This window comes from Dendrobates tinctorius, unplaced genomic scaffold (genome assembly GCF_039654945.1).
Source record: "Dendrobates tinctorius isolate UK_male_01 unplaced genomic scaffold, ASM3965494v1 ptg000027l, whole genome shotgun sequence".
Taxonomy (NCBI): Eukaryota; Metazoa; Chordata; class Amphibia; order Anura; family Dendrobatidae; genus Dendrobates; species Dendrobates tinctorius.
Genome location: NW_027361695.1, coordinates 17,024,578 through 17,601,293, shown reverse-complemented (window position 1 = coordinate 17,601,293; position 576,716 = coordinate 17,024,578). Strand labels below are relative to the sequence as shown.

Genomic DNA, 576,716 nt, shown 5'->3' with positions numbered 1-576,716 from the left:
AAGGGTTAGGGTTAGGGTCAGGGTTAAGTATGGTTTGGTTAAGGGTTAGGGTCAGGGTTAGGGTCAGGGTTAGGGTTAAGTATGGTTTGGTTAAGGGTTAGGGTCAGGGTTAGGGTTAGTAAAGTCATGGTTTGGGTTAGTGTGAGGTGCCACCTAATGTTGGAAAAAAACGCAAACGCAGTAAAAGCGCACTAAAAACGCATACAAACGCATAAAAACGCTGCGTTTTTTTCATGCATGCTCATAAAAATGCTTGAAAAAAACGCAACAGTTGTATGCTTTTGTATGCGTTTTTCAATGCGTTTTTTTGCGGGAAAAACGCGCTGCAAAAAAAAGCAAGTGTGAAACAGGCCTAAGGGGGTGATAACGGGGGGTTTGATTTACTATTTATGGCGGTTTTTATGTTTGGCGCTGTCGCACGCTAAAAGACGCTTTTTATTGTAAAAATAGTTTTTGCATCACCACATATTGAGAGCTATAATTTTTCCGTATTTTGACTCACCGAGTCATGTGAGGTCTTATTTTTTGCGGGACGAGTTGACGTTTTTATTGGTATCATTTTCGGGCACGTGGAATTTTTTGATCGCTTTTTATTCCGATTTTTGGGACGCAGAATGAACAAAAACCAGCGTTTCATGAATTTCTTTTGGGGGGGGGGTGCGTTTACACCGTTCCGCGTGCGGTAAAATTGATAAAGCGGTTTTATTCTTCGGGTCAGTACGGTTACAGCGATACCTCATTTAGGTCGTTTTTTTATGTTTTTGTCGGTTTTATGCAATGAAAACTATTTTATATAAAAAATAATTATTTTTGCATCGCTTTATTCTGCGAGCTATAACTTTTTTATTTTTTCGCTGATGATGCTGTGTGGTGGCTCGTTTTTTGCGGGACAAGATGGCGTTTTCAGCGGTACCATGGATATTTATATGCGTCTTTTTGATCGCGCGTTATTACACTTTTTGTTTGGCGGTATGATAATAAATCATTATTTTTTGCTTCGTTTTTTATTTTTTAAGGGGTTCGCTAAAGGGGTTAACTAATGGGACAGTTTTATAGGGCGGGTCGTTACGGACGCGGCGATACCTAATATGTGTACTTTTATTGTTTTGTTTTTTTTATTATTTCCAAAAAATGGATTTATTGGGGGAATATATTTTTTTTTTTCTAATATATTTGGCGATTTTTTTTTAAATTATTTTTACTTTTTTTTATTTTTTTTTTTACTTTATTAAATAGTCCCAGGTGGGACATCACTGTCCTATGACAGATCGCTGATCTGTCACATCACAGATCACTGTGACAGATCAGCGATCTGACACAGGCACTGCAGAAGGCTTCCTCATGCCTGCGCTTTGCAGGCACTGAGGAAGCCAGCTTCCTGCAGGCCCCCGTCGCCATCTTGGATTCGGGGTCCTGGAGGAAAGGAGCCCCCCGCAGCAGCGCTGCACATTGCGCTGCCGTGGGGGGCTCAGGGAAGCACGGAGGGAGCCCCCTCCCTGCCGATGCTTCCTTTTAACCCCCGGTACACCGCGATCGTGTTTGATCGCGGTGTGCAAGGGGTTAACGTGTCGGGGGCGGTCCGTGACCGCCCCTGACACATTGTGCCGGGTGTCAGCTGTGATAATCAGCTGACACCCGGCCGCGATCAGCGGCGCTCACCACGTGGGCGCCGCTGATCGCGGTAGACGTACTATCCCGTCCACGATCATACGGGCCCGGGTACCGTGGACAGGATAGTACGTCGGATGTCAGGAAGGGGTTAAAGGGATTGTGCCACTGACTTCCTATCCTCCGCAGAAGTGAGCAGCATGGACCACTTCTTCAGAGTATTATTTTTTTTCCACCTATGTTTCATGAAGTCACTGTTTTAGTTTTACCATAAACACTCGCTTTAGGATCAAAGATTTAAAAAAAAAAAAATATAAAAGTTATGATATTCAATTAAAAAAAATAAATTTGTAGATTATATATACACACAGAGTATTTTTTGGATTATAAGACACACTGGACCATAAGATGCACCTAGGTTTTAGAAGAGGAAAATAGAAAAAAAAAACTTTAAGCAAAAAATGTGGTAAATTCTGTACCAATATCCCTCATCCTGGTATGCAAGGATCCCCTCACCCCCATCCTCGTCTGCATGGGCTTCCTCACACCTATCCTGGTAGGCATGGCCTCCTCATCCCTATCCTGGTAGGTACGGCCCCCTCATCCCTATCCTGGAGGCCAGTGTTAGCAGCAGCCCCGTCCTACAGCAGCTGCCAGGCGATCATGTGTGTCCGCAACTGAAGAGAATGAATATTCACTGCTCTCCACTACCATAGGAGTGTAGAGCAGTGAATATTCATTGATTTATAACAGCAGGCACATGTGATCGCCTGACAGCTGCGACTAACAGTGTGCCTGCTATTAAAGATCAATGAATGTTCACTGCTCTCCACTCCTATTGTAATGGAGAGAAGTGAATATTCATGCTCTTTAGTAGCAGGCATACCTGGGAGCCCGGCAGCTGCAGGAGGCTGGCGGCTGCTGCCAACAATGTGCTGCTATTAAAGAGAAATGAATATTCACTGCTCCCCACGTCCATAGTCTCTCTCACCTCTTGATGCCTGCTTTAGTGCATAGAGGTGGGTGGGACTGAGCGTGGGGAGGAGCCAATATTCATTTCTCTTTAGCAGCTGGCACAGGGTTAGCCGCGGCAGCTCTCCCTCCTCCCCATCCACAGCAGGTACGTTCGGACTATGAGATGCAACCCCATTTTCCTCCAAATTTTTGGAGGAAAAAAAAATGTGTCTTATACTCGGAAGAATACGGTATATATCTCATACACTGCTCAAAAAATAAAGGGAACACTAAAATACCACATCCTAGATATCACTAAATGAAATATTCCAGTTTCAAATCTTTATTCGTTACATATGGAATGCATTGAGAACAATAAAACATAAAAATGATCAATGTAAATCAAAATTAATATTTCATGGAGGTCTAGATTTGGAATGATACTCAAAATCAAAGTGGAAAATCAAAATACAGACTGATCTAACTTCAGTGGAAATGCCTCAAGACAAGGAAATGATGCTCAGTAGTGTGTGTGGCATCCAAGTGTCTGTATAACCTTCCTACAGTGTCTGGGCATGGTCCTGATGAGGCACTGGATGTTCTCCTGAGGAATGTCCTTCCAGACCAGGATTAAACCATCAACCAACTCCTGGACAGTCTGTGGTGCAACGCGGCGTTGGTAGATGGAACAAAACATGGTGTCCCAGATGTGCTCAACTGGATTCAGGTCTGGGGAACGGGCAGGCCAGTCCACAGCATCAGTGCCTTCATCACGCAGGAACTGCTGACACACTTCAGCCACATGAGGCCTAGCATTGTAATGCATCAGAAGGAAGCAAGGGTCCAGTGCACCTGCATATGGTCTCAATGGGTCTGAGGATCTCATCCCGGTACCTAATGACAGCCAGGGTACCTCTGGATAGCACATGGAGGGCTGTGCAGCCCTCGAAAGAAATGCCTCCCCGCAGTATTACTGATCTACTGTCAAACTGGTCATGCTGGTGGATGTTGCAGGCAGCAGAATGTTTTCCACGATGTCTCCAGACTGTCCTGTGCTCAGCGTGAACCTGCTTTCATCCGTGAAGAGTACATTCTACCAATGTCGAATCTGCTAAATGCCAGTCGCCCTGTACAATGTTGGGCTGTAAGCACAACAGTCACTTGCGGACGTCAGGCCCTCACACCATCCTCATGGAGTCTGTTTCTGACAGTTTGAGCAAGCACATGGATGTTAGTGGCTTGCTGGAGGTCATTTTGCAGGGCTCTGGCACTGCTCCTTTCACAAAGGAGGAAGTAGTGGTCCTGCTGCTGAGTTGTTGTCCTCCTACGACCCCCTCCACGTCTCCTGCATTTTCTCCATGCTCTGGACACTGCCGACAGACACAGCTGCCCGTCTTGCTACAGCTCACATTGATGTGCCATCCTGGATGAGCTGCACTACTTGAGCAACTTCTGTGGGTTGTAGACACAGATTCATGCTACTGTACAGCACCTCTAGTGGTGGGAGCAACGACAAAATGCAAAAGTGATCAAAGCAACAGCCAAAAAGAATAAGAACAGAGAAATGGTCTGTGGTCACCCCCTGCAGAACCACACATTTATAGGGGTTGTCTTTCCAATTGCCTTTCATTTGCACCTGTTGTCTGTTTCATTTGCACAACAGCAGGAGAAATTTATTCACAATCAGTGTTGCTTCATCACTGGACAGGTTGGTGTTACAGAAGTGTGATTGACTTGGAGTTAAAGGGAACACTTACATTGGTGTTTATTTTTTTGAGCATTGTATATGTATAAACACAGTGCTCAAAAAAATAAAGGGAACACTTAAACAGTATGTAGGTATGTATGTCTACAATAAATACATATTATATATCCGTTTTCATTGCGAGCAAGCAGATATTTAGAATGGTAAACAGTTGGGAAAAAAAACTGCAACTTTAATTATTCAATAATTTTATTTAAACATGGGAAATCCCTTAAAATTGTTAAAAGCTGCAAAATTCAAGTCATAAACCGGCATAATGCTATACATCCGCAGTAAGTGACCACAATATGGAGTGTAAGGACATGATTCAGCACTGATCTACCCACATTGGATCAGTTTTTACATTCATTGTTAATATTTTCGATTGGCAAAAGTCCCTTAACAGACCCAATTGATTCATAATGGGGCTTCATCACCTTCCCTTAAAGGGCCCGCTGCTTTTTAGAAAATAAATAGTGCTGCAATACTGCATTTTTCATTAAAGGGTTATTTCCATCTTTATAAATGGATAGAGCGTGTAAATACAAGCAATTTTGTAATTTGTTTTTAAAAAATTTCAGTCGTTCTTGAGTTATTACCAGTTTTCCTTTAGTTACATCACATTGCCTTGGAGACCGACCACTGCTGCTAGATAGCAGAAACATGTACAATACTTACAAGCCCTTATCTATTGAGCTTGTAAACGTGGTTTGGAAGCTGGCCAAGATCGCTGGAACGGGCGTTTACCTCCTAATCCCGATCAGCTTCAGTTCAGTGCTTATAAATAAGACAGCAGTGGTGGTCGGTCTCCTAGGCAACAATCTGTAAATTAAACAGGTAAAATGTTAATATCTCAAGAACGGCTGAAAATTTTAATACGTAGTGAATTGCAAAAGCGCTTGTTTTTATGAGCACTATTAATAAAGACATGAAAAACCCCTTTAAATGCGAGATATTCTGTGACGGAGGCTAAGAACAAAGCTGATGTGATCACAGCCTTCCATCGGACTTTAACTAAAATACAAATGTACGCTGCCAGAAGGCACAATACTGACAACCATCCTGGGGTCAATGACTATTTTTATTAAAGGGATCCTACATAATAAAGAAATCAGAGCACCAATCTCGATAATATGCGCCATCACAAGAGTGCCTCTGCCCTTATGTGAACAAGCGTCAATATCAATGAGGTAGTTAATACTGATGTTACGCATACCAGGAGCAGAGACCTAACTAGTGCAGTCCCTTTAAAAAATGTCATCTATCATTTGCAATAATACTGAATTAATAATATAAATGGAACTTTTTATCCTATGCTAAAATCAGTGCAAATAAAAACAAACAAACAAAAAAAAAAAAATAAAAATCACATCATCCAGGAAAAGAAAAATATCCAGATAATGCATAAAAGGTCAGACAGACCAGTGCACATTGCATAATGCAGGGTTCCTTGCCAGGTTCCAATATTTGCTCAGTGTCCGCTAGTCCAGCAAATCCTGGAAAAGAGAAGAAAGTCGTGTAAGTTTTCCAGTGACGGCCGGTCAGTTACGTACCGAGCGAAAAGAACAAGAAGCTTCACTGACTTCACACGGTGATTTGTGACGAATGGACAGACTTTACAGTACCCGCTAGGAGTGAACTCATGTGCTGAGGATTTTGCAGATCTTTAATCTTTTTTTTTGCAGATTTTCAACGTAGATTTTATTCTTTGCAATGCACAAAGTAAAAATAATTCTATACGTTACATGCAGGGATGGATTTCATAGCCTACAAGGGTTAATCTAATATATACTGTATAAAGCTGAATGTGTGTGTGTGTATGTATGTATGTATGTGTGTGTGTGTATGTCCGGGATTGGCATCTGCACCGTCGCAGCTACAGCCACAAAATTTTGCACAGTCACACGTCTGGACCCCGAGAGCGTCATAGGCTATGCTGTGAGGTGAAATTTTTAACTCTGCGCATTCCAATTCACCAAATAATTTTGCCTATTATTCCTATCATTTCTATGGTGTTATCGTCCTTCTGTAAAGCTGGAAATAACACAATTTATTACCGTGCCAACACAGACCACCCTCTGACACAGACTGCAGGGGGAGCCCAGTATCACACAGGATAGGATTAGATACACAGCTCAGCAGTCAGTATCACACAGGATAGGATTAGACACAGCTCAGCAGTCAGTATCACAAAGGATAGGATTAGATACACGGCTCAGCAGACAGTACCACACAGGATAGGATTAGATACACAGCTCAGCACACAGTATCACACAGAATAGTATTAGATACACGGCCCAGCAGTCAGTATCACACAGGATAGGAGGTGGAATAAGATTCTGCAGGTGAACAACTGGCTACGTCGATGGTGCCGTCAGCAACGATTTGGATTTCTGGATCACGGAGTGAACTACTTATACGATGGACTACTTGCTAGAGATGGGGTGCACCTTACGAAGACTGGAAAGCATGTATTTGGAAGTCGCCTTGCTACACTTGTAAGGAGAGCTTTAAACTAGAACAACATGGGAAGGGAAGCAAAAGACCAGAAAAAGCCATACACCTGACAAATGCTATTGAGAACTCTGCTATTAGAAGTGGAAAGGAAGAACAAAGACGAAAGAATCTAATTAATAAAAATATTGGAGAAAGAGAAACCAATCACAAACTAAAATGTTTCTATACTAATGCACAAAGCATGGGCAACAAACAAGGAGAATTGGAACTACTAACACAGGAAAAGAAATATGATGTCATTGGAATCACTGAAACTTGGTGGGACAATACACATGATTGGAATACAAGACTAGAAGGATACAACTTATTTGCAAGAAACAGACTTGATAAACGAGGAGGGGGTGTCGCATTGTATGTTAGAAACACGTATATCTGCACAGAGATTGAAGCTTCAGAGACTGGGAGTTCTGTGGAAACTGTTTGGGTAAGAATACAAGGACAGAACAATGGAAAGGACACCATTGTAGGCATTTACTACAGGCCGCCTGTGCAAGCTGAAGATATGGATGAACTCTTTATGCATCAAATGGCCAAGTTCTCCAAAAAATATGACATAGTTGTCATGGGAGATTTCAACTATCCAGACATTTGTTGGGAATCTCTCTCAGGCAAAACTAACAGGTCAAGGAAATTCTTATCCTCTCTTGCTGACAACTTTATCTTCCAAAAGGTAGGGGAGAAAACAAGGGGAACTGCTACCTTGGATCTAATCCTTATAAACAGGGAGGAAATGGTTGAGGAGGTAAAAGTGGCTGGAACCCTAGGAGGTAGCGACCATGCTATTTTAGAATTTTGGATAACTAGAGGTGGAAGACCTGTGAAGACTCAGACGTCAAGGTTAGATTTCAGAAAGGCAGATTTTAAGGGATTCAGAAAGATAATTGGAGGGATCCAATGGCTGGATATCCTTAAAGACAAAAATGTCCAGGAAGGATGGGAAATCTTGAAACATGAAATTCTCAAAGCACAGTTGTTAACAATTCCGAAAAGAGGGAAGAATAGGAAGCATTTAAGGAAACCAGGATGGATGAATACAGAACTTAAGCACATGCTAAAAAGGAAGAAAAAAATGTTTATAAAATGGAAAGAGGGAGGCATATCTAAAGAAGAATATAATGCTGTCTGCAGAACCTGCAGGGCACAAATCAGATTATCTAAAGCTGAAAATGAATTGAGGCTTGCAAGAGATGTCAAAAGCAATAATAAAGGATTTTGGGGATATGTCAAAAGTAAAAGAAAAGTCAAAGATGCTATAGGATTTTTACAGGATGAAAATGATGAAATGGTAAGACAGGATGTTGAGAAGGCTGAACTTTTAAATTCCTATTTTGCATCTGTTTTCTCTCAGAAAGGAAATGTAACATCAACTGTTATTCACTGTCCTATTAAGGGAATAGAAGAATTCAGGATATCTATAAACAGAAAGATAGTGAGGAAACACTTAGCTAACCTAAATGAATTCAAGTCTCCAGGTCCAGATGAATTACACCCCAGAGTACTGAAGGAGATAGCAGAAGAAATTTTTGAACCCCTCTCCATAATCTTTGAAAATTCTTGGAGAACAGGAGAAGTGCCAGAAGACTGGAGAAGAGCAAATGTTGTTCCTATCTTCAAAAAGGGGAAGAAGGTGGACCCAGGCAACTATAGGCCGGTGAGTCTGACTTCTATACCAGGAAAGATCTTTGAACAAATTATTAAACAACATGTACAGTGGGGAAAAAAAAGTATTTAGTCAGTCAGCAATAGTGCAAGTTCCACCACTTAAAAAGATGAGAGGCGTCTGTAATTTATATCATAGGTAGACCTCAACTATGGGAGACAAAAAGAAAAAAAAATCCAGAAAATCACATTGTCTGTTTTTTTTTCATTTTATTTGCATATTATTGTGGAAAATAAGTATTTGGTCAGAAACAAGCAATCAAGATTTCTGGCTCTCACAAACCTGTAACTTCTTCTTTAAGAGTCTCCTCTTTCCTCCACTCATTACCTGTAGTAATGGCACCTGTTTAAACTTATCAGTATAAAAAGACACCTGTGCACACCCTCAAACAGTCTGACTCCAAACTCCACTATGGTGAAGACCAAAGAGCTGTCAAAGGACACCAGGAACAAAATTGTAGCCCTGCACCAGGCTGGGAAGACTGAATCTGCAATAGCCAACCAGCTTGGAGTGAAGAAATCAACTGTGGGAGCAATAATTAGAAAATGGAAGACATACAAGACCACTGATAATCTCCCTCGATCTGGTGCTCCACGCAAAATCCCACCCCGTGGGGTCAGAATGATCACAAGAACGGTGAGCAAAAATCCCAGAACCACGCGGGGGGACCTAGTGAATGAACTGCAGAGAGCTGGGACCAATGTAACAAGGCCTACCATAAGTAAAACACTACGCCACCATGGACTCAGATCCTGCAGTGCCAGACGTGTCCCACTGCTTAAGCCTGTACATGTCAGGGCCCGTCTGAAGTTTGCTAGAGAGCATTTGGATGATCCAGAGGAGTTTTGGGAGAATGTCCTATGGTCTGATGAAACCAAACTGGAACTGTTTGGTAGAAACACAACTTGTCGTGTTTGGAGGAAAAAGAATACTGAGTTGCATCCATCAAACACCTTACCTACTGTAAAGCATGGTGGTGGAAACATCATGCTTTGGGACTGTTTCTCTGCAAAGGGGCCAGGACGACTGATCCGGGTACATGAAAGAATGAATGGGGCCATGTATCGTGAGATTTTGAGTGCAAACCTCCTTCCATCAGCAAGGGCATTGAAGATGAAACGTGGCTGGGTCTTTCAACATGACAATGATCCAAAGCACACTGCCAGGGCAACGAAGGAGTGGCTTCGTAAGAAGCATTTCAAGGTCCTGGAGTGGCCTAGCCAGTCTCCAGATCTCAACCCTATAGAAAACCTTTGGAGGGAGTTGAAAGTCTGTGTTGCCAAGCGAAAAGCCAAAAACATCACTGCTCTAGAGGAGATCTGCATGGAGGAATGGGCCAACATACCAACAACAGTGTGTGGCAACCTTGTGAAGACTTACAGAAAACGTTTGACCTCTGTCATTGCCAACAAAGGATATATCACAAAGTATTGAGATGAAATTTTGTTTCTGACCAAATACTTATTTTTAGAGTTGAGCGAAACGGGTCGAAAAAATTCAAAAGTCGCCGACTTTTGGCAAAGTTGGGTTTCATGAAACGAAACCCGACCCTAGGATGAGGTCGGCCACGAGGTCGGCGACTTACGCGCCAAAGTCGCGTTTCAAAAGTTTGTTTTGCGCTCTTTTTCAGCCAATCAGGATCCACGGACACTGTGGGCAACGTGATGACATAGGCACGGGTCACCACCATCTTTCAGAAGGGCATGCAAGTGATTGGCTTGCTTTGGTGGGCGTCACAGGGGGTATAAAAGGGCGTGCACGCCGACCGCCATCTTACTTCTGCCGATCTTGGTATAGGGAGAGGTTGCTGCTGATTCTGTAGGGAGAGCGTTAGGCAGGGAAGAAGACAAAAAAACTGCTTCTGCTGCTAGCGATTTGGCCTGCACAACACACAAGTCACTGTGTGTGCAGTGCAAGGGGAGGCTATATTGTGGTGTATCAGTGGTGTTGGTTGTTGGGCTGCCTTTTAAGGCTTCCTGACACGCTGGCATTGCTGTTTACCTACTGCTCCGCAAACTGCTTTTTTAAAAGCAATCCAATCTCCCTTATCCTCTAGTCACTTTTGTCACAGCTGTGCCATCGAGCCTGTCACATAGCGCTCAGATATCAGTGGGCCTCACACAATCCACAAGTGTCCAGTGTCCAAAAGTGTGCGCAGAGATTCAAAATCTCCATTATCCTCTCGTCACTTTGGTCACAGGCAGCTGTGCTATAGAGCGTGTCACATAGGGCTCAGATATCAGTGGGCCTCACACAATCCACAAGTGTCCAGTGGCCAAAAGTGTGCGCAGAGATTCAAAATCTCCATTATCCTCTCGTCACTTTGGTCACAGGCAGCTGTGCCATCGAGCGTGTCACATAGCGCTCAGATATCAGTGGGCCTCACACAATCCAAAAGTGTCCACTGTCCACAAGTGTGTGCAGAAATTCTAAATCTCCCCTGTCCTATAGACACCTTGTACCTTGTTTTACATTACTATATAGTTTGTTGGATTTTGTCTACATTTCTACCAAAAATGAGGAAGGCTGGTGGAAGAGGCCGTGGAATTGGGCGGGGGTTGGCAGCTGGTAATGATGGTGTTGGTGGTGGATCTGATGGTAGTGGCAAGAGCAAAATAGGACCGAATGCAGGAGGTGCTGACCCTGCGTCATCGTCTGGCTACATAAGGCCTCGAACGCTTAGTTTTCTAGGAGTTGGCAAACCGCTTTTAAAGGCAGAGCATCAGGAAAAAGTTTTGTCTTACATTGCTGACTCAGCCTCCAGCTCTATCGCCTCCTCTTCTTCAGTTGTAAAAAGTAAAAGCACTGAGTCGTCATTGGAGGCTCATGTTCATGAACCACACCTTTCCTTGTGTCCTTCACCCCAACCAAGATTGAAGGATGACGCAGGCCATACTACTGATTACTCCATGGAGCTGTTTTCACATACCATGCCTGGATTATCAAGTCAAATGGTGAATTACCCAGGCCAAGATGAATCTGACATGGAGTGCACTGATGCACAGCCGCTGATGGATGATTCTGCTGGTACATTCACTCAGAGCACTACATTGTCCTCGCAGTGTACAGAGCCAGATTTTGACCCTGATGAGACTCAGGTGCCCCTTCCCGCACACTATACCACCATACACGGTGACACAGAGAAAGATGCACATGACATAGAAGAGGAGGTGATGGATGACCCAGTTGTTGACCCAGATTGGCATCCATTGGGGGAAGAGGGTGCTGCTTCCAATAGCTCAGATGAGGAGCATCCACAGCAGACATCGACATCGCAACAGCTGTTATCTGGCAGGCCCGGAGCACTCCAAAGACAGGTTCCAAACATCAAAAGAGTTGCTGGACAGCTTGTCCAGAGGGTCAAAAGATCACAGCGTGCTAGGCCGCAAAATGTCTGCCAAAGTAGGAAGAGTGCAGTGTGGCACTTTTTTGAACAAAATCCTCATGATCAGGCCAAGGTTATCTGTAAGAAGTGCGCAAAGACCTTTAGCCGAGGGAAAAATCTGAAAAATTTGAATACCAGTTGCATGCTTAGACATTTAACCAGCATGCACTTGCAAGCGTGGACACAACACCAAACCTCAAGTGCCACATGTGCAACTGATCACAACGAAGGTAGTCAGCAACGCTACATTGTTTCCCCCACTGTAAGCCCACCGGTTAGCACAGCAGCAAATGTTGAGGTGTCGTTGCAAGACCACAGCAGTCAGGGAATCCCACTGTTATATCAACGAAAGACTGATTCTAGGCCATCAGAAAGAACACCAACTCCATCACCATCATCAACCCTCTCTCAGTCCGCCCTGTCCACCGCTACTTCCACCATATGCAGCTCTCAAGTCCAGCTCACCCTCCCAGACACTATGAGTAGGTCAAGAAATTACTCAGTCTCTCATCCGCGTACACTGGGTTTGAACGCCCACATTGCCAAACTAATCTCGTTTGAGATGATGCCCTTTCGGTTGGTGGAAAGCACAGCTGGGTCCACAGGGGACAGCGGTGGTGGGACAGTGCTGCCTAGCCCACGGTATAGGAAACAGTTGGCTGTAGGCGTTCGACCCTCCTCCTCCTCCTCCTCCAGAAGCGAAAGCTCGTCCACAGAGCGCAGTCATACGAGCACTCCATCTGCAGCTGCCACTGTTGCACACGATGTGTCCCCCTATCGAGCAGCTAGTGGAAAGCGTCAGCAGGCTGTGTTGCAGATGATGTGTTTGGGCGACAGACACACCGCCGAGGTGCTGGCCGAGTACTTGAAGCGACAAACTGAGTCATGGCTGGGCAGTGTACATCTTGAGGCAGGCAAGGTAGTTAGTGATAACGGCCGTAATTTTGTGGCAGCCATAGCCCTTTCAAAACTCAGCCACATACCTTGCTTGGCTCACACCTTGAACCTGGTGGTGCAGTGCTTCCTCAAAAATTATCCGGAGTTAACAGCCCTGCTCCAGAAGGTGCGAAGACTGGAACTCCACCCTGCACATGGTGGAGCGGCTGTGCGAGCAGAGGCAGGTCATAATGCATTTGTGGGAGGATACACGGCCAGGCACTTTGAGAGCAGACATGGAGTTGACAGGCGTGCAGTGGTCGAAGCTGAAAGACCTTTGTAAAGTCCTTCAGTGTTTTGAGGAATGCACACGGCTGGTAAGCGCAGACGACGCCATCCTAAGCATGAGCATCCCACTTATGCGTCTGCTCATGCAAACTTTGACGCACCTTAAGGAGCAGGCGTCTGCAGCCAATGTTGATGAGGAGGTAGAGGAGGAGGGAATCCTTGATGACATTCAGCCATTGTCTGCTCAGGGACCTCTCCTGGACGAGGTGGAGGAAGAAGAGGAGGAGGAGGAGGAGGATGATGGGGATGATTACTTAGGGGAGGAGGATGCATCTCGTGGGGCAAGTGAAAATGTTGGCGTGGCAAGGTCTGGTACAGGGTTTGTGCGTGACTGGAGGGAAGTGGATTTGCCAGAAAGTGCTCCTCCAACCAGCACTCGCAGTGCATCATTGAAACCGGGAACATTGGCCCACATGTCAGATTATGCCTTGCAGATCCTAAAAAGGGACCCCCGCATTGCCAAAATGATGAACGATGACAACTACTGGTTGGCCAGCATCCTGGATCCACGCTATAAAATTGGCACAATATGCCTTACAGGAGCTCGCTTGCCCAGCTGCAAGTGTGCTATCGGAAAGAGTCTTCAGTGCAGCTGGATCAATCCTGACAGAAAAAAGGACCCATCTGTCAACCCAAAATGTGGATGATCTAACCTTCATTAAAATGAACCACGCATGGGTTTCCAAGGATTTTGTCCCACCTTCCCCTGATGACACATAGGGTGACAGAAAAATGGCTTGCTTTGGTCCACCTCTTCCTGGTACTTCACCTATTTCGCCTTTTGCATCAGCTGAATGTCCAACATCAACATATGCCACTTTCTAAAACTCCCTAACTGTGCTGCCTCCCCCCCCATGGCTGAGGTCACCACCTACCGCACGACACCGTGCGAGTGCCGTTGCCCTGGACAGGTGGGTAGGCCGACTCTTGGGCGCGGGCACTGGCACAGGGTCCCTCATAGTGCAATCAAGTGTCTCTGACGGTGGTGGTGCACACCCGCCGTCAGACACACCGCTGTACTATGAGGGGCCCAGTGCCAGTACCGACGCCCACGAGTGGGCCCCCCTTGCTTGGGCAGGGCCCCAGCATTTGCAATCTTTACCTCTCCCTGCTCCTCCGCTGTGTAATCTGGGCCGTCAAATCCATACTGTGCCTGACACCGTCTGAGCCTGCCTCCTGAGACATATATTTTGAATGTGTACGCTATCCATACATGTTATCCAGGGATACGGTACCCTTTCTAACCTTTGTGCAATCACGTGCAATCCATACTGGGCCTAACACCGTCTGAGCCTGCCTCCTGAGACATATATTTTGAATGTGTACGCTATCCATACATGTTATCCTGGGATACGGTACCCCTTCTAACCTTTGTGCAATCACGTGCAATCCATACTGGGCCTAACACCGTCTGAGCCTGCCTCCTGAGACATATATTTTGAATGTGTACGCTATCCATACATGTTATCCGGGGATACGGTACCCTTTCTAACCTTTGTGCAATCACGTGCAATCCATACTGTGCCTGACACCGTCTGAGCCTGCCTCCTGAGACATATATTTTGAATGTGTACGCTATCCATACATGTTATCCAGGGATACGGTACCCTTTCTAACCTTTGTGCAATCACGTGCAATCCATACTGGGCCTGACACCGTCTGAGTCTGCCTCCTGAGACATATATTTTGAATGTGTACGCTATCCATACATGTTATCCGGGGATACGGTACCCTTTCTAACCTTTGTGCAATCACGTGCAATCCATACTGTGCCTAACACCGTCTGAGCCTGCCTCCTGAGACATATATTTTGAATGTGTACGCTATCCATACATGTTATCCAGGGATACGGTACCCTTTCTAACCTTTGTGCAATCACGTGCAATCCATACTGGGCGTGAGAACGGCTGGCGAGCTGTTAAGCAAGCTACAGCACCTGTCCAGACAAGTACAGGGATTCCCTAGCGAGGAGACTTATTTGATTGTTTTCAATGTTGGGACAGCAATTTTTGGGGAGCACTATACTCTGGAGAATGATAGATGGGGCCCACCATACACTGGAACATTCCAAAGGTGGACATCAGACACTGGAGCAGCATTTACAGGGCCCATTATACACTAGAGCATTAGAAATGGGGCCCATTATGTTTGGAGCATTATTTGGGCCCATAAGACAGTGGAGCTTCATCCATGGGGACCAACATATACTGTAGCATTATGTGGAGCTCATCATATACTGTTTCAAACATTATATGGGACCAATGATTCTGTATGGAGAAATAGATGGGCCTCGTCATGAGATGTAAAAAGTGAGGTATTTTTCATTGTACTATACCGCTATTTATCTGCCGTATCGGAGCATGATGAGTTGTGGTATGTGTTAAAGGGGCGCTCTTTCGCCCAGGGCACATGAAAACCTGCAGCCAGCCCTCCCCCCCCCCACAACTTTAGCCAAATAACCCCCATTTTTCAGTGCGTAACTTGTATTATGAAGTTAATTAAGGTTGACAAGCTTAAGTAAGAAGAATTGATGCTTTTGGCATTCAAATGGGCACTGTAGGTGTGTTTCCTGTCCTCCTCTCACTGCCGACTTTTATTCCCCATTGACTTACATTGGGTTTCGTGTTTCGGGACGACCCCGACTTTTCCCTATAATCGGACGATCTTGCTCGACCCGACTTTTGGAAAAGTCGGGTTTCACGAAACGAAACGCGACCCTAAAAAAACAAAAGTCGCTCAACTCTACTTATTTTCCACCATAATATGCAAATAAAATGAAAAAAAAAAAAGACAATGTGATTTTCTGGATTTTTTTTTCTCAGTTTGTCTCCCATAGTTGAGGTCTACCTATGATGTAAATTACAGACGCCTCTCATCTTTTTAAGTGGTGGAACTTGCACTATTGCTGACTGACTAAATACTTTTTTTCCCCACTGTATGTCAATATCTGGATAAGAATGAAGTGATCAAACAGAGTCAGCATGGGTTTGTAACTAATAAGTCATGTCAGACTAACTTAATTTCCTTCTATGACGGTATCACTGATTGGGTGGATCAAGGAAATGCTGTAGATATAGTATATCTTGACTTCAGCAAAGCATTTGACAAAGTCTCTCATACAATCCTTATTGAAAAAATGACTAAGTATGGAATGGACAAGGCAACTGTTAGGTGGATTCATAACTGGCTTAGTGATCGGACCCAAAGAGTGGTCGTAAATGGCTGCACATCCAGTTGGAAGAATGTCTCAAGTGGGGTACCACAGGGCTCTGTCCTGGGCCCTGTATTGTTCAACATCTTTATCAACGATTTCGATGAAGAAATTGAGGGTAAACTGATTAAATTTGCTGATGACACAAAGCTAGGAGGGATAGCTAATACTAGAGAAGAGAGAGGATTCAAAAAGATATAAATAAACTGGAGAAGTGGGCAGCAACTAACAGAATGGTTTTTAACAGGGAGAAATGCAAAGTACTACATCTGGGCAATAAAAATGAAAAAAGCATATATAGAATGGGAGGAATAGGGCTAAGTGACAGCACATGTGAAAAAGACTTGGGTATACTAATAGATCACAGACTGAATATGAGTCAACAGTGTGATGCAGCAGCAAAAAAGGCAAATGCAATTCTAGGATGTATTAACAGAAGCATACAGTCTAGATGACGTGAAGTCATTATTTCCCTCTACTCCTCTTTGGTCAGACCTCATCTGGAATATTGTGTCCAGTTTTGGGCACCACATTTTAAAAAAGACATCAACAAACTGGAGCAAGTTCAGAAAAGAGCGACCAGAATGGTGACCGGTCAGCAAACCCTGTCTTATGAGGAAAGGTTGCAGGATTTGGGAATGTTTAGTTTGCAAAAGAGAAGACTGAGAGGAGACTTAATAGCTGTCTACAAATATCTAAAGGGCTGTCACATTGTAGAAGGATCAACTTTATTCTCATTTGCACAAGGAAAGACTAGAAGCAATGGGATGAAACTGAATGGGAGGAGACACAGATTAGATATTAGAAAAAACTTTTTGACAGTTAGAGTGATCAATGAGTGGAACAGGCTGCCACGAGAAGTGGTGAGTTCTCCTTCAATGGAAGTCTTCAAACAGAGGCTGGACAGACATCTGACTGGGATGATTTAGCGAATCCTGCTTTGAGCAGGGGGTTGGACCAGATGGCCCAGGAGGTCCCTTCCAACTCTACGATTCTATGATTAGATACACGACTGAGCAGTCAGTAACACATGATAGGATTAGGTACATGCCTCAGCAGTCAGTATCACACAGGAGAGGACTAGATACACTGCTCAAAAGTCAGTATCACACAGGATAGGATTAGATACACAGCTCAGCACACAGTATCACACAGAATAGTATTAGATACATGGCTCAGCAGACAGTATCACACAGGATAGGATTAGACACACAGCTCAGCACACAGTATCACACAGAATAGTATTAGATACACGGCTCAGCAGACAGTATTACACAGAATAGGATTAGATACACGGCTCAGTAGTCAGTATCACACAGGATAGGATTAGATACACAGCTCAGCAGAAAGTACCACAGAGGAGAGGATTAGGTACACAGCTCAGCAGACATTATCACACAGGATAGGGTTAGATACACGGCTCAGAAACAGGATGCGCCAAAGGAGAGGACATTTTCATTCCAAGAATTCCACTCATTCCATCTGATTTGTTTTTTGATTTTAAACGCCTCCAGTTTGTAGTTCAACTGCTATTTGCAATGTCCATTAACAATTCTCAGGGACAGTCCTTGAAAGTAGTAAGGATCGATTTGCAATCTCTATGCTTTTCTCATGGTCAACTTTACGTGGTCTGTTCAAGAGTTGGAACTGCCAGAAATCTGTTCATCTTTGCACCGAAAGGAAAAACCAAAAATCTTGAATGAGTTGAAAATAAAATACTATCAGTACTTGGGTAATTGTTTAGTTAATTTGTGTTGCAAATCTCTAGTGTTGAATATATGATGTGAAATGTTTTTATGTGCAATATAATCATTATAATTTGTTATAACTAACCACAGTTGGTTACTATGCCCAGGCAACGCCGGGCTCTTCAGCTAGTCTATTTATATAATTGCCTTGTAATGTTTTCATTTCCTGTTCAGATGTCACTGTATCCCAGAATTCCAAGAGGAGGAAGTTCACTGACTGCCATATTGGGACACCCAAGTGATGGGTGCCTCAATATGGAAACTGCTGCTGGTACCAACCTATTGCACGGTACCACCAGCGGAACACCGTCGCAACACACACACTCTCACACTCATGCAGCATCTTGCGCGGTACCACCAGCAGAACACCGTTGCACTGCGCCTGCCGGCGCAGTGACACATTCAGCTGATCCCGGCGGCAGATGCGCGATGTGTCTACAAGCCGAGGAAGCCGGTCACATTAAAGGGGTTTTCCCATAAACGAAAGTTTGTTTTAAAAATTGTCTGTGTCTGACTGTGTACAGAGCATCCCACATCTCCTGGGCAGAGGAAGAATCAAAAGACAATACTGACATTACAGCAGGGGATCACAGAGGATTCATTTTGTGAGGTGAAATATTTCACTGACTGTTTTTAAACAATATTTTACCTCACAAAATGCATCCTCTGTGATCTCCTGAGGTAATGTCAGTATTGTCTTTGCTTCCTCCCCTGCCCAGGAGCTGTGGTCTTTTCTGTACACGGTCAGACACAGGGGTGAGAGAGACAGAGCACAGGGGGGAGACAGCTCAGATGGGACAGCACATGAGGGGAGAACACAGCACAGGAAGGAGAGAGACAGCAGATAAGGGGGATAGCACATGGGGTAGACAGGTCAAAGAAGAGCGCAGAAGAAGTCAGCACATGGGGAAAGAGAGAGTGGATAGGTGGGTGAGCACATGGGGGGGAGAGATTCTCAACGCTGCAAAGCATGCCCCCATCATGACATTACCGCCCTCCCGATGCCATAGCATCAGGCCTCCATCTAATTATTGTAATAAAAAGGTTACCAAGTAAAAAAAAAAACCTTTTCAATGTATTAGATTAATCGCTTAAAATAAATAAGTTAATTCATGCTGCCTGGACCATAGTACCATGAATCATACCAGCAGCATCTTTGTGGATGTGGGGAAATGGGGTCCCGGGAACCCAGACATCTATTGGAACCTGGTCACCCGCTCCGCCTGACAATAATCAGGAAGCTATGGAAAGGCTCAGTGACCACAATAAAGGACACACGATCACCATTTGCTCATTCTATCTCGCACACATGGAGTCACCCACATTCTAGACGTTAATGGAATATTGGATAAATCCTTTAAGGGCAAAGGATATTTTTTCAGAAGAGTCCCATTCTCTTGGCCATCCAGATCTCTTATTACTTTAAGGAAAGGTTGAACAGACAATTTGCCATTGAGTTTCTTTTTATTACATAAAGTTTAACCCATTGGTACCAAAGAACATGCACTAAATGGAACAAAAGTACTGGGACAAAACTCTTCAATCATTGAAATTGTTGTGTTTTCTTCAGTTTCACTTACACAGTTGTATAAAATGAAGCAAATGTCAAGGGCGAGATACATAAGACTTACATCACCAAGCACAGTGGTGAGCGTCGGATGGAGTGGTGTAAAGCCACCACCACTGGACTCTGGAGGAAACGTGTTCTGTGCAGAGACTCCTCACATTTCTCTATATGGCATTTGATGAACGATTCTGGGTTTGGGGATTTCAGAACGTTACCTGCCTGACTGCATTGTGCCCCCTGTACAGCTTGGTGGAGGAGGGATAATACTATGGGCTTGTTATAAGGGGGTCGGCCTCGGACCCTTAGTTCCAGCTAAGGGAAATCTTAATGTTTTCAGCACAAGACATGTTGGACAATTGTAGCTTCCAACTTTTTGGAAGATCCTTTTCTGTTCCATGACTGCCCAGTGCTCAAGGTCCATACAGACATGGTTGGGGCAGTTTGGAGGAAGAACATGACCGGCTGCACAGACTCCAGACCTCAGCCTATCCAACACCTTTGGGACGATGGATCTGGACCGGAGATTGTGAGCCCGGCCTTTCCCAAACATCAGGGTCTGACCTCATAAATGCTCTTCTGGATGAGGAGGCAAAAATTCTCCCAGACACCTCTAAAATCTTGCTGAAAGTCTTCCCAGAAGTTTGGGGGCTGTTATATCTGCAAATGGGAGACCGACTCAATATAAATGTCTATGGGTTGAGAATAGGAGATTAGAAAAGCTCCTGCAGGTGTAATGATAAATATATACAAGGTCGGTGAGACCTGTTGATCACCTGAGAGAAGCTGGATGAGGGAGACGCTGGAGTAATTTTGGCCTTGACTATGGTACTCAGCCGGCTCATAACTATATTTCCTATGAAACACCGGAGTGTTTCAAAAAAAGCGCCTACCTGCAGCAACGTGTGGACTGGCAGCGAGTCATGCTGTGTGCAGTTTGGGCAGCATGAACCGGCTGACAGATTCCCCATCACTCCTGACTGTCCCTCTATATATTCTGCATTGTGTAGGAGGATTGATGCCACTGATGATCATTACCTCATCCGAATCTTCCTGAAGCCTGGTGGTGGTGCTGTTGTCTAAATCTTCGTGGCGATTTCTGAGAGTGGAGTATCTGTACGTGACATAGCTGAAAAATAACAGGAAAGAATTATAAATGGTCTCTTCAATATGAAGCTTTGTGCAAATGAATCAGCAGGAAATAATACCGATATCACAGCTTATTTATAATGCTCATCAGGACAGATGAGGAATTATGACCCCGAGTCTGAGAGCTCGTATCTCAGATCACGTCTCTTACATCAGGCCTGCCTCACACGTGCAGTTTCATGCATCAAAAAGTCACAGCTATGCTACATATAAAGCAGCGAAAGGAAAAAAAAAAAAGGAATATCTTTGTATTGTTCTGCAGGACCCAGGTCTACGGGCCACATCTGTAGTCCATGGACCCCAGGAATGGGCAAATATCCATGTGTGTGCATGCGATGGTATAATGATGGACCAGAAGCTAGGGATGCTACAGGTAGGAAGCAAAGGTTGGCAATTCTTAGGTTCAGTGGTCACCGCACGGCACAGCGGTCCTGCAAGTCTTTTTGATGAACTACTACTAATATAATTCCATTATAACCAGTACGCCGATTATTAGGCATCTGCCCAGTTTGTGCTAGACACACAAGAAAAAAAAAAAAGTTCAAGAGTCGGTGTGAATCCTCAAAATTTGTTAATCCATTCTCTTTCGAACACAGATTGAATAATATATTGCACCTCCTCACCTTTTAGGAAAGCAATATTTTCTTATGATGAAAATGGCCGCCAATAATGCCAGCAAGGCGACCACAACAACAGCGGCGATGACTCCAGGATGAATTCGAACCTGTAAAGACAAGTTGCAAATATGACAATTAGAATACATTCCTGATCTCAACAGGGCCCTCACAGGCAGAACAAGATAAGAAAATCCATATTACTAATAAGGAAATGGTCACAGTTTACCTCTTACACCCTCCCTGCACAATGACCACTGCACAGGCCACAGAGCATGCCCACAGCACATACACAGAAATGAATAAAAATTTCTGGACTATGGCTTCTTATAGCAGATGGCTGCTGTGGTACAACAAAAAATATACATATTCTGTATCTCATTTTAAGTTATCCCGTGTAAAAACAAAAAAAACAAACAACCCCCATCTTACTTTTCTGACATGGGAATCACAGCTACCTATTTGCCTCTTAATAAAATAATAAATTTTATTTCTATAGCGCCGACATATTCCGCAGCACTTTACATTTCAGAGGGGATTTGTACAGACAATAGACATTGCAGCATAACAATAATCACATAGATCATGACAGATACCAAGAGGAATGAGGGCCCTGCTCGCAAGCTTACAGTCTATGAGGAAAGAGGTAGACATGAAAGGTGGGTGGTAACAATTACCCTGATTGTATGGACCAGCCATAATGTTAAGTGTGTAACAGTACAGATGCAGAGGGCTAATGGATGCATAAAGCATGTGGGAACATGATGCGGGGAACCTGGTTATGGTAAAACTTTTGGCTGTGCCACACAGGGATAGATTAGGTTAATGTGTTGAGGCGGTAGGCCAGTCTGAATAAATGCGTTTTTAGGGCACGCTTAAAATTGTGGGGATTGGGGACTGATCGTATTGACCTGGGAAGTGCATTCCAAAGAATTGGCACAGCACGTTGGAGACGGGAGTGGGAGGTTCTGATTGAGGATGCTAACCTCAGGTCATCAGCAGAACGGAGGGCATGGGTAGGGTGGTATACTGAAACAAGGGAGGAGATGTAGGGAGGTGCTGAGCCATGGAAGGCTTTGTGGGTGAGGGTAATAAGTTTATACTGGATTCTGGAGTGGATGGGTAGCCAGTGTAATGACTGGCACAAGGTAGAGGCATCGGTGTAACGATTGGTGAGGAATATGATCCTGGCTGCAGCATTCACGACAGATTGGAGGGGGGAAAGTTTGGTAAGAGGGAGACCGATTAGAAGAGAGTAACAATAGTCGAGACGAGAATCAATAAGAGAAACAGTAAGAGTTTTTGCAGAGTCAAAAGTAAGAAAAGGTCGAATTCTAGAAATGTTTTTGAGGTGCAGATGACAAGAGCGAGCCAGTGATCGAATGTGGGCGGCAAAGGAAAGCTCGGAGTCAAGTATGACCCCAAGACAGCAGGCATGTTGCTGGGGAGTAATAGTGGAACCACACACAAAAATGGCAATGTCGGGTATAGGTACATTAGTAGAGGGAGGAAACACAAGGAGTTCAGTCTGACAGGTTCAGTTTCAGATATAGTGAGGACATGATGTCAGACACAGCGTTTAGACAATCACCTCTTGACTGAACAGTCATTTTATACCCCTCTACAGGAGGGGGGGGAGAACTCCCAACATCACTTAGTCTCAATCAATCGACTCAAATTTGCTAGGACTATTCCAAATCTTCAGAAAACAATCACAGATTATTCAAGCATGTCCAAGAGAGAAGAGATGGCACAACGCCAAGAGTCAAGAAGACACACTCACCACCGATGTAAACCATAACCGTTCTTAATACTGTGGACTCATCTTGTGCCATGGAATATAGAGAAATCTAGGCAACAGCTGTTTTGCGTGATGCTACACCTCTTATGAGCCTTTGAGGAAGCGTGGTTTCTCGTGAAACATCGGTTGTCTATAACTTTCTGAATTCCCTGACACACGAGCCAGATATATAGAAAAGACTTCTGGTTTCACATCAGTGGCGAGTGTCCCTTACTGTCTTGTGGACTTTGGCTTGCATTGGACTGTGTGAGCCATAGAAGATTTTTTTTACAAGTTGCCTATTAATGTACCAGACCGTCCAGCTAATGTGTTGCAAGTATGAAACCGAGCAGCGCCTCCATCGCTTCACTCTTTGAAAACTGTATGAGAAAACAGCTGGGGCTTTTATATAAACCCTACCCAAAAATGGGTGTTCTTTTCTAGCTTGGGCCAGTCACGGAGATGGGACATTAACATTTTGGTTGGTAAAATATGACTATTTAATGCATAAACGTTAAGTGATCAGACATGGATTTCTTTTCTGGCGAGACATCAGAAGCTGTGCCCAAGTCTTATTGTAGAACATAGTATTTTTATTTAAATGCCCTTTTATCCGTCTCTTAAATGCATCTTTATCAGTAACTATAACAAAAGATTAACGAAGTCTCCACAATACAGAATGGGAATGTAGTTTTCAGTACCAATAATTTTTTTTTTTTGTTTGTACCATTCCCTCGAGAAAACCACACTGGAGTAAATAACAGTAATTTTAACTAAACCGCTTTCACACTTTTGTTGTCACTGCGCCATGCATTACTATTAGCTGTACCCACATACCTACTTTATCAGAACATTTCTACATAAATCAATTGCCTTAAGAGCTATAAAAATGATGCCAAAAATCGCAAAATATAGATTATCTACACAGCAGAATTTAGAGAGAAATGGGGGGCGGTGAGACCGGCTTCTCACTATTTTTTCCAGGTAGTAGTAGTCTTCCAAATTTTATCATCATGGGATGAGTGGACTCGTGGAAATTCAAGCTCTGGTACCTGACCCAAACTTTATTCCAAAGTTCGGCACAGGTACCAGAACTTGAACCCCATCAAAAATACTACCCCCCCAACGTTTGAGCTTCGGAATTTCGGGATTGTGTTTCAACCCTGTGTCACAGCGAGAAATGAACTTTTTATATTGGTCCTTTATATTCAATACATATGTGTCTCAACTAGGGCGGATTGAGAGCAGAAGTCTTCTTCAGACCAGGATTAATGATGTCACTTTACATACTTGGATCGAAGAACCAGCTAATGTGAAGGGGTAGGACCTTCTATGAAGAGGAGAGGGCACTCGTAGGACAGGTATGTACAAGCGACTGATAACTGATAGTGGATTAGGAAGGCTCATTATCTGGATGGGCTAGAATAGGCACAATACTACTGGCTTCCTGATGAACTGCTGAATGTCTGTATGGTGTGGTTTGGCGTGGCTGTGACCATATACAGGTGAAATTTAAAACAAAAGGACAAAAAACAGGCGCACCCAATCACGAGTGCTTCATCAATACGTCCAAAAGAAACAAGACCCTTGATCGTTGACAACCATGACACCTATCGGGACAATCTGCACAAGAAATCCTTCTTGACCCAATGTTACTAGAGTGGTTCTACCTCCTAATTAATTTGTTTACATCTTACCCTTGGGTCTTTTTCCAGTTCCTAGACATCTTTCCCATGATCGGGTGCCCATAAATGGATGGTTAATTGAGGATGTGGCCTTAGCAGTGCTTTATAAAGTGGTAAAAGAATTACTCCTTCTGAAGAATCAAATGTCTTTCCATAGAAGGCGTTATCAATAGCATTTGAAAGAGCCCTAACAAACATATTTTTGGCCTGGGGAGGGGGGGGGGGAAGGGAAAATGGGGGGGTTATGGAAACTATTTTTAACAAAGATTTTTTTTGTCTTAAATGGATAGTCTAGGATTATTGCTTGGCTGCTTTGAGAAGACAGACGTTAAATGAAGTGGCAGGGTGCGAGCACGACCACCACAGACATAAAGTGAGGAGGAAGGAGGTCTCAGGATCTTGGGTCTAGTGATTAAGGTGGTCCCAGGGGGATCAGATATTTATGACCTCTCCCATGGATTGATCATATTCCTCCTTTGTGGGTTGTCAGTACTAGACTCCAATGGTTCCTCCATGATTTGATGGTGGCTTGGGAGTTTCAATTGTCCTATCGATCATTTGATCCAGATCGTTGCCCACTGATTAAACAACGAAAGAAAATACTAATTTTTCACCGAATGCATCTTTTACTTAAAAAAATATGATCTTTTGCCATTACCTCATCCTCTATTATACAAGGGGTGGTACCGAAAAGGGTATATGAGAAAGGGGGATACAAACAATAGCATGGACAATTGCTCGTACAAATCAATTCACCGTCAATAAAAATAATCGACTTTAGGTCGCTAATCGGCACCAGTTATGGGTAATTTGTCTGCTCAAGTAAAAAGACCCTTACTCCAAGAACTTACAACTCTTTTACTGGAAGAAATAAAAATGTCTCATACACTTGCAGGATGAACACGTGAAGTGCTATTTTTCATCCCTGGCTTAATATCCTTAGGGGGTATGCGCTCGTTTCTGTGCCATATGGCCGCCGAGCACTGTACTACCCACGATATCATTTGTGCACCCACATAATAAACAGCTTTCACTCCGCGTCAGGCTCCAGCCTTACAGACGTCTCGCGCAGTGGAATCCGCACATGCAAATTAGGATCACATTGCACAGCAGACTTGCTTCCTCCAGCTGAATTAAAACCATCTTAGTGAAAATTAATTACCAGACGGTCCAAGGTCTGCTCCATATTAATATTCTCCCTGCCAGATCGGAGCGGTGGTGCTCTTGCTTCAGAGGTAGCTCAGTACATCATTAACGCCGTTCCGCTGGCAGCTTACAGCAGGTTTTCATACACAAGTGAAGGAATTGCTCCATTTTTATCAACACAAACAATATAAACAAATGAAGAAAAAACATGAAAATAAAAAGCCAGTTCTACTTACAGAAGACAAAATACGTAGATGTCAGCACCATGTGAGAAAGCATTTCTTATAAAGAGTTTCAAGTCGTCGCGTAGAGTCAGATTCTAAATTTTTATCCAAGGCAACATACTGCCTTACATGACCGATGAAGGTCCAACCTTTGGTACCCCTCGCTGATGTCGAGAATTAATAGACCACGGAAATAATCCCATTTTCTGCACATTGGTATTACTAGCCACCTGGATGGGTACAAAACAGCAGCCACCCCCATTGAATTGATGGGGTGTAGAGAAAAACAGTGACGGGGGTCTCGGGATCCAAGAGGTCGAACTTCTGTCGATAAGAGCATCCATGCATGTGATGGGGCAGTCAAACAGCCGCAAGTCATGCAGCCGTGGGGACTCGAGCATATTTTTTATTACCACCTGGAGTATGGTCCGATAACACCTTATCCGAGCACGTTCGGTCATCACTAATGCAATGTAAAAGTTCACATCTCCCAAAATGCGAATTCCATTTGAAGGGCAAATCTGACCAAGAAAGCCTAGAAACCATCCCAAAAAAATAAATGAATTTTTTTTTTTTTTTTTTGGGGGGGGAGGTGGGCACATTTGTCTACAACTGTGTGCACCTTATTACATTTGGCTTGAAAAAGGCACTGTGTGTCTGAAATGTTGGAGGTGCCTTTTCCCTCTTGTATGTGGTAACCCTTAAAAAGTTCCTTGGAGGAGAACGTTCGGTGCCTTGGACTTACCATATTTTGATTTTTCATCCCAGCTACCAATCACCTGTTGTGATATCATTAAGGACAGCAATAAAAAGATACGGTGCTGTGCCAGTTAGGATGCAATCAGCTGAATGGTGCGTCTAAGTGGGTTTTCCTTGTTTCAATTATTTTACGAATGCATAAGGTGGAGAACAAACGTCTTCTTGAAAGGAACACGAAAATTGTTTTTTTTTTGTTATTTTTTTAGTTTTTGTTCTGTACCCTCGAATAGAACGGTACGGACTCTTCCCTCTACCTCCATAAGTACATTTGTACAGACGCGATCTACAGGACACAGCGAAACAAATTCAACATCTGACAAAGGAAACGTATAAAATTCCCACTGATTAGAAGATCAGTAAACTTTGGATTGTGTTCTTTGGCAACAATACCGGACAAAGGCAGCAGACATCTTTTGTATGTCAGTTTAGTACTCAGGAACGTATTGGTAAAAGTTGAAGAAAATCCAGAATTGAAAGGATTTTTTTCCCCTTCTTCTTAACCTGTGCGACGCACAATTAAACTTGCATAACCAGCTGGCAGCTTTTCATTAAAAAAAGAGGAAAAGTGGTTTTCGAGAGGGAAAGGATCTTTACACGTGCAGAATAAAGGAAGGCTTTGTTGGGGTCAGGTAGCGAGAATTGTAAGGAGTAATGGTCCCTTGGTGAAATTCAATTCTTTGAGAGTCCTTTGAATAAAACGGACTTAGAGAATGTACATCAATATGGTAAAGGCGAGAGCACAAATGTTACATGACAGGGAAAAGGGGCCCTACTGTTCGGTCCCATAAAACAAACATTTCATAAAACTTCTCATCGGAGGTCAAACCTTTCACAGGAAAAACTTTGCAGAAACTAGTTTGTTATAGACCGGACCGCGACGTCTGGGCTGAAACTTAAAGTGCGTTGATTTGTATTAAAGTGTCAGATTTTCCACATTGAGGAATTTGGGATCTGATAAGCCTTGTGTTAGATTGAGAAGCACAGACTGAAGGTGTTAACGCACTGGGGTTGGATTGGCCAGATGGCATGTGAAGCAGTAAGGAACAGAAGAACTGGATATACGAAATGATACTTTGAAACTGCAGAGCTGGATTGGCAGACAAGTGCTTTGGTAAAGCAGAGCCGACTGTGCAGTTATCACCTTGAGATAGCAGAGCTGGTTTGGAAGACACTTTGGTATAAGCTGTAGCAAAGCCCAGCAGTACAAAAGTTAGATTCTCCTGGAGACTCCTCAGGGTGTCCGCACGTGATAGAAGTGTACTACTACCACTACCTGCATACTCAAGCTGAATGCATCTGCCTGAGCAGGACTTAAAAAAAAAAAAGGCACTTCAAACCTTTTAAGTCAAATAACAAAAGAAGAACACATGACAATCTCTTGCAATTTGTACACCAGCTCTTCCAACTTCTTGCAAAACTAGGCAGAAATTAACAGAGTGGTGCGGCCGAGTGTGATCAGAAAAAGACCTAAAGGTTCAGGTTTGTTGCTCAGTGCAGCTTCAATAGACTGCAACATGGAATGCTAAAGAAGCATATAAAATACATACTTATTAATGACATAGTTCATGAAAACAAGTTTTAAGGGCAGGGAACAGAGAAAGATGCTTTCAGAAATTAGATGACATTTCATGAATAGCATCTTAATAGAAAAGATACCGAAACACATGTGCTCCACAAATAATAATAATCTAATAAGAAAATTGGTCTGTGCCTATCGCCCATTGAGCCCGATTATATAATTACATATTAGAGTGCCTTCTTTCTCAAGGCTGTCCAGATAAATCATATGATCCCAGATCACAACAGTTTCCACTTTCAGAATAATAAATTCAGTTTAGAATGTCAGGTTTGAAAGACGCCGAGACGTCGACGGTTTTACATTATAGGAAACATGATGGTTCCTGCGGGCTACAAATAATGATCAGGTAGTTGACTTTACTGAATATTCCTGTTATTCACATGAGAGACTCCAGGATGCACAAAAAAAGACTGCTGCAGCAAAAAAAAAAAAAAAGTATTTAGATCCTGGTGGAAAAACTCCCGAATATATAATTTTAGACTTCAGGCACTTTTGATGTATTTCTCAAGTGGTCATAGAATGTTAGAGTTGGAAGGCACCTCCAGGGTCATCATGTCCAACCCCCTGCTCAATGAAGGATTCACTAACCCATCTCAGACAGATGTCTGTCCAGTCTCTGTTTGAAGACTTCCATTGAAGGAGAACTCACCACCTCTCGTGGTAGCCTGTTCCACTCATTGACCATCCTCACTGTCAAAAAGATTCTATCTAATCTGTATCTTCTCCCTTTCAGTTTCATTCTATTGCTTCTTGTGTTTCCATGTGTAAATAGGAATAAAGATGATCTCTCTACACTGTGACAGCCCTTCAGATATTTGTAGACAGATATTAAGTAAACCCTTAGCCTTGTTTTTTGCAAGCTAAACATTTCCAGATTCTTTAACCATTCCTCGTAGGATATAATTTGCAGTCCGCTCACCATCCTGGCAGTTCTTTCCAAGGCAGGATTCTTAGTGGACTAATAAATTTGTGTCTTGCCAAAAATTCTTATGCCAAGGTCTGAAAGCAAAATGATGGACGATTGCAATTACATTTTTTTTTTTATTGAATAGCACTTGAACCAATGTTATTCAATGGGGTAGTGCTGATAAATGCTTCCCCCCCACTGACAGAATCGGTCTATTAGGCAAAAAAAAAAAAATACTGCAGCATGCCGCAACTTTACTCTGAAATCAAATGCCACTCAATCAAGTATAGAAGGTGTGTAGGAGGAGGAGTCCCCGCTGTGTAGCCGGGCCGGAACCAAGGGGACTGTCACAAAGGTTCCTAGGGGGGACTGTTCCAGAGTACACAATTAGAGGATGGACCAGAGAGAGTTCTAGAAGGGATGGGGGAGGAGCAAGCATAAAAGGGGCTGAGGACGCCAGCAGGGGGCACTCGACCGAGCAGGAGCAGGAAGGCTAGAGGGTGCCAGAGAGCCAGAGCCAGAGCTAGAAGAGAACAGCGACTGGAGGGACTTGAGAGAGACAGCACCGAGCTGTCCAGCTGAAAGACACCGACCACCTGACCGTGCGGCTGCGGCCTGCCCACCGCCCGACCCCAGCTGCGACCTGCCCACCGCCGCCCACCGCCCGACCCCAGCCCACAGCTGCGGCCTGCCCACCGCCCGGCCCAGCCCATCGCCGCCCACAGCTGCGGCCAGCCCACCACCGCCTGCGGCAGCTCCACTCCAGCCCGCGAAGTGGGTGCAGGAACGCCCAAAGTCTGCGCCAGATCCTCGTCGGCTGGGCCCAGCGGCTGAACCACCGAAGCAGCACCGACCACCACTCTGCTGGACGTCAGAGAGGATAAGTAACACGTTGTAGTTAATACCCTGGACCTGTAGTCGGCCATACCGCGGCCCTATAGTGACTGGTCTTGACCTGGTAGTCGTGTTCATGTTACCAGTTTTGATCCCTGCGAGGATAACTGTTGTTAGCTTGTTGGTTACTCAGGATAGCCCTATAGGTATACATATATATAAAAAGTTACATCTTAAGTTCATCCCGTCTCCCGTCTCGTCACTGCATCCCGTGTACCTGCGATCACTACAGGTGCATGGAAAACAATGGCCTGCACTCAGATGGCATATGAGTGCAGTCCAGTTTACTCAGACACACACAATGAAAAAGATGGAGATATTTTGTTCTCCATCTTCTCCTCAGTGTGCTCAGATTCGCTCATCCCAGAGAATCGGATCACACTAGGCTGACACTCAGATCAGAGTTCCATTAGCATAATCAAAAACTATTCTCTCAGATGAGAAAATCTACAGTTTGTGTAAACTTGGCCTAAGAGGAGATTCTAGCAAAGATTGTGGGTACTCACCTCTCCTGGATTCAGCATTGGATGCGGCGTCCTCCTCCTGCCGCTGGGTCTCTTTACAGGATGTGGACTGACAAGACTGAACCTAGTGAAATTCAGTTCAGCTACATTTTCTCCTCTTTGCCTTGTCAGATTCAGTGATGCTTATTTGTTCCTCCTGTTGCCAGTTTTACCACATGGATCTTTCTGCCGCACCAACATTGTCTGTTCTGCATAACTGCTCATCTGAACCAAGGACATCAAGGATTAGTCCTGCTCTGCTCACTGCGGCATTGGGAGGTGAGGGGAGCGGGCAATATGTCTATCGATGTGCGCACAATCAGTAGATGATATCAGTCGTGGTACCGCCTACACTACTCATTACAGTGGGACAGGTGCACGATATCTGCAGATTGGTCCCAGATGAGTATCGATGGACATGACATCAACTGCCCCACTCACTTTTCCATGCAGGAGTGAGGACAGCAGGACTAACACTTTAATTAGTCACATAAATTACTGACAGTTTACATAGAAGTAGAACTTGTCCTAGTAGGTGCACAAAGAAATATCTGCCAACCTACGCTCATATTTTCTCATTACTATCATTCCGCACTTATTAATGCGTCATCCAGTGGTCTTCCGCTTTGTGATTCCCTTTGTGATATGTCAATATGCAGTTCTGTATTATTATATACACTAGATGGAGGCCCGATACTATCGTATCAGGAGGGTGGTAATGTCACGATGGGGGCAGGCTTTGCAGCGTTGAGAATCTCCCCCCCATGTGCTCACCCACCTATCCACTCTGTCTTTCCCCATGTGCTGACTTCTCCCGTCTGTGCTCTCCTCTTGACCTGTCTACCCCATGTGCTATGCCCCTTGTCTGCTGTCTCTCTCCTTCCTGCACTGTGTTCTCCTCTCATGTGCTGTCCCATTTGAACTTCTCCCCCCTGTGCTCTGTCTCTCTCACCCCTGTGTCTGACCGTGTACGGAGCATACTACAGCTCCTGGGCAGGGGAGGAAGCAAAAGACAATCCTAATATTACAGCAGAAGATCGCAGAGGATACATTTTGTGAGGTAAAATATTGTTTAAAAACATTTAGTGAAATATTTTACCTCACAAAATGAATCCTTTGTGATCCCCTGCTGTAATGTCAGTGTTGTCTTTTGCTTCCTCCCCTGCCCAGGAGATGAGGAATGCTCCGTACACGGTCAGACACAGACAATTTTTAAAATGAACTTTTGTTCGTGGGAAAACCCCTTTAATGTGACCGGCTTCCTCTGCCTGTGGACACGTCGCGCATCTGCCACCGGGATCAACCGAATGATTCACTGCACCTACGCGGAATTCGCACAGGCGCAGTGCAACGTTGTTCCGCTGGTGGTACCACGTGAGAGTCTGAGTGAGTGTGGTGCATACGGCGTATAGAGTGTGTGTGTGGTGCGATGGTGTTCCGCTGGTGGTACCGCGCAATAGGTTGGTACCAGCAGCAGTTTCCATATTGAGACAACCATCACTTGGGTGTCCCAATATGGCAGTCAGTGAACTTCCTCCCCTTGGAATTCTGGGATACGGTGACATCTGGACAGAAAAGGAAATGAAAACATTACAAGGCAATTATAATCTATAATATAACGCTGCAAGCGTCACTGTCTGAAGCCTTTATAGACTGCGCCTGCGCAGTCTGGCTCCAGACAGAATGAGGCATCCAGCGATAAGAGGAGTGTGTATGGCGCCGAAGATGGCGGTATGCATACACACTGCATTCCGCGATCTCTGGTGCCATACTTACCTGACCGGGAGGAGCGTTGCCGCTGTGCTTCTCTTCTGCCGGAGACCAGGGCAGGAGTGTGCGGGGAAGTCGCGCATGCGCATAGCGCCATCCAGCGCCATTTTACTGAAGAAACATTTGCAGTGTGTCTTCGGCAATATGGCGCCGACAGCGCGGTATGGGCATGCACGTGCTCAGGCTCAAGACTCCTCCACTCGGCCTCCAGGCAGAACGGGACAGCGCTGGAGCAAAAGGGAAGAAAGGTGAGTATAAATGTTGCTTTTTTGTATGTGTGCAGTTTAATAGGGGTGAGGGGGACCATGCATACCAGGAAAGGGGGGTGAGGTGACCATGCATACCATGATGGGGATAAAGGGGTACCATGCATACCAGGATTGGAGGGTGAGGGGACCATGCATACCAGGATAGGAGGGGGGCAGCACATACCAGGATGGGAGACCATATAGCAATAAAAATGCTCGCCACCCTGGCGTAGAACGGGTTCATAGCTAGTAGATTACAGTGCCTTGCGAAAGTATTCGGCCCCCCTTGAACTTTTCAACCTTTTCCCACATATCATGCTTCAAACATAAAGATACTAAATGTAAATTTTTGGTGAAGAATCAACAACAAGTGGGACACAATTGTGAAGTTGAACGAAATTTATTGGTTATTTTAAATTTTTGTGGAAATTCAAAAACTGAAAGGTGGAGCGTGCAATATTATTCGGCCCCTTTACTTTCAGTGCAGGAAACTCACTCCAGAAGTTCATTGTGGATCTCTGAATGATCCAGTGTTGTCCTAAATGACTAATGATGATAAATATAATCCACCTGTGTGTAATCAAGTCTCCATATAAATGCACCTGCTCTGTGATAGTCTCAGGGTTCTGTTTGATGCACAGAGAGAATTATGAAGACCAAGGAACACAACAGGCAGGTCCGTGATACTGTTGTGGAGAAGTTTAAAGCCGGAATTGGATACAAAATGATTTCCAAAACTTTAACCATCCCAAGGAGCACTGTGCAAGTGATCATACTGAAATGGAAGGAGTATCATGCCACTGCAAATCTACCAAGACCCAGCCATCCCTCTAAACTTTCATCTCAAACAAGAAGACTGATCAGTGATGCAGCCAAGAGGCCCATGATCACTCTGGATGAACTGCAGAGATCTACAGCTGAGGTGAGACAGTCTGTCCACAGGACAACAATCAGTCATACACTGCACAAATCTGGCCTTTATGGAAGAGTGGCAAGAAGAAAGCCATTTCTCAAAGAAATCCATAAAAAGTGTTGTTTAAAGTTTGGAATAAGCCACCTGGGAGACACACCAAACATGTGGAAGAAAGTGCTCTGGTCAGACGAAACCAAAATAGAACTTTTTGGCAACAATGCCAAACAATATGTTTGGCGTAAAAGCAACACAGCTTATCACCCTGAACACACCATCCGCACTGTCAAACATGCTGGTGACAGGATCATGGTTTGGGCCTGCTTTTCTTCAGCAGGGACAGGGAATATGGTTAAAATTGATGGGAAGATGGATGGAGCCAAATACAGGACCATTCTTGAAGAAAACCTGTTGGAGTCTGCAAAAGACCTGAGACTGGGACGGAGATTTGTCTTCCAATAAGACAATGATCCCAACCATAAAGCAAAATCTACAATGGAATGGTTCACAAATAAACATATCCAGGTGTTAGAATGGCCAAGTCAAAGTCCAGACCTGAATCCAATCGAGAATCTGGAAAGAGCTGAAAACTGCTGTTCACAAACAATCTCCATCAAACCTCCCTGAGCTCAAGCTGTTTGCCAAGGAAGAATGGGCAAGAATTTCAGTCTCTCGATATACAAAACTGATAGAGACATACCCCAAGTGACTTGCAGCTGTAATCGCAGCAAAGTATCAGGTTAGAGGGGCCGAATAATATTGCATGCCCCACTTTTCAGTTTTTTAAATTTCCACAAAAATTTAAAATAACCAATAAATTTCGTTCAACTTCACAATTGTGTCCCACTTTTTGTTGATTCTTCACCAAAAATTTACATTAGGTATCTTTATGTTTGAAGCATGATATGTGGGAAAAGGTTGAAACGTTCAAGGGGGCCAAATACTTTCGCAAGGCACTGTATATACAGATGTTCACTGCCCAAACACGCAGCAGCCAATGCACCGAAAGATGTGCTACCAGTATGTAGCTATCCGTCTGACTGCCTCTTGAAAGGATCCAATTCTTCTTTAATCCTTTTACGTACATTATTTCAATTCAGCTTCAACTTTTCAGGTGATTAATGTACTGGCAGTCCCAAGGAAGGTTGCTGCACATATTAATGGTTAACATAAAATGAAAGAAAAAAAAAAGAAAAAAACACGGACAGCACCGCTATTACCGTATATCCTCAGCTGGTGTAGATATTGCTTGATTTATTGGCACATGTTACACATGTCGGGCCGGGAGAGTGACATCAGGAGTGCAGAGGGAGTTGACAACGATCGTTTCGCGCTATCCAAGCGCTTCGACGGGTCATCAATTAATGGTTAACCGTACTTAACTGGTGCGGGGGGGGGCAGGCTGATACTAGTCAGCTAGGGCCTTAAATGCATATTCCTACGTTGATATCTTTATCAGTGCCTTGAACCTTCCCAAAATTGGTTTTCATTTTTGGTTGCAGCAGACCAAACAGCAAAATAATGGATTCTTCTTGCTAGGACTTTTGGTGACGTCACCTTCAAGTTCTTACATTTTCCAGGATGACCAAGCAAAAAGTACGTGGAGATTCTCTTATACATTATGTATTTCACAAAAGCAAAAAGTGTAAAGATGAAATTTATTTCCCACCGTACTACCACTAGACTAGAGGAACAAATGTTCTTGTCTGAGAAACCCCTACTCGCACCTAAATAGAAGTTGTATAATATTAAATAAATATATATGTAAAAAAAAATAGGCAGCACTCAAATTAAATGTGAAAAAAGTGGATACTTAACTGATCCTCAGATGGCAACGTTTCAACGGTGACCCGTCTTTGTCACATTTAATTTATATATATATTTTATATATAATTTATAATAATAATTTATTTATATATAATTTATAATTTATATATATATATATATATATATATATATATATATATATATATATATATATATATACATACACACACACACTCACTGGCCACTTTATTAGGTACACCATGCTAGTAAGGGGTTGGACCCCCTTTTGCCTTCAGAACTGCCTCAATTCTTCGTGGCAGAGATTCAACAAGGTGCTGGAAGCATTCCTCAGAGATTTTGGACCATATTGACATGATGGCATCACACAGTTGGCGTAGATTTGTCGGCTGCACATCCCTGATGCGAATCTCCCGTTCCACCACATCCCAAAGATGCTCTATTGGATTGAGATCTGGTGACTGAGGAGGCCATTTGAGTACAGTGAACTCATTGTCATGGTCAAGAAACCAATCTGAGATGATTCGAGCTTTATGACATGGCGCATTATCCTGCTGAAAGTAGCCATCAGATGTTGGGTACATTGTGGTCATAAAGGGATGGACATGGTCAGCAACAATACTCAGGTAGGCTGTGGCGTTGCAACGATGCTCAATTGGTACCAAGGGGCCCAAAGAGTGCCAAGAAAAAATTCCCCACACCATGACACCACCACCACCAGCCTGAACCGTTGATACAAGGCAGGATGGATCCATGCTTTCATGTTGTTTACGCCAAATTCTGACCCTACCATCCGAATGTCGCAGCAGAAATCGAGACTCATCAGACCAGGCAACGTTTTTCCAATCTTCTACTGTCCAATTTCGATGAGCTTGTGCAAATTGTAGCCTCAGTTTCCTGTTCTTAGCTGAGAGGAGTGGTACCCAGTGTGGTCTTCTGCTGCTGTAGCCCATCTGCCTCAAAGTTCGACGCACTGTGCGTTCAGAGATGCTCTTCTGCCTACCTTGGTTGTAACGGGTGGCAATTTGAGTCACTGTTGCCTTTCTATCAGCTCGAACCAGTATGCCCATTCTCCTCTGACCTCTGGCATCAACAAGGCATTTCCGCCCACAGAACTTCCGCTCACTGGATTTTTTTTCTTTTTCGGACCATTCTCTGTAAACCCTAGAGATGGTTGTGCGTGAAAATCCCAGTAGATCAGCAGTTTCTGAAATACTCAGACCAGCCCTTCTGGCACCAACAATCATGCCACGTTCAAAGGCACTCAAATCACCTTTCTTCCCCATACTGATGCTCGGTTTGAACTGCAGGAGATTGTCTTGACCATGTCTACATGCCTAAATGCACTGAGTTGCCGCCATGTGATTGGCTGATTAGAAATTAAGTCTTAACACACAGTTGGACAGGTGTACCTAATAAAGTGGCCAGTGAGTGTGTATATATATATATATATATATATATATATATATATATATATATATATATATACACATACACACACACACACACACATACATACACACACACACACTACCGGTCAAAAGTTTGGGGTCACCCAGACAATCTTGTGTTTTCCATGAAAAATTATAATTTTATCAAATGAGTTGCCAAATGAATTTAAAATCTAGTCCAGACATTGACAAGGTTGGAAAAAAAAAAAAAAAAAAGATTTGGACTAATTTTCTCCTTCAAACTTTGCTTTCATCAAACAATGCTCCCTTTGCAGCAATTCCAGCATTGCAGACCTTTGGCATTCTAGCAGTTAATTTGCTGAGGTAATCTGGATACATTTCACCCCATGCTTCCAGAAGCCCCTCCCACAAGTTGGTTTGGCTTGATGGGTACTTCTTGCGTACTGTTATGGTGTTGAGGAAAAATAAAGATGTACCTGAAAGTGGACCCTCTGGGTCACGACTCTAGAGCACCCGGGGCGAGTGCCCATGTGAGGACCACCCCCTATACAAGGAGTGTTAGGGACAGACCTCCAGGGGATAGAGCCGCAACAGCCGGAACCAAAGGGACGACAGAGGCAATAGAAAGAAGGCACTGACGTGGACGATAAGCGAAGCACCGGGCAAGGCAGGGATCCAGTGGGGTAAAGGACTGGAGAGCCAGGGGAGCACAGGACTGGAGGCTGAAAAGGTAAAGGAGCACAGTGATGCAAAAGGAGTAGGATGGCAGGTAACCGCGACGGAAGGGAGAGAGCAGGAGGCAGGACAGAGGGAAGAAAGCCTCAGGGAGACTGGGAGGGCAGAGCACTGGAAAGGCAGACCGAGATCAGGCAGGCAGGGAACTAGGAAGAACTAAGGCACTAACAAGCAAAGACAAAGAACGAGAGGGGGCCTGAGGACAGTGGGCACCGCAGCAGACGGCATCACCGCATAAGATAATCAGGTGTCTTACCTGCGCAGGCGCCGGGCATATGTAGCAGTGGGCGCCATGTTTGGGGCGGAGCTAGCGCGTCACATGATCCAGGAGGTCGCGCGCTGTGTGCTGGTACCAGACGCCGGGCGCGGGCTGAGGAGCAGGAGCGCGCCGAACAGAGCGCGCAGCGAGGTAAGCAGAAGCAGGGACTGGCGCCATGACAGTACCCCCTTCTTTACGCCCTCTCCTCCTAATGTTGGAGAGGAACCGTTTCATGATGCGGGGAGCATCAATATTCTCCTGAGGTTCCCATGATCTCTCCTCGGGACCAAAGCCCTTCCAATCAACCAAAAACAGAGTCTTTCCTTTAACAATCTTCCCAGCCAGAATATCTCGCACCTCAAAGGTGTTATCCGAGCTACATGGCTGGGAAGTTCGAGAAGGTGCAGAATGAAAGTGGTTAAATACGGCTGGTTAAGGAGAGACACATGGAAGGTGTTGGGAATCCTTAGTGAGGCGGGTAATCTCAACTTGTAGGCTACGTTGTTGACCCGACTTAAGACCTCAAACGGGACCAATGTAACGTGGACCTAACTTGTAGGAAGGGATCTTCAACCTGATATATCGGGAAGCTAACCAAACCTTATCCCCAGGGCGATACGGGGAAACGTCTAGCGGTCTCCTGTCGGCATACCGTTTCATTCTGAGGCTGGCACTCCAAGAGCCACCTTGGTCTCCCTCCAAATCTGAGAGAAATCAAAGGACAAGGAATCTGCTGCCGGCACACCCGAGGTGGGGGACACAGGAAGAGGAATGCCGGGGTGTTGACCAAAAACTACAAAAAAGGGAGATTTGGAGGAGGCTCACTTGGATGATTGTTGTAGGCGAATTCCGCCCAAAGAAGGAGAGAGACCCAGTCATCTTGATGAGCATTGGAAAAATGTCGAAGGTAAGATGTTAAGGCTTGGCTGACTCGCTCGACTTGCCCATTCGACTGGGGGTGATAGGCTTAGGAGAAATCCAATGTTATCTTCAGTAATCCGCAGAGAGCTCGCCAAAACCGGGAGGTAAACTGGACTCCTCGATCCGAGACAATATGTTGAGGAAAACCATGAAGGCGAAAAATGTGAAGCAAAAAGACCTTTGCCAACTCGGGAGCGGTAGGTAGACCAGGCAGAGCGATGAAGTGGGCCATTTTGGAAAATCGATCCACGACCACTAATATCACTGTACATCTAGACGAAGGAGGCAAGTCAGTGACGAAATCCATGGTAATGAGTCCATGGGTTTGCAGGTACTGGTAACGGATGCAGGAGGCCCGCAAGAGCATGCTGGGCGCAAGAAGGACAGGAGGCAATGAAGTCTTGAACATCCTTGCGAAGCGAAGGCCACCAGTAATGGCGGGAGACAAGCGAGAGAGTCTTGTTCATTCCGGCATGTCCAGAGAATCTTGAAGAGTGACTCCAGTGTAGAACTTTTATTCTATCTCCACTCCGAACAAAGGTCTTACCAGATGGTGGGGAGACCAGGCTTACTGGAGCCACGGTAAGGATCAATGAGATGGTTTGGACCCTCCTCCTTGTCAACAGACAGGAAGGACCGTGAAAGAGCATCCGCCTTGATGTTCTTCTCCCCGGGTCGAAAGTGGAGTTCAAAAGTCAAATCTTTCGAAAAACAGTGACCATCTGGCCTGTCGAGGGTTGAGCCTCTGGGCGGACTGAAGATAGGCCAAATTCTTGTGATCCGTAAAAATGATGAAAGGATGGAGAGCACCTTCGAGAAGATGGCGCCATTCCTCAAGAGCCATCTTTATGGCCAAGAGTTCCCCATCTCCAACGGCATAGTTACGTTCGGGAGCGGAGAACGCCTTAGAAAAGAATCCGCAGGTAAGAGTGCGGCCCGAGGAGGACTTCTGCAGGAGAACTGCTCCAGCTCCCGCCGAGGATGCACCCACCTCGAGAATGAATGGCCTGATGGCATCCGGGTGATGACGTACTGGAGACTTAGCGAATTCTTGTTTCAGGGCCGCGAAAGCAGCCTCTGCTTCAGAGGGCCAACGATTGGGGTCGGCCCCTTTGCGGACAAGAGCTGAGATGGGTTTTGACAAAGACGAGAAATGAGGGATAAATTGCCTATAATAATTGTCAGAGCCCAAAAACCGCTGGATTGCCTTGACTCCGGAGGGACGTGGCCAATTGAGGACTGCCGAGACTGTCTCAGGATCCATCTCTAGTCCCGAGTTCGAAATGATGAAACCAAGAAAAGGTAATGACTAGAGTTGAGCGACTTTGGTCGGATCGGGTTTCGTGAAACCCGAATGAAACAAAATAAGTTTCAGATGAAACTCGTCCGACTAGAGCAAAACAAAGTCGGAGTTTCGTCCGAAACCCGACCCCAATGCAAGTCAATGGGAAATACAAGTCGGACGAAACTCCGACTTTTTTTGCTCTAGTCGGACGAGTTTCATCTGAAACTTATTTTGTTTCATTCGGGTTTCACGAAACCCGATCCGACCAAAGTCGCTCAACTCTAGTAATGACGTTTGCTCAAAGAGGCATTTCTCCAACTTGGCAAAGAGATGGTTCTCTCTGAGACGTAGAAGGACTTGGCGGACATCTCGGCGGTGTGTGGCCAGATCAGGAGAGAAGACCAAGATGTCGTCTAGGTAGACTACGACACAGGAGTAGAGGAGATCTCGAAAGACATCATTGACGAGTTCTTAGAATACTGCAGGTGCGTTGCAAAGCCCAAAGGGCATAACCAAATACTCGTAGTGTCCATCACGCGTGTTAAACGCAGTCTTCCACTCGTCCCCGGAGCGTATGCGAACCAAGTTATAGGCCCCTCGAAGATCAAGCTTGGTGAATACACGCGCCCCCTTCAAGCGATCAAAAAGTTCAGAGATGAGTGGTAGTGGATACTTATTCTTCACCGTGATCCGATTTAAGCCACGATAATCGATACACGGGCGCAGGGACCCATCTTTCTTTTTTACGAAAATGAAGCCTGCTCCTGCAGGGGATGAAGACTTCTGAATGAAGCCTCTGGCCAAGTTGTCCCGGATGTATTCAGACATGGCTTGGGTCTCTGCCGGAGAGAGGGGATAAATCCTACCACGAGGTGGAATGGTACCAGGAACAAGCTCGATGGTGAAGTCGTAGGGACGGTGTGGAGGAAGAGTCTCAGCCTCTTTCTTGTCAAAAACATCCAAAAAATCATGGTACACCGACGGCAATCCATGGGGAACAAGGGAAGGACGGGGGTCACCTATGGGACGCACCGACAGCAGACACCGAGCCCGACAAGACTCCCCCCAGCGCAAGACGTTGCCATTATGCCAATCTAAGGTGGGCTCGTGGAGCCGCAGCCAAGGAAGACCAAGCAGGATAGGGTGAGAAATACCTGCTAGGATGTAAAACGTAATCCTCTCCTTATGCAGCGCCCCTACCTTCTACTTCATGAGTAACTAGAGTAACCATCTCTAGCAGGGGCCGACCATCTACGGAGGCGAGAACTTGCGGTTTTTCCAAGGCCCTAACGGGAACAGAAAGCTTATTAACCTCCTCTAGCCTAATAAAATTCCCGGCGGCACCCGAGTCCACATAGGCCACTAGAGAAGCCCGTTTCCCACCAACATGCAAGAGGACAGACAAAGTGAGAGGAAGAGAGGTATCATCTACACCTAGGGAGGCCTCTCTTACCTGGCCTAGGTGGAGAAGTTTTCCGGACGTTCTGGACAAGTTCGGATGAGATGGGACCCGCTACCGCAGTAAAAACACTGACCGTGGAGGCTCCTCTCCCTACAACGCTGGTCTGAGAGCTTCAGGTAATCCACCTGCATAGGTTCGGGTGTCGGAGGTGAAGGGAGACTCCTAGGTCGAGGACTGGGTGGCCTGCGGACAGAAGAAAATGGACGAGAGACCCTTCTCTCCCTAACGCGTTCTTGAAAGCGGAGGTCAATTCGCGTAGCTAAGGAGATCAAATCCTCGAGAGCTGTTGGGGTGTCACGACCAGCGAGCTCATCCTTTATACGACTAGAGAGGCATCGCCAGAAAGCACCCACCAAGGCCTCATTATTCCAACCTAAGTCTGAGGAAAGAGTCCTAAACTGAATAGCATACTGGCCTACAGTTAAAGAACCTTGACATAGGTTAAATAAAGCCTCAGTGGTGGAGGCTAAACGGCCCGGTTCGTCAAAAACTCGACGAAACGTATCCAGAAAAACGGAAAGCTGAGTAACTACTGGATCATCTCGTTCCCAGAGCAGATTGACCCAAGCCAAAGCATCCCCCTCAAGATGAGAAATGATTATGGCCACTTTGGTTCGGTCAGTGGGATACTGCTGGGGCAGCAATTCGAAATGGAGGCGGCACTGATTTAAAAACCCCCGGCATAACTTGGCGTCTCCGCTATATCGGGGTGGTTTGGCCAACCGCGGAGGAGGATGGGAACCCGCGGCTGGGGGAGCAGATGCGGCCGAGTGCAAAGTGAGCAATCGACCGTCCACCGAAGCCATATAGCTGAGGATATGCGACTGGGTGTCTCGCTGCTGCGCCAATTCCTGTTGCAAGCCAGCCAACTGGGCGGCGTTGCCAGGGTCAGAGGACTGGAGGGTGGAAAGACGTGAGTCCATAGTTTTCATGAAGGACATCATGCGCGTCCGATTCTCCCGAAGGAAGACTAACTCTTTCTGGGCGGCCGTGGCTCCAGCGGGGTCCATGGCCTGATTATACTGTTACGGTGTTGAAGAAAAATAAAGATGTACCTGAAAGTGGACCCTCTGGGTCACGACTCTAGAGCCCCCGGGGGCGAGTGCCCAGGTGAGGACCACCCCCTATACAGGGAGTGTTAGGGACAGACCTCCAGGGGATAGAGCCGCTACAGCCGGAACCAAAGGGACGACAGAGGCAATAGAAAGAAGGCACTGACGTGGACGATAAGTAAAGCACTGGGCAAGGCAGGGATCCAGTGGGGTACAGGACTGGAGAGCCAGGGGACCACAGGACTGGAGGCTGAAAAGGTAAAGGAGCACAGTGATGCAAAAGGAGTAGGATAGCAGGTAACCGCAACGGAAGGGAGAGAGCAGGAGGCAGGACAGAGGAAAGAAAGCCTCAGGGAGACTGGGAGGGCAGAGCACTGGAAAGACAGACCGAGATCAGGCAGGCAGCGAACTAGGAAGAACTAAGGCACTAACAAGCAAAGACAGAGAACGAGAGGGGGCCTGAGGACAGTGGGCACACCAGCAGACGGCGTCACCGCATAAGATAATCAGGCGTCTTACCTGAGCAGGCGCCGGGCATATGTAGCGGTGGGCGATGCCATGTTGGGGGCGGAGCTAGCGCGTCACATGATCCAGGAGGCCGCGCGCTGTGTGCTGGTACCCGACACCGAGGGAGCCGGAGGCTGGGCGCGGGGACGCGCTGAGGAGCAGGAGCGCGCCGAACCGAGCGTGCAGCGATGTAAGCAGGAGCAGGGACTGGCGCCGTGACACGTACCATACGGTCAAGCTGCTCCCACAACAGCTCAATGGGGTTGAGATCTGGTGACTGCGCTGGCCACTCCATTACAGATAGAATACCAGCTGCCTGCTTCTTCCCTAAATAGTTCTTGCATAATTTGGAGGTGTGCTTTGGGTCATTGTCCTGTTGGAGGATGAAACTGGCTCCAATCAAGCTCTGTCCACAGGGTATGGCATGGCGTTGCAAAATGGAGTCATAAAAATCCCTTTTACCTTGTACAAATTTCTCACTTTACCAGCACCAAAGCAACCCCAGACCATCACATTACCTCCACCATGCTTGACAGACGGCGTCAAGCATTCTTCAATCATCTTTTCAGTTGTTCTGCATCTCACAAATGTTAGTCTTTGTGATCCAAACACCTCAAACTTGGATTTATCTGTCCATAACACTTTTTTCCAATCTTCCTCTGTGCAAAGTCTGTGTTCTTTTGCCCATATTAATCTTTTCCTTTTATTAGCCAGTCTCAGACATAGCTTTTTCTTTGCCACTCTGCCCTGAAGCCCAGCATCCCAGAGTCCCGGAGTCGCCTCTTCACTGTAGACGTTGACACTGACGTTTTGCATGTACTATTTAATAAAGCTGCCAGTTGAGGACCTGTGAGGCGTCGATTTCTCAAACTACAGACTCTAATGTACTTGTCTTGTTGCTCAGTTGTGCAGTGTGGCCTCCCACCTCTTTCTACTCTGGTTAGAGCCTGTTTGTGCTCTCCTCTGAAGGGAGTAGTACACACCGTTGTAGGAAATCTTCAGTTTCTTGGCAATTTCTCACATGGAATAGCCTTCATTTCTAAGAACAAGAATAGACTGTCGAGTTTCACATGAAAGTTCTTTTTTTCTGACCATTTTGAGAGTTTAATGGAACCAACAAATGTAATGCTCCAGATTCTCAACTAGATCATAGGAAGGTCAGGTTTATAGCTTCTCTAATCAGCCAAACTGTTTTTAGCTGTGCCAACATACTTGCACAAGGGTTTTCAAGGGTATTCTAACCATCCATTAGCCTTCTTACACAGTTAGCAAACACAAAGTCCTATAAGGACACTGGAGTGATGGTTGTTGGAAATGGGCCTCTATACACCTATGGAGATATTGCATTACAAACCAGATGTTTGCAGCTAGAATAGTCATTTACCACATTAACAATGTATAGAATGCATTTCTGAATCATTTAATGTTAGCTTCATTGGAAAAAACTGTGCTTTTATTTCAAAAATAAGGAAGTTTCTAAGTGACCCTAAACTTTTGAATAGTGTGTGTATAATTATATATAATATATATATATATATATATATATATATATATATAAAAAAACAGGGTGGCACATGTTAAGGAGCTGAAACTCCTAAACCCTTCATCCAATTTTAATGTGGATACCCTCAAATGAAAGCTGAAAGTCTGATCATCAACTGTATCTGAATTCTTTTGTTTAAAATTCATTGTGGTAATGTCTAGAACCAAAATTAGAAAAATGTTGTCTCTGTCCAAATATATATGGACCTAATTGTAAAATATTATATATATATATATATATATATATATATATATATATACACACATATACACACACACACAGTATATTATAATATATATATATATATATATATATATATATATATATATATATATATATATATATATACATACATACACACATACACACACAGTATAATGATCTGGTAGAACTGCTGACTTCCAGATCCAATGTGAGCGAATGTGAACACAGTACTGAGATCAAGCAATGTTGTGGCAGGTGTGTGCATCATAATGTGCAAACCTTAGCAGCTATAGACATCACTGAATCACCCCCCTTCAAAGAGGACTCGTTGTCAGGTCCAGCATGACAAGTTATGGATTTGATTTCATTACCACTGTTCCCCTATGTAGGCCAGGTTTTTGTTTTCTTGGATCTTGCTTTTAGTTCCAGAAATACACGGGTATTACATACCTGGTAATGTGTTTTTTCATGAGACATGATGGCACCACGAGAGAGGGGATCCGCCCAGCAAGGACAGGAAACCTTCAAGATAAAAAGGGGCGGCTCCTCTTTCCGCATCAGTTGTTTTACAGAGCACGAGAGGAACTCCGCAGGTTAGTATACATATAAATAATACATCCTTTACACTACTAAATTTCCAACACCCAATGGAGTGTATAATGCTAATAATGCACCCAACTAATGATGTGATCAATAGGGAGGGAATATAAGGGTGCCGTCATGTCTCATGAAAAAACACATTACCAGGTATGTAATACCCATGTTTTTCCATTCTACATGACGGCACTACGAGAGAGTTAGAGATTTGTATTCTCTTAGGGAGGGATCACTGCTTGTAACACTCTTCTCCCGAATGTGAGATCAGAGGTAGCAGTTAAATCAAATCTATAATGTTTGAAAAAGGTAGATGGAGAGGACCAAGTGGCCGTCTTACAGATTTGGTCGATGGAGGCGTCAGCTCGCTCCACTCAGGACGTCGCCATGGCCCTCGTGGAGTGGGCTTTTTAGGCCCTCTGACACAGCCCTGCCTGCACTAATATACGCTAGCATGATGGCCTCTCTCACCCATCTAGCTATAGTCTGTTTAGAGGCTTTAAGGCCCTTCCTTTCTCTCTGGTATGAGACAAATAAGGCCCTCTGTTTTCTCCATGGTCTTGTCACCTCTAAATACTGCAGGATACATCTCCTAACATCTAGGCAATGAAGCCTCTCCTTCTGGTTACTAGGGTTAGGACAAAAGGATGGTAAGACTATCTCCTGAGCCCTATGATATTTTGACACCACCTTGGGAAGGTATGCTGGATCTAATTTTAACACAACTCTATCGTCCATGACCTGAGTGTAGGGAGGTTCTGCTGAGTCCCCAACCCTACGGGCCGATACGAGTGCCACGAATAAGGCTGCTTTTAGTGTTAGAACTTTATCTGATGTTGTGTTTAGTGGTTCAAATCGACTTTCTGTCAGAGATGATGGGATCTAAATTTAGATCCCAAGGAGGAGAAGTAGGGGACGGGACAGAGTCAGCTCTAGTACACAGGGCTGTGGAGTCGGTAAGCCAAACCTGCGACTCCGACTCCGACTCCTCAATTTCCCTTACACCGACTCCGACTCCGACACATATTGCTGATATTTAAGTGAAAAATTTATTGTAGTACAATGTGAATCTCAGACATTTAATCATTTTTATGATCCAATAATCAAGATATTTAGATAGAACAGAATATATATTGGTGTACTACCCGGTTTTCATTCTTTTTGGTACAGATACGATATGGATAGACAGATATGGATAAATGGATAGATAGAGCAGATTTCTAATCTGCTTTTGCTATTGAAAACATTATCTATGAGCTCTAAAACCTTTCAGGTGATGCAGTTTTTTAAAAAGATGATCAGCTTTTGCAGCTGAAAAACGTATCCTCAAAAAACACAGGAAAAACGCTGTGTGTGAATGTAGCCTTAGATCAGGAATATAACAGCCATTTATAGGACATTTCATAACTTTCCCAAACTCCTATGAAAAAATATTCAGCACATCCTGCATTGAATTACTGTACCCAATTTATTATATATTTTAGGAGTCGGAGTCGGTCCATTTTATACCGACTCCAACTCCGACTCCACCAAAATGAGCACCGACTCCACGACTCCGACTCCGACTCCACAGCCCTGCTAGTACAGGCCCGGATAAACCTGGCCACCCACCTATTTGCTAGGTCACAGTTGAATAAGGCTGCCAAGGCTGAGACGTGTGCTTTGAGGGTACTGACAGCTAACCCCAACTCTAAGCCTTTCTGCAGAAATTCCAGTATTGCCACTATCGAGACTTCCCCTTCCCGTATTGGGCCCAAGGCAGAAATTTTTTTTTCCATATTCTACCATAACTTTTTGTAGTCACTGGTTTTCTGCTACTGAGTAAGGTGGATATTAACCCCGCTGAGAATCCCTTCTTTTCTAGTAGTGACCTTTCAAATTCCAGGCTGTCAAATGCAGCCCGGACTTCTGAGGGTGATTGAAGGGACCCTGTGTTAGGAGGTCAAGGTCCTCTAGGAGCACCCATGGGTTCGTCACCAACATCACTCTCAGCCAGTAGAAACATGGTCTTTTTGGCCAAAAGGGAGCTATCACAATCACTCTGGCTTTGTCCTCTCTGATCTTCCTCAGAATTGCTGGAATGAGACATACTGGAGGGAAGGCATACAGGAGACCTGATGTCCACTCTATCCTGAAGGCATCTACTGCCAATTGCCTGTCTGCTAGACTTAGGGAGCAGAATTTTTGAACCTTCCTGTTGGCTTTTGAGGCAAAGAGATCTATGTTGGGTCTCCCCCACATATGCACAATCTGTTGAAAAATGGACTCTCTTTTAGGCACCATTCTCCTTGCCTCAAGTGGTTCCTGCTCAGAAAGTCTGCCTTCAGGTTGTCCACACCTCGGATATGCAGGGCCGATAATGAGAGGAACTGGTGTTCTGCCAGAGTCATGATCCTTTTTGCTATTTGCATCAAGGACTGAGAACAGGTGCCCCCCTGGTGGTAAACATATGCAACTGCCATTCGGTTGTCTGATAGGACTCTCACATGGTGTCCTCTTAGATGTGTCATCAATCCTTTCAGTGCCCTTTCGATTGCTAGCAGTTCCCAATTGTTTGAGGATAGATTTCTTTCCTCCTGGCCCCAGGGATCCTGAAGCCAGTATATCAAGGTGGGCTCCCCACCCCCAAGGACTGGTGTCCGTTGTGACTACGTTGGAGGCTGTGTACGTCCAGGGTACTCCTCTCGGAGAGGATTCTATCTGTAACCACCACCTGAGTGACTGGAGTACAGGGTCCGGGAGGGTGAGCTTTTGCTCTAACTGTCCCTGAAGCCTCAGGTCGTTTTGTTTTTTGTAGCACACACCACTGAAGTTCTCGTGTGGAACTGGGCCCATTTTACTGCTGGTATGCAGGAGGATAGGGACCCCAACACTGACATGGCCCTTCTCAGAGTCATTTCTGCTTTTTTTAATGCTGTCACGATTAGATTTTTGATCTTTTCTTCTTTCTCCTCTGGGAGGCGACACACCTGTACCACCGAGTCCATTGTTAAGCCTAAGAAATTCTGGATCATTGCTGGTTCCAGTTTGGACTTTTTGAGGTTCAGCTGCCATCCCAGCGTCTGTATTGTCTCCATCACTATTTTGACTTGTTCTTGACAGTGAGAGAAATTTCTTCCCACTATCAAGAAGTCATCCAGATATGGTATCACCAGAGTGCCTTTTTCCCCTGAGATGCGCTGTGACCTCTGCAATTAATTTCGTGAAGACTCGGGGGGCTATTGCTACCCCAAAGGGCATAGCCCTGTATTGAAAGTGACGCCACTGAGACCTCATCTGGACCTCCACCCTGAGATATTTGCGATCTTGTTGTCGGATCGGAACATGGTCATAAGCATCCTTGAGGTCTAGGACTGCCATGTAGCACTGAGGAAAGAGGAGCTTCACCGCCGATCTTATTGTTTCCATCTTGAATGATGGGACTATCAGATATTTGTTGAGGCCTTTCAAATTTATAATCGTCCACCAGGAATTGTCTGGGGTTTTTTATGAGAAATAGGGGGGGGGGGGGGGGGGAGTAAAATCCTTCCTTCCTTTCCTCTTACGGAACTTCTTCCAGGACATGTTTGTCTAGAAGTGATAATACTTTCCCCTCCAGACATTCTTGTTTTTCTTGAGAGGACTGTACTGGAGTCTGCATGTATCTTCGTGGCGGCCAGTGGTGGAATCTTAACTCCAGACCTGACCCCACAATTTGTCGGATCCAGGTGCTGGATGAGATCCTCTCTCAGGCTGGGAGGAAGTGAGAGAGCCTTCCCCCTACCTGAGAAGGACCGTCACTGGGAGGGTTTTTTGGCGTCTTTGGAGGTCTTGCCGAAGTAGAAGCCTCTCCCACCTCTGGATCTCGTCAGAGTTGTTTCGGTCTCGATCCCTGTACTGCTGTCTTCCGAATTTTCGGCCCTTCTGAAAGGAGCGCCGAAAGGTCTGAAATGGCTGGTTTTGGGAAATTTTTCTTTTTGTCGCCGGCTTTCTCCAATATGTCATCCAGTGCCAGTCCAAACAGGAAATTTCCCTCACATGGCAGAGAGCAGAGTTTCATCTTTGCCTGTGTGTCCCCCGGCCAGCATTTGAGCCATACTGCACGGCGTCCCACATTAGTTAAGGCTGCTGATTTTGCTGCTAGCCTGGCTGAATCTGCTGAAGCCTCAGCGAGAAAGACTGCCGCTGCTCTGATGGCCGGTATTGCTTCCAGAATAGACTCCCTGGGGACTCCTTGCTCTAGCTGATCCTCCAGGTTATCAACCCATATTTTTAGGGATCTAGCCACACAAGTGGCCGCGATGGCGGGCCTTAGTGCCCCAGCCGAGGCCTTCCAGGCTGTTTTAAAACAATTAGTCTTTCTGTCCAGAGGTTCTTTTAGTGAACCTACAGTAAATCAAACGGTAGGGAAGATTTCCTGGTGACTTTTGAGATCGCTACATCAATCTTTGGAGCTCTATCCCAGGATGAGGATGCCTCTTCCTCAAAGGGGTACCTCCTTTTCAGGGAATTGATTACCTGGGACTTCTCTGGTTTTTCCCATTCCCTTTTTATGAGTCCTTCCAGCTGTTCGTTAATAGGGAAGGCTCTACGTTTTTTCTTTTGCAACCCGCTAAACATGAGTTCCTGAGCCGTCTTTTCAGCTCGCTCATCTACCAGCCCCATAGTAGACCGGATTGCCTTTATAAGCTTTTCTGTAGCTTCTACTGGGAATGCGTCTTCCTAATCAGAACTGCTATCTGAATAGTGGGATTTATCTGAGTCCTCTTCTGACCCTGTGGAGTCCTCCTGAGAGACTACTGAGGGGCTGGATCTATCTCTTGCTTTGCAATCCGTTGATTGCAACACCCTCACTGACTTACAGACCTCTGTTTGAATTAGGGATCAAGATTCAAAGAAGCTTTATTGGCAGGACTAAATACACATTAGTTTTGCCAAAGCAAGTGTACAAAAGGGGATAGGGACTGTAGGAAAGGTGGGTGGGGGCAGATCCAGGATGGGGGCTATAGAAGTCCATGGCATATCATAGTTCTCTTTCTCAAGTATATCAGGATTGTAGAACAAAGGTGAAACAAGAGTCAATGATGACCATAAAAAGTACATGGGCAAGAAAATAGGGCATACCAAAAGGTACATGGACAAGGGAACGTGCATAATATCTATGAAATACAAAATTTAAATATTTCACACAATCCCATATTATAGCAACCAGTCACTATGTCCTAAGTAGAAACCTAAGTGACACTCCCTCCGGTGGTGAAGCCTGCCACCACTCATGGTGTGTACTAGACCTAAAGGAAACACCAAATGAATTCACAAAATAATATTACCTTGAGACTGGTCAATAGTATGAGTCCACCCGGTTATACCCTCCCCAACGCACGTTTCGGCTAGATGGCCTTCATCAAGGGGTATGGGAAATGTAGGAACCAGGAAGTATATAAAGGAAAAGAACACCAATAGGATTCTAACAATTGCACACATGATCACAAGAACCAATAATGTAACATGTTTAACCTCCCTCCTATAAAATGGCCTCAATCGTCATGGAGATGGTAATCAACAACACCCATCTACAGAGTCTAGCAGCCATGATATGAGAGAATCCAGCCGTCCTTTTAGTAGTAGTTTAATGCAAAGAGCCTTCAGATCAATCTACACCACTGACATTAGATAGTTATGGTAACCCGAACCAGCATACTGAGACATAGGTCCGGCACACAATGTACAGGGTTAGAGCACAGCACCCCCGCCCACACTACTGTGGGCGTTTCCACATCAGCTAAAACACAAATCGACGTTGATAACATGCGACCGGTGACATCACAGGAGAGCGACCGCCCCCCGGCAACGCCAGTCAGGCGTCCAGGAAGCAGCAGCATATATGGGCGCCGGAAAGGGGACTTCCCTCAGTCACGGCCTGATCACCAAAACAGGGGTACCACAGGTTGCCCACGCAGGGGCTCTAAACAAGCAAACACGGTAATGTAGAACACGACTACTCCCGGCAACGGCCGGTCACTATAGGGCCGCGGTGTGGCCGACTATGGGTCCTTAAGTCTAAAGTCTACTTAGCTGTCCCGACGTCCCTTGCCGTTCTGATGACCTTTCGACGGAAGAGTTGCTGGGCCCAGTTGTTGAGGCGTTGACGAAAGCTTCGCGCGTTCCGGCGCGTTGATGACACGGGGGCCCCGCGGGCCTCGGTGGAGTCCTTGGCTGGATAGGCCGCAGTCCCCGAACTGGGGCAAGCGGAGGCGGTGAGAGGTGGCATATGGCAGGCCACCTGCGCAGCTAACGGCTGCGACGGGGCGTTCGCGACCAGCAGAGGACCGACCCCTGGTGTGGACCGGGGCGGGGCAGTGGCCGCCAACAGCACTGTACCAGCTGCGGCCACTGGTGGGAGCGGGGCGGCTGCGGTGGGCTGGAGCGTGGAGGCAGCGGCCTCGGGTGACCGCGGGTAGGCTGCAGCCGCTGGCTGAAGTGGGGAGGGGTAGCGGCCACGGGCTGGAGCGTGGAGGCAGCGGCCGCGGGTGACCGCGGATAGGCTGCAGGCGCTGGCTGAAGTGTGGAGGCGGCAGCGGCCACGGGCTGGAGCGTGGAGGCAGCGGCCGCGGGTGACCGCGGATAGGCTGCAGCCGCTGGCTGAAGTGTGGAGGCGGCAGCGGCCACGGGCTGGAGCGTGGAGGCAGTGGCCGTGGGTGACCGCGGATAGGCTGCAGCCGCTGGCTGAAGTGTGGAGGCGGCAGCGGCCACGGGCTGGAGCGTGGAGTCAGGTCTCGGCTGCTTGTCTTGGTGCCATCTCCCTGAAGTCCTCGGTAAGCGTCTCGTCTTGCCCTGGTAATCTACACTTGCTGACAGTCGCTCCCACCGTCTCCAGCTGCCTCCCTGTCTGTCTGCTGACTCATTGTCCCGGGAATTCCCCTTCTGGGGTCCTATCTCTAAGTTGCTGTTGAGTCCTGAACTACTCCCCCCTGCCATCTTGTGGTTATTTCTAGGTACTGCGTCCTCTTGTCTATCTTTCCCAGCTATTACCCTTCTGTCCCTGACAATCTCCATCCCTAGTGCACCAACCGCCGACCTGGACACTCGACGGGGACCCTCTCTCCCACACTAGTACACACCATGAGTGGTGGCAGGCTCCACCACCGGAGGGAGTGTCACTTAGGTTTCTACTTTGGACAGTGACTGGTTGCTATAATAATATGGGATTATGTGGAATATTTAAATTTTGCATTATATATTCAAAGATATTATGCACGTTCCCTTGTCCATGTATCTTTGGTATGCCCTATTTTCTTGCCCATGTACTTTTTATGGTCATCATTGACTCTTGTTTCACCTTTGTTCTACAATCCTGATATACTTGAATAAAATTATTGTTATAAATTTGTAATTTTTGGCATTGGACCCTTTTTTTAGCGTTTTTTTCATATATTGTATACATGATTTGCGATTGTCCTATTATGTCCAATTATATACCCATTTTGCTAATGTTATATATCTGTGTATTTATTTTACTAATATAAATGGGATGTTTTTTCAAGAAACTATTAAGGTTTATAGTTCTTTCTCGCAGTCTATGACATTCGCTCACATACCGCGTCGCTATCTCCATTGCGCTTCTCTTCTTCCCCCAGCAGGATATATGTTTTCTCTTCCTCCTTCATAGTGATGAAATCCGGGAAGAGTTGTGAGAGTCTCCTGAAGTGAGTGTCCCTCACTGCTGAGTACTTGGAGCAGTGTAGCAGGAAGTGGGTCTCATCCTCCAGAGCCTCCTGGTCACAGTGTTGGCACAGTCTTTCCTCCCTGGGCTTGTACCTCTGCCTGTGTCGGCCGACCTCGATGGCCAGACTGTGGGCACTGAGTCTATATCGGCTCAGGATCTTGCGGTCTCTGGGGTCCAGGAGTTTCTCCAGGTATGGGGCCAGTCTGTAGTCTCTCTGTAGACTCTGGTACATGGTCAGTTTCTGTGAGCTGATGATGTTGATCTTCCACTCACTTACACTTACTCCATACTGTTCTAGATGTTTGCAGGCATTTTTCTTTTCCTGGGCAGCCCCGGTGTCAGACCTGTGCTCGACATGGAGGGATCCCCAAAAGGGTTCTCCGAGGAGTCTTTCATCTGCCCGGACACCGATTAGTCTCACAGGCTGCATGGCCACTGGTTATCAACAGGGACGGAGCACAAAGTGGAATATATGGACCCCCGGGGCAACTACCGGTACCTGGTGACGGGTGTAGCAGACCAGTGCCTGCCAGTAAACTCCCGACCCAGGCATCCTCTTCTTTCTTCTAGAATCTTCAAGAGGTTTTTCATCTTGAGGGTTCCACATCGAGGACAGGAAACCAACTGATGTGGAGAGAGGAGCCGCCCCTTTTATCTTGATGGTTTCCTGTCCTTGTTGGGCGGATCCCTTCTCTCATGGTGCCATCATGTAGAAAGGAAAAATGGTCCTTGTCAACAAGTATAAATATTTATTGTCTTTCCCAAAGGGGCACGGTGTTATGAATGAGTCACCGTAGGAGGCAAAAGCAGAAATACAAGCTAAGTCCAGAAAACCAGAGAAGCTGGCAACTATCAGATTGCAGACCCCTGAACCTATCAACACAACTAGCAGTAGCCGTGGGGGGTTCCTACGATGCCCTAGACCCCTCGATCACAGCCGGAGAATTACATAGGCCTAAAGAAAGAAAGGGGAAATCTAAACTGCCCCAGAGCAGACCCCAAAGCAATAGGCAGCCCCCAACATATAATGACGGTGAAGCAAGATGAAAATACTAACACAGACAGAAAGATAGACTGAGCAAAGACGGGGCCCAAAACTACCTAGATAGGAAAGGACAGGAAGGCTGCTGTCTGCAATCTGCCAAAACCCTATCAAAGACATAAGCCAACAAGCTGATATGAAAAAGGCCCTGAAGCAGCTAGGCTTCAAAAACTGAATCAGCACTCAGGTATTTTCAGAAGACAGAGCTAAATGAATTCAGCACACCCCAGCAGGGAATGGCAGACATCCAGAAAAACAAAGCAAAACAAAGTCAAAGCACCAAAGCAAAAGGCCGAGCAGCAAACTTAGCTTTAGAGGAGCAGGAATGCAGACTGGTCTCCAAGGATCCCACAGAGAAATCACCCGCAGGGCAGAAGGGCGTCGGCAGCCTTATATCCAGTCAGTAACTCCACTCAGCCAGTCATCATCATCAGCCTCAGGTGTTTGATAATCAGGCTCACTACCTTTCTTTACCAGAAGAGGGAGTTCCTCGGGCCTCAGTAATGAAGGGGAAAATGAACTCACAACAGCACGGGTTACATGATTCTCGGGAGTGGAGGGGACTTCATGGCTTTAGGCTGCTCTGCATTATTATGCTGCGCGTAACTTCTCCACTTGGTAAACACCATACAAATTTGCCCTAAATCAAAGTTGCCTTAATAGGGAAAAAAAGTGCAAGTATGAATTAAAAAAAATGGACATGATAATTCATTTCTTGTTGTTTCAGTGTAACAGGCCATAGTATACCAAGAGTGCAGACTATACCTGGGACTAAAAGCAGCCTAAGATAGATTATACCCTGGGTATATTATGGCCTACACCATTTTATACCCCATTATGCCAGATTATACCCCCCTTGAAATCAGCAACCTTGAGTGATATACACAAGAATTACTTAATTTTTCAACATCTTATTGGGGTTCCAGGTAAGTCGCGTGAGAAGATAGAATTTTTAAGAATAAAGTCAACTAAACTTATTTGAACCAGAAAAACGTCAAAATCAGTAAAAATATGAGACTTCCACAAAGATATAATGAAGTAAAGAGTCTACCGCACTTCTCAGTACACATTACAAGCAGCTGTGTGTCTGAGTATGACAGAAAGAGAGCTGCACACTGTCACAAACACACAAAGAAAAAAAAAAAAAAACAGGGTGGATTTTGCGACTATTAACTATTAGAGTACATTCTCACAAATTTGCCAGCTAAAGTATTTACCACTCTGTAAAATCAATGCAGGAGCCAACAGGATAGGAGACATGGTTTTTACATAAGAGTTATACAGGTCAGTGTCTAATACTGTTAGTAGTATGTCTGCAAAATTTGGGAACTGTATGTATTTAATAAAAGATTCTTTCCACGGAAAAAAATGGCGTGGGCTCGCAATTTTCAGCTCCAGAGAGGTAAAGCCAGTGACTGAGGGCAGATATTAATAGCCTAGGAAGGGACCATGATTATTGTCCCCTGCCCCCCCCCCCTCCCCGCTAAAAACATCTGCCTCCAGCCACCCCAGAAAAGACACATCTGTAAGATGCACCAATTCTGGGACTTAGCCTCTGTCTTCCCACTGCCCTGTAGGGGTGGCATATGGGGTAATAAGGGGTTAATGTCACCTTTGTATTGTAAGGTGACATTAAGCCTGGCTTAGTAATGGAGAGGTGTCAATAAGACACCAATCCATTACGAAACCTAAAATCTGTAAAGGGTTAAATAAAACACACACACACACACACACACACACACACACACACGCAGAATAAAGTATTTTAATGAAATGAAAGAACACAGTTTTGCCATCTTTATTCATCTGCTAATCCAAACAATGCCTTCGATCTCCTGTAAGAATTAAAAAATAAAAAAACAACAATATACCATACCCGTCCGGCGTAAAGTCCCACGCTGTAATTCATATCTGGGGCCATATACAGAGGTGGTAATAAGATAAGATAATCCTTTAATCGTCCCACCATGGGGAAATTCAGAGCATTACAGCAGCAAGGCAGGAACAAGTACAGATACAGATGCATAAAAGGCATTACATTGACAGTAGGTAGGTACATATACGAAAAAAAAAAATGTAACCGGACTGTCACAACTTTGGATCTATCAGTTCTCTGTTTGGGTCGTTCTCCGTTTTGGACAGTGCTGGTTATACAGCCTAACTGCAGCAGGAAGGAAGGACTTTCGATAGCGCTCCCTCTCACATTTAGGATGAAGTAGCCGGTCACTGACAGTACTGCACATCTTTGTCACGGTCTCATGCATGGGATGGGAATCATTCTGCACCATGTAGCTCACCTTGGCCAGTATCCTCCTGTCGCCTACTTCCTGAACTGGATCAAGGGGGCATCCCAGGACAGAGCTGACACTTCTAATCAGTTTGTCCAGCCTCTTCCTGTCCCTGGCTGATATGCCACTACCCCAGCACGCCACACCAAAGAAGATGACTGATGCCACAACAGAGTTGAAGAAGGATGCAAGGAGTGCCCCTCTAACTCCGAAGGCTCTCAGCCTTCTGAGCAGATAAAGCCTGCTTTGGCCCTTCCTGTACACTGCATCCAAGTGATGGGCCCAGTCAAGCTTATTATTGAGGATCACACCAAGGTACTTATAGGTGTCGACTATCTGAATATAATTTCCCTGAATGTTCACCACTACTGGTGGATTTTTGCCCTTGCGAAAGTCCACCACCAATTCCTTGGTCTTCCCGGAATTAATCCTAAGGTGGTTCCTCTGACACCATTCCACAAAAGCTTGGTTAGTATCTCTGTACTCTCTTTCATCTCCTCCTGAGATGAGGCCTACTATTGCAGAGTCATCAGAATACTTCTGCAAGTAGCAGCTAGATGAGTTGCACCTAAAATCCGCAGTGTACAGTGTGAAGAGAAAAGGGGCAAGAACTGTACCTTGAGCTGCCCCTGTATTGCAGATCACTGTGTCTGACACACTGTCCCGAACCTTTACAAACTGAGGTCGGTTCGTGAGGTAGTTAAGGATCCAGGTGGAGAGTTGGAGGTCCACGCCAACAAGGCCCAGCTTGTCTCTCAGTATACCTGGCTGTATGGTGTTAAAAGCACTAGAGAAATCGAAGAACATTATTCTCACAGTGTTCCCAGGTTTCTCCAGGTGAGAGAGAGTCCTATCTAGAAGGTGGATAATGGCATCATCCACACCAATGCCCGGCCTGTAGGCAAACTGGAGAGGGTCCATATCCGAGCTCACTAGAGGACGGAGACGTGTGAGAACCAATCTCTCTAATACCTTCATCAGGTGTGATGTCAATGCTACAGGTCTATAGTCATTAAGGTCTTTCGGATAAGGTTTCTTCGGAACTGGTACCACACACGATAATTTCCACAGTTGTGGTACTATACCCATTCTCAGGCTCATATTGAACAGATATGTAATGATCTCACTCAGCTGGTGCCCGCAGGTTTTGATTAGCCTTGCACTGATGCCGTCAGGACCGGCAGCCTTCAAAACTTTGATCTTATTCAGTTCTTTTGCAACCTGGGTACTTGTGAAGAACAGACCCTGGCTCAGTTGACAAGTTGCAGCAGGGGGTGAGGTTATTGTAGCAGAGAGGTGTGAATGATATGCAGGGGCAGGAGCAGCCAGTGTGTGATTAAATCTGTTAAAGAATAGATTAAGTTCATTAAGCCCCTCTTTATTTACAACCATCCTGGAGACAGTCTGTCTATGCCCAGATATAGACTTTAGACCCTCCCAGACTTCATGGATCCTTTTCTGTGACAATTTCAGTTTAATCCTTCTCTTATAATTAGCCTTTCCCTGCCTGATTAGATACTTCAGATCCTTCTGAACCTTTCTCAGCCTGCCCTTGTCACCTGATCTGAAGGCCAACTTCTCTTTGAGAAGAGCCTTTATTCCGGGGCTGATCCATGGTTTGTTGTTAGAGAAGCACCTCACTACTTTTGTGGGTACCGTGTTGTCTACACAGAAATTAATGTAGTCCGTTATACAGTGTGTGAGACCATCCATGTCATCACCATAGGAATCTTGCAGCACTTCCCAAGTGGTTGTTTCAAAGCAGTCTCTCAGAGCATCATCACTCTCCTCAGTCCATATCCTCACTGTGCGAGTGACAGCAGGTTCTCTGTACAAGTGGCTTGTACACGGGTTGGAGGTGCTCTAGGTAGTGATCCGATCTTCCAAGGGGCGGTAGGGCTGACGAGGCATATGCCCCTCTCACATTGGCAAAGAACAAGTCCAATGTTTTGTTGTCTCTAGTGAGGCAGGTAACATACTGTGTGCAACTGGGTAGTATGGATGCTGGAGACACATGATTGAAGTCTCCCGAAACCAGAAGGAGTGCTTGGGGGTGAAGGGACTGCATCATGCTAACTGTGGATTGTAGGACTTCAGTGGCGGCATCAGCTTTCGCAGAAGGGGGGACATATGCAGCTATCATGATTACATGCGATAGTTCCCTCGGTAAATAAAAAGGTCTCATGCCCACAGCTAATAGCTCAATGTCCTTACAGCATGTTTGCTCTTTGACCACGATGTGCCTAGAGTCACACCATCTATCATTCACAAATATCGCCAGCCCTCCGCCTTTCCTCTTACCGCTCTCCCTTGTCCTGTCCGCGCGAATGAGTTTAAAGCCATCCAACGAGACAGTGTCCGGAGTACCTTCGGTGAGCCAGGTCTCTGTAAACAGCAACATGCTGCTCTCCCTTAATTCCCGATGATGTCTGGTCAGCGCCGACAGTTCGTCCATCTTATTCCCGAGTGATCTCACATTGCCCATAATGACGGAGGGAAGAGCAGGTCTATAGCGCCTTCTTCTAGCTTTCCTGAGGGCTCCAGCTCTGCAACCTCTTCTCTTAGTCTTCCTTATTTCTGGTGGAATGCGACCGCCCCGGCTGTAAACCACTGAAGAATGACTGAGATTATGCCAGCGCTTGCTTCAGAGACAAGCGCTGATGTCACCAAGACTGCCCTCCCGATCCGCGCTGAACTCTGCAGCATGGGGAGAATGAAAAGGCATTTTCCCACACTCCAGAGTTCACCGCGGGTCAGGCTGTGAGGCTGCGCTGACGTCACTGATGCTGCGATCCGTTTTCTGATGACAATCGCAGCATGCTTTGATCCGAGCTAGAAAAAAAACAAAAAAAAAACCACACACACAGATGAGCACAACATCATACATTAACATTGGTCCGAATTCAATCCGATTTTTTTATCGGATTGAATTTGTCCAATTTCATTGCAAGTGAGCCCTTACTGTGGAGCTGCTATGAAATCTGCAACATCATTTGACATGTTGAGCATTGCAATATCAATTTCCTCCGCAAAGCTTAGGAAAATCTCGTCCACAATGGTGCTACAGTAATAGGTACGGTAGTCATTTTATAGCCGAAAATTCCTATAATTGCATACCCTAAAAATGCCAGGACTTCCCTGATACAGACAAGTTTTCAGAAACCAGTGACCAATGTTATAAGGGGATTAATAGGAAGCCGGCATAAATCAGTCTTCACGTCGCTCCTCGTGGAGATGGCTGCTGTCCACAAGACTGTACATTCATTCATTCATTATGTGAAGGGGACAAGAGTGGATTCAGAGGTGTTGAATGAAAGGAACAGAGAGGAGGGTTCTGTTACATTACAATGGGCATTAATTCATTAAAGGCCTAAGTGGCTCCGAATGATTGACGTAAATTAAATATATAATTATATTATAAAATATATATATATTTAAATAAAGAAAGTTATTTTTGTCTTGTTGGAGGACGCCATATTGGGAGGCATCATATAGTGCCGCCGTACTCCGTCACCGGCATTCTTCACCACTGCTCTAGCATTGCATTCACGAACGATGAGGCTCTGGATAGAACGAGCCTACGGGTCTCATTTGGATCGTATGCAGCAATACAAGGCCAGATGTCATTTGGACAGCACAATATATTTCTAATCATGTGGCGTTTCAAACAAATGATGACGTCTAGAATTGCAAAAGGAAAAAAAAAAAATCCAACATCTGTGCAATAGACATTGCTAATCCTCTGCACAAGAAATAAAGATTATTCCTAAATCGTGCCAGGCCTGACTTTGATCTGAATATTTTGTTTTGCATTTAATTCCCTTTGTTCAGCATAAATAGGACTCTGCGCTCACAATTTTGTACAATTTCGCCATCTCTTCCCCTCGAAATGAAGGCTTAAGTATCTCTCTCGCTCTAATACATTTCATGTTCCATTTTCCTCTTGCTCCAAACTCATTTCCTATGTATTTGGAATGAGCGGCAATTCACATCTATCAGCTCAAATAGCAGTTCATCAGTCGGGGGAAAAAAAAAAAAAATTTGGGTTACTACAGGCCAGAAGTCATCCGGCTTGTCTGTGAACGGCGCTTCTATCAATCTTTGTAGACAATGGAGACCAACCAGTGACCGGCTGCCTCTCCCCTCCAGCCCGACACTACAATGGGCACAAAATGTAATGTGGAAATTAAAACTATTGATGGTTTAATGGACTGGGCACAGCCCTCCCCGGCCTCGGAAACAGGCTGTTCTCAGTGATTAATGGAAGGCACCGCCGTCCTGTCAAAGGCTTCGTCTTGGTAACCACGTCGTGCTGTTATCTTCCTAAGGCTGGAGTCACACGACGTATAAACATACGGTCCGTTTTTCACGGACCAGAATCGCACAAATATTTCATGAACAGTGATCCGATTGTAATGCGAGGATGCGATTTTCTCGCATCTAAGCATCCGTGTGACATCCGTATGATGAGAAAAACGGACATATAATAGATCCCAATGACAGATTATAACACAAACGAAAGAAGAGATCTATACACACACACACACATATACATTATATATATATATATATATATATATATATATATATATATATATATATATATATATATATATATATATATACACATATACATATACACACACACACTCACTGGCCACTTTATTAGGTACACCTGTCCAACTGTGTGTTAAGACTTAATTTCTAATCAGCCAATCACATGGCGGCAACTCAGTGCATTTAGGCATGTAGACATGGTCAAGACAATCTCCTGCAGTTCAAACCGAGCATCAGTATGGGGAAGAAAGGTGATTTGAGTGCCTTTGAACGTGGCATGATTGTTGGTGCCAGAAGGGCTGGTCTGAGAATTTCAGAAACTGCTGATCTACTGGGATTTTCACGCACAACCATCTCTAGGGTTTACAGAGAATGGTCCGAAAAAGAAAAAAAATCCAGTGAGCGGCAGTTCTGTGGCCGGAAATGCCATGTTGATGCCAGAGGTCAGAGGAGAATGGGCAGACTGGTTCGAGCTGATAGAAAGGCAACAGTGACTCAAATTGCCACCCGTTACAACCAAGGTAGGCAGAAGAGCATCTCTGAACGCACAGTGCGTCGAACTTTGAGGCAGATGGGCTACAGCAGCAGAAGACCACACTGGGTACCACTCCTCTCAGCTAAGAACAGGAAACTGAGGCTACAATTTGCACAAGCTCATCGAAATTGGACAGTAGAAGATTGGAAAAACGTTGCCTGGTCTTAATGAGTCTCGATTTCTGCTGCGACATTCGGATGGTAGGGTCAGAATTTGGCGTAAACAACATGAAAGCATGGATCCATCCTGCCTTGTATCAACGGTTCAGGCTGGTGGTGGTGGTGGTGGTGTCATGGTGTGGGGAATTTTTTCTGGGCACTCTTTGGGCCCCTTGGTACCAATTGAGCATCGTTGCAACGCCACAGCCTACCTGAGTATTGTTGCTGACCATGTCCATCCCTTTATGACCACAATGTACCCAACATCTGATGGCTACTTTCAGCAGGATAATGCGCCATGTCATAAAGCTCGAATCATCTCAGATTGGTTTCTTGAACATGACAATGAGTTTACTGTACTCAAATGGCCTCCTCAGTCACCAGATCTCAATCCAATAGAGCATCTTTGGGATGTGGTGGAACGGGAGATTCGCATCAGGGATGTGCAGCCGACAAATCTGCGCCAACTGTGTGATGCCATCATGTCAATATGGTCCAAAATCTCTGAGGAATGCTTCCAGCACCTTGTTGAATCTCTGCCACGAAGAATTGAGGCAGTTCTGAAGGCAAAAGGGGGTCCAACCCCTTACTAGCATGGTGTACCTAATAAAGTGGCCAGTGAGTGTATATATATATATATATATATATATATATATATATATATATATATATATAAAATCACACACACAGTACAGACCAAAAGTTTGGACACACCTTCTCATTCAAAGAGTTTTCTTTATTTTCATGACGATGAAGATTGTAGATTCACTCTGATTCAAAACTATGAATTAACACATGTGGAATTATATAATTAACAAAAAAGTGTGAAACAACTGAAAATATGTCTTATATTCTAGGTTCTTCAAAGTAGCCACCTTTTGCTTTGATTACTGCTTTGCACACTCTTGGCATTCTCTTGATGAGCTTCAAGAGGTAGTCACCGGAAATGGTCTTCCAACAGTCTTGACGGAGTTCCCAGAGATGCTTAGCACTTGTTGGCCCTTTTGCCTTCACTTCGTGGTCCAGCTCACCCCAAACCATCTCGACTGGGTTCAGGTCTGGTGACTGTGGAGGCCAGGTCATCTGGCGTAGCACCCCATCACTCTCCTTCTTGGTCAAATAGCCCTTACACAGCCTGGAGGTGTGTTTGGGGTCATTGTTCTGTTGAAAAATAAATGATGGTCCAACTAAACGGAAACCGGATGGAATAGCATGCCGTTGCAAGATGCTGTGGTAGCCATGCTAGTTCAGTATGCCTTCAATTTTGAATAAATCGCCAACAGTGTCACCAGCGACGCACCCCCACACCATCACACCTCCTCCTCCATGCTTCACGGTGGGAACAAGGCATGTAGAGTCCATCCGTTCACCTTTTCTGCGTCACACAAAGACACGGTGTTTGGAACCAAAGATCTCAAATTTGGACTCATCAGACCAAAGCACAGATTTCCACTGGTCTAATGTCCATTCCTTGTGTTCTTTAGCCCAAACAAGTCTCTTCTGCTTGTTGCCTGTCCTTAGCAGTGGTTTCCTAGCAGCTATTTTACCATGAAGGCCTGCTGCACAAAGTCTCCTCTTATCAGTTGTTGTAGAGATGTGTCTGCTGCTAGAACTCTGTGTGGCATTGACCTGGTCTCTAATCTGAGCTGCTGTTAACCTGCGATTTCTGAGGCTGGTGACTCGGATGAACTTATCCTCTGGGGCAGAGGTGACTCTTGGTCTTCCTATCCTGGGGCGGTCCTCATGTGAGCCAGTTTCTTTGTAGCGCTTGATGGTTTTTGCCACTGAACTTGGGGACACTTTCAAAGTTTTTCCAATTTTTCGGACTGACTAACCTTCATTTCTTAAAGTAATGATGGCAAATTGTGTATCCACCAGACTTCTGCTCAACACAACTGATGGTCCCAACCCCTTTTATAAGGCAAGAAATCCCACTTATTAAACCTGACAGGGCACACCTGTGAAGTGAAAACCATTTCCGGTGACTACCTCTTGAAGCTCATCAAGAGAATGCCAAGAGTGTGCAAAGCAGAAATCAAAGCAAAAGGTGGCTACTTTGAAGAACCTAGAATATAAGACATACAGTATTTTCAGTTGTTTTACACTTTGTTAATTATATAATTCCACATGTGGTAATTCATAGTTTTGATGCCTTCAGAGTGAATCTACAATTTTCATAGTCATGAAAATAAAGAAAACTCTGAATGAGAAGGTGTGTCCAAACTTTTGGTCTGTACTGTATTATATTCTATTTATAGTTCATAGACTTCTACATAGCATAATAGCCGCTAAATCAATTGCCGGCCCCTGTAAAATCATTACAGAACCCGACATGAAATGACACATGGTTTACATATAAAAAACTAAATGAAATGGTTTTCTGTATGTCTTTGACTAATAGTTGGAGTAGTGTCTGTGTGTAAAATTTGGGACATGAAGGTGTTAAATTAAAGGGTAAATTCGCTGAAAAATATTACATGGGCTCCTGCGGTATTTTCTTCGCCAGAGAGGGAAAGCCAGTGAGTGAGGGCAGATACTAATAGCCTAGAGAGGGATCATGGTTATTGCCCCGCCCCGGCTAAAAAAAAATCTGCCCCCAGTCACCCCAGAAAAGGCGCATCTATAAGATGCAGCTTTTCTGGCACTTAGCCTCTCTATTCCCATTGCCTTTAGCGGTGGCTCATGGGTTAATAATAATGGGTTCATGTCACCTTGCTATTGAAATGTAACATTAAGCCGGGTTAATAATGGAGAGGTGTCAATAAGACACCTATCCATTATTAATCCTATAGTAGTAAAAGGTTAAAAAAAAGACACAATAATTAAGAGTTATTTTAATGAAATAATTACAAAGTTTTTGACTACATTTATAATGATGCCAATCCAACTGAATCCCTTGTTCTCCTGTAAATAAATAAATAAAAAATACCTACAATATCCATACCTCTCCGCTGTTCAGTCAGGTCCCACACTGCAAACCATCACAAGGGGTTAACTAGTTTACAACAGGGACTGGTGCTAATGCTACTGGCCCCGCTGTAAACCACTGCAGAATGAATGAAATCATGTCTGCGCGGGTGCCCCGGCTGACCGCAGATGAACTGATTAGCTTGGGAAAGTTTCTGGACTTTTTCCCACGCTGTCAGTTCACCTCAGGTCAGCCGGGGACTCCGTGCAGCCTCAGTGACGTCAGCGGTAGTAAGGGAGGCAGCGCGGAGTCCCCAGCTGACTTGAGGTGAACTCAGGAGCGTGGGAAAAAGCCAGTAACAGGATTCTTGTACCATTTGTGCACAAATTCTCTTCATGACCTTCCATATGAGCAAGGTTTGAAAAAGACCCTAGATAGGGTCGAAACGTTACCTTTGTCTTCTTCATTTTGACATGACTGCGGTGAATTTATTGCACTTTTTTGTGATTGAAATAAATCTCTCTCTTTACTAAGATATGATTATTTGAGTGCGACAGTTTTTCTTTATGAAATCAAAGCAGGCGGCAGCTATCAGCAACCGGGAGGAGGGATAGATGCCTCAGCAAGGACACCTATCAGACCACCCCGGCAGGATTTACATAAAGCGAGGGAAGTTTTTGGAAGCATACGGGTGGTGGTGGTGGTGGTGGTGGTGGGGGGGGGTTTATATACTCTTTTATGGAATGCAGCACAGGTGCTGATTAAGGCGCTAGTCTTTGTCAGACATGAAAAACAGGTGACAGGTTCCCTTTAATACCGAATTGCTTGCACTCATTCCTCACTGAAGCCGAGTCAGGTCTGTTGACTCAGTGACATTGTTCATTTGCAAAAATATATAATAAAAACACCAGCCTCATAGCAAATGCAGAAGCGCAACCTCCTCGGTATATGTATATTATGCACCTTGATATTCTAAAGCAATGAGATATTGTTCCCCATCCGAATCGTGACCTTGTCACGGCAAAACGTTTTAGAAAAATTGTTCTGAAATACTAGATCATTTAGCAATTTTGCAAAACACATGCATGAAAGTTCATGCACTGATAGAGGTCCTTCCACCTTCATCCATCAGCCCCTGTATAATATCACATGAAGTGGCTGCCAGTGGCCGAGCTCGTGCCCGCAATGCCCCAACGGCTTGGCTAGATTATGCCAAGACTCCCTGCTAGGAGACAGCTCGGAAAAGTAAAGAAGTTTTACTCAAGTTTATCAAAACTTGCCAGAAGGAAGGGTTCATTATAAAACAAGTTGTAACTTACCAATGCAATTCTCTGCAGATTCAGCCCCGCAGTTTCGGCAATCTCTGCTTCCCTCATGGCGATGACATCTGATCAGTCAGCCACACCTCTAAGGCGACTGATCTGCTACAGGGTCAGGAGCCGCTGGCCCAAACGGTGCGCTCTCACGTGATGCAAGCAGGAGGCAGCCTTGTCACTGCCACAATGGAGGAACACAGGGGCATTGATAAAGGCCGCATCAGAGAAGAACTTACATGCTCTTTTCTATAGAGCTAGTCAGCGCTGCACTCCTTGCCTAGGAAGCCAGCAATCGACTGCAGAGGGAGCTGGTCGGTTAGGCAATGGGCATTAGACTATAGATTTAAAAAAAAAACAAAAAAAACTGTGCACCTTTTTATTAATGACATGCTCTTCTACTTCATCAAAGGTGAATCTCATCATATCCACCACTTTGTCGAGTCCATCGTTTCCATATGGCCGACTGCCGCCTCCCTTGCTCCAGCTCCCAGTCAAACTCTACAGCCTTGGCGGGTCAGGCCTCGAATAAACGTCATCAGTCCATGCTGTATTTCATCTGATCATCTAGACTAAAGGCTTTGAGGCTCAATCTCACCATGCAAGACATTAACACAGCCAACCACCCTAGATAAGGTCCAAATCTCACAATGATGCATGGTCGCCCTCAAACGGATTCCTAAAAATGCAAAGAAGTGGACACGTCTAACTTTTAGGATTTATCCTCAGGTGATTCGAGAAAAAAAGAGTTGGGTAGGTGTACGATAGAGGGTAAATATTCCAATATTGTGTGAGCCATTGTAATGGGAAACTTTTGTGCCAACACCTGGAGTACTAGCCCTTCATGAGAAGCAGCATAAAAGCCAACACAAACAGAGGTTATCAGTGATCACACGGATGTTAAATCCTCCTCTATAGACACTGGAGTCACTACTCTTGGCACAATCAGTGTTGTAATAGTGGAAAAATAAATGGTATCCATGGTATAAGCACAGAGGGTGCGTGAGTAGTATAAAAATAAGGGCATTGCTTGTATCTGCAAGTGGGAGAAAAAGTATGTTCCCATGAAAAGATAGATAAGCGCCATTTATTATGGAGATGCCCAAGTTACAAAAGTACATCACTGGCAAGAAAAAAATTAAGTCTGTAAAACTGAAGGAAAATTGAGCCTGTGGGTCTGCATTTTGTGAAATACTCATTAGCGTAAAGGGGAATAAAAATAGAATAAAAATAAAATTGACATCTACGCTTCTGTTTCTTGAAAGAAAAAAAATCGTGAATAGCTAGAATAAATAAAGAGTTATATAGGAACAGTTGGATTAAAGGAAAAATAGTACAAAACTAAAAAAATGGACAAGATAACGGAATCTACATGTACTGTATATTTAACACACACCAATACTTAGTGGAATCCCGTGTCCATCCTGCCACTATGTTCGCCAACTACGGGACAGAGGAAGATCGGCTTCTGCTGTACTTGACTAATAACCATTAGTCCCCCCTAGTTTAATACATTGCTCAAAAAAATAAAGGGAACACTAAAATCCCACATCCTAGATATCACTGAATGAATTATTCCAGCTGCAAATCTTTATTTGTTACATAGTGGCATGCGTTGAAAACAATAAAACAAAAATTATGTAAATAAAAATAAATATCCCACGGAGGTCTGGATTTGTAATGATACTCAAAATCAAAGTGAAAAATCAAATTACAGGCTGATCCAACTTCAGTGGAAATTCCTCATGACAAGGAAACGATGCTCAGCAGTGAGCGTGGCCTCCACGTGCCTGTATGACATCCCTACAGCGCCTGGGCATGCTCCTGATGAGACGGCGGAGGTTCTCCTGAGGGTTTTCCTTTCAGACCTGGATTAAAGCATCATCAACTCCTGGATAGTCTGTGGTGCAACGTGGCGTTAGTGGATGGAATGAGACATGATATTGCAGGTGTGCTCGATTAGATACAGGTGTGAGGAACGGGCAGGCCAGTCCATAGCATCAATGTCTTCATCATGCAGGAACTGCAACACTCTTCAACCAAGAGGCCTAGCATTGTCATGCCATCAGAAGGAACCCAGGGCCGAGTGCACCTGCATATGGCTCACAGTGGATCTGGGGCTCTAATCCCGGTACCTACTTGCAGTCAGGGTACCTCTGGCTAGCACATGGAGGGCTGTGCGGCCCTCCAAATAAATGCCCTCTTACACCGTTACTGACCCACTACCAAACCGGTCATGCTGGAGGATGTTGCATGCAGAAGAATGTTCTCCACGGCGCCTCCAGGCTCTGTCACATGTGCTCAATGTGAACGTGCTCTCATCCGTGAAGATCACAGGGCGCCAATGTCGAATCTGCCAATCTTTGTGTTGTCTTGGAAATTCCAATCGCCCTGCATGGTATTGGGCTGCAAGCATGGATTTTGTTTCTGACAGTCTGAGCAGACACATGGATGTTAGTGGCCTGCTGAAGGTCATGTTGCAGGGCTCTGGCACTGCTCCTCCTTGCACAAAGTAGGAGGTAGCGGTCCTGCTGCTGCGTTGTTGCCCTCCTACAGCCCCTTCCATGTCTCCTGGTGTACTGGCCTGTCACTTGTTATCTACTCCATGCTCTGGACACTGTGGTGACAGACACAGCTACTCTTTTTGTCACAGCTCACATTGATGTGCCATCCTGGATGAGCTGCACTACCTGGGCAACTTCTGTAGGTTGTAGATTTTGCCTCATGCTACTGTACCACTGGGTGTGAGAGCAATGACAAAATGCAAAAGTGACCAAAACAGCTGGAAAAGATGAGAGCAGAGAAATGGTCTGTGGTCACCCTCTGCAGAACCACTCCTTTATAGGGGTTGTCTTGCTAATTGCCTATCACTCCTACCTGTTGTCTGTTCCATTTGCTGAACAACAGGAGAAACCGATTCACAATTGGTGTTGCTTCATAACTGGACAGGTTGATTTCATAGAAGTGTGACTGACTTGGTCTTACACTATTTTTTTTTTTGAACTTTCAAACAAGGCGCTCAGGACCCTTGCAGGGTCGAAACCTCCAGCAGTCAGACCCATATACCCAATGCTGCGGACAAGGGATAAGCTGTTATGACAGGACAGCCTAAATGCAGGAGAACGGCAGAATCCAACATTAGTTTTGGTTTCTGCTCCTCTCTATTCTTGAGCCAACCCCCCTTCCCCTTTTTCGCTGCATGGACTTCTCGTTTTATTAGCCAAGGAAGACACCGGACCTTGCTCATATCCAGTATTTTAACATATACACGGTTACACATCGACAGACAGGAGAACAGTAACATTTACACTGGGTGTAAAACTTTAATGACTGGTGAAACGTTCTCTTTAATGCACAAAATGTGCCCACCTTGCTCAGGCAGATGGTGGTCCGAGTGCAATTCGACGAAACATCGGATAACACTTGGACCAATGTTAGTTTATGGGGCCGTACACATGTCCGATTTTTTTTTTTTTTTTTTTTACTCGGCCCTGATAGATGGAGGAGGGGCATAAAATACACAAAATATAAAATCACTGCATGCCTGAGTAGGATCCGATATTTAGATCGCACTTAGCCATGCAGGTCAATGAGTTCTAGGACAGCACTCTGATGACATGCCATGGATTGACAAAACTGAGATTTTTTTTTTCCTTTATCTTGTCATCCGAATCGGATCACATTGTGATCATACTCTGATCAGAGTGCGATTTGTATATTCAACCCGATTCTCTGGCATGAAAACATAGGGTTGTCTGCACCTGCCCATGTCATAGCGAGTTTCTGTAATTACTCAAAAGTGGTTCTAGTGCAAGAGACCCCGCCAAATGACATCCACATGCCTCTATCCTGCATCTGAATAAAGAAAGGTTGGTGAAGACCACCCCTTTAAATCTGAAAAAGAACGGATTAAAAAAAATAAAAAAGCAGTAAAATCTATTAGCTCACCAACGGGATTATAAAATAATTGTTACTCGGCAAAGTGTAATTAGAAAAGTTTGTGAGGTGCAGAAAGTTCTCACATTTGTTTCGCTAGATTGTGAAGTCCTCCTCGGCTTCACGGGCAAGCGCCGCTATTACACGGGAACAGGCGTTCTTACAGCCAATTAACTGAATGTCCTTTGTAAAATGAGAAGGTGCTCAGCAGAGTATCACGACTTTAGGTATTCGACAAGCAAATTATGCAAATGGATTCTAATTAATTCGCAAAATTTAATTTGTCTAGCCGGTAACACTGCGATGCAAACGCCAGACACCATGATGGAGTCAAAGTAAGAGGAAGAAGAAAAAAAAAAAAAAAAAAGCAAATATTTAATATTCACTGTCATAAAAAAGGTAAACAAGTATATCCTGGTCCATCAGGGGTTAAAGGAGATCACCCCAAAAACTGCAAAGCAAATTTGTCTTCGCCCTTCACTGAATATGCAAAAAAAAAAAAACGAATTGGTCTACACCTGGCATCAGAGTTCCTATCTGCTGGATAAAACATTGCAGTGGGTTTTTCTTTTTTTTTTCCAGAAACAGCACCACCCCTGATCATGGTCTAGTCATGGTACTGCAGATCAGCGCCATTCACTTTAATAGGGACAGAGTTACAGACACAATCCATGGTCAGGGAAGATTTTTTTTTTTTTTTTAAAAGAAAGCAGCCGTCTTTCTCGCATCCTGGACTTACTAAACTTGCTTTTGGCCACAATATCATGGCTGGGAAGATGTTAAATACAGCAGCAGAGAGGCGCGTGGTTATCAAAAAACGCCGTAGTTCTCAGCAAATTTTTAGGCTGTGTACACACGGCTCGGTACTTACGCAGCGTCAATCCCGCAGCGGCCAGATGTTACAGTATAGTGGATGGGATTTCAAGAAATCCCATGCGCACACAGGCGCCCGTGAATCACCCGAGGAGACGGACTTGCGGCTCGTCTTTCCAGACCGCAGCATGTCAATTCCGCCAATACAACGTATTGGACTCGGCGAATCCGCGCGGTTCAGTGATCACACGCGGATTTACCGGCATTCAATAGACGGCAGCGCTTTGTACGCGGCTACTTCCGGATCGTGGGCACCCATACAGTATAATAATAGGCCCCACACTAAAAATAAGTACTGGCCTCCGCCCATTGCCTCGCAGCTCCGGTCTGTTCAGATCTTCTTCACACTTGAATACAGTGCTGAGACGTCAGATGCAGAGGGCTCATCTGCTGCTCTCTCCTCTCTCATTGCTTTCAACAGTATCGGCATCTAGGATGTTATAGTTAAAAGTGCGATACTGGGCAGGAGCGTCACAGGCCAAATATACTTAGGGGATCCACCTGGCATTGCGGACCAAATATACCGTGTTTTTCGGTCTATAAGACGCACTTTTTTCCCCAAAAATTTTTTTGAGGAAAAAATGCGGGTGCGTCTTACAGTCTGAATATACTTACATGTATTGTGGCGGCAGCAGGAGTCGGGCGATTCTGCCGGGCGATGATGATCACACTCCCTTTCCCAGGCTGATGTGGCGGTGGTGCGGGGTGGGGGGGGTTGGGTCTCCGCCGGCATCTTGTGAAAGCCCGGAGGCCCCGCACATCCACTGCTGCGATGCGGTGGCCTCTGGGAAAATGGCCGCTGGGGCGAGATCTCAATCTGAGCATGGGCCAACCCCGGCGGCCATTTTCCCAGAGGTCACCGTATCGCAGCAGTGGATGTGCGGGGCCTCCGGGCTTTCACAAGATGCTGGCAGAGCCCTGAGCACCACTGCCAAACCTGCCTGGGATGGGAATCATATCACCGGACCACCAAATATCTCCTGTGACCCTGCTCCACCACCACTGCTGATCCCCCCCCCCCGGTAAGCTGAATTCGGACTGTAAGACGGACTCCCCCATTGGACACTTATTTTTCCCTATTTTCCATTTTGGGCGCAAGAAGTGTAGGGACAAAATTAAAAAAAACAAAAAAAAAAAAAAACACGGAAATTCTAGAATTCTTTCTTGGCTTTGACCATGATGGTTAAATCATTTTATATTTTGATGGACTGGAGTTTTATGGGTACAGCAGTTATTTTTGTTTTCACATTTCCACTCCCCTGCGGCCCTCGCACCAGGGCTGTGGAGTCGGAGTCGGTGCTCATTTTGGTGGAGTCGGAGTTGGAGTCGGTATAAAATGGACCGACTCCGACTCCTAAAATATATAATAAATTGGGTACAGTAATTCAATGCAGGATGTGCTGAATATTTTTTTATAGGAGTTTGGGAAAGTTATGAAATGTCCTATAAATGACTGTTCTATTCCTGATCTAAGGCTACATTCACACACAGCGTTTTTCCTGTGTTTTTTGAGGATACGTTTTTCAGCTGCAAAAGCTGATCATCTTTTTAAAAAACTGCATCACCTGAAAGGTTTTTGAGCTCATAGATAATGTTTTCAATAGCAAAAGCAGATTAGAAATCTGCTCTATCTATATATCCATTTATCCATATCTGTCTATCCATGTCGTATCTGTACCAAAAAGAATGAAAACCGGGAAGTACACCAATATATATTCTGTTCTATCTAAATATCTTGATTATTGGATCATAAAAATGATTAAATGTCTGAGGTTCACATTGTACTACAATAAATTTTTCACTTAAATATAAGCAATATGTGTGGGAGTCGGAGTCGGAGTCGGTGTAAGGGAAATTGAGGAGTCGGAGTCGCAGGTTTGGCTTACCGACTCCACAGCCCTGCCTCGCACTATACCGTAATACTACGGAGTCCCAACACGTGCTGCGATTACTCATCAGATGTGTCTGTGCTTCGTCGGAGCGCACAGTTGGCAGTGACGGGGGCCGGCGGCGTACCGTGAGGCTGGTGGGCCCAAATGTGAAAGCTCCAACCCCAATTATCGCAGGGCTTTTCATACATACTAGAAGGGACTTTTTGCCCCCTCCAGGTGTGATTGCGACCCCTGCACCCACTACAGTATTTATCCCCCCCCATCCAACTGCAATGGTAACCCACAGATCTCAGATGGGGAGAGCAGAAACGACTGCACGGTTTAAACCGGTGCTATGAGCTCTCGAGCCTCCTCCATACGTGCACCCACCGACGCAGCAATGTACCCGTGCGTCCTAAGTGAAGAAAGGGTTAAAGTCATTGAGCTGCAATACCTAACGCGTCCTGTGCCCAGGGGCGGCGCCGTCTCTAGGCGTCATTTATTCTACCTCCTCCCCCCTCACAGACTCCTAATAAGGCATTCAGTCCGATCATATAACGTCGGTCCGGTCTTGTATATATAAAAAAAAGTCATATATTATGGGAAAAAGTTTTAAAGTCACAAGTTACATAAAGTTTTCTTCTATTTTTTTTTTTTTTTTGGGGGGGGGGGGGGGGGGTAACTTTTTATACCCTCACACAGCACAGTCACCAGAACAATGCAGCTTATACAGCGTTACAATAGAAGGAAGAAGAGTTATTACAGAGCAGACATCGGAATGTGAAGAGTTAATAAAAAAAAAACCGCATCTCGCAGTCACCTGTTGCTCGTCGCCGTTCCCACTCGGCTGCTCCCTGGCGAATCTAGAAACTTGGAGGAGCAGGTTCCCGGCACACTGTTCCGCCTTCACAGCCTGTCCTCCTCCTCCGTCCTCAGGGCCCGACCGCCACAGCTCCCGCGGCGCCATCTTGTCACAGCTGACACACACGTGTACCTATTGTAAACAAGCTCCTGATTGGCTGCGACGCGCCGGCAGAAAGTGCGGATTGGCTGGTTTAGGAGATAGTGGGCGTGGCCTTGACTTACCTGGCGCAGGTGACTGACGTGTACAAGTGGAGAAACCGTATATATGATCGGCGCTGTACACACGGGCAGGTTAGCATCCCTCTAGTTACATTTGCAAATTCATTCCTCCCCCCCCCCAGCATTCTCTCCAACAAATTTTAGATTTACAAAGGTAAAACTTTTTTTTTTTTTCCCCTCAAGAAAAAACATGGATCTTGTATTTGGGGGCCAGAGATCTTTTTTTCCCCCCAATTTACTTTGATGAAAAATGTTGCAGAAGACAGAGATAAAAAGAGTGACAAACGCTCCTGTAACACCAAGAGCAGCTCACTGACTGATGCTCAGTTAACTCATTCTGCATCCAGCGACGGACATTGAAGCGAATAAAATAATAATAAATAAATAATAAATTAATATTAATTTAATAAAATCTGCTTGCTAAATATATATATTTACAAGCACTCAAGTACAGAAATAAAAATGATCCCAAAAGTGGACAGCCCCATTAAAAAAAAAAAAAAATAGAAATAACATACCAATTATGATTAACCCTAATTTTTTTGGATTTTTTTGGGGGGTGGAAATTCTTTTTTTTTTTTTCCTACTTCATTTCACGTGCGGATCCTTCACACTTATGCCCGGCCTAGGACATTCTGCACATTTTCCACGATTTTGAAATTTTGGGGAATTTTTGTGGCGGATTTTGCTGAGATTTTGTAGACTCTCACCCCCCCTCCCCCGATGTTGCTGTCGTTGGTTGCAGCGGCGCTTAGCGGCACCACCTGGAGGACGGGACTGCTCCGATGCTGAGCGGCCGACCACAAGAGGTTAATGTTACAGAAAATGGAGAAAAAAAAATACAATATTTTAATGATCGAGAATTCAGCTCGGAGACGGCACCGTAGGAAGAAACGCCGGCGCGGCTCTCGGCGGAGGCGCCATCCTCCATGTTCCAGGGTCAGATCCCTTTGGATAATATTGAAATATCCACTGGGGTTATTAACACTTTACGCGACCATTTTTTTTCTCTTTTTTTTTTTTTATTCTTTTTGTTATAGTCACTTTGTCTTTTTCTGTAATTTTTTTTTTGCTCCAAATTATTCAAAATGACGCATTTTTTGCAAAATTGGAAATACCCTTTTTATTTTGTCTTTACATTTTTGGCAACTTTTTCTTTTGCGCAATTTTATTGCTAAAAGAACCACAAAATTTTCTAAAAAAAAAATTACAAATCACTCTAGGATACAGAAGGGCCCCCAGACTTCCGTGTCCCGGGGGGATCCCCTTGGGGGGGGGGACATTGAAGAAAAACTGAGTAAAAAAAAGGCCAAACACATCCGGGAACTCCATCTAAAAAAAAAAAAACAAGACATATAAAACAGACATAAAAAATGGGCAAATTAAAAACTAGTGAAAAATATCAAAAACTACACAAAAAAACAGACTCAAATGTTACGTTAAATTGGGCCCCAAAATGTAGTCTTATGTATATCCTGTGCATTAATTCCACCGCTGACAATGAGCATGACGTGTCTATGGGGGTTAATGCACATGTCCATATACAGCCCCATACAATCTGTGATGCCACCGCCATGGAAGTCTATGGACCCATATTGTATTTTTATTTACTTCACCATAATACCTTGCAGTTATCACATCACATGGTATAGCACAGCCAATCATTACAGTCTATCATAGCCTGTATAAAAGCCGAGGTAGGGAATGCAGCAGTCATGGTGAATTTGGATAGGGATAGTGATTCTTCTTTCCATACAACTGGTCCTGTGTTTAAGCTACAAAAATAGTCTGAGAAGTAGTTTTAACATTCAGAGGCATTTACTGAACATAAACAGAGGATACGACCTCCTCCAAAATGTCTTGTGCGATAAGATCTACCTGGAGGGGGTTGAGGAAACAGAGCAGTATTCCCAAGTGGACTGCACAATATGGAGAGACAAATCCTAATCAGATCAGCTCCACCTGCCCACTTCATCCTCAAGGTGCCGATCTCCTGTGTGTATGTGTTCAACTGGACTGTGCCATGCCATCTGTGGTGGGGATCTTAAACTGAGGACCCCTCTTTATTCACTCAGAAGATCTTACTAGGGTATATAAATGGGTTTTCTAAATTGAGCAACCAGTTTATGGGTCATCACCTCTGCTCTGTGCTATTTTCAAGACCGGACAGGCAAGTTCTCTTAATGAAAGACATTGACCATTATGTTGAGCAATGTCCCGGTTAATGTATGTGTTTTAGATATCTCCATACATACAGTTGTGGCCAAAAGTATTGACACCCCTGCAATTCTGTCAGATAATACTCAGTTTCTTCCTGAAAATGATTGTAATCACAAATTCTTTGTTATTATTATCTTCATTTAATTTGTCTTAAATGAAAAAACACAAAAAGAATTGTCCTAAAGCCAAATTGGATATAATTCCACACCAAACATAAAAAAGAGGGTGGACAAAAGTATTGGCACTGTTCGAAAAATCATGTGATACTTCTCTAATTTGTGTAATTAACAGCACCTGTAACTTACCTGTGGCACCTAACAGGTGTTGGCAATAACTAAATCACACTTGCAGCCAGTTGACATGGATTAAAGTTGACTCAACCTCTGTCCTGTGTCCTTGTGTGTACCACATTGAGCATAGAGAAAAGAAAGAAGACCAAAGAACTGTCTGAGGACTTGAGAAACCAAATTGTGAGGAAGCATGAGCAATCTCAAAGCTACAAGTCCATCTCCAGAGCCACAAAAAAAAAACAAAAAAAAACAAAAAACTTAGCCTTAACCTCCTATATATTCAGACCTAGCTAGGGGGAGCATTTATGCAGGGGTGGCATTTATGCACATGTAATCGAAGTACATGTATCAAAATACTTCTGGCAGTTATAACATGGCAGTTAAACAGGGCAGGAGACAGGTAAGACATTTATATACATCTACTCTCTGTACATTTGGAGTACAACAAATATATACCATATGCATTTGTGTAATTTTTATCCTGGCCGCTGCATTCACACACATCCACCGCCCTGGCATTAACTCTCCACACTCCATCCATATTGGCCCCTCGCTTCTTTCCTCTCCTATGTGTAGCACTCATGCTCTTTTCACATTGTTAAATTGCACAGATCCAGCCAGTCCCACCATTCAACACCAGAGACGCTCTCACAAATCACTTAACCATCTGCTCACTCTTTCTATCCTCCTTCTCCTAGTTGCAGGAGACATTGCTCCCAACCCTGGTCCCCCATGTTATAGAAAGTCAAACCCCCCCACTGCTACACTCAGAAACCCCTCTAATCTTATTAATATTCCCTGCATGCCATCTGTCTCTCTTAATTGTGCACTTTGGAATTCTCGCTCAGTGTGTAACAAACTCTCCTTCATTCATGACTTCTTCCTTTCTAATTCTCTTAACCTCCTGGCTCTTACTGAAACCTGGATCCAGCAGTCAGATACTACCGCTGCTGCTGCTCTTTCATACGGGGGGCTACACTTCTCTCATACCCCAAGATCAGACAATAGAGCTGGTGGAGGCGTTAGTCTGCTCCTATCACCAAAATGTACCTTTCAGGTTATCCCTCAAGTACCCTCACTTGTCTTCCCTTCTTTTGAGGTCCATGCCGTCAGACTCTACACCCCCTTCTCCATGCGAGTGGCGGTGGTGTATCGTCCTCCCGGCCCCTCCCATCAGTTCCTGGATCATTTTGCCACTTGGCTTCCACATTTTCTCTCCTGTGACATCCCTACCCTCATCATGGGAGATTTCAACATCCCCATTGCTCTTCCCCTCTCCCCGTCTGCTACTCACCTTTTATCTCTAACCTCCTCATTTGGCCTTTCGCAGCTTACTAATTCTCCAACGCATGAAGACGGAAACTCCCTCGACTTGGTCTTCTCTCGGCTTTGTGCAGTGGATGATTTTGCAAACTCCCCTCTCCCGCTCTCTGACCACAATCTTCTTTCATTCTCTATAAAGAACTGCCAGGCTGCTCAGGTCACCCCCACTGTCCAGACTTATAGAAACATACAGGCCATTAACACCCAGAAACTTCTGAAGAACTTGCAGTCTTCATTGGCCCCTATCTCCTCCCTCTCATGTCCTGATTCTGCATTGAAGCATTACAATGAAACACTTCAAAGTGCCCTGGATGAATTTGCACCCCCTATAAATAGAACACCACAACGCAGATGGCGACAACCCTGGCACACGGTGCAAACACGTTTCCTGCAGCGGTGCTCCAGGTGCGCCGAACGTCTGTGGAGAAAATCCAATCTACACGAAGATTTCATCCATTTTAAGTTTATGCTTAGAACATACAACACTGCCCTTCACCTCTCCAAACAAACCTATTTCAACACCCTCATCATCTCACTGTCCAATAACCCGAAACGTCTCTTTGACACTTTTCATTCTCTACTCAATCCAAGAGTACAGGCCCCAACCACGGAGCTCCGAGCTGACGATCTGGCCAATTACTTCAAAGAAAAAATTGACCAGATCCGACAGGAAATTATCTCCAAATCCCCTCATACCATGCACTGTCCTCCCTCCCCCACTGCATCTAACTCACTCTCTGATTTTGAACCAGTCACAGAAGAAGAAGTAAGCAGGCTCCTTGCATCTTCTCGCCCAACTACTTGCACCAGTGACCCATTTCCGTCACATCTCCTCCAATCCCTTTCCCCTGCTGTCACCCCTCACCTAACTAAAATATTTAACCTCTCTCTCTCTTCTGGTATTTTTCCCTCATTTAAGCATGCCATCATACATCCACTACTTAAAAAACCATCCCTCGACCAAAACTGTGCCGCTAACTATAGACCTGTCTCTAATCTTCCCTTCATCTCTAAACTCCTGGAACGCCTGGTCCACTCCCGTCTTATCCGCTATCTCTCAGAAAACTCTGTTCTCGACCCTCTCCAATCCGGTTTCCGCTCTTTACACTCCACTGAAACTGCCCTCACTAAAGTCTCTAATGATCTGCTAACAGCTAAATCAAATGGTCATTACTCCATGCTAATTCTCTTGGATCTCTCTGCAGCATTCGACACTGTGGATCATCAGCTCCTCCTCACTATGCTCCATTCCATTGGCCTCAAGGACACCGTTCTCTCCTGGTTCTCCTCCTATCTCTCCGACCGCTCCTTTACTGTTTCTTTTGCCGGTTCCTCCTCCTCTCACCTTCCCCTTACTGTTGGGGTTCCTCAAGGATCGGTTCTAGGCCCCCTCCTCTTCTCCTTGTACACTGCCCCTATTGGTCAAACAATCAGTAGATTTGGTTTCCAGTACCATCTCTATGCTGATGACACCCAATTATACGCTTCTTCTCCTGACATCACGCCAGCCTTTCTAGAAAACACTGGCGATTGTCTAAACGCTGTGTCTAATATCATGTCCTCACTATATCTGAAACTGAACCTGTCAAAGACTGAACTCCTTGTGTTTCCTCCCGCTACTAATGTACCTACACCCGACATTGCCATTTCCGTGTGTGGTTCCACTATTACTCCCCAGCAACATGCCCGCTGTCTTGGGGTCATACTTGATTCCGAGCTTTCCTTTGCCCCCCACATTCGATCACTGGCTCGCTCTTGTCATCTGCACCTCAAAAACATTTCTAGAATTCGACCTTTTCTTACTTTTGACTCTGCAAAAACTCTTACTGTTTCTCTTATTCATTCTCGTCTCGACTATTGTAAATCTCTTCTAATCGGTCTCCCTCTTACCAAACTCTCCCCTCTCCAATCTGTCTTGAATGCTGCAGCCAGGATCATATTCCTCACCAATCGTTACACCGATTCCTCTACCTTGTGCCAGTCATTACACTGGCTACCCATCCACTCCAGAATTCAGTATAAACTTATTACCCTCACCCACAAAGCCCTCCATGGCTCAGCACCACCCTACATCTCCTCCCTTGTTTCAGTATACCACCCTACCCGCGCCCTCCGTTCTGCTGATGACCTGAGGTTAGTATCCTCAATAGTCAGAACCTCCCACTCCCGTCTCCAAGACTTTACACGTGCCGCGCCAATTCTTTGGAATGCACTTCCCAGGTCAATACGATTAGTCCCCAATCCCCACAATTTTAAGCGTGTCCTGAAAACGCATTTATTCAGACTGGCCTATCGCCTCAACACATTAACCTAACCTATCCCTGTGTGGCAGAGCCAAAAGTTTTACCATAACCAGGTTCCCAGCATCATGTTCCCACATGCTTTATGCATCCATTAGCCCTCTGTGTCTGTACTGTTACACACTTAACATTATGGCTGGTCCATACAATCAGGGCAACTGTTACCACCCACCTTTCGTGTCTACCTCTTTCCTCATAGACTGTAAGCTTGCGAGCAGGGCCCTCACTCCTCTTGGTATTTGTTATAATCTACTGTATGTGATTATTGTTATGCTGTAATGTCTATTGTCTGTACAAATCCCCTCTGAAATGTAAAGTGCTGCGGAATATGTCGGCGCTATAAAAATAAAATTTATTATTATTAATTTATTATCTCCAAAGACCTGAATGTTCCTGTGTCTACCGTGCGCAGTGTCATCAAGAAGTTTAAAGCCCATGGCACTGTGGCTAACCTCCCTAGATGTGGACGGAAAAGAAAAATTGTCAAGAGATTTCAACGCAAGATTGTGTGGATGTTGGATAAAGAACCTCGACTAACATCCAAACAAGTTCAAGCTGCCCTGCAGTCCGAGGGTACAACAGTGTCAACCCGTACTATCCGTCGGCGTCTGAATGAAAAGGGACTGTATGGTAGGAGACCCAGGAAGACCCCACTTCTTACCCCGAGACATAAAAAAGCCAGGCTGGAGTTTGCCAAAACTTAGCTGAAAAAGCCTAAAACGTTTTGGAAGAATGTTCTCTGGTCAGATGAGACAAAAGTAGACCTTTTTGGGCAAAGGCATCAACATAGAGTTTACAGGAGAAAAACAGAGGCATTCAAAGAAAAAACATGGTCCCTACAGTCAAACATGGTGGAGGTTCCCTGATGTTTTGGGGTTGCAGTGTGAGAAAGCTGGGTCTCCCTCAGAGGTCATGGGTCTTCCAGCAGGACAATGACCCAAAACACACTTTAAAAAGTACTAGAAAATGGTGTGAGAGAAAGCACTGGAGACTTCTAAGGTGGTCAGCAATGAGTCCAGACCTGAATCCCATAGAACACCTGTGGAGATATCTAAAAATGGCAGTTTGGAGAAGGCACCCTTCAAATATCAGGGACCTGGAGCAGTTTGCCAAAGAAGAATGGTCTAAAATTCCAGCAGAGCATTGTACTGTAAGAAACTCATTGATGGTTACCGGAAGCGGTTGGTCGCAGTTATTTTGGCTAAAGGTTGTGCAACCAAGTATTAGGCTGAGGGTGCCAATACTTTTGTCTGGCCCATTTTTGGAGTTTTGTGTGAAATGATCAATGTTTTGCTTTTTGCTTCATTCTCTTTTGTGTTTTTTCATTTAAGACAAATTAAATGAAGATAATAATACCAAAGAATTTGTGTTTGCAATCATTTTCAGGAAGAAACTGAGTATTATCTGACAGAATTGCAGGGGTGTCAATACTTTTGGTCACAACGGTATACTTTGATAGATCTCAATTACTTTGTTTCTCATTTGTTCCAGAATTTCTTTGGATCACGGTATGATATCTAGCTTTCGGGGATCTTTTGGTCTACTTCACTTTGTCAGGCAGGTCCTATTTAAGTGATTTCTTGATTGAGAAGAAGGGTGGAAGTAATCAGGCCTGGGTGTGGCTAGTGAATTTGAACTCAGGTTCTCAAAGATGTGATAAACCACAGTTAATTTATGTTTTAGGGGTGGAGGGGGGAATCACTTTTTCGCACAGGGCCCTGTAGGTTTGGATTTCTTTTTCCCTTAATAATAAAGACCTTCATTTAAAAACTGCATTTTGTGTCATCTTTAATATTTAAATTTGTTTGGTGATCTGAAACATTTAAGTGTGACAAGCAAAGTCATTGATTTTTTCCGTTTTTGCAAGAAAATCCACAATTAATCCAGATTGAATACTGGACACTTCTCCCAGGGATTTCCTGCACAATTTTTTTCTCCAGCAAATCTAATTCAAACCTGAATAGTCTTTTGGATGAAAATCCCAAACCCTAATGTGAAATTATTCTGGGAGATGGGACCGACGCCATGTGAAGTTCAGGTGTTCACATACTTTCAGCCATGTTCTTTCTCTACTAAACGCAGAATTTAAATCCCGTTCAGCGCCCCCTGCTCCTCGCCGCCACTTATGTTTCCATTCACATTGCTGAGTTCCCAGTGTGACTGTATCTAATACCTAATTTCTTACCTTTGACTGGGAACGTGCATCTGTTTTGTTCTCTGATACATGCTGTAAACAATATAACGCATGCTGCTCCGACAAGACGAAACTTGGCTGCTGCAATGGTGATCGCCTCCGGCACAGCGGGCTGTAAATTTCCCTTACAGTCTAACAAAGTGGAAAATACAGCGGGGCGATAACTCAGCTCTCAGGGTTTGTCAGTCAATGTCTTCTGCAACTATGTCTATATTACTATCGAGATGGAGTCCTCGTAGCGGCACAGCGCATTTCTGCAATTTACATCATTGCTGCCGAAGAGGATACGATTTTTAACGCCCTCCCCATGGTCCATCTAGTTTGACCCTATAATATCCCCTTATTTATGCAGGACATACATATGTATACATTTAGGACATACTTTCTATCACGTATGAAGGAATTTTGTTCCAAGCATCTACGACTCTTTCAGTAAAATAATTTCTGCCATCGTTCCCCGAGGAACATCTGATTGTGCCTTTGAGCTCTTGGATTCATTTTCTTACAAAACTATTTTACTCCAGAGCCCTATTTCCTATAAAAGCCGTTGTCACCATAGTCCTTGTTTTTTTGGGGGGCACATATAAAGAAGGCTTTGAAGTTGTCCAGCGCAGAGCAGTCCAATGGGTGCCTCCTCTATTCCTTCTAACGCCTCCCCTCTTTCTAAGATTGACACAGCCGTCAGGGAGCTTGATCTGTGTAAAGTGCTGAAGAGCGGTGGTGAAAATCCAGCTGCTCTCTGGTTGCGCACTGGCACTTTACACAAGGGGTGTCCTAGTAGGCCTAGTAGGCACTTGTAGGCCACAGGCCTTCACTGCCCCAAGCCTCCATCTTCACGAGCCTCGGCACACAAGGCATGGGACACCAAGATCTTTGTAACGGTCAAACATTTACTAAATGGTCCAAGTTCATCAGGTGGGCTAGGGCACAGAAATTCACACTTTCTTCCTCCTTAGTACAACTCCTCTTCTGGTCTGCCACACATTCATTCTGGACTACCCCCAAGCCCACTGACTCCATCAGCCCCAGGGATTCATTGTCCACTCTGGCAGCGCACCTTAGACTGACCACCTACCTCTCATGTAACTCCATGTCCACCTCACTCGTGATGTCAGAAGATCAGGCCTCCTCCATGGTACCTGGCCTGAGCCCTAGGCTCTGGACGCTGTTGGCATGTCCATCAGGGATCTCCATTTGGCCATCCACTGCCCTGAACGTTTGGCCCATGCTGCCCCTAGCAAACCACCATCCCACCTGGACTTGAACTCACTCCACAATTGACTGGCTGACACTGAACTCTCTCTAACCGGGAAGTGTCCCCATCTTATCAGCAGTAGTGCCCACCCACTGGGCAATGTCAATCACAGAAGGTCAGCATTACAAGGCAGAGAGGAGGCACCATGCATGTGGGTCGCCCTCCCAGGGCTGTGGGGTAATCGGTACCGGGCCAGTCTCTCAGAGGGGATGGTCACAACAGCGGTGACCCGGTCCGTGGCCCTGGGTGCCCATTGTAAAAGGGGTTTGTGGCAGTGTGCTTATTGTGGTGAAAGTTTATAAGTGATTCGTGACGCCACCTGTGGTATTCGGCAATGGAGATGTAAGCCGATGCTGCAGACAGATCCTCTGGGACAGATGGTGTGGTGCAGCAATGATGTTATAGCCCTCCACAGGCCGGGCTGTAATCCCAGGGCAGAGTAAGTGAAGTGACACGTAGATGGTGTAGTGTTTGTCACAAGGGATGTAGCAGTGCTGGACGGGCTGGCGCAGGAATGAGTGGAGGACACCAGGGCGTGTAGTTCCAAAGCTTTACTCACAGTCTGCTGCACAAACAGGTGCCTGCCTCCGTGCTGTGTCCTCTGGGTCAGGGACTCCGTCAACTCCAGGCCAGATGGAATACTCCTTTCCAACACTCCGCCAACATGTGCCTTTCTGAACGTCTCCTCTTATAGCGCCTTTAAATGAAGTACTCCTAGTACTGAGTTACACTGGAGTTCCTCCTGTCCGATGTTCTTATGAACTCTACTTGTACGACAGACAGCTGTAGCCTGTTTTGGGGACTCCTTGCTACTAAGTCCCGGCTCACTATCCAGTTGCTGTTGTGCCCCCAAGTCGGGTGTGGGAATAAAGTGGTCACTACTTCTATTCCTCCGGTGTCTGCTGCAGGACCATTAGTATCCATACATCCTCGGGGACTGGGCCCCGGCCTTGCGCTTAGAACTTCTAGGAAGGGTTCTCTTCTAACCCACGTCCTCTGTTCTCTTTTAGGCCTCTTTCACACATCAGTTTTTTGCCGTCAGGCGCGATCCGGCTTTTTTTTGTAAAACCGGATCCGGCAAAATGCAATGCCGGATCCAGTTTTTCCCCATTGACTTGCATTAGCGCCGGATCGCGCCGGATGGCATTGCGTTTCATCCGTTTTTTGCCGGATCCGGCTACTTGTCTCATTCCGGCGTCTGGAAAAACGGCTACTGTAACGTTTTTTGTCTCCGGCGAAAAAGCCGGAAGCGCCGGATCCGGCGCTTCCAGCTTTTTGCTACGATGAAAGTCTATGGGCGCCGGAATGCGCCGGATCCAGAAAAAGACGGATCCAGCCACCGGATCCGTTTTTTTAAGTCTGCGCATGCTCAGATCTAATTGGCCAGCCCCCAGGAAACAGATATAACCTGCTAGACGGATCCAGCAAAAAAACAGATCCGTTTCTACAGTTCTCCAAAATTTATGCCGGATCCGTTTTTTCTAAAAATAGCCGGATCCTGCCTGATGGCAAAAAACTGATGTGTGAAAGTAGCCTTACTCCTCACGTTCTGTACTAATCTTTCTTTCTATGGAGAGTCAGGCTTTGAGTCTATGTTGCTCTTTCTCTCTTCCTTTCCTGTGCCAGCAGACCCAGGTCACTGGGATCTGCTGCAGCACTTCCATCCATCTATCCCTCTCTCCGGGGATCTGCTTCTCTCCAACTCGCTAACCAACTGACTGACTGCTGTCCTAAACTCTTCCCGCTCCTTGTAATGTACTCTAACTCCACCCACCTCCCAGCACGTTTCGTGTTCCAAGCAGGGAGCCACCAATGGGTGCTTTGCTACACTACTTTGTGGTGTGCGGTGCAGGTGTTGGAGTGTGGTCAGGTGTCTCCACCTTACCTGGATGGTGGGATACCACACCTCAGGAGGAGGTGCAGTACCTCTGTGGTGACTGAGCCTCAGGGGCATCACACATGGTCCAGAGATGCCCATCAGATGATGCTTGGTGCTCAATCATTAGAAACAAAGCAGAATTTCAAAGCATTTTTTAATAAGGTATCTGACCCTTCCTGGAGGATATAGAGAGCTTGTTAGTAGATAACATTCCTAAAGAAAAGGGAAAACCTGATGACCTCCTTAAAAGTTTCAAAAATTTTCAAAGAAAAAACTAAATGACGAGCTCACCCAAGAAAGGACATCTAAAATGTACAGATACAATCTTGTAGCATGGCAAGCCCTCTCATATGCAAGGGTTAAAAGGGTTGCATGTGGTTCGCCCTCCCAGGGCTGTGGGGTACTCGGTAGCGGGCCGGTGTCAAGGGGAAATGTGTCACAGCAGCGGTGACCCGGTCCGTGGCCATGGGCACCCAAATCAATGGTGGTTTGTGATATAGTTTGTGTGAACAGTTCGTGACGCCACCTGTGGTGTTTGGCAAGTAAGATGTTAAGCCAACGCTGCATGCAGATCCACTGGGACTGATGAGATGGTGCAGCAAAGATGGTATAGCTCCCCACAGGTGGAGCTGTAGTCCCAGGGCAGTGTGGATGTAAGATGAGAGGAGAGGCACAAGCGGTGAGGGGATTGGTACCCAGGTATAGCGGTGCTGAAGATGTTAGTGCGCAAATGAATGGAGGACACCAGGGCTTGCAGTTTCAACGCTTTACTCACAGTTCGTGGTACACACTGTGCCCGCTTCCATGCCTTGTCCTCCGGGGCAGAGACTCAGTCAAACTCCCGGGCAAGTCAGGGCTCTCCTCTCCAACACTCCGCCAACATGTACCTTTCCTGAACGACTCCGCCAATGCGCCTTTTAGTGTGAAGCTCTCCAGTACCGTGGTACTTTGGAGTTCCTCCTGTCAGATGTTCCTAGCGATTCTACTCGAATGGCAGAGAGCTGTAGCCTTTGTCGGGGACCCCCTTCTCCGGAGTCCTGGCTCTCTATTCAGTTGCTGTTGTGCCCCGAGTCTCAGTTGGGAGTAGTGCATTTACAGTCTACTACTCCACCGGTGTCTGCTGCAGAACCATAAGTGTCCATACAACCTCGGGGACCGGGCCCCGGCCTTGCGCTAAGAACCTATAGGCAGGGTTCCTCTTCCAACCCACAACTCCTCTCTGTTCTCTCTACTCCTTCATTCCGTACTTGTCTCTCTCTTTCCTATGGAAGCTTAGTTTGCAGTTCTACGTCTTTCTCTCTCTTGTTCCTTTCCCGTTCCAGCTGGCTCAGATCACTGAGGCAGCTTCAGCACTCCTTCATCTCTCCCTCTTATAGGGATCTCCTTCCTCTCGGACCTGTCCTCAGACGCTCCTGACTGACTGTCCAGACTCACCTCAGACTGACTTCAGACTGACCTCCTCTCGCCTGACCTCCTGTCAGACTGACCTGTCATTCTAAACCTTCCCCATCTTTTATATGGATCTCAACTCCACCCACCTCCCAGCACACCCAGTGTTCCATGCAGGGAACCACCAGAGGTGCTCTGCTACTCTCTAAGCACTGAGCCGCAATGTGGTTGTGCATAACTACCCTGTTGTGTGGGGTGCGAGTGTTGGAAAGGAGCCCCCAACTTACCTAGGTGGTGGGGCACTACACCTTAGGAGAAGGTGAAGTACCTCTGTGGCGACTGAGCCTCAGGGGCGCCACACATGCAACAAATAAGGACGTAGCCCGAAACGCGTCTGTAGTTTCTACCAGCCATGGATGGATTTTAGTTGACATTAAATAAACATGGATTTTTAAGGACCGTATTGCAGGATTTTGTTTACCCTTTCGTATTTTGATAATTTACCCCCTTTTTATGCACAAATAATAGGGATAATTCGGCTCCTTTTGCATGAAGAGGTAAGAAGTGCCGCTGCCAAGGTGTCTACAGCCCCTTACCAGGTATTGGGAAGTATCAAGATTTCTTCTGTACAGTAGAAATTACAAAAGGCAAAGTAAATCATACCAAGGGGGGCATGATGACTGCGTCAGATCCCGAAAAGCTATGGGCTAAGACATGCCCCAATAGACTAGTCAGGGTAATACATATGTGCCAAGAATGACAATAAAAGTTGTTTTATGCACAAAGGAAGTCATGGATAGGCTTGGGATGACTGATTAGACCTCTACATGCTAATGGGGGCAATTTGGGAGTCTCGCGAGACCGAATAAGTTTCCATTAAACTACATCCTCGTAACAATATTGACTCATTTTTAAGGTGTACCCCTAAATATTTCTCTTCTCAAATCCTGTCTTTCGGTATAAGGTGCAAATAGGGTTTACAGGAATCCTACAAGTTGCTGGTTTGTATCTTGATACCCGTCTATTACCCAAATATCTCTTGTGTTTGTATGGGGCATTTTTTTAAATTCTTAATTTTTTGAGAAAAGCAAATCCATTTGATTTGAATTTGTGTTAAATTTTAGGAACTGAATTTGAATCATAGAATCATAGAATCGTAGAGTTGGAAGGGACCTCCTGGGCCATCTGGTCCAACCCCCTGCTCAAAGCAGGATTCGCTAAATCATCCCAGTTAGATGTCTGTCCAGCCTCTGTTTGAAGACTTCCATTGAAGGAGAACTCACCACTTCTCGTGGCAGCCTGTTCCACTCATTGATCACTCTAACTGTCAAAAAGTTTTTTCTAATATCTAATCTGTGTCTCCTCCCATTCAGCTTCATCCCATTGCTTCTAGTCTTTCCTTGTGCAAATGAGAATAAAGTTGATCCTTCTACAATGTGACAGCCCTTTAGATATTTGTAGACAGCTATTAAGTCTCCTCTCAGTCTTCTCTTTTGCAAACTAAACATTCCCAAATCCTGCAACCTTTCCTCATAAGACAGGGTTTGCAGACCGGTCACCATTCTGGTCGCTCTTTTCTGAACTTGCTCCAGTTTGTTGATGTCTTTTTTAAAATGTGGTGCCCAAAATTGGACACAATATTCCAGATGAGGTCTGACCAAAGAGGAGTAGAGGGAAATAATGACTTCACGTGATCTAGACTGTATGCTTCTGTTAATACATCCTAGAATTGCATTTGCCTTTTTTGCTGCTGCATCACACTGTTGACTCATATTCAGTCTGTGATCTATTAGTATACCCAAGTCTTTTTCACCTGTGCTGTCACTTAGCCCTATTCCTCCCATTCTATATATGCTTTTTTCATTTTTATTGCCCAGATGTAGTACTTTGCATTTCTCCCTGTTAAAAACCATTCTGTTAGTTGCTGCCCACTTCTCCAGTTTATTTAAATCTTTTTGAATCCTCTCTCTCTCTTCTCTAGTATTAGCTATCCCTCCTAGCTTTGTGTCATCAGCAAATTTAATCAGTTTACCCTCAATTCCTTCATCTAAATCGTTGATAAAGATGTTGAACAATACAGGGCCCAGGACAGAGCCCTGTGGTACCCCACTTGAGACATTCTTCCAACTGGATGTGCAGCCATTTACGACCACTCTTTGGGTCCGATCACTAAGCCAGTTATGAATCCACCTAACAGTTGCCTTGTCCATTCCATACTTAGTCATTTTTTCAATAAGGATTGTATGAGAGACTTTGTCAAATGCTTTGCTGAAGTCAAGATATACTATATCTACAGCATTTCCTTGATCCACCCAATCAGTAATACCATCATAGAAGGAAATTAAATTAGTCTGACATGACTTATTAGTTACAAACCCATGCTGACTCTGTTTAATCACTTCATTCTTATCCAGGTATTGACATACATGTTGTTTAATAATTTGTTCAAAGATCTTTCCTGGTATAGAAGTCAGACTCACCGGCCTATAGTTGCCTGGGTCCACCTTCTTCCCCTTTTTGAAGATAGGAACAACATTTGCTCTTCTCCAGTCTTCTGGCACTTCTCCTGTTCTCCAAGAATTTTCAAAGATTATGGAGAGGGGTTCAAAAATTTCTTCTGCTATCTCCTTCAGTACTCTGGGGTGTAATTCATCTGGACCTGGAGACTTGAATACATTTAGGTTAGCTAAGTGTTTCCTCACTATCTTTCTGTTTATAGATATCCTGGATTCTTCTATTCCCTTAATAGGACAGTGAATAACAGTTGATGTTACATTTCCTTTCTGAGAGAAAACAGTTGCAAAATAGGAATTTAAAAGTTCAGCCTTCTCAACATCCTGTCTTACCATTTCATCATTTTCATCCTGTAAAAATCCTATAGCATCTTTGACTTTTCTTTTACTTTTGACATATCCCCAAAATCCTTTATTATTGCTTTTGACATCTCTTGCAAGCCTCAATTCATTTTCAGCTTTAGATAATCTGATTTGTGCCTTGCAGGTTCTGCAGACAGCATTATATTCTTCTTTAGATATGCCTCCTTCTTTCCATTTTATAAACATTTTTTGCTTCCTTTTTAGCATGTGCTTAAGTTCTGTGTTCATCCATCCTGGTTTCCTTAAATGCTTCCTATTCTTCCCTCTTTTCGGAATTGTTAACAACTGTGCTTTGAGAATTTCATTTTTCAAGATTTCCCATCCTTCCTGGACATTTTTGTCTTTAAGGATATCCAGCCATTGGATCCCTCCAATTCTCTTTCTGAATCCCTTAAAATCTGCCTTTCTGAAATCTAACCTTGACATCTGAGTCTTCACAGGTCTTCCGCCTCTAGTTATCCAAAATTCTAAAATAGCATTTGAACAATTAACTATTTGATTTGTGACCATTTTCCAAAAAGTAAAAGATTGCATTAGCCTGAAAAGTCCCAGATGACCTGAGGCTTGGCAGCGTAGGCTTCCTCATCATGTAATGCAGCTGTTACATCACATGGCCTAGCACAGCCAATCCACAAGAACTATCGTAACCTGTATAAAAGTACAGGCAGAGAATGCAGCAGCTGTTTATGGTGAATCTGGATAGCGAGAGGGTGTCACGGCTCACAGCTTACTCATAGCGATAGAAAGCTATGAAACGCTCAATATACATTACAAATAGTGTCCATCAACATCCTTTAATCAATAGCCATATATGTTGAAATCACTTGGAAACTACTAAAGTTTTGTTCGCATTAGCTTTAAATGTGTTCAAGACAGTCCTAGCATACCTTAGAGTGTTACACACGTGTCTTCTGGGGCAGTTGAAGACTTTACAGTCATTGCATTTGGTGTCAAATCGATCAGTTGCAAATGACATTATTTTGCTTCCATCCCTCCCAGACATTGCGCTACAGTCCTGTTTCAATGTCTTGTTCATGCTCCTTTAGAAGCTGCTTTCATCTGCTGCTCAAGATTCTAGGAGAGCATATGGCTATACTGGTTCTTGGGCAATATGTCTACACTGATTCTTGGGGAGCATGTGTCTGCCTTGATTCTTGAGTAGCATGTAGTTAGACTGATTCTTGTGGAGCATGTGTCTGCACTGATTCTTAGAGCATGTGGTTGCACTGATTTTTGGAGAGCATTTTGTTATGGTGATTCTTGGGGACAGTCTCTGCTATGATTCTTAGTGAGTATGTGATTGCACAGATTCTTGGAGACCATGTGGTTGCACTGATAAATGGGGATTGTGTCTGGACTGATTCTTGGAGAGCTTGTGATTTCACTGATTCATGAGGAGCATGCCTGCATTGATTCTTGGGGAGCGTGTCTGCATTGATTCTTGGGGAGCATGCATGCACCGACTCTTGGGGAGAATGTTTCTCCATAGATTCTTGGAGAGCATGTAGTTGCATTTATCGTTGGAGAGTATTTTGTCATACTGATTCTTGAGGAGAACATCTGCACTGCTTCTTGGAGAGCATATGGTTGCACTGGTTCTTGGGGAATGTATGGATGTATTGGATCTTGAGGAGCATATCATTGCACTTATTGTTGGCGGGGCAGTGCTGCTTCTAAGGGGCACGAAGCTGTGCCATTTCTCAATGAAACGTATTTGAGAAATCGAATGAAACGAAAGCACAACCTTCAGACGGAGTCAAGGGCCGCATCTCAGGCCTCCAAAAGATTTCCGATTTTTTTTTCTCCTGGGTACATTTACTTATGGACGTTTGCACATCCCTCTAGCTTCTATATCATATACAACAAAAGGGACTGCTCCCTGGACTCTTCAATGGGTTTTTATGTAGCCCAGGCTTGCGGCTCTTCCATCGTGTAATATCTCTGGCTCAGCACATGTTCGCACAGTTTGTGACAATACGCGCCATGCATGGTAAACATACATTGTCCAAGCAAGATTATGCAAAATAGCCACCCTGAGGAATCCGCAATTTTAACAAAAAAGCAGAAATCGCTCGTCTGTCTCGCTCAAGAAAAAAAAAATCTAAAAAAAAAAAAAAATCAATATCTCTACTTCAAGTGATCCAGCTGCAGATGTTGGCACGCCAAATGATGATTAACACGCGCAAGCTGTTTGAAGTATTATTGTATGCAAATACTTCTTTAGGTAATTAGCCATTGATTCCATTTCATGTTACATAAAGTAGTAGGAATGATTTATGACTGAGCGTGGGAACACATCCCCGCTGTGAACAAATCTGCCTGCAAAATATTTGTGCTTACAATTAAATATTATTTTGCCGGGAGAAGACATCTTCATTTTCGCAGATAATTATTTTGGCCATTCTCTTCTTACAAAACCATAATGAGGATTTTGTAGAGAAAATGAAATTTTTCTTTTTTTTTTGTGTTTTACAACCTTAATTACCGGATCCTGGAATATTGTGTACGGTCTGTGAGCCTTTCCGATACCTTACGAGAAAAAGAAATAATAAAAAAAAATCACCTTGAAATGTGAGCTCATGACTTGATGTCTTCTGGAGAGAAAAAAAAATCCCATTGTGGAAACTGAGTCTATAGTTAGAAAAGAAGAGTCTACTAGAAGTCAAGAAACACTTGCCAACGAGTCAAGAAACACTTGCCAACGCCAACGGATATTAATAATATGCACAGTGAACAATGCCAGATTTGGCTTTCTTGCCCCCGTAAGGGAATGATCTTGAGCTCCATCATTCAGCCATACAGGACATGTGAACTTGATGTCCACTTTTCATTGCATCGCCATCTTGGTCATTGCACGCACTGGACAAATCATCAATAAAGTCTAATGGATTATTATCCCTTTAAAAAGTAGACCCTAGTGGCAACTGATTGGTTCCAAAGTCTCTTCTAAATAATAGGGTCTTTTCTGGAAGTTTTAGGTCCCACTATTGTGTCAAAACCTACTGAAGAGTCCATAGTTGCCAACATTGGGTTTGGCAATTTAGGGAAACTTTAGGTCCCACCTCAGGTCCCATCCAGGACAGGCAGAAATGCCCATTTGTGAGTGGCGTTTGTGTAAAATTTGATAGGACTGTTTCTGAAAAAATTGGGACAGTCCTGGCAAATTCGAGACAGTTGGCATAAGCATCCCAGATACTCTTTTTGTTGGTTCAGCCAAATCTGTTAACATATAATAGTAACCCATTTCTGGCCCTGTCCGAAGAGAGGCTCGCCATCTAATTTTGGCACAAAGAGGTATACTGGTAAGTATGTAGATGATATTTTTTAGATCCGTGTGAAATCACAACTAATTGTCGTAACAGGGAACCAATGTCCTCCCTTATCCCATGGTCTCTAGTCTGTGGTCAATAATGTCTATGTCATTGAATATACAACGATATCCAATTGCATCAGTGCTCTGGGCAATATTCAGGAGCGCCATAGACAGGGGTGCAACTATAATAGGTGCAGGGGTTGCAATCTCACATGGGCCCTGGAGCTTGGGGGGCAAATGCTCCCTTTATCCCATATGAAAAGACTATTGCTATTAAAGACCTGCAATAGTTAAGGGCCCAATTGAAAATTTTGCATTGGAGCTCACGAGCTTCAAGTTAAGCCACTGGCCATACACTATATTTGTCTATTTTCCTGGAACCTTCATGAGGCTCCTGGAATAAAGAATTATGTCCTGTGTTCCAGGAAGAAGAGAACAAATTTTTTCACCACACCTTACCAAGATTTCCTGGAAACCAGCTATTCCGGTAGGGAGGTAGCCATTCAGGGAGGCTGGGAAGAAGTTGTGGAGAGGCATTGATCAAGCTGTGAAATTGGAATGATTACTATGACTTCCAAATTTTGCTGACATGAATGGCTACTCACGTTAATCACTGTCAAAAATTTGTATATATGTATGTCGTGCTCGACCAGCAAATCCATTCAACTCCTCCTTGCTGCAGTCTTGCAATTAGGCCACGACTGAAGACAAAAGCACCTCTCTGGCAATCAGGTACGACCCCAAGACCCACACCAATTTAACCATCATTGCTATTAACGGATACCCCTTAAAGAGGACCCATTGCCTGGTCATATGCTGCCACTTTTTGCTCTTATTTTATGCCCTCTGCTCCCTTGAGAAATCCATTGTTTTCTTTTTTCAAATCTGCCATAAGGTTCCAGAAATATCTAGTGATATTTATTGTTTTTACAAAAGGGGTGTGGCTCCTAAGGTATTTCTGCTGAGCACCCAATGACACGCCCCTGAGGATCCTGTGAGCTTAATATTAGTACTAAATAATAAAGGCTCATATCCGGTTCGTATGGCATATTTTGAAAAAACAAAAACCTGAATACTTCGGGAGGTAGTGGGAATAAAATAAGAGCAAGAACTGGCCACATATGAACTTGTGACAGGTCCTCTTTCAGCCTATATTGTCTCAGTACCCCTGTAGTGCGGGGTTATTATAACCCCACGTAGTGCCAGAAGTGTGATCATCGTGAGGAGGTTACGTGGGGCTGCTGTGTGAGCGATAATTTGCTGCACTCTTCAGTCGCTGCTTTACAGCAGTTGTGTGCATTGCCATTTAGCAATAATGATTATACAAGCCCTTGAGTATGTTATTGCTATGGAGATGACATTGTAGTAAGTGATTTCCAGAAGCTCTTCTGCAGATGTACGGATCATGTCTACACGGCTCTGCGAGCGAAAGAAGTTTTATATTCAGCCCTGTCGTCTTCTCAAGTCACAAGTACGAGGAGAAAAACACTAAACCGAGGGTCTCACGGCGGAACTGAAGAGGGATAAATGCTCGTTCCATCCTGCCAGGGAAATGATGACTGCGGCAAGGTGGAGCTGTGAAGGATTACACAGTCCCTTTCCCCTACGCTAATTGAAATCTGTTTTATGCATGTGTCATATTACAATATGGTTTAATTTCAGCAGCTGCGGAAGTCAAGGCGAATACAAACAAGATCATTGCCCGCAGTTTTCCCTAATAGACGTTTCATAGCTTGCGCTGCAGACCATTCAAAAATTTGCAAATGTAGTGTGTCCTGTGTTACCGCTCGTCAAGGAGGCAGAATTGATGTCTGTAGCGGCTGAACAAGGGCTGGGAATTGCCACTGGCTTTTCTGTGAACAAATAGCATATGCCGGAAAAAAAAAAGAGACTCTCGATTCCCAAAATGTTATCCTGGGAATGTATGGAGAACTCTTCCTGAAAGACTATTTCCATACTTTGCGCTTAATTAAAAATAAACAACAAAAAAATTCTATGTTCCATGCAACAAACTCCAGGAGGCACCGTTATTATTATGATGGGTAACAACAACATAATAAAAGTGAAAACCAAAAGCAAAACACAAAACAAATATCCTGGAATAAAAAAGTAAAAAAAAAATATTGCAAAAATTGCATGAAGGTAGTAATAATAGTAATAATAAGGGTATTTAGTTAACATAATTTTGATCAAAATAATGTAGAAGCCATCCCGCCACGTCACGGCAACACATTAATTTACTTTTTATGCTCAGACCCAGTTTCTCAACATAATAAAAGTGTATAGTAATATATTTAATGGCAAGTATTTGGACCATATTATCATTTTACACAGATTTTTCAAGAACTCCAAGCTGTATAAACTTAAAGGGGAATTTCCATCTCCAATATGTAGTAGGTGTAATAATAATATTAGCAGTATAGTATAGTTTTTCTGATTGGCTATGTCTGCTTACTCATGTGCAGGCATTACAGGACCTTAGATATCCATGGATACGACCACTAGCAACTAGCCAACTGTCACTATATCAGTCGTAACCATGGATACCTAAGGTCCTGCAGTGCTTGCACATGAGGAAAGAGACATAGTGAATCAGAAAAACTATACTACATTTCTAATTGGTCGTAATTGCTAATACTATTATTACACCAACTAGATATTGGGATAGGATCTTGGAGATGGGAATACCCCTCTAAATTCTTATTGGATGAAGCAGATCAGGTGTTGTGTATTTGAGTAATGAGAGGGTGCGGTGTCAGGTTCTTTATCAAGGTGTACAAAGTTATAAGGCAGGTGGTTTGGTGAAGAAAAATGAGCCAAAAACAGAAAAAAAATTGTTACAAGTCTTACAGAGGGGACGCTGCAGTCTTGAAACTGCTGAGATATTGAATCGATCACAGAATCAGCAAAAGTTTTGCAAAGACTCAACAGGCATTCCAAAAAATGTGTGAGACAAAAAGACGCACATTAATTGGCAAAGATTTGAGTACTCAGAGAGACATGGCCAAGGTGACACTTGAACTAGACTCACAAGGTGAAGCATTAAGGAGTACTTCGCAGTAAGCGAGATCGCTGATGCGTCACCGATTTTGTAACACAACGACCTCGCCAGCGATATCGTTACGTGTGACACTTAGCAGCGACCGGCACCCCGCTGCGATGTCGCTGATCGTGCTCCAATGTCCTAGGCCATTCTTTGATCGTTGGCGTTCTGCTGGCCAGCATGCATCACTGTGTTTGTCACTGACGAGCGACCTCGTTAGCGACTCAGAAATCATGGACGCAGGCGGGAGTCGTCAGAATCGCTGCTGTGTGACAAGGTCCCAACGACTGCCGAGATCGTTGCTCTGTTGAGTAGATCTGACTGTTTGAAAGCTTACTAGTGATCATTTATCGATGCACCAGTGATCCTTACCAGGTCGTATCGTTGTTGGGATCGCTGGTGCGTCGCTTAGTGTAACGGTACCCTAAGACTGGGCCCAGAAATATCTGAAGACAGAATTATGGAAGGTTTTATGGATTGATGAGATGAGATGAGTGATTCTTGATGGACCAGATGATTTGACCCATGGCTGGATCAGTAATGGGCACAGACCTCCACTTTGACAGCAAAGTGGAGGTGGGGCTCTGCTATGGGCTGGTATTATTAAAGATTAACTAGTTGGACCTTTTCAGGTTGAAGATAGACCTAAACTCAACCTCGAAACTTACTGCCAATTTTTAGAAGACACTTTCTTCAAGCAATGGTGCAGGGAAAAGTCTGCATCTTTCAAGAAAACCATGATTTATGCAGGACAATGCTCCGTGGCATGGATCGGATCCTCTACTGCTTGGCTGCCACTAGAGGTCGTAAAGATTAAAGAATAATGACCCAGCTCTTTCGTCACTGGGCCTAAACCCTACTGAGAACTTGTGGACTCTTCATAAACGGGAGATTTACGATGAAGGAGAACAGTCGTCTTTCCGAACAGTGTCTGGGAGGCTGCGGTTGGCGCTGTCTAAAAAGTTGATTGTCAACAGATTAAGAAACTGACGGACTCCACGGATGGAAGAATTATGACTGTCATTTAGAAGAAGGGCGACTATATTGGTCACTGATATTTTTTGGGAAATGATAGAAATGTATTTTGTACATTTTGAGATGTTTGGTTATCATTCTCAAAGTTATAGATGAAAATAAACAATTGAGATGGTAAAATGTAAGTTTTTCATTTAGTCACATAATAATTCTGCACATTAGTATTTGCCCAATAATTCCGCAAATATACCGTATTTCTCGTATTATAATACGCACTTTTTCCCCCAAATGGTGGTGCGACTTATAATGCGGATATACCTTACCGGCCGCAAGCTGGGATGAGGGGGGTGTTCGGATATGCGGTGTGGCGCGCCACTGCGGGTGTTTGGTACTGCGGGGGCTCTGCCGACATCTTGTGAAAGCCCACCACATGAGCTGATAAATAGCACTTAAATTATGTTTTTACATGGTGTGCTGTTTCAGTTGAGGCCCTGCACTCTATACTTATTGATGATGCTTTTTACTCTTTATATATATATATATATATATATATATATATATATATAGTTTTGTTTTTTTTCGTCTCCTCAGACAAAACCTCACTTTTACTTTTTTAAATATTCAGGTTTCAGGCTTATTAACCTTTTAGATTGGCCGACAGCATTGTAGTTATTCAACAATAACATCATAAGGAACGTAGGGTGTGTATTATGCTCTTTTTTTCGAGTATACTGATTGTGTTTCAGGTTTTTAAAAAATTGTGAAGGGTTTTACACTATGTCTTGCTGTTTGTTTGAGGATCTTCTTGGGTATTGAGAGCAACAAGTGTAAAGCTGCAGTCAGGTCATCTATCCTAATGGATGCTGCCTGATTAGCAGAAGCACCGGATCAAAGTATCAATACAAAACCTGGTGGTCTGTGAGTTTTTTAATGTTCGTTCTCAGCAACTTTGCTTTTTTATTTTGCCTGTTGTGGAGCTTTTTGTGGACTTTTTGCTCCAGCATAGCCCTAGCTCCACACGAAATTACATTAGAGACTTTATATGAACAGTATTTTGGACTTTTATTAGGACTCTTATTCCACTTTTCTAATATTTCTTTTAACATTTTTTTTTTATTCTGCTCCAATTTATTAATCTAATTGTTTGTCTGAAAATAGTGTTTCAGTGTCTCGGTCTTCTTGCTAAGCAATTAATCCAAATCTCTTTTATAGAGTTTGCCCTCCAAAAAAAATCCATATTGTACAAGCAACAACAGGAAACAAATGACCGGATAATAAAAGAAGAAAGCAATCTTTAATTCTGACTGGAAATAAGATCAGACCATAACGTGCAATTTCACTAGAGATCTGGAAAAGCAGGTGTGACTGTAAGAAAAGGAGGAGACCGATCACAATAAATGCTGTCCCCATGTTCTAGGTGGGCAGAGCAACATTCGAGAGGGATCCTCCCCTCTAAAAGACTCCCTGATTAGCCTTATCCAGAGATTTCCGTTTATACGTCTCCCACTGATCAGACGTTGTATAATTCTTAAGGCCGGGGTCAGACTTGCGAGAAACTCAGACGAGTCTCGCACATCAATACCCGGCGAAATACAGAAATACATGCAGCCGCACACTCCGGTCCCGAGTGCCGGTGGCAGTGCCGGGGACTGACGTGTGGGACTCGTCCAAGTTTCTCGCAAGTCTGACCCCCTGCCTAACTCACACTCTGCTTCAGTATAGACCTGGGACTATTATGAGGGTTGCTACTTGAGAATCTGGCAGGTTAATATAAAGTGTGTGAGAGTGGTAATCAGGACCGAGCTGCTGTCCAGTTACGCTCTAGCACTCTACACACAACTGGTGTCCTAGTCTCAGTGTGCTGTCAGATGTGGGGTGCATCACATTTACTTGTAGGCCACAGGCCTCCGCTGTCTCCAGGTCTCTATCATCTGGAGCCGCTGGACACAATTCAGGGGATAAGCAAATCAAGGTGTAATACGTAGGCTAGGGCACAGCACTTTCTTAGGCCTGTTTCACACTTCAGTTTTTTTGTGTCAGTTAAAATGCGGCAAAATGGCGGAAAGCGGATCCGTTGTTAACTGATGTGAACGGATGCAACCGGACCGTTTTTTTTTTGACAGATCCGCCGAATTAAGAATTTTAAAGGAACCGCTGCACGGAAGAGGAGAGAGAGAGAGATTTTTTTTTCTGACTGTCAGAAATGATTTCAGGGTTAAATTTCCTCCTGACTTCATTCCTCCGGGCATGCGCACTATAAAAATGCGGATCCTGCAGTACAAAAAACGTTACATGGTCCGTCCAGGCATCTTGGCGGACGCAAAAAAATTGACGGATCCGCAAAAAATCGGATCCAACGGATGGCCATCCGTCAAGATCCGCCGGTAATGCAGATCAATGGGGGAAAAAACGGATCCGCCCAAAAAAATGGCGGATCCGTTTTTTTTGCAAAAACGGCGGATTTTGACTGATGGTCAAAAACGGAAGTGTGAAACAGGCCTTAGTACAACACATCTTCAGCACTACCATTTGCTCCTCTTTGAGCATCCCTTCGCCCACTGGCTTTGTTAGCCCCAGGGAACTCCCTTCCCGTTCGGCAGTCCATTACCTTCCATCTTGGCGGGCCTCTGTCCATCTTCTCTTGAACGCCACATAACATGACATGCCCGGCAACCCCTATGTCGGACCTTGGGCTCAGGGCGAGACAGGAGAGTACGCTCGGGATTCTAGTATGGCGTCCCACTGCCTCAAATAGTAGACAGTGCTGACCCTAGCAGCCCACTGGATTTGATCTTGGACTTGTCACTGCACGTCTCTATCTGCCTACGAATAACAAGAAGTGGCCACCTTTTATTAACACTAGTCCACACCCACCGGGCTAGTTCTATTAAGGTCCCGTCACACCTAGCGACGCTATAACGATCCCGACAGCGATACGGCACGGCAGGGATCGTTGCCGCATCGCTATGTAGTCGCTATTGAGATGTCAGACAGTCCAATCTACCCAACAACGGAGCAACGATCTAGCGTGTCATAGCGACCTTTGTAACGATGTCGGGAACGCTAATCCCCACCTTGTCTTGCTTCTGAGTCGCTAACGAGGTCGTTAGGCTAGGTGTCAAACGTGACGATACAAGCGACTCAGCGGGACATGAGCGACCAAAAAAATGTCCAGACATTTCGGGCACGATCAGCGATACCCGGCAGGGGGGCTGGTCGCTGGTCACTGTCACACATAGCGATCTCACTGGTAAGATCGCTATAACGTCACAGTTCTAGTGACTCAGCAGCGATCTCGCTAGCGATCTGGCTTAAGGGGGTTTTACACTAAGCAATATCGCTAGCAATATCGCTAAAACGTCACTGGTTTTGTGACGTTATAGCGATATTGCTAGCGATATCGCTATGTGTGATACTTACCAGCGACCGGCTCCCCCGCTGTCCATCGCTGATCGCGCGAGAATGTCCGGCTCCATTTCTCGTCGGGCGCTTCCTGCTGAGACTTCCTGCTGTGACGTCCAGCGACGCGTGGAGGCGGGCGGGAGGACGTCTGGATCGCTGTGTGTGAATGGTAAGTATCGTGCGCTGCGTCGCTGCTGAATCGCTGTGAGGTCTTTCTGTATGAAAGCTCACTAGCGATCATTTAGCGATGCACCAGCGATCCTGACCGGGTGGGATCGCTGGTCGGATCGCTGGTGCATCGCTAAATGTAAAAGGGCCTTTAGTGTGACAGGGCCTTAACTCACTATTTCCTATCTTATAGACTAAACCTATTGTTCTTATCTTATGTCCTATACCACTTACTAAATAAACAGTACTTATCCCTAATCTAATCCTGTGCTTACCCTGCACTACTCACCTTATACATTATCATTTTACATTACTAACTTATACATTATCATTTGACATTACTTACATGCTGTACATTACCGTAACACATTATATAAGACGCACATCACTATTCACATTACATGTAAAACCATATCGCGATCGTTATCTTCAGGGGCAGGAACGCAGCAGAGAGGTCCATCATTATTACAGTAAGGCAAAAGTTTCTTGCAGAGATCCCTGTTGAAGAATGGAAAGATCCACAGGACTCAGTGCAGTGCATCTTTTTATTCAGTGCCATACAGATTGTAGCCTTAAAATCTATGTACACCAATTTTTTTTTTTTTTTTATCGTTCCTTTATTTCCTAAATGAAAAGTTAAGCAATTTTTTAAATGGTCTTTGTACGGGAAAATGTAAAATTATTTTTGCATTTAACATGCAATATACTTGCCTCCTTATTATCCCACGATCCAGTCACAGACTTGTTATTTCCTTATTAAAATATAGACCGTCCTGGAAACATGAGCCCAAGACCAGGCATATAAAAAGATGGGTTAAATATGCTCACATGCTGGGGATCAGCAGAACTGAGTGCGATCCATAAACCTTCCCTACCTTCAAGGAAACCAAAGAACAACTTTAAGAGGAAAGTAGGTATTTCTGTTGTTTCCAGTATTTTTTTTATTTTATAACTGTTTTTGCTTATTTATGTGTTCCTTCATTTTTCCCATTTTTTTCAATTTCTTGTAAGCAATGTAATTTTAAATTAAAACCTAAAACTTTAATAAGTTTGGTCCCTGTATGCTCTAAAGTATCCATAACTTTACGGAGAGTGCGTGGCTTTTAACTGTTGGACAGCAGTGCTTGTTTCGGTGACTCTGTCTGACGCACGGTGGCAGCGGGTTGTGTATCTGGGATGTGTGGACTGTGTTTTGGTATGTTTTATGCTCACTTTGATGCCTATAACAGAGGGTGACTGCAAAAATGAGTGAGAGGAGACAGATTAACCCTTGCAGTCGCTCCCCACGTCACGCGCTGAAAAGTGTGTACGTGACAGTCTTCGTTAAACATTTTCGACTATTTTGCTACTGCAGATTGTTCAGCTGAATGCTCTCCCCCCTTCTCCTCAGTGCTAGAAATAGTAGGAAGGAGGGAGTTGTATCCAGATCCCAAAACTGTAGACATGGAGAAAGTATGTACAGTTTCAGGGAGGGCAGAGAAAACAGGTGTTATATAAGAAGGAAAGCACAAGAAGAGGAAATGAGTGCAGGATAGAAGCTGTGCTTATATATAAGCAGTGAAGGCAGCAATGGTCTACATACTCACAGAGCTCACATCCAGCCTATATTACTGGAAGACACACTCACTCCCATAAGACAAAAATTGGAAACTAATATTAGGCTGCAAACTGAATATCAGCAGGTCTGAAAATGAAATTAAACTTTCCATAACTTGGATAACCCCCTTAATATGTAACAACAACATGACATATCGAGAGATAATTTCTGTAATGGACACATGAACTCTATGGAAAGAAGGGGCTTGTTCTTTGATTCCCCTTGGTGCCATTGATTTTCGGTATGAAGCATTCCTGGAGCAGGATCACCAAAATGATCGGCAATTTCAAAGAAGTAATGCTATGACAATGATGAAACGGGATGTATCTTCACTATGCTCAAAAAAGCAGCAGGCGGACCAAGTATAGTGAGAGTTTTAGAAAATTTTATCATTTTCCCATTTTAGTTCCTAATAACTTTAAAAAAAAAAAAATTCAAAATTGAACAGAAAAAATGTCCCATACTTGTGTCCTCACCAATTGCTTGTGCCATGTCTCAGTGATAGGCACATGAAATCCACCTCACATAAGCATTTTAAATATATATTTGTGGAACAGTAAGAAACCACTGGAGCCATAGGCGGAGGAGGACATGACTTGGGGATGGGTGGACCTTTACTCCTGCAGCTTTTTTGGTATAGTGGTATAGATTTTTAAGCACGAGGGATGTTGCTTTCAGAGTAAGAAGCCCAGTATGTCTGTGCCTGGGGGTTACTGTGAGTAGGGGGCTTATATAGAGCAGGAAATCTGTGTCTCTCCCTCTCTTTCATGCACAGGATGAACAGGAGGAAGCATGTCTGCAGTGTCAGGGAGTATAATACTGGGGTTATCACCTCACATGACAGATGATAGGAGCACATTCACCTCAGACATCATGTACCAGTGTAGTATCAGCTCCTACATTATGTATGGGATCAATATTACCTCAGCAATTCATGTAGCTGCCATGTTCCTCATGTGCATGCTACATTTTTCCTCACAGACTGTGAGCTTCCGTGTGACCTCCCTGCAGACATGTTTCATATACTACTCTGCACTCACCTCAGACATTGTGTAGTGTGTACTAGGGTAGTATCAGCTCCTACATCATATCTGGGATCAAGATTACCTCAGAAATTCATGTAGCTGCCATGTTCCCTCACTTATTGCAGAGGCAGCTTTTGTGTGACCACACTGCAGACATTTCTGATATACCACATTACTGCTGTATTATACAGAGTCTTCATGAGTTCTGGGTTTATGTATGATAGGACATAGCAGGGATGTCATGTCCCACGACTTGGGAAATCATTTAATATTTGCATTGTTTGTGTTGCATCATCTGTTGCTAGGCAGAAGTTTGCCTTTCCCTGTATTTTGTCCCAACTCTCTCCCTGTAGTCCTGTGATGTATGTTTGTTGCCTCCCTTATTCTCCATTTTGTGATCGTCCCTCCATCTGTATGCATCTTCTTACATGTCCTCTGAAGAATATTCCTTTTTACCTGCTGCTTTCATCATAATACAAGAATTTCAGTTAAAGCATCCCTCTTTTCCTGGAGTCTTCTTACATGAGATCGTGGCTGAGTTAAGCTGTCTGATTAATCGGTATGAACGTGAGTACAGGTCGATACGGAAGGGGCCCAGAAAGAGAGGTCTATCCAGGCACCATACGTTCTACATATCCATGAGTCAGAATAGTAAAAAGGAATAACCTGCCTTCAGAGACAGTAACTCAAGGTCTGTGCTGAATCTCAGTGGAAAAGGACATTTTCCAGATAGACTGTAACCCAGTTCCAGCCAGACCCCAGCGTGCATAGAAGCCACACACTGCAGCTGAACAGAGAGGAATATAACTCCCATCATTACACAGAACCCTGCAGCTGCTCCAGCATTAGATACAAAGTATCAACTCTGTGCAGAGTCTGTGTATTTCCTGTTGCTGAACAGTGAGAAGTATAACCCTCATCATCCACTCTTCCTGCCTGCAATCTAATCATGTCTGAAGCAAGGAATACAATGTCCCTACCAGACTTACAAGCACAGGAAAGAGACCCAGACCCCCATCCACCATCTAGCGAAAGGGGAAAACGTACAGTCAAACCCACATGGAAAGTCATGGAGAATTTAGAGACTGCAAAATGTGAATTATATAGTGATGTGTCTTCAGTATGGAAGAAAGTGCTGAGTCATATAGACACTGCATCAAGGCCTGCTTCTCATGAGTTACCACCAGAGGGAGTCCTAGAACAATTATGCACAGCATACCAAATGTATATGGAGAAGAGTGACCAATATATTATTCTCCTGAAGAAACTGAATCTCCCAGAGACTTTAAACGAATTGCAAGGTTTCCAGCAGCTTAATTCTGAAAGAGACTGCACTGTACGTGACATTAAAGCCAAGATAGAGGCTAGAATCGCACGGACACCAGATGCATCAACTCGCTCATCCAAATCGTGTAAGCACTCAAAACGTTCATCTAGGTCAAGTTCATCAAAATATTCTACTCTTACTGAGCAGCTTATAAGAGCACGTGCTAAGGCTGAAACTACTAAGGTACAAGCTGCCTTTGCACAAAAGAGAGCAAAAATGGATGCAGCTGCTGCACAAAAGAGAGCAGAAATGGATGCAGCTGCTGCACAAAAGAGAGCAGAAATGGATGCTGAAGCGGCACGCATGGAAGCTCTAGAGAAGGAATGTGAGCATGCAACAGCCATGGCAGAATTAAAGGTACTCGAGCAGGCTATCAGTGGGAGTCAAAGAGACAGCGTCAGTTTGTGTGAAATGGAGGCAGAAGACCCTATCGAACGCACAAGAGACTACCTGCTAAGCCAAGATGGCGAACCGCAGATCATCACTAACACTCCTGATGGTGTTGACGCTTCTCCAGAGCACCAGGATGCCGATCCACTTACAGAATCCTGCATTCAAGGTCAGTACAATGCTCCCAAACTTGAACTTCCTTCATATTCCAGTATGCGCCAAAACCCTGCATCTCACCAAACTCCACAGGCTAATACCTACATGCAACCCAATATGCCGGCAGGTCATTATACCCTCGACAACCACACAGTGCCACCTCCACATGTAGCAGAAACTATACCCACCAAACCAGTTGCTGGACTAAATGCATATGCCACTCCATACTTCCCCATGTTTCAAGGCCAAGACGTCTCCACCTCTATGTACAACACCGCTCAGCCTACAATTGTGCATCCTAAGTCAGAAAGAACAGACGTGTCCGACTTCGCAAGGTACATGATTCGCCGTGAACTTACTAAAACCGGTCTCACAAGGTTCAACGACCAACCTGAAAATTACAGAGGTTGGAAAAGTGCCTTTAGAACCGTAACTAGTGACCTCGGCATCACTGCTGCGGAAGAGCTGGACCTGCTGATCAGATGGTTAGGACCACAATCCACAGAGCGTGTCAAGAGACTCAGATCTGTACATATCAGTAATCCAACGGCTGGTCTCATGGCTGCATGGGAAAGACTAGAGAGAAACTTTGGCAGTCCAGAAGCCATAGAGGATGCACTGTTCAAGCGACTACAGAGTTTTCCAAAGATATCAAGCAAGGACAGTTCAAAGTTCCTAGAGCTCAGTGACCTGCTGTTAGAGCTCCAGCTGGCCAAGGCAGACACCCACCTACCTGGCCTCAGCTACTTGGACACTGCTCGTGGAGTAAACCCCATTATCTCCAAGCTACCATACAATGTACAAGAGAAGTGGACTGCAATAGGGTCAAAATACAAGAAAGACCATCAAGTGTCATTTCCTCCGTTCTCCTACTTCTATGAGTTTATAAAAGACATTGCAGAGCGTAAGAATGACCCAAGCTTTTCCTACGGAGAATCCAGTGGCCCAGCTTCACCTCCCTCTAAATACGTGAGCACACGCTCGAATGACAGAAACCACAGGAGTCCAGTTTCAGTGAAGAAGACGGATATTCTTCCCTTACCAACATCAGCCCCAGGCAAGAGCAACAAGGGTGAAAAGATAGAGAACCCAAATCGTGAGTGTCCCATCCACAAGAAGCCACATCCCTTAAAAAAGTGCATCGGCTTCAGGAAGAAACTGCTCCAAGAACGCAAGGAACTTCTAAAGAAGTTTGGGGTATGCTACAGATGTTGTGCTTCTACTGAACACCTTGCTAAAGACTGTAAAACTACAATTAAGTGTATGGAGTGTGACAGTGAGGATCACGTACAAGCACTCCACCCATACCGTCCAGACTCTACACGTACTCCTTCCCCCACCATGAGCCATGGCGGGGAGGACGCAGCTCAAACTGCAAGTCATACCACAATATCTTCTTCATGCACAGAAGTCTGCGGAGAAGGTCTCTGGGACAAGTTCTGTGCGAAGATTTGTCTGGTGAACGTATATCCCAACGGTCACCCAGAGAAAGCCGTGAAGGTGTACGTCCTCTTGGATGATCAGAGCAACCGATCACTTGCAAGGTCAGAACTCTTTGATATGTTTAACTTAAAGGGAAATGCTTACCCTTACACCTTAAGTACCTGCAGCGGTGTTACAGAGGTCTCTGGGAGAAGGGCCAGTGGTCTTATAGCGACATCCCTCGACAACACCGTAGAGATACCCTTACCCACACTTGTCGAGTGCAACCAGATTCCATCCAATCGAGAAGAGATCCCAACGCCAGAGGCTGCTCTTCATCACCCACATCTCAAGGGGATAGCAAACAAGATACCAGCCCTCAACAACAGCGCAGATATCCTGATTCTGCTTGGCAGAGACATTCTCCGGCTGCACAAGGTACGTCAGCAAATTAACGGACCACACAACGCACCATTTGCCCAACGCTTTGATCTAGGCTGGGTAATTATAGGCGATGTTTGCATACACAAGATGAAGAGACCTAATAACATCTCCTCTTACAAAACACACATCTTGCCAAATGGTCGCAGCACTCATTTTCAGCCATGCCCACATCATTGCTGGGTGAAAGAGAAAGTGAGCAACACCAAGAGGCAACAGGAATCCTTCAACAACATGAACATGCTCCAGCCCTGGGACGAAAACCTCGGGTCAACAGTGTTCGATTCCACAAGTGAAGACAACAAGTTAGCACCCACAAGGGAAGATAAAGAATTCATAAAGGTTATGGACAAAGAATTTGTTCAAGGTGACTCCAACAGTTGGGTAGCTCCTTTACCCTTTCGTTTCCCAAGAGCGAGGTTGCCAAACAACCTGCAGCAAGCAACTGCAAGGTTCTCATCCTTAAAACGTACCCTAAAGAGGAAACCAGAAATGGAGAAGCATTTCATTGACTTTATGCAGAACATCTTTGACAAAGATCATGCTGAACCTGCGCCACCACTGAAGGAAGGAGAAGAATGTTGGTACCTTCCATCCTTTGGTGTCTATCACCCTCGCAAGCCTAACCAGATCAGAGTGGTGTTTGACTCCAGTGCTCAGTATGAAGGCCTCTCTCAACAACCTGCTACTAACTGGACCCAACCTGAACAACAGCCTCCTTGGAGTATTGATCCGCTTCAGACAAGAACCTGTTGCTATAATGGCCGACATCCAGCAGATGTTTCATTGCTTCATCATGAAGGAAGACAGCAGAAACTATCTTAGGTTCCTATGGCACAAAGACAACAATGTCAACAATCAAGTCATAGACTACCGGATGAAGGTCCATGTCTTCGGCAACAGTCCTTCACCTGCTGTGGCGATCTACGAACTGAGACGGACAGCCCAGGAAGGTGAGAGAGTACGGATCCGATGCTCGTCAATTCGTAGAGAAGAACTTCTACGTAGACGACGGGCTCAAGTCCTTGCCCACAAGTGAAGAGGCAATTGACCTACTCTCCAGGACACAGGAAATGCTATCCACATCAAACCTCAGACTCCACAAGATCATCTCTAACAGTCAAGAAGTAATGAGCGCGTTTCCATCTGAGGACCATGCCACGAACCTAAAGGACCTCAACCTAGGTTCTGATGTTCCTCCCACACAGTGCAGCCTTGGTCTACTGTGGGATATCAAACAGGACACCATCACCTTCCAAGTGTCGCCCTGTGACAAACCCTTTACCAAACGAGGAGTCCTATCTGTCATAAACAGCATCTACGATCCTCTCGGGTTTGTAGCATCCATCACTATTCAAGGCAAGATACTGTTAAGACAGCTCACTGCCGAGAACACTGATTGGGACACCCCGCTTCCGACTCAGAAACAGCAAAGGTGGGAGACATGGAAGAAGTCCTTGAAGTTCTTAGAGCAACTCCAAGTCCCACGTTGTTATTCTCCAATGATTCTTACCCCAGCTACACTTCTTACACAGAAGATTGGAGCTGCTACAGTTCCTCCCGGGAATTTCGATAACAAGGACATTTACAAACATCAGTGGAAGCAAGTACAACACATAGCTAACATGTTTTGGCACCGTTGGAAGACCGAATACTTGCACCTGCTTCAAAACCGTCACAAATGGCAGACACCCAGTCCCAATCTCCAAGAAGGAGACCTTGTCCTCTTAAAAGACAAAGAGGCACATCGTAACGACTGGCCAATGGGTCTTATCACCAAGGTCATGCCCAGCGAGGACGGAAAGACTCGTAAGAAAGAAGTTAAGGTGACAAAAGGGGGCTCTACCCGAACCTTCCTCCGTCCGGTCACCGATCTCGTGCTGCTACTGCCAAAGGAGGACGTCACATGAACTGAACATTGCTCCTGGACGTTGCTCACGGCGGGGAGCATACCTACTCATTCCCCATTTTATTGAACATTGACATTTTCCATTGGATTGAACTTTGAACATTGCCATTGGATTGCTGGGTTGGTGGAAGAGTTGGCATGTTTGCGGCTTCCCCAATCCGAAGATGGGTTTAATAGACTTGGACTTATCTTCCGGTGTGATCTACGGGTCAACAACAACGAGTTGGACTTTAAATGTTTATTATTGCATGCGTGTTTTTCTTTTCTCTTGTTTTTCAGGTTCGAACGACTTCGAAGAATTACGGACATCGTGAAATCCAAGGATTTCAGACGGGGAGTGTCATGTCCCACGACTTGGGAAATCATTTAATATTTGCATTGTTTGTGTTGCATCATCTGTTGCTAGGCAGAAGTTTGCCTTTCCCTGTATTTTGTCCCAACTCTCTCCCTGTAGTCCTGTGATGTATGTTTGTTCCCTCCCTTATTCTCCATTTTGTGATCGTCCCTCCATCTGTATGCATCTTCTTACATGTCCTCTGAAGAATATTCCTTTTTACCTGCTGCTTTCATCATAATACAAGAATTTCAGTTAAAGCATCCCTCTTTTCCTGGAGTCTTCTTACATGAGATCGTGGCTGAGTTAAGCTGTCTGATTAATCGGTATGAACGTGAGTACAGGTCGATACGGAAGGGGCCCAGAAAGAGAGGTCTATCCAGGCACCATACGTTCTACATATCCATGAGTCAGAATAAGGGACACATACAGTGTCTGCCATTACTATGGTGGAGCTGGGCAGTCACATGTATTAGAGACACTGGTGAGAGGAGCAGTCGGGGGATGGTATATGTATGATGATGAGAGGCTGCACTTCATGTCAGTGCACTGTATACTGACCCTGCTGTGTGCGGATTACCCCCCCTTCCCAGTTATGGAGTCTGATGATCTGTATGTGACCTCATCTCTGTTACATACTGTGAGGCTGGGTGTGCAGATCCCGTGTAACCAGGTTACTCACTATATGTGGTATATGTGTAAAGGCTCTATCCCTGTGCTGTATACTTAACCTGTACCACAGGTCTGTATACATGATATCACTCCTCACTCTGCTGTATACGGATCATGCTGTGTATAGACATCCTGTGTCTCCAGGTCATTTTCCTGGCTGTACATATAATCTGCACATGACTTCCAGCTTACTGCTTGATTTCTGTAGCTATTGCTGCCTTTAGTCCTCCCCCTCGTATGTGGCATGATCAGAGTATACCCACCAAGAGCTTATTTTATATTACCTAAGATGGTGGATAGCACAGGCCTGAATGGATTATGCTTTATCATGTGTAAAATAAATAATCATGGAGTAACTCGGCACATTTGAGTGGGCACTAATAACTCAGCACATGGCGGGCAGTGAGTGGGCACTAATAACAGCACATGGCGGGCAGTGAGTGGGCACTAATAACTCAGCACATGGCGGACGGTGAGTGGGCACTAATAACTCAGCACATGGCGGGCGGTGAGTGGGCACTAATAACTCAGCACATGGCGGGCGGTGAGGGGGCACTAATAACTCAGCACATGGCGGGCAGTGAGTGGGCACTAATAACTCAGCACATGGCGGGCAGTGAGTGGGCACTAATAACTCAGCACATGGCGGGCAGTGAGTGGGCACTCCTAGTGTGAGGCTGCACATTGCTCTGGAGGACACATCATGGGCTCAGTTTTCAGCCCTGTCTCTCGTCTATTGTAAATGTATGTAGTAGAGTGACTGGGATACAGAACTTGCAGTTTTCTGCTCACACACCTATAGCTGCGGGCAGCTTATATTAGACCTACATATTTCTTACCATTTATGTGCAGCTGGTGATTAGAGTCTGTAACTGCTGTAGAGGAGCAGGCGGCTTCTCATTTATTGTTACAGCATATAACACAGCATTGCCCATCTCTGTCTATGTCTGGACCTTACGATGGGATATTTTCCATTATTAACCTGTTGTATACCTTGGTTGTAAACCTGCATGGTTTTCACCCTCACTTATCCCACATCTTGTGCGGTTGGAGGGGTCCTTGAAGTTGGTTAAATATGGTCTGGGGGATCCATTGGGATATGGTTTCCTCCTTTTGGAATTCAATATGGTTCTGATCTGGTGAAAAGTGTAGGGGAGTTTCGGCAAGGGTTTGTCAGATCCCCAGGAAATTCAAGTGAACATTGGAACCCTTGTGGTTATGGTGCTCCCGAGCTGGTGGGGTAACGGCTGGGAGTAATTGTTGGTACATTTCATGTTCGCTTTATGTTTGGTAATCACCAGATTATTGGGAGCTTCAAGGACTCCTACCAGCGTGTTAATATTATTTATGCTTTGTTGTTTTATGGTATGTTTGTTTTAATAAAGGTGTGAATAATAATGATATTAAAAAAATAAAGGGATCAGTATATACCCACCAAGTGTTTATTTTATATTACTTAAGATGGCGGATAGCACAGGCCTGAGTGGATTACCTGGAGCCTGGTGGTTGGGGGGGTCCTTGAAGTTGGTTAGAAATTGGTCTTGGGGATCCATTGGGATATGGATCCCTCTTTTTTCTTTTTGGGAGTTAATATGGTTCTGGACCTGGTGAAAGGTGGAGGGGAGTTTCGGCAAGAGTTTGTCGGATCCCCAGGAAATTCAAGTGAACATTGGAACCCTTGTGGCTATGGTGCTCCCGAGCCAGTGGGGTAACGGCTAGGAGTAATTGTTGGTACATTTTTATGTTTGGTAATCACCAGATTTGGGAGCTTCAAGGACTCCCCCCCCCCCCCCAGCGTGTTAATGTTATTTATGCTTTGATGTTTATTTTATGTTTATTTTAATAAGAACATGAATTGAAAAAAAAAAAAAAGTTAATTGTTTTCATTTTAGTGGAAGTTATAAATTGGTCAGTAGGGGTAACCATATTAAGTATGGACCTCTGGGGTGGGGTTCTTGGAGTTGACGCTGAATCAGCGACAAGGAATTGGAAGTTAAAATTCTGGATCTGGCTTTTGGTTACGGCTCTGGACGGGTAACTCTGGACGGGGTGTTACCCGGGAGCTTTTGGTGGTTGGACTTCCCGGAACGGGATGTTTGGTGCCCTCGAGCTGGTGGTTTACGGCTGAGGGTAACGTGGATTTTTAAGTTCTTGTGTTTTTGCCAAATATTTAGCCAGAATTTTTGGGGCTCCAAGAACCCTCCCCTCATGTCAAATAAGATTGTGTATTTAATACTTATTGGAAATGTTTATGTTATTTGTTAATAAACTGGCCGCTGACCCCCCCTGGGTTTGGAAGGGTAACCATTTCAGGTATGGCACCCTGGTTTTGAGGGGTAATCATCTCAGGTATGGCCCCCTGGTGTGGAGGGTAACCATCTCGTGTATGGCCCCCTGGTGTGGAGGGGGTAACCATCATGGTATGGCCCCCTGGTCTCCAGAAGCATTTATATTTTATAGGACCCTGTTAGGGTAAAGTCCCTGGGGTCATGGCAATCATATTTTGCATGCCTACAGAATAAATTGGCTCCTCTGAGCCAGGAACAGTGGCTGGAGGGGAGAAGAGAACAAGGTTGTCGTCTGGACAATGCAGTTATCTAGTGCATGTAACTGAAGAGCAATGTACCTAATCTGTGTGCCCTTGAGTCAGTGGGAGTGACTAAGGGTAAAGTAATCAAGTGCATTAACATGAAGGGCAATATGCCTATTCCTGATGCCCTTGAGCTGGTGGGAGCGGCTAAGGGTATAATCAAGTGCATTAACACAAAGGGCAGTATGCCTACTCCCGGTGCCCTTGAGCCAGTGGGAGCGGCTAAGGATAAAGTAATCAAGTGCGTTAACACAAAGGGCAATATGCCTATTCCCAATGCCTTTGACCCAGTTGGAGAGGTCAACAGTAAATGTTATCAAACACATAAAAAACAATTAACAATGGCGTGGCAGTTTTATTAATAATGCCTTTGTAGACTTTTTCTGCTTTAGGTTTATTTAAATTACTACTTCCATATACTCTGAACCTTATTTTATGGTCGGTTATAATGTTGTTATATTGTGTATAGTTTTTAATCACTCCCTATTCATAATATCTTTCTACTGATATGTTCATCACTTTTCGGGTAGTGATAGTAAGTGGGTTTAAGAAATTTTACTGCACAGCTACTGTAAATAATGGTGGTTTCTAGAACTAAAATCTGTGATTTGGTGAATTATTAGAGCTGGCTACAATACATGCGGTATAATAGTTTTTTGAGGCATGACAGATGTCATTATACAGGTATTCAGATTGTGGCTACGACCTTAATTATGGTTTACTTTCCACATTCCCCATTATGGGATCCTCATTGCAGGATGTTTAGCAACTGCTATTTTGCTGTAGTTACCGTATAATCGATCATAACTTGGTAGCATGGCATTGATAAAACTAATCTGTCAGAGCTCTGGAATTTTAATTTTATTACTTGTGTGCACAGACTTTCCATAGCATGTAGAAATGGTTGATGGCTTTGTTAGGCATGGTTGATGGGGGTCGAGTCCATTTAAGCTGTCAAATGGCCTCTCTGGTGGCGGTTTAGGAGTCAGGTGTAAGTTGCAGGCAAGTTAAGGTGGACTCATTTTAACTAATAGAGGATGTAAAACCTCATGGTGGTGAACAGGCTCGGCTTTGGTGGCCAGCCTCAAGGACGTTGTAATGGTAATGTCAGTCAGGGGCGGGCACAGTGGTTAAGCACAGGAGTGAGGATAATAGGGTCATTGGTGCCCTGAAAGTTTACTGGCTCTGCTTGAATGGCAAGCCAGTGTGTGCCGCCCCTTTATGGCTGTCTGTCCTGGTTCTGTATGTCAGACAGCTGGGGATATCACAGTACTTGTGAATCCCAATGTACTAGCACTTCACCTGACTCCTACTGTGATTGTTTTAATCCTGTGATTTAAATAAAGCTGTGGCCATTTTGACAACCAAAATAATGTGTTGTGTATTTATTCTAGTGCCTAGGTTTACTGTAGTTATGGTGGTTTTAAGATGGAGTGGGGGTCCGTCCCATATCCATAAGTCAAGAAACCACTGGAGCCATAGGCGGAGGAGGACGACTTGGGGATGGGTGGACCTTTACTCCTGCAGCTTTTTTGGTATAGTGGTGTAGATTTTTAAGCACGAGGGATGTTGCTTTAAGAGTAAGAAGCCCAGTATGTCTGTGCCTGGGGGTTACTGTGAGGAGGGTGGGATTATATAGAGCAGGAAATCTGTGTCTCTCCCTCTTTCTTGCACAGGATGAACAGGAGGAAGCATTTCCCGCCCTCCCGCCCCTGTTTATAATCATTGTCCTAAAACGTTTTAATTATTGCTTGTATGATGAATGCTTTATTGTATTTTTGAACTTACCATTGTATATTTTGTTCCAGGTTCAATTTTATCATGGCTATAAAGAGTTAACAGCATTAACCTTCTAAGCCCAAGGGAAGGGCCATCCATCAGCCATGGTTCCCTAGAGGTTTCCTCCACAGGGGGTTTTTCCTCTCCTGAGTGCTTTAGGATGACTCTTTGTGAGTCGGAGGTTTGCCAAGTTAGTCCCCTTAATGCTTTTGCAGGGACTTCTAGTTTATAAGTTTACTAAAGTGATTTATTAAAAAAAAAAAAAAAAATGGTGTCAAATGTGAATTTATAACCCGTCACAGCTTTGCGGTTTAGGAGTCAGGTGTAAGTTGCAGGCAAGTTAAGGTGGACTCGTTTTAACTAATAGAGGATGTAAAACCTCATGGTGGTGAACAGGCTCGGCTTTGGTGGCCAGCCTCAAGGACGTTGTAATGGTAACGTCAGTCAGGGGCGGGCACAGTGGTTAAGCACAGGAGTGAGGATAATAGGGTCATTGGTGCCCTGAAAGTTTACTGGCTCTGCTTGAATGGCAAGCCAGTGCGTGCCGCCCCTTTATGGCTGTCTGTCCTGGTTCTGTATGTCAGACAGCTGGGGATATCACAGTACTTGTGAATCCCAATGTTCTAGCACTTCACCTGACTCCTACTGTGATTGTTTTAATCCTGTGATTTAAATAAAGCTGTGGCCATTTTGACAACCAAAATAATGTGTTGTGTATTTATTCTAGTGCCTAGGTTTACTGTAGTTATGGTGGTTTTAAGATGGAGTGGGGGTCCGTCCCATATCCATAAGTCATGGTCAGGTATCTTCTCTTAAGCTAATTCATAGTACTTTCCAGTCTCTGGGTCAAAATAGCAGTTGAGACATGGGTCGTAAAGCAAAGTCAGAATGTCTTCTTCCTCTTCTGCGCCAAAACCATCATCATCACCTGTAAGGAAAAAGATAAAACGTAATGTAAGAAAAAAGCAACTCAAACTTTGCAAAAGCTGAGTGACAAGCAAAGTAGTTATAAAAGGAGGTTTTTATCGAGATTTGCTTGATTGGCAATGCTGCCTTCAGATACGAGGGCATGGGATGATTCGGTGAGAAGCTAGAAATATTTGCCTTCTAAGTCTACGGTACCCGAATGTCCACCTTTATGTAGTGACTAGTAAATAGCCCGTCCAGGAAGGTGACTGTAGGAGAAAATGCTTCCACTTATGGGCAGAGTTCTTGTTCCAGGACAATGATTGCAATCTACAGTATATATATAATATCCATCCACCAAAATGACTTAGTGAAATTAGGAATAATACGATGTAACGCAAAGTCATCAGCTATTTCAAATACAGAAAACACCCAGGACAAACCAACATGGACGTCACCTTGCTTGTTGCCTTGTTGACCGACTTAGTCAAGGAGCAATTCAGTTTAGCAGGAGCTCTGTAGGGCACACCATAGTGAAACTCGATGACATGGCCTCCTTCTCCACCCTTTTTACCCAGCTCTTGGATGTATGAGCTGAATGCAGCAGAATCCGCTGAGCACAGGAGCCACTGATCCGCGAAACGTTTGTTCTCCACCCACCAACCCCTTTCCTTTGGCCCAGGAGCCACTAAACATGGACCCACTTGTGCTTGCTAGCGCCCACATCACGGTGTACTTTCCGGTATAATGTGGCACCCCTGAGGATTCAGTTGCCACAGAGGTACTGCACCTCCTCCTGAGGTGTGGTACCCCACCATCCAGGTAGGTTGGAGGCTCCTGAACACGCTCCAGCACCTGCATCCCACACAACACAGTAGTTCAGCAAAGCCACATTGCGGCTCCCTGCTTGGAGTGTAGCAGAGCACCTTGGGTGGCTCCCTGCTTGGAACCCGAAACGTGCTGGGAGGCGGGTGGAGTTAGAATACATAAAAGAGTGGGAAGGTTTAGGATTTGGGGTCAGTCAGTGGTTCAGAGTGAGGAGAGAAGATCCCTGGGAGAGGGATGGAGGAAGGAGGTGCTGCAGCAGACCTCAGTGACCTGGGTCTGCTGGCACGGGAAAGGAAAGAAGGAGAAAGATATTGAACAGAAACCTGATCTTCCATAAGAAGGAAAGACTAGTATGGAACGAAGGAGTAAAAGGGAACAGAGGACGTGGGTTAGGAGAGAACCCTGCCTGGAAGTTCTAAGCGCAAGGCCGGGGCCCGGTCCCCGAGGTTGTATGGATACTAATGGTCCTGCAACAGACACCAGTGGAGTAGTGAGCTGTAAATGCACTACTCCCATCTAAGACTTGGGGGCACAACAGCAACTTGGATAGTGAGCCGGGACTCAGGAGTAAGGAGTCCCCGAAGCAGGCTACAGCTGTCTGCCGTTCAAGTATGGTTCTTGGGAACATCTGTGAGGAGGAACTCCAGTGTAACTCAGTACTAGGAGTACTTCACACCAAAGGCGCTATAAGAGGAGACGTTCAGAAAGGCACATGTTGGCAGAGTGTTGGAAGGGAGCATTCCATCTGACCTGGAGGTTGACTGGGTCCCCGGCCCGGAGGACACAGCATGGAGGCAGGCACCTGTGTGTACTACAGACTGTGAGTAAAGCTTTGGAACTACATGCCCTGGTGTCCTCCAATTACTCCTGCGCTAACACACTGTACCACTACATCGGGGTACCAACTTCTACACCGCCTGTGCCTCTCCTCTACCCCTACATCTACACTGCCCTGGGACTACAGCTCCACCTGTGGGGAGCTTCACCATCTTGGCTGCACCACGCCACCAGTCCCAGAGGATCTGCAAGCAGCGTCGGCTTAACATCTCACTTGCCGACCACAGTTGGCGTCACGAACCATCATTTAATCCACTACATTCCACCATTCAAACTTCCCTTATGAATTGGGCGCCCAGGGCCACGGACTGGGTCACCGCTGCTGTGACACATCCCGCTGAGACCGGCCCGGTACCGAGTACCCCACGGCCCTGGGAAGGCGACCTAATAGCACTTCGAATGGGCTCTGAATGCAGTAGGAACCGGTGTGCACAGAAGTAATTGAGCGCCAAAACCCACGGCTCGGTACTGCCCACGTGACGTGGTAATCTCTGTACAGTTCTTCGATGTGTGCGGTGAATGCAGTAGAAGCAGCCGGTCACAGGTTGGCGAAGCAGAAGCAGCTGAGCCAAATGCGCAGGTTAGTGCAGGGGAGTCGCTCGCCATTACAATGCTCAGCATAGCACAGCTAAAGCGTGATGTGGCCAGTGCCCCCCAGCTCGGTACCACCCATGTTACACTGTACATTCTTGCACAGCGCTTCGATATGGGCGCCAACTGTGACTGTAGCAGGACCCACTCTCAACTACACTGGAGAGGGGATGGCATGGCATCATTGTCCCTCAACTGCCCCCACCCGGCTGGTGAGTAGGGGCCACAGTGTCATCTACAGTATAAACGATTAGGACCCAAGTCCCACTCTATTCGCCCACATCCATAAATGCTGTAGCATGTCATGGCGTTTTTCACTCACACAGTGGCAGAATTTCGGTTACAAACAGGACATGTTAAGCCATCTATATACTGTATATATTAGATGGACGGTGTTTTTATCTGAGTCTTCTGCTGGTAAATGCTCTTGAAGGGAATCACATTTGACCTATCCAAACTATTAATATGAGATAAAACTGAAAAGGAAAGAGCGCAATAGGGTCTTATCTGGGTGGAAGATAGAATAAATTCGAATGGAATCTACTCACCTTTCCACGAACGAACAAACGCATGTAAATCAATGTCAGCCTGCTGCACGCCCGAGCCAATATAGTTCCTTTGGGATAAATATTTAGGCTTACTGTGCGCTGCTGAGATCAGGATAAAGTCACCACATGAGAATCTTTTTAACTCTTTATTCCCAACGCGTTTCAAAGTGAAAAGCCACTTCTTCTTCAGGGGATGACATATCATATGTCATCCCCTGAAGAAGAAGTGGCTTTTCACTTTGAAACGCATTGGGAATAAAGAGTTAAAAAGATTCTCATGTGGTGACTTTATCCTGATCTCAGCAGCGCACAGTAAGCCTAAATATTTATCCCAAAGGAACTAAACTATTAATATGGGCATACAAGTTATACACTTCTGAAAAAAACCTCCCTGTGTGTCTCATATAAGATGGCTTGTTGTGGATTAATCATCTTTTATAACTTTTTATAAATGACCTCTTCCAGTCTATGAGGAGAATGTTTCCTGGAAGATAACTCTTCCTCCAGAGCTTATTTGACATGAACGGGCATTACCAGTATGATATGTAATGGTTACCAGTTTTACCACTGCGAGGTATAATGCTTACCGAGTTACCGGTGTTACCAGTGTGATATGTAATGGTTACCCTTGTTACCAGTGGGATGTGTAATGGCGGCTCTCTGCTCTCCTGATCTCACTGCAGAGCTGTGTGTGATTATAACTGACACATCTGTAGTTTCCTCTCAGCTTCAGCTTCCATCTTACAGGCAGACAAGATTTCCATATTGTTGCAACACAGCAGAGCTGTGAGAGCTGCAGCAAATGTGTTTGAAAGAAAACAAATTTAATTTCTTCTGTTCTACGTTAGTTACTTGTCTCACACTGGTAACTCCACCATCTAAAATAAGCTTTGGAGGCAGAGTTATATTCCAGGCAACATCCTCCCCATAGCCTGGAAGAGGTCATTTACATATAAGAAAAACGTGGATTTCTGTGGAATAAGACATCAGATTGCAAATATCAAGGTATCATTTTATTCAACCTTCTATGATCTATATGCCCATATAGACGGCCTGGGGGGGACGATCCTACTGACAGATTCCCTTTAAGGAAACACTGCACTATCCTTAAGATCACATTCTAGGCATCACAAGTGTATCTTGTCTGCCTGGTATTGCTTTAAAGAAGAAGAGCGCAACTTTATTTGGCCTGAAGGCGGCCACAATAACACCATACGCCTGTCATACTGTATATCGAAGGTTATTTTCGTGTTAACCTTCTGTTCGCTATCCTTAAAGGAGATGAAAATGTTCAGTCAAACAATAAATGTTCTGAGATATTTTATTTAGATCTGTAATTAGCCAAGTAATGAGTTTTGTATCTCTTGAGTCAGTTTGGAATTAATAATGCATTTTGTTTTAATTATTTCATTGATATATTCAAATTCTGAAATGTTAATAAATGGGATCAGAATGCAAAGTAATATTCATGAGAAAACACAAGCCGAGTATCTATTACTAGACGACCACAGAGACACCGAACTCACAGACCCGCTGGTTTCCAGTTGCTGCTCATGATTCTGGTCATGTCGGTGCAGCAATGGGAGTCAAGACTGACCTTCCGGGAGGGATGTAGGAAAGGATGAGTTCAGATGTTTAAACAGCTAAACCACAGGTAAAAAAAAAGTCATAAGCTGAATACTACGTCTGTCAGGGGCCGCAGACTCAAAATGGCTACATGAGACAGACTTGGCGCAAGCCACTCCATCAGGTAAATTCCAGAGGAACATTGGCCTTTAACTCCTGTATGGAGATCTGGACTTAAAATGGGGTTCACTGGATTGCTTCTATGGAAGAGCTTCTATCCAGAAGAGAGGACCAGAGGCAAGAGAATAGTCGAATAGATGGGTCAGAATCAGGAGGTCGGTGTAGGGACAAAATCATAAAGAAAAAAAATAGTTAAAAATCAAGCTGAGGTAAAAAACACAAAACTAGTACTATCGCCATATGTCACCTGTAACAAGGACGTGGTGCCTCTTTGCAACAAAAGCAGAGGCAGGAAGGGCAGGCGATGACACAGATGTCACAATGGACATCTTAGAGAGCTGTAGTCTGCACACTCGAAACGGCGGACAGCTATCTCTCCTAAATCCCCAATACTCAGGGACGATTGGCTCTGTTGAGTGTTCCTTTGTTCTAAATGAAAAATCCACTGCCAAAATCATCTGTCAGAAGCTTATCTCCCCGTTGAACAAAAGGATTGGGAGATTGAATTCCAATCACTCGATCCTTATTCTCTCCTGATATAATCTGTTGGCATTTGGGAAACCCACATACACCTTAAATGCCACCAAAAGTGGTGGATTCAACCAACTTACAAATGTTATATTACTTAGTTGGCAAGTTCTGAAGACAGAACCCACTTTCAGATGTTGACCTTATGCCCCATAATACCCATCAATAGCAAAAAGAGTTAGTCTATTAGTTCCCACATTAGCAATGACAGCAATGCTATGTGGTATATTTTGGAGTTACATAACAGTCCAAAAAAGAGTTGAAAATTTGTATTCTATTGCTCATTCATAAACTATTTTGTGCCTTGTGATACATTTCAATCAGTGTCATATAACACTCCCAAAAAGCGTTGAAACATTTTTCTGTATTAACTTACTCATCCATGTACTATTACGTGCTGTGTGGTACATTTCGGTGTTATATAACAGTCCAAAAAAGCATTGAAAAAATGTTTCTGCATTCAATTGCTCATTCATATACTATCATATGCTCTGTTGTACATGTCAGTGTTAAATAACACTCCAAAAAAGCATTGATTTTTTTCTGTATTCAATTACTTATCCATAGGGTATTACAGGCTCAGTAATTGACTACAGAAAATTTTTTAAAAGCATTTTTGAACTGTTATATAACACCAAATTGTGCTATAGAGCACGTAATAGTACATGGATGAGTACAGTAATTGAAAACAGAAAAAATTTTCAACGCTTTTTTTTGGCTGTCATATAACACCGAAATATACCACAGAGCACGCAATAGTATATGGGTGAGTAATTGAATACAGAAAAATGTTTCAACGCTTTGTTGAAGTGTTATATAACACAGAAATGTACTACAAAGTGCGTAATACTCTATGGATGACAATATAGTAAATTTTTTCAAACCCCCCCAAAAAAAGAAAAATGTGATCAACTGCCGCAGATATGTATTTAGCAACGGACTGCAAAGCCCTAATCCCTGCCTAGAGACTGAATTCAGCCACTCTGCCTGCTCCTGCAATTCTCTCTCCCCCCTAGGTTAAATGCAGAATGTATCTTATACAAACAGCAAGGCACACAATTAGCCCTTAAAAGGACTGTTAGTATGATGGCTCAGCTTCAGCACCAGTATCAACGCTACAGGACTCTGATTCGTTAAACTGTGCACACACACACCTGGACAAACTGTCATGCCACCACTGCATACTCACCCGGTCTCCACTCCCGCGCCGCAGCCCCCCGTCCGACATCCACGGTGGTCCCTTCTGACAGGTCCGCGGCTGACGGCGTCTCTGCATGCAATGTGCATGCGCCATAGGCCGCGGCTCCCTCTTGTCACTTATGCTCTGGCAATGCCCTGACCCGGAAGCACCACCGGACCAATGGCAGTCCAGACAGGGGCATATTAGGCCGTACTCCTTTGAGGGAGGTGCCTGATCGTTGTGTTTGCTAGCACACTAGGTCCTGCTTCCTTATGTTCCTGCCGCAGTCTCTCAGTCCTGTACTCCGTGGTTCCTGCCGCAGTCTCACAGTCCTGCACTCCGTGGTTCCTGCTCCAGCCTGCTATCTATGCTCCAGCCCTGCAGTCCTAGTCCAGTCCTGCCTCCCATGTTCCTGCTCCGTCCTGCTATCTATGCTCCAGCCCTGCAGTCCTACTCCGGTCCTGTCTGCAGTTATCCTGCTCCGTCCTGCTGTCTATGCTCCAGTCCCACAACCCCACTCTGGTCGTATCTTCTACAGTCTCGTGCTCCTACTCCAGTCCACTCTGAGCCGCCCCTCTCTGTACCGGCTATCGTGGTTCCCGAACTCCTGGGCCTGCTCCTAACGATCCCTGTATAGGGGTCGGCTCCACCTGGCAGCTCGCCCGGGGCCCCTCGGTGCCATGATCCAGAGTGTCCACTCCTGGAGATTTTCCTCACCCGACCCGCCGTGGTAACACAAACACTCTCTCCTTCCAATAACAACTGTCACAGAGCTGTGCAATGGCGTCAGTGTGCTGATCCGGGCTGTGCCTGTCCTTTTATAACCTGTGATGTGGTCATGAGGCCAGCCAATCACAGTAATGCCACTACGAAGATGGCTATGGCATTACAGTGACTGGCAGGCAATCGCCACATGCTTATTGGCTGCGTAACAGGAGCCAAACATGTGGGGTGGGGATTCAAGCTTCAAATCTGACCACCAGCTAAAGCTCAACCAGCGCCAAGCACGTCCGAGCACCCAGATATCCCAGTATTACCGAGTACTTTCGCTAATCCCTATTGCCTGTATAAACTTTACCCTTATTACCAATGTCTGGTTTCCTCATACACAGTGCCCCATGACAGTGTTTTCTAAGTTCGATTTTTCCCAGGTTGTGAGTCCTTCTAATGGGTAAAAATGCCCTATAAACAATGCTCCAAAAGTGGCTCCAGTGGTGATGACTTATTTTATGACTTATGGCCACATATGGTCACGTCTCCACGGGTTAAAAGAGACTATGAAAATTCCTTGAAAACTTTCTTGTCTCATGGAAGTGAAAAAAATAGGCAGGTGTATTACAGCACCCCCCACAAAAAATCCACAATTTCTTTCCCCCAAAATAAAAAAAGACCTAATAGCTCTACTATTAATTTTTTTCCAATTAAAAAAATCTACAGATGACCCCAGAAAATCTATTTAGGGCTCTGTTCACACTGCGTCTAAAATGTATGTTTGGCATATGCACTCATGACATATACAAAAAAAAATCTATAAGCCCAAATTAACCTAACAGATGCCAAAAAAGCGTGCTTATTTTAAAATGGGAGCCTATATGCCCATAGAGTGGCATACGTCGGAGCCTTCTGATACAGGCATACGTTGGAATATCGTCTCGACATATATTCTTTTATAAAACTCACAATTTCTGTTTCCTTTCAGTTCATATTGCCAAACACAGAACGATTCCCCATCCACTCTTTCCACCACATGTATTATAATCGCCAGGACATGTGTACTCGTGTTTATTACAATGATACTTTGAGCTCATCTTGTCAATGCCGGGTATTACATCAACCGAGCAAGATGAAATCTCAGAACTAATAACTGGAACACAGGTGGGCACAAGAATGGAGAACAACAATTACTTCCCAGGCGATATTTTATTGACAGCAATATTAACTGCCAATAAGATCAGATAGGGAACGACAACATAACTCATGTGTGCCAGGGGCAAGGTGATTCTCCACTGGCACAGCTGCCAGCTAGTAGTAGCATATCATTTGTAGGGGGAACAGTAAGGTCAAGTGATGATCCCAGAACCTGATGGTCCTTGATTTTATTGGCAATAACCCTTCAATCTAGAAAGTCATAACTTTCCCAATTACATAAGTGAGAGTCTCGGGTCACATACAGCTGCAGAATCTCACTATAAATGGAAAATTTAGTCGGAAAAACACATTGACAGACTTCAGATCACTTAGAGGCAAAGCGAACAAAACTATACGTTACCAACTCATTGGAAGATTTTTATATAGTTATTTAATGCAGACTTGAAAGCAAAAAAAAATTCACAAAGTTCACATAATGTTTTGGCTGAAATCAGGCCCTTTTTTAAGCCTGTATTTACAGGACTGTCTGTACCTTCTTACATCCCTATAATGATCATCAGAGGTGACACCAGTTGTGGTCCTGCTCTGCAATGGAGCACACTTGCCAACCCTTCCAAAATGTCCATTAAGTTCTGGAAAAAAGGGAGACCTCGCGGACTCCCGATTGAGTTAGCAAATCTCCACTGACTCCCGACACTGACATGGACTCCCGATTGAGTTAGTGAATCTCCACTGTGCATGCTAAAATCTCTCAAAACTTCTTAGAAGAAGCATTTCGGAAAGGTTTCTTATGGTTGACACCTTGATGCTCCAAGTCATGATTTAGCCTTGGAGTCCAAACACACATTCAAGGGAGCATGGAAGAAGTGTTTAAGGGAGTGGAAATGGTATGGCCTAAAACATCATGGGACAAAAACTTTCCATTGTGAGCAGTTTGAAGACTCAGCACTCATGATTCTGCCTTGCGCATGCTGAATCATCTCAAAACCTCTTAGAGAGCAGCGTTTTTGAAGGTCTTCCTATACCTGACACCTGGATGCTCAATTTCATAAAGGAGTCCTAGAGTCCATACACACATTCAATGGGCATGGAAGAGGCATGAAAGGGAATGGAACAATTATGGCCCGAACCAAGGTGTGGTTATAGGATAAAAACTTTCTGTGTGTGCCAAACTCCCCGAAGAACATTTGCCAAAGTTTGAAAGTATAACATAGAGGCAGAATGTGGAATTATTATGGCTCATGGCTCCTTCTGTTAAAGTGTGATATGATTATCTTTAGCCACCACTAGAAGGACCACACCATAAAGACCTTTTTTAATGTACCAATAAGTTCAAGGGTAGCAGAGATCCACCATTTGCACAGTCCAACAGCATTTGCCTCCAGATTTTGTATAAAGTCCTCCATACACATAAGACTAATGTGATCTGAGTCCCCGAATCTTGGTGTTCTTGGCCAACAATCTAATGTATATTGGGATGTTCTGACTCTCCAAGATGATGTTGTAGCAGAAAAGGAACCGGAATGTCCAATTTCGGAATCCCGATCCTTTTGTTCTCGTCAAGATAGGCTTCCACCAGAGGTGACTGACAGTAGCGCTTTCATAGAGAACACAAAAGAGCTTGAGACTCACATGTATGGAGGATTGAGGTGAGAAAGTCACTGGCCAAACGATCAGACAAACCAGCTATCAATTGTGTATGCAGCTCCTCACCTTAGAAAAAGAGACCTTGGAGCCTTTCAGGAACCATACAACATTTTTCTCTCAATTTCTTTGATTTCTGTCTATGCCTCTGACCTGAATGGTTGTGCACAACACAAAGACCCAGGATTGAAGGTTATTTCTAGGGTGAAAGGTTCTTCAATAACTTATTAATAATCTCTGACTACGACGTCATATGACAATGTAAATCAATAAGTATTTCGCTTGCATCGAGGAGCTACTTATTCAGAGGATTGCTTAAAATGTGGCGTGGCATAGATCTAGCTACTTTAAATTAACCTTTTACAAATGTCACAGCTACATTTGCTTCTATTATATATAAGGGTCTACATGGCCTTTTAAATCTGGTGAAGAGTGAAGATTGCTGTATTATTGACTGTTAAATCATTGCTTGCTATTACCTTATGTGTACGCTACAGAAGCCGCTCCGGCAATGGGAAATAACGGAATAACATCGGAGTAGATGGCATTTAAAGGTCGATAAATCATAGTAACTCAGTGGAATACTTTTTGTTTCCGCAATTGGGCATTTCAACACACATTAAACATGAAGGAAGGTGAACGTATAGGGCTTTCATCACTCAACCATGTTCATTGTTTATCACAGAAATGGCTGTAAACGCAACCGATATGCAAATGGCGCCCTTGAACACTCATAATTGCAAATATATTCACTCTATAAAGAGGAGACGGCTCAGACCTGAAGAAGCGTTCAAAGAGAAATACTTGTTTTATGAAACTTTTGACCCTCCATAGGTATGTGAAACGGGATGTTCTAGTTTGTGCTCTGTTTAATAAAGGGTCATTTCGATTGTTGCAAGTTATCATCTATCCCGAGCCTGAGAACAGGGTTCTGCTGGACCCACGTGAATGGAACAGTGTCCAGACAAACACTTCTGGTCCATTCATTATTTATGGGACTACTGGAGATAGCTGAGAACAGCGCTCGACTTTTCTTGGCAGTCCCATAGCGGACGAGGGGGGCGGTGGTGAAGTAATGCGAGCCTCCTTTTCCCAGTATGATGCTATCGGTAGCACATCACCCATTTACATGGGGTCATGTGCTGCCAATAACGATAATTATTGTGCATGCATAAAAATGAAGGCACCCAATGAACGAATGTGATTACTTTACTGTTTATATGGGACAATAATTGGGAAAAAGTGTTCCTACGAAAGCTCTTTCACTGATTAACTCATCTAAATGTGGCTCTATCTCGTCAGAAGATTAACCATTAGGGCACAGTCGGACGGCCATGTTAATCAGAAGGAGATTGGAACACAATGCTCGGACTGGCCGGTGGCTCTCCTGACCCAAGTATGACAGCTTCATGTATTTCTATGCTGCTCGGGAAAGTTGCGGCCAGTCCGAGCTTTGGGTTCCGAACTCCGTCAGATTTATATGGCCATCTCACTGCCCCCTTAAAGATGAAGTAGGGTGAGGTTTACTAAACTTCTCCCATGCCCATTGGGGGTTCAGCCACCAATATTAGCCAGTACCACTAGACTTTTTTTTTTACCAATGCTTGCGTCTTAGTGGTAAATTTTGTGTGAATTATGTATTCTTTGAAGTACTAAAACCCATCCTAATGTTATTAAGTTATAAATTATTAAAATATAAAGAGAAGAAGAGCTCCCAGCCATAACCAAGATATTATTCAATATATATGTACTGTAAATGTATTTTCATATAATATTTTCAAGCAATTTTGCAAACTCAAACCCGGGATTGCCAGTCTCTATTTCTGTTGTCCTGTCGTAGGCAATTACAATTGTACATAGCTGATATGATTCCCAATTTCATAGGTCTAATATCTTTTGGTAGTACATCACTAAGACATCTCCATCCCTTGGGCTCTGGGCATACGGCTAAGATTTATGAGCCCTCTCAGAGAATTTTCCATCTCCAGAAAGAGAGCGGCCGATCATGTGGTTAGCCGATATTACAGCAGGCTACACTGTACGTAATATAGCTGCTGACATTTCCTACATTTCCCAAAGGAATCCCTGAGGTTCCTCAATTCATAAACTTGCTTATTTCCCAGATTCTTTTCTTTTGGATACTGTAGGCCTCTTACCTTCGTTACAGCTCAGTCTGGATTCTTTCAGCTTGAGTAAAGGATCTGCGTTTTGATTCTGGCTCGTTGGGATGATGGGAGGACTGAATACATTTAGCCAATCCCTGGGTGACAGAAAAGAAGATGTTACCTATCAGTGTTTTCAGTTTCATCTTTTCAGCACATTTATTATTGTTACTTTCTCGGGCAAGCTCTCTTATTCTTCCAATTCATCTTTAATGCACCTTATGGTTTTGCAATATCTTGGACATTCAGCTACTGTCATGACCAGAAAATATATCTTCTCCTACCAGCTGAGACCGGGGATACTCAAAGTACTCTATACTGATACACAGCTAAAAATCTTCTGCATAGACATACCGTAAAAGGTTTATCCCCAACGGCTCCACTCCAATGAGCCAACTCAATTCTTTCTCCTTTAACCCTTCCAAAAAAGGTTTTCCCAAGGATAATTGATAACTACTCAATCAAAGAGAGCCCGAGCATTGAAACCCATGCCATTCAACTGTCCCAGATCCAGCAGGATAGTCTCAGATTTGGGGAGCTATCTCAGGCGGCATGTCACACTTTCAACTGTATCTGCATCTTTAGAACAGTTACAGTTTAATATAATGGTGTAACAGGAATTAAGGGGGTACGAAGACCTCTCCAAAGTGCCAAAAAAAAGGGGATTTGCGATTGCTGTTTGAATGAAGCAGTGTTTGTGACTGAAAGTTTGATTTGTGTGAATCCAGCAAAATGATGGCCATATGGCTGGATCCAAAAAGTTTTGGGGAAGGGTTAGAAAAATTAAAAAGAAAATACGGTAATACTCACTTATTCACAGCCCTCAACTTGTGTGTGCGGCTCCTATTTTTGGTCTCTTTATTCTGGTTTTCATTTCATGCCACAGGTCTCGTTGGGTCTTCTAAGCCTCGTGACATCATGATGTTGCAGCCTGGTGCACGTCATGACGTCACTATGCCTAGTGGGAGCCAGAAGATTTATTGAGACCTGTGGCCTGAAGAAGACCATCAACACAAGGTGAGGGTAGAGGAGAGCATTATTTTTAATATTTTTTTTTTCACCCTTGTTTATTACACTCCGGAGAAATCCAAGGCCACAATAAAGCCCACCATTGACATTAGATGGCTACTGGTCGAAGCATGCTTCGGACGATCTTTTGTCCAGCCGCCATTTCAGCCGACTCTTCCATGCACAGAAGCAGTCATTTGGCAGTCCGAAATCCAACATGCACAATCGACATCTACCTTGATCATCAGTCAGCCGGCATTAGACCATTGGTCAAATCCATCGATATTGACGGGTTCAGATGACATTAGTCTAATGTGTATGGGGAGCCTTTAGAAACCATAATTTGTATCAAATTTTTTCAATGTGAATGGAATTTCCAGGCCAAAGTTGAGCAAACTGCTATATTCGAATTTCATTAAATTTGCTCATCATTGATAGAAATCTATCTCTGGTCCTAAAGAGATTGAATTGAGCGGCATCACACATACTCGACCATTTCTCCATACCAACGGGTTACAAAAATCCACTGTTTTAGTCTAGTAATTATCACCTATCCATGAAACAATCATCTGCATTGGATGTGACGGAAAGATCAGTAGTTTGATGGTTTGTTCTCTTAAAGTTTTATTATTGTTGACAGCACCTACTCGTTAACACCTTTGCAATGTGCTGCCAACAATGTTTTTAGTTTCCGCAGAAAACATGTGATCAAAGGAGCATTTGCTGTCATGTTGTGTTTTCAATGAACAGGGTTACACAGAGTACTGGTTGGGAGCTTACGATCGTGCGAAATGTGCAGTGCATTTGGAGCTCTGAATCAGGAAAATGGAGCTTGGATGGCAATGAAAATCACAGATCTGCACGGAATGTTGGAAATCATAGTGTTAAAAGGATCAGTTTATATCTTATGATTAATGGTAGTGTATGGTTACAGTTTGTGTGAAAAAGTATTTGCCCCCTTCCTGATTTCCTATTCTTTTGCATGGCTGTCACAGTTAAAAGTTTCAGATCAGCAGACAAAATTTAAATATTAGACAAAGAAAACACAAATAAATACAAAATGAGGTTTTTTTTAATGAAAGGGAAAAAATAAATCTAAACCTACAGGGCCCTGTGGGAAAAAGTGATTGTCCCCTATACATAATATGAATGGGCCGCCCTTAGCAGCAACAACTGCAATCAAACGTTTGCAATAACTGTCAATTAGTCTTTTAGAAAGCTCTGAAGGAATTTTGGCCCACTCATCTTTGCAGAATTGTTGTAATTCAGCCACATTGGAGAGTTTCCGAGCATGAACTGCCTTTTTAAGGTCATGCCACAGCATTCCATTCGGATTAAGGTCAGGGCTTTGACTAGGCCACTCCAAAGTCTTAATTTTGTTTTTTGCAAGCCATTCAGAGGTGGACTTGCTTGTGTGTTTTAAATCATTGTCCTGCTGAATAATCCAAGTGTTCTTCAGCTTGAGGTCATGAACAAATGGCCATTCTTCTTCAGGATTTTTTATAGACAACAAGTTTTCTAGGTCCTGAAGCAGCAAAACAGCCCCAGACCATCACACTACCCCCACCATATTTTAATATTGGTATGATATTCAGTTTTTGAAATGCTGTGTTTCTTCTATGTCAGATGTAATGGGACATACACCTTCCAAAAAGTTCAACTTTTGTCTCATCTTGGATATGATCAAGAAGTTTTCTGGCAAATCTAAGACAAGCCTTTATTGTTTTATTGCTCAGCAGTGGTATTCGTCTTGGAAATCTGCCATGCAGGCCATTTTTGCTCAGTCTCTTTCTTATGGTGAAGTCACAAACACTGACTTTAATTGAGGCAAGTGAGGCCTACAGTTCTTTGGATGTTGTTGTGTGGGGTCTTTTGTGACCTCTTGGATGATTTGTTGCTGTGCTCTTGGGATAATTTTGGTCGGCTGGCCACTCCTGGGAAGGTACACCACTGTTCCATGTTTTCGCCATTTGTGGATAATGGCTCTCGCTGCCATTTCATGGAGTCTCAAAGCTTTTGAAATGGCTTCATAACCATTTCCAGGCTGATAGATCTCAGTTACTTTCTCATTTTTTCCAGAATTTCTTTGGACTGCAGCATGATGTCTAGCTTTTGAGTATCTTTTGATCTACATTACTTTGTCAGGCAGGTCCCTTTTAAGTAATTTCTTGATTGAGAACAGGTGTGTCAGTAATCAGGCTTGGGTGTGGCTGGGAAATTTGAATTCAGCCTCCAAAATATGTGATAAACAATAGTTAATTTATGTTTTAAGGGGGAGATCACTTTTTCACACAAGGCCCCATAGGTTTGGATTTCTTTTTCCCTTAATAATAAAGACCTTAATTTGAAAACAGCATTTTTTGTTTACTTGTGTTATTTTTGTCTAATATTTACATTTGTTTGGTGATCTGAAACATTTCAGTGTGACAAACATGCAAACTGATAGGAAATCCGGATGGGGCAATTGCTTTTTCACACAATTGATGTTTTGCCAACAATGTTTTTAGTTTTCACAGAAAATATGTGTTCAAAAGACAAAGGACCATTTGCTGTTATGTTGTGTTTTCAAAGGACAAGGTTATACAGAATAATAGTAGACTGTGAGCCCTTGCGGGTAGGCTCCTCTCTCCTTCTGTACTTATGTGTGTCTTGTATTGCTCATGTTTATTGTACTTGTCTATATTTGACCCTTTTCACATGTAAAGCGCCATGGAATAAATGGCGCTATAAAAATGTATAATAATAATGTTAGGGCTGGCGGAACAAACCAAATTATAAAATAATAGTAGGTGCGTTCGCAGCCCGGGGTCCACCGTGCAGAGGTGGTACACTGCTGCTAGATAATGGTGGACGCTCAATATGGTGGTATAATAGCGGAACACACGCGGGTTAAACATCACCCGTTGTGCACAGGGCGAACTCTGTTCTTCACAGAGTCGCCGAAACGCTAAACACAAATACCGAGCCTGTTCAAGCTCACAGAGCTCGGGGGAGATTAACACTCAGTATATGGTCACAGGACTCGGACTCAAGGACACGGGACAGCGCCCTTCTAGACCTACTGAGCGTGCGGTGACGCAACCGCAAACGCCGCTAACTGAGGCTGACTGCAGCGGAGCAATAGTAACTGCCGCGGTACAATAGTGCCCTGTAGTAGGCGACATCATCGGCGCTAGTGCAGTGGACTGATGTGCACTGTGGCCTATAGCTTAGCCACTGACTGGCGCTGACTCTAATACTGATGCCCTAACCACATGCGTAATATCCAAGGGAGGGGAATCTTAATAAGTCATTCACCAGGTACATGCATCCGTCATCATCCACACATATAGCAACTAGAGTCTATAGTAGCGCATGGCCGAGCGGCCATGCAAGTCTTTTATAGCCGAGACCTTCCAGAACCTTCCAGATCCCCCTGATGGACCATTCAGAACTGGAGAAGGACCTGAGCATGTGACTCCCGATCCTCAATGTAGAATCGTCCCATGAGCATGCTCAGTGGAGCGACGGAAGGACTTAGCTTCTGGAGTCTTTTGCTGCTGGCCAGGCTGTATTGTCATACCTGAACCAGAGGTGGCAGCAGCAACCGATCCCACACTGCTGATCTGGGAAGAGCGCTGGGACAGACGAGTCTGCTGAGCAGGCTCCACTGCGGCCGAAGCAGATTGGGAGACCGCCGAGTGCAAGGCTCTGGATTCCTGCTGTGCAGTGGCAGGAACCCGACGCCTAACAAATAACTTGTTATACAAAATGTGCAGTGGATTTGGCGCTCTGAATCAGAATGAAGCTTGGGATGACAATGAAGATCACAGTACTGAACGAAATGTTGGAAATCATAGTGTTAAGGGGATAATTTTTTGCCTTATAGATTCATTGAGGAGTATGGTTATATTGGCCATTACAGTGATACTATGGAAGGTAAGTCCAATGCTGGTCCTTGAGGTGGGATGTCAACTATATATTACAGTCAACTTCTGATGGAGTGGGTACAGCTTCTGTGCGGTGTGGGTCCAGCTTCTGTGCGGTGTGGGTACAGCTTCTGTGCAGTGAGGGTACAGCTTCTGTGCCCATACCATTCAATGGACAAACCTTTAAGTCCTATTGTGATTGCAGCAGAGCCATCAGGATGTAATGGTATATCGTTTGCAGAAAAGAGTTTATCAATTCTAATCTGTCATTGGTGAACAAAATGTGTAAAAGTTGCTCCTAGCATCAAGTTCAGGAGACAGCTGTCTCTTCCAACTTTCCCATAACCAAGAGAGGTCAGCTCACACCATGTTTTTGACACTCTTCTTTCCCCAACAGAGTCAAGAGGCCCGATTCATATCAGCTAGTCCAGCTGAAAAGGTAAATTGGTCCGACTTTCATCTAATGTGCATGGGGACCTTGAGTATGATAAATCCGGACAAGGAATACAGAGCTTACAGCATATATTATTACTCAATTAATAATGGATTACTGCATTTACACAGATTTGGACACCAAAAAGTGGACTGGATATGCAAGCTCTAGATACTCGGTTCATCGGGGCCTGTCGTGTCCCTACCCAATGATACAAAGTGATGCAGAGAGTGAAAATCCTTCAACCAGCCCTCACCATATCCCCATTAATTTGAGAGACATGGAGAGGTGTTGGTTTTTGGAATACCATCACTTGGGGCAGAAAATGTAAAGCTGCTCTATGGTTCATATTTCCACATTAGCACAGTGACAAGTTATGGGTGATGTCCTCAATTTTTCTATGATACTTTCCGTTCCAAGACCAAGCCCCGCTGGGTATTTTGGAGAAGGTGTGGTGCTCCAAAGACAACTCCCGAAGGTGAGTCAATATACCAAATCTAGATATGACTATGTCTTACTAAAGCCCCCGTTACACACTGCGATATCGCTAGCAATATCGCTGCAAAGTCACCGATTTTGTGACGTTGCAGCGATATTGCTAGCGATATCGCTGCATGTGATACTTACCTCCGACCGGCTCCCCCGCTGGTAATCGCTGATCGCGCGAGAAGCTGCTGGACCATTCCTCGTCGGTCACTTCCTGCGGCGCTTCCTGCTGTGACGACGAGCGACGCGTGGAGCCGGGCGGGAGGACACAGGATCGCCGCGTCTGACAGGTAAGTAGCGATCCCTGTCCCCAGCGATGTCGCTAGTGAGATCTGCCTGAGTGGCAGCTCACTAGCGACCACCTAGCGATGCACCAGCGATCCTGACCACGTCATATCGCTGGTCGGGATCGCTGGTGCATCACTAGGTGTAACGGTACCCTAAGTGTTGCTCCGTGAGGTTCTCTTTGATTTGCTTTTAACATATAGGCGATGGTTCCAATTTCGTCACATGTGAAAAATACAAATTGGTTGCAAGTAACAGTGGTTTTCAATATCTTAAAAAGATCAAACTCATTTTAAATACTTCTGCCCCAAAGAAGTACATGGCAGGCACTTCACCATCCTGAAGTTATATCCTAAAGTATTGTGGTACTAGCAGGTACGCAGGATGCAGTGTCGAGACACAAGATGGTTTTGTGGTTTTGGTAACAACTTTTATAGGTTTATAGGTAACTATTTGCAGGGAAAGTCTAAGCAACCCAACAAAATAACAGGAATTGTCCTCGCAGGGACTCAATACAAGCCAACACGGAAATCTAAGAACTAAGTCCGGCAAAGCTGCTCACTATAGGGCCGCGGTATGGCCGACTACGGTTCCTTAACTATATAGTGTCACTTAACCGGCTCGACGTCCCTCGGCGTCCCGGACGATGGTTCTTCGGCGTAGCAGCCGCTGGGCCCAGCCGCTGAAGATCTGTCGCAGTCTTCGAGCGTTCCAACGCTCCGGTGAAGCAGGGGCACAACAGGCCCTGGAGGAGTCCTTGGACAGATGGGCCACAGCCCCCGGATAGGAGCAAGCAGCAGTGATGCAGGGTGGCGGCTGGCAGGCCACCTGCACAGCCAGCGACTGCAACGGAGGACCCGCGGCACAGAACTAGCCGCAGCCACGGGTAGAAGCGGGCCGTCTGCGAGCGGCGGAAGACAGGCAGCAGCCGCGGGCTGAAGTGAGGCGGCAGCGGGCGCTGGTGTCCGTTGGCAGGCCGCAGCCGCGGGCAGGAGCGAGGCGACAACGGCTGCGAGTGACCACAGGCAGGCCACAGCCGCGGGCCGGAGGAAGGTGGCAGCGGCTGCTGGTGGCCGCGGGCAGGCCACAGCCACGGGCCGGAGTAAGGCGGCAGCGGCCGCTGGTCGACGCAAGGCAGCGATTCTCGGACAGTCGTCTCGGCGCCGTCCCACTGATGTCCAGGGGAGTATCTCTCCTGTCTCTGGCCTCCTTCCTGGCTCCGGTGAGTCGCTCTGGCTCTCAGTCGCTCCCACGGTCTCCTGCTCCTTCTGTCCATTCTGCTGACTCACTGTGACTCTCATTCCCCGCCCCTGTTATACCGGCTCCTCCCCCAGCCCATCTGTCAGTCTTACCGGTCTGTCCCTGTACTCTGTCCCCCGGGAACAGTTTCCCCCGGAACCTAGGTGACGGTCCCCTTGGTTCCGACGCAGACACTCGGCGGGGACCCTCTCTCCCACACTATATTAATCCTTTATGGTCAGGTAAAATGGCTCCTTGTGCAATTGGCTGAGCTTACATTGCCACCTCCGTAGTGTGAAAGGGAAAGTGGTAAAAAAAAAATCCACTACTAGACTATATTGCAATTTATTTGTATTTTTTTTTTTACTTTTCATTTTGATTTGTTCCTTGGCACCCATTCTCAACATGTCACAGTCGAAAGTGTGACTCAAGTCTGAATAACAAAGCTGTCTTAAACTGTGAACGCCTAACATGACACTTGCGAAGACACTTTAGCAACATGGTAATGATCAACACCAGGATTCCTTCAGATCATCGCCGGCTGCTTGCGGGGATGCTGACAGGCCGACAAACGCAAGGCAAACTACAACTGTAAGTTGCTTTGTAAGGAGAGTTTTATTGCGTGTATCATGGCTAACACACCGTTGTGTCCCTGCTTCAATATTTCTGTGGAAAGCAAACTAATTTCCATGTCATTCATCATGTTCTAAGCAGAAATCTACAAACTATCAAAGAACAATAAAAAGTACAATACATCAGAAAGGAATTGATACAAGCATAAATGGATAATATTAATATTTTGGCAATAAATGGGGAGGATCCTGACAGCCTCTCACTGTTTTTCATGAGATAACAATTGTCATTTTTTGTGGAGAAAAGCTCAACCGGATAGGCAGTTAAAGGGAATCTATCATCAGGATTTCACAACCCAAACTATTTATATGCGCATGTAGCTCTTTCAAAGACAAGTCCAGCAATGCCTTTACATGGCCGGTCCCTTTCTCCTTTACTGAGAAATCAGTGTTAAAATTTATATGCAAATGAGGCTGTGCAAGCAATAGAGCTGGAGTGACAGAGGCTTCTGATCTATCATAGTCCTTCAGCCTCATTTGCATATCAACTCAAATGCTGATTTCTCAGAGACCAAGGAAGGGACTGGCCATGTAAAGGCATGGCTAGACTTGTCATTGAAAGAGCTCCATGCGCATATAAATAGTTTGGGGTGTGAAATGCTGCTGAGAGTTTCCCTTTAAACAAAGGATAAACTCATTGTAGGGTTTGTGTTGGGAGACCACCATACACCTTAAGTAAAAGAGGAGAGGACCAATACTGCTGATTTCAAGGAGGCTGGACAATCATATGGTGTGTATGGGGGACTACTGACTATTCCTGATGTCGGGGGAGAGAAGTTTCAACACCTGATCACGTGTATGGTGGGATTGGAAGAGATTGCTGTTGGCCAAAAAAACACATACGTCTCACAACGATCTCATGTGGTATGGCCAGTTATAGGTTGGTCGAGTAACATTAAAACATCTCATTGTAATCTGCTCAGCTCTTTCTGCTCCATATCTTGTTGCTTGCAGCTCTGACTGCATTTTCCCTGTGACTGGTTCCGTTTAAAGGGTATGGTCACATGTAAGCCCTACTTTACAGTATATATGCACATATATTCTAGATTTTGAGTAATCTATTTTGCACTGATCATATAGTAAATTTAAGTTTGCATTAAAGCCTGGAGGTGCAGTTTCCATTTTCCTGATCATTAAAGGAAACAATCAGCAAGCCTATGGTCGGATACATTCTGCTTAGCTGATCCATCCTAATGAAGGGGGAAACAAAGGTTTTCTTACATCAGAGCCAGGTATGTAGTCGGGTGAAAAAACATCTGCAAGGAGTTTGTATGTTCTCCCCGTGTTTGCGGGGGTTTCCTCCGGGCACTCCGGTTTCCTCCCACACTCCAAAGACATACTGACTAGGGAATATATAGATTGTGAGCCCCATCGGGGACAGTGATGAAAAAATGTGTGCAAACTGTAAAGCGCTGCGGAATATGTTAGCGCTATATAAAAATAAAGATTATTATTATTATTATTATAGTGCACATTTGTAACTCAACAAGAAATGCTGGGAGATTACAGCTCTGAAGCCTGCAGAATTATAAATGCATCTCTGGGCGAGAATACAGTCTGTGACTCAGGATTGTTACAAGATAAGAATAAACAAATTTGCTCACCATTTAATGCAAATTCAAGGTCAGTTCTCATGATGAATATTTAGCACTTATTTAGAGGATTTGCGGTACATATTAGATCACCAGTATGGTGGTCCTGAGTCCCCTCACCTACAACTACAGTGAGCAGTAGTCAAGCATTACAGCTCAGTGGGAGGCATAAAAACAAAGCAACAGACCCACTTTACTAATGGGGGGTCCCGGTGGTCCAACCCTCGGTGAATCCACAAAGAGTGTTCAATGATCCATTTACAGTCTATTACTGGTAATCCCAACTGATGAGTCTACGAAAAAGTATCTCAATGTGGCGATGACTAGCAGGAAAGCTGAGGCTGGTGTAGGAGTATGATTGCACCGCTCGGCACATATGTTTGGAAATGACCTCGGATGTCATGAATTAGCTTACTGTTTATCTCCTCAGTCCAGAGGGAAAACTAATGAGGCATATTTTGATTAATTAAAGACACTTAGTTATGCGTCATCAAGGCTTTGAGCTGCAATCAATACAATCAACATGCAAAGGCCAAGGACCGGCATCCGGCGCCAAATTGGTAGAATAGTAAGCAGTTCACGTCCTGACATTGGAGTAAAGAGGAGGCGAAAGGAATGTCAAATATCTCACTAGTAGGATTTCAGAAAATGAGGTCTGTAACTTTGGATTTGCAAATGTTACGAGTACAAGCCTCCATATTAGGGCTAAATCCACACAACCGTATTTTCAATTGAGTTCAATCGGGGCGTTCCATTTGTCGGAGGTGGACAATAAAGATTGTAAAAGATTGTGAGCCTTGCCTCCCCCCAACATCAGGGTCTGACCTCACAAATGCTATTCTGAATGAAGGAGCAAAAATTTCAACAGACCTCTCCAAAATCTTGTAGAACTTCCCAGAGGCGCGGGAGCTGTTATATCTGCAAAGGGACCGACTCAATAATAATGTCTAAGGATGGAGAACAGGAGGTCAGAAACGCTCCTGAGGGTGTAAAGTGGACGTGTCCAATAATAATAATAATAATAATAATAATAAATTTTATTTTTATAGCGCCGACATATTCCGCAGCACTTTACATTTCAGAGGGGATTTGTACAGACAATAGACATTACAGCATAACAATAATCACATACAGTAGATTATAACAAATACCAAGAGGAGTGAGGGCCCTGCTCGCAAGCTTACAGTCTATGAGGAAAGAGGTAGACACGAAAGGTGGGTGGTAACAGTTGCCCTGATTGTATGGACCAGCCATAATGTTAAGTGTGTAACAGTACAGACACAGAGGGCTAATGGATGCATAAAGCATGTGGGAACATGATGCTGGGAACCTGGTTATGGTAAAATTTTTGGCTCTGCCACACAGGGATAGGTTAGGTTAATGTGTTGAGGCGATAGGCCAGTCTGAATAAATGCGTTTTCAGGACACGCTTAAAATTGTGGGGACTGGGGACTAATCGTATTGACCTGGGAAGTGCATTCCAAAGAATTGGCGCGGCACGTGTAAAGTCTTGGAGACGGGAGTGGGAGGTTCTGACTATTGAGGATACTAACCTCAGGTCATCAGCAGAACGGAGGGCGCGGGTAGGGTGGTATACTGAAACAAGGGAGGAGATGTAGGGTGGTGCTGAGCCATGGAGGGCTTTGTGGGTGAGGGTAATAAGTTTATACTGAATTCTGGAGTGGATGGGTAGCCAGTGTAATGACTGGCACAAGGTAGAGGCATCGGTGTAACGATTGGTGAGGAATATGATCCTGGCTGCAGCATTCAAGACAGATTGGAGAGGGGAGAGTTTTGTAAGAGGGAGACCGATTAGAAGAGAGTTACAATAGTCGAGACGAGAATGAATAAGAGAAACAGTAGGAGTTTTTGCAGAGTCAAAAGTAAGAAAAGGTCGAATTCTAGAAATGTTTTTGAGGTGCAGATGACAAGAGCGAGCCAGTGATCGAATGTGGGGGGCAAAGGAAAGCTCGGAATCAAGTATGACCCCAAGACAGCGGGCATGTTGCTGGGGAGTAATAGTGGAACCACAGACGGAAATGGCAATGTCGGGTGTAGGTACATTAGTAGCGGGAGGAAACACAAGGAGTTCAGTCTTTGATAGGTTCAGTTTCAGATATAGTGAGGACATGATATTAGACACAGCGTTTAGACAATCGCCAGTGTTTTCTAGAAAGGCTGGCGTGATGTCAGGAGAAGAAGCGTATAATTGGGTGTCATCAGCATAGAGATGGTACTGGAAACCAAATCTGCTGATTGTTTGACCAATAGGGGCAGTGTACAAGGAGAAGAGGAGGGGGCCTAGAACCGATCCTTGAGGAACCCCAACAGTAAGGGGAAGGTGAGAGGAGGAGGAACCGGCAAAAGAAACAGTAAAGGAGCGGTCGGAGAGATAGGAGGAGAACCAGGAGAGAACGGTGTCCTTGAGGCCAATGGAACGGAGCATAGTGAGGAGGAGCTGATGATCCACAGTGTCGAATGCTGCAGAGAGATCCAAGAGAATTAGCATGGAGTAATGACCATTTGATTTAGCTGTTAGCAGATCATTAGAGACTTTAGTGAGGGCAGTTTCAGTGGAGTGTAAAGAGCGGAAACCGGATTGGAGAGGGTCGAGAACAGAGTTTTCTGAGAGATAGCGGATAAGACGGGAGTGGACCAGGCGTTCCAGGAGTTTAGAGATGAAGGGAAGATTAGAGACAGGTCTATAGTTAGCGGCACAATTTTGGTCGAGGGATGGTTTTTTAAGTAGTGGATGTATGATGGCATGCTTAAATGAGGAGGGAAAAATACCAGAAGAGAGAGAGAGGTTAAATATTTTAGTTAGGTGAGGGGTGACAGCAGGGGAAAGGGACTGGAGGAGATGTGACGGAAATGGGTCACTGGTGCAAGTAGTTGGGCGAGAAGATGCAAGGAGCCTGCTTACTTCTTCTTCTGTGACTGGTTCAAAATCAGAGAGTGAGTTAGATGCAGTGGGGGAGGGAGGACAGTGCATGGTATGAGGGGATTTGGAGATAATTTCCTGTCGGATCTGGTCAATTTTTTCTTTGAAGTAATTGGCCAGATCGTCAGCTCGGAGCTCAGTGGTTGGGGCCTGTACTCTTGGATTGAGTAGAGAATGAAAAGTGTCAAAGAGACGTTTCGGGTTATTGGACAGTGAGATGATGAGGGTGTTGAAATAGGTTTGTTTGGAGAGGTGAAGGGCAGTGTTGTATGTTCTAAGCATAAACTTAAAATGGATGAAATCTTCGTGTAGATTGGATTTTCTCCACAGACGTTCGGCGCACCTGGAGCACCGCTGCAGGAAACGTGTTTGCACCGTGTGCCAGGGTTGTCGCCGTCTGCGTTGTGGTGTTCTATTTATAGGGGGTGCAAATTCATCCAGGGCAGTTTGAAGTGTTTCATTGTAATGCTTCAAAGCAGAATCAGGACATGAGAGGGAGGAGATAGGGGCCAATGAAGACTGCAAGTTCTTCAGAAGTTTCTGGGTGTTAATGGCCTGTGTGTTTCTATAAGTCTGGACAGTGGGGGTGACCTGAGCAGCCTGGCAGTTCTTTATAGAGAATGAAAGAAGATTGTGGTCAGAGAGCGGGAGAGGGGAGTTTGCAAAATCATCCACTGCACAAAGCCGAGAGAAGACCAAGTCGAGGGAGTTTCCGTCTTCATGCGTTGGAGAATTAGTAAGCTGCGAAAGGCCAAATGAGGAGGTTAGAGATAAAAGGTGAGTAGCAGATGGGGAGAGGGGAAGAGCAATGGGGATGTTGAAATCTCCCATGATGAGGGTAGGGATGTCACAGGAGAGAAAATGTGGAAGCCAAGTGGCAAAATGATCCAGGAACTGATGGGAGGGGCCGGGAGGACGATATACCACCGCCACTCGCATGGAGAAGGGGGTGTAGAGTCTGACGGCATGGACCTCAAAAGAAGGGAAGACAAGTGAGGGTAGTTGAGGGATAACCTGAAAGGTACATTTTGGTGATAGGAGCAGACCAACGCCTCCACCAGCTCTATTGTCTGATCTTGGGGTATGAGAGAAGTGTAGCCCCCCGTATGAAAGAGCAGCAGCAGCGGTAGTATCTGACTGCTGGATCCAGGTTTCAGTAAGAGCCAGAAGGTTAAGAGAATTAGAAAGGAAGAAGTCATGAATGAAGGAGAGTTTGTTACACACTGAGCGAGAATTCCAAAGTGCACAATTAAGAGAGACAGATGGCATGCAGGGAATATTAATAAGATTAGAGGGGTTTCTGAGTGTAGCAGTGGGGGGGTTTGACTTTCTATAACATGGGGGACCAGGGTTGGGAGCAATGTCTCCTGCAACTAGGAGAAGGAGGATAGAAAGAGTGAGCAGATGGTTAAGTGATTTGTGAGAGCGTCTCTGGTGTTGAATGGTGGGACTGGCTGGATCTGTGCAATTTAACAATGTGAAAAGAGCATGAGTGCTATACATAGGAGAGGAAAGGAGCGAGGGGCCAATATGGATGGAGTGTGGAGAGTTAATGCCAGGGCGGTGGATGTGTGTGAATGCAGCGGCCAGGATATAAATTACACAAATGCATATGGTATATATTTGTTGTACTCCAAATGTACAGAGAGTAGCTGTATATAAATGTCTTACCTGTCTCCTGTCCTGTCTAACTGCCATGTTATAACTGCCAGAAGTACTTTGATACATGTACTTCGATAACATGTGCATAAATGCCACCCCTGCATAAATGCTCCCCCTAGCTATGTCTGAATATATAGGAGGTTAAGGCTAAGTTTTTTGTTTTTTTTTGGCTCTCTCTTCTCGTTAATCAATCACACTAAATTGAGACACCAGGACCCAATAAAATGTTGTGGTCAAATAAACACATGTCCAGCACTACATGGATCATAAAGCACTTTGAATCCAAGAGTCCAAGAATTTTTGTCCATGTAGTGTGCTCAGAAACCTGGAGTTCTGAGAGAATAACTAAATCGAAGGGATGACCTCCATTCATAGGCCCTAAAAGTGAGTGTGGAGAAGCATCTCATCATGTTTTTATACCGTTATTATGGCTTCAAAATATCATTAAATCAGCACAAACCGACAGTTATCATTTCCTGCACATTTTTCACAGCTTGCTGCCGCCTGACTAAGAGTAATCTGTTAATCTGTTCCGTGCCACACAATCTGTCAAAATGACAGATACATTCTATCCCTAATACATAATATCTTCATTTACTGTAGGCCTTGGTGGGACTTGGCTTTGCTGGCAGAAACATTTGGGAAATCACTTTCATTTGTTTCACTGTTGTGGAGCTCTCGGATATTACCCAACATGCGGCTTATTATCCGATGTGTTCCATACATGAATCTGAAGACACAATTTACAGACTTATGTTTACCAAATGAGAGCCGAGCTTTATATACTAATGGGATATGGCGTGCGCGGAGCCGTCTGTGGGAAACACAATAACATTTCCGCGACTCACATTTCCATTATATTTGTGGAGGGCTTCCTCATCTAGGTGCATTACTATGTAGTATGTGTCTTCCAACCAAAGTTGTTCCTTAGCCATTCTTCTATGATTATCTCATTTTGTGCCTACATCCAGAGGCATAGCTTCACGCTCCAAGGTTGCAATGCCAAACCTGGGCTGGCACATGGCTGAGTGCCAACCGTCCGTAAATGTAAGGATAGTCAGTGCACATCGAGTGTTTTTTCTCTGTTGTCCATGGTGCCCAGGAGAAAAAAACACCATCTGAGACTTTCTACAAATTTCCCACCGTTTGTTTTTCTCACAGGCTATAAAGGCTGACATGCGCTGTACAAACAGGACGAAGGACAGAAAAGGATCCAATCGCTGCTGAACGTGATGGATCTTCATTTCTATCGTTTGTCTCCGAGTTCCAAGAAAGCAGAAGCCATGGCCTGGAAGCTATGGGACAAGGAAACGCTGATAGCTGACATCATTAATACTACGGATTCTCTCATATGAGACAGAGTAAGAAGGCCGGGGTCACAATCTCCGGTCTAGCTCATCTCAAAGGTGTTGGATGGGATTGAGGTTCAGTCTCTGTGGTCATGATATTTCAACCCAAACTCACCCAGTCATAGGGAACAAAAAAACTATTCCCACAAAGTTGGAATCATACAATTGTTCAATATGTCTTGTGCTGAAGTGTTAAAATTTCCCCTCACTGGAAGAAAGAAGCTGAGGCTGACCCCTGAGAAACATTCCCATAGCATTATTCCTTCTCCACTAAACTTTACAGATGGAACAATGTAGTCAGACAGTTAATGTTCTCCTGGGATTCACCAAACTCAAAAATCCAGTGGTGGCAGCTTCATACTAATCCATCTGACTCTCGGCATTGTGCTCGGTGATGTAAGGTTGCATGCCGTTTCCTCGGCCATGACGCTCCCAGCAGGGCACAGTGTTTGTGCTGATATTAATACCAGAGGAGGTCTGGACTCTGCAGTTGTGGAGTTAGCAGAGCGGTGGTGACTTTTCTGCCACCTGCTCCTCAGCACTTGATGACGCCGCTCCGTAATTTTATGTGGTCTCCCCTTCATGGCTGAGTTTCTGCAGTTCCTAAAAGCTTCCACTTTTCAATAATAACAACATTCATGAAATTACCCAACATTTCTTCTTACCGCAGACATTATATAGTAAATTTACGTAGGAAAAAACTAATTCATCCACTTCAATATGTGTTTCCATTGGGCTCATCTCAGGTCATGCTGAGAGCCAAGGTAGACTGTATGCTGGGATGGTTTTCGAAGGCTATGATCCATCCCCCAGAAGACATTTTGTATAGCAATGGTGATAACCTGTTTTATAGACGGGTATTTGTCTATCAAAAGAGAAACGTTGATTGAAGTGAGTCACACAGTAAAGAGCCGACACCTAGAATCTTATTCTTTGCTAAGTACTCGATGCTGAAGCTGAGATGATTTGTGCCGTGGGCATACAATGGCTTGCATGGCGCTTGCTCTTTATTTACCACGGATCCCTCTGGTCTGAGTGGGCGAAGAAAGACACATCTGTAGAAAAATAAATGTGTTTATTTATTTTCTTGTTTTTTGTTCACAGGTGGGTGCTTTGCTAAAATACGTTGTTAAGGGCTCTAAAGCTGACAAATAAAAACTCAGAAATGGGGTCCCCGCCGGGGCTGACTCACAATGGAGGAGCTGCTGGAGAAGATTGCTGTTCATATGGTGGACAGTGTGACATGTACTTTTCATGCTACTGTAAACAACATGTCGAAATGCAGGAGATCTCAAAGGGTTTTTTTCCAAAAGAGTTTGAAATTGAAGGTCTATCTTTCAGATCAGGGAGAGGAGATCTTCTATACCAACAAATCAAATCATGGAAGTGTCTGCAGAACTCCTAAAAGCACCATGTCCACTTATAAAGTCAAAGTAGATAATATGAAGATGGGCAGGAGAAGACCACACAAAACATCTAGCCCCGCTGCACATGCGCTTCATTAGCCGAAAACTTCCACGGCTGCTTACACAAGAACAACAAAACGAATTTCTTAAAAAAAGATATCATTGTAATGAGTTTCAGAGCCCCATTACAGCCATGTCTTTACCTAAGAGTCCAATATCATGCTGACAGGTTCTCGTTAATTGTTTACCAGGCACAGCGTCATACATTTTATAGTGGCTATTCCAGGTATGGTATTGCTCCTCAATTCAGCTCGGTCATGGCATGCCATAAATTCTAGTCTCCCAACATGTTGTCAGGCCATGGTGTAAGTTCTAGTCTACCAACATGTTGTCAGGGCATTCTATAAGTTCTATTCTCGCAAAATGATGCAAGGACATGCTTTAAGTTCTAGTCACCCAACATGTTTTTGGGGCATGCTGTAAGTTCCAGTCTCCCAACATGAATAAATAAACTTATCCTGAAATGACATGGACCAATTTGCCATAAATGTTGCCTGAATAGTGTAAGCTCTTATGGCCAGGAGGTCCTCTCTCTCCTGTAGAGTGTAAGCTCTTATGGCCAGCGAGGTCCACTCTCTCCTGTAGTGTAAGCTCTTATGGCCAGTGGGGTCCTCTTTCTCTGTCTCCTATAGAGTACACGTTCTTTTGACCAGTGGGGTCCTCTCTCTCTCTGTAGAGTGTAAGCTCTTATGGTCAGCGGGGTCCTGTCTCTCCTGTAGAGTGTAAGCTCTTATGGTTAGCAGGGTCCTCTCTCTTATGTAGTGTAAGCTCTTATCGTCAGTAGGGTCCTCTCTCTCCTGTAGAGTGTAAGCTCTTATGGTTAACAGGGTCCTCTCTCTTATGTAGTGTAAGCTCTTATCGTCAGTAGGGTCCATTCTCTCCTGTAGAATGTAAGCTCTTATCGTCAGTAGGGTCCTCTCTCTCCTGTAGAGTGTAAGCTCTTATGGTTAGCAGGGTCCCCTCTCTCTCCTGCAGAGATGACCAAAAAAAAAAGATGTTTTTCAGCCTTCTCTTCCAACATGTTCTTCCGCCTTCTCTTCCAACATGTTCTTCCATATTAGACTTTTTTTTCTCTATTTGCCCTAGGATTTGTTTCAAAGAAATGGCGTATACAAAATCTGATTATTAGCTTTTCATCGTGTGACCAGTATGAACTGAAGCTACGTGATTTCTTTAGTAGTCTTTAGCTGAGCATACTTGTTGAGATCTATCTGACCTGATGTAGGAGATATTTCTTCTCAAGAACACCACTGGGATATGTCCAGATTATGTGATCACAAGGAGACTTTCTAACATTTTGCACACTACCTGTGCACTTCTGAGCACTATTAGTCACCCCCAAAGTCAACTTTAGTCACCCCCAAACGTGGCGTGACCCACAATGAAAAAAATCACATTGGGTTCAAATAAAACATTGCATATGGCCACCTTAAATTTCAAGACTTCTTCCTCTTGTTTAAGTAAATTCGATAAAGAAGCCAAAAGTGGTTTCTTGCTTAGTTTAACAACACATATTAAAACCCAATTTGATTTATGTGTTATCCAGTCATCTGACAAAGCCAATACATTTTACAGAGAAATAAGTAGAAAGTAGTTTTTCACACTGTCTTTAAGTTCACCTGTAATCACAGTCCTGCAGACTATAACAGAGAGCGTTCATTAGGTTCCTCGAACGCTCCACCACAGGTTGGGGCAGATGAAAGGTAGAAATGAAACCACAGCGGAGTATTAACTTTATCAATCACTTGGATACCAGCAGGAGATGTCACTGTGGCAGTGAAAAGCATAAAAGCTTAGTGGCAACTGGCAGATTTCACCCTGTCTCAGTCTGTTGTGTTAATATGAAAGAGAACTTGCAAAGCTAAAAAGTGTGTCCAAATCTCCACTTGCATATTCCAAAGGGAACGCGCTGTCCGAAGAAGTTCTCTCCATTTTTCTTATAACTGTTGTTAAAAGGGAACTGTGATCTGATGGAAAATTTAGTTGAAACCACTCACCAAAAATACAATGAAGCACAAAAAGTTAAAAAAAAAAAAAGTTGGGTTAAAGATGACACCATTTGGTCAACCAGATGACAAAGTCCGGTCTTGGATGTATCGGTGGAATGGTTTCCTTTCTGCTCCTTTGGCAACTTATAATTTTTTCCAAGGGACCAGATACATAAAAAGTCACCAATCCCCAGGAAGGGTCTGATTCCCGGTTTGTCACAATTTTTCTGCAATTTCCAAAAGTAGCCCAAAAATTCTTGGTGATTGGAGGAACATTTTTTTCCCCTCCTTTTTTTGTGCTGGGTTGGGACCAGGTAGCCGTAATCTAGAAGGTACTAGTACAGCTTGTGGTCCAAGCCTCGTCTAAAGCTTGGACCTCCACTTTATCCTCTTTTTGGGTTTACTTTTGCTCTCTTTTTTTATATGTATGTTTGAGAGAAAAAAAGGACAAATTATTTTTTATTATTATTGCAGACAGATTCGTGGCTACATGGCTTTTCTCTCCTTAGAAACTAATGGCTTCTAGTGAAAATATACTCTACTACTGTAGTTGCGTTTGGTTACTTGCTGTAAACAATGGCGATGGGTAATTGTTACTGATGTGTGAAACGATTATCCTGGAATGTTGTCCAGTTCCATCCACAGTAGCAGTCGGACTGATGCAGAGTTCACTTCTGTGCCGGCAATCATCTGGCTGGTATCTTGGGCGCCTCTGGCACGTACTAGGATCTAGCAATGTAATGATGTTTTATGAGGTCAAGTCACTAGGACTTTTGACATCTTGGGCAGGTAAGTGGCAGATATACCGAGCATGCAGGACAGAAGTTTGCCGATGCAGAAGGGAACAATTCGATTTTTCATGGCAACCAAACCAGGGCACTGTTCTCTGCCCTGGCATCCTGGGCACCTCTGTCTGCTCGGCCATGCTGCTTACTAGGATTTAGTAAGTGTCAAAGGTGCCCAGAATGCAAACAGGGGATTGTCGATGCAGAAGTGAACACTACCCTAGTCCAGCGGGTATTGAAGAGCAAACTGGACGCTGATCCAGTAACGTTAAAATCCTTTTGCTTACCTCTAATAATTGATTGCATATGTAGGATGTTCCTGGAAGTCCTGATGAGCCCAAGATGTCTATTACAACATGTATTTTTTAATGTATTTTTAGTATATTACATGAGTTTTTACCCCTGATATCTAGAGAAAAGCGTCTCTAGGTGCAGTTCATTTGTTAGTGAGGCATGAGTCCAGTTGTGCCAGAAGAGAAATTATTATTATTAGCGGCCTTCAGCTCTATCTCAAGCCATGATGACTTGATGAATGAAAGCTCTGCTAGAAGATCGATCTTGTTCAAAGCTAAGTCCACCAGAGGTCTCCTCTGCCCTTATTTTGATTGTATCAAGCCATTGGGTTGACGGTCTTCCTCTTTGCCTTGTTCTTCTATTCTTCCGACCATGATGTCCTACTACTGATGTCTGTAGTGATTACTCTCTTTGTATGATGTGTGCAAAGTAGGCAAGTCGTAGCTTGGTTATCCTTGGGTCGAGTGAGAAATAGAGGGACCGAATACCAATGAAGATGGCCTACCCATGATAACTGGAGAAGACTGTGAGGGTATGAGCTGACATGGCAGAAGTGTGGAGACAAAGAGGAGGCAGTGTGTAAGGAGGTGACAGGGACCCTCCTATGCTTCCCCTTCTCTGGTCTGTGCAGTTCCCTAATGTTCATTATTGTGACAGTATTTGATATGTGTTGTAATGTATATGTACCATGTGTCATGTATAGGATTAGGGATAGAATAGGAACTAGCAGTAGTATAGGACAATAGTGGGGTTAGAACATATGGGGGCCTAGTAGAGATAGGACTTAGGAGTGTTAGTTTAGGTACAGGCAGCATAGGGTTTTTCCCAGTGGCGAGGAGATAGAGCAGTGCAGTACAGAGCAGTTGAATATAAGAGAGATACTTCCTAGTTAGGCAGCAGAGCCCGGGCAGCCTTGCCCAGGGCAAGGAGTAAGGAGCAGCAGTGAGAGAGTCTGCCAGCTGTGGGGATAAAGCTGCAACGGCAGGAAGGGGCCACAGGCTGAGAGCCGTGCAGGTGTTTTCCCATTGAAGCCTGACCAGGGGAAGGTAGGAAGCTGGTGGGACTGAAGACACGGATGGGACAGTGATTGTCCAGAAGCAAGGCAGGAATTGCCAGAAGAGAGATAGAGTTATCAGGAAGCTTAGAGGCTGTCCAGAAGGCAGGGTAAGAGAGAGATGCTTCTCTGCGTACACTGTGCTGCATGTGTGATCAATACCCTTCTGCTCAGTAAAGTTAAACTGTTGGAAAAGAATAATGTCTCTGAGATGGTTTGTGAAGCTCAGGAATGTGGAGCCGGAGTGACAGAAGCCGAGGGAACTTTGACAGTAACCATGAGTGCATTACTTTGCGCGATGCACATGCAGCAGAATGGACATTGTATTTTACCTGGGAGGCGCCAGGGTGTGGGAACCGTACAGCCTGTTACCACGACTAGCACCCTGGCCACCTTACAAGCGCAGTGGGGGAAGTTCACAAGATCCTTTCTAGGGCTTCTTCTCTTTGTTGGGGACAGTCTTCCACTGCAAACTTCACAATCTGAGTCAACTGACACCTAAAGTAAAATGCTTCATCTTTCGTTATTAAAAAAACAACATTGTATGAATTATGTTTTAGCCTTCTGGAGGCCCCTTCTAACCACAAGCCAACTGCCTAACAACACAAGTGAAGACAATCTTATGATCTGCGGTACATTTTTTGCTGCTAATATTATGCCGGGAATGAATGGAGTTGCTCGTCAAACACATAATATTGTTTACTGTGAAAAGACTGGAGATTAGCGAGGGCAAAGCTCAAAATAGTTTGACCCCAGAAGGGCACGAATCCGGATAATTGATATCATTAAAAACTGCTCAGGAGTAAATGCTGGAAAGAGAGACTCGCAAATCAGTATAGCTGCTATCTAGTAACGACTGTAAGGCAGAGAAATACATGGAGACATGGCTATAAAATAATTCACAATAACTGATATTAATGGTGAATTCACATGTGGAGGAATTGCTGTGGAATTTATGTTTCGGATTTGGCACAAATAAGCCAAAATTTACATGAAGAAAATTCTGTTTGAGTCCCATCACAACAGGCTGTAAAGTGACATGCTCTTACTTTATCAGCCTGGAGAGTTTCTTATGCTGACATCTAGTGGTCGGTATTAGTAGCACATGACATATCCCCTCTTGTCAGTTTTTCTTTTATTTTCTACCACAATATATCCATAGACCCCATATTAATTACACTATGTGGCAATGGCAATTATGCAAGTTACAAATTGCAGCTTCTGGAATCTAGACGCCACTGATGGACAGCAAGAGAGCAATGTTATTAGTATTACCATTATTTATTAAGGGCCAACATATTAACCATCAGTCAGGAAAATGAGATGTAGAGAGAAAGGCTTATTAGTAATGGTCACGTGGAGAAACAAAGACGAGAGAAGCCATTCTGATATCATGTGGACGTTTATAATCTCCCGGACATTATAACCATCATAAAGAGCTTCAATATCAAGAAAGTCAGCGGCGATACTCGGGATTGCGTCTATTAAGAAACAGGATAATATACATCTGCCCGACTGACAGGGTGAAATCTACAAGACAGAATCCAGGCAAGTGATCTTCCAAGAGATTCTCCCTAAAGCTACATTGTCAATCTGCAGTTTTTTTTTAAGCGAATCTGCTCCAAAAATCCATGAAAAAATGCATCCTATTCATTTCAATGTTAATCCTCTGTGCTTTTTCATACATAGAGTTTATTATTTAGATTATTTTCCCTTACAGTTTTTCCTTCCGGTTTCAAAAATACCTCTCGGGTGCATTTTTAAAAAAAATTCTTTACTCACCCTCCCCAGGTCCAGCGCACATTCTCCGTCGCTGCTCCTGGTGTCTGTTATTGAGCTGCAGCCAATCAGCGAGATCAGTGGCAGTAGTGTTGTCAACTTGGGTAAAGGCACTAAGCTCAGTTATTGGCTACAGAGTGGTTGGTGTGACATCAGCACTGCTGCAGAGCATAGCACTTGGATCAGCGATGCAGACTCATTGCCGAACCTGTGAAGGGTGATGAAAGGACAGGGGTTTTTTTTTGCAGTTATTGTCTGCAGCACTGCTGGTGTGACAACAGCAGTGCAGACCATAACAGACATCTAGATCAGCGGTGCCGGACTCATTGCCGGACCTGTGAAGGGTGAGTAAAGCACATATTTATTTCTTTGTTAGTTTTTTTTGTTAAACAAGCTGAGTTATTGGCGACAGCGCTGGTGGGGTGACATCAGCACTGAAGATCATAACCGAAACCTAGATCAGCAGACTCATTGCTGGACCTGTGGAGGGTGAGTAAAGGAAAGTTTTTTTTGTTTTTTTTTCTGATTTTGTTTTTGTTAGCTGGAGGACAGCAATTATCCAAAATGTGTGGAGTATTTTTTTTTTTTTTGCTGTGATTGTTTATAATTGACTACCCCATTTTGGAAAACAAAATGACCAATCCTGCAACGTGTCAACCCAGCCTTAAACCATGGGTGATATTTACTCTACTCCGATAATGGATGTTGTAGGGGGAACATAAAGGGCCGAGGGGCATAGAGTTTGGTAAACAAGACGTCTTTACTTCCCATGGACGAGCACACGGAGCGGCGTTTCGTCCATTTCCACTTGAGAAATAACTTGTTCTGCATTCTGAATGCTGCCAGTTAATTACATATATTTCAGATTCACCCCCAGGCAGCTCACCTAATGAAGCGGGACAGGACGGACGTGTTTTGAAGCCTCCTTTGAAGAAAATGTGACATTTAACATTGTAGGTAAACTAAATATTAAACACAAAAATAAATTGATTTCCTTTAATCTATTATAAATCAGGGTCACAGCCTGTGTCAGGCTTTCTGCAGTTTGTGGAACAAAGGAATAATTTATGAGATAGGAAAAGACTGGGGGTCATAGCGCAGATATTCTAATGGGTAATTTGGTCATCAGACCTTATCCTGATGGGAACATGGCTGGAAACTAAAATCTCATTCTTCTAAAAGCCATCACCGAAGATTCAGAAATGTTCCTAACAGGGTACTAATAACCATTTTCAAAATCATTAGCTGCCCAAGATCATGAACGTCTTGACCCAAGACCACTTGTATTTTCTTTTCCACATGAGAGAACAGAAGATAAGGTGACCATCAGTAGATGTGGATGGTTCTTCAAAGTCAAGATCCGTCCGTGCTTTGACCCATGGATCCGGATTATCGTTGGATACTCATTAGTCCAACATGCCTTGATGGAATATAAGACAGGATTTTTTCATTTTAACAACTTTTTGTGAGGAAAAGGCAGAACATGCCACTGCCTCTGCTCCATTCCAGTTATGAAGGGTCATGTTAATTTTAGTACCAGAATTATTGCTTCTGGTCAATCGAATGACCAGCCACACCATTGACAACACCAATGTAATTGTTCGTAGGTCCTATCCCTGCCACCAAAACATCTCAGATCCATCAAGGCATGGACACCACAAGACATCTGATGGTGTCATTTGGTATCTTGAAGGTGAATCCTTCATAGATCAAATTGTTTGATCCCGGAGATGTTCCAGGGAATTGTGATCTAGGTCATTTGGAGACCAAGTTAATACTTTGTGTTATGTGTCAAAGTAAAGTCCACATAATGAGGACCTGAGTGTTATGTCTGTGTCTAAATCATGCCCCAAGACCTCTGCCACTAGGCGACGCCGAGCATGCACTGCCGACGGTATTGTGGAATGTAGGTGCAGTTTTTTTTTACATTTGTGTGGCTGGGACTTGTGGTTTTGTAACACCGCTGTACTCTGTTTGCCCAGCGTTATCTGCATATCTCTGCTTTAGCCCTTTGCTCTTTTCCCTCTAATGAGCTGGAATGCTGTTGTCAGTTACCTGTATGGATGCTGCTCAGTTCCTGGCTCTGCTGCGTAGCCGTACATGCGTGAGTGGCTCCCCTGGCTGCCTCTGTGGAAAGCTATCCGCGGGTTGCAAGGTCTTCTGCAGTTGTGCATGACTTACAACGTGTTTTCAGGCTTGCAGCTGCTGCCAGGTGTCCTTTGCTATGCTGATTTGTGTCTGGATGTGCTTAGGGTGTGTGCGGCCACACCTCCCCTGCATTTATGAGGAATGGCTGTTGGCTAGAATTGCTGCTCCAACCTATCGCTGTGAGGCAGCTCCTAAATAATGTTTCCCTGCCTTGTGGGGCATTGCCAGAGCTTTGCATCACGTTTCTGAGTCTTGCTATGTCTGTTTGGTGTTCAGCACCTGCCCTGCCTGCCTGCAGTTCTAGGTGAGCTGATGCCTGTCTTTCAACTGCTCTGGGGACAGAGTACCCAGATCCGTTTCTGTTCAGTCTGTTATCAGCTTTGGGACAGCTGATGTCTGAGTTCCTGGCCTTATCCCGTTTATGTGTTGGTACCAAAGTCCTTGTCCTGATTCCTGCTGTGTTATGAAGTCCTAGTCCTGATTCCTGCTGTGTTATGTTCCTGAAGTCCTTCTGTGTCTTGAACCCTGTGCCCAGTGACTGTGACTCTTTGCTAACTGACTTTCTGTGATCTAACCTGGGTTCATCTTGGAAGTAGGAGTCCGGTGTGTCCGCTGAGCTTCTGCTACTCTGAGCTCATCTTGTTACTCGGTGCAATCCCGGACTGGCTCCAGTTCAACCCGGCGGGGTTTTCACCAGACCGCTTCAGTTCCTTTTTAGGTCGCTGCCAGATGTCCGGAGCCTGATGACCGTGGCCTGATGTCCGGTGACTGACGACCGCTTCCAGATGTCCGGTGACTGATGTCCTCCGCCAGATGTCCCGATCCTATCCTTCCCTGCCAGATGCCCGGAGCCTGACGATCGCTGCCAGATGTCTGGAGCATGATGACTACGGCCTCATATCCGGAGCCTGATGTCTGCAGCCTGATGTCCAGAGCCTGTCGATCGCTGACAGATGTCCGGAGTCCGATGCCAGTGTTCTGATGTTCTACCTGAGATCCGAGTCCTGATGTTCTGCCTAAGACCTGATGTCCGCCTGGTGTCCTGATGGCCAGATGTCCTGTCTGAGACCTGATGTAGGCCTGGTGCCTTGGTGTCCTGATGTCCCGTCCATGTTCCGATTTCCAGTCCGTGTTCCGATGTCCAGTCCGTGTTCCGATGTCCAGTCCGGTGTTCCGATGTACAGTCCGTGTTCTGATGTCCAGTCCGTGTTCCCATGTCCCGCCTGTGTCCAGAGGTCCAGTCAATGGTTCGGGTGGTCCAAGTTCTGCTCTTGAGCCGGTCCCTCTCGTGTTCCTGGATGGATTCCTCCTCCGTGGTTTCCAGGAGTTTCCAGCTCTATTTCACCAGTGACGGTCCCACCAGCGAGTCCTGGACCTGACCAGCCGATGCCCGGTGCTGTAGTGCCAACATTACTGGACCTGTGATATCTGTGTGTTGCTTATGTTCTGATGTCCTGCCGGTTCCCTGGGGTCTTACCCGTGATGGCTCCTGCCGTTGTCTGAAGGCTGCTTGAGGTCAGTGTCTGATGCTCTCCTGCTGTGCCTGTGCTATGCCTGAGGCCTGAGAGAGAGGCCATCCTAGTATGCCCGTGCCAGATAACCCTGGACTGTGTCAACCCGTGATGACCTCCTGCCATCGTCTGAAGATAGTCCGAGGTCGGTGTCTGATGTTCTCCTGCTGTGCCTGTGCTACGCCTGAGGCCTGAGAGAGAGGCCATCCTATTATGCCCATGCCAGATGACCCAGGACTGCGTCAACCCGTGATGACATCTTGCTTCGCCTGTCAACCTGAGATATGTTTCCTTCGTGATGTGCATATTCCGGAACCTGGTGTTTTACATCTTTTACTTTACTTCAGTAAACTTTATGTTTCTTCATACCTGAAGTTGTGCGGTGTCTTTTAGGCCGGTTTCACATTTGCGCTTTATAGCGCAGCGACGGCCTGCGCATGGCCGCTGCTAAGCCCCGCCCCCTGCCTGCCCCTTCCGGTCATCGCCGCCTACTAGCGCACATGGACGCTTGCGATCTGCGCACCCTATCTTTAGCATAGGGTGCGCAGATCATGCGCTGGCCTGCGCTAGCAGGATTTTGCCGTGCGCTGCTCACTTTTGAAGGTGCGCCCGTGTGCGCCGAACGCAGTATGTTGCATTTTGTCGCGCACGGCGCACCTTCAAAAGTGCGCGGCGCACGGCAAAATCCTGCTAGCACACGGCCAGCGCACGATCTGCGCACACTATGCTAAAGATAGGGTGCGCAGATCGCAAGCGTCCATGTGCGCTAGTAGGCGGCGATGACCGGAAGGGGCGGGCAAGGAGCCGGCAGGGGGCGGGGCTTAGCGGCGGCCGTGCGCAGGCCATTGCTGCACTATAAAGCGCAAATGTGAAACCGGCCTTAGTCCTGCATATGGCCATCTTGTCCACAAGCTCAGCTGCCACAGACCCCGGTCGCTACACTTCCCTAGTCCGGGTAGGCCCGGGTCCCCCCTGTGGTCCAGTGGGTCCACATTCCACGATCACCTGGGACGCATACCCCGTCGTCGTTATAGTTTGATGACATGAGAGCATTGGCTGGGTAAGCCATGCTGCATCCGCGATTGTAACAGGTTTGTTGTCTTGTCTAACCCTTGTATCCTGAATCCTGGTGTTTTCTTGCTAAGCATGTCTCATTTTTCTAATAGCCCAACTGCCCATGACTTTGACAGCCTTGTACTAACCCTGCTGAATAATCCGTCATTCTGCCAGATTGCTCTACCAACCTGCAGGTACTCCTTGGATATAACTCCGGGGGCCCTGTGAAAGTCCAGATTCCTGTACCAGGTTAAAAGATTGAAGGCCAGGGTTCACCTGGGACCTGCTAAATGGACTGGCTAGTGCACAACCTGACTTTGTAAGCCTTATTTTGATCTGTCAAGTTTCCACCTACAGTTCCCATTTCTTACCTAGAAAAACAATGCACACCCACCTGGCTATCTACATGATGTAAAAAAAAACATGATTTATTAGCTTGGCCCACCAAATTCCAATGCTCCATGGTATACCATAGTTCTTATACTCATGTGCCCACTGTAAGTGCTTTCGAAGATGGATATTAGGGACCATGGGCATGCTCATCTGTCTGCAGCTTCACAGACCCATATGTGCTGCATTTTCACTGGCTTTCCTTCTTTGGAACTCTTTTGGTAGGTACTAACCACTAAATATTGGGAACAACCCACAAGACCTATTTATCTAGACTTCATGATTTGGCCCTTGTCAAAGTCACTTGGATCCTTATATTTGTCCATGTTTCCAGCTTCCAGTACATCAACTTCAAGAACAGTCTGTTCACTTGCTGCCTAATATATCTCACTCCTGAACATTGTTAGAAAATAATCAATGTCATTCACTTCTCTTATCAGTTGGTTTATTGGCATGGGTGATTGTTTATACAGAACTTTTTTACTAGTTTTCTGTATATATGAGAGGTTAATAAGAAGTAAGTGATAGAAAATATGATTGGAGCGTCAGTATCCATTGCATGGGGTTTTGTCTGTACCTATTAAAGGTACTTAAAGAGCATCTTTCAGTAGAACCAACCCTCTTAAGCCATCTATATGGGCATGTAGGTCATAGAAAGTTGAATCAAATGATACCTTGATATCTGCAATCCTATTAATAGTTTTTGAGAAATCCACATTTTTCTTATAAGCGAAAACACAGATTAATCTGGCACATAGCTCATTTGCATATAAGAAAAAAACCCCTAGATTTTTTGAGAACCATTCATCGGATCGCAGATATCAAGGTATCATTTTATTCAATTTTCTGTGACCTACATGCCAATATAGACGGCTTAGGAGGATTGACCCTACCGATTGATGGCCTTTAAGACTGCATAAGAGCTGTATACTCAAAACGGAAAAATATCCTCCATCCAATCTATTGACAAAAATGAATTAATTTTGTTTTTTAGATGCTTTAAAAACAATATGAACGGAACACATCAAATCATTGATAAGACATTAAGAAGTTTCAAACATTTCTTACCGTGGATTAGATTGCGCCAGAGGATTCATTTCAGCTTGGTAGTGAGATCCCTGATTGACAGGCTGTAAAAAGCAGAGAGAAATGAGAAATTAATTTGACAAAAATGTTTGGAAGATGTCTAAACAGCAAGAGAAGTAAAAGTCATTTCCAACAAATAGATGAAGAGATCTGTAGTTTTTTTTTCAATACTGAAATATGAAAATGTATTCACAGTCTACTGTAATTACTTGAAATCCTGAGAGACATCGTGCAAAAAGAACATTTCTGCGCTATGTGAGACTCAAACCTCTGTGTGCACCAAATCAGCATTTAAAACTATGCCTTAGACTTAACGCTGGCAAATTCTGACATTTACTGGAGCGTAATGTCTTCTAAGGACTTCAGTCTTCTGCTGATACCAACTAAAATAGTAAAATTGATATGTAAGAATGCTGTCATGATACTTATACATGACGTCATTAAATATGTCCCCTAATTTACTGATTTAGGCAGGGGTCACACTTGCAACTGCATTGCAGTTGCAAATGTGACCACGACCTTTGTTCAGTCTCCGACATTTAATTCACAACCTTTGACTGTCTATCTGATAATATTACTAGTGAATATCCAGAATGTTCAGTTTCTTCAATAGATTTAATGTTTTTATTGTTTATGGCTCCATCTAGTGACCAGAGTCATAATCGCAGTGTTATTGTGTGTTGTACTTCCTGAATCTTTTCCCTCCGTTCACAATGTATTCTGGGAAGGTTGCAAGGCACCCTGGTAAGTTTTGCAAAGGATTATGGTTAGTCCAGCCCCCATTTTCCCTCCAGTTCTCCATTTTCTCTCAGTCTGTGTTCTGGAAGCATCTCATCTCTCTTCTCCCTTTGCGACAGCATCACTGGTATGTAATCACGCTTCCTGTGTCTAATATTCTGTCCCATATTAGCCTGCCTAGTTAGTTTTCCACTGATCAGCTAGTAGTGCAGATGTTGATTCATAATGTATTATGTATATATGAATCCCTGATGTACCCTGTATATATATATATGTTTTGTTTGTAGTTTCACCGCGCCAATATATCACCACGTTCAATAAAACACAGATTCAACCTACAGTCTCCTTATTGGACCCCCAGTATAGCGGTTTAGCTGCCTATGTAAGCTACCTGAAGTCTGCTTCATTTAGTGAGGACAGAACAGCCTTATTGTTATAATTGTGAACATTTGTAGTTTGTCGTTTTGTCACAGGGGGGCAGCAACATTCCAATTCTCAGCCACCTGTTGATACCGCCAATTTAGCAATGGCAATAATGAATTTTGTGAGCACAAAAGAAGAGGATCAGTTGGCATTTTTTATTTTTGTTGGCATAGGCATTATGCCAACTAAAACTTATAGGACTCTTGCAACCATATGTGATTCTTCTGACGTTTCTTTTTCTTTTCTAGTTTTTTTTTTAAGGAATTTCTGGCAATGAGCCTTGACTATGCCATTCCTCTTCAGATAGACATGGAGACATGGATGATATTTGGAATGTATTAAGACAAGCGCTATATATGCCATTCTTAATCTAAAGTGCGCTGGAGTAAGACTTCTGGTCGGATGTGTCCTGGAAAATGAAGTCTCCGCCGTCTATGGGGTGGCATTGACTTGTCACGTTGTTTGTGCCAATTTTTGATATAACCGCAGAAATGGAAAATTGTGGAATATCTGCGCTCCTGGTAATCAAAATGGTGAATCCAGTGCCACACAAGTAGGGTTATGTGTTTTTTATTTTGTCACCGCGTTTCGAAGTATTACGCACGTCATCAGGACTAAAAAAAGGGAAACACTTTGAAACGCATCGACAAAATAAAAAATTGTAAAGCCACTTGTGTGGAGCTGGATTTACCATTTACATCACCAGCAGTGCGGATTATCCACAATTTTCCTTTTCTGTGATTTCTTCGGTCTGAGGACCCCTGGACCGGCATCAGCTGGGTTTCTATACTATAACAACTGGACCAGGTTGGCGTAACCTTTTTTAATGATTCATTGTTTACCGGATAACATTCTATTGTGCAATTTTCTGCACCCTAGTTTTCTGTTTTTGATGTAAATTATGGTAAATTTGTCAGGGGGCTAAAGGTCCTGCTACTTCTCCTGGAGAGAGTGTTGGAAAATCAGAAAAAGAGGCAAATGAGGTGTGCTCCAAAATTGTGGTACTCAGTTATTAAAGCTAATAAGTTATCCTCCGTTAGGATTGGATAAATAAAAGGCCATCTAAAAGCCATGGCCATTCTTGCTGGTGGTTGGTGGACCATACACCAAGCATACTATCAAATACTCCTTTCCCATAGTAAAAATTTGAAACATTTAAATCTGTCTCCAGGTTTTTGCAGTGTAATCTGAGAGCAACAAAATGTAATGACAGAAATCCTGATTCCAGCGATGTATCGCTTAGTTTACTGCGTGCGGCAGTTGTGATACAATCACAGTTTTCTCTGCTGAAGATATAGCAGTTCTCTAAATGCTGAGCGCTGTACAACCCCACCCACTCCAATGATTGGCAGCTTTCTGTGTACACTGTGCATAAACAGAAAGCTGCTAATCAGTGGTGGAGGTGGCGTTACACAAAGCAGTTGACTAGGAGGCACGAGACACCTAGTTCTGTAGTGATAATCTCCTGCTGATAAAATACTAATTTTATTAAAACAACAACACACAGCCCAGTAATTGACACATTACTGGAATCAGAGTCTGAGCCACTACATCAGGTTACACACAGATTACATAGCAAAAACCTACTAACAGATTCCCTTTAAGTCCCATTCCTAGGGCCACAAAGGAAAATCCTCATTCAAGATGGGCTATGGGTTTTCTACACAGTTCTTCTTTTGTGGTCAGATTGTTAGGATTGTCATAGAAAAATTAGGACTGTAGACAAGTATGGTACAGTAAGATATCTTGACTTCCTCCTCCAGAACCACTTGGGAATGACCTTAAAATGGGCCATAGTTTTACTATCCCCTGAACCCTTTTAGAGATCCATTTCCCTCGATGTTGCCAGTGAAATCAGGACTTTAAGTCAATTTCCTTTCCTACTTTCACATCTCTCATGGAGCAGTTGAATGGGGGCAAGGCTAAGCTGTATCTTATGAACCCGTGTCCAACCCCTTTTGTGCCCAAATTCCCTTCCGTATGTGTCTGATCTGATAGTCTATATTGTCAAGGCAAGTCAAGGAACCTGGTAAAATTGTGACTGTTGGATATTTTGATACCAGAAGACAGCATGACCCTTAGGTGAACCAATTTCCACGTCTAGTTTCACATTTCTCATGTGTAAGGCTGCGCTATATCCTATGTACCCTTGTTCAGCACACGTGTACTCCAAATCCCTTCTTGATATGTCTGATCTGATAGTCTACATTGTCAAGGCAAGCCAAGGCAATGGGTATGTAACTACTTTAAACATTTAAAGAATCAGGCACATAGCTATCGGGGGTGCAGAGGTAGTAGTCACAATCAGATCCTGGTCTCTTAGGTGGCCCTAAGATCACTTTTCCACCTAAGAAGCAGACAGTATTAAAAATGACACATGATAAGTGGGACTTGGTAAGCCCACCATACACATTATCTGGTTGTTATTTGGCCCGTACCCATCTCGGCCATTTCTCCCATACACAGGAATGCTGTCTTTGACCGATCTGGGGTTCTCAATGAGAGAGTCGATGACGGACTCTTCTGGTGGCCGCTCATTTGTAGAGAACAAAATGATTGGCGGTCTGAAATGGAACATGCCTGATCCTTACCTCCCCCGAAAATCGCTTGTCTTAGACCCCTGATACAAAATAGTTTGTCGATAATGGCCGGTTCAGCCATCACTAGTCCAATGTGTGGTGGCCATACCGTTTTTGATGGGAGCCCTGGAGTTTCAAGTTTCGTCTCGGGCTACTATCTTTTACTCACGTCTCCAGAAAAACTGCAGGAAAGATTTAGTTAAGTATGAAGACAAGGCAGTTCATATTATTTACCTCCACCAAAAACAAAGGCTTTGTTATCCACTACTGTCCACTAGAGATTTCGCTTTTGAGTAGACGAATACAGTCTATTAGCGGTGAGACAAATTTCGCGCTCACAACCTCTTTTTAACTGACGGTTAACAATGAGAAGCACATTTCGCGGTATTTTCTGTGATGATAAACGGATTCTTTTTAACAAATCTGAGCTCGGCCCGTAAATGACTTTTTAGTTTGACTAAAATTGTAAATGGAAACGCTGAAATATGTATGGATCGAAGGCTTTCGCAGATTTACAGTAAAACAGGGTCATTTTTTTCGTAGGTTGTAGCAATGTAGGATAATAAAAATCTTAGACAAAAGAAAAAAAATAACATTAAAATCCCATCCCATTACAGAAGCGTAACATTTGTCAGATAAGAGGAGTGGAAGGCTCTGCTATTACATTGATTCAGTGACTCGGTTGGATCCTTATTTAGTGATTTAGACAGACAATATCGGGACAGATTTATGTTCGTCATATTTCGGAGCCCATGAAATTTCATGCTTAGCGTCTTAAAGGGATAATGTTCCTGACATGTGATGAGTTTATCTATTCCTTTGCTCATTTAAAGGACAAATCCACTTTTGTAGGCATCAATTTTAGAAACATCTAAAAGGGTTGTCCTATCAATTCACATGAAGACAAATCTTTTAGGCTACGTTGACTCCAAGCGTTTTTTTGAGGCCCTCAAAAGTTCAATCAGGAAACGAGCATTTTTGGTGGAGTTTTTCTTTTCCTCAAGCATTTTTAGCAGGCTTTAAATTGGACAGTGTCTGGTTTGGAGTGGATTCCATTAGGATCTGCTTTGTGGTGCACCCGGCAAAATGTTCAACCTTTGCTGCAATCATAAACCATTTTGCAAAAAAAAATAAATAAATAAAAACCACCTGGAAAATGTGTTGATGCTGTCGCTACTTCGGCTGTATTTATTCAGGATTGTGTTCATGTATATGCACTTTGTGCATGGAATTGATTGCATAAACCAAAAAGTAAATTAGCATAGTAAATATTATGCATCTCATTATTAGGTAACACTTGGTTTTATAGACCGCAACAGGTACCATATAAATTTACATACTGAATGCTTGTCAGAATAAAGCAATGGTAAAAGCCGTTTATAAAAAAAAAAGGAATATAAGCCGCTGTAACTCGGGAAATCTAAGCACGGGAGCATTATCGCTCTGTATAACCTCCAGCCATATAAACTGTTTAACACTAGTAATGTGTGAACGGAATATATGAAAAACAGATAGTGTAGAAACGTGAAAGATCACAGTAATCTTATACACACAAGACATTGCTCAGGTCTAGTACATGTAAGATATGTGATGCCGAAACCTCGGGCAGCACGGCTACAGCCAAGTATACTGCATCTTTCGAAAAGGTGGCCGGAGACTACGTGTTTCGGATGACTTGTCCATGGTGGCTTCTCCTTGATCCAATCCTTTTGACAGACAGATCTCTCAACATACCACTGAACTTCACTTTTGCTTCTGTTGGTGGCCCAAATGGAGACAAGATGACAAGGAGTTAGAAGCATCTTGCACTCAGTGTGCGCATGTCAATCCCTCTCATCAAGCACTTATTGGTCCTCTTCAACCTCTTCCAATTCCACAAGAACCTTGACATGAGATTTTAATGAACTTTGTTAAAGGTCTTCATGAAGCACAGGCATTCACTACTATCTGGGTTGTCGTGGATCGTTTCTCCAAAATGTCTCGTTTTGTTTCTCTACCAGATCTTCCATCTCCTCCACAGTTGGTTCAAACGTTCTTCAGAGAAATTTTCTTGTTTCCTGGCTTTCTAGCTCGTATAGTCTTTGACTATGGTGTACAATTTGTTTTCAGGTTCTGGAGAGCGCTCTGCAAAAACATAAAATTTCCCTGGACATCTCCTCAGCCTATCACCCCCAAAGTAATGGGCAGACCGAAACAGTTAATCAGTCCATGGAACAGTATTTAAGGATATTCTCCAACTCCCACAAAAGAAAATTGTCCCAACCTGCTTCATTGGGCTGAGTTCACCTGTAACAATCCTGTTCCAGAGTCTTCCGGGAGATCATCAATTGTTAGTGTTCAGCTGAGCACCTCATCTCCCTCTACCTATTCCAGCTAAAAGCTGACTTCCTGCTGTGAACAGGAAAGGATACGTTTCTGCAAAGAGATGTTTGGTGCCGAAGACAGACTTAAATGCTCCAATGTTGGTCATTAAGTTTTATGCAAAGCATCCGTTTTCTTCCTTTACGGATTCTTGTGGGAGGGGCCCTAAGTAGGGGGGAGGGCAATGTTACGCATCTGTCCTAGATTCATGCTTTGCTTTCCTCACCTCAGTCCACTAGTCTCTGTTGTGCTCCACGTTGGGCTTTGCAGATGGCCTGGTGTGATCCCAAGTGAGCATCTTCCTAGGCCTATATAAGGCTCACCAAGACACACACCTAATGTCTTGGTACACAAACGAGCAAAAGGGTAACAATGTTACACGACTTGAATCTGCATAACTAATCATTTGCTAAACAGTTGCAAGCCAAATTTATGTATGAGATAGCCAAGTTGATTATCTATAATATTATGGTAGTCTGACATTCGAAGCTGTAGTGGATGGTGAGATATGGAGTCTGAAAATCAAAAGTTCAAAACATTGCTCGTCAGTGTATTACGATTTCAGTGCTACTAAGACTCTGAGTTCCTTAGTATACCGTTACCTGCTCTGCTTCCAGCTAGAGGTCTTCAGGACATCTCCTACCTGTCCACAGTTTCCAGCATCCCAGTTGCCTGTAAGCGGTCTGCTGGACGTCTCCTACCAGCCTATGTTTTCAAGCTTTCCAACTTCCTGTCTGTGGTCTCTTGGATGTCTCCTACCTTCCTGCACCTTCCAGTATCCTAGCTATCTGTGTCCTGCATTCCTCACCCATTTGTTGTACAGACTCCCATGACCCGTGTGCCCACCAGGACCATGGGCTTGGAGGATCCACGTCACCTGGTCACCCAAAAAATGTACACATTTAGTAACCATTGTAAGAACTTCAACAACTCAAAATTTATTTCCAGGGACATCCTACTTAGAAAAGGGGGTCAAAACAATGGTACTTGAACTTTTCACTGCTGCAATTCCTTGAGTGGAAGTGAGTGAGTGGGAAGCTGAAAAGCAGCGACAGGTAAAGAGTGCCAAAATTTTTAACCATCGGTCTCACCTGTCTTTCCTCACACCGCATTGGGTCCTAACACAGAGAAGGCACAACATACCGAACAGCATCAGGATCCAGTAGGGTAGAGCCTTGTGTTGAGGAAAAAATAGCAGGGTAAGTATATTATATACAGAGGGTATGGCCTTGAGTCTGATTTTTTTCTCTAGTCTGGGGTGTAATTATTTAAATGGTCTTTGACAGGGGCATGGTTAAAGTGGGTTTGGAAGTTGTAGTTGTACCTGGTCCTAGAGCAATGATCCCTTTGACATATGAATACAGCCTTATATGAGTAGTGGCCGGTTTTTGGATGGTCAGCAAAACAGGCATCACATTGGCGGGTTTTAGTCTATACCACCCAATTTCTTCCTTTAGGATCTGACATTTTTCCAGGTGACCACTTTGTCTTATCTTCCTTGATTTCGCAATGGTGCAATGTAGTCTACATAGGCCTATCAGAAGGGATTTTGCATTGGAGCTGTCCTCTGCAATGTAATGAGCGCTTTCTTGACTGCCAGTATTACCAGGGAAAGCCAAACCGGCTACCGGTCCGTTATACAAGTGAGGGATAAAAAATATACCTCTAAAGAATAAATTATGAATATCTACTAGAATGTTCATTGCTCATTGTTAAGGCACAATTAGGCAGCCGTATAAATCGGATTGAGCTCGCACCGCAACACCTAGACTGGCCGGCGGCTCTCCCGACCTGAACGTGACAGCTTCATAAATTTCTGTGTAGCTGTCACTCTCGGTTTGGGAAAGTCACGGCCAGTCTGAGTGTTGAGGTATATTCTCTATCCGATTTCTACGACTTCTGACTGTGCCCTAATGGTTGTGAATTAGTGAGGAGTGAACATGTCCTGATAATGTGTTATCTGAGCATGCTCGTGTGCTAACCGAGTGTCTTCGGCGTGTGGCTGCATGTCTGTCTGCACAACAGACGCAACACATGGAGGGATTGTCAAACATAGAGGCAATCCCTGCATGTATAGCAACTGTCTAACATTCGCGAGACATGCAGGCGCAGGGACTCGAACATATTTTTCGAGCACGTCGAAGACACTCGGTTAGCATGCTCCGATAACACCTTATCCGAACACGTTCGCTTATCACTATTGGGAATCCATTGGTGCCAAGGTCTTGCGCGGATGTATGAGAAGTTGGGGATTTATAACCTCCCCATGCCCCATCCTGGTTTCTACCAGATTTAGCTACATAGTGAATCTTACCTATCCCTCATACTTCTGAATATTAGCTGCAGTCAGATTTTGTGATCCTTTAAGCCTCATTTGCCTAATGTTTATTGACTTCACACCAATCGAGGCAACATGGAGGGAAACTAAACGGCAAGCTTTTCCATGCAAATCCCCTTTTCTCGCTATTTGCCAATAACAAAATTGGCACTCAGGACATTTCGGAGGCAGATTTTATGCCAAAAAAAAAAACAGAATTAATTTGTGAAAGTGAAGTGAGAAGGAAGCTGTGAGGACGTGCGGCTTGATGGCAATCTGACATTGTTTGTGCAGAGTCTACCGCGATCCAGATACCAGAAATCAAGGTAAATCTATCGACAGTGACACGAGCGCCTCATATGTGCACCGTATTTACCGCACGTCTCCGGCCTGATTGTTCATTATTGAGTCTGTCAGCGAGTGCGTCTCGTGCATTGATGAGAAACATTAAGCACAGATGTAAGAACATTATTAAAGCAGCTGGCGTGTTGTTACAGAATCCGATCACGGAGCGGAAATTTACTTCAAAGAACGAGTACAGGGCACAAAAGGGATGCCAAGATCTTACTCCAGTATAAACAGGGATTTACAGGACGTAAAACACAGAATCACAGCACAGAAAGCGTTTACATTTCAGCAGCCAAAAGCTGTTTCTACTTTAATGGATACGTTCACCTTCAGGGGTATTTTTTTCTAGTTAAATGCATATATTTTGAGCCAAACGACATTGTTAGCAATAGCGTTTTAACGACAATGTTGCTCCGGTTGGTTTCTACAACCTCTATTTATCACAGTACTTTAGCAGGCTGCAGAATGAGTTACCAGTCAATCCATCAGTGAGATCGTACGTATTGCAGATCCTGGAATCCTTTATTCTCTTTCCCTGATGCTAATTTATGATAAGATCAAAGTGAAACTTTTAAATCAGATTTAGGCTATGTTCACACAACCGTATTTTTGGGTCCAAATATTGTCCATGGAAAAAACTGATAGCAGTTGGACCAATGCTTTTTTTAACCCTTTCACAACATATAACGTACATTTACATCATATATTATGACCCTGAACCTTGGTGCAGCTCACCGAGCCCGTATCTCTCACGGCAGATGATTGCTGATTTCATCAACCATCATGTGCCCTTAAGGGTAAGTGCACACATTGCGGATTGTGCTGCGGATTTTTCCGCGCGGATTTGGCAAAAACTGCAAGTAAATCCACAGGTCAAAAGACCTGTGCTTTTTCTGCGGATTAGCCTGCAGTTTGACACCTGTATTAGGGTATGTGCACACGCTGCGGATTCTGCTGCGGATCCGCAGTGGATTTAGCCCTGCGGATCCGCAGCAGTTTCTGCTGCGTTGTACAGTACCTTTATTTTCTATGGAAAATGAAAACCGCTGTGCACATGCTGCGGAATTTTCTGCGCGGATTTGCTGCGGTTTCAAATCCACAGCATGTCACTTCTTTGAGTGGAATCCGCAGCAGTTTTACACCTACTCCATTACACAGGTGTCAAACCGCAGGGGAAAACAGCAGGGTAATCCGCAGATAAAACACAGGTCTTTTGACCTGCGGATTTACCTGCGAATTTTGCCAAATCCGCACAGAAAAATCCGCAGCACAATCTGCAACGTGTGCACTTACCCTAATGGAGCAGGTGTAAAACCGCTGCGGATTCCGCACAAAGAAGTGACATGCTGCGGATTTGAAACCGCAGCAAATCCGGGCGGAAAAATCCGCAGCACGTGCACAGTGGTTTTCATTTTCCATAAAAATTAACGATACTGTACAACGCAGCAGAAACTGCTGGGGATCCACAGGGCCAAATCCGCTGCGGATCCGCAGCAGAATCCGCAGCGTGTGCACATACACTAACAGCTGCAAGTGGAGTGGAGCTCAGCCAGCGGCTGTTAACGTGTTACATTCTGCTAATAATCTCTGATAGTGGCATGTAACACACGCCGGAAGGGGGTCATTCCACGTGAGCTGGCAATCATAGGAGATAGTGGTTTTAGCTATATATAGCAGTGCTGATGATCGCAGCTTCAAGTCCCCCAAGGCTGGGTTCACACATGCGAGGAATACGGTCGAGTCTCGCATCTTAATACCCAGCACTGCCGCCGACACTCGGATCGGAGTGTGCAGCCGCATAGCAATACATGCAGCCGCACGCTCCGCTCCTGAGTGCCGGGAATTAACATGCGAGACTCGGCCGTATTCCTCGCATGTGTGATCCCGGCTTAAGGGAATTATTGAATACAGTGAAAAGTTAGAAAAAAAAGTTTGAAAAAGTTTGAAAAAATAAAATAACACAAAAGTTCCAATCACCACCGCCCATTAAAAATAAAACAATTCAAAAATAAAAGATACACATATCTGGTATCTCTGCGTTCGTAAAATTCCGATCTATCAAAATATAAAGTAAATTAATTTAATCGGTAAACGGTGTCACAAGAAAAAACGAATCAAAACTCCAGAATTAGTTTTTTGGGCTGCCGAAGCATTGCACTACTGTGCAATAAGAGGCGATCAAAACATCGTATATACCCCAAAATGGTATCGGTAAAAACGTCAGCTCAGCGCGACAAAAATAAGCCCACATCTGGCACTATGTCACAAAAACTGATCTTTGAAATTGGCGGCATAAGCAGTTTTTTTTTTCTTTTGTGCAAGTTTCTGATTTATTTTTTTTCACCACTTACCGTAAATAAAACCCCCCAAACTATACTGTACATGTTTGGTATCTGAGTAATCATACCGACCTGAAGAATCATAATTGCCAGGTCAATTTTACCATATAGTAAACAAAAAAATTGAAATTACACTACGCCCCACAAAAAACAAGCCTTCATTTGGCTATGTGGATGGAGATATAAAAGAGTTGTGGCTTTTGGAAAAAGGGGAGGGAAAAATAAAGAAAGAAAAGTCAATTGCTCCGGGATGAAGGGGCTAATAGGGCTCATAGGATCATAGGATAGGAAAAATCGCAACATGCACTAGACTAGACTCTTCCAGATGAGACTCGCCTATTTGAGTCTATGGGTATGTAAGGGGGTGGAAGGAGGAAGATGAAATTAGCCAACGTTCCACAGTACTCAAGACCAAATGGCGCCTCCCACTGGTTGGGCTTAACAGACTGGAACTAAAAGATGGGGAGAGTATTCCTGAAGGGAAGAGCTTGAAGGGTACGCCGGGTCAGGTGACAGCCGTGGCGCAATTTCTAAATATAAAAGGCCAGGATGGTGAAACGGGAACTCAGATCAGTTTGCGCCAAGATGTGAGAATGGGAAGATGCATCAGCTAAGTAAAAAACCTGTGGTAATCCCCGGAGTGGAGATACCTGGGTACCAGAGCAGGCAAGACATGCGAAGACCAGATGGTGCCAGTCAAGACTCAACATACAGATGGAGCGCCCCACCAGGGCCTAGTGGGGTACTCAGTACTGGGCCCGTTGAAATCAATGGGAGTTTTCACGGAAGCTGTGACCCGGTCCGTGGCCCTGGGGCTCCATGGCAAAAAGGGGATGAATGAACAATGAAATAAAGTTTATGAATAGTTTGTGACGCCACCTGTGGTGTTCGGCAAGTGAGGTGTTAGGCCAATGCTGCATGTAGATCCTCTGGGACTGGTGGTGGGTTGCAGCCAAGATGGTGAAGCTCCCCACAGGTGGAGCTGTAGTCCCAGGGCAGTGTAGATGTAGCAATGGAGGAGAGGCACAGGCGGTGTAGAGGCCGTTGCCCAGATGTAGCTTTGCAGGGTGTAGTGATGCGGGAATAAGTGGAGGACACCAGGGCATGTAGTTCCAAAGCTTTACTCACAGTCTGCAGTTCACACAGATGCCTGCCTCCGTGCTGTGTCCTCCGGGTCCTGGGCTCCGTCAACCTCCAGGCAAGATAAGATGCTCCCTTCCAACACTCCGCCAACATGTACCTTTCTGAACGTCTCCTCTATAGCGCCTTTGAGTGAAGTACTCCTAGTACTGAGTTACACTGGAGTGCCTCCTGACTGATGTTCCCAAGATCTCTACTTGTACGGCAGACAGCTGTAGCCTGCTTCGGGGACTGCTTACTCCTGAGTCCCGGCTCACTATCCACGTTGCTGTTGTGCTCCCAAGTCTTAGATGGGAATAGTGCATTTACAGCCCACTACTCCACCGGTGTCTGCTGCAGAACCATTAGTGTCCATACAACCTCGGGGACCGGGCCTCGGCCTTGCGCTTAGAACTTCTAGGCAGGGTTCTTCCTCTAACCCACGTCCTCTCTGTTCCATTTTTCTCCTTCGTCCCGTACTAATCCCTCTCTCATAGAAGGTCAGGTTTCAGTCCAATGTCTTTCTCCTTCTTTCCTTTCCTGTGCCAGCTGGCTCAGATCACTGAGGCAGCTGCAGCACTCCTTCCTCCATCCCTCTTCCAGGGATCCTCACTCCTCTCCGAGTGACTCTCTCTCTCTCTCCCACTCACTGACTGACTGACTGACTCTTCCCGCTCTTTATGTATTCTCAACTCCATCCGCCTCCCAGCACGTTTTGTGTTCCAAGCAGGGAACCACCAAAGGTGCTCTGCTACACTCCAAGCAGGGAGCCGCAATGTGACTTTGCTGAACTACTCTGTTGTGTGGGGTGCGAGTGTTGGAGCGTGGTCAGGAGTTCTCACCTTACCTGGATGGTGGGGCACCACACCTCAGGAGGAGGTGCAGTACCTCTGTGGCGACTGAAGCCTCAGGGGCGCCACACAGTCTTCGCCAGTCAACATCCAACGTCCGTCCTCTGCCGGTCAAGCATTGAAAGTCAGATGTTAATTAATGGACCGGACAGAACGTCTGCCATGCACAAGAGAAGCTCTGGGTAAACCAGGCCATTATCTCCAGGGTATGAACATAAGGATGAGTGACCTCATGGAGATGGTAGACGTACAGTACCGGGTATGGGTCCGCACAACCCCTTCTTGATCAAAATGTTTGGCCCCGATAGCATAAAAAAGCCAATACTCACCTCCTGTGTTGGCGCCGTTCCTGCGGTGTTGGCACTCGCTCTCCTCGGGGCTCTCTTTTTTAATTTCATTTTTTTAATCTGTGTTGTAATCCGTATAGCATTTGCCATACAGATGACTGTTGTGAGTTCATTTTCCCCTCCGTCACTGAGGCCTGGTGAACTCCCTATTCTAGTGAAGGAAGGTAGTGAGCCTGATTATCAGGCACCTGGGACTAATGAAGACGATTGGCTGAGTGGAGTCACTGACTGGATTTAAGGCAGCCTACGCCCTTTCTGCCCTGCGGGTGATTTCTCTGTGGACTCTTGGACACCAGTCTGATTCCTGCTCTCCTAAAGCTAAGTTTTCTGTTTTGCCTTTTTGCATTTAAGATTTGTTTTTGTTTTTCTTGCTTTTTGGATTCTGCCACTCCCTGCTGGAGTGTGCAGTGTTCCGTTAGTTCTGTCTTCTGAAAGTACCTGAGTGCTGATTTAGTTTTTGAAGCTTAGTTGCTTCAGGGCCATTTTTATATCAGCTTGTTGGCTTTTGTCTCTGATAGGGTTTTGGCAGATTGCAGACAGCAGCCTTCCTATCCGTTCCTATCTAGGTAGTTTTTGGGCCCCGTCTTTGCTCAGCCCGTCTTTCTGTCTGTGTAAGTGTTTTCATCTTGCTTCACCGTCATTATATGTTGGGGGCTGCCTATTGCTTTGGGGTCTGCTCTGGGGCAGTTAGTTTTCCCCTTTCCTTCTTTAGGCCTATGTATCTCTCCGGCTGTGATCGAGGGGTCTAGGTCATCGTAGGAACCCCCCACGGCTACTGCTAGTTGTGTTGATAGGTTCAGGGGTCTGCAATCTGATAGTTGCCAACTTCTCTGGTTTTCTGGACTTAGCTAGCAATTCTGTTTTTGCCTCCTACGGTGACTCAATCATAACAGATGACAATACAGATTAAAAAAAAACATTTTTTTATTGCTGCGAATTGGATGATTCCTTACACCATCGTCTCAATTTAGCCTTGGAGATGGTGTAGGAGAAGAGAGTAGGTTGTGTACTTTTCGTGGTACATAGTAGAGATTTGTAGCTCAGCTGCGATGTCCTGGACTGCTGACATTGCATTTCCCAGTGAAAAAGGTAATTCTGTGGCTAAGCTTCCAAGGAATGTGCAACCAGGTTTTATATACTTAATCTGAGAGCAGCCAAATGTAGGGGCAGAGATCCTGATTCCAGTGATGTGTCGCTTACTGGGATACAGTTTTGATAAAATCATTGTTTTATCAGCAGGAGATTATCACTAGAGGACTAGTAAACCTGGCACCATGTAGTCCTCTATATTTATGAGCCTTGTATAACTCCGCCCCCACCAGTGATTAGTAGCTTTCTGCCTATGCACAGTGTACATAGAAAAGCTGCCAGTCAGTGGTGTGGGTGGGGCTATACAGAGCTCAGCATTTAGAGAACTGATAGATCTGCAGCAGATAAAATAGTGATTTTATTAAAACTTCAGCAAGCAGCCCCATAAGTGACACATCGCTAGGATCAAGGTCTCTGCCCCTACATCATATTGTTCTCAGATGGCAGAGAAAAAACCTAATGACAGATTTACTTTAAAGGGGTTGTGCAGAAACATTTTTTCCAAATGGTGCGTTTATTGCACAAAGGTAATAAAACATAGATGAAAATAAATTAATAACTTCTGCAGCCACTGATCGACTGCAGCCTTCACCTTTTTGTTCCAACAGGATGAGAGCTGTTCCTTCCTGTTAATGTGTGGAGTGGAGATGGTTTGGCAAAAGAGTACTGTTTCAGAGAAGTGATGTCGGTCCAATAGACGAGTATAGTTTTTTTATTTTTTATTTCTTAAAAAAAAGGGGTTGTCCACTTTCGAGGCACTTTATTTATTATTATTAAAAGACATGTATTTGAGACTAAAAAAAAAGATATATTTGCAATTAGGTTTTATTAAAAATTGTGCACCGCTTGCCTTCTACAGCTTCGGGCTGTAGAATGATTTCACGGAGAATCCATCAGTGAGCTCATTTTGGCAATCTATTAGGAGAGGTTCTAACACTTTTATCTGTCTTTTTCTGATCTTCTCTTAGCTGATTTATGACCACAGACCTCATCAAAGTTGAGTGTGCAGGGAAACAAAGAGACTGAAAAGGCCAAACAGGGCAATAATATATAAAAATGATGTTAACCCCAAATAATAATAATAATATTATACATTTAAATTAGTGGACAGCTCCCTAATAAAAGGTACATTTTATGGAGCCCCAAAAATTGAGCCATTTACGAATATAGCTTATCATGGAAAAAATAAAGAAATAAAAAATTTTGCAACATTGGAAAAAAATTATTAATGGTAATAATAATAATTAACAATATTAAAAAAAAATATTTTGTCTCAAAAACTCTAAATAAGTTGGTTATGTGGGGGTAAAATAAAGTGATTTTTAAGGATATGCAGCCCTGTACTGTTAATTTGATCTTCATGATCCAAGTCTAATTAATTTAGGGGAACATGTCTGGGGTGCAGATAAATTTAGGGGGCGTCTGAGTTTTTATTGCTTAAAGGATTTTTGAGTTCTTGTATGATTTCTAAATGAATTGAATTTAGGTTTCTTCTATTTGGTCTGAATTAATTATCCTGGTTAGGGGTCTAAATATACTAAGGGGTCTGGAGATGGGGTTGTACACCTTCAGGGGAATTATTATTATTATTTATATGTGTGTATTTGAGGCTTAAAAACATTTTTGCAATTACGGCAGGTTTTATTTATAAGTTTTTCACCATTTGCCTTCTATAGCCTCCTTGTTGCACTGTCTATTGCTGACTGCAGAATGAGTTCACCGAGAATCCATCAGTGAGCTCGTCTTGGCAATTTAATGGGAGAGGTTCTAACTCTTTTATCTGTTATTTTCTGAGCTTCTCTAAGCTGATGGATGACCACAGACTCTAATAAAGTTGATTGGGTAAGGAAACAAAGAGCCTGTAAAAGCCATACGGTGCAAAATATGTAATGAAACCCAATCGCAAAAATGATTTTTAGCCCCAAATACATGCATTCAAATAATAATAATAATAATAATAATAATAATAATAATAACTAAATTAGTGGACAACTTCTCTAATAAAAGATACATTTTATGGACCCTGAAAATGGAGCCACTGATGAGTATGACTCATCTTGGAAAAAACATGCCAAAATTTGGCCACATTGTAAAAAATATAAAAAACAAACAAAACATATAATAATAATAATAATAATAATAATTATAATAATAATAATATTATGAAAAAGCCTTCATCCCAAAGTCCCAAAATAGGTTGGTAATAATAATAATAATGAAAATAATATGAAACAAAAAACTTTGTCCCAAAGAACCAAAATAGGTGAGAAATAATAAAAGTAATAATGATAATCTGAAAAAATACATATATTATAATACTACTACTACTACTACTAATAATCTGAAAAAATACATGTAATAATAATAATAATTAATAATAATAGTAATAATAATAATCTGGAGAAAAAAGCCTTCGTCCCAAAGAACCAAAATACAGTAGGTATAAAATACAATAAAAATAAAATACAAATAAAAATACGATAAAATACAATACAATAAAATACAATAAAATACAATACAAAATACAATACAATACAATAAAATAAAATACAATAAAAAAGGTATAAAATAAAATACAGTAGGTATAAAATACAGTGGGTGTAAAATACAGTGGGTGTAAAATAACAGTAATAATAATAATCTGAAAAAATACACATATAATAATAATAATAATAATCTGGAAAAAAAAGCCTTTGTCCCAAAGACCAAAAATAGGTCAGAAATGCTAATAATAAAAATAATTTGAAAAAATAAAACTTTGTCCCAAAGATTCAAAATAGGTCAGAAATAATAAAAAAAATAATGATAAAAATAATATTAAAAAAAAAACTTTGTCCCAAAGAACAAAATAAGTCAGACCTGAGGGGGTTAAATAAAGTGAGCTTTAGGGATATGTAACACTTTAACAGATTTTCATGGATCTGATGAGCAGAAGGAAGCCAGAGATGTCAATCATACATCATACAAACCTTATGGCATGAACACAGCTCCTTTTTTTCCCCCATTTTTTCCTAGAAAATATATGTGGCAGATGCTCGAGCGTCCCACGTGTATCGCCTGAGATCTCCCATAAATCAATGCCAGTGGTGTATTTTTTTTTATATTTTAGAGCAGAGGAAAGACCGTCACCGTTCCTAGGAATTGTCCTATTATAGCGTTGATGACAGACGTGACATATTACAGGCCGGCGCGACACTAATGGGGGGATACGTGTTAATGACTCCAATGGGAGAATGCAAAGGTCACGTCACGGAGTAGACCCTACGAATAATCATATTCCTGACATGAGGCTGGAAATAGACGTTTCTAACAATCTGCTGGCGAGGCTGATGTTATACTCGCCTCTTGGCCGCGGTTACGGTCACATTTATGCAGATTCGGTACAAATACAGCAGCCTGGTGTAATCAGCATGCGTTAATGAAGCACAGACAAGTAGGAAGGAGACTCGAAATATAATAATTATCTCACTTTCACAAGCCGGCGCAGATAACCATATTAACTGATTATTAAGTCTGATATTATATACAGGGATGGTGCCTGCAATACAGCACGCGGCCTAGAGGTGGAGCTGTTGGCATACAATAGACCGAAACTCCCAGCTGCTGTCCAAGGCGAAACGCGTAGAAATGTCTTATTCAGTATTTTTTTTTTTCATTGTCTGTGTTGGTAACTCTGCTAAACAAAGAATCTTCCACGGAACCTAATAATGTTGTTTTTTAAGCCATGCTTTACACATAGATATCAGATTGTAATAAATAAAAAGCCGGCGATATGTCAGCGTTAAGCCAAGCTGCGGATCCCTATCATCCTATCGTACATTTGTAGATTTTGGGGGAATATAATTCTTACGTTTGCTCTCTGAGCCTTGTATTCTGCTGTAAAAATTGCTTAAAGGAATAATTTAGTGTTAGTAATGTATCTATCATCCTATTAACTACCGCTGGAGCAGAACGATCTCTGTCAGGCAAGGGTTAAAAATTGACCTAAAGATGGCTGCCTCTTGATTTAGCTTTCACAGTCCAGGGTAAACGTCTGCACATTGCACTCCATGGACATTCAGACTGCTAATCCAAGGGAATGTCTCAGCAAAAGCAAATATAGTTAGTCTGGTGCCTGAAATCCTCGACGATCGAGTCGCCAAACGTTGGCCCCTGCAGCGCCCACTGGTGGGGAAATGAAGCATTACATCATGATTATACAAATAAGTGTCCAATATGTACACAGGCGGGCTAGGTTCTCCAGAACAGGTGGGGCTGATACTTTGTGGATCTCAGCTTTGGCTCATTATAGGGGACCCGTCACTTGCCACAAATGTGCATTTTGTTTATCTGGTGTAAATGCCGCTGTTCCCCTGAATCCGGCGATAGTTTTCTTTTGTTCCTGAGCCTCCCTATTCCTGAGATATGGCTCCTTCTTCCCTGCATATAAATCTAGTCTCTTTAGCCAAGTGGGCGTTATCCTCAACTATTCTCTGTGGGCATAATCTTGATGACCTCGCCCAGTTGGCTTAAAAAAAATGGATTTATAATCAGAGAAGAAAGGGCTGTATCTCAGGAATGGAGAGGTGCAGGAACAAAAGAAAAACAGCGCCAGAATCAGGAGAATCACACCATTTACAAAAAAAATAAATAAATACATAAATATGGCAAGTGAAGGGTCCTCTGTGAATGACATGAGACTCTCCATACTGACATCCACATGCCTCAGACTCAACTGTCGATGGAGTCATGAACATGTGGCCAAAGCATGATGTGAACAGGCCCTTAACAATATTGCTTTGGCGGTTTATCATAGTCAGTCTGAAGTTCTCGCTTGATACACCTGGACAAGGTGGCTCAGGATGAGCAATGTTATCGACTTCTATACAGATACGGACTAATATTACTCATAATGGTGCACAAGTAAAAGATCTTTTCTGCAGAGAAAGAATAAAATAAATAAAACAGCTTTAGTGATAAAATATCTATAGAGAATATAGTAAAGTGTCTGTATCAATATATGGTAGGTGGATGATATATATGTAATACAATGTCACTGACCATAAACCATAAGCATAGCTTCCAGGCACACAAGAGCCACGATGAGCTGAGCGGGGAGGCAGCAGCAGGTGATCCCAGGACAAAACACTGAAAAATCAATACGCCCCGTAATTCACATCTCGGATTCTTCTCGGGAAGTCTGTGGTTAGGACACGCGTGTCGACATAATCACATTGCCTGCCATCACCTGTTATAAGAACACGTGTGCATTTAGTCTACTCTCAGCTTAGGATACACAATATAGGTTTATGTTGTTGGGATGAGTCCACAATCTAAGAGCCTGTTCACTCCATGTTTGCTATCCCAATGAAGCATTTTTTTTACGTTTGGAAAGCGGTCCCTTTAAAACAAGATTTCTATTTTTTTGTAACCTGTTCTAATTGGCTCCTAATTTTACAAGAAAAAAAAATCTTTCTGGATCTGTGGCGCCCCCAGGCGTATGGTCGCCACAGTGGCTTTGCCTTCCTCCAGGGGAGGGTAATGCCAGGCTTTGAGGCAATGATGAGTCTCTCTCGCAGTCAATTCATACATGCAACACAGTTCCACTCCAGGCCAGCAGGGGGAACTCTGAACCAGGATTGAGGGGAGGGGTGCCCTCTGAGGGCCAAGAGGAAGGAGTGGTCAGATAGACTGCGGAGGGTGAAGTGTGCAGACGTGTAGGAAGAAGCTGGAGGTTGAGCTAGGAAGGAGAGCTCCCTCAGCTGAGAGCGCACGAACTGGAGCCTGGTCTCCACGGCTGTACGGATACTAAAGGTCTTACAACAGATACCAGAGGAGTTGGAGGCTGTAAATGCCCTACTCCCATCTAAAACTTGAGGCACAACAGCAGCTTGAATAGAGAGCCAGGACTAAAGAGGAGTCACCGATATAGGCTACAGCTGTCTGCCGTACAAGTGAGGTTCTTGGGAACATCTGACAGGAGGAACTTCAGAGTAACTTAGTACTGGAGTGCTTCACACCACAAGGCGCTAGGAAGGAGACTGCACAGCCCGTCTGTGAGAGAGAATCCCTGAGTTGCTTCCAGGCTAGCCTGCTCTGTTACCATCTGTAATCAGGACCCTGGACTGCAGTTATCAAGTAAAGGTACAGAAATTGCACCCCGCTGTGTCTGCTTCCTACCCTTACGGCACTGCTACATCACCGTGCCAACCACCGCTACACTGCCCTGGGACATTAGCCCTGCCTGTGGAGGGCTATGCCATCACTGCTGAACCACACCATCTGTCCCAGCGGAGCTGTCTGCAGCGTCGGCTTAACATCTCCCTTGCCAAACACCACAGGTGGCGTCACGAGCTATTCCATTCCATTAACTACATCCTCCATTACTTGGGCGCCCAGGGCCACTGCTGCTGTGACACATCCCCCTGACACCGGCCCAGTACCGAGTACCCCACAGCCGTGGGAGGGCGACCCAGATCCTCTACTGCCTGGATCCTCTTCTATCTGGATCCTCTTCTGTCTGGATCCTGTTCTTTGTGGATTCTTTTTTGTCCGCATCCTTTTCTGTCTGGATCTTCTTTTGTCTGAATCCTCTTCCGTGTGGATCCTCTTCCGTCTGGATACTTTTCTTTCTGGATTCTCTTCTATCTGAATCCTCTTCCGTGTGGATCTTGTTCTTCAACTGTATCCCGATCATCTGATGATGGTGGATTAATAGACCTGAAGTGTTTAAATCATTTGTTCTTCCAGGAGATACACAGTTGCATGAAGTGTCTGGTGGCAGCTGGTCTCCCTCCTTCTTTTAAAGGGAGCCTATCAGCTCAAAATGACTGCTCAACCCAAGCACAGGTGCTTTTTCCAACCTTGTTATGGTCAAACAGTTCAGTACAGCTTTCAGCTTACTTGTTTTCCATCTATCTTCATTCTACTTGTTTTTTCTTATTGATAGCTCAGCTCTTTCTTTTTATATAGCGCTAACATATTCTGCAGCGCTTTACAGTTTGCACATATTTTCATCACTGTGCAAACCACAATCTAAATTCCCTATCAGTATGTCTTTGGAGTGTGGGAGGAAACCGGAGTGCCCGGAGGAAACCCACGCAAACACGGGGAGAATATACAAACTCCTTGGTGGGATTCAAACCCAGGACTCCAGCGCTGCAAGGTTGCAGCGCTAACCACTGAGCCACCGTGCTGCCCACAGCTCAGAAAGTTGGAGATATTTGGAAAACAATAGACCAGTAGGTGACCAGAATTGTTTGGCCACCGGCCAATGAGCCCTGCAAATTTTGGGGGGCACCGCAGTGACCGCACAACAGATGAACAATAATATTGGTTTGATATTGAAAAGAATTTACATCCGGTGTTCCGGTCCGACCGGCTGACATTGGAGGCCGGCTGGAGCAGTGGAGCTCCGATGTGAACATTATAGTAAATGATGATGATGAAATGATATTTCAGTTGTTTTTGGGTATATTTGAGAATTCACGACTCGTAGAGGAGTAGTATCTACCGTATGCTATCAGGCGTGGCAACTTTGTGATTGGCCAGTACGGGGAGTGGGAGTGTAGGAGCGGTAAGTGGCCGCAAGTTCTCCTCGAATCTGGTTCATCATAGAAAATTTGCTTTGGGAACACAGACGAGTATGTACAGGCCTACACCAGAGGGCCACGTTAGTTATTTACTTTTTCTGGGAAGTTTGACTGCCTTTCAATTGAGTGATAGTGCGCATGCGTAATTGTGCGCATGCGTAATTGCTGCTCTAATGAGACGGGGGAAACCATATCAGTGTTATTAGGGTCAGAGGGGGATAATTTTAAAGGCTTAATCCCATCTTCATATATGTATATTTCCAGATATTTCATGTAAAAATTAGCACTTTTGCAATGTACTGCTTAGTAAAATTTGAAGTTCTTGAAATATTAACACTTTTCTTTTGTTGCCTAGGAGACCGACCAACGCTGCTGTCTATAGCTTGTGAGCACTATGTTAAAGCCAGCTAGGATTAGAAGTAGTGATGAGCGAGTATACTCATTGCTCGGGTTTTCCCGAGCATGCTCGGGTGTCCTCCGAATATTTTGGCGTGCTCGGAGATTTAGTTTTCCTCGTCTCAGCTGCATGATTTGCGGCTGCTGGACAGGCTGAATACGTGTGAGGAATGCCTGTTTGTAAGGGAATACCCACATGTATTCAGGCTGTCTATTAGCTGTAAATCGTGCAGCTACTTCGACAAAAACGAAATCTCCGAGCACGCCAAAATACTCGGAGGTCACCCGAGCATGCTCGGGAAAACCCGAGCAACAAGTATACTCGCTCATCACTAATTAGGAGGTAACAATGTGCACCCCAGCGATCCTGGCCAGCTTCAAAACTGTGCCTATGTTCTCAACAGAAAAGAGGTTTGCCCATGTTCTGCTGTTTAGCAGCGGCGGTTGGTCTCCAAGGCAACAAACGGTAAAGAAAAATATTAATATCTTAAAAAAAGTGAAAATTTTAGTAAACAGTAAATTGAAAAATTGTTTGTATTTACCAGCATTATCCGATAATATCCCATTTATGAATATGGAAATAATCCTTTAAAGCCAACCCCGGGATCTGTAAGTTGTTACCCCAATCAGTGTCTAATATGGAGGAGTACTAGTTGGAATGTCTTACCGCTTTGTTTTTTGCTGACCTGTCACAAGCTTGTTAGGGTCACTTTAAGGGGGTATAAAAACACTTTAAATGGATGATTTATGCTGTCTTCTTTAAGCCAGTGATTTACTATGCATTGCAGAGGCCAAGCGGCCGGTCAGGAGGACAGCATACAAAATCAATGAGTAAGAGCTCTTAGCCACATAATATAACATTAATGTCATAGAAGCAGCTGTAATTTATAGTCGGCGCTGTCACTGCCCTTCCCAAAGTAACTTTCTAATGGTTCTATCAATCTGAATGCAAATGCACTTGTATGAATATGGCGCTGAAAGAAGCTCCGACATGCTCGGGAAATAGTTCGAATATTCCATGTTTCTCCACTGCTGCCTAATGATGCCTCGGTGGCTTGGTACCTGCCTCACCTCGTAATGAGTCATCACTCTATCAGTAGCTGTAGCTTCATTGCTATTAAGACTTAGAAAAATTCTACAAGTTCATTAGTAAATCTTGTATCAGTCCAAAAATGCAGCCTCCGAGTGTCAACTGAGCATGATCTGACCATGAGAGAATCACATCACAGGTGCAGAGAAGATGGGGAACTCAAAGGGGATATCTGGGACTTTTTTTTTTTTTTTTAAAAAGCATGTAGTTGATATCAGAGGCAACTACCTGTCTGTTGTACCCAGAGCCGGTCATTGACCGCTCCTGCCAGAGATTCAGCTACTCCCTGTCAACAGAGCAGCAGCTTCTCTTCCTGTTGACAGGGCGGGACTACTGGTGTCATGCTGATTGACAGCCAGCTTCCCCCAATTAGGCAGCAGAAGTCGGCTGTCAATCAGTATGATATCAGTAGTCCTGCCCTGTCAACAAAAAGACAAACTGCTGCTCTGTTTACAGGGAGCAGCTGAATCTCTGGCAGGAGTGGTCAGTGACTAGCGCTGGGTACAACAGGCAGGTAGTTGCCTCTGTTAGCGACTACATGCCTTTTTATCTAAAGTTCCGGATATCCTCTTTAATGTCTCCATCTTCTCCATCGCCTGTGTCCGCGGCTATCAGACATGCACTGAGATGATATCCTGGTGCACTTCGATATTTCACACGCACCCATAGACCGAACTGAACATCATATGCACCTGCAGCATGCTGCGGTTGTTTTCTCATGCCGATTCAGCATGAGAAAAAAATTAAGGATCTGCACTGAGTCTTAGTATAACAATGGGCCTAGTGATACCCAATAAAACATCAGGTAGCACTCGGTAGCGTAATAATGCCGTCTGACTGCACCCTTGAAAGAAGTAAGATGTTTATTACTTGGGAGGGTTTATTTAGAAGCCACCTACTCTATATACTCTTTGGAAAACTAGGCATCTTAAAGGGGTTATCCAGGACTATTCTATTTTTTTAATTATGGGTCTAAAACCTAACAGGCACATGGTTGCGAATTGAGGCAAACACCTTCCTGTTTACCTGGTGCTAGCTCAGAGTGGTCGGCGACCGCTCCTGCTCTTCTTCCTCTTCGGAGCTGCTCTGTTTATGGGGCCTGACTGGTGATGTCATGCTGATTGACAGATGGCTCCCCGCAGTAAGGCAGTCAATCAGCATGATGTTAGCAGTCACGCCCCGTCAACAGGGCGGAGTGGAGGAGAAGTCGCTGCTCTGTTGATGTGACCTCAGCGGAAGCTGCTGAATCGCCAACAGGAGCGGTCTGTGACCACTATTTGCAGGGACAGATCAGAGCCTGAAGCAACAAGTGGGTAGTTAGCGACTATCTGCCTGTAAGTTGTAAGGCTTGCAATAAAAAAAATATCGTACTGGATAACCCCTCATTAAAGAAGCCATGCTGTTGTTGGAGAGCGGATGGCCAAACATGAAAAAATCACATCTCTACATTATACAGACTCTTAACATCATTACTTTTGTCTTTGTTAAACACCCAGCTGAAGTGGAAAGCTCGCCGTCTGCTCAGCCTACGCAGGTATTTTATTACCCGTTCAGTCATTTTTGATATGTAGAGGGATAAAACAACACACTCGTAAAAACGATAAATTATTCTGTTAAATGTTCCATAAAAACTGCAATGAATTTGGCCTAAATTTCTCCAGGGAGATAACGGCCTGAAACTTTTACAAAACTATAACCAACCCGTTCTTTCCACCGAACGACATATGTCAGATTTCCACTAGTAATGTAATAGAATTCATTCACATGAAAAAAAATATTGATCTGTGCAATTTAAAGGAAATGTGTCACCAGGAAATCAGTTCATGTTTAAATTACGTTTTTACGTTAAAATTTATTTTTTTTTTCAATTTTTAGTAAAATTAGAAAATTTGCCATTCTCAAACTGGCCACTGGGGCTCTTTTAGACTCCTACTTCCTGCCTTTTCAGGAAATTCACTCATACATTAGCAGCAACAGACTGATTCTGACCCTATCTTTTGTATGGAAACATCTAATGAGCGTGTGCAAGTGTCATTGTGAAGGGAATGGGAACTGGGATATTGTCTATTGTGGTTGGTGGATCCTGTGTTATCAGCTGTGTATGAAGGTGTTACCTGTCATTGTAATGCTGCCTCTGCTGATAACGAGACTTCTGAAAAGTATTCTGTAAAGAACAGGAAGTGTGAATCTAAAATAGCCCCGGTGGTCAGTGTGGAAATTGCAAGATACAGATTGTGATATCAAAAAAAAAGCAAAATAACCAAATAAAAAAATACATGAAATACAAAAATGATGCATTTCCTTTAATGAAACATATGCTAATTTGGCAGGAACAAAAAGCTTTTCTGCCTTTTTTTAGATAAAGGGTTAAGGAAGTGGAGCATCATCCAGGCCGGCACCTCATTTGTTCTGTTTTTTGGGGGGGTTTGCTGTATAGGTCTGACTTTTTTTCTAAAGCTTTCTAAAAAGGAAATAAACAACTCTTCTTTCATCGCACAAATTTCTTATCCGAAGAAGTTTTCTCTTATAGATTTTTACAGATCTCGCTGATCAAAGTCTGATGGCGGGGATTCATCCTCCGGAACCCCATTGATGTTCAGACGTGCAGAAAAGTAGCCATACATGCCGCCCTCCAGTGAGAGCGGGCCAGGGGGCATACTTTATGTGTGTAATGATAGTGGCTAATCATTGAGCCTATGTTTGCCTGAATGCGTATTGAACAGTTTTCTTTATGTATAATGCTTATTTATGTTTCATTGCGCATATTATGCCACATGTTAAGTATATCATAAAAGTGCTGGTCCGGGCGACAGTTGGGAGCTATCGCCTATGTAAGAGACGGTTTTCAGAAAACCCTTCGTGACGACTGCAATGTGCGGCTGCATTGGAAGAGAGTCCCGACAAGGTTTGGGAACATTCTATAGATACTTTATAAAGAGGTAATTTGGGGACATAATGGAGTCAGGGCATGTGCCCAAGTAGAGAATCTGGCGAAAGCCTCTGGATGATACATATGGAGAGACTGGAGAGACGAGAAAGGCGTAACGGGGGCTGAATTGTTTTGTCGCTTAATTTTGCATTTCGTGCATAATCGCTTCAAAACTTTGGTGAGAATTGCATTTAGTTGACACACCCCAATTAAAGAAAGTCGATGCTCCCTTGCTGGACGGGGCGCAGAAAGTTATCTCTAAAACACGTAATAAATATGATGCAAGTCATAATGACATTTTTTTTGGCAGAACGTTTGCACATTTCGCACGGTAAATCCCAATGTGACTCAAACGAAATAATGAATAACTTTGTACCCAATGAGGCCTTCTTCACTCACTTCGTGGACATTTCCAGGCAGACACACTAAGGCCTATTCAGGCCCAACTCTTCCTGGCCGGACAGGCCCATAGGCCCTTTTCCGATTCCTGTCTAGGTATTGGCCGTATTGCACATCATCACTTTTTCATTGTTCAGATGCCACCGGAGCCAATCATCTGCCGACGCTACCACAGTACTCAAGGTCTTATGAACAAATTCACTCTTCTGGGATTTTGCCAGGAACATTCCGCTCACGTCACTCCATTCTAGAGACGATCAAATTATTTGAAAACTAATTTTGCCAGCGTTCCTGAATTTTTCAGAAAAATTTGATTTGCAGCACATCAATTAGCTGTTAATCACATGTACTGTATTGCCTCTAATTTCCCTGAAAACACTTTGATGTCCCTTAGGAGTCCTAAGTTAGGACTACATTGAATCCCTTTCAAGCTCTTTATGGCAAACACAGTCTTAGTAATGTCAAACTGACCTTAACAAATATGTCTATGGGTAAAGGGATGGTAGATGTGTATGACTGCTGTCCTATCGGAAATGTGAATTCAGTCTTGTATGGTTTTCTCTCCTTATCTCTATGGCTAAGCGGTGATGTCCTCTCACCGTCTCCACAAAATATCTTCTGCATTCCGTGCCCTGGCTTTCATACAGGCTATGATAGCTCCTTTCGATTGGCTGTACTATACTATGTGATGTGATAGCTGCAAGGCATGGTGGAGAAGCCTGAGGTCACCTAAGCTTTCTCTGGCTTATGCAATCTTCTGTAATGTGCAAAAATGAAAACCTACAAAGAACTACTGACTTAAATGCCCTAATAAGACATGATCAATGTATATACTCAAATAACTAGCTCTATAAAATAGACAGACACTGTCTGTTATATTCAGTAAATCATATTCGCTACAAAATGATGCAAACATGTAAAATACATATAATAAATTAATCTAGACGATTGGATATGGTGACAACAATGCATAGGACTACTGAGCAGTAGCAAGTGTCGAATGGAATACATAAAAAGACACAGTATAGGGCAAAATCACCATCATGTATACAAGGTATAAGCGGGTCCATAGTTATTTTCCTAAAATAAATGTGAGGGGGAATAAGCCCAAAGGAACTAATCCTCATGTCACTATATGCTTTATACAGGGAATGGACCCAAAAAGTCATAGATAAATAAAGTGCTGCAAATAGCGCAGCCATAAAGTGCTTACCCATGTGGGGGGCTCAGTGTGTTCCTGGTGTAGCACCGACACGAGTTTCGTGTGGTGGACTTGCTCGGGGGGCAGCAGGCAATTTTTGGGGGCGATTTGAGTAGACTAAATCTAGAACTGAAATGACCTACTCAAAAAATGAATACACCAAACGGAGTCCAAAACATTAAGACTCAAATAAATTTATTACATAATTACCAATGAGTATACAGAACCAGACATAGTAACATACCATAATTACAGCAAAATACATATAAAAAATGCATATAAAAAGGACAAAGTGAGCACTATAAATAATCATACAAAAATGATGAGGATAATAATAATAATAATAATAATAATAATAATAATAATAATAAAGTGCATAATATATATGGGCTGAAAAAACAGCTCCTAATAAAGTGCATAAAGAATACACAAAAATTATATATAAATCCAAATCATATATACCCGTAATGTGTGGCTCAATGTGTCCAGGCTCCCTCCCTTGGAGTCCTGGAGTGGCAGCTATGGTGTCAGCGAGGAGTTTGTGGAAAGTTTGATGGAGTGGCAGCTATGGTGTAGAGCTGCACTCAGTTGCTGGAGTCTTTTGCTGAAGCTGCACTCAGGTGCTGAACCCCGTTGCTGGACAGTGCACCCAGATGTTGGACTCGGTGGAGGAAAAGATGCACACAGGCGGTGGGCTCTGTTGCTGGGAGCGTAAGCAACAGAGCAAAGCTAAGTGGTGTTTCCCTGTTTTGTCACTTTTCCTTATGTGTGTTTAGTGCAGTGGTGGGATTAGTTTCCGCACCGACCAATTCCCTAGTGAGGGTTTAGGTGTAGGGCGAGTCAGGGTTTTTAGGTTCCTGATCGGCGCCCGGTGCGGAACCGGCCTAGGGAACATTAGGAGTGTAGAGACACTGAATCAGGGGAGTGCAGGAGGGTTCCTGTTATGAATGGGTCACCGAGGAGGAAAAAACAAAACAAGCTAAGTCACAGAAAACCAGAGAGGTTGGAAACTATGCAGATTGCAGATCCCTGATACTAACCACACAACTAGCAGCAGCCGTGGAGCGTTCCTACGATGAACCTAGATGCTTCATCACAGCCGGAGGACTAAATAAGCCTAAAGCAAGAAAAGGGGAAAACTAACTGCCCCAGAGCAGACCCCAAAGGAAAGACAGCCCCCACACATGTATTGACGGTGAAACAAGATGAAAACACAAACAAAGGCAGGAAAATAGGCTGAGCAAATGATGGGGACCAAACTAACTAGAAAGGATAGGAAAGGAAAGACACTGTCTGCAATCTGCCAAAAACCCTACAAAAATAATGTCCAACACTTCTGATAACAAAATTAACCCTGAAGTCACTAGACTTCTCCCACTATATCAGCACTCTGAAATATTCTGAGACAGAGCAAAAAGAGAGGCCAATCTAATAAGGGACAAAAAGCAAATTGGCAAATACAGAGAAATAAGAGTGGAAATTCAGCACAGCCCCAGCCGGGGCTGGCTGACCACACAAAAACTGAATAGACCAACAAAATCAAGTGTGAACATTAGCAGAAAAACTTAGCTTGAGCTGACTGGAACAGAGCTGAGAACCAAGACCTGACAAGCCAGAAGGAATCACCAGCATCAGAATAGAGCGTCGGCTGTCTTAAATCCAGTCTGAGATTCCTGAGGTCCAATCGTCATCCTCCTTACCATGTGGCAGATCTCCACTGATTACATCAGCCTCACTACCTCCTGTTACCACCAGAGGGAGCCTGGAAGGAGAACTCACAACTGATAGACCAGAAAATGAACTCACAACAGGCTCCACTTTCCCGTTCCCTATCGCAGGGCCACCAATTGTATTAGTTACGGGCCTGCGGGCCGCATCACATAGGACAATTACACGTGCCGCGTCCTGTTGTATTAGTTACCGACCTGCTGGCCGTGTCACTCAGGACGGGGCACGTGACAAACATTGAGTCAGGGAAGGACACCAACAAATGGGAGCCTCTATGCCAAGGGACAAAAGTCTGGACCTTTGTTATCACCTGCTTATATATAAGAAATTAATATTGAGTTATAACACCCAACAGACCCTCACCCAATACCCATCTCTATAAGGACTGGTAATTGGCCGGTAGAGGTGTAAATGTCATAACTGAACATGGACGATAACATATTAGAATAAATCAACAAGCACCGTGTGGACCGATGAGAATTTTTACAGCTAAAGTCATAATCTTTGCTGTGTTTGTTTGTGATCTAGCAATAAACAAAAATCAAAAATAATTTGCACAATACAAAAAGACACAGAGGTTGAATGAAGTTCCTACACCCACACACCAAAGAAAAATAACGAAGCACTTATCAGAATTCATACTGAATAAACTGCTCTCCGCGAGCCCGTAGTCGTCATCGTTTGCCACATTTTAAATTCTGTTCATTTCTACTTTAACTTAAAATATATAATTATATAATTGTATTATGGTTGGAGATTTAGAAAAAACATTTGTTCTGTGCAGAGGACACACATCGCAGCTAACGGGGGAAAAAAAATAACAATAAAGTGAGAATTTGTGGAGCTCCAAACTGAACGCTTGAAATAAGAAATGTGATGATTGAACAGAGCTCTGTTATAAAGTTCCTCTTCAGAGACGCACAACAGCGCCTCCAAAAGGAAAAATTGTCACTAACCACGTGATTGGCACAAGACTGAATTGTGCACCCCACCACCGCTTTCAACCCCTGCTAAAAGTATCAGTCTCCAATTTTCAGGGACTAGCCTGAATTTTTGGGAATAAGTTGCAGGTAGAAAAGGGGCACGGTTTACGTAAACCGCAACGAAAAATGGGTGGCCTGGGCTGGTCCTTGGGGGTGCTGATCTGTGCAGGAGCCCAGCTTTCTTTCAATGGTCCTACCAATTGACATCCCAAAGATTTCTCCTGTTTTAACACCTTTTATTTCCCATAAAATGACAATTCTAGAACATTTTTTTTTTGGAACTCTTCATTTGAACAGTTCCTCTCGTTATTCTTCTTGGAAGTGTATGAATAAATTGAAAACTGGGTGTTACCATTTCACTTGTCAATAGATTGTGTTCCTAAATATTTCAACACTTTTTGCTCTGATTGGACAGTGTCAGTGTATGTGTAGGCAAACAAACCATTGACAAGGAGAATGTTAACATCCAAAGACATGTAATTGAGACAGAAATTGGCAAATGCTATATATATATTTGGCTATTTCAAAGTTTGTCCTCTTGGTTTTATCAATAATAATATCTCTTGCCTTACATGACTTTAAGAGTCCCCAACTGGGGAAAAACATAGATGCTACCTGGCAGAATCTATGGGTTGGACCAGAAAAGAACGTCTCTATTTTTTTTGTATGGACCATCCAAAAATAAATATAAGTGCAAAGAACCATATACCATGGATAAACTTTGACTTGGTAAAAATGTTATTATCTAGACTAGAAAGTCACTTACTGGTGGCAAACAGGAATTCCAGGTGGTTGTATCATCACTGCTGGTGCTCATACTAACATTGCAGTGGTCAATCTGAGACTGGCTTAGCCCATGAGAAGTCCCCTCATCCTCCATCTCCTCCTTCTGCTGCCTCTTCAGACTGGCAAGCATCTGCATTTCTGAGGCGCTGAGTCGATTTACTTGGTAACTTCTCCAGTTATATGCCTATGAAGGGAGACAATAGGTTATATTCATCCAAAAATGACATACTGGGGGAAGCCGGGGGTGAAGGGGGTAACGTTTCTCCTTGTGGAGAGTGACAAGACAAGACTGGCATGCCAGAGTGAGGAGACTTAAAAGCCATGCGATGCTTCTCTGAGAAATTAAATATGAAAATTGTCTCTTTAGAGAGGAAGAGTACAAGAACTCTAGCGCCACCTATTGAAGGCAGCAATGCTAAAAGTCAATATCCACCCTTTAACAAGCCTAGCAATATGACTTATGATAAAAGCCAAGCCAGAATCTCAATTTGCAGACACTGTGGTTTGGGGTGTTTCCTCTCATCAGTACAAAGTATGACATTTGATTTGGCTAGGTAATCAGACCTCATACTTTGCACTGATGAGGGGCAACACACCAAACACTGTGTCTGCAAATTGAGATTCTGGTTTGGCTTTTATCCTAAGTCATATTGCAAACCAGTGATTTTTATGTAATGTATTATAATATACAGCACAATTCAATTTAGTCTTAGTTTTACCTAAATGAGCAGGCGCTCAAAGGTTCCCCCACTGATAAAAAGTTGAGCACCTTTCAGCAACTGGAGACTCTCTAAATCATTAGAACAGGAAAGTATGATACACTTAAAGGAGATAGGTGATAAATGTATGATCTCTGTTGGTCCCACTGCTAGGATGGTGGTGACACAGGCGTACTGTTTCTCCACACAATGTTTGCGGGACTGATGGAGACCATTGTAGTGCTGAATCTTAATTCAAGTAGTCAGGTGGTTTGGATGAAGTGTCAGTGGGTATGTAGTAGAACGACCAGCAATTATAATATATCACCCGTGGGCCTCATTAATTTATATATTGTCATGCCTGTCATGTCTGTTATGCTGCATGACCCCTGGAGCAGTGTGCACACGCACCTCATCTCATGGCTGCATGCCGTTGCTGGGCGCATGTGTGCTTTACCTCATGGCTGCATGCCGTTGCTTTGTGTGCGCCCGTCTCTGCTCTGCCTGCTGCAGTCCTCTCTATGGTCCTGGAGGACCGACTCCAACAATCCTCTCTACGGTCCTGGAGGACCCGACCATGTGGTCCTCTCTATGGTCCAGGAGGAACTGATCCAGCAATCCTCTCTATGGTCCTGGGGGACCCGACCATGTGATCATCTCTATGGTCCAGGAGGACCTGATCCAGTGATCCGCTCTATGGTTCTGGAGGACCCGACCATGTGATCCTCTCTATGGTCCAGGAGGACCTGACCCAGCAATCCTCTCTATAGTTCTGGAGGACCTAATCATGTGACCCTCTCTATGATCCAGGAGGACCTGACCCAGCGATCCGCTCTATGGTTCTGGAGGACCTGACCCAGAATTTCCTCCCCCAGGGTCCTGACCCGGAAGTCCAGGTGCTAATGCCCTATATCAGACCACCCCTTCCTATGGTCGGGGCCTGAGTATCATGTTGCTTCCCTGCTAGGCTGTTTGGTCTGCTCGGTTGCTCCCTGTATTCTGTGCCCCTGCACTCTGTCCTGTTGTACTTCTTCGCACATGCTCTGTGCTTGTACTTCATGTTTGTCTTTTGTCTTGTAATTCGTCTGGTGTCCTGTCTTCGTCTGGTGTCCTGTACCTGGTCCTGTGTCCTGTATCTAGCTTTGTGTGCTTTCTCTGTGCTCTGTCTTAATGTGCTCCTTTAGCACAAGCACTGCTTCTTTCCTACACTCTGTCCCATCGTGCTCTCTTGCACAAGCCTGCTTCTGTACTATGCCTCGCCATGCTGTCTGTACGCACATTGGCCATGTACTCTGTCTTCAGCTTTATCTTTTCATTCTGACTCTCTGTGCTCCCTTAGCACTAGCCCTGTCTTGTACCCTGTATCTAGTTTCGTCTCTGACCCAGCTCTGGGCTCTAGCATACGCTCCGCTTCGCTTTCTTGTCCCCGGCTCTGTGCTTCAGCCTACGTTCCGCTCCTTGTTCTGAGCTTTACCTTGCCTTGTTTCTCCGCGTGCCCTTTGCACACGCCTGGCCTTGCCTCGTTCGCCTGTTTGTGCCTCAGCCAAGCCCGTCTTAGCCGTGCCTGCCTGCTTGTGTCTCATCCGTGCTTGTCGGCCAGTGACTTAGCTGTGTCCGCCTGTTGTTTCTCAGCCATGCTCGCCACAGTCTTGCCTGCCTGTCTGAGCCTCAGCCCGACCAGCTAGCCAGTGCCCCAGCCATGCTCTCTGTGCTTCCTTGCACTCACGCTGTCCCTGCACTGTGCATTGCATGCCCTCTTGGCACGCGCAGGCCCTAGCCTGCTCCTTGGCATACCTCCCCGTGCTTCTCTAAAGTACGCGCAGGTCCTGCCATGAATCCTGGCGTGCCTCCTAGCACACACAGGCCCTAGCCTGTACCCTGGTGTGCCCTCTAGCACACACAGGCCCTAGCCTGAACCCTGGCGTGCCTCCTAGCACGCGCAGGCCCTTGCCCTAGCCTGAACCCTGGCGTGTCTGCTAGCACGCACCCGGCCTTGGACCCTGGTGTGCCCCTTAGCACGCATCCTGCCTTGAACCCTGCCTTGCACCTTGGCGTGTCTCCTAACATGCACCATGTCTTGAACTCTGGCGTGCCTCCTTGCCTGAACCCTGGCTTGCCTGCCGGATGCCCGTAGCCTGCTGATCACTGCCAGAGGTCCGGAGCCTGATGACTGCGGCCTGATGTTCGGAGCTGATGTCCGCAGCCTGATGTCCAGAGTCTGTCGATTGTTGCCAGATGTCCAGAGTCCGATGTCATCTAGCCCTTGCCTGAAACCTGGCGTGCCACCTAGCACGTATTATGCCTTGGACCTTGGCGTGCCCACTCACCTTGCTATGTATCACTTTGTCATTCTTATCACCTCTTGAGCCTGATTAAAACCCTGAGACCACGCTTTATTGAAAAAACCCTGTGACCACGCTTTGTATTATCTAGTACCCTGCACGTTCCATGTTGCCAGACACTCGCACTTGTGTCTTCCTTGAGCCGGCCGTCTGGTTCCAGCAGTCGTGGTGACTCACCCCCTTGGTCTTGCCCCTGACGCTCCCTGTATAGGGGGTGGTTCCTCACAAGGTCAGCTCGTCCTAGGTGGGCGGGTGCCACGACCCAGAGGGTCCACTCTAGAAATCGACTCAGCAGAAGCTGACTTCGTCACATATATATTCTTTACTCGATCATTGGACCATGTAAACATGCTAAGGAACCAGCAAAACAGTCATTCATTGGCTGAATGAAATGATTATGACACATTAAAATCATAGTTTTAGGTAGCACTTTGCCCCGTAAATATGCGGATGTGCTGCCGACAATATGCACACTGTATGGGGACAGACGATTGTATTGACAAGTGCTTTGTCCCCATACAGTTTGTGTTGGCCCACATGGGCCTAAATTGTTCGATGTTAATGGTCCTTTTAACCAGACTTACCTCTAAAGCCACGTTCACACGTTCTGTATGTGGTCAGTATTTCACATTAGTATTTGTAAGCCAAAACCAGGAGTGGGTGTAAAATACAGAGCTAGTGAATGCGTTTCTATAATACTTTTTCTCTGATAGTTCCACTCCTGGTTTTGGCTTACAAATACTGAGGTAAAATACTGACCAAATACTGAACGTGTAAACATGACCTAAATGTGAGGTCACACATACTTGATGTTGTAGTGATGCAGAACCACAAAGAAGCAATATAGAAACCATGGGATAGTTTCTATTTTGACTGAAATGTCATGACTCTGTTGTCGGGTGTCCCAGGACCAGTGGCTTCTTCCCTGCTCCTAACACTAGGAGTGCCCTAGCTAGCCCTGTTACCCAGATTACTTCTGATGGTAAAGACGTCGGAGCCACGAGCCTTGCCTTAACTCTCGAATCCACCCTCAGGCTGTACACTTCCCCCAACCAGACTAACAAGGTAATACAAACAGGGATAAAGGAAAATATCAATCATACAAATATACTCACACAAACAAGGCAAACCGGGGAGTGGAGTTTGGGTAAAACCAAAGTAGGAGAAGAAAGGGAATTATCACACACTGAAAATCTAGCAACAGTCACAGATAAATCCACCAAACGCTTTCTCAAACACCAACCACAAACCACCATCTCCTAACCATGCAGCATGAAGCTTGCTCTGGCAATAACTGCTTGCCAGGGCCCAGAATATATAGGAAAGAGGAGTGGCTAACGGTGAACAGCCGAGAGCCTTAATGCAGGAAAGCTTCCAGGAGCTCTCAACTGAGCAGATTAACCCCTGCACTGCGAAAAGAAACCTGCATCATTAAATATGAAGGTGAAGTGTTTCTAAACAGTGCAGGAGTAGGCGAAATCAGCTGATTTGGTCTTCTGGCTCCTCTCTGTCGTGGTATGCCTATGACAGATGAGCTACTTTAAAAACTTTGTGGGTTTTTTTACCATGGACCACTGGTTTTAAATAAGACTCCATATGCAGTTGGGTTTCCTTAGTGAGAGCCAGTTCTCCAAATCAAAAGACAAAGGCCCCGACTCTTCAAATAGTTTTTTCACTAGAATTCTGTTGCAAAAATTTTGCTCAACATATAATTGTAGAAAAATATTTCATGGTTTTACATTTTTATACCAGCTCTGCAACTTGAAAAGTGATTGCAGATACTGATGGGCGAACATGCTCGAGTGCAGCTGTCAAACAGCCATGAGACATGCAGCTATGAGACTCGAACATAGTATTCGAGTATGGGAAAATATATGGGAAACAAAGGAATTGGAGCTTCTTCTTGATTCCCATAGAGAATGTTAGCCTTATTTAGATTAAAGGGTTTCTGCAGGACTTTGATGACCATAGAATAAAGTGTTTGATTCAGAAATAGAAGACTGTAACCTCCTTTGTAGCTCTAACATCCAATTTGACACTTCAAACCTCATACTTCTGTTTAAAGGTGGCCTCACTTCCACATCAGGCATTGGGTGGGGTAGGTGATATCACCTATCCGCTGCGTCTCTAGTGAATACGACAGGTGCAGATAAGTACAGGTGACCTGGCGGGTATCTGCAGATGTGATGTCACTGGCTACACTCACGGAAGTAAGAAGTGTAGACCCCTTAAAAAAATCGTATTTTATTCTTCAAATCTTGTAAAATCCTAACTTTTCTGCTCTGGAATAAAGCCTAGTTCAGTTGCGTTTACTTCTATCCTTAGATTAGGTAATCAATAACAGATTACTGATTGTGCTGAGACTCTGACCCCACCGATTCGACATTGATGACGTTGCTTTAAAATGTCTGCAATTATATGCCATTCTAATAATTATCGTCAATCCGTGATTTTCTTCTATGGTTCTCACTTAGTTGTTCACTTCCAACAACACATCCTGGCCATTAAGCTTTGGGTCGCGATCAACTACCAGAAAAATTCTATTGTGTAAACTTTTGCCACTTATACGGTTAAACATTGCAAATTTATGAAGATTAAAGAATCGGATGAACTTTCTGTTCATTATCCGGCTCGTAAGATTCTCTACGATTCTCAGCAAAGCACCACATGCTAAAAATGAAAATGATCCGGGCTGAACGTGGACATCGCTCTAAGACGGATTCTCGAATCCCTGCAAGTTGTTAAACTCTTTAGATCCTACTTGGAATGAAGAAAGATCATCCGTGTGTCATTATTTTATATCTGAGCTTTTTATGCTGCTTTAATGTTTCAAGAGCTCAATTTTTCACACATTTCTTACATTGTTACTTTAGCTGTTTTTGGAAGATTTATGCAGTTCTATTATGGACTAAAAATAACTCAATAGACCCAGCCGTAAGAATGAAAAAAAGATTAGGAGTAAGCTGGGTGGATGTGTCTGGAGCAAAATGAATCACTTTTTGTTTAAACTGTAAAAAGAAAAAGACTTGGTATGAATGCCAAAAAAATCATCATACGTGTCTGGTGTAACACATCCCGCGGCTAAAGAGCAGGTGCAGAACAAAAAGTACCCAAATTCCGGAACTTTTTATTAAAGGCTCAGTTGTCTGGGCATATCTAAGATATTAGGGTATATTGTGTATCTTGATGGGTATGAAGTCCACCAAAGCATCCTATGAATGGAGTTTGCATGTCCTCTACTGTTCCGATAGACATTTTCCAAATATTCTGTGAAAGTCTGTATCAAATCTTCTGCATGCTTGTATTTCTGCACCAAATCCTGCACAAAATTCTGTGCCGAATGCTTGCAATATATATTATTAGAATGTTTAAAGTTCATTTTTTCTGATACAGAGTTCCGAAACCTCTGTTTCCTTTCACAGAGTCATAGCGGTAAAGGGATTGGTCCACCATAACAATTTTACTGCCCATAAGAGGGAAAAACTTTGGCTCCTCAACCAACCCGAACAACAGGGCTCTGGAATTGTAGCTGTGGTTAAACATTAACAACAATGCCGCATTCATGGTCAGTGGGAGTGAAATACTTCAAGAGGTTGTCCACTACTTTTTCCTAGATGACCTATCCTCGATGATAAGTCATCAATATCTGATAGGCCGGGGTCCGACACCCAGCACCACCACTGATCAACTGTTATCAGGGTCGGGTAGTGGCCGTGGGTCATTGATTCAAATCAATAGGAGGCAGCTGTGCAGTACCTTGTCGCGGCCACTACCAGAAGATGGAGCTGCTCCTCAAGTGAGTACTTCCGGCTGGTGGCCACCATCACCGATAAGGGCTGATCAGCGGTGGGGAGGAGGGGGCCGTGTGTTGGACATTGATGGCCTATCCTAAGGTAGCCATTTTGATAACTACTATGTAGGGCAGGAGCTGCTATTGCTGAAGTGGTCTTGGTTATGGCTCACAAGCTGGGGATTGTCTTTTATGACGTCCATATTCTGAAAAGGGCAAATATACAGTCGGGTAATTTTCATAAACTAACTACTTTAACAAAAATTTCCACTCTAATTTTGGCCTAGAGCAACAAATTATTAAGGGAGTGCAAATTTCCTCAAAAATAGGAGGTGTATAAAAGACCTTACCTGGGCAATCAAGTTTTGCGGATACTAGCAATATCTAAATTTTAGGAATTACTGGATTATCGTAGAATGGCTTTTTGCAACACTAAAAAATGTAGTCCGCTCACACTGACTTGAGGCAGGAAGATTTAAATTTCCAGATTAATATTATGAATTCTTACACTCTGCTTGGCCCCAGTAATTAATTATAATTAATTCGGAATTGTTTGAACACAGTTATACGTCTGTAAAAGTTTAATTACTAACTATCTGCATGGTGGCACCATTACCCAAAGGGACGCATTATATTTCTTAACTTAAAAAAATAATAATATTTGAACTCAACAAAGAGAATACCATGAAATCATGAATAAAACATTACAAGGGTTACAACGTGACCCTTAAAGTTTACTAAGTAGTTCTGAATTCTGTTCTATGTGGGGGGGTTTACTCATATTTTGGCAGCATTGTACTTCTGGGGATTTGTGGTAATTATTTAAGGCCATGCAGTAATGTTTTTCAGCATGCAAGAATCCGACTACTTTCATCTGCTGCTTAGAAGTCAGCCACAATGCAGCATAAGAGGACAACATCTCGCTGACATGAAGCGGATAATTAGCTATCGCCCCTTTTAAGAAAGAACTCTTGGCTTGTGAGATCCGTGCAAAACAAATTAATGGGATTTCTTTATTATATGTGTCAGACAGCTGAGTGTGAGGAGCCTGAATGTGTAATATTTGGAAGGAGTCGAAGTATATGTCTATGGCCCCTTTGGGATGGTCACTTGAGGCTAGGTTTTATCGGTAACTTGGTTGCAGTAAAATTGCCGCAACCACTGTATAGGATTGTTGTTTCCTGATAGGGGGCAAAGTAGGTCAGAATTTTCTTTGCTATTATAAACCACATTTGTTATATATATTTGGGCAATTAGCCAATATTATGGTTTGCAGAGTATAGAGGGTCTTATTGCAACATTGGAAATTACGCCGTTTCTTGTATTGTTTTGTGGCCCTATCCCAATTTAGGAAGATTAAATACAGCCTAACCTAACCTTAGATCTAGTTCACCCTTGTGCATTTTCAAAGATTGCTTTGCTTGGGCAATGGTACTTACATGGGTTTACCACAATAGACAGGAGCCAGAAGACTGTAGCATCTGATTTCTCCTACTCCTGCACGGATTAGAAGCACTTTGCCTTCTTATTAAACAGTGTAAATTTATTTGGGCAGCATAGGGATTAATCTCCTCTGTTGAGAGCTCCTGGAGCTAAGGCTCTCAGCTGTGCACTGTTAGCCACGTCCATCTAATATATAAACTAAAGCTGGGGTCACACTGCGTTAAGGCAGTCCGTTTAACGGATTGCGTTACACCACGGCATAACGCAGTGTAACGAAATCTGTTAACACTGCCATTAACCCCCATTATTGGGCACAGCGCCAAAGCATGCCATAATCGGCATGTGCTAGTGATGTGCCGTCATTCTGTGACGGACCATCGGACGCGGGCTGCAGCATCCGAGGGTCCGTCACCACTAGCGCAGATGAAGCATCTGCGCTAGCGGTATAGCATAACGCGATCGCATTATGCTATAGTGTTAACGCAGCCCGTCAACACTATGTGTTGAACGGACTGCTTTAACGCAGTATGAACCTGGCCTAAGCCAGGACTAGCACTCATTGTCATAGGTAGCTTATGCTGCATGGCTGGAGGAGATTGTTGGTTATTATTGAAGAGAGTGTTTGGAGGATTTATCTGTGACTGTTGCTAGGTTTTGAATTCATGATAATTCCCTTCCTTCTTCTACTTTGGTTTTACCTCATTTTCCACTCCCCAGTGTTTACCTCTATTGTTTTTGTGTGTATATTTGGTTGTTTGGTAGTTTTCGTATTACCTTGTTAGTCTGGTTGGTGTATTATGGGAAACTCTACTACTCCCCTCTTCACTGGTTGGGGGAAGGGTACAGACTGAGGGCGGATTCAGGAGCTAAGGCAAAGTACGTGGCCCCGGCATCTTCACCATCAGAAGTAACCTGGGGAACAGGGCGAGTTAGGGCACACCCAAGCGTTAGGGAGAGGGAAGGAGCCCCTGATCCCGGGACACCCGACAACAGAGTCGTGACAGCCTGACTATGTTTACAACACTGGCAAGATTTCTTGGCATGGATACAATGAAGGCAGGTAAGGGTCTGCTCACAGTTATATTTGATAGAATTGAGCAAAAAGATTTGCTAGATTCTAGACCAGCAACCACATCGGTAGTCTGTGGCTGCCGAACAAGAGGTCTGCAATCTTCCTACCATGAGACATTCGAAACAAGTCTTTGGATCAGTAGGTCATGGTACATCATGCATGCATTAAGCCACATTGTAATGACTTCATGGTCATCTACTAATCTGAAGAGAAATCAAGAATACTACAGGTAGTAAAAGGTTTGCAGTGCCATAGTCCAGTGACCCCCGGCTACCGATCCATTTTGCAAATCTTTTTGCCCAACTCCATCAACGGAGACATGCACATCGACTTTTCATCTTTGATGGAAAAAATAGTACTTTGGATTATTCTGTCAAATGCCGGGTATCATGATGGCACATAATTGATTGTAACTCAATGGGGTCCAATGGTCACTGTTGATGTTAATTGTGTGATGGGTCTGGATCTTCATAAAATTTTTCTTCAATGATGGAACAGAAAACCAAAAACGACACAGTCGATGTGAGCTCTGTGTGTTCTCCTTATGTGCATGAGGTGGTTTCTCTAGGTACTCTAGTTTCTTCTCAAACTATGAAACACACTGATCAGATATCGGGCTTCATATGAAAATTGTCAAAAAATTTGATTTTGTCCCCAGCTAGAGCAGGGCGTATGTGATGATATTTGTACAACTCTGCAGATATGTTGGTGCTATATAAGAGAGAGACATGTTTTTCAGATCATTTTCATCCTGTTTTTTAATAAACCATGAGCATAGTAAGGCAGAGTGTACACCCTCTGACTGGTGGCGCTAAACTCCTGCTGATCACCAACATGTTTTGAGCAGGGGAATCAGTTTTGTTCTATGTGTAAGTTCCAGTGCTATTGTTTTTATTCACTGGTTTGACCTGGATAATAACCCTAGAAGATAGATGGAAACGCTGTATGTGCAGAACGAAAAACTGATTTCTCTCTGCGCATGCGTGGATTCCCAGCTATAGCGACTTACGGAAAACATAGGAGGCATCATTCAAGTCAATCGACGCAATGTGACTGGCTTCCGTTACAGTATATTCCCCTTTCTAACCATTTTTTTGCATTACTACATCCACTATAATAAATAATGGTCAAAAGGAGAAATCTTCAACAGTTTTGTGTATGCACTGCAACAGCCATGGATAAGCAGACTGGCGCATGACTTCAGAATCCAGGGCTGTGAAGTCGGAGTCATGGAGTCGGAGCCCATTTTGATGGAGTCGGGGTCGCTGTCATGGAAATTTAGGAATCGGAGTTGGAGGTTTGGCTTACCGATTCCCCAGCCTGCCAGAATCAGATTACACTGTTTTTTTTTGTAGTGTAGACATTGAGACATATTGAACTGCTTAGGAGCTGAGTACATAAAACGGTAGGAGTTTTTTGTTGCTTATTTCAGTTGTATTAAAGGGAATCTGTGACCTATTTTTTCTTATATAAGATGCAGCCACCGCCATCAGGGGCTTACCTACAGCATTCTGTAACGCTGTAGATAAGCCCCCGATGTAACCTGAAAGAGAAGAAAAATGAGTTACAGTGTATTATACTCACCCAGGGACGGTCCGGGTCCGGTCCGGGTCTGATGGGTGTCACGGTCTGATCCGGCACCTCCCATCTTCTAGCGATGACATCCTCTTCTTTGCTTCCTGTCGCGGCTCTGGCGCAGGCACACTGCTCTACCCTGTTGAGGACAGAGCAGAGTACTGCAGTATGCAGGCGCCAGGAAAGGTCAGAGAGGTCTGGCGCCTGCGCACTGCAGTACTCTGCTCTGCCCTCAACAGGGCAGAGAAGTGCGCCTGCGCCGGAGCCGCGAAGGAAGCAAAGAAGAGGACATCACTGCATAAAGATGGGAGGCGCCGGATCGGACCGCGACACCCATTGGACCTGGACTGGACCCGAACCACCCCTGGGTGAATATAATATAACTCGTCTTCTTCTCTTTCAGGTTACATCGGGGGCTTATCTACAGAATTACAGAATGCTGTAGGTAAGCCCCTGATGGTGGTGGCCACATCTTATATAAGAAAAAATAGGTGACAGATTTTTAAATATTTAAAAAAAGTAGCAAAATAAAATATACCCTATAGGGCCATTATCTAATTAACTTTATTTAAAAATAAATCAAGCGTGACTGTAATACATGTACTTATATGCATACTGTATAGTTCTAATACTGTTGTAACTATTAAAAATACAACAGTATTCAAATTATTTTCGGTGGCTTTTTTTTTTTTTACTTGTGAACCATCCATAACCTTTTCAACTTCCTATTTTTCGCCTCCGTAGGGAGGATAAACAAAGACTTTGTATAACTGACCGGAGCTCACAGTTGGAAGATATAAACCTTCCCGAATCAATTCCCTGTCGCAGTGGGCAAACATAAACCTTACTGAATCAATAAATTGGAAGTAGGGCTCTTATTATATCGCCTTCCAGCCATTGTTTTCTAGGACAGAACCTGTCTTTTATACTTAAGAAACTGTGATCTTAAACACAATGTTGGAAAGGAAGAAAACAAAAAACACAAACAGCCCACATGATGATGTAGCATTGGATATTTTATGCTTCTATTATTATATTTTACATTTTCCGGTAAATTTAAAGGGATTGTCCTCCTTTGGGGACAATTTTTTGCTTTTTTCTCCAATAAATGTATGTATTTTGGGCTATAAATCATTTCCACAACTGAGTTTCATTAAATGTTTTGCAACATTTGGCTCTTATAAACTCTTTTTTAGAAAATCTCTATATAAAAAAATGAATGTGTGTGTGTGTATCACCAACCAATCACGAAGCATCTTTCATTTCACCAGAGCTGTTTAAAAGAAGCTGTGCTGTGATTTGTTGCTATGAGCAACAGTTTTCCCACTCCAGAAAACACCTCAGCAGACACTGAAATGGTGGGAGAAATCTAGCATCCCTGGGAACATAAGCTCCCAGCCATTGTCTGCCCCCAGAAAGGAGCAGAGAGGACATGACAGAAATGGATCCCCCCTCCCGCGCCCATATACACATCACTCATCCTCCATCCCGGTGTAGGCACATCTTCCCTCTTAAAGGGATCATTGGTATGGAAGTTAGGGCAAATCCATCTAGACCCCAGGCCTCTCTTAAAGGGATCCCCGGTATTGAAGTCAGGGCAAATCCCTCAGTGCTCTGATTCTGACCCCAGGCTTCTATTAAAGGGATACCTGGTATTGACGTTAGGACAATTCCACTCAGCGTTCTGGTTCTGACACCAGGCTCTATTAAAGGGATCTCCTGTATGAAAGTTAGGGCAAATCCCTCAGCGCTCTGGTTCTGATCCCAGGCTCTCTTAAAAGAATCCCTAGTATGGAAGTGAGGGCAAATCCACTCAGCGCTCTGATTCTGACCCCAGGCCCCTCTTAAAGGGATCCCCGGTACAGAAGGGAGGGCAAATCCACTCAGCGCTCTGATTCTGACCCCAGGCCCCTCTTAAAGGGATCCCCGGTACAGAAGGGAGGGCAAATCCACTCAGCGCTCTGATTCTGACCCCAGGCCTCTCTTAAAGGGATCTCCGGTATGGAAGTTAGGGTAAATCCCTCAGCGCGCTGGTTCTGACCCCAGGCTGATGGGATGATGTGGGATATTAGGGGGAGTAGTCCGGTGGCTCTGGCTGACGGGATGATCTGGGATATTAGGGGTAGTAGTCTGGTGGCTCTGGCTGACGCGATGATGTGGGATATTAGGGCTAGTAGTCCGGCGGCAGTGACGGGATGATGTGGAATATTAGGGGTAGTAGTCCGGTGACTTTGACGGGATGATGTGGGATATTAGTAGTCTGGTGGCTCTGGCTGACGGGATGATGTGGGATATTAGGGGTAGTAGTCCGGTGGCTTTGACGGGATGATGTGGGATATTAGTAGTCCGGTGGCTCTGGCTGACAGGATGATGTGGGATATTAGGGGTAGTAGTCCGGTGGCTCTGGCTGACAGGATGATGTGGGATATTAGTAGTCCGGTGGCTCTGGCTGACGGGATGATGTGGGATATTAGAGGTAGTTGTCCAGTGGCTATGGCTGACGGGATGATGTGGGATATTAGAGGTAGTTGTCCAGTGGCTATGGCTGACGGGATGATGTGGGATATTAGTAGTCCGGTGGCTCTGGCTGACGGGATGATGTCGGATATTAGGGGTAGTAGTCCAGTAGCTCTTGCTGACGGGATGATGTGGGATATTATAGTGAATGTGGCTATGTGGAGTGGGCGGGGCTCTACACTCAGCTTTATATATATATATAGATATAATCATTATAATTTGTTATAACTAACCGTAGTTAGTTACTATGCCCGGGCAGCGCCGGGCTCTTCAGCTAGTGATATATAAAGTTATAAACTCCTTGTCCCTCATAGCAGACTCACTGAAGGATTCTCAGTTAATTCATTCTGCAGCCGGCATACACCACAGAGACTATAAAGGGCAAACAGGGCAAAATTTCTAATGAAAACAAATTGCAAGAAATAATTTTTGACCTCAATTATCCATACTTCAAAAAAAAAAAAAAATGCTAGGGTTAAATGTCAATTCCACTTGAGATATGTCTTGGGGCTACAAATATCACATTAGGAAATGCCAGCTTGTTTAGAATTCTAAGAACTCATCTTTGGGACCCTCGTTCCCCAATTATTGACCCATCTAAAGCCTTTGCTTGTGTACAGTAGTGATCCCACACTTGATACTAGTCGGCTGTTGCAAAATTACCAATCCAACAAGATCCGTGCAACAACTGAGCTAGAGAGATGGAAACAAAGTCGAACCTTCTGTCATGTCATCATTTGGCAAGATCAATTATTTTATATAATTTTGACGCTATAGCTTCTAAATTTAATAAACGAGTATTTTGCAGTAATCAGGTAATCCCGCTAACCTTTTGCCTCTAGTTTAACATCTACATTCTCATCTTGAGAAATGGAGCTGAGGAAGGAATAAAGTGCACAGAACATAGGGTGAGGAAGGAGGACAACGAGACCATCGGTGGTACTCTCCTTGGAGGGGTTGTGGGAGGCACAACTACCGAATGAGTACAGAATACGAGTTGCTGCTGCCCCGTTCCTGGTGGAGGACATTCGCCAGAAAAAAACTAACCAAGGTGGAAGAAACACATCTAAAATAGACTGCGCCGCTGGAATTAAATTCTCTTGACTTGATAAAATGAAAGGTTTTTATTAGCACTACGTGTGTCGACGTCTGAGCGGCGTTTTTTTCAAGTGAAAAAAAAAAGAAAACAACAACATTTTGGTGTTTTTTTCAAATTGGAAAAGTTGCAAGATCAGCATCGAAACGCGTAGTGCTAACACAACCATTAATTCTTTCACATCAAAAAGAATTTCATTCCAGCAGCGCAGCTTATTTTAGATGTGTTTCGCCAACCTTGGTCAATTACATTCTCATCATCTAGTACGTGTATCTGGAGGGGGTAGGTGCCACTTACTTGTACATGTGGTGTTCATAGACTTTTAGATACTTTGATGTTATTAAATTTTATAGATGGATTCTTGGCTTAAAATAAATTAAGATTTGTGGTTACAAGAGGGACTCTTTAAATTTTCTAAAAAGGGGTTGTCCCATGTCATCAACTTTAGTCCATATTTCCTGATTTGGCACTTGGATAGCATACAGAGGGGATGTAGACAGTCCTAGTATCCCCAATACCACTTGGGGGCACACATTCCCTCGGTTGACAACTTATATTCTAGAAAATTGCCACAGGCTCTTTACGGCAGACCTTCTTTCCCAGTAGGGAAACTAGTGGCCACATAAGTTTCCAGACATGATCTCTGATGGTTAGTCAAGTTAGTTCATTGGAGATCGGCAAACAATGGTGTAGCTTCATTCTCAATGGTTCATTTGTAACAATCCAAAATAACTGAAGTACAGTAGGTTCTTCTAAAAATCTGAGAAGCTTGTTCACTCTGTTGGCTTTTGATTGAAACCACGCTTCCCCTTGCACTAATGAACTGCAGGACTATTGAGTGATCAATTAGAACATTCTTATAGGAATTATTTTTGATGCCACCTTAAAAATAAAAAAACAAAATGTCCTCCCATCTTAACAATAATAGGAGGCAATCGAGCGTAAAGCAATATGTTTTCATTCACTTACTGAAGCTTCATCTGTCATTATCCTCTCCTCTTTGGGAATTTCCTTCAGGGATTTCTTACTCATTGAAGTCCTTAGCGTATTATCTGATACAAATTGTTGAATTTTCGAAATGACTGAATTTCCCTTAGAGAATTCATTCCTGCTTCCGCTTGGGGACAAGCTACGAGTTGGCATCAGGCTTTTCTGAGTGCTGAAGCTTTCTGTCTTCGCTTCTTTCTCATTGTTTGAAGTGGAAGCCTTGATGTTTGACTGTTCGTTTGAGGAAGTGTCGGAGCTTCTGCTATTGATGTCCATGAGATGTGATGACTCGGAGAACTGGGTTGTGTCATGGTCTGGTTTGGGACTGGAAGTCCATTGAAAAGAAAGACTCTCCTATTAAAAGAAAATGGAAAAATATGTTTACAATGTAACATACATAGTAACATAGTAACATAGTTAGTAAGGCCGAAAAAAGACATTAGTCCATCCAGTTCAGCCTACAAAATTCTGTCAGAATAAATCCCCAGATCTACGTCCTTCTAAAGAACCTAACAATAACTGTAAGATACAATATTGTTACGCTCCAGGAAGACATCCAGGCCTCTCTTGAACCCTTCGACTGGAGTTCCCTCCTCAAGCAGGGAATTCCAGATTCTCACTGCCCTAACAGTAAAGAATCCTCTTCTATGTTGGTGGAAAAACCTTTTCTCCTCCAGACGCAGAGAATGCCCCCTTGTGACCATCACCTTCCTTGGTATAAACAGATCCTCGGAGAGCTATTTGTATTGTCCCCTTATATACTTATACATGGTTATTAGATCGCCCCTCAGTCGTCTTTTTTCTAGACTAAATAATCCTAATTTTGCTAATCTCTCTGGGTATTGTAGTTCCCCCATCCCCTTTATTAATTTTGTTGCTCTCCTTTGTACCCGCTCTAGTTCCATTATATCCTTCCTGAGCACCGGTGCCCAAAACTGTACACAGTACTCCATGTGCGGTCTAACCAGTGATTTGTACAGAGGCAGTATAATGCTCTCATCATGTGTATCCAGACATCTTTTAATGCACCCCATGATCCTGTTTGCCTTGGCAGCCGCTGCCTGGCACTGGCTGCTCCAGGTAAGTTTATCATTAACTAGGATCCCCAAGTCCTTCTCCATGTCAGATTTACCCAGTGGTTTACCGTTCAGTGTGTAATGGTGATATTGATTCCTTCTTCCCATGTGTATAACCTTACATTTATCACTGTTAAACTGCATCTGCCACCTTTCGGCCCAAGTTCCCAACTTATCCAGATCCATCTGTAGCAGAATAAAAAGAGCTGCTCTGCATTGGTCGGGAATCAAACCCGGGCCTCCCGCGTGGCAGGCAATAATTCTACCTCTGAACCACCAATGCTTCTAAATGTAGTAAAAAAAATTGGGTATTCTTGGATATTAAAGCCAAAGACCGCACTAATTAGCGCAAAGTCCATATATGCAACATTGTGCACATTCAAGTGAATGGGATCCCCATCCTTCAGATATATAGATCATGCTCATGGTCATATTAAACTAGCAATGTCATGGTACACAGGTCATATTATCAATACAAACATGGGTCATTGTTTTATTCCCCAAAGAGGAAAATCCCTTACTTTCTTCATCAGATAAAAACTCACTGTTGGTCTTAATGAGCCTCCATAGGTTGGGGTTGGGAAACTTTGTTTTATCACAACTTGGAACAATCAGAGGATTTCCTGGCACTTTGGTGGCAGGCCAGTTCAGCTTTGTCTGATACCATGCAACTCTACCTTAGTATGTTCATAATTAGCTGCCATACACTAATATCCGGGCTCCATCAGACTTCAAGTGCATGCAAATATTTTTCCTAGACTCAGATCTTCACACAGAAAATACTATTGTGCATATGGAGTCCGATGGACTAAATCACAAAACACTTTATGCCAATGTATAGAAGTGGAGGCACATGTGTCTGGGATCTCTGTGCACGGTAGCCTGGCAGCTCTTAATAGAGCTTTTACGAACAGATTTTGCAGTAGCCACTCCATCTAGCAGATCCTAGAGAGTGCCTTGGCCTTCAATCTTTCACCCCTAAACAGGTATCTGGAATTGCATAGGGGACCCAAGGTTAAGTCCATGGAGTAGCTGATAACCCTGGTGCAGGTTGGCAGAGGATAGCCATAAATGTAGTCAATACCAGGTGGCCAGGGACAAGAACAGAATCATCGGGTAGAAGAATAGTCAAAATCATGTGCTGAGGTCAGAAACAGGAATCAATCTGGCCAAAGTAAGGTGAAGCTATAACTGGCACTGTAGGCAGGGAGATAAGTGCCTATATAGAGTGAAACTCCACCCAAGGCTCACAGATGGGAGTGATTAGAAATCCAAGTTCAGGAGTTAACTCCCAAGCTCCTTGCCTGGATGGCGCCAATAGTACTAGAATATCAACCCAAATTGTAGCACTCATGCCAGTAACAATGGTGTGGCACTTCGCAGCAACAGAAGAAGAGAGATAAATCACAGGCATGGATGTAACAATATGGAGGTAGAGTGGTGCAGTGGAGTAGAGGGCACATGCATTTCTATAAAAGACCTCTGCCGAAAATGGAGCTTTAATACAGCATACTGCATGAGCCCTAAATTCTCCTAAAAATGCCATAAAATAAAAAATTCCCAGCAGGGCTTCAAAATTGTGGTCTTTCAACAGCTAGAAAGTTGCAGATTGCAGACCACAACCCCAACAAATATTTTTGTACAGTAGCAATGCCTCTTAGTATGCAGTCAGACTAAAGTATTTAGGCAACCAACAGAGTGACAATAGTAGACCTCCACACTTTTTGGGTGACTATGATCATGAGACTGCTATTTTGCAGGAACATAGTTAGAAATAATCAGGAATTTGCTAAGAGTGTCCAATATTTTTGGAAACAATCCCAGAAAATACTGTTCCAGTCTAAGAAAGGCAGGGTTTATGTCAACTCATTCTGTCCTGGTTTGGGTTTTCCTGGGAGTGTGAACTAAAAATGTCCATATTTTCCAAGCAAGATCTTTCTACTATTTAAGGGGTCTCATAGCAAAAGCTTAAAATTGGGCTTCCTACTGGTGAAACAAAGCACCTGGGATAGAAGAACCTGGTGCTTTCCAGCCTCAGATTCTTTTCAAGATCGTTGAGTTAGTTGCTACCACCCTTTGGAGAGGACCTAGGTTTTGTCACCTCCACTCACCAAAATAGGGGATGCAGTCAGTCATTTCCAGGCACGCTCCCCAGAGGGACCCCATTGAAGCAATATTGGCTGCCCCTAGTGACAACACGTCTATGACAAATTCCTATATTACTACATATAAATCACTTTTATTCATTGTATATTCCATTTTTTTTTAACTTAATTTCCTACATATATGTGTCTGTATGTGTTTGTAATCTTCGTGCCCCTATACTACTAGTTCACACAGTAATAATGTAATGAAAATGTTGTTATGGACATTAATGTTCACCCTGAAGAATGGCAGACACCAGATCGTCAGGGGACATGATCTGTGACACCCTCCTTGCAGCGAGCCCTTCAATCACATTATTCATCTTGCTTAAGACGGCAGCAGGGGCAGCTCGGTGCTACTCGGTGTGCGGAGACTAATGATGTTTTTATAGGCTCCTGTTCAGCATGAAAATCAAATTCTATCAATTATACTTTGTCACCTCTCAACCCACTGCCCGCATCACGCGCTATGTAGGCCAAATGGAGATTTTCAGGCACTATTAGGTACGTAATAAGTCTCTCAAACATTACCAATTATGAATATCAAGTGATTTAGGTTCTGGTTTGTGCACCTGTCCGTGGATTGTTAAAGAAATGGCTGAAGAAAATCTGATAAAATAAAAACCCTTTGGGGCTTATTAGGAAAAATGACAATGCTCGGTGCCAGAGCGTCCTGGCCTAAGGGCATGAATCTGGTACTGAAGGCCATCATGGCAGACTAGTTATTCACCTCAAAGAGCAGTAGGGTAGAACGTACAGCTGCTGCATACCTCTTGGGATAGAGATCTGCCAGATACTTGTGGCATAACTGTTACACCCGGTCCCCGTCCTGGCGCTGCGCCCAGGTCTGCCGCTGTTACACCTGGTCCCCGTCCTGGCGCTGCGTCCAGGCCTGCCGCTGCTCTCCGTTCTGGGCACTCACCTCGAGCCTCTCATGCTGCTGCTCAGCATTCTGTCCTCCCTCCTGCCTCCTCCTCCTGGCGTCCTGTGAGGAGATCTGTAACTAAGGCTATTAGGGCACGCCCGCCCTCTCTCTTGCCTTCTTAAAGGGGCGGCGTGCATTATTCAAAAAATGCAATCAACCAATGGAAGCGCACTGGCTGCTATTTCTGGCCTCTCCTCCATAGGGAGAGCGCCGGAGCAACGAGTATCTATCATTGCTACATCCAGGTCTCATGCTAACCTGTCTGCGCTGCATCGGCAGTCTCTGTGCATTGTCTAATCAAATCCTGGCTGGATTCCTGCGTCACTTTGTCAACGCCCATCATGACTACTGGGTAGACTTAATGTCCTGGGCCGAATTTTATTACAACAATCAAGTAAGTGAATCTTCTGGAAAGTCTCCCTTTCAGACTGTCTTCGGATTGCAACCCGGAATACCTCTTCCCATCTCCGGATCATCTGGCGTTCCAGCTGCCGATACTTTCTCCGAAGATTTTTCTAAGATCTGGAGGGATACCAAAACAGCTCTGGAGAAAGCCTCCCAGCGTATGAAAAGGCATGCGGACAAGAGACGTTTGGATGCACCTAACTTTCGTCCCGGAGACAAGGTATGGCTCTCTTCTAAGTACATCCGGTTAAAGATTCCATCCTACAAATTGGGTCCACGGTTCATCGGACCATTTGAGATCTTGAGACAGATCAATCCAGTCTCGTACAAGCTGAAGTTGCCCACTTCCCTACGTGTGCCTAACTCCTTTCATGTTTCTCTCCTCAAACCAGTAGTTTTGAGTCCCTTCTTTAAGGATTCGGGTACCACTCCTGACCCTGTCTCGGAGGATGATGTTTTTGAGGTAAAACATATCCTGGCCGTAAAAAAAGTAAGGGGTAAGACCTACTACCTGGTGGACAGGAAGGGTTTTGGTCCTGAGGAGAGATCTTGGGAGCCTAGGGAGAACATCCAGGCTCTTCTTCTCCTTAAATGGTTCTACGCAGGCTTGAAGAAGAGGGGGTGTAAAGAGGGGGATACTGTTACACCCGGTCCCCATGCTGGTGCTGTGCCCAGGTCTGCCGCTGTTACACCTGGCCCCTGTCCTGGCGCTGCATCCAGGCCTGCCGCTGCTCTCCGTTCTGGGCACTCACCTCGAGCCTCTCATGCTGCTGCTCAGCATTCTGTCCTCCCTCCTGCCTCCTCCTCCTGGCATTGTGTGAGGAGATCTGTAACTAAGGCTATTAGGGCACGCCCGCCCGCTCTCTTGCCTTCTTAAAGGGGCGGCGTGCATTATTCAAAAAATGCAATCAACCAATGGCAGCGCACTGGCTGCTATTTCTGGCCTCTCCTCCATAGGGAGAGCGCCGGAGCAACGAGTATCTATCATTGCTACATCCGGTTCTCATGTTAACCTGTCTGCGCTGCATTTGCAGTCTCTGTGCATTGTCTAATGCTCTCTGTCTCCACAAAATATCAGTATCCTGTGTTACCTGGTTATATCTGCAACCATCTGGGCCTAAGCCATCCCGTTCCGCCTACAGCCATTCGAGTCCAAGGACTGTGTGAAGGTCACTGGAACTGACTCCTTACCAACTACCCGGATCCAGGACCCAGCGCATTACGGACTCTGCTGTAACTTTTGTTATCCCTTTTGGTCCCGCTGGGACAGCTGCCACGTGTTCGGGGTCTAACTGGAGACACTCAAGTGCTGAACGTTATCATTCTGCATTACTTTTCATATAATACAATGGCGGCTGTTACCGGAGGCACAAGCAGTAAGCTACAAAATTAAAAATCTTTCCAATTTTTAGAACAGAGAGGATCTTTAATAAGCGGTAAATTAAAAAGTCACTTTTTTAAAGAACAAAACTTTGTGATTTTTCCCATTTAACAAAATGAGACAACCCCTTTAATGGATGATAGTGGAGCTGTTCTACAAAACATGTAATCCCTTTTCTGGCTTTATTTTTAGATTTCCCTCTACCTAAGCAAATCCTTTCACACAGTCCTGCCGGCGCTCCATAAAGTTGAGTAACAGATAAGTTATATTTTATCTATGATTCAATTTTTTTTTTTCCATTCAAGATGTAAATGCTCAATCTGCTCTGATTATGGACTTTTTGCTGCCTTTTTTCAATGCATTTTTTTCCTTTTTGTTGCCTTTTTTTGGTGCAGATTTGAAGGAGCAATTTTTTAGGCGTTTTTGCAGTGCAGAAATTCTGATATTCTGCACTTAGAAACTCAATTTTGAGGATGCCATTGGAGTTATATGATCCCCAAAAATACACAGTCCAACAGCGCCTTTGAACGCACAGTGGGCATGAGATTTCATGAACTCACATCGATTTTGCTTGAACTCGGCGTCAGGTTTTCTACAAAGGAAAAAAAAATAAAAGGCAGAGTTTTCCCTACGTGAAACTGTGGTCTAATATTTTGGAGTGAAAAAAAAAAAAAGTTATAAAGTCTAAAAAGTTCAGAGCGATTACATCATCTGAAGCCGATCACTAAGCGCAAGAGCAAAACAAACCGCCAACGTCTCCAATGGAACCCCAAAAAGCCAATCTGTTTGTGCAATCTCTGCTCAGTTGTGACTTCTCTTCAGCCGAGCGAAGCTGAACCCTTTAGCTTGTGCCAGCATCGTTTTCTGAAACAATAGAGTGGTTTTGACAGAACAAAGCCTTGAACAGCAGATAGCCCTTGGCTGAAATGTCATGGATTTAAGCATAAGGTCTGCAGCCAACTTAATCACTCCGTTTGCCTCCTTCAAGCAGATGGGACCTTGGTGCCTTTGAGGGAGGCTTGGTAAACATCATACAAGAAACATGCATAATATTGTCATTACATATTAATGGATACGTCGGGATGAACTTTACATACGTGTCAGACTGAAGTTGATGCATGTTTATTATACCTGGGAGGATAAACATCAGCCAACGTCCATGAATCAACATTTGCATCTTAAAATCACAGCTGGTGTTTTATCTCAACTCCCAGGCTTTGACCCCTGGAGTAATATTTTTTATTTTTTTTATTTATTTATTTTTTTGCATAAAACATTCTGGTGCCTGGAATCAGATTGTTCTTTTTAGAAAAAAAAAAGGTGGTATTTGAAACACAAGTATCAGTAATATAGCAAAGCAGCGATTTAGAGGGAGATGTGGGAGGTTCAATGCATTATAGCAAGTTATGATATGTAAGGAATATATGATACCCCCCAGCAATACATTATGAGGCAGGATATAATTACACAACATACTCAGGCTTTAAAGTGAACATGCACCTACAAACTTCTTTAATTTTAATCTAAAATAGACCAAAATTCAGTGCATATTAATTTCTTATTAATTAATCAGAGATGCCCTGTATAGGAATACAGAACAGGTAACCTCCAGCTTATTTTTAGGGTCACTAGATGCCATTCTGCCTCCCTGTAGCCACCACTAGAGGGAGCACATACGTATATTGCATACTGGGTTTAATTTGTAAATAGTATTCAGTAAGCTCTTAAGCTCCACCTAGTGGTGGCTGCAGGCAGCCAGAATGGTAAATTTTCAGGGCTGTGTTCAGACAAACAATGAAAAACCTATTTCGCACCAGTAAGAAACAGACAATTTTGGGAGGTTTCTGTTTTTCACTGACCCATTTTTCAAAGACATATTGCCTCAGGGGAAACACATTCAAGAATTTGAGCAAAGTAGTACATGTAGTATTTTATATGAGGAGAATTGTCAAAGTGAGTTGGCCTATTGACTGTCATAGTTTCAACATTTTAAAGGGGTTGTCGGGTGAAAACATGTTTTCTGCAGGATGGGAGATAATTTGTTGATCGGTGGGGGTCAGATTATTGAATCCCACCCTAATCTTCAGAACCTGGCATGTTTTATACCCGTTAGACTGGAGTACAGTGTGCATGCTGAACTACAGCTCCATTTATTCCCTGTGGAGATCCAAGAGCTGAACTCGGCATATGCCGAAGGTCCCATAGAGCGTGATTGCAGCAAAAGTTGGGCGCCAGACCTGCCACTCCATTTTATAATAGGTATATTAAATGTGCAAATTGTCTCATCAGAGAGGAAGAGAACTTGAACTCTAGCACTGCCTATTGGAAGTAGCAATCTTGTTTCAGGGGTATAGCCCATCATCAATGCAAAGTGTGAGATCTGGTTTGGCTGGGTGAGAGGCTAAGGCTGGGATCTGAGGAGTAAGGTTTCTCCGTGTGGAGAGTGAGATGCCAGGTCTGGCACGCTAGTATGAGGAGACTTAAATGCTTTGCATGTTCCTCTGGGATATTAAATATGCAAATTGTCTCTACGGGGAGGAAGAGGACTTGAACTTTAGTGCCACCTATTGGAAGCAGGGATCCTACTAGTCATTATCAACCCTTTATCGAACCTTGCAATATGACTTAGAATAAAAGCCAAATCAGAATCTCAATTTGCAGAAATGGTGTTTTGGGGTATTGCCCCTGGTCAGTACAGAGTATGCGATCTGATTTGGCTAGGTGAGAGGCTAAGACTGGGATCTAAGGGGTAAGGTTTCTCCGTGTGGAGAGTGACATGCCATAATGACTTGTAGGATTGCTACGTCCAATAGGTGGAACTACAACCGTGGCGGTGAGTTCCATAGCGTCACCTCACTGTTCTTACAATAAAGAATCGCCGGCTGAGATTAAGATTAAACCTTCTTTACTCGAGACATAGAGCATGCCCATGGTCATTGCTGTAGGTCTGGGTGTAAAAACATTAATAGAAACATATGTGTATATAATTATACATTGTCATAAGATCGCCCTGTCATGATCGGTTGTGTCGGACTTTCTGGGATTAATTTCTGTGGCCTCACTCTGATGGGGGGAGGCTTTTTTAAAGCATTGCTCAGGCATTGCCCGCTGTCAGTTATACTTTTTCCCTCGGCTTAGTTAAGTGACCCCTGTGAGTTGTGCTATGTGCCTGCTTTTCTGTCTACCTGCTTTTCACCTGGTCTGTTGCCTGTTACGTTCTTGCCTGCTGATTCAGTGCTGTGTGTCTGTTCTCCTGGTTTCTGACTTCGGCTACGTCTCTGGATATCCACCTGTCTATCCCCCCTGGTACTTCTGCTGCTCATACGGTTGTGACCATTAGCCTGTCCCTTACATCCCTCCTGTTTAGTACTCATCGGTGCTTCTGTTTGTGCTACACCTGCTGGTAAGGTCTTTATTTCGGGCCGGCATCTCTCTCTGCTCCTGCTCCCTCTGGGGGACACGTGGCCGGCTCCGGCCCTTGGTAGTCATGTGGTGCAGGTCCTGTTAGTGCACAGCCTCAGGGACGTGCTCCTCTCCCTAGCGACCCCGGTAAGCCCCTGCAGCACCGCAGATTTCTCAGGGTCCAGACAATCCTGATACGCCCATAGGCCTTCATTTTTCAAAACTGGAGAACTGAGGTTAATCACCAAATGTCTGTTGATTAGCTTGCATAATGCAATTTCATCTGTAAATATTGAAATTCTACTCTGCTTACCTCTACAAGATCATTAATAAATGAAAAACAAGAGGGCCCAATACTGACCCCTGTGGTACCAAACTGTTAATTGTGACCCAATAATGATCAGTATTTTTAGTCTAAGTGCTGTCTTACTGTAGATAACCACCGTTTGAATGAATATGACCAAGTTCTATTTCAATGAAGTGGATCTGCAACTCTGTATAACGAAAACAGAGCTCTAATGCTACAGCTATGAAGCTACATATGGGAACCTGGCAGCGACTGCGTAAAATGTACCTGTTTATTCTTTATTTAGTACCTTCCTAACAGTTATAACAGATTAGTGGGGCACAAGTCTTCAGACTCCCCCCAAATAATCCTCCACTGTTTAAAAGGGCAGAAGTACTGAAATGCTGAGCTACTGAATAACTTTCACAGAATGGTGTACTGTCTCAATAAATAGTCTAAGAGCCTGTACACATAGTGAATTCTGGGTTCATAGACTTTTTACTGCACCTGTATACCACTCTCTGCATGTACTCTTCTGCCTGCTGCATGCCACTCTGCAAAATGGGTTTCGAGTGATTGGTGGGGGTCTCAAGACAATGATCTACTGCATATTAGGAAGGGACCAGTTATTAAATAAAATATATTCAGAGGTACTCCTTAATTCTCTGGCAGTGTGTTCATAGGAAAAGTTACCAGGCTATCCTGCTGAAAATGCCATTTGTGGACAGGTGGTGTCATGCAACGTGGACAAAAGGCTAAGTGCAACACAAAGAAATAAGGGAAAGGGAGCCAAACACTAGGGAAGGGGGAGAGTGGAGACCCACAGACAGATCTAACATCACCCTGTCTGCCCTATTGTCCCTATATAAGTTGCACACTTATCGTCAAGAAGGATACCTAATCCCTGCCTGACCCTGGCGAAAAGCCCTGCATCGGGAAGGACAGGATGAGCACTAGTCAATCCCCACTAAAGACAACTGGGATAAACAAATGAACAAGGGGAAAACTTAGCTTGCGTAGACTCAGAGAGAAACATCACCCACAACTCTCAACAGCAAGTTGGGAGTTATAAACATCCAAATCCAGGTGTGAACATTAGAGCCGGGGAAGGTGGCCACTGGGACCTAGTGTAAGAAGAACCAGGCAGAAGTCTGCAAAGCAGACTGCTGAGACCTTCTGCAGACAGATGCAGTGCAATGGTCTGCAGCCTCTGACAAATCCGTGACAGGTGGATCCTTTAGAGCAAGTATGCCATCCTTAGCTAGTTTTTTCTGTAACTACTGGATGAGTATCCTGGCTAAGCACCCAGCCCTTACCTAACAATACTTTATTTATTGGGTATTTTGGGGGTAAATGAGGTTTTTGAAAATGGGCTTTTGTAGCCAAACTCTATGATTGGTAGAGGAAACAGTGCTTTTGCCTCTTGACCAAATACTGAGTTTTGAAAAAGTTGAACATTCTGAGAATCTTTTATTGCATGCAACTTAAAACAGTGATGACATCATCAAAACTGATAAGAATCTACACTTGGGTGGAGATTTTTGCTAAATTAGATCTGAGAATTATAAATTTAGGTTGTGCACATCTGTATTTGGCGTCTGTATCCACAGTTATGACAATTTGGGCAGTAAGAACAGCTCAGCATGTCGAACTAATGTTGCCATCAAGAGGACGATGCCTCGACAGATACCATTTTAAGGTGATGGCAATCCGTCGGGTGTTGTTTGGAATTGTTCACCACTTTCTCTGATTCATCAGTCTTCCATCCACGCAGCATGAGCCTGCCTTAATATTCATTTGCATTAACTGGAGTGGATACCTGAGCTGCTGAATGTAAATGCAATGTTTTAATGATGATGTGCCTTGTGACCCCATCAATTCTCTCTACATAATTTAATAGTGTCTGAGAAAATGTAATGTGTCATTAATGGAAAGGTGGACGTTGTTAATTGACGAGGAAATATTCCTATGTTCAGACGCCAGACAGAAAACTGGCAGGACCGCCTACAGACGTGTTTCTGCAATTTGCTAGAGGAAAGCAGGGTAAGCTGAGCGATACCTGCGCAGCCAATGCAATCATTAAAGGAACTGTCCCACAAGTACAACTCATTACCTTCATCGCTGCCAATCTGCGGGATGTGGCCTTACAATCTGTATGACATCGGCAGTCATGTCCCTTCGACAGAGCAGATTGGAAGAGGAAAAACTGCTCTGCTGACATGGGGCAGCTGAATCGCCGGCAGGAGCGGTCAGTGACTGCTCTGAGCCAGCGCAAGATAGAACAAGCAGGTAGTTAACAACTTGCTGCTTGTTAGTTTTTGGTCCCATACTTAAAAAGAATAATATTGTCCTGGATAACCCTTTTAAAGGGGTTTTCCACTATTAGGACAACCTCTTCTTGAACTAAATGTTGCCCCTGATAAAATAAAAAACGTACAGTATACTCACCTCCCATTCTGGTGCTGTTCCTGCGGTGTCAGCACTCGCTTTCCCTGGAACTCTAGTGCGGTGTTGTGACACATGACCCCCCACGCACAATCAGTGCTGGCATCACTGTGCCCGCCTATGTACGGATTGAACATGAAGAGGAAGTCCAGGCTGCAGATGATCTCCGGCTTCCTCTTCATGTTCAGTTCGTACGTTGGCGGGCACAGTGACGCCAGCGCTGATTGGGTGCTGGGGTCACATGTCACAACACTGCGCTAGAGCCCCAGGGAAAGTGAGTGCTGACATCGGGAATGGTGCTGACACGGGAGGTGAGTATAGGGTTTTTTATGAACGTATAGGCGAACTAGGCGGCCGCCTAGGGCGCCGACCCAAAGGGGGCGCCAGAGAAAAAATAGAAAAAATTATAAAAAATCTTTTCAAAAGGCAAAAAGTTTTAGGGATGGAAAGAAAAGTGTACATATTTAAGGGCAAATATGACGCAAGAGAGGTTGGTTGGGTTGGCAACAATTTCGATAGAATCTGAAGTTGCTAAACAAATTAATCTCGGTGACTTAGTGTCATCCTTTTAAAAAAAAAAGGCAAGTAAACAAAAATTTTAATTACCTATGGTCGTTTTTGTTTTGTGTTATTGATTACTTTGTATATATTTGTCCTATACAACTCAGAAGATTAAAGAGTTAGGAGAGAGTTAATTAATCATTGTTGTTGTGGTTTATTTTGCTCCTAAATTTATATCCCAAGTTTTCATCTACTGCCAAGAATAGTAGGGGCGCAACAAAATAGTTTCGCCTAGGGCGCCGTAATCTCTCAGGCTGGCCCTGTATCGGGGTCAAATATTTAGTTCAAGAACGGGTTGTCCTAGCAGTGGACAATCCCTTTAAGGTTCAAGGTAGACATATGAACTTATGAACTTTGAGTTCAACCTATACCCTAACATGTTGATCCAGAGGTAGGCAAAAACCTATGAGGCATATGATAATTGTCACATATTGGGGAATAAATTCCTTCCATGTAGCAATCAGAATAGTTCCCCAGATCAACGTCCCATCACAGAATAAGTAGTCATAGCCTGTAACATTATATTTATCAAAAAAGGAATCCAGACCTTCCTAGAACTTTTATAGTGGATCAACCATGACAACATGATGTGGCAGAGAGTTCAATAGTCTCACTGCTCTTACAGTAAAGAATCCAGAATCTCACTGCTCTTAATTTGAAGAATCTTTGATAATTACACTATATTCCTCTAAATGTAGAGGATGCCTCCCTGTCACCATTGCAGGTCTAGGTGGAAAAAAAAGATCATTACATTGTGTGAATCCTAGCCACTAGGTCTCACCCATAGTGTGTGTTGCACTACAATGTCATGACATTGCGGGGTCTAGGAAGTGACAGGTGCCTGGTAGTGATGAGTGAGGTGTTTTCCGAGCAAGCTCATGCCTTAATCGACTATTTTCGGGGTGCTCGAAAAAAAATGCTCAATGCATGTCTCGCGGCTTTTCGACAGCCGCAAAACATGCAGGGATTGCCTTAGGCTAGTTTCACACTAGCGTATGGCCGAGGTGCGGAGGGCTGCGGACTTCCTCTGTGAAGCTCCGCCCATGGCCGCACCTCTTCTCGTCAGCTCCGCCTACTTCGGCATGTCGCGTGCAACGTGTTGCATTTTGGTGCGGTCGCCGCATCGTCAAAACGACGCATGCGGAGGCATCCGCATTAGGGATGAGCTTTCCGATATTGAAATATCGGAAATCGGCCCAATATTTGCGATATCGGAATTCCGATTCCGATATTTTTTTCACATCGGTAATCGGAAAGCAGAAGAAGACTAAGCATGGTTTAAAGGGAGTGTATCCGTTCCTCCACGTGGTGCTCCTGGAAACTCCCTGCAAAGCAAGGTGAGCTGAACGCAGACACATGTCAGTCAAAGGGCATATTGACACCACCACTGGCAGTTTTAATTTAATAATGTAAAATCACTAACCCTAACCCTAACTATCCCTAATCCCTAACCCTTAACCCTTACCACTAACCCTAACCCTAACTAACCCTAACCACTAACCCTAACCCTTACCCTACTAACCCTAAACCCTAACCCTAGCCCCTAACCCTGCTAACCATAAGCATAACCATAACCCTAACCCTACTAACCCCTAACTAGAGTTGAGCAAAACGGGTCGAAAAATTTCAAAAGTCGCCGACTTTTGGCAAAGTCGGGTTTCATGAAACGAAACCCGACCCTAGGATGAGGTCGGCCACGAGGTCGGCGACTTACGCGCCAAAGTCGCGTTTCAAAAGTTTGTTTTGCGCTCCTTTTCAGCCAATCAGGATCCACGGACACTGTGGGCAACGTGATGACATAGGCACGGGTCACCACCATCTTTCAGAAGGGCATGCAAGTGATTGGCTTGCTTTGGTGGGCGTCACAGGGGGTATAAAAGGGCGTGCACGCCGACCGCCATGTTACTCATGCTGATCTCAGAATAGAGAGAGCTGCTGCTGCTGATGATTTTGTAGGGAGAGCGTTAGGCAGGGAAGAAGACACCAAAAACTGCTTCTGCTGCTAGCGATTTTGCCTGTAGAACACACCAGTCACTGTGTGTGCAGTGCAAGGGGAGGCTATATAGTGGTGTATCAGTGGTGTTGGTTGTTGGGCTGCCTTCTAAGGCTTCCTGACATTCCTGCATTGCTGTTTACCCACTGCTCCGCAAACTGCTTTTTTAAAAGCAATCCCAATTTTTTTTTTTTGTCCTGCTGAGAAGAAGAAACAAAAACTGCTTCTGCTGCTAGCGATTTTGCCTGTACAACACACCAGTCACTGTGCAGTGCAAGGGGAGGCTATATAGTGGTGTATCAGTGGTGTTGGTTGTTGGGCTGCCTTCTAAGGCTTCCTGACATTCCTGCATTGCTGTTTACCCACTGCTCCGCAAACTGCTTTTTTAAAAGCAATCCCAATTTTTTTTTTTTGTCCTGCTGAGAAGAAGAAACAAAAACTGCTTCTGCTGCTAGCGATTTTGCCTGTACAACACACCAGTCACTGTGCAGTGCAAGGGGAGGCTATATAGTGGTGTATCAGTGGTGTTGGTTGTTGGGCTGCCTTCTAAGGCTTCCTGACATTCCTGCATTGCTGTTTACCCACTGCTCCGCAAACTGCTTTTTTAAAAGCAATCCCAATTTTTTTTTTTGTCCTGCTGAGGTACTGAGCGTGCATTTTTCACACCTTACAGCGGTGTACGCTCCTCACACAGTACCGTGTAACGGCTGTTATCACAGCCACAGTGAAGCTATCAGTGTGTCACTCTGTGAGAATAAGTCGAGGACATGTTCCGTTCTTACAGACCTGCACTCTAGGGAGATTCCTATTCTGCCCAATTCTACATACACCTTGTAGTTTGTGATACACTAGCCAATTTCTGCCTGTGACATAGCGCTCAGATATTCAGTGGGCCTCACACAATCCATAAGTGTCCAGTGTCCACAAGTGTGTGCAGAAATTAAAAATCTCCCTTATCCTCTAGTGACTCTGGTTACAGCTCTGCCATCGAGCCTGTGACAGAGCGCTCAGATATTCAGTGGGCCTCACACAATCCATAAGTGTCCAGTGTCCACAAGTGTGTGCACAAATTCAAAATCTCCCTTATCCTCTAGTGACTTTGGTCACAGCTCTGCCATCGAGCCTGTGACAGAGCGCTCAGATATTCAGTGGGCCTCACACAATCCATAAGTGTCCAGTGTCCACAAGTGTGTGCAGAAATTAAAAATCTCTCTTATCCTCTAGTCACTTTGGTCACAGCTCTGCCATCGAGCCTGTGACAGAGCGCTCAGATATTCAGTGGGCCTCACACAATCCATAAGTGTCCTGTGTCCACAAGTGTGTGCAGAAATTAAAAATCTCCCTTATCCTCTAGTGACTTTGGTCACAGCTCTGCCATCGAGCCTGTGACAGAGCGCTCAGATATTCAGTGGGCCTCACACAATCCATAAGTGTCCAGTGTCCACAAGTGTGTGCACAAATTCAAAATCTCCCTTATCCTCTAGTGATTTTGGTCACAGCTCTGCCATCGAGCCTGTGACAGAGCGCTCAGATATTCAGTGGGCCTCACACAATCCATAAGTGTCCAGTGTCCACAAGTGTGTGCACAAATTCAAAATCTCCCTTATCCTCTAGTGACTTTGGTCACAGCTCTGCCATCGAGCCTGTGACAGAGCGCTCAGATATTCAGTGGGCCTCACACAATCCATAAGAGTCCAGTGTCCACAAGTGTGTGCAGAAATTAAAAATCTCCCTTATCCTCTAGTGACTTTGGTCACAGCTCTGCCATCGAGCCTGTGACAGAGCGCTCAGATATTCAGTGGGCCTCACACAAACCATAAGTGTCCAGTGTCCACAAGTGTGTGCAGAAATTAAAAATCTCCCTTATCCTCTAGTGACTTTGGTCACAGCTCTGCCATCGAGCCTGTGACAGAGCGCTCAGATATTCAGTTGGCCTCACACAATCCATAAGTGTCCAGTGTCCACAAGTGTGTGCAGAAATTAAAAATCTCCCTTATCCTCTAGTGACTTTGGTCACAGCTCTGCCATTGAGCCTGTGACAGAGCGCTCAGATATTCAGTGGGCCTCACACAATCCATAAGTGTCCAGTGTCCACAAGTGTGTGCAGAAATTAAAAATCTCCCTTATCCTCTAGTCACTTTGGTCACAGCTCTGCCATCGAGCCTGTGACAGAGCGCTCAGATATTCAGTGGGCCTCACACAATCCATAAGTGTCCAGTGTCCACAAGTGTGTGCAGAAATTAAAAATCTCCCTTATCCTCTAGTGACTTTAGTCACAGCTCTGCCATCGAGCCTGTGACAGAGCGCTCAGATATTCAGTGGGCCTCACACAATCCATAAGTGTCCAGTGCACTGGCGTAGCGTGGGGGGGGCGGGGGGGCGGTCCGCCCCAGGCGGCATGTGTGTGGGGGCGGCGCGGCAGCAGCAATTCCACCCTGCAGTGCAGTGCAGCGGCGGGCAGGGAGCGATGCGATCACGGCAGCTCCGCTGCCTGCAAGAGTGAATAGCAGGAGCGGAGCGGCAAGGGTCCGTCCTGCTTCCTGCCCGGAGGCCGCGCTTCCTGTTTCACACAGAGGAGCGCCGCTGAATGACGTCATCATTCAGCGGCCGCTGCTGTGTGAGGGAGGAAGCGCGGGCGATGCTGCGGACAGGTGAGAGGAGAGAGGTGGTGTCTTGTGTGTATGTATGTATGTATGTCTGTGTGTGTGTGTCTGTGTGTATGATGGAGCAGGCAATGATGGGAGTGATGGTCTAGAAGGCAATGATGGGGTGATGGAGCAGACAATGATGGGGTGATGGAGCAGGCAATGATGGGGTGATGGAGCAGGCAATGATGGGGTGATGGAGCAGGCAGTGATGGAGCAGGCAATGATAGGGTGATGGAGCAGGCAATGATGGGGGTGATGGAGCAGGCAATGATGGGGTGATGGAGCAGGCAATGATGGGGTGATGGAGCAGGCAATGAGGGGAGTGATGGAGCAGACAATGATGGGGTGATGGAGCAGGCAATTATGGGGTGATGGAGCAGACAATGATGGGGGTGATGGAGCAGGCAGTGATGGGGTGATGGAGCAGGCAATGAGGGGAGTGATGGGGGTGATGGAGCAGGCAGTGATGGGGTGATGGAGAAGGCAGTGATAGGGTGATGGAGCAGGCAATGATGGGGTGATGAAGCAGGCAATGAGGGGAGTGATGGGGGTGATGGAGCAGGCAATGATGGGGGTGATGGAGCAGGCAATGATGGGGTGATGGAGCAGGCAATGAGGGGAGTGATGGGGGTGATGGAGCAGGCAGTGATGGGGTGATGGAGAAGGCAGTGTTAGGGTGATGGAGCAGGCAATGATGGGGGTGATGGAGCAGGCAATGATGGGGTGATGGAGCAGGCAATGAGGGGAGTGATGGGGGTGATGGAGCAGGCAATGATGGGGGTGATGGAGCAGACAATTATGGGAGTGATGGAGCAGGCAGTGATGGGGTGATGGAGCAGACAATGATGGGAGTGATGGGGTGATGGAGCAGGCAGTGATGGGGTGATGGAGAAGGCAGTGATGGGGTGATGGAGCAGGCAATGATGGGGGTGATGGAGCAGGCAATGATGGGGTGATGGAGCAGACAATGATGGGAGTGATGGGGTGATGGAGCAGGCAATGATGGGAGTGATGGGGAGAAGGCACAGTGATGGGGTGATGGAGAAGGCAGTGATGGGGAGAAGACAATGATGGGGTGATGGTCGAGAGGGCAATGATGGGGTGGTGGGTGAGAATGCAATGATGGTGGTGGTGGAAAGGGCAATAAATGGGGGTGGTGGAGGAGGAGGAAATGATGGAGGTGGTGGAATGGGCAATGATGGGAGTGGTGGGGGAGAAAGCAAAGATAGTGGTGGAGAAGAAAATGATGGAGGTGGGGGAGAGGACAATAATGGGATGCGAGGGGAGGAGGACAATGAGGGGTGTGGGGGATTGGGATGGGAGGAAGGGGGACTTATAATGGCCTTAGGAACAGGGGGAGGTGGAGGAAGACATTATCGTTTATTATGTCTAACACAGTCCCTTAGTATATAGTGTACTCACTAATTCTGTATAACACCATCCTTAGTTACATAGTTTCCTCTTTTATTATGTATAACACCGCCCCTTATTACCTACCATCCTCTCTAGTTATATATGGTGCCGTCCCTTATTATATAGCTTCCTCTGCTGTTATGTATAGTGCTGTCTCTTACATAGTGTATTTTTGTTATTTTTGTTATTCACAGCGCCCTCTTTTATTACATGGTCCCCTCTCTTGTTAGATATAAAATGACTGCTGATCGAGGAGCCGGTGACCAGACGACCAGTCCATCAGCTCCTCCATTAGAAAGGAAGCTTTCCCATGCTCCATCAGCCATCATTGCATTATACAGCTAACAAGACAGGACGGTATGTAATAAAAAACAGGGCTCTATATAATCCAATATGTAAGGGACGGAACTGTACATAACAAGAGAAGGCACTGTGTATGGGACAGCAATATACATAATAAAGGAGACTATTTAATATATACCTGTATGTGTGTGTGTGGCTATATAATATCAATAATCTATCTATCTATCTATATATATATATATACACACACACGTAGCTTTGACGCCATAAAAGGAGGGGGGCCCGGACACATTTCTTGCACAGGGACCCCAAGCTGTCAGTGTCCGCCCCCTGTCCGCCAAAATAATTTGTACTTTCTGTTTTTTTTTCTGTCACATTATTAAAAATTATTATTAAAAAAAGCCATTAGGTCTTCATCCAGCATCATCAAGCTAATACATACATATATATAGAGAACTGCAAGAAGTTGAAAGTCTAGAAATTTAGAAATAATAGCAGAGTTAGTAGCAGACTAAAAATTAGATCTTTGAGTGTAGTGTGGGCTCTTCGGATGCTTCCGAATTATCAACGACCAAAGGGGCGGCAAATTTTTCAACCGCCCCGGGCGTCACAACAGTTGCTACGCCACTGGTCCAGTGTCCACAAGTGTGTGCACAAATTCAAAATCTCCCTTATCCTCTAGTGACTTTGGTCACAGCTCTGCCATCGAGCCTGTGACAGAGCGCTCAGATATTCAGTGGGCCTCACACAATCCATAAGTGTCCAGTGTCCACAAGTGTGTGCAGAAATTAAAAATCTCCCTTATCCTCTAGTGACTTTGGTCACAGCTCTGCCATCGAGCCTGTGACAGAGCGCTCAGATATTCAGTGGGCCTCACAAAATCTATAAGTGTCCAGTGTCCACAAGTGTGTGCACAAATTCAAAATCTCCCTTATCCTCTAGTGACTTCGGTCACAGCTCTGCCATCGAGCCTGTGACAGAGCGCTCAGATATTCAGTGGGCCTCACACAATCCATAAGTGTCCAGTGTCCACAAGTGTGTGCACAAATTCAAAATCTCCCTTATCCTCTAGTGACTTTGGTCACAGCTCTGCCATCGAGCCTGTGACAGAGCGCTCAGATATTCAGTGGGCCTCACACAATCCAAAAGTGTCCAGTGTCCACAAGTGTCTGCAGAAATTCAAAATCTCCCCTGTCCTATAGACACCTTGTACCTTGTTTTACATTACTATATAGTTTGTTGGATTTTGTCTACATTTCTACCAAAAATGAGGAAGTCTGGTGGAAGAGGCCGTGGAATTGGGTGGGGGTTGGCAGCTGGTAATGATGGTGTTGGTGGTGGATCTGATGGTAGTGGCAAGAGCAAAATAGGACCGAATGCAGGAGGTGTTGAGCCTGCGTCATCGTCTGGCTACATAAGGCCTCGAACGCTTAGTTTTCTAGGAGTTGGCAAACCGCTTTTAAAGCCAGAGCATCAGGAAAAAGTTTTGTCTTACATTGCTGACTCAGCCTCCAGCTCTATCGCCTCCTCTTCTTCAGTTGTAAAAAGTAAAAGCACTGAGTCGTCATTGGAGGCTCATGTTCATGAACCACACCTTTCCTTGTGTCCTTCACCCCAACCAAGTGTCATGATCTGACAGTTTTAAATTGCACTGGGTGAACTTTTTTTTTACTTTGGAAAGTTCCAAGGTGTCTTGACTGTCCCCGGTGGTGGTTAGTGGTATCGCACTTTAGGTTTTTTGTGCACGTAATAATGGATCAGGTGTGACACCCTATAAAGGTGTGCTAGGGGTGTGCAATCACTGGCTGTGATATTGTGTTCTTTCTGAGTTGGAGAGCCTGGTGGAAGGATGGAGCTGGAGTGGAGTCCTGCGCAGCTTAGCCAGGGGGGACGTGTTTCAGCTATGGTGTCTGGACGAAGGGCTGGCATGGCGTGGTGGGGTCGCAGTGATGGTGTCGGCGGGAAGTGTCTGCATGGACTGGTGGAGTGGCGACTATGCAGAGTGGCACTCACCATGTGGGACTTGGCTGCTGAGCTGGACTCAAGCATGCTTGACTTCGTGGCAGAAGCTGGACTCATCTTGGGGACTCTGTTACTTAGCAGCAGCAACTGGTGGTGGACTCTGCTCCAAGGCTGCACTAAGGTGAAGGATCCGGTTATGGTGATGGATCCGGGTGGAGGAGAAGATGCACACAGGTGGTGGGCTCTGTTGCTAGGAGCGTTCGCAACAGAGCAAAGCTAAGTGGTGTTTCCCCTGTATTGTCTTCTTTCCTCATGTGTGTTGTTAGTGCAGTGGTGGGATTAGTCTCCGTACCGACCTATTCCCTAGTGAGGGTTTAGGGTCAGGGCGAGCAAGGGTTTAAGGTTCGCGTGCGGCGACAGGTGCGGAGCCTGTATAGGGAACGTAAGGAGTGCAGGGACACTGGCTTAGGGGAGCTTAGGAGGTCTCCACGTCCCCCATTCCCTATCGCAGGGCCCACCATTGTTAAAGTTACCCAGTTTCCCCTTTATTATTTGATTATTGTATAACGTGTAATACCTAAATTCGCCAGGTGGAGGCGGCGTATCCACCTGCACGTTTTATTATTTAAATGCGCCCCACTGGAGGCGGTGTATCCAGGGTCACGTGTGTTTTGGGTTCGCCTTGCGGTAACTGCTGCGTCCAGAGACACGTGACCGTGACACCAAGATTGAAGGATGACGCAGGCCATACTACTGATTACTCCATGGGGCTGTTTTCACATACCATGCCTGGATTATCAAGTCAAATGGTGAATTACCCAGGCCAAGATGAATCTGACATGGAGTGCACTGATGCACAGCCGCTGATGGATGATTCTGCTGGTACATTCACTCAGAGCACTACATTGTCCTCGCAGTGTACAGAGCCAGATTCTGACCCTGATGAGACTCAGGTGCCCCTTCCCGCACACTATACCACCATACACGGTGACACAGAGGAAGGTGCACATGACATAGAAGAGGAGGTGATGGATGACCCAGTTGTTGACCCAGATTGGCATCCATTGGGGGAAGAGGGTGCTGCTTCCAATTGCTCAGATGAGGAGCATCCACAGCAGACATCGACATCGCAACAGCTGTTATCTGGCGGGCCCGGAGCACTCCAAAGACAGGTTCGAAACATCAAAAGAGTTGCTGGACAGCTTGTCCAGAGGGTCAAAAGATCACAGCGTGCTAGGCCGCAAAATGTCTGCCAAAGTAGGAAGAGTGCAGTGTGGCACTTTTTTGAGCAAAATCCTCATGATCAGGCCAAGGTTATCTGTAAGAAGTGCGCAAAGACCTTTAGCCGAGGGAAAAATCTGAAAAATTTGAATACCAGTTGCATGCTTAGACATTTAACCAGCATGCACTTGCAAGCGTGGACACAACACCAAACCTCAAGTGCCACATGTGCAACTGATCACAACGAAGGTAGTCAGCAACGCTACATTGTTTCCCCCACTGTAAGCCCACCGGTTAGCACAGCAGCAAATGTTGAGGTGTCGTTGCAAGGCCACAGCAGTCAGGGAATCCCACTGTTATATCAACAAAAGACTGATTCTAGGCCATCAGAAAGAACACCAACTCCATCACCATCATCAACCCTCTCTCAGTCCGCCCTGTCCACCGCTACTTCCACCATATGCAGCTCTCAAGTCCAGCTCACCCTCCCAGACACTATGAGTAGGTCAAGAAAGTACTCAGTCTCTCATTCGCGTACACTGGGTTTGAACGCCCACATTGCCAAACTAATCTCGTTTGAGATGATGCTCTTTCGGTTGGTGGAAAGCACAGCTTTCCGCGAACTCATGGCCTATGCAGTACCACGCTATAACCTACCCAGTCGCCACTTCTTCTCTTGCAAAGCCATCCCAGCCCTCCACCATCATGTGAAAGACCGCATTGTCCATGCACTCAAGCAGTCAGTGAGCGGAAAGGTGCACCTCACAACTGATGCATGGTCCAGTCGGCATGGCCAGGGCCGTTACGTGTCCATCACTGCGCACTGGGTTAATGTGGTGGATGCAGGGTCCACAGGGGACAGCGGTGGTGGGACAGTGCTGCCTAGCCCACGGTATAGGAAACAGTTGGCTGTAGGCGTTCGACCCTCCTCCTCCTCCTCCAGAAGCGAAAGCTCGTCCACAGAGCGCAGTCGTACGAGCACTCCATCTGCAGCTGCCACTGTTGCACACGATGTGTCCCCTATCGAGCAGCTAGTGGAAAGCGTCAGCAGGCTGTGTTGCAGATGATGTGTTTGGGCGACAGACACACCGCCGAGGTGCTGGCCGAGTACTTTCAGCGACAAACTGAGTCATGGCTGGGCAGTGTACATCTTGAGGCAGGCAAGGTAGTTAGTGATAACGGCCGTAATTTTGTGGCAGCCATAGCCCTTTCAAAACTCAGCCACATACCTTGCTTGGCTCACACCTTGAACCTGGTGGTGCAGTGCTTCCTCAAAAATTATCCGGAGTTAACAGCCCTGCTCCAGAAGGTGCGAAGACTGTGCGCGCACATCCGCCGGTCGCCTGTACACTCCGTTCGTATGCAGAAGCTGCAGCGATTGCTCCACCTTCCCAACCACCGCCTCATTATCGACATTGCAACAAGGTGGAACTCCACCCTGCACATGGTGGAGCGGCTGTGCGAGCAGAGGCAGGCCATAATGCATTTGTGGGAGGATACACGGCCAGGCACTTTGAGAGCAGACATGGAGTTGACAGGTGTGCAGTGGTCGAAGCTGAAAGACCTCTGTAAAGTCCTTCAGTGTTTTGAGGAATGCACACGGCTGGTAAGCGCAGACGACGCCATCCTAAGCATGAGCATCCCACTTATGCGTCTGCTCATGCAAACTTTGACGCACCTTAAGGAGCAGGCGTCTGCAGCCAATGTTGATGAGGAGGTAGAGGAGGAGGGAATCCTTGATGACATTCAGCCATTGTCTGCTCAGGGACCTCTCCTGGACGAGGTGGAGGAAGAAGAGGAGGAGGAGGATGATGGGGATGATTACTTAGGGGAGGAGGATGCATCTCGTGGGGCAAGTGAAAATGTTGGCGTGGCAAGGTCTGGTACAGGGTTTGTGCGTGACTGGGGGATGTGGATTTGCCAGAAAGTGCTCCTCCAACCAGCACTCGCAGTGCATCATTGACACCGGGAACATTGGCCCACATGTCAGATTATGCCTTGCAGATCCTAAAAAGGGACCCCCGCATTGCCAAAATGATGAACGATGACGACTACTGGTTGGCCAGCATCCTGGATCCACGCTATAAAGGCAAATTACAAAACATCATGCCACAGGAGAACCTTGACCTAATATTGGCTAATAAACAAGCAACTCTGGTAAATCGGTTGCTTGAGGCATTCCCAGCACACAGCAGCGGTGATGGTTCTCACACGAGCCGTACGGGCCGGGGGCAGCTTGGCAGAGGTGTTCGTGGTGCACACAGCAGAAGTGGCGTTGGAGACAGGTGTTTCATGACAATGTTGTGGACTGATTTTTCAAATACCGCTCACACAACTGGTAATACTGCATCGATGGAAAGTGACAGGAGACAGCAGTTGCCAACTATGGTTACAAACTACTTTTCCTCCCATATCGATGTTCTCCCACACAGGTCATTCCCCTTTGACTATTGGGCCGCTAAACTGGACACCTGGCCTGAATTGGCCCAATATGCCTTACAGGAGCTCGCTTGCCCAGCTGCAAGTGTGCTATCGGAAAGAGTCTTCAGTGCAGCTGGATCAATCCTGACAGAAAAAAGGACCCGTCTGTCAACCCAAAATGTGGATGATCTAACCTTCATTAAAATGAACCATGCATGGGTTTCCAAGGATTTTGTCCCACCTTCCCCTGATGACACATAGGGTGACAGAAAAATGGCTTGCTTTGGTCCACCTCTTCCTGGGACTTCACCTATTTCGCCTTTTGCATCAGCTGAATGTCCAACATCAACATATGCCACTTTCTAAAACTCCCTAACTGTGCTGCCTCCCCCCCCATGGCCGGGGTCACCACCTAGCGCACGACACCGTGCGAGTGCCGTTGCCCTGGACAGGTGGGTAGGCCGAATCTTGGGCGCGGGCACTGGCACAGGGTCCCTCATAGTGCAATCAAGTGTCTCTGACGGTGGTGGTGCACACCTGCCGTCAGACACACCGCTGTACTATGAGGGGCCCAGTGCCAGTACCGACGCCCACGAGTGGGCCCCCCTTGCTTGGGCAGGGCCCCAGCATTTGCAATCTTTACCTCTCCCTGCTCCTCCGCTGTGTAATCTGGGCCGTCAAATCCATACTGTGCCTGACACCATCTGAGCCTGCCTCCTGATGTATAGACATATATTTTGAATGTGTACGCTATCCATACATGTTATCCGGGGATACGGTACCCTTTCTCACCTTTGTGCAATCACCTGCAAGCCATACTGGGCCTAACACCGTCTGAGCCTGCCTCCTGATGTATAGACATATATTTTGAATGTGTACGCTATCCATACTTGTTATCCAGGGATACGGTACCCTTTCTCACCTTTGTGCAATCACCTGCAAGCCATACTGGGTCTAACACCGTCTGAGCCTGCCTCCTGATGTATAGACATATATTTTGAATGTGTACGCTATCCATACATGTTATCCGGGGATACGGTACCCTTTCTCACCTTTGTGCAATCACCTGCAAGCCATACTGGGCCTAACACCGTCTGAGCCTGCCTCCTGATGTATAGACATATATTTTGAATGTGTACGCTATTCATACATGTTATCCGGGGATACGGTACCCTTTCCCACCTTTGTGCAATCACCTGCAAGCCATACTGGGCCTAACACCGTCTGAGCCTGCCTCCTGATGTATAGACATATATTTTGAATATGTACGCTATCCATACATGTTATCCGGGGATACAGTACCCTTTCTCACCTTTGTGCAATCACCTGCAAGCCATACTGGGCCTTACACCGTCTGAGCCTGCCTCCTGATGTATAGACATATATTTTGAATGTGTACGCTATCCTTACTTGTTATCCGGGGATACGGTACCCTTTCTCACCTTTGTGCAATCACCTGCAAGCCATACTGGGCCTAACACCGTCTGAGCCTGCCTCCTGATGTATAGACATATATTTTGAATGTGTACGCTATCCTTACTTGTTATCCGGGGATACGGTACCCTTTCTCACCTTTGTGCAATCACCTGCAAGCCATACTGGGCCTAACACCGTCTGAGCCTGCCTCCTGATGTATAGACATATATTTTGAATGTGTACGCTATCCATACATGTTATCCCGGGATACGCTACCCTTTCTCACCTTTGTGCAATCACGTGTAATCCATACTGGGCGTGAGAACGGCTGGCGAGCTGTTAAACAAGCTACAGCACCTGTGGTTTGCACACGTAAGTTTTTCATTTTTTCAGGAATGACGGTTAGGCCTAATTCCAGAACTGCGGTTGACCTGCACTTACTGGGAAATCAGCGTTCGGGGGTAATAATTGTAATCACAGATCCCCATCACTAACGTGGTTCAGCGGGTTATCTGCACCTGTAAGCGACAAACGCTGGCCTTTTCAGTGTAGCGCACATGCAGCCACGGACATGTAAGGGCATGGCACACCAGTTATTGGCCAATCTCATGTGCCAGAGCCTCACGTGTCCCTCTAGTAAGCCGGACTCGGACCGCGGGGCATGACGGAGTCTCGTTCGTTAACGGAATTAAGCTTGCAATCTGTGCATCTTTTCTGTAGCTTGCATGGTTGAGGTTTCCCAGGTGGAGTCGAATTAAACCGTAGGCTCCACTCCTGGTGGTGCCCTTCTGGACATTCCTTTAAGGTTCAGCTTTGCAACCATACTGCCCACGTAAAACAAACACTTTGCCTTCATGAACGCTGTTTGGAGGGTCATGACTCGTGGGAATAACGCCGCCCAATCAGTTAACCTGCTAGAGAGATCCTTCGTTGCTCCCAAGCATGACATCACACTCCCTAGGAGGAAGGTAATGCCACTGTGGCGACCGTACTCCTGGGGGCGACACAAGTGCACTGATGCCCAGCCACTGCTCGATGAATCTGCTGGTACATTGACCCAGACCACTACATTCCCCTCGCACGCTACACGGCCTGAATCTGACCCTGATGAAACTCAGGTTACCCTGCCCATATACAGTTCCATCTTACACGGTGACAAAGAGGAAGCTGCAGATGAAAGTGCAGGTTCGGCCCACCCGCCATCAGACACACCACCGTACTATCAGGGACCCTGTGCCAGTGCCGTCGCCAACGAGTGGGCCCCCCCTGCTTGCTCAGGATCACAGCACTTGCAAGGTTGAAATACTGTGCAGTGAGATGGAAGATGGGGACGACGAGGTGTCCAGACTAGTAAAGGGATTCCCTAGCGAGGAGACTTATTTGATTGTTTTCAATGTTGGGACAGCAATTTTTGGGGAGCACTATACTCTGGAGAATGATAGATGGGGCCCACCATACACTGGAACATTCCAAAGGTGAACATCAGACACTGGAGCAGCATTTACAGGGCCCATTATACACTAGAGCATTAGAAATGGGGCCCATTATGTTTGGAGCATTATTTGGGCCCATAACACAGTGGAGCTTCATCCATGGGGACCAACATATACTGTAGCATTATGTGGAGCTCATCATATACTGTTTCAAACATTATATGGGACCAATGATTCTGTATGGAGAAATAGATGGGCCTCGTCATGAGATGTAAAAAGTGAAGTATTTTTCATTGTACTATACCGCTATTTCTCTGCCGTATCGGAGCATGATGAGTTGTGGTATGTGTTAAAGGGGCGCTCTTTCGCCCAGGGCACATGAAAACCTGGAGCCAGCCCTCCCCCCCCACAACTTTAGCCAAATAACCCCCATTTTTCAGTGCGTAACTTGTATTATGAAGTTAATTAAGGTTGACAAGCTTAAGTAAGAAGAATTGATGCTTTTGGCATTCAAATCGGCACTGTAGGTATGTTTCCTGTCCTCCTCTCACTGCCGACTTTTATTCCCCATTGACTTACATTGGGTTTCGTGTTTCGGGACGACCCCGACTTTTCCCTATAATCGGACGATCTTGCTCGACCCGACTTTTGGAAAAGTCGGGTTTCACGAAACGAAACTCGACCCTAAAAAACCAAAAGTCGCTCAACTCTACCCCTAACCCTACTAATCATAAGCATAACCCTAAACCCTAACCCTACTAACCCTAACCCTACTAACTATAAGCATAACCCTAACCGTGAACCCTGACTCTACTAACCCTAACCCTTACCCTAACCCTACTAACCCTAAACCCTAACCCCTAACCATAACCCTACTAATCCTACCCCCTAACCCTAACCCTTCTAACCCTAACCCCTAACCCTACTAACCATAACCATAACCCCTAACCCTACTAACCCTAACCCCACTAACCATAAGCATAACCCTAGCTAACCCTAACCCCTAACCCTAGCTCTAACCCTAAACCCTAACCCTACTAACCATAAACATAACCCTAACCCTAGCTAACCCTAACCCCTAACCCTAACTGTAACCCTAACCCTAACCCCTAACCCTACTAACTCTAACCCTACTAACCATAAGCATAACCCTAACCCTAACTAAACCTAACCCTAACCCTAAACCCTAACCCCTAACCCTACTATCCATAAGCATAACCCTAACTAACCCTAACCCTTAGCCTAACCCTACTAACCCTAACCATAACCCTAAATAACCCTAACCCCTAACCCTAACCCTACTAACCCTAAACCCTAAACCTTACTCTACTAACCATAAACCCTAACCCTACCCCAACTAATCCTAACCCAAAGAAAAAACACCGCTGTTAAGAAGATGGTGACCAGTTTTCCTGTTACAGCTTTCGCTCTGTGCATCTTTCTAGCGATTTTTTTGTTCCTCTGCCTCTGCAAACTCCTTCCCCATTATCCTGAGGTGTTTCCCCTCCATTTTATCCATTGTATAGCACTGTAGTGGTCATTTTGTAATTCTGATTTTTTTCTCCCATTGACTTGCATTGATATCGGAAATCGGAAATTCCGATATCCGATATTTTTTCAATATCGGAAATCGGAATTCCGATACGATATCGGGCAATATCGCTCATCCCTAATCCGCATACATCGGCACGGCTGGCGTACTCAATGCTAAAGATAGGGTACACAGGCTGCATGCCGAGGTAGGCAGAGCTGACGGGAGTAGGTGTGGCCATGGGCGGAGCTTCACAGAGGAAGTCCGCAGCCCTCCGCACCTCGGCCATACGCTAGTGTGAAACTAGCCTAAAAAACAGGAACTAGTTCCCAACAGATTCCAGCCCAAGGATAGCAGCCACAGAAATGAGGTCTGATTTCAACAGAGGATCGGAACTCTTTTTGTTCATCACTCCAATTTTTTTTTCAAATCTACACCGCAGCAATTATTACTAACATGCTATTAAAGTTGCAAAAGCTCGAAGACTGCGCCGTATTAACAATCTGAATATTAAAATGGTATTTTTATTTCATGAACAGAATATGACTATATTTGGATTATTAAACTTGCAAACTGAATCTCTCTCTCTCACAAAAAAGCCCAGAAAGTCTTTGGAGTGCAGCTACATTTTCTTTGTTAGATATTCCAGCTAAAACTTGTTCCAGAAACATCAATAGCGTCTGCCAGATGAACTGTATCTTGCTTATGTATATTGTGGGGAGCTGATTTCCCCAGAGCTCCTCTGGAAATGTTCTACTAAAGAGACCATACATATGGTTATATGGACATTCATGCTGGATACGCTGACCCTATTACCCATGCTGAGAGCTAATTTCGAACAGATTATTCTAATGGAGTAAGAAAACACCATTTTGAATGAGAAAATCATTCCAGTATTCACGGAACGAGGCGAGAAACAAATATTTCTTCGTTTTCTGCCTTCGTTGATCAGTTACGTGCTTTTACAACACATTAGCCACAAGTTATAATTCTTTAGTGTTTTAACACATTCATGAGCCAAACCGTGATCCGCTTTACTGTAATTCCTTTTGAAATTATCTTTACACAAAAGGTTGCCATACAGATATTTCCTTCCTCACCTTTCCCCTTGGCTCGACATGTGCTGAGATGAATGACTTTAGTGGGCAGTCAGGTGACCACAAGTATGCAAGTTATATAATTCCGGCCACATTCCAACTAGACGTGTCCAGCTTTGCTCAATTCTACGTCTAGTCGGCATGTGACTGCATGCATTCAAATCGCATACTTGCGGTCCACACACCTGCCTGCTCCCTGTGCCAGCAAGGGAGAATCCTGACAGCATGCTCACTCATAGAATGACTGCAGACTTAAGCCGTAAGCCTAGACAAACCTTTTAAAGGGTAACTAAACTTTTATTTTTTTTAAATTGTCCAACATAAAAAGTTATAAAACTTTTGCAAACTACTTTATCAGAAGATTTGTCTTCATTACTGTAAAAAAATTTGCATGCAAGTGGCTTACATATCTCAGCTTTTCCCCAGTCTATTTCTCTGCCTTCAGCTGCATTGACATCAGAATGTACTCATTTGGAGTACAGATGATGGCAGTGATGTGTTGGCACCCGTGTCCTCCTTTGAGTGTTCTGCTTAGGCCGGGGCCAGACTTGCGAGTACAATGCAAAAAAACTCATGCGAGTCTCTTGCCTCAATACCCGACACTGCCGCCAGCACTTGGACTGGAGCATTCAGCTGCATAGAAAGACATGCAGCCGCACACTCTGGTCCTGAGTGCTGGCGGCAGTGCCGGGTATTGATGCGAGTTTCTCGCATTGCAGTTGCAAGTATGACCCCGGCCTTATCAAAACAATCTCTTGCAGCAGCTATCCGCAGAGTCAGTGAAACACAGGTGCTGAGCTGACCCTTTCACTGCCATCATCTATACTCCAAATGAGTACGTTCTGATATTAATTCAGCTGCAGACAAGCAGACTGGGGAAAATCCAGGGTTTGAAAGTAATTTAGGCTATTTTCACACTTACGTACCCTGGAGCTGCGGAGGGATGCAGACGTCCTCCGTGAAGCTCCGCCCACAGCCGCACCTCCTCCCGTCAGCTCTGCCTACCTCGGCATGCAGCTGCCTGCGTACCCTATCTTTATCATCGGGTACGCAGGCCTTGCCGCTGTATGCTGATGCGGCCGCATGCGTCGTTTTGACGTTGTGGCGACCACACCAAAATGCAACATGTTGCGCTAGGCGCAAAAAAACTCAGAGTTAACTTTGTTCTTGATATTTTTAGTGTTTTGAGCATTGTTTCTTTCCGCTTCAGGTTTTGAAAAACGCATGGAGGAAAAAAAAAGAAAGTTCATGTCATTTCATTGATGCGACTTCTGATGGAACCCACTTTAATCTTGGCACTGTCAAAACAGAAGGCTGCAAAAAACGCTACAGGAAGAAAAAAAAGTTTCCAAAACTCTTCAAATCCTGCTTCAGGAAAATAAAAATTCCTCAAAAACTCCCCTAAGGCTATGGGCACACAGAGTTCTTTTGCTGAGATTTTGGAGCACAAGCTAAGTTGAAGCTCAGAGTTTTTGAGGAATTTTGAGATTTAGAGAGTTTACATTCAGTTGTTTTCTCAAAAACTTCTCCGAAAACTCCATGTGTACATACAGGGGGGCCAGTGCTGCGTGCACGCCTGACTATGTGCCCACAGGGACTTTCTCTGTTTGTCCCAAGACCTTGATATCTCTCTCTCCCCCCCTCCAAAAAGGAGAATATTGCTACTTTTCGTGGCTGCCTTCCATGGACTTTCCATGCTCACATGTATCTCCATACCTAAAGTCTGATGAAGGTCTGAGTTGTAGACCGAAACGTCATATACTGTAATTTTGGGAGAATCTGTTGTACAAATAAATTTCTTCTGTATATACTTCTTTTGAGTGCCGGAATTTCTTACACTATCTATATAGAGATTGGGGGTTGGACACGGGATATTTGAAATGCCACAACTTAGTCCATCATCCATTCACAAATAGCGACTTTTAAACGGGCCAATCCATGTCATCCTGGAAATATGAGCCTATGATCATTTGTATAAAAAGCTGGATGACACAAAAGAAGATGTTCACATGTGAAAGCAGCCTAGAAGGCTGATGCAATCCATAATTCACTTCTCCTTCCCTCAAGGAAACAGAAGATAACTGTAGATGGAAATGTTTAGATGTTTCTGTTATTTCTCCCTTTTTATTTTAGAACTGTTTTGCATACAGTTGTGGCCAAAAGTATTGACACCCCTGCAATTTTGTCGGATAATACTCAGTTTCTTCCTGAAAATGATTGCAAACACAAATTCTTTGTTATTATTATCTTCATTTAATTTGTCTTAAATGAAAAAACACAAAAAGAATTGTCCTAAAGCCAAATTGGATGTAATTCCACACCAAACATAAAAAAGAGGGTGGACAAAAGTATTGGCACTGTTCGAAAAATCATGTGATGCTTCTCTAATTTGTGTAATTAACAGCACCTGTAACTTACCTGTGGCACCTAACAGGTGTTGGCAATAACTAAATCACACTTGCAGCCAGTTGACATGGATTAATGTTGACTCATCCTCTGTCCTGTGTCCTTGTGTGTACCACATTGAGCATGGAGAAAAGAAAGAAGACCAAAGAACTGTCTGAGGACTTGAGAAACCAAATTGTGAGGAAGCATGAGCAATCTCAAGGCTACAAGTCCATCTCCAAAGACCTGAATGTTCCTGTGTCTACCGTGCGCAGTGTCATCAAGAAGTTTAAAGCCCATGGCACTGTGGCTAACCTCCCTAGATGTGGATGGAAAAGAAAAATTGACAAGAGATTTCAACGCAAGATTGTGCGGATGTTGGATAAAGAACCTCGACTAACATCCAAACAAGTTCAAGCTGCCCTGCAGTCCAAGGGTACAACAGTGTCAACCCGTACTATCCGTCGGCGTCTGAATGAAAAGGGACTGTATGGTAGAAGACCCAGGAAGACCCCACTTCTTACCCCGAGACATAAAAAAGCCAGGCTGGAGTTTGCCAAAACTTACCTGAAAAAGCCTAAAACGTTTTGGAAGAATGTTCTCTGGTCAGATGAGACAAAAGTAGAGCTTTTTGGGCAAAGGCATCAACACAGAGTTTACAGGAGAAAAACAGAGGCATTCAAAGAAAAAAACACGGTCCCTACAGTCAAACATGGCGGAGGTTCCCTGATGTTTTGGGGTTGCTTTGCTGCCTCTGGCACTGGACTGCTTGACCGTGTGCATGGCATTATGAAGTCTGAAGACTACCAACAAATTTTGCAGCATAATGTAAGGCCCAGTGTGAGAAAGCTGGGTCTCCCTCAGAGGTCATGGGTCTTCCAGCAGGACAATGACCCAAAACACACTTCAAAAAGCACTAGAAAATGGTTTGAGAGAAAGCACTGGAGACTTCTAAGGTGGCCAGCAATGAGTCCAGACCTGAATCCCATAGAATACCTTTGGAGAGATGTAAAAATGGCAGTTTGGAGAAGGCACCCTTCAAATATCAGGGACCTGGAGCAGTTTGCCAAAGAAGAATGGTCTAAAATTCCAGCAGAGCATTGTAAGAAACTCATTGATGGTTACCGGAAGCGGTTGGTTGCCGTTATTTTGGCTAAAAGTTGTGCAACCAAGTATTAGGCTGAGGGTGCCAATACTTTTGTCTGGCCCATTTTTGGAGTTTTGTGTGAAATGATCAATGTTTTACTTTTTGCTTCATTCCCTTTTGTGTTTTTCATTTAAGACAAATTAAATGAAGATAATAATACCAAAGAATTTGTGTTTGCAATCATTTTCAGGAAGAAACTGAGTATTACCTGACAGAATTGCAGGGGTGTCAATACTTTTGGCCACAACTGTATGTGTGTCAGTTTATTTTTACCTTTTTATATCTTTTACTGTAAGCACTGTATACTTTTATAATAAAGATTAAAATCTTTAATAAGTGTGACCTTTTTATTGGCTAACAGTAACATATTTTGGGGACTCATCACCCCGTGTGTTTGATGAGTGGTGGCAGAGCGTTAGGCAATCGGGATGTGATTCATGCTCACTTTATCAACAAAAGCAGTGGTTGAGAACTGGATTGAGTCAGAGTAGATAAATTTACCTTGCAGGTGCACCCCACGTCATTTGCTGAACACTGTACGTGACAATACATTAAGAGGATAAAATCTTTGTTGTGAGTGCTTCTTTAAGCGTGCATTGGCTGTCGTTCTCGGCAGCGTGAGTCCTATTTATATGGGACCCTGTGCTGCAGAGAACAATGATGTTTGATGCAGCACAAAAGATCATTTCACCTGACGAACAAGCCTTTTGTTCAATTATCGAGTATTTGGTACCTTGTTTGCACTGCAAGATTATCGGGAAATGAGCGCTCACCACATTCTTGCAGTGCAAATGGATCCTTAGAAAGCAATGGTGCAAGAAGCGTGGCATGGGTAGCAAGTCGAGAAAGGATTGATTGTTGCCAGTAGTACTGTGAAATTTGCAGCGGAAATTCTGCTCCTTTACGCCTGTACTAAATGAATGATTTTTTTTTAAAATAATCTACGTCTATAAGCATATATTCTATACTGTGGAAATCTACTTTTTTTCACATTTTACGAAACTTTACCACCTGCAACAATTTCCGACATCTCCCTTAAAGTTGTGTTTTCCTTTGCCAAATAAAATTAAAAATTCTCATAATATAAATGATAAATTAATAATGAAAAGAGGACCAGCGCTCTGGTTTCCTGGCAGCACTAGACAGGCACAAACTTTCTTTGTTTTTCAAAGCAAATTATGATGTAAGAATGGCCGGCGGATTTTGCTGCTCAGCTGGGTTCATATAGAACAAAAAATGATAAGTGATTAATATAACTCCCGGCTTGTTAATGCTCGGCGGAGGTAAGTGCGCTTATGTGGTGCATGGACTTCTCAGGGTCTGCCAACATTATGCTCGCCTGCTGGTGTTATTTTTAATTCTGCCATAAACTTCTCAATTTCGAATGGTTGGTATAATCCTGCCGCCACTGATCTATTAATCAATGAGACTTTGATACAGCCTCCTATAGAGGCCCAGACATGTGATGAGAGACCTCCAGTGGCTAGCAGATAAGAGCAAATGATAAATCTCCGAGCATTATGTTAAACTTAAAAAAAAAATGTCCATGTGGATATGAAAGATTAAAGTTGTTTGTGCTGTAAAGTCATTTAAAGTTTGCAGATAAATCAATCCAACTAAGGGCTCAGTCACAGGTCAATTTTTCACGGATGGGTTCCATCCGCAATTTTTCAGGGATAGCACTCGTACCTATGATAGTCTATGGGATAGATTCCATGTCCTTTTTTCTTTTCTTTGGACCATATGTTATTGCAAGTAAACCTTGTTGAAGGGAACCCGTCAGCCGAATCAAAGACTGGATCCATTATTGCTGACATGCATGGGCGTAAAGATCACAGTTGCAGAGGGCGCAACCTCTACTGGGTCCGTGCGTGCGTGGGGCCTGTCGACACCAGTGCCTAATTCAGTTGAATGTCCTTTGCTTAAATGCATGGAGGCGCAGAGACCCGCTGGCTCCCTGCACCGCAATACACAACGCTGGCCAATCAGAGGCTGACAGCTGACATTGACTTGCTCATCACGGGCGGCACATGACAGTGAAGTTTTACGCTGCCTATAATGGCTGCCAGCTTTTGAGCTAGCTATACAAGAGGAGGCCGAAAATCACGGGACCGGGGGAAGGTAATATTTTTTCTTTTTAATTGGGCTGGAGAAGAAAGAAGGACATTATTTTTGGATGGTGCCCATGATGGAGGAAATTATACTAGGAAAGGGCCCAGTATGGGGGACATTGTTATAGGATGGGGCCCAGGATGAAGGGGGGGAATAATTACAGAAAGGGGCCAGGAGGGAGACATTATTACTGGAAGGGGCCAGAAGGGGGAGTTTATTTCAGGAAGGGGCCCATGATGGGAGACATTATACCAGAAAGGGGCCCAGGATGGAGGATTTTGGCCCAGAAAGGAAGACCTCATGCAGGGAGAGGCTCAGGATGTGGGATATTATTGCAGGAAGGAGTCCAGAATGGGGTGGACATTATTACAGAAAGGGGCCTTGAAGATGAAATTATTGCAGGAAGTGGCCAGGATGGGGGACCTTATTACAGGAAGGAGGTGGTACGAGGGACATTATTGCAAGGGGGGAGGGTTCAATATGCATGTTTTTATAGGTTCTAAATCAACATACAGGTGTGGTCCCAAGTCCAAATTTTGCACTGGGGTCCACCGCACTATAGTTACACAATTGCTAACATGTTTGTTTTGCCCTAAAACCCTGTCGTCTTTCAAAGAGACAATGCTTTAAAAAAAATGGCCCAGGAAAAAGTGATTAGATTCTTCCAATCCTCCCATTTAAATTGACAAGATATCTCCCTATGTGTGTGTATAGGAAGAGACCTGTCAATCAAGGGCAGTAGGATGGAGACAAGCCATTACTCTTTGACTAGTCATCTTAGTCACCTTGACCCTAGCTGTTTTTTTAAAGTATATTTTCTCTGCAATGTTTCAGAGTAAAACATATATATCTGCAATAATGGAGCTCGTCTCTGATTCCTGCAGCCCGCGGTTCAACAGCATGAATCAGCAGACTTTTCCCTTTAAAGAAGCGCTATCATCACTTACAATTGCTCATTTTGCCCTTCTCCCCAGTTAATTCTTCTCTTTTCCATTAGGTCTATGACATCACGTGATTGAAAACAGACAATTTGAATCCTTCTAAGCTCTTTGTAGAAACAGTTAGTCTCTTTTTCCTTGCATGCGTCATCAATAGAACTACAATTCTACATCACTAACTTTTAAATTTGATTTATCTTCTAATGTAATAAGTGGCGATCACTTAGGCCTATTAGGGTAATAGTAAGCAGAAGTAAATATGTGCAGATATCAAAAAGGTTCTTGACCCGTTCGGGTTTAGCCACAATTTCATGCAAATGGATCAAATTTGTTCTACAAGCAAATCAGGAAATGTAACCTAAATCCAGGCTAATTTGCAAGCAGTAATTACATCCTTCAGATCTTTTCAGTGCTTGCTCCACAAATACGCTCACCTTTCAGACGAGATGTATGGATTATCTGTGAGGACGGGTCTTAGGGGAATTTCCATGCAATCAACTTCATTGTACTGTTTAAATAAGTGAAAATTGCAGGGATGGACGCACGATTCCAGTATTCTGATGAACTAAATGGCATCAGGTCTCACATGTATCAAACACTATGAAATGCAAATAGGTTCTGCTGGACTTTGCTTTTGTAAAATTAAACGTGCTCCGGTAATGAGTGTGCTGAGCGCTTTGTACTGTATTTTAAAGAGATAGTGTAATAACCTGCAGGAACGCGGGATGCAGTCACACACTGGAAGATAGAGCAAGAGTTAAACAGGTTTATTTACAGGGGGATGTACTCCACGCAGGGAGTGAGGGATTGTAGGGTGACGGTAAGGAATGGGGCAGAACTGGGAGGATGGCAGGGTAGGTGAAGAACGAACGAGAGTTCAGTAATAAAGCAGTTAAACTTATTGGACTGTAGTCTTCATTTATGAGGAAGTTCATGGTTGCAAAGGTGGCACTGGCAACAGCGGCGCGGGTCGTCACGGCGCAGTCTTTGACAAGCGGAAATCCAACGGTGGCACCAACAGCAGCGCAGGTCATCTCGTCGCAGTTTCTGTATGGCGGGAAGATTTCCCGTACCTAACGATGTCTGGCACGGTACTAAGTCCAACGTTAGATACCGCCGAAACAAGACTCAGTGCAGTCTCTGTCTTCAACTGGGGTATCTTCCTAGCGTGAGGGTAGTGGGAGCTGAGAGGCGGTCGTACACAAACAATGGACCTAAATGCAGGGTCGGTCAAGTATGCGGTCACTCTTGGGCAGAGCGGGTGTTGAACTCACTGTCTCGTAGTGTATGGCACCTGGCTTAGCTCCGCACGCTCCGCACGCTCCGCTCTGCTGGCTCGGCTCCGCACGCTCCACTCTGCTGGCACGGCTAATCCCCCCAGCACTACAGCTCCTATCCTGGACAACAGCAGCACAGCCTGTCACAGGGCCAGCACTCTCTGGTGGGGGAGGCAGAGCACGCTCTTCTCTGCTCGCGGCACTTATTTGGCCCCAACTTCTCCTGCAGCGCGTGCTTTTTCTTGTTATACCCCTGTGTCAGCGTGGTCTCCTCAGGCTCTCCCCACCCCCTCCTGTCAGCGGGAAGCCCCGTCTCTCTCTTCCTTCCCTTCTGCAGCAGGGGAAGGTTCACCTCTCTCAGGCTTCCCCCCAGAAACAGAGAATGCAGCCCTCTCAGTTCCGGACCAAGCATGCCCAAAAGGGCACCTCAATCTACACATTTACTCGGGCTTCGGCTTTACCATGTTCTCTTTACGTAACACTTGTATTATTTAAATCGGTATTTGCAATCAAAAAGTCCTCGGCAGATGTGCATTTATAATGTTAGTCTTATACGAGCGAGGTCAAAGTGTTACATTCTTCCCTTAGATTTTTAGCAAAGTGGCTTTGAGGAACTCGCTTTGAATTAAAATAAAATAAATTCCTATCTGAAATGTCACGTGGAGCGGTATATAAAGAAGAAATAGTCTACGAGGCAGATCGAGAGGGATGAAAAGAAAGGCGCTAACTGAAATCCCACACAGGCAATTTCGCAAAATGAAAATCCCGTGTCTCTGAGGCTTTATCTGGAGAAATATTCTTTTTAAATACGAGAATCATTTTATTCAAATTTAACTCAAATGATCTATGTCTGCCGAGGGACCCGGAGTGGTATTCTAGCTGAATAATTTATATACAGCCAATTAAGTGGGCCTTTAAGAGTAGAGAAATAACACAAAGATCAGTCACAAAGGTAAAATATGCTCAAACAATGAGGAAATGTTAAGTAAACTAATAGAATAACCATTTAGTGCGATTGATATAGAAAAAGCAGAAATCAAGTTACGAAAAGTGCTCGGCTGGGAAAGTCTCATTTTCCAACTCTACGACAATGTCTGGGAAGAATAAGGGAAGACTTCTTGGACTCCTGGGCTCTGAAACTTTTGAGAAACTGACTATTCCAGGAGGTTTCTCTTATTCAGGGAGGCTACAAATGGATTTGGAAGGCGAGGTAACAGGAAAAGAGAATGCGGGAAATGAGCACTGTGGGGTATGGTTTCAGATTAGGACTGAAATTTGCACAATGCACGTGTGTCGCCAATAGATGATCGTAGTCAAAAGTAGACAAGTATAGAGTAAGCACCTATTTGTCTGGCAGTAACTAAGCAACTTTATGGCCACCAGGTGGCTCAGTGGTTATCACTGTTGCTTTGCAGAGCTGGGGTCACGGGGTCAAATCCCACCAAGGAGGACATCTACGAGGAAGTTTTATGTTCTCCCCGCGTTTGCATGGGTTTCTTCTGGGTTCTCCAGTTTCCTCCCACACTCCAAAGACAGACTGATAGGGAATGTAGATTGTGAGCCCCAATGGGGACAGTGATGATAATGTCTGTAAAGTGATGTGGAATATGATAGCGCTATATAAGCAATGCATAAGAAATAATAAACTTGTAGTTGAAGGAGCTTTCCCATGTTAAAATACCCTTTAAGAAAAACTTTAGTTAAGGTGGTTGTCCACCATTGGATAATGGACAATGCCTTATTAATTGGCCCATTGAAAGGAAAAAAAAAGAAACTATACTCACATCCCTGAATGGCACCCATACTAAGTACTACATCTTATGGTGGTCCGCTGGGATCAACATCTGGTGGGGACATCACCTGAGCAGCTGTTAAGCTGCAACAATCACATTTTATCCAATCAGTGCTGACCACAGGGTGAGTTACAGAGAATCGGTCTGGAAGGCGAATAGCAATTTTTTTGACCTAACCTTAAGTTAGGCGTCGGATTCCTGCAGCAGCATAGCGGGAATCCAAAGCCATACATCAAGCGGACTCCCATTCCTTTGTGACTGCTCAGGGACCTATACAGTAATCCCAGCGATCCAGGTGCCCTGCTCAGACCAGCTCTCTGGGTCTGGATGTTGCTGCCACCTCTGGACCAGCAATGGTAGCGCAACCTGCTTTGCAAGAAACCACTCCAGAGGCTAAGTCCTCTCGCCGCACTACTGGGCATGCCCACGAGACGATCTCCCAGTGGAGATCGGGGGCCACGTGCTTAGGTCCTTATCCTGATCTGATAGGCCCATCTCAGAGGTCTGGAAGGTCCCGGAAGCACATGGCTATAAAAGGCCCGAATGACCGCTCGCCCATGCGCTAGTATAGACTATACTTGCTATGTGTGAATGGTGATGGATGTATGATTCTGGTGACTGACTCATTATGAAACCCCTTCCCTCTGATATTACGCATGTGGATAGGGAGTTAGAGTTATAGTCAGGGCCAGTCAGTGGCAAGCCATACGCCACAGTGCGCACCGCTACACTAGCGTCTGATAGTGTGATGCCTCACGGCACTGTCGTACAGCGGCAGTAGTTACCGCCGCGCTGTAGTTAGCAGCACTTACTGGCGTCCGCGGTAGCGACGCCGCACGCACGGTAGGTCAAGACGGACACCGACCTCTGCCTTGGGCCGTGTCCTGTGACCATATACCGTGTGTCCACGCCAGCTGAGACCTGTGAAGCTAAGAGGCTCGGTGTTTATGCTTTATTTGTACTAAAGCGCCTCTGTGAGTTTAACAGAGTTCGCTCTGCGCACCTCGGGTGATGTTTAACCCGAGCGCAGTATACCGCCATATAGCGAGTCTGCCATTACTCAGCAGCGGTTGTTACACCTACTGCACAGTGGACCCCGGGCGGCGAACGCACTTCCTATTATTTATATTTAGTGCGTACCGCCGTCCCTAACACCTATGATACGAGTTCATCAATCTTAACGGAACCTGTGTAATGCTAAAAGAGGAACTGTTGCTTTAATTTATATTTTATAACTCAATAGCATAAATGAAAATAAGTACGTTTATAATTTATCTTATCGGAGAAATCTGCTTCTTTTTCCCCCTTATTGTTCTTTTGCTCTCAATTCATAGGTAAAACCTGTGCTCTGTGAGTATACAGATTTTTCCCATTACTGAGATAAGAGATGACAGTTGGTGCTTTTACAATTCTATGGAGGAGAGGAGGGTGGAGCTAGAGGCCGGCAAAGGCTTTTCTACTGCAAGTTCTTCTGAGATGATAGTTCCCCAAAGAACTTTATGAGCACCAACTGTCATCTCCTATCTCTGTAATGGGAAAGTCTGTATTCACTGAAGACATTTTACCTGTGAATTGAGAATTTTAAGAATGAAAGATCAGTCGAGGAGGAAAAAGAAGAGGATTTCTCTAATAATATGCATTACAAAGTTTCCTCTTTTCACATGTACTATTGATTTATGAAGAAAACAAAAATAACGATTGCTCTTTAATCTCTCCTGTGGTGCAGGGACATGAAACACTTGTTCTTGAATTCCTCTGCAGACTTCAGTTGCTTATTGTGGGTGCACAGCCTATTATTTGTGGACCTTACTAACAAAAAAAGGGGTTGTCCAAAGTAATCAACTGTATGACAGAATCATGGATTAAGTGGGTATTAAGTTCACACTAAGGTTTTTAATTTTTTTTCAACTACAACAGATTTTTGAATTCTTTGTGTTTTTTTGGGGAAGCTACAGCTCCAATAACTCAAAAAAAGGCTCAGCGTGAACACACATGGTGTGAACAGACCCAATTAATTCAATAATACAGCAGTGAGCTGCAACATCTGACACAATCTGTAGGCAAGAGCAGCGCTATATCGGGCATAATTATGTCATGTTCTGATAACCTTGGACAACCCCTTTAAAACTTTTTTTGAAGGTCATGATAAAATTCAGGCGTTGCTATCAAGAGAGATTCCACTTACATGTCAGGCATCACGCACACTCTTAGTTAAAGGGATATTCAAGAATCGGAATATTGATGGCTTTCCAAAGCGGTGGGGTGAAAAATTCATATTAGATCTGGGTGGTCTGACTCTGTCAAACAGTTGTGTAAAGGGGGTATAACCTTTTCATTAGTGATGGGTCTACGTGCTGGGATAAGGTGTTATCCTTTCACGTTCGGATACTAACCGAATGTCTTCGGCGTGCTCGCAAAATATGTTTGAGTCTCCGCAGCTGCATGTATCGCAGGTGATCGACAGCCGTAACGCATGCAGCGATTGCCTAGCGAACAGGCAGTCCCTCATCACTACTTTTCATTATTTTCATTTCTCCGTACACCAGGAAAAAAAAATGATTAAATTTTACTTTTCTCCATTGGACTAGGCACATTTTTGTATTTGAATCATTGCCGAAAAATGCTCCTGTAGGTAGATACTGTGCTTACATACTCGCAGAACAATTACCCAGCAGGTACGGCGGCAATAACACCAGCGTCACGCACAGTATCGGCTCAGCATGGTTTAGCTGTAGAGGAGTATTGCACTGAATTATTTTCTATAATGCTGTGTTTGCTTCTGGAAGTATTCCTGTCTTTTAAAAAAAAGTCAGAAGTCCCGTTATTTCTCCCAGCACATGAATAATTCATTTACCAGCTTTAAGGGAAATGTTATTTGATATGGAGAAAACAAGCATTTACCTATTTCCAAATATATTTGCAAATAAAAATATACAGTCAAAACCGATCCCCAAACCCTCCCAAATATACACAACTTTGCTCAACCCCTTAGGCTGTGTGCACACGCTGCGGATTATGTGCGGATTCATCCGCGCGGATTTTGTAAAATCCGCAGGTGAAACCGCAGGTCAAAAGACCTGCGGTTTTACCTGCGGATTGCTCTGCGGTTTTGCCCTGCGGTTTTTCATCTCCTCAATGGAGGAGATGGCAAACCGCAGGAGAATCCGCAGAAAGAATTGACATGTCAATTCTTTCTGCGGATTGAAAACCGCAGATAATCCGCGCGGAAAATTCCGCACCGTCTGCACTGCGGTTTTTGATTCCCATAGGGAATCATGGTACTGTACACCGCAGCAAAAACTGCTGCGGGTCCGCAGCGGCCAAAACCGCTGCGGAACCGCAGCAAAATCCGCAGCGTGTGCACACAGCCTTAAACACTGTTATTTTTCATTTTCTCTCTTTCGTTTGTTTTTTTTCCACTTCTTCAAAGAGCCATAACCCTTTTTCTTTATTACTTTAGCCATCTAAAGGCTTGGTTCTTTTTTAATTGCGGAAAGAGTTTTGAATGACGCCATTCATTTTATAATGCAATGTATTATAAAATGGGGAAAATACTTCAAGTGGGTGAAATGTTGGCAAAAATAATTCAATTTTACCATTGTTTTTATGGCATTCATTATATGTTAAATATGAGCTGGAAACAGGTCAGTCGGTACGATTGCGGTGATACCAAACTTGTACTTTGCTTCATTTTTTATTCAAGTGATAAAAAAAATCAGAAGTTTGTGAAAAACAAATTGGGTTTGTGTCTTCATTTGGCTGGGATTAATAAGATGGCATCCATGGGGGTATATAACCAGCTAATAACACAAGTTCTATCATTCAGCTTAGATTATGTCACAGATCGCCTTCTCATCCTCCCTTTTACCCAGATCAAAGCACACCTTTGAAATGCTTCTATATAGGTCAATAAGGTAAGAGCCTGTTTGTCATGACCGACACAGGATAGCCCAGCAGATGCTAACATATATACCAACAATGGGATGGAATAGGAAGAGGAAGGCCCTAACAGTAGGGAACGAGGGATGGGACACCTCCTGACGCCAACCTGAGCCTATCACTAAGCTCCCCTAACATCCCATGTGGGTCCTTCCCCTGCGCTGCTGTCAAGTGCCTTGTCCTGTTATGATTGAGTCACCGTAGGAGGCAAAAGCAGAAATACAAGCTAAGTCCAGAAAACCAGAGAAGTTGGCAACTATCAGATTGCAGACCCCTGAACCTATCAACACAACTAGCAGTAGCCGTGGGGGGTTCCTACGATGCCCTAGACCCCTCGATCACAGCCGGAGAAATACATAGGCCTAAAGAAAGAAAGGGGAAATCTAAACTGCCCCAGAGCAGACCCCAAAGCAATAGACAGCCCCCAACATATAATGACGGTGAAGCAAGATGAAAATACTATCACAGACAGAAAGATAGACTGAGCAAAGACGGGGCCCCAAAACTACCTAGATAGGAAAAGACAGGAAGGCTGCTGTCTGCAATCTGCCAAAACCCTATCAAAGACATAAGCCAACCAGCTGATATGAAAAAGGGCCTGAAGCAGCTAGGCTTCAAAAACTGAATCAGCACTCAGGTATTTTCAGAAGACAGAGCTAAATGAATTCAGCACACCCCAGCAGGGAATGGCAGAAATCCAGAAAAACAAAGCAAAAACAAAGTCAAAGCACAAAAGCAAAAGGCCGAGCAGCAAACTTAGCATTGGAGGAGCAGGAATTCAGACTGGTCTCCAAGGATCCCACAGAGAAATCACCCGCAGGGCAGAAGGGCGTCGGCAGCATTATATCCAGTCCGTAACTCCACTCAGCCAGTCACAATCATCAGCCTCAGGTGTTTGACAATCAGGCTCACTACCTTTCTTTACCAGAAGAGGGAGTTCCTCGGGCCTCAGTAATGAAGGGGAAAATTAACTCACAACAGTACCTCGCCCTTGAGGAGGGGTCACCGAACCCTCAACTATGCCACCAGGGCGATCAGGGTGAGCCCGATGAAAGGCACGCACCAATCGTTTGGCATGAATATCAGAGGCGGAGACCCAGGAATTATCCTCCTGACCATAACCCTTCCACTTAACCAAATACTGGAGTCTCCGTCTAGCCAGACGGGAATCCAGTACTTTCTCTACCTCATACTCCATGTTACCTTCAACCAATACAGGGTCTGGAGGTGCCACCCCCGGAACAACAGGTTCAACAAACCTCTTCAACAAAGATTTATGGAACACATTATGGATTTTAAATGTGACAGGAAGAGCCAAACGAAAAGAGACCGGATTAATAATCTCCACAATCTTGTAAGGTCCAATAAATCTAGGCTTAAACTTAGGAGAAGCCACCTTCATAGCAATATTTTTTGATGATAACCACACCATATCACCAACCTTAAACTGGGGACCAATGGTCCTATGTCGGTTGGAAAACCGCTGGGCCTTCTCCTGGGAGAGAGATAACTTATCCACCACTTGGTCCCAGATCTGGTGCATTCTCTCCACCACAGTGTCAACACCTGGGCAGGCAGAGGGCTCCACCTGCCCTGAAGAAAATCGAGGATGAAACCCAAAGTTACAAAAAAAAGGTGACATCAAAGTGGCAGAACTAGCTCTATTATTCAAAGCAAATTCGGCCAAGGGCAAAAATGAAACCCAATCATCCTGATCAGCAGAAATAAAACATCTCAAATATGACTCCAAGGTCTGGTTTATTCTCTCTGTCTGCCCATTGGTCTGAGGGTGAAAAGCAGAGGAGAAGGACAACTGAATTCCCAGCCTGGAACAGAAAGTTCTCCAAAATCTAGGCACAAACTGCACTCCTCTGTCAGATACAATGTTCTCAGGAATCCCGTGCAAACGAACCACCTGTTGTAAAAACAGGGGCACCAACTCAGAGGAAGACGGCAACTTAGGGAGTGGTACAAGATGAACCATCTTAGAGAACCTATCACAAATCACCCAAATAACAGTCATCCTCTGAGAGACAGGCATATCAGAGATGAAATCCATTGAAATATGGGTCCATGGCCTCTTGGGGACAGGCAAAGGCATCAACAACCCACTAGAGCGAGAACACGATTTAGACCGGGAGCACGTCCCACAGGACTGCACAAAATTCCTGACATCACGAGACAAGGAGGGCCACCAAAAAAACCGACTCACCAGATCTCTAGTACCAAAAATACCTGGATGACCAGCCAAAGCAGAGCAATGAACTTCAGACATCACTCTCTTCTTCCACTGGTCAGGAACATACAACTTTCCACTGGGACAACGCTCAGGTTTGTCCTCCTGGAACTCTTCCAGAGCACGTCTCAAATCGGGCGAGATGGCAGAAAGAACTACCCCTTCGCCTAAGATGGTAGCAGGCTTGGTCACCACAGGAGAATCAGCAAGGAAGCTCCTAGAGAGGGCGTCTGCCTTGACATTCTTTGTTCCAGGAAGAAAAGAAACCACAAAATCAAAACGTGTAAAAAACAAGGCCCACCTAGCCTGTCTAGGGTTCAAGCGCTTAGCCGACTCTAGGTAAATCAAATTCTTGTGGTCAGTGAGGACCACGACTTGATGCTTAGCTCCCTCCAACCAATGTCTCCACTCCTCAAATGCCCATTTCATGGCCAACAGTTCCCTATTCCCCACATCATAGTTACGTTCAGATGGAGAGAACTTTCGGGAAAAGAAAGCACAGGGATTCATTTTAGATGTTACAGGATCCTTTTGGGACAAAACAGCTCCTGCACCAATCTCAGAAGCATCCACCTCTACCTGGAATGGAAGTGAGACATCAGGTTGCCGCAAAACCGGGGCGGAGGTGAATCTTCGCTTCAACTCCTGAAAGGAAGAAACAGCCTCCGGAGACCAATTTAACACATCAGCACCCTTCTTAGTCAAATCAGTCAATGGCTTGGCAATACTAGAAAATTTTGCTATAAATTTCCGATAAAAATTAGCAAAACCCAAAAACTTCTGGAGGGCCTTCAAAGAAGTGGGCTGAACCCAATCGTGAATGGCCTGTACCTTGGCCGGGTCCATTTCAATAGTTGACGGGGACAAAATAAATCCCAAAAAAGAAATCCTCTGTACTCCAAAAAGGCATTTAGATCCCTTGACATACAGGGAATTCTCCCTCAAGATCTGGAACACAGTCCGAATATGTTCCACATGAGAATCCCAATCCTTGGAGAAGATCAAAATATCATCCAGATAGATAATCAAAAATTTATCGACAAAATCTTGGAAAATATCGTTCATGAAGCACTGGAAGACAGAAGGGGCATTAGTGAGCCCAAAAGGCATCACCAGGTACTCAAAATGTCCCTCCGGAGTATTAAACGCCGTCTTCCATTCATTCCCATGCTTAATGCGAATAAGATTATACGCCCCCCTGAGGTCAAGCTTGGTAAACCAGCAAGCACCTTTAACTCTGGAGAATAGATCAGAAATCAGGGGTAACGGATACTGATATTTAACAGAAATTTTGTTGAGGGCACGATAATCAATACAAGGTCTTAATGATCCATCCTTTTTGGCTACAAAAAAAAAACCGGCACGCAAGGGTGATGAGGATGGTCTAATATGACCCTTCTCCAACGCCTCCTTAATATAGGATCACATAGCCTCGTGCTCGGGTACAGATAAATTGAAGAGCCGACCCTTGGGAAATTTACACCCCGGGCTCAGTTCAATTGCACAGTCATAACTCCTATGAGGAGGCAGAGACGCAGACTCATTCTCACTAAATACATCATAAAAGTCCGCCAAATAATCAGGAACATCATGCGACTGAGGAGAGTGGAAAACACCGGAGCCTCACTAAAGGCACACCGACAACCCCAACTCACCACAGACACAGATTTCCAATCCAAAACTGGATTATGAATCTGTAACCAGGGAAACCCCAGAACAACAGTATCATGCAGATTATGCAACACCAGAAATCTGCAATTTTCTTGATGGTCTGGGGCGACCCGCATTACCACCTGGGTCCAAAACTGGGGTTTATTTTTAGCCAAAGGAGTAGCATCAATTCCCCTCAAAGGGATAGGCGTCTGCAGAGGTGTCATCGGAAATCCACAACGTTTAGCAAAATCCAAGTCCATTAGGTTTAGGGCTGCTCCCGAATCCACAAACGCCTTGGCGGAAAATGTGGACAGGGAGCAGATCAGAGTAATAGCCAGAAGAAACTTAGGTTGAACACCCCCAACAGAAAACGTGTGTGCAAAGCGTTTCTCTCGTTTGGGACAGACAGAAATAATATGCGAGGCATCTCCACAGAAAAAACACAACTTATTACGCCTTCTGAACTCCTGACGCTGCTCTCTGGAAAAAACTCTATCACATTGCATAGGTTCAGACATTTGTTCAACAGGTGGCAACACCTCTCGTGCAGCTTTGCGTTCGCGCAAACGCCGATCAACCTGAATGGCTAATGACATAGAATCGTCAAGACCAGAGGGAACAGGAAATCCCACCATTGTATCTTTTACGGCTTCTGACAACCCCTTCCGAAAGAGAGCAGCCAAGGCATTATCATTCCAGGTAGTAAGTACTGCCCACTTTCGGAAATTTTGACAGTACAATTCTGCAGAATCACGACCCTGGCTCAATGCCAGCAGGGTCTTTTCAGCCTGATTCATGGCATTAGGTTCGTCATACAACAACCCCAAAGCTTGAAAGAATGCGTTCACATTAGTCAGAATAGGATCATCTGGTTTCAAAGAAAACGCCCAATCCTGGGGATCGCCACGCAGCAAAGAGATGACAATTTTAACCTGCTGCGTGGAGCTCCCTGACGAGTTAGGCTTCAAGGCAAAAAATAACAATTATTTTTGAAATTCAAAAATTTAGACCGATCCCCAAAAAATACATCAGGTGTAGGAATCTTTGGTTCAGCAGCATGTGAATGAGCAAGGTAGGCGGAAATTCCCCGCACTTCCGCAGCGAGCTGCTCCACACGATCAGACAATTGCTTTATCTCCATTGAGAGAGAAAAAAAAAAATTCCCCCTACGGCTTCAGAGATATAGAGGAAAAAATATACAAACTTTTTTTTTTTTTTTTACTACAATTCTTTCCTGCTATTGAGTACCCTAGAATCTGCGGTATTGGCGGGTGATTCTGTTATGATTGAGTCACCATAGGAGGCAAAAGCAGAAATACAAGCTAAGTCCAGAAAACCAGAGAAGTTGGCAACTATCAGATTCCAGACCCCTGAACCTATCAACACAACTAGCAGTAGCCGTGGGGGGTTCCTACGATGCCCTAGACCCCTCGATCACAGCCGGAGAAATACATAGGCCTAAAGAAAGAAAGGGGAAATCTAAACTGCCCCAGAGCAGACCCCAAAGCAATAGACAGCCCCCAACATATAATGACGGTGAAGCAAGATGAAAATACTATCACAGACAGAAAGATAGACTGAGCAAAGACGGGGCCCCAAAACTACCTAGATAGGAAAGGACAGGAAGGCTGCTGTCTGCAATCTGCCAAAACCCTATCAAAGACATAAGCCAACCAGCTGATATGAAAAAGGGCCTGAAGCAGCTAGGCTTCAAAAACTGAATCAGCACTCAGGTATTTTCAGAAGACAGAGCTAAATGAATTCAGCACACCCCAGCAGGGAATGGCAGAAATCCAGAAAAACAAAGCAAAAACAAAGTCAAAGCACAAAAGCAAAAGGCCGAGCAGCAAACTTAGCATTGGAGGAGCAGGAATTCAGACTGGTCTCCAAGGATCCCACAGAGAAATCACCCGCAGGGCAGAAGGGCGTCGTCAGCATTATATCCAGTCCGTAACTCCACTCAGCCAGTCACAATCATCAGCCTCAGGTGTTTGACAATCAGGCTCACTACCTTTCTTTACCAGAAGAGGGAGTTCCTCGGGCCTCAGTAATGAAGGGGAAAATGAACTCACAACATTGTCCCTATTGTCACCTCACTAATCCCCAGCTAGTGCACTGGCCACAAAGGACACTAGCATCACCACTGCAGATGGTAAAACACACAGGGAGAGTGACAAACACAAGACAGACAGAAAAAAGGGGAATTGTACTTAACTACTGTCAATACATATACCAACAAAGGGATGGAATAGGAAGAGGAAGGCCCTAACAGTAGGGAATGAGGGATGGGACACCTCCTGACTCCTACCTGAGCCTATCCCTAAGCTTCCCTAACGCCCTATGTGGGTCCTTCCCCCCACCGCCATCAAGTGCCTAGTCCCTATTGTCACCTCACTAATCCCCGGCTAGTGCACTGGCCGGAAAGGACACTAACATCACCACTGCAGATGGTAAAACACGCAGGGAGAGTGACAAACACAAGACAGACAGAAAAAAGGGGAATTGTGCTTAACTACTGTCAACACATATATCAACAACTGAATGGAATAGGAAGAGGAAGGCCCTAACAGTAGGGAACGAGGGATGGGACACCTCCTGGGCTCCAACCTGAGCCTATCCCTAAGCCCCCCTAACGCCCTATGTGGGTCCTTCCCCCCACCGCCATCAAGTGCCTAGTCCCTATTGTCACCTGTCTAATCCCCGGCTAGTGCACTGACCGGCAAGGATGCTAGCATCACCATTGCAGATGGTAAAACACACAGGGAGAATGACAAACACGAGACAGAGAGAAAAAAGGGGAATTGTATGTAACTACTGTCTCTATTGCAAAGCACCAAACAGCAGAGGATACAGCACCAGGACCCCAAATTCAACAGAAACAGCATATTTACCACTGACCCCAGAGGGCTCTGAATTCCTGGCTGGTCTTCATAGAATAACTCTATTACCAACAGTCAGCATGATGCGTCATGTGACTATTTAAAGGATGGCGGGAGTGGTCGCTACCAACATCAGCTGACCAGCAACAAAGCATCTGCCAGCAAGGAAACTGACATTAACCTTTGCTGGCCCAAAAAGGAAAAAAGCCACCTTTAAATCATAGCAGAACCAGAGCTGCCACAAATCCAAAAATGAATTGTGACGTTGTTTTTTCTTACCTTTTTCCATGTGCTCGCCGAAAAGAATTGGAAGTATGAGCCTGATATTAGACCTAATGGCCAACATGAAGATTTCAGGATTTCTGATTGATTTTTATACTGGTAATATAAATTGTGAATATGGAAAATAGTAATAAAAAAACTTTATAGAAAATGTTTAAAAATTGCATTAAAAATATAAACCTGATTTAAGCAATGTTTTTTTTTTTAGGTTGACACATTCCCTTTAAAAATCTGTGTCCATTTCTGTTTCATTGCCAGTCAACAGGAGATAAAAACTGAATTCAATACAGCACTGGCTTACGCCTTATAATCATCATGCACCGCAGTACCCTATGCTATTGAATTTATTAGAGAGAAATCAACCTTAAAATATTCAGTCATTTATTTAATCAGTCTGCCTACTGGCTTAATTGGCATACAAAATCCTAAGTGTCTGTAGCTGTGACTAGATTTAAAAAGAAGGAACCTGACAATCACAAAAGACTCGAAGACAATGTCATGCTGCCATTCAGCTAGAAATAATACAAGAAAATCAACTCCTAATGAAGTTTGCTGGAGTGCTGTCGACTGGCTTCAACAGAATGAAATATATCTATGAACATAAGTAGTTGTTGGAATTTCTAAAGTCACAGATAATACGTATGTGATGTCTTGTATCCTATATTATTTTGCAGCCTCCTTTATAGATATCAGGTCTCAATAATTTAGTATATATCAAGCAGGGAGGTAACGATAGGAAGCGGAGTTGTGATTACGCTGGGGTCCTTGGAGACGAAAGAGACCCACAAGATAGTTCTTCTCTAAATTATTATGATAGTTGGGGAGAAGTTACCGATTTTGTATTGGGGCCAAGGAACTTCAACTTGCCCCACATATTGAGTTTTGAAATGTGGTGTAAGGATTCAGAGACACCCATAAGGTAGTACTGTCGTCATAGACTCACGGTATTGAGTCCACCAAAGAAGGCTATAACCTCAAAAAAATCAATTCCCCACCCAATGGCCAAAATTGGAAAATTTAGGTCTTGCCACGGGATGGCCCAGAAACGAACTCCAAACTGCCTAAGACCCTCTAAACCTAAGAGCATGGCAAACATGGCCACATTTGTGACTAGCATCACATTCTGTCCCCTTTTTGCAGTTTGGGCGATAGGCTGTTGGTAGAGATGAACGGATTGATCTGTTGCGTATCAACTTTGAGTCAAATATCCTTCATTGTGCTGGTTCTGGCATTTGAAAATAATCTGGGCACATCCTGGCCCACATCAGTTAGGAACCACGGTCTGACTGACAGCACATGAAACGCCATCACATTCTCACATGTGTTAAGCAAACTGAGCAGCAAAGCGAGAAAGGCTCAAACTGTCCACCTTCTTCTCCTAGTGATCATCTTTCTGGTAACCAGTCTGCACGTGCAAGTAATGTCATCAGCCCCATCATCATCCTCACCTACTGCTTTCCTTACTCTTCCTACTCTCTTTCCATTGCATCAACCGTTAGCCTTCTGTGCCCCCAAGAAACGTATTGAGTCGCCAGTTTGTACGTAAGTTCACCACAATCGACACAATCGATACCAAGCCACTGGATTGTATTGCCTTTTGGAAACAATCTGTGCTTAGCCTCAATGGAAGATACTCATCCACTATTGTTTATTGATAAAAGCTGTCCTGGCCAGATCTAGGCACAAAATGCAAAATATGTCTTAAAAATAAAATTCATCATCTTCCGTTAACACAAATTTTAGGTACGCCTTAGCTTCTACCTCATGTTTCGTGAAATAAATTCTTTTAGAATCAGTACCTGGGTTGAATTGCCCTGGGAGGACCCTGTGTAGGATTGGTTCGCTGCCCGGTCTGGCCCAAAATGAAAACATTATTTCCAAAACAAAATCCACTACGTTCCGTTCATCTGTTACTTTGAATTGGATTGAACCCTTGCACAAGGATGACGGCAAGGGTGAAAATTAAAAAAAAAAAATATTTGACTTTGATTAAACCCAATTTTATTTAGGTCTCTGCTGCAACATCATATTTGATGTATATAAGAAGTTTTTGGGGGTATCTGATGGGATGACTTTCCTTGATAGGAACCTGCGCAGAATCAGGGCACCCTTGCACAGTAGGACACATGGAGAAAAATTGTAACTTAGCTAACAAAAATTCTTAGTATTCCATTCATGCGTTTTTGTAACATAATTCTCATTTTTTTGTATAAATATTTCATGATTTTTAGGGTCAACTGAAGTTTACCAGTAGAACACTACGCAGGGTTGGTTGCCTGTGCAGACCCTCAACATCCATAAGGATATGGAGGAGCTGGATGGAGGAAGTGGAGGAAGAGCAGCAGGGAGTGGGACATTGAGTTTGCACAGGCAGGGGACAAGGCTGACAGTCAAAGTGAAAATTACAATGATGCCGTCGGCCATGATGACTAACTGTCACAACAGGATGCAGAAAGTGAACCAACATGGCCTTCAGTCGTGCTGACGAGCATGGTGATCTGTATGCCAGAATGCTTGTGGGATGACAGGTGAATTATTAACATCAAGCAATGGGATGACTATTGGATAGCCATGCTTTTAGATCCATACTATAGAAGCAAAAGGAAGAACATGTTTTCCAGCTTCTTAAAAGAAGTCCAAATAGTCTTATTACTGGGATAAGCTCTGTTACCTGGTCTGTAAAGCTTTTGTCAAATGGATGCCTTTTGACTCTACAACTGACCAGAAGACCCCCTCCCCGCTTCCCATAGACCCAATGCTCTCATGTCCTGACTATATGTCACACCCAATAATCTGGGGTTTCTCACCTATCCTGAGGATAGGTGCTAAGTTTTGATTGTGGCACAACCCCATTAATGGGGTTCTACGCTCTATCAGAATGGAACTATGGCCACATATTATTCACTGATTTTTTTGTGGGACTGCAAGAGATAGATGAGAGTAATACTCCTTTATGTCTAGCACTTGTGTTGAGAATGAATGGATCGTTGGCACCCAACTGCTTCATGACATCGGGACATTCCAGAGTTCTGTTCTCAGAATCGTTGGGATTCCTTTGAATAGGAGATGTTGAAAGAATTATTCCTAAAATAGTAAGTTATCTTCCACCAATATGTAACTGCCGGAGAAAGCTGAGTTCTTCAATTGGTTATTTCTACCAGCTCCAGAAACATTGATGAATAGGGTTGAGATCAAGCATGCGCTCCTTTGATGAATTCAATATGGGGCCTGGTAAACCATGGTTCCGGGATCCAGAGTCCTGCTTTTGGACTTGCTCAGGGTCCGACCACAAGTAAACGGAAAAACTTGCTATTTTGGGAATATTCTTATTAATGTAAGTTGTCTCAATTTAAGTGTGGCAAGTAAGTGTAACTGGTCATACTGCCTCTGACAAAAAATTGAAACAGAACTTGACCAGTTCATTGGCTGTCAGATATCATGGAAGATAAGAAGGAATTTGAGTCCAGTCCATTTATGACTGTGCCAATATGGTCAAGCTAATGGATATGGAGCTTTATAATTCTCCTTACATAAATATAATTTCTAGAAGACTCTGCACATGTCCTATCGATCATAAGAAAATCAGTGTAAGCTTTGTTCAAAAATAACTAATCACCGAGGAATGTCGAACATCTTTCCTGACTGACATCTGATGGAGAAAAATGCAACATTTCTGCAGAGCCGGATCAATGAATGCGCTCTTAGCAATACTCATCTGCGTAAATGTCCGTTAATCATACCCAGGGAATGCTGAAGGCTGCATACGAGACATCTGACATTACAGAGGCTATTATGGGACACACAAAGACTGCACTTTTTAATTATGCGTCTTTGTATTAGTCTCTTTCAATAATTTCTTATTACTGTAGGCAGCTGGTAGATCAGTATTACCAAATCACTGGCCATTGTCGCACACTCCTATCTACCTAAGAGCTGCTGTAGTGCAAGAATTCATATCATTATTCTGCATTAATAAATTATATTTTTAAATTATTAGAACATTAGAAGCCACTGAGGAGTGATGCATACATTACATGGCATAGAGACACACCATGTACATGCTGGTCATCCTTGAAGAAAAGGAACAAGGCTCAGGTTGCTCTTATCTCCTTGGCTTCTGAGTGGTGAGAACCTGTGCAGGACCCCAGAGGAACTGCATCAAGGGGTGAAACAATTATTAAGACATCAAGCACATTTTGTGGCAAAACCTGCACCACAATGGAGCCCATTTTGGCCTTGTACGTGCGCTGCATATATAGAACATGCAGCTACAAAGTCAATTTTATTATTCTTAACACCTTAGGGCTGTTTTAGATGTCCATGATTATCGGTCCGATGTTGGATGGAAAATTCACGGGTTGGCTTCATTGAAATATATCGGGTCAGGAGATGTTCGGCCTGCTCGTCCATTGTCATCCGACATCGGACTGACAATCACGGAAATCTGAAACAGTCCATACTGAAAGGCACACTATAAAATGCCCCTCAGCTGCAGCAGAACCACTTTTTAAACAGTTTGGTAAGTTCACACCTGCAAATCTTCTGTCTGGATTTTGAAGGGGAAATCCGGATGGTATGAAAAGTGGATGAGACGCATCCATTTTTGTAATTCTTGTAAGAAAGACAGACTTTGATCAGTGATTTTTTTTTTAAATCCAATTTTCATCTTCTTTTGGCCCATCAGATTAGCATTAGCTTTTCTCTAATGTAAAAAAAATAAAAAATCCAAGCGTCTCATATCCATTAAACATTAAAAAATGGACATCACTTGGGTGACTTATGGATTGCATCCATGTGCTGTTTTTTCATAGTCCTATAGATTTATGTGCAACTTTGATCGGTGAATCAGATCAAAATTTGACACTTCTTCAATATTTTTTGTAGATGCTCGTTCCACAAAAACCACACAAACATGTATACAGCCTCGTAATACATGTGTATTATTTCCACTCAAACCACTGATAGAACAGGCATGTTCTTGCTGGAGATTGGGCCCGGATTTATTGTGAATTTTACCAATTTAACTCAATACGGAAGTAAAAATGCGGAGCAAATCCCAATGATTACAGATTTTACTGCAGTTTATCCATAGATCTGCAGAAAAAATCTGCAAACCAGATTTTGATTTCCCTGCAAATTCTTGCAAAAATGTGGTGAAAATTTTCAGCAGCAATCCTGTTACGTGGCAAGCAGAGATGTGAAAATCAATTCACAGGACTCTGGACTCTGGTCCATCGGCCAGGTCGGTATCTTTGACCACTGGACGAGAAGCTTGAGAATCTACTTACCTTCTGGCTTTCCCAGCTCCTCTTTGACTAGCCAGACCTTTGTGTATGCATCATGCTGTAAGGAAGGCGTTGCACCAGCCCGGCTAATCAAAGGAAGAACTGGAAATACCAGGAGGGAAGGAGATTTGCAGGCCTCCAACCAGTGGTCACAATCTACTGACCTGGCCGATGAACCACAGTCCTGCATATCGTTTCTTCAATGTCTAGTGGGAATCAAAGATTACTGTCTACCATTGGGTGAATGAAATGAAAAACCTCATATAGAAACTGAGGTGTATACAATGATGTTCTGCGGCAGCGCATATGTTTTATTATGAAGTTCTGCAGCAGCTGGGACAGAAAACCATATTATACCCATTGCCAACCTTCTTTATGAACAGGATGATGGAATTTCCTATCAATCAGTAATTGACGCATCATAAGAAACTTCCTAACTAAGTCTGCGGGAAGACACACGTAAAGCCTACGTAGCATCACTCATCTCAAATTCTCAGGTTCTGATATCAGGAATGTGATACTTAGAAAAAATATTATGTCTGTTGATAAATATTCATTATTCCATTAGCAAACACATATTCTTCTGCAGATCATCGCGCCAATGCAAGAAGTGCAAACTACCTCGATGCTGCTGTCACTTCCATAGAAATCACCCTCCATCCGCGCACCATGTCTGTCATGTTCCAAGACTTCCAGAGAGACCGCATCCTTGTCAGATGATTGACCCTGAAGTTTCCCATGATGCAATGAGCCAGACATTGAAGAGTAAGTGTAAATGTTGTTGGGGTCCCTGGGGGTCCTTTCTGCAGGATAGGCAGTGTCACTTTGGTTGTTATCTGCCAACTGCTCACATAAATTGCTGATGTCTGTTTGATGTAGAGTGTCGGACAGTTTGGATACATCTTGAAAAGTGTCAGGAAAAATCCAGTCATCTAGAAAATAAAATACATGAGAACTGATGATATGTCATGGAAGACGGCGCTGGAAATTACACGTTATTAGTATATTTATAACTGTATTACATAACGGCAGAGTGTGAGCTAGATAAGAAAAAGTGAGAAATCTGAAAAGGATCATTGAGATACCATCAGAACTAGACATTCATGGATCCATGAGTGCAACTCACCCTATGGACATCTCATAGTAGTGGAATGTTTATTCAAGAAACCATTGTCTAATAAGTTGTTATGTATGAGATATTTGGCCACAATGGTTATGCCACGCTTGCCCATCCAGGAGGAGTCACTGTTGACCAGTCTTCACATGCCTTGAAAGGCCAAAAGGCAACGTGACTCTTGGGTTGGTTGTTTGCTACCATTTTTAGAACTGATGAGGGCAAAGCCTATTCAGGCCGACATCACTAGTGAGGTAGGAAAATGGGTTGACAGTGATTGAGGTGATCCTCTTCCAGGACCACAGACTTAGTTTCAGGGGTTGCTTTGTGGCATGTAATGTACATTCTTAAATGTAACACACTTCAAATACGTTTCATGCCATATACACACGTCAAAAGTTTTTATTAGTGGGGATGCGGGTGCTGAGACCCACATGGATCTGAGCTATAATGAAAGACTGGAAGTGCTTATCTTCTCAAAAAGTGAAGACAAGATCCAAAAACTTTTTGTTGAGCATTCTTTAGTATTGGAGAAGATCAACTGTAGGCTGAATGGTTTTCCCCCATTGTTTTAGTGATTGTGGAAGTCTCAGAAACAGGACCTCTACCAATCAAAACTTTGCGCTGCCTCTATTATCAAATGTTACAATTTAATATCTTACATACTAGACCTGAGCAAAAAGATTTGCAGGACATGGTTTCAGCAGTCTTGTCACAAATTCATGGCTGTTGGTCCAGAGCCCTACAAACCACGTACCTTTTGGCATCCCCAGAGTGTCTTCTAAATAGTAGGCCTGGTGAGATGGTATGCATGCATTATACTGCACCAAAATGACTAGGTCTTACTGGGTCTACTAATCAGAAGAGGTAATGGTGATTCCAGCAGGAAGGTGGAGGTCCACAAGGCTCTCCTCTGGTGACCAGAGACTACCAACGTTGCCACTCGACCAGAGTCCTGACAACCTTTTTGCTCATCTCGGACAAATACATTCTTACATCTGTCTTGACCCATCTCTTTACGTAAAAAGCTAGTATTGTCGTAAAGAGATGTCAACTGAATCTGGTTTTATTCAAAAGACCAATAGCCAAGTACCACAAAGATCCCTAAAAACCATCTCCTACCTGTTGGCTTTCCCAGCGCCTCTTCTGATTAGTAGGCTTGGCACAATTATGTGCATGCATCGTGCTGTACCATAATGATTACGAGTGTACTAATCTAATAATCACAAGAGGCAATGGAGATTCCGCAGGTAGGAGGAGGTTTGCGGAGCTCTGATCTGGTGACCCCGAACGACATCGCTGGACCAGGGTCCTGACAATCTTTTTGCTCATCTCTATTACCTATGTATCAATATTTAGTAAAAAGTAGAAAGTGTTATTAATACTCTGTTTCAATAGTATAGCTTCTTATTCTCGCCTCTGTCCGCTCCTTTCTCCGTAGGTTCAGTGCTTGCATCTATTATATCTACGATTAAGAGTCAGCCAAACTCAAAATGCGTCAGAGATGTTTTTTATGCCCATGATACTTTTTCTTCTTAGTTAATTAAAATAGTAACGGAATAAAACTAACAATAAAGTATTTTTGCTTTTAATTTGCTTTGTTTGATTGAAAAACCTCTTTTCATCGCTTCCATCATCATCAATTGATGATGCCAGTATCTTGTTTTCTCAAAAAATCCAATAGCCAAGTTCCATCACAAAGATAGACCACACAGTTGCTATGGGGCCCTAAGAAAAGGGGGCTCCCACCCATGGTTGGTCTTACCTTCTTTGCTACTGGATGTCAAAGATCTGTGCAGAACGTCAACTGAATTATTAGCAATGAGCGATGATTGCTACATTTTTGGTAGCAATGACCCTGAAGAAGACTACTCCTCTCATATGGTAATGCAATTTTAGTAAAGTGGAGTTAAACTGATTTCAAGGTCATGGGTAGTGTTGAGCATTCCGATACCGCAAGTATCGGGTATCGGCCGATATTAGCGGTATCGGAATTCCGATACTTAATTCCGATACTTTTTTCATATCGGATTCCGGGATCGGAATCGGAATAGGAAGTTTCCATCATGCTATGAGCCTGCTTGCTTTGATTAAGCCAATGGGAATCCTCCGAAGTGTGGGCACATCCTGTTAGGCATGTAGGCATGTTAACTATTGGCATGGCTGTGATTGGCTGCCGAAATGATGTCATGATGCACTATAAAAGCCACCGCAGCCGCCATTTCTGGTCACTCTGCTGTGAATTCAGTTAGGGACAGGCTGCTGTAGAAGACTGTGAGGGACAGTTAGAAATAGCGATTCCACCAAACATCTAGTGCTTTACCCAGGCTACATAAACCACCACTGTAGCCTTCTTTGCCCTAGCAGCAGTGTTCACAGCTGTCTGCAAGGGCTGTGTGAGTGCAGCTCACGCTGTGGAGTGGGTCCTGCAGCCACGTCAGGCTGTAGGCCACCCAGTGTGATCACTGCTGCCTCATACATCTTTTATTTTTGGAGCTGCATTTTTTAAATAATTTCAATCTAGTGTGCTTCCATCCGTATCCATATACGTTGGTTGCAAACACTAGTAGTAGACAGCGGAGCCTTTCTGCAGCCTTTCAGTGCTAGTGTCCACTTTGCTGCACTGTTCACGGCTGTCTGAGAGGTCTCTGACTGTGTGTGAGTGCAGCTCACGCTGAGTAGTGTGTCCTGCAGCTACGTCTGGCTGTAGGACGCTCAGCGTGCGTCACTGCCTCACACATATTTTTATTTGAGTGCAGCTCATTTTTTCTTCTATTAGTGTGCATCCATCCGTCTCCATCTACGGTGGTTGCAAACACTATATAGGAGTACACAGCGGAGCCTTTCTGCAGCCTGTCAGTGCCAGTGCCCACTTAGCTGCACTGTTGACGGCTGTCTGAGAGGTCTCTGACTGTGTGTGAGTGCAGCTCACGCTGAGTAGAGTGTCCTGCAGCTACGTCTGGTTGTAGGACGCTCAACGTGCGTCACTGCCTCACACATATTTGTCTCTGAGTGCAGCTCATTTTTTCTTCTCCTATTAGTGTGCATCCATCCGTATCCATCAACATTGGTTGGTTGCAAACACTATATAGGAGTAGATAGAGGAGCCTTTTTTTCTGGCTTGTGCCCTGCCGGCGCAGCCAGATTAGTATTACCCAATTTTTTTGGAGCCTCATCTTTTGCATTGTAGGTTACCTGCCTGCATTGTAATAGCTCCAAAAAGTTGGTGATACTATCAGTTTCAATTCTTTGTTCTCATACTTTGAGTTTGTTTCAAACAAAGAAACCACATAAAAAGTTCACCAAACACTACATTTTGAACTTGTGTAGGCCACATCAGCTCCTATTAAAGTCTAGTCCACACACACACACTTCATAAAATTAGTGTTTCTTGTACCTGTAACCAGCTGTTCAGGAATAAGCACACTAAGGCCCCCCTTTGTACTTTTTTGCCTATCTTAAGCAGTCTTGCAAGATGAAGAAGGCAGGGAGTAAGGCGCGGGGGCGTGGGCGTGGGCGTGGAGTTTCAGCAGGGAGAGGACGTGGGGATTCTGCAGGGAGAGGACGTGGGGATTCTACAGGTAGAGGACGTGGGGATTCTGGGCCTGCTGCGGGCACCAGTGGATCAGCATCCCCCAGTTTTAGCAGGCAACAGTCCTTTATGCGCAGCTTTGTAGGACCTCAACGTACCCCACTGCTGCGGGAGGAACAAATTGAAGCCGTTGTCGGATGGATGGCAGCTAACGCATCGACTTCAATTACTTCCGCATCCTCTCAGGGTCAGAGCACCGAAGAGCAACCATCTGTCTCTTCACCACCTGCCAAAGTGCCCAGGCAGTCAGAGAGACATGGACAGGAGCCATCACAGTCTCTACTTCTGTTCTCGGAATCTGTTGGCTTGGAAAGAGGGGGCCAGCCAAGCAGCATTCCTGAATGTGAAGAAGAGGGAGTATGCAGTGATGCGCAACTTCTTTGTCCCTCTGAATCTGAAGAGGCGAGTGGGCCAGTGCCTATGGTCAGCACACCTCAGTACGCATCAGATGATGACGAGACTCAGTTGCCACTTTCTGGTGCGTACGGTGCTGGCGAGACAACCCCGGAGAAGCAGCTGTTTGCAGAGGGGAGGGAAGATGATGAGGTCCTTGACCCATCATGGCGTGAGCAACAGGAAGGTGGTGGGAGCAGCTCGGAGGAAGAGATTCCCCTACCGGCCAAAACAGGAGGCAGAGGGAGGGGGAAGACTTGGTTGCCTGTACCCTCCACTTCGGCACCCGTTAGGAGCATTCCTCCTTCCAAAGGCAAACCGGGCGCTCACAAGAGTTGCAGTGCGTGGTCCTTTTTTGACACAGTTGCAGATGACATTTGCTTTGTCAAATGCAAGCTGTGTCATCAGAGAGTCAAAAGAGGGAGAAATGTCAGCAACCTCAATACCACAAATATGTGGAAACATGTGCGCACCAAGCACGAGTTGGAGTTGCAGAGACACCCTGAAGACATAGGCCAACGTACAGCACCACCTACCACCTCTTCAGTTCGTGTTGGGCCCTCTTCCTCCAGCTCACACACTGCTGGTTCGGCTTCCTCACAGGATCGCCAAGGAAGAACCTCTGCCACTGTTGTCCGGAGACCCTGTCAGATTCCACCCATAACAGCACGTTCCCATCCATCACAGCCATCGGTAGCACAGGCATGGGATAAAAGGCGCCCTTACTCGGCAAACCATCCCCGAGCACAGTCTCTGAATGCTGGCATTGCCAAACTTCTGGCAGTTGAAATGCTGTCATTCAGGCTGGTGGACACTGACACCTTCCGGGACTTAATGGCATTGGCAGTCCCCCAATACAACGTGCCCAGCCGCTTTTATTTCAGCAGGCGAGCCGTCCCTGCCCTGCAGAAACATGTTGAGGGCAAAATAAAACATGCGCTACTAAACGCCGTTAGTAGCAAGGTCCACCTGACCACCGATGCGTGGACCAGTAACCATGGACAGGGACGATACCTTTCCCTCACTGCCCACTGGGTCAATGTTGTAGAGCCGGGTACGGATCTGGAGAGTGGCGCTGTACGTGTTCTTCCAACGCCACGGATTGCAGGACTCCAGTCTGTACACATAGACTCCTCCTCCTACTCAAGTTCCTCAGAAACAGCAGAGCAGGAGCCTGTTACGACCGATATGAGCACAGCCGTGGCCAAACGTCAACAGGCTGTACTCAAATTAATTTCTTTGGGGAATCGAAGCCACACAGCGCAGGAGCTCTGGAATGCTATCAAGCTGGAGAGCGATGTGTGGTTTGGGCCAGCGAATCTCCAGCCGGGCTTGGTAGTGTGTGACAATGGCCGAAATCTGGTGGCAGCTCTTGGCCTAGGCAACCTCACACACATCCCATGTCTGGCACATGTTCTTAACTTGGTCGTGCAGAGCTTTCTGAGGGACTATCCGGATCTTGATGCACTGTTGCACAAGGTCCGCATAGAGTGCGCTCACTTGCGACGTTCCAGCACGACAAGATCGCGCCTCGCTGCTCTGCAGCGACGATTTGGCCTTCCGGAACATCGCATCATATGTGACCTACCCACCCGGTGGAATTCAACGTTACATATGTTGGAGCGGTTGTGTGAGCAGCAGGCAGCAGTCATGGAGTACCAGCTGCATCAGGCGCAAACAAGTCGCACTGTGCGCCGTTCACACTTCAGCACCATTGAGTGGGCCTCTATGAAGGACATCTGCCTCGTTTTGCGTGCCTTCGATGAATCCACGCGGATGGCGAGTGCAGATGATGCACTAGTCAGCATGACTGTCCCCCTTATCTGCCTGCTTCAACAAACACTGCAAGCACTAAGGGATGAGGTTTCAGAAGAGGTGGAGGATGAGGAGTCCCAAATGCCATCTGCTTCTGGACAGTCTGCGCTACGTGTTTCCTCACAAAGGCCTAGGCAGGGGACACTTTGTGAGGAGGATGAGGAGGAGTCGATGGAGGAGGAAGACATCTCTCCAGAGGAGGGAGGTACACAAACCTCTACTCAGTATGTACAGCGAGGGTGGGGTGATGCAGAGCAGGTCGAGGTCACGCCTCAAACAGGGGACAGCGGTTCTTTGGCAGTTGGGAGTCTGCAGCACATGGTTGATTTCATGCTGCAGTGCCTGAGAAACGACCGCCGCATCGCCCACATTCTCGTCTCGGCTGATTATTGGGTGTACACCCTCCTAGATCCTCGCTACCGGGACAGCGTACAAAGGCTCATACCAACGTTGAACCGGGAGCGTAAAATGCGGGAGTACGAAGAGTCACTGGTGCAGTCCATAATGTTTTCCATTCCACCCGACAGCATTGTTGCTAGTGCTTTACAAAGCAGCTCTGTGCGTCGAGGCAGTGGAGGAAACTCTGCACAAAGAGGGAGCAGAGGCAGTGCCGCAGCACAAGGCAAGACCACTATGGCCCAAATGTGGCAAAGTTTTGTGTGTCCACCACAATTGTCTACACCATCAGCGACGCCTCGAGTCAGCAGGAGGCAACGCTTCCGTCAGATGGTGTCAGACTACATGTCTTGCCCTGTCGCTGTACTCCCAGATGGCTCTTCCCCCTTCAAGTTTTGGGTCTCTAAGCTGGATACATGGCCAGAGCTTAGCCAGTATGCATTGGAGGTGCTGGCTTGCCCTGCTGCCAGTGTATTATCGGAACGTGTCTTTAGTGCCGCAGGTGGTGTACTAACAGACCGTCGCACGCGACTATCTTCCGATAATGTTGACCGGCTGACTTTTCTGAAAATGAACAAGGCCTGGATCTCCAAAGACTTTGCCATTCCTCTTACAGACTAAATTAGTGGTTGGCAACTGTATCCAGGTCTGCTGGTGTGTTCATTTTTCTACCACCTGAACTATAATCCCTGTGCTTCAACACAGCCAGTTGTCGCTCAGATGTGTCGTCTGCACAGAGAAACACACTAGCTCCTGTGTTACTGGGGTTCAGTAATGCCAGCTGATCCCCTGCTGTGTGGACGGCAGAGTCACCAGCTCCATCAACATTCAAACCACTACTGATTTTTAACCGTGCCCAACTTAGGTCTCTGGCTCCAATGTCTCTACTATTTCCCCTGACCTCCAACCCCGCCATCTACATCTCTGAAGTGGCGTCAGCACAATCTACACTTGTTCCTGTGTTCCTGTGGCTCAGTCCCATCAGTTTATCCCCTGATGTGTGTCCGGCAAGGTCTCCTGCTCTGTCCACATTCCCATAACCAGTAGTGGGAATGAGGACAGAGCTGGCGAACTTGCCGGACAAACATCAGGGGATCAACTGATGGGACTGAGCACCAGTAACACAGGAACAAGTGTAGATTGTGCTGACGCCACTTCAGAGATGTAGCTGGCGGGGTTGGAGGCCAGGGTAAATAGTAGAGACAGTGGAGCCAGAGGCCTAAGTGGAGCATGGTTAGAATCAGTAGTAGTCCACAACCTCCATAAAAACCGATGCCCATTGGCCTCTGCATGCGGCATGCGTAATCCTGGGCTCCAACAGCGTCAGTTGGTGTTCAGAAGTGTCGTCTCCACAGAGCCAAACACATTCGTTCAAGTGTTAGTGGGGTTCAGCACTGTCAGCTGTTCCCCTGCTGTGGAGATGGCAAGTCTCCTGCTGCATTCACCTGCCAAAATCAAGTAGGCCCCAGCCTGCTCCTCGCCTAATCCTGGGCTCCAACAACGTCAGTTGGTGTTCAGAAGTGTCGTCTCCACAGAGCCAAACACATTCGTTCAAGTGTTAGTGGGGTTCAGCACTGCCAGCTGTTCCCCTGCTGTGGAGATGGCAAGTCTCCTGCTGCATTCACCTGCCAAAATCCAGTAGGCCCCAGCCTGCTCCTCGCCTAATCCTGGGCTCCAACAACGTCAGTTGGTGTTCAGAAGTGTCGTCTCCACAGAGCCAAACACATTCGTTCAAGTGTTAGTGGGGTTCAGCACTGCCAGCTGTTCCCCTGCTGTGGAGATGGCAAGTCTCCTGCTGCATTCACCTGCCAAAATCCAGTAGGCCCCAGCCTGCTCCTCGCCTAATCCTGAGCTCCAACAACGTCAGTTGGTGTTCAGAAGTGTCGTCTCCACAGAGCCAAACACATTCGTTCAAGTGTTAGTGGGGTTCAGCACTGCCAGCTGTTCCCCTGCTGTGGAGATGGCAAGTCTCCTGCTGCATTCACCTGCCAAAATCCAGTAGGCCCCAGCCTGCTCCTCGCCTAATCCTGAGCTCCAACAACGTCAGTTGGTGTTCAGAAGTGTCGTCTCCACAGAGCCAAACACATTCGTTCAAGTGTTAGTGGGGTTCAGCACTGCCAGCTGTTCCCCTGCTGTGGAGATGGCAAGTCTCCTGCTGCATTCACCTGCCAAAATCCAGTAGGCCCCAGCCTGCTCCTCGCCTAATCCTGAGCTCCAACAACGTCAGTTGGTGTTCAGAAGTGTCGTCTCCACAGAGCCAAACACATTCGTTCAAGTGTTAGTGGGGTTCAGCACTGCCAGCTGTTCCCCTGCTGTGGAGATGGCAAGTCTCCTGCTGCATTCACCTGCCAAAATCAAGTAGGCCCCAGCCTGCTCCTCGCCTAATCCTGAGCTCCAACAACGTCAGTTGGTGTTCAGAAGTGTCGTCTCCACAGAGCCAAACACATTCGTTCAAGTGTTAGTGGGGTTCAGCACTGTCAGCTGTTCCCCTGCTGTGGAGATGGCAAGTCTCCTGCTGCATTCACCTGCCAAAATCCAGTAGGCCCCAGCCTGCTCCTCGCCTAATCCTGGGCTCCAACAACGTCAGTTGGTGTTCAGAAGTGTCGTCTCCACAGAGCCAAACACATTCGTTCAAGTGTTAGTGGGGTTCAGCACTGCCAGCTGTTCCCCTGCTGTGGAGATGGCAAGTCTCCTGCTGCATTCACCTGCCAAAATCAAGTAGGCCCCAGCCTGCTCCTCGCCTAATCCTGAGCTCCAACAACGTCAGTTGGTGTTCAGAAGTGTCGTCTCCACAGAGCCAAACACATTCGTTCAAGTGTTAGTGGGGTTCAGCACTGCCAGCTGTTCCCCTGCTGTGGAGATGGCAAGTCTCCTGCTGCATTCACCTGCCAAAATCCAGTAGGCCCCAGCCTGCTCCTCGCCTAATCCTGGGCTCCAACAACGTCAGTTGGTGTTCAGAAGTGTCGTCTCCACAGAGCCAAACACATTCGTTCAAGTGTTAGTGGGGTTCAGCACTGCCAGCTGTTCCCCTGCTGTGGAGATGGCAGTCTCTCCTGCTGTCTCCGCATTACAAAGACAGTAGGCCTCTGCCTACACCCTCCTATTTCCTGGGCTTCAACACAGCCAGTTGTAGTTCGGAAGTGCCGTCCACACGGAAAGAGATACTTGCTCCCGTGTCTCAGTGGGGTTCAGTAATGTCAGCTGATCCCCTGCTGTGTGGATGGCAGTCTCTCCTGCTGTCACCTCATTCAAAATACAGTAGGCCTCTGCCTACACCCTCCCATTTCCTGGGCTTCAACACAGCCAGTTGTAGTTCGGAAGTGCCGTCCACACGGAAAGAGACACTTGCTCCCGTGTCTCAGTGGGGTTCAGTAACGTCAGCTGATCCCCTGCTGTGTGGATGGCAGTCTCTCCTGCTGTAAACTCATTCAAAATACAGTAGGCCTCTGCCTACACCCTCCTATTTCCTGGGCTTCAACACAGCCAGTTGTAGTTCGGAAGTGCCGTCCACACGGAAAGAGATACTTGCTCCCGTGTCTCAGTGGGGTTCAGTAATGTCAGCTGATCCCCTGCTGTGTGGATGGCAGTCTCTCCTGCTGTCACCTCATTCAAAATACAGTAGGCCTCTGCCTACACCCTCCTATTTCCTGGGCTTCAACACAGCCAGTTGTAGTTCGGAAGTGCCGTCCACACGGAAAGAGATACTTGCTCCCGTGTCTCAGTGGGGTTCAGTAACGTCAGCTGATCCCCTGCTGTGTGGATGGCAGTCTCTCCTGCTGTCACCTCATTCAAAATACAGTAGGCCTCTGCCTACACCCTCCTATTTCCTGGGCTTCAACACAGCCAGTTGTAGTTCGGAAGTGCCGTCCACACGGAAAGAGACACTTGCTCCCGTGTCTCAGTGGGGTTCAGTAACGTCAGCTGATCCCCTGCTGTGTGGATGGCAGTCTCTCCTGCTGTAAACTCATTCAAAATACAGTAGGCCTCTGCCTACACCCTCCTATTTCCTGGGCTTCAACACAGCCAGTTGTAGTTCGGAAGTGCCGTCCACACGGAAAGAGATACTTGCTCCCGTGTCTCAGTGGGGTTCAGTAATGTCAGCTGATCCCCTGCTGTGTGGATGGCAGTCTCTCCTGCTGTCACCTCATTCAAAATACAGTAGGCCTCTGCCTACACCCTCCTATTTCCTGGGCTTCAACACAGCCAGTTGTAGTTCGGAAGTGCCGTCCACACGGAAAGAGATACTTGCTCCCGTGTCTCAGTGGGGTTCAGTAACGTCAGCTGATCCCCTGCTGTGTGGATGGCAGTCTCTCCTGCTGTCACCTCATTCAAAATACAGTAGGCCTCTGCCTACACCCTCCTATTTCCTGGGCTTCAACACAGCCAGTTGTAGTTCGGAAGTGCCGTCCACACGGAAAGAGACACTTGCTCCCGTGTCTCAGTGGGGTTCAGTAACGTCAGCTGATCCCCTGCTTTGTGGATGGCAGTCTCTCCTGCTGTCACCTCTTTCAAAATACAGTAGGCCTCTGCCTACACCCTCCTATTTCCTGGGCTTCAACACAGCCAGTTGTAGTTCGGAAGTGCCGTCCACACGGAAAGAGACACTTGCTCCCGTGTCTCAGTGGGGTTCAGTAACGTCAGCTGATCCCCTGCTTTGTGGATGGCAGTCTCTCCTGCTGTCACCTCTTTCAAAATACAGTAGGCCTCTGCCTACACCCTCCTATTTCCTGGGCTTCAACACAGCCAGTTGTAGTTCGGAAGTGCCGTCCACACGGAAAGAGACACTTGCTCCCGTGTCTCAGTGGGGTTCAGTAACGTCAGCTGATCCCCTGCTGTGTGGATGGCAGTCTCTCCTGCTGTAAACTCATTCAAAATACAGTAGGCCTCTGCCTACACCCTCCTATTTCCTGGGCTTCAACACAGCCAGTTGTAGTTCGGAAGTGCCGTCCACACGGAAAGAGATACTTGCTCCCGTGTCTCAGTGGGGTTCAGTAATGTCAGCTGATCCCCTGCTGTGTGGATGGCAGTCTCTCCTGCTGTCACCTCATTCAAAATACAGTAGGCCTCTGCCTACACCCTCCTATTTCCTGGGCTTCAACACAGCCAGTTGTAGTTCGGAAGTGCCGTCCACACGGAAAGAGATACTTGCTCCCGTGTCTCAGTGGGGTTCAGTAACGTCAGCTGATCCCCTGCTGTGTGGATGGCAGTCTCTCCTGCTGTCACCTCATTCAAAATACAGTAGGCCTCTGCCTACACCCTCCTATTTCCTGGGCTTCAACACAGCCAGTTGTAGTTCGGAAGTGCCGTCCACACGGAAAGAGATACTTGCTCCCGTGTCTCAGTGGGGTTCAGTAACGTCAGCTGATCCCCTGCTGTGTGGATGGCAGTCTCTCCTGCTGTCACCTCATTCAAAATACAGTAGGCCTCTGCCTACACCCTCCTATTTCCTGGGCTTCAACACAGCCAGTTGTAGTTCGGAAGTGCCGTCCACACGGAAAGAGATACTTGCTCCCGTGTCTCAGTGGGGTTCAGTAATGTCAGCTGATCCCCTGCTGTGTGGATGGCAAAGTCTCCTGCTGCCTACACAGTCGTACCACTACTGATTTTTAACCGTGCTCCAATTAGGCCTGTGGCTCCACTGTCTCTCGTATTTCCCCTGTCCTCCAACCCTGCCAGTTACAGCTCCGAAGTGGCGTCTGCACAATCCACACTTGTTCCTGTGTTACAGGTGTTCAGTCCGGTCAGTTAATCCCCTGATGTGTGTCCGGCAATGTCGCCTGCTCTGTCCACATTCCCATTATCGGAATGTGGACAGAGCAGGCGACATTGCCGGACACACATCAGGGGATTAACTGACCGGACTGAACACCTGTAACACAGGAACAAGTGTGGATTGTGCAGACGCCACTTCGGAGCTGTAACTGGCGGGGTTGGAGGACAGGGGAAATACGAAAATCAGTGAAGCCACAGGCCTAAGTGGAGCTTGGTTCAAATTAGTAGTCTACAACCGATCTTAAAATTTCTTCAATGCAGCCTAAGCCTGCTCCGTGCTTGTCCCTGGGCTTCAACACAGCCAGTTGTTGCCGGAAGTGCCGTCTTCACAGAGTAAAACACTAGCTCCTGTGTTTGTGGGGTTCAGTAACGTCAGCTGTTCCCCTGCTGTTTTGATGGCAATCTGTCCTGCTGCCTCCCAATTGACAGCACATCAGGCCTCAGCCTGCTAAGTGCTTGTCCTGGGCTCCAACATCGCCAGTTGCTGCTCATAACTGACTTTGGCACGGGTACTCCCTCCTGCCCAGCTTGGTTCCAGCCCTGCCTGCTGTTTCCGGGAAGTGTCAATGTCAGTTTGCCACCCCAAGTTGCCATGTCGTGTTGCGGTTGGGTTAGCCGAGGCTAGGGTGCCAGCAGTTTAGGTGCTTCCTATGTGGACTGCGGGTTCTGGTAAGAAAGGTTTGTTCCATAGTGCCAGTAGGACAAGCACCCCCTGTAGGACTGTGTGATTCGGTAACTGCGGCCAGCTTGCGGCATGCCAACTTTGCTTTTCAGGGGTAACTTCTGATACCCCTCCGGGTTCCAGCACCGTCAGCTGGTTCTCATCAGAGCCTTTGGCCTAGGTGCCTCCATCTCGGTATCCGAGTTCCGGCAACGTCTGCTGGTCCTTGGTAGTGCTTTGTAGCACAGGTACCTCCTGCTTAGTAACCGGGTTCCAGCACCGTCAGCTGGTCCTCGGTTGTGCCATTGGCTCTTATTCCTTCTGCTGCCCCTCCGGGTGCCAGCACTGTCAGCTGGTCCTCGCTATTTCCATTTGCTCTTGCAGCTTATGCTACCCCTCCGGGTTCCAGCACCGTCAGCTGGTTCTCGTCAGAGCCTTTGGCCTAGGTGCCTCCATCTCGGTATCCGAGTTCCGGCAACGTCTGCTGGTCCTTGGTAGTGCTTTGTAGCACAGGTACCTCCTGCTTAGTAACCGGGTTCCAGCACCGTCAGCTGGTCCTCGGTTGTGCCATTGGCTCTTATTCCTTCTGCTGCCCCTCCGGGTGCCAGCACTGTCAGCTGGTCCTCGCTATTCCATTTGCTCTTGCAGCTTATGCTACCCCTCCGGGTTCCAGCACCGTCAGCTGGTTCTCGTCAGAGCCTTTGGCCTAGGTGCCTCCATCTCGGTATCCGAGTTCCGGCAACGTCTGCTGGTCCTTGGTAGTGCTTTGTAGCACAGGTACCTCCTGCTTAGTAACCGGGTTCCAGCACCGTCAGCTGGTCCTCGGTTGTGCCATTGGCTCTTATTCCTTCTGCTGCCCCTCCGGGTGCCAGCACTGTCAGCTGGTCCTCGCTATTTCCATTTGCTCTTGCAGCTTATGCTACCCCTCCGGGTTCCAGCACCGTCAGCTGGTTCTCGTCAGAGCCTTTGGCCTAGGTGCCTCCATCTCGGTATCCGAGTTCCGGCAACGTCTGCTGGTCCTTGGTAGTGCTTTGTAGCACAGGTACCTCCTGCTTAGTAACCGGGTTCCAGCACCGTCAGCTGGTCCTCGGTAGTGCCATTGGCTCTTGTTCCTTCTGCTGCCCCTCCGGGTGCCAGTACCGTCAGCTGGTTCAAGAGGACAAAGAACAGGAAGACAACCACCAAGATGCAGAACAACAAGAGAGAGAAGACAAAGAAGCATAAAAAAAACAAAGCAGAAGAACATTAAGCATAAGACTAATACTCTGAGCAAATGATATTATCTTATTTATAAGCAGAAGAAGACTAAGCAGTGTATGGGGGTGAGTCCGTTCCTCCTCGTGGTGCCCCTGGAAAAGGCCTGCTTCTGCAGGCCAAACTGAACGCGGACAAATCCTGTTGTAAATCTTTTGTGACAGGCAGAACGGAAGGTGTAAACTTCTAACTTTTCTAGATAACAACTACAGGAATGCCTGACACAAACAAGAATATGATGAAGAAGAATAGGAAGAAGATGAAGAAGCTGAATATGTAGAATAATAATTGTTGAATAAGAAGAATATGAAGAATGGAAGAAGAAGAAGAAGAAGAAGAAGAAGAATGTAAAAAAAGGAAGTAGAAGAAGAAGAAGAATGTAAAAAAAGGAATAAGAAGAAGAATGTAAAAAAAGGAAGTAGAAGAAGAAGAAGAAGAATGTAAAAAAAGGAAGTAGAAGAAGAAGAAGAAGAATGTAAAAAAAGGAAGTAGAAGAAGAAGAAGAAGAATGTAAAAAAAGGAAGTAGAAGAAGAAGACATACATGTCTGGCAAAATATAAATGAGGCTAACATAGTCAATATCTTTGTAACTCCTAACATCTTTAAAAAAAAAAGTTTAATTCCTGCTATTCCATTTGATTGGGCTAAACCTCTATGGCTTTAATGTCTCCTCCACCTCCCACAATACATTCTACATTATTCTTAGTTGTTTTTCTTCATGTAGAATTAACCTACAAGGAAAGAAAGGGTTTTTTTTAATTCCGATATTTTGGCCCCATTGACTTGCATTGGTTCCCGGTATCGGAATCGGCGATACCGATACTTTTTTTAAAGATCGGCCGATCCATTCCGATCCGATATTTTCAAGTATCGGCTGGTATCGCTCAACTCTAGTCATGGGTAGTGCATGAAGAAGAACACAAACACCAAAACCTTCTAGCCAGCTAATAATTACACCATTATGGATGGAGTCTATTTTCAGCTTTTGTACCGGTTTAATCTTTCAAAAAAGTTTTCAAGAGTTTTTGAACAGAAACAACGACAACTTGAAGAATGGAACTTAGTATTTGTACAAAACTGTATATACAAATGTCTCTTCTCCGCAGACAAGCCTGACCTTGGTTATTACCGAAGCCTCCTTTTCACTCCACCATGTACTTGTTTAATCAATGTGTCCCCAAACACAGAAGAAAAACTTTCCACCGATGGAAGACGAGAGAGTTTATCAATATTTTGGCAAGATATAAGGAAATAACGCACGACATGCACATAATGAAATATTCATCTACGCTCTGGGGTCTTTGTCTGCACATAGATACATTAGATATGTTAGACCAAAACCTACATTACAGAAGAGCTAAAGACAAGAAAAAATTCCACCTTGAGATTCTTTCATGATAAATCGGCCATTGGTGTCAAAAATCCATAAAATGAACATGAAACGGAACAACAAAGTCATCACTTGAAAGTCAGACCTGCTACCATTGAAGGTTCGTCTCTTTGTTCTCCCTTCTGTTTCACTTTTTTGTTTTCCCCCCCAAAAACACTTGCCAAGTTTATTAACCCCCTAAGGACCAAGCAATAGTTGCCATTCAGGAACACAAACATTTATTTATTTATTTTTATTTAAACTAATACATCTTTTTTTATTTTTATTTTTGCATCAACGTGGAGTCTTGTTTATACTGTAGTTTTTTTCTTACCTTTTTATTTTGGAGAGGGGGCAAAAAAATTAACGTTGTCACTAACATACACATATATATTTGTAGATATTTACAGTATGTGTTGGGTTGCCTTGCAGTATATACTGTATGGTTTACAAAGTAAAATGTAGTTTAGCAAAAAAAAAATGTTAAACAAGTTGTTTGAGATTAGCCCAAATTAAACATTATGGACAACGAACTTGTTACTTCTCTATTTCACCATTATTGGTCTATGGTGTTGTAGCAATGACGTACCGTTGAGAACATATGACCAATGCAGCCAATCGCTGCCCATACTGGGAATGCCAATGTAGATGGAACAAGACCGCTGAGGTCAGTGATTGGCAGAAGTGGTCAAGTATTGCTAATTGTGAAGTTAAAACGCTGGGAGAAGCATGCCGGCAGTATCTGAAATCCAACCCTGCTGTCTGTCCTGTCACTTTGGAACAATATAGGCAGCTAAACAATAGGGTCTCTGAGTACATGCCAAAAGTTTCAGACAGTGAGTGTATGAATGGTAGAGGAAATGAGGCCGCACTCACCATCCCTTTAAAATTCTTATCTTTATTCAAATAACAATATAAGAGAAGTTTGCAGGCATGAACGGAAATCATGTTGTGGACGATGGTTGTTTCATGCCTAATAGCGCTTCAATGGGTCCATGCGAAACGGCCATCGTCCACAACATGATTTCCGCTCATTCTTGCAAACTTCTCAGTGAGTGTGGCCTCGTTTTCTCTACTATTCACACATTACCTGAGAAGTTGCCTATCCAATTCTATAAAGAAAATGCCAGTGGAGTGAAGGCGCTGGAGCATTAGGGACACTAAGGCTGGTTTCACATTTGCAGACGGAGGGCTGCGGACTTCCTCCGTGAAGCCCCGCCCCGCCGCACCTCCTCCGGTCCGCTCAGCCTATTTCCGCATGCGACTGCGTACCCTATCTTTAACATTGGGTACGCAGGCCGTGCCGCAGTATGCGGATGCCGCCGCATGCGTCGTTTTGACGGTGCGGCGACCCACGTAGAACGCATCTTGTTGCAATTTTATGCGGTTGCCGCATCATCAAAACAACGCATGTGGCAGCATCCGCATACTGCGGCACGGCCTGCGTACCCAATGTTAAAGATAGGGTACACAGGCTGCAGGCAGACGCATGCGGAAATAGGCGGAGAGGACCGGAGGAGGAGCAGCGGGGGGCGGGGCTTCAGGGAGGAAGTCCTCAGCCCTCTGTCCACAAATGTGAAACCTGCCTAAAAGGTAAGTAATGCTTAGTTTGTGTTTTTCCCCTCTTAAATAGAAATATTCTAAATGTATAATTATATAACAAATAAAAGTCTAGCCTATTTTGTTGGTGATTCTCTTGGCAAAAACTTAAAAAATAGTATATAACAAAGGAATGGCTTCAGAACAACTCTGTGACCATTCCTGACTGGCCCAGCCAGAGCCCTGACCTAAACCAAATTGAGCATCTCCGGAGAGACCTGAAAATGTCTGTCTACCAACGATCACCATCCAACCTGACGGAACTGGAGAGGATCTGCAAGGAAGAAAGGCAGAGGATCCCCAAATCCAGGGGTGAAAAACTTGTTGCGTCATTCCCAAGAAGACTCATGGCTGTACTAGCTGAAAAGGTGCTTCTACTGAATACTGAGCAAATGGGCTGAATACTTATGACCATGTGATATTTCAGTTTTTCTTTTTTAATAAATTTTCAAGAAAAAATGAACTTTTTTGAATTTACCAAATGGCTGCAATGAAACAAAGAGTGAAAAATGTAAAGGAGTCTGAATACTTTCTGAACCCACAGTAGGTATTATTATTCTACTAGGTGGAAACATAGAGATTCAGAAAGGGTTGTCCGAGTAGTGGACAACTCTCCCCATTGTAAATGATGAGCTAGCGGCAGCATGTGCTCAGGGCTCCCATATAGCGGCCATAAATTACTGATTGGTCTGGTTCCTGGTTACTCCCCACCTATTAAGGATTATACCTTCAAAATAGCCATAGGTTGGAGACCACTGATCTAGGGGATCAACACATGATGTTTATTACTCACATATGTGATTATATGCACACATTTATTGTGTTTTTTACTCGCATTGTTCCTCTTCATTTTAATAGACATATTTCTCCATATGCAAATAGTCCATTTCAAACAATAAAACCCCTTGAAATCTTGAAATGTAACAGGCGACAATCGGGACGCGGATATTCAAAGCCTACAATGCTTCTTTGGAAACCTTTAACTATAGTATGACTGCAATTAAAATATAAAATTATACCATTTTATACCTTATAATAAACTAAAAAAGAACAAAAATTACAATAACATCTAAATCAAAAGTATTAATTTACTTCTCTATAATATTTCCCATGCAAATGATCTGAATACAGAAGGAAAAAAATAAAAAAAACAAAAACGAGACATTGTCCAGTTACGGCATTAGAGAAATTTGCAATTTTCTCAATAATTGATGGAAAATAGTGGTCGTAGCTACGGGCGATTCATTTGCATTTCATTGTCGGTTTGGGTTCTAATAATATGTGAGAAATTCACAAGTCTGAAATTATAATTAACACCTGCCTTGCAGTAAGTCCTTTAAGGCTTTTCCTTCTTTGATGTAATTCGAGCTGAACATGCTTCATTTATTGTAACCGTTCAGCGATACTTCTCGCGGACAGTGACTGAGGAATGTAAATGAACTTACCGAGGACTCATGCGATCGCTTCTTGTTATTCCTGAGTCTACTGAAAACTTAAAGTTTTTTTCTTTTAAATAGTTTCCCAAGAGGCCCATTAGCTCCGGTTTTAATTTGACTTTTAAATTTCTCGCCCTCATGAAGAACCATCCGCAAAATAAAAAATGCATGAAGATAACTATTTCATAGAGTTCTCCTGACCACGGTTTAACCTAATGTGCTCACCGGAGAAGTCTCCACATGCGCAGAAAAATTAAAAGGATGTATGGCATCAGTAAATCGAGACGAACATATCACTTGGAAATAGAATTCATTAGTACTGGCTTTGACCGACCAATATATGGGTGGGGGGTTTAGACTATGGATTATTTAATAGAACATCTATATACAATTCTTCTTGAACGTTCCAGAATTCCAAATGAGTATATGTTCAAAGTTCCTATTTTATTCTTGTGGGAATTGCTGGAGGTACATCTGAGGCCTTGGTAGAGTAAGTTCTATCAAGAAGAGTTACAGAAGAAGTCATTGTGTTGGCCAAGTTTTATTCTTGGTTCACACTTTAACGGGAGTGAATCATATGAAACTGTTACAGGTGTTTGAGATTTATATGGTTTTCTCTCAGATACATCTTTAGTTTTTAATAAAAAAAAGTAATGCATCCGGAGGCAAATCCTATGAACTTTAAACAGAAAGACTTATATTCGTCTGGATTCTTGGACAACGTGAAATTTTCATTGTTGACTTGAGGGTCTTTTTCCAAACTGATGGGAAGACCTAATGCTATGATTTTAAAGAATCACATAAAATTGGGAACCTGATCAATGATTAAAGGGGACGTTATCTTTATCCATTCCCAACATCTGCCATTCATGTGCAGCGCATGTTGCGTAGCGATGGCAGCGTATGCCACCTGTGTTACACTGCTGGCAGCTGCATGTAACAGTAGTGATCAGACCTAAGCTCTGATTACTGCTGTAAATCCCGTCAATATCAAGTTCAAACTTTGACAGAGGAATTTAAGGCAAGTAGTCTTGGGATGGTGCCATTTCTGATGCTCATTGTTCCCAATAGACTCAATCTTTGATTGTTGGTGGATTGACATGGCATCTGGAGGACAGACATAATACAATATACACAATAAGCAATCGGATGATCAAAGGTTCCACTCTCCCTCCAAAAAAAGTTTCCATTAACAAAAAAATAAATAAGTAAAAACACCAGAATTGCTATTTTTCTGCTGCCAAATCTCTTCTCAAAAAATTATGGTAAATAAAAAACGATCAAAACATTGTATGTCCCCCAAAATGATATCAATAAAAACGTAAGCTCATGGCACAAAAAAATAAAACTAAAAAGCAAAAAAAAAACAGCATACAGTTGGTTTAAAAAAAAGGTGACAAAATCCATTTTGTTTCACATCGAAATAAGTAAGAGCGAAGTTAAAAAAAACTATAAAGGAATTATATATTTTGCCATTTCACTGAACTCCCCCCCCTGTTTTCTATATTATAAGGTAAAATCAATGGTGTTCAAAACACCGTACAGTCTATGTTGATAGAAAGATGAGAAAATTGTGGCTCTTGGAAAAAAAGGGAGGGAAGAAAAATTGACGGGCAAAAATGAAAATTGCCTGCAGCAGGAAGGGAATTATGATTGTCAGGAGTCTTCTTTGTAGGAAAATGTACTTCTTCATCACCGATTGTGATTGCACAATGGTACGTGGACCTTGCTGTTTTTCGGGGGTTGCATATTGTATCTGTAATGATCAAGTTAGACCTATATTAAGGGTATAGGCGAATGCCCAGAGTTTAACCATGCAGAACATAAAACACACCTTCAGCACATTTTATACATAAACAGGAACCCAGATGATTTATGTCTTGTCGTACGTTCCAAAACTGCTGCATTAAAAGGATGATGTCCATTTATCTTCTTTAAAGAAAGCTTGCTATCCGCGTAGCGCAGCTTCTCTCGAATGCACGGCTCTTAATGCTTGTTGTGGTAGACGACTAATGACTGGGATCGCAGAAAACAGGTTTGTCATGTTCCATTTCTTTTAGGAGAGGAATGCGGAGAGCTTACTAGGCAGATACATTTCATAGAAGTCCTGCTATAGATAATCAAGCTTTTTGGAATTGGTGAATGGATAACACAGTTCATTAGATCCTTAGAGACTTAAAGCAAAGAAAAAAGTAATTCTCCAATCTTGATTTTATGAGCTGAGCCAATATTCATGGGGCTGTAGGCTAGCGATTCTCTACATGCCATTGATTTCATTGAGTATGATGCATTACAAAGGCTAAGTCTCAACGTCGGTCCTTAGCTCCTAGTCAGTGGTTATTGGCTGCCACTACTGGGAGGATTATTCAGGTCAAATTTTGGGAATCATGGGACTTTCTATCTACACAATCAAATTGTTTGTTGATGACCATAAAGTAAAAATCAATGAAAAGTTAATATTCCTCGAGGATTACTGGCAAACAATGACTTTTGACCATGAAAAGCTTTGAGGAACGTTCGATGCTTTTTCCGAGAGTTGGGGCAGAATTTCATTAGGAAAACTATATCATTGTTTCAATTGCCCAAGCAATTATTATTAGTAGTAGTCACATGTAATAGTCGGTCCCAGTGTGGCACTGCTTCTACAAAAGTTACGGGTGCCAAAGAAATTTAGTTACACCCTGTTTTGTCACTGCAGACCTGCTACAATGTAGAAGGTTTGGAGGGGGGTAAATCTGACACTTCCCTTCTTTCTTCTCAGTTAGTGTTTGTCAGCCATCTGTTAGGAGTCAGGTTCCTGCGTCTGCTCTGCAGGAATCCAGACCCTTACATTCTGCGGTCTCTTGCTCTTTATCTACCGCAGAGGAGATTGCCTTGCAGCAAATCTCTTCAGGGGCTAAGTCCCTCTGTCCTCCTACTGAGCATGCTCATGAGACGGTTTCCCATTGGAGATCGGGAGTCATGTGCTCAGGTCCTGCTCCAGATCTCATTGGTCCATCTCGGAGATCTGGAAGCTTCTGGAAGGTCCCGGCTGCTGTAAAAAGCGCGCATGACCGTTCCGCCATGCGCTAGTATAGACTATACTGCTATGTGTGAATGGTGACGGATGTATGATTCTGGTGACTGACTTATTATGAAAAACCTTCCCTCTGATATTACGCATGTGGTTAGGGAATTTGTTCAGTAGTCTGCGCCAGTCTGTGGCAAGCCATAGGCCACTGTACACACTGCACCTCTGCGCTATCGTCCGACAAAGCGCCTGCTTTGTAGCTGAGTGGCCCAGCAGCAGTGTCCTGCGCCACGCTGCAGTTGCAGCCTTTCTTGGCGTTCGCAGTAGCGATGCCGCACACACGGTAGGTCTAGACGGACGCAGCCCCTCTGTCTTAGTTCCTGCTCCTGTGACCTTATACCGTGTGTGCATTTACGTGAGGCCTGTGACTCTAAGAGGCTCAGCCTTTTGTATGTTTTTGTTGCGGCGCCTCTGTGTGTGAACAGAGCCCGCTCTGCACACTTCGGGTGAAGTTGAACCCGTGCGCATTATATCGCCATATTGCTCGTCTGCCATTACTCAGCAGTGGTGTAACACCTACTGCATGTAGGACCCCGAGTGGCGAACGCACTTTATTATTATTTTTATTTAGGGCGTTCCGCCGTTCCTAACACCATCTTTCTACTGTATGTTCATCTCTGGTTCAGAATTGTCTTTTTTACCTGATGCAGTTGTTGCATCTGGGGCTGTTAGGCTAGTTTCACACTTGCTTTTTTTTGCAGCGCGTTTTTCCCGCAAAAAAACGCATTGAAAAAACGCATACAAAAGCATACAACTGCTGCGTTTTTTTCAAGCATTTTTATGAGCATGCATGAAAAAAACGCAGCGTTTTTATGCGTTTGTATGCGTTTTTAGTGCGTTTTTACCGCGTTTGCGTTTTTTTCCAACATTAGGTGGCCCCTCACACTAACCCAAACCATGACTTTACTAACCCTGACCCTAACCCTAACCCTAACCCTGACCCTAACCCTGACCCTAACCCTTAACCAAATCATACTTAACCCTAACCCAAACCCTAAACCCTAACTAACCCTAACCCTAACCCTAACCCTGACCCTAACCCTAACCCTGACCCTAACCCTAACCCTAACCCTGACCCTAACCCTAACCCTGACCCTAACCCTTAACAAAACCATACTTAACCCTAACCCTGACCCTAACCCTAACCCTGACCCTAACCCTAACCCTGACCCTAACCCTTAACCAAACCATACTTAACCCTAATCCTGACCCTAACCCTGACCCTAACCCTTAACAAAACCATACTTAACCCTAACCCTGACCCTAACCCTAACCCTAACCCTAACCCTGACCCTAATCCTAACCCTAACCCTAACCCTGACCCTAACCCTTAACCAAACCATACTTAACCCTAATCCAGACCCTAACCCTGACCCTAACCCTTAACAAAACCATACTTAACCCTAACCTTGACCCTAACCCTAACCCTGACCCTAACCCTAACCCTGACCCTAACCCTTAACCAAACCATACTTAACCCTAATCCTGACCCTAACCCTGACCCTAACCCTTAACCAAACCATACTTAACCCTAACCCTGACCCAAACCCCAACCCTAACCCTGACCCTGACCCTAACCCTAACCCTAAACCCCCTTAACTAACCCTAACTCTAACCCAAACCCCTAAATTCCATGGTTAAAAAAAAAAAACGCATATGCAAAAAAATGCATACGTGAGCATGCCAGTGCGCACATATGCGCATCCATAGGCTATAATGGCCATTTTTAGCGCAAAACGTGCGCATATGTGCGCATGCGCTTTTTTGCAGGGCCAAAAAATGCAACATGCTGCGTCTGGAAAATACAAACGCACACCCCAAAAAAACGCAGCGCATGAAAATCGCATACATGCGCTTACAAGCGCGCAGGTATGCGCACCCATGTTAAATATAGGGGAAAAAACGCATGCGCACATATGTGTTTTTTTCCAGCGCTAAAAAACGCAAATGTGAAACCAGCCTTACTATTGTACATAATACAATAATTTAGACCGAGAATAAACTTCTTCTGGAATCGTCCTACATGCCTCTGCAGTCGAGTTGAAGCTATCTGATGAAGTTCTTGGTGTGAGTACCGGTCAATACTGACATCCATAGAAATGCTGTCTAAGAAGACCCACACTAGTTCTAAAGGCAGAATAAATCTAAAGGTTCTGATATGAACCTGAAAAAAACATGTTTAGAAAATGATTTTTAAGGTTAACATCATTTTATGATGACACATTTCCCTATAAATGAAAATTTTAGCTGTGCTACATCAGTAAACCGCTTATACCTCCCATCTAGTGTCTATTAATCTAACATGTACTGTATGTTCCTGCAGTAAAGCGGCGGTGCTTAGCATCGCATTGAGCGCAGATGAGGAGTGCTGCAAGAGAATAATAGAACAATCATCCTAATGTATTCCATTTCATACTGTTATTAATCTTCATTAGCAAGCGCCGTCCTGATTGGTTCATTTAAAAGAGGCCCGTGAAATATTAATCTTGTTAATGACTATTGCAAATCAGATCATTGTAAAACAATAAAAATAACTTAGACGTAACAAGTTCTGCTTTATGTCTCTGATATATGAAAACAATATCCCCCCTGCTGTGCTTCAATGTGTTCTGTTCTGTCGATGAGAAATAGGACAATTCTAAAGCTAAATAATTAAGACAAATTTTGTTCAAATTGTCATAAAAAGCTGCAAGATCAAGAACATACTATTCCTGAATTTAAAAGCTGACACCCCCCGCCTCCCGTCACCTAAAAGACCCCAAAACCCAAGAGTCGCCATTCAAGTTTCCAAGATTCCTAATTAAAAAAACTGGATTAGTTATGTAGTGATACGTTTTCATATATTGTTGCATAACTTTGCATTTTAACCTCTTAGAATCAAGGGAAAGACGTGTGACAACCCTTGGGCTCTAATTGTCGCCATTTTCTTTGTTCTCTACAATCACTGGGAATTGTATACGACCATGTCTTCTAGTGATCCGCGATTCTCACAAAATTTGAACTTTCAGATCGCTAAAAAAGAAATAAATGTTCATTCTCATTCTTGAGGTCTCTCTGGACCCCAGAGCATAATAAATGTCAGGTAGAAAAAACTATATATTGCTGTTCTCCTGTGGCGCCACCGTAGGCCACCACCCAGTCCACCGCGCAACTCTCTCTGGCCTCTTCTTTTCTTTACGTTTCCTTCTGCATCTTCATGCTGTGTCGTTTCTGGCATTGAGTAGGACTCTGATGTGATGATTTGCATCACCCATGACCTAGTCATGGCTTTAGTGGTGTTGTGACATCACCAGTCTACTTTGCGCACGAAGCCCTTGCGCAGACTGAAGATGCAGGAAGAGGACATCACATACAGTGTCGAAGTTAAGAAGTGGGGAGATGCATTGCTGGTGTAGTACAAAGCATTTGGATAAATCCTTAACTCGTTCCTTAATACTATATGATGGCTATATCTATTATGCCTGGCGGTAAATTAAAGCTTCATAATAGATCCGTCATGCTAATCCCACAGGTACTGTCTGCCATGCCACCAGCTGCATCAATCCAGCTGATATACACCGGTCCCTGCACAGTATTGCCCATAGTTAGTCAGTATTAACACCAGTCCTTCCACTGTATCAACGGGGGTTGGTCAGTGAGAAAACCAGTCTCTTGTCACGAGTATGTCACTTACCCCTGGAAGACTTGGAGCTAGATGGTCATGTCGGATAACGAATCGCAGTCCTTTTTAGAGATGGTGTGATTCATGTCCTAATTTAAATGGATTACCCTTTCCTTCATTGCTGAGAGGGTTAAGGACTCTTTCCATGCTGGCTGAGACCATAAACCCTGATTGTTCTACAGCTGCAACTGCTTATCCTTTATTCCCTCTCTATATACAGTTGAATGATAACACCAAAACTTTTTCTCCCCTCATGGTTAGTGGTTGGGTGAAGCCATTTCTTGTCAAACTACTGTGTTTTCTCTTTTTAAATCATAACGACAACCCAAAACATCCAAGTAACCCTGGTCAAAAGTTCACATACCCCATGTATTAATACCGTGTATTGCCCCCTCTAACATCAATGACAGCTTAAAGTCTTTTGTGGTAGTTGTGGATGAGGTTCTTTATTTTCTCAGATGGTAAAGCTGCCCACTCTACTTGGCAAAAACATAGTAACATAGTTATTAAGGTTGAAGGGAGACTTTAAGTCCATCTAGTTCAACCCATATCCTATCCTAACTTGCCGTAACATGTTGATCCAGAGGAAGGCAGAAAAAACCCATGTGGCAAACAGTAAGCTTCACATTGGGGAAAAAAATTCCTTCCCGACTCCACATACGGCAATCAGACTAGCTCCCTGGATCAACGCAATATCAAGGAAACTAGTGTATATACCCTGTAATATTATACTTTCCAAGAAAGGCATCCAGACCCTTCTTAAATTTTATTAGGGAATCACTCATTACAACATCATATGGCAGAGAGTTCCATAGTCTCACTGCTCTTACAGTAAAGAATCCGCGTCTGTGATTATGCTTAAACCTTCTTTCCACCAGACGCAGAAGATGCCCCCTTGTCCCCGTCACAGGTCTAAGAGTAAAAAGATCATTAGAAAGGTCTTTGTACTGTCCCCGCATATATTTTTACATTGTAATAAGATCACCCCTAAGCCTTCGATTCTCCAAACTAAATAACCCCAAGTGTAATAACCTGTCTTGGTATTGCAGACCCCCTAGTTCCCTAATAACCTTGGTCGCTCTTCTCTGCACCCGCTCCAGTTCAGCTATGTCTTTCTTATACACCGGAGACCAGAACTGTACACAGTATTCTAAGTGTGGTCGCACTAGTGACTATATAGAGGTAAAATTGTGTTCTCCTCATGAGCATCTATGCCTCTTTTAATGCATCCCATTATTTTATTTGCCTTTGCAGCAGCTGGCTGACACTGTCCACTAAATGTGAGTTTGTCGTCCACCCATACACCCAGGTCTTTTTCAGTGACAGTTTTGCCCAGTGTTTTACAATTAAGCACATAATTATACATCTTATTCGTTCTACACAAGTGCATGACCTTACATTTATCCCCATTAAAGCTCATTTGCCATTTATCAGCCCAAGCTACTAGTTTACATAAATCCTCCTGTGATATAAAATTGTCCTCCTCTGTACTGATTACCCTGCAGAGTTTAGTGTCATTTGCAAATATTGAAATTCTACTCTCTATGCCCCTTACAAGGTCATTAATAAATATGTTAAAAAGAAGCGGGCCCAAAACTGACCCCTGTGGTACCCCACTGCTAACCGTGACCCAGTTCGAGTGCGCTCCATTAATAACCACCCTTTGTTGCCTATCCCTGAGCCAGCTCTTAACCCACATACACATATTTTCCCCTATCCCCATTGTTCTCATGTTATGTATCAACCTTTTGTGTGGCACCGTATCAAAAGCTTTTGAAAAGTCCATGTACACCACGTCCACTGCATTCCCTTGGTCCAGTCCGGAACTTACCTCTTCATAAAAGCTTATCAGATTAGTCTGACAGGAATGGTCCCTTGTATGCACTAAAAGGTTGAAACAAGAGCGCAATAGGGTCTTATCCGGGTAAAATGTATAAATAGTAAAGGTATTATACTCACCTTCTCAAAGAGAAAGTAAAGCCTGTATAGTATGTCAGCCTGCTGCACGTCCAACGGTCCACAGCGGAACCGCTCCACAGTTAATAAGGAATAAATTCTTGGACTTTAAGTGCGCTGCCAGACAAATTCCATAACAACACAAGGTTAAAAAAGTTAACCCTTTAATCCCTACGCGTTTCGAAGCATAACGCTTCTTCTTCAGGGGTTGACACATGAATACAGAGAGCTGTCATTGCATTTATACATACACAGTTCAAATTTGGCGCCATCAAAGACATGAGGTGCGCCGCAAAGGTCAAAGATCAAAGTAGTTCAAGCGTCTTGAAGAGTTCATAGAGGTTAAACGTTCCATAATTAAAAAAACAATTATATCTTTATTATATTTTGCAGATAAAAGAAAGAAGAGAAAGAAAAAATAAAAAAATGGGGAGAAAAAAAAAAAAAAAAAAATTAAAAGAGGGGAGAAGGAAAATGAACCCACGACGTGAGGACAAGAAAAAGGATCAAAGTCCGACAGACATACCACTACACCAAGGAGAGTGCTCAGACTAAAAAAAGATTATAATCCAACAGTCGGAATGAATCTCCGCAATAAATATGTATAAAAGTAATAATAAAGTGATGCATATGTGTATATGATTAAAAGGAATTTAGTATATGAATAATAAATGAATGAAAAATTAAAAAATTATGAAATGTGTCACCATTATTTTATTTTAAATTCCATGAGAGATCAGTGGCGCAGGTCAATGGGCGAAAACGCACCGACAGAAAAAAGTACCTGCAGAAGAAACCAAGATCGCTCACAGCCCAAGACAAAAAAAGAACAAGAAAATAGAAGAAAAAAAGGAATGGTCCCTTGTAATCCCATGCTGATATTAGGTCATGAGGTTATTCTTCTCCAGATACTCCAATATAGTATCTCTTAGAAAATCCTCCAGGATTTTACCCACAGTTGAGGTTAAACTTACTGGCCTATAATTTCCAAGTTCAGTTTTTGTTCCCTTTTTGAATATTGGCACCACATTTGCTATACGCCAGTCCTGTGGTACAGACCCTGTTATTATGGAATCTTTAAAGATTAAAAATAATGGTCTATCTATGACTGTGCTTAATTCCTGCAGTACTCGGGGGTGTATCCTATCCGGGCCCGGGGATTTGTCAATTTTAGTGATTTTTAGACGCCGCCGTACTTCCTGCTGGGTTAAGTAGGTGACATTTAATGGAGAATTTTTATCAATGATCATGTTATCCGTAATGGGATATTCTTGTGTAAATACTGTTGAAAAAAGTCATTTAGCATATTGGCTTTTTCCTCATCCTCATCCACCATTTCACCAAGACAATTTTTAAGGGGACCAACACTATCATTTTTTAGCTTCTTACTATTTATTTAGTTAAAGAATATTTTGGGATTATTTTTACTTTCTCTGGCAATGAGTCTCTCTGTATCAATCTTTGCTGTCTTGATTTGCTTTTTACAGAATTTATTTAATTTTCTGTATTTAGTTAATGCCTCATCACTACCTACTTGCTTTAATTCTCTAAATGCTTTATTTTTATCTCTTATTGCGTCCCTTACAGCTCTATTTAGCCATAGTGGTTTCCTCCTATTTCTAGCATGTTTATTCCCATATGGTATATATTGTGCACAGGTCCTATTCAGGATGCTAATAAACGTCTCCCATTTTCTTTGTGTATTTTTATGTCACAGGATATCGTCCCAGTTAATTGCACCAAGATCATCTCTCATCCGTTGGAAATTTACTTTCTTGAAGTTTAGTGTCCTTGTAACCCCTCTACTACACATCTTATTAAAGGATATATGAAAACGTATTAATTTGTGATCACTATTACCCAAGTGACCCTCAACCCTTACATTTGATATGCGGTCTGGCCTGTTGGTTAATATTACCGTATTTTTCGGACTATAAGACGCACCGGACCATAAGACGCATCCCAATTTTCAGAAGGAAAATAGGGAAAAAAATAAAAATGTGTCAAATGGGGGTCCGTCTTACAGTCCGAATTCAGCTTACCTGGGAAGGGATCCGGCACAGGTGGAGGAGTAGTCACAGGGGTCATTCAGTGGTCCAGGCTCGTGCGGTGGTGGCTCTGTGCTGGGGCAGGTTGGTTGTGCTGGGGCAGCTGCGCTGGGGCTGGGGCAGGTGGGCTGTGCTGGGGCAGGGGCAGCTGGGCTGGGGCAGCTGTGCTGGGGCTGGGGCAGCTGTGCTGGAGCAGCTGTGCTGTGCTGGGGCAGCTTTGCTGGGGCAGGTGGCCTGTGCTGAGCTGGGGCAGGTGGGCTCTGCGGGGTGAGGGTGGCGGCGGGCTGTGCTCCGGTGCAGGGGCGGCGGCTCCGCCGGCATTTCCTCGCAGCCCGGAGGCCCCCGCACATCCCTTGCTGGCCGCTGCCATGTTGCGGTGGCCTCCGGGAACATGGACGCCGGAAAGATGGCCGCCGTCCGGGGACGGCGCATGCGCGGGTTCAGATCTCTTCCCGAGATCTCGGGGGACGAGATCTCGTTGCCGAGATTTGAATCTCGTCCCCCGAGATCTCGGAACAAGATCTGAACCCGCGAATGCGCCGTCCCCAGATCGGCGGCCATCTTTCCGGCGTCCATGTTCCCGGAGGCCACCGCAACATGGCGGCGGCCAGCAAGGAATGTGCAGGGGCCTCCGGGCTGCGAGGAAATGCCGGCGGAGTCGCCGCCCCTGCACCGGAGCACAGCCTGCCGCCACCCCTGCCCCGCCCGCTGCCACCACCGCACCGCAGAGCCCCGCCCGCTGCCACCACCGCACCGCAGGTTAGTATATTGCGACCATAAGACGCACCCCCCACTTTCCCCCAAAATTTTTGAGGAAAAAAGTGCGTCTTATGGTCGGAAAAATACAGTAGGTCTAGCAGTGCTCCCCCTTCTTGTTGGGTCCTGAACCAGTTGTGAAAGGTAATTGTCTCTCATAGTTGTCAAAAACCTATTACCTTTGCTGGAACTGCAGGTTTCGGTTCCCCAATGTATTTCAGGGTAGTTGAAGTCCCCCATAATAATGACTTCTCCTTGAGTTGCCGCTTCATCTATTTGCTTTATTAGGATATTCTCTGTTGCTTCCATTATTTTTGGAGACTTATAGCAAATACCTATCAGTAATTTATTATTTCCCCCCCCTCCCCTTATCTCTACCCACAGGGACTCTACATTTTGATCAGATTCATATGTATTATCACGCAGGATGGGTTTTAAGGATGATTTTACATATAAACACACACCTCCCCTCACTTATTTGTTCGGTCATTTCTGAACAGACTATAGTCCTGTAAATTAACCGCCCAGTCATGGCTCTCGTCCAACCATATCTCAGATATCCCCACCATGTCATAATTATGTTCCAACAATATTAACTCCAATTCCTCCATCTTGTTGGCGAGGCTTCTGGCATTAGTATACATGCACTTTATGTATCTCTCTGTACCTCTATTCTTTCTTAAATTATTAACTGTTCTAACCCCACCCCCCATGCCACCCCCACCCCCAATTTCATTATTTGTGCCCAGGTCTCTATCTGCACTATCTTCCCCTCCTATAAAAGGAATACCCTCCTCCCCGTCCCTAGTTTAAACACTCCTCCAACCTTCTAGCCATTTTCTCCCCCAGCACAGCTGCACCCTCCCCATTGAGGTGCAGCCCGTCCCTAGCGTAGAACCTATAACCAACTGAGAAGTCGGCCCAGTTCTGCAGGAACCCAAACCCCTCCTTCCTACACCAATTCCTGAGCCACTTATTAACCTCCCTAATCTCCCGTTGCCTCTCTGGCATGGCACGTGGTACAGGAAGTATTTCTGAAAATACCACCTTGGAGGTCCTTGCTTTAAGCTTACAACCTAATTCCCTGAAATCATCTTTAAGGACCTTCCACCTACCTCTAACTTTGTCATTTGTACCAATGTGCACCATGACCGCTGGATCCTCACCAGCCCCTCCCAGTAGTCTGTCAATCCGACCAACGATGTGTCGGACTCGAGTGCCAGGTAGGCAGCACACTGTTCGACGATCACTGTCTTTGTGACAGATTGCCCTATCTGTTCCCCTAATAATTGAGTCTCCCACTACCAGAACCTGTCTGGCCTGCCCTGCTCTCCTATTTCCCTCCTTACTGGAGCAGACACTCCTCTGACTTTCAGAGGAAATGCCTTGCTGCAGCAGTGCTACTCCTGCACTAACACTCCCCTCATCTGCCAACTTAGCAAACTTATTGGGGTGTGCCAGATCAGGACTAGCCTCCCTGGTGCTTTTCCCTCTATCCCGCCTTCTAACTGTCACCCAGCTAGCTGCTTCATTGTCCTGCAGCTCCAACCTAGCATCCCCCCTCATCTATCCCATTGAGCGTCTGCTCAGTGAGCAGAAGACTCCTTTCCATATTGTCTATGGATCTCAGTGTTGCCAGCTGCACATTTAGATCCAGTATCTGGGCTTCCAAACGCACAACGTGCTCACATCTCGCACAGCAGTATGCACCCTCGACCGGTTGTTCAAGGATTTCATACATGCAGCAAGACGTGCACTGGATGGCATTGGCAATAGTGGAGCACATCCTAATGAGGATTGCACCAGACAAAAAGATAAGCAAAAATAAATAAAAAGTATTAGTAAAATATAACAGCAATTCAGTAATACCTCCCTTGGAAACTCCCTGAATCCAAAGTCACTGAATCACAAGTCACACACTTACCACAGTTCGCACTTACGCTCAGGTCACACTCAGCTCGTTCACACTCGCTCAGGCAGAAGATTTAAAACATTTATTTTTTTCCCTTTTACCAGCACACCACCCTGCTGCTCAATGCACTTCCAAAAGGAAGCCTCCAGTTCCTGTATATTCCTGAGCTGTCTAGCATGAACTGCACGCCTGAGATCTTCCCAGTGTGGCTCAATGATATTGAGGTCAGGAGACTGAGATGGCCACTCCAGAACCTTCACTTTGCTCTGCTGTAGCCAATGACAGGTTGACTTGGCCTTGTGTTTTGGATTGTTGACATGTTGGAACATCCAAGTAAGTCCAATACTCAGCTTCCAGGCTGATGATTGCAAATTTGCCTCCTGTATTTGCTGATAGCAGGCTGCATTCATCTTTCCTTCAACTTTGACCAAGTTTCCTGTGCGTTTGTAGCTCATACATCCCCCAAACATCAGAGATCCACCTCCGTGCTTTACAGTAGGAATGGTATTCCTTTCATCATAGGCATTGTTGACCTCTCTCAAAATGTAACGTTTATGGTTGTGGCCAAAAAGTTTAATTTTGGTCTCATCACTCCAAATTACCTTGTTCCGTAAGTTTTGAGGCTTGTCTCTGTGATGTTTTGTGTGTTGTAGGCGAGATACTTTGAAGGATTTGCGCAGTAATGGCTTTCTCCTGGCAACTCAACCTGAAGTCTCGAAGTGCCTTCATATTGTGCATCTTGAAACAGCCACACCTCTAGTTTTCAGTGGGTCCAGTATTTCAGCTGATATTATTTGTGGGTTTTTCTTTGCATCCCAAACAATTTTCCTGGCAGCTGTGGATGAAATTTTTGTTGGTCTACCTGACCGTGGTTTTGTTTTTACAGAGCCCCTGATTTTCCATTTGTTAATCACAGTTTGAGCCCTGTTGACTGGCATTATCAATTCCTTGGATATCTTTTTGTATCCCTTTCATGTTTTATACTGCTCAACTACCTTTTCCCGTAGATCCGTTGACAATTCTTTTGCTTTCCCCACGACTCAAAATTCAGAAATGTCAGTGGCTGGATGAAAGATGCAAGAGTCTGTCTTGATCCTAGCAGCTCACTCAGCTTTTATGCACACACATTGATTACAAGCAAACAAGTCACAGGTGAGGATTTTACCTTTAGTAGCCATTCAGACCCATTTGTGTCAACTTCTGTGCATGTTATTAGGCCAAATCACCAGGGTATGTGAACTTTTGTTCAGGGTCATTTAGATGTTTTAGGTTGTCATGATTTAAAAAAGAGAAAACACAGTAGTTTGACAATAAATGGCTTCACCCAACCACTAACCATAAGTGGAGAAAAAGGTTTGGTGTCATAATTCATATTTTGTGAAAAAAGGCAGAGAAAGCAAAAATTCTGCCGGGGGTATGTAAACTTTTGAGCACAACTGTACATGTTATGGGCGGTTAGTACCTGCCAGTGAAAGATTTGTCTTCCTGTGCTGTGTGCCAAAGCTAAGTAGTTGAAGTTTGGAGTTGGAGTTGTAGTGTTCTGTAGTTTGCTGTTGTACGTGTGTATTTATTCCATTGTCCCTTTTCCCATTTAGTTTATTCCTCCATGTCCCTATCCTCCTCTCTATTGTTGATTAGTGCTTTTGTATGATAAAGGTTTTCTGTTATGCCGGTTTTGTATTTGTGTTTAGATTACCTTTCATTTCTATCCCATGCATCATGGGGTGAGGGAGGGGACAGATTAGGGTTTTAACAGGAGCATAGTAAGGTTGGAGATTCAGGCCTCTCTACCTTTAAGAGTACCCCCGGGACAGGGATACTTTGAGGCCCCTCTTCTTTACTGAAGATCGTCACAGTGTGACATCCCTGCAATGCAACATCTGCAGTTGGTCAGTGAAAACACTGGTTCCTGCACTGTACCATCCGTAGTTGGTCATTGAAAACACCGGTCCCTGCACGGTATCACCAGTAGTTTGTCATTGAGAACACTGGTCCCTGCACGGCATCACCCATAATTGGTTAGTGAGAATACCGATCCCTGCAGTGTAACCCCAAAGTTCACTAGACAGAGGGAGAGTACTCCTTCTGTCATACAACCCTTCCCCTAGCAATTTGTTAGGATGTAGATCAATTGTCATGGCAGCCTGGGCGCCTAACATTAACCCTCATAGTTGTTATTTTTGTTCTCCTATTAGATCCAATCAGGGGCTGGGTCTAATAGGATGTCTGTGGACATTATTCCTATATGCCTAGACGAATTTAAGTGTATTGTATGAACGTTTAAGATCATTCAATTTCATGTCCCTAATGAAATTAAAATTAAAAAAATGTAAAAAAAATGTTAAAAAAGTATAAAGTTACAAATAAAAACATACTTTAAGAAATACCTTTTGTCCATTTCTTTGTCAATAAATGAAATAAAAAAATGCACAAAATTAGCATCCACATTGAACGTGAACCCAGGAATACAAATGTCACATTAGTTAACCTATATCGTGAATATGGTCGAAAAAAGCAAACAAACAAAAAAAATAATTGCAGAATAGCCGTTTTTCACTCATCCACTTCCCAAACCCTGGAATAAAAATGGATGAGAAAATCACATAAACCCCAAAATTATATCAGTGAATACATCAACTCATCCTGCAAAACACAAGCGCTCATACGGTCTGTTGATGTTAAAAGTTATGGCTCGCAGAATAAGGTGACGCAAAATTATTGATTATCGTTATTTAAAATTTTGGACAGAAAAAATAAAAAAACATACAATATAAAATGTTGGTAATTACCATAATCATACTGATCTGTCGATTAAAGGTAACATATCACTGAACACTGTGAAAAGAAATAAAACACAGTACACTGAAAAAAATTGCAGAATCACTGCTCCCACACCCCACAAAAAAAGTATCTTGACACCCTACAGTACCCCATTCCCTCTTGTTGCCAGTGACGTAGCAGCTGCACATAGCAATCTTTTGCCATGTGACCTGTGTCGTAGTCAAAGTGACTGTGTAAGGATGGGTTCACATCGCGTTGGTGCCGTCCGTTTAACGCACCCATTGCCAGCCATTATCGTAACGCATCCTGACGCATTTCCAAATTGGCATGCATTAGCGATGATGTGTTACTTTGTGATGCACCCTCGAACGCAGTCTACCGCGTTTTCGGGTGCATTATGTCTAACGCACAGCGAACAGTCGCGTTCGCTGTGCATAGACCTCTATTGCTAACGCATGGCAACGCAATGCTACCATGCGTTAGCGCTATTGGTAAAAGAAGACCAAAAGGAACATCGGCGTTAGCGCATCCGTTTAACGCATTCATTAAATGGATGGTACTAATGCGATGTGAACCTAGCCTTACTCCCCACCTTAATGCAACTTGTCCCACAAAAACATGCCCTCATATGTCTACATCAATTAAATTACTAAACCGCTATGAGTCATGGAGCACAGAGATACAAAAAAAGAAAAAAAATTGCTGTCCTCAATATTCAAAATCGCTATATCCTTAAGGAGTTAAAAGGAATTTACCAACGTGATTTTACTAGCCCAGAGAGCAGCATGATGTAGAGACAAAGACCCTGATTCCAGCGATTTATCACTTATTGGGCTGCTTGATGCAGTTTTGATAAACATCACAGTTTTATCTGCTTCAGATCTAGCAGTTCTCTGAAAGCTGTGCCCTGTATAACCCTGTCCACACCACTGATTAGCAGCTTTCTGTGTACACAGTGCATAGGCAGAAAGCTGTCAGTGCAATCAGTGGTTGGGTTGTGGTTGGACTACCTGGCAGCAGGTCTACTAGTCCTCTAGTGATAATCTCCTGCTGATAAAACAGTGATTTTATCAAAACTACAGCAAGCAGCCCAGTAAGTGACACATCGCTGGAATCAGGGTCTCTGCCTCTACATTATGCTGCTCTAAAATTAGGTGACTGATTCCCTTTGAGCAGTTCTCCAGTTTGACCTTCGTGGGAACAATAACAATCCAACCTTAACCTTTAGAGGGTGTTCACACAGTTTTTGAAGAGGATGCTGTAGGAGATCAGCTCTACATCAGAGTGGTGTTCGTAGAGTATTTGAAGTGGATTTTGGAATGGACTTGATTAAAAATCTATGTCAGAAAATTTGATATGAACAAACCCCAAAAATATTGGTTTTCAAAGCGGAAAGAGCTTCAGGATTCGCTCCTTTTTTTCTGGAGTTTTGTAAACTTATTCAGCATTTCTGGTCGCTTCCTGTGCACTTTCTCAATGCTTTATTCCATTAAACAATGAAGAAGACGGATTTTTTTTTTTAGGGGGTGGGGTGATTTTTTATGTAAAAACAACGAGAAAATGTAAAAAAAAAAAATGCTTGGGCGTCTCTTTATCCTTCACATTGACTCCCATTATAAAGTACTGAGCGTCTTCCAGGTGGAGAACGGTCCGCTCACTAGCCATTTTTTGGAAACCTTAAGCGATGAAAAGACGCTTAAAAATCCTGAACATATGTTTTTTTTTTTTTACATAGAAATTAATACAAAGGTTATTTTTTTTTTCATTTTTTCTGAATATTTTTTCCGGCGTATCTTGGAGTGGACCTGCTTCAAACACAGCTGAAATAAACACCCTTGTGTGAACACGCGCCAAGGGTTCGACAGATATTTGCGGCGTGTAAGAATCGGAACATGTAAAGTTATATATTAACATGGACGGCGCATTACGCAGCTTATATATTCTCTTTCTGCATATCGTTTACTTTCACGATCCATTTCCCTATCAAACAGATACAAAAGACTTTCTACGGGAGGCGCCGTCTAACCTGGGACGAGGGCGCCTGCGCCGTTTGATGCCTTTGGTCTGTTTTCTCTCTCGCAGGACGGCACATGGATCTGAACAGAGCGCTTATCTTCATTTCCGCAGTGTCCCACTGAAGAGCTGTCTGAGAGAAAATATATCATATAAAATACATTTCTCCTTATCTGCATGTTTTAAATTGCAAGTGGATTTTTATTAGTTCTGAGATCTGTCCCTGCTGTTCCCACTGATAAGCCATAAAGCAGAGGCGATATTTTCATTTTTATTCACTCGGAACGCCAGCACTGTTTCATAACTAAGGTGACCAATTCAGTTTCCAGACGCTGCTGCCATTTTTCAACTATGGCTTGTTGTTGTTTTTTTTATTTAATTTCCTTTTTTTTTTTGTTTTTAATCCACTTTTTTAGCTTTATGTTTAATAATATAATTTAGAAATGCGTCGACCTTTTGCATCCTCAAAGCAAATCTACAGACATTACATTTTGTAACTATTTAAAGAGTGACCATCCTTAATTTTTTTTATTCAGAAATTAATAATAGAAGGAAAGATAAAAATTTTTTTTTAAAAGACAAGAAAAATATCACATACTGCAGCTAATAAAAGTCTATGGAGGTGAGAGGGAGGAGTGTACTGCAGCTCATAAAAATCTATGGAGGTGAAAGGGAGGAGTTAGCTGTGAAGAAGACAGAGACAGAGACACAGAGATGTGGCTGAAACTTCTAGTGAGTGTTGTATCATGATTGAAAGCTTGAAAGCTGGTTTCACAGCCACCCTGCTGACTAACGCTGTCTTTCCATAATGCTTTCCATGCTGCCGCTGTTTCAAAATAACATCTCTGTGTTTAATGTATATATATTAGGGTGTTTGATCCTAACCCTTAAACCCATAATATGACAGTAAGGTTAATAATAGAACTTTCATTACAAAATCTTCAGTTTTTCTCAAATTAGTTGATGGAAAAATGAATATACCCAATATCAAAAACTTATACATCTAGTTCTTTGTATGGCCCCCATGATTTTTAACAACAGCACCAAGTCTTCTAGGTATGGAATGAACAAGTTGGTGACATATTATAATATATCTACTTTTCCATTATTTAAGAATGGTCTCTTTTAGGCTAGTTTAACTCTAGCGTTACCGGGCGCAGTGCACGGCCGCCGCTAAGCTCCGCGCCCCCTCCGGTCAGCTCCTCCTCTGATCGCATGACGATGCATGCGATCAGCGTACCTTATATTTAGCGTTGGGTATGCTGGTCATGTGCTGGCACACTTTTGCGGGTGCACCCGCCCTTTTGACGCTGCGCCGAGGGCACAAAAATGCAACACAGTGCGTTTGGCGCACGTCAGCGCAGCGCCAAAAGGGCGGATGCGCCGGCAAAAGTGTGCCAGCGCATAAACAGTGTACCCAACGCTAAATATAGGGTACGCTGATCGCATACAGCGTCATGCGATCAGAGGAGGAGCTGACCGGAGGGGGCGCGGCCAGGGGCGGAGCTTAGCGGCGGCCGTGCGCTGCGCCCTGTAACGCTAGAATTCTGGGTTGAGAGGGATGTTCCAGACTTTCCCATAAGTATTTGATTGGGATCAGATCAGGAGACACTTGACCATTGAATCACTTTCACCCTGTTTTTCTTCAGAAATGTAATGGATGTGTGTTTTGGATCATGGTGATTGCAACGCTATGCCCAGCACCCCTTCATGATGTCCCATTCTTCCTCCATGAAGGGACGCTGGCTTACTCACCATCCCAATCTGTGGCGCGATCCCCAGAGTGCCCCTGCTGCCGCTCTGCACGCCGCAATGTGTCACGGCGGCTTGCTTAGGGTGCGGGTGTGTGCGCTCCTCTATTCTTAAAGGGGCAGAGTGCACATGGCAAATACTGGGAGGCATTTAGTTTAATGTGTATTCATCTGCAAGGTGTCTCCCAGCCAATAGCTGGAAGACCGTGTATAAAAGGCACCTCCCTTTCTGGGAGGTGCTTGAGCAGCCCCTAAAGTTCTGTTAGGTGGTTTGGTGTGCAACTGTATGTTGCTAGTTCCCCCTTCCCTAGCCTGTTAGTGTTGCCTTATCCTGTGTTCCCATTTGTCCGACATAGTTAGTCCTTGTTTCCTGCGACTGCTTCGGCGGTGTCCGAATCCCTAAACCTCGTCTGTGGTACCTGTACCCCGTGGCCTTATAGCTTGTCTGCCACCCTGAATGCTGAATACCGAGGCCAGAACCGTGAACTTATCCTTGTGGCAGTCCTGTCTGCACTGTGTGAACCTGTCCCTGTGGCTGCCCTGTCTGCACAGGGAGAACCTGTCTCAGTGGCCATCCTGTCCACACAGTGTGAACTTTTCCCAAGTTGCCAACCTGTCAGAAATTGCCCCAAGAAGCTGTCCTGTCTGAACTTGTCCCAAGTGGCCGTCCTGCTCTGTCTGAGAATCTGAAGTAACATCTCTACCCCTTTGGGGTCAGCAGCTACTGTCGCACATTGCCCTGGAGTGGCACCTGGCAGCTACCTGCCGCACAAGGCTGACCTCACCACTAGAGGCTCCAGCAAACACCAAGGAAGCTGCTTAGTCATGCCCCTCCAGGGTGAGTCCAATCTGTGGCACAGTGAATCCACAAACCACATGCGCCACCTAGTAGTATAACAGTTATGTTGGAAAAGTGCACATCTATCAAGGGCACGGAGTGATAGGAGCATCTTCTCTTTCAATATAGATTACAGAAGCATGTAGCCATAAAATCCTACCATTTTATTAAAGTCAATGCAAAAGACACAAGACACAAACATGTACAAGATAAAAGAAGATGAATATCCAATTAAACACCGCAAGGTACATATGCAAAAAATGGTATACTCAGTGCCAATACTATACACGTCACCTGAGAGACATTCCATATCAAAATTATTTAAGGGGTGAGTGCGAATGCAGCTAGATCACATCATTGCTGAGCCCATATAATAACATTACATATCTCCACCAAAAAAATGGGTGGGCAGGGCTGGTACATTACACACATAAATTAGAGCAATATAAAATGCTGAGTGATGGTTGCTTCCGTACATTAATGCCTGAATGATAGTAAATCATAATCATAATGACCTGCCATATCCAATGCGGATATACACTGCGTGCAGAATTATGAGGCAAGTTGTATTTGAGAGGATTCTTTTTATTATTGAACAACAACTATGTTCTCAATCAACCCAAAAGACTCATAAATATCAAGGCTTAATATTTTTGGAAGTTGGAGTGTTTTTTTTTTGATTTGGCTATCTTAGGAGGATATGTGTTTTTTTCAGGTAAATATTACAGTGCAGAATTATTAGGTAACTTAATAAAAACCAAATATATACCCATCTCACGTGTTTATTTTCACCAGGTAAACCAATAGAGCAACACAAAATTTCTAAATAAACTTTTCTGACATTCAAAAACAAAAAATCAGTGACCAATATAGCCACCTTTCTTTACGATGACACTCAAAAGCCTTCCATCCATAGATTCTGTCAGTTGCTTGATCTGTTTACGATCAACATTGCGTGCCGCAGCCACCACAGCCTCCCAGACAACGTTCCGAGAGGTGTACTGTTTTCCCTCCCTGTAGATCTCACATTTTATGAGGGGCCACAGGTTCTCTATGGGGTTTAGATCAGGTGAACAAGGGGGCCATGTCATTATTTTTTCTTCTTTTAGACCTTTACTGGGCAGCCATGCTGTGGAGTATTTGGATGCATGTGATGGAGCATTGTCCTGCATGAAAATCATGTTTTTCTTGAAAGATACCGACATCTTCCTGTACCACTGCTTGAAGAAGGTGTCTTCCAGAAACTGGCAGTAGGTCTGGGAGTTGAGCTTCACTCCATCCTCAACCCGAAAAGGTCCCACAAGTTCATCTTTGATGATACCAGCCCATACCAGTACCCCACCTCCACCTTGCTGGCGTCTGAGTCGGAGTGGAGCTCTCTGCCCTTTACTGATCCAGCCTCGGGCCCATCCATCTGGCCAATCAAGTTGCTCTCATTTCATCAGTCCATAAAACCTTAGAAAAATCAGTCTTAAGATATTTCTTGGCCCAGTCTTGACGTTTTATCTTATGTTTCTTGTTGAAAGGTGGTCATTTTTCAGCCTTCCTTAGCTTGGTCATGTCCATGAGTATGGCACACCTTGAGCTTTTTGATACTCCAGTAATGTTGCAGCTCTGAAATATGGCAAAACTGGTGGCAAATGGCATCTTGGCAGCTTGACACTTGATTTTCCTCAATTCATGGGCAGTTATTTTGCGCCTTTTTCTTATCAACACCCTTCTTGCGACCCTGTTGGATATTTGCCATGAAACGCTTGAATGTTCGGTGATCATGCTTCAAAAGTTTGGCAATTTCAAGACTGCTGCATCCCTCTGCAAGACATCTCAAAATTTTTGACTTTTCAGAGTCCGTCAAATCTCTCTTCTGACCCATTTTGCGAAAGGAAAGGAAGTTGCCTAATAATTAAGCACACCTTATCTAGGGTGATAATGTCATTAGACCACACCCCTCCTCATTACAGAGATGCAAATCACCTGATTTACATAATTGGCAGTTGGCTTTCAAGCCTATACAGCTTGTGGTAGGACAACATGTATAATAAGGATGATGTGATCAAAATACTCATTTGCCTAATAATTCTGCACACAGTGTACGGTAAATTCTTTGTCGGGGGACAAAAAAAATCCCCATTCTGCCATTCGGTGCAGGCCCCAGTGGCGGGACACCCACCGATTAGTGATTACTTCTTTGCCCTTGGTACCCGACTTGTGACATCTGTCAGCATCTGTTTCAGGAAAAAATATATTACTGTTATGTGTTTGCAGTTGACTTTTCTCTTGGAGATGTAGCACAATAATCTTTACATGCAAAGCTCATTTTTCGTTCTGCAATTCTTCAATATATCAGAGAACAACATCAATAACAAAAAAATATTCCAGCACGGAGAGCTCGTTCATCAGGATGCAGATATTCGAGGCGCTGCGTGAATGTATGATCACTCACAGAAACACAATTAAGATACGGAGAGGGAAGTCAAAATCTCACTGTGTCAGAAGTGCTGAGAAGCAGAAATGTCTGTGCCAGAAAGAATGCACGAAGTCTGTGAAGAGCGCACGTGATAGACAAGTCTGGGAAACCCTTCTATCGTTTGTGTTCTGTCAAAGTTAAATTGGATTACAAATTTTCTAAAACTTTTCTGTTCTGGAGCATAAATGGAGGTATCTTCATGGCAGCTGGGCCCACCATTCATGACCCCAAACCAATTCTAGGCTTGCATTACCTCTATTACATCACTCGTTTACAGAGTTAACGTAGCATTGGACAACTTTGGTGATCTCTTCTACATTCAGAGGCCGGCAACACATCTAGGGCCAAGTTTTGTAGTGACACCGATTATTTGAAAGTAAATAAAAAGGTTAGCTGGATGCCATACACACAATTTATCTGCACGCTGTTAAAGGCCCCAGTACTCATTAGACTAAGGTCCACCAAACCTGTCGATATCAGCGGGATCTTCTGAGAGTCAAATGCCAATGTGGGCTTTCCATCTGTCCCCTGAACAGATGATATCATGAAAGAGAGGGATCGGCATGAGAGAATTCCAACAGCTGATCCTTCTCTTGTTCTTTGTCAAGGGAAGACATACCATTGGCGCAATCTGTGCAGCCAAACAGGGGCTCAAGAGATCAGGGGGCCACCACTATCTCCAAAGCAGGTGGAATTGTGCATTATGATGAGCTACTGGACTACAAAGACCCCATATATTGTTCTCTCACCGAGGCCCTATTCTGTCTGGGTCTGCTTCTATTCCTGGTGATAGGTCGATGCCAGAGGAGTTTGGCAGTGGCTCACTCGTAGAGAACAAATTTGGATGAGCCACTTTGATGGTTCGGCCTACAGCTATCTCATGGTGGCACTTACACTTTACACACTGTTTGACATCATTAATTTCAGCTATATGATCTATTCAACTAGACATTACAGTGCTGATTTGCAAAGTTACAACCACCAAAAAAGTGGCTTTTGTGCCAAAAAGCTGAATTTTGTGCCACATTTTTTTTGTGTTTTGGATAAATTCAAGACTACTTTTAGGCAAGGTGATTAAGAAGACATGGCTAATCAGATGGTTGGTGTAGAAAGGGCAAGATCATAAACTCAGGTGTAAACACTGAACCATAATTTGGCGTAACTTATTTGACCAAAGTAAGCCAACTCATGGATGACGTAAACTTAGGGTATGTGCACACGCTGCGGTTTTGCTGCGGTTTTGGCCCTGCAGAACTGCAGCAGTTCCGCAGACATGGTACTTTACCATGTTAGCCTATGGGTTTTCAAAACCGCAGTGCTCACGCTGCGTTTTTTTACCTGCGGAAAAGCTGCGGTTTTTTTTCCGCATCATGTCAATTGTTTCTGTGGATTCTGCTGCGGTTTGCCACCTATTCCACTGTCCAGGTGTCAAACCGCAGGGCAAAACCGCAGGCCAAACCGCAGCAAAACCGCAGGTCACTTTACCTGCGGTTTTACCTGCGGTTCCGCGGGAAAAAACCCGCAGGTGAATCTGCAGTGTGTGCACATACCCTTAGAGTAGACAATCTAAAAATGTGCCAAATTTATTGTCCAACACAGGCCACTTTGATACTTTAAAACCGTCCAGTCCAGGTTCACCTTGCCTAAAAGTTAAGCAGCTTTAGTAAATCAGTTCCTTTCTACGCTGTTCATCTGTGAACTGGATATCACTATTTATTTGGGCACTGGATGTGCCATTTATTTAAGGTACTTACACATCAGCATACGGCTACAAAAAAATGTGTCTGTGTATAAAAATATGAATGTGTTTCCAGCAAGTGGGAAAAAAGGGCACAAAAAAGTCCTTCAGAATGCAGGCCTTCTACAAACCTTTTCCAATCCGTCTGGACCAAAAATCCACAACAAGTGTCAGGAATAGGTGACCCTTGCCTTGTCGAAACTTAAGGTGAGCCTCTCTTGCTTCCAGCTGTCATCTGTCTGCCACCGAAGTCTTGGCAGTCTACTTCTACTCACCTCCAGTAGGGAGTGGAAGCCTAAGGTGAACATTAGCCCTAGATCCCCTTGATTACATATTATGCCCTGTGAGAGTAATTACTTGCCTTACTTACCAAGCACAGATTTTGACTGCTCCTTTTTTGCACTCCCAACACTCCTCAGTCTTCTACCTTTCTCGTTAGTGAGAGGATCCATAGGTGGATGTGGAAGGTAATCTGCTCCTAAAACAGATCAACCAGATTACTGCCTAGACTGTTATACATGAAGTCTTCATACCAACAGTTTTGTAGATCTGAAAATGCAGTGGTCCCAATTCACCATTGCTTTTTCTCCACTTTTCTGGAGTAATTTGTTCTTTTTCAGTGGCTTTAGTATTTGCGCCTTATTCTTTATACATTTTGCATCACGTTCTACATTTTTTTTTTACCTCTTTCTTATTTTTCCTTTATACCTTTGTTTATCCAGATGTGTTAGACAGATTCACAAAATGTGATTTTTATCAAACGTTCCATATTTTTGGTACATCTCACTCCAGTGATGAGTGAATGTGCTCGGATAAGGTGCTAACCGAGTGTCTTCGGCAAGCTTGAAAAATATGTTTGATTCTCTGTGGCTGCATGTCTCGCGGCTGATCGACAGCCCAGCACATGCAGGGTTTGCCTAACAAATGGGAAATCCCTGCATGTGTTAAAGCTGTCGGACAGCCGCGAGACATGCAGCCACAGGGACTCGAACATATTTTTCGAGCACGCTGAAGACTCTCGGTTAGCACCCGAGCATGCTCAGATAACACCTTATCCGAACACGGTCGCACCCGAGAAGAATCACCATCACTGTTCTCATCCGATTTTTTGCAGAAAAATAAGTGACAGTGCTGATAAGTGACAAAGAAGAGATCTCTTCGTGAATACACATCACTCCCAGCTACGAATCTGCGGAATTATTTTATTGCTCCTAGCGGACAAACAGTACAATATTATTACAATGCCGCTTTGGCTAACAGGTGAGCGGATCTGCCCTTGTAATATGCTGCCCTTTAAAAAGGTGGCATAGCGGCTATAGTATTCCCATTAGGATCCATATTACTATTTATTATAGCTTTAAATAAAGGAAAAAATCGGATTGACGGCATGCCAGGATATCTGCACTGGCATAGACGGAGCACCCCATATAACTAAGAGACCAATTCATCATTGCCTTTGCACTTTTTTTGCCTAGTTTTGTGCTCTTTTTATTTGCTCCTTACTCTTCTGGTAATTTACACCATCTTTTAAGTCTATTTTCTTTGTGTTCGACCTGTTCTTTTTGTGGTGTTTCCTGATATTTTCAGCTTATTCATCAATTGTGATTTTTTAAAAAAAAATCCATAATTTTTGTACGCAATTGTACTGTCACGCTGTTACAGTCATCGGTAAGGAAGGGTGGGGGGCTCAAACTGTCCCTGGAACTGGGGACCCTAACTATCCCTGTTCTGAGGGTACTCTTGAAGGTAGAGAGGCCTGAGTCTCCGACTTTACTGATCTGTCCCCTCCCCCACCCCATGAGGCCTGGGACAGATATGTAAGGTAAACAAGATACAAAGACAAAACAGAGATATCAGAAAGCAGCAAACATACAAACATTCACCAAAGGTATAGAGGTTTATAGGGAAGGATAGGAATGTACCAACCAAATGGGAAAAGAATAATGAGGAAAGTATACATCCATAAACAGCACGCAACAATTACCAGTAGCAACAACGTTCACCAATTCAGCAAATTGTCTCCAAGGAGCTAGGAGGCAAAGCTTTCTCTGGCAGGAAAGAGAAGGTCTGACCTGGTTTTATAGGGAGAGGAAATGACCAGATCAGAAGCAGCTGAAAATGAAGCTGCAAATTTCAGACCAGCATAGGAAGGGTCGCTAACCTGTTCAGCACCAAATCCATTTAATATGGAACACAAGCACACAGGCTCACAATATGCAGTGATCTGCTACCTCCAAATCTCCCAGGAGGACGTGACACACTCGTGACATGTACTCCAATACTCCCCCAGAGTGATTTTTTTATGTAAGTCAGGCTTTTTTTCATGCACTTTTTTGATAGGGTCGCAACCAACTTATTTTTGTAAATCGGTCCTATTATACTCATCACACTCTGATCAAAGTGTGATCCGATTTTCTTGGATGAGTAGAAGATGGGAAAAAAAAGGCTCCATCTTCTCCATTTCTGTCAGTCTAGGAAAATTGGACCGCACTCAGATGTCACCCAAGTGCAGTCCGATGTTTTTCCGCAAACTCATCGACTTGCATGGCCGAGTGTAATCCGAATATTGGATGCAAATTGAGCATGCTGACTTTGTCTGCGAAACAAAAAAAAAAAATCAGACCTGTGAACGGCCCCGTAGACTAACATTGCTGCCAGTGCGATCTGTTTTGTCGCTTTTTGTTGGATCGCACTGGAGCTAAAAATATGGTCGTCAGCACGAGACTTTTGAGACATTTTGTAAATTTGTGTGACTTTTTGCACGAAAAAAGGTCAAAGGCAAAAAATAAAGACGATTTTTTTTGGCTTTGTGTGAAATTCATGAACTTGGCGCAAAAAAAAGGCGTCGAAAACCACGAGTTAGAAAAGAATAGTACGGTAAGTTAAAAACAAAAATGCAGATGATGAATCGGGACTTTTGATCTTTTGTTATTAGAGATGTTTTGCCATATCACACTTTTGCCATGGCGGGTTCCCACATGGGACCTTGTGTACTAAGCAGTGATAAGCCTGAGGCGTACCCAACTGTATTTGTTCATTGCACCCAAGACGTGCCTCGGGGCTTCGCTCCATTACGAGGGTCTGATCTGAATTGTATCCTTTATAGTACGGGGCTGTTGATATTGAGAGCTCACTTTAACTCAACGCCTCAAGCACCAAACTTAGATGATCGCTTTCTTTGGGCACAAATGATGATATAAAGACTTTCACTTTCACTGCGTCTTCTCTTCTGCACACCATTATCTAAGCCTCCTGGGGAACGCTTCTCTATAAATAATGCAGCTATTGGTTACATATGCAATGCTCATGGCGGGAGCCGTGACCCTATTTTTTCCTGAAGTTGTATATGTGTATTGCACTTGGTCAAATAAATAAAGTGCAAAAGTCAAAGTTCAAACGCTAAAAGTACAAGGACAAACCACTGAATAAAAATGAATGTACCCATAATGCTCCTTTTCAACCACAAACGTCGGCTTATCAATCAGGGTGGGGAGAGTCGCACCCCACAACTCTAATATTGATGGGCAAGGCTAAGGATTAAAAAAATAACACCCTGATAAACCCTTTAAAGGGAACATTTTACTAATAAAACTAATTGTATGGCCGCATAGGTCATAGAAGAACAATAAAAATGATACCACTCTTGTAATAATCCGACGTGCCAGCACTGAGAAAATCAAGTTTTGAAGCCACATGCAAATTAGCTTAGAAGTGCATGGGAGGAGTGTTAGTGTCACTTCAGTGCATGTACACGCCCCCAAAGTGCTACCAGGCTTATTTGCATGTGGATTCAAAGCTTGATTTCTCAGCCCTGGAACATCGGATTACTACAAAACAGGTATCATTTTTATTGGTGTTCTATGACCTACACAGCCAGACAACTGAGTTAATTGGTACAAGTATTCAAACAAAAGGCTCCTTTGCTCCCTCTCATGGAATCCTGGATCACTTGGAACACTTAAAGGGAATCTGTCAGCAGGTTTTTGCTATGTAATCTGGCAGCAATATGATGTAGGGACAGAGACCCTGATTCCTGAAATGTATCACATAGTTTATTGGGTGCAACAGTTGTGATAGAATCACAGTTTTCATTGCTGTAGATCTAGCAAAGCTCAAATGCTGAGCTCTGTATAACCCCACCCACACCACTGATTGGCTGCTTTCTGTGTACACTGTATATTGACAGAAAGCTGCTAATCAGTAGTGGGGGTGGGGTTGGATCAGGAGGCACAAGACACCTAGTCTATAGTGATAATCTCCTGCTGATAAAACATTGATTTTATTGAAACAGGAACACCAGTAAGTGACACATCCCTGGAATCTAGCTCTCTGCCCCTGCTTCATGCTGATTTTAGGTTGCATAGCAAAAACCTGCTGACACATTCCCTTTAATCAACAAAATGAAGTTGAAACCTCTATAAACATATACTGTATATTTACATTTTTTACTTATTTACAGTAAAAAAACACATTGGTGGACATCTACTTAAAGATAAGCTATCATTACAAAATAATCTATTGTTTAAATAAAGTTTTTTATTATTTTTAAAATATTTTAGCCATTTTTTTTAAATATATTTATTTAGGATATCACAGTTTGTATTAAGAAAAAAATGAACTCTTGCAATAACCACACTGGCCACTGGGGCTTTATTACACTGTAACTTCCCATTGTTTCAGGAAACAAGACATGCACATTAGCCACAATGAACAGGGTCAGACTCTTTCCACTGAAGCATCTAATGCATGTGTGCAACGAAAATTTATTTTTTATTTTTCTCACTTTTCTAGCACCATTAATTCCACAGCGCTTTGCAGTTATTATTATCGCTGTCCCCATTGGGGTTCACAATCTACATTCCCTATCAGTATGTCTTTGGAATGTGGGAGGAAACCCACGCAAACACGGGGGAGAACATACAAACTCCTGAAGGAAAGGGTAGCAGGTTCACCTGTGACATCATCTAAACAGCTGTGTATAAAGCCTCTGATGATAATGAGACCTCTGAAAACTCTTCCTGAAAAGACAGGAAGAGTGATACTAAAAAAGTCCAAGTGGCGAGTTTGAAAATTGCAATATTACTATTTTTTTTTTTTTTTTAAATTGTGATCTTTTTGATCATAGAAAGCTGCCTCCGGACTATAAGACGCACAGTTATTTTAATAAGATTTTTTTCTTGCTAAATAGTGCTTTTTATAGTCCAAAAAAATTTGGTAATTCCTTTAACTCTTTGCAGACGTTTATCAGCTACAGTCTTATATTCTGTTTTATATTCTAGAAGATGAGTAAGATGGGATCAGGTAGTAGCTTAGATCAGCTAAAGGTATGGGAAAGAGACCAAACATATAAAATGTCAGAAAAAAAACATAAAAAATGAATAAATTGGGATGGGTCTAAAGCAGATTTTAAATGCTATTATCCCGGTGGGTGATCGGCAGTAAAAACATATGTGGAGAGAGGATTTTCAGGCTGTTTGCTGCCTAGGGCTTCTTATAAATTTCATTTGACACTGATCATACCCTATTAGCCTATGGCGGTGGAACCAGGCAGCAGTCTACAGATGTCACATAACGTCACTGACAATCTGCACACGGTAAATGTATCATGTAGGGGAAGAGACGGTGTGGAAAATGATGATCATTGTCCCTAAGAGAATAAGATATTGTGCTACAGTATCATAATAGATATCTACCGCAGTGATCTCCAACCTATCGCACTATGGCTGGAGGCAGGAGGCCATGGGTGGTGGACCACTAAAGTTACCTTGAGTTCTTGGCTCTTTTTTTTTCATGTTCTGTAGATTTTCTTTATTTTTGAGGTCAAATGGATTGGGAAGTGTGGGGGAAATGATCCTTGTGTCTGTCGTATGCCCCAAGGTACCGGCTCTTTTCTCCTGAGCCAATTGTTGTAAGGAACTCTCGTGTCTACTTGTTGACCTTGTTGACTGGGTAAAGTAGAAAAAAAGGAAATTTACAGTAAGTGCAAAAGTGCCCATAGTCGTAAACTGATACATAGAGTACTACCCCCAGCACTGTGCATGTGATCATTGCCAGGTACCCCTCTGCAGGTATTCAAGGGGCAAAGAAGTCGTGTTAGTAAAAAGATAAGAGATTCTATCACTAAGGCTACTTTCACACTTCAGGTTTTCGGCGTCAGGCGCGATCCGGCGTCGTGCCGGAACGCCGGATCCGGCAAATGTTTTGTAAAACCTGATGTGCCGGATCCGGTTTTCTGCCGGATCCGTCTTGTTCTTGACAGACAAAACCGGATCCGTCTCATCCGGTTCATCCGTTTTTCTATCCGTTTTTCGACGGATTACGCCGGATCCGGTTTTTAAAATTGACCCTTGTGGCCTTCCGAACGGGATTGGCTACTGGAAAACTATATATAGCATGTTCCTACAGCCCTTCTTTGACAGGTTGTAGAGGAGAAAGTGCAGGTTGGAGAGAAGAGCAAGTTACTGGCGAAGATGGATGTTGTGATTGGAAATATTTTGAAGAATTTGGCGGATTTTACAGCGGAGGCGAATCGTTTGAGGGTGATTGTTCTGGAGAAGGAGAGAGCGAGACAGCAGCGCATCAGGCATCGTAGACGACGTTTGTGGATCCACCCCATCACAGCCAAGAGAATGACGCGTGGGGTCTATTCTACACTCTGCATGGACCTTCGACGAAACCCGGATAAATTTTTTGGATATGTTCGGATGAAAATGGAGAATTTTGATTACTTGGTGGAGCGCATTGCACACCTCATAAGAAAAGCGGACACCTATTGCCGCTTCTCTGTTTCACCCGCAGAGCGTCTGATGGTGACTTTAAGGTAAGCCACATTTATTGGATGTGATCGCATCAGAGCACACTTTCACTGCAATCTTGTTGGTGGTAGTTTGTATCTCCAAGTGTTATAGCTGAGTTTTGGTATGTAATGCTGTGATTTAAAACTAATTTATTGTTTTTTAATTCCCCACAGATTTCTTGCAACTGGAGAATCCCTTTCGTCACTGCATTTCCAGTACAGACTCGGGATTTCCACCATATCTGGAATTGTGAAGTACACATGCCGTGCACTGTGGGACCCCTTAGCTGAAGAGTTTTTACCAGAGCCCACAACAGAGAGGTGGATTGAAATTTCAGAAAAGTTTCTACAGATATGTCAGTTTCCCAACTGCTTGGGCGCTGTGGACGGGAAACATATCCGCATTGTAAAGCCAGCCGGATCGGGATCGGAATATTTCAATTACAAGAAATATTTTTCAATTGTCCTCATGGCCATCGCTGACGCGGAATACAAATTTATTGCGGTTGATATTGGGGCCTATGGCCGCTCCAATGACTCTCAAGTTTTCAAACTGTCTGCCATGGGGCGTAAACTGTATGGAAACACCTTCCAGTTCCCACCACCTAGACCGCTGCCGCAAACATCTGGTCCACCTATGCCATTTGTCTGTGTAGGGGATGAAGCCTTCCAGCTGTCAGAACACCTTTTGAAACCGTACTCTAGCAGAGGATTGACAAGACCAAAACACATTTTTAATTACCGCCTCACAAGAGCAAGAAGAATGGTTGAATGTACCTTTGGTATTCTGACAGCCAAATGGCGGGTCCTATTGACTGCGATCAACCTCAAGACAGAAACTGTGGACGAGGTGATCAAAGCGTGCGTGGTACTCCACAATTTTGTTATCTGCAAGGAACCCATTTCCGTTGAGGACACCTCTGAAGAAACCACCTTGCAAGATTACCATGACATTACCACTAGAAGTTCTGTGACGGTTTCAGTAATGAGGGACAATTTTGCACTATACTTTATGTCACCTCAAGGCAGAGTACACTGGCAGGATGACAGAGTGTGAAAGATTTGTGCCCTTAACCAAACTTGTGTACCTTCTGTACCAACAGTATATACCTTTGCCAACCAAAGTTGGCTATCTTGTCATGGTCTTACTATTTTTAGCTTTAGGCCACAGGTGTGTACCTGGTTGTGTTTTATGCAAAGTATTTCACCTTTTAACAAAAGTTGTGTACATTGTTAGGAAATCACCAACAATAAACACAACTTTTTAGGTGAAATACTTCGCTTCAAACACAACCAGGAACACAACTGTGGCAAAAAGCTAAAATTTACCCACAGTTATATACCTGGTTTTGAATACCTTTTTACCTTTTAAATACCCTGTATTTAACCTTTTTTTTAAACATATTTTGCCGCAGAAAGAAATGACAGACAACCAGTGTAAACAATAATTTAACTTTTATTTAAAATATTTTTTTTTTGTAAACTGTTTTTAAAGTTAAAAAAACTTTTTTAATAAAGGTTTGAAACCAACTGGGCATTTTTATTATAAAACACATCATAAATCTGTGTAGTGTGGGGTGGAAATACTGCTGGAGGGGCTGCGGGACACTTCGACAATGGGAGTGTGGAGAGAGGACTGGGATCGTGGTGGGGAAGGAACAGTTAGAGGTGATGGTGTGGAAAAAGCTACAGAATGGGTGGACATGTGGGAGGCAGAAGAGGTGGTGGGCGGTGGAGTGGAGGGTTGGGCAGGGACTGTAGGAGCAGATGATGCTGATGGAAAGTTGTATGGGGAAGGAGTTTGGTACGGGGAAGGAGTTTGGTACGGGGGAAGGAGTTTGGTACGGGGAAGGAGTTTGGTACGGGGAAGGAGTTTGGTACGGGGCAGGTTGCTGGAAGTGGGGAGATGTCTGGTACTGGGGAGGTTGCTGGTACTGGGGAGGTTGCTGGTACTGGGGAGGTTGCTGGTATGTAATAGGAGGGGGAGGATGGAAAGTGGCTGGAGGGGGTGCAGATGTAATAGGAGGGGGAGGATGGAAAGTGGCTGGAGGGGGTGCAGGTGGAGGAGCTACAGTGGTGGGAGGTGGAGGTTGGGAGGTAACTTGCTGTAGAGCACCGTGGCACGAATGCATTACATGCATCTGCTGGGTAGGAGATAGTGTTGCCATGCACTCCACAACAGACCTGAAAAAGGTGTGGTTTGGCGAAGATCTTGCTTCTGAATGCATGGTTTGCAGAAGTGTCTTCACCTCCAGAATGCTGGAGTTGATCTGCTGAAAGCCTGTGGAGATTTGCTCTGACAAGACTTTTAGACAGTTCTGGAAAGATGCATTCAGATGCAAGAACTCTGGCGCATAACTCTTTTCCTGACCCCTCTGCCGCTGCCGCCCAGTACCCGCAGGTGTACTAGAGGTGGCAGGGGCAGAAGGGCGGGGTAAAGGGAAAGCGATCTCCTCACCAGCAGCTTCATGTAATGTAGGCGGCCACGATGCTCCTGTGCTGGTGGATGGGACAGATGGGTCGAATGTGTGGGAAGGTGCAGATGTACCGGGGTGGTCGAAGTGTCCCTCGGTGCCGGTCTCCTCAGGGATCGCCTCAGAAGGGTCCAATCGTGCAGGCTCCCGAGTGCTGATCACCGTGCTGTGGAATAAAGAGAAAAAAACCCAATTAAAATAGTGACATGGTATGGCCCTGGCTGAAAAAAAAAAGTTACATCTAAACATTTTTTTGTCACATGTGGTGTGTAATATTTACCTTCTGGTGAGCATTGTATCCCGGAGGAACGACAGGGCTCGTGCGTACTTGTACTTGCTCCTGCGTCCTCCAGATCCACTCGGGGCCCGCATCTCTTTATTGAACTCCTTCTTGAAACGATCCCTCACAGACCGCCACCGCTTCACAATTCTCTCCCCTGAAACGAGAAAGGACAAAGTGGTTAGTATACAACATCAGTGTTTCCCAAACTCCAGTCCTCATGGTCCCCAGGGGTCTTGTTTTCAGGATTTCCAAAGTAAATAGAAATCCTGAACACATGATCCGTGGGGACCACGAGGACTGGAGTTCGGGAAACACTGGTTTAAATCAAGCAACCGGTACTGTATATACTTACGCTCTTTAATCTGGGCCCGAGCTTCGAGGTCCTCCCAGCGGTCCACAAGGAGCGAACAGATTTCCTCCCAGAGTCGTCGGGTAACGATCAGGTCAGCGTGGCGGCGGTCAGCCATATTCCAGAGCGGCTCCCTTTCTCTGACGAGATCGATGAGGTGGTCCACATCGATTCCTCCATCCTCACCGTCAGAGTCGGGAGCACGCTGTGAAGGCTGTTAAAGAAAAAGACAAAAATAACATAATTAGCCTCCACAAAAGAAATGAAATAAAAAGTGCAAAAAAACAAAGCAAAAATATTTATACTTACACGCTGGTGACCGCCGCGTTGCTGTCGCCGACGACCCTGGGAGGCACTGCGAGGACCTCTTGGCCGAGCACCAGATTGGGAAGACTAGAGAAGAAAACAAAAAATGTTATGTCTTTGGATGTAGGCATTTGTTTGCTGTGTGTGGTCTGCAGAACATTGTTTTCTATGTGTTGTGTGTAGTGTGATGTTGTGTTTCTGCGTTTGATGCAAAAAACTTACCAATTGTGAGCCCACTCCAAGTGTCTGTCCACCCCTTCCTTCTTCTTCTGGGAGCTCCTCTTCATCTTGTGATTCCTGTTTTGAAATAAAAGGCAATGAATAGACATATATTACAGAGATGATGGATTTTGGAAATAAAAACTTACCGTCAAACGCTGACGATGCGAGGGAGGGCTCCCAGAAGAAGATGTGCTGTCTTCCTGATGGCCAGACTCCATGGCTGTGGGTGGTGTTCCTGCTGCTGCCATTGCTGCTGCTGCTGCTGCTGCTGCATCTATTGGGCGGCTGTTGAATAAAGAGAAACAAAGGGCCAATGAATATCTTGATATTCCATAGCCCTAGTTTGGAGGAATGGGGGATTTGATAATTACCGTCTCTCATCTGCTGCTGGACTCCCCTCCCGTTGTTCAGCATGCTGCTCCATTTGGGGTGGTGCTGACGGTGCTGCTGCAGATGTCTGCTGCCTTCTCCTGCTCCTGGTTCTTGGCTTGGGTGGCATGTTGGGTGTGGCTGAGGGTCCCACTGTCTTGCTTTTATATATGTCTTGTGGGCAGAGCTACTGAGCATGCTCAGACCAAAAAAACCGGATCCGGCCACCGGATCCGGCTGTCGCCGGATCAGGCGCATTGCGGCGCTCATAGGCTTTCATTGTATGAAAATGCCGGACACGCCGGATCCGGCGTGTCCGGCTTTTTCGCCGGAGACAAAAAACGTTACAGTAGCCGTTTTTTCCAGACGCCGGATCGCGTCACATTGCCGGATCCGGCGAAAATCGGATGAAACGCATGGCCATCCGGCTCGATCCGGCTCTAATGCAAGTCAATGGGGGGGAAACCGGATCCGGCATTGCATTTCGCCGGATCCGGTTTTTGTCAAAAGCGCCGGATCGCGCCTGACGGCGAAAACCTGATGTGTGAAAGAGGCCTAAGACATGATCTAATAACACTGGTTTATCTGGTAGAAGAGCAGTCACTGAATGGCCATACATACACCAACGAAAGCAGAACATGCCCTACATGGAAAAAAGTGTTGAAACCCATTGCCTTCGGTTTAAGACATCTGGCCCCTTGCCCACATTGTATATCATCCTGCCCCTCGCCCACATTGTATATTATCCTGCCCCTCGCCCACATTGTATATCATCCTGCCCCACACTGACAGTGTATATCATCCGGCCCCTCGCCCACAGTATATATCATCTGGCCCCTCACCCACAGTATATATCATCTGGCCCCTCACCCACAGTGTATATCATCCAGCCCCTTGCCCACAGTGTATATCATCCGGCCCTTCACCCACAGTGTATATCATCTGGCCCCTCACCCACAGTGTATATCATCCGGCCCCTCGCCCACAGTATATATCATCTGGCCCCTCACCCACAGTGTATATCATCCGGCCCCTCGCCCACAGTGTATATCATCTGGCCCCTCGCCCACAGTGTATATCATCCGGTCCCTCGACCACAGTGTATATCATCCAGCCCCTCGCCCACAGTGTATATCATCCGGTCCCTCGACCACAGTGTATATCATCCGGCCCCTCGCCCACAGTGTATATCATCTGGCCCCTCGCCCACAGTGTATATCATCCGGTCCCTAGACCACAGTGTATATCACCTGGCCCCTCACCCACAGTATATATCATCCGGCCCCTAGCCTACAGTGTATATCATCCTGCCCCTTGCCCACAGTGTATATCATCTGGCCCCTCGCCCACAGTGTATATCATCTGGCCCCTCACCCACAGTGTATATCATCTGGCCCTTCGCCCACAGTGTATATCATCCGACCCTTCGCTCACAGTGTATATCATCCGGCCCCTCACCCACAGTGTATATCATCTGACCCCTCGCCCACAGTGTATATCATCCGGCCCCTCGCCCACAGTGTATATCATCCGACCCCTCGGCCACTGTGTATATCATCTGGCCCCTCACCCACAGTGTATATCATCTGGTCCCTCACCCACAGTGTATATCATCTGGCCCCTCATCCACAGTGAATATCATCCGGCCCCTGGCCCACAGTGTATATCATCTGGCCCCTTGCCCACAGTGTAAATCATCCGGCCCCTCGCCCACAGTGTTATCATCCGGCCCCTCACCCACAATACATATCATCCGGCCCCTCACCCACAGTGTATATCATCCGGCCCCTGGCCCACAGTGTATATCATCCGGCCCATTGCCCACAGTGTATATCATCCGGCTCCTCACCCACAGTGTATATCATCCGGCCCCTCGCCCACAGTGTATATCATCCGGTCCCTCTACCACAGTGTATATCATCTGGCCCCTCACCCACAGTGTATATCATCTGGCCCCTCACCCACAGTGTATATCATCTGGCCCCTCACCCACAGTGTATATCATCCGGCCCATTATATACCATGCTCGGCTGTATTACACCATTCTGGGGGGGGGGCTATTTACCATGCTGGGCTGTATTACACTATTCTGGGGGGGGCTATATACATGCTGGGCTGTATTACACCATTCTGGGGGAGCTATATACCATGCTGGGCTGTATTATACCATGCTGGGGGGGGGCTATATATCATGCTGGGCTGTATTACACCATTCTGGGGGAGCTATATACCATGCTGGGCTGTATTATACCATGCTGGGGGGGGCTATATATCATGCTGGGCTGTATTATACCATGCTGGGGGGCTATATACCATGCTGGGCTGTATTATACCATGCTGGCCTGTATTATACCATTCTGGGGGGCTATATACCATGCTGGGCTGTATTAGACCATGCTGGGCTGTATTATACCATTCTGGGGGGGGGCTATATACCATGCTGGGCTGTATTAGACCATGCTGGGCTGTATTATACCATGGTGGGCTGTATACCATGCTGGGCTGTATTATACCTTGCTGGGCTGTATTATACAGCCAACCATGGTATACAGTCCAGCATGGTAGAAAGCCTGTATACCATGGTGGGCTGTATTATACCATGGTGGGCTATATACCATGCTGTGCTGTATACCATGGTGGGCTGGACTGTATGTCCTGGTGTGCTGGGCTGTATACCATGTGGTGCTGGGGTATATACCATGTGGTGCTGGGCTATATACCATGTGGTGCTGGGCTATATACTATGCGGCTGTGTTATATACCATGGGGGTACATTTTAGATTATATTCTATAGGGGGAGGCTGTGTTATATAATATGGGGGGGCTACATTATATTTTATGGGGAGGTGGGCTGTATTCTATTCTATTTGGGGCTACATTATATTCTATGGGGGGGTCGTATTATATTTATTATATTCGATGGGAGCTGAACTATACTATATGAGGAGGGCTACATTGTATTCTATGGAGGGGCTACATTATACTATATAAGGGGCTGCATTATATCCTATGAGGGGGTTGCCATATATTCTATGGAGGGGCTGCATTATACTATATGGAGGGTGGGGCTGCATTATATTCTATGGGGGGTTACATTATATTCTGTGGAGTGGCTGCATTATACTCTGGGGTAGCTGCATTATTCTCTAAGGGGTGGCTGCATTATACTATAAGAGGGGGGCTGCATTATATTCTATGGGGGTTACATTATATTGTACGGCGGGGCTGCATTATACTCTGTGGGATGGCTGCATTATGCTCTATGGGGTGGCTGCATTATACTATATGTGGGCTGCATTAAACTGTATCGAGGACTATGCGGAATACATTATATGAAGAACTATGGGGTGCATTATGCTATGGGAAGTGAATTGAACTACATAGGTGACTATGGCGGTGCATTATACTATATGGAGAACTATGAGGAGTGTATTATACTATATGGAGGACTGAGCAGTGTATTTTAACATATGGAGGGCTATGAGGAGTGTATTATACTATATGGAGGACTGAGGAGTGTATTTTAATATATGGAGGGCTATGAGGTGTGTATTATACTATATGGAGGACTGAGGAGTGTATTATACTATATGGAGGACTATGGGGCAGATTATATTATATGGAGGAATATGGGGTGTAAAATGTAGATGTGCTGCTGATAACATGATACTGTATGGTGATCTGTTAGGGTGTGTGCACACATTGCGGATTAGTCTGCGGCTTTTTCAGCAGAAAATCCATATCTCTTGGCAGAAACCACAGGGTAAAACACATGCATTTTTCCTGCAGATTCCTAGCACGTGTACAGCGGATTTGAAGCAGGTTCTAGTGCGGTTTGGCAGTGCGGATAAGAGAGAGAGATTGATTTATATGTCCCGGAACGTACATTGCAGCTGCGGTTCCGCAAAAAAGAAGTAACACGCTGCGGAAAATAAACCACAGCAAATCTGCGCGGAATTTTCCGCAGCATGTGCACGGCGGATTTGGTTTTCCATAGGTTTACATGGTACTGTAAACCGCATGGAAACTGCCACGGATCCGCAGGACCAAATCCGCTGTGGATCCGCAGCAAAAACTGCAACGTGTGCACACTCCCTTAGTGATGCACTAGTGATCGTTCTGTCCCCATCATTCCTTCTCAGACGATGGAAAGAGGCCGGGAAACAAGTGTTGAACGACTTCAATATTGTCGATCACACTCATTTAGGGTCCTGAACTCAGCGCATGTAAATACAACCGAAATGCTTCGGTGTGATGTGCAATATGTGAGCATTTGGGGCCCCATATTAAACTTTGCCTAGGGACCCACTTTGCCTAAAACCGGCCCTGCATCTGGCCCCTTGCCCACAGTGTATATCATATTCCTTTTAGCTGATTATCTTGGGGTGATCACCTGACACTCTTTAACAATGATAAAAGTCAAAAGTTTTTTTTACAAAAGTTTTTTTTCTTTTTTTTACAAAATCTGTTCTATTTTCTACTTAGTAAAGTTGATATATTTGTGAGATATCTTATAGCACCACTTTTCATTTGGTCTATGTCCTCATACCTAGGTGCATCACTCTTATTCAGCCAGATACTTTTTGGTTATTGGAATATTGGTCGGTCCTAATATTAAAGTATATTAATTGGTTTAATTGTATTACATTTCATAAAAAAATAAACATTTTCATCCACTGAAGAAATCTTTCTTGGTGAGAACAACAAAATGCAAAAAATCAAAGTCTCTCTCCCAACGCTGCAAATGTGCAGGTAAGGCCGGTTTCACATTAGCGCTTTTTAAGCGCACGCACGGCCGGGGGTAGCTCCGCCCCCGAGCCGGCTCTCTGCCCGGCGTGCCCGCCCCTTGCTTGTAGCGCCGCCTACTAGCGGACAGCGGCGCCTGCGATCGGCGCACCCTATCTTTAGCATAGGGTGCGCAGATCGTGCGCAGGCCGTACGCTAGTTGCGCTTTGACCTGCGCTGCGCACTTTTGACGGTGCGCCGTGCGCGCCAAAGTCAAACTTTTCGGATTTTGGCGCGCACGGCGCACCGTCAAAAGTGCGCAGCGCAGGTCAAAGCGCAACTAGCGCACGGCCTGCGCACGATCTGCGCACCCTATGCTAAAGATAGGGTGCGCCGATCGCAGGCGCCGTTGTCCACTAGTAGGCGGCGCTACAAGCAAGGGGCGGGCACGCCGAGCAGAGAGCCGGCTCGGGGGCGGAGCTACCCCCGGCCGTGCGTGCGCTTAAAAAACGCTAATGTGAAACCGGCCTTAGAAAATATATCCAGGGGGTTAAATTGAATAAAACTGCACATTAATTGCTCATACAGTAAATTTATCACTTGGGATATATAGAAACACCTGATATCTCACCTCCCCAGAGGATCTGGCACTAGTTTTTCTCCCAGTGGCAGGAGGAGGCCCCGAAACCTTGGATCCAAAAGCAATGTGAGATCTATCCCCTTTTCTAATGTCTCGAGAGCTACCTTGTCCTCTGTTAGTGAGCAGATCTGTCAGAATAGAGCATCAGTTAGTTATTCCATGACATCATTTAACACCATGTAATCACAAAAATTGCCCAGTAATCACAAATTCCCAAGTAAGGGTAATATACCACCAATAATAATAATCACTTTATGGTAACCAAAGAGTGAAGGAATCTGGTACCACACAATGGTATAAATTATATGAATCACAACTTTATTAACAAAACAAAACACATGAGAACAAAAGAAAGGTGTCAGACAATAAGAAAAGGGACTAAAAAAATCCATGGGAAATTCCATCACAACAATCTGTCATAGACATTAAGGCACACTCATATGTGAGATATATGAGGGAAACAAGGATAAAATACCCAATAATGGAAGCGATAGATGAATGCTATTGTCTATGATCGACATGAAATGAATCAATCAATTATAACCATCCCTTCTAATGTCGTGTCACATGCCTCCGGAAGAAGCAGTGCGAAACGCGCGTCTGGGCAGCAGGGACGTCCAGGGATTCCCTCCAGCTGATATTCTAGGTATTTAACCATTTATTGCTCACCCTACCAGCGGTTAGCAACCTCCATGAATCTGGGTTACATGCAGTTTCGGACTGGATAGCCAAGGGCCCACCAGTAACCAACTGCTGGGCCCCACTTTTCACTTAATAACAATCTTGGTAGATTAATAAATGAATAAGATGCCAAATTTTTCTGTACAGAGTGATTCAAGTAAATTGTGCCAAGTACTGCTCATGTAAGAGAGCGGTGGTCCACTCTTGCCCAGGGGCCCTCCGGAGGATTCTCCTGCTCTTCTGTGAGCCAGTCCAAGCCTGGTTATATGTGATGAATTGGAGATTAATGGTTGACTGTGTGGTCTTCTTTGGGTTCCCCATATACAGTATTGTCAGAATGGGGGTCTCCTGATTCTTGTGTGCCAGCAAGGAATAGATGAGGTGAGGGGGAGGCCGTGCGTGTGTGATTTCTATCTTCCTTGTAGTTTATTGGGACTATTGAAACACTTGGCCATTTTAGAAACTCACATAAACTATAAGACACAGGAAAAACACACAGTATGACAAATGTGCATGAATACTCTGTTGTAAAATATATGTAACAATAAGCAGCAAGTGCTGTTAAAAGATGATAACAAAAACAGGGTATTTAGTTGATACGCTTTTTGCTAAAAATGTAAACGAAGCCGCTCCCCCACATCACAGTATACCCCTCTCAGAGTAGTCCTATCTAATGTATTTAAACCTGATCATTTGAACAGTACCTACATGAGCAGGATTCAGAAACGCGCTGCCCGGTATGGGCACGCTGGGTAAAATGGCTCTTCATGTGCAAGTCAAACAAGAGAGAGGCGGGGATCTCCCAAAGCTTGCATGAGCAAGAAATAAATAAATTTAAAACACATGGGACATGCACAAGAATGTCTCAGTCTTTGGGTGGTGTGAATATTTTCTAAAGGGCCTGTCACACTAAGCGATATCGCTAGCAATATCGCTATAACGTCACTGGTTTTTGTGACGTAGCAGCGATATTGCTAGCGATATCGCTATGTCTGATACTTACCTCCGACCGCTCCCCCACTGGTTATCGCTGATCGCGCGAGAACGTCCTGGACCGTTTCTCGTTGGCCGCTTCCTGCTGTGATGACGAGCGACGCATGGACGCGGGCGGGAGGACGTCAGGATCGCCTCGTCTGACAGGTAAGTAGCGACCCCCAACCCCTGCGATGTCACTGGTGAGATCTGTCTGTGTGGCAGCTCACTAGCGACCACTTAGCGATGCACCAGCGATCCTGACCGGGTCATATCGCTGGTCGGGATCGCTGGTACATCGCTAAGTGTGACAGTACCTTTATTGCCCTGTTCATTTTTGTGCATGTCCCATGTGTTTTTAATTTATTCATTTCTTGCTCATGCAAGCTTTGGGAGATCCCCGCCTCTCTCTTGTGGGACCTGCACATGAAGAGCCATTTTACCCAGCGTGCCCATACCGGGCAGCGCCTTTCTGAATCCTGCTCATGTAGGTACTGTTCACATGATCAGGTTTAAATACATTAGATAAGACTGCTCCGAGAAGGGTATACCGTGACGTGGTGGAGTGGCTTAGTATACATTTTTTGCAAAAAACGTATCAACTAAATACCCTGTTTTTGTTATCATCTTTTACCAGCACTTGCTGCTTATTGTTACATATATTTCACAACAGAGTATTCATGCACGTTTGTCATACTGTGTGTTTTTCCTGTGTCTCAGTCTTTGGGTGGTGTGAACATTGTCTTATTGACCTGTTCATACTTGTGCATGTCCCATGTGTTTTAATTCACATAAACTATAGTAGAGGGAACTGTTTGCACGGTCTCTTCCTTTCCTTTGAGAAAATTTGACCGGAAATTGATCCCCCGCTAATCTGTCTGCTAATCTCTATTTGTCTCATGTCCATAAAGAGGTAAAAGTGCAAAGTTCTTGTAAAAACAAGAACAAGAAATCTTACTTGTTATTAAAATTCTCTGTGTTCCCAATTACAGAGGGATTTTTAATTATATAGCATACAGTGAATTTCCAAAGCTACCTTTAGGGATGAGCGAGTATAGTCGTTAGGATTCGGTACTCGGCGAGTAATGCGGTACTCGCGGTACTCGAATCCTGGCGAGTATTTCACTACTCGCCTCGCAATATCCGGCACAGCCCCCCGCACAGCCCAGCACAGTCCCACACAGCCCAGTACAGTCCCCGCACAGTACTTGCACAGCCCAGCACAGTCCCGTACAGCCCGGCACAGTCTTCGCACAGTCCAGCACAATCCTGTAAAGCCCGCAGTCCCCGCACAGCCCAGTACAGTCCCCGCACAGTACCTGCACAGTCCAGCACAGTCCTGTACAGCCCGCAGTCCCGCACAGCCCAGTACAGTCCCCGCACAGTACCTGCACAGCCCAGCACAGTACCGTACAGCCCAGCACAGTCTTCGCACAGTCCAGCACAGTCCTGTACAGCCCGCAGTCCCCGCAAGTACCCGCACAGCCCAGCACAGTCCCGTACAGCCCGGCACAGTCCCAGCACAGTCCCGCACAGCCCAGCACAGTCCCGTACAGTACCTGCACAGCCCAGCACAGTCCCGTACAGCCCGGCACAGTCTTCGCACAGTCCCCGCCCAGCCCAGCACAAACACACAGCTCATTTCTCGCATTTCCCTTAGACTTACATTGGACTCGCTACTTGTTATGAGTACCCAAGTATTAGGAGCTACTCATAACGAGTACAGCAAGTCTGAGTATTTCACTACTTGCTCATCCCTAGCTACCGGCCATCTCTGCTGTGTGCAGTTTGGGTCAGTGGCTCAGCAATGCCGCCTGCCTAAATTGTACCTTTTCAGGAGTGCCCTGCCCCTAGGCAAGCGAGAAATCATGTGGCAGGGAGCGATGCGCTCCTGGAGAACAAGGCTTTTAAGGTTGATTTAAGTTTATGGCCAGTATAATAACAGATGTGGTTAGGTGGGGAAATACATCTAAAACCAGTGTTGGATTTTATTTTTGTATTTCATTATTAAACATAGTTCATTGTTTTATTTTTCCACTTAAGCTTCACAATTTTATAAAATATTAAAGACAAGGTTTCAGCTTTTGACAAACATACAGTAATATGAATTTGGCTTTAGACGAATGCACTGAGGAATTGTGCCGTAATATTAATAAGCATTAATCACAGCTCACTCACTCCACATCACAATCATTTTAATATGTTTTTAATTCCCCAGACCGGTTGGTGGTAAGGTACGCATTTTATTACTGAATACATATCAATTTATGGGTGAATACAGTAATTAACTTCAATGGTTGGTTACGGCACATATAACCTTTTCTTAATAAAATTGACCATAGTTTCAAGCAGCAGTTTTCATTCTTTCATTTTCAGACCCACTGATAAGCAGTTTGCAGGATGTTCCTAGTTTCAGATTATTCTTGAGGGAGTGTCTCTCTCGGTGATACAGGCTGGATGTGAGCGTTATGTGTATCCAGGGTGCTGCTGTCTTCATTTGCTTTCATGAATAAGCACAGTTCCACTACTGAACTTATTTCCTTTACATGTGCTTTTCTCTTTGTCTATCTCCTGATCTCCCTGCCCTCTGGAAGACTTAAAGGGAATGTGTTAGCAGACTCAACCCTCCTAAGCCATTGATATGAGTATTCAGGAACAGAAAGTTGCCTAAAATGATACCTTTCTATCTATAGCTTGATGTCTTTTTCCTGAGAAATACAGGATTTTTTTAATATGTAAATGAGCTGATAAGATCTATGGGCCGGACATAGATCTCCCCAAGAATCTGCCTCCAGAGGTTATTTTAACCCCTTTCCAACATTGGGCGTTATAGTACGCCGATGTGGGACTCTCCCTGTTTGGTGCGGGCTCCGGTGCTGAGCCTGCACCTTTCTGGGCACATGTCAGCTGGTATATACAGCTGACATGTACCCGCAACAGTCGCAAGTGGAATCATGATTCACCCACGGCTGTTAACTGGCGGTCGGTGCTCATAGCAAGTGCACATTTTTGCTCCACACAGGCGTTCTGATCGCCTGTATGTAGCAGAGGCGATCAAACAACTTCAGCTTCTAGTCTTCTGGGGAGAATATTGAAGCAAGCAAAAAGTTAGAAAAAGTTTTTAAAAATATTAAAAAAATAAAAAAATATAAAAGTTCAAATCACTCCCCTTTCGCCCCATTCAAAATAAAACAATACAAAAAATCAAATATACACATATTTGGTATCGCCGCCTTCAGAATCAGCCAATCTATCAATTTAAAAAAAGAATTAACCCAATTGCTAAAAGGGCCTAATGAAAAAAAAAACTCAAAACGTCAGAATTGTTTTTTTGGTCGCCGCTACATTGCAATAAAATACAATAACGGGCGATCAAAAGATCGTATCTGCACCCAAAAGGAATCAATAAAAGCATCAGCTCAGTGCACAATAAATAAGCCCTCACGCAGCCCCAAATCACAAAAATTGGAGACGCTATGGGTCTTGGAAAATGGGTCCATTTTTTTTTTTAACAAAACTTTGGATTCTTTTTACCACTTAGATAAAAAAGAACCTAGACATGTTTGGTGTCTATGAACTTGTAATGACCTGGAGTATCATAATGGCAGGTCAATTTCAGAATTTAGTGAACTTGGAAATGAAAAACCTCCGGTCATGAAGGGGTTAAATGAAAGGGGGCATTATCAGTTTGAAACATGTAATTATAATCATACTCAGCAGAACTTATCTTTGCCTCAATACAAATGTGTGTGTGCGCGCGTTGGGGGCAGCACAGCAGAACTTTGTCTCATTACAAACACATCTGCAGTTGTAGTTTTCCACTCATATTGCTGACATCTCTGCTATGCTGCCTCTCCCCCCACACAGGCTGTGTGAGATGAAAGCTAAAAAAAAGTTAGTTGTAGCCGGACACAGCTCTGCAACCGAGCAGACAAGAAAAGAGGAGATGTACAGCTGCAAATGTGTTTGTAACGAGACAAAGTTCAGTTCTGCTGTACTGTACTTTGTGATTGTCCCACACAACTCTGCAATGAGATTAGGAAAACAAAAGGTTTCACACTGGTAATACCCCATTTCTTTAAAAATAAGCTCTTGAGGCAGATTCTCAGAGAGATCCATGTCCAGCCCACAGATCTTAACAGCTCATTTAAATATTAAGAAAAACCTGGATTTCTCTGAAATTAGACATTAAATCACAGATATCAAGGTGTAATTTTATTCAGCTTCCTATTACCTGCATGCCCATGTAGACAGTTTAAGAGGGTGGATTCTACTGAAAGATTCTCTTTAAGATATTTCCTTCTCCTGTTAGATCTGTGTACAAATCCCCCTCCTGCTACCTCTAACACTGAGACAAGGGAGAGTGAAAGCATAAGGAGCAGGCAGAAGCATGAGCTATTGCTGGATTGGCAACATTTTTGCAAAACTTTTGCCCAGCACTCAGCTAGCTAAAGGAGCAAGGTGGTAGATTTTTTTTGTTATTGAGGACTATTTAGAAGTTTGCGTTGCATTTAAGAAGCCAATGAACAATAAAAAATATGGTGACGATTTACATGGTCTTAAAATGGTAAATCTGAAAAAGTGATAGAAAAATTTGGAAACAAATCACCAACTATTGCATCCGAATACAGTTCTTCCATTATTAGGCTTTGTCAGATCACTTGAGCATAGATGAATAATGAAATGTCATCCTAATATGCCAATTATTATTAACATAGCTCTAAGAAATGAATCTTTCACCTTACCCATTCAGCAAGCAACACATTAATAAATATAAGCTAGATTAAAAGAAGGCACTTTAGGTTAAGTGTTTAATGAACATTTAGAGAAGCGATGGTACTTGGGATTAAATTGCACCTCCTGTTTTGTAAAACTTTGAAGAAAACAGGAGGTAAAAGCTGAGAAATTTTAATTGTTTAATTAGGAAATTGTGCTTTGTACAGTTGCTCGAGCATTGACCCAGATGCCTTACGTAATTGTAGTAACTTTACCCTCCACTAGGGGGAGCTGCATAGGGTTCTACTGATTGAGATTACAACCTCGAGAGGTGGAAAAAAGCCTTCAGGATTTTAGTAACTCAAGTGGTTAAAAGAAGTGAGCGGAGCATTCGTCAATAATTTTCTGCTCTGAAGATGCTCTGTACTTTACAATACACGTCAATGGCAAAGCTCAAAAGATGCACGTGGGTTGCCCTCCCAGGGCTGTGGGGTATTCGGTATCGGGCCGGTATCAGTGGGACGTGTCACAGCAGCGGTGACCCGGACCGTGGCCCTGGGCGCCCAAGTAATAGGAAGATGTGAATGGTGGAATGTAGTTAGATGAATTGTTCGTGACGCCACCTGTGGTGCTCGGCAAGGGTGGTGTTAAAGCCGACGCTGCATGCAGATCTGCTGGGACTGATGCTATGGTGCAGCAAAGATGTAAAAGCTCCCCACAGGTAAAGCTATCATCCCAGGGCAGTGTAGATGTGGTTGGCACGGGGATGTAGCGGTGCCGGAAAGGTAGGAAGCAGACAAGACACAGCGGGGTGCAATTTCTGTACCTTTACTTGATAACTGCAGTCCAGGTCCTGATTACAGATGGTATTGGAGCAGGCTAACCTGGAAGCAATTCAGGGATTCTCTCTCAGCAGATGGGCTGTGCAGTCTCCTTACTAGCGCTTATTCAAATGAAGTACTCCCAGTACTGAGTTACACTGGAGTTCCTCCTGTCAGATGTCCTCAAGAACTTCACTTGCACAGCAGACAGCTGTAGCCTCCCTCGGGGGCTCCTCTCTCCTGAGTCCCGGCTCACTATCCAAGCTGCTGTTGTGCCCTCAAGTCTTAGATGGGGGTAGGGCATTTACAGCCTCCTACTCCTCTGGTGTCTGTTGAAGGACCGTTAGTATCCGTACAACCGTGAAGACCAGGCTCCAGTTCATGCGCTCTCTCCAGAGATGAGCTCGTCCTCTCAGCTCTATCTCAGCGCTCCTTCCACATGTCTGCACCCTTCACCCTCCGCAGACTAACTAACCACTCCTTCCTCTTGGCCCTCAGAGAGCACTCCTCCCCTTAATCCCGGTTCAGAGTTCCCCCTGCTGGCCTGGAGTGGAACTGTGTTGCATGCATTGATTGACTGCGAGAGAGACCCATCATTGCCTCCAAGCCTGGCATTACCCTCCCCTGGAGGAAGGCAAAACCACTGTGGCGACCATACTCCTGGGGGCGCCACACACACAAGTCATCCCGTGTTTTTTAAAGCATTTTGCCAGTATTTTTGGTGGAAAATCCACTTTCATCATTGTGTAATGGAGTTACAAAAATGTCCAGAAAACACCGGTAAAAAAATGACGCAACAAAAATGCTGGAAAGCGGCGCAATAAAAAAATTACCAGTGGTCAAAAACATCGAGAAAGTGCTCAGGAAATGACTGAAAAAATGCTTAAAAAGATGTTTCAGGTGTTTCCTTAAGCATCTTTCTCATGAAAAGCTCAGTGGGTTCTCCCACCTGAAAAAAAACTTGTGTGCATAAACCCCAAAGTAGAGTTGAGCGAAACGGGTCGAAAAATTTCAAAAGTCGCCGACTTTTGGCAAACTCGGGTTTCATGAAACGAAACCCGACCCTAGGATGAGGTCGGCCACGAGGTCGGCGACTTACGCGCCAAAGTCGCGTTTCAAAAGTTTGTTTTGCGCTCTTTTTCAGCCAATCAGGATCCACGGACACTGTGGGCAACGTGATGACATAGGCAGGGGTCACCACCATCTTTCAGAAGGGCATGCAAGTGATTGGATTGCTTTGGTGGGCGTCACAGGGGGTATAAAAGGGCGTGCACGCCGACCGCCATCTTACTTCTGCCGATCTTAGCATAGGGAGAGGTTGCTGCTGATTCTGTAGGGAGAGTGTTAGGCAGGGAAGAAGAAAAAAAAACTGCTTCTGCTGCTAGCGATTGTGCCTGTACAACACACCAGTCACTGTGTGTGCAGTGCAAGGGGAGGCTATATAGTGGTGTATCAGTGGTGTTGGTTGTTGGGCTGCCTTCTAAGGCTTCCTGACAGCTGCATTGCTGTTTACCCACTGCTCTGCAAACTGCTTTTTTAAAAGCAATCCCAATTTTTTTTTTTTGTCCTGCTGAGGTACTGAGCTGCAAACTGCTTTATTAAAAGCAATCCCAATTTTTTTTTTTTGTCCTGCTGAGGTACTGAGCGTGCATTTTTTCACACCATACAGTGGTGAACGCTCCTCACACAGTACCATGTAACGGCTGTTATCACAGCCACAGTGAAGCTATCTGTGTCACTCTGTGAGAATAAGTCGAGGACATGTTCCGTTCTTACAGACCTGCACTCTAGGGAGATTCCTACTATGCCCAATTCTACATACACCTTGTAGTTTGTGATACACTAGCCAATTTCTGCCTGTGACATAGCGCTGTGATATTCAGTGGGCCTCACACAATCCAAAAGTGTCCAGTGTCCACAAGTGTCTGCAGAAATTCAAAATCTCCCTTATCCTCTAGTCACTTTGGTCACAGCTGTGCCATCGAGCCTGTGACATAGCGCTCAGATATTCAGTGGGCCTCACACAATCCAAAAGTGTCCAGTGTCTGCAGAAATTCAAAATCTCACTTATCCTCTAGTCACTTTGGTCACAGCTGTGCCATCGAGCCTGTGACATAGCGCTCAGATATTCAGTGGGCCTCACACAATCCAAAAGTGTCCAGTGTCCACAAGTGTCTGCAGAAATTCAAAATCTCACTTATCCTCTAGTCACTTTGGTCACAGCTGTGCCATCGAGCCTGTGACATAGCGCTCAGATATTCAGTGGGCCTCACACAATCCAAAAGTGTCCAGTGTCCACAAGTGTCTGCACAAATTCAAAATCTCACTTATCCTCTAGTCACTTTGGTCACAGCTGTGCCATTGAGCCTGTGACATAGCGCAGTGATATTCAGTGGGCCTCACACAATCCAAAAGTGTCCAGTGTCCACAAGTGTCTGCAGAAATTCAAAATCTCCCTTATCCTCTAGTCACTTTGGTCACAGCTGTGCCATCGAGCCTGTGACATAGCGCTCAGATATTCAGTGGGCCTCACACAATCCAAAAGTGTCCAGTGTCTGCAGAAATTCAAAATCTCACTTATCCTCTAGTCACTTTGGTCACAGCTGTGCCATTGAGCCTGTGACATAGCGCTCAGATATTCAGTGGGCCTCACACAATCCAAAAGTGTCCAGTGTCCACAAGTGTCTGCAGAAATTCAAAATCTCACTTATCCTCTAGTCACTTTGGTCACAGCTGTGCCATCGAGCCTGTGACATAGCGCTCAGATATTCAGTGGACTTCACACAATCCAAAAGTGTCCAGTGTCCACAAGTGTCTGCAGAAATTCAAAATCTCACTTATCCTCTAGTCACTTTGGTCACAGCTGTGCCATCGAGCCTGTGACATAGCGCTCAGATATTCAGTGGGCCTCACACAATCCAAAAGTGTCCAGTGTCCACAAGTGTCTGCAGAAATTCAAAATCTCACTTATCCTCTAGTCACTTTGGTCACAGCTGTGCCATCGAGCCTGTGACATAGCGCTCAGATATTCAGTGGGCCTCACACAATCCAAAAGTGTCCAGTGTCCACAAGTGTCTGCAGAAATTCAAAATCTCACTTATCCTCTAGTCACTTTGGTCACAGCTGTGCCATCGAGCCTGTGACATAGCGCTCAGATATTCAGTGGGCCTCACACAATCCAAAAGTGTCCAGTGTCCACAAGTGTCTGCAGAAATTCAAAATCTCACTTATCCTCTAGTCACTTTGGTCACAGCTGTGCCATCGAGCCTGTGACATAGCGCTCAGATATTCAGTGGGCCTCACACAATCCAAAAGTGTCCAGTGTCCACAAGTGTCTGCAGAAATTCAAAATCTCACTTATCCTCTAGTCACTTTGGTCACAGCTGTGCCATCGAGCCTGTGACATAGCGCTCAGATATTCAGTGGGCCTCACACAATCCAAAAGTGTCCAGTGTCCACAAGTGTCTGCAGAAATTCAAAATCTCACTTATCTTCTAGTCACTTTGGTCACAGCTGTGCCATCGAGCCTGTGACATAGCGCTCAGATATTTAGTGGGCCTCACACAATCCAAAAGTGTTCAGTGTCCACTAGTGTCTGCAGAAATTCAAAATCTCACTTATCCTCTAGTCACTTTGGTCACAGCTGTGCCATCGAGCCTGTGACATAGCGCTCAGATATTCAGTGGGCCTCACACAATCCAAAAGTGTCCAGTGTCCACAAGTGTCTGCAGAAATTCAAAATCTCAATTATCCTCTAGTCACTTTGGTCACAGCTGTGCCATCGAGCCTGTGACATAGCGCTCAGATATTCAGTGGGCCTCACACAATCCAAAAGTGTCCAGTGTACACTAGTGTCTGCAGAAATTCAAAATCTCACTTATCCTCTAGTCACTTTGGTCACAGCTGTGCCATCGAGCCTGTGACATAGCGCTCAGATATTCAGTGGGCCTCACACAATCCAAAAGTGTCCAGTGTCCACTAGTGTCTGCAGAAATTCAAAATCTCACTTATCCTCTAGTCACTTTGGTCACAGCTGTGCCATCGAGCCTGTGACATAGCGCTCAGATATTCAGTGGGCCTCACACAATCCAAAAGTGTCCAGTGTCCACAAGTGTCTGCAGAAATTCAAAATCTCACTTATCCTCTAGTCACTTTGGTCACAGCTGTGCCATCGAGCCTGTGACATAGCGCTCAGATATTCAGTGGGCCTCACACAATCCAAAAGTGTCCAGTGTCCACTAGTGTGAGCAGAAATTCAAAATCTCACTTATCCTCTAGTCATTTTGGTCACAGCTGTGCCATCGAGCCTGTGACATAGCGCTCAGATATTCAGTGGGCCTCACACAATCCAAAAGTGTCCAGTGTCCACTAGTGTGAGCAGAAATTCAAAATCTCCCCTGTCCTATAGACACCTTGTACCTTGTTTTACATTACTATATAGTTTGTTGGATTTTGTCTACATTTCTACCAAAAATGAGGAAGGCTGGTGGAAGAGGCCATGGAATTGGGCGGGGGTAATGATGGTGTTGGTGGTGGATCTGATGGTAGTGGCAAGAGCAAAATAGGACCGAATGCAGGAGGTGTTGAGCCTGCGTCATCGTCTGGCTCCATAAGGCTTCGAAGGCTTAGTTTTCTAGGAGTTGGCAAACCGCTTTTAAAGCCAGAGCATCAGGAAAAAGTTTTGTCTTACATTGCTGACTCAGCCTCCAGCTCTATCGCCTCCTCTTCTGAAGTTGTAAAAAGTAAAAGCACTGAGTCGTCATTGGAGGCTCATGTTCATGAACCACACCTTTCCTTGTGTCCTTCACCCCAACCAAGATTGAAGGATGACGCAGGCCATACTACTGATTACTCCATGGAGCTGTTTTCACATACCATGCCTGGATTATCAAGTCAAATGGTGAATTACCCAGGCCAAGTTGAATCTGACATGGAGTGCACTGATGCACAGCCGCTGATGGATGATTCTGCTGGTACATTCACTCAGAGCACTACATTGTCCTCGCAGTGTACAGAGCCAGATTCTGACCCTGATGAGACTCAGGTGCCCCTTCCTGCACACTATACCACCATACACGGTGAGACAGAGGAAGGTGCACATGACATTGAAGAGGAGGTGATGGATGACCCAGTTGTTGACCCAGATTGGCATCCATTGGGGGAAGAGGGTGCTGCTTCCAATAGCTCAGATGAGGAGCATCCACAGCAGACATCGACATCACAACAGCTGTTATCTGGCAGGCCCGGAGCACTCCAAAGACAGGTTCCAAAAATCAAAAGAGTTGCTGGACAGCTTGTCCAGAGGGTCAAAAGATCACAGCGTGCTAGGCCGCAAAATGTCTGCCAAAGTAGGAAGAGTGCAGTGTGGCACTTTTTTGAACAAAATCCTCATGATCAGGCCAAGGTTATCTGTAAGAAGTGCGCAAAGACCTTTAGCCGAGGGAAAAATCTGAAAAATTTGAATACCAGTTGCATGCTTAGACATTTAAACACCATGCACTTGCAAGCGTGGACACAACACCAAACCTCAAGTGCCACATGTGCAACTGATCACAACGAAGGTAGTCAGCAACGCTACATTGTTTCCCCCACTGTAAGCCCACCGGTTAGCACAGCAGCAAATGTTGAGGTGTCGTTGCAAGGCCACAGCAGTCAGGGAATCCCACTGTTATATCAACGAAAGACTGATTCTAGGCCATCAGAAAGAACACCAACTCCATCACCATCATCAACCCTCTCTCAGTCCGCCCTGTCCACCGCTACTTCCACCATATGCAGCTCTCAAGTCCAGCTCACCCTCCCAGACACTATGAGTAGGTCAAGAAAGTACTCAGTCTCTCATCCGCATACACTGGGTTTGAACGCCCACATTGCCAAACTAATCTCGTTTGAGATGATGCCCTTTCGGTTGGTGGAAAGCACAGCTTTCCGCGAACTCATGGCCTATGCAGTACCACGCTATGACCTACCCAGTCGCCACTTCTTCTCTCGCAAAGCCATCCCAGCCCTCCACCATCATGTGAAAGACCGCATTGACCATGCACTCAAGCAGTCAGTGAGCGGAAAGGTGCACCTCACAACTGATGCATGGTCCAGTCGGCATGGCCAGGGCCGTTATGTGTCCATCACTGCGCACTGGGTTAATGTGGTGGATGCAGGGTCCACAGGGGACAGCGGTGGTGGGACAGTGCTGCCTAGCCCACGGTATAGGAAACAGTTGGCTGTAGGCGTTCGACCCTCCTCCTCCTCCTCCAGAAGCGAAAGCTCGTCCACAGAGCGCAGTCGTACGAGCACTCCATCTGCAGCTGCCACTGTTGCACACGAGGTGTCCCCCTATCGAGCAGCTAGTGGAAAGCGTCAGCAGGCTGTGTTGCAGATGATGTGTTTGGGCGACAGACACACCGCCGAGGTGCTGGCCGAGTACTTGAAGCGACAAACTGAGTCATGGCTGGGCAGTGTACATCTTGAGGCAGGCAAGGTAGTTAGTGATAACGGCTGTAATTTTGTGGCAGCCATAGCCCTTTCAAAATTCAGCCACATACCTTGCTTGGCTCACACCTTGAACCTGGTGGTGCAGTGCTTCCTCAAAAATTATCCGGAGTTAACAGCCCTGCTCCAGAAGGTGCGAAGACTGTGCGTGCACATCCGCCGGTCGCCTGTACACTCCGTTCGTATGCAGAAGCTGCAGCGATTGCTCCACCTTCCCAACCACCGCCTCATTATCGACATTGCAACAAGGTGGAACTCCACCCTGCACATGGTGGAGCGGCTGTGCGAGCAGAGGCAGGCCATAATGCATTTGTGGGAGGATACACGGCTAGGCACTTTGAGAGCAGACATGGAGTTGACAGGTGTGCAGTGGTCGAAGCTGAAAGACCTCTGTAAAGTCCTTCAGTGTTTTGAGGAATGCACACGGCTGGTAAGCGCAGACGACGCCATCCTAAGCATGAGCATCCCACTTGTCATGATCACGTGTGTCAGGACGCAGATGATGCCGCAAGGCGAACCCATAACACACACGTGACCCTGGATACACCGCCTCCAGTGGGGCGCATTTAAATAATAAAACGTGCAGGTGGATACGCCGCCTCCACCCGGCGAATTTAGGTATTACACGTTATAAATATACATTTCTGGAAACACCGCCTCCAGTATGGTGAATTTAAATCATAAGGGGGGAACCTGGGAAACTTTAACAATGGTGGGCCCTGCGATAGGGAATGGGGAAATGGAGACCTCCTGCACTCCCCTGAGCCAGTGTCCCTGCACTCCTCACATTCCCTATACAGGCTCCTCGCCTGTCGCCGCACGCATGCCTCAATACCCTAGCTCACCCTAAACCTAAACCCTCACTAGGGAATAGGTCGGTGCGGAGACTAATCCCACCACTGCACTAACAACACACATGAGGAAAGAGACAATACAGGGGAAACACACTTATCTTTGCTCTGTTGCGTACGCTCCTAGCAACAGAGCCCACCACCTGTGTGCATCTTCTCCTCCACCCTGATCTATCACCATAACTGGATCCATCACCATCGTGCAGCCTGGGAGCAGAGTCCATCACCACTTGCAGCAGTCCAGTACACAGAGTCCCAAGATGAGTCCAGCCTCTGCCAAGAATCCAAGCATGCTCGAGTCCAGTTCTCAGCAACCAAGTCGCGCATGCCGAGTGCAACTCTCTTCCTAGTCGCCACTCCTCCAAGCCATGCACGCACTTCCAGCCGACACCATAAACTGCGACTCCACCAGGCCATGCCAGTCCTTCCTGCAGACACCATTAGCTGGCACTCGTTCTCTCTGGCTGACTGCGCAGGACTCCTATCCAGCTCCATCCTTCCACCAGGCTCTCCAACAACTCAGCAAGAAATAAATGAATGAATATCACCAGCAGTGATTGAACACCCTGAGACCCATTTATAGAGTGTCACACCTGAACCATAATTAAGTGCAACCTAACCTAAGGTGCAATACCACTAACCACCACCGGGGACAGTCAAAACACCTTTGAACTTAACCAAAGAAAAAAAAGTTCACTTTGTGCTTTTAATACCGACAGATCCAACACTGGATCATGACACCACTTATGCGTCTGCTCATGCAAACTTTGACGCACCTTAAGGAGCAGGCTTCTGCAGCCAATGTTGATGAGGAGGAAGAGGAGGAGGGAATCCTTGATGACATTCAGCCATTGCCTGCTCAGGGACCTCTCCTGGACGAGGTGGAGGAAGAAGAGGAGGAGGAGGAGGATGATGGGGATGATTACTTAGGGGAGGAGGATGCATCTCGTGGGGCAAGTGAAAATGTTGGCGTGGCAAGGTCTGGTACAGGGTTTGTGCGTGACTGGAGGGATGTGGATTTGCCAGAAAGTGCTCCTCCAACCAGCACTCGCAGTGCATCATTGACACCGGGAACATTGGCCCACATGTCAGATTATGCCTTGCAGATCCTAAAAAGGGACCCCCGCATTGCCAAAATGATGAACGATGACGACTACTGGTTGGCCAGCATCCTGGATCCACGCTATAAAGGCAAATTACAAAACATCATGCCACAGGAGAACCTTGACCTAATATTGGCTAATAAACAAGCAACTCTGGTAAATCGGTTGCTTGAGGCATTCCCAGCACACAGCAGCGGTGATGGTTCTCACACGAGCCGTACGGGCCAGGGTCAGCTTGGCAGAGGTGTTCGTGGTGCACACAGCAGAAGTGGCGTTGGAGACAGGGGTTTCATGACAATGTTGTGGACTGATTTTTCAAGTACCGCTCACACTACTGGTAATACTGCATCGATGGAAAGTGACAGGAGACAGCAGTTGTCAACTATGGTTACAAACTACTTTTCCTCCCATATCGATGTTCTCCCACACAGGTCATTCCCCTTTGACTATTGGGCCGCTAAACTGGACACCAGGCCTGAATTGGCACAATATGCCTTACAGGAGCTCGCTTGCCCAGCTGCAAGTGTGCTATCGGAAAGAGTCTTCAGTGCAGCTGGATCAATCCTGACAGAAAAAAGGACGCGTCTGTCAACCCAAAATGTGGATGATCTAACCTTCATTAAAATGAACCACGCATGGGTTTCCAAGGATTTTGTCCCACCTTCCCCTGATGACACATAGGGTGACAGAAAAATGGCTTGCTTTGGTCCACCTCTTCCTGGGACTTGACCTATTTCACCTTTTGCATCAGCTGAATGTCCAACATCAACATATGCCACTTTCTAAAACTCCCTAACTGTGCTGCCTCCCCCCCCATGGTCGGGGTCACCACCTAGCGCACGACACCGTGCGAGTGCCGTTGCCCTGGACAGGTGGGTAGGCCGACTCTTGGGCGCGGGCACTGGCACAGGGTCCCTCATAGTGCAATCAAGTGTCTCTGACGGTGGTGGTGCACACCCGCCGTCAGACACACCGCCGTACTATGAGGGGCCCAGTGCCAGTACCGACGCCCACGAGTGGGCCCCCCTTGCTTGGGCAGGGCCCCAGCATTTGCAATCTTTACCTCTCCCTGCTCCTCCGCTGTGTAGTCTGGGCCGTCAAATCCATACTGTGCCTGACACCGTTTGAGCCTGCCTCCTGATGTATAGACATATATTTTGAATGTGTACGCTATCCATACATGTTATCTGGGGATACGGTACCCTTTCTCACCTTTGTGCAATCACGTGCAATCCATACTGGGCCTAACACCGTCTGAGCCTGCCTCCTGATGTATAGACATATATTTTGAATGTGTACACTATCCATACATGTTATCTGGGGATACGGTACCCTTTCTCACCTTTGTGCAATCACGTGCAATCCATACTGGGCCGAACACCGTCTGAGCCTGCCTCCTGATGTATAGACATATATTTTGAATGTGTACGCTATCCATACATGTTATCTGGGGATACGGTACCCTTTCTAACCTTTGTGCAATCACGTGCAATCCATACTGGGCCTAACACCGTCTGAGCCTGCCTCCTGATGTATAGACATATATTTTGAATGTGTACGCTATCCATACATGTTATCTGGGGATACGGTACCCTTTCTAACCTTTGTGCAATCACGTGCAATCCATACTGGGCCTAACACCGTCTGAGCCTGCCTCCTGATGTATAGACATATATTTTGAATGTGTACGCTATCCATACATGTTATCTGGGGATACGGTACCCTTTCTCACCTTTGTGCAATCACGTGTAATCCATACTGGGCGTGAGAACGGCTGGCGAGCTGTTAAGCAAGCTACAGCACCTGTGGTTTGCATACGTAAGTTTTTCATTTTTTCAGGAATGACGGTTAGGCCTAATTCCGGAACTGCGGTTGACCTGCACTTACTGGGAAATCATTGTTCGCGGGTAATAATTGTAATCAGTGATCCCCATCATTAACGTTGTTCAGCGGGTTATCTGCACCTGTAAGCGACAAACGCTGGCCTTTTCAGTGTAGCGCACATGCAGCCACGGACATGTAAGGGCATGACACACCAGTTATTGGCCAATCTCATGTGCCAGAGCCTCACGTGTCCCTCTAGTAAGCCGGACTCGGACCGCGGGGCATGACGGAGTCTCGTTCGTTAACGGAATTAAGCTTGCAATGTGTGCATCTGTTCTGTAGCTGGCATTGTTGAGGTTTCCCAGGTGGAGTCGAATTTAACCGTAGGCTCCACTCCTGGTGGTGCCCTTCTGGACATTCCTTTAAGGTTCAGCTTTGCAACCATACTGCCCACGTAAAACAAACACTTTGCCTTCATGAACGCTGTTTGGAGGGTCATGACTCGTGGGAATAACGCCGCCCAATCAGTTAACCTGCTAGAGAGATCGTTCGTTGCTCCCAAGCATGACATCACACTCCCTAGGAAGAAGGTAATGCCACTGTGGCGACCGTACTCCTGGGGGCGACACAAGTGCACTGATGCCCAGCCACTGCTCGATGAATCTGCTGGTACATTGACCCAGACCACTACATTCCCCTCGCACGCTACACGGCCTGAATCTGACCCTGATGAAACTCAGGTTACCCTTCCCATATACAGTTCCATCTTACACGGTGACAAAGAGGAAGCTGCAGATGAAAGTGCAGGTTCGGCCCACCCGCCATCAGACACACCACCGTACTATCAGGGGGCCTATGCCAGTGCCGTCGCCAACGAGTGGGCCCCCCCTGCTTGCTCAGGATCACAGCACTTGCAAAGTTGAAATACTGTGCAGTGAGATGGAAGATGGGGACGACGAGGAGTCCAGACTAGTACAGGGATTCCCTAGCGAGGAGACTTATTTGATTGTTTTCAATGTTGGAAGAGCAATTTTTGGGGAGCACTATACTCTGGAGAATGATAGATGGGGCCCACCATACACTGGAACATTCCAAAGGTGGACATCAGACACTCGAGCAGCATTTACAGGGCCCATTATACACTAGAGCATTAGAAATGGGGCCCATTATGTTTGGAGCATTATTTGGGCCCATAAGACAGTGGAGCTTCATCCATGGGGACCAACATATACTGTAGCATTATGTGGAGCTCATCATATACTGTTTCAAACATTATATGGGACCAATGATTCTGTATGGAGAAATAGATGGGCCTCGTCATGAGATGTAAAAAGTGAAGTATTTTTCATTGTACTATACCGCTATTTCTCTGCCGTATCGGAGCATGATGAGTTGTGGTATGTGTTAAAGGGGCGCTCTTTCGCCCAGGGCACATGAAAACCTGGAGCCAGCCCTCCCCCCCACAACTGTAGCCAAATAACCCCCATTTTTCAGTGCGTAACTTGTATTATGAAGTTAATTAAGGTTGACAAGCTTAAGTAAGAAGAATTGATGCTTTTGGCATTCAAATGGGCACTGTTGGTGTGTTTCCTGTCCTCCTCTCACTGCCGACTTTTATTCCCCATTGACTTACATTGGGTTTCGTGTTTCGGTACGACCCCGACTTTTCCCTATAATCGGACGATCTTGCTCGACCCGACTTTTGGAAACGAAACGAAACGCGACCCTAAAAAACCAAAAGTCGCTCAACTCTACCCCAAAGTTATTTGTCCTTCTTGTCCCTTGTGCGCAACGTTAAGGAGAAAATAAATTGCTGTATGTTTGGACCAAATATATTTATAGAGCCCTGACACAGATGATATATAAAAAAAATCATTAAAGGGGTTGTCCCAGACTATGATATTGATATCAGATTGGGGGGATCTGACAACCAAAGTCAATAGATCATTAATATCACAATCATGGACAACCCCTTTTACTCTTGTTGTTCAGGATTGTTACTCCTCTCAGAGACTACCAGCTGACATAAGAAGACATAGTGGGCAGGGATTGCTTCTTAGAAAAAAAAGTATGCAAATTAGCTCTCCTCCAGAAGGACGATAGCTCTTTTTCTAGCATCACATTTTGGAGGTACTGTAGCTATCCTATACAGTCAGTGTCCGACCATAATGAGCCTTGTAACACTGGTTCTTTTCTAAGAACAATCTGGTTGACTTATATTGCTAGTCCAATTCTTGTTAAAGTGGAGGAGAAGTGAATTAAAGCCACCATACACCATACGCATTTGAGTAAAGTTGGCCAAGTTGGCCAATATCGGTGGGATCAGCTGACAGCCTTAGGTGTATGGGGGGACTATGATTCTTCCCAACAGGTGATGTTTGAGGAGATAAGAATCTGACCTGCTAAATTTCAGCAGCCTATCCCTCTGTTCTCTCTGGAGATAATTCTGCTTTTGGAAGAGTGTCTGTCTTGTCTTTCCCTGTCCCTAATGCTAGGGGGCGCCCTAGCTCCTCATGTTCCCCTGGTTGCTTCTGAAGGTGAAGATGTCGGGGCCACACACCTTGCCTTATCTCCTGAATCCTCCCTCTGTCTTTACCTTTCCCCTACCCAGGGAACAGGCGAGTAGCAGTACACCGTAGTACACCAATCAGACGAACAAGGTAACATGAACAGGGGAAAGAGAAAATACCAGGCATACAAATATTCACTTAGGCCTCTTTCACACATCAGGTTTTCGCCGTCAGGCGCGATCCGGCGCTTTTGACAGAAACCGGATCCGGCGAAATGCAATGCCGGATCCGGTTTCCCCCCCATTGACTTGCATTTGCGCCGGATCGCGCCGAATGGCCATGCGTTTCATCCGGTTTTCGCCGGATCCGGCAATGTATCGCAATGTGTCGCGATCCGGCGTCTGGAAAAAACGTCTACTGTAACGTTTTTTGTCTCCGGCGAAAAAGCCGTACCCGCCGGATCCGGCGCGTCCGGCTTTTTCACACAATGAAAGCCTATGAGCGCCGCAATGCGCCGGATCCGGCGAAAGCCGGATCCGGTGGCCGGATCCGTTTTTTTTGGTCTGAGCATGCTCAGTAGCTCTGCCCACAGGAGATATATAAAAGCAAGACAATGGGACCCTCAGCCACACCCAACATGCCACCCAAGCCAAGAACCAGGAGTAGGAGAAGGCAGCAGACATCTGCAGCAGCAGCACCATCAGCACCACCCCAAATGGAGCAGCATGCTGAACGGGAGGGGAGTCCAGAAGCAGATGAGAGACGGTAATTATCAAATCCCCCATTCCTCCAAACTAGGGCCATGGAATATCAAGATATTCATTGGCCCTTTGTTTCTCTTTATTCAACAGCCGCCAAAGAGATGCAGCAGCAGCAGCAGCAGCAGAAATGGCATCACTGGCAGCAGCAATACCCACAGCCATGGAGTCTGGCCATCAACAGGACAGCACATCTTCTTCTGGGAGCCCTCCCTCGCATCGTCAGCGTTTGACGGTAAGTTTTTATTTCCAAAATCCATCATCTCTGTAATATATGTCTATTCATTGCCTTTTATTTCAAAACAGGAATCACAAGATGAAGAGGAGCTCCCAGAAGAAGAAGGAAGGGGTGGACAGACACCTGGAGTGGGCTCACAATTCGTAAGTTTTTTGCATCAAACGCAGAAACACAACATCACACTACACACAACACATAGAAAACAATGTTCTGCAGACCACACACAGCAAACAAATGCCTACATCCAAAGACATAACATTTTTTGTTTTCTTCTCTAGTCTTCCCAATCTGGTGCTCGGCCAAGAGGTCCTCGCAGTGCCTCCCAGGGTCGTCGGCGACAGCAACGCGGCGGTCACCAGCGTGTAAGTATAAATATTTTTGCTTTGTTTTTTTGCACTTTTTATTTCATTTCTTTTGTGGAGGCTAATTATGTTATTTTTGTCTTTTTCTTTAACAGCCTTCACAGCGTGCTCCCGACTCTGACGGTGAGGATGGAGGGATTGATGTGGACCGCCTCATCGATCTCGTCAGAGAAAGGGAGCCGCTCTGGAATATGGCTGACCGCCGCCACGCTGACCTGATCATTACCCGACGACTCTGGGAGGAAATCTGTTCTCTCCTTGTGGGCCGCTGGGAGGACCTCGAAGCTCGGGCCCAGATTAAAGAGCGTAAGTATATACAGTAACGGTTGCTTGATGTAAACCAGTGTTTCCCGAACTCCAGTCCTCGTGGTCCCCATGGATCATGTGTTCAGTATTTCTATTTACTATGGAAATCCTGAAAACATGACCCCTGGGGACCATGAGGACTGGAGCTTGTGAAACACTGATGTTGTATACTAACCACTCCTTTCTCGTTTCAGGGAACAGAATTGTGAATCGGTGGCGGTCTGTGAGGGATCGTTTCAAGAAGGAGTTCAATAAAGAGATGCGGGCCCCGAGTGGATCTGGAGGACGCAGGAGCAAGTACAAGTACGCACAAGCCCTGTCGTTCCTCCGGGAAACAATGCTCACCAGAAGGTAAATATTACACACCACTTGTGAAAAAAAATGTTAGATGTAACTTTTTTTTTTCAGCCAGGGCCATACCATGTCAGTATTTTAATTGTTTTGTTTTCTCTTTATTCCACAGCACGGTGAGCAGCACTCGGGAGCCTGCACGATTGGACCCTTCTGAGGCGATCCCTGAGGAGACCGGCACCGAGGGACACTTCGACCGCCCCGGTACATCTGCACCTTCCCAGCCTTCCCACACATTCGACCCATCTGTCCCATCCACCAGCACAGGAGCATCGTGGCCGCCTACATTACATGAAGCTGCTGGTGAGGAGATCGCTTTCCCTTTACCCCACCCTTCTGCCCCTGCCGCCTCTAGTACACCTGCGGGTACTGGGCGGCAGCGGCAGAGGGGTCAGGAAAAGAGTTATGCGCAAGAGTTATTGCATCTGAATGCATCTTTCCAGAACTGTCTCAAAGTCTTGTCAGAGCAAATCTCCGCAGGCTTTCAGCATTCTGGAGGTGAAGACACTTCTGCAAACCATGCATTCAGAAACAAGATCTTCGCCAAACCACACCTTTTTCAGGTCTGTTGTGGAGCACATGGAAACACTATCTCCTACCCAGCAGATGCATGTAATGCATTCGTGCCACGGTGCTCTACAGCAGGTTACCTCCCAACCTCCACCTCACACCACTGTAGTTCCTCCACCTGCACCCCCTCCAGCCACTTTCCATCCTCCCCCTCCTATTACATCTGCACCCCCTCCAGCCACTTTCCATCCTCCCCCTCCTACTACATACCAGCAACCTGCCCAGTACCAGCAACCTCCCCAGTACCAGTCATCTCCCCACTTCCAGCAACCTGCCCCGTACCAAACTCCTTCCCCGTACCAAACTCCTTCCCCGTACCAAACTCCTTCCCCATACAACTTTCCATCAACATCATCTGCTCCTACAGTCCCTGCTCAACCCTCCACTCCACCACCCACCACCTCTTCTGCTTCCCACATGTCCACCCATTCTGTAGTTTTTTCCACACCTTCACCTCTAACTGTTCCTTCCCCACCACGATCCCAGTCCTCTCTCCACACACCCAGTGTCGAAGTGTCCCGCAGCCCCTCCAGCAGTATTTCCACCCCACAGTACACAGAATTGTAATGTGTGTTTTTTGTAATAAAAATGCCCATTGGGTTTAAAACCTTTATTAAAAAAGTTTTTTGCACTTTAAAAACATTTTACAAAAAAAAAAAAAAATTTAAATAAAAGTTAAATTATCGTTTCACAATGGTTGTCTGTCATTTCTTTCTGCGGCGAACTATGTTTTAAAAAAAGGTTAAATACAGGGTATTTCAAAGGTAAAAAGGTATTCAAAACCAGGTATAACTGTGGGTAAATTTTAGCTTTTTGCCACAGTTGTGTTCCTGGTTGTGTTTGAAGCAAAGTATTTCACCGAAAAAGTTGTGTTTATTGTTGGTGATTTCCTACCAATGTACACAACTTTTGTTAAAAGGTGAAATACTTTGCATAAAACACAACCAGGTACACACCTGTGGCCTAAAGGTAAAAATAGTAAGACCATGACAAGATAGCCAACTTTGGTTGGCAAAGGTATATACTGTTGGTCCAGAAGGTACACAAGTTTAGGGCAAAAATCTCTCACACTCTGTCATCCCAGTGTACTCTGCCTTGAGGTGACATAAAGTATAGTGGAAAATTGTCCCTGAACCGTCACAGAACTTCTAGTGGTAATATTTCCAATGACAACATCCATCTTCGCCAGTAACTTGCTCTTCTCTCCAACCTGCACTTTCTTCTCTACAACCTGTCAAAGAAGGGCTGTAGGAACATGCTATATCTAGTTTTCCAGTAGCCAATCCCGTTCGGAAGGCCACAAGGGTCAATTTTAAAAACCGGATCCGGCGTAATCCGTCGAAAAACGGATAGAAAAACGGATAGAAAAACGGATGAACCGGATGAGACGGATCCGGTTTTGTCTGTCAAGAACAAGACGGATCCGGCAGAAAACCGGATCCGGCACTTCAGGTTTTACAAAACATTTGCCGGATCCGGCATTCCGGCACGACGCCGGATCGCGCCTGACGCCGAAAACCTGATGTGTGAAAGTAGCCTTACATGTAACAAAGGTTTACACCAGGAAGTGGAAAATGGGGTAAAACCAAACTAGGAGAAGAAAGGGGATTATCACACTCACAACCAACCAGAAGTCACAGATAAATCCACCAAGTGCCTTCTCCTATAACCACCCACTACTATCATCCTCCCAGCTATGCAGCATAAGCTATCTCTGACGATGTATGTCAGTCAGCACCCAGATTATATATGAGATGAGAGTGGCTAACAGTGCACAAGTGAGAGCCCAGACTCCCGCAGCTCTCAACAGTGCAGATTAACCCCTGTTCTGCTAAGGCCACTTTCACACATCAGGTTTTCGGCTTCAGGCGCGATCCGGCGCTTTTGACTAAAACCGGATCCGTCGAAATGCAATGCCGGATCCGGTTTCCCCCCCATTGACTTGCATTAGAGCCGGATCGAGCCGGATGGCCATGAGTTTCATCCGATTTTCGCCGGATCCGGCAATGTGACGCGATCCGGCGTCTGGAAAAAACGGAGACTGTAACGTTTTTTGTCTCCGTCGAAAAAGCCGGACACGCCGGATCCGGCGTGTCCGGCTTTTTGATACAATGAAAGCCTATGAGCAAAGCAATGCGCCGGATCCGGTTTCTTTGGTCTGAGCATGCTCAGTAGCTCTGCCCACAGGACATATATAAAAGCAAGACAATGGGACCCTCAGCCACACCCAACATGCCACCCAAGCCAAGAACCAGGAGCAGGAGAAGGCAGCAGACATCTGCAGCAGCAGCACCATCAGCACCACCCCAAATGGAGCAGCATGCTGAACAACAGGAGGGGAGTCCAGCAGCAGATGAGAGACGGTAATTATCAAATCCCCCATTCCTCCAAACTAGGGCTATGGAATATCAAGATATTCATTGGCCCTTTGTTTCTCTTTATTCAACAGCCGCCCAATAGATGCAGCAGCAGCAGCAGCAATGGCAGCAGCAGAAACACCACCCACAGCCATGGAGTCTGGCCATGAGGAAGACAGCACATCTTCTGGGAGCCCTCCCTCGCATCGTCAGCGTTTGACGGTAAGTTTTTATTTCCAAAATCCATCATCTCTGTAATATATGTGTATTCATTGCCTTTTATTTCAAAACAGGAATCACAAGATGAAGAGGAGCTCCCAGAAGAAGAAGGAAGGGGTGGACAGTCACTTGGAGTGGGCTCACAATTGGTAAGTTTTTTGCATCAAACGCAGAAACACAACATCACACTACACACAACACATAGAAAACAATGTTCTGCAGACCACACACAGCAAACAAATGCCTACATCCAAAGACATAACATTTTTTGTTTTCTTCTCTAGTCTTCCCAATCTGGTGCTCGGCCAAGAGGTCCTCGCAGTGCCTCCCAGGGTCGTCGGCGACAGCAACGCGGCGGTCACCAGCGTGTAAGTATAAATATTTTTGCTTTGTTTTTTTGCACTTTTTATTTCATTTCTTTTGTGGAGGCTAATTATGTTATTTTTGTCTTTTTCTTTAACAGCCTTCACAGCGTGCTCCCGACTCTGACGGTGAGGATGGAGGGATTGATGTGGACCGCCTCATCGATCTCGTCAGAGAAAGGGAGCCGCTCTGGAATATGGCTGACTGCCGCCACGCTGACCTGATCATTACCCGACGACTCTGGGAGGAAATCTGTTCTCTCCTTGTGGGCCGCTGGGAGGACCTCGAAGCTCGGGCCCAGATTAAAGAGCGTAAGTATATACAGTACCGGTTGCTTGATTTAAACCAGTGTTTCCCGAACTCCAGTCCTCGTGGTCCACACGGATCATGTGTTCAGGATTTCTATTTACTTTGGAAATCCTGAAAACATGACCCCTGGGGACCATGAGGACTGGAGTTTGGGAAACACTGATGTTGTATACTAACCACTTTGTCCTTTCTCGTTTCAGGGGAGAGAATTGTGAAGCGGTGGCGGTCTGTGAGGGATCGTTTCAAGAAGGAGTTCAATAAAGTGATGCGGGCCCCGAGTGGATCTGGAGGACGCAGGAGCAAGTACAAGTACGCACGAGCCCTGTCGTTCCTCCGGGAGACAATGCTCACCAGAAGGTAAATATTACACACCACATGTGACAAAAAAATGTTTAGATGTAACTTTTTTTTTTCAGCCAGGGCCATACCATGTCACTATTTTAATTGTTTTTTTTTCTCTTTATTCCACAGCACGGTGAGCAGCACTCGGGAGCCTGCACGATTGGACCCTTCTGAGGCGATCCCTGAGGAGACCGGCACCGAGGGACACTTCGACCGCCCCGGTACATCTGCACCTTCCCAGCCTTCCCACACATTCGACCCATCTGTCCCATCCACCAGCACAGGAGCATCGTGGCCGCCTACATTACATGAAGCTGCTGGTGAGGAGATCGCTTTCCCTTTACCCCACCCTTCTGCCCCTGCCACCTCTAGTACACCTGCGGGTACTGGGCGGCAGCGGCAGAGGGGTCAGGAAAAGACTTATGCGCCAGAGTTCTTGCATCTGAATGCATCTTTCCAGAACTGTCTAAAAGTCTTGTCAGAGCAAATCTCTGCAGGCTATCAGCAGATCAACTCCAGCATTCTGGAGGTGAAGACACTTCTGCAAACCATGCATTCAGAAGCAAGATCTTCGCCAAACCACACCTTTTTCAGGTCTGTTGTGGAGCGCATGGAAACGCTCTCTCCTGCCCAGCAGATGCATGTAATGCATTCATGCCACGCTGCTCTCCAGCAAGTTACCTCCCAACCTCCTCCTCCCACCACAGTAGTTCCTCCACCTGCACCCCCTCCTGCCACTTTCTATCCTCCCCCTCCTATTACATCTACACCCCCTCCAGCCACTTTCCATCCTCCCCCTCCTATTACATCTACACCCCCTCCAGCCACTTTCCATCCTCCCCCTCCTATTACATACCATCCACCTCCCCAGCACCATCCACCTCCCCAGCACCATCCACCTCCCCAGCACCAGCAACCTCCCCAGTACCAGCAACCTCCCCAGTACCAGCAACCTCCCCAGTACCAGCAACCTCCCCAGTACCTGCAAACTCCCCAGTACCAGCAACCTCCCCAGTACCAGACATCTCCCCACTTCCAGCAACCTGCCCCGTACCAGACATCTCCCCACTTCCAGCAACCTGCCCCGTACCAGACATCTCCCCACTTCCAGCAACCTGCCCCGTACCAAACTCCTTCCCCATACAACTTGCCATCAACATCATCTGCTCCTACAGTCCCTGCTCAACCCTCCACTCCACCACCCACCACCTCTTCTGCTTCCCACATGTCCACCCATTCTGTAGTTTTTTCCACACCTTCACCTCTAACTGTTCCTTCCCCACCACGATCCCAGTCCTCTCTCCACACTCCCAGTGTCGAAGTGTCCCGCAGCCCCTCCAGCAGTATTTCCACCACACACTACACAGATTTATAATGTGTGTATTTAAATAAAAATGACCAGTTTTATGGTTTCAAAGCTTTATTAAACAAGTTTATTAAAATTTTAAAAAAGTTTACTAAAAAAAACATTTTTCAATAAAAGTTAAATTATTTTACACTGGTTGTCTGTCATTTCTTTCTGCGGCGAAAAAGGTTAAATACAGGGTATTTAAAAGGTGAAATGGTATTCAAAACTAGGTATATAACTGTGGGTAAATTTTAGCTTTTTGCCACAGTTGTGTTCCTGGTTGTGTTTGAAGCAAAGTATTTCACCTAAAAAGTTGTGTTTATTGTTGGTGATTTCATAACAATGTACACAACTTTTGTTAAAAGGTGAAATACTTTGCATAAAACACAACCAGGTACACACCTGTGGCCTAAAGCTAAAAATAGAGACCATGACAAGATAGCCAACTTTGGTTGGCAAAGGTATATACTGTTGGTACAGAAGGTACACAAGTTTGGTTGGGCACAAATCTTTCACACTCTGTCATCCTGCCAGTGTACTCTGCCTTGAGGTGACATAAAGTATAGTGCAAAATTGTCCCTCATTACTGAAACCGTCACAGAACTTCTAGTGGTAATGTCATGGTAATCTTGCAAGGTGGTTTCTTCAGAGGTGTCCTCAATGGAAATGGGTTCCTTGCAGATAACAAAATTGTGGAGTACCACGCACGCTTTGATCACCTCGTCCACAGTTTCTGTCTTGAGGTTGATCGCAGTCAATAGGACCCGCCATTTGGCTGTCAGAATACCAAAGGTACATTCAACCATTCTTCTTGCTCTTGTGAGGCGGTAATTAAAAATGAGTTTTGGTCTTGTCAATCCTCTGCTAGAGTACGGTTTCAAAAGGTGTTCTGACAGCTGGAAGGCTTCATCCCCTACACAGACAAATGGCATAGGTGGACCAGATGTTTGCGGCAGCGGTCTAGGTGGTGGGAACTGGAAGGTGTTTCCATACAGTTTACGCCCCATGGCAGACAGATTGAAAACTTGAGAGTCATTGGAGCGGCCATAGGCCCCAATATCAACCGCAATAAATTTGTATTCCGCGTCAGCGATGGCCATGAGGACAATTGAAAAATATTTCTTGTAATTGAAATATTCCGATCCCGATCCAGCTGGCTTTACAATGCGGATATGTTTCCCGTCCACAGCGCCCAAGCAGTTGGGAAACTGACATATCTGTTGAAACTTGTCAGCAATTTCAATCCACCTCTCTGTTGTGGGCTCTGGTAAAAACTCTTCAGCTAAGGAGTCCCACAGTGCACGGCATGTGTACTTCACTATTCCAGATATGGTGGAAATCCCGAGTCTGTACTGGAAATGCAGTGACGAAAGGGATTCTCCAGTTGCAAGAAATCTGTGGGGAATTAAAAAACAATAAATTAGTTTTAAATCACAGCATTACATACCAAAACTGAGCTATAACACTTGGAGATACAAATTACCACCAACAAGATTGCAGTGAAAGTGTGCTCTGATGCGATCATATCCAATAAATGTGGCTTACCTTAAAGTCACCATCAGACGCTCTGCGGGTGAAACAGAGAAGCGGCAATAGGTGTCCGCTTTTCTTATGAGGTGTACAATGCGCTCCACCAAGTAATCAAAATTCTCCATTTTCATCCTAACATATCCAAAAAATGTATCCGGGTTTCGTCGAAGGTCCATGCAGAGTGTAGAATAGACCCCACGCGTCATTCTCTTGGCTGTGATGGGGTGGATCCACAAACGTCGTCTACGATGCCTGATGCGCTGCTGTCTCGCTCTCTCCTTCTCCAGAACAATCACCCTCAAACGATTCGCCTCCGCTATAAAATCTGCCAAATTCTTCAAAATATTTCCAATGACAACATCCATCTTCGCCAGTAACTTGCTCTTCTCTCCAACCTGCACTTTCTCCTCTACAACCTGTCAAAGAAGGGCTGTAGGAACATGCTATATATAGTTTTCCAGTAGCCAATCCCGTTCGGAAGGCCACAAGGGTCAATTTTAAAAACCGGATCCGGCGTAATCCGTCGAAAAACGGATGAACCGGATGAGACGGATCCGGTTTTGTCTGTCAAGAAAAAGACGGATCCGGCAGAAAACCGGATCCGTCACATCCGGTTTTACTAAACATTTGCCGGATCCGGCGTTCCGGCACGACGCAGGATCGCGCCTGACGCCGAAAACCTGAAGTGTGAAAGTAGCCTAAGAGATTTATGCCGTTTAAAAAGAAGGTGAGTGCTTCTATTCAGCACAGGAGAAGAAGCAATCAGACACTGTGGTCTTCTGGCTCCTCTCTGTCGCGGTACCCTTATGACGGTGTCATAGAGAACAGGAGCGCTGTTGTCAGGCATTCTTGAGATTGGGCAATTCGGGGGAGATAGCCATCAGCCGATTGTTTGTCCAACAGCCATGGGGGTCTTTACCTCCAAAAGGTGGCTCTTTGGGCACTATCATGGAAAATCATTGCGTTCACAATATGCCAGCTCGTTGATGTCTTTGCTTCCTAGTACATTGACAGCTGTTGTCTCGTGAAAAAGAAAACTTTTTCTTTTGCTATAAGTAGACAACACTTACCATTTAATATTTAACATGCCAGAAAAAAAAAAGAACAAAAAAGCCGCACTTCTGCCTCTAGATTAATTTCTCTCTAAACTCGGGAAAGTTAAAGTGTTTGAAGTGAATTCCAAAACTTCTTTAATTAAAATGATGATGGTGAATCTCTAACGTTACTGGGGAGGAAATAAATACATTTTTTCCGCAGCTTGTAATTTTAAAGTAAATGACTGGTTTTGATGCAAACTCAGTGGAGCAATACATGCTGTCATTAGCGACTTGAACTCTTCTATTAAATAACAAGACCTGACTCTGTTCAATTAGAGGAAGGAATATGAAATGCGGCAAATCTTACCTGATCAAGAAGCAGCCGCAACGACGTGGGGATTGGAAATCAGCGCATTGGTAACATTAATATGCACTTTATCGAAATGATTTACTACAAATTGGAAGCTCTAGTGTGGGCTGAGCCTGGAAAACCTGAGCTCGGAAGTTTAATAGGATTGTTTTAGGATTTTTAGGTTCTTTCTCATGTATAAGAATTATATTAAAAAACATACATCCATAATGGGATACCAGGGCTGACCTTAGGATCAGTGCCGCAGGTTGTATAACGGTATTATTTTTCTTACACAGTGCTGTTATCTTGCAACCAGAGCTGATGTTTGGTCACTTTATGGTATTGTTCGTATGGTATAGTTTGACCATTATATGGGAGTATTACCTCGAACATCGTGTGGCATTACTATTTAAACATTATAATATGTATTACTTTTGCAGTATATGATGATAGTGACAATGTATAGTACTGCTATCTAGATGTTTTCATGGAAATATTTGGCCGCTATATAGTAAGTGTTACTGACCTATCCCTAGCTCCACACCAGGCTTTTCATCTTCATCACCGGCCAACATCATGTGTCACGACACAGCTGTCAGGTGACCCGGGACCAGGGGATCCTTCCCTGTCCTTAACACAAGGGTGCGCCCTAGCTCGCTCTGCTCCCTGGGATACGTCAGATAGCGAAGATGCCAGGGCCTCCGCCCTTGCTTTTCTCCTGAGTTAGCCCTCCATCTATTCTCTTCCCCCACCCAGGGAAGGGGGGCGCTACTGTGCACCGTAGTACACCAACCCGACAAACAAGGAAACACAGATAAGGGTTAACAGAAGACTCCAGGCATACAATATATTCACTCACATATAACAGAGGAATGCACCGGGGTATAGAGGAAGGGGAATAAACCAAAATAGAGAAGGATAGGGAATTACCACCCATACAAACCAAGCAACAGACACTAATAAATCCTCCAACTCTCCTCATATGAACTCCTCTTCCTCCGTTAGCAATGCATTAGCCATGCAGCACATGCTAACTCTGACAAAGATTAGTAACAGAGCCCAGATCATAAAGAGGAAAGGAGTGGCTAACCGAGCTCAGCTGTGAGCACAGGGATTTCCAACATGGCCGATTAACCCCTGTTCTGCCAGAAGGAATAAACACATCTAAAATGAAGAAGTTCTTATTCTCAGTCCCGGAGTAGGAGCAGTCAGACGCTGCGGCCTTCTGGCTCCACACTGTTGCGGTAACCCCATGACATCATGTTTGTTGGTCAACTCTCTCTGTTCCTGGGTTTGTTAGGTTATCATGGTCACCCAATGAGCATTTTTAAGGTTACACTCTCATGTCTTACAATCTGGATCAGTTGGCAGCACGCTGACTGAGTATTCAGGTACTTGGAATGGTTGCTGTTACTAGCATACTATTGGATTCTGCAACACTACTGGAGCCATCTGATCTTCTCGACTCTGAGATAACATTGGTATCTGGTACATTAATTTAACTACTTGATCTACTCAACTCTATTATGCTGCTGGACACTACTGTTACATTACTGTAAAGTCACTTGTCCTACTCAACTTTGCTTTGCAGCTGGACTCTGCTGCATCAGTGAGTCACTGGAAACTCTCTACTCTGCTACATTGCTGGGCGCTGCTACATTGGAGTGTGTCACTTTTCTACATAATTGAGCTGTGCTATTTCACTACTGTGAGTCTCCTAATCTACTCAGCTATGCTACTTTGCTGAGCTCTGCTACATCTTCGAGTCTTATATACTGTGCAATTACTCAAACTCTTCTTCAACTACCCTGTGGTCTGTCTCTTAAATCCACAGTAGGTTAATTTTACGCCGAAGATTTAGCAGTGTATTTCATCCCTTACAATGCAAACCTATACTTTAAAAATCCGCACCAAAGTCACCAATGCAGGAACCCTATCTCTTAATCTGGCAATTTATGCAGTGATACAAAAATTAATCTATTCAAGAATCTAGGAAAACTATCTGACAACTCTTACTGTGACATAAAACAGTGGTACTAGTTATTAATTGTTGCCCATGTTTTCTAGAAACAAATAGAACTAATACAAAATATAGATATGAACAAAACAAAAAAAAAAGAGAAAAGAAAAAGCTAGAGAAAATTTCCATCCACATGATAAAAAATGAACCTGAATATTGGCTTTAATTAAGATCATTAAGAAACATAAGGAAACCTCAGAGACGTTCGTGAGAGCGAATAAAATTAAAAATTCTTCAATTTCTGAGACAGCTTGTAAGCACCGCTGTCTACGCTGACATATAAGTCATGACAAGGGGGGAGGGAAGAGACCGGAGAGGTAATCATTGTGCCAACCATATATTGTACAAGTAATAAATAAAAAGAAGCGATTGCCTTGTGCTCCTTCGCGTGTGCTACAATGGAGAAATCTAGGTGACAGGTGCGCTGGAAGCGGAGAGCGTTCTCGCCGAGTGACTCTTAGCAGCTTGTATTTATATCATGTCATGTGATAGTTCTGTAGTCCGAGCACATATATTCAATCACGGTGACAACAGCCGGCACAGCGAGTCTATCCTGACAGGCAATATACTTCATCTCCGGTACCCACACCCTGTCTGTAAAATCGCTCCTTTATCACAATGCAGACTGCCAGCAAAAGTCGTTTTTCTGATATATGGCGGTTGCCAACTCAATGTTTTGCCGCTAGAAAGCAAGTGACAAACCCTGAGAGTTAAAAGTAGATTTTGTTTTATGCTGAGTTTTCTATTAAACTTACAGCATGTGCAATCCATGGTCAAAAAAAGAATCAGTCCGAACACTCCTGGTCCCCGAAAAGGCTACCGGACCACTGAACGGCCTGATATTCAAGGATGAATGGCGTCTATATTATTAGTGTTTCTTCTAGTGAGTGGAATGATGATTGATGAACATTAGTGATGATTGAACGTGCTCGGATAATGTCTTATCCAGGAATGCTCAGGTATTATCCGAGTATCTGGTGGTGCTCGTAAATTATGTTTGAGTCCCTGCAGCTGCATGACTTGCGGCTTTTAGACAGTCAACATATGAACATATGAATATTGAATAACTTTTTATTGAGACTCTCTTAGCTTTCCTTACTAAACAGGTGATGAGACCACTGACTCTGACTTTTACCTGTGCACCATACGTGCCAACTTTTTGAAATGGTCATCTGGAAGGCTTCTTAGTGGCAACAACCACAGCCTTTTGAAGCCATAACCTTTCCATGGCTCTTACCAACCCCCTTTGAAAGTACACTTGGAAAACATGGCTCCTTCTTATAATGGAGCATCCCAGAGTCAGGCACTGGAACCATCCAAAAGTGCTTGTTTCTGGAACGTTTTTGAAGGAGTTGTGTGGCACCTGGGAGATTTACCAACTCCTACAGGAAGTTATCGGCTTTTTTCTAGGATCTTTCCAGATGTTATAAAAGAGTTGGCAAGCATTCAGATGCACTTCTTATATCTATGGCCCAGATAGAAGGTATTCAGGGGAAGAGTCTTGAGATCATTTGCATATTCCCAGTGCCTTCTGGGATAAGTGAAGAGTCTCCGCGAGCTCAACGATCACTGGGTTTTGGCCGTTGCAGCTGAAAAGAGGAAATCGGAAAACCAGGGGAAGAGTCTTGAGGAGATCATTTGCATATTCCCAGTGCCTTCTGGGATAAGTGAAGAGTCTCCGCGAGCTCAACGATCACTGGGTTTTGGCAGTTGCAGCGGAAAAGAGGAAATCGAAAAACCGCGCGCCAAATTGTGGCTCATCTTTCGTCGTTTTTAAGAAATCTCAAGATGGAAGAGGCCAGGAGCCGTTTGGTGAGCTGCATTTCTTGCTACATGTTCACAGATTTACCAGTGGAAAAGCCAAACTTCACATGCCACAAATGCAAGCTTGTGTCCCTGTTGGAGGAAAAGTTGCAAAATCTCGAAGAGAGGTTAGCTACATTGAAGATCATTAAGGAAGGTGAAGAGTTCTTGGACAGAGCAGAATTATCTCTTCATGTTACAGAAAGAGAAGAAATTCGAAGTGCACCTGAAGAAACAGAGGAATGGAGACATGTGACCCAGAGAAGCAGGAGGATCAGGAGGCAGTCAGCACCCATACTGCTCAGAAACCAGTACCAGGCTCTCACGCAGGAAAACGATGAAGAAATACATCAGGATAAGACTTTGCCCACAAACAGCAACCTTGTACGCCCTCAGAGTCCTCCTGGATGGAGAAAGAAAAATGTTGTGAAGAAGAAACGGAGAGTGGTGGTCATGGGGGATTCCCTGTTGAGAGGAACAGAGGCCGCTATCTGCAGACCGGATATAACTTCAAGAGAAATGTGCTGTCTTCCAGGTGCAAATATTAAAGATGTGTCTGACAGGATATCAGGACTCTTCAGACCTACAGATGACTACCCATTCTTGCTACTACATGTGGGGACAAATGACACCGCAAGAAATGACCTGGAAACCATCTGCAGAGACTTTGAAGACTTAGGCAAGAAAGTGAAAGACCTGGGAGCGCAGGTGGTCTTCTCTTCCATCCTCCCAGTGGATGGCCATGGAACAAGGAGGTGGAATAAGATTCTGCAGGTGAACAACTGGCTACGTCGATGGTGCCGTCAGCAACGATTTGGATTTCTGGATCACGGAGTGAACTACTTATACGATGGACTACTTGCTAGAGATGGGGTGCACCTTACGAAGACTGGAAAGCATGTATTTGGAAGTCGCCTTGCTACACTTGTAAGAAGAGCTTTAAACTAGAGCAACATGGGAAGGGAAGCAAAAGACCAGAAAAAGCCATACACCTGACAAATGCTATTGAGAACTCTGCTATTAGAATTGGAAAGGAAGAAAAAAGACGAAAGAATCTAATTAATAAAAATATTGGAGAAAGAGAAACCAATCACAAACTAAAATGTTTCTATACTAATGCACAAAGCATGGGCAACAAACAAGGAGAATTGGAACTACTAACACAGGAAAAGAAATATGATGTCATTGGAATCACTGAAACTTGGTGGGACAATACACATGATTGGAATACAAGACTAGAAGGATACAACTTATTTGCAAGAAACAGACTTGATAAACGAGGAGGGGGTGTCGCATTGTATGTTAGAAACGCGTATATCTGCACAGATATTGAAGCTTCAGAGACTGGGAGTTCTGTGGAAACTGTTTGGGTAAGAATACAAGGACAGAACAATGGAAAGGACACCATTGTAGGCATTTACTACAGGCCGCCTGTGCAAGCTGCAGGTATGGATGAACTCTTTATGCATCAAATGGCCAAGTTCTCCAAAAAATATGACATAGTTGTCATGGGAGATTTCAACTATCCAGACATTTGCTGGGAATCTCTCTCAGGCAAAACTAACAGGTCAAGGAAATTCTTATCCTCTCTTGCTGACAACTTTATCTTCCAAAAGGTAAGAGAGAAAACAAGGGGAACTGCTACCTTGGATCTAATCCTTATAAACAGGGAGCAAATGGTTGAGGAGGTAAAAGTGGCTGGGACCCTAGGAGGTAGCGACCATGCTATTTTAGAATTTTGGATAACTAGAGGCGGAAGACCTGTGAAGACTCAGACGTCAAGGTTAGATTTCAGAAAGGCAGATTTTAAGGGATTCAGAAAGAGAATTGGAGGGATCCAATGGCTGGATATCCTTAAAGATAAAAATGTCCAGGAAGGATGGGAAATCTTGAAAAATGAAATTCTCAAAGCACAGTTGTTAACAATTCCGAAAAGAGGGAAGAATAGGAAGCATTTAAGGAAACCAGGATGGATGAACACAGAACTTAAGCACATGCTAAAAAGGAAGAAAAAAATGTTTATAAAATGGAAAGAGGGAGGCATATCTAAAGAAGAATATAATGCTGTCTGCAGAACCTGCAGGGCACAAATCAGATTAGCTAAAGCTGAAAATGAATTGAGGCTTGCAAGAGATGTCAAAAGAAATAATAAAGGATTTTGGGGATATGTCAAAAGTAAAAGAAAAGTCAAAGATGCTATAGGATTTTTACAGGATGAAAATGATGAAATGGTAAGACAGGATGTTGAGAAGGCTGAACTTTTAAGTTCCTATTTTGCATCTGTTTTCTCTCAGAAAGGAAATGTAACATCAACTGTTATTCACTGTCCTATTAAGGGAATAGAAGAATCCAGGATATCTATAAACAGAAAGATAGTGAGGAAACACTTAGCTAAACTAAATGAATTCAAGTCTCCAGGTCCAGATGAATTACACCTCAGAGTACTGAAGGAGATAGCAGAAGATATTTTTGAACCCCTCTTCATAATCTTTGAAAATTCTTGGAGAACAGGAGAAGTGCCAGAAGACTGGAGAAGAGCAAATGTTGTTCCTATCTTCAAAAAGGGGAAGAAGGTGGACCCAGGCAACTATAGGCCGGTGAGTCTGACTTCTATACCAGGAAAGATCTTTGAACAAATTATTAAACAACATGTATGTCAATACCTGGATAAGAATGAAGTGATTAAACAGAGTCAGCATGGGTTTGTAACTAATAAGTCATGTCAGACTAACTTAATTTCCTTCTATGATGGTATCACTGATTGGGTGGATCAAGGAAATGCTGTAGATATAGTATATCTTGACTTCAGCAAAGCATTTGACAAAGTCTCTCATGCAATCCTTATTGAAAAAATGACTAAGTATGGAATGGACAAGGCAACTGTTAGGTGGATTCATAACTGGCTTAGTGATCGGACCCAAGAGTGGTCGTAAATGGCTGCACATCCAGTTGGAAGAATGTCTCAAGTGGGGTACCACAGGGCTCTGTCCTGAGCCCTGTATTGTTCAACATCTTTATCAACGATTTAGATGAAGGAATTGAGGGTAAACTGATTAAATTTGCTGATGACACAAAGCTAGGAGGGATAGCTAATACTAGAGAAGAGAGAGAGAGGATTCAAAAAGATTTAAATAAACTGGAGAAGTGGGCAGCAACTAACAGAATGGTTTTTAACAGGGAGAAATGCAAAGTACTACATCTGGGCAATAAAAATGAAAAAAGCAAATATAGAATGGGAGGAATAGGGCTAAGTGACAGCACATGTGAAAAAGACTTGGGTATGCTAATAGATCACAGACTGAATATGAGTCAACAGTGTGATGCAGCAGCAAAAAAGGCAAATGCAATTCTAGGATGTATTAACAGAAGCATACAGTCTAGATCACGTGAAGTCATTATTTCCCTCTACTCCTCTTTGGTCAGACCTCATCTTGAATATTGTGTCCAGTTTTGGGCACCACATTTTAAAAAAGACATCAACAAACTGGAGCAAGTTCAGAAAAGAGCGACCAGAATGGTGACCGGTCTGCAAACCCTGTCTTATGAGGAAAGGTTGCAGGATTTGGGAATGTTTAGTTTGCAAAAGAGAAGACTGAGAGGAGACTTAATAGCTGTCTACAAATATCTAAAGGGCTGTCACATTGTAGAAGGATCAACTTTATTCTCATTTGCACAAGGAAAGACTAGAAGCAATGGGATGAAACTGAATGGGAGGAGACACAGATTAGATATTAGAAAAAACTTTTTGACAGTTAGAGTGATCAATGAGTGGAACAGGCTGCCACGAGAAGTGGTGAGTTTTCCTTCAATGGAAGTCTTCAAACAGAGGCTGGACAGACATCTGACTGGGATGATTTAGCGAATCCTGCTTTGAGCAGGGGGTTGGACCAGATGGCCCAGGAGGTCCCTTCCAACTCTACGATTCTATGATTCTATGATTCAGTTTTTGGGGCATTTACCCATTGTCTTGACTCTGCAATGCATGTCATCAGGAAAGACAAGTATGTAAGGGAATTAAGCTGGCCATACACATTACACTTATGTCAGCCAAAACAAATGATGTTGATGGATTCTGCCAACAGTTTAATGCCTAACGAAGGCAGACGCCGAAACGCGCGTCGGGGTTAGGCTCATCCTGGGGATCATATGCATGGACATAAGGTAAAACTTGCGGACACCTTATAACTATTACTATTTTTGCCTACAGCACACATATTTATGGTTTGGGCATATTATTTTTATAAGTACTGTCATTCCTGTCTTATATCTTGATTTGTGGGCATTTATACTAAGTCCACCGCCATTGTATATTTCTATGGCGCACATATATGTATATATATCTTTTAAGGAATTTAATTATATGCTATACATGATGCTATTTGAAGTAGCTGCAATCTATATTTTGGTGTTCTTTGTATATATCTAGGCATTTGCACTTTATCTGTATTCCCTTGTTCCGTGACTTTGAATTGATCAGAATATTGTTCTGCATTTGCATTCTATTTATTTCTACATGCACTTATATGGGAATATTTATACTTAATAGATCAATCATTAATTTATAGATGTATATAATATTTATTGTTAATATATAGCCATTTTTTAGCCCCATATTTATTCTGTGCATTGTATCATTGTTATTGATCCCCAGCATAGCCCCTACTTTTGCTATTTTGTTCCCACCCCTTTCCGTATCTACTTTGACTTTTCTAAATAAACTATTTAACTTATTGTGGACATTTCTTCGGTTGTTTTCGTCGTTTGATATACAACAGTTTAATGCGCATGGTGGTGCTGGCCAAATGATGGTCGGGAGTAATATTCTATTTCGGACTGCCGATTGCATTGTTCAGTTGGTGGCTTTCTCATAGATAACACAGTATTGATCGGCTAAATGAGCGCTCCTGCGTTTGGGAGAGTTGGCTGAGATAGCTGTGGGCTAAACAATCATTCGGCTGACAGCCATCCAATGTGTATGACCAGCCTTAGCATACATGAGTTAAAGGGCTACTCCTAGAATCATGTGTCATCCCCTATACATTCAAAACCGGAAATAGCCAAGAGCACAATTTGGCTTTTTCTGGAAGTCCCATATATGAATAAAGCGGAGGTTGAGCTTGCGCTACTCCAGACAAGAACCTACAGAGCTCAGTTCTCAAGATCCAAAGCTTTACACTTAGGATAACTGAGGTTCCCAGAGGTCAGCCCCCCAACAATCAATAGATTATCCCCAATTCTATGGATATCCGTGAAATATGGCTTACGGCAAGGGATTACAGCTACCAGCTGAGGTTCAATCACATTTCCTTCTCCCATAAGAAATGTAAAAATCACGGAAGTAAATTGTCTGGCACAATTGTATTATGTAGTATTTATAACATTGGTGTCTGCTGTCTTTCTATGTAGCAGAATGGTCTTTGTGACCCCTAAGGCAACAGATCATGGGTGTGACTACCATCTCCGCAGCCCCTTATAGCAATGAGGGTACCTGTCTCCATATGCATGATGTTTTTAAACCCCACTTCTGATTCACCCAACAGCACAAAATCCATTAAATCAGGAATTCCCACCTTGAGTGTATATTTGCATAATCTCGCCTCCTCTAAGACATTCCCATGAAAAAAAATGATGGCTGGAAGATATGCAAAATAACTAAACTAGTGAAAAAGAGTGATATAAAAGATGCTAGGATCTACATCAATAAAAAAGCATTAATTAATCAGCTTCTATCAATCTTCATTCATTAATATACAGAGAAAATATAATTCTTTTAAAATGCATGAAAAATGTATCGTTTAAAAACATAAAAAAGCCTCACGGACAAATATCAGTTTTAGGAATAAATGTTCATTCAAAAAGTCTAAATTTCATCCTTCAGTCCAGATACATGTAACATACCTGTCTCTGTTGATAACGCTAGTCTCCCATCTTCGCGAACCTCAGGGTTACGTAATTTTGTAAGGTCTAGGACCTGTGTGACCTGTTCCACATCAGTGGTAATTTGGCAGCTTCTAGGAACTGTATCAGTCGGCTCACAGTCTGATGAAGATTCATACATGTCTGGAAAACAAATCGCCAAAGCTTCATCTGTAGAGTTCAGTTTTCATATATTCAGATGTCGAATTTTATATCTACTATTAAAAGGCCAGACAGGTTATAAGTGCCCATTGGGCAAGCCAAAGGCTAGCAGGTGCCTACACTGTCATCCTGACACCCTCCCACTTCTTCCCTAATCTGGATGAGTAAATCAACCCCAAAAGTGAACCATTTGAGATTATTAAGTGACCACAGCCAGTGCACTTCTCTGGCTTGGGACCACCCATGGAGTATTTGAGATCTAGTCAAGCCCAATGGAATATTTAGTGGGAACAAGGATGTGGTGTGAACCCTGTCATAGGTTCGCACTGGTTATGACAATTATACCCTGTAGTTTGTAGTTCAGGTACTTTTGAAAGGTACAAGTCATTGGTATTACATGACTTTATCTGGACACACAATCTCCAGTCTAGTTCATACCAAAGTTATTGGATGTTGCTGAGATCCGGGCTCAGTGCAGCTGGTCATGTTCTTCCACACCAAATTCCCCCAACTTTTCTTTATGAACTTTGTTTTGTGTACTGTATTGTGCACAGTCATGGGGAACAGAAAAGGACCTTCCCCAAACTGTTCACACAAAGCTGGAAGCTATAACTGTCCAAAATGTTTTGTGGAGAAGCATTAAGACTTAATTATATTTGCACTAGGTGGTTGAGTTCAACCTCTAGAAAAAGAAGTCCAAATTTGACAGCTGGCACGTTGCAGTCAGGTGGGTAAGATTCTCCTGGCATTTAACAAATCCAAACTTGTTCATCAAATGTACAGAAGTGTGAAGCATCACTCAACAGAACATGTTTCCACTGCTCCAAAGTCCAGTGGTGGCTCTTTTACACCACCCCATCCAACGCTCAGCATTCTACTTGGTGATGTAAGGCTGCATGCAGCTGCTTGGTCATGAAACATTCAACGGGGTGCAGTGTTTGTCAGATGCTATACACTGGGGGAGAGGGGCCGGATCTAATACACCGGGGGAGAAGGGCCAGATGTCATACACCAGGGGGCGAGGGGCTGGATCTTATACACCGGGAGAGAGGGGCCGAATGTTATACACTGGGAGAGAGGGGCCGGATGTTATACACCGGGAGAGAGGGGCCAGATGTTATACACTGGGAGAGAGGGGCCGGATGTTATACACCGGGAGAGAGGGGCCGGATGTTATACACCGGGGATGAGGGGCCGGATCTAATGCACTAGGGAAGAGAGGACGGATGTTATACAGGGGGGGCGAGGGGTAAGATGATATACATTGGGGAAGAGGGGAACATTGTTATACACTGGGAGAGAGGGGCAGGATGTTATACACTGGCGGGCGAGGGGTCGGATATTATACAATGGTGGCAATGGGACTGAATTAAATGACAAACCTAAATTCATTGATTAGGCGAGATGTTCCAATACATTTGTTCATATACTGTGTATTGTAATTACATATCTATGAGAAATTATATAAAACACCAATACAACAACCTTCGAGAGCTATCATGCAAATCACCGACATTCACATTGTGACAATACAGAGAATAACATTAAAGGGGTTGTCTGAGCTTTTCACATAATTTCAGTACATATCTGGGCTGCAGAATGGTGACAATAAGTAATTTACCTTCTGTCACCAATTTGCAGGGTTTTCTAGATATCACTCTCTTGCTTCTGAGCAGAACGTCCAAGGGGGGGTGTGTTCTGGCATTGAAATGAGAACTGGTCGTTTCCTCCTACTCTACTAAAAACCTGCCCTCTATAGCAACAACCCCACCCTCCATAGCAACAGGCCCTCCCCGTCCACATGAAGAAGCCCTCCTCACACAGTAACAAATCCTCCCCCTCTAGCAGCCTCAGTGCAGAGAGCAGACCACCCAGCTGCTCCTCCCCCAGACACACGCTGAACAGTAATCTATGGAAAGTGAAACTAGTGAGGAGGGAAAATCGTCCAGTATTCTGGGCCACTCCATGATTACAATACCTAAGTCACTCATTATCAGTGATTCCTTCCCTCAGTGTCCCAGGCTGCTGGCAGTGATGGGGCTTGGGCTTGCAGTGATGGGGCTCGGCTGCTGGCAGCAGTGAGAACAGACTGTGTGAATGAGACAGCTCTGTGTCACTGATGTCTTCACACAGCAGCAGATTTGGTGCAGTGTATGTGTGAGCATGTCTATTTGGTATACAGCCTGCAGCAGCCATCTATTCTGTATACAGCCTGCAGCAGCCATCTATTCTGTATACAGCCAGCAGCAGCCATCTATTGTGTATATAGCCTGCAGCAGCCATCTATAGTGTATACAGCCTGCAACAATCTATATTGTGTGTGTATGTGTAATATATATATATATATTATGCTGGAATGGAGGCAGAGCCGGAGTGGAGGATGGGCGGCATCGCCAGGGGATCCGAATATGTTGTCAGTAAGGGACCCTGAAATTTCGAGTGTCAGCCCTGCAGGGATGAGAGCATAGACGGAAGAAGATATCAAGGTAGAGAGAGCACAGAGGGGAGAAGACAGCACAGGGGAAGAGCACACAGGGGGAGACAGCACAAAGGAGAGAGCACATGAGGGGAGAAGACAGCACAGGAAGAAGAAAGAGCGGACAGGGTGAAAGACAGCTACACAGAGCTCACCCCATCGTGACATCACTGCCCTCCTGATGCAATAGCATAGGGCCCATATCTAGTATATATATTATACACATATATCTACTATAGACTTGCATTAGGTGCTATATATAGTTTTCATTACACAATATACAATTATCTACAAGGAGTATGGCATGGAACATGTAATGGCCCTATCTATTACCATTGTGGATGTGATGTAGATTGTGCTGCTTTCACAAATACAGGATAACTGCTGTGTTCTTTCCAATGCTGGAATGATGATAAAGATTTCCAGCAAGCAGATGATCCTAGGATAGGAAACCTGGTGGAGTGTGCGGTGCTGGAGTTGTTCTGGAGATCTTGTGGTCCACGTGGAGCTGTAGGGCTACAGGATTCGGCAGAGCTGGGAGTAGTGTGGAGACTGCGACCAGCTGGGACTGGTGTCTTTCTGTCCTAGTGGAGCTCCATGCCTGGTTTCAGCTGGGAGAGAGTGAAGCTGCTGGCTGCCTGCCAACTTTCCTACAACTTGTACCCATTTCCAGCATGCAGATGATCCTGGGATAGGAAAGCTGGTGGAGTGTGCGGTGCTGGAGATGTTCTGGAGATCTTGTGGTCCAGGTGGAGCTGAAGGGGTGAGCTGGGCAGGTTTGGACTGACTGTTGGCGTGTCCCCTGATGTCTCTGTCTTGTTGCACCCATGCCCTCCCCCCCAGCAGTGCTGAGAGCACCCTTTATGGAAAGTTGTACATTTAACTCTGCTAAGCTGTGACTGTTCAGTCTTTATAGCTACAAGCTGAGTGTAATCATGGCCACTGCACTCTGTAAACCTACTCTTATGATTTCAAGGGACGATTTATTATTCTGGAATCATCCGCAATTTCTCATGGACTCCCCTTCTTGGAGCATGATTGCTAATTCAACAATTGAGTACAGAAAATCCATTACTTCTGTGAAACCTGTGGAGGTGTACTGCAAGAGAAGTAGGAGAGGAGGCGTCCTGGCACGCCTTCGGAGGAGAGGGTTCGGAACAGCTCTTCCTTCACTCCACTTGGCTAATGTCCGTTCCTTATCTAACAAAATGGAGGATCTGAGCTTACTTTGTAACATGAGATCTGATATGGCCAATTCAGCTGCTCTTTGTTTTACTGAGACCTGGTTGAATGAGACCATCCCTGATTGTAGTCTGGATCTACCTGGTTTTGTTATCTACAGAGCTGACCGTGATTGTGTAGCTTCAGGTAAACAAAGGGGGGGGTGGGGTATGTCTCTACATCAACACTAGCTGGTGCTGTGATGTTAACATACTGGGAAAAGGTTGCTCTCCAGATCTAGAGTACCTTGCACTCAATTGTAGACCATTTTACTCTCCAAGAGAGTTTTCATCTATGGTTCTGGTTGCAGTATATATTCCCCCTCAAGCATCTGTTAAAGCTGCTATTGGTGAATTAGCTTGCAAAATATCAGAATGGGAGAAAGGATCTCCAGAAGCATTTGTGATCATAATGGGGGACTTTAACAAAGGAAAACTCAACTGGATCTCCCCGAATTTACTCAACATATAAACTGCTTCACGAGAGAGAACAATACGCTTGATCACTGCTATACAGTCATAAAAGGGGCCTACAGGGCAGTGAGGAGAGCAGCAGTGGCTTTTCACATCATTGTCTAATTCATTTAATTCCAGCCTACAGGCAAAGGTTGAAAACATCCAAACCTACAGTTTATACAAAGAAGACATGGTCTGAGGAGGCAAAATTGCGACTACAAGCATGCTTTGAATGCACGGACTGGGAGGTATTCCAGGAAACATGCTCGGGTCTGGATGAATGGGTTGATGCAGTGTCATCATATATCCGTTTTTGTGAAGACTAGAGTTGAGCGACTTTTGGTTTTTAAGGGTCGAGTTTCGTTTCGTCGAGCAAGATCGGCCGATTATAGGGAAAAGTCGGGGTCGTCCCGAAACACGAAACCCAATGTAAGTCAATGGGGAATAAAAGTCAGCAGTGAGAGGAGGACAGGAAACACACCTACAGTGCCCATTTGAATGCCAAAAGCATCAATTCTTCTTACTTAAGCTTGTCAACCTTAATTAACTTCATAATACAAGTTACGCACTGAAAAATGGGGGTTATTTGGCTAAAGTTGTGGGGGGGTAGGGCTGGCTCCAGGTTTTCATGTGCCCTGGGCGAAAGAGCGCCCCTTTAACACATACCACAACTCATCATGCTCCGATACGGCAGAGAAATAGCGGTATAGTACAATGAAAAATACTTCACTTTTTACATCTCATGACGAGGCCCATCTATTTCTCCATACAGAATCATTGGTCCCATATAATGTTTGAAACAGTATATGATGAGCTCCACATAATGCTACAGTATATGTTGGTCCCCATGGATGAAGCTCCACTGTCTTATGGGCCCAAATAATGCTCCAAACATAATGGGCCCCATTTCTAATGCTCTAGTGTATAATGGGCCCTGTAAATGCTGCTCCAGTGTCTGATGTCCACCTTTGGAATGTTCCAGTGTATGGTGGGCCCCATCTATCATTCTCCAGAGTGTAGTGCTCCCCAAAAATTGCTGTCCCAACATTGAAAACAATCAAATAAGTCTCCTCGCTAGGGAATCCCTGTACTAGTCTGGACTCCTCGTCGTCCCCATCTTCCATCTCACTGCACAGTATTTCAACCTTGCAAGTGCTGTGATCCTGAGCAAGCAGGGGGGGCCCACTCATTGGCGACGGCACTGGCACAGGGCCCCTGATAGTACGGTGGTGTGTCTGATGGCGGGTGGGCCGAACCTGCACTTTCATCTGCAGCTTTCTCTTTGTCACCGTGTAAGGTGGAACTGTATATGGGAAGGGTAACCTGAGTTTCATCAGGGTCAGATTCAGGCCGTGTAGCGTGCGAGGGGAATGTAGTGGTCTGGGTCAATGTACCAGCAGATTCATCGAGCAGTGGCTGGGCATCAGTGCACTTGTGTCGCCCCCAGGAGTACGGTCGCCACAGTGGCATTACCTTCCTCCTAGGGAGTGTGATGTCATGCTTGGGAGCAACGAAGGATCTCTCTAGCAGGTTAACTGATTGGGCGGCGTTATTCCCACGAGTCATAACCCTCCAAACAGCGTTCATGAAGGCAAAGTGTTTGTTTTACGTGGGCAATATGGTTGCAAAGCTGAACCTTAAAGGAATGTCCAGAAGGGCACCACCAGGAGTGGAGCCTACGGTTAAATTCGACTCCACCTGGGAAACCTCAACCATGCCAGCTACAGAAAAGATGCACACATTGCAAGCTTAATTCCGTTAACGAACGAGACTCCGTCATGCCCCGCGGTCCGAGTCCGGCTTACTAGAGGGACACGTGAGGCTCTGGCACATGAGATTGGCCAATAACTGGTGTGTCATGCCCTTACATGTCCGTGGCTGCATGTGCGCTACACTGAAAAGGCCAGCGTTTGTCGCTTACAGGTGCAGATAACCCGCTGAACAACGTTAGTGATGGGGATCACTGATTACAATTATTACCCGCGAACGATGATTTCCCAGTAAGTGCAGGTCAACCGCAGTTCCGGAATTAGGCCTAACCGTCATTCCTGAAAAAATGAAAAACTTACGTGTGCAAACCACAGGTGCTGTAGCTTGCTTAACAGCTCGCCAGCCGTTCTCACGCCCAGTATGGATTACACGTGATTGCACAAAGGTGAGAAAGGGTACCGTATCCCCGGATAACATATATGGATAGCGTACACATTCAAAATATATGTCTATACATCAGGAGGCAGGCTCAGACGGTGTTAGGCCCAGTATGGATTGCACGTGATTGCACAAAGGTGAGAAAGGGTACCGTATCCCCGGATAACATGTATGGATAGCGTACACATTCAAAATATATGTCTATACAGCATGAGGCAGGCTCAGACGTTGTTAGGCCCAGTATGGATTGCACGTCATTGCACAAAGGTTAGAAAGGGTACCGTATCCCCGGATAACATGTATGGATAGCGTACACATTCAAAATATATGTCTATACATCAGGAGGCAGGCTCAGACGGTGTTAGGCCCAGTATGGATTGCACGTGATTGCACAAAGGTGAGAAAGGGTACCGTATCCCCGGATAACATGTATGGATAGCGTACACATTCAAAATATATGTCTATACATCAGGAGGCAGGCTCAGACGGTGTCAGGCACAGTATGGATTTGACGGCCCAGACTACACAGCGGAGGAGCAGGGAGAGGTAAAGATTGCAAATGCTGGGGCCCTGCCCAAGCAAGGGGGGCCCACTCGTGGGCGTCGGTACTGGCACTGGGCCCCTCATAGTACGGCGGTGAGTCTGACGGCGGGTGTGCACCACCACCGTCAGAGGTGGTGACCCTGGCCATGGGGGGGGGGAGGCAGCACAGTTAGGGAGTTTTAGAAAGTGGCATATGTAGATGTTGGACATTCAGCTGATGCAAAAGGCAAAATAGGTCAAGTCCCAGGAAGAGGTGGACCAAAGCAAGCCATTTTTCTGTCACCCTATGTGTCATCAGGGGAAGGTGGGACAAAATCCTTGGAAACCCATGCATGGTTCATTTTAATGAAGGTTACATCATCCACATTTTGGGTTGACAGACGGGTCCTTTTTTCTGTCAGGATTGATCCAGCTGCCCTGAAGACTCTTTCCGATAGCACACTTGCAGCTGGGCAAGCGAGCTCCTGTAAGGCATATTGTGCCAATTCAGGCCAGGTGTCCAGTTTAGCGGCCCAATAGTCAAAGGGGAATGACCTGTGTGGGAGAATATCGATATGGGAGGAAAAGTAGTTTGTAACCATAGTTGACAACTACTGTCTCCTGTCACTTTCCATCGATGCAGTATTACCAGTTGTGTGAGCGGTACTTGAAAAATCAGTCCACAACAATGTCATGAAACCCCTGTCTCCAACGCCACTTCTGCAGTGTGCACCATGAACACCTCTGCCAAGCTGCCCCCGGCCCGTACGGCTCGTGTGAGAACCATCACCGCTGCTGTGTGCTGGGAATGCCTCAAGCAACCGATTTACCAGAGTTGCTTGTTTATTAGCCAATATTAGGTCAAGGTTCTCCTGTGGTATGATGTTTTGTAATTTGCCTTTATAGCGTGGATCCAGGATGCTGGCCAACCAGTAGTCGTCATCGTTCATCATTTTGGCAATGCGGGGGTCTCTTTTTAGGATCTGCAAGGCATAATCTGACATGTGGGCCAATGTTCCCGGTGTCAATGATGCACTGCGAGTGCTGGTTGGAGGAGCACTTTCTGGCAAATCCACATCCCTCCAGTCACGCACAAACCCTGTACCAGACCTTGCCACGCCAACATTTTCACTTGCCCCATGAGATGCATCCTCCTCCCCTAAGTAATCATCCCCATCATCATCCTCCTCCTCCTCTTCTTCCTCCACCTCGTCCAGGAGAGGTCCCTGAGCAGACAATGGCTGAATGTCATCAAGGATTCCCTCCTTGTCAACATTGGCAAGGTGCATCAAAGTTTGCATGAGCAGACGCATAAGTGGGATGCTCATGCTTAGGATGGCGTCGTCTGCGCTTACCTGCCGTGTGCATTCCTAAAAACACTGAAAGACTTTACAGAGGTCTTTCAGCTTCGACCACTGCACACCTGTCAACTCCATGTCTGCTCTCAAAGTGCCTGGCCGTGTATCCTCCCACAAATGCATTATGGCCTGCCTCTGCTCGCACAGCCGCTCCACCATGTGCAGGGTGGAGTTCCACCTTGTTGCAATGTCGATAATGAGGCGGTGGTTGGGAAGGTGGAGCAATCGCTGCAGCTTCTGCATACGAACGAAGTGTACAGGCGACCGGCGGATGTGCGCGCACAGTCTTCGCACCTTCTGGAGCAGGGCTGTTAACTCCGGATAATTGGCTATATAAAGGGCTATGGCTGCCACAAAATTACGGCCGTTATCACTAACTACCTTGCCTGCCTCAAGATGTACACTGCCCAGCCATGACTCAGTTTGTCGCTTCAAGTACTCGGCCAGCACCTCGGCGGTGTGTCTGTCGCCCAAACACATCATCTGCAACACAGCCTGCTGACGCTTTCCACTAGCTGCTTGACACCTCGTGTGCAACAGTGGCAGCTGCAGATGGAGTGCTCGTAAGACTGCGCTCTGTGGACGAGCTTTCGCTTCTGGAGGAGGAGGAGGAGGAGGAGGGTCGAATGCCTACAGCCAACTGTTTCCTATACCGTGGGCTAGGCAGCACTGTCCCACTACCGCTGTCCCCTGTGGACCCTGCATCCACCACATTAACCCAGTGCGCAGTGATGGACACGTAACGGCCCTGGCCATGCCGACTGGACCATGCATCAGTTGTGAGGTGCACCTTTCCACTCACTGACTGCTTGAGTGCATGGACAATGCGGTCTTTTACATGATGGTGGAGGGCTGGGATGGCTTTGCGAGAGAAGAAGTGGTGACTGGGTAGGTCATAGCGTGGTACTGCATAGGCCATGAGTTCACGGAAAACTGCGCTTTCCACCAACCGATAGGGCATCATCTCAAACGAGATTAGTTTGGCAATGTGGGCGTTCAAACCCAGTGTACGCGGATGAGAGACTGAGTACTTTCTTGACCTACTCATAGTGTCTGGGAGGGTGAGCTGGACTTGAGAGCTGCATATGGTGGAAGTAGCGGTGGACAGGGCGGACTGAGAGAGGGTTGATGATGGTGATGGAGTTGTTCTTTCTGATGGCCTAGATTCAGTATTTTGTTGATATAACAGTGGGATTCCCTGACTGCTGTGGCCTTGCAACGACACCTCAACATTTGCTGCTGTGCTAACTGGTGGGCTTACAGTGGGGGAAACAATGTAGCAATGCTGACTACCTTCTTTGTGCTCAGTTGCACATGTGGCACTTGAGGTTTGGTGTTGTGTCCACGCTTGCAAGTGCATGGTGGTTAAATGTCTAAGCATGCAACTGGTATTCAAATTTTTCAGATTTTTCCCTCGGCTAAAGGACTTTGCGCACTTCTTACAGATAACCTTGGCCTGATCATGAGGATTTTGTTCAAAAAAGTGCCACACTGCACTCTTCCTACTTTGGCAGACATTTTGCGGCCTAGCACGCTGTGATCTTTTGACCCTCTGGACAAGCTGTCCAACAACTCTTTTGATTTTTGGAACCTGTCTTTGGAGTGCTCCGGGCCTGCCAGATAACAGCTGTTGCGATGTCGATGTCTGCTGTGGATGCTCCTCATCTGAGCTATTGGAAGCAGCACCCTCTTCCCCCAATGGATGCCAATCTGGGTCAACAACTGGGTCATCCATCACCTCCTCTTCAATGTCATGTGCACCTTCCTCTGTGTCACCGTGTATGGTGGTATAGTGTGCGGGAAGGGGCACCTGAGTCTCATCAGGGTCAGAATCTGGCTCTGTACACTGCGAGGACAATGTAGTGCTCTGAGTGAATGTACCAGCAGAATCATCTATCAGCGGCTGTGCATCAGTGCACTCCATGTCAGATTCATCTTGGCCTGGGTAATTCACCATTTCACTTGATAATCCAGGCATGGTATGTGAAAACAGCTCCATTGAGTAATCAGTAGTATGGCCTGCATCATCCTTCAATCTTGGTTGGGGTGAAGGACACAAGGAAAGGTGTGGTTCATGAACATGAGCCTCCAATGACGACTCAGTGCTTTTACTTTTTACAACTTCAGAAGAGGAGGCGATAGAGCTGGAGGCTGAGTCAGCAATGTAAGACAAAACTTTTTCCTGATGCTCTGGCTTTAAAAGCGGTTTGCCAACTCCTAGAAAACTAAGCCTTCGAAGCCTTATGGAGCCAGACGATGACGCAGGCTCAACACCTCCTGCATTCGGTCCTATTTTGCTCTTGCCACTACCATCAGATCCACCACCAACACCATCATTACCAGCTGCCAACCCCCGCCCAATTCCACGGCCTCTTCCACCAGCCTTCCTCATTTTTTGTTGAAATGTAGACAAAATCCAACAAACTATATAGTAATGTAAAACAAGGTACAAGGTGTCTATAGGACAGGGGAGATTTTGAATTTCTGCACACACTTGTGGACACTGGACACTTATGGATTGTGTGAGGCCCACTGAATATCACAGTGGGCTGTGTCATAGGCTCGATGGCACAGGTGTGAAAAAAGTGACTACAGGATAAGGGAGATTTTGAATTTGTGCACACACTAGTGGACACTGGACACTTTTGGATTGTGTGAGGCCCACTGAATATCAGAGCGCTATGTCACAGGCTCGATGGCACAGGTGTGAAAAAAGTGACTACAGGATCACAGAGATTTTGAATTTCTGCACACACTTGTGGACACTGGACACTTATGGATTGTGTGAGGTCCACTGAATATCACAGCGCTATGTCACAGGCTCGATGGCACAGGTGTGAAAAAAGTGACTACAGGATAAGGGAGATTTTGAATTTCTGCACACACTAGTGGACACTGGACACTTTTGGATTGTGTGAGGCCCACTGAATATCAGAGCGCTATGTCACAGGCTCGATGGCACAGGTGTGAAAAAAGTGACTACAGGATCACAGAGATTTTGAATTTCTGCACACACTTGTGGACACTGGACACTTTTGGATTGTGTGAGGCCCACTGAATATCACAGCGCTATGTCACAGGCTCGATGGCACAGGTGTGAAAAAAGTGACTACAGGATCACAGAGATTTTGAATTTCTGCACACACTTGTGGACACTGGACACTTATGGATTGTGTGAGGTCCACTGAATATCACAGCGCTATGTCACAGGCTCGATGGCACAGGTGTGAAAAAAGTGACTACAGGATAAGGGAGATTTTGAATTTCTGCACACACTAGTGGACACTGGACACTTTTGGATTGTGTGAGGCCCACTGAATATCAGAGCGCTATGTCACAGGCTCGATGGCACAGGTGTGAAAAAAGTGACTACAGGATCACAGAGATTTTGAATTTCTGCACACACTTGTGGGCACTGGACACTTTTGGATTGTGTGAGGCCCACTGAATATCACAGCGCTATGTCACAGGCTCGATGGCACAGGTGTGAAAAAAGTGACTACAGGATAAGGGAGATTTTGAATTTCTGCACACTCTAGTGGACACTGGACACTTTTGGATTGTGTGAGGCCCACTGAATATCAGAGCGCTATGTCACAGGCAGAAATTGGCTAGTGTATCACAAACTACAAGGTGTATGTAGAATTGGGCAGAATAGGAATCTCCCTAGAGTGTAGGTCTGTAAGAACGGAACAAGTCCTCCACTTATCCTTCCACAGTGACATACAGATAGCTTCACTGTGGCCGTGATAACAGCTGTTACACGGTACTGAGAGGAGCGTGCACGTACACGGCTGTCCGGTGTACGTAAAATTGTCAAGCTCCGTGTTTTTTAAGTATACGGACTGACACATGCTGTCTCTCTATAGTTTTGAATGTGATCAAACAGCAAATATATTTAACTGTTTGAAAGCTAGACAAAACTAGTAGGTGCAGGTCTGTAAGAACGGAACATGTCCTCGACTTATTCTCACAGAGTGACACACAGATAGCTTCACTGTGGCCGTGATAACAGCCGTTACACGGTACTGAGAGGAGCGTGCACGTACACGGCTGTCCGGTGTACGTAAAATTGTCAAGCTCCGTGTTTTTTAAGTATACGGACTGACACACGCTGTCTCTCTATAGTTTTGAATGTGATCAAACAGCAAATATATTTAACTGTTTGAAAGCTAGACAAAACTAGTAGGTGCAGGTCTGTAAGAACGGAACATGTCCTCGACTTATTCTCACAGAGTGACACACAGATAGCTTCACTGTGGCTGTGATAACAGCCGTTACACGGTACTGTGTGAGGAGCGTACACCGCTGTATGGTGTGAAAAAATGCACGCTCAGTACCTCAGCAGGACAAAAAAAAAATTGGGATTGCTTTTAAAAAAGCAGTTTGCAGAGCAGTGGGTAAACATCAATGCAGCTGTCAGGAAGCCTTAGAAGGCAGCCTAACAACCAACACCGCTGATCCACCACAATATAGCCTCCCCTTGCAATGCACACACAGTGACTGGTGTGTTGTACAGGCAAAATCGCTAGCAGCAGAAGCAGTTTTTTTTTCTTCTTCCCTGCCTAACGCTCTCCCTACAGAATCAGCAACCTCTCCCTATGCTAAGATCGGCAGAAGTAAGATGGCGGTCGGCGTGCATTCCCTTTTATAACCCCTGTGACGCCCACCAAAGCAAGCCAATCACTTGCATGCCCTTCTGAAAGATGGTGGTGACCCCTGCCTATGTCATCACGTTGCCCACAGTGTCCGTGGATCCTGATTGGCTGAAAAAGAGCGCAAAACAAACTTTTGAAACGCGACTTTGGCGCGTAAGTCGCCGACCTCGTGGCCGACCTCATCCTAGGGTCGGGTTTCGTTTCATGAAACCCGACATTGCCAAAAGTCGGCGACTTTTGAAATTTTTCGACCCGTTTCGCTCAACTCTAGTGAAGACACGTTTATTCCATCCAAATCTGTCCACTTTCGGGGAAACAACAAGCCGTGGTTTACAAATAAAGTCAGGTTGATCCGTAAGAGAAAAGAGGAGGCTTATAAAGCAGGCGATATTACTGAATTCAAGAAACTTAGGAACTCGCTATCTAAAGAGATCAAGTTAGCCAAACACGAGTATGCAAAGATTCTGGAGGAAAGGTTCTCATCAAAAGATACTAGATCTGCATGGAGAGGATTAAGAGAGGTCACCAACTATAAAAGCCACCCCACTATAGTGAACCCCAGCAGAAGTCTGGCAGCAGAGTTAAATGAATTCTACTGCAGATTTGAGGCAAGCTCTACACACAGTGGCTATTCATCTCTAAGCTCCTCAGTCTGTTCGTATAAAGATCATTCATTGTGCAACACCCAAGTAGTGATCTCCGAGGCAGAGGTGATACGCATCCTGAAGGGACTTAAGGTCAAAAAGGCACCTGGCCCTGATGGTGTATCTCCAATGTGTCTGAAAGTATGTGCTACCCAGCTTGCCCCTATACTGACAAATATATACAATGTGTCACTGAAAGAGTGCGTTGTACCTCAGTGTTGGAAAAATTCCACAATTATCCCTGTCCCCAAGAAAGTGGGATCCTCTGAGTTGAACGACTATAGACCAGTAGCACTCACATCTGTAGCTATGAAAGTCTTCGAAAGAATTATGATGTCCCACCTGATAAAATTCACGCAGAAGCTATGGGACCCGCTTCAGTTTGCCTATAAGGAGAATCGTTCGGCAAACGACACTGTCAATCTGGCACTGAAGTACATTTTGGATCATACAGATGAACTGCACTCATATGTCCGGATTCTTTTCATGGACTTTAGATCAGCGTTCAATACCATTGATCCGAATTTACTTCATAAGAAAATGGTAGCTCTTGGAGTCCCTCTCAAATTATGCTTGTGGATTTATAACTTCCTGACAGCCAGGATACAGAGTGTAAAAGTTGGACCATTCACTTCGGACACCTTGGTCACAAACATCGGGGCACCTCAGGGGTGTGTTTTGTCCCCGTTACTGTTTTCTCTCTATACGAATGATTGCATCTCTTCAGCAGACTCAGTAAAAATCTTGAAATTTGCCGATGATATGACACTGATTGGTCTCATCAGGGGAAATGCTGAAGACTTGTATCGGAGTGAGGTGGAAAGAATATGTGACAGGTGTAAAGCCAATAATCTTGTACTCAACACTAAAAAAACTGCTGAGATGGTTGTGGATTTTAGGAAAGATCAACATGAGATACTTCCAATCTACATCCATGACGAAGTGGTTCTTAGGGTCACAGAGACCAAATTCCTTGGTGTTATCATCTCTCATGATCTTAAATGGGGGAAAAACGTGGATGCTGTTAAAAGAAAAGCACAACAGAGGATGTTCTTCCTGCGTCAGCTGAAAAGATATGGTTTGTCTAAGAATCTGCTGATCTTATTCTTTAATGCTGTCATCAGATCTGTGATTTGTTCCTCTCTGATAGTCTGGTATGGGGGAGCCACTGCGCATGACAAACTCCGCTTACAAAGGACTTTCAGAACAGCAGAGAGAACTATAGGTTCCCCCCTGCCTAAAATCCAGGATCTTTATGATAAGAGTATTCGATCCCACGCATTGAAAATTTCATCCGATCCCTCTCACCCGGGACACTCCTCATTCCAACTACTCCCTTCAGGACGTTGCTTCAGAGTCCCCAAATGCAGCACCAACCGCCATATGAACAGCTTCTATCCACTCTCTGTTCAACAATTAAATCGTCATGTGTAGACTATATACTGTATCTGTCTTGTTAGATGTTACTTGTTGTATCTGTTGTTATATATTATGTTGCCTCTTTGCCACAAAGAATTCCTTGTATATATGTAATATGTGCTTGGCGATAATAAATTTGATTTGATTTGATTGATTTGAGTTTGAAGATGAGTGCTGGTGCAGTTTACTGACAGCCAATGAGTGGGCAGTGGGTGGTGCTGGTCACTGGAGCTTGGTGGAGCTTCACACATACACTGCACCAAACCTGCTACTGTGTGAAGACATCAGTGACACAGAGCTGTCTCATTCACACAGCAGAGGCTTTGTCACAGAACAGATTACATCAGTGACTGCCATCCCCTGTGCAGATTAGAAGCTGCAGACCCCCCTCACTGGCCATCACACAGTCTGTTCTCACTGCTGCCAGCAGCCTGGGACAGTGAGGGAAGGAATCACTGATAATGAGTGAGTTATGTATTGTAATCATGGAGTAGCCCAGAATACTGGACGATTTTCCCTCCTCACTAGAGTTTCACTTTCCATAGATCACTGTTCAGCGTGTGTCTGGGGGAGGAGCAGCTGGGTGGTTCTGCTCTCTGCACTGAGGCTGCTAGAGGAGGAGGATTTGTTACTGTGTGAGGAGGGCTTGTTCATGTGGACGCGGAGGGCCTGTTGCTATAGAGGGTGGGGTTGTTGCTATAGAGGGCAGGTTTTTAGTAGAGTAGGAGGAAACGACCAGTTCTCATTTCAATGCCAGAACACCCCCCCTTGGACGTTCTGATCAGAAGCAAGAGAGTGATATCTAGAAAACCTTGCAAACTGGTGACAAAAGGTAAATTACTTATTGTCACCATTCTGCAGCCCAGATATGCACTGAGATTATGTGAAAAGCCTGGACAACCCCTTTAAGGCTGGAGTCACACACAACGTATAAAAATACAATCCGTTTTACAAGGACGAGAATCGCAGAAATGTTCCCTGAACAGTGATCCGTATGTTATCCGTTTGCAATGCGAGGATGCGATTTTCTCGCATCGAAGCATCATCCGTGTGACATCCGTATGGCATCCGTACGGCGACATTTTCTCAACGGCTTGCAAAATGGACATATAATGGATCCATGGCCTCAAATATTCGTGAAAACTTATATACAGGCTATATACAGTATATATGTATGTCAGTGAGACACACATATATATATATACAGTATATATATATATATATATATACATATACATATATATAGATATATTTCATACAGAAGTAGATATCAGAATAGCCGATAATTCAATTGTCGGCTTCTGTAAAATCATTACAGAACCCGACAGGAAATGAGACATAGTTTACATACAGTAAACCATTGCATATACGTTAGATTTATATATGTCCCGCATTAATAATGCTAGTAGTGTGTGTGTGTGTGTGTGTGTAAAATTTTGGAGCTGTAGGTGTTAAATTAAAGGATTAATCCACGGAAAAAACTTGTGAGATCTCCCGCACAATTTTCTTCGCCAGAGAGGGCAAGCCTGTGACTGAGGGCAGAAATTAATAGCCTAGAGAGGGACCATTTTTTTTGGGCCGCCCTGGCTAAAAAAAATCTGCCCCCAGCCACCCCAGAAAAGGTTCATCTTTAAGATGCGCCAATTCTTGCACTTACCCTCTGTCTTCCCATTGCCCTGTAGTGGGTGGCATATGGGATAATAAGGGGTTAATGTCACCTTGCTATTGTAAGGTGACATTAAGCCTGGTTAATAATGGAGAGATGTCAATAAGACACCTATCCATTATTAATCCACTAGTCTGAAAGGGTTAAAAAGCACACACAGACATTAAGAATAAAGACTTTTAATGAAATAAATTAACACATCTTTTCCATCTTTATTTAACTCCCAATCCAATTGAAGCCATCATTCTCCTGTAAAAATGCCAAAATAAAAAAGCAACAATATCCCATACCTGTCCGCCCTACAGTAATGTCCCACGCTGCAATCCATCTCAAGGGGTTAAATAGTTTACAACCGGGAGCGGTGCTAATGCGACCAGCTCGGCTGTAAACCACTGCGAAATGAATGAAAGCTGCCTCTGCAGCCTCCCTGCCTGACTGAAGATTAACTCATTAGCGTGGGAACGTTTCTGAACATTTTCCCACACTGTCAGTTCACCGCGGGTCAGGCGAGGAGTCTGCGCAGCCTCAGTGACTACCGCTGACATCACTTAGGCTGCGCAGACTCCCTGCCTGACCCGCGATGAACTGACAACGTCGGAAAATGTGCAGAAACTTTCCCGCGCTAATGAGTTCATCTCCGGTCAGGCGGGGAGGCTGCGCAGGCAGCTTTTCCTTCATTCCTCCGTGGTTTACAGCCAGGCCGGTCGCATTAGCACCGCTCCCGGTTGTAAACTATTTAACCCCTTGAGATGGATTGGAGCGTGGGACATGGTCCGAGTGCTATGCAATTTTTTTCTCGCATAGCACACATCCGTATTTCTCTCTAGTGTGGCTCCGACCTAACTCTTTCAATAAAAGTATTGGAAAAAAGCCATTATTGGCTCTTACAAATCAGAATTCAAGCCGAGTTCACTTTATTTGCCCGGATTCTAAATAGAGTAAAGCACATTACTGCCGAAGTCCTAAGTCTTCAATTTCTTTAAAATTACCATGCGCAGTTTGTAATCATAAAAAGTACAGTATGTCATAGATTTCAACTTTAATTGACAGACATATGCAAGGAAAAGGTGATAAATAGGTTGGCGTTTTTCTATTATGTTTCTGGTATACACGTACTGAAATCTTTTTATTTATAAATCTGTCACAAATCTTTAATCTTCCCTGGAAGATTTTTTTTTTTTGCAAGATACAAATGGCATTTCATTATTCTCAGCAAAACTTTTTTTTTGTCTTCTCACATATTTGTCTTTTGTCAACTTTTTCCGGTTTTTTGTTGTTTTTCAAATTTTAGTTTTAACTTTCCTAAAACTGTATAATTTATTTAGTCTTCCGCTAAGCAGGATTGTGCTAAGCACTCGACACATTAACTCAAAATGAAATGTGTAAAGTAATTAAGATATTTGCATAACCTCTTTATGGATGTCATAAATTAAACGTTACCATTGTTCTGGAAACAAAAAAGTACACAATAAAAACAAACCGAGCTTTTGTTTCATTTCATTACGCTCAAAGCTTTTATGGAAAATAGAGAGGTTTGATAAGAGTATAATTATAATAAGTAAGAAAATATAGTTTTCCCTTACACAAAAAAAAAACCTTAGAAAAATATTCTAAAATGCTCAAAAAATTAGTGTGGCTGAAATTTTGCCACTGGAAACCCAGCTTCATTTTTTTAATGTCGTAATGGATTTTTTTTAAGGGAGCCTCTCATGTCCTGAAACACTATTTACCTGCAGATATAGGGGAAATTAGCAGGTTAGTGTTAAAACCCTGTGAAGTTGGTTTACTGGGGCAGCAGCTGCAGGGAGAAAATGAAGGTTTATTCTCCCTGTAGCTGCTGGTTTCCAGTCATTGGGGCAGTGCAGAGGGCAGATACAGTCACTGCTCACTGTAAAGTGAGAACACTGGATTATCTCTGCGCTGTTTTGATTGACAGCCTGCTCTGCACACAAGCTGTCAATCACAGTATTGGTGAGTGATTCCAGTGCTCTCATTTTGTAAGGCTCATACACACGTCAGTGAATTGCTCATATGATAAAATCGGTCCCAGTTTCATCGGTGTTTTTGATCAGAGTTGGGTCACAGTTTGATCAGTAAAAAAAAAAGTTTCTCCGCCTTCTCCTATCAGTCTCTGAACAATGAACAGCACTCGGATGGCATCCAAGTGCTGCCTGTTTTTTGCTCAGACCCATAGACTTTCATTGCTGAGTTTGATCCGACCCTTGGATCAACATTAGATTAGATGTGTCTTCATGATTTTGCCTGGACCCATCGGTCTGCAAAAATACATGGACATGTGACCAGCCTCATAGACTGTCATAGGTTCGAGTTCGAATCATAGAAGCATCTCTATACGCAAAACGGCTGTCGCCTGACACGCAGCACCTGCTTCCTCTCCCTGACCCCATGCTTCTAAACGGACTTTAATAAATATTTTTATACAGTAGTGCCGCCTTGTATTTTAAAGAAGCAGCTTTAGTGTACTGACACCTCCCCAGTGCACTTCCAGTTTGCTTTGTCTACAGCTTATAGGTTAGATTTTTCATGACTGGCACACCTGATCCTTATAAAAAAATATATATAATATAATTGGGTGACAGGCATCTATAAAGACATATCACTGCATCTATATGTAAAAAAAATACCGCCTGCAGCCACCACTAGAGGGAGCATAGGAGCCTGCAACATAAGCTCTTAAGCTCCCTCTAGTGGTAGCGATAGGTAGTCACAATTTTATATTTCAGATCTGCATCCATGCAGCAAATTTAGAGCTTTGTATCAGCAAAATGGAGCTTTCACCACTGTAAATATTTATCAGAAATTGATCTGCACCGAATTTTATGCCTAAAGTGTGCAAGGGTGGGCATTCATTTTAACGCTGCAGTTTTGCATGGCTTAAAGCAATCTGGTTCGCTTAAATGGCCGTTTTATACGATTCATTGGCTTCACAGCTTATAATTAAAGGGAAATTTATTTAACTATGCCCTTGAAGTCCAAAAGATTATCAGGGACCAACCTCATTACAGTAATTTGTGATCTCAGGCGGCGAACGGGACCATAAGATGGAAACTGTATCAGAGGAAAAGTTAAAACAAAGTTTTATTAATTCCAGTGCCGTTGTTCTATGTAATTGTTTTGAGGGTTTTTTCAGATAACAATGTATAGCCCTTATATTATATATTCAAATCTCGCAGCCTCAGACGCAGCGATAGCGATCTGGGTTCCTTAGAAGATCGGATTTTGTGGATTTAATGAAGCGTGACGGGAGCTGTAATTTTATTGGGAAGGTTAGCTTGTTTCTTATAATTGAACGAAAAAAAAAAATGAATTATAAAAACTACTTGTATATGGCGTAATACAAGAATATACGTTAAAAATGTTCTTACGGGTCCATTAAACCCAACATACAAATTGGTTCCCGTAAAACAGCTTATACTATCGTCCCCTGTTCAGTGGTGCTCTTTCTGTAGCTTTTGAGAAAGTAAATGTTGCTGAATAATTGTTGATTTTATAGGAAAAGTAAATATCAGAGAACATCTCACAACTTGTATTACACTCCAGAGCTGGATTTATAATTACACAGGCTTTGGAGCTAAAAATCTTCCAGCATCTCCTGTTGGGTCCAGGTGAGCAGCTGTTATGCAGAACAGACAGATGATGGTGGTGCAGCAGGGAGAGCCAGATAAAACAATAGAAGCTGTTGCAGCAGAACAGCAGAAGGAGGAGTGAGCAGAACATGAAGGAACCAAAATAGTTGAGTTGCACACAATATTGAGAAGTATAAATGGCTGTCAGTCAAGCAGAGTAAGGTGGGGCCGGGACAGCTTGGGAGACACAGACTTGGGAAGTGCTTTGACATGCCCAGAGCACTTAAAGGGAATCTGTCAACAGTTTTTTGTCCACCTTATCTGAGAGCAGTATAATGTAAAGACAATGTGTCACTTACTGGGCTGCTTGCTACAGTTTTGATAAAAATCACAGTTTTATCAGCAGGATATAATCACTAGTGGACTAGTAAAAATTCTGCCATCCAGTCCTCCATAGTCATGTGCTCTTGTCAACATGACTGTGATGACACCGTGCTTTTTCTTAATTATGCCAGATGCATTATTCAGTAGGCCCAGGGACAGCTATTGTTCATATAAGCCTGAACATTAACTCTTGTAGGTCGAAATGGTGTTTGTTGATTTGTTGAATGGCTGCTGATTACCTATTGTATCCGCCCCTACAGCTTATTGTTCTGTTAACCTTGGGGAACAAAGTCACAGGTTAATTGAACAATAGATGTTTGCTAATTTGGATAATGTCTGCTGACTACCTATTGTATCAGTCCATGCAGCTTGTTTTTCTGCAAACATCGAAGGGCAAAATATGCAAGTGAACTAAACACTCAAGCAATGAGAGATGATCTCCTCCTACCATCCCCAAACCTGTGGATAATGGCCTGAAGGACAGCTGTGGCTGTAAAAGGGACATTTCTGCTTCTCCAGTGAGACTCTAGAGGACAGCAGCCAAGGTACTATGGCTCCAACCAGAGGAATACAGATTTGATCCACTACCCATCACTGAACCTATGGAGACGTTTGGAGAACCCAGGTTGAGACAATCAGGTCACCTGGACCTGTACCTCAATGGACTCTGTCAGCTACCTAAGCTTGCCACTACCTCTTCTGTTATGAATGGGTCACGGAGGAGAAAAAAGAAAAACAAGCTAAGTCACAGAAAATCAGAGAGGTTGGTAACTATGCAGATTGCAGATCCCTGATCCTACCACACAACTAGCAGCAGCCGTGGAGCGTACCTACGATGTTCCTAGATGCTTCATCACAGCCGGAGGACTAAATAAGCCTGAAGCAAGAAAAGTGGAAAACTAACTGCCCCAGAGCAGACCCCAAAGGAATAGACAGCCCCCACACAAGTATTGACGGTGAAACAAGATGAAGGCACAAACACAGGCAGGAAAACAGGCTGAGCAAACAATGGGGCCCAAACTATCTAGAGAGGAAAGGAAAGGAAAGACACTGTCTGCAACCTGCAAAAACCCTACAAAAATAGTGTCCAACACTTCTGATAGCAAAATTAACCCTGAAGTCACTAGACTTCTCCCACTATATCAGCACTCTGAAATATTCTGAGACAGAGCAAAAAGAGACCAAACTAGTAAGGGACAAAAAGCAAATTGGCAAAATACTGATAGATAAGAGTGGAAATTCAGCACAGCCCCCAGCTGGGGCTGGCTGACCACACCAAAAAACTGAATAGACCAACAAAATCAAGTGTGAACATTAGCAGAAAAGCTTAGCTTTAGATGACTGGAACAGAGCTGAACACCAAGAGCTGACAAGCCAGAAGGAATCACCAGCAACTGAATAGGGCGTCGGCTGTCTTAAATCCAATCTGAGACTCCCGAGGTCCAATCGTCATCCTCATTCTCAGGTGGCAGATCTCCACCGATCAAATCAGCCTCACTACCTCCTGTTACCACCAGAGGGAGTCTGGAAGGAGAACTCACAACTGGTGAACCAGAGAATGAACTCACAACACTCTTCACTGTGGGTGTCCGACAAAAGTGGGGTGCCACTGCTTGTGGTAGTTGGACCTGGATGCCCAAAATCGCAAATGTTCTAATTTCCAGCAAACCAGTGGTAGGGTGAGACACTGCTATTTGCACCATCTTGTGTACTTGCTGTGACTGTACTGTATGTTATTGACTGTTAGTCATCCAATAAAGTATCATCACACTTTGTTACCCTCACCCTGTGTTGTCTGAGTAGTATTCTGCCACTGGGGAGGACAGGCCTTGGTCCATACGGTCTTCCTAAAGACAGCCTGGCCCGTGGATTAGAACACCCATTGACCCTCGAGTCTCCACACTTGGTGGCAGCGGTGGGATACTATTCAGCCCCGCTGATCCGGGGGAGTTGCAGTGAACTGGTGTTTGTAGACATCGTCCAAGGGTTCCTCAAGCAGGGAGACAGATAGACAGACCCATCTCCACCATTGATTGTCAGTTTTCTGAGTACACTGTGCACAGGCAGAAAACTGCCAATCAGTGATTAGGGAAGGGCTATACAGGGCTCAGCATTTGGAGATCTATAGCAGATAAAACAGGGATTTTATCAAAATTACAGCAAGCAGCCCAGTAAGTGACACATCCCTGGAATTGAAGTCTCTGTCCTTACATCATGGTTCTCTCAGATGGGGTAGCAAAAACCTGGTGACATATTCCTTTTATGACTCATTTGCATATAAATTAAAACAGTTATATTCAACTAAAGGGAATTAACAGATTGCACAATTGACATTATCTTTCAGATTGGAACATGACCATATTAACAGTTTCGGACGGAAGACTGTTCTTACAGATTACCTTAACTACTGTCTCTATATAGTTACTAACAGAATCTGCATTGATGAAAAAAAAAGTATGCATGTAGTAAAAAAAAAAATCTGAGTATTAGCATGTGTAACAGTAATAGGTGAGAAGATGCTTTGAGCCTCATCGGGGATGCACCACAATTACTACCAAGATAACTGTAGGCAGGTGACTAATTATAATTCCAAGTACATACATCACATCACTATATTCACTCACCTAAAACAACACAAAAGTATCACAGATTAAGTGTGAACGTATTGTCATATTTGTCACCACAGGCGAAACGTCTCTGGAGGTCTATTTTAGTAGATGTGTCTGAAGGCATGTGATTCAATTTTTCACACTTTATATACGGTATATCATATATTTACACATTTGTCATAGTTATGTGTTTTCTTTAAGAAAAACTATTATTTTCTACTGAGTCATTGGTCATCTAGATTGGATCGGGATTGTACTGATCTGTCAGAGAACAAGGCCTAGGTGATTCAGTAGAAGGCAGTGCTGCTTGTGGCCATCTTGTTATGGGATCTGTTCTTATTACTTCTTTAGGTTACTATGGTAGGTGGACATGATGTTTTTGGACAAGTCTTTTGGAGTTCAGAAAGCACTCAAAAAATGGTGAATGCCTTGTGAGCTTTTTCTTCCATTTCAGGTTTTGAAAAAATGCCAGGTGGGAGGAAAGAAAATGCATGTCACTTCTTTTAAGAGGATACTGGTGGAAAATAGTCCAAATTAATCACCGTCCAATAAATATACTGTGAAAAAAACATCTTAGGGAAAAAAAGATTCTAAACACACTTGAGAAACTCTTCAGAGCCGCTTAAGGAAACAAAAAAAATTACTCCAAAAACTCCTCAAAGAAGAAGTGTTTCCTGAAGTGGCTATCCAAAACTGGCTGTGCACACATAGCGTTTTTTGACATGGGCGCAGCCGCCAAATTTTCCAAGGCGATACCACCTCAAGAAAAAGCCAGTGACTTTTTTCCTGAAGTGGCTCTTACTGCAGCCTTGCTGTATTTTTCATGGCATCGTTTTCCTTGGTCTTCCTTAAGTGAGGCTGAGAAGTGGTGTGGAAAAATTTTCAGGACCTTTTTATAAGTAATATGTTAGGTTAGGGGTTGACTTGTTTCTTCTTTCAAACAACCTATGAAACCTTCTTTCAACTTTCAAACATCCTATGCAACCTTCTTTCCACCTTCAAACAACCTATGAAACCTTCTTTCCACCTTCAAACAACCTATGAAACCTTCTTTCCACCTTCAAACAACCTATGCAACCTTCTTTCAACCTTCAAACAATCTATGAAACCTTCTTTCAACCTTCAAACAATCTATGAAACCTTCTTTCAACCTTCAAACAACCTATGAAACCTTCTTTCCACCTTCAAACAACCTATGCAACCTTCTTTCAACCTTCAAATAATCTGTGCAACCTTCTTTCCACCTTCAAACATCCTATGCAACCTTCTTTCAACCTTCAAACAATCTATGAAACCTTCTTTCAACCTTCAAACAATCTATGAAACCTTCTTTCAACCTTCAAACAATCTATGAAACCTTCTTTCAACCTTCAAACAATCTATGAAACCTTCTTTCCACCTTCAAACAACCTATGCAACCTTCTTTCAACCTTCCAACAATCTATGCAACCTTCTTTCAACCTTCCAACAACCTATGCAACCTTCTTTCAACGTTCAATCTATGCAAACTTCTTTCAACTTTCAAACAATCTATGAAACTTTCTTTCAACCTTCAAACAATCTATGCAACCTTCTTTCAACCTTCAAACATCCTATGCAACCTTCTTTCAACCTTCAAACAATCTATGAAACCTTCTTTCAACCTTCAAACAATCTATGAAACCTTCTTTCAACCTTCAAACATCCTATGCAACCTTCTTTACACCTTCAAGCAATCTATGAAACCTTCTTTCAAACTTCAAACAACCTATGCAACCTTCTTTCCACCTTCAAGCAAAATATGAAACCTTATTTCAACCTTCTTTCAACCTATGAAACTATTAAAGTTGGCTATGCCACTCTTCAATATGCGAGTGCTGAAAATTCCTAGCTGGTTCCCCGCGATAACAAGTCATATGACCTCATTACATTTGACCCACTGTTGCACTTTTTGTTTGCAGCACATGTACAAGCTTCTACATGTCATGGTAAGACTGGAATGTGTGTAATACTAGATGATGCCATGTGATATAATGTTTACGGAGCTATGCGTGTACAAATTATTTAAATTCTATAATACAAACCTTATAGTAAATGTTATAGATTTGATGTTATGTATGTCCTGTTCATCAGCATGCGTGCAATGTATGCCACTGCCGAGATAGCATTGCTTTTACGCTGATCCTGAAGACTCCATACTATGAATCTACTTATGCTCTGAACCAATAAACACAAACACTATCTTATAAACTGTGAAATCCAGCATGGCTATGAGATAAACCAGTAAGAACATCTGTAGAACATATACGTTTGGTAATTTATAGACAATAATCAGGTTTACAAACCTTGTTTCCCTGTTTCCTGGGGCTTTAGCTTCATGGTATAAATCTTCCTCAGTTTACAGTTGGCCGAAACAGTAATGCCGTCCAACGACTGGAAAACGGCACTTCTAAAAATCCCACTCGTGAAGGCAACGAGATCGATACAGATATTGCACCACTGTGAGAGAAGATTCATCTTGTTACATGCTGGATTATACAGGTATCGAGCATATTCATATACAGGTATTGCATCAAGCCAAATTATTAATTACAGCCATCTCTAATATTGGAGTTTCCTTTTTAACATGAGGTCATTATCTCTCTTGCTATCGTGATCAATTGGCTTTCCGATCCTCCTGAGTGGCCAGTCTAATCATACAGTGTTGGGTGACTGGGGCTTATATTGGCATCTATTAGGACATACAGACTTGTAGGCCATAAACGCACGGCATGCATGCCGGAAGCGGAGCATTTAAGAATTTTACTGGCATGAATGGTCTCGTCGTTGGATGGAATTTGACGCAGATGCTGAGAAGGGCAGTTTTTCCATCACTGGGTGACATTCACTATACAGTCAAAATGTCTCCTCTTTTTCATGCCACCAGCCACCAGGTCACAGCAGTTACATTTCCCCCTTTTTCATCAATAGTTATTATGGTGGTCCTCTGACTGTCATTGTTAGGGCTCATTCAGATGTCAGTTTTTTTCACGGACTGAGCTTCATCAGTGTTTCTGATCAGAGTTTCAGCAGATTGTTATCACAGCGTGGTCCGAATTTCACTAGTTTTTGGCTGGTGAGAAAAAAAAATGTTTCTCCAGCTTCTCCTATCAACCAGTTTAGGAAAAACGGACCACACATTGGTGGCCAACAAGTGCTTTCCAATTTTTTCATGGTGCACCATGTAGTCTATGCGACTTGTGTAGCATGACCTCTATCATTCATTTTGACTGCATCGTGCTGCTATAACTTTTTAACAATCTGGCAGGAGAAGATGGAGATATAAATATTCGATTGATTTAGGAGAAAATCTTGTTAAATTACAGGAACACTCAAGGTCTTCTGACCTGAACTCAACAGCCTCATACATGTCTCTGTGTCAGGAGACCTGTGGCCACATACAGACGCGATGCGTCAGCACGCTGCGACTAATGAACACGTGAATGTACTTTTTTCAACATTTTTGATCTTTTTTTTCACTTTTTCAGCATTTTTTAGCCTTCTTTTATTTCCTGAGCATTTTTTCAACATTTTTGACACCTTGTCAACAATTTTGGCACCTTTTTTAGTGGCATTTTCCTGTAATTTCTTTTTTTTTTTAACTCAATTCTACAAATAAAAAAATTCCTAGTAGGTTATCAAGTGAAAACTCTGGCAAAACACTCAAAAATGCCCAGGTATCTTATGGGTGTCTTTTGAGCCTTCCCATTGACTTGTATAGTAGAGTGGAAAAGTCCTGAAGTATGGTCAGGTCACTTCTTTGGAAACCTGAAGTGGGTGAAGGACGCTCAAAAAACTGAATATATGAGCAGCAAGTCGTTTTTACATAGAAATGCGTATGTTCATTTTTTTAGAGCGTTTCTTGTTAGCGCTTTTTCAGGTGGTTTTCGGAGCAGGTTCCACCAGAAAAAGACCCTGTGTGTGCACATACTCTTAGTGTTCCTTTAATAAATCCATATTTGTTCGATGCTCTGTTGAATCTTTTATCTCATTCCCCATTTTGCACAAACAAGCAGAACGGCAGCAGCTATGAGCCCTAATGAAGATTTAAACCAATTAATCACTTTTTCTGGAGCGATTGATCAAGCTTTATTCACATATTGCATGAATGATTTATTCTCTGATGGAGACTGTGTAATTGAACTACATATTCAGATACGATTTAATTTATTGTTCATTAAAGTGTACTTTTGTTTTTAAACATTGGTACCGGGTGACACCAGACCCGACTAATTTAAATTACATTGAGGCAAAATAGATTTATTCCTTTTTATTTCAAATTAATAACAACCTCCGTGGAACAACTTTATGAATAATAATTTTATCAGCATATTTCCCCCTTCCCCCTAGCTCCGGCACAGACTGTGTCTACGCGGAAACCTCGAATTTTCTTCAGACTTATTTACAAGACAAATGTTTAGAATGTAAGTGTTGCCGTCTCGAAACAGTTTGAGAGTATTTGCATTTAATTAGTTGCCTTCTGATCTGAAAAAAAGTTTTATAATGGAAATAGTTCTTTGAGTTTAGTCCTTCTCAATTTCTTATTTCAGAGGTGAGAATTGATGTGTGGGACATGCCTAGACTCAGGAGTCTTAGGTTATGTGCACAGAGAGTATTTTTTAGGAGGCTTTGGAGAAGAAGCCGAGTGAAAACTTCCCAAATCCTCCTAAAAACCTCAAAACTCTTCAAAAATTTGGAGGTTCTGCTCAGTTTCGGCTCTAAAACCTCAGCAAAAAGACTCTGTGTGCACATCTCCTAATGGTGTCTTGTGATTATCATAGTAAACTCTTCTTTGGACCCGATGACTGGTGTGGGCCTTGAACATCAGCAACCCTTTTACATATCTCTTCCATACATCTCTGAACTAATCTCCTGACACCTCTCCAGGCGTAATCTCCGGTAATCACAAGAACTCCGTTGTTGCTCTTTTCTTTTTCTCACACACCCATCTCCGAAATTTCACCTTTGTACGTTACATTAACGTCGACTGAACCGGCCTATTTCGACAGGTTCAGACGACAGTCTAATGCAAATGGGATCTGGAATGTCCGAGTTTGGACTGACGGGTCTTTTGTTATCCAGGAGAAAAGCTGCGTCCAGAGATGTCTGACAGTGTCTTTTTCATAGAGAACACGGAAGAGCTAAGCCGAGCGAGTGCTCCTGCGTAGGTGGAAGTCATAGGAGATGGCTACCAGCTGAACGATGCACCAAACTATTATACGGTTGGCAGCTTTATAAAATGCAAGGGGGTCTTACTTCCCCCGCACTATGCCGCTTGTGATCCCAACCAGTCACACTATCATCCATCTTTGAAACCTTCAATTGTAAACCCCAAACACAGCTCCTCCAAAAAGCCAACAACCAATAACTACCATGTGGTCACTGCATTGTCATAAGAGCATCTTCTACCGTTACCTATTGTTTACTTGCCACTTTTCCTTGTAGATTGTAAACCCTCATGGGCAGGATCCTCTCTCCCTATGTACAATTGTGTCACGCATTTTCAGTTCTTGTTTTCAACTTTATGTCATATAATTATTAGATCAGAACGGATACTTTTGTGCAACCCTGGTCCATGGTGCTCTTTGGTCGTGGACAGGAGGTGCAAGAATTTTCTGATGTTCCGGGTTCCCCGGCACAGCGTTTGATTCACCGGACTGATGTCACCCGTGCGCCACACAGATGACGTCTCGCCAGCCTGGATAATTATAAGCCGAGCCTGGGATCCTAACGGGAAAGGAACTACCCATTCACGGACAGAGCGCACTGACCTGGACCGTGGTTGAATGAATCGGTAGAGTTGAGCGACTTTTGCTTTTTTAGGGTCGCGTTTCGTTTCGTGAAACCCGACTTTTCCAAAAGTCGGGTCGACAATCTGAAATATAATCCTTCAAGGGTTCTCAAGTAAACTCATATATTTTATACCCTAAAATGATACTTTATTAATTAAAAACCACAAGTGTGGTATACACCAGAAAAAATGTGACAGAAAATGAAAAATAAAAATAAAACAAAAGTGTTCAAACAAAGCCCATACTAAGGTGACACCTTAGGGTCCCTAATTCATTGCTGAGCTGTACCCTGCCTGGCTGCGGAGGTTGGCACCCTAGGGGGAACGTTGTGGCGCCCCCGCTCACGATGGCTATCCCTGGGGGCCCTAATAAACCCTACAGCCACTAGTGGTTCCTTCTACCCGATAATAAGGGAACCCCTACTTCTAAATAGAGATCAAACCTGCTCTATAGAGGACCCTGCGTCCCAAAATAAGAGGTTAAAAATAAATTTAGAACACACATGGCATTAGGTGGTCATTTTTATATCCCACAAACAAGCAGACAGCCGTAAGGCAAAACAATGGGATGAAACAATTCAGATAATGCCTAAATCTTGTACACAAAAGATTTATAACCAAGAAAGGCACGTATTACATTGACTCAATAATAAGCCATGGCCAACAATAAGGCCATCAACAGTATCCCATTGTTAAGGTAAGGGGAACGCAGAGCTGCAAAAGCGGTACTTATCTGCGTTTTTCACCACCTGCCATCCAGTAGTTAATGCCTCAACGCGTTTCGCCTTCTAAAGCTCATCAGGAGGCCTGATGCTACGATAATTTGTGTCCCATAAAGGTGCAAATAGCTTACCGATGTCCAAAACTGTTCCACTCTTTAAGCCTGCCGCGCAGAGCCTAAGCTCCGCCCACTCACATCCCATGACATCTCTGAGCGCCACCCATTTGCTGTTGCTCCAATCAGCTATCGGATCTCTCATGCAGCGTCATGATGACCAATCAAGTGTCCCCACACAGAGGGCTCCCCAGCTCTCTCCAATCGTCAGGGCTTAGACTAACCACCGCACCTGACGTACACACAGCGTCGCTGCTGACTCACCAATCACATATCCTTAGACAGAACGTCCCACGGCAACCACCAATCAGTGCACCTCAGACATATTGTCAGTTCTGAGTAATGTCCCCATGTACACAGTAGACGCTCCATAGACAGGGCATACATGCCCACATCAAAATAATAGACACACAATCTCATGCCTGACAGTCTCATCAGATATGTTACCTATATTACATTAGCGTTTTTACTCAGTATGAAAATCGCATCCTACCCTTCATCAATGTGAACAGGCGTCCATATGTAACTGCCTCATCATATGTAATCAACATATGACCTATAATCCCATACTGATTACAATGTGATACCTAAAATACAATCATACTTTGCGCAGAGCTAGACACACATAAATCGCATCATAATCTTCAACAATGTGAACAGGCGTCGATATGTAACTGCCTCATCATATGTAATCAATCATAGGTCACTTCAATATTATAAACGCAACTGCCCTACCAAAGTCATGTACTGAGGACCTTATTTAGATGCAAACGGGGTTACGATAAACTTGCTCCGAAATCATTTATGGAGTGAATATATAGCTACGACAGTAAAGAGGGAGATTCTATATAAATTCAATATTCTACGCCAATGCATAGAGATTCCACTCTAGCCGGGAACCAACAAAAACAAAACCCAGAAGGAGACCATTGTGTTTGGAGGAGAGGAGAAGTGGTGGCACTGTCTTATCTCTCTATGGTACAGGTTCATAGACGATGTCTTTATGATATGGACAGGGGATGAAAATCAGTTTGAAGAATTTGTGAGAGAATTGAACCAAAATAATGTTAACTTGAGATTTACCTCTGAAATTCAGAAAACCGAAATACCATTTCTGGATATTAAAATCAAAAAAGATCGGATGGGAGGTATTTCTACCAGTATATTTCGGAAACCGACGAGTACTAATAGTTTATTACATTGGCAGAGCCACCATCCAGTCCCCCTCAAGAGAGGCATCCTGAAGGGACAGTTCCTGCGATTGAGGAGGAACTGTTCCAGGAATGATTTGTTCCAAAAACAGGCGGGGGACATGTTCTGTCGTTTTAAGGACAAGGGGTATCCGCAACATGTTCTGGACACTGCCTATGATTTTGCAAGAAAAGCAGACAGGGGTAAATTGCTGCAGAAACGTGAGATTGAAGACTCTACAGAATTAATAAGAGTGATTGGTACATTTGACGTCAACCATCAGGAGGTCAGGAAGGTTCTGTCTAAGCATTGGGATGTTCTCAGGTTGGATCCAGATTTGAAAAATATAATTGGTGAGCGTCCCAACATTACCTTCAGAAAGGGTAGATCAATTAGGGATATGTTAGTCCATAGCCAATACAGGAGACCATTGGCAGGTGACACCTGGCTAGACAGGAGACCATGTGGTTTTTTTAAATGCGGGGACTGTAGTTTTTGCAAATATATGAGACCGGGGAAGTCTTTTTGTAGTGCAAGCACTGGTAAGATGTTTTTTCAACGTGGCTTCTCAAATTGCAAAACTACAGGGGTCATTTACTTGGCCACATGTTCATGTCCCAAAAATTATGTAGGAAAGACGAGGAGAGAATTCAGAAGAAGAGTGGGAGAACATCTTGGTGATATCAGACACAAAAGAGAAACCCCGCTTGCTAAGCACATGTGGATGTGTCATAAAGGTGACCCCGGTGACATAAAATTCTGTGTGATAGAGATAGTCAATGTTAACCCAAGAGGAGGAAATTTCGATAAGGTGATTCTTAGGAGAGAATGTGAATGGATATTCAGGATGGGGTCACTTGAGCCGAGGGGGCTGAATGAGCAAATGTCATATGCCTGTTTTTTATGAGCCACAATTGAATAATATGTTTCCTTTTTGGGGATACCGGCCTTCTGGGTTTTGTTTTTGTTGGTTCCCGGCTAGAGTGGAATCTCTATGCATTGGCGTAGAATATTGAATTTATATAGAATCTCCCTCTTTACTGTCGTAGCTATATATTCACTCCATAAATGATTTCTGAGCAAGTTTATCGTAACCCCGTTTGCATCTAAATAAGGTCCTCAGTACATGACTTTGGTAGGGCAGTTGCGTTTATAATATTGAAGTGACCTATGATTGATTACATATGATGAGGCAGTTACATATCGACGCCTGTTCACATTGTTGAAGATTATGATGCGATTTATGTGTGTCTAGCTCTGCGCAAAGTATGGTTGTATTTTAGGTATCACATTGTAATCAGTATGGGATTATAGGTCATATGTTGATTACATATGATGAGGCAGTTACATATGGACGCCTGTTCACATTGATGAAGGGTAGGATGCGATTTTCATACTGAGTAAAAACGCTAATGTAATATAGGTAACATATCTGATGAGACTGTCAGGCATGAGATTGTGTGTCTATTATTTTGATGTGGGCATGTATGCCCTGTCTATGGAGCGTCTACTGTGTACATGGGGACATTACTCAGAACTGACAATATGTCTGAGGTGCACTGATTGGTGGTTGCCGTGGGACGTTCTGTCTAAGGATATGCGATTGGTGAGTCAGCAGCGACGCTGTGTGTACGTCAGGTGCGGTGGTTAGTCTAAGCCCTGACGATTGGAGAGAGCTGGGGAGCCCTCTGTGTGGGGACACTTGATTGGTCATCATGACGCTGTATGAGAGATCCGATAGCTGATTGGAGCAACAGTAAATGGGTGGCGCTCAGAGATGTCATGGGATGTGAGTGGGCGGAGCTTAGGCTCTGCGCGGCAGGCTTAAAGAGTGGAACAGTTTTGGACATGGTAAGCTATTTGCACCTTTATGGGACACAAATTATCGTAGCATCAGGCCTCCTGATGAGCTTTAGAAGGCGAAACGCGTTGAGGCATTAACTACTGGATGGCAGGTGGTGAAAAACGCAGATAAGTACCGCTTTTGCAGCTCTGCGTTCCCCTTACCTTAACAATGGGATACTGTTGATGGCCTTATTGTTGGCCATGGCTTATTATTGAGTCAATGTAATACGTGCCTTTCTTGGTTATAAATCTTTTGTGTACAAGATTTAGGCATTATCTGAATTGTTTCATCCCATTGTTTTGCCTTACGGCTGTCTGCTTGTTTGTGGGATATAAAAATGACCACCTAATGCCATGTGTGTTCTAAATTTATTTTTAACCTCTTATTTTGGGACACAGGGTCCTCTATAGAGCAGGTTTGATCTCTGTTTAGAAGTAGGGGTTCCCTTATTATCGGGTAGAAGGAACCACTAGTGGCTGTAGGGTTTATTAGGGCCCCCAGGGATAGCCATCGTGAGCGGGGGCGCCACAACGTTCCCCCTAGGGTGCCAACCTCCGCAGCCAGGCAGGGTACAGCTCAGCAACGAATTAGGGACCCTAAGGTGTCACCTTAGTATGGGATTTGTTTGAACACTTTTGTTTTATTTTTATTTTTCATTTTCTGTCACATTTTTTCTGGTGTATACCACACTTGTGGTTTTTAATTAATAAAGTATCATTTTAGGGTATAAAATATATGAGTTTACTTGAGAACCCTTGAAGGATTATATTTCAGATTGTTAATATTCGAATCCGGGATGGCTAGTTTCCTTGCAGGTCCTATTAATTCAGAATTGTGGATAGAAGATGCTAATCAGGCATTCAACATAGCAGGGTCATCTGAGAGTAACACTGGCCCATTGGCTCTTAAGAATTTGTTTAATGAAGTATATGGAGGTTATAAAGAGTTTTTGAAATCTTGGTGGGAACTTAGGACACTGGAAAATTATATAAAAAATCGGATAATTCCAAGAGGTTTGAGGATAAACATTAACCCCTCCCCTAGAATCTCCTCACCTGATTTTATGAATGTGTGGATGAAAGAATCCATCGAGTCATCCCTTAGATTTATGCAAATTTTGTTGGCAGAAGAAAGAAAGGTGTTTGAGAGGGCTACTGGGGAGTTGAACAAGTTGATTGAACGAGTCCTGAAGTTTAAAGGGGATCCCGATTTTAATAGAAGGGAGGGAGTATTACAAACCTCTGTTGAGAGGTATCAGGCCCTGCTAAAAGAGCGAAAGCATCTCCAGTTCCAGAGAGATCTGAGGGACTTTAGTGATAATCAGGTGTTCAACTACCAGAAAGAAAGACAGTCTGAGGCCTCGTCATCTGATATTGATACCTCCGATACAGAAAGGACGGAGAGGGCACCAGGGGGTATACATCAGTACAGAGATACGCTGTCGAAACAGAGATGGCAAGGTGGGAGGGGCAGATCCATGAGAAAAGGAAGAGGGCCCCACAGGGGAGGTTTACGCATGTCAACTCCCTTCTTGGGCTCCAATTCGGTATCTGGTTCTGGTTGTGCTCAACCTTATACTTCAACTGTCTCCTCTTCCTCTTCCTCTTTTTTGGAACAAGGTGCGAGGTCGGGTTACCAATTAAGAACTCGGTTCAACCAATAAAAGGCCAGATTTTGAACCTGTCCTCGCACATCCTTACTAGGGATGAGCAGAGTGTCCTCTCTAGAGGCTTAAATTTTGTGCCAGTGAACAGGTTTAATTGTTTTGAATGGGTCAAAGATTTGAATTTGTTTTGCAGAAAACTCAAGTGGAAAAAGTTTTTTAGACACAATAGTCGTGAGGCCTGTAGACAACAGGGCCTTAATGAGGAAGACATTGAAGGATATGAGGTGCTCATTGGACTTTTGAATGAAAATGATAGAGCTCCCACTGCTGGGAAGGGTCCCTTTACTACTTTAAGAAATAAAAGTGAAAAGATGCCACCTTTAGGTGATATGGTAAATATTGATATCTTTGCCAGTTTGGTGGAGAGGGACCTTAAGAAATTAACAGGACCAGAGTGGGAAAAGAATGATAATCTACTGGCCAGTGAGCGGGCAGCACTTGAGGCCTTAAAGAAAAATGATCAAATAGTGGTGAAACCCTCTGATAAAGGGGGCAATATGGTAATTTTGAACCACATTGAATATCGTCAAATGTGTTATGCTATACTGCAGGACAACTCAACATATGAGGTGTTAAAAGAGAATCCCATGGTCTCCTTTAAAGAGGAGCTGCAGCTAATTCTTGATGGGGCCTTAGCAGAGGGTGTGGTCTCAAAAATAGAATATGATTTCATTCTTCCGAAGTTCCCACTGGTGGCCACGTTTTATGCATTACCAAAGATACATAAGGGCCTGAATCCCTTGAAGGGGAGGCCGATTGTATCAGGTGTGGACTCGTTGACCCAAAATAGCGGTCTGTATATCGACCAGATATTACGCCCTTTTGTGGTCTCTATACCGTCATACTTGAGGGATTCATCAGATCTATTGTTAAAATTAGAAGGCGTACATCTGGAAGGGAATGCTTGGTTGGCTTCCATCGATATAGAAGCACTCTACAGTAATATACCACATGATGTAGGCATTAAAGGTGTGGAATACTTTCTTAGTCAGAGGTCAACAGCATGCAGAGGGCATAACCTTTTCCTGTCCTCTCTTTTGCGGTATATATTGACTCACAACGCATTTTGTTTTGATGGCAAATTCTACCACCAGCTCAGGGGCACTGCGATGGGGTGCCCCTGTGCCCCTTCGTATGCAAATTTGTTCCTGGGCTGGTGGGAGGAGACCATTGTGTTTGGAGGAGAGGAGAAGTGGTGGCACTGTCTTATCTCTCTATGGTACAGGTTCATAGACGATGTCTTTATGATATGGACAGTGGATAAAGATCAGTTTGAAGAATTTGTGAGAGAATTGAACCAAAATAATGTTAACTTGAGATTTACCTCTGAAATTCAGAAAACCGAAATACCATTTCTGGATATTAAAATCAAAAAAGATCGGATGGGAGGTATTTCTACCAGTATATTTCGGAAACCGACGAGTACTAATAGTTTATTACATTGGCAGAGCCACCATCCAGTCCCCCTCAAGAGAGGCATCCCGAAGGGACAGTTCCTGCGATTGAGGAGGAACTGTTCCAGGAATGATTTGTTCCAAAAACAGGCGGGGGACATGTTCTGTCGTTTTAAGGACAAGGGGTATCCGCAACATGTTCTGGACACTGCCTATGATTTTGCAAGAAAAGCAGACAGGGGTAAATTGCTGCAGAAACGTGAGATTGAAGACTCTACAGAATTAATAAGAGTGATTGGTACATTTGACGTCAACCATCAGGAGGTCAGGAAGGTTCTGTCTAAGCATTGGGATGTTCTCAGGTTGGATCCAGATTTGAAAAATATAATTGGTGAGCGTCCCAACATTACCTTCAGAAAGGGTAGATCAATTAGGGATATGTTAGTCCATAGCCAATACAGGAGACCATTGGCAGGTGGCACCTGGCTAGACAGGAGACCATGTGGTTTTTTTAAATGCGGGGACTGTAGTTTTTGCAAATATATGAGACCGGGGAAGTCTTTTTGTAGTGCAAGCACTGGTAAGATGTTTTTTCAACGTGGCTTCTCAAATTGCAAAACTACAGGGGTCATTTACTTGGCCACATGTTCATGTCCCAAAAATTATGTAGGAAAGACGAGGAGAGAATTCAGAAGAAGAGTGGGAGAACATCTTGGTGATATCAGACACAAAAGAGAAACCCCGCTTGCTAAGCACATGTGGATGTGTCATAAAGGTGACCCCGGTGACATAAAATTCTGTGTGATAGAGATAGTCAATGTTAACCCAAGAGGAGGAAATTTCGATAAGGTGATTCTTAGGAGAGAATGTGAATGGATATTCAGGATGGGGTCACTTGAGCCGAGAGGGCTGAATGAGCAAATGTCATATGCCTGTTTTTTATGAGCCACAATTGAATAATATGTTTCCTTTTTGGGGATACCGGCCTTCTGGGTTTTGTTTTTGTTGGTTCCCGGCTAGAGTGGAATCTCTATGCATTGGCGTAGAATATTGAATTTATATAGAATCTCCCTCTTTACTGTCGTAGCTATATATTCACTCCATAAATGATTTCTGAGCAAGTTTATCGTAACCCCGTTTGCATCTAAATAAGGTCCTCAGTACATGACTTTGGTAGGGCAGTTGCGTTTATAATATTGAAGTGACCTATGATTGATTACATATGATGAGGCAGTTACATATCGACGCCTGTTCACATTGTTGAAGATTATGATGCGATTTATGTGTGTCTAGCTCTGCGCAAAGTATGATTGTATTTTAGGTATCACATTGTAATCAGTATGGGATTATAGGTCATATGTTGATTACATATGATGAGGCAGTTACATATGGACGCCTGTTCACATTGATGAAGGGTAGGATGCGATTTTCATACTGAGTAAAAACGCTAATGTAATATAGGTAACATATCTGATGAGACTGTCAGGCATGAGATTGTGTGTCTATTATTTTGATGTGGGCATGTATGCCCTGTCTATGGAGCGTCTACTGTGTACATGGGGACATTACTCAGAACTGACAATATGTCTGAGGTGCACTGATTGGTGGTTGCCGTGGGACGTTCTGTCTAAGGATATGCGATTGGTGAGTCAGCAGCGACGCTGTGTGTACGTCAGGTGCGGTGGTTAGTCTAAGCCCTGACGATTGGAGAGAGCTGGGGAGCCCTCTGTGTGGGGACACTTGATTGGTCATCATGACGCTGCATGAGAGATCCGATAGCTGATTGGAGCAACAGTAAATGGGTGGCGCTCAGAGATGTCATGGGATGTGAGTGGGCGGAGCTTAGGCTCTGCGCGGCAGGCTTAAAGAGTGGAACAGTTTTGGACATCGGTAAGCTATTTGCACCTTTATGGGACACAAATTATCGTAGCATCAGGCCTCCTGATGAGCTTTAGAAGGCGAAACGCGGTGAGGCATTAACTACTGGATGGCAGGTGGTGAAAAACGCAGATAAGTACCGCTTTTGCAGCTCTGCGTTCCCCTTACCTTAACAATGGGATACTGTTGATGGCCTTATTGTTGGCCATGGCTTATTATTGAGTCAATGTAATACGTGCCTTTCTTGGTTATAAATCTTTTGTGTACAAGATTTAGGCATTATCTGAATTGTTTCATCCCATTGTTTTGCCTTACGGCTGTCTGCTTGTTTGTGGGATATAAAAATGACCACCTAATGCCATGTGTGTTCTAAATTTATTTTTAACCTCTTATTTTGGGACACAGGGTCCTCTATAGAGCAGGTTTGATCTCTGTTTAGAAGTAGGGGTTCCCTTATTATTGGGTAGAAGGAACCACTAGTGGCTGTAGGGTTTATTAGGGCCCCCAGGGATAGCCATCGTGAGCGGGGGCGCCACAACGTTCCCCCTAGGGTGCCAACCTCCGCAGCCAGGCAGGGTACAGCTCAGCAATGAATTAGGGACCCTAAGGTGTCACCTTAGTATGGGCTTTGTTTGAACACTTTTGTTTTATTTTTATTTTTCATTTTCTGTCACATTTTTTCTGGTGTATACCACACTTGTGGTTTTTAATTAATAAAGTATCATTTTAGGGTATAAAATATATGAGTTTCCAAAAGTCGGGTCGAGCAAGATCGTCCGATTATAGGGAAAAGTCGAGGTCGTCCCGAAATACGAAACCCAATGTAAGTCAATGGGGAATAAAAGTCGGCAGTGAGAGGAGGACAGGAAACACACCTACAGTGCCCATTTGAATGCCAAAAGCATCAATTCTTCTTACTTAAGCTTGTCAACCTTAATTAACTTCATAATACAAGTTACGCACTGAAAAATGGGGGTTATTTGGCTAAATTTGTGGGGGGGGAGGGCTGGCTGCAGGTTTTCATGTGCCCTGGGCGAAAGAGCGCCCCTTTAACACATACCACAACTCATCATGCTCCGATACGGCAGAGAAATAGCGGTATAGTACAATGAAAAATACCTCACTTTTTACATCTCATGACGAGGCCCATCTATTTCTCCATACAAAATCATTGGTCCCATATAATGTTTGAAACAGTATATGATGAGCTCCACATAATGCTACAGTATATGTTGGTCCCCATGGATGAAGCTCCACTGTCTTATGGGCCCAAATAATGCTCCAAACATAATGGGCCCCATTTCTACTGCTCTAGTGTATAATGGGCCCTGTAAATGCTGCTCCAGTGTCTGATGTCCACCTTTGGAATGTTCCAGTGTATGGTGGGCCCCATCTATCATTCTCCAGAGTATAGTGCTCCCCAAAAATTGCTGTCCCAACATAGAAAACAATCAAATAAGTCTCCTCGCTAGGGAGTCCCTGTACTTGTCTGGACAGGTGCTGTAGCTTGCTTAACAGCTCGCCAGCCGTTCTCACGCCCAGTATGGATTGCACGTGATTGCACAAAGGTTAGAAAGGGTACCGTATCCCTGGATAACATGTATGGATAGCGTACACATTCAAAATATATGTCTATACAGCATGAGGCAGGCTCAGACGGTGTTAGGCCCAGTATGGATTGCACGTCATTGCACAAAGGTTAGAAGGGGTACCGTATCCCCGGATAACATGTATGGATAGCGTACACATTCAAAATATATGTCTATACAGCATGAGGCAGGCTCAGACGGTGTTAGGCCCAGTATGGATTGCACGTCATTGCACAAAGGTTAGAAAGGGTACCGTATCCCTGGATAACATGTATGGATAGCGTACACATTCAAAATATATGTCTATACAGCATGAGGCAGGCTCAGACGGTGTTAGGCCCAGTATGGATTGCACGTCATTGCACAAAGGTTAGAAGGGGTACCGTATCCTCGGATAACATGTATGGATAGCATACACATTCAAAATATATGTCTATACAGCATGAGGCAGGCTCAGACGGTGTTAGGCCCAGTATAGATTGCACGTCATTGCACAAAGGTTAGAAGGGGTACCGTATCCCCGGATAACATGTATGGATAGCGTACACATTCAAAATATATGTCTATACAGCATGAGGCAGGCTCAGACGGTGTTAGGCCCAGTATGGATTGCACGTCATTGCACAAAGGTTAGAAGGGGTACCGTATCCCCGGATAACATGTATGGATAGTGTACACATTCAAAATATATGTCTATACAGCATGAGGCAGGCTCAGACGGTGTTAGGCCCAGTATGGATTGCACGTCATTGCACAAAGGTTAGAAGGGGTACCGTATCCCCGGATAACATGTATGGATAGTGTACACATTCAAAATATATGTCTATACAGCATGAGGCAGGCTCAGACGGTGTTAGGCCCAGTATGGATTGCACGTCATTGCACAAAGGTTAGAAGGGGTACCGTATCCCCGGATAACATGTATGGATAGCGTACACATTCAAAATATATGTCTATACAGCATGAGGCAGGCTCAGACGGTGTTAGGCCCAGTATGGATTGCACGTCATTGCACAAAGGTTAGAAAGGGTACCGTATCCCTGGATAACATGTATGGATAGCGTACACATTCAAAATATATGTCTATACAGCATGAGGCAGGCTCAGACGGTGTTAGGCCCAGTATGGATTGCACGTCATTGCACAAAGGTTAGAAGGGGTACCGTATCCCCGGATAACATGTATGGATAGCGTACACATTCAAAATATATGTCTATACAGCATGAGGCAGGCTCAGACGGTGTTAGGCCCAGTATAGATTGCACGTCATTGCACAAAGGTTAGAAGGGGTACCGTATCCCCGGATAACATGTATGGATAGCGTACACATTCAAAATATATGTCTATACAGCATGAGGCAGGCTCAGACGGTGTGAGGCCCAGTATGGATTGCACGTCATTGCACAAAGGTTAGAAAGGGTACCGTATCCCTGGATAACATGTATGGATAGCGTACACATTCAAAATATATGTCTATACAGCATGAGGCAGGCTCAGACGGTATTAGGCCCAGTATGGATTGCACGTCATTGCACAAAGGTTAGAAGGGGTACCGTATCCCCGGATAACATGTATGGATAGCGTACACATTCAAAATATATGTCTATACAGCATGAGGCAGGCTCAGACGGTGTTAGGCCCAGTATGGATTGCACGTCATTGCACAAAGGTTAGAAGGGGTACCGTATCCACGGATAACATGTATGGATAGTGTACACATTCAAAATATATGTCTATACAGCACGAGGCAGGCTCAGACGGTGTTAGGCCCAGTATGGATTGCACGTCATTGCACAAAGGTAAGAAGGGGTACCGTATCCCCGGATAACATGTATGGATAGCGTACACATTCAAAATATATGTCTATACAGCATGAGGCAGGCTCAGACGGTGTTAGGCCCAGTATGGATTGCACGTCATTGCACAAAGGTTAGAAAGGGTACCGTATCCCTGGATAAGATGTATGGATAGCGTACACATTCAAAATATATGTCTATACAGCATGAGGCAGGCTCAGACGGTGTTAGGCCCAGTATGGATTGCACGTCATTGCACAAAGGTTAGAAAAGGTACCGTATCCCTGGATAACATGTATGGATAGCGTACACATTCAAAATATATGTCTATACAGCATGAGGCAGGCTCAGACGGTGTTAGGCCCAGTATGGATTGCACGTCATTGCACAAAGGTTAGAAAGGGTACCGTATCCCCGGATAACATGTATGGATAGTGTACACATTCAAAATATATGTCTATACAGCATGAGGCAGGCTCAGACGGTGTTAGGCCCAGTATGGATTGCACGTCATTGCACAAAGGTTAGAAGGGGTACCGTATCCCCGGATAACATGTATGGATAGCGTACACATTCAAAATATATGTCTATACAGCATGAGGCAGGCTCAGACGGTGTTAGGCCCAGTATGGATTGCACGTCATTGCACAAAGGTTAGAAGGGGTACCGTATCCCCGGATAACATGTATGGATAGTGTACACATTCAAAATATATGTCTATACAGCATGAGGCAGGCTCAGACGGTGTTAGGCCCAGTATGGATTGCACGTCATTGCACAAAGGTTAGAAAGGGTACCGTATCCCTGGATAACATGTATGGATAGCGTACACATTCAAAATATATGTCTATACAGCATGAGGCAGGCTCAGACGGTGTTAGGCCCAGTATGGATTGCACGTCATTGCACAAAGGTTAGAAGGGGTACCGTATCCCCGGATAACATGTATGGATAGCGTACACATTCAAAATATATGTCTATACAGCATGAGGCAGGCTCAGACGGTGTTAGGCCCAGTATGGATTGCACGTCATTGCACAAAGGTTAGAAGGGGTACCGTATCCCCGGATAACATGTATGGATAGCGTACACATTCAAAATATATGTCTATACAGCATGAGGCAGGCTCAGACGGTGTTAGGCCCAGTATGGATTGCACGTCATTGCACAAAGGTTAGAAAGTGTACCGTATCCCTGGATAACATTTATGGATAGCGTACACATTCAAAATATATGTCTATACAGCATGAGGCAGGCTCAGACGGTGTTAGGCCCAGTATGGATTGCATGTCATTGCACAAAGGTTAGAAGGGGTACCGTATCCCCGGATAACATGTATGGATAGCGTACACATTCAAAATATATGTCTATACAGCATGAGGCAGGCTCAGACGGTGTTAGGCCCAGTATGGATTGCACGTCATTGCACAAAGGTTAGAAGGGGTACCGTATCCCCGGATAACATGTATGGATAGCGTACACATTCAAAATATATGTCTATACAGCATGAGGCAGGCTCAGACGGTGTTAGGCCCAGTATGGATTGCACGTCATTGCACAAAGGTTAGAAGGGGTACCGTATCCCCGGATAACATGTATGGATAGTGTACACATTCAAAATATATGTCTATACAGCATGAGGCAGGCTCAGACGGTGTTAGGCCCAGTATGGATTGCACGTCATTGCACAAAGGTTAGAAAGGGTACCGTATCCCTGGATAACATGTATGGATAGCGTACACATTCAAAATATATGTCTATACAGCATGAGGCAGGCTCAGACGGTGTTAGGCCCAGTATGGATTGCACGTCATTGCACAAAGGTTAGAAGGGGTACCGTATCCCCGGATAACATGTATGGATAGCGTACACATTCAAAATATATGTCTATACAGCATGAGGCAGGCTCAGACGGTGTTAGGCCCAGTATGGATTGCACGTCATTGCACAAAGGTTAGAAGGGGTACCGTATCCCCGGATAACATGTATGGATAGCGTACACATTCAAAATATATGTCTATACAGCATGAGGCAGGCTCAGACGGTGTTAGGCCCAGTATGGATTGCACGTCATTGCACAAAGGTTAGAAAGTGTACCGTATCCCTGGATAACATTTATGGATAGCGTACACATTCAAAATATATGTCTATACAGCATGAGGCAGGCTCAGACGGTGTTAGGCCCAGTATGGATTGCATGTCATTGCACAAAGGTTAGAAGGGGTACCGTATCCCCGGATAACATGTATGGATAGCGTACACATTCAAAATATATGTCTATACAGCATGAGGCAGGCTCAGACGGTGTTAGGCCCAGTATGGATTGCACGTCATTGCACAAAGGTTAGAAGGGGTACCGTATCCCCGGATAACATGTATGGATAGCGTACACATTCAAAATATATGTCTATACAGCATGAGGCAGGCTCAGACGGTGTTAGGCCCAGTATGGATTGCATGTCATTGCACAAAGGTTAGAAAGGGTACCGTATCCCTGGATAACATGTATGGATAGCGTACACATTCAAAATATATGTCTATACAGCATGAGGCAGGCTCAGACGGTGTTAGGCCCAGTATGGATTGCACGTCATTGCACAAAGGTTAGAAGGGGTACCGTATCCCCGGATAACATGTATGGATAGCGTACACATTCAAAATATATGTCTCAGGAGGCAGGCTCAGACGGTGTCAGGCACAGTATGGATTTGACGGCCCAGATTACACAGCGGAGGAGCAGGGAGAGGTAAAGATTGCAAATGCTGGGGCCCTGGCCAAGCAAGGGGGGCCCACTCATGGGCGTCGGTACTGGCACTGGGCCCCTCATAGTACAGCGGTGTGTCTGACGGCGGATGTGCACCACCGCCGTCAGAGACACTTGATTGCACTATGAGGGACCCTGTGCCAGTGCCCGCGCCCAAGAGTCGGCCTACCCACCTGTCCAGGGCAACGGCACTCGCACGGTGTCGTGCGCTAGGTGGTGACCCCGGCCATGGGGGGGGAGGCAGCACAGTTAGGGAGTTTTAGAAAGTGGCATATGTTGATGTTGGACATTCAACTGATGCAAAAGGCGAAATAGGTGAAGTACCAGGAAGAGGTGGACCAAAGCAAGCCATTTTTCTGTCACCCTATGTGTCATCAGGGGAAGGTGGGACAAAATCCTTGGAAACCCATGCGTGGTTCATTTTAATGAAGGTTAGATCATCCACATTTTGGGTTGACAGACGGGTCCTTTTTTCTGTCAGGATTGATCCAGCTGCACTGAAGACTCTTTCCGATAGCACACTTGCAGCTGGGCAAGCGAGCTCCTGTAAGGCATATTGGGCCAATTCAGGCCAGGTGTCCAGTTTAGCGGCCCAATAGTCAAAGGGGAATGACCTGTGTGGGAGAACATCGATATGGGAGGAAAAGTAGTTTGTAACCATAGTTGACAACTGCTGTCTCCTGTCACTTTCCATCGATGCAGTATTACCAGTTGTGTGAGCGGTATTTGAAAAATCAGTCCACAACATTGTCATGAAACCCCTGTCTCCAACGCCACTTCTGCTGTGTGCACCACGAACACCTCTGCCAAGCTGCCCCCGGCCCGTACGGCTCGTGTGAGAACCATCACCGCTGCTGTGTGCTGGGAATGCCTCAAGCAACCGATTTACCAGAGTTGCTTGTTTATTAGCCAATATTAGGTCAAGGTTCTCCTGTGGCATGATGTTTTGTAATTTGCCTTTATAGCGTGGATCCAGGATGCTGGCCAACCAGTAGTCGTCATCGTTCATCATTTTGGCAATGCGGGGGTCCCATTTTAGGATCCGCAAGGCATAATCTGACATGTGGGCCAATGTTCCCGGTGTCAATGATCCACCCAGCACTCGCAGTGTAGGAGCACTTTCTGGCAAATCCACATCCCTCCAGTCACGCACAAACCCTGTACCAGACCTTGCCCCACGAGATGCATCCTCCTCCCCTAAGTAATCATCCCCATCATCCTCCTCCTCCTCCTCCTCTTCTTCCTCCACCTCGTCCAGGAGAGGTCCCTGAGCAGACAATGGCTGAATGTCATCAAGGATTCCCTCCTCCTCTTCCTCCTCATCAACATTGGCTGCAGACGCCTGCTCCTTAAGGTGCGTCAAAGTTTGCATGAGCAGACGCATAAGTGGGATGCTCATGCTTAGGATGGCGTCGTCTGCGCTTACCAGCCGTGTGCATTCCTCAAAACACTGAAGGACTTTACAAAGGTCTTTCAGCTTCGACCACTGCACGCCTGTCAACTCCATGTCTGCTCTCAAAGTGCCTGGCCGTGTATCCTCCCACAAATGCATTATGGCCTGCCTCTGCTCGCACAGCCGCTCCACCATGTGCAGGGTGGAGTTCCACCTTGTTGCAATGTCGATAATGAGGCGGTGGTTGGGAAGGTGGAGCAATCGCTGCAGCTTCTGCATACGAACGGAGTGTACAGGCAACCGGCGGATGTGCGCGCACAGTCTTCGCCCCTTCTGGAGCAGGGCTGTTAACTCCGGATAATTTTTGAGGAAGCACTGCACCACCAGGTTCAAGGTGTGAGCCAAGCAAGGTATGTGGCTGAGTTTTGAAAGGGCTATGGCTGCCACAAAATTACGCCCGTTATCACTAACTACCTTGCCTGCCTCAAGATGTACACTGCCCAGCCATGACTCAGTTTGTCGCTTCAAGTACTCGGCCAGCACCTCGGCGGTGTGTCTGTCGCCCAAACACATCATCTGCAACACAGCCTGCTGACGCTTTCCACTAGCTGCTCGATAGGGGGACACATCGTGTGCAACAGTGGCAGCTGCAGATGGAGTGCTCGTACGACTGCGCTCTGTGGACGAGCTGTCGCTTCTGGAGGAGGAGGAGGAGGAGGGTCGAACGCCTACAGCCAACTGTTTCCTATACCGTGGGCTAGGCAGCACTGTCCCACCACCGCTGTCCCCTGTGGACCCTGCATCCACCACATTAACCCAGTGCGCAGTGATGGACACGTAACGTCCCTGGCCATGCCGACTGGACCATGCATCAGTTGTGAGGTGCACCTTTCCGCTCACTGACTGCTTGAGTGCATGGACAATGCGGTCTTTCACATGATGGTGGAGGGCTGGGATGGCTTTGCGAGAGAAGAAGTGGCGACTGGGTAGGTCATAGCGTGGTACTGCATAGGCCATGAGTTCGCGGAAAGCTGTGCTTTCCACCAACCGAAAGGGCATCATCTCAAACGAGATTAGTTTGGCAATGTGGGCGTTCAAACCCAGTGTACGCGGATGAGAAACTGAGTACGTTCTTGACCTACTCATAGTGTCTGGGAGGGTGAGCTGGACTTGAGCGCTGCATATGGTGGAAGTAGCGGTGGACAGGGCGGACTGAGAGAGGGTTGATGATGGTGATGGAGTTGGTGTTCTTTCTGATGGCCTAGAATCAGTCTTTCGTTGATATAACAGTGGGATTCCCTGACTGCTGTGGCCTTGCAACGACACCTCAACATTTGCTGCTGTGCTAACCTGTGGGCTTACAGTGGGGGAAACAATGTAGCGTTGCTGACTACCTTCGTTGTGATCAGTTGCACATGTGGCACTTGAGGTTTGGTGTTGTGTCCACGCTTGCAAGTGCATGCTGGTTAAATGTCTAAGCATGCAACTGGTATTCAAATTTTTCAGATTTTTCCCTCGGCTAAAGGTCTTTGCGCACTTCTTACAGATAACCTTGGCCTGATCATGAGGATTTTGTTCAAAAAAGTGCCACACTGCACTCTTCCTACTTTGGCAGACATTTTGCGGCCTAGCACGCTGTGATCTTTTGACCCTCTGGACAAGCTGTCCAGCAACTCTTTTGATGTTTGGAACCTGTCTTTGGAGTGCTCCGGGCCTGCCAGATAACAGCTGTTGCGATGTCGATGTCTGCTGTGGATGCTCCTCATCTGAGCTATTGGAAGCAGCACCCTCTTCCCCCAATGGATGCCAATCTGGGTCAACAACTGGGTCATCCATCACCTCCTCTTCTATGTCATGTGCACCTTTCTCTGTGTCACCGTGTATGGTGGTATAGTGTGCGGGAAGGGGCACCTGAGTCTCATCAGGGTCAAAATCTGGCTCTGTACACTGCGAGGACAATGTAGTGCTCTGAGTGAATGTACCAGCAGAATCATCCATCAGCGGCTGTGCATCAGTGCACTCCATGTCAGATTCATCTTGGCCTGGGTAATTCACCATTTGACTTGATAATCCAGGCATGGTATGTGAAAACAGCTCCATGGAGTAATCAGTAGTATGGCCTGCGTCATCCTTCAATCTTGGTTGGGGTGAAGGACACAAGGAAAGGTGTGGTTCATGAACATGAGCCTCCAATGAGGACTCAGTGCTTTTACTTTTTACAACTGAAGAAGAGGAGGCGATAGAGCTGGAGGCTGAGTCAGCAATGTAAGACAAAACTTTTTCCTGATGCTCTGCCTTTAAAAGCGGTTTGCCAACTCCTAGAAAACTAAGCGTTCGAGGCCTTATGTAGCCAGACGATGACGCAGGGTCAGCACCTCCTGCATTCGGTCCTATTTTGCTCTTGCCACTACCATCAGATCCACCACCAACACCATCATTACCAGCTGCCAACCCCCGCCCAATTCCACGGCCTCTTCCACCAGCCTTCCTCATTTTTGGTAGAAATGTAGACAAAATCCAACAAACTATATAGTAATGTAAAACAAGGTACAAGGTGTCTATAGGACAGGGGAGTTTTAGAATTTCTGCACACACTTGTGGACAGTGGACACTTGTGGATTGTGTGCGGCCCACTGATATCTGAGCGCTATGTGACACGCTCGATGGCACAGCTGCCTGTGACCAAAGTGACGAGAGGATAATGGAGATTTTGAATCTCTGCGTACACTTGTGGACAGTGGACACTTGTGGATTGTGTGCGGCCCACTGATATCTGAGCGCTATGTGACACGCTCGATGGCACAGCTGCCTGTGACCAAAGTGACGAGAGGATAATGGAGATTTTGAATCTCTGCGTACACTTGTGGACAGTGGACACTTGTGGATTGTGTGCGGCCCACTGATATCTGAGCGCTATGTGACACGCTCGATGGCACAGCTGCCTGTGACCAAAGTGACGAGAGGATAATGGAGATTTTGAATCTCTGCGTACACTTGTGGACAGTGGACACTTGTGGATTGTGTGCGGCCCACTGATATCTGAGCGCTATGTGACACGCTCGATGGCACAGCTGCCTGTGACCAAAGTGACGAGAGGATAATGGAGATTTTGAATCTCTGTGTACACTTTTGGACACTGGACACTTGTGGATTGTGTGCGGCCCACTGATATCTGAGCGCTATGTGACACGCTCGATGGCACAGCTGCCTGTGACCAAAGTGACGAGAGGATAATGGAGATTTTGAATCTCTGCGTACACTTTTGGACACTGGACACTTGTGGATTGTGTGCGGCCCACTGATATCTGAGCGCTATGTGACACGCTCGATGGCACAGCTGCCTGTGACCAAAGTGACGAGAGGATAATGGAGATTTTGAATCTCTGCGTACACTTTTGGACACTGGACACTTGTGGATTGTGTGCGGCCCACTGATATCTGAGCGCTATGTGACACGCTCGATGGCACAGCTGCCTGTGACCAAAGTGACGAGAGGATAATGGAGATTTTGAATCTCTGCGTACACTTTTGGACACTGGACACTTGTGGATTGTGTGCGGCCCACTGATATCTGAGCGCTATGTGACACGCTCGATGGCACAGCTGCCTGTGACCAAAGTGATGAGAGGATAATGGAGATTTTGAATCTCTGCGTACACTTGTGGACAGTGGACACTTGTGGATTGTGTGCGGCCCACTGATATCTGAGCGCTATGTGACACGCTCGATGGCACAGCTGCCTGTGACCAAAGTGACGAGAGGATAATGGAGATTTTGAATCTCTGCTTACACTTTTGGACACTGGACACTTGTGGATTGTGTGCGGCCCACTGATATCTGAGCGCTATGTGACACGCTCGATGGCACAGCTGCCTGTGACCAAAGTGACGAGAGGATAATGGAGATTTTGAATCTCTGCGTACACTTTTGGACACTGGACACTTGTGGATTGTGTGCGGCCCACTGATATCTGAGCGCTATGTGACCCGCTCGATGGCACAGCTGCCTGTGACCAAAGTGACGAGAGGATAATGGAGATTTTGAATCTCTGCGTACACTTTTGGACACTGGACACTTGTGGATTGTGTGTGGCCCACTGATATCTGAGCGCTATGTGACACGCTCGATGGCACAGCTGCCTGTGACCAAAGTGACGAGAGGATAATGGAGATTTTGAATCTCGCGTACACTTTTGGACACTGGACACTTGTGGATTGTGTGCGGCCCACTGATATCTGAGCGCTATGTGACACGCTCGATGGCACAGCTGCCTGTGACCAAAGTGACGAGAGGATAATGGAGATTTTGAATCTCTGCGTACACTTGTGGACAGTGGACACTTGTGGATTGTGTGCGGCCCACTGATATCTGAGCGCTATGTGACACGCTCGATGGCACAGCTGCCTGTGACCAAAGTGACGAGAGGATAAGGGAGATTGGATTGCTTTTAAAAAAGCAGTTTGCGGAGCAGTGGGTAAACAGCAATGCCAGCGTGTCAGGAAGCCTTAAAAGGCAGCCCAACAACCAACACCACTGATACACCACAATATAGCCTCCCCTTGCACTGCACACACAGTGACTGGTGTGTTGTGCAGGCCAAATCGCTAGCAGCAGAAGCAGTTTTTTTGTCTTCTTCCCTGCCTAACGCTCTCCCTACAGAATCAGCAGCAACCTCTCCCTATACTAAGATCGGCAGAAGTAAGATGGCGGTCGGCGTGCACGCCCTTTTATACCCCCTGTGACGCCCACCAAAGCAAGCCAATCACTTGCATGCCCTTCTGAAAGATGGTGGTGACCCGTGCCTATGTCATCACGTTGCCCACAGTGTCCGTGGATCCTGATTGGCTGAAAAAGAGCGCAAAACAAACTTTTGAAACGCGACTTTGGCGCGTAAGTCGCCGACCTCGTGGCCGACCTCATCCTAGGGTCGGGTTTCGTTTCATGAAACCTGACTTTGCCAAAAGTCGGCGACTTTTGAATTTTTTCGACCCGTTTCGCTCAACTCTATGAATCGGTCCTCTCATTTCTAACATTATATATTCTTATACTGTATATTCAGTATGTTATGTACTATAATGCTTGTTTGCACATTTTTCATATGTAATAATGTTTATGTTGCCTTTGGTTTTGAGTAGATTATGATTATTTTCTCGAAAGTGCTAGACGCAGCATTATAAGTAAGTAATATATTATTATTGGCAGATCAGTGCCAATGTCTTGCTTTGTAATGTACTACTGACCCCTTATTTAGAACAGTTTTCTCCATTGACTTCAAGGGATCTGATCGGAAACATGACCCAACACATCCATCAGTGGGACCATAAAAAAGCATTGTGAATGAGAACTTGCAGATGTATGGTGTTGTGCCCTGTGTTTTCCAATGGAGATTATTGATGTCTCTCCATTGGTGCTGTACAGTTTGTGGAGAAGATTGCACTAAACACAAACTTGGCACATTACAAAGGAAGACATTAATTGGGGAAATGAGGACAGAAGATTATGGTATAAATATGCTATTGTTTTGTGGAAGCTGCTGATGTAAAATCATGGTCTTTCTTAATCTGTGCATGACTTCAGTGATTCCTTATAGGAAAAAAGTCTGTCTGCTGTAGATAATAGAGGGCCTTGAGGAGAGTCTTCTATGACATCCACATAATGTCCTGTACATAGCAAGGAAAATCCCAGTATGTAGCCGGCGCTCCCGTACAGAGATCCTCATAGATGTTATATATAAATATCTGCTTTATTGAGGTAATAAAAAATTACAGGACAACGCGTTTCCACTCCTACACCCTGGAGTCTTCTTCAGGTCATTAAAAAATAAACAATATGAAAAGATCAACCACACTCTTTTTATTCATTCAACTTCCAAAGGATCAATTAGGGCGTAGTACTGGAGGAGCTCAAGGAGCTCTAAAGCCCCATCCAGATAAATGAAAAAAACACCCTATACCAAAGGGACAAATCCTCCCAGGACATGTTCTCATTAAAGCACTAATTTGTTGTATCTGTATACTATGCATAAGGAACTAACATATAAAATACCATAAAAATAAAAAGCAAAACAAAAATCCCCCAAAAATTTTCTTTTTCCTTTCTTTCACTCCTCCCTTCTTTGTCTATACTTTTCTCTTTCCCTTTTCTCTCTCCTTTCAATTTACAATCATAAATATTCATAATAACAAAATAATCATAAAAAGAGGTATTCAACCGATATTAAAACCATCATACTGTCCCTTCTCCAATATTATTCAGACTTTCTCTACCACATCATTCAAACCATTGGGAAACAAAGTTTGGAGCTGATACATCCAGAAAGATTCTTTCCTGTTTAGCAATTGGTTCCGATTTAGTATATTTTCAGGAACATGTTCTACAGGAATCACAGTAATATTAACCTTTTTTTGATATTTAATTAATAATTGTCTAGATATATTGGACTAAACCGACTTTAGTGTTATGGCGATGTCCATTCATTCTAGCACGTAGCATTTGTGTCGCGCCGCGCGGCTGACATATTGTAGGCCGCACGAACAGGTGACTACATAACTCAGGAAAGAAACAGCGTTGTTTGGGTTCACATAATGTCCTGTGATTATAGCAGCCTATGTACTTTTAGGTATTGTAATGCTGCGGCTTTCACGACAGTGTGGTAAAGAGGCAGTGACCCAGGTTAGTCCAACTTAAATGTCTTTATTTGGCCACTTACAAAAATAACTCAAACTTTTTCCTCCGGCTTGCAGACAGATTGTCAATAACAGTATAAAATCTGATGCCATTATGGGTGAGTCGATGGCTTTGCCTTCTCTGGTCTGTGTTCAGTCTCACACAGATCTGTCCTGCACAGAGCCTCCTGCCCTGATGCTTGCAAACAAAACACTGACCCACCCAAACCTTAACTGAAAGTTTAAATGGGAATCGTGGACATGGACCACTCTCAAGACCTGGAGTGGAGGGAGAGATTCGCCTCACTACCATCCTACAGATCTCTCCAAAAATAAAATCTTGTGTCAGGTTTTTCTAAATATGACTTGGTCAAGTAGCTTGACCAAGTACGCACTGGTTTTTTTTTATTGTTACTACAGCTGTGGCTGCTATTACAATTTACTCCAGTGGACTTAGTAGGCTTCTATGTGCATCTTAGGGGGGACATAATGACCCTCGTATATTATTCCTCTCAGTGCCTCACAGTAGACAACCTCTAATATGTGAGAAATATATGACTACTAGCTGAAGAGCCTGGCATTGCCCTGGCATAGTAACTAACTATGGTTAGTTATAACAAATTATAATGATTATATCTATATAAATAAAGCTGAGTTTATAGCCCCGCCCACTCCGCATAGCCACATTCACTATAATATCCCACATCATCCCATCAGCCAGAGCTACCGGACTACTACCCATAATATCCCACATCATCCCATCAGCCAGAGCCACCGGACAACAACCACTAATATCCCACATCATCCCGTCATAGCCGCCGGACTACTACCCCTAATATCCCACATCATCCCGTCAGCCAGAGCCACCGGACTACTCCCCCTTATATCCCACATCATCCCGTCAGCCAGAGCCACGGGACTACTCCCCCTAATATTCCACATCATCCTGTCAGCCTGGGGTCAGAACGAGAGCGCTGAGTGGAATGGCCCTAACTTCCATACCGGGGATCCCTTTTAGAGAGGCCTGGCGTTAGAACCAGAGCGCTGAGTGTATTTGCCCTAAATTCCATGCCAATGATCCCTTTAATAGAAGCCTGGGGCGAGAATCAGAGCGCTGAGGGATTTACCCTAACCCCTCCCACCAGTGAAATAGACATCACATGGGCTGATCACGTGACCCTGACATCATCGCAGGTCCTCTAGGAAAAAACCCGACCAAACATTAATCTGCTGGGAGAAACATATCTCCCATAAAGTAAAACACCCTTTACTGTACCACATACCTCCCCCCTATGTTCAACCCTAAGGGGGTGGACACATGACATACAGTGAACTCTGGACAGGGCATCTGCATTCCCCTGTAGTCTGCCTGCGCGATGTTCCACTGAAAACTTAAAATTTTGCAGGGACAGGAACCACCTGGTGACTCGGGCATTCGTCTCCTTAGCTTGACTCATCCACGTAAGAGGGGAATGATCTGTCACCAACCGAAATGTTCTCCCCAGCAAATAGTAGCGCAATGACTCCAGTGCCCACTTTATGGCCAGGCACTCTCTCTCCACAATACTGTATCGGGTTTCAGCTGGGGTAAGCTTCCGGCTTAGGAAACTAACGGGATGCTCTTCCCCGTTAACTTCCTGAGACAGCACGGCACCGAGCCCTATCTCAGAGGCATCAGTCTGAACCACAAACTCTTTTTTGAAATTTGAAGTGATCAGGACTGGTGTACCACACAGTGCCCATTTTAACTTTGTAAAGGCCTCCTCTAACTGATCATTCCAGTTGACCATCACAGATTTTTTCCCTTTTAAGCAATCTGTTAAAGGTGCGTACAGGGTTGCAATGTTGGGAATGAACCGCCTATAATATCCCACTAAACCTAAAAAGGCTTTTACCTGTTTTGTTGTGAGGGGACGGGGCCAGTTCTGGATTGCCTCTACTTTGTTCACTTGGGGCTTGAGAACTCCTCTCCCAATGACATACCCCAAGTACTGAGCTTCTTCCAACCCTATGGAACACTTCTTTGGGTTGGCGATTAGCTCTGCTTGTCGCAGAGAGTCTATCACTGCCTGTACTTTTGCTAAGTGGTTTTCCCAGTTGGTGCTGTACACAATGATATCGTCTAGATAGGCTGAGGCATAGCGGCGATGGGGACGGAGCACAATATCCAATAACCGCTGTAACGTAGCTGGTGCGCCATGCAACCCAAAGGGTAACATCTTATACTGGAACAGCCCCTCAGGTGTTACAAAAGCCGTTTTTTCCTTCACCACCTCTGTTAGGGGTACCTATCAATAACCTTTTGTGAGGTCCAGAGTTGTAAAATACCGTGCTTGCCCAAAGCGCTCTATCAACTCGTGAATCCGGGGCATCGGGTAGGCGTCAAGTTTTGAAATGTCATTGAGTTTTCTAAAATCATTACAGAATCTTAGAGACCCATCAGGCTTGGGTATTAGGACTATTGGGCTGGCCCACTCACTTTGAGACTCTTCTATGACCCCTAACTGTAGCATCGATTTCACCTCTTCCGAGATGGCTTGTCGCCGGGCCTCAGGCACCCGATAAGGCTTTAGTCGGACCTTGGCCTGTGGCTCTGTGACAATGTCATGTTGGATTAGGGAGGTGCGTCCAGGGAGCTCCGAAAAAACATCTGTATTTCGGCTAATGAATTCCCTGACCTCCGGAACCTGTCTAGGAGACAAAGTATCTGGAATTTTGACCGCGAGTTGGGCTTCTCCTGCCTCGCCTCGAGGTAACGGAGCCTTTTCCATCTGAAACACTGGCAGCGGACTATCCCACCCCCAGGTGCTCTCTATCTTTCCAGGGTTTAAGCAAATTAATATGGTAAACCTGTTCTGGCTTTCTCCGTCCTGGCTGGTATACCTTGTAGTCTACTGGCCCCACCTTCTCCATGATCTCGTAGGGTCCCTGCCACCTTGCGAGAAATTTGCTATCTACGGTAGGCACAAGCACCAACACCCGATCCCCAGGGCTAAAGGTTCTTACCCGAGCCTCCCGGTTAGAGACCCGACTCTGTGACAGTTGTGCTGCCTCCATATGTTCCCGGACCAAATGTAGGACTGTCTCCATTCTCTCTTGCATTTTTGCAACATGTTCTATCACACTTTTGTGGGGGGTAGGTTGGTTCTCCCAGGCCTCTTTGGCTATATCGAGTAAGCCCCGTGGATGTCTGCCATGCAATAGTTCAAAGGGCGAGAACCCCGTAGAAGCCTGAGGCACCTCCCGTACTGCAAACAACAAATATGGCAATAAGAGATCCCAGTCCTTCCCATCTTTGGAAACTGACTTTTTTAACATGCTCTTCAGCGTCTTATTGAACCTTTCTACCACACCATCTGTTTGGGGATGATAGACCGATGTGCGCAACTGTTTAACATTTAACAACCGGCAGAGTTCCTTCATAATTTTTGACATAAAGGGGGTTCCCTGGTCTGTTAAAATCTTTTGCGGAATTCCCACCCGTGAAAACATACCCATGAGTTCCTTTGCTATAAGCTCAGCTGATGTGTGGCGTAGAGGAATGGCCTTAGGATATCGGGAAGCATAATCTAGAACTACAAGAATGTGTTGGTGTCCCCTTGCCGACTTATTGAGAGGCCCCACCAGGTCCATGGCCACTCTCTCGAAGGGCACCTCTATAATTGGCAAAGGCACCAAAGGGTTTCCAAAGTGAGGCGGGGGACTGGTTACCTGGCACACTGGACAGGAGCTACAGTACCATTTAACTTCTTCATGGACCCCTGGCCAGTAAAATCGCTGCAGAATTCGGTCGAGGGTTTTCTTTTGGCCCAAATGCCCCCCGAGTACATGCGCTAAATCCATTACCAGCCTCCGATATGTCTGAGGTACCAGTAATCTTTCTACCATTTCCCCCCGTTTTTTCTCCACTCGGTACAACAAATCCTTGTTCAGCTCAAAGCGTGGCAACACCGTATCTGCCCCAGGTTGTTGGGGTTCCCCATTGACAAACAGTACATTTTCTCTGGCCCGGGCTAAAGAAAGGTCTCGGAGTTGCGCTGTACCAAAATTGTCACCTGATACATTCAAGTCTTCCACCTCTCCAGCCAATACTTCTCTGGGAGAATACTCCCCCTCCTCCACCGAAGGGAAGGTTATTCCTATAGCCAGCACTTCTTCCTCCGGGCCACCAGGTTCATGCCCCACTTCTGGAGAATGTAACCTGGTTGCCTCTGGTGCCGGCAGCTGCTCAGTGGGTGGGACAACAGACGGCCACAGCACAGAAAACAATGGAAAGTCTCTTCCAATTATCACTTCATAATGTAAATTAGTCACAACCCCCACCTCGTGGCACCGCCTCCCCGCTGGCGTGCTGATTACCACAAGTGCGGTGGGATAGTCTTTTAAGTCTCCATGTATACACAACACCCCAATTTTCCGACCCGTATACTCGCTGGTGTGTATCCAGCTGGCTCGTACCAGGGTTAGAAGGCCCTCTGAGTCCAATAGGGCCACAGCCGGGGTGCCCTCCACTTCAACCCGACATAAATGATCCATATTGGGACCTTTCGGGGTACCCATTGCACACATCGGTTCGGCATAGTGGGACTGGCGGTACCCAAAATTTGTGTACACGGGCTCAGTCAGGTGGGGGCAGTCAGCTCTCCTATGACCTGGTTCCTGGCACTGCCAGCAGATTATGGGGCTCCTTACTTCCCCAGATAAGTCCTGAGCGGCCCTCCTGGGCTCCGCTCGCCGAACCAGGGACGGGGACTTAGGGAACCTTCCTGTTTCCTTCCGGGGGGTCCCTACCTGTAGCTCTTTGGTAGCCCCATACCTTTCTATGAGGTCTAACATCTGCATGGCATTAGTAGGGGATGCCTGTCCGACCCATGTCTGGAGGGAGTGGGGCAAAGCCCTCTAAAATTTATCAGTCACTATGCGGTCCAGCATGGCCGTGGGGGACAACACCTCAGGCTGCAACCACTTTTGTAACAGGTGCAACAGGTCGTAATACTGGGACCGGGCTGGCTTGGAGGGGGTAAACTCCCACTGGTGTACCCGCTGGGCCCGCACTAACACATTTACCCCAAGACGTGCCAGTATCTCATCCTTGACGACCGTGTAGTCCGCCCTTTGCTCTGTGGGTAGGTCCTGATACGCCTTCAAAAGTCCTGGGGTCAGAAACGGAGCGAGGACATCCGCCCAATGGTCCTGGGGTAGCTTCTCTCTCTCAGCGACTCCTTCGAACATCTCCAGGTACGCCTCCACATCGTCCGATTTATCCATCTTGGGAATCGCTATACGAACCGCTTTCCGGACCTCATGGATTCCCTGGTAAGCTCCTATTGTCTGCGCTGTCGTGATATGCTGTATCAACAGCTGATTGGTTACCTGCTGCTGCATAGCCTGCTGCTGCATAGCCTGCTGTTGCATGGTCTCCTGTTGCTGCCGCATGGCCTCCTGTTGCTGCAGCATAGCCTGCTGCTGCTGTGTAGCATGCTGCTGCATAGCTTGCTGCTGTCGCATGGCCTCTATGAGCGTTTTTACCGTGGCCTCCATTTCTGGAAAGTTCCCCGCCTGGGTCTCTGCCACTCGTTTCACCCAGGACATAGGCTGGGGTACAAATAAAAAAAAAAATAAAAAACAGCCTGGCCTCACTGCTTCTGCCCGCACTCTCCACCAATTGTAGGGATTTGCTCTGGTAGGTAATGGCAGGGTGGCAGTAACGAGGCAACACACAGGCATAAAGTCCAGTTTCAGTCATTTAATGTTACTTAGTAACCAGCGGGTTAACAGAACATAAGGAAAAGCCATACATATACTCCAGCTTGGAGAATCACTGGTCCCAGACTCACCCCTTTCACAGGACGGGCTTAACTAAGCAGCTGCCAGGTCCTGTGGCTTCCGCCAGGTGCCATTCCTGGGGTTCTTCTGAGTCTTGCTGCTATAGTCCTGCAGCATGGGGATCCTGTATACAAGTTTCAGGCTGAGTGTAGTCAAGTTCCTGTAGCTTCCAGAAACACACTCACACTGTGGTAATTACCAACCTCCATTACATAAGGCCCAACCCCTCCCACCAGTGAGATAGACATCACATGGACTGATCACGTGACCCTGACATCATCGCAGGTCCTGTCTTTAGGGGAAAACCCGGCCAAACATTAATCTGCTGGGAGAAACATATCTCCCATCTAGTAAAACACCCTTTACTGTACCACACATTACGCATGCATCCTCCTAATCAGAACACTCACCAGGGATGTTGCACGTAGTAGAAGGTTCGTAGGGCTGTGATCCGGCAACCACAGACTACTCTAAAAGGGAGTCTTGGCACTGTTCTTGATCTGGTGAATGAAATGGGATTTACTGTATCGGGATCTGTTAAGGTTTCCATAGTTTTGACAACAATGTCAGCGCTGCTTGCTGCCAGGTAGATACCAAGTACAATGGCCAGCCCTAAAGCAAGTGTGAACATAACCTTAGGCAAGTAGATGTGGTCTGCAGCACAAAGACTGGATAGGCAAGGGTACCACACTAACTCGAAGGCTTATATATTTTCTATATGGACTACTGACAGGTAGTTAACTTTTTATTCCCAATGTTACAGTACTTTAATCTCCTAAATAAATTTCCTAAAGGAATTTTCATTAGTATTTTGCTATGTAATATATTTATTACAGCATAACCGTCATTTACACCATTAACCGCAGGAGAATACGAACAAGAACTTACAACTTTCCGCCTGATGATGGAGAGCGGGATTTTTGCATGTAACGGTGTTGCAGATAATTCCTTGTGGACAGTCGATAAATATAATCTTCTTTTAATATTTGCCAAATCGGTTATTCTGGAGGAAAAAAATATTACGCAGATTACAGCAGACATAATAAATTGCATTTCGATAACATCATGTAAAACTCTGCATTTCCCATAAAATTTGGTGTCAGGTGCTGCAGCGGCACATTTTAAAGATGACATTTTATAAGATAAGTAATGAGATTTTTTTTCCTTTCTCTCTTTCTCTCTTAAACTCAAACTTAGGTGAAACAAAGCCTGATATCACAGATCACTTTACATGCTAATTTATTTCTACACTTTGTACTGTATTTTAAAAGCCCTTCATTCAGTGAAAGAATTCAATTTGTGTGAAGTTAGAAAGCCTCAGCCTTTAATAATCATGGATGTGCAAGGCCTTCATCTCATATTATCATGGGAGCTGTTGCAAACCATTGAATACCATAAAGTCCAGTCTTTCTTTACAAGATTCAGAGCTCAGGTTTTATAGCATGCCCCACCTAGACAGAAGACACTTAATAAAACATGACAAAACACCAAGTGTTCCATATTTGCAGGCCATATTTTTGCTGACCTAATATAGATTATTATAAACACTGACTCCCCTAGAAGAAGGCACTGTAGCCGAAACGCGCGTTGGGGTGGTGGCATCACAGTTCCCAGGTAAACTAAGCTCTGCACAGTCCTTATTATTAGTTTTTATTTTGTTTATTGTCTTGTGTTGGTTCCCTCTGGCACTTTGAGTAATTACCCACCAGCTTTAGATTGGGCATTGTTTCTGACACATGTGTGCACTCTGTTGTATGATTTTTTATTTATCTGTGCATCTTTATTAAAATTACCATTTTGTATTAACCTAGTATTTGTGTTGCCTTTCTTCGGACCAATCACTGTCTTCGCCATGCAATCTCTTTCTATGTGTACTCTTTAAATATTGTTTTTATAGATTGTTAATAAACTTTATGTATTATATTAATTTGGTTTTCTGTGCATCTTTTTCTTTTATATGTTCAAAATTGGCTGCGTAGAAGAACAGCACCTTAAAGGGAATCTGTCACCAGTTTTTTTCCGCCTAATCTGTGCATGACGTAGGAGCATGAACCCTGATTCCAGCGATGTATCACTTTCTGGGCTACTTGCTGATGTTTTTTTTATAAAATCACAGTTTTCTCATTCTCAGGAGCAATGGAGGTTCCAAAAGTTGGTCTCCGTGATCATAAAGTGATAGCGGATAATAGTGTCACTTTTTAAGATGGAAATACCACCTTTGTTAAGTGCACCGTTAGCATCTCACCTATCCCTATGTGGACATTTATTTAGTGTAAAAAGTTGGACCTAAAAATGAAATGGTTTCATGTGAAATCTCAGGACATAACGTGTAGTCATAATCTTGACCACATTTTTATTTTACAAGGATTCGTCAACAACTACATGTCATCACGTAGCGTGAGCCTTTATAGTAGAAATATTCAAGTCTTTTTTCTGTTCCCGCTGCTGAGCTTCTTCTTCCAATTGGTATGGGCAAGTGCCCGCTGCAATCGTATTGGTCACCAATAAATGGCTGCAACAGTAACATGCACCCCATCCTTGCTGAATGATGAAGAGAGCAGCACTACAGAGGGGTAGAGTGAGATCAGCAGTTTACTATGCTGCTATAGCCTGCATAGGGGTGTGCTATCCCTTTAATGGAAATATTTACTTTTTTTAAAACCATTTTCTACTTTTGCAAAGCATTTAAGATAAAAAAATGAAGCATCTGTGCAAGTGACAGATATATGAAACTACAAACTAATAATGCAGACATGTTTCTCAACTTTCTCTGCATAATCTTCTTGCTAACTTTCTGTTGAATTCTCGAGAAAAAACACATAGCTAAAAGAATGTGGCTGACCTTTGACTTATCTTCCAAACTGTTTGCCTTCCCCAAAATAATGACATGCGCTGTGGACTTGGATGAGATGTCCACAGCAGCTTTTAGTAAATCACCATTTTAAGTATTAACATAAATGCAAGAAAAGGGTCTTTGGAAGACTACCAAATAAAACCCTGCACGATCAGCTGCTCTTCTTTGTCCCCAACCATATTGTGCCAATTCGAGGGCCGTCCTGAAGGATGTTGTCCCAGATATTGTCCTTCTAAGACCTTGGCCCAGTTGGGACCACAAGTATTTTGGCCACCACATACAGACTGTTACACACCTGTCCCTAATATCCTGGGCTCTGTTTCCTTCTCTTGGGCATGGTGACCTCTCCTGTGCTCCACATCACGTTTTGACGGTTGCCCAGAATGCATCAATGACATCATCTCCCTAAACCTTTATAAAGCCTATTTGGAGACACCTCTGTGTCTTGGGATTGAGCCTTTAGTGTGCCGTATTTGGTTTGCTCCATTACCTAAGCATGCTGTGTTTTCTACTTGCATTCATCACTACTGGGTTCCACGTCATCCATCCTGCTGCTCCTGGGACTAAGTCCGCAGTGCCCACGTGCCTTCCTGCTCTCTGAAGCAACACCTTGGTCCGTGTACCCACCCTGACCAAAGGCTTAGAGGATCCACCTCGCCTGGTGAACTTAACACACCAGAGTGATCCTCACCAAAAAGGGGTCCTCTTCTCTTTCACCACCCCACGCTTTGGCTTTCCAAATACCTGTTCGGCCTGCTGCCATGACATAAAGCCCAACTCTGAGCAGCCGAACAACAACTAAATTCCCTCCCCTAAACCAAGCCACCTCTTTGACTGAACTAACATTAGGAAGGGACAGACTTTCCCTGTACCTCCCAGACTGCTCTTTATACCACTCCACAACCACAAATTTTGCAATATATTACATGATCCCCTTCTTCCCATATCTCCTCCCTCCTATCTACTCTCTCCCCTGCCTAATACATATTCAAGCGCCATTTTAGAACTCCCCAACCTAATCCCATTAATACTCATACCCAAATTACGGTATGCTGCCTTGACATACATCCATGGCAATCCTTTCTAGCCCCTCTGGGGCGTAATACAGGCCTTCCCATATATCAGAAGTTGTTATGTAGTTCTTCCTGATAGACACCAGTCTGATCATTTCCATTTTGCTCATTAGTCTACAAACTTACAATCCTGATTCAAGCCTACTGATTAGAGCTATATTTTGCCCTTTTTCTGAATTTTAAGACCAGAATTTCTGCTTTTGAACAACATCTGATTTGCATTCCCGTCTTCTATTTCTAGGCTTAGTCTCATTTTTGTTTCAATCTTCCAGGTAGATCCATCTTCCGTCTAAAAAAGCTGGAGATGAGTCTAATTCGTCAAGCGGAATCAAAATGGGATATTTGCATAAACAGTAGATGTTCTTTTTCTCCTGGTTGCGAATGTGACGAAACATCAGGAATTAAGATTAGAGGATATCTACGGAAATATACTTTTCTCCCCCTCTGTAATAAAAATCAACAATATTGTATCTGGAATGAAGCTGTAGAAATCCCATTACAGAGTACAAGTTCCGAAGAGCGAGAAGTCATTGTCATTCTACAGACAGGTACTGGTTCCTGGGAATCCATTTATTGCCGCTCTTACAAGCCGCCGCCAGTCGTGAGACTCGAGTGTCACATTTTATTTCATTATTTTTTTTTTCTTCCCCTCCTGGTTTCGTTGGAGCAGCCACAGAACAGTTAATATATTTTTATTATGTCTCCACTGGAGCATTCATATCTAAGGGTCAGGAATGTGATAGGAAAGTAATAGGACCATGTTGAGAAAAAATGAGGTAGTCAAAAGGAAAATCAACCTCATTTATAATAATATTCCAGTGATGAAGAGGTGAGTAACTGCACAAGCTGCAATCATTAGCCGCAATCATTCCACGCGTAACATCTACATTTGGAAGAGTGTTTGGAGAGTCGAACGGCACCGGCGAGTTCATGTCTCAGATCTTTCGATTTAGAGCCAGTTACCTGGATGGAGTCACGCTTTATAAACCCTGTGATCATACAGTAGCTATATGGATGCCATTTAGAGAGCAATAACTTATTTCCATATGCCCTAATCAGACCCCGCTACCATCCGACCATCTATGGGGTCTTCACAACTCTCCCCCAAGAGACGATATTGGGGTGATAAAGAACTGGTTAGAATTGATTTTCCCCATCCTTTTCTTCTACAGACACAATGGATGACTCAGGAAAGAGAGCTGTGGGCCAAACGTGAGTTCATCCAATTGTATGGGTTCCTTTAAGCCATATGGATGTCTCCGTTGTTGTATCTATTACCTTTAAGGGGTTGTCAACTACTTCTTAAAGCACCACATCAAATTTGTCCAGACTTTTTTTTTTATTATGACCTATAAGCAATTCCATAAGGGACTTTGAACATTGACTGCATGCATCTTCCCATTTAGTTCTAAATATGCTGTCATCAACCGGAAAAGAGGGCATGATCTTTACACGGAGACCTCTAGGTATCAATCCTTTTGCCAAATATTTTTCTAGACATGCCTTGTTCCACCAGGTACGAGTTCGTCTTTTTAAAAGATATTTAAGAGTATTCTTTGATTCTAATTTTTGCCCACTTCCATTTTTACTGATTTGCGCTGTATCTCCATTAAAAACAGAATCTACACAAGAAAACCAGGCTGTGTCCCTAGCTTTAGTATCCATCAGGCCAAATACGAGAAAATACTCACTGTAATCAAATAAAGAGAAGATCAGAATATACCCAAAAGAGAAATTCAACGGCCTACCAATAGCACTTCCTATATATAACTCCTACAAAGAATGGAAGTATAAGCCAAATTCAAATACATCTCAATCCATCTTTATTCAAAACATCAATAATAAACTAAAACAATGAAGATACATATGCAAATTAAGGACTACACACCACAGGTAATTTATAGCGCAACAGTGGGATCCTTGAAAAATAGCATTATAGCATTTAAGCATCCTCCTCTAATAGAGACAATATGTATATGACTAATCAATAGTCTATAAAAAATTCCTCCAAAAAATCCCACAAATGTAAAAATCGTTAAGGTATTTGCAAAGGATATAAATTATTACAAAAAAAGTATCCAAAAATGTACCAGCAGCACTTTCTTAAAGAAAAAATTCTTAATAAATTAACTCAATAAAGTGCAATAGTGCAGAGCAGAATTAATATATACTTAGTGTAGATGCCATAGAGTAACAGCTGCCTATAAAGTACATTGATGCAATACATCTATAATCCAAATGGACTTTAAGTCAATCATAGTAACAATACGCCTGCGAAGTGCAAATAGTGCATAGCAGCCTTAGTAAACAAATGGAGATTCAGTCCACTAAACACAGCATGATGTGAAAAGTAACACCTAGCAAAGAATACCTGACCTGGGAGTAGTTCTGATGCCCCAACGCGCGTTTCACGTTTAGCTTCTTCTATGGGGGAAACCTAGAGGTCTCCGTGTAAAGATCATGCCCTCTTTTCCGGTTGATGACAGCATATTTAGAACTAAATGGGAAGATGCATGCAGTCAATGTTCAAAGTCCCTTATGGAATTGCTTATAGGTCATAATAAAAAAAGTCTGGACAAATTTGATGTGGAGATTGAAAATATACGTAAGAAATTGACAGAAACATTAACAGTATCTGAATTAGAAGAATTGAATAAAGATACTTCTTAAAGCAGCGTTCCCATCAAAACTTTTATCCTCTTAATATATTGCAGTCATCCTATTGTATAGCACTGTGTACTTACAATTTATCATTTTATCTTTCTTCCCATTTAATTCTTCTCTTTTCTATTAGTTCTATGACATCACATGACTAATAACTGATTAGCTGAATCCTACTATGCTCTATATAGAAAATGGAAGTCTCTTTTCTCTGCATGAGTCATCCACCTCTTCAACTCCTGACTAAAGGGCCCGTTACACATTGCGATATCGCTAGCAATATCGCTGTAACGTCACCGATTTTGTGACGTAGCAGCGATATTACTAGCGATCTCGCTACATGTGATACTTACCTCCGACCGGCTCCCCCGCTGCTCATCGCTGGTCGCGCGAGAACGTCCTGGACCATTTCTCGTCGGGCGCTTCCTGCTGGGCTGCCTGTGGCGACGCGTGGACGCGGGCGAGAGGACATCAGGATCGCCGCCTCTGACAGGTAAGTAGCGACCCCCGACCGTTGCTATGTCGCTGGTGAGATCTGCCTGTGTGGCAGTTCACTAGCGACCACTTAGCGATGCACCAGCGATCCATATCGTTGTCGGGATCGCTGGTGCATCGCTAAGTGTAACGGTACCCTAAGCTGCTCTGCTCATTCCCCCTGCCACTGACTTTTCAGTGGATAAAATTGTAGTTCCAATGATGACTCATGCAGGGAAAAGAGGCTTATTGTTTCTACATGGAGCATAAAAGGATTCAGTCTGTTTTAAATCACCTGATGTCATAGACCTAATGGAATAGTGAATAATCAACTGAGTGAAAGGGCAAAATGAGCAATTATAAGTACACAGTGGTATAATAATAATAATAATAATAATAATAATAAATTTTATTTTTATAGCGCCGACATATTCCGCAGCACTTTACATTTCAGAGGGGATTTGTACAGACAATAGACATTACAGCATAACAATAATCACATACAGTAGATTATAACAAATACCAAGAGGAGTGAGGGCCCTGCTCGCAAGCTTACAGTCTATGAGGAAAGAGGTAGACACGAAAGGTGGGTGGTAACAGTTGCCCTGATTGTATGGACCAGCCATAATGTTAAGTGTGTAACAGTACAGACACAGAGGGCTAATGGATGCATAAAGCATGTGGGAACATGATGCTGGGAACCTGGTTATGGTAAAACTTTTGGCTCTGCCACACAGGGATAGGTTAGGTTAATGTGTTGAGGCGATAGGCCAGTCTGAATAAATGCGTTTTCAGGACACGCTTAAAATTGTGGGGATTGGGGACTAATCGTATTGACCTGGGAAGTGCATTCCAAAGAATTGGCGCGGCACGTGTAAAGTCTTGGAGACGGGAGTGGGAGGTTCTGACTATTGAGGATACTAACCTCAGGTCATCAGCAGAACGGAGGGCGCGGGTAGGGTGGTATACTGAAACAAGGGAGGAGATGTAGGGTGGTGCTGAGCCATGGAGGGCTTTGTGGGTGAGGGTAATAAGTTTATACTGAATTCTGGAGTGGATGGGTAGCCAGTGTAATGACTGGCACAAGGTAGAGGCATCGGTGTAACGATTGGTGAGGAATATGATCCTGGCTGCAGCATTCAAGACAGATTGGAGAGGGGAGAGTTTGGTAAGAGGGAGACCGATTAGAAGAGAGTTACAATAGTCGAGACGAGAATGAATAAGAGAAACAGTAAGAGTTTTTGCAGAGTCAAAAGTAAGAAAAGGTCGAATTCTAGAAATGTTTTTGAGGTGCAGATGACAAGAGCGAGCCAGTGATCGAATGTGGGGGGCAAAGGAAAGCTCGGAATCAAGTATGACCCCAAGACAGCGGGCATGTTGCTGGGGAGTAATAGTGGAACCACACACGGAAATGGCAATGTCGGGTGTAGGTACATTAGTAGCGGGAGGAAACACCAGGAGTTCAGTCTTTGACAGGTTAAGTTTCAGATATAGTGAGGACATGATATTAGACACAGCGTTTAGACAATCGCCAGTGTTTTCTAGAAAGACTGGCGTGATGTCAGGAGAAGAAGCGTATAATTGGGTGTCATCAGCATAGAGATGGTACTGGAAACCAAATCTACTGATTGTTTGACCAATAGGGGCAGTGTACAAGGAGAAGAGGAGGGGGCCTAGAACCGATCCTTGAGGAACCCCAACAGTAAGGGGAAGGTGAGAGGAGGAGGAACTGGCAAAAGAAACAGTAAAGGAGCGGTCGGAGAGATAGGAGGAGAACCAGGAGAGAACGGTGTCCTTGAGGCCAATGGAATGGAGCATAGTGAGGAGGAGCTGATGATCCACAGTGTCGAATGCTGCAGAGAGATCCAAGAGAATTAGCATGGAGTAATGACCATTTGATTTAGCTGTTAGCAGATCATTAGAGACTTTAGTGAGGGCAGTTTCAGTGGAGTGTAAAGAGCGGAAACCGGATTGGAGAGGGTCGAGAACAGAGTTTTCTGAGAGATAGCGGATAAGACGGGAGTGGACCAGGCGTTCCAGGAGTTTAGAGATGAAGGGAAGATTAGAGACAGGTCTATAGTTAGCGGCACAGTTTTGGTCGAGGGATGGTTTTTTAAGTAGTGGATGTATGATGGCATGCTTAAATGAGGAGGGAAAAATACCAGAAGAGAGAGAGAGGTTAAATATTTTAGTTAGGTGAGGGGTGACAGCAGGGGAAAGGGACTGGAGGAGATGTGACGGAAATGGGTCACTGGTGCAAGTAGTTGGGCGAGAAGATGCAAGGAGCCTGCTTACTTCTTCTTCTGTGACTGGTTCAAAATCAGAGAGTGAGTTAGATGCAGTGGGGGAGGGAGGACAGTGCATGGTATGAGGGGATTTGGAGATAATTTCCTGTCGGATCTGGTCAATTTTTTCTTTGAAGTAATTGGCCAGATCGTCAGCTCGGAGCTCCGTGGTTGGGGCCTGTACTCTTGGATTGAGTAGAGAATGAAAAGTGTCAAAGAGACATTTCGGGTTATTGGACAGTGAGATGATGAGGGTGTTGAAATAGGTTTGTTTGGAGAGGTGAAGGGCAGTGTTGTATGTTCTAAGCATAAACTTAAAATGGATGAAATCTTCGTGTAGATTGGATTTTCTCCACAGACGTTCGGCGCACCTGGAGCACCGCTGCAGGAAACGTGTTTGCACCGTGTGCCAGGGTTGTCGCCGTCTGCGTTGTGGTGTTCTATTTATAGGGGGTGCAAATTCATCCAGGGCACTTTGAAGTGTTTCATTGTAATGCTTCAATGCAGAATCAGGACATGAGAGGGAGGAGATAGGGGCCAATGAAGACTGCAAGTTCTTCAGAAGTTTCTGGATGTTAATGGCCTGTATGTTTCTATAAGTCTGGACAGTGGGGGTGACCTGAGCAGCCTGGCAGTTCTTTATAGAGAATGAAAGAAGATTGTGGTCAGAGAGCGGGAGAGGGGAGTTTGCAAAATCATCCACTGCACAAAGCCAAGAGAAGACCAAGTCGAGGGAGTTTCCGTCTTCATGCGTTGGAGAATTAGTAAGCTGCGAAAGGCCAAATGAGGAGGTTAGAGATAAAAGCTGAGTAGCAGATGGGGAGAGGGGAAGAGCAATGGGGATGTTGAAATCTCCCATGATGAGGGTAGGGATGTCACAGGAGAGAAAATGTGGAAGCCAAGTGGCAAAATGATCCAGGAACTGATGGGAGGGGCCGGGAGGACGATACACCACCGCCACTTGCATGGAGAAGGGGGTGTAGAGTCTGACGGCATGGACCTCAAAAGAAGGGAAGACAAGTGAGGGTACTTGGTATATAATGTGATGATTCCAATATATTAACAGGATACATATTTTGTTGGTAGTTCCTCTTTAAATATACTCCCTTTAAATATATTCCCCAGTCTAAGATAAAAATAACAGTCACCTCCCACACTGGCATCATTCCTGGGATGTCTCCAAGTACTCGCGTCACATTGTTATGCCATATGAGCACTGCCACCAATCGCCTGTAGTTGTCTCACTTCTTTAAGATGTCTTAGATTCGTCAAAATGAAGTGTGAGAACTTCAACCCATTAGTGAACCCTGATTGGCTGCAGTGTTCATGTGGCATAGCAATATCATGCAACTGGCTCTGGATTGGCACCAATGGGGGAGGTGAGAATCTGTTATTTTTATTACAGACTGGGGAAAATGGCACTGACAGACATGCCACTGCTATCCATAGGGCAGCTGAGCTGTCACTCACAGCACTGACAGCCCGACATGGCCCTGCTATCCATAGGGCAGCTGAGCTGTCACTCACAGCACTGACAGCCCGACATGCCCCTGCTATCCATAGGGCAGCTGAGCTGTCACTCACAGCACTGACAGCCCGACATGCCCCTGCTATCCATAGGGCAGCTGAGCTGTGACTCACAGCACTGACAGCCCGTCATGCCCCTGCTATCCATAGGGAAGCTGAGCTGTCACTCACAGCACTGACAGCCCGTCATGCCCCTGCTACCCATAGGGAAGCTGAGTTGTCGCTCACAGCACTGACAGCCCGACATGCCCCTGCTATCCATAGGGAAGCTGAGCTGTCACTCACAGCACTGACAGCCCGTCATGCCCCTGCTATCCATAGGGCAGCTGAGCTGTCACTCACAGCACTGACAGCCCGACATGTCCCTGCTATCCATAGGGCAGCTGAGCTGTGACTCAGAGCACTGACAGCCCGCCATGCCCCTGCTACCCATAGGGAAGCTGAGCTGTCACTCACAGCACTGACAGCCCGTCATGCCCCTGCTATCCATAGGGAAGCTGAGCTGTCACTCACAGCACTGACAGCCCGTCATGCCCCTGCTACCCATAGGGAAGCTGAGTTGTCGCTCACAGCACTGACAGCCCGACATGCCCCTGCTATCCATAGGGAAGCTGAGCTGTCACTCACAGCACTGACAGCCCGTCATGCCCCTGCTATCCATAGGGCAGCTGAGCTGTCACTCACAGCACTGACAGCCCGACATGTCCCTGCTATCCATAGGGCAGCTGAGCTGTGACTCAGAGCACTGACAGCCCATCATGCCCCTGCTACCCATAGGGAAGCTGAGCTGTCACTCACAGCACTGACAGCCCGTCATGCCCCTGCTATCCATAGGGCAGCTGAGCTGTCACACACCGCACTGACAGCCCGTCATGCCCCTGCTATCCATAGGGAAGCTGAGCTGTCACTCACAGCACTGACAGCCCGACATGCCCCTGCTACCCATAGGGAAGCTGAGTTGTCACTCACAGCACTGACAGCCCGACATGCCCCTGCTACCCATAGGGCAGCTGAGCTGTCACCCACAGCACTGACAGCCTGACACGCCCCTGCTATCCATAGTGCGGCTGAGCTGTCACAGCACTGACAGACATGCCCCTGCTATCCATAGAGCAGCTGAGCTGTCACTCACAGCACTGACAGCCTGACATTCCCCTGCTACCCATAGGGCAGCTGAGCTGTCACCCACAGCACTGACAGCCCGACATGCCCCTGCTAACCATAGGACAGCTGAGCTGTCACCCACAGCACTGACAGACATGCCCCTGCTATCCATAGTGTGGCTAAGCTGTCACAGCACTGACAGACATGCCCATGCTATCCATAGAGCAGCTGAGCTGTCACTCACAGCACTGACAGCCTGACAAGCCCCTGCTATCCATAGAGCAGCTGAGCTGTCGCTCACAGCACTGACAGCCTGACAAGCCCCTGCTATCCATAGAGCAGCTGAGCTGTCACTCACAGCACTGACAGCCTGACAAGCCCCTGCTATCCATAGGGCAGCTGAACTGTCACCCACAGCACTGTCAGCCCGTCATGCCCCTGCTATCCATAGGGAAGCTGAGTTGTCGCTCACAGCACTGACAGCCCGACATGCCCCTGCTATCCATAGGGAAGCTGAGCTGTCACTCACAGCACTGACAGCCCGACATGCCCCTGCTACCCATAGGGAAGCTGAGTTGTCACTCACAGCACTGACAGCCCGACATGCCCCTGCTACCCATAGGGCAGCTGAGCTGTCACCCACAGCACTGACAGCCTGACATTCCCCTGCTATCCATAGTGCGGCTGAGCTGTCACAGCACTGACAGACATGCCCCTGCTATCCATAGAGCAGCTGAGCTGCCACTCACAGCACTGACAGCCTGACATTCCCCTGCTATCCATAGTGCGGCTGAGCTGTCACAGCACTGACAGACATGCCCCTGCTATCCATAGGGCAGCTGAGCTGTTACTCATAGCGTCCCTAGGACTCACCGAGTGGCGGAATCGTAACAGGGATATCCACTAGTGGACAACTCCTTAAAATGACCAGTAGCCATTTTGAAGTCCATGCCAGTTTCATCCCAGTATGACCCAAAATATACACAATTGCCCTTTTTATGCACATCCGCATAGTCCGAATTTACAATCCTCTTCATGGAACTATAGTAAGGAACATGTGATCAGCCTTCCTAAGATTTAGTGAATTAAATTAAATTTTGTAAAATATAAAACCTGATGCCTTTAATCAGAAACCTATAACTGCGCCTCTGGCGGCCTCCTGCTCTTTAAACTCGAGGAGTAAAATATTTGATGTGAATATTTAGATTCACGGTTACAGTCTATCAATACTGAATTCATTCATTGATTTTATTTCCATTTTTATTGCTGCCTGGGACATAACTAAAGTCATATTTATACATGAATGATCCTTCTAAGATAATGTTGGTGATAAACAGAAGGCCGGCTTTCCTGGGGCCTAATAAAATGATGCCATTAATGGGAGATGGAAATTTACTGTCATGGAAATACGGTTCAGATACTAACACTCTCCTCTAATGCTATCCCTTATGGCAGGAAGGAAATCTGCATTTCCCACATGGATCAATATGTCACTTCTGGTTGAAAACCGATTGTGCTCGGATATGTTCAGGCTCGGACTGGCCCAGAGGAGAACAGGGGAGTCCCCTGGTGGGCCCCTGTGCAGATATGGGCCCCCAACCCCACTGTACTTGGCATAATTCAGTTGATTCATGAGGCACAGAAAAAAGCAACATCTCATCATTCATTCACCAAACTACCCAGTTTATCATTATATAGACATTTAGGCAAATTTATGAATGAAAGTTGTGTAATATTTGCATGCAGGTGAAAAGTTGCCCCATCAAAACCAATGTCAATGGTGGACACTTGGCACCCCGGTCCGACACTGGATATGTTTAACTGGTGGGTACTTGGCACCCCGGTCTGACACTGGATTTGTTTATATGATATCGGTTGTAGTTTTTATTTTTTTATAGATTTATATGTTGACAGCTGGGACCGCACTAAGGATAAACACACTATATGACTATAGAAAGGCGCAATCACCACATGGAGCCTTTATCATGGGAGGCATGCCCTCCTGTGCAGGCCATGTACACACCTTCAGGATTTGGTCAGTATTTTACCTCAGTAGTTGGAAGCCAAAACCAGGAGTGGAACAATCAGAGGAAAAGTAGAATAGAAACAGGACACCACTTCTGGATTTATCACCCACTCCTGGTTTTGGCTTACAAGTACTGAGGTAAAAAAGTCACCAAATACTGAACGTGTGAATGTGGTCTAAGGTCGAAGAAGGGAACAATACAAAGAAGTACAAAGAATTCAGTGGAGAATGTCACAATTTTTTTTCTGTGGAATAGAAAAAATTTCCTTAAAAGGCTTTTCCCACGAACAATAGATCTTTGAATTATAATAAGTTCGACAATTGGATTTTTTTTTGTTTTTAATGTCCCTGTGCCGAGATAATCTAATACACGTTCCCCTGCTGTGTACTGTGTAATGGTCGTGTATGACCGTACAGAAACATGGTCTAATCATACCACAGCTGCTGGGCAGGGGTGGAAGGAAAAGAGAATATGCAGACATAGCAGCACGACATCACAGATGATTCTGTCATGATCTGCATAGTTCATGGGATTAGGTAGTTCAGAGGTTAATCTGGACGGCCTCACTCTGAGATTCTGGGAGGCTTGTTATAGCCTCATTGTGGACTCATTCCCCGTTGCTTATACTCAGATCCTTGTCCTGTTAATTTCTATTGATTCTGCCACGCTAGGGTGTGGACCGTCTTAATTGTCTGTGGCCGAATTGGATCTCTGGCAGAGATTTTACGTGCACGGAGAAAAGAATACACAAGACAAGGTGTATCATGTCAATGTGATTCTTCTCTATTTAATCCAAGGTGTACAGTTTTTATAACAGAAATCGCGCTGTCTCATTGTGTTACATCATGGGTGCATTTCCAAATTACTGTTTACCCCAAATAGCAAATTAGTATTGATCTCGTGGGATCTCATATGTTCCCATATCGCTACATAATCATTATGTACATAATTATCGTCTTCTAGCCCGATCCACCCTAGTCCACCCAGTCCACCCAGTATTACATGAAGCCTAGGTGGGTTATACAATACAGAAAAATCAGAAGTATCTTAAAGCAACATGATCCCAATATTCAGCAAAGCGTCTATATAGTGGTACAGTTTTGATTCTTGTATATATTCATATGCCATATATTTTCCCCTTAACAGTCCGAGTGTTTGTGACCCTTGTGTGCTTTGTGACTGTGATACTTTATGCTTGTTTGGTTTAGACCCGGTTCTGTCCCTGTTACGAGTCCTGCCTGTTCCTTTTGTACTGCTCTGCTATTCCCATGTATGACTCTTTTGCCTTGGACCTGACTACTCTCTGACTGCCTCCCTTGTACCGCGTTGCTATCTCTGTGTATGACTCTTGGCTTACGTTCTGAATAAGGTTCAGTCTGAAAAAAGAGGCGTGATTATGCACAAGAAAAGAAAAAATCTCCTTGTGCAAGGGGTTGTCCTAAATGGGACTAGGGGTTGTACAATATGGGACAAGGGGTTATCCAATATGGGACAAGGGGTTATCCAATATGGGACAAGGGGTTATCCAATATGGGACAAGAGGTTGTCCAATATGGGACAATATAGGATAAGGGGTTGTAAAATATGCGACATTATGGGACAAGGGGTTATCCAATATGGGACAAGAGGTTGTCCCATATGGGACAATATAGGACAAGGGGTTCTCCAAAATGGGACAATATAGGACAAGGAGTTGTAAAATATGCAACAATATGGGACAAGATAGGGCAGCAATGCTCGGGATGGCCACCGCTCTCCCGATCCTAGCATGACAGCTAGATAGAAATACAGTATATGAAGCTGCTACGCTCGGGACAGGAGAGCCGCCGGCCAGTCTTAGAATTGCGTTCTGATCTCAGTCCAATTTGTAGAGCCATCTGACTACGCTCCTACTCTGAGCTCCTCTCTGCTGACTTACGACCACAGACCCCATCAAGGTTAAGTAGTAAGGGAAATAGCGAGCCTATAAATGCCAACATTTTTAATAAAATCGAATAGCAAAAATTATTTCAGTAAAAACAAGAAAAAAGAAAATTGTCAACAGAAGTGGACAACCCATTTAAGCCTAAACCTGTTTTAACTAGGTATAACTACTGCTCATGTTAAAGTACTCAATAAGAGTTTAGTTTTAGTTTTCCTAAAATGTTTCAGAAAAATGCTCCAAATCATTTCTACATTTACAGGATGTTTATACCGGTGGGTACATTATAACTTCATCCATTTGACTTACTCATCGCTTTCATTCCCTCTGCCGTGCGCTGCGTTTCGCTGTTTGCTGCACTTTATGTCTCTTTCATTCTAGAATTCACATAAAATCCTACAGAAAACAGCTAATGGATTTCTAAACTGTGTATTCCTGTAAAATGTGAGGAAACAGTATTGTAGGAGTGAAAATTACAACGCTTTTTACCATAGAAAACTAGTAGTTGTAAAATTACCTGCTAAACTGAAAGCCCAATTTAGCAATCCCCGAACCACTTACGGCACCATTAAATCAATCTTCCTACAGATACACTTGTAAAATTAATAGATTTGGACTTTGTTCCTGAATGTATCGAGCGCGAGAATTTGGTTTGCAGGCATTTTTCGTTTTGCACGGTGTCTAGACTGTTTATAAAAATGCAGACAAGGGGAACATTCAAACATTGTTATAAAATGTAACATCAGATGGAATATGACATTAGCTAAGTGCATTTACCTTGTAAACACCAGTCTGCTGACACGGGTAACCTTTCACAAAATCGCTCCATTGACTGTTTAAGTGCTTTCAGATTTAGACTGTACACTAAAAAAAAAAAAGAGAAAAAAAAATCTGTTGCTAAAAAAAAAAAAAACTAAAGTAACACCTGCAAATGCGCATCAGATTTAATAATAGTCATCTGCGCAGCAAGCTGGAAGACATGTGCGGAGCAAATGCATTCACAGCTATATTAACCCTGCTCGTGTTCGGATATGTTCTAGTCCTCCTTTACTTGACTTCACACGTTAAAACCGCATTTGGAAAAACTGATGTCAATAATATGTTTGCCATTAAGGAGAATCTGTCAGTATGATCAACTCTCAGGAGCGAGATCAGGAGAGCAGACTGTCAGTCATTACATGTCTCACATTGATAAAGCCTACTTTCATTTAAAACAAGCTCTGGAGGCAGATTCTCGGGGAGATCTATGCCAGGCCTATAGATCTTTACAGCTCATTTACATATTGTGAAAAATGGGGATTTCTCTGGAATAAGACATTGGATCACAGATATCGAGGTATCATTTGATTCAGATTTCTAGGACCTGCATGTCCATATAGATATATAGAGGGTTGATCCTAGTGATAGATTTTTTTAATGGTGTATTCCTATGCTGGTAATTTTTGGCACATTCACAGGAAACTTCACAAATCTTGCATAGACATCTGATAGATTTGAGTCCTTTCCTTATCTTGAGAATGGAGCTGCTTTGTGCTGGGAATGGAGGGGTAACTGAGCATGCAATGCACTTCTTCCTCTATTCATTTATAGTGGAGTTCCAGAAATGCATGCTGCACCATTTTCAATCAAATTGATAGACAGAGCAGCACATACTGCGAAAACCTCTCTATGGCTAGTTTCACACTAGCGTTTCCTGGAGCAGCGTCAGGCTGCGCATGGCCGCCACTAAGCTCCGCCCCATGCCATGCCTCCTCCGGTCAGCTCCGCCTATGGGCGCATGACGCTGCATGCGACCTGCGTACCCTATCTTTAGCATTGGATACGCAGGCCGTGCGCAGGTATGCATTTACCGGCGCATGCGTCCTTTTGACTGTGCGCCGATCGCACCAAAATGTAACAGGGTACGTTTGGCGCAGGTCGGAGCACAGTCAAAAAGATGCATGCGCCGGCAAACGCATACCTGCGCACAGCCTGCGTACCCAATGCTAAAGATAGGGTACGCAGGTCGCATGCAGCGTCATGCGCCCATAGGCAGAGCTGACCGGAGGAGGCGCAGCAGGGGGAGGAGCTTAGCGGCGACCATGCGCAGCCCGACGCAGCTCCAGGAAACGCTAGTGTGAAACTAGCCTATTCCCAGCAAAGAAATGTCAGGCCCCCTTCTGTGTCTGAGATAGATTAACCCTGGCTCAGAGGTTAACACTGTAGCTTTGCAGCGCTGGGGTCCTGGATTCAAATCCCACCAAGGACAACATCTGCAAGGAGTTTGTACAGTTGTGGCCAAAAGTATTGACACCCCTGCAATTCTGTCAGATAATACTCAGTTTCTTCCTGAAATTGATTGCAAACACAAATTCTTTGGTATTATTATCTTCATTTAATTTGTCTTAAATGAAAAAACACAAAAGAGAATGAAGCAAAAAGCAAAACATTGATCATTTCACACAAAACTCCAAAAATGGTCCAGACAAAAGTATTGGTACCCTCAGCCTAATACTTGGTTGCACAACCTTTAGCCAAAATAACTGCGACCAACCGCTTCCGGTAACCATCAATGAGTTTCTTACAATGCTCTGCTGGAATTTTAGACCATTCTTCTTTGGCAAACTGCTCCAGGTCCTTGATATTAGAAGGGTGCCTTCTCCAAACTGCCATTTTTAGATCTCTCCACAGGTGTTCTATGGGATTCAGGTCTGAACTCATTGCTGGAGAGTGGTGGTCATGGGGGATTCCCTGTTGAGAGGAACAGAGGCCGCTATCTGCAGACTGGATATAACTTCAAGAGAAATGTGCTGTCTTCCAGGTGAAAAAATTAAAGATGTGTCTGACAGGATATCAGGACTCTTCAGACCTACAGATGACTACCCATTCCTGCTACTACATGTGGGGACAAATGACACCGCAAGAAACGACCTGGAAACCATCTGCAAAGACTTTGAAGACTTAGCCAAGAAAGTGAAAGAACTGGGAGCGCAGGTGGTCTTCTCTTCCATCCTCCCAGTGGATGGCCATGGAACAAGGCGGTGGAATAAGATTCTGCAGGTGAACAACTGGCTACGTCGATGGTGCCGTCAGCAACGATTTGGATTTTTGGATCACGGAGTGAACTACTTATACGATGGACTACTTGCTAGAGATGGGGTGCACCTTACGAAGACTGGAAAGCATGTATTTGGAAGTCGCCTTGCTACACTTGTAAGGAGAGCTTTAAACTAGAACAACGTGGGAAGGGAAGCAAAAGACCAGAAAAAGCCATACACCTGACAAATGCTAATGAGAACTCTGCTATTAGAAGTGTAAAGGAAGAACAAAGACGAAAGAATCTAATTAATAAAAATATTGGAGAAAGAGAAACCAATCACAAACTAAAATGTTTCTATACTAATGCACAAAGCATGGGCAACAAACAAGGAGAATTGGAACTACTAACACAGGAAAAGAAATATGATGTCATTGGAATCACTGAAACTTGGTGGGACAATACACATGATTGGAATACAAGACTAGAAGGATACAACTTATTTGCAAGAAACAGACTTGATAAACGAGGAGGGGGTGTCGCATTGTATGTTAGAAACGCGTATATCTGCACAGAGATTGAAGCTTCAGAGACTGGGAGTTCTGTGGAAACTGTTTGGGTAAGAATACAAGGACAGAACAATGGAAAGGACACCATTGCAGGCATTTACTACAGGCCACCTGTGCAAGCTGAAGATATGGATGAACTCTTTATGCATCAAATGGCCAAGTTCTCCAAAAAATATGACATAGTTGTCATGGGAGATTTCAACTATCCAGACATTTGTTGGGAATCTCTCTCAGGCAAAACTAACAGGTCAAGGAAATTCTTATCCTCTCTTGCTGACAACTTTATCTTCCAAAAGGTAAGGGAGAAAACAAGGGGAACTGCTACCTTGGATCTAATTCTTATAAACAGGGAGGAAATGGTTGAGGAGGTAAAAGTGGCTGGGACCCTAGGAGGTAGCGACCATGCTATTTTAGAATTTTGGATAACTAGAGGCGGAAGACCTGTGAAGACTCAGACGTCAAGGTTAGATTTCAGAAAGGCAGATTTTAAGGGATTCAGAAAGAGAATTGGAGGGATCCAATGGCTGGATATCCTTAAAGACAAAAATGTCCAGGAAGGATGGGAAATCTTGAAAAATGAAATTCTCAAAGCACAGTTGTTAACAATTCCGAAAAGAGGGAAGAATAGGAAGCATTTAAGGAAACCAGGATGGATGAACACAGAACTTAAGCACATGCTAAAAAGGAAGAAAAAAATGTTTATAAAATGGAAAGAGGGAGGCATATCTAAAGAAGAATATAATGCTGTCTGCAGAACCTGCAGGGCACAAATCAGATTAGCTAAAGCTGAAAATGAATTGAGGCTTGCAAGAGATGTCAAAAGCAATAATAAAGGATTTTGGGGATATGTCAAAAGTAAAAGAAAAGTCAAAGATGCTATAGGATTTTTACAGGATGAAAATGATGAAATGGTAAGACAGGATGTTGAGAAGGCTGAACTTTTAAATTCCTATTTTGCATCTGTTTTCTCTCAGAAAGGAAATGTAACATCAACTGTTATTCACTGTCCTATTAAGGGAATAGAAGAATCCAGGATATCTATAAACAGAAAGATAGTGAGGAAACACTTAGCTAACCTAAATGAATTAAAGTCTCCAGGTCCAGATGAATTACACCTCAGAGTACTGAAGGAGATAGCAGAAGAAATTTTTGAACCCCTCTCCATAATCTTTGAAAATTCTTGGAGAACAGGAGAAGTGCCAGAAGACTGGAGAAGAGTAAATGTTGTTCCTATCTTCAAAAAGGGGAAGAAGGTGGACCCAGGCAACTATAGGCCGGTGAGTCTGACTTCTATACCAGGAAAGATCTTTGAACAAATTATTAAACAACATGTATGTCAATACCTGGATAAGAATGAAGTGATTAAACAGAGTCAGCATGGGTTTGTAACTAATAAGTCATGTCAGACTAATTTAATTTCCTTCTATGACGGTATTACTGATTGGGTGGATCAAGGAAATGCTGTAGATATAGTATATCTTGACTTCAGCAAAGCATTTGACAAAGTCTCTCATACAATCCTTATTGAAAAAATGACTAAGTATGGAATGGACAAGGCAACTGTTAGGTGGATTCATAACTGGCTTAGTGATCGGACCCAAAGAGTGGTCGTAAATGGCTGCACATCCAGTTGGAAGAATGTCTCAAGTGGGGTACCACAGGGCTCTGTCCTGGGCCCTGTATTGTTCAACATCTTTATCAACGATTTAGATGAAGGAATTGAGGGTAAACTGATTAAATTTGCTGATGACACAAAGCTAGGAGGGATAGCTAATACTATAGAAGAGAGAGAGAGGATTCAAAAAGATTTAAATAAACTGGAGAAGTGGGCAGCAACTAACAGAATGGTTTTTAACAGGGAGAAATGCAAAGTACTACATCTGGGCAATAAAAATGAAAAAAGCATATATAGAATGGGAGGAATAGGGCTAAGTGACAGCACATGTGAAAAAGACTTGGGTATACTAATAGATCACAGACTGAATATGAGTCAACAGTGTGATGCAGCAGCAAAAAAGGCAAATGCAATTCTAGGATGTATTAACAGAAGCATACAGTCTAGATCACGTGAAGTCATTATTTCCCTCTACTCCTCTTTGGTCAGACCTCATCTTGAATATTGTGTCCAGTTTTGGGCACCACATTTTAAAAAAGACATCAACAAACTGGAGCAAGTTCAGAAAAGAGCGACCAGAATGGTGACCGGTCTGCAAACCCTGTCTTATGAGGAAAGGTTGCAGGATTTGGGAATGTTTAGTTTGCAAAAGAGAAGACTGAGAGGAGACTTAATAGCTGTCTACAAATATCTAAAGGGCTGTCACATTGTAGAAGGATCAACTTTATTCTCATTTGCACAAGGAAAGACTAGAAGCAATGGGATGAAACTGAATGGGAGGAGACACAGATTAGATATTAGAAAAAAACTTTTTGACAGTTAGAGTGATCAATGAGTGGAACAGGCTGCCACGAGAAGTGGTGAGTTCTCCTTCAATGGAAGTCTTCAAACAGAGGCTGGACAGACATCTGACTGGGATGATTTAGCGAATCCTGCTTTGAGCAGGGGGTTGGACCAGATGGCCCAGGAGGTCCCTTCCAACTCTACGATTCTATGATTCTAAAAGTACCAGTGGTAACTCTGTACCCAGCATATTGTTTTGGCATATGCTACTTATATGCCATACTATTATATGGAGTGAATATTACCTATTTAAATATAATAGGTATTATTAAAGAGGTTTATCCTATAAAGCCATTTTACAATGGAAAACCACTTTCTATGGGCAGAAAAGATTTTCTTTCCAATAAACCATGGAAATGTTCATGTGACATTTTCATTAACATTGACTGGAAAAGTAATAAAAATCTATACATTTTGATTCATAGGAAAAGTACATGTATAAGGAAATGTCTGTTTCTTCTCCACAACCTTATCCTATATGACACAGAGGAACACTGCCTCCGCTGGCAGGACTGCTGTATTACATTCAAACAATAGCTTCCCTGATCTTTGATTTTCTGATCTTGGTGACATTGTGTTTTTTGTCTACACACGTTTTCAAGTGCGCATGGTTTTGAATTGTTTCGAGCGAGTGTTTCAAGTATCTACATTGCTGAGATCAATAGAGAGATTCTGCATACAACTCAATGCATCACAGAGGAGTTGGTTGTCTTTAGGCTATGAGAGGCTGGAAACACTGGGAGCATATTTAATAACTGGTCTGTTTATGGACTTTTGAAGAAATCAATTGTGTAATTAACTTCAACAACGGTAATAATACTGTATATTAAAATGAACACTGTTTAGAAGGGCGCTCCGCTTTTGTTTATTCGCTAGAATGCCAAAAAGACACTTGACAACTTGTAAGATAAGGGTCATAGCTAGTAGAGTAGCTACTGGTGGTGGGGAACTAGCAGAGGGGACCTGCCATGTAAAACCTTCTCAATATGGCTGGGGTCAGACTTGCGAGAAGCTTGGACGAGTCACGCACGACAATACCCGGCACTGCCGCCGGCATTCGGATCGGAGCGTTCAGCTGCATAGAAATACATGCAGCTGAACGCTCCGGTCCCGAGTGCCGGCGGCAGTGCCGGGTACTGAGGTGCGAGACTCGTCCGAGTTTCTCGTAAGTCTGACCCCGGCCTAAATGTAAGAGTGGTGGACTGTACTGTTGCTTTCCTACGTTGTGTTTTATAGATATGTTGTGTCATGTGAAGTGTGAACTCTGTGTATATAAGATAAGTGATATAATACATAGTTTGTGATAGGAGATCTTTCTAGTTACATATAGTAGGGACAGACATAGTTAAGGTTGGCACTAGCCCAAAGTGGTGAGGGAAAAGCCCTACTAAAAAGGGCTTGCTTCCTGATAGATGATCAGATAGGGAAGTACAGTAATCAAGATCAAGTTCAAGTGCAGTGAGCTGCTAGTGCCAGCAAGAATCTATCGTAGGAAGCCCTTGCGGACATTCCTACAATGTCCGAAGCTCAGGGCTCAATGCAGGTACCACATAGAGTGCCTTGTCCTCTGGCATACAGTGGACAGTGGACGTAGAACTGCATGAAGGGATGGTAATTGAACCCGAGTGTACTGTGTTCCGCAGTACTATCTGTTGTGATTGGGTCACCGAGGAGGAAAGCAAGACCAAGCTAAGCCACAGAAAACCAGAGAGGTTGGTAACTAAGCGGATTGCAGACCCCTGATCCTATCCACATAACTAGCAGTAGCCGTAGAGCGTACCTACGATGATTCTAGACGCCTCGACACAGCCGAGAACTAAATAAGCCTAAAGCAAGAAAGGGGAAATCTAAACTGCCCCAGAGCAGACCCCAAAGGAATAGACAGCCCCCAAACATATACAGTATTGTCGGTGAGACAAGATGAAAACACAGGTAGGAAAATAGGCTGAGCAAACGATGGGGCCCACACTAACTAGACAGGACAGGAAAGGAAAGACACTGTCTGCAATCACGCAAAAAACCCTGCAAAAAAGGCTCAACATGTCTGATAGACAAATACTGAAGTCACTAGCCTTCGCCCACTATATCAGCACTCTGGCATATTCTGAGAGCAGAGCAAAAAAGAGGCCAATCTAGTAAGGGACAAAAACAAACGGGCACAAGCAGTAACATAAGGATGGAAATTCAGCACAGCCCCAGCCGGGACTGGCTGACCACACAAAACTGAATAGACAAAACCAAATCAAATGTGAACAATAGCAAAAGAACACTTAGCTTGAGCATGTAGGGACTGAGTTGAAACTTAGACCTCAGGAGGCAGAAAATAATCACCAGCAGGGATAGAGGGAGTCGGCTGTCTTAAATCCAGTCAAGAACTCCAGATGTCCATTCGTCCTCCTCATAATCAGGTGGCAGGCCTCTGTAAACTAGATCAGCTCCATTACGTCCTGTAAACACCAGAGGGAGCCCAGAAAGAGAACTCGCCACCCCTCTGTCAATATAACCAGCTCCACTACCTTCACCAGTAACCAAAGGTAGGCCAGAAAGTGAATTCACAACAGTACCCCCCCCTTGAGGAGGGGTCACCGAACCCTCATCCACACCACCAGCCCGATCAGGATGGGCCCGGTGAAAAGCACGAACCAATCTATCGGCATGAATGTCAGAAGCAGAGACCCAAGAATTTTCCTCCTGGCCATAACCCTTCCATTTGACCAAGTACTGGAGTCTCCGTCTAGCCAATCGAGAATCCAATATTTTCTCTACCTCATATTCCACATTGCCTTTAGTCAATACAGGGTCAGGAGGTGCCGCCATAGGAACTACTGGCTCCACAAAACTCTTCAACAGAGATTTATGAAACACGTTATGGATCTTAAACGTAACTGGAAGAGCCAATCAAAAAGAAAGAGTATTAAGAATCTCCAAAATCTTATAAGGTCCAATGAATTTTGGCTTGAACTTTGGAGACGTAACCTTCATAGGAATATTCCTTGACAACAGCCAAACCATATCACCCCTTTAAACCAGGGACCAATGGTCCTATGCCGGTTGGAAAACCGTTGGGCTTTTTCCTGAGAGAGGGACAACTTATCCACCACTTGGTCCCAAATCTGCTGCATAATATCATGTTCGGGTACCGATAAGTTGAAAAGCCGACCCTTGGGAAATTTACACCCGGGCATTAACTCAATTGCACAGTCATAACTCCTATGAGGAGGCAAATACGCAGACTTACTCTCACTAAATACATCAGAAAAATCAGCCAAATATTCAGGAATATCATGAGACTGGGGAGAGGTGGAGAAAACAGGAGTGTCACTAAGAACACACTGACAACCCCAACTCACCACAGACACAGATTTCCAATCCAAAACAGTATTATGAGTTTGCAACCAGGGAAAACCCAGAACAATAGTATCATGCAAATTGTGCAGCACCAAAAATTTACAATTTTCTTGGTGGTCCGGGGAGACCCGCATTATCACCTGGGTCCAAAACTGGGGTTTATTCTCTGCCAAACGAGTAGCATCAATACCCCTCAAAGGGATAGGAGTCCGCAGGGGTACCATAGGAAACCCACAACGTTTAGCAAAATCCAAATCCATCCGATTCAAAGCTGCTCCTGAATCCACAAAAGCCTTAGCGGAAAATGTATATAAGGAGCAGATAAGAGTAATTGCCAAAAGGAACTTAGGTTGTACACTGCCCACAGCAAATGTGTGCGCAAAACGTTTCTCTCATTTAGGGCAGACAAAAATAGTATGAGAGGCGTCCCCACGAAAAAAACACAGCTTATTACGCCTTCTAAACTCCTGACGTTACGCCCTAGACAAAACCCTATCACATTGCATGGGTTCAGACGTTTGTTCAAAAGGCGGCAATGCCTCTCGTGTGGTCTTGCGTTTAAGTAAACGCCGATCAACTTGAATGGCTAATGACATAGAATCATCAATACCAGAGTGAACAGGAAATCCCACCATGATCCTATCCACACAACTAGCAGTAGCCGTGGAGCATACCTACGATGATTCTAGACGCCTCGACACAGCCGGAGAGCTAAATAAGCCTAAAGCAAGAAAGGGGAATTCTAAACTGCCCAAGCAGACCCCAAAGGAATAGACAGCCCCCAAACATATATTGTCGGTGAGACAAGATGAAAACACAAACGCAGGTAGGAAAATAGGCTGAGCAAACGATGGGGCCCACACTAACTAGACAGGACAGGAAAGGACAAACACTGTCTGCAATCATGCAAAAAACCCTGCAAAAAATGCCCAACACGTCTGATAGAAAAATACTGAAGTCACTAGACTTCGCCCACTATATCAGCACTCTGGCATATTCTGAGAGCAGAGCAAAAAAGAGGCCAATCTAGTAAGGGACAAAAACAAACTGGCACAAGCAGTAACATAAGGATGGAAATTCAGCACAGCCCCAGCCGGGACTGGCTGACCACACAAAACCGAATAGACAAAACCAAATCAAATGTGAACAATAGCAAAAGAACACTTACTGTAGCTTGAGCATGCAGGGACTGAGCTGGAACGTAGACCTCAGGAGGCAGGAAAAAATCACCAGCAGGGACAGAGGGAGTCGGCTGTCTTAAATCCAGTCAAAAACTCCAGATGTCCAATCGTCCTCCTCATTATCAGGTGGCAGGCCTCTGTTAACTAGATCAGCTCCATTACCTCCTGTAACCACCAGAGGGAGCCCGGAAAGAGAACTCACGACCCCTCTGTCAATATAACCAGCTCCACTACCTTCACCAGTAACCAGAGGTAGGCCAGAAAGTGAATTCACAACAACTATCCCTATGTTTACTGGCTCTGTCAACCCCAGGGAGTTCCTGGACAGGAACTCCCTGGGGTTGACAGAGCCAGTAAACGTAGGGATAGTCCAGGAGGACTGAGTAGTAATGCTGGAAACGTTCTATAATAAGGAAGTAAGGCATAAGAAGTGTTGTGCTCGATACTGCGTGTTACAATCTGATGATCTTGGAACAGTTCAGTAAACTTTGGGTTGTTAAAGCAAACTTAGTGTCCCCTGAGTTATGGGTGGAGGCTCCTGAAAATGGAGACCTGGAGACAGTGGAGACCTGCGGCCTACACATGAGTGTGATGCACCCCACACCTGACAGCACATTGGAACTGGGAGATGATTTTCCTGTAAAGTGCCAGGGCATTATGGAGTAGTAGCTCGTCCACGGTTTCCGCCCTTGGTCACTTTACAAATAAATATATGGTAGATCACTTCATCACACAACATTGTGTATAAGGAACGCTTTCAAGAATAATTCGGTAACTGTTAGTAAGGCACACCTGTAGCACTGTCAAGGCTCACTAGGTGAGGTGGATCTTCTAGGCCTTAGGCCTGGGTGGACACACGGGTCTCAGGTGTTAATGCAGGAAGATGAAGGTAGGTGGACAGCAAGGAATTGTCACACACAGGAATCTCAGAAGCAGCAGGACAGATGACGTGTCACCCAGCATGAAGGTAAGCACACCGAACACAGAGGTCTAGAATATTGATCCCAAGACAAAGGTGTGTGTGTCAATGGGTCTTAAATAAATGTAGGGAGATGATGTCATAGATTCACATTGGGCAACCTGCAAAACCCAACGTGGAGCACAACAGAGGGCAGTGGACCCTTCCACTATGCGCTTTACTTTACTTACCTTCTCCCACTTTCACTCCCAAATAATTTTTCTATAAATTTCTCTTATCATATGTCCCCTACACATATTCGCACCATTGTCATCACTCCTTTACATTTAATATTGCATTACACTATATTAAAGTTGGTCTTTATCATACGTTTAAACACCTTTTAACATACGTATAATAATTTTCTCACTCACAATTTTATATATTTTTTAACTCCAATATTATTCATTATTCCCATCTTTTAGAGTTGAAGTGCTTATGCTGCAATTGCTGATGTTATTATTATATACAATCTGCTCGACAATAATGTTGTTATTTTTGCTCATTATACATTTTTTTTGCTCACTCCCTAGATCGTCTATGCATCTGCACACTCACCGTCTGAAACCATGTTTTTGATCATTTACAGCGCGCATGTGCAGTTCCGACTTGCAGGTCCTTTCCTCGCCGCGTCTCTCTGTGCCCGGGCCGGGTCACGTGACTGGACCACGATCATGTGCTGGTCACGGTCACGCTCGCGTCATCCAGGCTGGCCCCCTCGGATGACACGGAGGGGGTGGAACCCGGCGCGCTGTGTAACTGTGACATGTGCCACAAACAACCGTCTGAGGCTAATAAATGCGTCTGTCCCCCACTGGTCTGGGGCAGTATTTAGAGTGCCTCTTGCTGGCCTGAAACCTTATCACCTGATGAAGGCCACGTGCCGAAACACGTGTCAGGACCTGGCGCTAGTTCTGCAGGAGGGGAAGTCTACAGGTACTGATTCAAACTTTTATTAATATCTGCTGCACACACCTTTTGATATATTATGTACTGTATGTGTATATTTAGCTCTCTGGCTTGTGGATATGTGGTGTATCTGGTTGAGTTGACAATATGGATATGTATTCCTTACCTTATTTATATATCTGATACACCTGTTTAATTAACTATCCATACATTCATCTCCTCTTGCTGTTTTGTTGCCCCATTTGTTTGCTCACTGTGCCTATATGTGATAAATATCTGTATTTTTTGCACTATGCTAATAAAGATTTACTTGATATATCTATTTGGCCTTTATATATTTTCTGTGAATAGGTTATATTTACCACAATTGTCAGACCAGACCCTATTGTTTGTATTCCAATATCTAATGAGAGTGTGCAAAGATCATTGTTTGTTCATTACCTGGTATGATTGAATCTGTATAGCCAAGTGGAAGGACTGTGAAAACCAGCATAGTCTGAAATGTGCATGGATAGAATGGCGTAATGATTGTTTAATGATTGTTTGTTCCCAATCAAGCAGCTACACCATAACAATGGGTCGCTACACAGCACCAAAACCAAGACAATTGATCTGAAATATGTCAACTTTCATGTGCTCTCAGGCAATAAACAAGGGACATTCATAGGCAGGAGATGATCCAACAAAGCTTCTTCACCAGATTTCTAGTATAAAAAAGCACTGAAAGTTGCATCTTTTGCACAAAAGGGTGTGCAAAAAAAAAACAACTTTTGGCATGCTCACACCATTCATTCTCGCTCCACCTCTAAAGAAAAGTGGGCGTTGCTGGGTTGGAATGGCGCAGATCGGGAAGTGGTGACCCCTGCTAGTCAAATTCATGACGAGTGTTGGCATTTGCTACCCCATACATCCTACTCAAGCGGGCACTTGAGTAAGATTAGTGGATAGGCGCACATAGCAACACATCCCACTATGCGCCTCCTCTGATTCTGGTCTTGATGAATCCCCCCCTTCATGCAGTGGTCACCACACAGTGCTACAACTAGACACTTAGGAGGTTCGCTGTGAGTGACGTGTCAGTGGGCTTAAGCATTATGATGAAGTAATAAACTAGAACTTCATGTTTAGAGCTGAAAATTTTGCTTATCCACTGTAGATCTTTGTATAGTACTGGAATCTGAGGAAGTCTTTTGTTCTACTTTTATGGACTATTTACAAGTACAAAGATTCTCGAAGGATCGGGTTAGAATCATGCTTTGTGAAATTCACAATTCCACCCAAATTCGACCACTTTGAGATTTCCTTTCCACTGCACAAATCAAATTTCAAAAGATCCAAAAATTTCTAGTAATTATATTTTGTTCAGGTCTTATTTTTATCCATATGTGAATGGGAAAATATAATTGATCACCAAAGAGAAAAACATAAGGTCTAAACACAACTAGTAGATGGTATTCATGGTCTCGAGACTGAAGGCTGAATTATTTTCCCGACACTAGAGAACTGCCTCTAGATGTCAATGCAGTCTACTAAACTACCGTGCAAATACACTGGTGATTACATAGAAAAAATATGAAAAACTCCCAACATTTTTCAAAACCCAGGAAAATCTCTTAAGATAAATTATGGATGTGATTAACACCCAGCCATTTCCAATTCTTTTACGGGTGAATTAACTTTCTCTTATTAAGCAAGGAGGAAATCTAAGTATTTGCCAGTTATAAAAGAAAATAACATGTAAGGTATATAGATGCCTGTTTCAGTGAATGGGTTCGAGCCCATTAGATAGATTGCTAGACTAGAACAATCTCCCGTTCTCATTTAGTTAACAATATTACACATTCTATAAGTAATAGGTGAGAATTGCTCGTAAATTGAGCCTTGTTTAGGATGGATGGATCTGCGGAATATTATATTCTGCTGGGTGTTCTCATAATGTATCCTTAAAGCAGCTCTTTGTCAATGGCTATTAATTTAATTTCCCTTAAGATTAAACGCTGCTAGAGATCCGGTCTAATGATAATGCTGTGGAAGTGTATAACATGCAATCCCCTATTAAAATGGTATTATCGGAACAGCTCCTTCAAGAGGTGAGAGCAATGAAGTCCAGACTCAGCAACAAATGGCTGCTGCATTCCCTGCTTCTGCTTTTATACAGGCTGATAGTTATTCATGAGTTGCTGGGCTGGTACAGGAGATATGGTGGCTGCATAGCAATATAGGGAAGCTCGCTTGGTTGTGCTTGAGATTATACTAGGTTTCTGTGATTGGTGCAGTGGTTAAAATAAATGTGATTATTTAAGGCAAATTGGACAAAATTTTTGAAATTTACTTGGCTCAGTGAATTCATAAAAATTACATTAACCCATCTCTGGTAAATACAGCATCAGATATAAATGAAACATTTCCGCTTTCCTTGATATCCCAGTATTTACCAAGTTGCAAAAACCTGTCAATTATTCTGCATTGTTACTGAAGGAAACACCGGGTCCATTGTTAACTTGTCAACTGCAGCTATAGTTCATTATTAAACCACAAATGCTTTCCTGATTGCATTAAGCCGTACATAATGCTGACAATATGTTGTGCTGATTGCCTATCTGACGTCAGACCGACTCCTCTCTGACATGTGAGGACATTATCACATTGTAACACGATGTCTATGAATCGTTTAGCATGTGGAAAGGACACTCATTATATACATTGTAGTCTTTATCTTTATACGTGCCAAGCTTGTAACAAAAAAAAGAAAGAAAATAGTATATGACTTTATCATCACTTTTCATTCTATTTTGGAGAGGTGAGAAAAAATTTGATTTTTTTTTAATTTGGAATATTTCAGATGCGGCAATACCAATTATGTTTTTGCTGATGTATATCCAATTAAGGAGTCATCAAACGTGAGTGGTATCAGTGTGCTTTGTTCTCCACATGCAAATACAACTCTGATCTCTGTTGTTCTGAAGAAGTTGGATTGCTTTGAAACACATATATAATAAAGAATGATATAATAGAATTAGGCCCCTTAAAGAGGAACATTTGCTGATATTTTCTTATTTACACTGAGTACCTCCTCCAATTTCCGCTGTTCTACTGATTCTTGAACAGCTTTTCTTTTTCTTCTGGTCCTCTCTGTTCCAAAGTTATGCCCCTTAGTATTAATGGTGAAAATTTACCCTTCAAAAACTGGGCGTATACCACGGAACTTTTCCTTGGGCATTGGCTTTTTCTCCTCTGACACTGGCCAATCAAAACATGGCTGCACCCACAAAGAAGTACTGTGCCTGAAGGGAGAATTTGCACTGTTATTACCGGGAGGCATAATTTTGGAATGAAGGAAGAAAAAAGAAAAACGTCTTCAGAATCAATGGAGCAGCGCCAACTAGAGGAGATAAACATAACAAAAAAATAGAATGAAAGGTCCTCTTTAATGGCAGCTGTAAAAAGATGTATTGGCACTTGTAAGTCTCACTATTAAATTATAAATAAATGCTTAATACATAAAACACAGTGCCCTTCTTTCCAGCACAGTTCCTGTGGTTTCCAATCCCTTTTTTATTTGTAGCATGGCTGCCAGAGTTCTTTATGTATAGTGTGTTTTGGTAGTCTAAGGCTAGTTTCACACTAGCGTTTATGAGCGCAGCGACGGCCTGCACACGGCCGCCGCTAAGCCCCGCCCCCTGCCGCGCCCCGCCGGTAGCTCCGCCCACCAGCGCATGACGCTGCATGTGCCCTGCGTCCCCTATCTTTATCACTGGGGGCGCAGGCAGTGCGCAGTATGCGTTTGGCGGCGCATGCGTCCTTTTGACGGTGCGCCGACCTGCGCCAAACGCAACCTGCTGCAGTTTGGTTGCGTCGGCACACCGTCAAAAAGGCGCATGCGCCGCCAAACGCATGCTGCGCACGGCCTGCGCCCCCTGTGATAAAGATAGGGGACGCAGGGCGCATGCAGCGTCATGCGCCGGTGGGCGGAGCTACCAGCGGAGGCGCGGCAGGGGGCGGGGCTTAGCGGCGGCCGTGCGCAGGCCGTCGCTGCGCTCATAAACGCTAGTGTGAAACTAGCCTAAGACATGTCCTCTGGCCGTGACTGGTCCATCCAATAGCAGGAGAGAGTGTCTCAGACTACTTTATGTACAGTATAATGTGCATTAGTCATCTAAAGCACCTCCCCCTGTTCTTGAATGGATCAGTCACAATCGGGGAGGGGAGTCTCATAGACTACCAGAACACTGTATGCATAAAGTAGTTCTTACAACCTGGTAGGAATTTTACAGAAAGAAGAAAGGTACTGGATTATACATTTATTCGGAAACTAGTATTGTAGACTTGAGGGCTTCCGGGGATAATAAATGATTAATCAAAAGTGATAATTAAAATAGGTGCAGGGTTTGTAGTCACACCGGAGCCCTGGAGCCTAGGTGGGCCAAAAAGGTCCTTTTGGTACATAAGGCCAATACTATTAAAGACCTATAATAGTTGGTTGTCCTGTTGGAAAACTGTGATAATAAGGGCTCCTGTTTGAAATCCGTGATAGTTGGGGACCTGGTGGAGACCCGTGATAGTTAGGGGCCCTCTTGGAAATCCGTGATAGTTGGGGACCTGCTGGAGACCAGTGATAGTTGGGTTTTTTTTTTGGAGACCAGTTATAGTTGGGGGTCCTTTTGGAGACCAGTGATAGTTGGGGGTCCTTTTGGAGACCTATAATAGTTGGTTGTCCTGTTGGAAAACTGTGATAATAAGGGCTCCTGTTGGCAATCCGTGATAGTTGGGGACTTGTTGGAGACCCGTGATAGTTGGGGGCCCTCTTGGAAATCTTTGATAGTTGGAGACCAGTGATAGTTGGGGTTTTTTTTGGAGACCAGTTATAGTTGGAGGTCCTTTTGGAGACCCGTGATTGTTGGGGGTCCTGTTGGAAATCCGTGATAGTTGTGGACCTGTTGGAGACCAGTGATAGTTGGGGGTCCTTTTGGAGACCAGTGATTGTTGGGGGTCCTGTTGGAAACCAGTGATTGTTGGGGGTCCTGTTGGAAATCAGTGATAGTTGGGGGCCCTGTTGGAAACCAGTGACAGTTGGGGGAACCATTGGAGACCAGTGCTAGTTGGGGTTCTGTAGGATACCAGTGATAGTTGGGGGTCCTGTTGGAGAATTTGCATTGGAGCCCACAAGCTTGAAATTATGTGAAAAGTTAGTCAAAATTCCCAAAAGCCCCAAACTATTGTATTATGTGATGACCATTTACAAATACCCCATTGCTTAGTCCATTAGTAAATTTGAAGGTCCTTGTTGCACATTTTTTTAGCTTAGATAAGTGAGGCCTAATTTGTGCTTCTATTTCTCACTATTTTTAGGATGTAAACATCTGAGCGTTTGTGCCAGTTGTATCCATTTAATACAAAAGTTTTAATGGATCATAAATAGTCAGAAAAGTCTAATTATCCCACTTAGGAAACCATTCACATCACATTTTTTTGCCATATACAGATCCTAAAGCACTCTCTAAACGTTTCCATAGGAGTCCATTGGTCAGATGGAGCTGAAAAGAGCATCTTGGTCTGGATGTCAATAAAGGATAGCATAGTGAAGTGGAGTACACACTATTCCATACAACGGTTGCAATAAGAAAAGTACCCTACGAAGATATCAATGGCTTCCACTAAACGTGTATGCAGGTTTTACTAATGCATCAGGACACAGTATATTGCCACTTATTGTGGGAAAAAAAGGTATATTATAATTTCACAAGGGCAATGAAAAGGACCAAATAAACAAATGGACACAATGCAATCATGTCATAAGAACAAGTTCAGAGAAGAGCTACCAGGATGGTGAGTGGACTGCAAACTATGTCCTACGAGGAAAGGTTAAATGATCTGGGAATGTTTAGCTTGCAAAAAAGTAGTCTAAGCGAAGACTTAATAGCTGTCTACAAATATCTAAAGGGCTGTCACATTGTAGAAGGATCATCTTTATTCTCATTTGCACATGGAAACACGAGAAGCAATGGAATGAAAATGAAAGGGAGAAGATACAGATAAGATATTAGAAAAAAACTTTTTGACAGTGAGGATGATCAATGAGTGGAACAGGCTGTACGAAAGATGGTGAGTTCTCCTTCAAGGGAAGTCTTCAAACAGAGGATAGACAGACATCAGTCTGAGATGGTTTACCAAATCCTGCATTGAGCGGGGGTTGGACACGTTGACCCTGGAGGTTAATTTTATAATTCTGTGATAGGGGTGGTGATTGCCCGACAGATGGAGCACTCTCCATCTGTCAGAACTACTTTGATGCTGTAGTCGCTATTGACTGCAGAATCTCAAAAGTTAAACTTTTGGGGTCAGACCTAGCTCCAATGTAAAATGAAAATGATTCATTAGTATATCCTATGTGAGCTTATAAGTAGCCTAGACTCAAGACACTGTCTCTTCATTGATCAGACGGATAGGTATGTAAGGCTGCATTTTTACTGTAGACTGCAAATTGGCAGGCAATCCTCAGCAAATGGGAAGAGCTATAGGGGGGTACAGAATTAGCAGTCATACCTTAGGCCTCGATCCAAGAGGGCGGGGGGTGACTAAAGGCATATGCCACATAGGAGGATACTAGTATAGAACTAGAATTGCTCATGACATGAATGATAGGTGAGGGGAGTCTAGTAATAGAGTTTGCAATGGGAAACAAGAAATACATTTTATATGTTACCTATATTAGATCCAGTGCTGGGTGCTGCATCGTTCGATCTCTGCTGCCAGGTCCCTCTGTTATTCCATGTATTCCAGCGCTGCTACATCAAGTCCCGCTGTGCCAGCTCTGCTGAATTGTGTCTGCAGCTCTGCTATCCCAGTTCCACTTCTCAAGCCAACTCTGCTACCTTGCTGTTCCAGCTCTAATGTTCCAGCACTGCACACTTGTCACCGTTGTTCCAACTTGATTGCCCTGCTGCACCAGTGCTACCTGACCGCACCTCATTACAAATGCTCATTTGGACCAAGGTCTTCGAGGATCCACCTCCCCAGGTGACATTATTGTTAGAATCTATTTAGTTTGTGACTATCTGCCATTTTCTTGTAGTGTTCGGGTGGCTGGTCTTTTTCCTCTGGTGCTGGGTTTGTCTTGGATCAGGTGATTGTATCACCCTTTATTAACCTGCACCTGTCTCCCATTCCTTGCTGGACAACAGTGTTATTCTGCTTGAGTCCTGGCTTGGAGCTTTGCTTTGCCTTCTGTGTGTGTAATTTGTGCAGTGCTGGGACCTCCGGTTCTGCCAGTCTTAGTTTCTGTTTTCAGTTTGTTTCTGCAGCCTTCTTTGTGTTTTCTGTTAGGAGGTGACCCGTTTTTGTACCCAGTCCTTAAATCTTTCAGGGACCCCCTTCCCCCTATCTATACGTCTTTGCTTGAGATTAACCTACGATCGTCGGTGGGTCTATTCGCAAGGAATGGGTCGCCCACTCCATCGTAGGGTATCAGCCTAGTCACAGTGCAGGGTCAGTTTTACCCCTCCTACCCTAGTCCTGTGCTGCAGTACTGTAACAATTATATCTTTGCTTTAGGTAAATGAACAATACGTATTAAAAAGTTGATGCTTCAGGGATCAAAAAAGCAACTTTTTTTTTTGTCCCCAGGTGGCCCTTGCAATACTGCTATTAGAGATAATTTTCTTGGCTTGAGATTTACCGTATTACCGTACACAAACTCAAGTTTCCAGGCTCAGCGCTCTCGTATAGAAGAGAGCAAATAGAAAGTTCAAGCACATTATCAAACATGTCTAGGGCTCTTGTCTGTATCTGTGTGCTCGGATATAGAATTTCTATCCCAGATGCCCTGGTTAAAGACTTTTGTGCTAGGAATGTCACACTTATTTATTCTAAGGAGTACATATCATGCTGCCGAGTCAAATCATGGTCCAATAGATGTCAGCTCAGTGTTCCATCATACAGGATGAGGCATTGATTATTTGTGATATGAAGTTACTCTCTCCTTCTATACAGTTGCCAATAGCAATTTACGTTTTAAACTCAAGAGTTTGTTAGATAAAAGCTTTGCTTGATGGCTACAGAAGCAAACAGTTTTCGGAAAAATAAAAACAAGAATAGTGTGAGACGCAATACCAACTTCAGACTTTCAAGGAAAAAAAAAAATCGCCAAAAATGGCCCTGATTCATGAAACAGTTTAAACCAAAATTCTGGCTCAAAGTTGTTTGAAATGTTGCAAACTTTTTGCGTAACTCATAGCTGCACATAGGCTTAGTGGGGTGCACGGCGCCTCTTTTTGCCAGCCTTGATAAATCAGGGCCTCAATATTTTCCCTGTTCATGCTCTTTTAGTCCTTGCATGTCCTGGAAGGATTATGGAAGGTACATCAAACAAACCTGTGCAGCATAGAGAGGTAGTGAATTGTAAAGAGCTTACGACTTCCTGTGACCACTTCGCTGTACGTAGCTGCAAGGGTTGTTATTTACTTATCAGTTTAAAAAAAGGGCCCATTGCTGCCTTAAAGTAAAAAATAAATACTTACCTATCAGACCACTTTTTAAACTACAGCTTATTAGCTTAAAAATAGACTCATGGTGGTTTAAAATTTTAAAAAAAACCAAACAACTTCTGGATATCTACTGCTCATCTGAGTCGCCCTCCCAGGGCTGTGGGGTACTCGGCACCAGGCCGGTGTCAGCGGGATGTGTCACAGCAGCGGTGACCCGGTCCGTGGCCCTGGGCGCCCAATGTACAAAAGGGGAGATTGAATGGGGGAATGTAGTTAATGGAATAGTTTGTGACGCCACCTGTGGTGTTCGGCAAGTGAGATGTTAGGCCGACACTGCATGCAGATCCTCTGGGACTGATGGCATGGTGCAGCAAAGATGTAAAAGCTCCCCACAGGTGAAGCTGTAGTCCCAGGGCAGTGTAGATGTGGTTGGCACGGGGATGTAGCGGTGCCGGAAGGGTAGGAAGCAGACAAGACACAGCGGGGTGCCGTTTCTGTACCTTTACTTGACAAATGCAGTTCAGGGTCCTGATTACAGATGGTACCGGAGCAGGCTAGCCTGGAAGCAGCTAAGGATTCTCTCTCAGCAGATGGGCTGTGCAGTCTCCTTACTAGCGCTTATTTGAGTGAAGTACTCCTAGTACTGAGTTACACTGAAGTTCCTCTCAATTCTCTTCTACTCTCACTCCTCGTATGGCAGACAGCTGTAGTCGCTATTCCTCTCTTGGCTCACTCCGTGCTGTTGTGCCTCCGAGTCTTAGATGGGGGTAGGGCATTTACAGCTTCCTACTCCTCTGGTGTCTGTTGCAGGATCATTAGTATCCATACAACCGTGGAGACCAGGCTCCAGTTCATGCACTCTCACTGTGAGGGAGCGCTCTTTCCTCAGCTCAACCTCCAGCTTCTCTCCACACATCTGCACACGTGGACCTCCTCACACTAACTGACCACTCCTTCCTCTTGGCCCTCAGAGAGCACTCCTCCCTTCAATTCCGGTTCAGAGTCCCCCCTGCTGGCCTGGAGTGGAACTGTGTTGCATGTATAGGTTAACTGCAAGAGAGACCCTTCACTGCTTCCAAGCCTGGCATTACCCTCCCAGGAGGAAGGCAAATCCACTGTGGCGGCCATACTGCTGGGGGTGCCACATTCCCCCCTAGTGCAAGTTAGCATTCCTGGGCTGATGAACAACATGAATAACATATAACAATTGACAAATAAACAATATGAAGGTTACAAGATTTGAAAAATGAAAAATGTACAAAAACCAAAAGCTCCAAAAATAGTCCTATGATGACAAGTCCAAGCATCAATGTCCATGGTCCATTCCTGGGCAAATGGTGAACTATATACAAGTTGGTGACCACACATGTCCTGTGGTACAATGTCCATAAAGCAAAACTGGCAAATTCCAAAGGAAACTCTTACAGATTTCCTGTAGGCACAAAACTTGAGAACAGTTACATATATACATACATCTTAGCAGTCATATTACTTTATATGCGGAATCTAATGGGTGGTATACCTTGTGTGGTATGGGTAGACCTGCGTAATACTGGTGTAGTGTGTAATGCACTGGATACACTACTGGTGGTTCTATGTAGCACAGGGATACTAGATTGCCTAGGAACTCTTGGACTCACCAGGGGCACAACAGGTTCACCACTGGCAGGGCGAGGGTTATCTGGCTCCACTGCTGGTGCGGCATCTGCTGCCTGATTTTCCTGATCCCCAGGATTTTCTTGAGTCACGTCTTCCTGTGCTACCAGTTGGGGAAATATCAACACGGGCACCACTATTGCATCATTTACTTTAGTCCAATTGGCAGGAAACTCTCCAAATATGGTGCTGACCTTTTCTTCTCCTATGGGTTGGAGGTTATCTTGTTCTTCCATTCTTTATCTTAACAGGTCAGGACATAGTTTCAAATGATCTCTTGATATGACTGCTGAGGTTTCTCCTCCATCTTTACTAACCAGGCACACTTTGATGTTGTCAAAGGTTGAGGGTAGAACGGTGTAGGGTTCAACTTCCCATTGATCATCCAACTTATGCAGTCTTCTTTTTCTCTTGAGGACTTGTTCTCCTGGTGACAAGGGAACTGCAGGCGCGTTTCGATTGTAAAGCTTCTCTTGCTTTTGTCTTGCCTGAGCTAGACTCTTCTCCACACATTCTTGAACTCTTCTGTACCGTTGTTGTCTTTCTGTATCTCAGTCAGCATCTGGTGACGATACTTCATGTGTCAGGACTCCCATGTCCAAATCAATAGGCAGCTTACCAGGCCTCGCTCTCATTAGGTAGGCTGGGGTACAGTTGGTGGAGTTCACTGGAATATGGTTGTAGAGGTCTACCAGATCTGGCAACTTTTCTGGCCACAGATTTCTCTCCTCCAAAGGTAATGTCTTCAGTAGGTCAATCACTACCTGGTTCATCTTCTCACACATGCCATTGGTCTGTGGATGATAAGGGGTTGTCCGGATCTTCTTGCAACCATACAAGTTTCAGAATTCCTGGAATACTTCTGCCTCAAAAGCTGGACCTTGATCTGTAAGCACTCTCTCAGGGTAACCATGTGGTCTGCAAAAGTGCTGTTGGAATGCTCGGGCTGCTGTCCTTGCTGTTTGATCTTTGACAGGCACAACTACCAGGAATCTCGAGTAGTGGTCCATAATGGTAAGAGCATAGATGTAGCCTGACCGGCTTGGAACCAGCTTCAAATGGTCCAGGGCTACCAACTCAAGTGGCTGTTTGGTGATTATTGGCTGTAGCGGAGCCCTCTGGCTGTCTCGATCCTTTCTGCGCAGGTTACATTGTCCACACTCCCGGCACCATCTCTCAATGGCTTTCCTCATACCAGCCCAGCAGAACCTCTCCCGGAGCAACGCTTCCAACTTCTTCCATCTGAAGTGTCCAGCTCCATTGTGGTATGCTTCCAAGACCATTGATGCCTCTCTCTTTGGGACTATCACCAGCCAGATCAGCTCATGAGTGCGGGCATTGATACTCCTCCAACACAGCTTTCCTTCATAAATGAACAGCCAGCCTCTTTCCTTCCACAACTGCTGGGTTTCTTCAGGAGCATCCGACTCCGGGCGTGAGTCAGCTTGTGACAGTAGCTCCTTCACCAGGCGGACTGCAGGGTCACTATCTTGCATTTCTGCCCAGTCATGATGGGGCACTGGATTTAGCATGACTTCTTTCAAGCCGGACCGCCTGTTTCTCACTCCTTGAGCACGTTGGGCCGCAAGTGGCCGGAGGAAGGGAGGCAACTCTATTTCCTCAAGAGCCTCAGGGTCTTCTCCTGCATCCGGCAGATTAGGCATTCTGGACAGCGCATCAGCATTGGCATTCTTGTGCCCTGCTCGGTACTTGATGGTAAATTAATACTTAGACAGCCGAGCCATCCATCGCTGCTCCAGTGCACCTAGTTTTGCAGTGTCCAAGTGAGTCAACGGGTTGTTGTCCGTGAAGATGGTAAACTTGGCTGAAGCTAGGAAATGCTTGAATCTTTCAGTCACTGCCCAGACTATGGCGAGGAACTCCAGCTTGAAGGAACTGTAGTTGTCAGGGTTCCTTTCAGTGGGACGAAGCTTCCTGCTGGCGTAGGAGATCACTCTTTCTTTGCCATTCTGTACCTGTGACAGTACTGCTCCCAGTCCCACGTTGCTGGCATCAGTATACAACACAAAGGGCTTGTCATAATCTGGGTAGGCCAGAACTTCATCACCTGTGAGAGCCATCTTCAGTCGAGTGAAGGATCTCTCCAACTCCTCAGTCCATTCAAATGTGGAATTCTTCTGCTTGTCTTTCTTAGACTGTCCCACCAGAAGATTTTGCATAGGAGTGGCTATTTGATGAATCTTCGGTAGTAACCTACCAGTCCAAGAAATTGGCGTACTTAATGGAGGTTGCTGGGCTTCGGCCAGTCCCGGATGACTGTGACCTTGTCAGGATCTGGCGCCACTCCTTCTGCACTCACCACATGTCCGAGGTACTGTACCTTGGGCTTCAGGAGGTGGCATTTGGAAGACTTCACCTTTAGGCCAAAATTGGACAAAGCTTCAAACACTTCAGCCAGGTGTTCCAGATGGTCCTTATACGTCTTGGAGAAAACAATGACATCATCAAGGTACAACAGGACTGTCTCAAAGTTCATGTGTCCCAGGCAGCACTCCATCAGCCGTTGAAATGTTCCTGGAGCGGTGCAGAGCCCGAATGGCATGTAGTTGAACTCACAGAGACCCATCGGAGTGGTAAATGCTGTTTTCTCCTTATCTGCCTCTGCCACGGGAACCTGCCAATACCCACTAGGGCGATCCAAGATGGAAAAGTGATTAGCAGTTTTAAGTGCGGCTAATGATTCCTCAATTCTAGGTAATGGGTAGGCATCTTTATGTGTAATGCTGTTAATTTTCCTGTAATCAACACACATTCTCATGGTACCATCCTTTTTCTTTACAAAAACTATTGGAGCTGCCCAGGGGCTACAACTGTCTCTGATAACGCCAGCTTCCTTCATCTCTCTCAACATACCTTTAGCACATTGGTATTGTGTTGGGGGTATAGGCCGGTACCTTTCTTTAATGGGTGGATGATCTCCTGTGGGGATATGATGTTGAACCCCTTTTGCCTGCCCAAAATCTAGTGGGTGTTTGCTGAATACCCGCTCCTATTCTTGTGTTACTCTGTAAACCCCATTTTTCTGGTATGAAGGTGTAGAGTCAGTCCCCACCTGCAGTTGCTGGCACCACTCCTCCAGCTGCTTCACAGAGTCATTGCCCTCCACCTGATCGGATGAGACCAAGGGCTCTGCTGCCTGCAATGAATTGTTATTAACAGTAAGCAGCTTAGCAACTGTGGCATACCAAGGTATTGTGGCCTCCTCCTCCCCACAAATCAAAAGGCATACAGGTACTCTCCCTTTACGTACATCAACCACCCCTCTGGCTGTCAGGACAGTGGGCCTGCTAACAGAATATACTGGTTCTACCAATGCCTGGTAATTCTTCCCTCTGAGGCCTATGGCTGCCCGACACCAAATCAACATTTCACATTTGGAGGGTATTGCACTGGGGAAAGCATCACTCACTCTGACACTACCAATTTCTCCGCGAGAGAGTTCTACCTGTTGTCTTTGCATCAGGGCCTTGATCTCCTTCTGCAGGACTCGTTCACTGGAGCCAGCAGTCTCAGCTACCTGTTGCAACAAGACGATAACCTCAGAAAGACAATTTTCAATTACATTTGTACCAAGAGTCATCATGGGATTACATTCTCGTCGATCATTATCCACAACTATCAGACCTTGAGATTTCAACTCCACCCTCCCCACTTTAACAGTAATTTCTTTACATCCCACTTGTGGTAAAGACTGACCATTACTGGCAACTACTGTTAGTTCATCACTTGGGCCACGGGTGAGTTGAGAGTCAGCCCAATACCTCTTGTAAAGAATGTACGGCATAGTGGTCACCTGGGAGCCAGTGTCCAGCAATGCGTTCATGGGGATGCCATCAATCACCACAGGGAGGATCGGTCTCCCTCCAACATACTTGGCTCTCCAGTTCTCTGGGCCTGGGGATCCTATTCCTGGGGGTTGGCCCTCTGCCCCAGGGGTTGCTCGTTTAAATGACAGTACCTGGCGATGTGGCCTGGCCTGCGACAGTTACGACAGATGGGGTGTCCATCCTGGTCATAGCGATCGTTGGTTCTCCCTCGGAGAGGCAGAATCCTCTTCTTCCAGAGCCACGGGACATCCTCTGGACTGGAAGCCAGCTGGATCTTCTCCTTGGAGGACATTTGCAAGGACTGCACAGTTTTAGTAATTGCAGCCATTCCTTTAGTCAACTCCTGGACTTGAAGACACAGTTCTTCAGTTGGATCTTTATCCAGAGTCTGTGCATCAGCCTCCACAGGGATGGAAGGGAAAGATGTTGCCTCCTGGTGGTAGGTGATCGCTGGACGCCTAGGGGGCGCTGGACGGCTGTCAGTTGATTCCTGCAGGACCCGAAAAGCCCTATCCTTAAAATCAGCAAAGTCCAGATCAGGGTTTTGCAGGGTTATGATGCGCAACTGCCCTCTGTGGGTCCTGGATAGGAGTCCGTCGATGAACTGCTCCTTTAACAGTTTATCTTCCTCCTTCACACTGTCAGGATCAACTTGCTTAACTGCTCATAGCGCATACTGCAGGTTAAGAGCATAGTCCCTGATACTGTCCTGCGTTCTCTGCTTACATCCAAAGAATCGCATCTTGTTTTCAGCTGCAGCGCGAGTGTCAAAGGTGCTTCTCAGCTTGGCTAGAATCTTTTTAACAGTCTCTTTGTCAGTGTCCTGCAAGGCTTTCACCTCTCTCTGTGCTGCACCCATTAGCTGTCCAATAAGGATGTTCATTTTCTGGCTTTCAGACAGAGGGTATACTTTAAACAAACTGCACAGTCTCTCTTTAAACTCACTCAGGGTATGTGACTCACCCGAGTACTGCGGTAGCCAGGCCACTCCCGGAAGGTAGGGCATAGACAGCGGCATTACGGGGACCGCTGCGGTGGCCGCTACTCCTTGCAGCGCTGAGGGGTTGGCGACGGCATCCGCCACTACATTGCTGCTTGGCACAGACATTCTCTTCCCCCCCTAGTTAACGTTAGCCAGGGCCGGGGGTTGTGTGAGCTTACCGGCGGCCGCTTCGCAGACCCGATGCTCCGGGCTCTAGGCCTTGGCTCCTCCCCTTCTCGCGCGCTTTTCCCTTGGGACTTCACTGCTTCGCGCTCTCCGGCAGGCTCCTCCCACGATGGCCTGCCCCTTTTCTTCCCGCGCGCGCCAATCAGCAGGATAATGGCGGCAATGGTGCCAATTTCACACAGTCTTTTACACAAGCACAGTCTATGGCACACAGTACCCGGGGGGTGCCAGGCTCCGTAATCCTGTTCGTGACGCAAAAATTGGGGCACTCGGTACCGGGCCGGTGTCAGCGGGATGTGTCACAGCAGCGGTGACCCGGTTCGTGGCACTGGGCACCCAATGTAAAAAAGGGGAGAAGATTGAATGGTGGAATGTAGCTAATGGAATAGTTTGTGACGCCACCTGTGGTGTTCGGCAAGTGAGCTGTTAGGCCGACGCTGCATGCAGATCCTCTGGGACTGATGGTATGGTGCAGCAAAGATGTAAAAGCTCCCCACAGGTGAAGCTGTAGTCCCAGGGCAGTGTAGATGTGGTTGGTACGGGGATGTAGTGGTGCCAGAAGGGTAGGAAGCAGACAAGACACAGCGGGGTGCAGTTTCTGTACCTTTACTTGACAAATGCAGTCCAGGGACCTGATTACAGATGGTAACGGAACAGGCTAGCCTGGAAGCAACTCAGGGATTCTCTCTCAGCAGATGGGCTGTGCAGTCTCCTTCCTAACGCTTATTTGAGTGAAGTACTCCTAGTACTGAGTTACACTGAAGTTCCTCTCAATTCTCTTCTACTCTCACTCCTCGTATGGCAGACAGCTGTAGCCGCTATTCCTCTCTTGGCTCACTCCGTGCTGTTGTGCCCTCGAGTCTTAGATGGGGGCAGGGCATTTACAGCCTCCTACTCCTCTGGTGTCTGTTGCAGGATCATTAGTATCCATACAACCGTAGAGACCAGGCTCCAGTTCATGTACTCTCACTGTGAGGGAGCTCTTTCCTTAGCTCAACCTCCAGCTTCTCTCCACACATCTGCACACGTGGACCTCCTCACACTAACTGACCACTCCTTCCTCTTGGCCCTCAGAGAGCACTCCTCCCTTCAATTCCGGTTCAGAGTCCCCCCTGCTGGCCTGGAGTGGAACTGTGTTGCATGTATAGGTTAACTGCGAGAGAGACCCTTCACTGCTTCCAAGCCTGGCATTACCCTCCCAGGAGGAAGGCAAAGCCACTGTGGCGGCCATACTCCTGGGGGCGCCACACATCCATACTGCTTGAGTTCTACACAATGATCCTCTTCCAGCTGGAGGCATCAGGTGGTCACTGCAGCCAATCAGAGGTTAGTGATTGGCTGCAGCTACCATGTTTTTTTGGAGCTTGAAGAAAATAGTAGGAGACAGTTGTTTTTAAGGACTGTTTTTGAATTTAGTGTAGGGACTTGCAAGTATGAGGATCCTTGATGAGGGTTGCGTATTTTGGCCAAAATATCAACCAATTCCTGATGTATTTTATACATTATTTTTCATCTTATTTATTGCACATTTTTCCTCCCATTATATCCGATGAATTCTGAGTTTACAGTGGGAAAACCACCATTTAGCAATCTTAGCAAGGCACAGAACAGATGCACGAGTGTCTCTCACTCCGGAGAACCTGAAACGTCCATGGTTTAAATGGACAAACCATTAATTTCACTAAGATCTGTGTAATGACTCATTTCATCTGAGGAGACACTTGAACACTTGTTTCTATCTTCTCTGGCAAAGGGAAACCATGTGAACAGGTCATACAGTGGCTTGCGAAACCAGTCATCCCCCTTGGCATTTTTTGTGTTTTGCTACCTCACAACCTGGAATTTCACTGTTTTTTTTAGGTTTTCCATCAGTTCACATAAAGAACATGCCTACAACTGTGAATAGTTGTTTTTTTTTATCATGAAGCAAACAACAAATAGGACAAAATAACTGAAAACTTTAGTGTCCATAACTATTCAACCCCCTAAAGTCAGTACTTTATAGAGCCTCCTTTTGTGGCAATTACAGCTGCGAGTCTCTTTGGATAAGTCTCTGAGCTTTCCACATCTTGCCACTGGGATTTTTGTCCACTCTTCAAGGTAAAACTGCTCCAGCTCCTTCACGTTAGATGGTTTCACAGATTCTCTATTGGATTAAGATCTGGGCTTTAATGAGGCCACTCCAAAACATTTACATGTTTCCCCTTAAACCACTCCAGTGTTGCTTTTACAGTGTGCTCTGGGACATTGTCTTATTGGAAGATCAACCCCCGTCTCAGTCTCAAATCATTGACAGACTGAAACAGGTTTTGCTCAAGAATATCCCTTTTTTTTTTGCACCATCCATCTCCCCCTCAAATTTGGACCATTTTACCTGTCTCTGCTGTCGAAAAACATCCCAACAGCATGATGCTGCCACCACAATGTCTCACTGTGGGGATGGTGTTCTTGGGGTGATGAGCTGTGTTGGTTTTGGGCTAGACATAGCATTTACCTTGCTGGCCAAAAAGTTCCATTTTGGTCTGACCACAGGAACTTCTTCCATACATTTTCGGAGTATCCCACATGTCTTTTGGCAAACTTAAAATGAGCCTTACAATTTTTGTGTCAAAGTAAAGGCTTTTTTTCTGCCCAATGTTCCATAAAGGCCACCTTTAAGGAGTCAGTTTATTGTGGTCGTATGGACAAATAATCCAGTCTCTTGCTTGGGAACTCTGTGGCTCCTTTAGGGTCTCCTTTGGTCTCTGTGCTGTCTCTCTGATTAATGCCCTCCTTGCCCGGCTGAGAGTTTTGGTGGGCGGCCCTCTCTTGGCAGGTTTGTTGTGGCATCACGTTCTTTCCATTTGATAATAATGCATTTAATAGTGCTCCGGGGATCATTAAAGACTGGGATATTTTATTTTATAACCCAACCCTGAATTCTACTTTTCAACAACTTTGTCCCTGACTTGTTTGGAGATCTCTTTGGTCTTCATAGTGGTGCTTGGTTAGTGGTGCCTCTTGTTAATGGTGTTGTGGCCTCTGTGGCCTTTCAGAAAAGGTAAAGTGTATATCCTGACAGACATGTGACATTAGATTACACACAGGGGGACATCCTGTCATTAACCCCTTTACTCCCAAGGGTGGTTTGCATGTTAATTCCCAGGCCAATTTTTACAATTCCGACCACTGTCCCTTTATTAGGTAATAACTCTGGAATACTTCCATGGATCCCGGTGATTCTGACATAGTTTTCTCGTGACATATTGTACTTCATGTTAGTGGTAAAATTTCATGCATATAACTTAACTCAATTTTCCAACTTTTAATTTTTATGCTCTTAAATCACAGAGATACGGCACACAAAAAACATAATAAGTAACATTTCCCACATGTTTACTTTACATCAGCACAATTTGGGAACCAATATTTTTTTGTTAGGAAGTTATAAGGGTTAAAAGTTGACCAGCGATTTCTCATTTTTACAACACCATTTTATTTTTAAGGACCACGTCACATTTGAAGCCACTTTGAGGGGTCTATATAATAGAAAATACCCAAAAGTGACACCATTCTAAAAACTGCACCCCTCAAGGTGCTCAAAACCACATTCAAGAAGTTTATTAACCCTTCAGGTGCTTCACAGGAATTTTTTGAATGTTAAAAAAATGAACATTTAACTTTTTTCACAAAAAAAATTACTTCAGGTTCAATGTTTTTTTTTTACCAAGGGTAACAGAAGAAATTGAACTGCAAAAGTTATTGTGCAATTTGTCCTGAGTACGCCGATACCTGATATGTGGGGGGGACCACTGTTTGGGCGCATGGCAGAGCTCGGAAGGGAAGGAGCGCCGTTTGACTTTTTCACTGCAAAATTGGCTGGAATTCAGATCGGATGCCATGCCAAATTTGGAGAGCTCCTGATGTGCCTAAACAGTGGAAAACCCCCACAAGTGACCCCATTTTGGAAACTAGACCCCCCAAGGAACTTATCTAGATATGTTGTGAGCACTTTGAACCCCCAAGGGCTTCACAGGAGTTTATAACGTACAGCCGTACAATTAAAAAAAATCATATTTTTTCCACAAAAATGATCTTTTCACCCCCAATTTTTATTTTCCCAAGAGTAACAGGACCCCAAAAGTTATTGTGCAATTTGTCCTGAGTACGCTGATACCCCATATATGGGGCTAAACCACTATTTGGGCACATGGCAGAGCTCGGAAGGGAAGCAGCGCCATTTAACTTTTTGGCTGGAATTGAGATCGGATGCCTTGTCGCGTTTGGAAAGCCCCTGATGTACCAAAACAGTGGAAACCCCCCAATTCTAACTCCAAACCTAACCCTAAACCTAGCCCCAGCCCTAATCCTAGCCCAAATGGGAAAATGGAAATAAAAAATTCTTCGGGTCAGTACGGTTACAACGATACCTCTTTTATGTCTTTTTTTTATGTTTTGGCGCTTTTATGCAATGAAAACAATTTTATATAAAAAATAATTATTTTTGCATCGCTTTATTCTGCGAGCTACAACTTTTTTATTTTTTCGCTGATGATTCTGTATGGCGGCTCGCTTTGTGCGGGACAAGATTAAGTTTTCAGCGGTACCATGGATATTTATATGCTTCTTTTTGATCGCGCGTTATTGCACTTTTTGTTCGGTAGTATGATAATAAATCATTATTTTTTGCTTCGTTTTTTATTTTTATTTTTTAAGGGGTTAACTAATGGGACAGTTTTATAGGGTGGGTCATTACGGACGCGGCGATACCAAATATGTGTACTTTTATTGTTTTTTTTAATTTTCAAAAAATGAATTTATTAGGGAATTTTTTTAAATTTATTTAGCGATTTTTACTTTTTTTTACTTTATTATAATGGGGGGGACAACACTGTCATGTGACAGATCATTGTCACAGGCACTGCTGCAGGCTTCCTCATGCCTGCGCTCTGCGGGCAGTGAGGAAGCCAGCTCCCTACAGGCCCCCGAAGGTCCCCATCTCAATATTGGATCCGGGGACATGCAGGGAGTGAGGCCCCCGCAGCAGCGCTGCACATTGCGCTGCTGTGGGGGTCTCAGGGAAGCACGGAGGGAGCCCCCTCCCTGCCAATGCTTCCTTTAACCCCCGGTATACCGCGATCATGTTTAATCTCGGTGTGCCAGGGGTTACGGACCACCCCCGACACATACTGCCGGGTGTCAGCTGTGATAATCAGCTAACACCCGGCCGCAATCAGCTGTGCTCCCCCCGTGAGCGCAGCTGATCGCACTAGACGTACTATCCCGTCCTTGGGACTTAGGTCCCAGGTCACATGGACGGAATAGTACGTCGGAAAGGGGTTAAGCATGGGCATGGGACTATGACGGGAATTGCTTGCACCAGAAATTTTAAGAGGCTTCATAGCAAAAGGCGTGAATACATATGCACATGTCAATTTTAGTTATTCGATCCCATAAACTTAATTTATGCCTATATTTTTCTCACTTCACTTTACCGGCTTACATTATTTAGTGCTGATGCATCATGCACAAATTGGATAACAAAGATATTTCAACACAGGTTGTAATGTAACAAAATAGGAAAAAAGCCAAGGGGGTGAATACTTTCACAATTCACAGTCTATAGGGAATTCTTTGAACAAAATAATATCAAACCCGTTTTAAGTTATGGATAAGTATGTATCACAGAGCAGAAGCAAGCACAGTTTCTGCACTTTCCTACGCACAAGTTTGCAGCTTTTCCGCACCTCCCTGCACACACAGCAACCTTTAAACCATTCTCCTAAACATATTTATTTTTCTATTAGTCTTGCTAGATTGAAAGAGCAACTCAAGCACAACACTATTTTCAGCCTAGTTGAAGACGCTACAATGATCTCACAGATGCAATTAATCAAAATGGAATTCAAACTGCGTATAAAGCCCAACTCTGGGTCACTGACGCCGCCGTGGAGGAGACGCGCAGCTCGGAAACATATGGACCTCTTTTTTTTTTTAATTTAACTTCAAAGATGTTCACCGTAAAAATCCTCCTAACCTGCGTTATATATCCCATTTACAAGACATTCCTTGCAATTTATCAAGTGACCTTCGTGAACAGATTCCAGTTCGGAAAAGGGGCATGCGTTGTTCAGATGTGGGAAATAATATTTAATACTGCTACAATGATTAAAAACATCTACGAATGATGAGATTGATAGAAAGGACGGTGGTTACATCACTAGTCAATGGATATAGATACAGATACGGTATCACTGCAGAGAAAATGATAAGGAATCTGTCTACAGGCTTTTGCTCATGCATGATGTAGGGGCAAAGACCCTGATTCTAGTAATATGTCACTTATTAGGCTGTGTGCTTCTGTTTCAATACAATCAGTGCTTTATCAGCAGGAGATTATCACTGCTGGACTAGCTGCTTCTGGGCTTCCTAGTCCAACCACACCCCCATCACTGATTAGCAACTTTCTGTCACTGTACAATGTACATAAAAAGCTGAAAATCAGTGGTGTGTGAGGGGTCAAGTTTCTGAGTTCTGCTACATCTATAGGAGAGAAAGATCTCATTTTATCACATCTGGTGCACCCAGGAAACTAAGTGATGCATCATTGGGATCCGGGTCCCTTTCCCTACGTTATGTGTAGCAAAAAACCTGTTGACAGTTTCCCTTTAATGACACATCGCTGGGATTAGGGTCTCTTTCCATATGTTATGCTGCTCTCAGATGAGGTAGCAAAAACCTGTTGGCAGATTCCCTTTAAATGGCTTCTGTCATTTTACCATCTTTGTATAAATCAAAAGTATAAGCAAAGATAAGACTTTTCCTCTTCTTCTGATTTCACAACTCAGCAGCAGTTGTAACCTGATCCCTCACAACAGCGATCAGATTATAACTGCTTATTGAAGTCTATGAAGAGGGCAATGCGCAAAGGAAGTAGGAACAGAGTAAGAAAGAGAGGAACAGACAAACATAGGAAAAGCATTTCTGCTTTTTAGTAAGGGTTTTATCTCACCCCAAAGTTGGATTCACTTCAAAGTTGGATTCGGAGCTACAGTGCTCAGTAGTGGTGAGCGGATCGCTTCACTCAACCTCTGTCCATGGACAAAGTTAGTGTTCTCTGGCTATGGACAGGAGCTCCTTAGATTTCCTGATCTTCTGGATTCTCCAGAATGTCCAGTGCGACATTTGATTCCGTGATATCATCGATGTGGCGTGTGACATAAAGGTGACATTTGGCCAGGCTGGCTAATCATAAGCTGAGCCTGGTAATCCAGAGGGTAGTAAGAGGGCACTTAACCTAGACCATGGACCAGGTTTGCACAAAGTGATCTGCTCATCTCTACTACTCAGTATTGTTGTATAATGTCTTCCATGCTGCTGCCTCTTAGGTTGTCCTACAGAGAGACAGGAGAGACTGGAATCCTTCATGTCTGCGTCTGCTGCGTATGGGAGACATCATAGCAGCTCATCTCCACCCACTAGCTCAGAGACAAATGGAAATTACAGATGGAACACACAGAGGGGAAAAATGGTGATGCAAGTCATATACAGTAATAACCAGAAAGTGTTATTCCTCATGGTCATATACATGACAGCCTATTACGAAAAGTCACCAGAAACGACAGGTACGCTATTATTGCACAGTTTTAGCATGACACATTCTCTTTGTAGCCATTATTGGCTAATAGATGAGAGTCCTAAATGGGGGACCCATTCCAGCAACCCCTTTTATCCCATTTTCATTCCTGTGCAGCTCATCATTACCCATGATCCCCAATCACATAAGCGACGTGTCGTACTCCATGTTCTCTTTTTCATTCCTTACTTTTAGTTCTCTCTTCTCTTACACTTTTATAGCTTTAGTTTTGTTATCTAAGGTATTGATTTCTCTGCAGTATTTGATGTATGTATGATCATAGAGAATAACTAATCAGTCCCATTTATCAGAGGCTTCTGACTCCCGTGGATCTGTTGTAAGGGGAACACTAAACACATTGAAGTGCATTGAATTCGCATTGCTGTCTGATCCACAGGGGGTGTATACAAACGGCACTTTCTATTTTCATTCCAAGCAAGCAATAATAGAAGATGGCATACTTTGTTGTGCTGATGCCATAAAACCTTTGAGCCTGCACCCCCAAGAACATCGGATGGCTACGAGACTTAGAAGAATGCTATGTAATTACCTTTACATCTTGGTATTATTACCATTTTTGCTATATTTCTAGTATGCTAGCTATCGAGGATGATCTACTTGTTTACTATGTCTGTGAGCTGGTGGTAATCATATAATAAAATGTAAAAAAAAGTTGTAAAATTGTATTTTTAAATCATTGGACCATATTTTGTAGAGCTTTAAAAGAAACTTTAAAAAATCTTCACTTTCTGATGTGTTGTATTCACAGTAATTCTGGCTGCTCATATAATAATAATAATAATAATAATAATAATCTTTATATAGTGCCAACATATTCTGTAGCACTTTACAATTCAACAGTTCATTTACAAGTTATAATAAGTAACAACTAGTGATGAGCGAGTATACTTGTTGCTCGGGTGTTCTCCGAGTATTTGGATGTGCTCGGAGATTTACCGTATATACTTGTGTATAAGCCGACCCGTGTATAAGCCGACCCCCCTAATTTTGCCACAAAAAACTGGGAAAACTTATTGACTCCTGTATAAGCTGAGGTTGGAATCCATAAACTATGCCCCCATATGCTGCTCCATAGTTTATGCCCCCATATGCTGCTCCATAGTTTATGCCCCATATGCTGCTCCATAGTTTATGCCCCCATATGCTGCTCCATAGTTTATGCCCCCATATGCTGCTCCATAGTTTATGCCCCCATATGCTGCTCCATAGAATATGCCCTCATATACTGCTCCATAGACTATGCCCTCATATACTGCTCCATGGACTATGCCCCCATATGCTGCCCCATAGGATATGCCCTCATAAACTGCTCCATAGACTATGCCCCCATATGCTGCCCCATAGAATATGTCCCCATATGCTGCTCCATAGAATACGCCCCCATATGCTGCTCCATAGACTATGCCCCCATATGCTGCCCCATAGGATATGCCCTCATATACTGCTCCATAGACTATGCCCCCATATGCTGCCCCATAGAATATGTCCCCATATGCTGCTCCATAGAATATGCCCCCATATGCTGCTCTATAGACTATGCCCCCATATGCTGCCCCATAGACTATGCCCTCATATACTGCTCCATAGACTATGCCCTCATATACTGCTCTATGGACTATGCCCCCATATGCTGCCCCATAGGATATGCCCTCATATACTGCTCCATAGACTATACCCCATATGCTGCCCCATAGAATATGTCCCCATATGCTGCTCCATAGACTATGCCCCCATATGCTGCCCCATAGGATATGCCCTCATATACTGCTCCATAGACTATGCCCCCACATGCTGCCCCATATGCTGCTCCATAGAATATGGCCCCATATGCTGCTCCATAGACTATGCTCCCATATGCTGCCCCATAGGATATGCCCTCATGTACTGCTCCATAGACTATGCCCCCATATGCTGCCCCATAGAATATGCCCTCATACACTGCTCCATAGACTATGCCCCCATATGCTGCTCCATAGAATATGCCCCCATATGCTGCAAAAAAAAAATATCATACTCACCTCTCCTGGGTCCATCGCCGCTGTCTGCCGCTTCTTGTGTCAGTGACTGTTCAGCCAGCAGAGGGGCGGCGCGCACTAATCACGTCACCGCGTCCCCTGCTGCCTAAACATCACTGACACAGGATGCAGCAGAGACAGCGATGAGCAGCGATGTACCGGGGGTCAGGTGAATATCGCTATACTCACCCATCCTGCCGCGGTGTCTGCAGCTTCGCTCGCTTCTCCACTGTCTCCCTTCCTGTCTTCAGCGGTCACGTGGTACCACTCATTACCACTCACAAATATGTGCATATTCATGAGTGGTAATGAGCTGCACCACGTGACCGCTGAAGACAGGAAGGGAGACAGTGGAGAAGCGAGCAAGGCTGCAGAGACCACGGCAGGACAGGTAAGTATGATCTGACACCCCCGCTCCCCCTCCCCCGCCGATCCCCAGGTATATGACCCGTGTATAAGCCGAGAGGGGGACTTTCAGCCCCCAAAACATGGGCTGAAAATTTCGGCTTATACAAGAGTATACACTGCGTTCCAAATTATTATGCAAATTGGATTTAAGTGTCATAAAGATGTAATTTTTTGTTTTTCAAATAAACTCATAGATGGTATTGTGTATCAGGGCTCTTTGGATCACTGAAATCAATCTCAAATTCCTGTGATAATTAGTTTACCAGGTGAGCCCAATTAAAGGAAAACTACTTAAGAATGATGTTCCACATTATTAAGCAGGGCACAGGTTTCAAGGAATTTAGGAAAGAAAAAGGATCTCTCTGCTGCTGAAAAGCATCAAATAGTGCAATGCCTTGGTCAAGAGATGAAAACATTAGATGTTTCCCAAAAATGTAAATGTGACCATCGTACTGTTAACAGATTTGTGGTTGATTGTGAGCACAGACATGTTTGTGCTGATAAAGGCAGAATGAGGAAGGTTTCTGCCAGGCAAGTTCATCGGATTAAGAGAGCAGCTGCTAAAAAGCCATTACAAACCAGCAAACAGATATTTAAAGCTGCTGGTGCCTCTGGAGTCCCTCGAACCTCATGGTGTAGGATCCTTCAAAGGCTTGCTGTGGTGCATAAACCTACTATTCGGCCACCCCTAAAAAGTGTTCACAAGCAGAAATTGTAGCAGTGGGTCCAGACATACATGAAGACTATTTTTCATACAGTCTTTTTTTACTGATGAGTGTCGAGCAACCCTGGATGGTCCAGATGAATGGTTGGTGGATGGCCACTATGTCCCAACAAGGCTGCGACTTCAGCAAGGAGGAGGAGGAGTCATGTTTTGGGCCGGAATCATGGGGAAACAGATGATGGGGCCCTTTAAGGTTCCTGAAGGTGTGAAAATGACCTCTGCAAAGTACTGTATATCGAGTTTCTGACTGACAGCTGTCTTCCATGGTATAAAAAGCAGAAATGTGCCTTCAGGAGCAAAATCCTCTTCATGCATGACAATGCACCATCTCATGCTGCAAAGAATACCTCTGAGTCATTGACTGCTATAGGCATAAAAGGAGATAAACTCATGGTGTGGCCACCATCTTCCCCTGACCTCAACCCTGTAGAGAACCTTTGGAGTATCATCAAGCAAAAGATCTATGAGGGTGGGAGGCAGCTCACATCAAAACAGCAACTCTGGGAGGCTATTCTGACTTCATGCAAAGAAATCCAAGCAGAAACTCTCCAAAAACTCCCAAGTTCAATGGATGCAAGAATTGTGAAGGTGATATCAAAGAAGGGTTCCTATGATAGCATGTAACTTGGCCTGTTAGGATTAGAGTTGAGCGACTTTGGTCGGATCGGGTTTCGTGAAACCCGAATGAAACAAAATAAGTTTCAGATGAAACTCGTCCGACTAGAGCAAAAAAAGTCGGAGTTTCGTCCGACTTTTATTTCCCATTGACTTGCATTGGGGTCGGGTTTCGGACGAAACTCCGACTTTGTTTTGCTCTAGTCGGACGAGTTTCATCTGAAACTTATTTTGTTTCATTCGGGTTTCACGAAACCCGATCCGACCAAAGTCGCTCAACTCTAGTTAGGATGTTTTGGAGTTAAATAGCTTTTTTGTTCAGTGATTGTGACTTCCTAATGCTGCAAATTCCACAAATGAGCATTTTCAGTTCTTTAAAACAGATCAAATGTTTAGAAATTCTACTGTGCTTAATAATTTGGAACAGTGCAATTTGAGTTTTTATTCATTTTGGAGATTATACTGTTATCATTGGGAGGTTTCTTCAATAAAATTTGATGTATACTCTAACCGGTGATGACCTTTATTAGACTGACTGTCATTTGTACCGACTATTTAGGAAAATCAGAGAAAAATATCATTTGCTTAATAATTTGGAACACAGTGTATACGGTAGTTTGTGTCCACGCAGCTTCATGATTTGCGGCTGCTGGACAGGCTGAATACATGTGAGGAATGCCTGTTTGTTAGGGAATTCCCACATGTGTTCAGGCTCTCTATTAGCTGCAAATCATGCAGCTACTTCGACAGAAACTAAATCTCCGAGCACGCCAAAATACTCGAAGGTCACCCGAGCATGCTCGGGAAAACCCGAGCAACGAGTATACTCGCTCATCACTAGTGACAACGTTAAAGATAATACAATAATTAAAGCAAAAATAATGACGAGCCTGCCTGTAAGAGCTTACAATCTACACCTCCATTCCAGGTTTTGAGAGGACTATTTAAGGCAGCTAAGGTGCTTCAGTGCTGTCTGTGAGTGGAGATCTGGTATGCTGGTCAGTCTGCCAGAATCTGACTAAGTGTGGACCTAATTTGTAAATGGGTGAGCCCATATCTGTTGTGGGAATAATTTTGTTTTGCTCATTTTGTCACCTTTTTACACTGAAGCAAGACCATGCCATGATCATTTGTGGACTGTTTAAAAAACCGCGTACTGTTTGAGACCAAAACTGGATTCCTGTGTGTAAACTACCGACTGACAAAAAGAGAGAAGAAATTTAAAAAATCATGAATTGTCATGCTGTGTCCATAGGAAAGCAGGAAAGAAGGGATTCTAAACTGTCCCTCAAACTAGGGAAGCCCTAGCTTATCCCAAACCCCAGAATTACCACTGAAGATGGAGATGCCTGGGGCTTGTACCTCTCTGTGTTTCTATGAAATCCTACACAGCTCCCACTCTTCCCCCAGGTAAGAAAGGGGCAGAAGTAAATGGTAACACTGGCTGGAAAGACAGGAGGAAACCGAAGCATAATCAAACAAGAGACGTACAGGATAAAATACAAAGGGACAATTGGTGCACAGTAAAGGTACTGTCACACTTAGCGATGTACCAGCGATCCCGACCAGTGATATGACGCGGTCAGGATTGCTGGTACATCGCTAAGTGGTCGCTAGTGAGCTGCCACACAGGCAGATCTCACCAGCGACATTGCTGGGGATGGGGGTCGCTACTTACCTGTCACGCTAGGCGATCCTGCGTCCTCCCGCTCGGCTCCACGCTCATCGCTCGTCTCGCCACAGGAAGCGCCGCAGGAAGCTGACGACGAGAAGCGGTCCTGAACGTTCTCGCGCGATCAGCGATAACCAGCAGGGGAGCCGGTCGGAGGTAAGTATCACACACAGCGATATCGCTAGCAATATCGCTATAACGTCACAAGTTATAGCGATATTGCTAGCGATATCGCTTAGTGTGGCAGTACCTTAAAGTTTAGGGAACCTTCTTGCCACAGCTTGCATTGATGTGCCATCCTGGATGAGCTGCACTACCTGAGCCACTTGTGTGGGTTGTAGAGTCCGTCTCATGCTACCATGAGTGTGAAAGCACAACCAACATTGAAAAGTGACCAAAACATCAGCCAGAAAGCATTGGTACTGAGATGTGGTCTGTGGTCCCCACCTGCAGAACCACTCCTTTATTGAGGGTGTCTTGATAATTGCCAATAATTTCCATCTGTTGTCTATTCCATTTGCACAACAGCATGTGAAATTGATTGTCAATCAGTGTTGCTTACCAAGTGGACAGTTTAATTTCACAGAAATTTGGTTTACTTGGAGCTATATTCTGTTGTTTAAGTGTTCCCTTTATTTTTTAGAGCAGTGCATATATATATATATATACACAGTATATATATATATATATATATATATATATACTGCTCAAAAAAACAAAGGGAACACTAGGCACTCTTACTGAGCAGACACATGGATGTTAGTGACCTTCCTATAATTTCGAACTATTGTTTATTCTATTTGCACAGCAGCAGGAGAAATTGAATCACAATCAGTGTTGATTTCATAGAGGTGTGACTGACTTGGAGTTACATTTTGTTGTTTAAGTGTTCCCTCTATTTTTTTGAGCAGTGTATATATATATTATACTTTTTGGATGAAACTGTTTATTAGCATTGATCAATAAGAAGCTAAATTGGAGTGCCCAGTGTCAGGCAGCTGCCACCAAAGCAAATAGGGTCATGGGATGCATTAGAAGAGGTCTGGGGACACGAGATGAAAACATAATTCTCCCTCTGTACAAATCACTCGTCAGACCACACTTGGAGTATTGTGTGCAATTTTGGACGCCGGTGCTCAAGAAAGAAATTACTGAAGTTGAAAGGGTTCAAAGGCGGGCTACTAAAATGATAAATGGAGTTGGTTCACTACAATACCCAGAAAGGTTATCAAAATTAGGTCTATTTACTCTAGAAAAGAGAAGACTTAGGGGAGACTTAATATATATGTACAAGTATATCAGAGGGCAATACAGAGATCTCTCCAATGAACTGTTTGTACCAAGGACTGTGACAAGAACAAGGGGGCATTCTCTTCGTTTGGAGGAAAGACAATTTCTGCACCAGCATAGAAGAGGGTTCTTCACGGTAAGAGCAGTGAGGCTCTGGAATTCTTTTCCTGAGGAAGTGGTGATGGCTAACTCACTGAATGAATGTAAGAAAGGAATGGATGCTTTTCTTGTGAGTAACAGTATAGAAGGTTACGAATAACAGAATATTATAGATAGATGGTTGACCCAGCTTAGGGAAAGGAAATTTATTCCCTATGGAGAAAATTGGCTTCTACTCTGTGGGTTTTTTGCCTTCCCCAGGATCAACAATGCAGAACAGCTGCACTAAAAATAGGCTGAACTAGATGGACACAAGGTCTTCCTCCAGCCTTCAAAACTATGTTACTATCACTAGCAATCATTAGAGGTATTGAAATATTTTGAAATTAAAACTCAGTAATTTTGTTGAATTTTTAAAAGGGGATTCGTTTCACGGTGAGTCGATTTGCCGCTAATTGACTGAACTGCAAAGCCAACAATTGTTTTTAAAACTAAAAAGATGCTATTCTCTTATTTTTGCACACTAATCTTCTTCATTGGTCTGTTGTCATACACTATTTGTACAGTTTTTTTCAGTGTTTAATGGCTTTCTCTCCTTATCTATGGCTAAGCTAAGCTGGGACATCCACTATCCAGGTTTATCACAAAATAACTGCTGCATTTCCTGCTTTAGCTTTTATACTGGCTATGACAGATCTTTTTGATTGGTAGTTCTATACTATGTGATAGCTGTAAGGCTATGTGCCCAAGATCAGGAAGTAGCAGTGTTTTGAATGCGCCGTATTTTCAAAACGCTGCGTTCTTTTCACACAGGTAATTCCGCGTCACAGTGGGCATGGGATAATTTCTAGAAATCCCATCCACTATGCTTTAACATCTGGCCGTTGCGTTTTTTACGGTGCATAAATATGCAGTATCAAAACTGCAGCAAATCCTGAACATACCCTTAGGCATTATGGGGAAGCCTACCTGACTGCACCCAAAGTTATGGGATACTCCTCAGGCTGATACAATTTTCTGCAGTGTGTAAATTGGCAGCAGCTTCATGTGAAGCGAATTGCAAATTTTACACAAATTTTACTTGCATCGAATTGATTCACAAACTTCAGATCATTATATTTAGATTCAAAAGCACAGCAAAGAATGGCATCCTCCTATGCTGCAACATACATCTGTATATCAGCTTTATATGTGCTGTTTTTCCACTTCACGCTTTGCTCCATATTTTTAGATGTGACAAACCACCAAAGACACATTTAAGACTGATATAGACATGACTGTAAGAAGAACAAAACTGTTTGCAAATACATGCTCATGTTTATAGCACCTAGTGTATTCCCTGCATATTTAGACATGGGAAGCAAAAGATGAAAATGTGCTCGGAAACACAAAGGCGTGCCGTCACATTCCCTCCCCTTCTAATTAGGATGAAGTCAGATTAAAAGGCCCTGTTTGCAAGCCCATCTTGTCTCGTTTTTGTTAATTATTCAGGAGAGGATACAGACAATATGCGCGTCTGATAATAATGAGTGCAGCAATCCAGATGGCGGTGAGCACACAAGTCATTCTCACATTAGCACTAAAAACACACAATTCCAAGATTCCTCATACACTGTCAAAGACAAACACATCCAGATGTATTCCTGCCTCCTGGAGGTGAATCCTAATCAGCAGTCACAGTGATCTGACTATAAGGGTCGCCCTGCAGTATGGAGACATATAAGGCTGCAGAATAAAGGACATAGTGATACAATATGAAGAGATACATTTAGCTTGGTTTAATTTTTCAACAATGTATCTGATTTCGTAACACAATGGAACGGTACAGAGAAAATGCCCATAGGGACGTTTATCAGGATGAGAACTGGTCTGTGCGTTACGGCTTACATTTAAGCCATGACAGCTACTGTTTGCCAGATCTTTGATCATTCAGTGGTTTTAATAGGGTCTTTTGGGGTCCTGGAAATTCTAACAGTGATAATAACACTACATATGTGCTGTTAAGACGTACTAGAAAAGAAAAAAAAAGAAAATGCTTAACAGTACTCTCAGATGGTTGTATGACCAGTCCCTTCGTCAGAAATGTCCTTCTGTCAGGTCCCTTAAAGGGTCAACAAACTGCATAAATCAATAGTGCGAACAAATATAAAAAAAACTTTGTAATATATTTTATAGGAGAAATATATATTTTTTTCCACTTTTTGGGAATTTTTTCCTCTGCCCACGATGAAAAAACAGCTCAAATTAATCATGGTTAATGAAAGACGGACTGAGAGCGCGGTGAGATGTCAGGATACATGAACTATTAAAGTCTATGGAGAGCGAAAGAGGGCGGAGAAGTAAGCTTCAGAATAAGAAAACAAGCAGAGGCAGAGACAGGCAGATGGTGCTGTAGTTAGTGAGTGATTTAAAGGGGTTGTCTGGAATTTTAACATTGATGAGCTATCCTTAGGATAGGTAATCAATTTCTGATTGGTGAGGAATGCGAAACCTGGCACCCCTGCCAATCAGTTGTTCCCGGTGTCGGCAGAAGCCTAACATCTCCCAAACTTTTAAGAGGCATGTGCCTCATAATAAGCTGTCTTTTCTTAAAGATTGCCATATGAAATGGAAATCTTGGTTATTTTACCATAACCTCATTTTAGTGTTTTTTTAGAATGTGGACACAATCATTATTAAAGAGTTTGTCTACTTTGGAAAATCCCTTATGTTAGAAATTGCTGTCAAGCCCAAAACATGTTAAAAATTGGGTGCTCGGCTGCTGAAACCCAAAAATAGTATCTGTGATCTGCAGTGCTTTTTTTGTGCCGGTACGCGACGGTACGGCGTACCGGAAATCAGAAGGTACTTCAGCGGGGGAGGGGGAGCGGCGGCTGGATCCGGTGGCTGGGAAGTCATACTCACCCCTCCCGTGCCTCCCTGAACGTCCCCTGTCATCCTTGTCCCAGCGCTGACAGCTTCTTCCTGCCTTCAGCGGTCACATGGTACTACTCATTAAGCTTATGAATATGGACGCCCATGGGCGTGGAAGCATATTCATGAGCTTAATGAGCGGTACCATGTGACCGCTGAAGACAAGAAGAAGCTGTCAGCGCTGGACAACAGAGGATTTAGGGACGTTCAGCGACGGCACAGCAGAGTGAGTATGAAGGAGGAGGACGGGGGCTGCACAGAGGAGGACGGGGGCTGCACAGAGGAGGTCGGGGCTGCACAGAGGAGGACGGGGGCTGAATAGAGGAGGACAGGGGCTGCACAGAGGAGGACGGGGGCTGAACAGAGGAGGACAGGGGCTGCACAGAGGAGGACAGGGGCTGCACAGAGGTGGTCGGGGGCTGCACAAAAAAAGCCCTGGTGATCTGTAAGACCTCCGTAATGCATGGATACATCGCGTTCTCCATGTTGGAGTATACAACAGCTGCAGACTTATGTGGACACACTGTCTTGAGCATATAGAATATGTCGATATGTTAGCTAAAACTGTACTGTGTGACTACTTTGTTTTGTTTGTGTCATAAATAGAAGGAAGAGACAAAAGTGTAGTCAGGTAACGTTCTGAGGTCAGAGTACCGGGAGGACAGCGGATCAGAGATGAAGGGGTTAAACAGGTGGATGGTCAGAACAAAGTCCAAGGTCAGGCAACAGATCAAGTATATAGAACTCAAGGCACAGGAAAGCACAAAGCACAAACCTCACAAGATGAATGTACGTCTGGCAGTGGACTGGGAGAAGTTGCTCATTTAAGTAGGCATGGCCATTACCCGGGATAGTGAACACCTTAGACAGTCGACGCCTCCCAGTCACAGATTGGCTAGTTGAGCTGTCAATCAACACACTGACAGCTCAACACACCACTGAACCAGATTGGATGGTCATGCTGTCAATCAAAGTACTGACAGCTTCAGCACGCCCCTGTACTGGATTGGATTGCTGAGCTGTCAGTAACTGCATCCCAGACACCCTGAGGGATGGAACCGTGACAATCAGGTCTTTTTTTATATCCTCCCCACTGTGATGATGTGGATAAAATAGATAATGGTTGATCTGTGTCCCAAGTATAACAACTCATTCTCCCACAATGTCTAAATGATTCTGCTGGAAGCTGAAATATGCAGCACTCCAGAGTTAAACAAGTTGTCCACTACTAGGACAACCCCTTCTCATACCCCACACTCCCCTGGCCCCGATAAAATAGAAAAGCTTATACTCACCTCCCATGCCAGCACCGTTCCTGCGGTGTCAACACTCGTTCTCCCGATGCTCCGGTGCTGTTGTTGTGACACCTGACACAGGCGCCCAATCAGCACTGGCGACACTGTCTATTTGAACATGAAGAGAAAGTCTGAGATCAGCTGCAGCCCGGACTTCCTCTTCATGTTGAATTCGTATGAAGGTGGGGAAAGTGATGTCAACACTGATTGGGCGCCAGCTAGAGTTGAGCGACTTTTGGTTTTTTAGGGTCGCGTTTCGTTTCGTGAAACCCGACTTTTCCAAAAGTCGGGTTGAGCAAGATCGTCCGATTATAGGGAAAAGTCGGGGTCGTCCCGAAACACGAAACCCAATGTAAGTCGATGGGGAATAAAAGTCGGCAGTGAGAGGAGGACAGGAAACACACCTACAGTGCCCATTTGAATGCCAAAAGCATCAATTCTTCTTACTTAAGCTTGTCAACCTTAATTAACTTCATAATACAAGTTACGCATTGAAAAATGGGGGTTATTTGGCTAAAGTTGTGGGGGGGGAAGGGCTGGCTGCAGGTTTTCATGTGCCCTGGGCGAAAGAGCGCCCCTTTAACACATACCACAACTCATCATGCTCCGATACGGCAGATAAATAGCGGTATAGTACAATGAAAAATACCTCACTTTTTACATCTCATGACGAGGCCCATCTATTTCTCCATACAGAATCATTGGTCCCATATAATGTTTGAAACAGTATATGATGAGCTCCACATAATGCTACAGTATATGTTGGTCCCCATGGATGAAGCTCCACTGTCTTATGGGCCCAAATAATGCTCCAAACATAATGGGCCCCATTTCTAATGCTCTAGTGTATAATGGGCCCTGTAAATGCTGCTCCAGTGTCTGATGTCCACCTTTGGAATGTTCCAGTGTATGGTGGGCCCCATCTATCATTCTCCAGAGTATAGTGCTCCCCAAAAATTGCTGTCCCAACATTGAAAACAATCAAATAAGTCTCCTCGCTAGGGAATCCCTGTACTTGTCTGGACAGGTGCTGTAGCTTGCTTAACAGCTCGCCAGCCATTCTCACGCCCAGTATGGATTGCACGTGATTGCACAAAGGTTAGAAAGGGTACCGTATCCCTGGATAACATGTATGGATAGCGTACACATTCAAAATATATGTCTCAGGAGGCAGGCTCAGACGGTGTCAGGCCCAGTATGGATTGCACGTGATTGCACAAAGGTTAGAAAGGGTACCGTATCCCCGGATAACATGTATGGATAGCGTACACATTCAAAATATATGTCTCAGGAGGCAGGCTCAGACGGTGTCAGGCCCAGTATGGATTGCACGTGATTGCACAAAGGTTAGAAAGGGTACCGTATCCCTGGATAACATGTATGGATAGCGTACACATTCAAAATATATGTCTCAGGAGGCAGGCTCAGACGGTGTCAGGCACAGTATGGATTGCACGTGATTGCACAAAGGTTAGAAAGGGTACCGTATCCCCGGATAACATGTATGGATAGCGTACACATTCAAAATATATGTCTCAGGAGGCAGGCTCAGACGGTGTTAGGCCCAGTATGGATTGCACGTGATTGCACAAAGGTTAGAAAGGGTACCGTATCCCCGAATAACATGTATGGATAGCGTACACATTCAAAATATATGTCTCAGGAGGCAGGCTCAGACGGTGTTAGGCCCAGTATGGATTGCACGTGATTGCACAAAGGTTAGAAAGGGTACCGTATCCCTGGATAACATGTATGGATAGCGTACACATTCAAAATATATGTCTCAGGAGGCAGGCTCAGACGGTGTCAGGCCCAGTATGGATTGCACGTGATTGCACAAAGGTTAGAAAGGGTACCGTATCCCCGGATAACATGTATGGATAGCGTACACATTCAAAATATATGTCTCAGGAGGCAGGCTCAGACGGTGTCAGGCCCAGTATGGATTGCACGTTATTGCACAAAGGTTAGAAAGGGTACCGTATCCCTGGATAACATGTATGGATAGCGTACACATTCAAAATATATGTCTCAGGAGGCAGGCTCAGACGGTGTCAGGCACAGTATGGATTGCACGTGATTGCACAAAGGTTAGAAAGGGTACCGTATCCCCGGATAACATGTATGGATAGCGTACACATTCAAAATATATGTCTCAGGAGGCAGGCTCAGACGGTGTTAGGCCCAGTATGGATTGCACGTGATTGCACAAAGGTTAGAAAGGGTACCGTATCCCCGAATAACATGTATGGATAGCGTACACATTCAAAATATATGTCTCAGGAGGCAGGCTCAGACGGTGTTAGGCCCAGTATGGATTGCACGTGATTGCACAAAGGTTAGAAAGGGTACCGTATCCCCGGATAACATGTATGGATAGCGCACACATTCAAAATATATGTCTCAGGAGGCAGGCTCAGATGGTGTCAGGCACAGTATGGATTTGACGGCCCAGATTACACAGCGGAGGAGCAGGGAGAGGTAAAGATTGCAAATGCTGGGGCCCTGCCCAAGCAAGGGGGGCCCACTCGTGGGCGTCGGTACTGGCACTGGGCCCCTCATAGTACAGCGGTGTGTCTGACGGCGGGTGTGCACCACCGCCGTCAGAGACACTTGATTGCACTATGAGGGACCCTGTGCCAGTGCCCGCGCCCAAGAGTCGGCCTACCCACCTGTCCAGGGCAACGGCACTCGCACGGTGTCGTGCGGTAGGTGGTGACCCCGGCCATGGGGGGGGAGGCAGCACAGTTAGGGAGTTTTAGAAAGTGGCATATGTTGATATTGGACATTCAGCTGATGCAAAAGGCGAAATAGGTGAAGTACCAGGAAGAGGTGGACCAAAGCAAGCCATTTTTCTGTCACCCTATGTGTCATCAGGGGAAGGTGGGACAAAATCCTTGGAAACCCATGCGTGGTTCATTTTAATGAAGGTTAGATCATCCACATTTTGGGTTGACAGACGGGTCCTTTTTTCTGTCAGGATTGATCCAGCTGCACTGAAGACTCTTTCCGATAGCACACATGCAGCTGGGCAAGCGAGCTCCTGTAAGGCATATTGGGCCAATTCAGGCCAGGTGTCCAGTTTAGTGGCCCAATAGTCAAAGGGGAATGACCTGTGTGGGAGAACATCGATATGGGAGGAAAAGTAGTTTGTAACCATAGTTGACAACTGCTGTCTCCTGTCACTTTCCATCGATGCAGTATTACCAGTTGTGTGAGCGGTATTTGAAAAATCAGTCCACAACATTGTCATGAAACCCCTGTCTCCAACGCCACTTCTGCTGTGTGCACCACGAACACCTCTGCCAAGCTGCCCCCGGCCCGTACGGCTCGTGTGAGAACCATCACCGCTGCTGTGTGCTGGGAATGCCTCAAGCAACCGATTTACCAGAGTTGCTTGTTTATTAGCCAATATTAGGTCAAGGTTCTCCTGTGGCATGATGTTTTGTAATTTGCCTTTATAGCGTGGATCCAGGATGCTGGCCAACCAGTAGTCGTCATCGTTCATCATTTTGGCAATGCGGGGGTCCCTTTTTAGGATCCGCAAGGCATAATCTGACATGTGGGCCAATGTTCCCAGTGTCAATGATGCACTGCGAGTGCTGGGTGGAGGAGCACTTTCTGGCAAATCCACATCCCTCCAGTCACGCACAAACCCTGTACCAGACCTTGCCACGCCAACATTTTCACTTGCCCCACGAGATGCATCCTCCTCACCTAAGTAATCATCCCCATCATCCTCCTCCACCTCCTCTTCTTCCTCCACCTCGTCCAGGAGAGGTCCCTGAGCAGACAATGGCTGAATGTCATCAAGGATTCCCTCCTCCTCTTCCTCCTCATCAACATTGGCTGCAGACGCCTGCTCCTTAAGGTGCGTCAAAGTTTGCATGAGCAGACGCATAAGTGGGATGCTCATGCTTAGGATGGCGTCGTCTGCGCTTACCAGCCGTGTGCATTCCTCAAAACACTGAAGGACTTTACAAAGGTCTTTCAGCTTCGACCACTGCACGCCTGTCAACTCCATGTCTGCTCTCAAAGTGCCTGGCCGTGTATCCTCCCACAAATGCATTATGGCCTGCCTCTGCTCGCACAGCCGCTCCACCATGTGCAGGGTGGAGTTCCACCTTGTTGCAATGTCGATAATGAGGCGGTGGTTGGGAAGGTGGAGCAATCGCTGCAGCTTCTGCATACAAATGGAGTGTACAGGCGACCGGCGGATGTGCGCGCACAGTCTTCACCCCTTCTGGAGCAGGGCTGTTAACTCCGGATAATTTTTGAGGAAGCACTGCACCACCAGGTTCAAGGTGTGAGCCAAGCAAGGTATGTGGCTGAGTTTTGAAAGGGCTATGGCTGCCACAAAATTACGGCCGTTATCACTAACTACCTTGCCTGCCTCAAGATGTACACTGCCCAGCCATGACTCAGTTTGTCGCTTCAAGTACTCGGCCAGCACCTCGGCGGTGTGTCTGTCGCCCAAACACATCATCTGCAACACAGCCTGCTGACGCTTTCCACTAGCTGCTCGATAGGGGGACACATCGTGTGCAACAGTGGTAGCTACAGATGGAGTGCTCGTACGACTGCGCTCTGTGGACGAGCTTTCGCTTCTGGAGGAGGAGGAGGAGGAGGAGGAGGGTCGAACGCCTACAGCCAACTGTTTCCTATACCATGGGCTAGGCAGCACTGTCCCACCACCGCTGTCCCCTGTGGACCCTGCATCCACCACATTAACCCAGTGCGCAGTGATGGACACGTAACGGCCCTGGCCATGCCGACTGGACCATGCATCAGTTGTGAGGTGCACCTTTCCGCTCACTGACTGCTTGAGTGCATGGACAATGCGGTCTTTCACATGATGGTGGAGGGCTGGGATGGCTTTGCGAGAGAAGAAGTGGCGACTGGGTAGGTCATAGCGTGGTACTGCATAGGCCATGAGTTCGCGGAAAGCTGTGCTTTCCACCAACCGAAAGGGCATCATCTCAAACGAGATTAGTTTGGCAATGTGGGCGTTCAAACCCAGTGTACGCGGATGAGAGACTGAGTACTTTCTTGACCTACTCATAGTGTCTGGGAGGGTGAGCTGGACTTGAGAGCTGCATATGGTGGAAGTAGCGGTGGACAGGGCGGACTGAGAGAGGGTTGATGATGGTGATGGAGTTGGTGTTCTTTCTGATGGCCTAGAATCAGTCTTTCATTGATATAACAGTGGGATTCCCTGACTGCTGTGGTCTTGCAACGACACCTCAACATTTGCTGCTGTGCTAACCGGTGGGCTTACAGTGGGGGAAACAATGTAGCGTTGCTGACTACCTTCGTTGTGATCAGTTGCACATGTGGCACTTGAGGTTTGGTGTTGTGTCCACGCTTGCAAGTGCATGCTGGTTAAATGTCTAAGCATGCAACTGGTATTCAAATTTTTCAGATTTTTCCCTCGGCTAAAGGTCTTTGCGCACTTCTTACAGATAACCTTGGCCTGATCATGAGGATTTTGTTCAAAAAACTGCCACACTGCACTCTTCCTGCTTTGGCAGACATTTTGCGGCCTAGCACGCTGTGATCTTTTGACCCTCTGGACAAGCTGTCCAGCAACTCTTTTGATGTTTGGAACCTGTCTTTGGAGTGCTCCGGGCCTGCCAGATAACAGCTGTTGCGATGTCGATGTCTGCTGTGGATGCTCCTCATCTGAGCTATTGGAAGCAGCACCCTCTTCCCCCAATGGATGCCAATCTGGGTCAACAACTGGGTCATCCATCACCTCCTCTTCTATGTCATGTGCACCTTTCTCTGTGTCACCGTGTATGGTGGTATAGTGTGCGGGAAGGGGCACCTGAGTCTCATCAGGGTCAAAATCTGGCTCTGTACACTGCGAGGACAATGTAGTGCTCTGAGTGAATGTACCAGCAGAATCATCCATCAGCGGCTGTGCATCAGTGCACTCCATGTCAGATTCATCTTGGCCTGGGTAATTCACCATTTCACTTGATAATCCAGGAATGGTATGTGAAAACAGCTCCATGGAGTAATCAGTAGTATGGCCTGCGTCATCCTTCAATCTTGGTTGGGGTGAAGGACACAAGGAAAGGTGTGGTTCATGAACATGAGCCTCCAATGACGACTCAGTGCTTTTACTTTTTACAACTGAAGAAGAGGAGGCGATAGAGCTGGAGGCTGAGTCAGCAATGTAAGACAAAACTTTTTCCTGATGCTCTGCCTTTAAAAGCGGTTTGCCAACTCCTAGAAAACTAAGCGTTCGAGGTCTTATGTAGCCAGACGATGACGCAGGGTCAGCACCTCCTGCATTCGGTCCTATTTTGCTCTTGCCACTACCATCAGATCCACCACCAACACCATCATTACCAGCTGCCAACCCCCGCCCAATTCCACGGCCTCTTCCACCAGCCTTCCTCATTTTTGGTAGAAATGTAGACAAAATCCAACAAACTATATAGTAATGTAAAACAAGGTACAAGGTGTCTATAGGACAGGGGAGATTTAGAATTTCTGCACACACTTGTGGACAGTGGACACTTTTGGATTGTGTGAGGCCCACTGATATCTGAGCGCTATGTGACACGCTCGATGGCACAGCTGCCTGTGACCAAAGTGACGAGAGGATAATGGAGATTTTGAATCTCTGCGCACACTTTTGGACACTGGACACTTGTGGGTTGTGTGAGGCCCACTGATATCTGAGCGCTATGTGACACGCTCGATGGCACAGCTGCCTGTGACCAAAGTGACGAGAGCATAATGGAGATTTTGAATCTCTGCGCACACTTTTGGACACTGGACACTTGTGGATTGTGTGAGGCCCACTGATATCTGAGCGCTATGTGACACGCTCGATGGCACAGCTGCCTGTGACCAAAGTGACGAGAGGATAATGGAGATTTTGAATCTCTGCGCACACTTTTGGACACTGGACACTTGTGGATTGTGTGAGGCCCACTGATATCTGAGCGCTATGTGACAGGCTCAATGGCACAGCTGCCTGTGACCAAAGTGACTAGAGGATAATGGAGATTTTGAATCTCTGCACACACTTTTGGACACTAGACACTTGTGGATTGTGTGAGGCCCACTGATATCTGAGCGCTATGTGACACGCTCGATGGCACAGCTGCCTGTGACCAAAGTGACGAGAGGATAATGGAGATTTTGAATCTCTGCGCACACTTTTGGACACTGGACACGTGTGGATTGTGTGAGGCCCACTGATATCTGAGCGCTATGTGACACGCTCGATGGCACAGCTGCCTGTGACCAAAGTGACGAGAGGATAATGGAGATTTTGAATCTCTGCGCACACTTTTGGACACTGGACACTTGTGGATTGTGTGAGGCCCACTGATATCTGAGCGCTATGTGACACGCTCGATGGCACAGCTGCCTGTGACCAAAGTGACGAGAGGATAATGGAGATTTTGAATCTCTGCGCACACTTTTGGACACTGGACACTTGTGGATTGTGTGAGGCCCACTGATATCTGAGCGCTATGTGACACGCTCGATGGCACAGCTGCCTGTGACCAAAGTGACGAGAGGATAATGGAGATTTTGAATTTCTGCGCACACTTTTGGACACTGGACACTTGTGGATTGTGTGAGGCCCACTGATATCTGAGCGCTATGTGACAGGCTCGATGGCACAGCTGCCTGTGACCAAAGTGACGAGAGGATAATGGAGATTTTGAATCTCTGCGCACACTTTTGGACACTGGACACTTGTGGATTGTGTGAGGCCCACTGATATCTGAGCGCTATGTGACACGCTCGATGGCACAGCTGCCTGTGACCAAAGTGACGAGAGGATAATGGAGATTTTGAATCTCTGCGCACACTTTTGGACACTGGACACTTGTGGATTGTGTGAGGCCCACTGATATCTGAGCGCTATGTGACACGGTCGATGGCACAGCTGCCTGTGACCAAAGTGACGAGAGGATAATGGAGATTTTGAATCTCTGCGCACACTTTTGGACACTGGACACATGTGGATTGTGTGAGGCCCACTGATATCTGAGCGCTATGTGACACGCTCGATGGCACAGCTGCCTGTGACCAAAGTGACGAGAGGATAATGGAGATTTTGAATCTCTGCGCACACTTTTGGACACTGGACACTTGTGGATTGTGTGAGGCCCACTGATATCTGAGCGCTATGTGACACGCTCGATGGCACAGCTGCCTGTGACCAAAGTGACGAGAGGATAATGGAGATTTTGAATCTCTGCGCACACTTTTGGACACTGGACACTTGTGGATTGTGTGAGGCCCACTGATATCTGAGCACTATGTGACAGGCTCGATGGCACAGCTGCCTGTGACCAAAGTGACGAGAGGATAATGGAGATTTTGAATCTCTGCGCACACTTTTGGACACTGGACACTTGTGGATTGTGTGAGGCCCACTGATATCTGAGCGCTATGTGACACGCTCGATGGCACAGCTGCCTGTGACAAAAGTGACGAGAGGATAATGGAGATTTTGAATCTCTGCGCACACTTTTGGACACTGGACACTTGTGGATTGTGTGAGGCCCACTGATATCTGAGCGCTATGTGACACGCTCGATGGCACAGCTGCCTGTGACCAAAGTGACGAGAGGATAATGGAGATTTTGAATCTCTGCGCACACTTTTGGACACTGGACACTTGTGGATTGTGTGAGGCCCACTGATATCTGAGTGCTATGTGACACGGTCGATGGCACAGCTGCCTGTGACCAAAGTGACGAGAGGATAATGGAGATTTTGAATCTCTGCGCACACTTTTGGACACTGGACACTTGTGGATTGTGTGAGGCCCACTGATATCTGAGCGCTATGTGACAGGCTCGATGGCACAGCTGTGACAAAAGTGACTAGAGGATAAGGGAGATTGGATTGCTTTTAAAAAAGCAGTTTGCGGAGCAGTGGGTAAACAGCAATGCCAGCGTGTCAGGAAGCCTTAAAAGGCAGCCCAACAACCAACACCACTGATACACCACAATATAGCCTCCCCTTGCACTGCACACACAGTGACTTGTGTGTTGTGCAGGCCAAATCGCTAGCAGCAGAAGCAGTTTTTTTGTCTTCTTCCCTGCCTAACGCTCTCCCTACAGAATCAGCAGCAACCTCTCCCTATACTAAGATCGGCAGAAGTAAGATGGCGGTCGGCGTGCACGCCCTTTTATACCCCCTGTGACGCCCACCAAAGCAAGCCAATCACTTGCATGCCCTTCTGAAAGATGGTGGTGACCCGTGCCTAGGTCATCATGTTGCCCACAGTGTCCGTGGATCCTGATTGGCTGAAAAAGAGCGCAAAACAAACTTTTGAAACGCGACTTTGGCGCGTAAGTCGCCGACCTCGTGGCCGACCTCATCCTAGGGTCGGGTTTCGTTTCATGAAACCCGACTTTGCCAAAAGTCGGCGACTTTTGAATTTTTTCGACCCGTTTCGCTCAACTCTAGCGCCAGCATAAAAGTTCCAGAACAACAACAACAACAACACAGGAGCCCCATGGAGGGCGAGTGTAGGCACCGCGGGAATGGTGTCGGCACGGGAGGTGAGTATAAGCTTTTTTATTTAACCCCCAACATTTAAATCAAGAAGGGGTTGTCCAAGTAGTGGACAACCCCATTGTCAAACTCTAATTGATAGAGGGTCCATATAGGTGATTTCCCATCATTCAGAATATTAGAAAATTGGTTATTTATTCCAGAGAACCCCTTTAATATCTCTGTATTTATGAATAAACCTTTACATTAGTTTTCATTGCTTTTGGATTTATTATGGTTAAAGTTATATCTTAGGTTTCTCTTTGGACGTATAAATTTACAAACACATGTAACAAAGTTAGGGGATGTCAATCGTCCACTCCCATTTACAAAAATTCATGTCATGTAATGCTGGGTTCTAGATATTAAATTATAGTTCTTTCTACAGCGTTACAAAACTTGGCAGTTTAACAATACAGTGTGGCAATTCAGCACCTGGACAGCTCCTCCATTCTAACAGATGGCCGTCTGCATTCAGTCCGCACAGGGAAAGCAGCCGGTGTGTGGGCTGAACTTCATGACCAAGATTCAAGAAGTACTGCGCTATATCCTCTGTGTATGGCATATGTGTGTAGAGTGTGTACATTTGTAATTACTAGTTTATACATTTCCTTTGGGGGAGAAAGTGTCTGCTATATTTTCAATGTGACGTCTGAGCTATGGAACAATAAAATGTGAATATTTACACCATATAAATAAATTACTAAGTGCTTGTGACATTTTAAAAGATGTTGTGTACCCTTAGAAAAATATTGTTGCTTTTTTCCAGAACCATTACCAGACCTATTAGTTAAGCCTGGGATAACAGTCCAGGCCTATTTAAAGAGGACTCTACTCCACGTCATATGTAGCAATTTGTATGCTCTTATTTTATTCCTTTTGCTCTCCTGAGAATTCAGTTTATTTTTTAATCTGTCATACGGTTGCAGAGACATGAGCCTTTTAATTTGGTGCTAATTTTTATGGCCTTTCCAAGGGGGCGGTGCTCACAGGATCCTCTGGGGTGTGTCTTTAGGATGCTTTTCATTATTATTCTGAATTGGTAAAAGTAATGGTAATGGTAAAAACCATAACATATGTCACTACACAAAAAGCTCCAGGAACCATATGGCGGATTGCAAAAATAAAAGGAATACTTGGGAGAGCAGAAGGAATAAAATAAAAGTGAAACTGGACACTTTTGATCTGGTGACAGGCCGTCTTTAATTGATTGGACTTAAGATGCCTTAGCGCACACACAACATGAGGATAAGTGTAGTGCTGGTTATGGAGGAAGACAAAGTGGTAACATTTCTCCTCGTGGAGAGTGACATGTCAAGCCTAGCATGCCAGAGTGAGGAGACTTAAAAACCATGCATGCTCCTCTGGGAAATTGAATACGCAAATTGTCTCTTCAGAGATGAAGAGGACTAGAACTCTAGCACCATCTATTGGAAGCAGTGATCCTACAAGTCAATATCAACCCTTTCAACGAGCCTTGCAATATAGTCATATTGCAAGACTCGTTGACGGATTGATGTTGACTTTAGACTAATATAAATGGTCTAAAATTGGACTAACGATGGCAATACACATTAGATGGCTAGCCGACAGCTGACTGTCATCTCAGCCGACTCAGGAGCCATACACAGGAGCTCATTCAGCCGAACGCTCCTGTGTTCTTTATGAAAAAAGCCACAAACTGACACCGTCAGCCGGTGGCTTCTTTCCGGGAGAACAATGCGATTGTCAGTCCGAAATCAGACATGTCCGATCGACATCTCTCCCAATGATCAGTTGGTTAGCTCCACCATACTCATTAGATAGTCGGCACAACGCGTCGATATCACCGTGTTCGGACGACATTAGTCTAATGCAGTGGTTCCCAAACTCCAGTCCTCGCGGACCCCAACAGGTCATGTTTTCAGGATTTCCTTAGTATTTCACATGTGATGGAAGTATCACCAAGGCATCAGGAATTCTCTCACATATGTAACACTATGGAAATCCTGAAAACATGACCAGTTGGGTACACCGCCTCCAGTTGGGCGAATTTAAATAATAGGACGTGCAGCTGGATACACCGCCTCCAACTGGCGAATTTAGATATTACACGTATAAATAAAGTAGTCTGGAAACCCCGCCTCCAGTAAGGCGAATTTAAATAATAAAGGGGAACCTGGGTAACATTAACAATGGTGGGCCCTGCAATAGGGAATAGGGAAGTGGAGACCTCCTGAACTCCCCTGAGCCAGTGTCCCTGCACTCCTAACGTTCCCTATGCCTGTTCCGCACCGGGCGATGCACAGGAACCTAAAAACCGTAGCTCGCCCTAAACCTAAACCCTCACTAGGGAATTGGTCGGTGTGGAAACTAATCCCACCACTGCACTAAACATACATGAGAAAAAATGACAATACAGGGGAAACACCACTTAGCTTTGCTCTGTTGTGTATGCTCCTAGCCACAGAGCCCACCACCTGTATCTTCTCCTCCACCCGGATCCATCACCATAACTGGATCCTTCACCATAGTGCAGCCTTGGAGCAGAGTCCACCACCAGTTGCAGCTGCCCATTAACCAGAGTCCCAAAGATGAGTCCAGCTTCTGCCAAAAAGTCCAGCATGCTTGAGTCCAGCTCTCAGCAACCAAGTCCAGCATGCTGAGTGCAACTCTCACCATCGTCGCCACTCCACCAAATCTGCTGCTGTGTGAAGACATCAGTGACACAGAGCCGTCTCATTCACACAGCAGAGGCTTTGTCACAGAACAGATTACATCAGTGACTGTCATCCCCTGTGCAGATTAGAAGCTGCAGACCCCCATCACTGGCCATCACACAGTCTGTTCTCACTGCTGCCAGCAGCCTGGGACAGTGAGGGAAGGAATTACTGATAATGAGTTATGTATTGTAATCATGGAGTGGCCCAGAATACAGGACGATTTTCACTCCTCACTAGTTTCACTTTCCATAGATAACTATTCAGTGTGTGTCTGGGGGAGGAGCAGCTCTCTGCTCTCTGCACTGAGGCTGCTGGAGGGGAAAAATTAGTTACTGTGTGATGAGGGCTGCTTCATGTGGACGGGTAGGGCTTGTAGCTATGGAGGGTGGGGTTGTTGCTATAGAGGACATGTGTGGAGTAGAGAAGGAGGTTACGACTAGTTCTCATTTCAATGCCATAACACCCCCCCTTGGACGTTCTGTTCAGAATATCTAGAAAACCGTGCAAACTAGTGACAGAAAGTAAATTACTTATTGTCATAATTCTGCAGCCCAGATATGTACTGAGATTATGTGAAAAGCCCGGACAACCCCTTTAAGGATCATTGTGATTTTGTATGCCTGCCCTTCTCTCTCCTCCCGTAGTTCCGGCTTGTGCTTGAAGAGATTCGGCTAGATTTGCCTTTCCTCGTCTTGTATGTAAGCTCGTGCACACCCCTAATCTCTGAACAATTCTGCTATTACTAAGAATGCACCAGGCAGCACCTTTGAGAATTCATTCCTAAATTATTATGTTCTGTAAGTAAAATAAAGCTGCCAGGAAGATCTATTTCTGTATTGCAGATATGAAAGCAAAAGCAGCACAAGTCGTAGCCGGCACAGTGGTAAGAGTTGCTAATTCGACAGGTTAATGAGATATATCACTGCACGGCTCCTAATATTCATCTTCACTGTCAGAATCAAGGGGATTCCCTCCTGATTTTCACCTCCCGACTTTGCCTTCAGAATATTCTCTTCCCTTTGAGTTGCTCTGCATTGTGGAATGTTCTGCGCCACGCAGGCAAACAATGTAATTACGGGGAGTAAAGTGCTTCATGCTTGTGTCAGCCTAATATACAAAAGACAAGTAAAGTGGCGGTATACAAGAAATTGTGCGCAAAGACTATAGAGGGTGATTAGATAAATTGTATAGCAGATGGGAATGCGCTTATTTCTTTTGTGTTTTCTTTCTTTTTTTTTCAGGCGAGGAAACAAAAGTATTTTTCTACACTGAAATTAGTTCAGTTCTTAGATATAAAACATGTAGACAGCGTGTGCGGAATTAGGGCTTATTTAGTAATACGGGAAGATTGCACATGGAGTAGACGACTGTCCCGGTTCTTGATTGACTGCATTGCTCGTATGACTTTCTATCGGATGTTAAAGGGGTTGTACACTTTATCTTGATTTTAGCAAATGTGCAATTATAAATGGGCAGTGGATGACAAAGGAGGAAATTGGGGACAAACCTGTAATACCCATGTATTACCATATCATTCTCAAAACATATTCATTAAAATTAAAATAAAGATTAAGGATAGTGATGAGCGAGTATGTTACTTGAGATTTCCCGAGCACTATGGTCGCAAACTGATCCAACTCTAAACAGAGTTTGATCGGAGTGTGATTTGCATGATTCACTCGGTGGTGTGACCCTAGCCTTAAAAGTAGTAATAAGGAGTCTAATTTTGGTACTGATAAAATAAAAAAACACATTGAAAATAGATATAACATTGTAAATGTAGCCCATAGATCCTATAAAGCGTGCTATGAACATGAACAGCAGCGGGAAGGTTTTTGGCATCACTGCCGGATGCTGGCCTTAGCTTTGGCTTTGGCTCAGGCAGTGACTAATAGGAGCATAATGAATATATTGAGCTTATCAATATATTAGATAGGGACTGATTCAATAGGGGTTACCTTGACGTGGTGGAGCAGCTTGGCATACATTTTTTTGCAAAAAAAAGTATCCACTAAATACCCTGTATTTGTTGTCATCTTTTTATCAGCACTTGCTGACTACTATTATATGTCTTACTGCAAGGTATTTTTGCACATTTTTCATTCTGTGCTTTGTGTTTCAATCAGTGGGTGGTGTGAACATTGTCCCACCGACTTGTTCACATTTGTGCATTTCACATGTGTTTTTAATCCAGTTTTTTTCATGCTTATACATGATTTGAGAGACCCCACCCCTCTCTTGTGTGACATGCACAAAAGGAGCTGTCTCACGCCACAAGCCCATACAGGTAAGCGCCTGTCTTAATCCTGCTCATTTAGACACTGTTCACATGTTCAGGTTTTAAATATATTAGATAGGGACTGCTTCAATAGGGGTTACCTTGACGTGGTGGAGCAGCTTGGCATACATTTTTTTGCAAAAAAGCTTATCAATATGTATAGACGAGTCCTTCTTGTCCTTAAAAACACTGCTACTAGCTCAGCAGCTGTAAATTTTTTATCAATTTCTGCATGGAACAAACCACGAATCTGAAGTAAACAGCCAGTAATTAGACGTATATCAGTAGACGTCTTCTTATACCTAGCAGATGGCTGTAATTAGTCATATATATATATGATATACATAATAAGAGTGATCGCACTGTCGCTGCGTCTTCGAAAACTTTTCCCCTATCAGGGATCTCAGTCAGAGAAAGGAAAATAAGTACATTACTTCTTTTGCTTAAATTATGTTTTTTTTTCCCTTCGGCACAGCAGACCCGAAACGAAGGACGGTCTTAGTTTGCCATTTTTTTCCTTAAATGATGAACGGCCTTGTTCGGGCTCTTGCCTGTTTATGCAGCAGAATGCAAAAGGATCAAATCAACCTTGAAGCAGACATATTCATCTGTATGCAAAGACTGTGTTACATGCTGCACAACATGTATACACGGAATCTACGCTGAGACGTGAAAAGCCTTTTCTTTTTCTTTTCGTGACCTTTCGATTAGCTCGGTTGCTTTGAGCTGATGATGAGGATACGTTGTTTTAGGCGCGTTTTCTGTCCGAGAACTAATAAAATCACAACAGATTATTTCCAACAGTCTTGAAGGGGCTGGAATGTACGGTGAGGTTCGTAGGGCAAGGGATATTCATTTTCGGAAACCAAAATAAGGCCTCCTGTTGACCGATCACACCCCATCATCCTGGGAAGGGGAGACCCAGTCTCATCCGAAGGGTAGCAATACCTTCTGATAATTTACCCCTGCATGAATACAACTTTAGGCAAGGATGCAAAAATTCCTACAGGAGTTTTGAGATTTGGAGGAGGAGGATTTTAAGTTTCCACACAAATTTTGCTCCAAAAACGCCTATAAATATTCTGTGTGCACATAACCCAAGTCCCTAAATTTTCCATCGGCTTCAGCTATAGTATGTATGGTCTCATGCTATTCATCTTATAATAAGGGGGTAACGTTTCTACTTGTGGACAGTGACATGCCTGACATGTTGGTGTAAAGAGACTTATAGGCCGTGCAATTCTGCTCTGGAAAACTAGAAATATAAATTCAGAGGGGAAGAGATCTTTAAATCTGGTGCCAGCTATTAGAAGCAGAGTCATAAGTCATTATCGACCCTTTAAGGAGCCTTGTCATATGACATAGGATGAAAGCCAGATCAGAATCTGAATTTGCAGACATGTGTTTCAGGATATTACCCCTCCTCAGTGCAAAGCATGAGTTCAAGTCCTTGAGACAATTTGCATATTTAATTTCCCAAAGGAGCATTGCATGGCCCATAAGTATCCTTACCCTGGCATGTAACTCTCCACATGGAGAAACGTTATCCCTTAGGTCCCCAGTCAGAGGTCTCTCATACAGCCAAATCAAATCTTCTGCTTTGCACCGAGGAAGGGTAACCGCCAGAAACACGTGTCTGCAAATTGAGATTCCGCTTTGACTTTAATTGTAAGTCATGTGATAAGGCTCGTTAAAGGGTTGATAACGACATTTATGTTTGCTACTTCCAATAGGTGGCGCTGGAGTTCAAGTCCTCTTCCTCTCTAAAGAGACAATTTACAACTTGTAAGAGTAATTTTTTAAGATAGAAAGAACTAAAAGGCGACCATAGAAAGATAAATTTTGGAAGGTGCCCATTAGGTAAAAACATTTATTCTAAAACTTTCTTATAAATTAAGCATTATAAGCCCATTATGTAATATACAGATGTGAACATATAAGGTACCTTGTAGCAGAGCATACACCTAAAGGGAACCTGTTGGCGGGTATTTCATACGGCAGCAGTGGCATGACTATACAAGTGCTTATTCCACAAAAAAATCTATATTTTTAGTTGAGAGATCCAATGTAACAGTCATAAGAAATTTAGCGTAAGTCATATGCAAATCATGCTGGAAGTGCACTGGAGGCGGGTCCACACACTGGGATCATTTCTTGCAAGTGCATTGACATGCCTCCAGTGTACTTCCAGACTCAATTTACATATGGCGCTTACAAAAAGCCATATCCTGTCTTCTATATGTAAAACTGTTCTGACAGTTTCCCGTATCTTTTGGACGGTACGTGTCCCTCCTGTTCTTTTCCATCACCAGCTTCTTATCATCCCTTTGTCCGGCTCCACTGGGAAGAGGTGCCAGGAACACTTTCACTGCGGTTCCCGCCCTGGTTATGGACACTTGATCCTAATTGCGGATGATCCCTTTAAGCTGGTGCCCATCTGCACTGTTTTTCAGCCTGAGGCCCCTTACTGTTACCACAGTTTTATCCCCATGGGTATGATCTTCTGCTCTTTCTCTGCTCACACGTTCTGCCCGGGCTTCTGACCCAAACAAGGAAGCAACCTAACAACGTCCCTGCTCTATGTTGGCCCTCCCAGTAAATTAACCCCTGTGCCGCCTATCTCTTAACCTATTCTATCCTATTTCTATAATGCCTCCCTCTAGTCTATTACCCTATGGTCCTATACTATGTCCTAATCTATCCCTGAACTTAAGCTCAATACATACAGATGCAATACATTATACTACATAACAGTAACATTAGGAGACCACACATTACATCAGTGAATGCTGAGGTGCTGCACGTCGTTGTATGAACAGCGTCCAAGAGAGAGAAGGCACGTGAGGTTCTTCACCACCTCCTTACACAAGTATACAATATGCATACTCCCGGTCACATTCCAACTAGAACGTTTTCAGCCTCGCTCAATACACTTGCATTGAGCAGGGCCAGACACGTCTAGTCGGAATGTGGCAGTACGAACGATGTGAAGATTCACAAGTCTGCAGCCACACAGAATGACTGCAGACTTGTAACTTAAGACTGCACGACACCTTTAAGTAAAATATTTGGTTCATATGATATAATTTGAAGAAATGAAAAATTAAACTGTTGAATATAAAGGCAAGTTGAGTATTAAAGCCACACTGCAATAATGGCAGCAAAGTGTCATTGTTAAAATGTCCTATTCATCCACACTCAACTGTTTGACAGACCCAATAATGCATTTAAAGGGGTTGTCCACTACCTTAACAATTCCTTTTTAAATGAGGTAGTCCTCCTTTTAAAATAACATAAAATAACAGATACACACCTTCAAGGGTCTCGAGTGACATTGTTATGCTACACGAGCCCTGCAGGCAATCAGTGGTCTCTACTGAGCTCTATTGAGCTATCACTTCCCTTGGACTGAAAGCATGAGAATGTAGCAGCCCAGTAGTGGACACTGTATGCCTACAGGGCCCACATGGCATAATAATGTTTGTTGTCAATCCCTGGGTAGCTCCAGTACAAACAATGCTGGAATGGCACCAGTACAGGAGGGGAGTATCTGTTATTTTTATTTTACAAGGTAGACTATTTCTTTTAAAAAGAGACTGTCTAGGTAGCAGTATTTTATGCATTTCCAGAGGTGCATTGTCCATGATGTCTTTCAGGAATGATCTGAATTTACTGTTATTTTAAAAAGTAACAATTAAATTTGTTTACATAGTGACAATAGTAACCTGTCTTCACAAATCAAAAAATTAAAGAGTTGAGAATATTTGTAATACTCTATATATTATCAGAGAAAAATGCTTCCTTCCCCACTTATTAGTCTCATTTTCTCTCCTGCACTGATCATTCACTCTCAAAAACTGCTTGAATCTGTGTACAGCTCTGTCTTCAGTGAGGGATCAAAACAGCTTCTCCTATAGAGATGAGGAAATTTGTAATACTTTATATATTATCATTGTAAAATGGTTCCTTCCCCACTTATTAATATTATTTTCTTTTCTGCACTGGTCATTCACTCTCAAAAACTGCTCTAATCTGTCTACAGCTCTGTCTTCAGTGAGGGATCAAGGGATCAAAACACCTTCTGCTTTAGAGATGAGAACATTTGTAATACTGTATATATTATTAGTGGAAAATGCGTCTTTCCCCACTTATTAATATTATTTTATCTCCTGCAATGATCTGCTCAAATCTGTCTACAGCTCTGTCTTCAGTGAGGCATCAAAACACCTTCTGCTATAGAGATGAGAACATTTGTAAGGCCGAGATCACACATGTGAGAAACTCGGACGAGACTCGCATCTTAATACCCGTCACTGCTGCCAGCACTCAGGAGCGGAGTGTGCGGCTGCATAAAAATACATGCAGCCAAGTGCCGGGTATTAAGATGCGAGACTCGTCCGAGTTTCTCGATTGTGTGATCCCGGCCTAATATTGTACATATTATCAGAGGAAAATGCTTCCTTCCCCACTATTTACTCATCTTTTCTCCTACACTGATCATTCCCTTTCAAAAACTGCTCGAATCTGTCTACAGCTCTGTCTTCAGTGAGGGATCAAAACAGCTTTTCCTATAGAGATGAGGAAATTTGTAATACTTTATATATTATCATTGGAAAATGGTTCCTTCCCCACTTATTAATATTATTTTCTTTTCTGCACTGGTCATTCACTCTCAAAAACTGCTCTAATCTGTCTACAGCTCTGTCTTCAGTGAGGGATCAAGGGATCAAAACACCTTCTGCTTTAGAGATGAGAACATTTGTAATACTGTATATATTATCAGTGGAAAATGCATCTTTCCCCACTTATTAATATTAATTTATCTCCTGCAATGATAACTCACTCTTAAAAACTGCTCAAATCTGTCTACAGCTCTGTCTTCAGTGAGGGATCAAAACACCTTCTGCTATAGAGATGAGAACATTTGTAAGGCCGAGATCACACATGTGAGAAACTCGGACGAGACTCGCATCTTAATAGCCGTCACTGCTGACAGCACTCGGGAGCGGAGTGTGCGGCTGCATAAAAATACATGCAGCCGCATGCTCCGCTCCCGAGTGCCGGGTATTGTGTGATCCCGGCATAATACTGTACATATTATCAGAGGAAAATGCTTCCTTCCCCACTATTTACTCATCTTTTCTCCTACACTGATCATTCCCTTTCAAAAACTGCTCGAATCTGTCTACAGCTCTGTCTTTAGTGAAGGATCAAAAAACACCTTCTGCTTATAGAAGTCTATTGAGCGGGGAAAAGTGAAGAAAGAGACAAAGAGAAAATGAGGCTTTCACTGCAGAGGAAAAAACTGTAGAATGATGGAGGATGCAAGTCAGATATTGATCAGTTATTGTCTTGTTCCTCATGTACACGGACATGGCAGCTTATTCTGAAAAGTCACCTGAAAGTGCAGTCATACTTTAATTACCGCTAACTTCATAAGTCATACTTTCCAATGTGAAAATATGCCAGAACCCATTAATGGCTGTCAGTACTAAATCAATTGATCAAGTGTCTCCAGCGCAGAAATTATGCAGATGCTTCTTTTACTCACAGGAGTTCAGCAGAGAAATCTTGTCCTAGCGGGATGTAAAGCTGAAGGATCAGGAACCTTTGGATCAGTCCAACTAAAGATGCCAACAACAAAAAAGAAAAGATCGAGCCAAGTTTAATGTTTGATAAATTGTTGAATAGGCGCAAGCTGAAACATCATTTCCATAATGGATTTAATTAATACCAAGGAGGATTTAATGAGAAGCATCCACCGGGCTGCTACTATATACACAGACGTCAGAGATCCATGCCTAAAAATGTTCAATATCTCCAGGCCCGATAAAGCTAAGACTCCATCATAATCAAACCTCACCAGATCTACCCAATCCTTTCCTTTAAAAGAATTTTGTCACCATTTTTTTGCTATCCAATTATGTAGGGACACTGACCCTTATTCCAGTGATGTGCCACTTACAAAACAGCTTGCTGCACCTTTGAAAAAAAAAAAAATCACCGTTTTCTCTGCCACAGATCTAGCAGTTCTCTAAATGCTGAGACCTGTATAACTCTGCCCACATCATTGATTGACAGCTTTTTTTTGTGTACACTGTACAATGATAGATAGCTGCTAATCAGTGCTGGGGGCATGGCTGGACCAGGAAGCACCTAGTCCTAGAGTGATAATCTCCTGCTGATAAAACACTGATTATATTGAAACAGCAAAACACAGCCTAATAAGTATTCTTGGAGGCCAGGAAGACCGCTATCTTCATGCCAAAATTGTGCCGTAATTATATCATAACCCCATTCTTAAAGGGAATCTGTCGGTAGGTTTTTTGCTACCCCATCTGAGAACAGCATGATGTAGGGGCAAAGACTCTGATTCCAGTGATGTGTCACTTACCGGGCTGCTTGCAGCAGTTTTGATAAAATCACAGTTTTATCCGCTGCAAAATCTAGCAGCTCTCTGAATGCTGAGCTCTGTATAACCCCGCTCACACCACTGTGCTCTCTGCCTGTGTACACAGAAAGCTGCCAATCACTGGTGGGGTGGGGTTATACGGAGCTCATGCATGTGCCTGTCTGCTTGGCAGCAGGTTTACTAGTCCTCTAATGATCTCCTGCTGAAAAAAACAGGGATTTTATCAAAACTATACTGTACTGAGCAGCCCAGTAAGTGACACATCACTGGAATGAGGTTCTCTGCCCTTATGTTATGCTACTCTCAGAATAGGTGGGAAAAAATGGGTGATAGATTCCATTTAACTTGCTGACTTTACCTGCATTTATTCTGCTTGAACGGATTTTTTTGTACACAGAAATAGCTTTTTTTTTTTATGGCTGCTGAGGTTTGAGCTATAATGAGCATTTATGGCATGTCGTAGGGTGATTTTATCAAGGCGGTCTTTTTAGGAACAGATCTGCTCATGGTCCATGTGTCTATTTTTACCATCAGTGTATTTTAAAGAGGGATAAAGAAATAAATGACAAATCTCCTATCTTTTGCAATGTTATATACGGACAGCAAACTGATGACATCCATGTGCTTTATATCTTTTTCACGGACCCATAGACTTGTATTGTGGCCAGGTACGGACTGGGACTGAAATTCAGCCTTGCCATTTGAAATTACACAGGCCCATGTTGTCCTCGTCCCCAAGCACCAGATGGGATATATCACTGCTAATATTACCCTGGATGGAGGAAAGGAAGATTTGCTGCAAGACCAATATTTCTAATGACACCCGTGGCCTGCTGGGGTAAGTGACGGAGTCAGCGACTTTGTGCTCCGTCACAACTCTTAACAGTATGGTTATCTCGAGAACACCGATTCTGTTAGCAACATAGCAGACAAGGCAGCCCATGACCAGACAGGCCTTTCTGGCATTTGCCAGAATTGCCAGATGGCCAGTCCGCCCCTGATTGTGGCCCTAGTCATCCGTGCTCCCTGACATGTCTCCATGAGTTTTCCACGAACACAAGGTCCGTAAAAAAACACGGATATGTGAACAGCCCCATAGACTTTAATGGGCACATGTTCTGTCCATAAAAAAAAACCACTGATAGGACACATACGTGCAACACTGGATCTGGAAGACGACATACATGATCGATAGATGAGAAACACCACTGATGAGTCAACAACTCCCCATCTCGGTAGCCGGTGCTGGGATCCCACGGGTCAACCACTAACGGCACATTTCGTGTCTAATCGGCGCAGCCCATAGACCGATCTGGCGCTCCTTCTAGAAAGCAAGTGTCGCCTGCTGCCATAAGAACACCCTTTAAATGCCTCCATTATCGCAGCAAAAACTGTGCCAAAATTAGTCTTGTTGCAATTTCAAACTTCTCAACAAAAGTTAATAAGTTAAGTTAAAAAGTCATAAGTCTGAAGAACTTTGGTGTCTTCAAAATATTGTGCGCTGACCAATACTCAGGGGTTAAAAACATATCATCATCTACAGTAATTGTAAAGCATAGAACATGATAGATCTTAGCGGCGCGAGAGTGAAAAAAAAAAAAAGTCTGCGTCACTCTCGAATTGATTCCCGCTTCATCGTCATTCCACTTGTATCCCCCCGTGTATCACGGGTCGTAAGATGTATCAAGAGCCATTTGGTATTATTATTACTCCACTCAGGAATCTATAGACACAGAGGAAAATATACTGTAGAGGCTCTCAGCAGTAAAAGCCTGCTGCGGAGACGAGAGGCGCACACGTACAATGAATCCCTTTTAGAGATGCAGTATTATTACTGTATGTCACATTGTGTATGAAAAATAATGCATCGATATGAGCTTCCCAGGGGCCTAGGAATGAATATCAGCGAGTAATGCAAGTGCCGAGAGCTCTTCAGCTGTGATATCCCATGGATGAAAAACAGTAATTATTTCATTTATCATTAATTTATTTGTTTCTTTCTTTCCAAACTTTCTTTGTTTTTGCATTATTTTATTTATCTATGTACAGTGGGGCAAAAAAGTATTTAGTCAGTCAGCAATAGTGCAAGTTCCACCACTTAAAAAGATGAGAGGCGTCTGTAATTTACATCATAGGTAGACCTCAACTATGGGAGACAAACTGAGAAAAAAAAATCCAGAAAATCACATTGTCTGTTTTTTTTCATTTTATTTGCATATTATGGTGGAAAATAAGTATTTGGTCAGAAACAAGCAATCAAGATTTCTGGCTCTCACAAACCTGTAACTTCTTCTTTAAGAGTCTCCTCTTTCCTCCACTCATTACCTGTAGTAATGGCACCTGTTTAAACTTGTTATCAGTATAAAAAGACACCTGTGCACACCCTCAAACAGTCTGACTCCAAACTCCACTATGGTGAAGACCAAAGAGCTGTCAAAGGACACCAGAAACAAAATTGTAGCCCTGCACCAGGCTGGGAAGACTGAATCTGCAATAGCCAACCAGCTTGGAGTGAAGAAATCAACTGTGGGAGCAATAATTAGAAAATGGAAGACATACAAGACCACTGATAATCTCCCTCGATCTGGTGCTCCACGCAAAATCCCACCCCGTGGGGTCAGAATGATCACAAGAACGGTGAGCAAAAATCCCAGAACCACGCGGGGGGACCTAGTGAATGAACTGCAGAGAGCTGGGACCAATGTAACAAGGCCTACCATAAGTAACACACTACGCCACCATGGACTCAGATCCTGCAGTGCCAGACGTGTCCCACTGCTTAAGCCTGTACATGTCCGGGCCCGTCTGAAGTTTGCTAGAGAGCATTTGGATGATCCAGAGGAGTTTTGGGAGAATGTCCTATGGTCTGATGAAACCAAACTGGAACTGTTTGGTAGAAACACAACTTGTCGTGTTTGGAGGAAAAAGAATACTGAGTTGCATCCATCAAACACCATACCTACTGTAAAGCATGGTGGTGGAAACATCATGCTTTGGGGCTGTTTCTCTGCAAAGGGACCAGGACGACTGATCCGGGTACATGAAAGAATGAATGGGGCCATGTATCGTGAGATTTTGAGTGCAAACCTCCTTCCATCAGCAAGGGCATTGAAGATGAAACGTGGCTGGGTCTTTCAACATGACAATGATCCAAAGCACACCGCCAGGGCAACGAAGGAGTGGCTTCGTAAGAAGCATTTCAAGGTCCTGGAGTGGCCTAGCCAGTCTCCAGATCTCAACCCTATAGAAAACCTTTGGAGGGAGTTGAAAGTGCGTGTTGCCAAGCGAAAAGCCAAAAACATCACTGCTCTAGAGGAGATCTGCATGGAGGAATGGGCCAACATACCAACAACAGTGTGTGGCAACCTTGTGAAGACTTACAGAAAACGTTTGACCTCTGTCATTGCCAACAAAGGATATATCACAAAGTATTGAGATGAAATTTTGTTTCTGACCAAATACTTATTTTCCACCATAATATGCAAATAAAATGAAAAAAAAACAGACAATGTGATTTTCTGGATTTTTTTTTTTCTCAGTTTGTCTCCCATAGTTGAGGTCTACCTATGATGTAAATTACAGACGCCTCTCATCTTTTTAAGTGGTGGAACTTGCACTATTGCTGACTGACTAAATACTTTTTTGCCCCACTGTATATATTATTCGCTGCTTAAAAATGTTAAAGGAAGGCCTGAATCACATATCGGATCTTGATGAACGTAAGATCTTTACCGACGTTGATCGTCAAATTTTTTTTGGAGAACGCAAGTAATGGGAGCCAAAAACATCACCCAGTCGAGCGCTGGATTCCAAATCATCCTCAAGATCAAAGTACAAAGTCGAAAATGCACAAAAAAATAAAATATCATGGCAACTCAATGTCTCTAAGCACTTCTGACATGTGCTCCATGTGAGATGATGACTGATGTCCAGGGGTTCTCCTCCCCAGGGGCGTAACGATCCTCTGCACCCTCTACGATTGCAGCCAGACCCATGTGGGAAGAGAGCAGGGTCAGCTCCAATTTCACCTGGATGTGCGTCCTTGGGTGAAATGTATTACTGTGCAGAGATCCGCCAACTTCTTACACTGCAATTCATGATCCCGGCCAATCAATACCAAGAAGGGGCCCAGGATATATGACATTGTTATAGCATGGGTCAGAGGATGGGGGCATTATTACTGGAAGCGCCCAGAACGGATGGCATTATCACTGGGAGGAGCAAAGATGGGGAAATCATTTCTTGAAGAGGCCCAGGACAAGGGACACTACAACAGGAAGGGACCAGGATGGAGGACACTACTACAGGAAGGGACCAGGATGGAGGACACTACTACATGAAGGGACCAGGATGGAGGACACTACTACAGGAAGGGACCAGGATGAGGAACACTACTACAGGAAGGGACCAGGATGGGGGACACTACTACAGGAAGAAACCAGGATGGAGGATACTACTACAGGAAGGGACCAGGATGGAGGACACTACTACAGGAAGGGACCAGGATGGAGGACACTACTAAAGGAAGGGACCAGGATGGAGGAACACTACTACAGGAAGGGACCAGGATGGGGGACACTACTACAGGAAGGAACTAGGATGGAGGATACTACTACAGGAAGGGACCAGGATGGAGGACACTACTACAGGAAGGGACCAGGATGGAGGACACTACTAAAGGAAGGGACCAGGATGGAGGACACTACTACAGGAAGGGACCAGGATGAGGGACACTACAACAGGAAGGGACCAGGATGGAGGACACTACTACAGGAAGGGATCAGGATGGAGGACACTACTACAGGAAGGAACCAAGATGGGAACACTACTACAGGAAGGGACCATGATGGAGGACACTACTACAGGAAGGGACCAAGATGAGGGACAATACTACAGGAAGGGTCCATGATGGAGGACACTACTACAGGAAGGGACCCGGATGACGGACACTACTACAGGCAGTGACCTGGATGGGGGACACTACTACACAAATGGACCAGGATGGGGGACACTACTACAGGAAGGGACCAGGATGGAGGACACTACTACAGGAAGGGACCATGATGGAGGACACTACTACAGGAAGGAACCCGGATGATGGACACTACTACAGGAAGTGACCTGGATGGGGGACACTACTACACAAATGGACCAGGATGGGGGACACTACTACAGGAAGGAACCCGGATGATGGACACTACTACAGGAAGTGACCTGGATGGGGGACACTACTACACAAATGGACCAGGATGGGGGACACTACTACAGGAAGGGACCAGGATGGAGGACACTACTACAGGAAGGGACCATGATGGAGGACACTACTACAGGAAGGGACCGGGATGAAGGACACTACTACAGAAAGGGACCAGAATGGGGGAGATTATTACAGGAAGAACTGAAAATGGTTCTGAGAATTTGATCCCGGTACCTAACAGCAGTCAGGATACAGCAGTCTATCATAACCATCACTGACCGACTGCCAAACTGGTTATGCTGGAGTATGTCACAGGCAGCAGAACGTTCTCCACCGTGGTCCAGACTATTCAATGTCTGTCACATCTGCTCAGTGCCTTCTGCTCTCATCTCTGAAGAGAACGGGGGCCAATGACAGATGTGACAATGGTGTTCTCTGGAGAATGCCAATCAAACTACATGATGCTAAGCTGTGACAGTTTAGTCCAAAACACCCATGTACATTAGTAGCTGCTGGAGGTAATTTGTAGAGATGTGGAATTTGTCCCCCTGTACCTTCTCTCATAAAGGAGCAGATACTGGTCCTGCGGCTGGGTTTATGGCCCTCTACGACCCTGTCTGGCTCACACTGTAACAGTCCTGTCCTGCTATCTGCTCCATGCTCTTGAGACTAAGCTGGGAGATACAGAAAACCTTCTTGTGATGGCACATACGGAGATGCCATCCTAGAGGAGCTGGACTACTTGTCCAACCTGAATGGGCTGCAGGCATCACATCATGCTACCATTAGTGACAAGGACTTTAGCAAAATGCAAAACTATTAAGTAATCAGTCGGGAAAGACAAGGAGAGAGGAATTATCTATTGCCACCACCTGCAAAACCATTTTCTTTTTGGTGGGGTTTCTTGCTGTTGCCTTTCCAGTGCTCCTGTTGTCACTGTCATTTCCACTAAGGCATGTGCTATTGATTCACAATGAATTCTGCTTCTTAACTGGACAGATTGCTTTCCCTGAAACTTAAAGGTTCCCGAAAGATAATGTAATCCATACAACCTTTATTTATGCAAGTTGTTACTTAAAAAGTTACTGGTTTAATTCATATATAAATGACTTGAGGCTTAAGCACTCTGGGAGTGTCAAAGCACTTCCCAAGCCTCTGCTTCCCTGGCTCTATTCCCTGCCCATCCCCACCTTCCTATGTTTGATTGACAGATCACTGGTTGAGCTGTTAAGCCCCAATAAGCTTTCAGTCAAGCAGAGGAAGGAGTGATGGGTGGTAATAGAGCCAGGGATGACAAGCTGGACGAGGACAACAAAAGAACAGAAAATAATCCAGTAGACCATTATTCTGAGGCTAAACATTTTTCAAATGTTTTCTCAAAATCATAAATTTAAAACAGCAAAGTGCTGGTAAAAACAATCAACTTTGCAATTTACTTGTTAAAAAAAATCAAATTTCTCAAGAATGGAGGAATTTTTTTTGGTGCATCGCTCGTTGCCCAGATTACCAGTTTCCTCTGCAATCTATAAGCAGTGGCCAGTTGCCAAGAGAGCAGCGCTTACAAACTCTTTGCTATAAAGCTTGGAAGCGCATCTCTGAAACTGTATTCAGTGCCACTTGGGTCCTATGATGCTGCGGAGGCAAATACGCCATTACTTGCGGCATAGGAGAGCGCACACTTCAGGCCAGCAAGTTGACATTGCCTATGGCGTGTACTTTCAGTGATTCAGGCTCACCACATTGGTTGTATACATAGAATAATAGGTCATTTCTTAAACAGGAGTTTGTTGAAGAGTTGCTTCATTCTTCATTTTTAATTTTACGATGTATTTGGAGCAAATAAAAATGATAGTGCAAAATGTCTTACTCCAAGACTTTACGCCCTTGAATTCTTGACGTCGAAAGAGATGAATTCAATTCAATGAAAAAAGGTCCCGATTATCAAAAACATCTGAAAGGAGCATCAAAAGTGCATTTCCGCTTTGCTCTGCTCTTGAAGCATTCACCAGGACGCCAATGATACCACGTACCGCTGAAAGCAAGGAAAACGGACATAAAGGGCTCCGAGGCCCTTCATGTTCCTTTCACATGCTTACGGTTTAATGAGCATGACGCCATTCATTCAATTGAATGGTCAACTGTTATGAATGAGTCACCGAAGGAGGAAAAAACAAAAATACAAGCTAAGTCCAGAAAACCGGAGAGGTTGGTAGCTATCGGATTGCAGACCCCTGATCCTATCCACAACAACTAACAGTAGCCGTGGGGGGTTCCTACGATGCCCTAGACCCCTCGATCACAGCCGGAGAACTAACTAGGCCTAAAGAAAGAAAGGGGAAATCTAAACTGCCCCAGAGCAGACCCCAAAGCAATAGGCAGCCCCCAACATATAATGACGGTGAAGCAAGATGAAAACACTAACACAGATAGAAAGATAGGTTGAGCAAACGATGGGGCCCAAGCTAACTAAAAAGGACAGGATAGAAAAGCTGCTGTCTGCAATCCATAAAAAACCCTACCAAAAAATGTCCCAACCGTCTGATAGGAAAAACAGGCCCTGAAGTCGCTAGGACTTCAAAAAGACTCAGGTAAATTCTGAAGACAGAGCAAAGAGACAAACTGATCAGAGACAAAAATGGAACTCAGCACACCCCCAACCGGGGATGGCTGAACTCCAAAAAACATGGTAAACAAAACAAAACTAATAAGTTCAATAGCACAGCAAAAACTTATCTTTGGGAAGCAGGAATCAGACTGGTCTCCAAGAATCCAGCAGAGAAATCACCAGCGACTCAGAAGGGCGTCGGCTGCCTTATATCCAGTCAGAATTTCCTGATACCCAGTCATCATCTACCAGATCAGGTGTTTGGTAATCAGCCTCACTACCTTCCTTCACCAGAAGAGGGAGTTCATCAGACATCGACGGTGAAGGGGAAAATGAACTCACAACAGTCAACCACACGGCACCTGGGAAGGAAAATATCAGGGGAAACAACTATGGAGTAATGCAGGGGGTGGCGATGTCCTACTTATCTCACAATAACAAGGAGACGTGGCATGGACGTGTAGGAATCATAGCAAATTGTAGGGGATCCTTACTATTTTGGAAATCCTTACGGTATGAGAGACCTATTTATAAAGGTGATGGGTAATTTCTGGACTATTTATTAAAATAATAATAATACAAGAAAACTGTCCACTTCTCATGTAATTTCACAGTGTATCTGGTTGCCATATTGCTTCCACATTGCTATAGGAATTCAATAAGGATCTGATGCTAGTCAATGGAGCCTGAAACATATCCGGCATCTCGTTTTCAGACTTCACTGACTGCAATGGGGCTGAATTGACTTTCTCACCCATTGCTATTATTATTATGTCACTTTCCATTTCTCTCCATAATACATCTAGATTTAAATTACTAAATCCATCCTTGTGTCTTTTGTCCCTATGTCTTGTCTTTGGTTATATTTAAAGGCACAATACCATCTTAAGAAGGGACTTCAAAAGTGCTATGCCCTAACTTTTCTAATTAGCAGCTATCCGACTGCCAAGACCCTACTGTAGAGTCTTAAAGAGGTTATCCAGGACATTACATTTTTCACTACGGGCCTAAGAACTATCAGACACGTAGTTACTAAAATCCTGTCTGTTCTGCCCAGCGACGATCTCTACTGCCACAAGCACTAACAGACAGGTAGTTACTAAATTCCTGTCTGTTCTGCCCAGCGACAATATCTGCTGCCACAAGAACTAACAGACACGTAGTTACTAAAATCCTGTCTGTTCTGACAAGCGACGATATCTACTGCCACAAGCACTAATAGACAGGTAGTTACTAAATTCCTGTCTGTTCTGCCCAGCGACAATATCTGCTGCCACAAGAATTAACAGTGATGAGCAAGTATGCTCGTTGCTCGTGGTTTCCCGAGCATGCTTGGGTGATCTCCGAGTATTTTGGCGTGCTCGGAGATTTAGTTTCTGTTGCCGCAGCTGCATGATTTGCGGCTACTTGACAGCCTGAATACATGTGGGAATTCCCTAACAAACAGGCAATCCCCACATATATTCAGGCTGTCAAGTAGCCACAAATGGGCAACAGAAACTAAATCTCCGAGCACGCCAAAATACTCGGCATGCTCGGGAAAACATTGTGGCATGGAAGCAAGATCTGTAAGAAGTCATAAGCATTTTTAGTGGCACACGGTATGTGATGGACCCTAGTGCAGAGTCTCTGTTAAGGCCCAAGGAGATGTAAGGATTCACCACTGCCCAGAAAATCAGTGCTGTAAAAATCAGTGACGAAAGTGGCCCCATCAGGAGATGAAGTGGTGGGAGCTTTTTGTAGCACACCAATGTCTGATGGATGGCGATCCACCTGTTGTTACCTTCACCATTCAGATACTGGTGGCATATCCTAGAATTAACAGCTTTTAATTACTTGCTGGCCTATCGTCAACATCTCGACGACATCTACTGTGAATAGGAAACCATTTCGGCATATACGGTAGCTAAGCATTAGCCGCTTCCGTTTCCTGATTCAATTTACTCCATTATATATTAGTATTCATAAACTCTACTCCAGTTTTTAGTTGTAATATCGTTTGATGAATGGCAATGTGAGAGTCTGGGATGGGAACACTTTATATTAATGCTAGCAACAAACAAATTAAAGGCTCATTTTTTAGTAGGGATATATTAATTTACTATAAAGTTCTGCTGATAGAAAAAAATTGAGAATATGCTAGGAACGTCACAATAATTAATCTCCCAACCATTAGCACCAGACTGTATTTTTAACACTAGGACTACTGGACTCGTGACCCCACCTAGAACTACTGAAAGGAGTCATTTTGACTCCTTGCTTGTTTTCGTTTATTTTTAGAGTTTCATTTGTGGTTATTTATTAATAATTATATTTTTTGTAATGTATTATTATTGTGAGATCCAACAGTAATGCTTTTGATTGTTTTTTTTCTGCTTTTCTTATTTTTCTACAGAAAATAACAATAATTATAATAGACGTTTTTCAAACATTTTTTTTTATTCAAGTGCACACATATAAACAACAACTGAAGAACAAAAAGCAGAGAAAATGTAGGTGGAGGAGCATAAAAATGAAAATATGGCGCAGAATTCACCTTCTAAACATTTGGTGTTTCGCATTTTAGGCATTGCCTTTGATTTATGGCAGTACATTGCCCACACAAAGACTTACCACAAGTCTTACAATTGCCGACAGATCTATTTTTCTTGCACTTTTCTTTGATCTGGCAAAATTTTGTTTGAACCATCACTTCTGAGCATGTAGAAACTTGGGACGTGGAACCCTTTTCCCTATCTGTGACATAAGGACCACTCAACTCTCTCACAAGTGCCTTGCGTGACATTTTTTGGTGGGTAATCTCCTTGAATATTATCCATGCATTTATACCCGCAAAGTCTAAGGCATTTTCAAATGCATGAACAGGCCATCTCCTTGTGCATGTTCGTGTGGTATATTTTCGTGCCATCTGATCCACTACATCTACTCCATATTTTGTTTCATTGTAAAACTTTACCGTTTCTGGAGTTTTTTTTAGCGGAATCAGACGCAACAACAACATCTGGATGGACGGAACTCAAAATGACAACATTTTTGTTGGGCTTTCCTTGATATACTGTAAGTGTAAAATTGTCTTCATTTCTAAACACTTTAGTGTTGTACAATTCCTCTTTCATGGATTTTATTTCTTTAGGCACTTCTCGCCTTATCTTGTTCAGTGTTCCCACGATGGTTGTTCCTTTGCTTTTTAGCTGTTTAGCTAATTTTACTGAAGTAAAATAATTATCGGTTGTAACATTGCGACCTTTTTTCAAAAACGGGTCCAATAACTTCATTACCACATGGTCAGCTAAACGGTCCTCAGCACGGCGTGTGTCATCTTTTGCCTAGATAAGGGAAGCCATTTGCCAGATATTTGCTCTCCTTATCAACAGCTAGCCAATATTTGTGGCCATATTTATCTGGTTTGGAAGGCATGTACTGCGTGAATGGACACCTAGTTTTGCTTGGGAAAAGTTGCTCATCCACCGTTATGTATGGGCCAGGTTTGTAACACGCAATACAATTTTCAATAAACCTGTCCCACACAGTAGAAAATAGAGCAAACTTGTCCGTTTGCAGTCTCTCCGATCGAGTAGATTTCTCATCAAATCTGATAAGATAAGAGCCTAGAGTAAACAAGCTATTTTGTTCAGTATTACACAGTAATACAAGCAGGTAAAACACAAGGAAAATGTGAAAAGTTGACATGTAAATTGAACTACATCTATATGAACATCAGGGTAAATAAGACAGAGTGAAAAAATTATGCACAAAACTTTATAGCAACATTTAGTGACAAAAGGACCTCAAAATATAGTAGGGAGTCAAAATGACTCCCTTCAGTAGTTCTTGGTAAATTTTGAAAAAAACGCGCAAATTTTTCACCAAAATTATTTATTCTCACAAAATCTTTTTTCACATCATATTTGAGGAAAAGTCACTGAGTTTCAAGCCGGAATTCTGAAAAATGTAGTCACAGAAGAGAAATAAAAAACGAAAGGAGTCAAAATGACTCCATCAGTAGTTCTAGTGATAATACATCTTTTGTTTTTTTTTTATTATTATTCTTTTGTGCCTATACAGAGAATTTGTGAATCTCCTGCCTTCACGAGTATTGCTATGTATTTTATAGCAGACAGGATTGAGGACTCGTTTTTATAGATCAATATGGCTGCTGGTTTTCTATGAAGGATAGAGCAAAAAAAAGCTATGTCAATGATTGTTGTCACTTTGCCCGTCTAACAGTTCTAAGGCCAAATGACAATACTGTACTCTCTAAATATTTAGATCAACTACAACTATGGTCCTGAGTGAGTGACTGACAGCACCCAACACAACAATATCATGACATGTTTGCACACATTTGTCATTGTTAGAGGGGTAGCACGGTGGCTCAGTGGTTAGCACTGTTGCTTTTCAGCGCTGGTTCTGGGTTCAAATCCCACCAAGGATGACATCTGCAAGGAGTTTGTATGTTCTCCCCGTGTTTGCGTGGGTTTCCTCCAGGTTCTCCGGTTTTCTCCCGCATTCCAAAGACGCCGCCTACTATCGCACATGGACGCATGCGATCTGCGCACCCTATCTTTAGCATAGCATCTTTAGGGTGCGCAGATCGTGCGCTAGTAGGATTTTAGCGTGCGCTGCGCACTTTTGAAGGTGCGCCGAGCGTGCCGAAATGCAACATGCTGCGTTCGGCGCACACGGGCGCACCTTCAAAAGTGCGCAGTGCATGCTAAAATCCTACTAGCACACGGCCAGCGCACGATCTGCGCACCTTATGCTAAAGATAGGGTGCGCAGATCGCAAGCGTCCATGTGCGCTAGTAGGCGGCGATGACTGGATGGGGCGGGCAGTGAGCCAGCAGGGGGCATGGCTTCGCGGCGGCCGTGCGCAGGCCGTCGCTGCGCTATAAATCGCAAATGTGAAACCGGCCTTACACTCTTTATTTAAATATGCATTACTGATGAGCAAATCAATTTCACTTCAAATTTCACAGTAAAAATTTTGATTCGCCAAAATTGGATTTTCTTTTACAATTTATTTTCATAGAATCCAGAAAAAAAAGTCCATTTTGACGAGTTCACATTAGTGCCGGAAAGCGGTAATGTATATACACTAGGGTGACCGGATCTCATATGGGGGGGAAAAATGTCAGAATCTTGTTCGTCTGGACCCCACAAAACGATTCCCCTTTCCAGATATTGAGATAGCGAAAATTTGAGCTCGATCAAACGACGTTAACCTGTGCCGCTCGTCGCTCAAAGTTTGAAAAAATCCAAATTGAGGTATTTTAAGATTTAGGTATTTTGCATAGTCTGTTAGACTATAAAGAATGTGACAACAACATTGCAGAAATAGCCCTGACCAAATTTTCGAACCATTTGTGGTATTTGAATGCAGAGTTGGTGGGATTATCGTTTTTTGATCCCACCATTACAGACAATGAAAAGTTGTTAATGGCTAATAAATTGCTCAGTAGCACAGATGAACCATCAGAGCACGCTAACCTACATGAGTTGATAATTTTACATAGTTATCTAATCTATTCTAGAGCTTTTGTTAAAGTAGTTTTTGAAACGTCAGAATATAATGCTCGGCATTTGCTTACAACTTGCAGGACATATTGCTTTTGTCCTTCATCTTTTGTCAGAAGGTCGTTAAAGTCGGTTACTTCCTACCTCTTTTAATTTTTCTTTCCTAACTTTTGGATTTACAACCCTAGCGTGGTCTCATCTGTCCCAGAAGGACTTTGGCTTACTCACGAGCATTTTGTCAAACTGCGGCCTCGCTTTTTTATGTCTCTGTGTCAGCCGTGGGGTCCAATTGGGTCTCCTTTCTTCGCATTTCATTTCACTCCAATGTCAATGGATAGATTGCGATGACACTTATACACCCTGAGCCTGCAGGACAGCTTGAATTTCTTTGGAACTTGATTGAGGCTGCTTATCCACCACTTGGACTATCCTACGTTGCAACATTTCATCAATTTTTCTCTGCCATCCACGTCCAGGGAGATTAGCTACAGTGCCAGGGGTTGTAAAATTCTTGATTATGTTGCACATCTTGGACAAAGGAACATCAAGATCTCTGGAGATGGACTTGTAACCTTAATATTATTCAACAATTTTGGTTCTCGAGACCTCGCAGTTCTTTTCTTTCCGTTCTCCATCCTTAGTGTGGCACACACAGACACACAATGCAAAGAATGAGCCAACTTCTCCCCTTTTTATCTGGTTTCAGGTGTGATTTTCATACTGACCACACCTGTTACTTAACACAGGTGAATTTGAACGATCATCACAAGCTTGAAAACAAAGTAGTTCACCCACAATTTTGGAGAGATGCCAACAATTTTGTCAGGCCCATTTTTGTTGATATGTATGGGAATCAAGTCAAGTGTAAGTTATGCAAGAGTATGGACTTATTCACATGTCAGATTTTCACATATGAGTGCTATCAATTTTTTTCACAAATAGCACCCGCACCTACAATAACCTAAGGGGCTGTACATTTGTCCTGTCATGATCCAGGATGGGATTTCGCTTTGACCCGTCCTGGTTAGACTATGGGTTAATTGTGCTGCCTCTCTCTGGCAGAAGGAGGCTATTTAGTGCTCACTGGACCTGGGTCCGGTGTCAGTTATACTCCTGCCCTCGGCTGAGTTAAGTGACCTCTTGTATACGTGTGCCTTGTGCCTGATATCTTGCTTGCTTGTTCGGTTGTGATCTGGTTCTGTCCCCGTTTACGAGTCCTGCCTGACCCTCTTGTACTGCGCTACCTCTCGTGTATGACTCTCTGCTTGTGACCCGACTTCTCTCTGCTTGTCCCCTTGGTACCACGTCGCCCTCTTGTGTATGACCTTTGGCTTTGTCTGACCTCCCGTCTGTTTGTCCCTCCTGTACCTCGTTTGCCCGTACTGCTGTGACCTCTGTTTTGCCTGACTCTGAGTTGTTGTATGGTGTCCTGTCCTATCTGTAGACAGGACGCTAAGCCCCGCCCCCTTGCAGTCACATGACCATAGGTCCCATGCCTGATTACTCAGTTTCAGTGCCTCTTTACCTTCCAGCGCTGACTGGACCCTGACACTATTAGCCTGAAGCACGCCTGGTCACCTCTGCTGCCCGTCTCTACAGGTATCTTTTAGCACTGCTTCTGTACTCAGGACACGCGCACTGGCTCTATGAGCAAGTGCAGTGCGGTGTCTCTGACATTATAACTGACCCATACCATTTTTTTTCTCGGCTCCCATTCACCTGTGTGTGTGATGGATCCTATGCACACTCTTTCTGAACAGGTTAAGCATCTGACGCAGATGTCTCAGAAACTCTTTGGAGAACAAAGAGTCCTGGCTCAGTCTCAACAGCTGATCGCTGACACTGTGCGGGGGGTTCTTTCATTGGGGGCTCGGGATGTTACATTAATTTCCCCTGAGTCTCCAGTGAAGTTACCGGATACCTTTTCTGGAGATAAAAATGACTTCAGAGTTTTCAAGGAGGGCTGTAAGCTTTTTTTTCCCTTAAGACCACACTCTTCTGGGGATGAAAGTCAGAGAGTGGGGGTCATTATGTCTCTGTTAAGGGGAGCCCCCCAAGCTTGGGCTTTCTCCCTTCCTACCACGGCCCCTGAGCGTATGACTGTGGATGCATTTTTTGAGGCCCTGGGGCATATTTATGATGAGCCTGATCGGATGCGTATGGCTGAGGACAGGCTGATGAATGTTTGCCAGGGGAAACACTCAGCCGAGTGGTTTTGCTCAGAGTTCAGACGCTGGGCTGCTGAGGTCTGCTGGAACGCCGCCGCCCTCCGGGGGTTGTTCCGTAGAGGCCTGTCTGAGCATCTGAAAGACGCCTTGGCTCTCCACCCCCCACCTCTGTGAACACAGCATTTTCTCACGTGCCGTTGTCTCCTTTCTTCCTCCTTGAGGTTGATGGTTCCCATCTCCGTGATTTTCAATGAAGAACTGGCTCCCCTTCCTTGGGAGAATAATGATGTCTCGGTTTGTATCACTCCCCTTGCCCGTAACCTGCGATCCATTCGGACGGCCTGTGTCATAGCTTCCTCCAGGGCATCAGGTGTGGGGGGGGTGGGGGCGGTATTGTCCCAGGGACCCGCCACTTTGACCAATTTAAGACCTTGCGCCTTTTTCTCAAAGAAGTTCTCCCCTGCGGAGAGAAACTATGATGTGGGGAATCGGGAACTTCTGGCCGTAAAATTGGCCTTTGAAGAATGGAGGCATTTTTTGGAGGGGGCTGTTCATCCTATAACGGTAATCACGGACCACAAAAACCTAGCTTACATTGAGTCAGCTAAAAGGTTGACTCCCAGACAGGCTAGATGGTCACTTTTTTTTCCCGATTCAACTTCTCGATCACTTTCCGACCAGGATCCAAGAATATCAGAGCGGATGCGTTGTCACGCAGTCTAGATCCGGTGTCCCCCCCGGAACCTCCATCCTCCATTCTTCAGCCTGGGGTGGTGGTGGCAGAGGTTTCTAATGTGTTGGAACGGGAGATTCGAGAAGCCCAGGCTCTTGCACCTCCAGCTAAGCCGGTGGATAAACTTTATGTGCTAGCTCAGTTTCGTCTCAAGGTCCTCCAGGAATTCCATGACTCAGTTCTGGGTGGACATCCAGGGATCTCAGCGACCCGGAAGGCCATTGCTAGAATATTCTGGTGGTTTTCTTTAGCCTCTGATGTTGGGGAGTATGTGTCTGCGTGTGAGGTTTGTGCCCGTGCGAAAACTCCCCATAACCGGCCGGCCGGGGAATTGGTACCACTGCCAATTCCTGAGAGACCATGGACCCATCTGTCCATGGATTTCATCACCAACCTTCCCCCTTCCAAGGGTAATACCGTGGTCTGGGTCGTAGTGGACAGGTTTAGTAAGCAGGCACATTTTGTACCTTTGGCAGCTCTACCTAATGCGTAAACATTGTCCAGATTGTTTGTGGAGCATGTGGTGCGGTTGTATGGGGTACCCCTGAATGTGGTGTCTGATAGAGTGCAATTTGTGTCCAGATTTTGGAGAGCTTTTTGTAGGAGGTTGGGCATTGGTCTGTCCTTTTCATCCGCCTACCATCCAGAGACTAATGGGCAGACTGAGCGGACCAATCAGTCTCTGGAGCAAATTCTGCGTTGTTTGACCTCAGCCCGACAGGATGATTGGTGTTCTGTGTTACCATTGGCTGAGTTTGCATTTAACAACCGCACTAACCAGTCTACGGGTACATCTCCATTTTTTTGCAATTATGGGTTTCATCCTCATTTTGGAGAATTTTCCCACTTGAATTCTGGGTGTCCTGGGGCGGATGAGACGATCCAGCGGTTGGGGGAGGTATGGCGGGAGGTCCAGAATAACATTACGAAGGCTCAGGACAAATTTAAATTTTTTGCGGACAAAAAACGATCCGTGGGTCCAGTGTTTCAGGTCGGAGATAAGGTATGGTTATCCACCAAAAATATAAGGCTCAAGGTCCCCTCTGTGAAGCTTGGACCCAAGTTTATAGGTCCCTATGTAATTACCGAAGCAGTTAACCCGGTGGCTTTTCGGTTGAGTCTTCCGCCATCTCTAAGGATCCCTAATGTTTTCCATAATCTTATTATAAGGCACGTCACACCGATGTATGAAGGCGGGGTGCACAGAAACAGGGATACCAATCCCAATATAATATATGAATAGATATGAAATCCGGCACTCCCAAAGAATTTTCGTTTTATTCACAGGAGCGCTTATTCAAGGAGCGCTCCTTTTCATAATGATATGACACATACCGGATAGCGCCGATTTTCATTTGGTGTCTCTTCACAGCTCCACTTGTCTGAAGAAGGTCCATCTTAAGGACCGAAACGTTACATATTTATTGTCTTGTGGAAAATTAAAGCTGTGAATAAAACGAAAATTCTTTTTTCTGCAATTGGGAGTGCCGGATTTCATATCTATTCATAATGTTTTCCATAAGGCCCTTTTGAAACCTGTGAGGTCCGGTGGGGAGTGATCATCATCTTCCCCGACACCGGTTTTGGTAGATGGGCAGGCTGAGTACGAGGTGGAACGAATTGTCGACTCCAGGTTGGTCCGTCGCGCCCTTCAGTATCTGATACATTGGAAGGGCTACGGTTCTCTAGGAACGCTCGTGGGTTCCTGCTCGATCAGTTCATGCGGATCGGTTGATCCGAGCCTTTCACGCCAAGTACCCTGAGAGACCTGGGGGTCCGGTGGCCCCCCATTGAGAGGAGGGTACTGTCATGATCCAGGACGGGATTTCGCTTTAACCCGTCCTGGTTAGACTATGGGTTAATTGTGCTGCCTCTCTCTGGCAGAAGGAGGCTATTCAGTGCTCACTGGACCTGGGTCCGGTGTCAGTTATACTCCTGCCCTCGGCTGAGTTAAGTGACCTCTTGTATACGTGTGCCTTGTGCCTGATATCTTGCTTGCTTGTTCGGTTGTGATCTGGTTCTGTCCCCGTTTACGAGTTCTGCCTGACCCTCTTGTACTGCGCTACCTCTCGTGTATGACTCTCTGCTTGTGACCCGACTTCTCTCTGCTTGTCCCCTTGGTACCGCGTCGCCCTCTTGTGTATGACCTTTGGCTTTGTCTGACTACCCATCTGTTTGTCCCTCCTGTACCTCGTTTGCCCGTACTGCTGTGACCTCTGTTTTGCCTGACTCTGAGTTGTTGTATGGTGTCCTGTCCTATCTGTAAACAGGACGCTAAGCCCCTCCCCCTTGCAGTCACATGACCATAGGTCCCGTGCCAGATTATTCAGTTTCAGTGTCCGCAGGTCTTGTGCCTCTTTACCTTCCAGCGCTGACTGGACCCTGACACTATTAGCCTGAAGCACGCATGGTCACCTCTGCTGCCCTTCTCCACAGGTATCTTTTAGCACTGCTTCTGTACTCAGGACACGCGCACTGGCTCTATGAGCAAGTGCAGTGCGGTGTCTCTGACATGTCCGTGATTTTATGCTGACTGTGCGGTAAGTGCAAAATCACAGAGACAGTTCCGATATTGATTCTCACGTCGAATCAAACTCACCAGTGAAAGTCTATAAGTCCGTGAAAAATTTGGACCGCACTTGATACCATCCAAGTGAGGTCCATTTTTTTTACAGACTGATAGATAGGAGAAGGTGGAGAAACATTTATTTTTCTCAACAGAGAAAAACTGATGAAACGCTGATGAAAAACAATTGTTGAAACTTGTACCCATTTTCTCTTACGAGAAAATCACTGAAGTATGCATGAGTCTTTAAAAGGGGTTAACAGAAAAATATGATGTATTACAATTGGCTACTGGATACCATTGTGGACCCCCAACAATACATCATGATTGACGAAGCACTGTTCCATATGGTATGGTAGTCCAAAGAATAATAAGTAATGGCACACAGAAAAGTCACAGGAGCTGCTCCGACAACAACTATGTCATCCAAAAATCAGTGTTTGGCACATGCCATTGGTTAGACGAATTATTGGACAACTTTTGTGATAGTGAGGCTTGCACCAAAATTTGGGACTTATGTATGCCAGTGGTCTAGCGTACAACCAAAGCTATATTTCCAGCCATATTTATCCTGTTGCATGAATGTGTCTGATAAATGTGGCATAATTTGTCATATTCTCACATAACATGATGCATTTAGATAAATCTATTGATAAATCTCCCCCAATGTTATCCCGATGGGTCTGTTTTCTTGGCCAGATAAGGGTTAAGTTAGGACAAGGCCCTAAGCTTCCAGGACACTTACGCATTTGCTTGTTCTCCTTTGGCAGCTGCATCTTGATCGTCTGGCTGCTTCCTTCAAGGACGAAGACGAAACTCTTCACTTCCTTATCAAAGTCCTTGAATCACATTAATAAAAATATAATAAATTAGCCATCAAATGCTATTAGAAAAATCACTGAGCAGAACTGATCAAAGAAGATTCTATTTTCATTTTTTTTCTCTCTTTTTTTTTGTTTTTTTTTCATTTTGGAAGAGCAGACATGAAACCCCCCGGGAGCGTCCGATCACAGGTAATGTACTGTAAGCGGCTGAATGATAGGTGAATGCTGTTCATTAAACCACGCACCAATTGTCCTAATCAACTTTCTAAAGCATGTTATTATTTTTAGATTAAAAATAAATCAGCTGCTACGACACTCACCGCAGTGTGAAATGTACGAGTGCTGCCATTACTATGTATTATCACCCTGCAGTACGGATTTAAAGGAAACTTTATGCTCTTTAATGAAATCAATGTCAATTATTATAAGGCATGCTGTTTGCTAGAAAAAGGTTAGAATAGGTTTAGATTGTTGCCTAGCAAAACGATATATAGCCAGTGGGTGACTACACTGGATTTTAATACTTTTTTAATACTTTTATTGACACTAATGTGGTAATTCCAGGGTAGGTGCATATAATAGCAATGCCTTTTCTGCTCCCTCTATGTCTGAAAGGAAAACGTAGAAGATCCCTCAAATTTTTTTCCTCCTTTTTTTTTTTTTTTTTACATTACAGCTAATACAGGGGTTTATCTCCAACCTGGACATAATTCTTAAAAGGCTAAGGCTAGTTTCACACTAGCGTTTGCGGGCGCAGCGCAGGGCCGCCACTAAGCCCTGCCCCCGGCTGCGCCCCCTCCGGTCTTTTCCTCCTCTGATCGCATTACTATGCATGCGATCAGCGTACCTGTCACGCCGTTCTGTTTGTTTTTGGTTGTCGGCGTGACAATGCATGTTTTTTGCTTTAACCCCTTACTCCTTTCCCCCTAATTGAGTTGGGATACTGCTGTCTTTTACCTGTGTGGAGCCTACTCGGTTCCCTGCTCTGCTGCGTAGCTGCACATGTGGTGTTGGGTCTTTGCTCTGCGACTTGACCATTCGCATGTGCGGTCCCTGGTCGCCGCTGTGGAAGCTGTCCGCGGGTTGTGAGGTCATTTGCAGCTGGTGCATGACTTTCCACGTGTGTCTTGGCTGGCAGCTATGGCCAGGTGCTCTAGGCTGCAGTTCCTGCACTGACTGTGCTGCCATGGTCTCTGTGTGTGCTTAGGCCGTGCGCAGCCACACCTTCCCTGCTTTTGTCAGGGTTAGTGTGTGTACTTGAAATGCTGTCCCCAGCCAATTGCTGAGGGGCAGCCCCTTTATAAACTTACCCTGCCCTATGGGTGGGGCCAGAGCTACTAACAACTCACAAAGCTCCGGGACTTTGCTATGTGTGTCTCGTGACTGTGGACCTTGTCTGTCTTGGTTATGGTACCAAATTCCCTGCCTTGATTCCTGCTTTGTCCTGTTCCCTCACCCTGCCCCGGAGGCGGTATATCCGGGCCTGAATCCATGATCCTGTACCTGTCCTGTACCTGACCCTGTCTAAATTCGCCCTGCCCTGGAGGCGGTGTATCCAGGCTTGAATCCTTGATCCTGTACCTGTCCTGTACCTGACCATGTCTGAACTGTCTGCTGTGTTATGTTCCTGGAATCCCTCTGTGTTTGGAGCCCCGCACCCAGTGACTCTGAGACACTTGTAACTGGTGTTCCTGCTGAGCATCTACTATGCTGTGCTCTGACTACCATGCGGTGCTAGCTCCATACAGGCCCAGCAATCCTGCGGTGTTAGCACCATCACGCTTGAGTTCCTTCCTAGGTTCGATGTCTGGAGCCTGATGACCACAGTCTGGAACCTGATGACTGCTGCCTCGAGCTGGATGACTGCAGTGGTGCCTGTAGGTCGTGTTGGATGTCCGGAACCAAACGACTCCCGTCTGATGTCTGCCGGTGACTCTGATGTCCTGTGGGTGACCCTGATGTCCTGATGACCTTGTGTACCCTGATGTCCTGATGACCTTGTGTACCCTGATGTCCTGATGACCTCGTGTGTCCTGATGTCCTGATGACCTCCTGTGTCCTGATGACCTCGTGTGTCCTGATGTCCTGATAACCTCGTGTGTCCTGACATCCTGCCTGTTTCCCGATGTCCCGCTTATGTGTGCCTCAGTGATCCGATGGTGCCTTGGGGTCCACTGGGTGGTACCCTTCTGGGAGATGTGGAATTGGGAGCCTGGTTTAGCCTTGTTTTGTCTATGTACTGCGACTTTATTTTAAGTAAACTTTACTTTCTTTACCTGAAGTTGTGCGGTGTCATCAAGTCCTACGTGTCCGTGTCCACATGCTCAGCTGCCACAGTATCCCGGTCGTTGCCCTTCCCTAGTTCAGGTAGGCCCGGGTCCCCCTCTCTGGTATAGAGGGTCCATATTGCGTCCCCGGGGGACACCCGCCCCCTCGCCATCGGCATGGAGGTGCCTGCTGGGTCGCATCTGCGGTCACAGTCGTGACAGTACCCTATACTTAGAGTTGGGTGCGCTGGTCGTGCGCTGGTCTGATTTTGCTGGCGCTGTGCCCTTTTGTTGCTGCGCCCAGCGCACAAAAATGTGCTGTGTTGCATTTTTGTGCGCTGGGCGCAGCGCCAGCAAAATCAGACCAGCGCACTCAATGCTAAGTATAGGGTACGCTGATCGCATGCACAGTCATGCGATCGGAGGAGGAGATGACAGTAGGGGGCGTGGCCGGGGGCAGGGCTTAGTGTCAGCCATGCGCTGCTCCCGGAAATGCTAGTCTGAAACTAGCCTTAGCCTGGTTTATAAAACTCTAATAGGGATTAGTGAGTTAAAGGTGTTGCCTCGTTATGTTAAAAAGTTCCCACTACAAATGCCGCTGCATCACTGATTAGGGAACAGTTTTTCTTTTTTTTTCTGTGCCCCTCCGATCCAAAGTTATGCCCCTGGTAATAATAGTGCAAATTTTCCCTTCAAAACATTCCAAAACATTACTCTGTGGGCGTTGGCTTTTTCTCCTCTAATGCAGTCTCTAATCATAACACGGCCACTCCCCCAGAGACATTTTGTGGTATACGCCCAGAACAGAATATTTGCAATAATACAGAGGGCTACATTTTTGTAACGGAAGGTCGCAGGAAAAAAAAGAAATAGTGTTCCAGAATCAAGGGAGCAGCAGAAATCGAAGAAGATAATCAGTTTATTTTTAAGAATCCAGTAAAAGTTTCTCTTTAAATGAGTAAAAATGCTAAGTGCTTACAATAACGCTCTTATTTGACTTATAGTTAAAAATCCTCTTTTGGTTCTCAAGAACGGAAAGATTTTGAATTGTATTGTGTACTTATAGTTGTCTGTTACCGGCAATCTCTGTAGTCTACTAGCAGTGACCAGTCTCTTCGGCAAGGAGAGCATTGCTTACATGCTTTTTCCCATAGAACTTGAAAGCTCTGCTCTGAAGCTGGCCAGATCACTGGATTCACGGAGCCTCAGTGTCTCTGCTCACCTACCTTACTACAGAGGCAAAGTTTCCTCTGCTGTAGAAGAGAATGCACAGTTCAGACCAGCAGTGCATCCATGCAGCAGCAGGTCTGAACCATCAATAATCAGGAGTAGAGTTGAGCGAAACGGGTCGGTCAAATTCAAAAGTCGGCGACCATAGCATGAGGTCGGCCACGAGGTCAGCGACCAGAGCGCCAAAGTCGCGTTTCAAAAGATGCTTCCAGCGCCCTTTTTCAGCCAATGACGGAGGACGCACAGTGTGGGCAATGCGATGACATAGGCATCGGTCACCACCATCTTTGAGAAGGGCATGCAAGTGATTGGCTGGCTTTGTGTGGCGTCACAGGGGCTATAAAAGGGCGTGCACGCCGACCGCCATCTTACTTCTGCCGATATTAGCATTAGGGAGAGGCTGTTGCTGCTGATTCAGAATAAGGGAGAGCGTTAGGCAGGGAAGAAGAACCAAAAAACTGCTTCTGCTGTTAGCGATTTCCACTTACAACACAACAGTTTGTGTGCAGTGACAGGGGAGGCTATATTTTTGTGCATCAGCTCTGTTGGTTATTAGGCTGCCTTATAAGGCTCCCTGATAGCTGCATTGCTGTCTGCACACTGCTGTGCAAACTGCTTTTTTAAAAGCAAAAATACTTTTCTTCCTCTTTTCTTCACAGTTACCAAACATTCATTTTTCCACACTTTTGTCTGCTGCCATCATTGTCATCATTGTCAGCCTCCTAAAATCTCTAGTGAGATCCAAATTCTCACCAATACTATAGACACCCTCCACCTTGTCATACACCATCCAATTTCAGCCTGTTACATTGAGGTGTAATCTCTACTAGCCCTGAGATACTAGTTCAGTGTCCTCAAATCTCTAGTGAGATTCAAATTCTCACCAATACTATATACACCTTGTACCTTGATTTACAGTACCATATAGCTGGTGGTATTTTGGGTACATTTTCACAAAAATGAGGAAGTATGGTGGAAGAGGCCGTGGAAGTGGGTGGGGGTTGCCAGCTGGTCCCGATGGTGTTGGTGTTGGTGGTGCATCTGTTGGTAGTGGCAAAAGCACAATAGCACCTAAGGCAGGAGGTGTTGAGCCTGCGGCATCGTCTGGCTCCACAAGGCCTCGAAGGCTCCCATTTCTGGGAGTAGGTAAACCGCTTTTAAAGCCGGAGCTTCAGGAACAAGTTTTGGCTTACATTGCTGACACAGCCTCCAGCTCTATCGCCTCCTCTTCTGAAGTTTCAAAAAATATAAGCACTGAGTCGTCAGTGGAGGCTCCTGGTCAGGAACAACACCTTTCCTTGTGTCCTTCACCCCTACCAAAAGTGAATGATGCGGCTTGCCACACTACAAATTACTCCATGGAGCTCTTTTCTCATACCATGCCTGAGTTATCAAGTCAAATCGTGAATTCCCCAGTCCAAGATGAATCTGAAATGGAGTGCACTGATGCACAGCCACTGCTAGATTTTTCTGCTGGTACATTCACTCAGAGCACTACATTGTCCTCGCAGTGTACTGAGGCAGAATCAGAAACTGATGAAACTCAGGTGCCCCTTCCCGCATACTATACCACCTTACACGATGACACAGAGAAAGATGCACATGAAATTGAAGAGGAGGTGATGGATGACCCAGATTGGCATCCATTGGGGGAAGAGGGTGCCGCTGCCAATAGCTCAGAAGAGGAGGAGGAGGATCCGCAGCAGGCAACGACATCGCAACAGCTGTTATCTGGCAGGACCATAGCAGTCCAAAAACGTGTTGCAAAAACCAAAAGAGTTGCAGGACAGCTTGGCCAGACGGTCAAATTAGCACAGCGTGCAAGGCCTCAAAATGTCTTCCATAGTAGGAAAAGTGCAGTGTGGCACTTTTTTGAACAAAATCCTAATGATCAGGCAAAAGTTATCTGTAAGAAGTGCGCAAAGACCTTTAGCCGAGGGAAAAATCTGAGAAATTTGAATACCAGCTGCATGCTTAGACATTTAACCACCATGCACTTGCAAGCGTGGACGGACTACCAAACCTCACGTACCACATGTGCACCTGTTCCGAATGAAGGTAGTCAGCAACACTACATCCCTTCCCACACTGTAAGCCCACCGGTTAGCACACCACCAGCAGCAAATGTCGAGGTGTCGTTGCAAGGGCAAAGCAGTCATGGAATCACAATGTTATTGCTACGAAAGACTGAATCTAGGCCATCAGCAACACCACCAACACCATCATCATCACCAACCCTCTCTCAGTTTGCCATGTCCACCGCTAATTCCACCATATGCAGCTCTCAAGTCCAGCTCACCCTACCAGAGACTCTGAGTAGGACAAGAAATTACTCATCCTCTCATCTGTGTACACTGGCTTTGAACACCCACATTGCCAAACTAATCTCGTTAGAGATGATGCCCTACTGGTTGGTTGAAAGCAAAGCTTTCCGCAAGCTCATGGCCTATGCAGTACCACGCTATGACCTACCCAGCCCTCCACGTGCATGTGAAAGACCGCATTGTCCATGCACTCAAGCAATCAGTGAGTGGAAAGGTGCTCCTCACAACAGATGCATGGTCCAGTAGGCATGGCCAGGGCCGTTACGTGTCCATCACTGCGCACTGGGTTAATGTGGTGGATGCAGGGTCCACAGGGGACAGCGGCGGTGGGACAGTGCTGCCTAGTCCACGGTACAGGAAACAGTTGGCTGTAGGCGTTCGACCCTCCTCCTCCTCCTCCAGAAGTGAAAGCTCGAACACAGAGCGCAGTCCATCCGCAGCTGCCAGTGTTGCACACGAGGTGTCCCACTATCGAACAGATAGTGGTAAGCGTCAACAGGCTGTGTTGAAGATGATGTGTTTGGGCGACAACAGACACACCGCGGAGGTACTGGCCAACTACTTGCAGCGACAAACTGAGTCATGGCTGGGCAGTCTACGTCTTGAGACAGTCAAGGTAGTTAGTGATAACGGCCGGAATTTTGCGGCAGCCATAGCCCTTTCAAAACTCAGACACATACCTTGCCTGGCTCACACCTTGAACCTGGTGGTGCAGTGCTTCCTCAATAATTATCCGGAGTTAACAGCTCTGCTCCATAAGGTGCGAAGACTGTGCTCGCACATCCACCGGTCGCCCGTACACTACAGTCGTATGCAGAAGTTGCAGCGATTGCTCCACCTTCCCAAGCACCGCCTAGTTATCGACGTTGCATCAAGGTGGAACTCCACCCTGCACTTGGTTCAGAGGCTGTGCGAACAGAGGCAGGCTGTAATTCATTTGTGGGAGGATACACAGTCAGGCAGTTTGCGGGCAGACATGGAGTTGTCTGGTGTGCAGTGGTCGAAGCTGAAAGTCCTCTGTAAAGTCCTTCAGTGTTTTGAGGAATGCACACGGCTGGTAAGCACAGACGACACCATCATAAGCATGAGCATCCCACTTATGCGTCTGCTCATGCAAACTTTGACGAACATTAAGGAGCAGGCGTCTGCAGCCGAGGAGGAAGAGAAGGAGGGAAGCCTTGATGACAGTCAGCCATTGTCTGCTCAGGGAAGTCTCTTGGACGAGGTGGAGGAAGAAGAGGAAGAGGAGGAGGATGATGGGGATGATTATTTTGGGGAGAAGGATGCTTCTCAGGGGGCAAGAAAAAATGTTAGCGTGGCAAGGTCAGGTATAGGGTTTGTGAGTGACTGGAGGGATGTTGATTTGCCAGAAAGTGCTCCTCCATCCAGCACTCGCAGTGCATCACTGACACCTGGAACATTGGCCCACATGTCTGATTATGCCTTGCAGATCCTATACTGGTTGGCCAGCATCCTAGATCCACGCTATAAAGGCAAATTCCAAAACATCATGCCACAGGAGAACCTAGAGCTAATATTGGCTAACAAACAAGCAACTCTGGTAAACCGTTTGTTTGAGGCATTCCCAGCACACAGCAGCGGTGATGTTTCTCCCACGAGCCGTAGGGGGCAACATGGAAGAGGTGTTCGTGGTGCACACAGCCGAAGTGGCGTTGGACACAGGGGTTTCAAGACCATGCTGTAGACTGATTGTTCAAGTACCGCTCACACGACTGGTAATACTGCATCGATCGAAAGTGACAAGAGACAGCAGTTTTCAACTATGGTAACAAACTACTTCTCCCATATTGATGTTCTCCCTCACCGGTCATTCCCCTTTGACTATTGGGCCAGTAAACTTGACACCTGGCCTGAATTGGCACAGTATGCCTTACAGGAGCTCGCTTGCCCTGCTGCTAGTGTGTTATCTGAAAGAGTCTTCAGTGCTGCTGGATCAATCCTGACAGAAAAAAGGACCCGTCTGTCGACCCAAAATGTTGATGATCTAACCTTCATTAAAATGAACCATGCATGGGTTTCAAAGGATTTTGTCCCACCCACCCCTGCTGACACGTAGGTTGCCAGAAAAATGGCTCGCTTTTGTCCTCCTCTTCCGCGGACTTCTCCAATTACTCCATTTGCAGCTGCTGAATGTCCAACATCAACATATGCCATTTTTTCCACCTCCCTAACTGGGCTGCCTCCCCCCACAGGGCCGGGGTCACCACCTGGCGCATGCACCCGTGCGAGTGCCGTTGCCCTGGACAGGTGGGTGGGCCCACTCTTGGGCAACGACACTGGCACAGGGTCCCTCATAGTACAATCAAGTGTCTCTGATGGTGGGGGTGCACACCCGCCGTCAGACACACCGGCGTACTATGAGGGGCCCTGTGCCAGTACCGCCGGCCACGAGTGGGCCCCCCCTGCTTGCTCAGGGCACCAGCACTTGCAATACTTACCTCTCCCTGCTCCACCACTGTGTACTCTGGCCTGTTAAATACTTCACTGGGACTGCCAATACAAATTTGGTGAAATGATAGATGATGGTTAAGACGTTGCTATGCCCTGTCCTGCTGGGCTCTATCTTCAGATGATCAATGGCTTCTATTTGTTATGGACGTCGACTCACAATGAGATGCAGTGGTGGTTTATCATCAGCTTTCACGGTTTTCCAACTCACAGACGTGTGACATTCCTGTCCACATTTTTAAATGTGTCCTCTCATGCCAATCCAATAGAATCGCCTACGGCCTGTGGCTTGTGTCTTTTGCACTCCAAAGTTACCTGACAGATCATGATAGGCAGTGATCTACATCTCTCCCTGTGATCACAATTTGATGGAGATGAGTAACGGTGATGGGTTTCACGGTACTGCGATACAGCAAACCTTTCTTCACAAGAACTGTATTCGCTGTCTCCACAGACAAAGTAATTGAGGGTCAGCATCGCCTCTGAGAATTCTCCCCGGAGTTTTTCCCATGATTAGTAATTCCAAAATTTCTGCAATCACTCGACTTTCTGTCTGTACTTGTATCCATCTTGTTTCCTCTTGCGGAGAGTCTGGACTGTCTTACTGAGACTGAAATATATATGAAGATTGAAAAATACCCCAACAGTGTATACTGGTGTACGCTTCGAATACAAAACCCTTTTTCTACTTTTTAGACTCTTTTCTAATCCATACTGAGGCTGTGAGTGTCTTTGTTGGACTCCGGAAATATACACGCAGATTTTTAATGTTTAAACTATGCTATATATACCTGCTATCCAGTGATACTGTACCCTTTCTCAACTTTCTTCAATCTTGTAGAATCCATACTGGGCCTGAGAACGTCTGAGTCTGCCTCCTGATTAGAGATGAGCGGTGTTCGAGTCGACCTGTTCTCCAAGTTAAAATTCCAGCTGTTTTGGGCGGTGTTCGAGCAGTTCATCAAACTTGAACACTTTGCTTTAAAATTCGGCTGTTCGAGGTTCCGTTCGAGAACGGTTCGTTCACCAAAAGCGTAACTTCATTTTCACATTAATAATGGTTTTCAATGTTAATAGACTGTTTCATGGCATAGTAGCGGTGTGTGGTAGCAAGCGGTGTAGTACACCTGTCAAGGAGCTACACCGTGTGTGTTTCTAATAATTTTTTACAGCATCTTGTCCAGAAAATCCTTTAGGGCCTTGTAGCACTGTCTGCTACTCAGCAGAGTAGCCCACCAGTGAACCTAGCTATGCCGCCTGTTTATGAAAGAACCAGTTTTAAACGGCATTTAGCACAGTTAATACTTTGGGCCTAGTAACTGTGTCTGCTACTCATCAGAGGAGCCCACCCGTGAACCAAGCTGTGCTGCCTGTTTATGTAAGAACAATTTTTTAACTCCATTTAGCCCAGTGAATACTTTGGGACTAGTACCGGTGTCTACTGCTCAGCATAGGAGCCCACCTGTGAACCTAGCTATGCCGCCTGTTTACGTAAGCACTGTCTGCTACTCAGCAGAGTTGCCCACCCGTGAACCAAGCTATGCCGCCTGTTTATGTAAGAACTGCGTGCTACTCAGCATAGGAGCCCAGCTGTTAAGCAAGCTACAGCACCTGTGGCTTGGACACTTAATTTTTCCATTCTTTCTGGAATGCCGGTTAGGCCTAATTCCGGAATTCCGGTTGACCTGCACTTACTGGGAAATCCTCGTTCGCGGGGAAGAATTGGAATCCCAGATCCCCACCACTAACGGTGTTCAGCGGGCTATCTGCACCTGTAAGCGACACACGCTGGTCCTTTCAGTGTAGCGCGCATGCAGCCCCGGACACGTAAGGGCATGACAGACCTGTTATTGCTCGATCCCATGTGCCAGAGCCTCGCGTGTCCCTCTAGTAAGCTTGACGCGTACCGCGGGGGCATGCCGGAGTCTCGTTCGTTAACGGAATTAAGCTGACAAATCGCTAGCACAACTAAAAACGGACATCCACCACCACCCACTGAATCGACAAAGCTTGCAATCTGTCCATCTTTTCTGTAGCTGGCATGGTTGAGGTTTCCCGGGTGGAGCGGAATTAAGCCGCAGGCTCCACTCCTGGTGGTTCCCTTCTGGACATTCCTTTAAGGTTCAGCTTTGCAACCATACTGCCCCTGGGAACCAAACACTTTGCCTTCATGGACGCTGTTCAGAGGTTCGAGGGAATAACGCCGCCCGATCGGCAGTTGGCATAATTTATGGTGGGAAGTCCGACGATATATGATCGTCTTCGATTTCAGATTTTTATTTTTTTTTTTGCATTTTACATTTTTATTCCAGCCTTTCTTGACTTCATAAGGGCATGACATGCCTATATCTGTGTCTCCTCCTCCTTTTACTCCACCTCTTTTCTATATGTAGTTGCCCTTTTCCATGTTATTTTTGTATTCTGAGCATTTTGTCTGCTTTGGGACACCTTTGTTTTGTAATTGTTTTCTATGTGTTAGTATGTGTTTGTGTTTGCCTGCCATTGTTTTCAATGGTGTTCGACGGTGTTAGTCGAACGTTCGACCAACATTCTACGAACTTGCCTCCTGTTCGACGAACCAAAACGAACTCGAACACTAGCGGGGTGGCTCAACACTACTCCTGATATATAGACGTACATTTTTAATGTTTAAACTATGCTCTATAAATCTGGTATCTGGTGATACTGTACCCTTTCTGACAGGAAGTCCTCCTCCAACCACCACTCTAAGTGTATCATTGACACCTGGAACATTGTCCCACATGTGTGATTATTTCTTGCGGATCTTCTTGTTATATTGTGGTGTGATCCATCTTGAGCGTATGACAGTCTGTGGGTTACTCCTGCAATTTAGATGTACGTATAAAAATTACCACAGCACTAGTGTATACAGCTGTAAGCTTGTGATACATTACCAATTTCCTGCTTTTTATATTCTGATCTAATACAAACTGACCAAGTGAGAGTTATTTTCTGACTGTAGAAATAAATAATGAGATTGACAACAATGACCCCTACACTGTATACAGCTGTACTCTTGAGATCCATTACCATTTTACGGCTTTTTATATTGTGTTGTAATCCATACTGAGCCTGAGAGCGTCTGTGTCTGCCTCCTGAAATATCTACAGAGATTTAGAATGTTTAAACTATACTATATATACCTGCTATCTGATGATACTGTACATTTTTTCTACTTTTTATATTCTTGTCTAATCCATACTGAGCCTGTGAGCGTCTCTGTGTGACTGATGGAATATATAGGGAGATTGACAATTATCCTTTGACTGTATAGAGCTGTACGCTTCTGATACAGTACCATATATCTGATGTTATTTTTGGGTTAATTTTCTGCAAAATTTTGAAGTTTGGTGGAAGAGGCCGCGGATGTTTGTGTTGGGGGGCCAGCTGGGGCTGATGGTGGTGGTGCATCTTCTAGTAGTGGCAAAAGCACAATAGCAGCTAAGGCAGGAGGTGTTGAGCCTGCGTCATCGTCTGGCTCTGGAACGCCTGGAAAGCTACCTTTTCTGGGAGTAGGTTAACCGCTTTTAGGGTATGTGCACACGTAGTTTTCTTGGTGTGCGGATTTTGTAGAGAAAACCGCAGGTAAATCAGCAGGACAAAAGACCTGCGGTTTATCTGCGGTTTTGCCTGCGGTTTTGCCCTGCGGTTTTACACCTCATAATGGATGAGGTGTAAAACTGCAGCGTTTCTGCACCAAACAATTGACATGCTGCGGATTGTAAACCGCAGCAAAACCGCGCGGAAAAATCCGCAGCATGTGCACAGCGCTTTTTAATTTCCATAGGAAATAAAGGTACTGTACAACGCAGCAGAATCTGCTGCGGACTCGCAGCTGCAGAAACGCTGCGGAACCGCAGTAGAATCCGCACCGTGTGCACATACCTTTAAAGCCGGAGCATCAGGAACTGGTTTTGGCTTACATTGCCGAAACAGACTCCAGCAAATATGCCCTCCTCTTCTGAAGTTTCAAAAAATGCAAGCACTGAGTCATCAAGTGCTGGCTCCTGGTCAGGAAGAACCCCTTTCCTTGTATCCTTCACCCCCACCAAAAGTGAATGATGCAGCAGGCCACACTTCACATTAGTCCATGTAGCTCTTTCTATCATACCATGCCTGGGTTATCAAGTCAAATCATGAATTACCCAGTCCAAGATGAATCTGACATGGAGCATGGGTGGCCAGCCAGGGCAGTGGGGTTAATCGGAACCGGGCCGGTGTCTCAGAGGGATGTGTCACGTTGGTGGTGATGACCCGTTCCGTGGCCCTGGGCGTCCATGCAAAGGGGTGAATAACGTTTATAGGTGAATGATACGTGACGCCACCTGTGGTTTCTGATCAAATTGACCCGCGCTGCAGTGTCGCTTCTCTAAGACAGATGTTGTGGTGCAGCTAAGATGTAGAAGCCCTGCACAGGTAGGGCCGTAGTCGCAGGGAAGATGAAAGAGTTGGTAGATGGTGTGCAGTGCAGGATGTAGAAGCGCCGTGCGCCAGGCACAGGAGAAAGATGACAGACACAGTCGTGCAGTTGCTTTACCTGTACTTGGTAAGTGCCGTCCAGGACCCAGAGTACAGATGGAGAAGGACTTGGTCAGCCTGGAAGCAAATTAGGAATTCTCTCTCTGCAGATAGGTAGTGTGGCCTCCGTTCTAGCGCTTATCTGAGGTACTCACAGTACTGAGTTCACTGAAGTTTCCCCTGTTCGCTCTATTTGGGAACTTTCTCGTATGGCAGGCAGCCATAGCCTTTTCCTTCTGGCTCACACACATCGCTGCTGGGGCCTCTGAGCCTTAGTTGGGAACAGAGCATTTACAGCTGCTACTTCCTCCGGTTTCTGCTGCAGGACCATCAGTGTCCCTTTAAACTTGGAGACCGAAATCCGGACCATGCGCTCCAGCTAGGAGTGAGCCTTAACTCTGCTCATCCTCCAGCTCCCCTTCCCACGTCCAGACACTTCCCCTTCCCTTCACAGACTGCCCTAACTTACCTCCTCCCGACCACAGAGAGCAGCTCCTCAGCAGTCAGGTTCAGAGGACTCCCTGCTGGCCTGGAGTGGGAACTGTGTTGTGTGTTGGTTTAACTGCTAGAGAGATCCTTTGTTGCTCCCAAGCATGACATCACACTCCCTAGGAGGAAGGTAATGCCACTGTGGCGACCGTACTCCTGGGGGCGCCACAAGTGCACTGATGCCCAGCCACTGCTAGTTGATTCTGCTGGTACATTGACCCAGACCACTACAGTCCCCTCGCACTCTACACAGCCAGAATCTGATCCTGATGAAACTCAGGAACCCCTTCCCACATAATATACCACCTTACACGGTGACAAAGAGGAAGGTGCAGATGAAAGTGCAGGTTCCTTGAGCAGGTGGGGGGGGCATACTCGTGGGAGACGGCACTGGCACAGGGCCCCTCACAGTACCCAAAAGTGTCTGCCGGTGGGAGGGCCCACCCGCCGTCAGACACATCACCGTACAATGAGGGGCCCTGTGCCAGTGCCGTTGCCAACGAGTGGGCGCCCCCTGCTTGCTCAGGATCACAGCACTTGCAAAGTTGAAATACTTACCTCTCCCTGCTCCACCGCCGTGACGTCTTCCGCGTTTCCTGACAGTGACATTCTGGTCAGAGAGCGCGATGACATCACGTCTGTACGCCCTCTGTCTAAACAGTCCAAGTGCAGTGAGATGGAAGATGGGGACAACAAGGAGTCCAGACTAGTACAGGGATTCCCTAGCGAGGAGACTTATTTAATTGTTTTCAATGTTGGGACAGCAATTTTTGGGGAGCACTATACTCTGGAGAATGATATATGGGGCCCACCATACACTGGAGCATTCCAAAGGTGGACATCAGACACTGGAGCAGCATTTACAGGGCCCATTATACACTGGAGCATTAGAAATGGGGCCCATTATATATGGAGCATTATTTGGGCTCATAAGACAGTGGAGCTTCATCCATGGGGACCAACATATACTGTAGCATTATGTGGAGCTCATCATATACTGTTTCAAACATTATATGGGATCAATGATTCTGTATGGAGAAATATATGGGCCTCATTACTCTGTATAGCGCACTATGCGGTGCCCATAATACTGTATGGAGGAATATACTGTCCATTTTTGGAGCTATTGGAGAATTTAAAATGGATATCAGTCATGAGATGTAAGAAGTGAAGTATTTTTCATTGTACTATACCGCTATTTCTCTGCCGTATCAGAGGATCATGAATTGTGGCATGTGTTAAAGGAGCCCAGTGACACTCTTTGGCCCAGGGCCCACGAAAATCTGGAGCCAGCCCTACCCCCCCAACACTTTAGCAAAATAACCCCCAGTTTTCAATGCCTAACTATTATTATAAAGTAAATTAAGGTTGACAAGCTTAAGTAATATGAATTGATGTTTTTGGCATTAAAATGGGCACTGTAGGTGTGTTTCCTGTCCTCCACTCACTGCCGACCTTGGTTCCCCATTGACTTGCATTAGGTTTCGTGTTTCAGTCGGCCTTCGACTTTTCACTATAATCAGCCGATTGTGTTCGACCCGACTTTTGATAAAGTCGGGTTTCATGAAACCCGACTCGACCCGAAAAAAGGCGCTCATCTCTAATCAGGAGCAGACAGACCATCACAGGCCAGCAAGAAGCTGGGAGGCAGTGAAGCGGTGCGCTCCTGAAGAACAGTGTTGAGAGACCCTCTAGAGGGGCCCTCTATTTAAGATCCTCATCCAAAACTGGTCTCAATGAGCGTCTTCAACTTTGGAGGACCTGTCCTGTACTGCTTTACAGTAGTGTAGTGCTTAATTTCTCCTACGGTGGAGATGCGGGAAATCTAAGCATTTATTGTCAACTGATTGCTAAGGATCCCAGTAAGAAAAACACTTCATAAATCCTTCTAAGGCTACTTTCACACTTGCTTTTTTTTGCAGTGCGTTTTTCCCGCAAAAAAACGCATGGAAAAAACGCATACAAATGCTGCATTTTTTTCAAGCATTTTTATGCGCATGCATGAAAAAAACGCAGCGTTTTTATGCGTTTGTATGCGTTTTTAGTGCGTTTTTACCGCGTTTGCGTTTTTTTCCAACATTAGTTGGCCTCACCAAAAAAATCAAGATAGGGTTAGGATTAACACTAACCCAAACCATGACTTTACTAACCCTAACCCTAACCCTTAACCAAACCATACTAACCCTAACCCTTAACCAAACCATACTAACCCTAACCCTAACCATTAACCAAACCATACCAACCCTAACCCTAACCCTTAAACCAAACCCTACTAACCCTAACCCAAACCCTAACCCTAACCCTAAACCCTAACTAACCCTAAACCCTAACCCTTAACCAAACCATACTAACCCTAACCCAAACCCTAACCCTAAAGCCCCTTAACTAGCCCTAACTCTAACCCAAACCCCTAATTTCCATTGTCTAACCAATGGTCAGCAAAAAAACGCATGCGCAAAAAAACGCATACACGAATATGCCAATGCGCACGTATGCACACCCATAGACTTACAATGGGTGTCTTGCTATAAAAAAACGCATTGCAAGCGCATGCGTTTTTTTGAGGCAAGTCGGACGCCCAAAAAATGCAACACGAGGCATTTTGTGCGCCTGAGCGCACAGCACAAAAAACCGCATGCGCGTAAAAACGCATACAAACGCATGTGTATGCGCACATAAGCGCATCCCATGCAAAATATAGGGGAAAAAAGCGCATGTGTTTTTTAGCGCTAAAATACAGCACAAAAAAACGCAAGTGTGAAACCAGCCTTACACATAGAGATGGTCCAAAGTGTAGAACTTCTTTAAGAAATAGTTTTTGTTCATGACACAGTAGAGTCTACATCAAAATGAGTGATATAACCCCTGACTATACGATGAAAGGACATCATAAGTACATCACATAAATGGTCTTCAGCTCTCAATCTTGTAGATTTGTCCCATCCATAAACCACATAGTAGTCAATCATCTGAATGAATGGCTGCTTTGAAATCTTACGTTTCCCCTATTGTTGCTATTGTGTCAGAAACCAGGTCCTCGGCAATCAAGTGATTGCCATGGAAGGCCCCATTTGAACGGGGTTGTTAACAGTGAGGCATAGTTAGTTATTAATTTGTGCTTATGTCATGGTAGTTTAGAGCCCCTTTACTTCTGTTTTTTTGGGATGTTGTTTTAGATGAAGAATATGGATAAGTGAACGTGCTGGGATAAGGTGTTATCTGAGCATGCTCGGGTGCTAACCGAGTGTCTTCGGCATGCTCGAATAATATGTTTGAGTCCCCGCCTCCATGTCTCACGGCTGTTTGACAGCCGCAACAAATGAATGGGTTGCCTGTTTGTTAGGCAATCCCTACATGTAAATCCTATATCCACCACTAATAAATGGCAGAAAGAGAGGCATAGAATAAAATTACAACAATGTTTATTACATAACAATTTTCACAAAATTCATATTCAACAAGGTAAGTACACATAATGTGTCTGCCATTTATTGGTGGTGGATATGGGATTTTCATAATCATTATTGAGATGGTGAAAAAAATATTCAGGACATTTGATTAACAATTATCCCTACATGTGATGAGGGCGGCTGTCGAACAGCTGCGAAACATGCAGGCGCGGGGACTCGAACATATTATTCGAGCACACCGAAGACAGTCGGTTAGCACCCGAGCATGCTCAGATAACACCTTATCCCAGCATGTTCGCTCATCACTAATGAAGAGCTGTATGAACAACCACCATACCCAATAGTCAGACACAACATTTCCCCTTCATAAAACCAGCATAGAAATCTATGTCAATAATGGCTATCTGTTGTACATCTGTAATTCTCATATCCAATCATATCTTTATTTTATATTCAGATATTCAGGTCAGATCGGGTGTTGACCATTAGGCATAAAGATCCATTTGGTAAAAGATATAGAAAAAAAATAGCAAAAACTCAAAAAATGGATTTCTCAACAATCGAAGATATTAATAAAACGCATGGAATAAGATTTATCACCAGTTAAAAAATTAATATAAAATTATCCAAACTAAATCTGAAGCGTGCAGCCAGAAAGACAGCTCTTCCTCAAAATGTAAAGGTTACCATCTGGAAATATAGCGAGAGAGACTTATATAAAAGTTACTGTGTAAGTTCTTACTTTCCAGATTGCTGATTGACTTCCAAATAGTCTCCACTTGGCCACGGGATCTTTTCCTTGAGCACTAAATACTTCAAAAAATGGTCCCCCCTGAAAGATATTACATGTGAATGCAAACTATTAGTAACACAGAGAAAATATATACAGTGCCTTGAAATAGTATTCATACCCCGTTAACGGTTTAACATTTTTTCACCCTACACTCACAAGCTCAAATGTATTTCATTGGGATTTTATGTGATATACCAGCAGTAAGTAGCAAGCATTTGTGAAGTGTAAAGAAAATGATGCATGGTTTTCTAATTCTTTTAAAAAATATAAATTTGAAAATGATGATGTGCATTTATATTCAGCCCTCCTTGAGTCAATGCTTTGTAGGACCACCTTCAAGTCTTTTGGGATCTGTCTCTACCAGCTTTGCACATCGAGAGGCTGAAATGTTTGCCAATTCTTCTTTGCAGACTCACTCTAGCTCAGTGAAATTGGATGTAGAGCGTTTGTGAACTGCAATTTTCAAAGCACAAGACTTGTATGTCAGTGACAAGACTAGTCTGGCTCCGCCGCTGTCTGGTTTCTCCCAGATAATTGACAGGTTTCTCCCTATGTGTACCGGAGATTCCTGATAGTGCATGTGTACGAGCTGTGAGGATTCACAAGTCTGTAGTCACATAGAGTGACTGCAGACTTGTACCCCAACCCGGACAACCTCTTTGGCCCCATTGCCCCTTTTCCTCCAGTATCACAGGCTGATGATGGTCACGGAATGAATAGTCATGAACGATAGGGGCCCAACAAAGACCCAAGTGTGCATTATGTTAGTACTTAGTATTAAATCCTGCTAATTTTTCATTTTTCATCCCCCCTATGACATTGATGACATACCCTAAGGATAGGACATTTATATCAAACTAGCTGAAGAGCCCGGCGTTGCCTGGGCATAGTAACCAACTGTGGGTAGTTATAACAAACTAGCTGAAGAGCCCGGCGCTGCCCGGGCATAGTAACTAACTGTGGTTAGTTATAGAAAATTATAATTATCCTCCATCCCATAGTCCCGTGCCCATATACCCATCACACATATCCATGATGCCATAGGCCCATGCCCATATACTCGTCATACATGTCCTCCATCCCAAAGTCGAGTGCCCATATACCCATCACACATCCTCCATCCCATAGTCCCATGCCCATATACCCATCATACATATTCTCCATCCCATAGTCCCATGCCCATATACCCATCATACATATTCGCCATCCCATAGACGAGTGCCCATATACCCATCACACATCCTTCATCTCATAGTCCCGTGCCCATATACCCATCACACATCCTTCATCTCATAGTCCCGTGCCCATATACCCATCATACATATCCTCCATCCCATAGTCGAGTGCCCATATACCCATCATACACATCCGCCATCTCATAGTCCCATGCCCATATACCCGTCATACATATCCTCCATCCTATAGTCCAGTGCCCGTATACCCATCACACATCCTCCATCCCATAATCCCGTGCCCATATACATATCCACCATCCCATAGTGCCGTTCCCATATACCCATCATACATATCCTCCATCCCATAGTCCGGTGCCATATACTCATCACACATTCTCCATCCCATAGTCCCGTGCCCATATACCCATCATACATATCCTCCATCCCATAGTCCGGTGCCCATATACTCATCACACATCCTCCATCTCATAGTCAACCATTATGACATCATAATGAGCGGCGGCGGGGCTTGCAACCTTTGATGACATCAGCGTCGCCATGGCAACCATTGTGATATCATAATGAGGGGCGGGGCTTGGCGCGCACACACTGCTTCCCCGGTATGCAAATAGGGGCATTGTGACATCACAATGAGGGGCGGGGCTTGACACACACACACTATTGCCCCAGTATGTAGATAGGGGCAAAATTGTTTGGTGAATTGGAACGCGCGGGGTTAAAATTTCGCCTCACAACATAGCTTAGGACGCTCTCGGGGTCCAGACGTGCGACTGTGCCAAATTTTGTGGCTGTAGCTGCGACGGTGCGGATGCCTATCCCGGACATACAAACAAACATACACACACACACACATACACACATACAAACATACACACTTTGAGCTTTATATATTAGATTATAATGATTATATTGCACATAAAAACCATGCATCTAATCCTATCCTGTGTGATACTGACTGCTGAGCCGTGTATCTAATCCTGTCCTGTGTGATACTGTCTGCTGAGTTGTGTATCTAATCCTATCCTGTGTGATACTGTCTGCTGAGCTGTGTATCTAATCATATCCTGTGTGATACTGTCTGCTGAGCTGTGTATCTAATCCTATCCTGTGTGATACTGACTGCTGAGCTGTGTATCTAATCCTATCCTGTGTGATACTGCCTGCTGAGCCATGTGTATAATCCTCTCCTGTGTGATACTGACTGCTGAGCCATGTATCTAATCCTATCCTGTGTGATACTGACTGCTGAGCCATGTGTTTAATCCTATCCTGTGTGATACTGCCTGCTGTGCTGTGTATCTAATCCTCTCCTGTGTGATACTGACTGCTGAGCTGTGTATCTAATCCTATCCTGTGTGATACTGGGCTCCCCCTGCAGTCTGTGTCAGAGGGTGGTCTGTGTTGGCACGGTAATAAATTGTGTTATTTCCAGCTTTACAGAAGGACGATAACACCATAGAAATGATAAAGAAATGATAAGAATAATAGGTCTCAGTTACCACAACTGTCAACAAAGAAAACTGTTGCTGATAGCAACCAATCACAGCTCATTTTTCATCTTTTAAACAGCTCTGGGACAGCATGGCGAGTTTTGAGTGGCGACTTTCGTGTTGCGACTTCTATGTGGCGAGATTGGTGTATGTGTGGTGAAATGTGTGCTGAGGGTGGTATATGGGGTGAAGCACGTGGTAGTGTGTGGCGCATTTTGTGTGTGTGCTCATATCCCCGCGTGTGGTGAGTATCCCATGTCACGTCCGCACCTTAGCAACTGTACGGTATATACTCTTTGGCGCCATCGCTCTCATTCTTTAAGTCCCCCTGGTTCACATCTGGCAGCTGTCAATTTGCCTCCAACACTTTTCCTTTCACTTTTTCCCCATTATGTAGATAGGGGCAAAATTGTTTGGTGAATTGGAACGTGAGGGGTTAAAATTTTGCCTATGACGCTCTCGGGGGGTCCTGACGTGTGACTGTGCCAAATTTTGTGGCTGTAGCTACGACGGTGCAGATGCCAATCCCGGACATACACACATACATACATACACATAGATACATACACACACATCAACATTGAGCTTTATATATTAGATGGCACCCCCACTGATGAGCACCAGCCAAATCTAAGGCTCCATTAAGCCCCGCCCACTGCCGCACCTCTTCCTTCAGCTCCGCCTACGTCAGCATGCGTCCTGCGTACCCTATCTTTAACATTGGGTACACAGGCCATGCAAATGTATGTGGATGCCTGTGCATGCATCGGTTTGACACTGTGCCGAATGCAACATGTTGCATTTTGTTCCGGTCGGCGCAGCGTCAAAACGACGCATGCGCGGGCATCTGCATACATTCGCATGGCCTGTGTACCCAATGTTAAAGATAGGGTACGCAGGATGCATGCTGACGTAGGTGGAGCTGAAGGAAGAAATGTGGCAGTGGATGGGGCTTAACGGAGGAACTACGAGCCCTCCGCAGCTCTGCCAAACGCAAGTGTGAAACCAGCCTAAGCGATGAATGGAGTCGTCAGAACTGTGTGGTTCTGTTCGCTATATAATGACAGTTTCCAAGAATTGAAGCTCATGTCCTACATACTGTAGACTGCACAATTAGTGGAGCCATGCCGTGCTCACTAACGGCTCACCGTTATCTGTGCTCTACTAATCGTGTCCCTTTCTCTATTTACATCTGGCCTACACTCATCGGCGAAGACGCCAAATGTCGGATCTCCACCAATCTGATATAAATGACTTATCCCAAGGATACGTCATCAATATCATGAGGACGGACAATACCTGTAACACACATTTAGGTGACAGATAGGACTATGCAAACAGAATCAGATTACATAGGGTTTATAGGCTGCTTGCATGGCACTTTACAACAGCTGTAGACAAAATATCTTTTAAGAACAAGAGTTTAGTCTAACCACATTTCTTCATACTAACAAGATTTTACCAAATTCCAAATGCTCCGCTATTGTTCTAGGAAAAAACGACCTCATGGCTCTCACGGCATGGATACTCGGCTAAATCCATCCGTGTTGCAATGTGCTCCTTCGTATCAGATTCCGTCAATCAGACATTTTTACTTTTCTGCACAAATGAAGGCGACAACGTAATTGTATATGATGGCGAATAAAACCATCCGCATTATCACAGCGGGAGACTCTAATCCATAAGACAGCTTCTTCCAAAACTTTACACGGTTCAGTAAAACCTGCGCTGTGAAGGGGGTGATATTTTCACAATTGCAGTTGCCATAAAAAGGAATCTGGGAATATTAAGCAGGAACCTCATGGCGGCCATAACATCTGGAATTGCTGACTGCCTGGCACACCTTACCGTCGATTTCTGTTTTTTTTTTTTACTCCAGTTAATGAAGAATTCACAAGCCTTTTTTTAAGGACAATTGATGGCAAAATACTTGATGGCCTCCTTTAACCCCTTCACCCCCAAGGGTGGTTTGCACGTTCATGACCTGGCCAATTTTTACAATTCTGACCACTGTACCTTTATGAGGTCATAACTCTGGAACGCTTCCATGGATCCCGGTGATTCTGACATTGTTTTCTCGTGACATATTGTACTTCATGCTAGTGGTAAAATTTCATTCAAATAACTTGCATTTATTTGTGAAAAAAATGGAAATTTGGCAAAAATTTTGAAAATTTCGCAATTTTCCAACTTTGAATTTTTATGCCCTTAAATCACAGAGATACGGCACACAAAAAACTTGATAACTAACATTTCCCACATGTTTACTTTACATCAGCACAATTTTGGAACCAAAATTTTTTTTTGTTAGGAAGTTATAAGGGTTAAAAGTTGACCAGCGATTTCTCATTTTTACAACACCATTTTATTTTTAGGACAACATCACATTTGAAGCCACTTTGAGGGGTCTATATGATAGAAAATACCAAAAAGTGACACCATTCTAAAAACTGAACCCCTTAAGGTGCTCAAAACCACATTCAAGAAGTTTATTAACCCATTAGGTGCGTCACAGGAATTTTTTTGAATATTTAAAAAGAAATGAACATCTAACTTTTTTTCACAAAAAAAATACTTCAGGTTCAATTTTTTTTAATTTTACCAAGGGTAACAGGAGAAATTGGACTGCAAAAGTTATTGTGGAATTTGTCCTGAGTACGCTGATACCTGATTTGTTGGGGGGAACGACTGTTTCGGCGCATGGCAGAGCTCAGAATGGAAGGAGCGCCGTTTGACTTTTTCAATGCAAAATTGGATGGAATTCAGATCGGACGCCATGTCACGTTTGGAGAGTCCCTGATGTACCTAAACAGTGGAAACCCCTTACAAGCGACCCCATTTTGGAAACTAGACCCCCCAAGGAACTTATCTAGATATGTGGTGAGAACTTTGAACCCACAAGGGCTTTACAGAAGTTTATAACGTACAGCGGTACAATTAAAAAATCATATTTTTTCCACAAAAATGATCTTTTCACCCCAATTTTTATTTTCCCAAGGGTAACAGGACCCTAAAAGTTATTGTGCAATTTGTCCTGAGTATGCTGATACCCCACATGTGGGGGTAAACCTCTATTTGGGCGCATGGCAGAGCTCGGAAGGGAAGCAGCGCCATTTGACGTTTTTGGCTGGAATTGAGATCGGACATCATGTCGCGATTGGAAAACCCCTGATGTACCAAAACAGTGGAAACCCCCCACAAATGACACCATTTTGGAAACTAGACCCCCTAAGGAACTTATTTAGATGTGTGGTGAGAACTTTGAACCCCCGAGGGCTTCACAGAAGTTTATAACATAAAGCCGTACAATTAAAAAATAATATTTTTTCCACAAAAATGATCTTTTCACCCTCAATTCTTATTTTTCCAAGGGTAACAGCACCCTAAAAGTTATTGTGCAATTTGTCCTGAGTACACTGATACCCCACAAGTGGGGGTAAACCACTATTTGGGCGCATGGCAGAGCTCGGAAGGGAAGCAACGCCATTTGACGTTTTTGGCTGGAATTGAGATCGGACACCATGTCGCGATTGGAAAACCCCTGATGTACCTAAACAGTGGAAACCCCCCACAAATGACACCATTTTGTAAACTAGACCCCCCAAGGAACTTATCTAGATGTGTGGTGAGCACTTTGAACCCCCCAGTGCTTCACAGAAGTTTATAACGCCCGGGCGTGAAAATAAAAAATTCGTATTTTTTCCACAAACATGATCTTTTAGTCACCATTTTTTTTATTTTCCCAAGGGTAACAGGAGAAATTGGACCCCAAAAGTTGTTGTCCAATTTGTCCTGAGTATGCTGACACCCCATATGTGGGAGAAAACTACTGTATGGGCACACGTCGGGGCTCGGAAGGGAAGTAGTGACGTTTTGGAATGCAGACATTGATGGAATGGTCTGCGGGTGTCATGTTGCCTTTGGAGAGCCCCTAATGTACCTAAACAGTGGAAACCCCCCACAAATGACCCCATTTTGAAAACTAGACCCCCTAAGGAACTTATCAAGATGTGAGGTGAGCACTTAGAACCCCCAAGGGCTTCACAGAAGTTTATAATGCCAGGGCATGAAAATAAAAAAATCGTATTTTTTCCACAAACATGATCAATTAGTCCCCAATTTTTTTATTTTCCCAAGGGTAACAGGAGAAATTGAACCCCAAAAGTTGTTGTCCAATTTGTCCTGAGTACGCTGACACCCCATATGTGGGAGAAAACTACTGTATGGACACACGTCAGGGCTCGGAAGGGAAGTAGTGACGTTTTGGAATGCAGACTTTGATGGATAGGTCTGCGGGTGTCATGTTGCCTTTGGAGAGCCCCTAATGTACCTAAACAGTGGAAACACCCACAAATGACCCCATTTTGGAAATGAGAACCCCTAAGGAACTTATCTAGATGTGTGGTGAGCACTTTGAACCCCCAAGGGCTTCACAGAAGTTTATAATGCCCGGGCATGAAAATAAAAAAATCGTATTTTTTCCACAAACATGATCAATTAGTCCCCAATTTTTTCATTTTCCCAAGGGTAACAGGAGAAATTGGACCCCAAAAGTTGTTGTCCAATTTGTCATGAGTACGCTGACACCCCATATGTGGGAGAAAACTACTGTATGGACACACGTCGGGGCTCGGAAGGGAAGCAGTGACGTTTTGGAATGCAGACTTTGATGGAATGGTTTGCGGGTGTCATGTGCGTTTGGAGAGCCCCTAATGTACCTAAACTATTGAAACTCCCCACAAGTGACCCCATTTTGCACACTAGACCCCCCCACGGAACTTATCTAGATGTGTGGTGAGCACTTTGAACCCCCAAGTGCTTCACAGAAGTTTATAACGCTCGAACGTGAAAATAAAAAAATCATTTTTTTCCACAAAAATGATATTTTTGCCCCCAATTTTTTATTTTCCTAAGGGTAACAGGAGAAATTGGACCCCAAAAATTGTTTTGTAATTTGTCCTGAGTAGGCTGATACCCTACATGTGGGGGTAAAACACTGTTTGGGCGCATGGCAGAGCTTGGAAGGGAAGGAGCACCATATGACTTATTCAACTCAGAATTGGCTGGAATTGAGATCAGACGCAATGTTGCATTTGGAGAGCCCCTGATGTGCCCAAGCAGTGGAAACCCCCAATTCTAACTCCAACCCGAACCCCAACACACCCCTAACCCTAATCTCAGCCCTAACCCTAACCCTAGCCCTAACCCAAGCCCTAACCCTAGCCCTAACCCTAACCCTAGCCCTAACCCTAACCCTAACCCTAGCCCTAACCCTAGCCATAACCCTAACCCTAATGGAAAAATGGAAATAAATACATTTTTTTAATTTTATTATTTTTCCCTAACTAAGGCTAGTTTCACACTAGCGTTTATGAGCGCAGCGACGGCCTGCGCACGGCCGCCGCTAAGCCCCGCCCCCTGCCGCGCCCCGCCGGTAGCTCCGCCCACCGGCGCATGACGCTGCATGCGTCCTGCGTCCCCTATCTTTATCACAGGGGGCGCAGGCCGTGCGCAGTATGCGTTTGGCGGCGCATGCGTCCTTTTGACGGTGCGCCGACCTGCGCCAAACGCAACCTGCTGCAGTTTGGTTGCGTCGGCGCACCGTCAAAAAGGCGCATGCGCCGCAAAACGCATACTGCGCATGGCCTGCGCCCCCTGTGATAAAGATAGGGGACGCAGGGCGCATGCAGCGTCGTGCGCCGGTGGGCGGAGCTACCGGCGGAGGCGCTGCAGGGGGTGGGGCTTAGCGGCGGCCGTGCGCAGGCCGTCGCTGCGCTCATAAACGCTAGTGTGAAACTAGCCTAAGGGGGTGATAACGGGGGGTTTGATTTACTATTTATGGCGGTTTTTATGTCTGGCAGCTGTCGCACGCTAAAAGACGCTTTTTATTGTAAAAATAGTTTTTGCATCACCACATATTGAGAGCTATAATTTTTCCGTATTTTGACCCACCGAGTTATGTGAGGTCTTATTTTTTGTGGGACGAGTTGACGTTTTTATCGGCACCATTTTCGGGCACGTGACATTTTTTGATCGCTTTTTATTCCAATTTTTGGGACGCAGAATGAACAAAAACCAGCGTTTCATGAATTTCTTTTGGGGAGTGCGTTTACACCGTTCCGCGTGCGGTAAAATTGATAAAGCAGTTTTATTCTTTGGGTCAGTATGGTTACAGCGATACCTCATTTAGGTCGTTTTTTTATGTTTTGTCGGTTTTATGCAATGAAAACTATTTTATATAAAAAATAATTATTTTCGCATCGCTTTATTCTGCGAGCTATAACTTTTTTATTTTTTCGCTGATGATGCTGTGTCATAGCTCGTTTTTTGCGGAACAAGATGATGTTTTCAGCGGTACCATGGATATTTATATGCGTCTTTTTGATCTCGCGTTATTACACTTTTTGTTTGGCGGTATGATAATAAATCATTATTTTTTGCTTCGTTTTTTATTTTTATTTTTTAAGGGGTTCGCTAAAGGGGTTAACTAATGGGACAGTTTTATAGGGCGGGTCGTGACGGACGCGGCGATACCTAATATGTGTACTTTTATTGTTTTTGGTTTTTTTTATTTTCAAAAAATGAATTTATTGGGGAATATTTTTTTTTTTTTTTACTAATTTATTTGGCGATTTTTTAAAAATTATTTTTACACTTTTTTTAAATTTTTTTTTTTACTTTATTACATAGTCCCAGGTGGGCCATCACTGTCCTGTGACAGATCGCTGATCTGTCACATCACAGATCACTGTGACAGATCAGCGATCTGTCACAGGCAGTGCCGAAGGCTTCCTCATGCCTGCGCTTTGCAGGCACTGAGGAAGCCAGCTTCCTGCAGGCCCCCCGATGGCCCCCGTCGCCATCTTGGATTCGGGGGCCTGCAGGAAAGGAGCCCCCTGCAGCAGCGCTGCACATTGCTCTGCCGTGGGGGGCTCAGGGAAGCACGGAGGGAGCCCCCTCCCTGCCGATGCTTCCCTTTAACTCCCGGTACACCGCGATCATGATTGATCGCGGTGTGCAAGGGGTTAACATGTCGGGGGTGGTCCGTGACCGCCCCTGACACATTGTGCCGGGTGTCAGCTGTGATAATCAGCTGACACCCGGCCGCGATCAGCGGCGCTCACCACGTGGGCGCCGCTGATCGCTGAGACGTACTATCCCGTCCATGAGCATAGGGGCCCAGGTCCCATGGACGGGATAGTACGTCGGATGGCAGGAAGGGGTTAAAGGGAATCTGTCACCCCTTTTTCGAGATATCATATAATGATATCATTCAATTGTGTGTCACATAAGGATTCTCTTAGTACTTTTGCTTCCCCCTGACCCCGCACCTTTCCTGCATAAATACCTTTTTTATATCGGTTCTGATGTATGTAAAGTGCCACGGTCCGGTCCGCTTGGCGGGGTTTATTCAACTGCTCCCCCCCTCCCCGTCTTGCTCTATGCAAGAAGAAATGCGTAGACATCATTATATGATATCTCAAAAAAGGGGTGACAGATTCCCTTTAAGGCCGGGATCACACACAGCGAGAAACGGTCGAGTCTCGCAGGTTAAAACCAAGCTCTGGCGTCGGCACTCCGGAGCGGAGCGTGCAGCCGCACAGCAATACATGGAGCTGCACACTCTGCTCCGGAGTGCCGGTGCCAGAGCTTGGTTTTAACCTGCGAGACTCGGCCGTATCTCGCTGTAGTGTGACTCCGGCCTAAGTGTATGGTTGGCAGTGGAGGGAATCAGGTGCAGGACTTCGTTACTGTCCAGCATCTCTTGCCCAATATACTTATGTTGCGTGTCTGGAAGTTTAGTTTTTTTTTGTAAAGTAGGGAAGAATATCTTAGAAAAGTCCTAAATTACAACAAAGAGATCACTATAATTGTGCTACAGGTTAAATGGCTATCACCATGGAAAAATCATAGCCCAGTACTGCTATTTTTGTGTTTGTAATAATGTAATTTTTATTTAACGTCTTAATTATTATTATTATTATTATTATAAAGAACAAGGCTGCGCTCAGCTACAGCCAGCGGCGCTGATGAGAGTTATCATCACTATCTGACGCCTGTGAATAGCAGTACTTTACTGCTATTCACAGACAATGGAGACATCGGAGAACGAGGAAAACACTGGAGGAACTTTGTGGGAACATTTTTGATAATAAATTGGTGAACGAGGGATAGTGTGGGGGAGTCTTTATTCAGCACAACTAATATACCATAGTTGTATTTACCTTTGTTGATTGTTCTTTTGCAAAAGCAGTTCACAGTTAGCAAATTTTGCCAAAAAAACAAATTTGTACGCTGCATGTGTAAAAATGATAAATGTGTTTCTTTTATGCACTACTAGCTTCAGTGTACAACATAACAACACAAGAGGTTAAACAAGTCCAGTAGTCTGCCTGACATCCAATTTTACCCGGTTTTCTTAGTTTTTTTCTATTTTACAATGCAAAAGCAAAAATTAAATATTCACCAAAAGCAAAGTCGTACATTCACATCATATTTTAGTAGAGTTAGGGTTCTTTTACACTTGCCGTGTTTTTGCGGGCCCTTTTCGCGGCCCCAATAGATTTCAATGGGGCCGCAAAAACGGCCTGCAAAAATTCATCGGCGCACCGTGCGCCGTATGGCCGTGAGGGCCGTATATACGGCCATGAAAAAATATCAAGCTTGCTCGATATTTTTCACGGCCTAAGGACACGGCCGCAAAAGATTTCAATGGTGCCGCAAAAACAATGGTAGCTTGCTTTTGCGGTACACAGTATTTGCGGAACACCGTATTATTCCCCCCCAATTGTCAAAACAGGGAAAAACAGCGTTCTGAGAAGGTTTTTAGCGGCCCGTTTTTGCGGGAGACCGTGAAAATCACCGCAATACGGCCCGCAAAAATGGCCGGCAAAAAATACGGGAAGTGTAAAAGAAGCCTTAATATAATTCTGTGCCAAAGGCATAGAGTTCTTCTGTGGTGTGGGATGACATAGTACACCATGGCTTATCCTTCTCTTCCTGGTAATTGTGCCCGTGTCTGATCACGCTCATACTATTATCAATTTTGAAAAACAAAATCTGAGTACTGTTTGTGAGTTTGCCCGAAGCAATTTCCTGTACAGGTTCAGTGATTCTCTGAATATTTCCTAAGCTTTTACCCATACACACCTGTATCTGTCATTTTCTGCTTCAATGATATGCTAAAAAAAATAAGCCTGTCTATATGCTCTAGAAACTCTTATTGTTTTTAGCTCTCTTTTAGAATCCACAGTCTAATACAAACCGATTAATGGATCAAAAGTATTTAATAGGTTTCCAGGTTGCTGGAACATGCTCGATTTGTACATCCTTTCATTAAAAAAGGTCCTTGTACTGATTTACAGTCTCTGACACAGAGCTCCACATCGTCTGTAGGAACATCGACTTAAAGCAGGGGTGGGCAATTCATTTTCCCGATATTAAAGGGGTTGTCCGGGCTTTTCACATAATCTCAGTACATATCTGGGCTGCAGAATTATGACAATAAGTAATTTACTTTCTGTCACTAGTTTGCATGGTTTTCTAGATATTCTGAACAGAACGTCCGTGTGGGGGGGTGTGTTATGGCATTGAAATGAGAACTAGTCGTAAACTCCTACTCTACTCCAGACACGCCCTCTATAGCAACAACCCCACCCTCCATAGCTACAGACCCTCACCATCCACATGAAGAAGCCGTCATCACACAGTAACAAATTCTTCCCCTCCAGCAGCCTCAGTGCAGAGAGAAGAGAGCTGCTCCTCCCCCAGACACACGCTGAACAGTTATCTATGGAAAGCGAAACTAGTGAGGAGAGAAAATCGTCCTGTATTCTGGACGTTCTGTATTCTGGACTATGTGAAAAGCCCGGACAACCCCTTTAATATTGAGCAAAATTAAGTATGCTGGCCTCCTCCTATAAACTATTTAAGCCTGCACACAGCCCCTTCTATATACCATAAGAGCCCATACACAGCCCCTTCTATATACTGTAGGAGCCCCCAGACAGCCCTTATATACCATAAAAGTCCCCACATAGCCTCCTCATGATCAACATGAGACTCACATAGTCTCCCCATGATCATCATGAGACCCCACTAAGTGCAAAGGCTGAAATACATTTACCCCTGGGGATATTCGTATGAGGTAGGCCTCATACACATCCTGTAAAAATTATGAAAAAGGGCATCATACACACCCTGGAAAAAATAAGAGTGAGGGTCGCACAATGACCCTCTAAAAATTATGAGCGATGGCCACCTGTTTACCTTCTAAAAATTAAAAGCGAGAGCCACATGATGAGCCTCTAAAAATTATGAGTTGAGGGCTGCCTGATGACTAGCTAAAAATTTGGAGCGAAAGCGACATGATGACTCTGTAAAAATTTTGAGCAAGGGCAGCATAATGACCCTCTAAAAATTTTAAGTGAGGGCTGCCTGATGACCCTCTAGCTATTTGGAGCGAGGGCCACATGATGATCCTGTAAAAATTTGGAGCATGGACCGCATGATGACCTTGTAAAAATTTGAAGCAAGGGCCGCATGATGACCCTCTAAACATTTGGAGAGAGGGCCGAATGATGGTTCTATTGATATGGTGAAGGAGGACAAGAAAAATAAGAAACCATAAACCATATACCCTATTTTAGGTGGGAAGGGATGTATGGGAATACACCAGAAAAAAGGAACATTTGAATTGGCTTTATGTTCCGCTGCTGTCATCTGGTGTGGTTGAGAAGTCTGGGTCAATTCAGGCCTTGTTCATTTTGATAAGTATTAGCCTGTCAGCATTTTCAGTTGACAGGCGAATGCGTCTATCAGTTATTATGCCCCCAGCGGCACTAAAAACCCATTGTGACAAAACGCTAGCTGCAGAGCAGGCCAGCACCTCCAATGTGTAGAGCTACAGGTCATGCCACATGTCCAGCTTGAATAAATAATAGTTGTTCGGCACAGGGGATTCACGGAGTACCCTGGTATGGTCGGCTATGGTACTCCTTCACCAGCTTCCAAAACGCTTCCCTCCTTGTCAGACTATCCTGTGTGTAAGAGGGTGGACTGACCTATGGACCTGTCTGATGCAGCAGGAAAATGTAAAATATATTGTGTACAATGCTTTATTCTGACTTGAATGTATACATGTGGGACAACAGCTAGAATTGGGAGAAGACGGTGTAGTACCGGGTTGTGGCCACTAGATGGAGACATAGGGTAGTGAGAAAAGAGCTTAACAGCAGCTTTAGGCTAGGAAACTGCAGAGTCATGGTGGGCGGAGTTACGGGACTGGGAATGGGATTTCCAGAATAAGGAGATAAAAGAAAAGGGAGTCCCAGGGGCAGGGCAGACACCAAGGAGGAGACAGAAGAGAGAAGAGCTCAGGAGAGGACGGAGGAAGGAAGAGCTCAGGAGAAACAGACGAGAGAGACGGAGACTTGTAGGGGGGTGTGTTATGAATGGGTCACCGAGCAGGAAAAAACCTAAACATGCTAAGCCCAGAAAAACCAGAGAGGTTGGTAACTATGCAGATTGCAAATCCCTGATCCTAACCACACAACTAGCAGCAGCCGTGGAGCGTACCTACGATGAACCTAGATGCCTCGCCATGGCCGCAGGACTAAATAAGCCTAAAGCAAGAAAAGGGGAAAATTAACTGCCCCACAGCAGACCCCAAAGGAATAGACAGCCCCCACACATGTATTGACGGTGAAACAAGATGAAAACACAAACACAGGCAGGTAAATAGGCTGAGCAAACGATGGGGCACAAACTAACTAGAAAGGAGAGGAAAGGAAAGACACTGTCTGCAATCTGCCCAAAACCCTACAAAATAATGTCCAACACTTCTGATTACAAAATTACCCCTGAAGTCACTAGACTTCTCCCACTATATCAGCACTCTGAAATATTCTGAGACAGAGCAAAAAGAGGCCAATCTAATAAGGGACAAAAAGCAAATTGGCAAATGCAGATAAATAAGAGTGGAAATTCAGCACAGCCCCAGCCGGGGCTGGCTCACCACACAAAAAACTGAATAGAACAACAAAATCAAATGTGAACATTAGCAGAGAAACTTAGCTTGAGCTGACTGCAACAGAGCTGAGAACCAAGACCTGACAAGCAGAAGGAATCACCAGCACCAGAGTAGGGCGTCGGCTGTCTTAAATCCAATCTGAGATTCCTGAGGTCCAATCGTCATCCTCATTATCAGGTGGCAGATCTCTACTGATTAAATCAGCCCCACTACCTCCTGTTACCACCAGAGGGAGCCTGGAAGGAGAACTCAATGAACTCACAACAGGGGTGGCCCTGATAGGACATCAGCTGACTAAAGGACGCCTGGGGTACCGAATGGCTGGACACCGAAAGAGCATTAAGTGTCGCAGCGGGCAGACTCGGTCGGGGGAAACGCTGTGGCTGTGGGCAGCCACGGTGGAAGAACCCAGGGGTCTTCGCCAAACAGGAGTAGGAGGAGGTGACTGGTACCCTGGCATAGGAGCAGAAGCTGTCATGTTTGCTGTGGATGTCATGGAGGACACCCAATAAAGTGGACCTGATTGAACGAGTTTCTGCATCTGTCTTCGGTCTGTCCCGCAGCTGAAAGGGACCACCCCCCAGTTGGCACACATACTACATGTGCATCAGGGCCTGGGCGCTGGGAGGGTCTAATTAAACTGTCCCAGACCTTTGATAGTGTTCCCATTCTTCTGTTGGACCTGGTGTCTGTCTCTGTCATTTCTTCTCTTTGGTTGCCCAAGGATCTATGACCTCTGCCACCAGCATTGTCAGATGAGAATTTTTGTACTAATTGTTAGACAGTGACTCTCTGGTATTGCACCCTTTTACTAGCCCTCTCTGCTGCAAGTAGAAGAGATGGAACGTTCTCCTTGTAGCACGGGTTGAGAAGGGTGAGATACCAGTAAACAGTGTTGGCCAAAATGCGTATAATGCGAGGGTCACGAAAAAGTCAGTGGGACAGAAAGTCAGCCCTGTGTGCCAGACTCTCAACAGTCAAGACTTTCCTGTCTCCACCAACAGACCGACTCTCCATCTCATCCTTATTCTTCAGCCTATCCGCACTGAACAGACGGAATGAAGCTGGGGTGTGTCGTGCCCTGTGTAGCACAGGCAACCATTTCCTATTCCACCTTAGCTACCTCCTCATTATCATCCAATATGCGCTGAGAAGATGAAATGAGGCTTGGCTGGGTAGTATCACCATGTGAACTTTTTTCCTCCATCTCCACATGCAAAGTTTCCTCTTTAATTGTGAGCAGTGAGTGTTCAAGTAGACACAGAAGCGGGATAATTACGCTGATTATGTCACCATCGCCACTCATCGTCTTGGTTGATTCCGCAAAGTTTTACAGAACCTCACAGATGTCAGACATTCATGCTCACTCGGTTAAATTTTGTAGCTGGTATTCAACTATTGCCCTCTGCTGCTCACAAAGCCTTACCAACATACGTATGTAATGTGGAGTTCAAGCACATGGTCACATCGCACACCAATCGGTGAGCTGGCACTTGCAAGTACTGCTGCAGCACTTCCAGACCGACAGCAGCTGTAGTTGACTTGCGGAAATGGGTGCACATGTGTCCCCTAAATGGGACAGTCCTAACCTTTAGTTTTAAAACCTTACCATATGTCAAATCAAATAAATGTGAATAAGGGCCAAGCAGGACCGATGCTCCAACTATGGGACACCCATCCATGCTAAACTATATAAACGTAATGTCCAGCTCGTAGAAAAGGGAGGTCCTGCTTGTCCATTATTCACATTTATGTCATTTGACATATGCTAAGGTTTTAATGCTAGAGGTTAGGACTGTCCCGGGTAGGGTCAACTTGACGTGGTGGAATGGCTATTAAGTTTTTTTTATCAAGACAAAATTAAGTGCCTTATGCTATTATAGTGCTTTGAAGAAAGCACTATCTTGTAAACCGAACGCTGCTAACTTATTCTTCTTTTTCTTATTATTATTCAGTTGATTTCCGCAATTAATGCGGCCCGAACCGCTACACGCACAGACTCCGATGAGATGTCGTTTCGAAGCCAGCGTCCACGAGTGGTGTATTAAGTATTTTTCATGTCGATCGGATTTGTAGTTTTTGCGCAATTTGCGTTTGAAAAAACATTTTCCCGTCATTGGAATGCACTGTCTCAATGCATTTCAATGGAAAATTTTGCCATAGGGAAAACATGGGGCAGTCGTGAGGCGATTCAAATGGCAGTTAAGCTCATTAATATGCGCAGGCACACCCAGTTACTATGCCAACGCCTACGAACTTTACATGACTCCACCAGGATACAGTTTCTGCCAGATAATATCAGCTCTTAAAGCGAAACCCAAACCACAAATGCAAATCTGATCGACCCTGGCCTACAAATGGGAGGCTGAGCCACCCTGGCCTCCAATTCGGACCCAGAGTGACCCCGCCCACCAAATCGGACTCTGAGGGGCCCCGCCCACCAAATCGGACCCAGAGTGGCTCCGCCCACCAAGTCTGATCTAGAGTGGCCCCGCCCACCAAATCGGACCCAGAGGGGCCCCGGCCATAAAATCGGACCCTGAGGGGCCCCGCCCACCAAATCAGACCCTGAGGGGCCCCGGCCACAAAATTGGACCCTGAGGGGCCCCGCCCACCAAATCGGACCCAGAGTGGCCCCGCCCACCAAATCGGACCCAGAGTGACCCCGCCCATCAAATTGGACCATGAGGGGTCCCGGTCACAAAATCGGACCCAGAGGGGCCCCGCCCACAAAATCGGACCCTGAGGGGCCCCGCCCACAAAATCGGACCCTGATGGGCCCCGCCCACAAAATTGGACCCTGAGGGGCCCCGGCCACAAAATTGGACCCTGAGGGGCCCCTGCCACAAAATCGGACCCTGAGGGGCCCCGCCCACCAAATCGGACCCAGAGGGGCCCTGGCCACAAAATCGGACCCTGAGGGGCCCTGGCCACAAAATTGGACGTTGAGGGGCCACGGCCACAAAATCGGACCCTGAGGGGCCTCGACCACCAAATCAGACTCTGAGGGGCCCCGGCCACAAAATCGTACCCTGAGGGGCCCCGGCCACAAAATCGTACCCTGAGGGGCCCCGGCCACAAAATCAGACCCTGAGGGGCCCCGACCACAAAATCAGACCCTGAGGGATCCCATCGACCAATTCAAGCCCTGAGGAGCCCAGGCCACTGAATCGGATCCTGAGGGGCCCCACCCACCAAATCAGACCCTGAGGGGACCCACAGGCCAAAGTGGCCCCTGAGAGGCACCCACAGTTAAAACGGATCCTGAGTTGAAAGTCTTGCAGGGGCAGCAGGCAAGTCTCTCTTAAAGGGGCAGCCCAGGCACCATTTCAATGCACTATCTGTACTTCCTTCTGGAAATACACATCTAGTTCTTCTTCTTATTATTCAGTTGATTTCCGCAATTAATGCGGAACGAACCGCTACACACACAGACTCCATTGAGGCATCGTTTCGAAGCCAGCGTCCACGAGTGGTGTGCTTAGTATTTTTTGTGTCGATCAGATTTGTAGTTTTTGCGCAATTTGTGTTTGAAAATGTTTTTTCCAGTCATTGGAATGCATTGTCTCAATGCATTTCAATGGGAAAATTTTGCCATAGGAATACATGGGCCAGTCGTGAGGCAATTCAAATTTGAGGACCAGTTGTGGCAGTAAAGCTCATTGATATGCGCAGGCAGACCCAGTTGCTATGCCAACGCCTACGAACTTTACATGACCCCACCAGGACACAGTTTCTGCCAAATAATATCAGCTCTTAAAGCGAAACCCAAAGCACAAATGCAAATCTAGCTTCATCACATTACGCATGCCCCTGAGAGAGAATGTGCGCCAAAGTGGATTTAGAAGCTCAGTGCGTCAAACTGGCTCTTAAAGAGCCGACGTGCCAAAGTGATTCTTAAAGGGCCGGCGCACCAAAATGAGTCTTAAAGGGCCGGCGCGCCAAATCGAAAGCTGAGTGACCCCAGGCTCCAAATCGGAGGCTGATTGACCCCGGCCTCCAAATCAGAGCCTGAGCCATCCCGGCCTTCAAATCGGAGGCTGAGCCACCCTGGCCTCCAAATCGGAGGCTGAGCCACCCTGGCCTCCAAATCAGAGGCTGAGCCACCCTGGCCTCCAAATCGGAGGCTGATCGACCCCGGCCTCCAAATCGGAGGCTGATCAACCCCAGCCTCCAAATCGGAGGCTGATCGACCCCAGCCTCCAAATCGGACTCTGAGGGGCCCTGCTCACAAAATCAGACCCTGAGGGATCCTGTCCACCAATTCAAGCCCTCAGGAGTCCAGGCCACCGAATCGGATCCTGAGGGGCCCCACCGCCCAAATCAGACCCTGAGGGGCCCCACAGGCCAAAGTGGCCCCTGAGAGGCACCCACAGTTAAAATGGATCCTGAGTTTAAAGTCTTAAAGTCTTGCAGGGGCAGCAGGCAAGTCTCTCTTAAAGGGGCAGCCCAGGCACCATTTCAAAGCACTATCTGTACTTCCTTCAGGAAATACACAACTAGTTTTAATGTACTATTGCTATTTATTTACTTACTTTAGGTATTTTCTCATTTTGTTTTTATCTTAGATTTTGTCTGTTTAGTAGCCAGTATGAACATGCGCCTACACATTGCAAGTATACCATCAACAATGTGACATAGAGAATAATCTCAATATATTCACAATACATGAACTTATCTATGACTTTACCTGATATTCATTTTTGAACATGATGCTGACTTGCTAGAGAAGTATCTGTATTCTGTGAGCCCGTTATATCTGAAAAGTGCAAATTATCAAGTTATACTAATAAAGTATACAGCACATTAGAATTAAAAATACATTGACCAATCATAGGGGAAAAAGTCAGTATGGCAAAATAAGGATACTGGGGCCTCATTGATCACGAGAAGTTCCAAAGTCCCTTGTGTGAATAGAGCAGTATTGAGCACTAACACTCCTTTAGTTTGAGTACCCTTACTCTTCTTATCAGCAGTGGTCTCAGCAGCCAGTAACATACATTTATCATTTATACTGTTTATGGGTGATAAATGCATTTTATGTTACAGCCCTTTGATGTTCGGAGCCACCTTAAAGGTTTTGTAAACTTTGACAACCATTTTCATTGCTCCAGCTCATCATAAATAAAAAAAAATAGGCAATTTTTGCAGACTGTCTTATTTAGACGTTTTCCCACCATTTTTTGTACCAAACGAAGTTTAATGGGAATCTGTCACCAGATTTTTGCTACCCCATCTGAAAGCAGTATAATATAAGGGCAGTGACTCTGATTCCAGCGATGTATCATTTACTGGCTACTTGATGTAGTTTTGATAAAATTCCTGTTTTATCTGCTACAGATCTAGCAGTTCTCCAAAGCTGAGCTTTGCATAATCCACAACACTGATTTGTTGCTTTCTGTGTACACTGTGCATAGGCAGAAAGCTACCAATCAGTAGTGGGGGGCAGGGTTATGAAAAGCTCTACATAGCAGCCGATTTACTAGTCCTCTTGTGATGATCTCCTGCTAATCAATTCCCATTTTATCTGCTGCAAATCTAGAAGTTCTCTAATGCTGAGCTTTGTATAACCCAGCCCACACCACTGATTGGTTGCTTTCTATGTACACTGTGCATAGGCAGAAAGCTGCCAGTCAGTGATGGGGGGCAGGGTTCTACTGAGCTCAACATAGCAGTTGAACTACTAGTCCTATTGTGATGATCTCCTGCTGATGATGACACTGTGAATTTATGAAACCTACAGCAAGCAGCCCAATAAGTGACACATCACTGGAATCAGGGTCTCTACCCGTACTTCATGCTGTTCTCAGGTGAAGTGTCAAATCCTAGTGAAAGATTCACCAGGCAAATGAGCAGTTTTTTCATTTGTCGGGTGATCGGTAGTCTGATTAGACAGGACGATTATCAATTATCGAGCAAAGCGCCTTAATAGGAATGCTCATTCCCTATAATCGCCCATTTTCAACTATACTTTGCATGTACGTATATAATTTGTAAATAGTAACAAAAAATATTTTCTGAGTTATTTGTTTTACGATCTAAACAATTTTCAAAAATGATCGAGGTGCTTAAATAGTTCACTTCTTGGCAAATGATGGATGAAATTATTATTGGGTGTCTGTAATTAGAAAGCAGAACTGCGTGACTGTCTGTCATAACCATTGGGATGATTTATATTCTAATCACCATTTCCATGTAATGTGCAGGATCAATTAAATAATGATCTGTACCGAGGACTCCCTATGTGAAATTTGCCTTAAGTTAAAATTCACTTCACTATGTGAAATAGACTAAATATTGAAATGGCTCCAAAGATTAGCCGAGCTTTACTCATTGATCCGATTCCATGAAGGCATCTATTATGCCTGCCTTGCCTATCAGTTCCTCCTAACTCATCTAGGTGCATGCATCTATTAGTCATGGATTGCCCATCTTGCTCATCCATCCTCTTAGATTCTGTATTATCATTAGACACATACATCTTATACATCTTGATGTGTACATTGATTGGTACCACGGTATGCAAAAAAATGGCACCGTACTGGACCGGTACAGGTTTTGGCAAAGCTTACTTGCAAATGTCACAAAGTTAAGTTGTGTCCAGCTATAAAACTAGAGTGATAAACATTAAACATAGGCTGTGAAGGACGTTATAAACATTAGTCAAAAAGGATAATCCTATCTATCTTCCTTGTGCTGGAGAGATTGTGGACACCAAGGGAACCTCTACCATATTTTCTGGGGTTGTTCAAAATTCAAAAACCTCTGGCTTCAAGTCACACAGCACATTATCCTCATTGCTAAGGACTGCACAATTACACCCGAAAGAGCACTTCTTTCATTAGACATGGAACAATTTGATGATTCGGTAAGACACATTATCATACACATCCTCTTAGTGACCAAGACCATGTTAGCACAATGGTGGAAGAAAGCAGAGGTTCCCAAGTTTTCAGACATACTTGACAAGATAGGCCAACACAGCGATTTAGAACGCAGATTTGCGATTAACAACATTCACAAATACTCAAAAAAATGGAAGACCTGGAACAACAAATTTCATATCAAATAGACTCAACAAGAGGCACTATATTTTGAAGTTTAAACCTGGGCGCTTTAGTACTGGGATGCTGTATCTCCTTCCAAGAATGTTACCCCATAATAAGGATTGTTGATTTTTTTTTTCTTTTATGTTGTTATTCGATATATGTTATTCTATGCCTATTTGTGGGTTCTCTAGTTTTTAAATTTTTTTTCCGTATCTGTACAAGGTTGTTTATTCCCCACTCCCTTCCTACCTTCCTTTCCCTACCCTGTTTATTTCTAAAAAAACCCAATAAAACTATTTGAAAACAAAAAGGATAATCCTATGGCTATGTGTTAAATGTCTAATAGGTTGTGTAGTCCCCTTCTTCAGCTGGCATCTGACCTAATGGAGAGGTAGCCAAGCAAATGCAATCATCTGGTTGCAACTAGAGTTGAGCAAATTTGTTCGGGTTCCCTCATATTCGTCAAGCTATAACACTTACCAAATAAGCTGCAGAGGGAAACCAGCTTCCTGGATCGCGCCGGCTGATCAGCTGATCGGTGCCGCAGCAGCATGTTTGTTGGGCTCTCCATGCATGTGCTGTGACACAGTTGCGACACATGCTGAATAAGAGGGAACCCGAACAAATTTGCTCAACTCTAGTTGTAACTCCCCTAGCAATTGATCAATATGGCCATCTTTCCACTCCCTGCTGATCAGATACCAGCTACAGTGGTGGATGGGGAACTCCTGTTTTGGAAACAGGTACTAGACTCTTCATAGTTGGGACATCTATGAGATATTTAAGGCATATCCTTCAGCTCTTGTAAGACAACAGTTTTGATGTTGGCCAAACAGGATCTAATGTATATGGAGGCGATACAACTTTCCTCAACAGACTAAGTTTGGGGGGGAAAGTAGGAAGGGCAGTTGGATTTCAACACGCACGATCCTTTAATTATCATGGAGAATAAATTATTTCCGGTGGTGAAGGGGAAAGGCATAAACTCTCTCCATCAACATTAGATGAACGTTGGATAAGCCAGGCAGATCCTTAGACCAATCCACCAACATCAACGAGTTCAGCTGACGTGTTGGAGGTGCGGCTGATTGATCGTCGGGAGAGATGTCGATCGGACTTGTCAAATGTCAGACTGCTGATCGCATTGTTCCCCCAGAGGTAAGCTGTTGGCAGACATGTCACCAGCTGCTTTTCACAGAGATTACGGTAGCACTCGGCTAAAAGAGGGCTCCTGTGTATGGGAGAGTTGGCTGAGATGGCTGTCGGCAGAAGCATAGTTTGGCCAACAGTCATCTAATGTGTATGGTCGGCTTTAACTAATGTGTATGGTTGGAATAGAGAAGGCTCAATGGCTAATTGTTGTATTTGCGGTAGAGACTATCAGCTGGTGGAGCAGTCTCTCCGTGGATTTCTCCACTCTCCTCATTGTAAACATGTGAACGCTCAGCTAAGCTGGGGCAGTCAGTAGAGGTAGATGTCTCTCCCTCCCCAAAAAAAAAAACATGCATGCTTGGTTAAACTCAGCATACATGTGCATGGGAGAACAGGAGGAATATTTGTCTGGCAAACGAACATCTAACATGTATGACCAGTTTATGGAGGTCTTGAAGCGCGAGCAAATTCTGATAGTCAATATAATGGGAAATTTTGGATAAAACTTATGGCAACAAAATTGCTAATTTAAAGGGGTTGCCTCACCATAGACAACCCTACACATACAGCTGGGAGCAGTCACTGCATCCAGCAAGGAGCTCAGCTCTGGAAACCAAAGCCTCGGCTAGTCAGACCAGAGTGGAGTTCTGAATGGGCGCAGTGTACTAATACATTACCCCCCGACAGAGACATTGATAACCATTTCATGGATGCATTACTGTGCCATTTTGTATATAGAAATAATTAATTCCAGGACGGATTCTATTCAATACATTATCCCATGGCTGCCTTTATACTCCCAGGAGGGTGGCCGGGGTGACAATTCCCAATCTTCAATTCGCTAGCATCCAAGTAATCTATTTATTGATAGAGTGGTTGTAGTTTATGACTTTGTTCCATTGCAAACACCTCGGTAATAAATACCTTTAAGAGGCCAGGCTTGGTATTAATTCCCTTTTATAAGTCTGAAGACAAGAACTATATAGTTATATTTTCTTTCTTCACGAAGCACTTAAATCTTCAGATCTCATTCTGCTTGTCAGAGCCTTGTGGCGGGATTATCTCCATAGTAGCAACATGGTAAACAGCTCCCACTTCATTTTATATTCCGGGGAGCAGACGCCGACTCCGACACCTTTCCTTCTTCTGTGCATCTAGTACTTCTCGATTAAACCGTAATTAATTAATGCAACTAATAGAAACACCTGTCTTAGGATTCTATGTATGCAAAATAGCTTCTCGCATTATTTTTACTGCTCTCTCTTTTCTAAATGGACCAGGGGAAAGGGCTGGAGTAGTTCGAAAATTTAGCACCCCTTCAAAAGTGACTCAATCCATGTTCTCGCCTTTTCCAAAAAAACAAACAAAAACAAATTAGAAAAAATATTAATGGACAAATCTACCACATTTAATCCCATCTACATACACTACTGTCGAACTGTAGACCATTCTTTATCGGCTTCGTACACGCAGCCAAAGAGTAACAAAATGTGGTAAAAGTTGCACAAAAAGTGAAGACTGGCAAGATACAATCCCACTAAAATTTTGCAACTTTTTAGAAAGTCTGAATTCATAAATTGGCTATAATAACATCTTTAAAGCAAAACTACGCCCACATTGGCAAACACAACAGAAGAGTAGTGAACACACATAAAATAGACTGAAAAAGGGTTCAAATTAAAAGATGAATAAGGCTCAAATGAAAATTAACCATAAATTACCAAAAACTAGACAAAAGAAGGCACAAATGCAATAGTGAGTGGGGTCCAAAGTGCTCATACACATGGAAATAATAGAGCTCTGTTTTGTAAAGAGATGTAATGAAGTAAGGACATAAGCCCTACCAGTGACTCTGATTTTCTTATAGGGTTATACGTAATTTTTTGATGGACAACATAACATCACCTCTTGCCACTGCATACACCTCACCATACTCTTCCATTTATGCCATCTCTTCTGATTCCCCTCTTTTCTAGGATTCTCTATCTCATTCCACCTGACATAATTTAAAGGAATCCTGTCAACTGATTAATACCGGGTTGCTGAGGTAAGAAGATGCTGCTCACACTGCTGTTCACCCTGTCTATCTGATCAAATACTGGAGATACTAAGGATGCTGCGGTAAGAAGAGACTACTCACACTGCTGTCCACCCTGTCTATCTCATCTAATACTGGAGATACTGATGGAGCGGAGGTAAGAAGAGGCTGCTCACACTATTTGATATAATGCTGGAGATACCAGGGGGGTGCTGAGGTAAGAGAAGTAAGAAGAGACTGTTCATACTGCTGTTCACGCTGCTTATCTGCCTATCTGATCTAATGTTGGAAATACATAGGGTGCTGAGGTAAGAAGAGGTTACTAACACTGATATCCATCCTGTCTATGTGATCTAATACTGGAGATACCAGGGCGCTGAGGTAAGAAGATGCTGCTCATACTGCTGTCCATCTTGTCTTTCTAATCTAATATTGGGGATACTAAGGGTAATGAGGTAAGAAGAGGCTTTCACTGTGCTGTCCACCCTTTCTATCTGATCTAGCACTGGAAATACCAGGAGTGTTAGGTGTCGGGTTCCTGTCGCTGCACAGCAGGAATCCCGAGCCTTGCATTCGGCAGTCTCCCATTCCTCTCCGGCCGCAGAGAAGGCTGCTCAGCAGACTCGTCGATCCCGGCGCTCTGCTCAGACCAGCTCTGTGGGTTTGGTTGCTGCTGCCACCTCTTTGGAGATCGGAGGTCACATGCCCAGGTCCTTCTCCAGCTCAGATTGGACCATCAGGAAGGACAGGAAGGTCCCGGAAGGATGCTGCTATAAAAGGTTCGCTCGGCCATGCGCTAGTATAGACTGCATTACCAGACTATGAGGAGTGAGTGTTGTATGCATGTATGAATGTCTCTGGTGAATGACTCATTAAGAAACCCCTACCCTTGGTACGCATGTGTTGTGCAGCCTAGCCGGTTAAGCGCCCAGGCTTAGGTGTAGGTAGAGGCAGAGTCTGAGACTGGCATCAGTGTCCACCGGTGGCTCTGCACGCCATGGTGCACGTGCTCGACACTCCACCATAGTCAGGTGCAACGCCGTGCGCTCAGAAGGTATAGAGGGACTCTGACCACGTGTCCTTGGGGCAGAGTTCTGTTGCCGCATTCTGTGCGCTCCGTTGCCGAGCTCTGTGAGCTAAACAGGCTCCGGCATTTATGTTCTGCGGTAGTGGGGCTCTGTAAGGTAACAGAGTTCGCCCTGTTCACACTGGGTGATGTTAACCCACGTGTGACCTTTTGTATACCGCTTTATACTTCTGCCATTACTAAGCAGCAGTTTACCACCCCTCCACGGTGGACCCCGGGCTGCGAACGCACCTTACTATTATTTTATTATTTGGTGCCTTCCGCCAGCCCTAACAAGGAGTGCAGTGGTTGGAAAAGGCTACTCACACTGCTGTACACTATGTTCACCTAAATCTAATGCTGCAGATACCAGGGGTGCTGAGGTAAGAAGAGGCTGCTCTTACTGCTGTCCAGCTGTCTGATGCAATACTGAAGATACCAGCGGTGCTGAGGTAAGAAGAGGCTGCTCACAGTATTGTCCACCCTATTTTACTGAATTTCGAGTGGCTGCTGTGATCTGAAGTTAGCTGAATAGTGCGTGGTATGGTTTATCTTATGATCTAATCAGTGGGGCTTCCTACTGCACATACTCTCAGTCACCTGTTGTCTTGAACCAATACGGTTAAGTCCAGCGGATGACACAACTTACACCGACAACGGGATGGAATAAGGAGAGGAAGGCCCTCACAGTAGGGAACGAGGGATAGGGTACCTCCTGAGTTGCAACTTGTGCATGTCCCTGAACTCCCATAATGCCCTAAGCGGGTCCTTCCCCCGCCAATTTCTCATGCCTAAACCCTGGTTGACTCCTCACTATACCCTGGCTAGTGCACTGGCCAGCAAGGACGTTAGCTTTACCACTGCAGATGGTGAGCAACACAGTGGGAGAGACAACAACAAGACAGACAGAAAAAGGGAAAATAGAACTGAACACTATCCCCACTGAAAAGCACCACACAAATGAGGACACGGCACCAGGACCACGAACTCCACGAACACAGCAGAAGCACCACTGCAACCAGAGAGCTCCTTACTCCAGGCTTGGTCAACAAAGAATACTCTATCACCGACAGTCAGCTGATGGGTCTTTTGACTTTTTAAAGGATGGTGGAAGTGGTCACCACCCACATCAGTGGACTAGCAATCAAATCAGCTGCCAGCAAGGAAACTTACATTCAACCCTTGCTGGCCTGAAAGGAAAAAAAGCTACATATAAATTAAAGAGGAGCCAGAGCTGCCACAAATCCAAAATGAATCATGACACCTGTCCTATTAAAATTCTAGGCCAGTTTTCTGTCATTGTAACAAGCCATTTTAATTTTTTTGCAGTGATTGCCTTCCTAGACAAAATTAGTGTGAATTGCTACGTAAAGATATTTAGAAATATAGTAATAATTATATTAAAATGATTTATTAATTTTTATTCCCAGATGACCGCTTCAACATGATTGTTTGGTACCCATACAGTTTGCAGTTTGCTGACAGCACATCACCGGTTTACACAGGGAGATGTGCTGCTGACAGTGTAGATTTTTCTACCGCATAAAGATGTGATCAACTTTCAAATGAGTGCCGAATCGTCGGCTAATCGCTGCCATGTTTTCTTAGGCCAACGATCGAGAGGGAGCACTCTACGATCTCTAATTTGACCAATTATCGGCTTGTAAATGTTGTGTTGAGTTTTCCCGCCTTATGAAATTGATGACCTATTCTTAGGGTGGGCCCTTGTATCAGGTCCGACACCTGGTACCCCAACCATTCAGTTGTTATCTGCTCTGGCGGCAGCCAGACGCAAAAGTGAGCAGAGTAGGAGCTGAACATGGAACCATGAAGATAACTTTTGGCTCCAGCAGGAATAGTCCTATAAGGCTGTATTCATATAGGACACTGACTGCAAGAATAGAGCTGCTTGTAGGACTAACCTTCTAGGGACCGGAGTGTGCGGCTGCATAGAAATACATGCATGCGCAAACTCCTTTTCCGAGTGCCGGTGGCAGTGCCGGGTATTGAGACACGAGACTCGTGCGAGTTTCTCGCAAGTGTGACCCCGGCTTTAGGCCTAATTCAGGCATCCATTTTTTTTAAAAAATGGACTGATTTCTGTCAGTCTGCTGGATCCAAATTACATCGCTTTTACTCAGAGTCTCAGTTTTTCCCATTAGTGTTGCATACATTTTTTTTTGTGCGCAACATTGCAGACAGCTCTATAAGGCCGGTTTCACATTAGCGTTTACGGCCGCAGCGTCGGGCTGCGCACGGCCGCCGCTAAGCCCCGCCCCCGCCGCGCCTCCGCCGGTAGCTCCGCCTCCGGGCGCATGACGCTGCATGTGTCATGCGCCCCCTATCTTTATCACTGAGGCGGCGCCTGTGTCCTTTTGACGGTGCGCCGACCAGCGCCAAACGCAACTTGTTGCAATTTGGTTGCGCTCGGCGCACCATCAAAAGGATGCAGGCGCCGCCAAACGCATACTGCGCACGGCCTGCGTCCTCAGTGATAAAGATAGGGGATGCAGGACGCATGCAGCGCCATGCGCCCGGAGGCGGAGCTACTGGTGGAGGCACGGCAGGGGGCGGGGCTTAGCGGCAGCCATGTGCAGCCCGACGCTGCGGTCGTAAACGCTAATGTGAAACCGGCCTAATACATCTAGGATGCCATCAGTTGGTTAAGTTTTTACAGACCCCCTTGACTTGAATGGGTGAGTTTGATCTGTGACTCAGATCAAAAATGGCACGTGTTCGATCAGTGAAAAGCACAGAACGCGTGTGTGGAACATGGATATCTGAATGAGGCCAAAGCGTCAAGTTCAGATGAGTCCATTATTCATCCAGAAAAAAAGAGACAATTTTTCTTCCATAAGGTGTTCTATTTTAGACAGTCTTATGCAGTTTTTTTTTTTACATCCGTATGGTATTTATTCTATACATCAACAATAGTGATAAGCGAACATTGTTGGATAAGGTGTTATCTGAGCACGCTCGGGTGCTAACCGAGTGTCTTCGGCGTGCTCGAATACTATGTTCTAGTTCCCGCAGCTGCATGTCTCATAAACTGTTCGACAGCTGCAACACATGCAGGGATTGCCTGTTTGTTAGGCAAGGAAAGGACTAGGAAATCCTTCAGCTTTTGCGACAAAACTGCTCAGAAAAAAACGCAATGTGTGTACATACCCTTAGGTAGTCAGATTTTGCGAATGACTAGAGATGAGCGAACCTGAACTTAAAAGTTCGGCATTCATACTGGACAGTTAGTGTCCAATGCTAAGCGCCAAACACGGACTTCTCCCGGACGTCCGTTGCAATGTTCGAAGTTTCGGAAGAAGTTCGGGAAGAGAGAGAGCGAGAGGGAATATTTACCTAGATCAAAAGTTTAGGTCCCTAGTGTTTTCAATGGTTCAAATTCGGGTACCCAAACCGAATTTTGGAATAAAGTTTGGGTATGGCACAAGAACCTGAACTTCCACAGGTCCGCTCATCCTTACAAATGACACTTGGCTAAAACTCTGTCGGAGATTGAACCGAGTGCCAGTGCTCTGTGCGCCGATCCTCTCGCATGAGAGGATCACAGCACAGGTGCGGCGGAAACAGAAAAAGTAATTTCTCCATCTCCTCCATTGCCGGTATTGTTCGAGGTACTCAGTCTGCACTTGGATGACATCCAAGTGCAGGCCGATGTTTTATATGCACCCATAGACTTGTATGGGTGGGTCGGAAGCACACGAATCATGCCAGTGATATTTTATCGGATTGCACTCGTCCAATTTATTTGTTTGTGTGAGTGAACTCTAATGGCGTCCATTTTTCCCTCGTTCTTTGTTGATTGAAGCAAATTTTTTTTTTTGCATATGGTAAAAACTGAATAAAAATGTAATCCAACACATTGAAGGAATAAGAACTTGACCTCCTTCTGATGTCCATATTATTATTTTTGTTTCATACAAAGACTGATTTTCATGATTTACATCGGTGTAAGAAAGGAGGTAGTATGATTTCACGGAAAAGCAAATTTTCCTTTATTAGGTGTGCATACAAACTGGGGACAGGTCAAAATGCAAACATGTACGCGTTTCTGGTGCTACTAGTCATGATTAGATGGGTGATCCTAGCTCCCGAAACGCGTAGCTCTGTAAAGCTGGACTACCTCCTTTCTTCCTCCGATTGTGGCACAGGCGGATACGCCGTCCGTGCTCCGGATCACAGCATTTACATGCAGCGGTGAGCTGGATCACTTCCTTCATTGTTTTAATCGGTGTCCAGGTTTCGATTTTTTTTCTATTTTTTCCTTTGTACGTCCGTTTTTACTATCGGTGTGGCATCCATTTTTCTCATATGCAAAAAAAAATAAATTCCAAGCTTCTCCCACCCATTAAACAATAAAACACAGACAGCACCCGGACGACACGTGGACGGCATCGGTGTAATGTCTGCTTTTTTTTCCCATTGATTTCATCTGTGACTTAAAGGGGTATTCCCATCTCTAAGATCCTATCCCAATATGTAGTAGGTGTAATAACAATAATATTAGCAAATACCTTAATTAGAAATGTAGTATAGTTTTTCTGATTGGCTATGTCTCTTTCCTCATATGCAGGCATTGCAGGACCGTAGATATCCATGGTCATGACCACTAGCAACTATCTGTCACTTTTTCATTGGTCATAACTAGGGATGAGCGAGCAGTGAAATACTCGGACTCGCTGTGCTCGTAACGAGTAGCAAGTCCAATGTAAGTCTATGGGAAATGCAAGTAATGGGCTGTGTGGGACTGTGCTGGGCTGTGCTGGGCTGTGGGGGACTGTGCAGGACTGTGCTGGGCTGTGGGGGACTGTGCGCGGACTGTGCGGGGAATGTGCCAGACTGTGCGGGACTATGCTGGGCTGTGCGGGACTGTGCTGGGCTGTGCGGGACTGTGCTGGGCTGTGGGGGACTGTGCAGGACTGTGGGGGACTGTGCAGGACTGTGCTGGGCTGTGGGGGACTGTGCGCGGACTGTGCGGGGAATGTGCCAGACTGTGCAGGACTGTGCTGGGCTGTGCGCGGACTGTGCGGGGAATGTGCCAGACTGTGCAGGACTGTGCTGGGCTGTGCAAGACTGTGCTGGCTGTGCGGGACTGTGCTGGGCTGTGCGGGACTGTGCTGGGCTGTGCGTGGACTGTGCGGGGAATGTGCCAGACTTTGCAGGACTGTGCTGGACTGTGCGGGACTGTGCTGGGCTGTGCGGGACTGTGCTGGGCTGTGCGGGACTGTGCTGGGCTGTGGGGGACTTTGCTGGGCTGTGCATGGACCGAGCTGGGCTGTGCTGGGCTGTGCAGGGACTGTGCTGGGCTGTGCGGGGACTGAGCTGGGCTGTGCGGGACTGTGCTGGGCTGTGCGGGACTGTGCTGGGCTGTGCGGGACTGTGCTGGGCTGTGGGGGACTGTGCTGGGCTGTGCGTGGACCGAGCTGGGCTATGCTGGGCAGTGCAGGGACTGTGCTGGGCTGTGCGGGGACTGAGCTGGGCTGTGCGGCACTGTGCTGGGCTGTGCGGGGACTGTGCTGGGCTGTGCGGGACTGTGCTGGGCTGTGCGGGACTGTGCTGGGCTGTGCGGGACTGTGCTGGGCTGTGCGGGACTGTGCTGGGCTGTGGGGGACTGTGCTGGGCTGTGCGTGGACCGAGCTGGGCTGTGCTGGGCTGTGCAGGGACTGTGCTGGGCTGTGCGGGACTGTGCTGGGCTGTGGGGGACTGTGCGGGGAATGTGCCAGACTTTGCAGGACTGTGCTGGGCTGTGCGGGACTGTGCTGGGCTGTGCGGGACTGTGCTGGGCTGTGGGGGACTTTGCTGGGCTGTGCGTGGACTGTGCGTGGACCGAGCTGGGCTGTGCTGGGCAGTGCAGGGACTGTGCTGGGCTGTGCGGGGACTGAGCTGGGCTGTGCGGGACTGTGCTGGGCTGTGTGGGGACTGTGCTGGGCTGTGCAGGGACTGTGCGGGGACTGAGCTGGGCTGTGCAGGACTGTGCTGGGCTGTGCGGGACTGTGCTGGGCTGTGCGGGACTGTGCTGGGCTGTGCGTGGACCGAGCTGGGCTGTGCTGGGCTGTGCAGGGACTGTGCTGGGCTGTGCGGGGACTGAGCTGGGCTGTGCGGGACTGTGCTGGGCTGTGTGGGGACTGTGCTGGGCTGTGCGGGGACTGTGCGGGGACTGAGCTGGGCTGTGGGGGACTGTGCTGGGCTGTGCGTGGACTGAGCTGGGCTATGCTGGGCTGTGCAGGGACTGTGCTGTCCTGTGCGGGGACTGAGCTGGGCTGTGCGGGACTGTGCTGGGCTGTGCGGGGACTGTGCTGGGCTGTGCGGGACTGTGCTGGGCTGTGCGGGACTGAGCTGGGCTGTGCGTGGACTGAGCTGGGCTGTGCTGGGCTGTGCAGGGACTGTGCTGGGCTGTGGGGGACTGTGCTGGGCTGTGCGGGGACTGAGCTGGGCTGTGCGGGACTGTGCTGGGCTGTGCGGGGACTGTGCTGGGCTGTGCAGGACTGTGCTGGACTGTGCGGGACTGTGCTGGGCTGTGCAGGACTGTGCTGGGCTGTGCGGGACTGTGCTGGGCTGTGGGGGACTGTGCTGGGCTGTGCGTGGACCGAGCTGGGCTGTGCTGGGCTGTTCGGGACTATGCTGGGCTGTGCGGGGACTGTGCGGGGATTGTGCGGGGACTGAGCTTGGCTGTGCGGGACTGTGCTGCGCTGTGCGGGCTGTGCCGAATATTGCAAGGTGAGTAGTGAAATACTCGCCAGGATTCGAGTACCGCGATTACTGCATTACTTGCCGAGTACCGAATCCTATCGAGTATACTCGCCCATCCCTAGTCATAACCATGGATACCTAAGGTCCTGCAACGCCTGCACATGAGGAAAGCGAAACAGTGAATCAGAAAAACTATACTCCATTTCTAATTGGAGGTATTTGGTAATTTTATTATTATTACACCTACTACCTATAGGGATAGGGTATTGGAGATGGGAATACCCCATTTAGTTAAAAAAAAAAGCCATATCTCCTTTCTTTTTGACAGAAACTCGACCTGTGAAAAAAAACCAGACGTGCGAACCGCTCCATAGGCGGCAACCGGTCCACGGACCGAACACATATGTGAAGAATGGACGTCTGAATGACGTCTTACTGCAAATCATGCCCATTGTGGACGAGCCCCTCGGACCCCCCCCATTGGGCACGGCTGTATTAGGTCAGGTAACGACGTGCCGACAATGGGTGCAATAATAATCAGTTATAAGGATACTTTAAGGGTTAATCAGCTAACGCTTCATAGTTGTCGTCCGCCGTGGAAAATTTTGCACATGACTTACCCAGGGCTCCCAGGAATACAGTGTCGGAGGTAATGAACTGGGATATACTGGGATATCGCTGGTACAGGCAGTGGAGCAGGAAGTGCAGCAAACAGCGTGCCCGTCGCCTAGCAACCTGCAGCCGGGCCTACCCCTGGGAGTGTGCTCCAGCTGTACCACCATTGTCATTCCTGTCAGACACAACAACATCCCTCCTCCATTCACACTCCTGTAACCTGAGCAGCCCTCATTCTCCGTCTCTTACACCTGAGCTCTGTCAGACGCGCCTCCCTGTATTTCATATACGTCTCCTTCGTGTTTTGGCCCGATTCCTTTGTTTTGTTTTTTTTGCAGTTCTCCGGTTAGCCAATAAAGGTATCACTCCTTGAATACTTTTCTCAATTTTTTGGGGGGACATAAGTATTTACATCGGTTTTTGGAGTCTAAAAATTTACCTCGTAAGATCCGTACGGCCTTCTTATGATTTTTACTTTTTCTTTTTTTTTTTTTTTCATTTTTAGGAAAAAACATCACAAACTTTAAGCAAAAAAAAAACTCCATACAGCCTTTCTCATGTTTTTACATTTTATGCCGCCGTAGTTCGTTCAAAAAGACCCCGAAAATAACCCCCCAAGCAGCTGCGCACCGTGCAATGTAAAGTTTCATAGACCGAATGGTATTGGTGTACTTACCACCTATCAGAAATTAAATTGCTGAAAAATCCGCTCAGTCCAGACAAAAAGATTCCACTCGGTCCAAATAAAAAAGAGTTGCTAATCAGAAGGGAAAACTATTAAGATCTAGAGGACCCTGCAGGCACCAAAACATGATGAGCGGATGGGAGGGAAGGGGTTAACAGCCCGTTTTCGCTTTTGCGCTTCTGTTTTTCGTTCCCCTTCTTCCCAGAGCCATTACTTATTTATTTTTCCGTCAATATGCGGGATGAGTTGCTCTTTTGAATGACACCATTGGTTTAACCATATCGCGTACTCAAAAATGGTAAAAAAAAAAATTCCAAGTGCGGTGAAATTGCAAAAATGTCCAATTTCACAATATTTTTTTGGATTTTTTTCTTACCATGTTCACCAAATGCTAAATCTGACCTGCCATTGTGATTCTCCACGTCATTACGAGTTCATAGACACCAAACATGTCTAGGTTCTTTTTTTTTATCTAAGTGGTGAACGAAGCGACATGCGCCGTACTAGTACGGCGCATGTCCCAAAGAGGTTAAAAAGTAATAAAACATGTAATACTAACCTCTCCTAGTCCTTCCCCGATTCCTTACGCAGCGCCCGACGCAGTTTCCCCGTCCTTTGCTCAGCTCTTCTGGTACTGACGCCAGTGACCAGCCTCACGTAGGGGCAAGCGACGTGTTTTCTTATCTACGCGGCTTCTCAGCCCTCAAAAAAATCCAGAAAGATTTCTCAAGAATTCGAAATGTTTGGAAAATCAATTTTTTTTTCCATCGCTAGGGCTATGTTCACACGTTACGTTTTTGCTGCATTTTTCTTTCTGCAGGAAAAACCTGCTGCAAAAAAAAAGCAGGTTTAGATGCATTTTTTTGCTGCATATTTGCTGCTTTTTTGTTGTCTCTTGTGCATGCTGATAAGGTTTAGGGACCCAAAAAGAACCGCGATGCACCAAAATGCAACAAAACCCGACACCTGCGTTCTTTGCTCCGTCTTTGCTGCATTTTTGCACTTCCTCGCTGATCTCTATGGGTGAAAAAAAAAACACTGAAAGAAGGGACATGCTGCAGTTTTCAAAAATCAGGAAAAATTTGTGCATTAGATTATTATAGAATTATTATAGAATATTATAGCCTTCGCTGGTACTGTAAAAGGCAACTTAAAATATGCATTAAAAAAAACACACAGGAAAAACGCAATGTGTGAACACAGCCTAACAATACACCTTTTATTTAAAGGTTTATTCTCTAGTATTTGTTTTACATTTTGTTGTGTTTTTTTTTTTCCAGTGATACTTTTATCAGTGAGGAATTTAACTGTTTATTAAACATCCATACATTTTGTCCTTTCCCTCTTCCTGAACACCCAGAACGATAGGGGAAATCTCTTATGGTCCAGTTACTGTACACTAGCATCGATTATATTTTGTGGGTAGTCTGGCAGTCCTGTGCAACACTACTGATTACGCAGTGATAACCCTCTGAGTACAGATAATGTAGTAGATGTCACCTGCAGTCCTGTGTAACACCACAGTATACACGGCGATAACTCTATGGGTATATATAATGTAGTAGATGTCATGTGCAGTCATATATAACACCACAGAAAACACAGTGATTACTCTCTAAATATATATATATATATATATATATATATATATATATATACAGTGGGGCAAAAAAGTATTTAGTCAGTCAGCAATAGTGCAAGTTCCACCACTTAAAAAGATGAGAGGCGTCTGTAATTTACATCATAGGTAGACCTCAACTATGGGAGACAAACTGAGAAAAAAAAATCCAGAAAATCACATTGTCTGTTTTTTTTCATTTTATTTGCATATTATGGTGGAAAATAAGTATTTGGTCAGAAACAAGCAATCAAGATTTCTGGCTCTCACAGACCTGTAACTTCTTCTTTAAGAGTCTCCTCTTTCCTCCACTCATTACCTGTAGTAATGGCACCTGTTTAAACTTGTTATCAGTATAAAAAGACACCTGTGCACACCCTCAAACAGTCTGACTCCAAACTCCACTATGGTGAAGACCAAAGAGCTGTCAAAGGACACCAGAAACAAAATTGTAGCCCTGCACCAGGCTGGGAAGACTGAATCGGCAATAGCCAACCAGCTTGGAGTGAAGAAATCAACTGTGGGAGCAATAATTAGAAAATGGAAGACATACAAGACCACTGATAATCTCCCTCGATCTGGTGCTCCACGCAAAATCCCACCCCGTGGGGTCAGAATGATCACAAGAACGGTGAGTAAAAATCCCAGAACCACGCGGGGGGACCTAGTGAATGAACTGCAGAGAGCTGGGACCAATGTAACAAGGCCTACCATAAGTAACACACTACGCCACCATGGACTCAGATCCTGCAGTGCCAGACGTGTCCCACTGCTTAAGCCTGTACATGTCCGGGCCCGTCTGAAGTTTGCTAGAGAGCATTTGGATGATCCAGAGGAGTTTTGGGAGAATGTCCTATGGCTGATGAAACCAAACTGGAACTGTTTGGTAGAAACACAACTTGTCGTGTTTGGAGGAAAAAGAATACTGAGTTGCATCCATCAAACACCATACCTACTGTAAAGCATGGTGGTGGAAACATCATGCTTTGGGGCTGTTTCTCTGCAAAGGGGCCAGGACGACTGATCCGGGTACATGAAAGAATGAATGGGGCCATGTATCGTGAGATTTTGAGTGCAAACCTCCTTCCATCAGCAAGGGCATTGAAGATGAAACGTGGCTGGGTCTTTCAACATGACAATGATCCAAAGCACACCGCCAGGGCAACGAAGGAGTGGCTTCGTAAGAAGCATTTCAAGGTCCTGGAGTGGCCTAGCCAGTCTCCAGATCTCAACCCTATAGAAAACCTTTGGAGGGAGTTGAAAGTCCGTGTTGCCAAGCGAAAAGCCAAAAACATCACTGCTCTAGAGGAGATCTGCATGGAGGAATGGGCCAACATACCAACAACAGTGTGTGGCAACCTTGTGAAGACTTACAGAAAACGTTTGACCTCTGTCATTGCCAACAAAGGATATATAACAAAGTATTGAGATGAAATTTTGTTTCTGACCAAATACTTATTTTCCACCATAATATGCAAATAAAATGAAAAAAAAACAGACAATGTGATTTTCTGGATTTTTTTTTCTCAGTTTGTCTCCCATAGTTGAGGTCTACCTATGATGTAAATTACAGACGCCTCTCATCTTTTTAAGTGGTGGAACTTGCACTATTGCTGACTGACTAAATACTTTTTTGCCCCACTGTATATATATATATATACAGTATAATGTAGTAAATGTTACCTGCAGTCCCGTGTAACACTACTGATTACACAGTGATAACTCTTTGGGTATATATGATGTAGCTGATGTTATCCGCAGTCCTATGCAACACCGCAGATAACACAGTGATAACTATTGGTAAATATGATGTACTGATGTTATCTGCAGTCCTATGTAACAACATAGATTACACAACAAATAACTCTATGGGTATATACAATATAATGTAGTAGATGTCATGTGCAGTCATATGTAACACCACAGAAAACACAGTGATTACTCTCTAAATATATATATATATATATATGTATATACAGTATAATGTAGTAAATGTTACCTGCAGTCCTGTGTAACACTACTGATTACACAGTGATAACCCTCTGAGTACAGGTAATGTTCTAGATATTATTTGCAGTCCTACATAACGCCACAGATTACACAGTGATAACTCTTTGGGTATATATGATGTAGCTGATGTTATCCGCAGTCCTATGCAACACCGCAGATAACACAGTGATAACTATTGGTAAATATGATGTACTGATGTTATCTGCAGTCCTATGTAACACCATAGATTACACAGTGATAACTGTCGGAGTACATGTAGCGTAGTAGATGTGACCTGCTTTACTCCTAAGGGTGCATACACACTGGCCAAAGTATCAGGAATGTTCCTACGAATGCTCATTTCTGATAATAATACAGTGTAAACAGCCTTTTAAATGACTGACAACCGGCTTCCATGTTACACCTCCTCTAAGATAATCTAAATACGCCCTAAATGTATATAGTACAGATAAATCCAGCTACTCAAAGGTGATATTTTCTCCGGTCTTGTTTATTTTCTTCTCCATCCAGTCCTGGCCACCATGATGACTTCCTCCATCCACGAAACATCACTGCAGAATCTAATGTACAGGTGTTTTGGCTGATCTCTTTCCCAGCACTCTGCCCAGTATTCTCCACCTCTACTCCATCTGCATAATGCTATAACTATCCAGTGTGCCCCAGACAGTAATAATGTCCCCCTTTTCTGTCCCTCCCATCCAGTAACAGTGGTAAAAAACACTACTTGTTGCGACTGACAGGTTCCGTAAGCATAAGACGCGTCCTTCTGTGAACACAAGTCATTACTGGCAATCTATATTTCTCTTCCTCTTTCCACATGAAGGCCCTTTCCTGTTCCTACGGATACCCTTACCTTTGTCCCAGGGAAGATCAAAAGTAGTGCAAAAATGTCCTAGGCAGCCATAGAGTATATTCATGCAGTTTAATAGTCTCCCAAACAGTAGATAAAAATGTGAGGATCACAAACATTGAAATATCATCCTCCCAACTCCAGTTTTCCTAGGAGTTTTTGCCTTTATATCTATGGATGGAT

General features: G+C 44.8%; 1 protein-coding gene and 1 long non-coding RNA gene across 3 annotated transcripts; one reads left to right on the top strand and one right to left on the bottom strand.

Moving 5' to 3' along the window:
* Positions 1-112,309: 112,309 nt before the first annotated feature.
* Positions 112,310-571,488, bottom strand: CFAP20DC (CFAP20 domain containing). 2 transcript variants are annotated; one of them, XM_073569809.1, is made up of 18 exons: positions 571,376-571,488; positions 557,436-557,504; positions 537,978-538,067; positions 520,429-520,522; positions 500,038-500,110; positions 418,668-418,782; positions 385,452-385,605; positions 359,801-359,962; positions 319,662-319,798; positions 309,271-309,451; positions 303,877-303,984; positions 296,726-296,845; positions 259,736-260,046; positions 203,108-203,479; positions 187,586-187,789; positions 155,994-156,055; positions 126,914-127,017; positions 112,310-115,008 (listed from the first exon to the last, which is right to left on the bottom strand). In XM_073569809.1, exons 2-18 carry the CDS (start codon positions 557,454-557,456, stop codon positions 114,893-114,895), a joined length of 2,424 nt encoding a protein of 807 aa, XP_073425910.1. In that variant the 5' UTR covers positions 557,457-557,504; positions 571,376-571,488; the 3' UTR covers positions 112,310-114,892. The 2 variants fall into 2 exon arrangements, with proteins under 2 accessions (XP_073425910.1, XP_073425911.1); XM_073569810.1 differs by lacking the exon at positions 296,726-296,845.
* LOC141084835 (uncharacterized) lies at positions 164,663-287,846 on the top strand. The gene is made up of 3 exons (XR_012231133.1): positions 164,663-164,755; positions 239,830-239,892; positions 287,596-287,846. It is a non-coding gene; the product is annotated as an uncharacterized lncRNA (long non-coding RNA).
* Positions 571,489-576,716: the final 5,228 nt, after the last annotated feature.

Bases quoted from the DNA above. Each gene is read 5' to 3' on its own strand.
- CFAP20DC (XM_073569809.1), bottom strand. From the start codon at position 557,456: ATGTTCAAAAATGAATATCAG. The intron at 260,047-296,725 runs GTTAGACGGCGC...TTTATTTTCTAG, and splicing joins CGCAGGCGCCCTCGTCCCAG to ATGACTGGATTTTTCCTGAC. The intron at 115,009-126,913 runs GTAAGAGGCCTA...TTTTCCTTACAG, and splicing joins CAGACTGAGCTGTAACGAAG to GTGATGATGATGGTTTTGGC.